This window comes from Homo sapiens, chromosome 19 (genome assembly GCF_000001405.40).
Source record: "Homo sapiens chromosome 19, GRCh38.p14 Primary Assembly".
In the NCBI taxonomy this organism is placed as follows: Eukaryota; Metazoa; Chordata; class Mammalia; order Primates; family Hominidae; genus Homo; species Homo sapiens.
The window spans coordinates 32,388,712-32,873,738 of NC_000019.10; the positions used below are offsets into that span (position 1 = coordinate 32,388,712).

Here is a 485,027-nt window from a genome sequence, read left to right on the forward strand (position 1 = left end):
CTGAAACCATTTCCAGAGACCTATGTGTACAGCACAATCCAGTTTGCATGCTGTGCTAGGGGACTATAGACCTCATTTTTCTAGTGGTACATTAATAAATATACTGTATCTAGTTTTATTTGAACTGTTTATAAGATTATGACAGCTTTGGTTTCTTTAATCTCCTGATTTTTTTTCCAATAATGGGTAATCAGTTTAAAGCGTTTGCCTTACCAAAGTAGATTATGTAGGTAAGAAGGTTTTCTTTTGAATTAAAAAGTTTAATGTCAGGCATCTAATATAAATTCTTACTGGCATATAACAAAATCGTATCACGTGTTGGTGGCTTTTTGCTCCCTAACTAACTAAACCAGATTTACACCAGTTGTGTTACTTAATCCAGATAGAAAAGGTGTCATTCTGTAATAATTTGTAAAAATGCATATAAGACAGGTACTTCTACAATGGGGTGTTTGTTTTAAAAGGATTCTACATATTAGGTAAATGTGGAAAAAACATCTTAAAACATCTTTAAAAAAAAAATTGTCACCAGACGCAGTGGCTCACACCTGTAATCCCAGCACTTTGGGAGGCTGAGGTGGGCAGATGACTTGAGGTCAAGAGTTCAAGACCAGCCTGGCCAACATGGTGAAATCACATCTCTACTAAAAATACAAAAATTAGCCGGTTGTGGTGGCACACGCCTGTAGTCCCAGCTACTTGGGAGGCTGAGCCTGGAGGATTGCTTGAACCTGGGAAGCAGTGGTTGCAGTGAGCCAAGATCACACTACTGCATTCCAGCCTGGGCAACAGAGTGAAATTCCATCTCAAAAAAAAAATTTTTTTTGCACAAATCAGAAAATCATGAATCCTTAGCCATGAGCTCAGACCCAACTAGTTCACCTTTCTGATTTCTCAGCTTTGTACTTTGTTAAAAGGAAAAACAAAAAAGAATATTTATAATTACCCATGTTACTACCATGGATTCATCAGTAATAATCAAGTATGGTTTTAAAATGAGAAAGTATGTTATCTTAAATGTATACACAATGGAAAGCTGGACCTGAATAGACCCTCAACAAAATAAAACATTCATTTTTCAGGACTTTTATTAGCACCTACTAGTGACGTTTAAAGGCTTATTGTCACAACTGTGCACATCTCCAATTTTTTTTCTACTTGTCATCTTTAGTATCCATATTTCAGAAATAATGTGGCTGTGTTTTACTGAAATAGGCACATCAATCCACATCTTGTTCTTTTTGTTTATATCTGCAGTCCCATTTAAATTCAGTATTTCCAACCACAAACGGTGTTAGAAAATTCTATTTCCAGCTTATGAGAAAAAGTACAGCAGGATATGGTTCAAAGCTTAAGCTGTATTTATTTCTGCTCTTCCAGAGCTAGCATTCCACACAAAAAAAGTTATGCTGAAATAAACAGTGGTAGGAAACCAATGGTTTCAAGGCTATCTGCACTTTCTAAAACCCTTCTCCATGTGAAACCTGGGAACACAGTTGGTGCGGCTATGCCTCCCTGGAATGATGATACTGGAGTCCACCACAGTTCCATCGCAGAGGTGAAAAACTCTAACATGAGGCTCTTCAGCATTTGGGCCCACCTGGAGCAACCCTGTGCTCAGCCTGCAAATGCAGACAAAAACTTCAGTGTACTAACAGTTGTTTTTTAAAGTTCCAGGGTACATGTGCAGCATGTGCAGACTTGTTACATAGGTAAACATGTGCCATGGTGGTTTGCTGCACCTATCAACCCATCACCTAGGTATTAAGCCCTGCATGCATTAGCTATTTATCCTGATGCTCTCCCTCCTCCCACCCCACCCCACCACAGGCCCCAGTGTGTGATGTTCCCCTCCCTGTGTCTATGTGTCCTCACTGATCAGCTCCCACTTATAAGTGAGAACATGTGGTGTATGGTTTTCTGTTCCTGCGCTAGTTTGCTGAGGATAATGGCTTCCAGCTTCATCCATGTCCCTGCAAAGGACATAATCTTGTTCCTCTTTATGTCTGTATCGTATTCCATGGTGTATATGTACCACATTTTTTCAGTCTATCACTGATGGGCATTTGGATTTCATGTCTTTGCTATTGTGAATAGTTCTGCAATGAACATACACATGCATGTATCTTTGTGATAGAATGATTTATATTCCGTTGGGTATATACCCAGTAATGGGTACTACTGCATCAAATGGTATTTCTGGTTCTAGATCTTTGAGGAATTGCCGGGCGTGGTAGCATGCACCTCTAATCCCAGCTACTTGGAAGGCTGAGGCAGGAGAATCATTTGAACCCGGGAGGCGGAGGTTGCAGTGAGCCAAGCTTGCGCCACTACACTCCAGCCTGGGCAACAAGAGTGACACTCCATCTCAAAAAATAAAAAGTAAATAAAAATAAAAGTATACCTGCAAACCAGTCCAAATGCTAGTCAGGTGCCATCTTCAAGTCAGGTGCTATCTTCAAGTCAGGTGCCATCCTGCAGGCCCAAGGCATAGCTTACTAGTTCTATCGAGTGGCCTCGTGATCAGGTAGGAAAACCAAATCAGCACTTGTCTTTAACCATAATCCACGATGAAACTTACTCTTGAAAGATAAAGTGGAACAAGGCATGGCGCAGTGGCTCACACCTGTAATCCCAGCACTTTGGGAGGCCAAGGCGGGTGGATCATTTTAGGTCAGGAGTTTCAGACCAGTCTGGCTAACATGGTGAAACCCCATCCCTACTAAAAATACAAAAATTAGCCAGGCATGGTGGTGGGCACCTGTAATCCCAGCTACTCGGGAGGCTGAGGCAGGAGAATTGCTTAAACTCAGGAGGCAGAGGTTGCAGTCAGCCGAGATTGCACCGCTGCACTCCAACCTGGGCAACAGAGTGCGTGAGATTCTGTCTCAACAAAAAAGATAAAGTGGAACAAGAGCTTCATAGCCATATTCCTAACTAGGTTATACCTTACAAAACTAACAAGAATACATATGGACATGAGATACAAAGGGCATGATCGCTAATTAAAACCCTAAAACAGTAACACCTATCTACTGTAAACAGACAAGTCAGCTGCACCTATACATTGTATTAAATACCGTAAGAGTTTTTGAAATTCAAGAAGACATCAGGCCAAGTACAGTGGCTCACTGTAATCCCAGCATTTTGGGAGGCAAAGGCAGGAGGATCGCTTGAGGCCTGGCGTTCCATACCAGCCTGGGCAACATGGTGAAACCCCATCTCTACAAAAATAAAAATTAAAAAATTAGCCTGGTGTAGTCCCAGTTACTCGGGAGGCTGAGGTGGGAGGATCGTTTGAGCCTGTAGTGAACTGTGATTGCACCACTACACACCACCCTGGTTGATAGAGCAACATGAAAGAAAAGAAAGAGAAAGAGAAAAAAAAAAAGGAAAGGAAGGAGGGAGGAAGGGAGGCAGGGAGGAAAGAAGGGGGAGGGAGAGGAAGGAAGGAAGGAAGAAAGGAAGGCAGGCAGGCAGGCAGACGAGGGGAGGGGAGGGCAGGGGAGGGGAGGGGAAGGGAAAGAAAGAAGGAAAAAGAAAGAAGAAAGAAAAGAAAAAGAAAAAAGAGAGGGAAAGGGAGGGAGGGAGGAAGAAAGGAAAAGAAGAGTGAGAAGAAAGAAAAGGAAGAAAGGGAAGGAAGGAGGAAGGGGAGGAAGGGGAGGGAGGAAGGAAAGGAAGGAAGGGAAAGGGGGAGGGAGAGAGGGAGGGAGGAAGGAAGGAAGGAAGGGAGGGACTAATGGTGTGCCTGACGCCATACACATCAACCTTAACCTTCAAAAGAATGTACTTTTCACATGAGTAATGGCAGGTACTGCCAGTTGTTCCTCAACATCCATTCTTCTATGATCACAGAATTTTTAGCTGGGCACAAAGCTGCCCAGGTAGGCTGTATTTCCCAGGCTTCCTTGTAGCTACATGAAGCCATGTGACCAAGTTATGGTTCATGGGATATGAGTAGTGATACATGAAACTTCTGAAGATATCACGCCAGGCACAGTGTCTCATGCCTGTAATCGCAGTACTTTGGGAGGCCAAGGAGGGAGAATCACTTGAGGCCAGGAGTTCAAGACCAGCCTGGGCAACATGGTGAAACCCCATCTCTACAGAAAAATACAAACATTAGCCGGGTGTGGTGACACACGCCTGTAGTCCTGTTACAGTAGGCAAACAGCTAGACATGAGCAGGAGGGGGAGCCCCTGAGAAAAGGAAGGTCTGGGAAGCCTCATGCCCAAGGACCACCCAAAATTTGCTAATTATTAACATCTCTAATGGTGGAGGGGGTGGGCAATGAGTCCAGTGTGAGCAAGGAGGAGGGTAAATACCTATGCAGAAAGGAGCACCCCTTAAGACTCCTAGTAATCACCCACTCTTCAGTTAACCTCTCAGAATGTCACTAGCTGTGTGCTGATAAGGAGGGAAAGAGGGCAAAGCAGAAATTCCTAAGAGATACCAGGTGCAATAAATATAGATCTGACCTCTATACAACCTCCTGGGGTGGCGGCAATGAGCAATGCAGCCATTTGGTAGAGTTCATACCCAACACCGGCCACACATACCCACCAACTAGTAGTAAGAGAGGGTCCCGTGAGCCTGGGAGGGAATGCGGCAGGGATAAAGGCAGGGACTTAAGGCAGAAGCAGGGAAACTAGACAAAGAAAAAAGGCAGGGACTTAAGACAGAGGTGGGAACTTCCAGAAAAAAATCTGACATCATTAAAACCCACCGCAGAATTCTCGGGGTGGCTGCTGGCTCATTCTGTCTCCACAGCTGGCTCTGCCTCATCTTTCAGAGTATTCTGTCTCTCTAAATAAACTCTCTGCTCTCTATTTTCCTTCAATCAATTCTCTCTTTTTTGGCTAAACTGCCTCGTGGCCAAATTCCTTCTCCCAAGGAAGACTAAGAGCTGAGGACTCTGCCCTTCCAGGTAACACCCCCAACTACTCAGGAGGCTGAGGTGGGAAGATTGCTTGAGCCCAGAAGGTCAAGGCTACAATGAGCTGTAATTGCACCACTGCACTCCAGCCTGGGCAACAGAGTGAGATACTATCTCTAAAAATAAAAATAAAAAATATTTTTCTAAAAAAGAGATTAAATGAATCTAGGATCACAGAGTTCAAAGTTGGCTGAGAAAATATACCAGTTGTCCTTGAAACATTCACTGTATTTGATGGCTATCTTTTCTCTAAACATATTGTAATGCAAATATAAAATTGTTTTGTTTTATAAAACAATAGAATACATCAGCTGAAGTTACCCCCAAAAGAAATGAAAGAAACTTCTGGGTGTGCCCTCAAAATTAAGGGGAGTTCCACCTCCCCTTCTTTCTCTGTTCTGCCACCTGTTATGTAAATGTTATGATCACTGACTATGAGAACAAGCACAGGACAGAACTCCTAAAACTCAACAACAAAACCCAATTCAAAAACGGGCAAAGGACTTGACTAGACATTTCTCTAAAGAAGATCTACAGATGGCCAACAAGTACATGGAAAGATGCTCAACATCACTAATCATTAAGGAAATGGAAATCAAAACTGCAATGAGATACCACCTCATACCCATTAGGGTGACTACTATCAAAACATAAAAAAGCAGAAAATAATAAAGTGTTGGTAAAGATGTGGAGACACTGGTACCCTTGTGCACCATTGGTGAGAATGTAAAATGGTACAATCACTGTGGAAACAGTATGGTGGTCTAATGGGCACAGAGTTTCAGTCTTAGAAGATGAAGAGTTTTGGAGGTATATGCTGGTGATGGTTGCACAACATTATGAATGTAATACCACTGAACTGGACATTTATAAATAGTTAAGATCAGGCAGGCGCAGTGGCAATCCCATCACTTTGGGAGGCCAAGGCGGGCAGATCACTTGAGGTCAGGAGTTTGAGACCAGCCTGGCCAACATGGTGAAACCCCATCACTACTAAAAATACAAAAATTAGCCAGATGTGGTGGCGGGCGCCTGTAATCTCAGACACTTGGGAGGCTGAGGCACAAGAATCGCTTGAACCCAGGAGATGGAGGCTTCAGTGAGCCGAGATCACAGCCTGGGCAACAGAGCAAGACCTTGTCTCAAAAAAAAAAAAAAAAAAGGTTAAGAAGGTAAATTTTATGTTTTTTTGCCACAAAAGAAAAATTTTTTAAAAAACAACTGTGACATTTTTGTTGGAAGGACCCTGGGTCCCTGACATTGTGGAACCAGACTGCTTACATGACAGAAATAAACATCATTTCAGCCACTGTCTTTTGGGTCAGTACTGAACCCTCAGCTCTTATTTCCAGTCTGCCCCACCATTTACATATAGAGAAATACATTAAAGGGAAAAGTAAACCACCAGGATTCTGCAAGGATCCAACCACCAAACCCTAGTCTACATCGGTGTTTCCACCTTTATTTCATTACCATCCTCCTAAGCCCTTCAAGGCATTTTTCCCAATTAATTTCCCCACCCATGACACAGAAGTACTGTATTGTTTATCTTTCTAGGTACTGTAAGTGTATCTATGCTTTTTCCTTTTTTCTTTATTTTGGGACGGAGTCTTGCTCTGTCACCCAGGCTGGAGTGCAGTGGCGTGACATTGGCTCACCACAACCTCCGCCTCCAGGTTTAAGCAACTCTCTTGCCTCAGCCTCCTGAGTAGCTGCATCTACAGGCACGTGCCACCACACCTGGATAATTTTTGCATTTTTAGTAGAGACGGGGTTTTGCCATGTTGACCAGGGTGGTCTCTAACTCCTGACCACAGGTGATCTGCCCACCTCGGCCTCCCAAAATGCTGGATTACAGGCATGAGACACAGCGCCAAGTCTGTACATCTATGCTTTATACATAAAAATAGTAATTTTTTTCAACCCCCAGGGACCAGTTTTTTCCCACTGGGGGGTCATATTGCCATAGGGAATTCACCCTTGTATTTAAATGAACTGGTTTAATGAAGATAGTTACAGGAAAAGCTATTTATTTCAAACCTCATTTCCTGGTATCTTGACTGAACATCCAAAAGGGTCAAGAGATTGTGATGAGAAACCTGTGAGAGGAGGCTGGATTTGTTACCTCTATCACGTGGAGAATCACTAAAGTACAACAAAATCAACTCAGTACAGCTAGACTCCATCTAGCTGTTGGGATAGTTTCCATCTCAGAGCTTTTGGACCTGGACAGTTGCAATCAAACCTGTGGACTTTATGCATAAGGAGTCCTTTGGGTTAGCTCATCTCTGTCCACCAGTTGACTCAGGAAGGTTTGTGGGGAGCACTTGATAAGTGTTAGTGAAAATCCAGCCCTGCACTAGATTAGCCATAATTTAAGGCATGATAAAATGTCTGAATTCGAGAGTGTTAGAAACACATCCTTTTCTGGCTGAAAGTCCTGCTTACAACAGGGAAAAAAAAAAAAAAAAAAAAGTCCCAGGCCTGACAATATGCCTTGGCATCTATTAGTGGGAAAAATCTGCTGCTGAGATTTGTGGACACATGTGTACATGCCTGTTTTGCAGGAAATGACATTACAGCAGTCCAAGGAAACAAACCAGAAGGACCAGCCAAGGACACTGATTCTCGGACTAACATCTAGAGAATCAGCACATGTGGCAAAAGCTTATGCAATAAAACATCATCATCTGCTTTAACTGAATACCTTACCTATTCGTGTCCTCATTCAAAAATACACAACAGTTATTCTAACCATGGAAATGGAAAAAAGTGTAGGTGGTAACCATGGAAATGAAGAAAGTACAGACAAGTAGAGGTAAGCAGAGAAGCAGGTGTTAAAGAAGAAAATGAGGCCAGACACAGTGACTCACCCCTGTGATACCAGCGCTGGGGGATGCCAAGGCAGGAGGATTGCTTGAGGCCAGAAGTTTGAGACCAACCTGGGCGACATACTGAAACCCCACCTCTACTAAAAATTAACCGGGTGCAGGGGCTCACACCTGTAATATCAACAATTTGGGAGGCCAAAGTACGTGGATCACCTGTGGTCAGGAGTTTGAGACTAGACTGACCAACATGGTGAAACCCTGTCTCTAATAAAAACACAGAAAAGTTAGTGAGGCGTGGTGGTGCATGCCTGTAATCCCAGCTACTTGGGAGGCTGAGGCAGGAGAATCACTTGAACTCAGGAGATGGAGGTTGCAGTGAGCTGAGATCGCATCATTGCACTCGGTCTGATGACAAGAGTGCAATGGATGACAAGAGAGAAACTCTGTCTCAAAAATAGTAACAATAATAATTTAAAAGAAAATGAAACAAAAATTCCATATGTAAATACTTTGTGAACTTTACATTTTATAGAATCCTTGGATTTGTGCACCTACGCTAATCTGTCTAAAAATTTCACTATTTTAAAGCACTACAAATCTAGTTAATATAAAGTTGAACAAAGGAAGAGAAAAAACACAAACAATATTTCATAATGCTTTTTCTGAATGTTCCCGGACCAAATCGAGGGTCAGGCTGCTTATTCTCACAGCCCAATAATGAGACGCAGATGAACTGGGAAAGGAGGGAGTTTATTTCTGTAACTGGATACAGGGAGAAGGCCTAGAAATTATCCCCAGACCAACTCAAAATCACAGTGTTCCAGAGCTTATATACCTTCTAAGCTATATGTCTGTGTGTAAGTGTGCATTCATCTACAGACATAAGTGGTCGACTTTTTCTGATCTCTAACTAAGATCTGAGTCCTGAAGACCTTCCCCTGGAGCCTCAGTAAATTTATTTAATCTAAATGGGTCCAGGTGCTGGGGTGATTACCCTTATCTTGTTTCCTGCTAAATCATGGTTTGGGGAGTTCCTTCAGACCCCAATAAACTTGCCTGTGGAGGCCTGGGGAGTTTCTTCAGACCCCCAATAAAACCTGTATAATCCCAAACGGGTCCTGTGGAAAATTCCTCATTATCTTGTCATGCTTCAAGGCCCAGGAAAGGCCAGGGCAGAACTCTTGGTGGGCTTTTGTTACATTCCAGCATTTGTATAGGGCACTGGCTCTATCAGCTTTTAATATTTAACTTCGCCACTCAGTCAGTACTGAAACGGTTGTCATGGAGGCCTGCATTAGTGAGACCTGGCCTGCCACATGAAGACTCACAGAGGAGAAGCCATCTATTGACAAACATTTTAAAGGAGGGAAAGAGGAATCCAATGTGATGTCAGTGACTGTGGGACTCTGGAATGATGCGAGCATAGAGGAAGCTCATCCCTGACACTTGGCCTGGGTTCCCTAAGACCCACGCATGCCAAGCCAATCTCAGAGGACTGCCATAGACAGGCCCCACCTCTGTGGTCTCTGACATGAGTCATACACAGTGTGTGTAAAACAATCCAATGGAATGTATGCAGAAAACACTAGGATTTCCACGTGTAGTCACTTTGCTTAAAAATATGTTTATATGGGCTGGGTGTGGTGCCTCATGCCTGTAATCCCAACATTTTGGTAGGCCAAGGCTGGAGGATCACTTGAGCTCAAAAGTTCAAGACTAGCCTAGGCAACATGGTGAGACCTTGCCTCATTTAAAAAAAAAAATGTTTATATGTATACAGAAAGAGAAGACAAAATTTTTTTCTGATAAAAGTTTGGAGGCTGGGCGCACTGGCTCACGTCTGTAATCCCAGCACTTTGGGGAGACCAAGGCAGGCAGATCACTTGAAGCTAGGAGCTCAAGACCAGCCTGGCCAACATGGTGAAGCCCCATCTCTACTGGAAGTACAAAAATTAGTCAGGTGTGGTGGTACACGCCTGTAGTCCCAGCTACTCAGGAGGCTGAGGCATGAGAATCGCTAGAACCCAGGAGGTCAAGGCTGCAGAGAGCCAAGATCGCGCCACTGCACTCCAGTTTGGGAAACAGAGTGAAATCCTGTCTCAATAAATAAATAAATAAATAAATAAATAAATAAATAAATAAATAAAAGAAGTTTGGCGACCATTGCATTGACTTTTACCAAGATACTTGAAAAGTCAACTAAATTGGATGAAAGTACTGTTGGAAAAAAATATATGTAGTATACCAAACTGCCCCATACATGTTTCTGTAAGGGAATACTCAGCATTGTAAATATCTCATTTCTCCCAAACATTTCTAAACACTTTATATAATTCTAGTAAAAATTTCCATGGATTCTGTTTTAGAACTTAGTAAATGATTATAAAGTTTATCTGAGCAAATAAATATGCAGAAATTGCCAAAATATGTGGTTAAAAGAAGTGTAATGAAGGGTCAATTGCCCTCTCAATATGAAAACATTCTATAAAATAATTAAAAACATGTAGAACTGTTTCAAGACTAATTACTTTTTAAAATCATTTAAACATAAGTGTCATCTTATAATACAAAAATTAGCCAGGCGTGGTGGCTATAGTCCCACCTATAGTCCCAGCTACTTGGGAGGCGGAGGTGGGAGAACTGCTTGAGCTCAGGAAGTGGAAGTTGCAGTGAGCCGAGATCATGCCACTGCACTCCAGCCTGGGCCACAGGGCAAGACCCTGTCTCCAGAAAAAAAAAAAAAAAAAAAGAGTGAGCTTATAAATAAGCCATATACATATGGGAATTCAGTATGTGGTACAGGTAATTTAAATCAGTAGAGTAAGGATGATGGTGAAATAATCAACTATCTAATTTAAAAAAAAATTGTCAAGTCTCTCCCACACCATATTAAAAAGTTATAATATTTTTAAATACTAGCAGAAAGAATTAAAAAACATTTACAATCTTGAGATGGGGAAGGTTTTTCTAAGCATGATGGAAAAACCCAGAAGGTATAAAAGAAATTTGACAATATAAAAATGGAAAATCCCTGCATAGCAAAAGACATCATACCAGATACACAATAATGAGAAACTATCTGCAGCATATATGACAACAGATTAATAAATACCCATAATCGGCCAGGCGCAGTGGCTCACACCTGTAATCCCAGCACTTTGGGAGGCCGAGGTGGGCAGATTCCTTGAGCTCAGGGGTTCAAGACTAGCCTGGGCAACATGGCAAAACCCCATCTCTACAAAAAATTGTTTTAAATTAGCCAGGCACACACCTGTGGTCCCAGCTACTCAGGAGGTTGAGATGGGAGGATTTCGTGAGCTCAGAAGGTTGAATCTGCAGTCAGCTGAGATGGCGCCACTGCACTCCAGTCTGGGCAACAGAGCAAGACCCTGTCTCGAAAACAAAAACAAAAAAAACTCATAATCTATAAATAATCCCGTCACAGCAAGATTAAATAGATGGTGAAAGAACACAAAAAGACAAATTATACAAAAGAAATGCAAATAGCCAATAAACTCCTGATATATTGTCTTCACCTCATTAATAAAGAATGCACACTAATCATGTATTATTTGTCACCTAAGATTGGCAAAGATTTAAAAACTAATTGTTGGCAATGGCATGGAGAAATAAGTGTCATAATACCCACTGGTGGAAGAGAAAAACAATAGAATCTTTAACCTTTTTGGAATGTAGTTTACCAATGTTTATCACAATTTAGAATATGAGTTCTAGGGCTGGGCATGGTGGCTCACAACTGTAATCCCAGCACTTTGGGAGGCCGAGGCGGGTGGATCACTTGAGGTCAGGAGTTCAAGACCAGCCTAGCCAACATGGTGAAATCCCATCTCTACTAAAAAGACAAAAATTAGCCCGGCATGATGGCGGGTGCCTGTAATCCAAGCTTCTCAGGAGGCTGAGGCAGGAGAATCGCTTGAACCTGGGAGGCAGAGGTTGCAGTGAGACAAGATTGCGCCACTGCACTCTAGCTTGGGCGACAGAGTGAGACTCTGTCTCAAAAAAAAAAAAAAGAATATGAATTCCAACAACCCTGTTTCCAGAAATACATCCTAAAGAGTTACATAAATATAAGTATGTTCTTACAGCATTCCCTGAAATAGCATAAAACTAGAAACAACCTAGATGTCCAACTAGATGGGAATAAATAAATCGTAACACATACATACGGTGGATATTGTATTGGTTATCTATCATTGTACAAAATTACCCCCAAAACTTAGTGGCTTAAAAAAACAATGTACATTTATTATCCTCATAGTCTCTGTGTGTCAAATACTTGGGAGTGGCATAGATGGGCACTTCTGGCCCAAGATCTCTTATGCCGCCATCTGAAGGCTGACCTGTAGCTGGCCGATCTATTAGGTTGGTGCAAAAGTAATCTTGGTTTTTGCCATTACTTTTAATGTCCCACCAACCTAATACTTCCAAGATGGCTCACTCCCATGGCTGCCAAGGTGGTGCAGGCTGTTGCCTACGTGGCCTTCTCTACAGGCAGTTTGAGTGTCCTCACTACATGGTGGCTGGCATCCCCGCTAAGTGAGCAATCCAAGAGAGGCTAAGGCTGAAACTGGGATGTCTTTTATGACTTAGCCTCAGAAGTCCCACACTGTCACTTCCACGGTATTCTGTTGTTCACAAAGAAAAACCATGATTCTGTGGAACCGGATACTGTATGAGGATAAACATGAGGCAGCACAGATCGTGTAAGCTGAGGTCTAAAGGCTGAAGAGTACCTAGTCAATTAAAGAGGGTTTAAGACTTTTTATAAGCCACGTGACAAACCTCTGACAGAGGTTTATGTGAATAGAAAGTGAAGGAGAGGTTGAAGAGGGAAACAGAGCCTGATTCGTGGCAGTCCTTACAAGCTGTGTCATGGAGCTTAATTTTTATAATAAAGCCAAAACGCCTCCAAGGGATTTATATTTTAGTAAGATCACTATGGTTATTACATACAGGTAAATGGACTACGGTGGTGGCAACAGAGATGAGCAAAGTGAACAAGATCTGAGGTATTTACGAGATAAATGCCAACAGGACTCAATGGATGATTGGATGTGTGGATTACACAATAGAGAGGAATCAAGGATGGCTTCTAGGCTCTTGATTTGAGCAATAAGGTAAATGGAGCACACAGAAGGAACCGCAAGTGTGGGGATTAGAAAAAGGTTTAACATGTTGAGTTTGAGGTGTTTACACACATGGAAATGTCCAATAGGCAGTGGACATATGGCACCTGGAGACCAGGAGATACACCTGGACATAAAAACAGGAGTTATCAGAGTATCAGTGGAAATCAGATCCACGGGCCACAGAATCATTGATTTTTAAGAGGAAGAGGAGGCCAGGCATGGTGGCTCATGCCTGTAATCCCAACAATTTGGAAGGCTGAGGCAAGAGGATCGCTGCAGCCCAGGAGTTTGAGACCAGCCTGGGCAACAGAGAGACCCCCTGCCACCCCCAATCTTTACAAAAAAATTTTTAAAAAATTAGTCAGGCATGGTGGTGCATGCCTGTAACCTAGCTATTCTGGAAGATGAGATGGGAGGATTGCTTGAGCCTTTGAGAGCAAGGCTGCACTGAGCCATGATTCAGCCACTGCACTCTAGGCTGGATGACACAGTAAGTCCTCTTTCCAAAAAGGGAGAAGGGAGGAGAAGAAGAAAGAAGAGAGGAGGAGGAGGAAGAACAGGAGGAAGAGGAAGAAGAAGGAAGAGGAAGAAAGAAGAAAAGAAGAAAGAAGAGAAAGAGAAGGGAGGAGGGAGGAGGAGTAGCTGCATGAAACTTAAAAGGAATGCCTGAAAGGTAGACAGAGGAAACACGCACAGTCTGTTGTCACAGAAGGCAGGAATGATGGAGAGTGTTTATACTAAGTCAAACAATTGAAAAATGAACACTGGGCTGGGCGCAGTGGAGGACACCTGTAATCCCAGCACTTTGGGAGGCCAAGGCAGGTGGATGACTTGAGATCAGAAGTTTGAGACCAGCCTGGCCAACATGGTGAAGCTCTGTCTCTACTAAACATACAAAAATTAACCGGGCGTGGTGGCCAGCACGTGATGCCAGCTACTCAGGAGGCTGAGACAGGAGAATCGTTTCAATCCGGGAGACGGAGGTTGCAGTGAGCCGAAATCACCCCACTGCACACCAGCCTGGGTGACAAAGTTAGACTCTACCTCAAAAAGTTAAAATAAATAAAATTTTTAAAATGGACATCATGTATCAGACAGGAAAAAGCCAGTAAGACGGAAGAACTCACACCCTCGGGATCCCAAGACAAGATACTTCCATGGGATGGATGTAATGAACAGTGTTAAAAGATTTCTGGTGCAGTGCTTCTCAAAGTGTGATGTACACATAAATGACCTGGGGGTCATATTAAAATGCAGATTTTGGCTACACAGGTCTTGGGTAGGACCTGAGACCTGGCTTTTCTCAGAAGACCCCAGGTGATGCCCATGCTGCACAGCCCACAGACCACATGTTGAGTAACAAGGTTCTGCTGTGGTTCCCAAACTTTTCCGAGCACAGAATTATCTGGAAAACTTCTGTACTAGTCCATACAGCTATACATACTGCTATAAAGGATACTGCTACAAAGAATGCCCAAGACTGGGTAATTTATAAAGGAAAGAAGTTTAATTGACTCACAGTTCAGCATGGCTGGGGAAGCCTCAGAAAACTTACAAACATGGCAGAAGGCAAAGGGGGAAGCAAGGCACTTTCCTCACAAGGAGGCAGGAAGAAGTGCTGAGCGAAGAGGCAAGATCCCCTTATAAAACCATCACATCTTGTGAGAACTCACTATCATGAGAACAGCATGGGGGAAGCTGCCTCCATAATTCAATTACCTCCACCTGGTCTCTCCCTTGAAAGGTGGGGATTATGGGAATTACAATTCAAGATGAGATTTGGGTGTGGACATAAAGCCTAACCATATCAACTTCTTAAAGATTAGTGGTCCCCTAGCCCTACAGATTCTAAATTGAGTAGGCGTGGGGTAGGGCCTGATAACATGCATTTCTTAACAACCTCCCAAGTGATGGTGACAGTGACGCTGCAGATCCCCAGACCACACTTTTGAGATGCACAGCACAACTATTTGTGGCCCTGGCAGAGACAACCAGGGAGACTATTTAGGCTTCTAAACCTACTGCAAACCGGAAGTCTTGCTATATACCACCACTGCAGTCACAGTCCATTACAGGAGCCCATTCCTTTTATAGTACCTCCCTGGCTCCGGGCTCATATGGCCAGAAGTGTGAGCAAGGACCTACACTCATTATCCATCACCTCCATGGTTACTTTATCAGAACCAAAGACTCATTCTTAATTGGCTTATTCTCCCCAAGACTTACTCTCAGCAGTAGGTCCTACTTAGGAAAAGTCTCAAAGCTTCATCTTGCTTAGGAATGTCTTTTCATAGTATTAAAAAAAGCAGCTACTGCTGAATTCTACTTTCTTTTTAACTAAGCGATGATATTTCACAATGGTCACATTTCCCCCAGAGTGAAACAACTTGAGAGAAAAAAAAAAACCTATAAAATAAGAGGGAAATCCTATTTAAGGGGAACTCAATTCACCTATGTATTCATGAAACAGACACATGCACATAAAGGCATCTTAACGTGAAAAATAAACATACAGTCCTTGCCCTCAAGCCAGGCGACAGAAAAGCTACCAACAACCAGGCTGAAACAAGACAAATGCCATCTGAAAAAACAGCTGACATTTGTTTCTATCAAAGCCATCCAGCAGATACCTCAACATCTTTCCACAGAACGTGTGCTCTTTACTAACAACCGACACACAAAGGAGGACGATCTCCAACAGAGGTGACTAGGAAAGGCTTCCTGGATGGCGTAATTTAGTGTTGGAGTCAGACCAATGAGCCGCCTTTTCACGGGTGGAGGTCCCAGATGGCCATCCCTTTAACAAAAATCAATTAACATGTAAATTATGTACTGACAAATACAACGTTTGATGGGCCCGCTGCAGTGGCTAAAGCCTGTAATCCCAACATTTTGAGAAGCTGAGGCAGGAGGCCTGCTTGAACTCAGGAGTTTTAGACCAGACTGGTCAACACAACGAGACCCCATCACTATAAAAATTAAAATGAATCTCAGCTACTCAGGAGGCTGAGGAAGCAGGGTCACTTGGGCACAGGGGACTAAGGTTGCAGTGAGCTACGATCACACCACTGCACTCCAGCCTGGACGACAAAGCAAGACCCCCATCTCTACGAAAAATTTAAAAATTAGCTGGGCATAGTAGTGCGAGCCTGTGGTCCCAGCTACTCCGGAGGCTGAGGCGGGAGGATCGCTTGCGCCCAGGAGGCCGAGGTTGCAGTGAGCCGTGATAGCACCACTGCACTCCAGCCTGGGCGACAGACTGAGAGCCTCACCTGTAAAAAATAATTTTAAAAAAGGTTCCACCTAGTGTTTTCCGTGGTGTGACTAAGAAAAGTATCTAGAAATAAAGCACAGTCAGTACCTGCTCTCAAAAAACGGCTGCCAATCTAGTTTGGAGACAGAAAAATATACCCGACTGAGAACACAGAGGAGCCTGTTTTCGGAAGAGGGGCGTCTTTGGAGACGCAAAATCCTCTCCGCGGGACGCTGACGGGCAGTCGGTAAAGGACTTCCAAGCACTGGTCAGTGACAATCGGGCGCTGGGGCTTTGCCAAGGCCCGGAGGCGGCGCGCCAAACCGGGCAATGCGGGAAGCGGGGCAGGCCCGAGTGGCCCTACTGCTGCCGTCCCTACTGATCCCTGCGCATCCGCCACAGAGCAGGGAACGGCAGAAAGGAGGAAGGAGGGGGAGTTCCGTAAATCAGGCCCTCAGGGGCTCCCAGGCCCGCACCCCTCTCAAGCCCCGGGGACCACCGCGGAGCCGCTGCTCCGGGCCGTGCGGCTCGAGGCGAACCTGCCTCAGAGCCGCCGGGCCCTCCTATCCCGAGCCGTATCTCTAGCTCCGGCCTGAGGTGGCCGGCGACTGCGTGCGCAAACACAAGATCCGCACCCCACTCCCCGCCACTGCAGCTCCGCGGCCGCGCTCAGAGTCTCCGGAACAGACCGGACTCAATGCGGACCAGGCAAGCGGAAGTGTGCCGCTTCCTTCCGGCCAGCGCAGCACGAGACGAGGCGGGGAACCGCGGGAGGAGGCGGGGCCTAGTGTTGACGAACAGCTCCCGGGGCCTATGGGCGCGGGGGCAGCCGCCCGGCCTCTCCGGCGCGCCCCCTCCCCGGGGCTGTTGACGCCCCCCAGCCCCTCATTTCCACAAAGCTCCGCGGCGGTTCTGCCCTCCTTGTACCCGCGGCGCGCTGCGGCCCGTGGCGCGGCCCCGTTCCCGCCTAGCCCCGTCGGCCTCCTTCCCCTCCCGGAGCCGCGCGTGAGGACGGCTGAGGCCGCAGGTCTGTGGCGGCGCGCCGGGACGCGCGGGCGAGGGTCTACCGAGAGGGCGGGCGGGCGCCGGCGGAACCCTCGGCTACAGCCCCGAGCCCCTGGGGCCGCCCCTCCCCGCCGCGTGGCGCAGTCGGGGGGCGCGGCCGCGGCGTCGGGGCGTCGGGAGGGGCGGAGCGCGGGAGTGTCTGCCGGGACGCGGGCCGGGCTGGGCTCCGGAAGGACCAAGTTTGCGGAGCGGCTTCTGCTCGTCGGCCGTGCGGCGAGGCAGGGCCTGGGCTGCGACCCCGGCGGCCGCTCGCGGTCTTGGGAGAGCTGGGGCGCGTGCCTGAACTTCCCGGCTGCCCCTGTCCTTGGAGACCTACCTGATGGGGACGCCAGGTGTGCAGGGGCGTGGCGCGTAGGTAAGCGGACCCGGTGCCTGCCTCGTCCAGGGGATGCTCACTAGAGCGCTAGGCTTTTTTATTTTTATTTTTTAGAGACAGGGGTCTCGCTGTCTCGCCCAGGCTGGAGTGCAGTGGCGTTATCACGGCTCACTGCAACCTCGAACTCTTGGGCTCAAGCGATTCTCCCACCTCAGCCTCTGGAGTAGCTGGGACCACAGGCATGCACCACCGAGCCTGGCTATTTTATTGTATAGATAGGGTCTCGCTCTGTTCCCCAGGCTGGTCTCAAACTCATGGTCTGAAGTCATCCTCCTGCCTCAACCTCCCAAAGCGCTGGGATTACATGAGCCGCCTCGCCCGGCTAGCGCTAGTCGTCCTTATTAATAAAGAATCGCTTCTGGTCCCTTTTCAGTTGTTTACAATGGCATTCCTTTTGATCTGATGGAGGAACTTTTTTTCTTAGTTCATGGGACTGTTGCAGTGCCTGACACATAATTGGTACTTAAATATGTGTTGGTTTTCTGCCTTAACATATTAGAATATATGAATTGTTTAAAAAAGTCCTCTCACACTTAGGGAGGACTCTAGGATGAGGTCACATGGGGGATAAGCCCATCTGTGGCTGTAGGACTTTGTTAAACACTCCTCTTCTCCCTCTCTGTTCCAGATTCTCCATTTCCAGTGCTTGAAAGCACAGTACTTAAATCTGGCTTCCTGCTTTTTTTTTTTTTTTTGGTATGAATGAATACATGAATTGTATAATGTTAGTTGGTTTGTTCTGTAGAGCAAGTTACCCTTAGGAATTAATAAACTGTGGAAACAATCATGTCAGGCTACTAGTCACATTTAAGAAATAATTAGTAAGAGGCTGTTCATTATTCAGAGGAGTGAAGCAAGATGTTCTGGAGGACTGGAACCCGCTTACTCACTGCCACCACTCCCCCGCCTCCCACTTGCTGCTGCCAAACCAGGCTCCTGCTCCCCCCCACCCATTACTCCCACCGACGCTCCCTGGGATAGCAGCTGCCCTGATTGGCACACCCCCGCAGTCATCACCACTGAGGCGTATTCCTGAAGCTGCCAGTGTGAATTGTTTTATAGAACACTGGTGTTAAAATTCAGGTACCTGAGACAAAACAATATTTTAATTCTTCAAAATCCGGTTGTCAACACATTTACTATGGAGTATCTCCCACGTGGCCACTTCTGTGGGAGGTACTGAAGACCTACTACCGCCTATGGAAGTAGAAAATAATATACAACTGTGTAGTTACGTGACGCATTGCGTGGTAACTGCTATGGCTCAGGGAGGGAGAAGATCAGCCGGAACTGGAATGTCCCAAGATGTTCTGGAAGAAAAGCAGTGGCTCGTTTGTGTTGCTTACCTGTATTCCTGACTCCTGGCAGGGCCTGCTGTAGAGCACATGCTTCATGAATAAATATGATTGAGTTGAATAAATATTTGAATTGTGTTTTGAGTGTAGCTTTGAAGGCCAGCAACGATTTAGATGGCAAGATCGAGGGCAGGCTGGGCACAATGGCTCATTCATGTAATCCTAGCACTTTGGGAGTCCAAGGCGGGGAGGATCGCATGAGGCCAGGAGTTCAGTACCAGCCTGGGCAAGATAGGGAGACCCCATCTTTACAAAAAATAATTAGCCAGGTGTAGTAGCACATGCCTGTAGTCCAGATACTCGGGAGGCTGAGGTGGATCACCTGAGCCTGTGGAAGTAGAGGCTACAGTGAGCCGTGATGGTGCCGCTGCACTCCAGCCTGAGTGACAGTGAGACCCTGTCTTGGGGGGAAGAAAAAAAAAGGGAGGGCATGCTAATAGAGGGAAAATGGCATAAGTAAAGGCATTTCAGCATGGATGAGCACGGGGTGTGTTGGGGAGAAGGCACTGACGTTGATGGCCTGTTTATTGCTATCTAGGAGTGATTTGGAGAACAATGCATGTAAGTCTGACATCATGATGTCCATCCGGCAAAGAAGAGAAATAAGAGCCACAGAAGTTTCTGAAGACTTTCCAGCCCAAGAAGAAAATGTGAAGTTGGAAAATAAATTGCCATCTGGTAGGTGATTTAAACTAAAGCAGCAATTTGGGTTGCTTTTATTTCTGCATATTAAAATGTCACTCTCCAATAGGATAAAAATTTGGTGGGACCTAACAATTGAAACTTGTTGTAGTACCCTGATATTCTAATTGCAATTTGATTAGATTGATTTTACAGTTATGATTTGACAAAAGATGAAAGAGCTTTGATTAGAAGTGTTTGTCAGCTGTCTGTTCATTAACTTACGGTTCTTCCAATCTCATCCTTTGACTCTCTAGAGTAATGGTCCCCCCACCCACACCCCAGATTTTAGTCTCTCTCTAATTTTTCTGGTCGTGTATACTATTTACACCAGGCAACCTTACCTTGGGTGAGTTTCCATTAAGGTAGTGAAAGGTGGATCAACATTTTTTAAAAATTCTTTATAATTAGTCAAATTCCTGAAGTTTTCTTTTGCTTTTTTTTTTTTTTCTTTTATTGGTGGGAAAAGTAATCAGAACTTGGTCAGTTGTTTGTATAATGGTAAAGACTTGCTAAGTGATGCATCAGATAGCATTAATTACCAACTTCTTGCTTCCTGAGTAGCTTTTGTAACTAAAGCATGGTCAGGATTTTAAAAGTTAACATGAAAATCTTCATACCCATTAACCATTTTGGATATCTGACAGAATTTACATTATTTACAGCCATGTTAATTCTTACCAGCCAGGCTAGTAAAGCAATTCAGGGAAACAGTTTAACAAAAGTAATCTGTAATGGGAGGTCATGACACCTGGCTCAGCCATTAGCGAGTGATTAACACGTTTTGGATAATAGTACTTTCTGAACACCTTAAACAATGCAAAGAAAAAGAAATATACTCCCATCCTGAAACTAACACCAGTGGCACTGTCTTGCTGTCTTAATGTCATATTCTGCACATGTATACCCATAAGCATTCGTATACAGTTTTGCAAAATTGGGATCCACGTGCTGTTTTGTAGCTTGCTATTTTTCTCTTATTATGTTATGAACATGTCATAAGCCAGTTAACGTATTTTTGAAATATCATCTATGTAAAGTATTTTTATAGCTGCCACTGTAGAAGTGAAAGGTTTTCTTACCATTTGCTAATACAGACAGAACTGTGATCAATTTCCTTGTGGCCATATGTTTGTTTAAAACTTTATTTCCTTGGGGCATGTCTTAGTCCATTTCTGTTGCTATAAAGGAATACTTGAGGCTAGGTGATTTATAAAGAAAAGAGGTTTCTTTGCCTCAGGGTTCTGCAGACTGTATGAGAAGCATGGCACCAGCATCTGCCTCTAGTGAGACCTCAGGAAGCTTCCAGTCGTGGCAGAAGACTTAGGGGAGCCAGTGTGTAGAGATCACATGACCAGAGTAGAAGCAATTTCCAGGGAACACAGGATGTCAGGCTCTTTTTTAACCAACCAGCTCCCCTAGGACTAACAGAATGAAAACTCAGTACTGCTAGAATCTCACCAACCTGTTTATAAGGGCTCTGGTTCCATCACCACACCACCTCCCATTAGGCCCCACCTCCAACATTGGGAATCACATTTCATCATGAGATTTGGAGGGGCCGAATAGTCAAACCACAGCAGGGTACATGCCTAGATTGGGAATTACTGGCCAAATGGGATGCTCATTTTGGTGGCTTTTACTCACTGCTGCCATGTTGCATTCCAGAGAGGCACCAATTTATTCTTCTAGCAGCAATGTTTGAAGATGTCTATTTTTTATACCCTTACCAAAACAGTATTAGCATTTTGAAAGCTGTCAAATTGGCCAAGATTTAAGTATAACTCACAGTTTTGATTTGCATTTCTTTAACATTAATGAATTTAAACATCTTCAGTCTGTTATTATTATTGGCCACTTTTTTCTATTGTACATTGCCTGTTCATGTCCTTAATCTTTTTCCTACTGCAGTATTCATCTTGACAGGACAATAAATTGTCCTGAAATAAAATAAATTGTCCTGAAAGTATTCATCTTATGTTAAGGGTATTTAAGCTTTCTTATATGTGCTATCCATATTTTGCCTAGTTTATATGTCCTTTAACTTGAGTTATGTTGGATTATTTATTCTGTGGGTTTTTCCCCCCAGAGCATTCCTGCAAAACCTGTGGGTTTAAAAAAAAAGTTTTAGGTAATCGGCCAGGTGCAGTGGCTCATGCCCGTAATCCCAGCACTTTAGGATCCCAGCTTGGGTGGGTGAATCACTTGAGGTCAGGAGTTCAAGACCAGCCTGGCCAACATGGTGAAACCCTGTATCTACTAAAAATACAAAAATTAGCCAGGCATGGTGGCATGTGCCTGTAGTCCCAGCTACTCAGGAGGCTGAGGTGGGAGAATTGCTTGAACCTAGGAGGCAGAGGTTGCAGTGAACCGAGATTGCACTACTGCATTCCATCTTGGGCAACAGAACAAGATCCTGTCTCAAAAAACAATAATTATTTTTTAGGTAATCAAGTTTTTAAAATAGCTTTTAAAGAATAAGCCACCAATTGTACCTAGATTATCTAAAAGATCGATTACGTCCTAGACACGTAACACATTTAGTCATCCATTTAACAGACTTCATAGTTAAATTACGGTTGTTAAACTGTGCCGGACAGAGGCCCTCAGTATTAAACATGAATAAGATAATGTATTTGTCTTCAAGAAGCTCACGTTGTAGTTGGCAGAATGGACACATGGACAGTTAGATACGGGGTAACAGTTGTAATAGAATGAAAACAGGTCTGTGGAATCAGAAAGGACCCTCCGCTGGAGACAGGAAAAGCTTTCCCAGTGACAGGCAGCTAGACTTAGCTTACTTGATAATCTGAAGTAGAACTATTACATTCTGATTTTTTTACTGACTTAGTTATTTATCTGTTCCATTTTTCCAAAAGGTTGTACCAGTAGAAGATTATGGAAGATTTTGTCATTGACAATTGGTGGAACCATTGCCCTTTGCATTGGACTTCTTACATCTGTCTACCTTGCCACGTTACATGAAAATGATTTATGGTTTTCTAATATTAAGGTATGGAGTTTCTTTGACCATTGTATCATTCACTCAGTGGGATCTCCAGTAGTAAGCCATGTGGATGAATGACCAAGGCAACACAGTTTTGCCATAAAGAATCCAATCTCTAGAAAGGTTGGACTATAGAGTGAAATAACTTTTGTGTTTATTATTTTAAAATAACATATTAGAATCTTTTTTTAAATTTTTCTTTATTATTTATTTATTTTTGAGATGGAGTCTCACTCTGTCACCCAGGCTGGAGTGCGGTGGCGCAATCTTGGCTCACTACAACCTCTGCCTCGCAGGTTCAGGTGATTCTTCTGGCTTAGCCTCCCAAGTAGCTGGGACTATAGGTGCGTGCCACCACACCCAGCTAATTTTTGTATTTTTACTAGAGACGGGGTTTCAGCATATTGACCAGGCTGATCTCGAACTCCTGACCTTGTGATCTGCCTGTCTCAGCCTCCCAAAGTGCTGGGATTACAGGCGTGAGCCACTGCGTCCAGCCAGAATCTTTATTTTTCATTTTAATTTTTTGAGATAGGGTATTGCTCTGTCACCCAGGCTAGAATGCAGTGGTGCAAACATGGGTCACTGCAGCCTCAACCTCCTGGGCTCAAGTGAGTATCCTGCCTAAGCTTCCTGTGTCACTGGGACCCCAGGCATGCACCACCTCACCAAGCTAAATTTGATTTTTTTGTAGAGACAGGGTCTCACTTTGTTGCCCATGCTGGTCTCGAACTCCTGGGCTCAAGCGATCCTACTGCCCTGGTCTTCCAAAATATGAGAATGAGCCATAGCACCCAGCCCAGAATTTTTATAATCAAGTGAGTTTTTTCTTTTTCATTAACTTATTCCATTTATTTAGCAGTTATTCTAAATTAGTATTTTTCAAGTTATAGATTGTGAAATTAGTGCAGTAGGTCATGAGTAACATTTTTCTTAATGAAATCAAAAAGAAAGAATACTATCACATCTAGTAGGGTTGAGGATTGTTTTGTGAAACTTTTAATTTTATATATATATATATATGCACAAACTGGGTCACAGTATACAAGGTACTTCCTTTTCTTTTTTTTCTTGTTGGCTACAACAGGAAAAAAAAAAAACAGAAAAGGAAATAAAAAAGCCACTGCTTTAAATCATGGGGTCTAAATGTGGCTCCACAGAGGGTCCTCAGCATGTTCATGACTATCTAATACTCTGTGCAAGTGGTTTTGCAGGGCATAGGGCGATGGGGAAGCCATATGTTTCCAGGGAAAGGAACTGTAATTTTAATCAGATTTTCAGGAGGGTTAGCCGGGCGTCACGCCTGTAATCCCAGCACTTTGGGAGGTCGAGGCGGGCAGATCACTTGAAGTCAGGAGTTCAAGACCAGCCTGGCCAACATGGTGGAACCCTATCTCTACTAAAAATACAAAAATTAGCCGGGCATGGTGACACACACCTGTAATCTCAGCTACTCAGGAGGCTGAGGCACAAGAATCACTTGAACTCGGGAGGAAGAGGTTGCAGTGAGCTGAGATCCCACCACTGCACTCCAGCCTGGGCAACAGAGCAATACTCTTTATCAAAAAAAAAAAGAAAAAAGTTGAGGGGGTGGTCTGTGACTCTTTAAACACGTTTCCTTGTTTTCTTTCTCTCTCTCTTTTTCAACATTTCTAGAACTCCTCTTGGCATTGTTTTCAGAACTCGTATATAACTTACATGTGGAAATTTGCATCCAAATATACCTTACATTTTAATCTAATATGTCATGATCTTTAACCTAAACTGTGGTGTCTAATGACTAGTTGCTTGTAAAAATAAACAAACACCTTCAAAGCCAAAGATGTGTATCTATAAGAATGTTCGAAAGAAGTGACTGATGAAGGATCTGAAGACATTTTCCAAAGAAAGTTTTCCAAAACATTTTGAGCTTTGATTCTCTTACTGAAATGAGCCTCGAAAGGATATTACTTTGATGACAAATCTAATTTATAAGAATGACCTCTAGTGTGTTTATTTTTAAAACTTGCTGTGTTACTTTATGGGTACAGTATATATATCTTTATACAAATTATCATAGTACCAAAGAAGAATAATTCTTTTTTTTTTTAATTATTATTATACTTTAAGTTTTAGGGTACATGTGCACAATGTGCAGGTTAGTTACATATGTATACATGTGCCATGCTGGTGCGCTGCACCCACTAACTCGTCATCTAGCATTAGGTATATCTCCCTATGCTATCCCTCCCCCTCCCCCCACCCCACAACAGTCCCCAGAGTGTGATGTTCCCCTCAAAGAAGAATAATACTTATCTTTCAGTGACAGTAGGTAGTTCTTCTTGTCAGAAGAATTTTACTCGTTTATATATCTTTTTTTGGGAGGAGCGGGGGCGGGCAGGGTCTTTCTCTGTCCCCAGGCTGGAGTGCAATGGCACAATTACAGCTCGCTGCAGCCCCCAAACTCTGGGCTGAATTGAAGCATTACTCTCACCTTAGCCTCCCGAGTAGCTGGGACCACAGGTGCACGTCACTGTTCCCAGCTAATTATTTAATTTTTTGTAGAGATGGGCCTACTATGTTGCCCAGGCTGTTCTCAAACTCCTGGACTCAAGCAATCCTCCTGCGTTGGCCTCCCAAAATATTGGGATTATAGGTGTGAGCCGCTATGCCCACCTATCTCTTTAAAATGGAGTGCTGGCAGGGCGTGGTGGATCACTTGAGGTCAGGAGTTTGAGACCAGCCTGGCCAACATGGTGAAACCCCGTCTCTACTAAAGATACAAAAGAAGAGGGCCGGGCGCAGTGGCTCACACCTTTAATGCCCGCACTTTGGGAGGCCGTGGCGGGCGGATCACGAGGTTAGGAAATTGAGACCATCCTGGCTAACACGGTGAAATCCCGTCTGTACTAAAAATACAAAAAAATTACCCGGGCATGGTGGCGGGCACCTGTAGTCCCAGCTACTCGGGAGGCTGAGGCAAGAGAATGGCGTGAACCTGGGAGGCGGAGCTTGCAGTGAGCCGTGATCGCACCACTGCACTCCAGCCTGGGTGACAGACTCTGTCTCCAAAAAAAAAAAACAAACAAACAAAAGAAATTAGCCAGGCATGGTGGCACATGCCTGTATTTCCAGCTACTCAGGAGGCTGAGGCAGGAGAATTGCTTGAACTCAGGAGGCAGAGGTTGCAGTGAGCTGAGATCATGCCACTGCACTCCAGCCTGGGTGACAAAGTGAGATTTCATCTCAAAAAAAAAAAAAGAAAGCTTGTAAAGCGATTCCCTAGAATTAAACCATGTAGTGCGTATATATTAACATAAGTATTTTGAAAAAAGGCTGAAATATCTCTGTGTGAGCAGATAGCCCAAATTGAATGCTAACAACCGTATAGCAAGGAGACATGTTGAAAGAGATCATATAACTTAATTATAAACTATTAAGTGTAGCTCTTTAATTTAAAACTTGTAACCAGCCTTCCTACTTTCCTTAAATAAATACACCCCATCATCAAGAAACTTGAACACCCTTGGTTTTTCTCTCTTTACTTTCACTGGGTTAAGGAAGTTCTAGTTTTACCTAGTATTTACTGAGCACCTGTTCTGTGGGTAACATTGAGTTCAACACTGCAGAGAACATGGAAGGAATAACAAAGATTTCTGAATTTACCAGCAGATTTTCCAGTATAGTAAGTGAATTGAGTAAATATATATTAAGCACCTACAGTATGCCAGCAGGCACTGTGCTTAGTGGTAGCAGTATCACTGAGTAAGATAAGGCCATGCCCCCAAGGAACTTACACTCTTGAGAAGGATACAGGTCAGTATCCAGACAATTACAGGACATCCCAACTCGGTGCTAGGATGGGGTGAGATAGAGAGCACTGTGGGAGCACATAGGAGTGGAAGCCTAACCTCATTTTGGAAGATCAGGGAGGCTTTTCTAGAGGAAATGATGGTTAAGTAGACCTGAAGGATGAGTAAGAGTTAACCAGGCAAGTTGGGGAGGAAAGATGAGTGTCCTAGAAGAGGGACAAGTGCAGGAAATTCAAGACGCAAGAGAGCCTGGTGTGTGAAGCGTTGGCAGTAGTTCAGCCTGGCTAGAGAGTACAAGGGGAGAGGGGATGTACTGGGAATGGTAAACAGAGGCCAGATAATAAAGGGTCTGTCTTCTCTGTCTCAAAGATAGAACTCTCTCTGAATGTATTATAGTAGTGAACCCTATTTTTAGTAGAGGCAGCGATGTCATCGTATTGGCGTTTCAGAAAGTTGCCTTAGGCTGTGATGTGGAAAATGGATTTGGGGAGAGCAAAACTAAAGTCAGGAAACTGCTAAGATAATCCAATTCAGTGGATTCAGTAATATTTAAATATTGCATTCAAATATTCAGTGAGTATCTTCTGTATGCCAGACACTTTTCTAGGCCCTGGGAATAAAGCATTGAATACGACATAGAACTTAATTATGATGAAAAGGGGAAAAATCAGAAAGAAAATGAAAATGAATCCTACGGTGAAAGTCACACGGGATGATGAGATAGTCACTAGAAGGCTACTTGGAATTGGGAAGTAAAGCCGACCACTTTGAGGACATGTAAACCAAAACCTACATGATATTATAGAAGGAACCAGCCAAGCTAAGATCTGCGAGAACATTCTAGGCAGAGGAAACAGCAAGCCAAAAGTCTCTAAGGTAGGAATGAACTTGGCAAATCCAGGATCAGAGAGAAGGTGCATGTGGCCAGAGTTTTATGAGTGATGAGGAGAAGGTAGAAGAGAGGAGAAGAACAGATCACTTAGGGCTTTGAGGCTGCATAAGAGTTGCAGAGTCGTGAACAGAGTCAGAGCTTTTTAGGAAGTGGACTTGGAAGGATGTCTTGATTCATTGTGTGGAAGTCTGTTGAGAGAGAACAGTTGAGAGGCTGTCAGTCCAAGCTGCTTGCTCTCCTTAGCAGCGGGGTGGATGGATGGACATGCCATTTTCTGTGACAACGAGCACCGGGAGGAGCAGAGCTGGAGGATCAGTAAGTTCTGACACCAGCTATCCACCGTTAGGCCAAACCCCACAGGATGAGGGCACAGCTCTCTACAAAAATGCCTTCGTTTCACACACCAGTGGCACGTTTGGGGCCCCCCCAGGCAACCCTCACTTCTGACCAGCTGGCTACAAATTCTGAGGTTCCCACCACCCACTCAGGTTCAATAATTCACTAGAACAACTGACAGAATTCAGGGAAGTGCTATATTATGACTACAGATTTATTATAGCAAAAGATTACAAATCAGAACGAGCCAAAGGGAGTGACACATGCAGCCAAGTCTTCGAGGGTCCCATTGGAAGCTTTCATTATCTTTTCCCCATGGAGTCAGGCCTGTTACCCTCCTGGCACATCACTGTGTTACACTATGTGGAGCCAACCAAAGAAGCTCTTCTGAGTACTGGTGTCTAGTTTTTATTGAGGTTTCGTTATGTAGGCATGATTGATTGGATTATTGCCCACAAGGCTGGACTCAATCTCCAGCCCTTTTCTGCTCCTTAGAAGTTGGGCTGCTAGCACATGGCTCAAAGCCCTGACTCTCAGGCCACATGGTTGAGTGTTCTGGCTTGGCCAGCCCCAATCCTGAGTCATCTCCTTAGCACAAATTAGGAGCTCACCCTGTCACCTGCTAGCCCAGGCTTTCAGATGAGGTCTGAAGAACCTACCATGAATAACAAAGACACTCTCATCACTTAGAAGTTCCAAGGATTTAGAGGCTATCTCCCAGGAACTGGGGACAAAGAGCAGCCAGATTCTTTATTCTTAGAGGGTAGAGTTTTGATATGGTTTGGCTGTGTCCCCACCCAAATCTCATCTTTAATTGTAGTTCCCATAATTCCCACATGTTGTGGGAGGGACCCAGTGGGAGGTAATTGAATCATGGGGGCGGGCCTTTCCTGTGCTGTTCTCATGATAGTGTCACGAGATCTGATGGCTTTATTTATTTTAATTTTTTTCTGAGACGGAGTCTCGCTCTGTCGTCCAGACTGGAGTGCAGTGGCACGATCTCAGCTCACTGCAGCCTCCGCCTCCTGAGTTCAAGCAATTCTCCTGCCTCAGCCACCTGAGTAGCTGAGCTTAACAGGTGCGTGCCACCACGCCTGGCTAATTTTTGTATTTTTAGTAGAGATGGGATTTCACCATGTTGGTCAGGCTGATCTTGAACTCCTGACCTTGTGATCTGCCCACCTTGGCCTCCCAAAGTGCTGGAATTACAGGTGTGAGCTACCACGCCTGGCCAGATCTGATGGTTTTATAGAGGGGAGTTCCCCGTCACACACTGTCTGCCTGCCGCCATGTAAGACTTAACTTTGCTCCTCATTCACTTTCTGCCATGATTGTGAGACCTCTCCACCCTTGTGGAACTGTGACTCCATTAAACCTCTTTCCTTTATAAATTACCCAGTCTTGGGTATGTCTTTATTAGAAGCATGAGGAATGGACTAATACAAGGTTACCTCCCCGTAACCAGGGACAGAGGTCAGCCAAATTCTTTCTTGCACAGGAGGAAAGGCAGGGAACAATGAGCTCAGGTTTGACTATGTTGTGAGGCACTTTTAAAGCAGTCCACCTAGAAATACAGAATAAAGGAAGCTAGACTTACGGGGCTGAAGGCAGGAGTTCCGTCTGTGTTGGAAATGGGCATTTTCATCTTACCATCTTGTAGATGTGTGGGTGAGATTGTTTCAGGAGCGTGTAAAATGAGAAAGGAAAGAGAACCTGGGCCAGTTTGTGTCTGTGCCTCAGATACCATCTGGGAAGCTATAAAACAGGCGCTTTTCCCCACCCACCACCCTTGTCCTCTGAAACTTACAATTGAGCTCAGAGTCGTATCCATTTTTTTCCTCTTTGTTCAAGCAGTAGTCCATAGCACACATTTTGGGTTGTCTCCTATATCACAAGAAGAATCCTCCAATGTTAGAACCATTTCTCAAACCTGTTAATACCTCTGCCTAGGCATTTGGTTTTGTGTTTTGCTTAGATTCGCTAGATCAGCATTGTCCAATAGGACTATAATGAAGGAAATGTTCAGTGTATGCACTGTCTAGTACAGTGGCCACATGTGGCTATTGAACACTTGAAATGGGGTAGTACACTCGGGAACTAAATTTTTTTTTAATTAATCTGATTTAATTTTTAAATATGTACATATTTTCTGTAAATAAACAATTAGAAATTATAAATATCACTGAACAAAGACCTTATTTGGCCAAAGAAAAGCTCATTTTTGGAGTGTATATTCCTTTATAAATCTCCTGTAATTTATACCATTTCTATATTGGGGAATTATTTGAGAAGAGTAAATCTGCTTTCCTTTCCTGTTTTGGGGTTATAACTTTTTCTCATCAAAATTGGTAGGTTAGTGTTTAATGAAAATACTTTGATTTTATTTTTGAATACTTTGAAGTAGTTGTAATTATTCAGAGAGTAAAAGTATTGGTTATGTAATAGACAAGTCATACACTGAATTTATGCATTCAAAATGATTTTTTAAATGTTTGTTGTATTGTTTGTATATGAAAAGTGGGAACCCTGAAATAGCAACTGGAAAGTTGAAGGAAAAGATACTGGTTTCATATAGTAGTATAAAAGATATATCTAGTATCCTTTCTCAGCATATTTTTAAAATTTTAAGTTATTTTTCTATTGTCTTCATTGTATTATATTTCCCTTGCTAGGAAATTGAAAGTATTCAAGATTTTTTAAAATACCCTTTATTGAATGTCTGTTACATGCTTGGAACTATTTGGGGGCATTTTAATACATATTGTATTTATTTGTACCTTTTTTTTTTTTTTTGAGACAGAGTCTCGCTGTGTCGCCCAGGCTGGAGTGCAGTGGCGCGATCTCGGCTCCCTGCAAGCTCCACCTCCCGGGTTCGCGCCATTCTCCTGCCTCAGCCTCCTGAGTAGCTGGGACTACAGGTGCCCGCTGCCACGCCTGGCTAATTTTTTGTATTTTTTAGTAGAGACGGAGTTTCACAGTGTTAGCCAGGATGGTCTGGGTCTCCTGACCTCGTGATCCACCCGCCTCGGCCTCCCAAAGTGCAGGGATTACAGGCATGAGCCACCGTGCCCGGCCTATTTGTACCTATTTTTTGAGACAGGTTCTCACTCTTTCACTCAGGCTGGAGTGCAGTGGTGCAATCAAGGTCACTGCAACCTTGAACTCCTGGGCTCAAGCAGTCCACCAACCTCAGCCTCCCAAGTGGTGCCAGCTAATTTTTTCATTTTTTGTAGAGACAGAGTCTCACTTTGTTGTACAGGCTGTTCTTGAACTCTTGGCCTCAAGCAAGCCTCCCACCTGGGCCTCCCAAAGTTCTGGGATTATAGACATGAGCCACAATGCCTGACCTACATATTCTGTTTAAGCTGCCTATCTTCAGAGCCCAAACACTAACTCTAAATTGTCCTTTCAATGCAACCTACTTTTTTACTGCCCTTTATTGTAAACAAAAAGTAAAAGGCACTCCCCCATTTTTTTTTTTTTTTTTTTTTTGAGACGGAGCCTTGCTGTGTCACCCAGGCTGGAGTGCAGAGGCACAATTTTGGCTCACTGCAACCTCCGCATCCCAGATTCACACGGTTCTCCTGCCTCAGCCTCCCGAGTAACTGGGATTACAGGCAGGCACCACCACGCCCGGCTAATTTTTGTATTTTTAGTGGAGACGGGGTTTCACCATCTTGGCCAGGATGGTCTCGATCTCTTGACCTCATGATCCGCCCGCCTCAGCCTCCCAAAGTGCTGGGATTACAGGCATGAACCACCACACCCAGCTAGTAAAAGCCTGTTTTCTTACTTGGTGTTCTGCCCTTATGGTGCCTGGCACGTCATCAGTGCTAAGTAGCTTCCAGTCTTCTGCAATAGAGTCAACTGCTGGGGCTGAGGGGTATGGGGTAGGCAGAGGAAAAGGGGAGGCACTGGCTGCTGTGAAGAATCTGGATGGGAACTAGAACCAAAGGACATGACTTCCGGAGCTTGCCTTCAAGGATACGATATGGTTAGTCATGGCAGGTACAGGAGCCAGTGGATGCATTTTAAGTGATTTTTGTTTAGTAGTTTTGTTTTTTTTTGTTGTTGTTGTTGAGATGGAGTCTCACTGTCGCCCAGGCTGGGGTACAGTAGTGTAGTCTTGGCTCACTGCAACCTTTGCCTCCCGAGTTCAAGCGATTCTCCTGCCTCAGCCTCCTGAGTAGAGTAGCTGGGATTATAGGTGCGCACCACCGTGCCCAGCTAACTTTTGTATTTTTAGTAGAGACGAGGTTTTGCCATGTTGGTCAGGCTGTTCTCAAACTCCTGACCTCAGGTGTTCCGCCCATCTCTGCCTCCCAAAGTGCTGGGATTACAAGCATGAGCCACCGCGGCCTGCCATGTGTTTAATAAATTGTATAGTAGACATCTGTATAGTCTTCATTTTTAGTTTTTGAGTGTGTATTGTTTTTTAATTATTGAAACTATGTTGTAACAATGATGAAAAATTTTAAATGAAAAACATTACTTAATATTCATTACCCTTAACAAAAAGCAGTTTTCATTTTTCCCTTCCATTCTTCATCCTAAGTGCCTAAATATTTTACTTATTTATGACCCCATTATAGTTAGTTTTTATAATCTACCTTATCTGCTGTTACATACTATGCTTTTTCCATATATACATTTTCACAAAACTTTTATAATTATGTAAGTAGTTATGGTTTTATAATTTCATATTTTTGAAGTTTTTATTCTCTTGATTATTCCACTATTTCCATGCTCCCAACTTTGGATAGTTAGATTGTTTATAATAGTACAGTTAAATCCTAACAGTGCTTACTTATTCTCACTTTAAAGTGGCAATGTAGTGGTATCAGTTCCTTCTTTCTTGGAATTCCCTCAGAGCAATTAAGGAATGTGAAAAATAGATAATCAAGTTCCAGCTTTGATGAAGGGGGCTGCCAAATCCAGTGGCACTCAGAAAGATGCTGAGAGAAGAGTCTGCGGCCAGGCAAGGTGGCTCACGCCTGTAATCCCAGCACTTTGGGAGGCCGAGGTGGGCACATCACTTGAGTCCAGGAGTTCAAGACCAGCCTGGCCAACATGGCAAAACCCTGTCTCTACTAAAAATACAAAAATTAGCCAGGTGTGGTGGTCTACTCCTGTAATCCCAGCTGAAGCAGGAGAATCGCTTGAACCTGGGAGGAGGAGGTTGCAGTGAGTCGAGATTGCACCACTGCACTCCAGCCTGGGTGACAAAGCGAGACTTCATCTCAAAAAAAAAAAAAAAAAAAGAGAGAGGAGTCTGTAAGCTGCAGGGGTCAGATAAAGTGAGTAAAGTGTCGTCCTCCAAAGTTAGTGGCATCTCCTAAGGGGTAAAACCAACAGCACCCTGAGTAGGACCATGGGATGGGTGTGCAGGCAGTAGTGGCAGCCGCTATCTTGGATCCACTCTGCTATGAAGAACAGCATGCTAGGCAGGCCAGAAGGAGCGATCACAGAGACAAGCCATATTTGTTAAGAGATGGAATTTAAGAGGACAGGAATGAAGGGAGGCAACCTGCATTTCGAAGATCCCCAAAGCTATCAAGTTCTGTTGACTAAAATGAGGAAAAGACTGAAGAACTCACCCTTGTAAACCACCCTATACAATGAAAATTCTTGCTGACCTGAGCTGTGTGCCTGGCCTCACCCCCACATGAACTTCCTGCAAGTAGCTTGTGTAGTAAGAACTTGCCACATTCTGACATAACTGATAAGGAAGGAACTGGGACAAGATTGTCCGGTGATACTGCAACAAAAAAGGGAAGAGAACAACAAGCAGACATCATTGGTGAAGAACAGTCACCAGAATAATTTTACAGTGGAGATGTGGAGGTTGTAACCACACGTGTCACATTAAAAGATAATCCTTTGCCACTGTGGAAGATGAATACAAAGCAGAAACATAAGAAGGTATGTGCCTTCTTCAAGGGGAAACAGGAAGAGAACAAAAGGAAGTGAAATATGAACTGGCAGACTTTAGACAAGAAATAGAATTACAAAGTAGAATCATTATAGAAATTATGACCGTCTCAGATGCAACATACAGGAGACTGGAATCCGTAGAATGTACAGAAAGAGCAATGTTGGACAGGACTGAGAGAGGTCAACAAAATGAAAGGAGATTGAATAAAGTGACAGTATGAGAAAGCAAGTGACAATTGAGGACAAAGAGCAGCAAGCATGCATCATTTGTGTCCCAAAAAAAGAGAACGAGAACAATAAATCAGGAAAAACACACACACACACACACACACACACACACACGTTTAAAGATGTAATTCAAGGAAACTTTCCAAAAGTAAAAGGAAATTTGAATCTACTAATTGAAGGGGCAGAGCAGTTTCCAGGATAAATTGGCCTAGAAAAATCATTAGCAGGATAGAGTTCTCTGAAGTTGCTGAACTTAAATATGTAAAGAAACCTTTGGACATTCTAGACGAAAAGATCAAGTTACCAATAAGGAGAAACAAAAGTCAACCTAGCATTCAGTTTCTCCACAGTAATGTCTAATGGTCAAAGACCATGAATGATGCCTAGAAAATGCTCAAGTAAAAGAAAGTGATTTACACATTTTAACCCAGTCATTCCATTGCATATAAAGATGGCATACAAACTTTTTTGTTCCTAGAAATATGTACTTTTAAGAATACCTGAAGAAATTGGAAGAGGAAAAACTTCATCCATCCATGAGATACATGGAAAAACAATGACAGAAAGATGCTCAGTGGGGCTCAAATTTATTTAACTATAGGACTAAAACTAAAAATTAGTGATAGAACAAAATGTGTATGATATAAATAATGTTATATTAGGTACAAAAGTAATGTAGGTCTTGTCATTAATTTTATTTATTTATTTATGAAACAGAGCTCGCTCTGTCGCCTAGGCTGGAATGAAGTGGCGTGATCTTGGCTCACTGCAACCTCCGCCTTCTGGGTTCAAGCAGTTGTGCCTCAGCCTCCCCAGTACTTGGGATTATAGGCATGCACCACCATGCCCAGCTAATTTTTTTTTTTTTTTTTTGGTATTTTTAGTAGAGACAGGGTTTTGCCATGTCAGGCTGTTCGAGACATGCCAGGCTGGTCTCGAACTCCTGAGCTCAGGCAGTCCATCCACTTCTGCCTCCCAAAGTTAGGATTACAGGTGTGAGCCACCATGCCTGGCCGCCATTACTTTTAAATGGCAAAAACCACAATTACTTTTGCACCAGTCTAATACACAAGAATGCCAACATAAGTAATAATGTTATAATGCATAATAATAACATAACAGTGTAATACGTATAACACAAGATAAAAGAAGAAGGGGAAGAGAGGGTAAAAGATGGTGGAGGCTGACTGGGCACAGTGGCTCATGCCTGTCATCCCAGCATTTTGGGAGGCCAAGGCGGCAGGATCGCTTGAGCTCAGTAGTTCAAGACAAGCCTGGGCAACATGGTGAAACCCCATCTCTAAAAACAAAAACAATTTGCCAGGCATGGTGGCATGTGCCTATAGTCCCACCTACTCGGGAGACTGAGGTAGGAGGATCACTTGAGCTCAGGACACAGAAGTTATCATTAGCTAAGATTGTGCCATTGGCCTCCAGCCTGGGTGACAGAATGAGACCATCTCGAAAAAAAAAAGGTTGGGGAGGCCAGCTGGCACAGTGGCTCACAGCTGTCGTCTCAGCACTCTGGAGGGCAAAAGGTGGGAGGATTGCTTGAGCCCAGAAGTTCAAGACCAGCCTGGGCAACATAGTGAGATCCCATCTCTACAAAAAATTTTTAAAAAATTAGCTGGGTGTGGTAGTGTGCACCTGCAGCCCCAGTTACTTGGGAAGCTGAGGCAGGAGGGTCACCTGAGCTGGGGAGGTCAAGGCTGCAGTGAGCTGTGATCACACCACTGCACTCCGGTCTGGGCAACAGAGTGAGACCCTGTCTCTAAAAAAAAAAAAGAAATAAATAAAAAAAAATGGATGGGAGTATCCTGATTTCTTTCTCTTTTATAACTGGAAGTCAGAAAGTTTGATTTAAAACTGATAAGACACACAAGCCTGGGCAACATGGTGAAAACTTGTCTCTACTAAAAATACAAAAAAAAAAATTAGCCAGGCTTGGTGGCACACAGCTTACACCCAGCTGCTTGAGAGGGTGCAATGGGATGATCACCTGAGCTCAGGAAGCCAAGTCTTCAGTGAGCCAAGATCATGCCGTTGTGCTCCAGCCTGGGCAACAGAGCAAGAACCTGTCTCAAAAACAAAAAAAGGTCTCTGTAGATCTTCAAGTTGACCTACAGAGTCAACATGATCCCTCTCAGAATCCCAGGTGGACTTTTCACAGAAATTGACAAGCTAGTCCTAAAATGTATATGGAAACTCAAGGGACTCAGAATAGCTAAAACAGTTTTGAAAAAGAAGAACAAAGTTGTAAGACTCAAACTTTCTGACTTCAAAACTTACTATACAGCCACAGTAATCAAGACTCTGATGCTGGCATAAGGATAGACATATAAATCAATGGAATAAAATTGGGAATACAGACATAAATCCTTAGATGGTCAAGTGATTTTCAGCAGGGCACCAGGAAGGACAGTTACGTGGAGAAAGAATAGTCTTCAATAAATGGTCTATAAACAAATGGATATTCACATGCAAAAGAATGAAATTAGACCACTGCCTCACACCATACACAAAAATTAACTCAAGATGGATCATAGGCCTAAATGTCTAAAACTATAAAACATTTAGAAGAAAATATGCAAATGAATCTTTTATAACTGTGGAGTAGGCCAAAACTTCATAGAGACCACACTAAAAACACATGATTAAAAATAAATAAATAAATTGGTGTTCATCAAAATTAGACATTTTTGTACTCCAAAGTACACCATCAGACCAGGTGCTGTGGCTCATGCCTGTAATCTCAGCAGTTTGGAGGCCAAGGCAGGCAGATCACTTGAGGTCAGGAGTTCAAGACCAGCCGGGCCAAAATAGTAAAACCCTGTATCTATTAAAAATACAAAAATTAGCCAGGCGTGATGGCACACATCTGTAGTCCCAGCTACTAGGGAGGCTGAGACAGAAGGATCACTTGAACCCGGGAGGCAGAGGTTGCAGTGAGCTGAGATGGCGCCACTGTGCTCCATCGTGGGTAACAGAGCGAGACTCTGTCTCAAAAAAAAAAAAGAAAAAAATTAAGACTCAAAAGTCAAAATTATTCCTTGATCCATGGGCTGTAGAATAGATTTTGTGTTAGCAGGCATGAAAATAACACAGATAACCAGATGCATTATCAATGAGCAGTAGTATTTTGAAAAGAATTTTTTTTTTCTGTGTAGTAGATCTCAACAGTGGGCCTAAAATAGTAAATCGTGCTGTCAACACATGGGCTGTCATCCAGGTTTTGTTGTCCATCTTTAGTGCACAAGCAGAGTAGATTTCACATCATTCTTAATAAGGACCCTAGGATTTTCAGAATGGTAAGTGAACATTGGCTTCAACTTAAAGCCACCAGCTGTATTAGCCCCTAACGAGAGTCAGCCTATGCTCTGAAGCTTTGAAGTCAGGCATTGACTTCTCCTGAGCTGTAAAAGTCCGAGATGGCATCTTCTTCCAATAGAAGGCTGTTTCATCTACATTGAGTATCTGTTGTTTAATGTAGGCACCTTCATCAGGGATCTTAGCTGGATCTTCTGGATGACTTGCTGCAGCTTTTCCATCAGCACTTTCAGCTTCACCTTGCACTTGTATGTTAGGGAGATGGCTACTTCCCCTCAACCTCATGAACCAACCTCTGCTAGCTTCCAGCTTTTCTTCTGCAGCTTCCTCACCTCTCTAGCCTTCACAGAATTGAAGAGAGGGCCTTGCTCTGGATTAGGCGTTGGCTTAAGAGAATGTTTTAGATGATTTGATTTTCCATCAGAGCATTAGACTTTCCCCGTATCAGCAATGAGGCTGTTTTTCATTCTTATCATTGGTGCGTTCACTGGAGTAGCACTTTTAATTTCCTTCCGTAACTTTTCCTTTGTGTTAACAACTTGGCTCTTTGGCACAGGAGGCCTAGTTTTTGGTCTCTCTCAACTTTCGACATGCTTTCCTCACTAACTTATCATCTCTAGCTTTCCATTTAAAGTGAGAGATGTGCCACACTTCCTTTCGACGCTTAGAGGCTATTGTAAAGTTATTAATTCCGATATTATTGTGTCTCAGGGAGCAGAGAGGCCTGGGGAGAGGAAATGAGACAGAAGAATGACAGAGCTGTCAGAACACACACATTTCAGTTCACCGTCTTACATGGGTGTGGTTTATTGTGCCCCAAAACAGTTACAGTAGTATTAATAACATCAAAGATCACTGATCCCAGATCCCGTGACAGGTATAATAATAAAGAAAAATGTGAAATATTGGAAGAATTACTAAAATGTGACAGAGACAAAAAGTGAGCAATAGCTGTTGCAGAAATGGTGTTGATAGTTGTTTGATGCATAGTTGCCACTAAGTTTCAATTTGTAAAAATGCATTATCTGCAAAGGGCGGGAAAGTGAGGCACAGTGAGATGAGGCGTGCCTGAAGTCGTTTCCCTTTGTTTACAATGTGTTCTTTCTTTGGTGTTTCGTTGTTTGTTTGTTTGTTTTTGAGGCAGGATCTTGCTCTGTCTCCCAGTCTGGAGTGCAGAGGTGCGATCTCGGCTCACTGTAGCCTCGACTTCCTGAGCTCAGGTGATTCTCCCACTGCAACCCCTCAAGTAGCTGGAACTACAGGGGCATACCACCATGCCCAGCTAATTTTTTATATTTTTAGTACAGCCTGGGTCTTGCCATGTTGCCTAGGCTGGTCTTAAAGTCCTGGGCTTAAGTAATCCACCTACCTCGGCCTTCTAAAGTGCTGGGGTTATAAGCGTGAGCCACCGCACCCCCGCATTCTTCTTTCTTGTTGGAACATAAACATCTTTCGGTCAAATACTAAATTCTTGCACCTTTTTGTTTCCCCAGCAAATAAATATGCAATGATAAGGAAGGCAGTTCTCCTTTGGCTATAAGCACCAACATCACTCTTTCTTTTTAGTCTTTTTTCCTTGTGCTAACATTTTCCACTGTTATTCTTATTTACTTGATATTGCCGAATTTGCATGTCTTCCCATTGAATACTCCTGCAAAGCAAGGAGACTTTAGAATAGATAGGGGTAATCCACACAATAGTAGTACGGTAGTGCTAAGACTGCTGATTGCCTGAGTGTGGGCCCAGTGGAAGAACTGTCACTTCAGTAGCAGACTGCCCTCCTCACAAGCCCTGCTTGGCACTTCTCACATGCCACGGCTTTAATCAACTCTGGGGCAAGAATCATTCCCCTCTAACAGATGGACATGAATTTAACCAGACAATAAACCATGTATGTGCCATAAATATGTTTGCTGAGGGCATGATTCCCAGTACAGAACTTTAAGAACAGCTGTCTTATGGGCTACTATTTCTTGGTGAGATGATTTGTTAACCTAATTCTGAAACAGATTACATTTATAAAGTTAATTTTTCGGTGGCTTCCCCACTACTAGCAGTCTAATTATTTTGGGGGACAATTTTTGTAAACAAATCTTTTTTTTTTTTTTTTTTTTTGAGACAGAGTTTCACTCCATCACCCAGGCTGGAGTGCAGTGCCGGGATCTCAGCTGACTGCAACTTCCACCTCCCGGATTCAAGCAATTCTCATGCCTCAGCCTCCCAAGTAGCTGGAATTACAGACATGCACCACAATGCCCAGCTAATTTTTGTATTTTTAGTAAAGACGGGGTTTCGCCATGTTGGCCAGGCTCGTCTCAAACTCCTGACCTCAGGTGATCTGCCCACCTCGGCTTCCCAAAGTGTTGGGGTTACAGGTGTGAGCCACCGCGCCTGGCCTGTAAACAGAACTTTTTTACGTGAGTTGTTCTTGTTTTTTTAAACATGAGTTGTTTTGTTTTTTTTAAAAAAAAGCAAGAGGAGAAAGACTTCAGGACCATTGCGATAGATGTAGGGACCACTGCAATGAGGTCTTGCAGTGGTGGAGAGAGATTGTACTCAACTTCTAGTACATCATGGGTGAGTAGGAATAGGCAGCCAAGGAGCGGATTGGGGTCAGTGGCTGGGAAATGAGTAAGAGGAACCACTGGGATGCGGGGGATCCTGGCTCAACCAGGCTTAGAGGGTTCTTGCTAAAGGCAGGCCAGAGTGACCAGACATTATGTGGGGGATCTATTTACGTGAGATTTTTAAAAAGCTAATTTGATGTTTCCTTTCCAAATTTGGTGTCATTTGTCTCAAAGGACTCTAGCCTTTTGGGCATTGCCAGCAACTTGTCTGAGTGCCTGTGGGGAATGTGATCATTTATTGTGAGCAGTCATTTTTTGTGTGTGTGTACATCTATTAAATTGCTATATACACTGTTACTTCAATGGTTTTAGCTGTACAGTTTTTTTTTTGTTTTTTTTCTTGTTGTTGTTGTTTGTTTGTTTTGAGACGGAGTCTCACTCTGTCTCCCAGGCTGGAGTGCAGTGGTGCGATCTCAGCTCACTGCAACCTCTGCCCTCCGAGTTCAAGTGATTCTCCTGCCTCAGCCTCCTGAGTAGCTGGGATTACAGGCGCCTGCCACCGCGCTTGGCTAATTTTTTGTATTTTTAGTAGAGACGGGGTTTCACCATCTTGGCCAGGCTGGTCGTGAACTCCTGACCTCAGGATCCACCCGCCTCAGCCTCCCAAAGTGCTGGGATTACAGGCGTGAGCCACCACACCCGGCCAGCTGTACAGTTCTTTATAAATACAAGTCTTTTGTCTTTCCACTTCTTTCTGTCATTATCTTCGAAGATGTTTTCGTTCTGTCAACATTGCATTCCCCATGGAACCTGTGCAAATTGAATATGAAGTATTTGTTCGTTTTGCATTCTTTAGAGGATAACTACTATTGGTGTATATTTTCACGGGTGTGATCTACCAAGCGAAGTATAAATTGCTGTAAAACTGGAAAAGTGTTTGAATGAGTGAAGCAGATGTTCTCTTAGCATGAAGCAGATGTAAAACTTGCAAGTGTCTGTCTAATAAAGTATAGCATTTGGTTCTGTACAGCTGGTGCTAGATTACCAATTAATCATGTTTGAATGCATTTTTACTAATTAGGTCCCCCTCTGTTCTTTGTGCATTCTGGCTATAATAAAGGGAGAGATGGGACACAAAAGCTTTCTACCTTTAGTACTTTGAGCAGTGTTTTTTCTTATTCCCTGGTCTTTTATTCTTAGAACCATATAATTCACTCTTTCATTCTTTATTGGCTCTCCAGTTTGATTTGGGATGTAGGTGTGACAGGATTTTCACACTCCTCAAGTGCCTTTGAACACTTTAAGGAAGCTAGAGAAAAGAAAAATAATGTAATTAATGTTGTTGTTGTTGTTCTTAATTTGCATGGACAAAAGCTAGTATTTGCTCAGTTAACATCAATTCATAGCCTCTGTGGTTATTTGAATGAGTAGGAGTTTGGACATTCTAGAAACGAGTGATACCAGGTTGGTTTTAAGTTCTCAAAAGCAATAGAGCACGTTTTCTCAAAGATAAAAAATGAGTGGATTAAAGTAACTACCCAGAAGAGTTGCCTTTACTGCTATGAAAGATACAACACAAATCACTAGCAATGAAAGTTTAAAAAGCTGTATCATTATGTAGTAGCCTTTTTATAACGCAAGTGTGTTATTGAAATTAAATTTTAGGCCCAGGCACTGTGGCTTCTGTCTGTAATCCCAGCACTTTGGGAGGCCACGGCAGGAGGATCACTTAAGCTCAGGAGTTCAAGACCAGCCTGGGCAACATGGCAAAACCCTACCTCTACAAAAAATACAGAAATTAGGTGGACATAGTGGCATGTGCCTGTAATCCCAGCTACTTGGAAGCCGAGAGGATCACTTGACCCTGACACGCAAAGGCTACGATGAGCCGTGATCATGCCACCGTACTCAGCCTGGGTGACAGAGTGAGACCCTGTCTCCAAAAAAAAATAAATAAATTTCAGAACCTGATGGGCCTTTTTTTAAATGCTTGATTTCCCCAGGATAAATTGGTTTTCTGTGAAAGGAAGTTCAATATATAAGATTTGCTACCCTACCTCCCATTTTTCTAAAAGGAATTAACAAACAATGATAAAAAGATTTAGAGGGTAGCAGAAATATATTAAATAAATAATTTCTAAGTCTGAAGATAATAGCATGAATGGTTCTTTCTTATTTATTTATTTATTTATTTTTTGAGGCAGGGTCTCGCTCTATCATCCAGGCTGGAGTGGCTTGATCATGGCTCACAGCAGCCTCAGCCTCCCAGTAGGCTGAGTCTCAATCGATCCCCCTTCCTCAACCTCCCCAGTTGCTGGGAGTTCAGGTGCATGCCACTATGCCTGGCTACTTTTTTTTTTTTTTTTTGTAGAGACAGGGTTTTGCCATGTTGCCCAGGCTGGTCTTGAACTCCTGAGCTCAAGCAATCCACCCACTTCAGCCTCCCAAAGTGCATGGCTATAGGCATGAGCCACCGCACCCAGCCTGAGTGGTTCTTTTAATGAGATGTTTATTACCATTTGAAAATTAGTTGGAGTTAGGGGGAAGCAAAATGAGCTAAAAGAAGTTCATCAGCTAGAAAATGAGATGTTCAGTATTTATCACTTTCCCCCATTGGGTTTGTGGAATGTGAATCTGCTATAATATGAAAAAGCATGGCCGGGTGCAGTGGCTCACGCCTGTAATCCCAGCACTTTGGGAGGCCGAGGCAGATGGATCACCTGAGGTCGGGAGTTCAAGACCAGCCTTACCAACATGGAGAAACCCCATCTCTACTAAAAATACCAAATTAGCCGGGCATGGTGCACATGCCTGTAATCCCAGCTACTAGGGAGGCTGAGGCAGGACAATCGCTTGAACCTGGAAGTTGGAGGTTGCAGTGAGCCGAGATCGCACCATTGCACTCCAGCCTGGGCAACGAGTGAAACTCCGTCTCAAAAAAAAAAAACAGATCGAATTATATTTTAGACAGTGTGTTACAGATTTTAGGACATGGTTTGTTTTGTTTTGTTTTTAACACTGGTGTAAAAGAATCTCTAATAACATAGATTATAACTTTTTATTTATTTATACTTTTACAGGTACAGGTTAAGTATCCCTCATCTGAAATACTTGGGGCCAGAAGTGTCTTGGATTTCAGATTTTGGATTATTTGCATATATATAATGAGAAATCTTGGGGATAGGATTCAGGTGTAAAGATGAAATTCATTTATGTTTTATGTATACCTTATGCACATAGCCTGAAGGTGATTTTATACAATATAGTTCATAAAACAAAGTTTGTAGACACTGAACCATCAGAAAACAAAGGTGTCACTATCTCAACCATCCCAGTGGACAGTCTATGGTTATTTGGCATCACCATTGTTCCTGACTCTGAATTTACATGGTGCCTTTATAAGTAATCATTTTGTTATACTTATTCGTACATAAGTACTTAACAATAAAAAATATGACATACCATCAATACGGTGAAAAAAATAACACTTTCAGGGTAACTTGTGTCATCGTGTTGGCTCTCAGAAGGTATCCAATTTTAAAGTATTTCATTTGGATTTCAGCTTTTCAGGTTAGGGCTGCTCAACCTATAAATAAAGTGTATCATCTAACAGTATTAATTGGATTATTCCAGAAAGTCTTCCGTGTCATTGTTGCCCATTGCTTCTGTTTTATAGTAATAATTTAAATTTAATAAAAGTATCTTGTAACTAAATTGGCTAATAGCTATTTAAGTTTTCAGTTCTTCTAGGGTTGAATACTTATCTAAAAGCAGTTTAAATATTTCATGTATCCATTTACCTGCATAAACCTCTTCCCACCAGGGTTACGCTTGTCAGAGTAAAATTCATGTGTCTGCCTTATTTGACTACAAATACCTTTTATTCTTAGAATAAAATGAAAATGATTGATCTTATGTAATATTGGTAGCTTTTAGGTAGGTGTCTAATGCAATTATATTTCTTTTCATTTTTTTTTGTGCCATCCCTGTTTTGTGTCTCACTGCTATTACATAGGAATGGTGATGTATTCTTTAAAATTTTTTTTAAGATTAAACATTCACTAAAGTAGAGAATAGTAGGACAGACTCCCATGTATCCCTCACTCAGCTTTAACAGTGATCAGCCTTCCATTCTTGTTTGCCAAGATTTTTTGAGACTATATTTTCAGAGTTTTTTCTCTTTCAAGTTGCAGTTATGTATCCTTTCTACAGTAACAATATGTATTTAAACAAAACTAGGTCACATAAACCCATAGGATCTAACTCTGTTTTAGGAAGTGGAGCGAGAAATCTCATTCAGAACAGAGTGTGGCCTGTATTACTCCTACTACAAGCAGATGCTGCAGGCTCCAACCCTCGTGCAAGGTAATTACAACTGATAGTTTCATTTGGGGTCTCCTGCATTTTTTTCAATATTTTAGTGAGAAGTACTGTGCACTAAAAACCACTTAAATGCTCTCTAGAACATGTGTATTTTTCCGTGCTAATGTCTAATCATTTCATGAAAATGTTTTTTGCTCTGGAAGAAGTTATGTAATACTTTATATAACCCTCCTCTCTTTGCCTTCCAGCTCTGTTCCATCCCAAAAGTAATATCTTTGCAATTTCATGGTTTTGTTGCTGAATTTTCTCATGATCATTTTGGAGGAGGTCTTTGCAGGTGAAAGGAGTATTGTCTGAGAACAGGAGGCATTTTGGTAACACAAATGAAAATTACAGTTGTGCCTCTTGTCCCCAGTGCTCCATTCATTCCTTTATTTCACAGTTGCCATTTTCCTGCATTTTTACTTCCCCTAAGTGGGTTAGACCCCACACTCTGCCTTTACTCCATCTAATGAAAGCCCCAACATGGATCTCTTCTACCTAGTACATACTTGATCGGCTTAGCATGAGTGCATGTGACAGAAAACTGCTCTTTTATAGGCTTTATTTGGAGTCAGCTTTGACATTTTTGGTGGCAGTTATTCATAAATTATTTTTTTGCTGTTGTTTTTGAGACAGGGTCTCACTCTGTCGTCCAGGCTGGAGTGCAGTGATATGATCATAGCTCGCTGTAGTCTCAATCTCCCAGCCTCAAGCAGTCCTCCTGCCTCAGCCTCTCAAGTAGCTGGGACTATGGGTGTGCACTACCACGTTCATTTTTTGTTTTGTTTTGTTTCTCTGTGGAGACGAAGTCTCACTGTGTTGCCCAGGCTGGTCTCAAACTCCTGAGCTCAAGTGATCCTCCTGCCTCAGCCTCCCAGTGTGTTGGAATTATAGGCATGAGCCACCGCGCCCAGCCCATAAGTGATGTTTTTTACTTGTAGTTTTATCACCTAGGAGACATGACATTTTGGTTATCTTTGGTTTTGTGCCATAAAAATTAATGAGTTGGTCCCTGTGATGATAGCCAGATTCATCCATAATAAGGGTAATTAATCACCAGCCCTTCGCTTAGTGGTTTTAGCAGCCATTGATGATTATCGTCTGTAGTTCTTATTTCAGAGGGGATGCAAATTAGTGACCTTCTAATTCTGTCATTCCTCCTTATTTATTAGTTGGAACTATGTTATATAGAAAACCTTCTCGTTAATTGTTTGGCTACCTTGCAGTACAGTTTATACAAGAAAAGCAGGCTTAGTATTCATTTTTTCCCCATACAATCAAACCTTGTTATTCACAGATTCCATAGTTGCAAAATCTTTTACTTCCTAAAATGTACTTATAACCCTAAAATCAGCATTAATAGTACTTTCACAGTCATTCATGGACACGTCCAGAGCAACAGAATACTTTAGCCTCTGGCATGCGTGTTTCCCACAGAGACTGAATGAGGCGACACTCTGCCTCCTTGTCTCGGCTCTCACACTGCAGTGTCCTTTTCAGAAAGTCTGTTTTATGCCATGTCCTTTGCATTGTTTTGCTGTTTGTTGAAGTTTAAAATGATCCTCTGAGCCTGGGCGCAGTGGCTCACTCCTGTAGTCCCAGCACTTTGGGAGGCCGAGGCGGATGGATCACCTGAGGTCGGGAGTTCGAGACCAGCTTGACCAACATGGAGAAACCCCATCTCTACTAAAAATACAAAAAAATTAGCCGGGCGTAGTGGCGCATGCCTGTAATTCCAGCTACTCCGGAGGCTGAGGCAGGAGAATCGCTTAAACCTGGGAGGTGGAGGTTGCGGTGAGCCGAGATCACGCTACTGCACTCCAGCCTGGGCGACAGAGCGAGACTCCGTCTCAAAATAGAAAAGTAAAAAAATTAACTAATTAATTAAAACACGACAGACTCTTAAATGGCAGAAATTTATTTTCTCACAATTCAGGAGGCTGGAAGTCTGAGGTTAGGGAGCCACATGGTCAGGTTCTAGGGAGGGCTCTCTTCCTGGCTTGCAGACAGCCACCTTCTTGCTGTGTCCTTACATGGCAGAAAGAGAAGAGCGAGTTCTCTGGTGTCTCTTCTTGTAAGGCCACTAATCCCATCATGAGGGCCCATAACTGTCCAACTCTTAGGTTGGAGAGTTATCCATCCATAACACTCCTGTGTTAGACTTTAGGCTTGCCATAATGTAATACCACAGACTGCGTGGCTTAAACAACAGAGATTTTTCTCTCCCTTTTGGAGGCTAGAAGTCCAAGATCCACCTGCTGTTAGGATTGGTTTCTATTGAGGCCTCTCTTCCTGGCTTTGTAGATGCCCTTTTGTTGCTGTGTCCTCACATAGCCTTTCCCTCTGTGCAAATGCAGAGAGAGCACAAGGGCAAGCTCTTGTCTGTTCCTCTTATAAGAACACCAGTCCTATCAGATTAAGACCCCACCCATGTGACCTCACTTACCCTTTATTACCTCCTGTAGGCCCTGTCTCCAAGAACAGTCATATTAGGGCTTCGGGCTTCAGCATACAAATTTGTGGGGGACACATTTCAGTCCACAGCACCTCCTATTGAGGAACATCTGGGTTGTTTTGGATCAATCTTTTGCTGGTACAAATGGTGCTGCATGAGTGACCTTGTGCCAATGTCATTTTGTATTTTTGCCAGCCTTTGTGTGGGATTGATTCCTAGACATGGGCTTTCTAGGTCAAAGGGTAAATTCATATGTGATTTTGCTGGATACTGCAAAATTCCTCTCCATAGAGATGACACCATTTTGTATTCCCAACTGTAGTATATAGGAGTCTACTTTTTTATAATCTCACAGAGTGTATTGTAAAACTTTTTTTGCCAAGGCAGTAGGTGAGAACTAGCATCCCTCAGGGTAGTTTTAATTTGCACTGTTTTAATAGGAGCAAGGTTGAGGATCTTCTCCTGTGTGGAAGGACTGTGTGCATGTTTTCTTCTGTGAACTATCCATTCATGCCTTGGATTAATTAGCCTGGTTACAGTGACAGAGGACCTCTGTGGCTGTGGATCTCTGTAACAGCAGGTCAAGTTCTCCTTCATCCTTCTCATGACATGTCTGCTGTGAGGGAGCTGCAGCTCTGGTCTGCCCCCAACATCTGCGCATTCAAGCCCTATTTGGAATGTGCCAGTGTCATGGCAGAGGGCAAGAGCAAGAGCTGGTAGAAACATGCCTTGTCTTCTAAAGCCTCTGCTCAGCTATGGCTTACATCCACTTACATGCCACTGGTTAGAGCACATGGCCAAAGCCGTTCTGGGGAGTGGAGAAGGAAGGCCATGTATACTCTCCCAAAGGAGATACTGCAGGTTGCATGGCAGGAGGGCAGGGTGGAGAAATGTGAAATCCTCTTGCCCACATTTCTAGAGAAGGACCTTGTGGTGGTGGTGGTGGTGGTTTCATTCCAGTTACAAAAGTTTTAATTTACCTATGTTTGTGTAAATGTTTAAATGATGTCCATCGAATATGTGGTAAGCTCTTTGAGGGCAGGAGTATGTTTTTTTTGCTTACTCTTATATCCCCAATGCCTACCACAGTCTCTAGCACTTACTAAACAATCTGTGCATAGTTTTGAATGAATGAATAATTATGAGTGTAATTATTTTCTTCCTGACTTTTCACATATCTATAGGTTTTCATGGCCTAATATATGATAATAAAACTGAATCTATGAAGACAATTAACCTCCTTCAGCGAATGAATATTTACCAAGAGGTTTTTCTCAGTATTTTATATAGAGTTCTACCCATACAGGTATGTTTTGTGATATTGAATTATTAATATCAGATGAAAGTCAAAGTCTGCCATTTTGAACTGAAAGTTATCACATCGTTCTTTCTGATCTTCAACTGGTTTAGTAGAAAATCAGCAATACTATATTTTTTTTCCATGTATATTATGAACTTTATAAGATACTGCTTTTTATTTACATAGGATATAAGGTTTTTGTACACAGATGCTTCCTGGCTTATGTATGTATGCGGTCTAGAAGCTAATAAATATTTTCATTTGCTCTCTGTAATCAGGAGTGATTACACATTCACTCCTGATGGATCTTTGAGAGAAAAAATTTGTAAAGTCAGCAAATCACAATGACCACTTCTCATGTGAATGACGTATCATCAGACAAAGTTAGGTATAAAACTTTCTAGAGTAAAGAGTGAAGCCAGACCTGTCACGGACTTCCTTCCCCTGTCTCTTCTCGGTGGTGGGAAGAAAGGCTACCCGAACGCTTCTCTAATAGATGAAAGGGGTGTGGGCTTGCTGCTTGGAATTAGAGGCAAGCTCCTGCATATTGTATTCCTACTGTCATGTTTTAAATGGCACTGAGGAGGGTTAGGGCTCACCTGACAAACATGTTTTATTGTTCCCTTTTACAGAAATATTTAGAGCCAGTTTATTTTTATATTTACACCTTATTTGGGCTCCAGGCGATCTATGTCACAGCTCTCTACATAACCAGCTGGCTACTCAGTGGTACATGGCTGTCAGGACTGTTGGCAGCTTTCTGGTATGTCACAAATAGGTGAGTTGGAGTCAGTATGCTTCTTTTTTTTCCAAAATGTAAGTAAAAATGAAGTCACTTCATTTCCAGCTCAGAGAAATTTCTTCTGCCACATTTGTTTGGTTGGGAGCAGTTTCTCTTTGGTTTGCCTGGTGGTTTACTCAATTTTTCTTATTTAGTTAGGGAGAAAGTGCTACTTACATGTAATTCCAGCTGAGGAACAGAGAGCATTGAATTGCATATCAAGAAAATCATTCATAATAATCCCAAACCTATTATCTGTTTGCTGGGTGATCAAGATTTCTCCAGCCGCATATCTCATCTCTTAAAGGGTTTTTTTAAATTGGCAAATAATAATTATACATATTCATGGGCTACATAGTGATATTTCAATACATATAGAATGTATAGTGATCAGATCAAGGTAATTAACGTATCAGTCATTAAAAAGTTTTTTGGGTTTTTTTCTTGCTGTTTTTTAAAGCCAATGAAGACTTTTAAAATTTTTATTTATTTAGGGGTTGTTTTTGTTTTTTGTAGAGACAGGATCTCCCTATGTTGCCCAGGCTGGTCTTGAACTCCTGGCTTCAAGCAGTCCTCCCACCTTGGCCTCCCAAAGTATCAAGATTACAGGCATGAGCTACTGTGCCTTGCCTAAAAAGTTTTAATTATATCTTCACTATCAACCTTAATAGGGTTGTGTATGGCTCTCAGTTAGTAGAGCTTAAAGATAAAATGCAAGGGCGTTTTTGCCTTATTTAATATCTACTATTATAAGCAGTAGAGCCTTATGAAATCACATTTTAAAAAAATGTATTCAAGATCATTAAATTATTGCCTGTCCTATAATGGCAATACCAGTATTCAATAGGAGTCTTAAAACTTGAACATGAGTTCTAATACAGGTTTTATTTTGTAAGTCTAAGCAAATTACGTGTTATGACAGTCCTGTTGGGGGTTTACTGTATGCCAAGCACTTTACAATATGTGTTATATGGGTTCTTAGAAGAACCCTATAGAGTAGATATTATTATTATCCCCATTTTAGAAATGATAAAATTGAGGCTTTAAAGGTTACATTTTGTATATAGATACAGATATTACAGACATCTATATATATTTCTTTTATATAGAGATATATGTAGATATAGATACATTGTTTGATACATTGTTTCATATATATCTCTATCTTTTATAGAGAGATATATGTAGATATAGGTACCTTGTTTGAGATGTAGATACACACACGTATATTATGTGTTACATAAGTGTATCATTTATTGAATGCCTAGTATGTGTGGGGATGGTGTACAAAGATGAAAAATTTTACCCATACTTGCCCTGTTGGGATTCACATTCTAGAGAGGCAGGAAGTTTTTTTAAAAAATACTGTCAATGACATATTTAAGACTCAAGTATAAAAAACACCAAAGAAATACAGAGAGAGGGAAAATGTGTATTGCCTCTTGACACTAATAAAGTGAGGGAGAAATGAAAGTAAGGGTTTGGCATGATACATTTGTGAGTTTAGGAGTAAGGCTAACCTGGGCTTGAACCCTAGGTGCTAAGGGCATACCCATGGACAGAGCACTTAAATGTTCTCTATGCCAATTTTATGTTACAGGGATGATGATGATGATGATGATGATGATGATAAGGACAATTATTGAGAACCAGTGGCCAGAATCTTAAGTATACTTGTCCTTAATGTAATATATCTTTCGTTGAGGAAGTCTTCGAGGAAATTATTGTAAAAACTATCACTTTGGCCATTTGTGTTTTCTTTTGTGCAGAATAGATACCACAAGAGTTGAGTTTACCATCCCACTGAGGGAGAACTGGGCGCTGCCATTCTTTGCAATTCAGATAGCAGCAATTACATATTTCCTGAGACCAAACTTACAGCCTCTTTCTGAAGTAAGTGTTTATAAAATTTCATATATTTTAATCCCCCAATTTTATATATGAAGCTTCAAAAAATGTGATGTGCTTAGTATCCCAATGCATGTGAATAGTTCTTATTCCATGACCAATTTTTAAACTTGAGTTAAATTAAGTTTTCTTTTCGTGAGCTTTTTTCTACTTTGCAAAGAAAATGTTTTCATTTTTGATGTTAAAAATGTACTCTACATAATCTACCCTTAAATAGTTGCAGCAAACCCACACACAATTTCTGCAAACTGTCAGAATTTTTAAGCCCTTGCTCTTGAGATGTGATTTGGTGCATTATCGCCTCCATAATAGTGTGGAATACACACACCGTATGTGAATATTTATATGCAAAGTGTCACTTTATGATAGTTAGAGCTTAAATAACAAATGCAAGGGTTTTCAGAGCAACAGTTTATGGTTTTTCTGTTTGGTTTATAGAGATACTGGCTGCTCTTGAGAAAACTTGTCTGCAAGGTTTTTTATTACTAGAGACATGTAAATTATACAAAGGTTTTCTTTTTACAGAGGCTGACACTTCTTGCCATTTTCATATCAACTTTTCTCTTTAGTCTGACATGGCAATTTAATCAATTTATGATGCTGATGCAAGCATTAGTGCTGTTCACACTGGACTCCCTGGACATGCTGCCAGCAGTGAAGGTGAGCTTTGCTTTCTTTTCTCACTTGAGATTTTGGCCATTTAGTGTTTTTATATCATAGAATGAGATGAAAATATGCAAGTACTTATGGATAAAATTGAAGCTGTTTCTTAGATCTGCTGTAAATTTGCTGTGGCCAATTGAAGCTGAGTAATTTATGAAGCCTAGTTTGACCATCTTAACTTTTATTCGCTTATTTTAAGTTAAAAAATGGAATGGATTTTATTTTGGGGCATAAATGCCTAGGTCAATTGTTATTTATAGAGATGACTTAAATTTTAAAATATAAGATAGCTCTTTTAAAATGTCTTACTGTGTACTGCCACTTTTAAAAAAGAAATCAATAGGTATATAACAGCTTTTTTGTAGTACTTTATAAAATTTTCATAGTCACATTTAACTAATATGGGATGTGAATCCCTGTTGACTGGCTGAAAGTCACATGTGAAATAAAGAAACCAGTATCTGTCTCCTAATGTCTGCTGCTGTCATTTAATCACATTTTTTCATGTGCAAAAATATGATTTTATGTATTGCGTACAGTTTTAAAATGGCTTATAGTTAGTATTCTAAAGTAGTAGTAACTTAAATATTTCCCAAGTATAATAAAATACTTTCTCCATATCTAAGGCAGCAGCATAGCCCAAGGATTTGTGCTCATTTATTCCATATCAAAGGAGATCCAGTAAGCTTCCATAACTGACTGAGTCTGAATTAAGAAACATAAAAGTCTACCAAGAAATACACATTGCCTGTCTACTGAGACACTGTAATAGAATGGGCACTACAGAAAATGCCAATATGTGTAATTCATTGTCATAGCCACAGTTTGCCTTTTAGCTTGGGAAACAAAGATCACAGACAACAAGAACAAGCAGACAAATGATAGCTGCTAATTAGCAATACTGATATATCTAAAAGAAGAAAAGTTATTTTTAGGCAGAGAAGTGTTTACAGAAGTAAGAAGCTAGAACTGGACCACCTAGATCACAAGTGAGGGTAGAATTTGGGTGGGATGTCAGGGGTGGGGGCAGAATAGGAAGGTGGAATGCAGCAAGAGCAAGTAGATAGGACTAAGTTTATATATGTATATGAAATGTTTAGTGTTTCTGCAGGTGTGCCAGTGACCACTCCTACACTGCTGGTAACCTATACACTCCTATAATCTTTCTTTAGTGTAGTTTCACAGTAGGTATCAAAAGCCTAAAAATGTATTTGCCTTTTCACCAACATTTCTACCCCTATAAGTTTGTCCTAAGTAAATAATCTGCCATGTTCATTTTAGTTGTATTGTAATAAGAAAAAGCTGGGCGGAAAAGATAAAAAGAAATAAAAAACTGGAAATGACTTGAGCCAATAGCAATAGGGTATACTTAAATAAATGATGGCATATCTATGCAATCAAATATTATATAACCATTAGTTCCCCCATATTTTTTTGAAAAAGCGAAACATAGAGAAAATGAGTAAAGGTTCTGGAAAAATACACAGTAAAGTATCAACAGTCAGCTACACGATTGATGTTCTGCATATTCTTTTTGTTCTTTAGATCTTTTGATTTTTTCTGATAATGAACATGTGTCTCTTTTTTTTTTTTTTTTTCTTTGAGATGGAGTCTCACTCTGTCTCCCAGGCTGGAGTGCAGTGGCGCGATCTTGGCTCACTACAACCTCCACCTCCTGAGTTTAAGCAATTCTCCTGCCTCAGCCTCCCAAGTAGCTGGGAATACAGGTGCATGCCACCACACCCGGCTAATATTTGTATTTTTAGTAGAGACAGGGTTTTGCCATATTGCCCAGGCTGGTCTTGAACTCCTGACCTCAAGGGATCCACCTGCCTTGGCCTCCCAAAGTGCTGGGATTATAGGTGTGAGCCACTGTGCCCATCTGAACATGTATCTCTTTTAAAATTAGAAAGCAAAGGTACTGTTTTGGCTCACATACACAACATTTTAAAATAATATAGCTAATTGATTTTTTATTTAGTTCTAAACTTTGTTCAACTTTTACATTTGAAACTGTGTTGGTATTAGAAGTAGTTTTAAGTATCAGACTTTAAGGAGGAACATTATTACAATGAAAGGATCCTGAGTTATAAAACTAAATTGCTGCTGTCAGGTCTGAAAATAACTGGCTCTTTCAGCTTAGGCAAGTGATTTAACTTAGTTTCTTCATAAATTAGAATCACTTCTCTCTAACCATGTCAAATGGGAAAGAGTCAGAATAATTGGTATAGAAAAAGGTAATACAAATTCAGAGCTCAGTGTGGTGACAAGAAGCAGTACCTTCTACAGTACATTTTGTCATCTTTTCATGAATGATGAAACTCTTACCAGCAAAACCTCAAGTTTCCAGTCAGAAATGTGAACAGAGTAAAACAGAACAGCAAGCATATTATAAAGTGTATACTTTTGCTTAATTAAAGGCTAAAATATGGAGGTTAATAAAGTTTTCTTAATCTATTGTGGAAACAGACGCATTCATGATAAATGCTTAAGAGATCATGTTAAGTACCCTACATGGTTCCAGACAAGAGGGAGTAGAGACATTTCTCCCCGTTCCTCCCCAAAGTACATTGAAAAACCTTAGACAGTATATGTATATAACAAACATAAGAGGAATTTGAGAGGTAGAGAGAAGCAGACTGCCTAGGGACCTTGCGACCAGAGGGAAAATTTGACAGCGAGTTTCTTGGGTTTTCTTTTTGCCCCATATATCCTTGACTGGGTGCTGGAGAAGTCAGAAACCTGGGAATAACAATGGACTCAAACAAAAAGCCTCCTCCCTCTAGCAAAAGGACCAGAAGAGAGGAAGCCTAACAAGACAGAAAACTTTCAAACATTAACTGCCTTATTCTAGCGAAATGCTACAGAAGCAAAACCACAGCTCCACTCCCACCTCCATCAGTAAAGTTCAGTGGGAAGCCTAGATTCCTACCCTCACCTAGCTGTCACTAGGCATGCCTTGCTTCCTGCCAGAGCTATGTCAGAGAAGTCTAGTGGGGAACCAGAACTTTCACCATCTCCCAGAGACATCTGTGAAGGCCACTTGGGAAACTTGGACTTCAACTCTCACTCAGTGGTAATGAGACATCCTGTCCCCTCTCTATCAGGATGGTGTCAGAGAAGGTCAACAGGGAGGTTGAGACTCTAACCACCACCCAGATGTAATAAGCCTTTCTCTACTGCCCTACCCCATGCTGTCGGTGCAGGCCATGTAGGGAGCAGTGGTGACGCACCTCTGTTTCTCCCAGCCAGCATGTGTCAGCAGGGACCTGTAGAGAGCCTGAACTTTCGCCTTCACCCAGCAATAAGGAAGTACACCTTCTGCTGACCCCCAGATGTCAGTGGAGGGCAAGTGGGCACCTTGGACTTCCATTTCCGTCTGAAAGTACTGAGGCAGCACCCTTCTTTCCCCATTAGCATAGCGTTGGCATAGTTTGAATGTTTTTGTGGTCCCCCACCAAATTTATATGTTGAAACCCAAATCCCCAAGGTGATTGTATTAGGAGGTAGGTAGGGCCTTTTAGAAGGTGATTAGTGCCATTATAAAACAGGCACAAGGGAGCTGTTTCACCCCTTTCACCATGTGAGGAGGACACAGCAAGAAAGTGCCATCAGTGAACCAGGAAATAAGCCCTCACCAGCCACTGAATCTGCCAGTTCCTTGATCTTGGACTTGCCAGCCTCCGGAACTATGAGAAGTAACTTTTTTGTTGTTTATAAGCTACCCAGATTACGGTATTTTGTTAGATAACAGCCTAAATGGACCAAGACACATGGTGTCACAGGAGGCCTGCTAACATGGCAGATTTAAATAAGATCCAGGGTCCCATAATGTAATAGGATACAGTTAAAAATCACTTCTTAGGCCGAGCGCAGTGGCTCATGCCTGTAATCTCAGCCCTTTGGGAGGCCAAGGCAGGCAGATATTTGAAGTCAGTTTGAGATCAGCCCGGGCAACATGGTGAAACCCCGTCACTACTAAAAATACAAAAATTAACTGGCTGTGGTGGCATGTGCCTGTAATCACAGCTATTCAGGAGGCTGAGGCAGGAGAATAGCTTGAGCGAGCCAAGATGGGGCCACTGCATTCCAGCCTGGGCAACGGAGCAAGACTCTGTCTCAAAAAAAAAAAAAAGAAAAAAAAATTCTTATATTAAGAATTAGGAAAATCTCTCTTGAGTGAAAAGAGACAATCAATAGATGCTAACACTGAGATACACAGAAATTGGAATTATCTTACAAGGAATTTAAGGCAGCCATCATAAAAAAAAAGCTTCATTGAGCAATTACGAACACACTTGAAACAAATGAAAATACAAACTCTAAGCAAAGAAGTAGAAGATACAAAGAAGAAGCAAGTGGAAATTTTAGAACAGAAAAATTCCAGTAATCGAAGTTTAAAACTCAGTGGATGGACTCAACAGCAAAATGAAGTAGTCAGAGGAAAGAATCAGTGAACTTGAAGATAGAACAATTTAGAAATTACCTAATCTGAACAACAAGAAAAAATAGAATGAAACAAAAATGAACAGAGCCTCAAGGACCTGTGAGACTATAATGAAAAGTCTAACATTCAGGTAATCAGAATCCCAGAAGAAGACAAGAAAAGAGTTTACTGAAGCTGAAAAAAGTATGCAAAGAAATACTTTCGGAAAAAATAGTTGAAATTTCCTCAAATTTGGCAAAAGCTATAAACCTTCAGAATCAGCAAGCTGAACTAATATCAAACAGGATAAATCCAAATAGAGCCACACTAAGACACATTATAATCAAACTTTTGGAGACTAAAGATAAATTTTAAAAAATTGAAAGTAGTCAGAAAAATACTGTACCTATAGGGGAAAACCAATTTAAATGACAGTGAATTCCTCATCAAAATCAAGGAGGGGCTGGGCACAGTGACTCACGCCTGTAATCCCAGCACTTTTGGAGGCTGAGGCTGGTGGATTGCTTGAGCCCAGGAGTTTGAGACCAGCCTGGGCAACATGATGCAACCCCATCTCTATAAATAATAATAATAATAAAATGATTAGCCAGGCATGGTAGCAACGTGCCTGAGGTCTCAGATACTTGGGAGGCTGAAGTGGGAGAAATTGAGGCTTCAGTGAACTGTAATTGCACCACTGCATTCTAACCTGGGCAACAGAGCAAGACCCAGTCTCAAAAAAAAAAAAAAAAACAAAAAACAATGGAGGCCAAAAGGAAGTGGCCTAGTATTTTCAGATGCAGAAAAAAAGAACTGTCAAGGCTGGGTGCAGTGGCTCACGCCTGTAATCCCATTACTTTGGGAGGCCGAGGCAGACGGATCATGGGGTCAGGAGATAGAGACCATCCTGGCTAACATGGTGAAACCCTGTCTCTACTAAAAATACAAAAAATTAGCCAGGCATGGTGGCAGGCGCTTGTAGTCCCAGCTACTTGGTAGGCTGAGGCAGGAAAATGGCGTGAACCTGGGAGGCGGAGCTTGCAGTGAGTCTAGATCGCGCCACTGCACTCCAGTCTGGGGGACAGAGCGAGACTTCATCTCAAAAAAAAAAAAAAAAAAAAACCATCAACCTACACTCCTATACCTAGTTAAAATGTCCTTCAGGAATGAAAGGGAAATCAAAACATTCTCAATTAAGGAAACTAATATTGCCAGCAGTCCTACCGTAAGAGAATAGCTAAAGGAAGTTGTTGAAACAGAAAGGAAATGATAAGGAATTTAAGAGCATCAGAAAGGAAGACAAGGCAATGAAAAAAGTAAAAATGTGAATAAATATAACAGACTTTTCTTATTCTCTTGAGTTTCTAAATTACGTTTGAGGCTGGGCGTCGTGGCTCACACCTGTAATCCCAGCACTTTGGGAGGACGAGGTGGGTGGATCACCTGAGGTTAGGAGTTCGAGACCAGCCTGGCCAACATGGCGAAACCCCATCTCTACTACAAATACAAAAATTAGCCAGGTGTGATGATGGGTGCCTGTAATCCCAGCTACTCAGGAGGCTGAGGCTGGAGAATTGCTTTGAACCTAGGAGGCGGAGGTTGCAGTGAGCCGAGATTGTGCCATTGCACTCCAGCCTGGGAGACGAGTGAAACTTCGTCTCAAAAAAAAAAAATTATATTTGATAGCTGAAGCAAAAATTATAACACTGTCTTATGTGGTTCTCTATATGTAAAAGAAATACTTTAACAATATAAATGGGAAGGGTAATGAGACTTAAATGGAGGTTAGGGTTCTATGCCTCACTCAAACAGTTAAAATGTCTATACCACTAGTCCGTAATAAGTTATTAATGCATAATGTAATAGCCAGAATAACCACTTTAAAAAACTATACGAAGCAGTACATGAAAAAACAGTACAGATAAATAAAAATGAAATTGTAAAAATGTTCAGGTAACCTACAGGAAGGCAGGAAGAAGGAAGCAGGAATTAGAAGCAAGCAAACAAAAAAGAATAAAAGAGCAGATTTAAGACTAAAATAGCAATAATTACATTAAAGGTAAATGATCTAAATATACTAATTAAAGAGATGGCAGGGTGGATTTAAAAAGCATGACCCAGCTGTTGTCTAAAACACACTTCAAACACAACAATATAGATAAATTGAAAGTAAGAGGATGGAAAAAGATACAACATGCAAGTATCAATCAAAAGAAAGGAGTAGCTATGTTAATATCAGAGAAAGTAGATATCAGAGCAAAGAAAATTACTAGGGACAGAACAGAACATTATATAATGATAAAACGTTCAATGTACCAAGAAGAAATAGCAATCCTAAGTGTACCTGCACCAAACAACAGTACTGCAACGTGTGTGGGGCAAAAACTGACAGAACTGAAAGGAGAAATAGAAAAATTCACAATCGCAGTTTGAGACTTCAGCACATCTCTCTGGACAATTGATAGAACACCAGACAGAAAATCATCAGAGATATAGAACCCAACAACACCTTCAACCGACAGAATCTAATGATCATTTATAGAAACTCCACCCAGTAACAGCAGAATACTCATTCTTTTCAAGCATTCACAGAATACTTACCAACAGACTATCTCCCGAGCCATAAAACAACGACAAACATAAAAGAATTAGGATTATAGAGAATATAATCTCTGACTGCAATGGATTCAAATTTGAAATCAATACAGAAAGATAACAGGAAATGTTTCAATACTTGGGAATTAAGCTCACTATTACATCTATAGTAGTAATAGCCAGAATAACCACTTTAAAAATATATAAAGATATACACTAAAAAAGAGTCTAAGAGGAACCTCGGAGAGCATTGAACTCAATGAAAATGAAAGTGAAGCATGTTTAAATTTGTGGGACACATCCAAAGCAGTATTAAGAAGAAAATGTGTAGCACTAAAAAGCTTATATTAGAAAAGACAGAAAGTCTGAAATCGGTCATCCAAGCTCTCACCTTAAAAAAGGGAGCAAAATAAATTCAAGCCAGGAGAAGAAAATAATAAAGAGCAGAAATCAATGCTATTGAAAACATGAATAATAGAATTAATTAAAAAGAGCTAGCTTGGTCGGGCACGGTGGCTCTGCCTATAATCCCAGCACTTTGGGAGGCTGAGGCAGGTGGATCACCTGAGGTCAGGAGTTTGAGACCAGTCTGGGCAACATGGTGAAACCCTGTCTCTACTAAAAATAGAAAAATTAGCTGACCGTGGTGGTGGGTACCTGTAATCCCAGCTACTTGGGAGGCTGAGCAGGAGAATCACTTGAATCCAGTAGGCGAAGGTTGCAGTGAGCTGAGACTGCACCATTGCACCCCAGCCTGGGCAATGAGAGCGAAACTCCGTCTCATTCATAGATAGATAGATAGATAGATAGATAGATAGATAGATAGATAGATAGATAGATAGATTAGATAAGATACTCCATCTCATTCATAGATAGATAGATTAGATAGATAGATAGATAGATAGATAGATAGATAGATAGATAGAGCTGGCTCTTTGAAAGATTAGTAAAATTGCGAACCTTCTCCATAATTACCTTGGAACATTAAAAACTTTTCAATCTTAACAGACTTTGAAAGTTCTGATCTCAGGAAGAGTGGGAGGTGGGTGGGTGTTGAGTGCTTAATGGATATAATTCACATTGAGTGATAGATACACGAAAAGCCCAGACTTCATCAGTATATGTTATGTACGTGTAACGAAACCGTACTTATATCCCTTAAATTTACACAAATAAAATGTGTAAAACAAAGTTTTGAGCCTCTGTGGTACTATTTACGTGGTAGCCAATATTGCATAGTGGTTAAGAACACAGACTCTACAACTAGGCTGCCTAAGTTTGAATGAGTCATATGTGGGTCGTATGGAACAATGCTTGCTATTTTATTAATGTTAAACAGATATTAACTGTGGTTATTATGAATGGTGATGAGGAGCATGGACACGATCCATTGAAGACAGCTGTAGTTATTCTACACAGAAAGGATATACAGTTGACCCTTAAACAACACAGGGGCTACTGGTGCCGATGTCTCCCCCCAGCAGTTGAAAATCTGCACACAATTTTTGACTCCCCAAAAACTCAATCGCTAGTAGCCTACTGTTGACCAGAAGCCTTACCAATAACATAGTTGATTAACAGATATTTTGTATGTGATGCATTATATACTATATTCTTATTATAAAGTAAGCTAGAGAAAGGGAAATGTTAATTAAATCCAAAGGAAGAGAAAATATACTTACTGTTTATTAAGTGGAAGTGGATCATCACAAAGGTCTTCATCCTCATCTTCACATTGAGTAGGCCAAGGACGAGGTACAGGAGGGGTTAGTCTTACTGTCTCGGGAGTAGCAGAGGCAGAAGAAAATCTATGTATAATTGGACTTGTGTTGTTTAGGGGTCAACTATATTCTTGCTGCCTTGTTTCTATACTGTACTGTACTAATAGAACTGGGAAAGAATATCCAGTACACCGCTGATAATCCAGGACTTCCTAATACACAGTACTGCTCAATTTTACATTTTTGGCTGTTCATCAGCAATTTTTCTTTTGAATGTATATAAAACTATACAATCTTGTTGTTACACAAACTGCCCCTTTTTCTAGAAATACTCTCACTTGATATAAAAAGAACTGTAAACATCAAAAAACACCCACAAATAAAGGCAACCAGAAAGATGTTTTTGGAAAAAAAGCATTTGTAAATGAGTTAGTATCCTTAAGAGTTCCTGCAAATCCATGAGAAAACCATTTATAAACCAATGAGAAAAGGGAACAAAGGATACAAACACTTCCTAGAAAGAAGAGCATCAAAAAGGGTCAAATGCATAGGTACAAATGTAACACAAAGTGACAATTTACGCTTTACAAAACACCACAAAGCATTGTTGAAAGTTTTAAACGCCTAGATTGGAAAGATAATTCACGTTCTTGGATTGGAATACTTACTGTTGTTAAGATGGCAGTGCCCCCCAAATTGATCTACAGATTCAACACATTCCCTCTCAGAATCCCAGGAGGAGTTTTTGCAGAAATTGACAAGCTAATCCTGAAATTCATATGGAAACTCAGGGGACTCAGAATAGCTACAACAATCTTGAAAAAGAAGAGTAAAGTTGGAAGACTCACACTTTCCAATTACAAAACTTACTGCAAAGCTATAGTAATCAGGACAGTGTGATACTAGCAGAAGAATTGACATAAACCCATGGAATAGAATTGAGAGAGAGAAATAAACCTGCACAAGAAATGGTCAATTAATTTTCAACAAGGGTGTGAAGATAACTAAATGGAGAATTAATGGTGTTTTCAACAAATGGTGCAGGAATAACTGATACCGACATGCAAAAGAATGAAGTTGAGCCCCTTCCTCTCACTGTACACACTAACTCAAAGTGAATCACAGACCTAAGTGTAAGAGCTAAAACCAAAACTTTTAGAAGAAAACATAGTAATAACTCTTCCTGACCTTGGAGTAGCACAAACCTTAGATACAATACCAAAAGCACAAGTGACTTTTACAAAAACAGATTAATTGGACTTCATCAAAATTAAAACTGTTGTACTCAAAAGTGTGCTATTAGGAAAGTAAAAAGACAACCCATAGAACGAGAGAGAATATTTGCAATCATATATCTGATCAGGAACTCCCAGAATATATGAAGAACTCTTATAACTCTTTCAATGATAAAATAGCAAAGGATTTGGGTAGATATTTCTCCAGGTAAGATACATAAATGTCCAATAAACACAGGAAAAGATGCTCAGCGTCATTAGCTATCAGAGAAATGCAAATCAAAACCACAAGCAGATACCACTTTACACCCACTTGGATGGCTAAAATTAAAAAACAGAGACAAATGTCGCGGATGTGAAGAAATCAGAACTCTCATACATTGATGATGATGGGATTATAAGATGGTGTAGTCACTTTGAAAAACAGCATTTCCTCAGCATTTCTTGATTTTAATATAGAGTTACCATATGATTTAGCAATCCCACTCCTAGATACATACCCAAGAGAAATGAAAACATATCCATGCAAAAATGTTTGTATATGAATATTCATAGCAGTGTGATTCATAGCTACAAAGTGGAAACCACCCGAATGCCCATATCCCTTCCATAAACAGTGTAGTCCGGCTGTGCAATAAATAGTGTTCAGCAATAAAAAAGAATGTTGATACATGGTGCAACATGGATGAAACTTGAGAACACCATGCTAAGTAAGAGAAGATAGCTAAAAAGACTGCACTTTATTCCATTTCTGTGAAATGTCCAGAATATGCAAATCTGTAGAGAACAGTACATCAGTGGTTGCCGGAGCTGGGGGTAGGGGATGATGGAGAGTGATGGCTAGTGGATATGGGTTTCTTTCGAAGTGATGAGAATGTCATAAAATTAGACTGAGGTGAGAGTTGCACAACTCTATGAATATACCAAAAATCATGAAGCACACTTTAAATGGGTGAATTTGATGGTATATGAATTATATCAACTAATAAAACTGCTAAGAAGGAAAAACTCTTCCTTCTCTAACCAGTAGTTGTACTCAGGGATCTATCCCTAAGGAAATGTTTTTATTCATCAGTTCCTCCAATGTTTATTAAGTGCCGCTCTTCTAGTGTGTATTCTTTAAGGTGCTGGGGATACAGCAGTGAACAAAATATGTAACTAATCAGACAATTCGGTTAGGAATTCTGAGAATCAGACCTGAAAAAAATTTTTAAAGAGATGTTCACAATGTTAATAAAAAGCCAGAAACACCTAAATGGTCCAGTGGCAAACAAATTATGGCATATGGTGGAATGTTACATAACCATTTAAAATTTAAGTTTTCACAGAATAGTCACTGATGTGAGAAAGTGATATGGTAGGATGTGAAGGATGTAAAATCCTGTATATGAAATACTATATACTGCTGTGAAATCAATATTATTTCTTTAGGTAATGGTGCTGGGTTTTGACTCAAGAGCCCACCTATTGATTGCTATTTCTTTTTTGTGTTTTTCTGAAGTGTCTAACTCTCCTAGAGTAAGATACATTATCTTTATGATCCTAAAGATCATCAGCATCCATTTCCCTGAGTTCCCATTGACACTAAGCAAAAGCACTGAACTGCTGCAAGCCTCACTTTTCAATGCTTCTATCAATAGGTTTGTTTCCCTTGAGGTTAAGAGAACAAAACCATGGGGATAATCGGATTTGCTGCTAAATAAAACGTATTTTTCACTTGTCAGAATGAGTATGGCATTGTCTAATTTGAAAGAGAAGAAGAAAACTAACAGAATAAGTGTCCACTCTTTATTAGGGACTGCCTTTTTTTTCTTTGTGGCGTGTTTCGTGTATTCAAGTTAGTTGTGTTTTGCTTCTTTTGGTATCAACCTATCAATAAGTTTCATTACATCAAGAGTTAATCCTTAGTGCTCATTATGTGCCAGGCATTTCCTCCCCACCCACGCCTCCCCACTTTTTTTAGAGACCAGGTCTTGCTCTGTTGCCCAGGCTGGAATGGAGTGGAGCGATCATAGCTTACTGCAGCCTCAACCTCCTGGACTCAAGTGATCCTCCCACCTCAGCCTCCTGAGTAGCTGGGACTACTTGCACCACTACACCTGGCTAGTGTTTTATTTTTATAGAGACACGGTCTCGCTATGTTGCCCAGGCTGGTCTTGAACTGGGCTCAAGCAATCCTTCTGTCTCAGCTTCCCAAGATGTTGGGATTACAGGCATTAGCCACCGTGCTTGGCCACCAGGCATTTTCATCCATTACCATGTCTGGTTCTTCTGTGAGACCCTACATCAACTCTGTGAGGAAGGTATCATCATCTCTTGTTCACGATGAACCATTTAGGTCACATAGCTGGTTTGCACCAGAATCGGAACTGCAGTACAGGTGCTGTTGGTGCCGGAGCTGATGTCATTGCCCAGTGTACTGTGCTGCCTGCTATGAAGCTGTGAGGTCAAAGAGGACAAGGTCATGCAGCAGGAGGGGTTTGCAGTCTAATCAGGGGATCTGGGCACACACTCACACAGACAAAGCAAGGAATGATACAGTCCTAAAGTATAGAGTATGGAAAACTAGGAAATAACACAGTAAAGTACTTATTGGTGGTCATAAACAGTAACTGAAATCATTGAAAAGAAAACTGAAGATTATAAATGGCCCTTGCCAATTCCCAGGAATAAATACATTCTGCTGTTGTTTACTTCCTCTACTTCATATCATCCCTCTTTACTTCCCCTTTAATTAATGTTAGAAGATTTCTGTTATTAAAAGGTAAATAAACAGTTGGTATGTGTATGATTTAGTTTCCTTTTTTAGATTGTGTTTCTTTTTTTGGAGTCTCACTCTGTCGCCCAGGCTGGAGTGTAGTGGCGCATTCTCGGCTCACTGCAGCCTCTGCCTCCCAGGCTCAAGCGATTCTCCTGTCTCAGCCTCCGAAATAGCTGGGATCACAGGCACGAGCCACCACGCCTAGCTAATTTTTTTTTTTTTTTTTGTATTTTTAATAGAGATGGGGTTTCACCATGTTGGCCAGGCTGGTCTTGAACTCCTGACCTCAGGTGATCCCACCCGCCTCGGCCTCCCAGAGTGCTGAGATTACAGATGTGAGCCACCGCGCCTGGCCTAGATTGTGTTTCTTGAATCTACATGTGTTTTCTGCATTATTTGTAAGCTGAGGTGTATCCACCTCATGACCAACATGTCGACATGTGATGATCTCTTGGTAAAATGTCTGTACTCATCTAATCTTTGGTTCTTGCAGGCGACATGGCTGTATGGAATACAGATAACAAGTTTACTCCTGGTCTGCATTCTTCAGTTTTTTAATTCCATGATTCTTGGATCACTGCTTATCAGTTTTAACCTTTCAGTATTCATTGCAAGAAAACTTCAGGTAGGACTTTTTTTTTGTCCTTTATCAAAGTAAACTTTTTTTTAATTGCGTGGTTTATTGAACCTTATTTTCACACAGCATACAAAGGGAAATTTACAACCTGATTTGCACTAAAAAGAGCACGTGGCATTGTGTGCTTTTTCTTGTGCATGTGGTAGCATTTCTGTTTCAAGCTTTCTGGGTCATCCTTTTATTTTGACAGTTATTTCTTAGAGAATTGGAACCTTACCTTCAATGTGGGGATCAGCCAAAGATGCTTGGTTGAATGCCACTGATTTAAAATTGAAGTAAAAGAGAAAAGTTATTAATTTTTATGTGTGTGAACTCAGGAGCGAGAAGAGTCTCCTGCTTGTGTTGGGAGCGTGTTCATTACAGTCCTTCACGTTGGTGGATACCCTGTTATTTGATGTAGTAATGCTACTCTTTTCCCCATCCTTCCATACCATACTAGTTATTTTTAGGTGAATTAAAATTAACTGTTTTGAGAATTTTGAGAATCCAAATAAATAACTTTAGAAATAATGGGACATTTCCTAGGGTATTGTCAAATCATGTTTGAAAACAATGACTTGCTCTTTTAGCTTTATTTATATAATTAAATTTCTTATATTTACATAAGATATGAGTCATTTGTTTTTGCTTAAAATTACAACATCCTGTTTCACATATGCTAGAAACTTCCGTGTCAAGAAGCCATTTTGTTTTCCACTTTTAGAAGAAGAAATCATTTTTCTTATTAGTCTTTTGAGTGAGAATTGTTATGGACAAAGGTTTTTAGTTGACTATCAAAAACAACAGTTCACAGTCATCCTTTTAACCTTAATTATAAATATTACTCGTATTTGAACTGTTAAGATATTATTATATTTAACAATGTATAAAATTATCAAGATTATAAGAAAACTATTATATGTCAAAAGGCACAATGTACTTCTTTTTACACCCATAAGTCTTTTATGTAATTGACTTGTAACTATGCCCGTGGTGTAGGAATTAATGGATAAAAGATGTAACAGGGCCAGGCGTGGTGGCTCACACCTGTAATCCCAGCGCTTTGGGAGGCCAAGGCTGGCAGATCACGAGGTCAGGAAATTGAGACCATGCTGGCTAACATGGTGAAACCCTGTCTCTACTAAAAATACAAAAACTTAGCCGGGTGTTGTGGCAGGCGCCTGTAGTCCCAGCTACTCGGGAGGCTGAGGCAGGAGAATGGCATGAACCCAGGAGGCGGAGCTTGCAGTGAGCGGAGATTGCTCTGCTGCCCTCCAGCCTGGGCAGCAGAGTGAGACTCCGTCTCAAAAGAAAAAGAAAAAAAGAAAAAGATGTAACAGTTTGTTCAGTCAGCGTATCCTGAGTACCTTCCAAATGGCAGACCCCAATCCTCCTGTTTCTAAGGTCTGAAAAAATAATTAGGAAAAAAAAGACTAGGACACATTTCCTCATCGTATGAAGCTCATTATTAAGTGATTCATTTACTACTAGAAAATCACAAATATTAAGACAGTGTAACCTCATGAAAATGAGTAGGTTGTATTTTCCACATATATTTTCCCTTTATGTTATATGAGCCAGTGTTTTTAAATCCTTAAGTAAGCTCATCTTCAGTGTTTATGAAGTTATATTAAAACTTAAGAATTAAAACATAACTCTTTTAATTTCTAGAAAAATCTGAAAACTGGAAGCTTCCTTAATAGGCTTGGGAAACTTTTGTTACATTTATTTATGGTTTTATGTTTGACACTTTTTCTCAACAACATAATTAAGGTAAGTTAATAAAAATGACATGTTTAATGTATTTTTAATTAACTTATGGCATTGGAGATAATTTTTGAAACTTTCTTTTTCTTTTTTAATAAACTAATTGTTTTAGAGACAGGGTCTTGCCGTTTCCTAGGCTGGCCTTGAACACCTGGTCTCAGATGGCCCTCCCACCTTAGCCTCCCAAGTTGCCGGGACTACAAGTGTGCACCACCACACCTGGCTTCTTTGAAACTTTTAATTTTAAATAAATTCTTGCTTTATAAAGTGTATTAACGTGACTCAAGAGTTACCAGTTTTACTTCAAACAGGCTCAGTTTTAACTTTGTCTTAGTAGCAAGGATTATTTTGTTGATTTTAGTCATTAATTTCTATGTACTCTTATGTCCCACCTTGAACTTACTCACCTTTTGTTATGAAACTTTTAAAAGCTTAACTTAAAAAGCATTAAACAAATAATTTCTCTAAATTTAAAATTTTTATTTTTAGTACCGTAATATACACGTAGCTTTCTGTACTGTGGTACTTAAAAAAAAAAGACATGATTTTTAATTGAGTTCAGTTAATAAGTAAAGTGGCCTTACTATCTACTTTCTGCTGGAAAGAAGAGTTGAGCTCATTTTTCCCAACATTTAACTGACTTATATGCAACAGGCCTAACAGAACAACTCATTTGGTAACGTAGGCATCCATTGGTTTTATGTCCAGTAGGTGCTTTGCTAAGATTTTTACAATGCCCCAGGGGCTCTGCTTAGTTTAACATGCTTTTTAAATGTTTTTATTGGCGTTTTAATTTTTTTTCAGGGTAGGCTTTATTAAAGGTATAATTCTTGGACCTTGATATCCCATTTGTTTTTATGCTAGAGCAAAACTACATTGGTATCTTCAGATACTTTTGCCTGTCCTAGAAGGTTGGTCTCAGGATAGGAGGCATCTGCAAAACAGGCTCCTTCTCCACAAGAGAACTGTGGTCCTTGTTCACGTCTGTTGACTATCAAAGAAAAAAAAGACTCTTCACTCAGCCAGTCACTATGTCACTATGTTCTTTTTTTTTTTTTTTTTTTTTGGACAGGGTCTCTCACCCAGACTGGAATGCACTGGTGTGGTCATGGCTCACTGCAGCCTCGATCTCCTGGATTTAGGTGATCCTCCCACCTCAGCCTCCTGAGTAGCTAGGACTATGTGTGTATACCACCACACCGGCTAATTTTTGTATTTTTTGTAGAGACAAGGTTTTGCTGTGTTGCCCAGGCTGGTCTTAAACTCCTAGGCTCAAGCAGTCCACCTGCCTTGGCCTCCCAAAGGATTGTAGGCGTGAACCACCATGCCCAGCTGTCAGTATGTTCTTAAACTCCATACAGTCAAGTACTTATCAATAATTTATTTTTAAATTTCTAAATTTTTTTTGCTTTTTTTTTTTGAGACAGGATCTCACTGTGCCACCCAGGCTGGAGTACAGTGGCACGATCTTGGCTCACGGCAGTCTTGACCTCCTGGGCTCAAGCAATCCTTCCACTTCAGCCTGAGTAGCTGGGACTACAGGTGTGTGCCACCGCCCCTGGCTAATTTTCACAATTTTTGTAGAGATGGGATCTTGTCATGTTGCCCAGGCTGGTCTCAAACACCTGGGCTCAAGGTATGCTCCCACTTCAGCCTCCCACAGTGCTAGGATTACAGACACGAGCTGCTGCACTCAGCCAAAAGCTTTTTTTGAGTTGATGAATACCCCATTTATCCTGATGGAATTATTACACACTATATGCCTGTGTCAAAATATCTCATATACTCCATAAATATATACACCTATATGCCCACAAAAATTAAAAATTAAAAAGCCTATTCAAAGCCAGGTGTGGTGGCTTATGCCTGTAATCGCAGCATTTTGGGAGGCTGAGGTGGGAGGATCGCCTGAGGCTAGGAGTTCAAAACCATCCTGGGAAATGTAGCAAAATCTAAACTCTACTAAAAAAATTTTTTTCAAAACTTGAGTGGAGCAGCCAACATTTCTGGAAGAGTGGCCAAAGATACACAGTTCTTGCATTGGCCCACTCTACACATTCAGTGACCTGTTCTTGGATTAAACCAGTAAAGAGCTGCATCCCTGGACCACCATTTTTTGACTCCCCGAAGAATAACATCTGTTGAATTGCATTTGATGTTTTGCCAGTGACCTACAACAAGAGGAAGTAGAGAAAATTTTCCTTGAAAGTCCTTGCTGTTTTTGCTTTACCCATGGGAAAAAATTATTTTGAGTCTCAGTTCTAGGACTGTTAAGATCTCTTCCGAGCAACTGTTTTGTTTTACTCTTATAAACCCGTGAGTAACATAAATATGTTGACCTCCCTGTTTGCATTTGCTGCTGGAATGCAAAAGACCAGATTTGTGGCTCATCTCTAATGAATATATTGTGTGTACTGAACTCAATTTTAGCTTCATCTTTTCTCCCTGTCTTCATTTTTCTTCTAATAAATTTTTTCACCATTTATGTTATTATATATGGATTTTTAAGCCACAAATTTAAAATAGAATTATATGAGTTAAAATTGTAATCACTAATGATGAACACTCATATTTGTCTGTCCACCCCTTCAGGGTTACAACTGTCTTGAATTGTCTTTGAGTGAATAAGTCTTGGATCAATTGTATCCACAGACCAAAAGCCCCAAAGCCAGACAGGCTTTGTGGGCGGTGTATCTATTTGAGGTTTCAGATCATCGTCTTGTCAGTTTTCTGGTCTGAAAACTTATGCACACTATGCCTCAGCCTTCTCCCTCTCCCTGAAACCAAAAAATCTCATCTTTTACCTATTTTGCATATTTAACTTATGTATAAGATGTTTTTTGAATAAAGGATTATGCTAAAAAGGGGAGTGGGGTTTGGAAGGAGTTTGGAAGTCCCTGCTTTGGAATTCCTCAGTTCTGAGAACTACTGTGAACATTTACTGATTTTGTACACCCACACGCTCCTGTGAAATTGGACACTGAATATGTAAATTCAATGGGAAGTTATCAGGAAACCGTGCCTAAAGGACTAATAGCAATTTTTGTTTTCTCTTTCCCCGATAGAAAATTCTTAACCTGAAGTCAGATGAACACATATTTAAATTTCTGAAGGCAAAATTTGGGCTTGGAGCAACAAGGTATAACTGAATTGAAAGTCTATGTTTGCTATTTTCTATTGAATCAGCAGGGACTTTAAAACTTAAGTTGTCATTGTGCCTTCAACTATTAATTGCAGACTCCCTCTGAGGAAAGATGCAATGTCATTTCTTTGTCTTATATTGAATTTAATACTTTGCTTTCCATTTGTTCCCTAGGGATTTTGATGCAAATCTCTATCTGTGTGAAGAAGCTTTTGGCCTCCTGCCTTTTAATACATTTGGAAGGCTTTCAGATACTCTGCTTTTTTATGCTTACATATTCGTTCTGTCCATCACAGTGATTGTAGCATTCGTTGTTGCCTTTCATAATCTCAGGTATGGTATATTTCAGAAATCTAATGCTCTCCTTTAATGAACTTGTTCCATGTTGCAGAAAAATTGCAAAGTTGAAAGTCAGAATATCAGACACAAGTAATAGTATTCATCTTAAAGGGGGAACATACCTCGTTTAGAGTGGACTACACTCCCAGTAGTTAGGAGACAACAGAGTAATGATCAGATTGCATGCGGTCTGGGCTTAAGTCTTGGCCTGCACACTTGGGAACAAAGTGACTCTTGAGCCAGTTACATAACCTTTTGATATGTCCATTTCCTTATCTTTAGAATGGGAAGACTAAGAGTACTTACTCTACAGGATATTTGAGAAATAAGTAAAAACAACATAAAGCACTTAAAATAGTGTCTGGTGCCTAGACTTCGGCAGGTACAAGCCATCGTGAACTGGTTTCATTATCACTGTTGACTCATAAGCCTCTGTTGTGTTTCCATTATTAGCATCCTGTGTTTTTCTCCCTTCCTCCTCTAGCTGCTTTTTTGTATTGCTCTTGAAATGTAAGAGTTAATTAATTATTGCTCATTTGTTTTCTTGCATCTTGCTTCAGGGCTCATAATGTTGGAGTGGACCATAATTATTAGTATCTACTAAAAGTTTTGAGTAATAACTGCCAATTTTAAAAAACTAAGTATATCTACCAATCTACTGAAAGAAAAAAATCAGGAGTATGAAGGCTTTTTAAAAACTTGTAAGAATATCTACCCATCAAGCTGCTGGGGGGGTTTGCATTGACTCTTCGTGTTAAACTGAAAGAAAATTAAGTGTAAGAAGTTGAAGCTGCTGTCATTTGTGAAAACTTAATGAAGCTCACGAGGAAGCCCTTTTTCTGTAGTTACCTTGCCAATTAATGTGCTGGTGAACTGTGATTCACAGCCACGAGAGAGCTGTCATTAAAATGAGTCCAGAGCAGTTGAGAGGTTTTATGATCATTAAGAATGAAACAACATTGAACCATGAAAATATTTCATTGAACATAAACTATTTTACTATCCTTGAGAAGTGTTCTTTTTCATACCTAACCCAAGATAAAATTTAGCCCTGTGAAAATAGATGGAAATTATTCTGGACAGTGTGATTTAATATCATTCCAGACATAGCAAGTGTCAACAGGACTCTGGACTGCATACAAAGCAGGAAGTTCAGTGGGCCTGCAGTATCTTCCTGAAAATGTCTGCCATGCTCTGTGTGAATCTATGAGCCATCTCTGGAGGCTGATTGGGTATATGATCATAGATAAAAGATTTTAGAGCATCTTCATCTGCCAGATAGGGATATTAGGACTTTATTAGAGGAAAAGCACTACATGAAAGTAATTAAAGAATCATAGTCCAGTCATGTCACTTAACAAGGGGGATATGTTCTGAGAAATGCATATTAGGCGATTTTATCATTGTGCGAATATCATACAGTATACTTACACAAACATAGATAGTATGGCCTACTACACACCTAGGTTATGTGGTATAACCTACTGCATCTAGGCTGCAAACCTGGACAGCAAGTTACTATGTTTAATACTGTAGGCAGTTGTAACACAATGGTAAGTATTTGTGTAACTAAATATATCTAAACATAGAATAGGTACAGTAAAAATATAAAGGCCAGGTATGGTGGGCCTGTAATCCCAGTGCTTTGGGAGGTTGAGAAGGATTGCTTAAGGCTAGGAGTTCTAGACCAGCCTGGGCAACATAGCAAGACCGCATCTCTACGGAAAAAAAAAAGAAAAAGAAAAATTAGCCAGGCACGATGGTGCAAACCTGTAGTGCTAACAAGTCGGGAGGCTAAGGCGGGAGGATCACTTGAGCCCAGGCGTTTGAGGTTTCAGTGAACTATAATTGCACCATTGCACTCTACCCTGGGTAACAGAGTGAGACCCTATCTCTATTTTTAAAAAATACTGTAATAAAAGATTAAACATTGTATACCTATATAGGGCAGTTTTCATAAATGGAGCTTGCAGGACTGGAAGTTTTTCTGTGTGAGCCTGTGAGTGAATGTGAAGGCCTAGGATGTTACCATACACTATTGTAGACTTTATAAACACTGTGCACTTAGGCTACAGTAAATCTATTTAAAAAACAAAGTGATTGTGCTATGACCTTATAATGGCTATGATGTCACTAGGCAATAGGAATTTTTCAGCTCCATTATAATCTTACGAATCCACTGTGGTATGTGCGATCTGTTGTTGGCCAAAATGTTATGTGGCACGTGACTGTCTAAATGTGAATTAACTTTTAAATAAGGGCCTTTTGTCAGTGCCAAGTATTTAAAGTATTTCTACCTTTTTAGTACTAGGAAGGATGATACTATGACTTGTTTTGTTTTGTTTTGTTTTGTTTTGTTTTGTTTTGTTTTGAAATGCATCTCGCTCTTGCCTGGGCTGGAGTGCAGTGGTGCAATCTCGGCTCACTGCAACCTCTGCCTTCCGGGTTCAGGCAATTCTCCTGCCTCAGCCTCCTAAGTAGCTGGGATTACAGGCATGCACAACCACCCCTAGCTAATTTTTGTATTTTTAGTAGAAACAGGGTTTCACCATGTTGGCCAGGCTGGTGTTGAACTCCTGACCTCAAGTGATCTGCCTGCCTCAGCCTCCCAAAATGTTGGGATGACAGGCATGAGCCACTGCACCCTGCCAGATACTATGACTTTTATGTAGACATCTGCATTAGTGTGAGGGGTACATCTGAAAGGGGCATGGTGTTCCCTGCCTCAGCCTCCCAAAGTGTTGGGATGACAGGCATGAGCCACTGCACCCTGCCAGATACTATGACTTTTATGTAGACATCTGCATTAGTGTGAGGGGTACATCTGAAAGGGGCATGGTGTTCTGTGTTCATGGAATTAATCAGAGCCTTCCAGCTTGGCTGGGCTATGGGGGAGGTACTGCAGACTTCTCTTAGGTATCTAGAGAGGATAAGAGCAGATACTCCCCTTGTCTGTTTTATTTTTATTTACTTTTCACACCTTGCCCTGTTGATGGATATTCTTATTTGGAGTATCCTTTTTGTACCAATATGGAAACCAGTGTTTGGGTTGTAATATTTACTTTTAAGTAAAGATTCCAATTGTGAATTACCAATGGTGAGAACTGCCTTAGAGTATCCTTTTAATTTTCGTATGTATTTATGGTAGGAAAAAAAGGATTTCTGGGAAATAAAAAAAGTCTCTAGTTACATAGAGAAGCATCGTATGTGCCCAGTTCTATTGGGTATGTATGAAGGGATCAGTAGACCTTCATGAAAGTTTCATCTTTAACTAGTAGCCTTTACTGTTGTTTTCTTTTCCCCTCGACAACAAATTGTGCAACATCTAAAGTCACTGATCAGTCTTAACATCACTGAAGTGGAGACAGCCAGGCAGTGTGTGCTTCCCGGTGTAATGTGATGTGGAATAGAGCCGTCCTGTTTTCTGTGGAAATATGTTTCAAGTCCCTCAGTGGATGCCTGAAACCTCGGATGGTTTCACACCCTTTCTATACTATGTTTTTTTCCTATACATATATCCCTGTGATAAAGTTTAATTTATAAATTAATCATGGTAAGAGAATAACAATAATAATAAAATACAACAATTATAGCAACATGCCAGCATCACTTCTCTTGCACTTTGGGGCCTTAGTTATGTAAGATAAGGGCTGTTTGAACACAAACAATACAGGGACATTTAAATGTATCTTACTTTATTAGTAGTTTAGTAGCTGAATGTATCTGCTTGTCTGTCTCGGGTAGGTGGGTAGACTATACAGCGTGGAAACACAGGACCAAGGGATGATGATCTGAGTCTCAGGTGGGACAGACAGGGATGGAGAGATTTCATCATGCAACACAGAATAGCATGTAATTCAAAACTATGAATGGTTTATTTCTGGAATTTTCAATTTAATATTTTCGGACAGCAGTTTCCTCAATAACAAACCACTGAAAGTGAATCCACCGATAAGAGGGGACTACTGTGCATCATAACCCCGTGAAGTGTTCTTGCCAAAAAAATGAACTTGTGTCTGATAAACCTCTAGATCTAATTACAAGTTTACAAGAAGCATGAAACGTATAACCACCACTGTGAGCCACACCTGGGAGACGGGAACAGCTTCAGGACATATGTTCTCTATTCTTCCACAAACAAATGGCCTGTTTTTTAAAAAAAGGAGATACTTTTATAGATCAAAAGATATTTAAAGATATATATTAGTGAAATGCAACATGCAGTTCTTAGATCCTGATTCAGAGAAACCTGAAAAAAGCAATTGATGCAAACAGGGAAAATAGAACATGAACTAGGTATTAGATGATGTTAAGGAATTATTGTTACTTTTATTGGGTGTAATAATTTTAATGTAGCCGTATTTGGTAAAAGTCATCTTTTGGATATCAGGAGGTATTGGTAGGTTAAAAATGTGATTTTTGAGGGGTCATAAAGGAACTGAATTCCAAGTTAATGGATGTGTGTTTTGCTTTTGCTTATTTGTAAAAATTTGAAAAATACTCATAATAACTGGTAAAACATCTTTTAAAAATCTCTTTCAATTTCAGCAATTCCAAAAAATTTGAGTTTTTTTTTTTGCATTCTCTTTTAATTTAAAGAATTGAAGCACTTTAAATTTTTACTTCAAAGCTGCTGTGAAATTTCAGTTTTTCTCATTATTAATGCATTTATATTGTTACACTTTAGCCTCATAAATTCAAAATTGATCAATGCGAATTCATTTCATCTTATGGAAATAATCAATTTCTGAATACATAAAGGCATACATTTCTTGTATCTTCTTCTTTTACAAAGATCTAACTAAAATTATGTTTCCAGCTTAAATTTTGTATGTTGCTGTTTTACTCAGTGATTCTACAAATCAACAATCCGTGGGTAAAATGGAAAAAGGCACAGTTGACCTGAAACCAGAAACTGCCTACAACTTAATACATACCATTCTGTTTGGATTCTTGGCATTGAGTACAATGAGGTATTTTTGTCTTACCTGTTTGTTTACTTTTTATTTGATCACTCTTGATGTTACTTAGCAATATAATTTGGAAAGTGACAATCATCTTCATTAATGATCATGGTTCCCATAAAATCATCCTTATATCCTATCTTCTCTCAGTATAAAATACTCAACATCAGTTTTTACAATTAATTACAAACACGCCTCTATGTTTTACTCAAAGCATAGTCTTGAAAAGGCAGTGGAGTTAAACAACGAACCCTTCGGCAAATGGCATCTGCATAGTTTTAAGTAAGATTTTGCCGTCATAGACTGTAAAGCTGCCTTTATAGGTGTCTCAGAATCCAGGTTTATATACAACTAGTACTTCTGACTTGCGCCTGTGTCTGTTCTTGCAGAATGAAGTACCTCTGGACGTCACACATGTGTGTGTTCGCATCATTCGGCCTATGTAGCCCTGAAATATGGGAGTTACTTCTGAAGTCAGTCCATCTTTATAACCCAAAGAGGGTCAGTGTCATCCCTTTTTCCATCTCCTTTTATGACTTGCAGTATTTCTTTCATACCACTTCTTTTTTTGTTTTTCAGTAGCTGTGAGATAAAATGGATACTGAAATTGAAGCTGAAAATACATAATTGATATATTAAGATTTTATAGGGAATTATTTTAAAATAATTTTATTTTAAAAAATTACTTTTTTCTCAGACTATAAGTTAGATATGTTCATTATACAGAATTTGGAAATACAAAAAAAAGCACAAAAGGGGAATTAAAATTACCAATAATCCCCTTGTCCGGAATTATAACTGTTGTTATTATAATGTATTTTCATAAAGATAATTATTTATATATGTATGACAATTTTTCAGTAGCCTATAAATGCAGTTTTGAATTGTTCTACTCCATAAATTCACTAGGTGGCAATATAGTAGAAGCTGCAGATATCTTACAAATGATTAGAATCCTAGTATCGACTCAGTTATTCTGCATATTGGAGACTTGTGCTCCATTAAATTATATTTCTGGTAATTTTTTAAGGCATATATTTACAAAGCAAAACTGTAAGGCAGAAGTGTTTAAAAAAGCCGGGCACAGTGGCTCACTCCTATAATCCTAGCTGCTCAGGAGGCTGAGACAGGAAAATCACTTGAGCCCAAGAATTCCAGGCCAGCCTAGGCAAACATAGCAAGACCCTGTCTCTCAAAAAAGAAAAGGTTCAAAATACTTATAATCTAAATAATGTCTTTCTTATATAGATATGTATAATGCGATATTCAGTACCGATATTAATACTGCTGTATCTATGCTATAAGGTAAGACTGATTTTCCTCATTCTTGTCATTCATGTATTTAGCAGAATAATTGCTTTGATTCAATATATTTTGTGTATTATTTGGCAAATAGAGTGGTTTGTGAAGGTTATAAATACCTCCTTAGCTTCTTACTGAAGGTGACATTGATGGGAAAATGGATCTTTTTCCCAAATAGTTTTAACAAGTAAAAACATGATAGCGAAAACTACTATAGCATTTAATAATTCTAATTAATTTTGATTTAGACTCTTAATATTCAGCTGATGCAAATTCTGAAAATAAGGTGTTTTCAGACCTATTTTGAAATGAAAGTAGGAAAATTATTTTCCCATTACCTGATTTATATAGACTAAGAGATTTTTAAATGTATCTTACTTTAAGCTCCATATTTTATTAGATGCTTATCTTCATAAGAGAATTAGACACATAAATAAACACAGCCTAAGGCTAGGCTTTTTAAAATCTGTTCTTCAGTATCAATAGGAAGTATCTGGATTTTTCATATTCTCATTTGACTAGTTTCTGAAACAGCATGAACTGCCCTTTAATTCAGAGAATTTCTTATCAGAGACAATGATCATTGGTCAGGTTGACTGTGGCTTTTTGTCACATCTTTGACATTGGCAGTCTTGAATCATCACTAGGGCAGATAGCACAGACTGTTTTATCCAATTGAGCTTCTGCCCTCTCTTTTTAAAGAACCTAACATATTAAGTTTATATTTTTTTTCCTTTAAATTTTACTTTAAGTTAAAACGACGGATTTCAAACTCTACTGTGTAGAACCCCTGATTTGGGAGGGTGGCTAAAAGCAGGGGTGATGGGACCTCCCGCAGAGAGGATCAGCTAGAGCAGCTCAGCTTTGGGGTTTATTTGCTTATATTTTCATGTAGGATTTTGTGAACCAAAGGTTTCAGGCTAAAGAAAATATTGCTAAATACTATATTGTAAATATTTCAAAAAAATGTGTTCTGTTATGAGCCTGTCTATCAAAACATTTACCATTAGCAAAACTCTGTGCTAACTCCTAGATATTAAAAAACACACAAATAGATTTATGCCTCCCCACCTCTGGGAATTTTATTGCTCTAATGCGAATAACTGAAACTTACTAAAAACATCTAGACACGAACAGTTAAGGATTAAACAGTATATGTTACTGAGGAGTCCTGTCAGTTTACCTTTACACAATGATTCAGTGGATTAAAGCACCCTCCTCACAGAAAAGATAAAGCTCATGAATGTTTTTCTCACCACTGAAGATGTACCGAACAATAACCATCTTTCATACTGCCCGTGTGCATGTAGGTTCAGTTCTTTTATGTCTCAGCTATCTATTGAAATTTTACTGATTTTTTTAAGCTATTTGAGGACTGAGGTGTTTTGTTCGTAATAAAATTGAGGAAGGACATTGTATAAGAAGTAAACTGTCCTAGGGAGCATTGATTCTTGAAGCGTGGTCCTCAGATAAACAGCATCAGCGTCTCTTGGGATCCTGTAAACATGCATGTGTTTGGGTCCCACTCCAGACCTACCGAATCAGAAGCCTGGGAGTCCAGTACAGAAATAGGCATTTAACCAGCCCCCCAGTTTTAAGAACCCCCTGCTGTAGCGGTCACAGGGTTTCTCAGCAGTGGCACATTGACACTTGGGCCAGAGAATTCTTTGCCGCTGGGGGCGGGGGCGGTCCTGTGTGCTGTAGGCTGCTCTGCGGCAGCTTCAGCCTCTGCCCGCTCATTGAAGCACGTCTCCCCTGGCTACAACCAAAAATGTCACCAGACATTGCCAAATGCCCTGGGGCTGGGGCTAGGGGCACAATGTCTCCCCTTACTCATCTTGAAAACCACTGCTATAAAAGAACTGGGACAGCTAAAGAAGCCATCATCTCCAGGAAATCCTGTTGCAGGTTTTCCCTGAATAAGGGAGTTAGTATCCTGAGGAATCCTCCAAAAGACTGTTGGCCTAGTCTCTCTTGATACAGGAGTTTAGGAGAAATCCTAATGCATTCAGCTTTCACTGTATAAAATAGTTCAGATATTTCATCTCCACAAAACTTACATAAAATCACAGAGAAAATTAAGATGGTATGGGTATGAGGGGTTACCCTGAAACTGAATCTGTTTTCCAACTATTCCAGCTCTTACAGACTTACCTGTAAGTAATGTGAATTCATATATTTCAAAGCCTGATTTCAGTTTTACATTGCAATTGTAGTTAGAGTTTCAAAATTTCTTGTTCATACTACCAATTTTGCTGTATTTCTCTTTAGTATAAGCATATTAAAAGGGAAAAAAGCATGTACTAGCCTGCACTCCGAAGTCAAGACTTTAGTAAAATTAGGACGTTGGTCTTGATTAACTTAATTGGATTGCTGAAATCTCTACTGCTGATTGGTAAAAACGGCAGTTAGTTAATTCAGCACTTTCATATTGTTAAAGGAGTTTGCCGCAAAATTCTCACTAGCTTTTAACATTTTCAGAATTAATAACAGTAACTTTCAAACTAGAAAAATATCTAATATTCATTGAGTTCACAGATTTCAAATATGTTTATACTGTAAGAATTAGAGCATTTCATTAAAAAGTTGGTATTCTATTGGTTATCAAATTAGTAAGGAAACATAGATCATTGAAATATTACAAAGGCATCATTTAATCAGTAATTTTTACTACATCTCTTCCAAAAACTAGAACCAGAAGTCCTGACACCTGATTTCCCATCACTAGCAATTTTCCTGATTCACCCACCCAGGAGACAAGATTTGAATGAGCAGTAAAAATGGCCAAAGATGAGATGACCAAAAAAACAGTGATAGGTCTCAAACACAGCCAGAGATCAATCAGGTGCTGCTTTGATTCTACTAGTGGTTCTTAAATAAAAGTATTATATTTTCTACGTCAGTGGAGCATACATACATTGTCATTGGTCTTCTATGCTAATATGTGAAGTGAATTCTACCTTTGACCTTAGAATGTATATAGATATGATCAAGTCTTTTTAGTCAACTGTCATTTGATAAAAACAATTAAGATTTAGTTAATTGTTGAATTAAATGGACTTAAGATATTAGATAAGTGGGTAATTCAGAGAGTAATTTTTACATTTTATTTAGAAAACCTTAAGTACTCAAGTTGACCAGGAGGCACCAAGTGGTATAAATACAGCCAGATGTACCAGATATTCCTGGAGAGCCCTACATTTAAATATTATTCTCTTTCATTGTACCAGCAATTATATTAATATATGTCAAACCATTTGACCAGATTTCTAGTACAAAAATACAATCATGCTATTTTGAAATGAAAAGGGGGCTGGATTTGGAGCCAGGGTCCAGGTTGTAGCTCTGCCGCTTGTGACTTGGTCAAGTCAGATACCTCTCTGAGCCTCAGTTTCCACACTTCTAAATGAAAAATAAATCCCAGTGGGTGATGCTGCCTGTTGCGTCATCCATGTCATGGGTTATTGTGAGGATAAAACAAGGCCGTATTCTAAAGCATTTTTGCAGCAGTAAAATGGCTCTGTCTTCTACAGGATACATTCTACTTTTAGGGGTAAATTGCATGGTATTAGTTAATTACATATTCCTAACGGATTGTGAACTTTCTCATGGTTGGCATTCTTGTCATGTCAAAATAATGTTTTGCCAGGTATTATCATCACATACAATAGCATTTCTATTGGAGCAAAATAAAAAGCTCATTTTTTAAAGTTGGCGATACCTCACATCCTAATTAGTTTCAGCTGAAGATAATTTCAGAAACTTCCCAGGCGCTAGTTCCCTTGTATTAGGAGGGTTGCTGCAGAGGTGAAATAGTTGTATATTCCAGTAGCTATGTTTATTTAGTTCACACATTATATGCAGTTTATCTTTTTTTCATTTAATCTTAGTGATAGTTGTGGGTGTAGGGGTGGATTTTGTTTTTGTTTTGTTTTGTTTTTAATTTCAGTTCTGGCCAGGAATGATGGATGAACTCTCCGAGTTGAGAGAATTCTATGATCCAGATACAGTGGAGCTGATGAACTGGATTAAGTAAGAGGATTTTTTTTAACTTTTAAAATTTTAAGTGCCTTTTAAGAGTCACTATAGACCACATTTCGTTTTGGGGGTTTTTTGTTTGTTTCTGAATCTAATTACGAAGAAACATTCGTCCTTACTAGATTTTTCTTTAAAACTCCATATTTGAAAATAATGTCTTTCTATTTAAGAAATATTCTCTCCAGCTATATCTCATGAAGAAAGGAAAATACCCATTTGGAGAGGAAAACCGATTCAATAAATAAATTTCAAACCACTGACAGAAATGGCAATAAAAGTTTATAATATCTGTTGAAACTTAAAATTTGATGTCTCTGCCAATTTTATGTTTATTATTTTCATTTTAATACCATTCTGATTTTCCACTAATGGTGACACTTGAAAGTATTCTTTCTGGCCGGGCTCAATGGCTCACGCCTGTAATCCCAGCACTTTGGGAGGCTGAGGTGGGCTGATCACCCGAGGTCAGGAGTTCAAGACTAGCCTGGCCAACATGATGAAACCCCGTCTGTCTCTACTAAAAATACAAAAATTAGCCAGGCATGGTGGCAGGTGCCTCCTAGCTACTCAGGAGGCTGAGGCAGGAAAATCACTTGAACTCGGGAGGTAGAGGTTGCAGTGAGTCAAGATCGCGCTACTACACTTCATCCTGGGCGACAGAGCAAGACTCTCTCTAAAAAAAAAAAAAAAGAAAGAAAAAAGAAAAAATATTCTTTCCTTGTTTTTTAAATTATACTGTAAACTCCAGTTAAGTAGAGGCTCATGACAGCTCAGTGCGGATTTCATGTTAACTCATCATATTGCCAAAGCCTAGGACCAGAGAAAATTTTAGATACAAAACCTGGAACTTTCCGTCTTGAATATCATAATGCTTTAGTGTCCTATTGGCTCTTATTTCTGCCGGCACTTTGTTGTTTTGCCTCAGCATTCAGCATCAGAATGAAATTTGTGTATTTCAAAGCTTTATTAACAAAACCTGCCTCCCACCAGCAAAAATAAACTTTTCTACCCAGAGCACCATTCCTATGCCCTGGAACACTGTATTTCCCTACTTTTAACCAGAAAGCAGCAGTGTAATTATTCACATGTAAATAGAGGCTGTGCATCACATGTGGTGCCTTCTGAAAGCATTGGCTGGATTGTCTGCGTCCCATGGCTAATGCTTACTCACCAGTACAGGTCAGCCCTGCGTGTCTGCAGAGATGGTCAGTGCTTGACAGCTGAGGCCTCCCTAGGGCAACGCATGGATCTCATAGAGATTTGTCTAAAACATACACATGGCTTTGGTCCTAATGTCGGACTGGGTTTGACTAGATGCAGTGAGTATAATTTTTCACATATTTCTGGTGCTGAGAGCACTAAGCGTTGCTTTGTCTTTATTTAATTTTAAATCATGCCAGACGATTACAGAGTAAATAATTCCTTCAGTATTTATTATGTACAAGGAAAGAGAGTTATTCGTGTAAAGGAAAGCTAATTACTTTTGCATTAACTATAGTCAGCTGGAAATTTATGACGTACATCTGAAGTTGAGGCTGATATTTTCTGTTTTCAGGACTATGCTGTTGAAATCAATGCTGAGGACCCCTGCTTTCTGGTAGCATGCTGAAGGTGGTGGGTCTTCCGGATCTCCTTAGATTAGCACCATAAACACCCCAGTCTTTCAGGAATTAATTATAAAGTCATTAAAAATGTATTCTAGCAGAGCCCCAGGTTATCTTCGGCAGTCTCAGACTAGATATATTTATTTGTAGTGCCTTTATTTTTATGCTTTTCCCCACAGAAAATTAAAATAACATTTCTGGCTCTGAAAAACTGGATGAGAGATGATTCCAGGTGTAAAGAAGAGAATACAAGTGTCCTATTTCCCTCGTTTGGGAGGTGATGTTCACTCCTCAGACCCTCCTTTTGCTAACAGCTCGTCTCCCTGTAGTGCTTTTGTAGTAGACATATTCCTTTGGCTTTTTTTTTTTTTTTTTTTTTTGTAATTCTCAGCAACTGAAGGATTTGCCTTGTTCCAAAAAATTTGTTCTATTGTGATCTAGTCTCAGCTTTTTCCCCTAAAATTCTTCAAATCTAAATAATATTTTTGTAAAACTAGCTGCTTGGTATGTTTGCAAAATAAGCATAAGTGGTGATGAATGTATGCCAAAATAGGGTCTATGTAGACATCAAATATGTTTGTTTAAATCAACACTCAAATCCACACTGGCCTGTAGGTGTGGATTCCAAACTCAAGTGACTGCCTTAATATTCTTTTAATCTGCCCTGATTTCTTCTGTTTTTGAAACGTAAAATATGACCTTCAAGTTTCACCTCACTGCTTTGATTAGTCACACGGTATCCATGTTATTAGCAAGTATGAGTTGTGCTGGAGAAAAGGCTGCGGCCTAAGGACTCTTTCAGACGCATGGGCTGTGTCTGAAAGAGTCCCAAGACGCCTGGCAGAGAACCAGCACTGTCCCTGAGGGCTGCCTCTGTCCTCCCCAGCCTGTCTTCCTGTCTGCCCTGTTCCCAGACAGTCAAAGCAGACACACTCAAATGTCTGTCTTCTGCCCATGCAATCATCACGGCATCTATCGGACAGGGGCACAGCCTCCATTAGGGGAGGGATGGCTGTCCTTGGGATGAATCACAACTAGAGAAATAGTGGCCTGTGGAAACCCTGGGGACACCTCAAGTGACCCTCCATTTTGGCACAGGGCACCCCTTACGTGACGTGTTGAAAAGAAGCTTATCCATCCTCTTCATCACTCACACACCTGGAAGTGTCCCGCCCCGTGTCCTTGCTGCTGGAGTAAGCCACACCCCACATGAGGCATTACGTTGTGCTCCTGGACACAGGGCTTCCGCTTGGAGATTCAGGCTTTCCAAGTATTCTCAGAGGGCTTCTCTGCTTTAAGGGTAAATTGAAAGATGTGGTTGCCTCAGTGGGAGTTGGTTCTTTTCTTTTTTATAGGCTGAAGAGATATCCTCAAGGGAAAATAAAGGGCCTTACCTGAGGGTGACACTTAACATGAGAAGGGTCATACCCAAGGGATTGGATTCCTGTGAAGACTCTTAAAGCCTTAACTAATTTATAAAGTTATTTCACATCTGAAGTTGTGCACTTATTAATATAGTTCAGCAGATGTTCATCGAGCCCCAGCTGTGTATGGGCACCGTGTGAAGTGTGTGGATGCAGGTGGCGCTCCACTGCAGCTGCCTTTCACTGGAGTAACCGCTGGGCCTCGCCTCAGCACAATTGCCCTCATTCTTTTCTCCCGAATTCTCACCCTCGACTCCATTTTAAGATCTTCAGTGGCTTAGCAAGTTCAGTGGGAAAGTTTTTTTTAGAATTCTAATTTTTAGTAATAGAAAATGTTTTATGCTTTCCTATCTTTAGCTCCTAAAAGGAGTAGAGATTGAAGCTTCAGTATGAAACCAACAGTGTTTAGGGATTAAGTTGCTCTTTTTTACAAGGATGGTGTGACATTTGACATGTTGTTAAAGTCAGGGCCCCAGGCTGCGGTAGCCCCAGCCGCCTTCCCTAAGAGCTGGGAGGCATGTCCAGCCTTCCACACCCCAGCCTTTGTGCATTCACCTGCCTGCTGCTCTCCACGCTACACCGATGCATTGCATGCCTTGTTTTCAAGCAGAATTAAATGCATATATTCATATTTACCCTTCTCTGCTGATAAGGTTTCCTGGATACAAAGATTAAAAACTTGGATTTTTTTTTTTTTTTTTGCCTTCTGGTGTCTCTTTCAGCAAAAGTCAGGCGGTAGTTTTAAAGGTTTTCTGTGCAATTAGAAAGCACGTTTACCTCAGCAAGGCTGAATGCAACCACAATCTGTGGTTTCTACCTTGTTCCTTTGTGTCCTTGAATGTTTCATTTTTCGTTCCTGAAAATTTTCTTCTGACATTTTGCAAATAAGATAGGCATATCTATATATTTGCATATTTTGAGGGATGACATTTTAGCTACTTCACTTTAGGAGATTTTCACTGGAAATAGTCTCTTTCCAGTAATGAAACCCGTGTGTGCAGTATTTTCTCAATGGGTCTGAAAAAATGGACCAACTTTCTTTCACATTTAACCAAAGCAGAAAGTTCGTGTATATTTTAAATATGATGTAGGCTAAGTTCAGACCTTAAATGCCTATAAGCCTCTTTTCTATTTAATGAATCATTTTGTAGTATTTGCATAATTCTATAAATTTTTGAAGTGTAGATAAAGCAAATGTTCACACATTATATTATAATGCTCAGTTTCCCCATTAGTTCAACAGCAATTAACTTGTTGAAGCTTAGAGCTTCAAAAATAAATGAGATTATTTGTTCAAAATGCCATCAGGTCTTCCTGGAATGACATTTAAATTATATAATGTAAATCCATTTGACCTGTGAGTCCTTGTCATTATTTAGTGACATTTCTTACAGAACAAATTGTGTGCAGGTTGGGCAGCCTGCTATGGAGCTTGGCAGAGAGCTATAAAAACAAATTATCCTTTCATTTTATACATCATTTGTTCAAACATTTGTAAAAATTGCTTTGTTTTTCTATAATAGAGAAATGTCATTCAGTGGTTAAAAGCACATTAGCTATTTTAGATACAGACCACAGACTGTATCAGGCAAGAGTGTCTGTGAAGGAAGAGCACCCAGCATTATGTCCATCACTGTGCATGTTTTCAGCTAAGGACAACGGATCCCTTCTCCCTTTGCCTGCTAAATTTACCACAAAATAGAAAGGACAGTGAATATAAGTATCTTTTTAAGTTTAGAAATGTGTGATTGTTTGTTTCTCATTTTGTTCCACTTTGCTTGTAGCTTTTCCTTTGGCATTTGCCTTACGGGTAGAGTGAAGTATTGGAAGTAGCAGTGATATTTCCCAGGTTTACCACGGAGCTGGCGTATGAGACAAAGCCACATGGCATGGAGGGAAGAAGCATCATCCCTACTGTCCTCAGAAGTCAGTCATTTTCAAATAAGTGTTATTTTTGGTTTTATTTTATTTATTTTTTGAGATGGAATCTCTGTCGCCCAGGCTGTAGTGCAGTGGCGTGATCTCGGCTCACTGCAACCTTCACCTCGTGGGTTCAAGCGATTCTCCTGCCTCAGCCTCCCAGGTAGTGGGACTACAGGCAGGCGCCACCACACCTGGCTAATTTGTGTATTTTTGGTAGAGATGGAGTTTCACCATGTTGGCCAGGCTGGTCTCGAACTCCTGACCTCAAGCAATCTACCCACCTCAGCCTCCCAAAGTGTTGAGATTACAGGCGTGAGCCACTGCACCCAGCCAGAAGTATTATTTTTAATTCATCTTATAGGCATGAGGATATATGTATTTTACTGCTTTAAAATAAAGCCAAGTCCTCAGTGAAAGAGTATGTTAACAATCCAGATGATTGTGGCACTAACACATTAAATAGATTACACTTCTTTTAAACTTTCTGACTTTTTGCTAATAAGGCCAGACATTAAGACAGTCACAACTTAATGAGCTTCATTCCATTTTTTCTTTCATTCCCCTGAGCAGCCATGTGTCACTCGCTCTGCTGGTGATGGCCCTGCTGCTGCCTTGGGGCTGCACCTGCTAGGGGCCGGGGATGGGAGCCACTCAAGAGCTCTTAGAGCCTGCTGAGGAGAGAGCATCTTCAGTGACTGCTGTTTCATTTCCAGCTTAGCTGAAGGCTTGCAGTAAGCATTAGTAAATACGTGATACACTAGGCTCACTACAGCACTGGGTTATTTTGAAGTGTTTGTCTGTAATGGGAGCTGTTAAGTAAGCTTTTTTCTTTTTTTTTGAGTTGGAGTTTTGCTCTGTTGCCCAGGCTGGAGTGCAGTGGCACGATCTTGGCTCACTGCAACTTATGCCTCCCGGGTTCAAGTGATTCTCCCTCCTCAGCCTCCTGAGTAGCTGGCATTACAGGCACCCACCACCACGCCTGGCTAAGTTTTGTATTTTTAGTAGAGACAGGTTTCACCATATTGGCCAGGCTGGTCTCAGGCTCCTGACCTCAAGTGATCTCCCCACCTGGCCGTCCAAAGTGCTGGGATTACAGACATGAGCCACCACACCTGGTCTAAGTAAGCTTCTTGAAGACAGGTTGTCATACCATGTTTGCCAGCCCAGCACGTAATAGACCCTCAGCAATATTTTTTGAATAAAGAACGTTATAACTCCCTAGAGGGCAGTTTAGGACTTTGGGCATTTAAGCCTTTGTGAACTCTGTAATTCATCCAAGGGCTATGATTATAGTCCAGGAGGCAGGCTGAAACCTTAATCATTAGCTGTGGCTGGATAACAAGGCCTGTCATCTCTGCTGTAATTATAAACTGCATGCTACTATAGCTTTGTGCATCTTCTTGGTGCTGAAGCTGCACAGAGATTCCTATTATACATTCAAAACGGTGATGGTGAGATAGTCTTGTGATTGGAATGGATGTTGGAAGCTCAGCTGCCGGGTTCGTCTTTTGTGTAGAAGGCCAGCTTGGCACTGTTCAGGCAGTGAGACTACAAACCAGGATCATTCGCCTCTGATAGCTCTCGCCTCCACCTCCTGCTCTGCCAGGCGTGGAAACCAGACTCATCATGTTCTCTCTGCATCCTAAATCTGTCTAGTTCAGAGGACCAAAGACAGCCACTTTTTGGCATGGGTGTGTCAAGTTATCGTATCGTTGATTGCTGTGGAATGGCTCATGCCAGTTGAGAGTATTCAAAGGAAAGAAGCCTGGCTTGGAAAAATGGTGGCACTTTAAAAAACTAATATTTGTTCATACTTGTTTCCTTTAGCAATTACACTCTAGGTAAGGGTAGCACAGTACACAAGGCCCAGAGTAAGTGTTTAGTAAGTGTCAGTTGAATTAAACTGAATTTCAGTAAAACCTTTCACTAAGGAATTCTGTGCACCTTCACGTTTTCATTGAAACCCTCTTATTCCTCTGACCATGTGGGACAGAATGTGAGAGAGTCCCTGTAAATTGTTGATACGGGGAACAGAGCTAACATCTATTTGTTCTTGTTCCTGGGTCTGTCAGAATGACAAGCTCTCAAGTGCAGCCAAGCTCATGTGAAACTTTTTTCCTGCTGGAATCTGCATTCTAGACTCTGGCATGGGAGAGGGGATGCATATTATGTGTCATTATGTATGCTCATTGTCATTCCAGCCACTTTTTTTCCTCACTTAAGAACGCTTATTGGAATGCAAGTGAATGAGAGTGTCATTGTTAGAAAGAAAATCTTGAATTTTTCAAAAGTAAACTATTTGTAAATGTCACAACTTGAATTGTGGGATGTCTTGCTTGTAGACATCCAAGGCCTCTGTTGGATGGCATTCACGCTGGAGTCTTAGCGCTGAGTTGGAATAAATAAAACATCCTGGTGGGATGTATGAATGTGATGAGGCTTCTCTTAGAAACCGCAGCACCAGAGCTAGTTGCGTGCCCTGCTCCAAAACCATGGAGAACAGCCTGCCATGGCTTTTTCTGCAGAGGATGTTGAATTTTAATGATTTTAAATAAACTCCTCATAACCATCTTCCTCATTTTAGTTCAGTCCAGCAGGCACAGACTCCTCTCAATGCAAGAAGGATAAACGCAGCCCGCAGTGTCCTCAGTGGGCCTCTGTGGGAAATTCTGCACTCAGGAGAATCCCCAGAAGAGAGCTCTTAGGGCCTCCTGAGAAATTAACTCCTTGACCGCTTACAAGTGACTCTCAGGTTTCCAAAAAAAAAAAAAAAAAAAAGAGGAAAGGAATTAAATCAGCTACTAAGATTCCTTTTTTCCAGGGAGGAAAAAGGAAAAATGCTTTTCCTATATTCTGGGAGTCTTTTCTTGGTCCCTAGTCCCTGCCCCTCACACCCCTGGAAGACAGAAAATCGTAGCGTGGTGGGAACTGGAAAGTGAGTTTGTGCCTTAGTATTAGGGTGCCCCGTGTTCCTTAAACTGCATATAGTTTCTCATAATCAGGACCAAAGGTATATGTAAAATAATTGCGTTTTCACATCAGAAGTATTTGTGTATCCCCCATATTAAGTAATAAGATATTGGCTATTTCAGAATCTTGTTTCCATGTTTTGTTGTTGTTGTTGTTGTTAATTCTGTTTTTATTTATGGTGGTATCTGTGATTTTTTTCCTTATTGCTTTTTTAAGCAAAAACCCTTGGAACTGACTCATGATCACCTGCAGTTTCTGGCTTGATGATTTGTTACATGTTGCTCTAGGTAGCTCTTTTGTTAAGTTCAATACGCAAAGCAGTGGCAGTCTTTTAGGTTATTTTTGTTAGACTCTGCCCCTCTGGAACAATAGCAGGAGAGGATTGTGGGTCTTGGCCTAGAAGCCTGGACTCAAGAGCTACACTGCCTGCCTTCTAAGACAATTCCTTATAAAAGTAAACCTAGCAAAACAGTAAGAAGTTTCCCCACCGTTATTCTGGTGAACAGTCAAAATCATACAAAACATTGTTGTAAAAAACATGGGGCTGGTGCAAAAGTAACTGAGGTTTTTGCCATTGAAAGTAATGGCAAAAACCGCAATTACTTTTGCACTCAATAGTTTGAGTACAAATCAAAACCGAAGCAAACTCCCGTTTTTTTTCCCTGACTCGTAACACTTGGTAACATAGCTGGATTCTTCTGAAAAAGTTTGATATTGTCTTCTTTGTTGTCTTTAAGGATCTCTTAACAGTGGGGTTAATTCAGACTCTAAAATCTTTCAGCTCTAACACTCCAAGAAAGGCTGTGTTTGCGGGAAGCATGCAGTTGCTGGCCGGAGTCAAGCTGTGCACGGGAAGGACCCTAACCAACCACCCGCACTATGAAGACAGCAGCCTGAGAGAGCGGACCAGAGCGGTGAGGCTCCCCAGTGCCTCCCCTCGCTTCTTGTGGGCCAGCTATGGGCTGCGTGTCCCTATGTGTGGTAAAGATGGGGCTGAATGCTGCACCCTCCAGCATTAGGTTAGGAGGATGAATTAGTCTGTTTTCACGCTACTGATAAAGGCATACCTGACACTGGGCAATTTACAGAAGAAAGAGAGGTTTAATTGACTTACAGTTCCACATGGCTGGGGAGGCCTCACAATCATGGCAGAAGGCAAGGAAGAGCAAGTCATGTCATACATGGGTGGCAGCAAGCAAAAAGAGAGCTTGTGCAGGGAAACTCCCCCTTATAAAACCATCAGATCTCATGAGATGTATTCACTACCACGAGAACAGCACGGGAAAGACTTGCCCCCATGATTCAGTTACCTCCCACCAGGTCCCTACCACATCATGTGGGACTTCAAGATGTGATTTGGGTGGGGACACAGCCAAACCATATCAGAGGGGAAATCAGAACGTAAGTGCACAGGGCTCGCATCTCCTGGTCCAGGACCTCTGCCTGCCCATATCCACTAAGGACGTGCCATTAGACCACAGGTCCTCCCCAGGTCGGGACCTCTGCCTGCCCATATCCACTAAGGACGTGAGGTTAGGCCACAGGTCCTCCCCAGGGAAGAACCGAGAAGACACACGCCTTGAGATGTGCAGAAGAGCGCATTTGGGAGCAAAGCTTTTGGATTAGGGAGGGGAAGGAAAAGGCGTTGAGGCATACTGGTCACGTTTCTTATGGACCTTTCTGAAGTCTGGGGTTTTTGTTTTTTAATAGATAATAATACAGTCTCATAGTTCAAAATTCAGAACATACAAAAGGAAATATGGTGAAAAGTGCCTCTCCCATTATTGCAGTTCTTAGTTCCCCTCCTAGGAGGCAGATAATGTTAGCAGTTTCTTGTGTCTCCTTCCACAGGTATTTCACGCATATACAAATATGCGGGGAGGGTGGTGCCCCTTTCTCCATTTTTACAGAAGAAGTGGCATTCTACATTCTGCTTCTTCGGCATTTAATGTGTTTTGGAAAACATTCTATATTCAGTATATTAACAGCTTCCTTCCTATTTTTAAAGCTGCTTAATATTTTACATGGATGTGGCATATTTTATTTAGCCATTTCTGCTGTTTCCCTGTCTTTTGTGATTATATGAACAATGCTGCAGATAAACTTGTCTGCACATCACTCTTTCCAGGCACGGTGTCTGTCTGTACAGCAGATTCTTGGATGGGGAAGTGCTGGGTCAGGGTTGTTGACATCTGTAGTGTAGATCGAGAGATGTTATCAAGTCCTCTCTCTACAGGTTGTATCTGTTTACATTCAAGTCAGCAGTGCAGGAAGGTGCCTGTGTTCCTTCATCCTCACCAGTCAGGTTTCAAACTCATAAATGTTTCCTAATGTCACTTTTTTCATGTTGGCGGTTGAAAAGTTGTTGAAAAAGTCTTGTTTTGAGGTGAGATTTGACTAGCCTAAAAGCAGATGATTTTTACTAATCTCCTGTCTTGTATAAGAATCATTTGAATTCAGACTCCTGCTAAAATAGGAATTTTTTGATGGGCTGAAGTGTTCCAGATAGTTCCAAATTAACTAGGAGGATGCAGGAAAGGGGCTCCCTGGCTTTCCAGGCACCAGGTTCATCAGGGGTGGCCTCTACTGCTTGGACTGGAGACTGCAGAAAAGACAGGTCGAGTGCACAGAACGTCCTGGGCATCTCCTTTCCTGTCTCAGTACTAGGGTTAGGCCCCACACACTGACATCCTCAAGGCCCTACGGCTCTTCATCAGGACCCTGGAACCCTTGGAATGCCTTCAGCCTGAGACCTTGTGCTGGACTGTAGGACAACACAGTTGTCACAGTAACAGCATCCTACCTCCCTACCATTTCACCCATCCATGTGGACACATCAAGTTAGACCCTCAAGCCCAAATCAGAAATCTAGCACTCGAAATCAGGGTGCAACAAAGGAGGCAGTGCCTCTCTTCATGAACCCCCACATTCAACACCTCACACAGCCTGTTTCCATTCCAGCCCCAGAATCTGGGACGCTCAGTTTGCATCCATCCACTGAGGGTGTGTGGCACTGGTATGAACGTGAAGGGGGCCTCCTGTGGCGTTGCCCACGGTGTGCTGCAAGTGGCTCTCACCCCTAGGATGGACGAGAGGGAGAGGAGCAGTGGGGTCTCTCAATTAGCTGAGATGCGGAGTAGCAGGTAAAGCAGCCAATGCTGCCCCAGCCTAGGAGCAGAGACCCTACAGGGATCCTTCTCCCCACCTACCAGTTTCAGAAGCTGGGGCTCTGCCTTATTGGGACGTGTGTCCCTCAGACTGTCCCATCACCCTTAATGGGCCATTTTAGTCTGGGGGTCCCCTTTTTAAAGGTAGAGACTGTGTCTTATTTACTCAGCCCTGTCATTTACCTTGGGAAAGCAGTCTTAGAATTGGTGCCTACTGATGAATATAGTCCTGACTTGAAGTAATACATTCTGAATCCAGATGTGTTCTTCCTGGCTCACTCTCTTCCCAAGGCCGAGCACTCACAGCGTTCTGGGAACTTCCACGCACACACTCCAGGCCTGCAAATGAGCGAGTGCAGCGTGGCCTGGGCTGGAGAGAGCACCTTGGGTGTTAGGTCTTAGACTCAGCCCTGTGGAAGGTTACATCACATAGTTAACTCCCTGGCAGTCAAGTAGCATTTGCCACATTGCATTTTTATGTCTTTTTGAAGGTTTATCAGATATATGCCAAGAGGGCACCAGAGGAAGTGCATGCCCTCCTAAGGTCCTTCGGCACTGACTACGTAATCCTGGAAGACAGCATCTGCTACGAGCGGAGGCACCGCCGGGGCTGCCGACTCCGGGACCTGCTGGACATTGCCAACGGCCACGTGAGCATGCTGCCTCTCCCTGTGTGGGGGTCTCCTGGAGGGGCGGGACTCTGATTTGAATCCTAAGAATGTGAATCTTTTTATCCTTAATGTCTAGTTGAATTACGCTACGAATCAAGTATTTGCTTTTTCTCTTGCTTCCTACAGAAGCCCTCTCTTGGCACTTTAGTGACTGCCACCGGGGCTGGGCAAGGGAGAGGTGAGAGGGGAGCCCTGGGTCCCCAGTGTCACACCAAACAGAGCAGCTCTGCCTTCAGCTCATTTGTATGATGGGGCTCTGCATAAAATGTATCTGTGAAGGATTTTGCTGCTATAAACAAAACCTCAGCCTTTAAACCCACTGCTCCAACGCTTCGTATTGGCTAGCTGCTGCATGGCAGGGATGGTGGGGCCCTCCTGCCCTCCGGTCTAGGTGGTGGATTCCCCCTACCCCTCCTGCCCTCTCCTACTGAGTGTCCTGTGTCCACTGGTGTGTTTCCACAGGCCGGCTTTCAGAGGCTAAGTTGCACTCCAGAGCAGAAAAGCAGCAAGCCGCTTCTCCCTTCTCCCTTCTGAGGAAAGTGTTCTTGGAGCTATGCCAGGTCTCAGTAGAGCAAACAGATTTTCACCCTTTAGAGGTGTGATGTGTGCTGTAATTAATGGTATGAAAGCCAATAGATATTTGTAAACAAGTTGGACAAAGTGACAAACCTAGCCTAAATTTGAAAAAAAAAAATCTTGACTGTACAGAATTTGAGATTCAGATTTTTGCCCGAGGAGAATCATAGTTCATAACTGTCTTGAGTTCAGAGGTGGTACAGACCAGAGACATCCATTTAAATTTTGATTTGAGCGTGACTTTTTCAGTTATTTATTTATTTATTTATTTATTTTTAGAGACAGGGTCTCACTCTGTCACTCAGACTGGAATGCAGTGGCGTGATCTTGGCTTACTGCAGCCTCAACCTTCCAGGCTCAAGTGATCCTCCCACTTCAGCCTCCCAAGTAGCTGGGACCACAGGCATACATCACCATACCCAGCTAATTTTGTTTATTTTTTGTAAAGATGGAGTCTGGCTATGTTGCCCAGATGAGTCTCAGACTCCTGATCCAAGCGATCCTCCTGCCTCAGCCTCCCAAAGTGCTGGGATTTCAGGCATGAGCCACCACGCCTGGCCTAAATGTGACTTTTTCTGATGAGTTAGAGAGCTTTCTCTGATCACTGTAGTTCTCTGTATTTCATTTCTATGAGAGAGACAGTATAGTATGTTCCTGAGAGCAAGCAGACCTGAGTTCTAGTTCTGGCTTTCCCGTTAATGGGATCATCGTGTGACGCTGCACTCTCCTTCTCAGCCTTGGTCTGCACTTCTGAAGGGGGAAAAGGATGGCCCTGATGATCTCCAGGTGCCCATGGACATTGAAATAATATAATTTAATTTCACTCACATACCATTCTTAAACCCAATACCCATTCCTGCTCCTACTGTCTTTTGTAAATAGAATTTTCCCCCCAAATTGTATTTGGGTTTGTTTTGGTTTTAGATGATGGATGGCCCAGGAGAGAATGATCCTGATTTGAAACCTGCAGACCACCCTCGCTTCTGTGAAGAGATCAAAAGAAACCTGCCTCCCTACGTGGCCTACTTCACCAGAGTGTTCCAGAACAAAACCTTCCACGTTTACAAGCTGTCCAGAAACAAGTAGCGCAGATTTCTGCCCAGTGTCTATTTTTGATACGGAGAAACTGCATCATGATGAAACTCAATAGATGACGTTTCCTATGTAAGTAGGTAGCCCAAACCTTCAAGCTGTGATATGAGTAAGTTCTACAGATGTTTACACAAGTGTTGCCATCTTTGAAAGCATCTTCTACAAGCAGAAGTCTTTTTCGTTGTGTGTCTATCTTTCTCATTAATGTTCTTTAGCCTAAATGTTAACAACTTTCTAAGAGTGACCTAGAATTATGTTGTTGGAGAGAATGATGTGTGTTCCATGGATACCTGGATAGGCACATAACATGTTGGAAGATGAGCACCTGCTCAGGATTTGAAATACGTTTAATTTTCAGGTGACTTAAGACAGCTATGATTGAATCAACTAGAGATGATGATCGACTTATTTAATATGATTTCACTGGTGAAGACCAATTGGTAGCTTTTTAAAAAGCACTTTAGTGTCCTGTTTTACCTTAAAATGTTATAATATTTTCCAGTTGTCATGCTGTCAACATTAACAAAAAAAATCATGTTAAGGCTTTGTATCAAACATTTTGTTACACTCTGTCTGAAATGTAATGTGGAGTACTTCAGCAGTATGTGTCATGTATTGTGTGTGTCTGTGTGTGTGCATGTGCACACATGTGTTTTAATGCTGGGCACAGAAAAGTGTTACAAGTTCCATATCGTAAGTCCTTAAAGGGGCAGAAATATATGTAGCCAAGTAGAATTTATTACATTTTAGTGTTATTATTTTAAAACTTACTGATACTCTTTAACCTCTCCTGCAGTAATAGTTTTGCTTTATTTCTTACTCATTTCAATTTATTGGGTTTGCAAAATTTTGTAAACTTTTTGTGTTTTTAGCCTTTGTATTTTTTACAGCCTAGAATCTTGCAAAGTCTGAATATTTTTTAAATGTTCTATCTTAACTAGTTCACTAATACAGTATTTTTAGCAGACAGCATTTTCAGACAGCATTTTCATACCAAGTTTGACTTGTGGTCTCCAATCTTACTGGGAAGGCCCTGGTAGTGTAATTCTTTTCCTTATTAAAAGGTAACCAAGTGCCTCTAAGTCATGCTTATTTGTAAACAACAAAGAAGAGTATATGTACCTGCTCAAAATTTTTTTGATAATCGCTTATATAATTAATTTCTAATGATGAGGACATGTAAAAGTTGCCAGTAAGAACATAGTATGCATTTAATTAAATCAAGATGGCTAATGGAATTAACTTTCTCCCCTGTTCTTGCCAGGTGGAAATGATTTAAGCATTTCTCCTTGCAGTTGTATTGAAGTAAATTACCATAGGCATCAAGATGGCTGCATCACATTTTCAAATGATTTTATATTCAGTTGCTACTTATAAAGCAGCATTCAAAAAGTCTTTTACACTGTCATGTTGGACACAAGCAGACTCAGCTTTTATCAAAACTTGTTTAAATAAAAAATTGACAGTAGCTGGGTTATTAAATTATGCAACTGAAACTCCTGAATTATATCTTTTCTGTATCCCTTAATAAGATTGGAGACCACTGCCGTTTAGGATAATACAATAATAAAACGTTTTAATCAGTACTAAAACTTTAATTAAGCCAATAATGATGCATGCCTGTTGTAGCTGACAGCATGGGTCAGTACATCCTTCAGCGAGTGCCTTACTCTAATTGAAACCAAGCACACGTAAGGTACAATATGTTAGACTCTGTGATTTTGTTTTCAAAATCCTCTGTTATGGCTATATTTAAATTTATTTTAAATATTCCTGTATGTATTCATCTAAGCATTTGGGCATTTGGAGTCTTAATATACAAGAAACACGTACTTAAATTTTTATGCTTATCACCGCAATGATGGCAAACAGTGATTTTTTTTTTCATAGTTTAGGTGTCATTGTTGCCAGCACCTTTAGTGCTCAGTCTTCAGTGAAAAATATAAAGTGCCAAAAAAATCTTGCAAGACAGAATCCATACTTAACACTCTTTCCAAGACACTGTGACCATGTACAGTAGCTATTTCCTGATGACCAAATCTCTCAACGAATCATGTTATTAATAAATATTTTTAGCACTCATCAGTATTCTCCAATGTGACCTTCTCATTGGAGTACACAGAAGGAAAGCAAAGAAGAGCATCTGACTTCTAGCTCTGGCTTACAGCCTCTCTACCAGGCCGAAGCAAGAGACCCGCGGCAGCAGCTCCCCGCCACTCAGACCTGGGTGGTGATAACCTCAAAGAATGGCTCTGTTTTCTATTGACAGAAAACCCACTTGATTTTGCTTCTGAGTTAGCAGTCAGAAGACCCTCTAAGTACAATAGAAGTGCTCTTAACGGACTCTGCCTGTGTGACTCCCAGGCCCCGGAGTCTCCATCTCTCTCGTAAGCCACCTGCCACAGCACAGCTGGAGGCTGTTCTCTGGTGTTCTCAGCGCTCCGGCTCCCTCCCTGGAGTTGTGCACCCGTCCCAAACTCCTCCATGCAAGTTCTGCTTCCTCTTATAAGTACACAACTCAGTTAAGTATTCACATACACACAGAAAATACGGGTGTGAAAAGAAAGAATTTTCTGTAAAAATTAAGTTGAATACTTTGGTAAAAAGTGATAAAGGCTGAGTTGCCAATAAAAGTTGCTTTTAAATTAGGTGTGGCTGGGAATATTATAAGATATTGGGGAAAATATACAAATCAAGAAAATTTCTGAGCTTAGATTGCTTCATAGATTTATTTAAGTACTCATCCCACCTTTAAAACCTCTAAACTGAGAAGAAGGGACCCAAATCATGTTATTGGTGTGATTTATGTGAGAAGTAGAACTGTAGTCATTGGACCCTTAGGCAAAGGAAAATCCGTGTCTTTATATCAGAAGATCGGCAAACGAATGTATATTACACAGTTTAGGTTATGATTCCCTACTTTAACCTACTTACTTTATTAAATGACCAACTACTGATACTGATCACAATAGTTATTAGAGATTCTAATTTAGTTGGAAGGTTCTAATCACTTTCATTACAGGCATTTGAAAAATAGGGATTCATTTCGAATATATTAGCCAGGAGCATAGTTAGATGTTACCCAGGCCATTTATCATCCTGTTAATGATGATTTTCCCGACCCTTGTGAGATCAGCGTGACAGGAGTGTGTGTGTGTGTGTGTGTTTCTGTGGGTGTGTGGTTTTGGTTGGGTGCTGCCAGGTGGCAAAGGCATATGTAAATACATCTGATCTGCATCTTTATTTCACAGTTAACTAAAAGTAAAAATGTCTATTCTGATTCCATATTGATTTTGTCTAAGATGTAAAAATTTGAGTTCATCTTTGGCCAAAACCTACCTGAATTAACATACAAAATATTTGATTTTTAAAATTTAATTCAAATCTCAAAATCAATTAAGTATTCTCAGATCCTATATCTTGGTTAATATGCTCCCAGATACTTTAAACATGGCAACCTTTTGGCCTAAGAGAATGTTTGTTCATGGAAAAAAGCTTTTGAGATGAGAGGGTGTCTTACTTTCTTGTGGCAATTGATTTTCTGTTTTAACACCCTTTGGGTAAAATCTTGCAAAGAGCTTTTATAATTTGTTTTACTGAATTGTATGGAGATTGTATACCAAGTAAAGCTCTTTTAAATTACATAAGATGAGTGTCTTGCATTTCTTTGAAGGTCAAAGCCCAAGGAACCTGCTTGTTGAAGTGCATTAAATATTTGCTAAATAGAGTAAATCACTAAAGGTTAGTGTGTCTACTAAAAATACAAAAAATTAGCCGGGCATGGTGGCGAGCGCTTGTAGTCCCAGCTACTCAGGAGGCTAAGGCAGAAGAATGGTGTGAACCCGGGAAGTGGAGCTTGCAGTGAGCCGAGATCCCACCACTGCACTCCAGCCTGGCCGACAGAGCGAGACTCTGTCTTTTAAAAAAAAAAAGAGTTTTTCACCTAGATTAAGTCAGACCCACCCAATATAATCTCCATTTTTGTTAGCTCAATTGTAATTGTTAGCTTAATTGTGATTGTTATTGTTGAGGGTGTTTATTTTTTAGAATGGAATTTGGTTTGACAGCTGCTTATTTGTTTCACTTGAATTCCAAGGTTATAGTTTAGATTTATAAGGAGAAGACTACTATCAGCAGAATTTATCCTTGAAGAGATAAATGCTAGTTTGACCTCAAGAACAGTTTCTACTTGATTAAATTCTGAGTCTTTAGTAATTCAGGAAGATGGGTGGTAGTGCACCTGCTTGGTTGGAGTGTATAGATAACAAATGTTTGGACTGTTATGTTCAAAGCAGAAGTTGAAATTTCAAGCAAAAATGGTCAGACAAAATGGAAAAAAACTGGCAGTGAGGTCTCAAATATTCTGTACTGACAGGTGGTCCCTAGCAAAATAAGAATAATAATATAGATAAGCAGGAGATGTGGGATATGAATGAACTGACATGGAATGGGCTGACATGGACACCAGGCACTTGACAGATGAAATGTTTTTTTTCTCTGCCCCTCCTTTCAGATAAGGTGTCTGAAACTCATTTCATAAACCTTTTCGTTATTATTTAGAAGTTTGCTTTATAAGATTGTTTTTCAAAATGCAGATAATAGAACTATAGTATAATGTGAAGTCAATTTCATGGGTTACAACCAACATTTAAAAGGAAAGGAGGGAGGGAGGGAAGGAGGAGGACAGCCTAATGTTAAATATAAGTGCTGTTTTGTGGATTATCTATTCCAGTTATAGGTATTCATTTTTGGGGGGTACAATATAAAATATATTTCTTCCGTGAGTTATAGTCAGGCTGAAAGCCAGGCCTTTATTAGCTGAGGGATTCTGGGAGGATGGCAGCTTGAACTTACCTGTGTCCTTGCCCTCTGTGCTAGCAGAACTGTCTGAATGAACACTGGTGATATTAAAGAACTAGCATAATGATAGAGAATGGCTGGGCTCCCGGCTAAACCCCACCCTTAAGCCTGGAACCCTGGCCCTAAGTGAAAACAGCTGACCCTGTTTTTCTGCCCAAATGTTGCCTTTTGGGGCTGCCATGCCCCTATCCTGTGCCCATAAAAAGACTTCAGGTGGCAGAGCAACACAAGCAGCTGAACAGCAGGGATACAAGCTGCCAACTGGCGGGAATACAAGCAACTGAGCAGCAGAGACTACAGATAGACCCAGCTAACTTCAGATGTGGCTTCAGGGAAAGATCACCTTCCCACACCATCCCCTTTCCAACTCCCATCCTACTGAGAGCCACTTATATCACCCAATAAAATCCTCCACATATACTACCCTTCAGTCCATTCATGTGACCTGATTGTTCCTGGATGCCAGACAAGGACCCAGGTGCCAGGAGGGCAGGGGCTTGGATGCTGCTGTGGGGCCCAGCAGAGCCTGCCTCCTGCCAAAGAGGAGCAACTGTCCTGTTCCAGCCTTCCTTCTCTCCGGTTCCTGCACTCACTTGCTCGCATACTCCCTCTCATGAGGAGCAGCCAGCAGCAGGCTGAGTGAAACAGCCACTCCAGTTTTCACCCATGAAGGGGTTCCCTTGAAGGGAACAGTCCCATCTCAATAATTCTTATATGTGATATGGACATTTTCTTAAGTTTCTTAAGTTTCTTTAAGGTTCTTAAGTTTCTTTTTAAAGTCCTTATATTTTAAAATATATACTGAAATATTTACAGACAAGTATATGTCTAGGATTTGTGTCAAAATTTTGTGGGGCATCTAGATGAAACAAATTAACAATGAAAAGATATGGCTTAAGCTAGTTTGGAATTTTTATATAGTGAAAAGAGAGAAATTAGACCCAACGAAACAGACTGAAACTAGGAACAAAACTAGGAAGATAAAATTTAGGAGATAGCTGAAATCAATCAATGCAACAAATAGTAGAAAGGATAAATAAATTCAAAATTCAGTTATTTTAAAATAAAGCAGTTAAACACTGGGCCAACCTGATTAAGACAAAATAGCAAAAATATACAACAGTAGAAATGTAAAATATATAATTCCAGAATCAGGGATAATAATAATTATATGAGGATAACATATGCAATTCTGTAACAAAAATAACCTATAGGAAATGGGTGACTTTCTAACAAAATAGAAAATGTCAATGTGGCCTGAAAAAGAAGTTGAAAACTTGAATAGACAAAACCCATGAAAGTTCTGGCATGGGGTTCAAAGGTTGCAAAGGACATTTGGACAAGAAGGGTGCACAGCCAGATTCTTTCTCACTCTTAAAGGGGATGACTCCCAAGTTCACCTAGTCTCAGCCATAGAATAGGGAGAACCCCAAGTTTTAGGAAAGCTAGTCCAACTTTAACAACAAAATAACACAGAGAGTGTATCAGTTTTCTATTACTACATAACAAATCACCACAAACTTTGCAGCTTGAAACAACACACATCTATTATCTCAAGGTTTTGTGGATCAGGAGCTGAAGCACAGGTTAGCTGGGTCCTCTCCTGTCTCACAAGGCTGCAATCAAGGTATCAGCCGGGCTGCTTTCTCATCTGGAGTTACAGGACCTCTTCCAAGTTCACGCAAGCTTGTGGCAAAATTAAATTCCTTATGCCTGTGAGACTGAAGCCATTAGCTCCTAGAGGCCACCCCTCTCTAGGCGATTCACAGCATGGCCGTTAGCCTCTTCAAGGCCATCAGAAAGCATTTCTCCAGTTACTGTTTTAAGAGTTTTTCGGCCGGGCGTGATGGCTCACGCCTGTAATCCAGCACTTTGGGAGGCCGAGGCGGATGGATCACAAGGTCAGGAGATTGAGACCATCCTGGCTAACATGGCGAAACCCCATCTCTACTAAAAATACAAAAAATTAGCCAGGCATGGTGGTGGGTGCCTGTAGTCCCAGCTACTCAGGAAGCTGAGGCAGGACAATGGCATGAACCCGGGAGGTGGAGCTTGTAGTGAGCTGAGATCGCACCACTGCACTCCAACCTGGGCAACAGAGCGAGACTCCGTCTCAAAAAAAAAAAAAACAAAAAGTTTTTCACCTGGATTAAGTCAGACCCACCCAATATAATCTCCATTTTTGTTAGCTCAAAATCAGCTTGTTTGTGACCTGAATTACATCTGCAGAATCCTTTCGCTTTTGCTATATAGCCTCGCCTAATTACCTAAATAGGAGTGGCATTTATATTCATAGGCTCATCCACACTTAAGGGGAAGGGCTCTGCAGGGCATGTTGTTCAGGCAGTGGGAATCTTGGGGGCCATCTTAGAATTCTTCCTACCACAGACAGTTTAAAAGAACAGGGTCTGGGCCAGGCATGGTATCTCACGCCTGTAATCCCAGTGCTTTGGGAGGCCAAGGCAGAATGATCACTTGAGGTCAGGAGTTCAAGATTAGCCTGGGCAACATAACAAGACCCCATCTCTACAAAATATATTTTTTTCAAATTAGCCATGAGTGATGGCACACACCTGTAGTCCCAGTTACTCAGGAGGCTGAGGTGGGAGGATCCCTTGAGCCTAGGCGTTTGAGGCAGCAGTGAGCTATGATTGCATCACTGCACTCCAGCCTGGGCAACAGAGCAAGACCTTGTCTCTTAAAAAAAATGTAAAAATAAAAGAATAGGGCCTGGCGATAACTGAGTGGCAATGGTTAACATAGGGCTTTTGTAAACTTTGACAGAAAGGAGAAACACAAGGTGAATCCCAGGGTTACCCAGGCTTTCTCCCTTAGAGGATTTTCCAAACTGTGGCACAGGAAAATGGAGCCCAAGCAGAGTATGTCAGGCTTTCTGGAGGAAGCAGATTGGAGTTGATAGCTGCTGAGGTGGCTGGGGTTTGGCAGGGGTTGGAGGGGCAGAGCACCAGAGAGGAGGGAGTTGGAATAAAGAAAACCTAAGAATTTCCCATTGGGTCCTTGGTCAGTTCCTAGCCTGCAGAGGCTTAGCAGAGAACATCTGGTCAGTGGCAGAGCTGAACAGAAATTTCAGAGGTTACACAATCCCGAGGAGACACTGGAATTTGGGTCCAGCTGGGGCTGAGAGACCACGGTCAATCTCCCAGGCATTCAGCTGAGACTCTGGAGAGACTATACCTTATCCTGGGAGTAGAGGCTGTTATCCCAATTGCCTGCCAGAAACAAATGTAAATCTGCTATGAAGGATGATAGCCTTATTCATGGCTTCAAATTGTCTTTACACTTTTTATATACACAATGTAGCACTCAATAAAATAATCAGGAATAATTTTTTAAAACTGAGACCAAGTGTGGTGGCTCACACCTGTCATCCCAGCACTTTGGGAGGTCGAGAAGGGAGGATCACTTGAGCCCAGGAATTTGACAGCAGCCTGGACAACAAGGCGAAACTCTGTGTCTACAAAAAATACAAAAACTGGCCGGGCGCGGTGGCTCACGCCTGTAATCCCAGCACTTTGGGAGGCCAAGGCGGGCGGATCACGAGGTCAGGAGATCGAGACCATCCCGGCTAAAACAGTGAAACCCCGTCTCTACTAAAAATACAAAAAATTAGCCGGGCGTAGTGGCGGGCGCCTGTAGTCCCAGCTACTTGGGAGGCTGAGGCAGGAGAATGGCGTGAACCCGGGAGGCGGAGCTTGCAGTGAGCCGAGATCCCGCCACTGCACTCCAGCCTGGGCGACAGAGCGAGACTCCGTCTCAAAAAAAAAAAAAATACAAAAACTTACGTGTGGTGGCATGCGCCTGTAATCCCAGCTACTCAGGAGGCTGAGGTGTGAGAATCACCTGAGCCTGGGATATCAAGGCTGCAGTGAGCCATGATCATGTCACTATACTCCAGCCTGGTGACAAGAGTGAGAGCCTGTCTCAAAAAAACAAAAACAAAAAACATGACTGAAACAGAATTGAAGTAGAAACAGTGCCACAGGCAAATCAAATATTGCAGCCTGAAGCATAGACTTTAAAATAACTATGTTTATCATATTTAAGACTTTAAATGACAAGAAGGAGAATTTAGGTGAATAACTGAAAACTTTATAAAAGCAAAATGGAAATGCTAGAACTGAAAAATGCAATGAATTAAGTGTTCACTGTTGGGTTAGACACAGCTGAAGAGAGTTGATCAACTGGACAATAGGTTAGAAGAAAATATCCAGACTAAAATATTGTGGGCTGGGGAGAAGTTGAAAAACAAAGGAAAGGCTGTGTGTGGTGACTCACACCTATAATCCCAGCACTTTGAGAGGCCAAGGCAGGATCGGTTGGGCCTCAGGAGTTTGAGACCAGCCTGGGCAACATAGTGAGACCCGTTTTTTTTGTTTTGTTTTGTGTCGTGTTATGTTGTTTTGAGATGGAGTCTCGCTCTGTTGCCAGGCTGGAGTGCAGTGGCAAGATCTTGGCTCACTGCAACCTCCGCCTCCTGGGTTCAAGTGATTCTCCTGCCTCAGCCTCCCGAGTAGCTGAGACTACAGCTGCCCACCATGCCCAGCTAATTTTTGCATTTTTAGTAGAGACAGGGTTTCACCATATTGGCCAGGATGGTCTCGATCTCTTGACTTCATGATCTGCCCGCCTTGGCCTCCCAAAGTGCTGGGATTACAGGCGTGAGCCACCGCACCCAGCCCTGTTTTTATTTAAAAAGAAAAAGGAGAGCATGGAGTATATTTTGGTATATTTTATGCCATTCTATAAGTGGTACTGGAGTCCCACAAGGAGAGGAAATAGAATGGGCCTGTATGACTTTGGGCATGCTACTCATATTCTTAGCTTCATGTCTTCTTTTGTAAATGGAGGTGTAATCATAATATACCTATTGGTTTGTGGGGTGGATTAAATGAGATAACATTTCAAGCACTAGGCCCAATATCTAGCACATGGTAAGTACATTAGATGAAAGCTGCAGGATTATTATCACAGTCGTCTTCAAAATTAGAATGTGAAAGAGAAAAGCATGAAGAGCAAAGTTACAGGTGAGTCTGACAGATACTAAAGAGCCCTTAGTAATTTTATGTTAACTATTCTTGCTGTAGAAAATATCTTTAAAAGCAAAAAGAAAAAAAAAAAGAAAACTTCAAGGACTGAGGAGGAGATTAAGAGAACAGTTTTATAGATAAATTAGTTTCTTAGTAATTCCTGAGGTGTGTATTTGCAACACAAGGAAATGGATTTGTGTTTGTGTCTCTGTGCGGGTGAGGAAGAGAGACAGAAAAATAGAGCCATGGACAAAGACCAAGAGAGACTGATTGATTGGATGTTCTTAGAGGAGACATTATCATTGTTGAAGATAAATGCCAAAGCCCTGCCAAGGTGCACATATTCATAAAGAAGTAGAAGGGGCTGATTGTGCGTGAATCTGCTTAAGAAAGGGAAAGGAGTGAAGGAACATGATTTCAGGACTAGCCCGGTAATTAGAACTGCAGTGAGCTAATTAAGGCTCATAAATTTAATGAAACTATTAGCATTTTCTCTTGCAAGAAAAGGTATATGTTTTCTCTCAGGAAATGACACCTGTGAACAATTATCTCTCATTTCTATTAAGATTATTTACATAAGTTTTGCTCATTTGGCACTCACTGCTGTTAATTATTATTTTTTATTTTTTACAACACCTGATATCACACTAGATTCACTCTGTAGGAAGGTGCTTTGGGGGTTACTGATAATTAATAGTTTAGCACAAATAGACAAGACCATTGTTAGGGGACCTGCTGTACTGTTACTGTGCTGTCTTTGTGGGCAGCCTTTTTGTTTAATAGAAAATGTTTCAGAATCTTTGAATATCTGTAAGAGCCTGGTAGATTATGAAAATTATGAACACAACCTTTCCTAGGCCATCATGTAACTCAATGGTTTCTTCAGTGAGAACTTCCTGAGTACCTACTGTATGCCAGAGGAAGAGGTGAGAAAAGGGCGTGAGGATAGGTTTATGATATAAACATGAATTCAAAATATCCTATTATTGCACTGAATTGAAATGGATATGATGACCTCTAAGGGAAAGCCAAGGGTGTATCATTTAGGAAATTTCAAATTGCAAGTGTAAACCAAAAGTATCTGAGATAAGTCTTCATTTAGAAAGTTTATTTTGCCAATGTTAAGGACACACCATGACACACAGCCTCAGAAGGTCCTGATGACATGTACCCAAGGTGGTCGGGGTGCAGCTTAGCTTTATACACTTTATGGAGACACGAGACATCAGTCAGTACATGTAAGATGTACACTGGTTGAGTCCAGAAAGGTGGGACAACTCAAAGTGGGGGGCTCCCAGGTCATAGGTAGATTTAGAGATTTTTCTGATTGACAGAAAGAGTTACTGTCAATAGAAAGGAGTGTCTGAGTTACAGTAAGGGACTGTGGAGTCCAAGGTTTTATCATGCAGATGAAGCCTCTAGGTAGCAGGCTTCAGAGAAAGTAGATTGTAAATGTTTCTTATCAGACTTAAAGAGTCTGTTCTATCCATAATTCCCAAAGTACGGAGGGTGTAATGAAGCATGTCTAGTTCCCCCTTCCCATCATGGCCTGAACTAGCTTTTCAGGTTAACTTCAGAATGCCTTTGGCCGAAAGAGGGGTCCATTCAGGTGGTTGGGGGGCCTTAGAATTTTATGTTTGATTTACACAAGTTTCGGAAAACCTAACCCAAGTTGTCTTACATAAAGGGAATGTTTTAGCACATTTAACTTTTTTAGGCCTTTAGGTAAGGCTTAATCTGATATCCTAGTAATTAGATTTATTCAATTAATATTTGTTGAGACCTAAAAGGCCTTGGGAATACATTAGTGTCTAAGACATTCCGTATTCTCATTGAGCTTACATTTTAGTAGAGGATACAGACAACAGATAAAAAAATAACAGAAAACATCCAAATGTTTTAAGAGAAATGAAAGTGCTATGATAGAGTATGAGTGGGTGGCTCCTTGGGTTTGGGTGCTCAGAAAGCCTTCTTGGAGGAGATGTTTAGGCTAAAATTTCAATGACTACACCCAGAAGAATCACGCTATACTAAGATTGGAGGGAAGAAGGCTCCAGGCCGCTGAGCCAGTATCACAAAGTCCTGGGCAGAAAGGAGCTTGGTGCGCCTGTCAGATGCAGCACACAGGAGAGGAGAGAGTAGGAGAAGGATGCAGAAGGCAGACCACACATGCCACCATGAAGAAGTTGAATTTGTTCCCAGATGTGATTCAAAAATGGAGGATTTTGAGCAGGGTAGTGACATTATCTCATTTGTGTTTCAAACAGCATGTCTGTGAATACTGTATTTTTCTATTGCTGCCATATCAAGTGACCAAAAACATGCAGCTTAAAACATCACAAACGTGGTCTCCAGTTTTGTAATCAGAAGTCCAGGTAGAGCAGGAAGTGACTGTGTCCTCTGCACAGAATCCAGGAAGATGAAACCTAGGCTTCCTTCTGGAAGCTCCAGGGATGAGTCTGTTTCCAGGCTCATTCAGTTGAAGAACCAGGGTTCTCATTTCTTGGCTGGCTCTCAGCTAGGGACCACCCTTAGCTCCTCAAGAGGTTCTTGCTCCATAGCCCTCTACATCTCAAGACCACCAGCAGGGTGTCAAGCTTCACACTGCCACATTCCTTCTGTCTCTTCTCTGCCGCATCTTCTTGACTTCAGCTGGGAAAGAGTCTCCACTTTTAAGGACTGGTGTGTGTTAGATTGGAACCACCAGATAATAGAAGATAATCTCCCTCATCTCAAGGTTCATAATTGTCATCACATTTGCAAAGGCCCTTTGGCCAAGGAGCATGACATATTCACAGGTCCTAGAGATTAGGAAGTGGACATTTCCTAGAAATTAGGAAGTGGACATTTCAGAGCAGGGTGGCATTAATCAGCCAACCACAGATGCTGGGTGGAAATCAGATGTGTGGGTGAGGTATGCGATCAGAAGCAGGGAGACCAGAGATCAGGAAATTTCGGTAGTCCAAGTGCAACGTTATGGTGTTTGGGAACAGAATAGTAGGTAGGGGTAGAGAAAGGAGGTAGGGCTGACAGGACTTGCTGGTATTGTAACAACGTAAGTGGAACCGGAGATCATTATGTTAAGTGAACTAAGCCAGGCACAGAAAGACAGACATCACATGTTCTCACTTACTTGTGAGAGCTAAAAATTAAAATAAGTGAACTCATGGAGATAGTAGAAGGATGGTTACCCAAGGCTGGGAAGAGTAGTTGGGGAGTGGAGGGGAAGTGGATGGTTAATGAGTACCAAAATCATGAGTAACACCTAGTGTTTGCTAGCACAACAGTGCAACTGTAGTCAAAAATAATTGAATTGTACATTTTAATTGTGCATTTAATTGTACATACTAAAAGTATAATTGGAATGTTTGTAAGACAAAGGTGTATTATTCTGTTCTCACGCTGCTAATAAAGACATACCTGAGACTGGGAAATTTATAAAGAAAAAGGTTCAGTGGACTCATAGTTCCACGTGGCTGGGGAGGCTTCACAATCACAGCGGAACATTAAAGAAGAGCAAAGGCATGTTTTCCATGGCGGCAGAGAAGAGAGCTCGTGCAGGGGAATTCCCATTTATGAAACCATCAGATCTCGTGAGACTTACTACCACAAGAACGGTATGGGAGAAACCACCCCCAGGATTCAATTATCTCCACCTGGCCCCACCCTTGACACATGGGGATTATTACAGTTCAAGGTGAGATTTGGGTGGGGACACAGCTATACCATATCAAAAGGATAAATTCTTGAGGTGCCAGATAACGCCATTTACTCTGATATAATTATGCATTGCATGGCGGAATCAAAAGATCTCATGTAACCCATGAATATATATACCTACTACATACCCACAAAAATTAAAAATAAATTTAAAAAAAAGACTTGCTGGCAGATTAGACATTAGGAATAAGAGAAAGACTATGAGGAACAACAAATTTTTTTCTTGGCTTGCATAACTTGGTGTATAATGGTGCCTTTTCTTGATTTCTCTTTTTTTTAATGAACCTAACATTATGAACATAAAAGGATGCCTTTTCTTGAGATGGAGAAGAGTATGTGGTATTGGTGTTCAACAAATACTCTGGTTCTCCCCTCTTCTCGGCCCCTTTTCGCCTACGTGGGGCCTTATGACTTGTTCTTGACAATGAGATATGTCATTTCTGGGTCACAACATTCAACTTCCCTTGCAAAATCCTCCAGAACTCTCTCCCCAGTGGTGGCTGCTGCTGTGTCCATCTGGGTCCTGGAATAAGGATGGTGAGGAGCAGAGATTTCTCGCCAACTTGCATTCAAGTTGTACTGTAAGAAATAAACCTGTGTTGTTTTAAGTCACTGAGATTTGGGGGTTGTTTGTTATTGCCCCACAGCTTCACCTATTCTGACCTGACATACTGGGGGAGGAGCAGGAAAAAAGAATTGTGAATTGGCCATGTGAAGTTTAAGGTGCTTTTTCAGTGGTGTTCCAGGTCTCAGGCCTCTCTGCCCACTGCACTGCTGTGCCGTGAGGAGTGTAAACATATTCCACCCCATTCTTGCAGACCCGCTCCTGGTTCTAGAATAGCCGCCCACTGCTCTCAAGGTCTGTATGTTTCCTGGTCCAAGTTCAGAGCGGGGAAAGTGTACCTCCAAGATAGCTCAAAGGGCCAGTACTGGAGCCTTTTTGACCTGGCTTGGTTCATGTGCCCATCGTAGAGCCAACCACTGTGACCAGGGGCATGGGTTCAGTAGATGACTTGGACCAGTCAGTTTCTATCTCTGGAGTTGGAATGTGGAAACAATCACACGTAAATCACCTGGCTAGGAAAGCCAGAGTACTACTGGGAAGGGAGATGCTGGGAATACATGTCCAGTACAAGGAAAAAGACATCTTCAGGTTCCTGCGGCAAATCTGGCACTGCCCTTGGCACTTTGTGTGGTCTTACCTGTAGGGTCCAGCCCTACGGGGCTTAGCGGGTGTTCTCCCCGTGTGCGGAGACGAGAGATTGTAGAAAAGTAAAGACACAAGACAAAGAGTTAAAGAGAAAACAGCTGGGTCCAGGGGACCACTACCACCAAGACGCGGAGACCGGTAGTGGCCCTGAATGGCTGGGCGCGCTGATATTTATTGCATAGAAGACAAGGGGGCAGTGTAAGGAGGGTGAGTCGTCCAAGTGATTGATAAGGTCAAGCAACTCACCTGATCATGGGACGGGGCCCTTCCCTTTTAGGTAGCCAAAGCAGAGAGGGAAGGCAGCGTACGTCAGCGTTTTCTTCTATTTACTTGTAAGAAAGATCAAAGTCTGTAAGACTTTCACTGTTTCTTCTACTCCTGTCTACTAAGAACTTCAAAGAGGAACCAGGAGTATGGGAGGAACATGAAAGTGGACAAGCAGCGTGACCACTGAAGCACAGCACCACAGAGAGGAGTTTATGCAGCCGGATGACTGTGGGAGGGCCTGGATAATATCTAGCCTCCCACAAGAAGCTTGTGGAGCAGAGTGTTCCCTGACTCTAAGGAAAGGAGACTCCCTTTCACGTTCTGCAAAGTAACAGGTGCCTTCCCAGGCACTGGCGTTACCGCTTGACCAAGGAGCCCTCAAGCGGCCCTTATGCGGGCATGACAGAGGGCTCACCTCTTGCCTTCCAGGTCACTTCTCACAATGTCCCTTCAGCACCTGACGCTATACCCACCGGTTATTCCTTGGTTATATTAGTAATACAACAAAGAGTAATATTAAAAGCTAATGATTAATAATGTCTATACTACTGATTGATAATGTCCATGATCATCTCTATAGCTAATTTGTATTATAACTATTCTTATTCTAACTATTTTATTTATTATACTGAAACAGTTTGTGCCTTCAGTCTCTTGCCTCAGCACCTAGGTAATCCTTCACCCACACTTACCAGTATTCCCATCCTTCAGGGAACCATTGCAAACACTGATAATGTGGCTAGAATTGACAAGAATGTCTCCCATGTAACCTTTAACCACCGTCAGATTTATTTTGACAAACATTTTTCCCATACAAGCAATGAAAATAATAAGTAACTTTTTTTTTTTTTTGCCAGTGCCTCAACTACAGTAATTAGCCATGTAGAGAGGTGCCTAAAGACCCTACAGTCAGCTCATTTGTGTCAGGTATGTTACCTTTGAAACCATGCCCCAAAGAGTTAACTAAAACCAATGACTGACTGAAATTCTTGAGCTTGCAAGATGGCAGATAAGAAGAAAAACAATTTGCTGAAACGCTGAAACTCCCTCCACTTGTAAGATAACAAAACTGGCAGAAATCAGTTGGACCAATATTGCCAATTGCAATCTGCACTGAAGGAGCTTGTGGACATCACAGCCTACGTTTCCACTGTACATTTCTTACTAACTCACCGCAGACTTGTACATGAGACCCGTGAGGGGGCATGGAGAGATAACTGCAGTTAAAGTCCTGTGCAAGGACTTTCCAGACCTCCCCCTTCGTTCCACCAATCTCCTGCTAATCCCAGAACCCAGCCACTAAACCTTTTCTAATAAAAGTACGGCCTAAAAGCCAGCACAGAGTCAGATTTGAGCTGAACACCTGTCTCCCTGTTGGTCGACCCATAACAGAAAGCTTTTCTTTAGTCAGAAATAATGGTGTCATCATATTGGCTTCTAGCGCATAGAGCAGCCAGCCCTTCTGCTCAGTAACACCTTCCTTGCCCACATCCTCTTATTAGAGAGCTAGCTGAGACCACATTCATGACCCCTGCCCACAGCCAGCTGCCCATGTTTGTCTTACCCAGGGTGAACCATCATTCTTCTCTGTGTATTTGGAAATGTGATTCAGAGATTCTAATTGGTCTCCAGTGGCAACTTGAATCGTGAAGACATGAGGCTAGAGCAGCTATGTGCACACTAAGAAGACAGCCAGCCTGCAGCCTGCCATGAAGCAAACACGAACAGTAGCCATGAGAGGCCAGGTGCCCCCAAGGAGGCAGGCAGAGGAAACCTGGGGTGTGGACTCCCAGGGCCCACGTGTAAGTCCCTCCCAAGGCTCACCCTCATTCATTGTTCCTGGGTTTCATGAAGCTCCTGGTTACCTTTCAGACGAATGACTTCTCTGACCTGGGCTAAGGCAAGAACACCTTCCTTATAACTAAGTCGTCCCCAATGAAGACCCTAAAGAATTCTCATGAGTCTGCTTTTCTTGAGGCAGACACCTTTTTTGTAATGCTCTTTCATAACACCAATTCCAAACAGTTAAAATGGTACTTCTCACCCTGAATTCTGGTTAATTACATATGCTTCTGCCCTTCTCACAGTGCTTTGAAATTCTTGAAGGCAGAAACTTTTTTTTCCCCACCTTTAAATCCCCAGTGGATTCTTGGAGTGAGTGTGTATCAAGGGTTTGTGGCCCTGGATTCTGCAGGTGAGGTCAGGGTCAGATGACAGTGATACTCAGTGAACTATAATTAGTGTCTTCCTTCCAAGGAGAGAAACAGAATGAGAGCGTGGACTGTGATGCCTGGCGAGATAACTTCCCTGCCTACTACTTTTCAAAGAAACTGACCTACCTATACATCCCCAAAAGAATATATGAATATGAAAACTCCACTAAAAATATCCAGGCATTCAAGTCAACAGCCAAAAAAAAGGCAGGGGGAATAGTGACAGAATACAAAGATAGAACGTGTCCACTTAAAAACAATGTCTACCATGTCAGTGTCAGGTGCAGTGCTCTGATATTTATTGGTAGACCAAATATAATTTTGCTGTTCAGATCTTCAATATGTATAGAATTATTTCTGTGTTTCTTTCTTCTGTTAGAGGTTGAGAGGCGTTTGACTCTCCCACTGTGATTGTGGATTTGTCTCTTTCTCAGTTTATTTTATTTTATTTCAAGACGGAATTCCACTCTGTCACCCAGGCTGGAGTGCAGTAGTGTGAACTTGGCTCACTGCAACCTCTGCCTCCTGGGTTCAAGCGATTCACTTGCCTCAGCCTCCCGAGTAGCTGGGATTACAGGCACACACCACCATGCCAGGCTAATCTTTTTGTATTTTTAGTAGAGATGGGGTTTTGCCATGTTGACCAGGCTGATCTCGAACTCCTGACCTCAGGTGGTCTGCCCACCTTGGTCTCCCAAAGTTCTGGGACTACAGGCATGAGCCATTACGCCCACCCTCAGTTTAGTCCTGTTAATTTGCTTTATATATTTTGAAACTGTGCAGTTGGGTACATCAGTATTTAGAATTGCTAACATTTGCAGGGGGACTGTTCTCTTTAAACATCTATGAAATGCCCACTTAATTTCTAAGCAGTGCTTCTGAGCTAATTTTGTTCAATACCAATGTAGTCTACCAGTTGGTATATATATATATTTGTGACCTTCTTCTTTGAACCTTTCTGTATTCCTGTATTTATGATATGCTTTTATATAGTTAGGGGGTTTTTTTTGCCTCCATTTTTACTCTTTTTTTTTTTTTTGGAGACAGTCTTACTCTGTTGCCCAGGCTGGAGTGCAGTGGCGCGATCTTGGCTCACTACAACCTCTGCCTCCCAGGTTCAAGTGATTCTCCTGCCTCAGCCTTCCAAGTAGCTGAGATTACAGGCATGCATCACCATGCCTGGCAAATTTTTGTATTTTTAGCAGAGACAGAGTTTCACTATGTTGGCCAGGCTGGTCTCAAACTTCTGACCTCAGGCGATCCACCCACATCGGCCTCCCAAAGTGCTGGGATTACAGACGTGAGCCACTGTGCCTGGCCCATTTTTTCTTTTTAATAAAAGTCTTTAGGCCAGGCACAGTGGCTCATGCCTATAATCCCAGCACTTTGGGAGGCCGAGGCCAAAGGATCACTTGAGGCCAGGAGTTTGAGACCCCCCACCAAGCAATGTAGTGAGACTCATCTCTACAAAAAAATAAAAATTAAAAATTAGCCGGGCATGGTGGCACATGCCCATGGTCCCAGCTACTAGGGAGGCTGGGGTGGGAGGATCACTTGAACCCAGGAGTTCGAGACTACAATGAGCTATGATCCCACCACTGCACTCTATCCTGAGTGACAGATGGAGACCCTGTCTCTAACAACACAAAAAAGTTTTTAGTCTGTTTAGAATTTAATTTAATCACTGACAGATACATTGGAGTCTACATACACTGTCTCACTGTTAGTTTTCTATTTGACCTGTTTTATATTCAGTTCACCCCTCTGTAAGCTTACATACTCTTTAATATTTTTTTCTGATTTTATGTTGAAATGGTGTCGAATTTATAGAAAAGTTATAAGAATTATAAAAAGAACCCAGATTCACTGATTTTTAACATATGACCATATTGGCTTTATCATTCTCTCAGCAGATTGATAGTTACAGGAAAACATTTATTATTATTTCTTCTGAATTATTTAGGTATATGCTGCATATATCATACCACTATGCCCTTAATTTTTCAGTGATTATTTCCTAAGAATAAGGGTATTCCTTTATATAACCACAATTATTTTACCAAATTTAGGAACTTTAACATCAACATGTAATAATCTATAGATCTAATGATGTAATCTAATGATATATATCTAATTTATAATATATATTCTAATGTAGTTAATTGCCCACAAAATGTTTATTATAGCAATTATTTTTCCAGTAGAGAATCCATTTTGGAATTGCATTTAGTTGTCAAATCTTTTTTTTTTTTTTTTTTTTTGAGACAGAGTCTTCTGTCGCCCAGGCTGGAGTGCAGTGGCACGATCTTGGCTAACTGCAACCTCTTCCTGAGTTCAAGCAATTCTCCTGCCTCAGCCTCCCGAGTAACTGGGATAGCAGGCACGCATCACCACTCACCCCTGTAATTCCAGCACTTTGGGAGGCCAAGGCGGGCGGACCAGTTGAGGTCAGCAGTTCGAGACCAGCCTGGCCAACATGGTGAAATCTCTCTCTACTAAAAATACAAGTCTTTTAAGTCTCCCTTAATCTGGAACAGTTCCTCAACCTTTCTTTGTCTTTCCTGAAATTTGTATATTTGAAGAATACAGACCAGTTATTGTATAGAATCTGCTACATTCCCGACTGGACTGCTACATAAATGATACTGTGTCCTCAGGTATCACACCTGGAGGCCCATAATATTCATGTTCCCTTATTCAATGATACTTTTTTTGTTTTTGAGATGGAGTTTTGCTGTTGTCACCCAGTCTGGAGTGCATTGGTGCAATCTCAGCTCACTGCAACCTCTTCCTCCCGGGTTCAAGCGATTCTCCTGCTTCAGTCTCCCAAGTAGCTGGGATTACAGGCATGCACCACCACGCCTGGCTAATTTTTCTATTTTTAGTAGAGACTGGGTTTCACTATGTTAGCCAGGCTGGTCTCGAACTCCTGGCCTCAAGTGATCCACCCATCTCAGCCTCCCAAAGTGCTGGGATTATAGGCGTGAGCCACCAAGCCCAGCTTCAATTGTTATTTGAACTAATTATTTGTCCTTCCTTTTAATCGTGGTTGTTACTCTTGTGAAATAGAGTTGAGTTTATTGGTTTCAGTTGGCATTTAGAGTTTTTCCCCATGTATACTGATCTAATTTTATTTATTTATTTTTACTATTTAGGACATTAACATCATGTAAGAGTGAAAACAATAAAAAAGACTCAAAGAATGTTGCTCCTTCCTCATTCCTGCTATCTCATCCTGCTCCTCTTGTACAGAATCCCTTCTTTTTTTTTTTTCGCTCTGTCTCCCAGGCTGCAGTGCAGTGGTGCAATCTTGGCTCACTGCAAGCTCCGTCCCCTGGGTCCAAGCGATTCTCCTGCCCCGAGCCTCCTGAATAAGCTGGGACTACAGGCGCCTGCCATCACAAATGGCTAATTTTTGTATTTTTAGTAGAGACTGGGTTTCACTATGTTAGCCAGGCTGATCTTGAACTCCTGGCCTCAAGTGATCCACCCGTCTCAGCCTCCCAAAGTGCTGGGATTACAGGCATGAGCCACCATGACCAGCCATATATAATCCTTTTTATTCATTTCTGATTTACCCATTCTTTGTTTCTTTTTGCAAAAATCCGCTGATATGCATGTTTTATTATTTTTTTATTATATTATTTTCCATTTTTCTTTACACAAAATGAATATATTCTTTTGCACTTTTTACTTTTTGATAATATAATTATATATTATATAACTTATATAGTTATATATAATCATATGTAACATATATGATTATATCATATATGACATATGAATATATAATCATATATAACATATAAATCATATGTAACATGATTATATAAATAATATATAACATGATTTATTTAATATGTAACATACAGTTATATATAATCATGTAATTATACTATAATTATAATCATAATATGTTATACCATAATATATATATTATATATGTAACAATATAGTATAATTAAATTATTATATCTTACATACTATGCAATAACATACTATAGTATATAACTATAATATATAGTATAGTATAGTATATAGTATAGTATGTTATACCATAATATATATATTATATATGTAACATAATATAGTAGAGTTAAATTATTATATCTTACATACTATAACATATATAGTATACACTATACTATAACATATACAGTATAGACTATACTATAACATATATAGTATAGACTATAACATATATAGTATATAACTATACTATATAGTATAGTATAGTATATAGTATAGTATATAGTATAGTATGTTATACCATAATATATATATTATATATGTAACATAATATAGTATAGTTAAATTATTATAATATATCTTACATACTATACTATAACATATATAGTATATAACTATACTATATAGTATAGTATAACATATATAGTATATAACTATACTATATAGTATAGTATAGTTATATAGTATATAACTATACTATAACATAATATAGTATAGTTAAATTATTATATATTAGCATTCCATGTGGGTCCATAAATACACTGTTGTACAGATGTTATGCCCATTAACAATTATTGATATGATTGATCTCAATGCTCTCACATTGTTCTAATTACAGCGTGTATTATATTTACCCTGTTTCTCTATATGATGTATAAGTATCTCACATTCTACAATTATTTTTTATATTTTGGAAGCCTCATATTTTGTTTCACTGATTACCTTATTTATACCTTTGATGTTCTTCATTCAGCATAAACAAGAAAGCTCATCTGTTATCTACTCAACAATCATCGGTCATAGTCTACTTTTCTCCTTCTCCATTCTGCTCCAATTTTTAGTTGCATTCTTTCCACTTTGTCAGAAAATATTCCGTTTACATACTATTTCTCCACCATGTCTCCACTTGTTGTAAGTGTCTCATAATTACCTGAAGTGATAGAGCATCATTTCTAGGTACTTTGTATTAAAGATGGATCTTTATTATAAACTCACAGCCTCTCTCTGTCCCTCTCCCTGCCTTTCTCTTTTTCTCTCGGCATTTGTGCATGAAATATATATTAAACAAAGTACAGCTGCACAATTAAAAAGAAAGAAAAAAGAAACAACATATGGGATAAATGGAAAAGAAAGAGCAACATAGAACATCTAGAATTAAACTTATCAATAATTATATTAAATGCAATGATCAAAACTACGATTAAAAGGCAGATATCATCACATTGGATACAAAGCAAAACTTTAAAGAAGCACACTTTGAATAAAAAGGCATGGGCAGGTTTAAAATAAGTAGGTGCCGGGCACAGTGGCTCACGCCTGTAATCCCAGCACTTTGGGAGGCCAAGGGGGGTGTATGACCTGAGGTAGGAGTTTAAGACCAGCCTGACCAACATGATGAAATCCCATGTCTACTAAAAATTCAAAATTAGCTGGGCATGGTAGTGCATGCGTGTAGTCCCAGCTACTCAGGAGGCTGAGGCAGGAGAATCATTTGAACCTGGGAGGCAGAGGTTGCAGTGAGCCAAGATCACACCATTGCACTCCAGCCTGGACAACAGAGCAAGACTCCATCTTAAATAAATAAATAAATAAATAAAATAAGTGATGACACTAACAGTACAGGCAACAAAAGAAAAAAACAAATTGGACTGCATGAAAATTTAACATTTTGTACATTGAAAGACACTATCAGTAGTAAAAAAGCAACCCCACAGAATGGAAGGAAATATTTTCAAATCATACATCTGATAAGGGATTAATATCCAGAATATATAGAGAACTAAAATGAAGAAAAAAAATTCAAAAATGAGCAAAGGACTTGAATAGACATTTCTCCAAAGAAGATCTACAAATGACCTACAAGCATGTAAAAAGATACTCAACATCACTAATCTTTAGGGAAATGCAAATCAAAACTACAGTGAGATACCACCTCACACCCATTAGGATGGCTACTTTCAAAACAAAACAAAACAAAAAACCACACACACACACAGAAAATAACAAGTGTTGGTGAGGTTGTGGAGAAACTGGAACTCTTTTGCAATGTTGGTGGGAATGTAAAATGGTGCAGCCAGTACAGACAGCAGTATGACAGTTCCTCAAAAAATTAAGCAATGAATTTCAGCAATGAATGGGTACTTCTGGGTAATACCCCCCCAAATAGAAAGCAAGATTGCAAAGAGATATTTATACACCCATGTTTACAGCAGCATTGTTTATAGCAGCTACAATGTGGAAGCAATAGTATCCATCAACAAATGAATGGAAAAGCAAAATGTGATATATTGATACAATGGAATATTACTCAGCCTCAACAAGGAAGGAAATTCCGCAGTATACTGCAACATGGATGAACCTTAAGGACATTATGCTAAGTGAAATAAACCAGTCACAGAAAGACAAATACTGTATGATTCAACTTATATGAAGTACATAGAATAGTGAAAATCATAGAGATGGGAAGTAGAGTGGTGGTTGCCAGGGGATGGCAGGGGTTGAGGGTGGAGGGAAACAGGAGTGATTGTTTAATTGGTATATAGTTTCAGTTCCGCAAGATGAAAAGTGTTATGGAGATGGATGTTGGTGATGGTTGTACAACATTATGAGTGTATTTACACTGAACTGTACACTTAAAAATGGTTAAAATGGTAAATGTTATGTGTATTTTACCAAAATTTAAAAATTGGGGGAAAATAGATGAAAACAGACACTAATCCATTCCCCATCTAACACTAACATAATCTCTCCCACTAACACTAATCACAAAAATCTGCAGTGGCTATATGAATGTCAGCAGAGTGGATTTAGCAATAATAATTATTACCAGGGATAAAGAGGGATATTTCACGATAATAAATGAGTCAGTTTATCAGAACAACAATCCTACATTTAGTTGACCCTGACAAATTTTTGTTTCATTTATATTAAAGCTTTGATACTTTGATTCTAATTTAACATAATTGAAAGGATAGATTAACCCACAAATACAGGTAAAGATCACAATACCCTTCTCATTAATTGATTAAACAAGTACAATATTTAGGACTATTCTACCCAACAAGATCAGAATTCACATTTTTTTAGGTTCATACATTCAACATTCAACAGCATACACCACAGAAGAGGCTATAAAATGTTTCAGTAAATTTACAGGGATTGAAGTCATGCAAAGTATGTCCTCTAACAACAGTGGAATTGCATTGGAAGTCAATAACAGACAGATATCTGGAAAGCCCTTCAAATATTTGGAAATTAACCAACAGACTTTTGAATAATCCATGGACCAAAAAAAGAAAGCAAAAGAGAAATTAAAAAATATTTTGAGCTGAATAAAAAAGAGCACACAACATATCAAAATAGGTGAGATGAAGCTAAAGCAGTATACAGAGGAAAATGCATAGCTTTAAGTGCTTATTTAGAAAAGAAGAAAAGTTAGAAATCAATGACCTAAGCGTACACCCTAAAAAACTCAATAAAAAGAGCAAAGTAACAAAAGGACGTGACAAAGATCCGAGAAGAAATCAATAAAATAGAAGACAGGAAAATAATAGAGAAAAATTAATAAAATTTAAACCAGAGTTATGAAAAAATCAGTAATACTGATAAAATTCTTTTCCTTTTTTTTTCTTTTTTACCCGAGGATATCATCCTCTACTGGTACAAATAAGATGAGGGGGCAAAAGATTTTCAATTACATGATGTCGTTCTCAAATTACAGGCAACATTCTAACTAGACTGATTAATAAAAAGAGAAGACACAAGTTATCAGTATCAGGGACATCACTACTGATCCTATAAACACTAAAATAAAAAGAGAATATTATGAACAGCCTTATGGCAATAAATTTCACAACTTAGATTAAATAGACTTTTTTATTTATTTATTTATTTATTTTGAGACAGAGTCTCGCTCTGTCGCCCAGGCTGGAGTGCAGTGGCACAATCTCGGCTCACTGCAAGCTCCACCTCCCAGGTTCACGCCATTCTCCTGCCTCAGCCTCCTGATTAGCTGGGACTACAGGCACCTGCCACCACATGCGGCTAATTTTTTGTATTTTTTTTAGTAGAGACGGGGTTTCACCACGTTAGCCAGGATGGTCTCAATCTCCTGACATTGTGATCCACCCGCCTCGGCCTCGCAAAGTGCTGGGATTATAGGCATGAGCCACCACGCCCGGCCAATGGACATTATTTCTTGAAAAATACAAATTGCCAAACTGGCTTAAGAAAAAATATAACATTTAAATAGCTTTATACATCTTAAAGCAATGATTACTTAGCATGTATCAGAATCAACTGGAGTTTGCCCAGTTCCAGAATTTGATTTTGTTAGTCTGGGGTAGGGCATAAAAGTTTTTGGACGCGTACAGTGGCTCACGCCTGTAATCCCAGCACTTTGGGAGGCCGAAGTGGGTGGATCACCTGAAGTCAGGAATTCGAGACCAGCCTGGCCAACATGGTGAAACCCTATCTCTACAAAAAAAATACAAAAATTAGCCAGGCGCGGTTGTGCTTGTCTGTAATCCCAGCTACTTGGGAGGCTGAGGCAGGAGAATCACTTGAACTCAGGAGGCATAGGTTGCCATGAGCCAAGATCACGCCACTGCACTCCAGCCTGGGCGTCAGAGTGAGACTTCGTCTCAAAAAAAAAAAAAAGTTTTTAATAAGTTCCAGATGATATTATGCTGCTGGCTTATTGGCCACATTTTGAGAATTAGTGTCTTCTTTTCCTATTCATTTAATGTTTATATTTTTACTTTTGTTGTTTCTAAGGTTTTTTTTCCTGGCTTTGTTGAGGTATAATTGGCAAATAAAAATTGTATATATTTAAGGTGATACATGCAACATGATGTCTTGACATATGTATACATTGTGAAATAATTGCTACAATCAAGCTAATCATCATATCTATCACTTCACACATAGATGCCATTGTGTGTGTGTGGTGAGAACATTTAAAGTCTACTCTCTTAACAAGTTTCAAGCATATAATATAGCATTATTAACTTCAGTCACCGTTGCCATACATTAGGTCACCAAAACTTGTTCATCTTATGTAACTGAAACTTATTGCTTCTTGAGCAACATCTCTCTTAGCCCCCGGCAACCACCATTCTACTCTATGCTTCTATAAGTTTGACTTTCTTAGATTTCTCATGTAAGGGAAATCATGCAGTGTTTGTATTTCTGTGCCTGTCTTATTTAACCTAGCATAATGTCCTCCAAGTTCATTCATGTTGTCACAAATAACAAGATATCCTACTTTTTAAAGGCTGAATAATATATGCCATTGTGTACGCATGGAACACATAGAAATGTTGTCTACATACCACATCTTCATTATCCATTCACTGGTCAATGGACAATTAGGTTTATTCTACCTCTTGGCTATTGTGAATAGGGCTGCAATAAATACAGAAGTGAGGATAGTAGTAGAATTGCTGTATCACACGGTGGTACTACTTTTAATTTTTTGAAGAACCTCCATACTATTGTTCATAACGCATTTTTTTTGTTTTGTTTTGTTTTGTTTTTTATGGAATCTCGCTCTATTGCCTAGGCTGGAATGCAGTGTGGCATGATCTCAGCTCACTGCAACTTCTGCCTCCAAAGTTCAAGTGATTCTCCTGTCTCAGCCTCCCAAGTAGCTGGGATTACAGGTACCCACCACCACACCCAGCTAATTTTTGCTTTTTTCGTAGAGACGGAGTTTCACCATGTTGGCCAGGCTGATCTCGAACTCCCAACCTCAGGTAATCCACTCGCCCTGGCCTCCCAAAGTGCTGGGATTACAGGTGTGAGCCACCGCACCCGGCCTGTTGTTCATAATGACTGTACCAATGTTCAATCCCACCAACAGTGTACAAGAGTTTCCTCTCTGTGTGCCTGCTCCCCAAAGAAATGAGCGCAACTGGGAAAATTATTTTTAAAAATCAACCATTTAAAGTTTCTGGAAATTGTTCTAAGAGCCTGTGGCAAATGAAGAAATATTTGTTCAAGAAAATCAATGAAAACATTGTAAAAACAGTAAAAGTCTGTGGCATTTGAACCACAACTTCTTCCTACCCTCAACCCTCCCAGCTTAGCATGATGGAAACTCGACTCCAGGCGTGAGCAGCCAAGAGCGCAGGGCTCCTTCTCCTCCAGCTAACAGTCGATGGCTACAGAACCTTTCAAGGAGTGGCAGTCCACAGCATTTATTGCCCCCCAAAACCAGCTACATGTTGCAGAGGCTAAATTCCAGGCAAGTGTGGTCAAGAGGTTTGGGGCTCCATTCTTCCACCCAGATCCCCACAATAGAGTGGAGGCTCTACTTATGGCATGAAACACTGCGAATACTAGGCCCTGATCACCCTCACTCCAGCTAGTTCACAGTTTCAATGTCAGGGGAAGGAAGCTGGGAAGACCAGAGGCTACCAATCTCATCCCCTATCCTGCTCCTAAAGCAGAGGGATCACTCAGAAGTGGGCTACTGTCTCTGCCCCCAGGCTGATATTTTGCCAGGGTAAGAGGCAAACCATGAGAACAGAGATCTCTGAAGCCCTCCCCAAAGGAACTGACTTTATTTTAAACAAACTATAGGGAAGTCCATGCCTAAGTCACAAACCATGGAGGTTTTGGTGGTAAGCAATTAAGGATATTGGTAGCTTCATGTGAACCACAAGCTAAACTATAGGTCAACTAGTTTACCAGAGAGAACCAAAGAAAGAGGACATTAAAAGGAGCCTTCCTGCTCACGCCTGTAATCCCAGCACTTTGAGAGGCCAAGGTGAGCAGATTGCCTGAGCTCAGGAGTTGGAGACTAGCCTGGGCAACATGGTGAAACCCCATCTCTACTAAAATACAAAAGAAATTAGCCAGCCATGGAAGCATGTACCTATAGTCACAGCTACTCAGGAGGCTGAGGCAGGAGAATTGCTTGAACCCGGGAGGCAGAGGTTGCAGAGAGCCGAGATCACACCACTGCACTCCAGCCTGGGCAACAGAGCAAAAAAAAAAGGGGGGTGCTTCCTGGGATAAAAAAAACTAACCTTAAACACTAGACTCATAAACTACATAAACTACTTTTACAAAAGGACCCCAGTGTAACAGGATGAGACTATGAAGCAATTTCTGTCTCAGAGCATTGTTGAAAACATTTGCGCAGTCAGCTAGCAATGATTGGAGCTTAAAGACGGGTGTGATCAGGGAAAGAGACTAAGAAAGCCCCTCTGGAACCACTGTCATGAGAGAGTGACTGTGTACAGGCCCAAGGTTGCACATTTCAAGGGGCAACAACTCCACTAAAATAGTCCATCTGATCACTAAACAAATCAGCCCAGGGGGAGGGAGTCAGGGTCTATATTATCTAACTATTCCTAAAAATGTCCTGTTTTTTAAAAAATTACAATACATGAAAAGAAACAGGAAAATGTAACTCATAGGCAGGAAAAAAACAACATAAACAACAAAAACCATCTGTGAGATAGCTCAGACGTCAGATTTAACAAACAAAGTTTCCAAGACAGCCATGTTAAATACATTCAAAGAAGTAAAGGAAATCATGCTGATTGAAGTATGATGAAAATATGTCATTATATAAAAAATATCAGTGGAGAGATAAAAATTATTTTAAAAAACCAAATATTTCCATCTGGAGCTGAAAAGTACAAAAACTGAAATAAAAAATTAAATGGGCTTAAACAGTAGATTTGGACTAGCAGAAGAAAAAATAACAAACGTGACAGTAGATCAATAGAAGTGATACAACCAGCAGAACAGAGAGAAAAGAAGAAAAATGAATAGAGCCTTAGAGACCTGTGGGATGTGATCAAGCACACAAACGTGCATACTGTAGAATCAGGAGGAGACAGAGAGAGAGAGAAAGAGAGAGGAGAAAGAAATTCTAGGAAATAATGGCTGAAATCATCCCAAATTTGATGAAAAGCATTCATCTGCATAGTCAAGAGCTTAACAAATAACAAGTAGGATCAACACAAAGAGATACACACAGAGATGCATTGTAGTAAACCTGCTGAAGATACAGAGAAAATCTTAGAAACAACAAGAAAAAAACAATTTGACATGAATAAGGGAACCACAGCAGGATTTACCACTAACTTCTCCTGAGAAACAATGGTAGCCAAGGTCAGTGGGGTAACATACTCAAAGTGCTGGAACCAAGAATTCTTTTTCTTTTTTTTTTTTTTTTTTTTTTGAGACAGGGTTTCACTTTGCTGCCAAGGCTGGAGTACAGTAGCATGATCATAGCTCACTATAGTCTTGAACTCCTGGACTCATGGGATCCTCCTCCTGCCTCAGCTTCCCAAGTAGCTGAGACTACCAGCACACCATCATGCCTGGCTAATTTTTTTTTTTTTCTGAGACAGGGTCTTGTTATGTTACCCAGGCTCATCTTAAACTCCTGAACTCAAGTGATCCTTCTGCCTTGGCCTCCCAAAGTGCTGGAATTATAGGCATGAGCCACCAAGCCTGGCCAAGTCAAACAAGAATTCTATATCCAGCAAAACTACCCTTCAAAACATGAAAAATAAATTTAAGACTTTTCCAGGCAAAAACTGAGAGAATTCATTGCTAGCAGATCTGCCCTACAAGAAATAGTAAAGAGAGTCCTTCAGGCTGAATTGAATGGACACTAAACTTAAACCCACCTGAAGAAATAAAGACCACTGGAAAATAAAATTACATGGATATATACACAGTATAAATGTATTCTTTGCTGCTCATTTTTCTCCTGACTTAAAAGACAACTGCTTAAACGAATAATTTAAAACCTATGTGTTTTATCCCTTTTAATACTATTGTAAATGCATTTTTTCTTTCTTTTTTTTTAAATTATACTTTAGGTTCTGAGTTACATGTTCAGAACATGCAGTTTTGTTACATAGGTATACATGTGCCATGGTGGTTTGCTGCACCCATCAACCCATCACCTACATTAGGTATTTCTCCTAATGTTATCCCTCCCCTAGCTCTCCACTCCCCCGACAGGCCCCAGTGTGTGATATTCCCCTCCCTGTGTCCATGTGTTCTCATTGTTCAACTCCACTTATGAGTGAGAACATGCGGTGTTTGGTTTTCTGATCTTGTGTTAGTTTGCTGAGAATGATGGTTTCCTGATTCATCCATGTCCATGCAAAGGACATGAACTCATCCTTTTTTTGTGGCTGCATAGTATTCCATGGTGCATATGTGCCATATTTTCTTAATCTAGTCTATCATTGATGGACATTCGGGTTGGTTCCAAGTCTTTACTATTGTGAATAGTGCCACAATAAACATACGTGTACATGTGTCTTTATCATAGAATGATTTATAATCCTTTGGGTATATGCCCAGTAATGGGATTGCTGGATCAAATGGTATTTCTAGTTCTAGATCCTTGAGGAATCACCACACTGTCTTCCACAATGGTTGAACTAATTTACACTCCCACCAACAGTGTAAAAGCATTCCTATTTTTCCACAACCTCTCCAGCATCTGTTGTTTCCTGACTTTTTAAGAATTTTTTCTTGATTTTATTTTCAGAGTGTTCATTGTTAATATATAGACTTGCAAATGATTTTTTATATTGAACTTGTCTCCTGCGACCTTAAAGAACTCTTGTATTCATTCTGATAGCTTTTTAGTGGATTCCTTAGTGTTTTATACATAGAAGATTATGTCATTTGTAAATAGAGATAGTTTTACTTCTTCCTTTCCAATGTGGATGTCTTGTAATTCTTTTTCTTCTCTAATTTCTCTGGCCAGAACCTCCGGTATGGTGTTAAATAGAAGTGGCAAAAGCAGGGAGGCCGAGGTGGGTGGATCACGAGGGCAGGAGATCGAGACCATCCTGGCTAACACGGTGAAACCCTGTCTCTACTAAAAATACAAAAAACTAGCCGGGCATGGTGGCGGGCACCTGTAGTCCCAGCTACTTGGGAGGCTGAGGCCGGAGAATGGCGTGAACCCAGGAGGCAGAGCTTGCAGTTAGCTGAGATTGCGCCACTGCACTACAACCTGGGTGAGAGAGCGAGACTCCATCTAAAAAAAAAAAAAGAAGAGTGGCAAAAGCAGACATCTTTCTCTTTTTCCTGATCTTGGGAGGGTAAACATTCAGTCTTTCACTATTAAGTAGGATGTTAGCTGTGGGTTTTTCATAAATGTCTGGTTTCAGGTTGAGGAAGTTTTCTTCTGTTCCTAGTTTAATGGACATTTTTTATCATGAATGATAACTTCCTGAGACCAAACTGAAGAATACGTAAATGAAGGATATTGGTAACTAGATCAGATTGGTGAATTATATCTGTTGTTGAACTGATAAGGTAGCCAGAATGCTTTCTGTCATAGAGGCAAGTTGAGCCATCCCTGGATGCATTGGTATGTTAATATCAAGGAGAGAACCATAGTACATATGTTCGTCTCCACTGAAATTTGTTTGTCCCCATCTCCTTAAACCACACCCCTGCCCCATTGAATCTAGGAAGTCATAGAATTTACAAATAAATGAGAAGTTCCTAATAAAGAACTATTGTCAGACACTCTTTTATCCTTGGACTCAAGTGGGTGATCATAAACTTCAGAAATACTTAATTGTATGTCATTAATTGCAAATTAAAACATCAATTGCAGAAATTGCAAATTAAAACAACAAAGAGATATCACTACATACCTATTAGGCAAAAATTCAAAACACCAATAACATTACGTCTGCCAAGGATGTGGAATAACAGAAACTCTCATTCATGGCTGGTGGCAATGCAAAATGGTACAGCCGCTTTGGAAGACAATTTGGCAGTTTCTTATAAACTATACTCTTACCACATCACCCAGCAATCAAGTGTCTTGGGATTTACACAAACTAGTTGAAAACTTATGTCCACACTAAGACCTGTACGCAGATGTTTGCAGCTGCTTTATTCATAAGTGTTAAACCTTGGAAGCAACCAAGATGTCCTTTAGTAGGTCAATGGGCAAATAAACAGTGGTACATCCAGACAATGAAATACTATTCAGCCCTAGAAAGAAATGTGCTATTGGGCCATGAAAAGGCATGAAAGAATCTTAAATGCATATCACTAAGTGGAAGAAACCAATCTGAAAGGGCTACGTACTGTATGTTTTCAACTCTATAACATTCTGGAAAAGGCGGAACTATGGAGATAGTAAAAAGATTAGGAGTTGCCACAGGTTAATGGGGAGGGAGGGAGGGATGAATAGGCAGAGAACAGAGGATTTTTAGGGCAGTGAAACTCCTCTACAGCATACTGTAATGATGGATCCACGTTAGGATACACTTGTCTAAACCTGTAGAACATATAACGCTGAGAGTGAACCCTAATGCAAACTATAAATTCTGGTTGATTATGATGTGTAGGTTAATCAACTGTATTAATTTTACCACTCCAGTGGGGGATGTGAATAATAGGGGAGGCCAGGCAAGTGTGAAGGTAGCACAGGGTATGTGGGAAATCTCAGTGGCTTCCTCTTTTTTCTTTCTTTTCTTTTTTTTTTTTTTTTGAGACGGAGTTTTGCTCTTGTTGCCCAGGCTGGAGTGCAATGGCACGATCTCGGCCTACTGCAACCTCCGCCTCCCAGGTTCAAGCAATTCTCCTGCCTCAGCTTCCAGAGTCGTTGGGATTACAGGATTCTGCTACCATGCCCGGCTAATTTTTGCATTTGTAGTAGAGACTGGGTTTCGCCATGTTGGCCATGCTGGTTTCAAACTCCTGACCTCAGGCGGCCTCGGCCTCCCAAAGTGCTGGGATTACAGGCATGAGCCACCGCTCCGGGCCTCTGTGCCTTCTTCTTAATTTTGCTGTGTGTGAACCTAAAACTGCTGTAAAAAATGAAGTCTACTTTTTTTCAAGTTAATTGAATGAAAAATCAGTCAGTAACAGAATGACCTCAAAACCAACAAAGAAATTGCAATGCAGAGTATTTGAGTCTGACATCTAACAGAAACACTATAAAAAGGAAAGAATTACTACTATCCATGAGAATGTTTGGGCTTTTTCAAAATGACAATATTTTAAAGGACGTAGTTCAACATAAATCATTAGCTTATTAATATTTCTATGCCATTTTAGGTTAATACGCAAACTCAGTGTGTAATATTTTAAGAATTCTAACGCAAAATATTGAGCCATCTGTAAATCTAAGCTGCTTTCTATGTGACTACCAAAAATCTACTCTGGTACTTTTTGCTGTAAGATATTTGTAATTAATTTTCCCTTCACATGTATAATCTACTCCATTAAACCTAAGCTGTGAGACCCATTATTTTCTAATATCCTTCCAAGAGATCTGGAGGAAGGTACTAGAGTGGCGAAGGGTTCTGCCCTGGCACCCACTCGCCAGCAGCGTGACCTTGGGCACTTTTTCCGTCTCAGTTTCCTGACCTGTAAATAGATTAAATCAACAGTCTTATCCCATAGGATTTTTGAAAAATGATGAAATTAATTAATAATTCAAAGCTCTTAGAACAGTGTTGGGTACAGAGTAAGCGCCTATTAATATTTATTGATATTATTAATACAATTTTGACACTTAAAAGTGAGTTTGGCTTGTGTAATTATTCTTTTTACCCTCTGGTATAAAATGTTTACCCCTGATGTGGCTGACCCCTATGTGAATAGATACCTCAGCTTCTCTTTGTCTACTCTCTGCCTATTTTGAAACACATTGTGCCATCAGCAATAAAGGAAATAACTTCACAGAGCATTAGCAGCTACTTGAACATTCCAGGCGTGGTCCCAGCTGAAAGCACTGGCACATGTGGTCCCCCAGCCCAGGATTCCCTTCCCTCCCCTTTCTTTTTCTTTTCTTTTGTTTTTTGTTTTGGTTTGGTTTTTTGAGACGGAGTCTTGCTCTGTCACCCAGGCTGGAGTGCAGTGGTGCAATCTTGGTTCACTGCAACCTCCGCCTCCTGGGTTCAAGCGATTCTCCTGCCTCAGCCTCCCGAGGAGCTGAGATTACAGGCACCCACCACCATGCCTGGCTAATTTTTGCATTTTTAGTAGAGACAGGGTTTTGCCATGTTGGCCAGGATTTTCTCGAACTCCTGACCTCACGTGATCCACCCACCTCGGCCTCCCAAAATGCTGGGATTACTGGAGTGAGCCACCGCGCCCAGCCTCTTTCCTCTCCTTTCCACACGACTCCTTCCCTCCCTCCACTCAACTCTCTGCTCAAATATTGTCTTCTAGGAGTGACCTGTCCTAGTCCCCCAATTCTCTTTTATACTATCAATCAGCACCTATGATTATATTTTTGCTTGTTCTAGTTTCTTCACTAGAATGTAAGTTTCCAAAGGGCAAGGACTGTATCTCATTCACTCTCTCTCTTCTGCTTCCAGAACCCACTGTGATTAGACTAGACTTCCTTGGCCTCCCTATGGAAAAGAGCACCCTCTTCTTGGTCTCCCTTATTTTGCTTTGATTTTCTTTACAGTATGCATTATCATATTGTTTAATTATTTGTTTTTCATGTCCCTAAAACATAAACCTCATGTCTCCAGTGCCTAAAAGACGTGGCATCAATTAGACACTTAATAAATATTTTATTTTTTGTCTATTTTTATTTTATTAATTTTTTTATTTTTTATTTTTATGTGTACATAGTAGGTGGATATATTTATGGGGGTACATGAGATACTTTGATACAGGCATGCAGTGTATAATAATCACATCAGAGTAAGTAGAGTATCCATCACCTCAAGCATTTATCATTTCTTTGTATTAATAAATATTTTAATGAATAAAGAGTACCTGGTATAAATAGGCCCTCAGCAAATATCCCAAGTGAATACATTTTCCAGAAGATGTAATGGAAGGACTAAAGGAAGGCTATATTTCCCATGGTCAATCAAAACATAATAAAATTTTTATTTAAAAAATTCCATTATATCTTACATAAGACAAATTAGTTCTATTATAAAGCCATGATTGCTAAGCTCAGATAGGCCCTCAACAGCTCAGAAATTCTATTGTGTTGTCAACTTATTTTCTCATTTTCCATGACAATTATTCCAAATCTTCTCTCCTCTTCATCCAGCCCCTCCTTTTCCTACACTCCCAGTAGATAAATCCATATATCAGTAATCTATTTCTGTATAACAAAGTACTCCAAAACTTAGTGGTTTAAAACATTAAAAGCATTTATTATCTCACAGTTTCTGTTGCTCAGGAATCCAGGCATAAATTAGCTGGATGCCTTTGGCTCAAGATCTCTCATCAGGTTTCAGTGAAGCTGTCAGTGAGGTCTGTGATCTCATCTGAAGGCTCAACGGGGGTAGGATCCTCTTCCAAGCTTACTCACATGGTTGTTGGTAGTGTTCAGTTCCTTGTAAGTGGTCAGTTAGAGGCTTCCCTTAGTTTCTTGCCTTGTGAGCCTTTATTTAGGATTGCACATGACATGAAAGCTGGCTTTCCTCCAGGTGCACATGCACACAAGAAAGTCCAAGCCAGAGGCCACTGTCCTTAGATTCTCTAATAGCAGAAGTGGCATCTCATCACTCCACCATGTTGTATTTGTTAGAAGCCAGTCACTAAGGCCAGACCACTCTTAAAGGAGAGGATTCCACAGGGAATGAACACCAGGAGACAGGGCGTCTTGTGAGATCTTAGAGTCTGCCTAGTGCACACCACTTCCAATTTTACAGAGAAAATAGAGGCCATGGCATTAGAACTTTCTCATCTTCTACCCATTCATCTGCACCACCCTGTCATCCTTTTCTGCTGTAGCAGTGGAGATGCGATACTTCCACCTGTGCTTTGGTTCCCATTTCGATCCTTTTTCTCAGATTATTGAGAGCCAGTCTGAGAGGGGTAAATTGATTATTACCCCTTTGTTGCACAGTCAACCTCTCAACTCAACTGCATCATTCCCAACAGCCTTTCAGTGGACTCAAGACTCTTCCCACAGAAGCAAACCAGCAAAAACACAAACAAAACAAAACCAAACCTCCACTTCCCTTCTCTTTGCAATATGTATCATTTTATTTATCTCCTTTATTTATTTTTCCAAATACCCTCCCTCCTCAAAAGAAAAAAAAAGCTGTCTGTTGTCACTTGTCAGTACACTCCAAGATAGCTTTTGGCAGAATTACTTGACTAACTGTTGCTGGTGTTGCCGGTGACTTCATGAAACTCAATGAACATTTTTTAGTCCCTGTGTTCTCTTAATTTTGAATGCTGGTGACTGCTCCATCCTTTCTGAAACCCCCTCTTCCCTTACTTTCTAAGACAATGCTCTCCTGTTTCAATTCCTGTTTCTGTAGCTGCCCCTTCTCTAGTGCTTGTGTGGGATTACCTTCTCCTATTCATCCCTTTGACGTTGGAGCTCCTCGGGGCTTGGTCCTAAGATTTCCCTTCTCACTCTGATTTTCTCTTTTTTGGTGACCTTACCCAAGTCCTTGTTTCAACTACCATCTCAATGCATATGACTCACCAACTGACTTCTGTAGCCCAGAATTGTGTACATATTGACCCATTTGACATTTCTTCTTGATGTCTCCAAGGTACTTCAAACTCAATATGTTCAAAACTGAACTCATTATTTTCACCCCAAACCTGTTTTTTTTTTCTTGTGTTCTCTAGTGTATTTGTTTCCTAGGGCTTACTGTAACAAATAACCACAAACTCAGTGGCTTAAAACAACAGAAATATATTCTCTCACAGTTCTAGAGACAGGAAGTCTGAAACCAAGTTTCAAGAGTTGGCCTCCTTCCAAAGGCCAGACTGAAGGGAGGATCCTTCCTTTGTTCTTCCAACTTCTGGTGGCTCCACTGGTTCTTGTCTGGCAGCCACATAACTTCAATCTGTTTCTCCATCTTCATGTGGCTTTCTCTTCTCCTCTTGTGTTTCAAATCTCCCTCTGCGTTTCTCTTAGAAGGACTCAGAATAACCCAGGATGATCTCACCTCAAAATCCTTAATTACATCTGCAAAGACCCCTTTTTAAAAATAAGGCCACACTCACAGGTTCTGGGTGGACATGTCTCTTGGGAGGCCACCGTTCAACCCAGCTCCATGAATGGCACCTTTATCCCGTTGTTCAGGCCACAGGAACCTCATAACTGTGTTTGTGCTATCTTTTCACTTGTTTCCAGTATCCAAAGCATCCGCAAGTTATTTTAATTCCTCAGCATCTCAGGTATCTGTCCACTTCTCCCTCTTTACCACTACCTTGCTCAAGCTATCATCACCTATCACCTAGAGTCTGTAACAGCCTCCTGTCTATCCACAGCCACTCCTGCATCCTACTGTGCATTCTGCGCACTGTAGACTTGTTTCAAAATGCAAATCTGATCATGCTGCCCCACTCTGCCTTATCTCCACGTGTTCATTGTTCTTAGGAAACAGACAAGTGTAACACAGTCTATATTAAAATCAAAATGAAATGAGGATAAGCTGCAAACTGTGAAGCTTTTGGGATGGTAATACATACCAGGCAGGGACATACTTGGTAAAATAAGAAGAATACCTACAAGAATGGATGACTTTGAACTTGACCTGCAACAATTTAATATAATGACCTTCCTAGGTCCCTTCTCTACTCTATAGAAAACAAAGCCACTGGGAATTGATGCTAAAAAGCATCTGTCTCCCTTCAACACTCATCATGCAGTGAATTTTGAGACGGCTGGGATCCCCTCAGAGTATTTCTGCCAGCAGCATTTAAACTTGTCAAGCCTTCTTTCTCCATCCTCATCTTTTCTTATAACTCTTCTGCTGTGGTACCTGAATGTGAGCTGTCCAATTGGTTTCAAAATGAACGGACTCCAAGTTACCTACTTTTATATTACTGTCACTACAAAGCAGTCCTCTCCAATTTATGTTCTAAAAATAGCTAAGTGGAGACCTTATAGGTCTGATGAAAGCAAATCTGTAGCATAAAAAAATAAGGTGTTCACCAGTCAATCATAAACCACCCTCTGGGCACCTATAATGTATTCAGCACTGCGCCAGTTGCACTCCCCTTTAGCAAGTGTTTTGGCCACAAAACAGGGAGATGGAGTGCAAAGTGATTTTCACGAGTAAAATATTCCCTCCATAATTTCTGTTCTTAGGATAGGCTTGATTCTGTTGCCATAATGAACAGCCCTAAAACCTTGGCAGCTTAAAACAATAAAGGGTTATTTCCACTCTTGCTACTTATCCAGCAGGTTGGCTGGGACTTTCCATCATGCTGTCTTCCCTCCTAGACCAGCTGATGAAGCAGCCACTGTTGGGACATGCCTGGTCACTATGGCGGAGAGGGAAATGGCTCTTGAAGGGCTTGCACCAGTAATTAAATGCCCTGGCCAGGAAGTGAGATGTGTCTCTTTGTCTGTCAGCTCACTGGCTAGAATATGGCCCCACTTAACCATAAGAGGCCCAGAAAATGCATTCTATGATCTTCTCAGACAGAGAGAGCACTGGAAATATTTGCAAACAGCACTAAAGATGACCACAGTCTGCCCTCTGGTCACTAAATATTTGGACTACCCTTCTTTCCAGCAAGCAAAATATACTCACCACCCTCCCCAAGAGAAATAATCCAAAAGTTCCACCCAATGAGGGCATCAGACTTGAAGTCCCAAAGTGCTGGGTGGGGCATGAGCATCTCTACTGCAGGTCCAAGAAGGCACTCTCCATCCAGAGAGAGTATCTGTCCATTCTAAAATTACATCTGCAAAGACCCCTTTTTTAAAATAATACTCACAGATTCTGGGTGGACATATCTCTTGGGAGGCCACCGTTCAACCCAGCTCCATGAATGGCACCTTTATCCCGTTGTTCAGGCCACAGGAATCTCATAACTGTGTTCGTGCTATCTTTTCACTTGTTTCCAGTATCCAAAGCATCCACAAGTTATTTTAATTCCTCAGCATCTCAGGTACCTGTCCACTTCTCCCTCTTTACCACTACCTTACTCAAGCTATCATCACCTTTCATCTAGAGTCTGTAACAGCCTCCTGTCTATCCACAGCCACTCCTGCATCCTACTGTGCATTCTGCACACTGTAGACTTGTTTGAAAATACAAAACTAAGCTAAAAGCCAAGTTATCTGTCCCACCTCCCAAGCTATTGCCCCACTCCCAATATACAAAAATAGAACAGTTGTCGGCTCACCGCCATCAGCACACCTTCAGAGAGGAGAAGGATGGAAGGCACTCAGACACTGACTCTATTTTCCCTTCTCTGTCGTATTTATTGCAGTGAACTTTTACATAGTGTCACGTATCTGTCAAGAATGCCCGTAAGCACGGTACATATATTAATTGATTTAACCCTCACTCTACAGCACTATGGGAAAGGTACTGTTGTAAACCCCATATTCAGATGAGAAAACTCCAACAACTTATTTGTGCAAGGCCCCCAGCTAGTCCACGCTACAGCTGGGCTTCTGCCTGAAGTAGCCGAGCTCCAGAGTCTGCTGCTAACCATTATACCACACTACCTCTGCAGAATGGCTTCGTCTTTAGAGATTCATTTACAAGTAAAATTCCAAATTAAACTTGCAACTTAAAAGTGGAAAAAATGCTTCTCATGAGAAGTACATCTGAATCTTGAAGGGAACAGACTGGTTCCTGGAGTTGCCAGCACCCACCTCTCAATGTGCACTTGCAAACTCCCCAGTGGGTTGCTGTGTGCACCCAGGAGGAGCCTGTGGGACAGGCACACCTCTCAGAGTTGGGGTCCCACTCAAATGTGGGATGCTCCCAGGTGGCTGTGTCAGAAAAGCTCCAGGTAGAAAGGACTGCAGCTTTGCTCTACTGCCAGCCAAGGAAACCACCTGTGAACAAGTACACACTCATGGGAGTGGAAAGGGAAATGGACTTTCTGAATCCAACACAGGCTGTGTTTTGAAGACCGCTTCATGAGTCATTTATGATTTTATGGTTGTAATTTCCCACCACTTAGACCTAATAATTTTGTCTATTTAGACCCAAGGATCACCACAAACCCCATTCCTTATATTCATAAGTTCTTTGTTTTTATTCTTCTTTAGATATGTATTCCATTAACTAAAGCGTGCATTTTTAAGACACACCCATGAGTTCCTGACTCTAAGGTTTTTCCCTACAACAATCTGCAAATAATCATTTCACTATCTTTAACATCTTTAGTTTAGTTTTAATTATTTATTTTTATTTATTTATTTATTTTGAGACAGGGTCTCGTTCTGTCACCCAGACTGGAGTGCAGTGGCTGAATCATAGCTCACTGCATCCTTCACCTACCAGGCCCAAGCGATCCTCCCACCTCAGCCTCGTAAGTAGCTGGGACTACAGGTGCATGCCACTACACCTGGCTAATTTTTTTTTTTTTTCTGGAGACGGGCATCTCACTATGTTGTCCAGGCTAGTCTCAAACTCCTGGGCTCAAGTAATCTACGCACCTCAGCCTCCCAAAGTGCTAGGATAACAGGCATGAGCCACCATGCCCAGCCATCACCTTTAGTTTTCAAGCAAAGAAACAGACAACCTGAAATTTCCCATAGTAAGTGGATCTTATCCTGCCCTGATGCTTACAGAATTTGTCTTGGTCCTGATTGCTTTATTCTGATTTGATTTGTTTTGTTATAGTAAGAGAATCCTTTTAGTGTATAATTTCCAGTCGTCCTTCTATTTTATCTATAAATTTGGTTTTGTTACGCTTGTTTTGTTTTTCTCAGGAAAACCCACTGCGTGTGGTATCATTACTGTCGGTTTCCATCTCCAGCACCGGATCACGGCTGCCCCCCCAACCTCTGCCCCTAGTACTTGATGCGTTTCCCCCAGACCTCATCTCCATGGCAGCAGTACAGATTTGATTCCAACGGGCTTCTCAGGCGGGTTTTTTTTGTTTTGTTTTCTTTTTTCGAGACTGTCACCCAGGCTGGAGTGCAGTGGCGAAATCTCAGCTCACTGCAAGCTCCGCCTCCCGGGTTCATGCCATTCTCCTGCCTCAGCCTCCCTAGTAGCTGGGACTACAGGCGCCTGCCACCACGTCCGGCTAATTTTTTGTATTTTTAGTAGAGACGAGGTTTCACCGTGTTAGCCAGGATGGTCTCGATCTCCTGACCTCGTGATCCGCCCACCTTGGCCTCCCAAAGTGCTGGGATTACAGGTGTGAGCCACTGCGCCCAGCCTAGGCGGTTTTCATTTTACAAAGATTTTTCCCTCAACGAATTCTCCAATATCTACTTTTCCCCTCTTTCTGTTGTTTAATGCTCTTGTCTTTGACCACTTGGGTCTCTTGTTTGAACTCTTGTTTCGTAAAGATGTCCTCTTTAATTTCTTTGAGGGATTATAGAATTCATAACTAAAGGTTTCTTCAATTATATGAGTCAATTCTTGTTCAGGCATATATTCTTTTTTTTTTTTTTTTAGTTATTGATAAAAAATGGTTTGTTTGTTTGTTTGTTTGTTTGTTTTTTGAGATGGAGTCTCACTCTGTCGCCCAGGCTGGAGTGCAATGGCAAGATCTCCGCCTCCCAGATTCAAGTGATTCTGCCTCAGCCTCTCAAGTAGCTGGGATTACAGGCACCCGCCACCACACCCACCTAATTTTTGTATTTTTAGTAGAGACAGGGTTTCACCATGTTGGCCAGGCTGGTCTTGAACTCCTGGCCTCGAGTGATCCACATACCTCAGCCTCCCAAAGTGCTGGGATTACAGATGTGAGCCACCATGCCCGGCCTTATAAAAATGTTTTTGATCGCCTGTAATCCCAGCATTTTGGGAGGCTGAGGTAGGCGGATCACTTGAATTGTGCCTTTGGTGTTGATATTAGATTAATGCTGGCCCCAAAGAACGAATGATGAAGTGTTTCCTCCACTTCTATTTTCTGGAAGAGATTGCGAGGAACTGGTATTACTTTTTCCTTAAATGTTTGATAGAAGTCATCAGTGAGATTTTAGACCATCTATGTGTGGTGCTTTCTTTCCTTTTTTACTTGAAGGTTATTGTTGATTCAATTTCATTTATGTATATAGGGCTAATTAGGTTATCTCTTTCACCTTGTGTGAGTTTTGGTAGACTGTGTCTTTCCTGGACATCCACATGCACAAAAATGTCCCTAGAAACAGATCTTATACCTTTCACAAAACGTTTTTTAATTTAATTGTTTTTGAGATGGAGTCTCACTCTGTTGCCCAGGCTAGAGTGCATCACCCTGATCACGGCTCACTGCAGTCTCTGCTGCCAGGGCTGAAGCAATCCTTCCACCTTAGGCTCCCAAGTATCTGGGACCACAGCAATGTGTCACATACCTGGCTAATTTGTAAATTATTTGTAGAGGGTGTCACTATGTTGCCCTGGCTGGTCTCAAACTCCTGGGTTCAAGTGATTCTCCAGCCTCAGCTTCCCAAAGTGCTGGGATTACAGGCGTGAGCCACCTCTCCCGGCCCACAAAAATTAAATGGATCATAGCCCTAAATGTAAAACTATAAAACTTCTAGAAGAAGACATGGAAGAAAATATCTTTGACCTAGAATCTGGTGATAAGTTTTTTGTTACAACACCAAATTCATGTCATTGATACATATGTGCACACGGCTGTTGTCCAGAGAGGCAAGAAACAAGAGATTGAGGCTGGGCATAGTGGCTCATGCCTGTAATCTCAGCACTTTGGGCGGCAGGGGCAGGTGGATCAGCTGAGGTCAGGAGTTTGAGACCAGCTTGGCCAACATGACGAAACCCCATCTCTACAAAAAAATACAAAAATTAGCCAGGCATGGTGGCGGGTGCCTGTAATCCCAGTTACTGGGGAGGCTGAGGCAGGAAAATCGCTTGAACCTGGGATGTGGAGGTTGCGGTGAACTGAGATTGCACCTTTGCACTCCAGCCTGGGTGACAAGAGTGAGACTCCATCTCAAAAAAAAAAAAAAAAAAGATTGAAGCACCCCTCGGAGCCCCTTCTGTCAGCTATAATTCCTTACTCTGTCTGCCTGCACATTCATTGAAGACAAATCTGAAAACTAAACAGAAATAAACCCTTAAGCTCCAGACCGTTTACATACCGAAAGCATGTTATTCAAAGCACTAGGCTATCAAATGGATGTCACATCCAATTTGTTTAAACAGACACAATATGTGAATAATGGTGGACAAATATATCGTTGGACAAGTTTAGAGTCATAGATTTCTTTTATCCTAAAGTCACAAAAGCTCAAGTTTAACTCTAAACAAACAAAACTGTGAATTGAAAAAAAAAACTTTGGCCTTACTCAAGAGATTTTTCTGTTGAATTTCCTCCAATAGTCAGTAATGGATAGATTAAATCTTCAGAAAAATAAAAAAAGTTTGTGTGTTTAAAGCAAGATGATTTCTTTCTTTGTCAATATTTTTTATTTCAATAAGCTTTTGGAGTACAAGTAGTTTTTGGTTACATGGATGAATTGCATAGTGGTGAATTGTGAGATTTTAGTCCATTCATCACACAAGTAGTGTACATTGTACCCAATATGTAGTTTTTAGTCTCCCACCTCCCTCCTATCCTCCCCATTCTTAGCCTCCAAAGTCTATTTTACCCCTCTGTATGCTGTTTCATATCCACAGCTTAGCTCTTCCTTTTTTTGTTTTTTTGAGATGGAGTCTTGCTCTGCCGCCCAGACTGGAGTGCAGTGGTGCATTCCCGGCTTACTGAAACCTCCGCCTCCCAGGTTCAAGCAATTCTCTTTCCTCAGCCTCCTGAGTAGCTGGGATTACAGGTGTGTGCCACCACGCCCAAATAATTTTTGTATTTTTTAAGCAGAGATGGGGCTTCACCATGTTGGCCAGGCTGGTCTCGAACTCCTGACTTCAAGTGATCCGCCTGCCTACCTTGGCCCCCCAAAGTGCTGGGATTACAGGCGTGAGCCACCGTGCCGTGCCTTAGCTCACACTTATAAGTGAGAACATATGATATTCAGTTTTCTGTTCCTGAGTTACTACACGTAGGACAATGGCCTCCAGCTCCATCTAAGTTGCTATAAAAGACGTTATTTTATTCCTTTTTATGGCTGAATAGTATTCCATAATGTATGTATGCCACATTTTCTTTATCCACTCATTGGCTGATGGGCACTTAGGTTGGTTCCATATCTTTGCAATGGTGAATTGGGTAAAACAAGATGATTTTTGTTAATAGAGTTGAATGTTCTCATGGGGAGCAGTTAGAAAACGGGTCAAGTGGCTGAGTGCAGTGGCTCATGCCTGTAATCCCAGAGATTTGGGCAGGAGGATTGCTTGAGCCCAGGAGTTCAAGACCAGCCAAGGCAATATAGTGAGACCCCAGTTTCTGCAAAAAAATTTAAAAATTAGCAAGGCATGGTGGTGCATGACTGTGGTCCCAGCTACTTGGGAGGCTGAGGTAGGAGGATCGCTTGATCCCAGGAGGTTGAGGCTGCAATAAGCTATGATCATGCCACTGTACTCCAGCCTGGGCAACAGAGCAAGACCCTGTCTCAAAAAGAAGAATAAGAATAAGAATAAGAAGGGGAGGAGGAGGACTACAGAGCAAAGTCTTTAAGGTTTTAATGGAAAATTCTTCACCTGGAATACTATTCCCAGTCTGATTATCTTTCAAAATTAAGGGCGGGATGACAGATGCAGTATATTTCAAGGAGTCAGCAAATATACTGCATTAGTGAAGAAAGACGCCAATGCGTGTATCAGTACATTGGTCTCAATAAACAGATTATATCCCTAATGGCCTTAGCTGGGACACGGGAGGAAGGAATTGCTGCTAAGGGTTTTACCTTGCAGGAGGGAGCAAAGTGGAAACTGATGAACTCTAAGTCTCAGTAGAATTTCACCATTCTATTGGATCATTGGTCCAACACAACTGAATCATCAATCCCAAGGAAACCCAGATCACCATTTACTTGGGTCACTCTCCTCCCAGCAGTGAGAGGTTGTCTGCACCATCTGGAAAGGTAAGATGTAGATGTGATGTAGTCTGCTGATGAGACTTCAACAGTTGTGCTTTCCAGACCACTGAAAACCCAAAGTATTATGGCGGAACCAGTATAGCAGTTTCCTCTTATCCACAGTTTCACTCTCTGGGGTTTCAGTTACCCACAGTCAACTGCAGTTTGAAAATATTACATGGAAAATTCCAGAAATAAGTTTTAAAATGTGCACTCTTCTGAGTGGCATGATAAAATCTCACATTGCCATGCTTCATCTTGCCTGGACACAAAACAGCCATTAGTTCAGTGTAATCACACAGCCTACGCTACCTGCCAGTTAGTCACCTAGGAGCTGTCTGGGTTCTCAAACCAACTATCTCAGTATTGCCGTGTTTGTGTTCAGGTAGCCCTTATTTTAGTAAATAATGGCCCTAAAGTACAAGAGGGGTGATGCTGGCATATTGTTATAATTGTTCTATTTTATTATGAGTTATTGTTATTAACATATTACTGCAACTAATTTATAAGTTAAACATTATCATAGGCATGTATGTATAGGAAAGCATACTATCTGTAGGGTTTGATAATATCCACAATTCCAAGCATCCATTGGGGGTCTTGGAATATCTCCCTTGCAGATAAGAGGAAACTACTGTACCTGGCACAAAAACCTTCTTTTGAAAATTAAACTAAAGGCATGCTGTATTACTCTGTTCTCATGCTGCCAATAAAGACTTACCAGAGACTGGGTAATTTATAAAGGAAAGAGGTTTAATTGACTCACAGCTCTGCAGGGCTGGGGAGGCCTCAGAAAACTTACAATCATGGCAGAAGGGGAAGCAAACATGTCCTTCTTCACATGGCAGCAGCAAGGAGAAGTGCAGAACAAAGTAGGGGAAAGCTCCTTAAAAAACCATCAGATCTCATGAGAATTCACGATCACAAGAACAGCAGCATGGGAGTAACTGCCCCTGTGATTCGGTTACCTCCCGCCGGGTACCTCCCACAACATATGGGGATTATGGGAACGATGATTCAAGATGAGATTTGTGTAGGGACACAGCCAAACCATATCACATGCACAACCTTTTACTTAGGTGAGTTCTGTTGTATCCAAAGCTATTCAAGGTGATTATTACTAGTACCATGCCTTCTGTGTTTTCTGGACCGAATTCACACTAGAATCCTCTTACTCAGCATAGAGCCAATTTCAGCATTGTCCTGCCTCAGCCACTTCCAATACTGCATATAGAAATACCCATGCACCCTGAAGAGCCTTTCACAAGGCTCTCTCCTGATACTTAATGACACAGGGCCATTTTCTCTTCATTAAATCATGATTTTAAAACATACAACAAAATGTTTAAAACCAAAACAGGGCGGGCGCAGTGGCTCATGCCTGTAATCCCAGCACTTTCAGAGACTGAGCCAGGTGGATCACTTGAGGTCAGGAATTTGAGACCAGCCTGGCCAACATAGTGAAACCCCATATCTACTAAAAATATAAAAAATTAGCCAGGTGTGGTGGCGAGCACCAGGCTGAGGCAGGAGAATCCCTTGAACTGGGAGGCGAAGGTTGCAATGAGCTGAGATCACGCCACTGCACTCCAGCCTGGGCGACAGAGCCAGACTTTACCTCAAAAAAAAAAAAAAAAAGCAAAACATATGACAATAAAACCTGATAATTTGCTAAACATAGAATTACTAGATCTGATATATCATAAAACATTACCACAACCATAAGCAGAACAGAGCAAAGTACCATGATGGTTACTTTTATGTGTCAACTTTGAATTCCTGGTTTATAAAATGATTTATAGCTTTGCATTCACCAAATAGGTAAAACTACACTTTTAAGATGACAAACTGGGCCAGGTCTGGTGGCTCACACCTGTAATGCCAATAATTAGATGGGAGGATCACTTAAGGCCAGGAGTTTGAGACCAGCCTGGGCAACATAGTGAGACCCTGTTTCTACAAAAAATAAAAAATTAGCTGGGTGTGGTGGCATGCACCCGTAGTCCCAGCTACTCAGGAAGCTGAGATGGGGGATTGCTTGAGCCTAGGAGGCCAAGGATGCAGTGAGTTATGATTATGCCACTGCCCTCCAGCCTGGGCCACAGAGTGATACCCTGTCTCAAATAAAATTTAACAATTTTAAAAACTAGCTGGGTGTGATGGCACATGCCTGTAGTCTCAGCTACTTGGGAGGCTGAGGTGGGAGAATCTCCTGAACTCAGGAGTTTGAAGTTAAAGTGAGTCATGATTGCACCACTTCACTCCAGCCTGGGCCACAGAGCAAGACCTCATTTCAAAAAAAAAAAAAAGACAAACTGACTTGGTAAGACTACTTAAAATTAAGAAGACCTTCCTTTTTGGCCAACGTTCCAACATGGTACATAAAAAAAAAGACCTCGGTTGTAAGTTTTGTGGGGGTTTTTTTGGTATAAAATTATCCTAAATTTCTAGTCTTTATTTAAGATGAACATAAATTGGCTCTATAGAGTTTTCACTGAATAATTAACTAAGGATTCAGCTTCTCATTTGTAGTAAGATTGAAAAAGATAAATAAATCAGGCCTGTGACCAATTTACCCCAAAATACAATTTCTTCATTATAAAGAACAAAACAGGAAAGAAGTTAAAGAACTCCCTTAATAAAAGCACTGAACTGCCACAAGTCTAATAGACTATTAGAGCCTAGATGAAGATGGAAAATTACCTAATAAAAATCGCAATTTGCATAGATTTGCCCCATAATTACAAAACTTATTAAGTTCCATTTTCCCAGATACTATAATGGGGTTCACCTTTCATTTAATGCAATTCGTGATCACTGACTACTTCAGGCAGCAAACGTTGGTAAAATCAAATCCATAATTACATTTTTGGTTCATATGTGAAAGACTGAAATATTCACTAACTGATCTATATACTATTTGTTAAAATTAAGTAGAATGAAAAATTCTGAAGAGGGTTTTACTCAAATCTTTAACTACCGTTTTCAAGCCTTTCGCTCCATTGGCTCTGTCCAAAGCGAGGTTATGAAGGTTACAAAACCGAAAGAAAACACTTGCTTTGGGTCTATATTCATTCCATCTAGTTCAATACAGTACATGTTTATTAAAATCGTCCCATATGTGTGGTCCTGTCTGAATTAAGCAGGTGGGATAACTGCCAAATGTCTGTTTTATCCTGAATCCTGTAAGTAGCAAGTGCCTTTTGGTTCTGTGGCAGACTGAGACCAGTAAGGCCGCCAGTGAATCATGCCTCCCTGGGTCCACTGTCTTTTCAGTGTAATTTTGTGACCCCTCCCATCAAGATGATGGGTCTATTTCCCCATCACCTGAATCTAGGCTGGGCTTGTGACTTGCTTTGGCCAATGAAATGCCACAGATGTTCAGCTGGGCTATGAGAAGGCCTATAGCTTCCTCTTTCCCCTCTTGCAATATTCCTGCTGTCAAGGAAGCAAGACTGGGCTAGACCCAGTTTCAGGAGAGGCCCAGCAGATAGCAGACACGTGAGGAGGCCATCATGGATTCTTGAGCTGCCAGATGACCACAGTAACATGAGTAACCCCAGACCAGAGCAACAGAAAACCCGCCCAGCTGAGCCCAGCCAACCCATGGAAATAATATTACATAAATAAATTAATGAAAACATATTTGTTGTTTTTAAGCACCCCAAGTTTGGGGATGGCTTAAGCAGCCCTGGGTAACTGACACCACTGACACCATCTCCAAATCCCCAGTTTCCCAGAAGAGAGTCTCTACTGTTCTGGAAACCACAATAGTGGGTGTGACTGTGGGGAATGGTCCCTGAAAGCACAAATGTGTCTTCTTTTCATTTTTTCACTAGTAGTTATTGCTACTAGTTCAAATGCACTATTCCTGTTATCTTCATCAGTCACAATAACATTTAGGGTTATAGAAGATTTCTAGGTAGAAATAACCTACATATGGAGATACATGCAGAACGAATTTCAGTGTGTTCCTTACTCCAGTGAAGTCTTGCAAAGTGGTCTTAAAGGGCCTCCACATCTGCACACTTCCACCTTGGCTGTAATTGTGTAGCAGACTCCCAAATACACAAGTTGATTGATAGTTTGATTGGTTAACTTGTTCTGAAGTCATATCCATTGATATTTGTTTGAATGTCATTCTTGGAGCGCAGAGAGGAAAGGTCCTGTGGAAGGTTGCGCACTGTGGGGCTGGCTCCCCAGTCCAACCAATGAGGACTCCCACTTCCATGCCCCAATACCTTTTTTTTTTTTAGAGACAGGGTCTTGCTCTGTCACCCAGGCTGGACCACAGTGGTGTGATCCTAGTTCACTGCAATCTCAACCTCCGAGGCTCAAATGATCCTCCTGCCTCAGCCTCCCAAGTAGCTAGGACTACAGGCATGTGCCACCATGCCCAGTTAATTTTTTAATTTCTTTTTTGTAGAGATGGGGTCTCTCCATGTTGCCCAGGCTGGTCTCAAACTCCTGAGCTCAAGCGATCCTCCCACCTCAGCCTCCCAAAGCAGTTGGGATTACAGGTGTGAGCCACCGCACCTGGCCAGTCTCCCTCCTCTTAACTGCTTCCTGCCTTCCCTTCCCACCAGACTTGGTTTAATCTCTCTAGGCCCTGAGTTCCAAAACCCATCTCAGATTGGGTTAAAGGGGGAATTCACTCTAACTGTCAGAAAAGTTATCAAAAACTTGAGAACTGACCAAAGAGATTTGCCGGGGGTTCTTTCAGGGCAATCCTGGTTTTGCCTCTTTGATTGACTTTCCGTTGCCTGAGTTGTTTTACATCTCTGCAGGGGCAGAGGTGAATTTCGAGATTTTTTTGGTAGGTATGCAAATAACTACTGAACAGTAGAAAAGATAACCCCAGCTACAGGTTTGTGGACTGCAGGAGATTAGCCAGTTTGTGTGACCCTGCCCTAATATCCCTTTACTAAGTTGTCTAAAATACCCAGTCCCTCAAATGCACTAAACCACTTTTAGCATCTTCCTGAACTCCACATTAATTAATGAGTCCAAGACAATCTTTGGCACTTCCTTTTTTTATTGCTGAGTCATCTTATTTAATCTTTTGTGAATTATACCTTAACATAAGGCCCAAAAAGGGTTTCAGAGAAGCCAAAGACTGGAAGGACTCAGCCTCCTAAAGCAGCCACCACCTCCCGCTGCTCCGGGCCACGAAGTCTCTCTCTCTCTCTCTTTTCTGTCTCTCTGTCTCTCTGTATGTCTCTCTGTGTCTCTCTGTTTCTCTGTCCCTCCATCTCTGTCTCTCTTCGCCTTTGTCTTTGTCTCTATCTCTCTGTTTCTTTCTCTCTGTCTCTCTCTGTTTCGGTCTCTGTCTGTCTCTGTCTCTGTATCTCTGTGTCTTTGTCTCTCTGTCTCCCTCTTTGTTTCTCTCTGTCTCTGTCTCTTTCTGTCTCTGTCTCTCTTTGTGTCTCTCTGTCTGTCTCTCTCTGTCCCTGTCTCTGTTTCTCTCTCTCTCCATTGATCCCATGCCTGCCTCTGCCGCACTCTCCCCTGGACAGCCTGGCCCTCTCCCCAACACCCTAAGGGGAAATGGCCACCCACAGCTCTCCAGTTTGCATATTCTCGATTTAGAGGAATGGCCCAGATGGACCAGAGTCCTTAAATCCCTTTCCAAGGAAGAGACTGAGGTCACTCCAACATGCTTCCAGCCTCTGCTTCTTGACCACTGGAAGATAAGGACAAGGATGTGAAGTTTCTGCATTTGTATCACCAAAAACATCACTGGAGTTCCTAGGGACTGTGGTGGCCACCCCGAGATTTCCCTGCCCTTGGTGCCTGGTGGAGAGCTGAGCCCTGGAGAGGATGGAGGCTGGGAAGGGGGCTGTGGTGTTGTGATGGGGTCAGTCTCCCTCTTACCTCCGGAGCCACACACCCTTTGCCATTCACCACTGTTTTCTCTTTTTTGTTCTTGATTAACATTGCCAAAATTTAAGTCATTTTACATTTTTTCAAAAGAGCCATTCCTTATATTAAAAATTCTACTCTAGGCCGGGCACAGTGGCTCACACCTGTAATCCCAGCACTTTGGGAGGCCAAGGCAGGTGGATCACCTGAAGTCAGTAGTTTGAGACCAGCCTGGCCAGCATGGTGAAACCCCTACTAAAAATACAAAAATTAGCTGGGCGTGGTAGCGCACGCCTGCAATCCCAGCTACTTAGGAGGCTGAGGCATGAGAATTGCTTGAAGCTGGGAGATGGAGGTTGCAGTGAGCGAAGATTGTGCCACCACACTCCAGCCTGGGCAATGGAGTGAGACTCTTGTCTCAAAAAAATAAAAATAAAAATAAATTCTACTCTAGTTCTTTTATCTAATTTATTGTTTCCTGATTTTGTCTCCATTTTTCTTTTTCTTAGCTTTATTGTATTGGTTTTCTAGCTTTTAAGGGATGCTAAGTTCATTTCTTTTTACCCTCTCTTGCCTAATAATGGAAACACTTCATTCCCATCCTCAGAGCAAAGGTTCAGCTGTGTCTCTCATAAGTTTTGGAGCTTCCTGTTTTCCAAGTTGCTAACTTCTAAGGATGCTGGAACTGTTATTATATTTGTGTTTCTTTCTGGACAGAAGGGGCACCTAAAAGGCTTGTTTAACTTCCAGGGTTTGAGTGTTTAAAATCGACCTTTTGTAGCTGATTTCTAGTTTTGTTACATTGTCGTCAGAAAATGTGCCTTGTGGCCCATCCTGCTGCATGGAACTAAATTTTCTTGTTGTGCCTATTTCATGGGTTCTTGGATAAGATGATCATACACAGGCCAGAACGTTCCATGGCTCTACGTCAATCTTATTACAATGCCTCTAACTCTTTTGTTTTTCCTATTTGACCAAAGATGGAGAATGGTGTGTTAAACCATCTCATTATGATTTTCCTTAGGATAATTTATTCTTGAATTTCTTCTAGTTTGCTTTATACATTTCAACCTCAGTAATTTGCTACATCTATGTTATTGATATCAACATCTTCATTGTCAATTATAGTTTCTGTACCGTTAATATTCTGACCTGAGGCCAGGTGTGGTGACTCACTCCTGTAATTCTAGTTCTTGGAGAGTGCCAGGTCCAACCCGCAGACCCTGCTGAACGAAGGATGAACAAATGCACTCAGACACAGATATCCAGTGAAAGAGCAGGCTAGGGGACCGGGCCACCCACAGACACCGAGGAGGGTGCTATAAAGAGTCAGCAGCTGTGGCCCTCACAAGCTGGCCCTGTGAGCATTTATTCAGCACAGATTTAATGACAAAGGCTTTGAGTCAACACACTTGTTGGTAATTAACATGGTTGCCTTCCCCAGAGAGAGCAGTCCTGCACATGGATGATTAAAGGCCAGGTTCCAAGGCCTAAGTAAACTAACTTATCCAGATCAATTTCTTTACATCCCCTTGCTATCTAACCTAAGTTCTTAAGAGAATTCAGCTGCCTTCAGCCAAATTTTCTTTCGAAGCTTTGCAAACCCCTGGCCTTCCAAGAAGGTTTGCATCTTCTACAATTTTGCCACCACCCCAATCTCCTACAGGGGAGGTCAAGGCAGGAGGATTGCTTGAGCCCAGGAGTTTGACATCAACCTAGGCTACATGGTGAAACCCCATCTCTACAAAAAGTACAAAAGTTAGCTGGGCATGGTGGCACACACTTGTAGTCCCAACTACTCAGGAGGCTGAAGTGGGAGGATCACTTGAGGTCGAGGCTACAGTGAGCTGTGATTGCACCATCACACCACTGCACTCCAGCCTGGGTGACAGAGACCCTGTGTCAAAAAAAAAAACTTTGACCTAAATCTATATCGCATATTAATAACATAAGCCCAGTTTAAAAAACTGCATCTATCTAATATTCATTCATTCATTCATTCAAATATTTGAGCACTTGCCACATGCCAGGCACTATGCCTGGTGCTGGGGACAGAGTGTTGAATGGAACCACAATGTTCCTGTCTTCACAGAGCTCCTAGTGAAGGACAGAGACCATGATCAAATTTAGCAACAATGTAGCAACAATGTAAGACTCGCAGTCTCACACACACACACACACACACACACACACAAGCATCCATGTACCATTATATGCTGTCATGCACACTTTCACACATGCACACAGCCATACACTGCCACACACATACTTGCACACAGCCATACACTGCCACACACATACTTGCACACATTCATCTTTAGCCAGTAAAAATATGCCTGGAGGATGGATTATGAGGAAGGGAATTGTGGGGCTGAAAGTCATGGGCATTTAAAATTGACCAGAACTGCCACATTGACACTCTCCAAAGACAGTACAATTATTGTAAGTACCAACAGAGCAGGAACAGAGCAGGAATGCTTCTCTCCCACACCTTTATAAACACAGAACTTTTGTGTGTGTGTGTGTGTGTGTGTGTGTGTGATAGAGTCTCACTCTGTCACCCAGGCTGGAGTGCAGTGGTGTGATCTCTGCTGACTGAAACCTGGATCACTTGAGGCCAGGAGTTTGAGACCAGCCTGACCAACATGGTGAAACTCTGTCTCTACTAAAAATACAAAAACTGGTGGGGCACGGTGGCTCACGCCTGTAATCCCAGCACAGGAGGGAGGCCAGGGCAGGCAGATCACCTGAGGTCAGGAGTTCCAGACCAGATGGCCAACATGGGGAAACCCCATCTCTACTAAAAATACAAAAATTAGCCAGATGTGGGTGGCATGCACCTGTAGTCCCAGCTACTCAGGAGGCTGAGGGAGGAGAATCAGTGGAACCCAGGAGTCAGAGGTTGCAGTGAGCCGAGATTGTGCCACTATACTCCAGCCTGGGCGACAGAGTGAGACTCCATCTGAAAATATAAATAAAAAAATAAAAATACAAAAATTAGCCGGGCGTGGTGGCGCACGCCTCTAGTCCCAACTACTTGGGAGGCTGAGGCATGAGAATCGCTTGAACCCGGGAGGCAGTGGTTGCAGTGAGCCAAGATCATGCCACTGCACTCCAGCCTGGGCAACAGAGTGAGACTCAGTCTCAAAGAAAAAAATATATATCTGATTGTTAAAAACAGCCCAGCATCTCCTCCTGTCGCTCTTGCTCCCTTTCTGTCCAGTTGACACACCTGCTCCCCCATCACCTCTGCAGTGAGTGGAAGCTTCCTGAGGCCTTACCAGAAGCAGATGCCAGTGCCATGCTTCCTATACAGCTTGCAAAACTGCGAACCAAATAAACCCCTTTTCTTTATAAATTACCCAGCCTCAAGTATTTCTTTGCAGCAGTGCAAGACAGACTTAAGACACTGGTCCAGTAGGTGACGGTAACATTTTTGTTGGTTTATTTTATATTTTTTTAACTCATAAACCTAAGCACCTTTCAACCTAGATTTGTCTTATCTATTTTTAGAAGCCCTTTACACATGCTGAGTATTAACACCTTGTCATATGTCACAAATATGTTTAGCTATATTGATGGCGTGGTGTGTATATAAGTTATAAAATTTGAGGTGCCCTCTTTTTTTCTTCCGTTACCTCTAGATTTCTTTCCACCTCTCAGATGATGAAAATATGCCCCCCGTTTTCCGCTGCTACTTTAGCAATTCTTTTACTTTTGGGTTTTTAGCCCAGCCAGACTTTTGTTAATAATAGGAAGGCAGAGACAAGATTTCTCGCCAAATGGACAGGCAATTGTCCTGGCAACATTTATTGACTAATCAATGAGGCAGTTCGCCAAAAGTAAAATACTATTACCAGAGCAAGGGTAGAGAAGAGGGATGTTGGATAGTGGAAAAAATGAACGTCCATTCTTCTGCATAAAATTTTCCTTCCAAATCTCAAATCTCAGAGCCTATGTTCTTTCTTTTCTTTTCTTTTCTTTTCTTTTTCTTTTTCTTTTTTTGAGGCAGAGTCTCGCTCTGTCACCCAGGCTGGAGTACAGTGGCTCGATCTTGGCTCACTGCAACCTCTGCCTCCCAGGTTCAAGTGCTTCTCCTGCCTCAGCCTCCCGAGTAGCTGAGGTTACAGGTGCCCACCACCACACCTGGCTAATTTTGTATTTTTAGAAGAGACAGGGTTTTGCCATGTTGGCCAGGCTGGTCTCAAACTCCTGACCTTAGGTGATCTGTCTGCCTCAGCTTCCCAAAGTGCTGGGATTACAGGCGTGAGCCACCATGCCTGGCCTCGGAGCCTATAATCTGAGAGAAAACTGTAACTATGTGGTAATGAGCCGCATCCAGCCAATAAAGAGCTTGCTTTATTTAGAGAAGACAGACTTTGTTTCATGGAGGAGGCCAGGCTTCCGAACTGAGTCCGGGATGCAAGGAGGTGGCCACCCAGTCATGAGCAGAGGCGCTGGTTCTCAGGAAAAAAAATACCCCGGGAGTGAAGGGGGCCAATACAGCATGTGTGCTGTGAGGAACTCTCCATGGTGACCAATTTAATACAAAGCCAAATCCTATGTTTTGATGTCTTGAATAGCTTGCCTTGAAGAGAAAGGTTGCCATGGTAACTCTTTCAAAGACAATGTCTTCACCATAGACCAGTTGTTTAACCTGCAGAGAACAATCTTTTTCTCTGTGATGACAATTAAAATCCAACAAGGAGGTTGAACTCAGCAGCACCAGTATGGTCTCCACAGGGAGACCTTCACTAAAAATGGCAAAACAGGCCAGGCGTGGTGGTTCACACCTGCAATCCCAGCACACTGGGAGGCTGAGGTAGGAGGATTGCTTAAGCCCAGGAGTTTGAGACTGCAGTGAGCTATGATTGCATCACTCCACTCCAGCCTGGGCACCAGAGCAAGACCGTGTCTCAAAAAATCAAAACAAAACAAAATAATAAGACACTCCAGTGAACAGTATTGGCAAGATCAAAAACATTTTTTATAGATGACATAAATGCTGTATTGGATTCTTTTTGAATCAGCCTCTAGACAGGTCAGGAAAGAACAATTACAAGAGGGAAAATGTAAATGTTTTTACCTTGAACATATGAAAAAGTAAAAAGTCCACCTAACAGAAATTGGGAAATGTAGGTAGAAGGAGAGGGAAGGCAAGTTAGAGGGGGTTGATGTCTTCCCTCCCCATGGGGACAGGTTTAGAGATGCTACTGAACATCAATGGAACAAGACACAGAGGTTGAAGTGAGTTATTTGATGTTGCAAAGTCAGCCACCATCACCAACACCAACAAAATATAAACAGGAAGAGGGAAGAGGGTGTATTAGTCTGTTTTCACAGTGCTATAAAGAAATACCCGAGACTGGGTAATTTATAAAGGAAAGAGGTTTAATTGACTCACAGTTAAACATGACTGGGGAGGCCTCAGGAAACTTACAATCATGGTGGAAGGGAAGGGGGAAGCAAGGTCCTTCTTCACATGGCAGCAGGAGAGAGAAGTGCAAGCAGGGGAAATGGCAGATGCTTATAAAACCATCAGATCTCTTGAGAACTCACTCGCTTTCTTGAGAGCAGCATGGGAGAAACCACCTCCATGATCCAGTCACTTCCTACTAGGTCCCTCCCTTGACATGTGGGGATTATGGGGATTAAGATTCAAGATGAGATTGTGGGGACACAGAACCAAACCATATCAGAAGGGAATGGGGTGAGAGCACGCAATCTTCATTTTTCACATTAGACAGTGTTTTGAGAACCCCCAGTGAAATCGAGGTTATAGCACCAGAGTGGCTAGCAACCCTGCCCTAGGGAGATGCAGAGGAGCTGGGCGTGGGTGTCTAGAGTGTGCGTCTCTTTTTAAAAAATTTTTTTATTATTTTTATTAAGTTGAGATGGTGTCTCGCTATGTTGCCTAGGGTGGTCACGAACTCCTGGCCTCAAGCCATCCTCCCACCTCAGCCTCCCAAAGTGCTGGGACTACAGGCGAGTCATCATGCCCAGCCTAGACTGTGCCTTTCATGGGATACTTCTTTTACCCAGTGGACAGTAACCAGAAGGTCCTTTGCATGGGAAGCTTGTTTACCCAGCGGACAGTGACCAGAATGTTCTTTGCATGGGAAGCTTGTTTACCCAGCGGATACTGACCAGAAGTTCCTTTGCATGGGAAGCTTGTTTACCAGCGGATACTGACCAGAAGTTCCTTTGCATGGGAAGCTTGTTTACCAGCGGATACTGACCAGAAGTTCCTTTGCATGGGAAGCTTGTTTACCCAGCAGAGTGTGACCAGAAGGTTTTTTGCATGGGAAGCCTATTTACCCAGCGGACAATGACCAGAAGGTCCTTTGCATGGGAAGCTTGTTTCCTGAGGCCTCCCAACCAGTGGACGTCCTGGTGGCTGTTGTCTGAGCTCTGTCCAGCTTATGCCTGCCTGACCATTGCTCTGGCACTGGGAGTCCAACCTCATGTTCCCAGCATCCCGGGGAAACGCAGCCTGGGGAAGCCCCCGGTTCTTCAGCTGGAAGGTGCAAATTCCATCCACCACCAGGGTAGGGAGCAGACCCTAGGCAAGGAGGGCACAATATGTGGGAGGGCAGGTCACACAGACCGGAATGAAGAGTCAGGCAGAGAGAGGAGAGAGAGAGATGCGGCTCACGGTGTATACATAAGGGAATGGAGCATGGGTCACTTTAAGTTCTTGGGAAAATGTCTGAATGCTCCACTTATTTATTTTTATTTCAAGAGTTTTTGGGCCAGGCGCTGTGGCTCACGCCTGTAATCTCAGCACTTTGGGAGGCCAAGGTGGGCAGATCACTTGAGGTCAGTAGTTCAAGACCAGCCTGGCCAACATGATACAACCCTGTCTCTACTAAAAATACAAAAATTAGCCAGGCATAGTGGGCACATGCCTGTAATCCCAGCTACTTGGGAAGCTGAAGCAGGATACTCGCTTGAACCCGGGGTGGGGCGTGGCAGGGGGGTAGAGGTTGTAGTGAGCTGAGATGACGCCACTGCACTCCAGCCTCCAGAGCGACAGAGCGAGACTCCGTCTCAAAAAAAAAAAGTTTTTGGGGTACAGGTGGTTTTTGGTTTTGGTTACATGAATAAGTACTTTAGAGGTGATTCCTGAGATTTTAGTCCACACAGTGTACACTGTACCCAATATGTAGTCCTTTATCCCTCACCCCCTCCCAACTTCCCCATCCCTGAGTCCCCAAAATCCATTATATCACTCTCATGCCTTTGCATCTTCATAGCTTAGCTCCCACTTCTAAGTGAGAACATGTGGTATTTGGTTTTCCATTCCTGAGTTACTTCATTTAGGTTAAATAGCCTCCAGCTCGATCCAGGTTGCTGCAAAAGACATTTTTCATTCCTTTTTATGTCTGAGTGGTTGAATGGTGTATTTAAAGGAAGCAACGAGAGAAAGTGGGGAGGCAGTCTGCTGGGCAGGGGAGAGATGCCTCTAAGTTCTTATCTCTGGCCACTGGCTTGAGCCATTTGGGTGTGGCAGTCAACTTCGAATGCCCAGGGAGCAACTTTTGCTGTGTTCTTTCATTGCGGGGAGTCAGTCTATGGAACAGAGCCACAGCTGTATTAATTACAGTTGTGACATAAACACTAGAAAAACTAGCACATGGCATAAAGTGACTCAGAGAGGAAAAGAGAGAGAGACAGGGGACCATTTCTCTTATGAGCAATTCTCTATTACTTAAGTTTCAACCATATGCATACATTGATAAAACAATTTTAATGTTTCACTGAAGACCACTGCATGACATCTAAACATGTCTGATAATACTCAGTAGGTGAATTTACCAGTTTTAAAAAGACTTGATCAACACGAAGGAAAGGGGTAACAACAGACTGAGAGACGAAACAGCATCTCCATCGTGGGCCATGTACGGCCCTTACCTGGAAACTGCTGGCAACAGACAAACTGAAAAACCACTAGAGTCATCTGAGCACTTGCTGATTTCACACTAAGGCATTGTAAAGAGCAGGAGATTGATGGGATAGTGGTTCTCTGAATTTGTTTTTTTCTTTTTTTAAGAGTCGTGGTCTTGGCCAGGCGCAGTGGTTCACACCTGTAATCCCAGCACTTTGGGAGGCCAATGTGGGCAGGTTGCCTGAGATCAGGAGTTTGAGACCATCCTGGCCAACATGCTGAAATCCTGTCTCTACTAAAAATACAAAAATTAGCCAGATGTGGTGGTGCATGCCTGTGATCCCAGCTACTAGGGAGGCTGAGGCACAAGAATTGCTTGAGCCTGGGAGGCGGAGGTTGCGGTGAACCAAGATTGTGCCACTGCACTCCAGCCTGGGCAACACAATGAGACCCTGACACACACACACACACACACACACACACAAAAGAGTCATGATCGTGCTCTGTCACCCAGGCTAGAGTGCGGTGGCATGATCATAGCTCACTGCAGCCTCAAACTCCTAGGCTCAAGTGATCCTCCTGCCTTAGCCTCCTGAGCGACTGGGACTACAGGCATGTTCCACCATACCCGGCTAATTTTTAAATTTTTGGTAGAGATGAGGGTCTCACTATGTTGCCCAGGCTGGTCTCAAACTCCTAGCATCAAGTGATCCTCCCCTCTTGGCCTCCCAAAGTGCTGGGATTATAGGCATGAGCTACCATGCCTGGCCCAATTTTTTTTAACTAGTCCTTATTTTTTAAGAATACGTACTGAAATATTTACAGATGAGATGGTACGATGTCTGGGATTACTTCCAAGCCATCCAGTGGGAGGAGGGTAAGGATGGAACCAAACTGGCTGTAAGCTGATAATGTGGGGTTCATCATACTATTTTCTCGACTTGTGTCTATGTGTGAAATTTCCTATATTAAAGACAGACACAGAATAGGAATGTATACACTAAATGGCAACAGTATACATTTTGACATCTTGGATTTTTAAAAATTAAATACACGCTGTTCAGTTTTTAAGTAAAGCCCTAATTTGGGCAGATTCTCCCCTTCTAAGGGATTTGAACACAAATTTCTGAACCCTAGGGTTGGAGTATGAGTATTGCTGGCTCCTTCGTGTTTTTTGACAGGGAGAAACCAACAGTGCACAAAATGGTGACTGTCACCAGACACTGAATCTGCCAGCACCTGGATCCTGGACTTCCTAGCCTCCAGAACAGTGAGGAATAAATTCATTGTGTTCTGCAAAGCTCCAAGGACCTCCTGAAATAGTCCTGAGTCCCTCTCAGCCTGGTGTAGCACCCAATTCAGTTGTCTGGCTGGTTTGTGGTGCCAGGCCAAGACACCACTTTGGGTGGGGAGGAGAAAGAGAATGAAGTAGGAGGGGAGGGCGTGAGCCATGATTTGGGAGAGAGAATCAGACAGTCAGCCAGAAAGACGCATACAGTAGGCACTTAATAAATGTTTGCCTGGATAGACAGGAACCGAAGTACAGGCGCTGAAGAAAGGCAGTAACTTTTTCCCATGGATGGGAGTTCTGCTGCAAAAGGACATAATAAAAATCGACATGATAATTGCTGTGATCTGAAAGTGTGTGTCCTCCTCCAAATTTGCATGTTGAAATCCTAACTCCCAAAGTGATGGTATGAGGAGGTGGGGCTTATTTGATCTGGAGGGTGGAGGCCGCTAGGAAACTGGCTCTGACTGATAAGGCCTTCAGGATTGGGATGAGTGCCTTTATAAAAGAGACCACAGCCTGTAATCCCAGCACTTTGGGAGGCTGAGATGGGCGGATTGCTTGAGGTCAGGAGTTCCAGACCAGCCTGGCCAACACAGTGAAACCCTGTCTCTACCAAAAAATACAAAAATTAGCCAGGTGTGGTGGCACGTGCCTGTAGTCCCAGCTACTCAGGAGGCTGAGGCAGGAGAATCACTTGAACCTGGGAGGCAGAGGTTGCAGTGAGCAGAGATCAGCCAATGCACTCCAGCCTGGGTGACAGAGCAAGACTCTGCCTCGGAAAAAAAAAAAGAAAGAGAGAGAGAGAGATCATAGAGATCCAGCTAGCCTGTTTCATAATATGAAGGCACAGCAGGAAGGCGCCACCCATGAGGAAGCTGACCATCACCAGATACTGAATCTGCCAGCATCTTGATCTTGGACTTCCCAGGCTCCAGAACCAATAAATTTCTGTTGATAGTACCCAGTTTATGGTATTTTTATAGCAGCCTGAACAGACTAATACAGTTTCCTACAAAAAAACCAAGGATTTTGTAATGGGAATGAATGCGAAGATACCAAATATTCCTGTGCTCTTCTGAGAGTCATTCTTGCTCAAAGAGCCTGAAGAGTTTCCATGACTCTTGTCTAAACTTATTTCTAATCCCTGATTGTTTATCTTTTAGGATTTCCATATTATTTTTCTACTGCATTTGTTTGTTGATTTGACAGTGTGACCACAGCAGCCTAGCCACATGTCAAAAAGGCAGCCACAATCATAAGTCAAAGGAATTTAAGAAACAGCCAGGCACGGTGGCTCACGCCTGTAATCCTAGCACTTTGGAAGGCTGAGGCAGGTGACTCACTTAAGGTCAGCTAATCGCCTGAGGTTAGGCGTTGGAAACTAGCCTGGCCAACATGGTGAACCCCCGTCTCTACTAAAAATACAAAAACTAGCCGGGCGTGGTGGCGGGTGCCTGTAATCCCAGCTACTCAGGAGGCTGAGGCAGGAGAATCGCTTGAACCTAGGAGGCAGAGGTTTCAGTGAGCCCAGATTGTGCCACTGCACTCTAACCTGGGAGACAGAGTGAGACTCTGTCTCAAAAAAAAAAAAAAAAAAAAGTGAGGCCAGGTGCGGTGGCTCACTCCTATAATCTCAGTACTTTGGGAGGCCAAGGCAGGCAGATCGCTCGCAAGTTTGAGACCAACCTGGGCAACACGATGAAACCCCATCTCTATAAAAAATACAAAAATTAGTTGGGCATGGTGGTACATCTTTAGTCCCAGCTACTTGGGAGACTGAGGTGGGAAGATTGCTTAAGCTTGGGAGGCGGAGGTTGTAGTGAGCTGAGATTGTGCCACTGATCTCCAGCCTGGGCAACAGAGCCAGACCTTGACTCAAACACCAAAAAAAAAAAAAAAAAAAAAGAAAGAAAATGTGACTTTTTTTTTTTTTTTTGAGATGAAGTCTCACTCTGTCGCCCAGGCTGGAGTGCAGTGGCACGATCTCGGCTCACTGCAACCTCTACATCCCAGGTTCAAGCGATTCTCCTGCCTTAGCCTCCTGAGTAGCTGGGATTACAGGCATGTGCCCCCACGCCTGGTTAATTTTTGTTTTTTTAGTAGAGACGGGGTTTCACCATGTTGGTCAGGCTGGTCTCGAACTCCTGGCCTTGTGAGATCCGCCTGCCTCAGCCTCCCAAATTGATAAGATTACAGGCGTGAACCACCGCGCCCGGCCAATGTGACTTATAAGTAATCGGAAAAGGCATTGCAGACATGGCAAGATTCTGTGTAAATTGCTTTAGCTGAAATTAGACACTCAATTAGGCACTTAATTACCCTGAAGCCTTATTGATGCCCTATTAGAAGTGGCCCCACCCACTAGAATCAAGTGGAGATGACAGGTCGGCTCCCTGTAGTGGTGCCAGAAGCAAGACTGATACAGCAACCACAGGCAGCATTCAATCCACAGCTCCCAGGCCTCCTGGCCTCCTGTTTTCCTGATCACACCACTCACTGCACGAGCATTTTCCATCTGAGATCCTCTCAAATCTGAATTTTAAATGTGGGTTTCCTTTCAGGACTGCAAGCAGACAGTCACTCTGCATGGCCCCACTGTAAGGATGTCAACCTTTAGCGGCAGCTTGGACCTTCAAGGGGTCATCAGCAGAGCCGCACTGATCAGCTGCTCGGAGTCCAGCTCTGACTGATGAAGTCAGCTAATGGTCCACGCGCCCCTTCTCATTAATAACTCACCTCCATGGGCAGCTGGGTCCAGGTCTCTGCCCCTGGTATCACATTATATGATAATTATATTCAGATTAGTTTTTCATATCCTTTGGACAGAGACATGCTAATTTGGGTACTTAGACATTAAAATCTTATAAAGTTCTCGAGTGATTTTAAGTCCAAGTTCTTAAATGGGATGCCTTATTGGAAAGAAAACATGTAGCTATCAGCTTCCTATCAAGAACTGACTCCTGGCCAGGTGCAGTGGCTCACATCTGTAATCCTAACACTTTGGGAGGCTGGGGTGGGAGAATCACTTGAGGCCAGGAGTTTGAGACCAGCCTAAGCAACACAGTGAGACGCTGTCTCTACCCCCGCAAAAAAAATGTAATTAAAAACAAAATAGTCAGGCATAGTGGTGCCTGCCTGTAGTTCCAGCTACTTGGAAGAATGGGGCAAGAGGATTGCTTGAGCCTAGGAGTTCAAGGATGCAATGAGCTGTGATTGTGCCACTGCACTCCAGCCTGGGTGACAGAGCGAGACTCTGTCCCTTAAAAAAATGCCGATTCCTGGGTAGATAGGCAACTGACTTTGATCAGACGCTCTCCTATGGGTGGGGATGCTGTCTCACAACAGATTCAGCACCATATTTTATTTTATTTTTTTGAGACGGAGTTTTACTCTTGTTGCCCAGGTTGGAGTGCAGTCGCGTGATCTGGGCTCACTGCAACCTCTACCTGCCGGGTTCAAGTGATTCGCCTGCCTCAGCCTCCCAAGTAGTTGGAATTACAGGCACAAGCCACCACCCCTGGATAATTTTTTTTTTTTTTTGTATTTTTAGTAGAGAGTTTCACCATGTTGGCCAGGCTGGTCTCAAACTCCTGACCTCAAGTGATCCACCCGCCGCAGCCTCCCAAAGTGCTGGGATTATGGGTGTGAGCCATCACGCCCGGCCCAGCATCTTATTTTAAACGGTCCATCAGAGGAAGACAAATACTATATGATCTCACCTACATGAGGAATCAAGAAAAGTCAAACTCATAGAAACAGAGAGTAAAATGGTGGCTTGCAGGGGCTGGGGTGGGAGATATGGGGAGACGCCAAAGGGCCGCAAACCTTCAGTTACAAGATGAATCCATTCTGGAGACCAACCAGACAGCATGGCAAGGACAGTTCATAATAACATACTGCATCCCTGAAATTTGCTAAGAGAGTAGATCCTAGATGTTCTCACGACACACACACACAAATGATAACCAGGTTAGGTGACAGATCGGTTAACTAACTTAGCTGTGGTCATCATTTCACAATACAGCTGACTCTTGAACAACATAGGTTTGAACTGCATGGGCCCACTTACACGAAGATTTTCTTTATTTTATTTTATTTTATTATTTTATTTTATTTTATTTTTCGAGACGGAGTCTCTCTCTTTGGAGTGCCATGGCACGACCTTGGTTCACTGCACCTCCGCCTCCCAGGTTCAAGTGACTCTCCTGCCTCAGCCTCCTGAGTAGCTGGGATTACAGGCGCCTGCCACCACACTCGGCTAATTTTTGTATTTTTAGTCGAGACGGGGTTTAGCCACGTTGGCCAGGCTGGTCTCGAACCAGGATCACCTGACCTCAGATGATCCACCCACCCCAGTCTCCCAGGGTGCTGGGATTACAGCTGTGAACCACTGCGCCCAGCCTACAGGAAGATTTTCTTCTGCCTCTGCTACCCAAGCTAGCAAGACCAACCCCTCTTCTTCCTCCTCCTCCTACTCGGCCTACTCAACATGAAGACAAGGATGAAGACCTTTGTGATGAACTACTTCCACTTCATGAATAGTAAATGTATTTTCCTTATGATTTTCTTAATAACATGTTCTTTTCTCTAGTGTACATTATTGTAAGAATATGATATATGATACGCACACAAAATATGCATTAACCATTTATGTGATTAGTAAGGCTTCTGGTAAACAGTAGGCTATTAGTAGCTTTGTGGTTTCTGCTTTTTGTTTTGTTTTTGTGTTTTTTTGGAGACAGAGTCTCGCTCCATCAGCCAGGCTAAAGTGCAGTGGCGCAATCTCAGCTCACTGCAACCTCGGCCTCTGGAGTTCAAGCAATTCTCCTGCTTCAGCCTCCCAAGTATCTGGGATCACAGGTGCGCACCCCTGTGCCCAGATAATTTTTGTATTTTTAGTTTCACCATGTTGGCCAGGCTGGTCTCCAACTCCTGACCTCAGCTAATCCACCTGCCTTAGCTTCCTAAAGTGCTGGGATTACAGATGTGAGCCACCGCACCCAGCCTGCTTCAGTTAAGTTCTGCCTGGTGATCATTCTTGTCAATTCTCATTGCATTTCCCTCACTTAATGGAGACCATGTTTGTGTCTGTCTCTGTTTCAGTCTCGGTCTCTCTTTCTGTCTCTCTCCCTCACCCTTTCTCTCCATGAATTCCCATAGGCTGAAGTTATTCCACCACTGAAGTCTTAACTCCAGCGTCCACTCTCCAAGCACTGCCTCCTGATCCCCAGCTCCCATTCCCACTTGTGCTCCATTCACCTCCATCTCCCCTACTCTGCCCTAGGAGGACTTCCCCCACCTCCTGGCTCTGCTCTCTTCCCTGCCAGACGCGGACAGCCACTAGAAGTCCGTGGTCCCCAGCCCCAGATGGGCCTTCAGCACAAGCATCCCTTCCACTGCCATCCCATACGCCAGGGGAGCAGACTGTGGCTCTTGAGATCTGTGATTAGTCAAAACTCTTTCAGGGCCAGTTGCAGTGGCTCACGCCTTTAATCCCAGCACTCTGGGAGGCCAAGACGGGTGGATCACCTACGGTCAGGAGTTTGAGACCAGCCTGGCCAACATGGTGAAACCCCATCTCTACTAAAAATACACAAATTAGCTGGGCATGGTGGCATGCACCTGTAGTCCCAGCTACTTGGGAGGTTGAGGCAGGAGAATCGCTTGAACCCGGGAGGCAGAGGTTGCAATGGGCCAAGATCGCACCATTGCACTTCAGCCTGGGTGACAGAATGAGACTCCATAAAAAAAAAAACAAAAAAAAAACCTTTTTAGGATAAATTTTCTCATGAAAAAAATTTGTATATGTAAGCTTGAAAGTCAACTGACAGTAGGCAGATAGTAGTTTATGAGCCATAAGGCATCTCAGCCCCATCAATAATAAGAGTGTACTTCCGACACCAAAATAGATATAGAGACCAATGTCATTGGGAGCTAGAATTCTGCGTGTGGTTTGTGATTAACTTGGTGGACGAAATTCTCCTTTAAAGTCGTAAAGTTCCATGAAGTCTCAGTCTCAAGGTCAGGAATCTTGGTATCCTAATTTTCTGTAGCGAGCTGTGGGGGAAGCGGCATTCTGTTCCTACATGCATTGTTCTACCAGCAAAAATCCAGTCTTAGCAAACACAAAATATTTCTTTTTCTTCCTTGTTTTTTTGAGACAGTCTTGCTCTGTCTCTGATATTACGATGTCTTTTCTTAAAAATAAAATAACAAAATATTCTTATGCTATAGGTTTGACTTTTGTGCATAGGGTCACACCTCTATTAGCCCACTTAAAAGAAATAGAAGTCGAAAAAAAAAAAAAACTAGAAAAGAAAAAGGTGAATGTGGCCGGGCACGGTGGCTCATGCCTGTAATCCCAGCACTTTGGGAGGCCGAGGCAGGCGGATCACCTGAGGTCAGGAGTTTGAGACCTTCCTGGCCAACATGGCGAAACTCCGTCTCTACTAAAAATACAAAAATTAGCCAGGCATGGTGTCGCCCTCCTATCATCCCAGCTACTCGGGAGGCTGAGGCAAGAGAATCACTTGAACCCCAGGAGGCAGAGGTTACAGTGAGCTGAGATCGGGCCACTGTACTCCAGCCTGGGTGACAGAGTGAGACTCCGTCTCAAAAAAAAAAAAAAAAAAAAAGAAAAGAGAAAGAAAGAAAAGAAACAGGTGAATGGAAACTACCCAACCCAGTTCTGGCAGGACTGTTAACGGCCCAGACCCTTCAGGAATGAAGGTTTGGGTCACATCACAAGGCCAGAAGTCACCGGCTGAGATTCTTGCTGAGGACCAAGAGAGTGGAAAGAGTAGTGGAAGAAACTATCTAAACACCAGCTTGAGCCACACGGCTAGTGGAAACAAACAATCAAAAGAACAACACACAACACAAAACAATTTAAGGCCTATAGTTAGCAGAGTATGTTTTCCTTGCCTTGAAATGAATGCATATATGATATTTCCCTTTCTCATTCCCCCCGCCTTTTTTGGGGGCGGGGGTGGGGGGACAGAGTTTCGCTCTGTCACCCAGGCTGAAGTGCAGTGGCACGATCTCAGCTCACTGCAACCTCCATCTCCCAGGTTAAGCAATTCTCGTGCCTCAGCCTCATGATTAGCTGGGATTACAGGCTTGCACCATCACGCCCGGCTAATTTTTATTTTTTTTAATTTTTTTTTATTTTTAGGTAGAGACAGGGTTTTACCATGTTGACCAGGCTGGTCTCAAACTGTTGAGCTCAGGTGATCCATTCACCTCGGTCCAAAGTGCTGGGATTACAGGCGTGAGCCACCATGGTTCCCTTCTTATCTAACATAAGATATACTGACAGTAGTTAACCCTATATCTCAGCATTTAAGTTACAGGTTTAAGTTAAGGTATATGTTTGGGTTCTATGAGGGCTAGTTGCATTATGTTAGGTGAAAGCATGATTCTGCCACTGTTTTCATTTGGAACTTAAGGGTGGGGAAAGGAGGTGACTATGCATGCCAAGGTGACCAAGGGGTGGAGTCTGCCAGATTGCAACTTTTCACCTTGGCACCAGCATTCCAGTCTAAGGCTAGGAAATCCATTGCCTGCATGGTCTGGCCGTTAGGGTCGGCCAAGAGCTGAACTCGCGTGAGATTTGAAAGGGTGAAAGCGAAACTGAAGCCCTTACTCTTGGAACGTCCTTTTGGTGGGATTCTTCCTAATTTTAGACCCCACCAACCAACAGTGGGCTCAGTCCAGTGCAGAGAGCAGGGCTGCAGTTCCGGCAAAGCATGGCTTACGCAGACCTCCCCTTCATGCACCAGCTTCCAGAATGTTCCCACAAACTCTGCTCTCCCCAGCCGCACCTGTGTTTCTGGCTGTCATGGTTAGTTAGAGGCTTTCGACACCCACATTCCAGAACTTTAATTTCCTACATTGGTATAAATCTAGTAAGCCGCGTGTTCCCATAAAACATAATTTTTTTTTTTTTGAGACAGAGTCTCGCTCTATCGCCCAGGCTAGAGTGCAATGGCGTGATCTCGGCTCACTGCAACCTCCGCCTCCCGGGTTCAAGCGATTCTCCTGCCTCAGCCTCCCGAGGAGCTATGATTACAGGCATGCGCCACCATGCCTGGCTAATTTTTTATTTTTAGTAGAGATGGAGTTTCGCCATGTTGGCCAGGCTGGTCTCGAACTCCTGACTTCAGGCAGTCCGCCTGCCTTCAGGTGGTTCTGGGATTACAGGCGTGAGCCACTGCGCCTGGCCCATAAAACATAATTAAATAATAAAGAGGCAAAAGAGATGAACAAACAGTTCACAAAAAAGGAACTACAGATGGTTCTTAGACAAATGAAAAGATGTTCAACCTCATTTATTACCACAAAGCAGATGAAAATTTCCTTCAGACACATTTTTCATCTGTCAAACTGGCAAAAATCCATAGGTTTCCTGGCACCCTCTGTGGACAACGCTGTGGGGAAGCTATCTTCCTACAGTGCGGGTGGAAAAGTCCATGAAAGAGTCCTACAGAGGGTGCAGTTAGCGACAGCTGTCACGTTTACATAAGTGGATGAGTGACTTCAGCAATCCAACTTTGCTTTTTTATTCTACAGATATGCATACCAGCACACGTTAAAAGGTATCTATCTGTTCAAGGATTTTTTTTTTTTTTTGAGAGGGGTCTCACTCTTGCCCAGGCTGGAGTGCAGTGGTGCAATCTCAGCTCACTGCAACCTCCCCATCCTGGGTTCAAGTGATTCTCCTGCCTCAGCCTCCTGAGTAGCTGGGATTACAGGCGTGTGCCACCATGCCCGGCTACTTTTTTGTATTTTTAGTAGAGAAGTAGAGATGGGGTTTCACCATGTTGGTCAGGCTGGTCTTGAACCCTGACCTCGTGATCCACCCACCTCGGCCTCCCAAAGTGCTGGGATTACAGGTGTGAGCCACCGCACCCAGCCTCAAGGATATTTACTGCAGGCTTTTTACTACTGTTTGCAGTAGTAAAAACCAAGAAACAATGTAACAATTGTCAAAAGGTAAATAAATTCGGCTGGGCATGATAGCACACAATTGTTCCAGCTACCTGGGAGGCCAAGGTGGGAGGATGCCTTGAGCCTAGGAGCTCAAGGCCAGCCTGGGCAACATAGCAAGACCCTGCCTCTTTTTTAAAAAGTTAAATAAATTGGCTGGGCATGGTAGCTCATGCCTGTAATCCCAGCACTTTGGGAGGCTGAGGCAGGGGAATCACCTGAGCTCAGGAGTTCGAGACCAGCCTGGGCAACATGGAAAAACCTCGTCTCTACTAAAAATACAAAAAATTAGCCAGGTGCGGTGGCAGGAGCCTGTAGTCCCAGCTACTTCAGAGGCTGAGGCACGAGAATCGCTTCAACCCGGGAGGCAGAGGTTGCAGTGAGCTGAGATTGCACCATTGCACTCCAGCCTGGGCGACAGAGTGAGACTCTGTCTCAAAAAAAAAAAAAGTTAAATAAATTAAGATGTGTTCATATACTAGAATGTTATGCAGCTGTGATGAAGAATGAAAGTAAGAACACTGTTTTGCATTGATATGGAAAGGTATCTAAGATATTGCCATGTGAAAAGAAAAAGATGAACAACTATACACAGGGTGTGCATTTTTTTGTAGCAAAGAAAGAAAAAGAAAATATATAATTTGTGTTTGTTAGTGTCTGCATGAATCATTTCTAAAATGAAGCCAATGATAAGAGTGGGAATTAGCAGAAACAGTACATACGGGTAAAGATGGAAGAGAGTTTCTTTGTATATCACTTTTGTTTTATTTTGTTTGAGACGGAGTCTCACACGGTCGCCCAGGCTGGAGTGCAGTGGTGCGATCTTGGCTCACTGCAAGCTCCGCCTCCCGGGTTCACGCCATTCTCCTGCCTCAGCCTCCCGAGTAGCTGGGACTACAGGCGCCCACCACCACGCCTGGCTAATTTTTTGTATTTTTAGTAGAGACGGGGTTTCACTGTGTTAGCCAGGATGGTCTCGATCTCCTGACCTCATGATCTGCCTGCCTCGCCTTCCAAAGTGCTGGGATTACAGGCGTGAGCCACCGCTCCGGCCATGTTTTGTTTTGTTTTTGAGACAGGGTCTTGCTCTGTCGCCCAGAATGGAGTGCAGTGGCATGATCTCAGCTCATTGCAACCTCCTGGGTTCAAGTGATCTTCTCACTTCAGCCGCCAAGTACCTGGGACTACAGGCGTAAAGCCACCACGCCCAACTAATTTTCCTATTTTTTGTAGAGATAGGGTTTCGCCATGTTGGTCAGGCTGGTCTCAAACTCCTCAGCTCAAGCCATCTGCCTGCCTCGGCCTCCCAAAGTGCTGGGATTACAGACATGAGCCATTGTGCTCGGCTGTATACCATTTTTTAAATCGTGTGAATATATTTCTATTCAAAAATTAAATATGCACAAAATCTAACTAGGTGTTGATTTAAGAAAAGCAAGTCTTACTACAATCATATTGACATTCGTTCAAAAAGTTAATTGCAGCCAAGAGTGGTGGCTCAAGCCTGTAATCCCAGCACTTTGAGAGGTGAAGGTGGGAGGATCATTTGAGGCCAGGAGTTCAAGACCGACCTCTGCAACATAGCAAGACCCTGTCTCTATAAAAAAATTTAAAAGTATCTGGGCATGGTGACACATGCTTGTAGTCCCAGTAACTCTCAGGAGGCTGAGGCAGGAGGATCCCTTGAGCCCAGGAGTTTGAGCCTGCAGTGAGCTATGATTGTGTCACTGTACTCCAGCCTGGGCCACAGTGTGAGACCCTGTCTCTAAAACATAAAAAATCCTTTAAAGAAATAAATAGGCCGGGCGTGGTGGTTCACACCTGTAATCCCAGCACTTTGGGAGGCCGAGGCGGGCGGATCATGACGTCAGGAGATCGAGACCATCCTGGCTAACATGGCGAAACCCCATCTCTACTAAAAATACAAAAAATTAGCCAGGCGAGGTGGCAGGCGCCTGTAGTCCCAGCTGCTCGGGAGGCTGAGGCAGGAGAATGGCGTGAAGCCAGCGGGCGGAGCCTGCAGTGAGCAGAGATCGCACCCCTGCACTCCAGCCGGGGAGACAGCGAGACTCCATCTCAAAAGAAAAAAATAAATAAATAAATAAATAAGTAATTGCTCACAAATTCATTATTTTTACTTAAAACTAATCTAATATATTTATATGGAGAAGTGGGGTCACAATTATTTAGCTAGCTTCTTCCTCTCAACCTTTAATTTTAACTATTTTAAACCTTAGTCAGACACTCTTCTCCTACATTCACCACTTACTAATATTTTGCCACATTTCCTTTATTATTATCTACCTATTTAGTCACACTTGCACACAAGCATACACGCACTTTTCTGGGTGAAATTATCTGAGCATTAGTTGTAGACGTCATGACACTTTACCCCTAAATACTGTAGCATGTAGCTCTGAAGAACAAAGACACATTCCTTACACAGCCACAGGTTACTGCAATCAAGAAATTTAACTTTACTATTGACTAATTAGCAGTCTGTATTTAAATTTCCCCAATTATGCCCTTTGTATTTGTTTTTTTCCTTTTTATTTTTTGTTTTTTAGTTTTTATTTTTATTTTATTTTTTTTAGACGAAGTCTCACTCCATCACCCAGGCTGGAGTGCAGTGGCACAATCTCGGCTCACTGCAACCTCCACCTCCCAGGTTCAAGCAATGCTCCTGCCTCAGCCTCCCAAGTAGCTTGGATTATAGGCACGCACCACCACCCTGGCTAGTTTTTGTATTTTTAGTAGAGACGGGGTTTCACCATGTTAGCCACACTGGACTCAAACTCCTGGCCTCAAGTGATCTGCCCACCTCGGCCTCCCACAGTGTTGGGATTATAGGCACAAGCCGATGCGCCCGGCCTATACTTGTTTTAGTTTTGTTTTGTTTTGTTTTGTTTTTGAGACAGAGTCTCTCTCTATCACCAGGCTGGAGTGCTGAGCAATCTCAGCTCACTGCAACCTCCAACTCCGTGGTTCAGACAATTCTCCTATCTCAGCCTCCCGAATAGCTGGGATTACAGGCACATGCCACCACGCCGAACTAATTTTTGTATTTTTAGTAGAGACGGGGTTTCACCATGTTGGCCAGGATTGTCTCGATCTCCTGACCTCATGATCCACCCACTTCGGCCTCCGAAAGTGCTGGGATTACAGGTGTGAGCCACCATGCCCAGCCTGTTTTTTTTCTGATTGACAGTCTGGTCAATGATCACATTGCCTTTAATTGTTACACCTCTTTAGGCTGTTTTAATACACAGCAGTTCCTCAAACCTCTCTTGGTCATTCTTGATATTGACATGTTTATCTGGGCCTGTTATTTTCAGAACGTCCCTAAAATCTGGATTTTCCAAGGTGATTTCTCACGACCAGTCTTAGGTTAAACATTTTTGGCAAAGGTGCTTATAGGTAATGTGCCTTCCACCAGGATGCCAAATGGCCCCATTGTTGGCGGAGAAGCTTGATTATTTGGTTAAGGTTGGTATCTACCAGGTTTCTTCATTGTAAACCCTCTTTCCTCTTGGTAATTAACAAGTCTTTTAAGGTGATACTTTGAGACCACACTCGTGTCTTGTTCCAACAACATATCACTCAATGGTTCCGCATCCACTGATAAATTTTGCCTATATCAATTACAACAAAAGTTTTTGCAAAAAGTGGTTTTCTAGTTTTATCATTTCTTCTACATATATTAATGGCCATTTTCTTTTTGTGTGTGAGGAGTAAGGGGCACTATTATTATAATTCAAAAATATATATAAATATATATTTTATATGTAAATATGTATAAAGAGTATAGTAATAGTTATAAATGTATAACTCAAAATGTATATAAATGTAAATATATATATTTATATATAATATATATAAATTATATATAAATATATATATTTATGTAATATATAATATATTATATTTATATATTTATATTTTATATTTTTATATATAAATATATAATTTATGTATATATTTTATAATTATATATTTATATTTAATATATAATATATAATTTATGTATATATTTTATAATTATATATTTATATTTAATATATAATATATAATATATTTATTTATATATTTATATTTAATATATAATATATTATTTTATATTTAATATATAATATATTATATATTTAAAATTATATAATATATAATATATTATATATTTAAAATAATATTTAATATATAAATATATTTATATATTTATATAATTTATATTTATATTATATATATTATATAAATATATAAATATATAAATTATATATTTCTATATATCATTTATACATAAATTAATATATAAATATATAATTTATATATATAATTATATAATTTATATAATTATATAAATTATATAATTATATAAATTATAAATTTATATATATTTATATGTATAAATATATAAATATATATAAATTTATACATATAAAAATATAAATTTATATATAAATATATATATAAATACAAAATAAATAAATAAATATGTATATGTATATATTTGGAAACAGATCTTGCTCTGTCACCCAGGCTGAAGTGCAGTGGCACAATCACGGCTCACTGCAACATCCAACTCTGGGGCTCAAGGGATCCTCACACCTCAGTCTCCCAAAGTGCTGGGATTACAGGTGCACACCACCATGCCCAGCCTCAAACTGTTTTTTATTTAATGTGTTGTCATTCATTACTGTCATAATTCCTCATGCTCAAAGTGTCCCAGTGGGAATGCCTCCAAGCTAGCTCCTGTGTCCCTCAGACATATTCCCATCAATCGTGAGGCATGTCCTTGCATTTAGAAATAAGACGTTGCGGGCTCAGTGTGTACATTTCTTGCTCCAGATCTGGAATCCACCATTTTCCATGAAGCCTTGGTTCCTTCTCGTAGGGAATGGTACTTAAAGACCACAGTCTGGGCACCTGGGGTTTTTATGTCTTCCAGGCCCTTTTTACTTACTCATTCTGATAAAGAACTGGTCTTTGCTCTTCAAACATCTCTCAACCATTTCTCTACCCCACCTTCATTTTCCTTTCCTCCTCCTTTGGGCATCAAATTTTTGACAAAATGTTGGAAGCTCTGAAGACTAGAAACTGTGAACCTTAATGGTACAACATTTGAAATGAGACAACTTCATTTATTTCCCAGCACTCCCCACCCCCAAGTTGAAATGGGTTGCAACCAAGCTATTTTAAGGACTGCTTATAAAGAAAGGAGCCACAGGCAGTAGTCTCACATTCAGATCTTTTTCTGGGAAGGGAGGGGAGAAGAGGAGGAATTTCATCTAATACAAATATCATTTGCATTTTAAAAGTCTATGTCTAATTGCTACTTACAGCTATAGTAAAAATTGATTTAATACACTCTAATTGTATGGTTTGAATATGTAATCAGAAATGCAAAGCTTGATGTCTTCGATTTTAATTTTCATAACTAAAACCTCTCCGTTCACATATTTCAGTAGTTTCTGGGCTGAAACACATTTTCTAATTAATGATCAAGATGTGTGCAATAGTTCAAGACCTTTTCAGGATTTGGACCACCCTGAATAATGCATTTTATTCCACATCATAATTATGCTTGTCCCTTTATTGAACTGGTCATTACCTTGGCCATAGGGAGATATCCCCCAGAGAGTCAGTTCGTGAATTATTAAGTGGCCTAAGATTTGCATCATCCTGACAGGTTAAAGGGCCAAATTTACTTGACTATCAAACAGTTTTAGAAGATTAAAAAAAATTACAGTTTGCAACAACTGGAGCTGTACTCCCATGTTTTAATAAAAGCTCTTTCCTCAAGAACACAGTCTCAGAACAGCACAAAAGTCACTGCATGACTCTGTAAGACGAAGGACAAGCCAGTAGGTACCTGACCTGTGAAATCCAAACTCTGGCCACCTCAACACTTTCCTGTTCAAGATCAGCCTTGGTCAACACTGTATGTCAAAGTACATAAGGTGTATCAGCAGCCACCAAAACTCAAAGCAAATGGTTCAACCAAAAATGGGAACCTTCTGGTTAACTGAGAAGCCTATAGGCGACTCTAACTTAAACTGCTTACGTGGTTTTAAAAAATAATAATAATGATATTTGCAAATCCAAGAAAAAATATTGTATGGTTTTAATTGAACAAAACAAACTCAAAGAACCTTATACGGTTAAATAACACATTCGGTGCACCTATATAAATGATCAACTTTTGGGGGGTAAATAATTTTTGACATTACTATCACCATGAGAATAGAGATATTGTCAGAAAAAAAAGTTAATGATCTTGAAATGGCCCCAAAGAGTTTTGAATGTCCTGTGTAGTGAACCATTCAAGTCACCTGCACTTTTTCTTACCTTTGAGTTATTTTATAACTTTATAAATTGTTGGAAACTGGTAGTAATGAAAATGATTCCTTGCTATAGATCTGCAAAGGAATTTTGTTTGGTGGAATGTAACTGATTATGGCCCTGTGGATATTCACCATTTTTGCACTTATTTCAGTATTCCTGGAAAAAAACAAAAAAACAAAAAAACCTCTTTATGTGCTTTTTTAAGTATTCAAGGAGCAACTCCTTCCCTTCAGGCAAAAGGTAACCTGCTTCAAGCCAGCTCTGTAAACCTCCGTCTGCCCCAGTCCAGAAGCTCCTTATCCTGAAGTGTTCTTACAGCTCTCAGCTCTGTTATGTTCCTTGGTTCACAACACTTTTTGATTCTTTCCATATATTTCCTTATGTTTTGCTGTTACTTTAGTCTCCCCAAGTCAATTACGAAAGTCCATCCACCAACAAAGAAGTACTTCACATTGTCTTCAATACTCCTATGGCATTCTTTGAAAATAAACTCTCTTGTTGCTGTTGTGATCATTGTTAGGGGTATGAAATACAGAAAGTTTGTGTTTGCATTTTTCATATACCTTCCATCAAATCAAGAGTTATCCTCCACCCCCAAGGTCAGCTATGGTTACTATGAAAATCATCATCGTTTAATTTATTTCAGCTCCTCTTCACCCACATGACCCCCAATTCTGACTGCCACAAGGATTCTGTAGGAAAGCACCACGACACCCTAGAGAAGCAGAGAAAACAACAGATGTGGATATAGAACATTTGAAAAATATAAACTGATATCTCTGTCAATTTCTGTACTTTTTCAACAGAAAAAAAGACACAATCTTTTCGAATGTTCACGGTATATTTACAAAGGTCATCATATCCTGAGCTACAAAATTTAAAAAAAAACCTAAATTAATGTCCAAAATAACAAAATGAGGTGGGAGGCAGGACTCCACTCCAGAGGTGGGGCTCAGACGCAGGACCAGACTGAGGACAAAGTAAAACAGGGAAGAGGTGAAAGCACCTCTCCGTAAGACACGCCCACCAGTGTGCCATGTCAGTTTACCATTGCCATGGCAACGCCCAGAATTTACCATGCCTTTCTATGGCAACAACCCAGAAGTGCCACACTTTTTCTAGAAAATTCTGAATGACCTGCCCCTTAATTTGCATGTAATTAAAAGTAGGCGTAAATATGACTGCCAAACTGCCCCTGAGCTGCCACCTCCATGCACTGCCTAGCAGGCAGCACTGCTCTGCTAACCGTCATGAAGCACTAACACTACCGCCTCAGTAAAGCTGTTTCTTCCACCCCTGACTCACTCTTGAATTCTTTCCTGAGGGCAGCCACGAACCTTCCCACGATAAGCTCCAGCTTTGGGGCTCTCCTGCCCCACATAGAAAGCACATACCCTTACCAGCACGGAAACAAAATAGCAAAGTGATCCAGTAAGCCCCCCAAAATTGAATACCTTGTAAACTGAAAATCACTCTCTTGGTCAAACTAGAAATCAACAAAAATCACCACCTATAAATAGATGACAGCAAGAGTGATACATGTCAAATGTCAGAAAAAAAATAGCTGTCTAGACTGAAAAATAAAGCCACAATATTGTATAGCTCCACCCATTGAAAGGTAGAGTTTTTTGTTGTTGTTTTGAGATGGAGTCTCGCTGTGTCGCCCAGGCTGGAGTGCAGTGGTACAATCTCGGCATGAGTCACGGTGCCTGGCCTGAAAGGTAGAATTTTTTACTCAGCCCTCGAACCTGGGCTATCCCCTGACTTGCTCTGGCCAACAGAACCTGTGGGAGTGACAGTGCATGAATTCCTGAGCCTAACAGTCTCTGTTTTGTTTTGTTTTCTTTCATTTTTTGAGATGGAGTCTCACTCTGTCGCCCAGGCTGGAGTGCAGTGGCGCGATCTCGGCTCACCGCAACCTCCACCTCTCAGGTTCAAGTGATTCTCCTGCCTCAGCCTCCCGAGTAGCTGGGATTACAGGCACCCACCACCATTCCCGGCTCATTTTTGTATTTTTAGTAGAGACAGGGTTTCACCACATTGGCCAGGCTGGTCTCGAACTCCCGATCTTAGGTGATCCACCCACCTCGGCCTCCCAAAGTGCTGAGATTACAGGCATGAGCCACCATGCCCAGTCAACAGTCTGTTTTTGTTCTCTGGGAATGTTGTCCTGGCACTGCCACTTAAGGAAGCCAGTCTAACCCACTGAGGATGAGCGGCCAGGTGAAGAAGAACACGGGGCCAGCACGCACTGCAGGACACGAGTGAGGCCCTTGGACTTTCCAGCCCAGCTGGCCCAGCAGCCAAATACCACGCATCAATGACCCCAGGTAAGCAGAGGAACCACGCAGCCAACCCAAAATATTATCAGACATAAACTGTTGACAGATTAAGCCATACGTTTTAGGGTGGTTTGTCATGCAGCATTAGTTAACAAACAATAACTTTAATTGTTTTCATTATTAATCATGACTTTTTTTTTTCTGAGACGGAGTTTCACTCTGTCGCCCAGGCTGGGGGGCAGTGGCACGATCTCGGGTCATTGCCACTTCCACCTCCTGGGTTCAAGCGATTCTTCTGCCTCAGCCTCCCGAGTAGCTGGGACTACAGGCACCTGCCACCGGGCCTGGCTAATTTTTGTATTTTTAGTTAGAGACAGGGTTTCACCATCTTGGTCAGGCTGGTCTGGTCTTGAACTCCTGACCTCGTGATCTGCCCGTCTCAGCCTCCCAAAGTGCTGGGATTACAGGCGTGAGCCATCATGCCCAGCCAATCATGACATTTTTAACACATCACACACGCGCGCGCGCACACACACACACACACGCACGCACACACATTGTAGAGGACATCTGCTGTTTTGGCCCACCCAGGATCCAGGTCCCTTTCCTCTGGTCACAGGTCCTCTCTGGAGGACTGTGGGTCTCCAGGAGTTGGGTGAGACTCAGGTGAAGTCAATCGTGATGTTAAGTTTTGAAGAGAAGGCAAGGGTTAAAGAAAGAGGAGAAAGAGAGAGAGGTGGCTCTACAACAATGCAGGTTTTATGTCCAGAACAAGATCTGTGGAGGTGGGGGACCAGCTTAATGCCAGAGCCCACTGCCAGTTACAGTCTGGGGTAATTTACAAGTCTGGCCAGGGAGAAGGGGGATCTGGACATTATGGCTTGCTGCCCAGGAGGATATTGATAAATTGTTGCTGTGATCAGGTGGTTTGGCCCTTTTTCTGGTGGGATGTTTTCCACGCCCGTCCTGGAAAACGAATTGTTTTAATGCCATTTAAATTAGGATCAAAGAGGCCAGGCACGGTGGCTCACGCCTGTAATCCCAGCACTTTGGGAGGCCGAGGTGGGTGGATCACGAGGTCAGGAGATGGAGACCATCCTGGCTAATATGGTGAAACCCTGTCTCTACTAAAAATACAAAAAATTAGCCAGGCGTGGTGGCAGGCACCTGTAGTCCCAGCTACTCGGGAGGCTGAGGCAGGAGAATGGTGTGAACCCGAGAGGTGGAGCTTGCACTGAGCAGAGATCACGCCACTGCACTCCAGCCTGGGAGACAGAGCGAGACTCCATCTCAAAAAAAAAAAAAAAAATTATAATCAAAGATAATCTGTAGGCCAGATGCAGTGGCTCATGCCTATAATCCCAGTAGTTTGGGAGGCCAAGGCAGGAGGATCATTTGAGGCCAGGAGTTCAAAACTAGCCTGGGCAACATAGTGAGACCCCGTCTCTACAAAAAATGAAAAAATTAGCTGGGTGTGGTGATGCACACCTGTAGTCCCAGCTACTTAGGAAGCTGAGTTGGGAGGATTGCTTGAGCCCAGGAGTTCAGAGGCTGCAGTGAGCTGTGATTGCACCACTGCACTCCAGCCTGGGAGAAGAGCAAGACCCTGCCTCTATACAGAAATTTAATTAGATAAACTTACAACTAAATATATTAAAAACAAACATAAACATAAGAAATACTCAGATCTTCTTTTCCCCATATCCACCATATTTTGACTTTGAGGTTACTTGCAGCTATTGTGTCTGTACGGTAGAAACACTATAAAATGGTGCCATCTCTTCCTAGATCCACATTAGGTGACTTCATGTTGTAGCTGAAAATCTGCCTTGGTGGGAGTTTTGGAAATTGATAAACGCTACAATCAGGCTTGAAAATATTTTTTTAATTGCATAGATCTCTGTAATCATAGCATTTTGGGAGGCAGAGGCGGGCGGATTGTCTGAGCTCAGGAGTTTGAGACCAGCCGGGCAACATGGTGAAACCCGTCTCTACTAAAATATAAAATATTAGCTGGATATGGCGGCGCACGCCTGTAGTCCCAGCTTCCGGAGGCTGAGGCAGGAGAATTGCTTGAACCTGGGAGGTGGAGGTTGCAGTGAGCTGAGATTGGGCCACTGCACTCCAGCCTGGGTGACAGAGCGAGACTTCGTCCCCCCACCTAAAAAAAAAAAAAATTGCTTGGATCTAAGAAAGCGGTGGGAAAAACTGTTAATGCCAATTAAACTTAAAAGTGAACAGTATTTATAGCTGTTACATTATGCATAGCACAGACAACTGAGAAAATAGTCTTCTGATATTCAAAAATTATTATCTGATTCAGCAAAGAAGTTGCTTATGTCATTGACAAACAAGTGATGTACCGACATATGTCTTATTTCACTTTCATCTTACTCCTTAAATAGAAATAGCAATCAGCATTTATGTCAGAAGTATACTAATTGATTGCAATCATTGGTTGGCTGTAGATATAGGACTTCAACAAAAATCAACGTAAACCTTTTGTTATAACCAACTGGCTATATGAAATTTACAATAAAGAATACCGTATACCATATATTTTATTACTATTTATAAGTTATATAATGGATTCTTTTTTTTTTTTTTTTTTGAGACGGAGTTTCACTCTTGTTGCTCAGGCTAGAGTGCAATGGCGTGGTCTCTGCTCACTGCAACCTCCGCCTCCCGGGTTCAAGCGATTCTCCTGCCTCAGCCTCCCAAGTAGCTGGGATTACAGGCGTGAGCCACTATGCCCGGCCTAATGCATTCTTTAGCATCAGTAAAATTTATAAAATGTTGATATATTAAATAATACTTCTCTACCCAGGTCCAGAAAAAAAGGTAAAAGCCAAAAATAATTAGATAAATAAATGTTAAATATACAACATTTTTTCCAGTCTCCTGATAAATATTTACCAGCATCCAGCATACTAAGTGGGCACAAGGCAACCTTTTGGGTGATGGAAATGATCTGTATATTGACTGGACTGATGGTTTCATGGTATATACATTTGTTAAAATTCATTGAACTATGCATTTAAAATGTATGCATTTTATTATATGTAAATTATACCTCAGTAAATTTGATTTTTTTAAAAAACATAAAATTGGCCAGGTGCGGTGGCTCACGCCTGTAATCCTAGCACTTTGGGAGGCCGAGGCGGGTGGATCACAAGGTCAGCAGTTCGAGATCGGCCTGACCAACATACTGAAACCGCCTCTCTACTAAAAACACAAAAATTAGCCAGGCGTGGGGGCAGGCGCTTGTAACCCCAGCTACTCAGGAGGCTGAGGCAGGAGAATCTCTTGAACTCGGGAGGCGGAGGTTGCAGTGGCCAAGATCACACCACTGCACTCCAGCCTGGGCGACAAAGCAAGACTCTGTCTCAAAAAACAAGAACAAAAACAAAAAAACAAACACGAGAAAACGACAACCAAAAAAACATAAAAGTAGGGTCAAAGGATAAGATGATGAAGACTCCAATTCCACAGTACTTTAAAAATTATTTGGGGTCCAGGCATGTGGCTCACGCCTGTAACCCCAGCACTTTGGGAGGCTGAGGCGGGCAGATCGCTTGAGTTTAAGAGTTTCAAGACCAGCCTGGACAACATGGTGAAACCCCATGTTGAAACCCCATGTCTACCAAAAGTACAAAAATTAGCCGGGCACGGTCTCACGAGCCTGTAATCCCAGCTACTCAGGAGGCTGAGGCAGAAGAATCACTTGAACCTGGGAGGCAGAGGTTGCAGTGAACCAAGATCGTGCCACTGCACTCCAGCCTGGGCGACCCAGCGGGACTCTGACTCAAAAAAAAAGGCGGAGGGTGGGGGATTACAGTATTTTGTTTGTTTGTGTATTTATTTTGAACTTCATTTAAGCCTAGAGAAGGCAAAAGTCACAGACGCCTCCCCGACAACCCGCCAGCTCCACAGCCGACGCATGGCTGAAGCTCTGGGCCCTCAGTCCTGGCACCAGCATGCCTCTGTCTCTCATCTTCTGCAGATACCCAGGAGAGCTTTCCTCTGTTAAAATAACAGCTGAGATTAATAGCTTTTGCAGTAATTATTGGTGACAGTAAAGGAAATGTGTGATTTGCACTTTTTTTTTTTTTTTGGAGACAGGATCTCACTGTGTCACCTAGGCAAGAGTGCAGTGACGCAACCATGGCTCACTGCAGCCTCGACCTCCCAGCGCTCAAGGGATCCTCCTGCCTCAGCCTCCCAAGTAGCTGAGATTACAGGTGTGCACCACCATGCCCAGATAATTTTTGTATTTTATTTATTTTGTAGAGACAGGGTCTTGCACTGTCACCCAGGCTGGAATGTAGTGGCGCAACCACTGCTCACTGCAGCTTTGACCTCCCCAAGCTCAAGCCATCTTCCCACCTCAGCCCCTCCGAATAGCTGGGATTGACTACAGGCATGCACCACCATGCCTGGCTAATTTTTGTATTTTTTATTTACTTAGTTTTTTCTGTAGAGACAGTGGTCCCACTATGTTGCCCAGGCTGGTCTTGAACTCCTGGGCTCAAGCGATCCTCCTACCTCATCCTCCCAAAGTGCTGGGACCACAGGCATGAGCCATCGCACCTGGCCTGAATTTGTGCTTTTAAAAGCCTCTCTAAGTATTTGGTGAATTTTCCACAGAGATGTCCTTCTGCCCTTAGCTCTTCTGTGCAGGAGGTGAACAGGAATGAGCCCATTCACTCTGGAGGCATGTCTTTGCCACTGTCTGAGAACAAAAGCCAAGTCTGAAAGTTAAAGTCACAAATATAGAGGGAAAGTCACATATCTGGACATTGTGTCTTAATGAAGATCAGCATTCAGGGAGCACTTGGAAACATTAAAACCTTTATTTTTTCATCCAGATATGTTACAATATGTTATAATATGTTACAATCACATCATTCTCTTTATATATGTACACGTCTGTATATGATATATATGTCATAATCATATTGACCTATATGATATATATCATATATACACGCTTTCATAGCAAGACAAATGCTTAAGGACAAATTGGTTTTACTTATTTTTGTGAATTAAAATCCTACCACTAGACTTGCCTTTAGCACCCTAAGCCAAGTGGCTTATCAGTTATCAGTTAACACCAGTTACCAATCAGCAGGCACTTATGGAGTAGTGACTACGTGTTTATAACGCCCGCCTTTCTGTAAAGATGGGCATTTATTGCTTTGTGTTTCTTTAATTGATGTAATTAATCCCGGCTCATTGTTTCCAACCTATTCCTCTTCTTGGCCCAGCTGAGGAAGTATTAAGTTGGTACAAAACCAATTGCAGTCTTTGTCATTACTTTTTTTTTTTTTTTTTTTTTTTTTTGAGATAGAGTCTCATTCTGTCGCCCAGGCTGGAGTGCAACAGTGCGATCTCGGCTCACTGCAACCTCTGCCTCCCAGGTTCAAGTGATTCTCCTTCCTCAGCCTCCTGAGTAGCTGGATTACAGACACCTGTCACCACCTCTAGCTAAATTTTGTATTTTTAGTACAGACAGGGTTTCGACATGTTGGCCAGGCTGGTCTTGAACTCCTGACCTCAAGTGATCCACCCGTCTCGGCCTCCCAAAGTGCTGGAATTACAGGCGTGAGCCACCGTGCCCGGCCTTTGTCATTACTTTTGATGGCAAAAACTGCAATTAATTTTGCACCAAGCGAATACATGTCTTGACATATCTTCATTACCAGTTGACCTTTGGATTTTCACTCTAAAATGATTCTATCACAAAGAAAATCTTTAAGTTTGTAATGAATAATTTAATTGAGCTGGGCATGGTGGCTCACATCTGTAATCCTAGCACTTTGGGAGGCTGAGGTGGAAGGATTGCTTGAGGCCAGGAGTTCAAGACCAGCCTGGGCAACATAGTGAGGGCTCGTCTCCACAAAAAAATTTTAAAATTAGCCAGCCATGGTGGCATGCACCTGCAGTCCCAGCTACTCGGGAGGCTGAGGTGGGAGAATCGACTGAGCCCAAGAATTCAAGGTTACAGTGAGCTATGATCGCACCACTGCCCTCCAGTCTGGGTGACAGAGTAAGACTCTGTCTCTAAAATAATAATAATAATAATAATTTAATTAATCTTATATTAATTGAGAATTTGGGTGATAGTAGTCCATTGTAGCAAATACACTATTATTTAAGGAGTAAGGGTTAACTTTCTCATGAATCAAAATAATTCAGTACAACCCCAGGAAGAAACAGATCTGTGTAAACTGCAGGGAAGACGATTGAGCCCAGGAGGGTACTTAGCTCAGTGCCATCACACAGGGGAGGTATAGACCCTCTGACACAGAGTTTTGCTGCTCTTTATTTCCAAAATCAGTCCTGGTCAAACTGCTCCATGCTCCTTGAGCCCAGAAAGTCACTTGGGCTCCCAAAGACAGCCAGGGCACTTTAGAATGCCGTAGCCCACAGGCCAGCCCATGGCTATCTGCATGCACCCAGAGAGCCCACCTAGAACCACTCAGGAAAATGAACAGTAAGGGCATGGAGACAAGGCTTAGGGTTGTCTAAGAATCAGAGTGCAGCTTTGGAATACATGGGAACTGTCTCATGGCTCTGGCGCGGTTTGCTTACTCATTCCCATGGGAGGATTCCAGATGGTTAGTGTGTGTATCCCCAGCCCACATGGCCTCCCAGGCGAGGGTCATTTGCTCACCACATATACCACTTTTGCTGTATCCATATACCATCCTATTCTACCCAGAGGATTTTTACCCTCACTGTGTGCTGGATCCAATTCCTACTGGATTGCAAGAATCAATTGTTAAAATTTCAGAAAATGTGCAAGCTGTATTTTGTTTTGTTTTGTTTTGTTTTGTTTTAATTTTTGAGACAAGGTCTCACTCTGTCACCCACACTGGAGTGCAGTGGCGCAACCTCAGCTCACTGCAACCTCCACCTTCTGGGCTCTAGTTATTCTCCTACCTCAGCCTCCTGAGTAGCTGGGACTACAGGTGCATGCCACCATGCCTAGCTAATGTTTTGTATTTTGGTAGAGATGGGGTTTTGCTATGTTGCTCAGGCTGGTCTTGAGCTCCTGAGCTCAAGCAATCCACCCGCCTCAGCCTCCCAAAGTGCTGGGATTACAGGCATGAGCCATAGCACCTGGCCCATAAGCTGGTTTTTAAACGTAGTCATTATTAAAAAAAAAAAAAAGAGAGAGCTTATAATTAAGTATTGTGTTAAAATATGAAGGTACTAAATACCTAAAGCATCATTCCTATTTTACTGTGTTCTACTCCCACATTTGCTCTGATGTTACTTACATCTGTTCTGCCCCTATGGTGGGAATACAATATAATGACGTGCTACTGTGCCCAACTCAGCTCCCTGTTCAGTGACCTCACGTCGGCAACCTGAAATTGGCCATGGTGGAAGAATTTACACCACAGAAAGCAGCAAATGTGACAAATCAGGGTTTCTTTTGTTTTGTTTTGTTTGTTCCAAGAAACTTTGTTACGCATTTCCCAACGCACTGCCAGATATTGGCATATCCCTTGTGGGATATGTGGAGTGGGATGAATAGCAGTTAGTCTGGTGAATAGCAGGAGACCTTCCCAGCAGAGTGGATGGTCTGCACAGACACTTGGAGGTAGCAAAAGGCATGAGCCAGGGCCAGCCTGAGACTGTTAAGAGGACCTGGGTACTGCCCAGGTGTCAAAGAAAATGAGGACCGAGGGCAGGCGCCATGGTCCGTACCTATAATCCCAACACTTTGGGAGGTCGAGGTGGGAGGATCGCTTGAGGCCAGGAGTTCGAGACCAGCCTGGGCAACAAAGCGAGACCCCCATCTCTACAAAAGTTAAAATAGGTCACAGTGGCTCACACCTGTAATCCCAGCACTTTAAGAGGCTGAGGTGGAAGGATCACTTGAGGCCAGAAGTTCAAGACAAGCCTGGGTAACACAGCAAGACCCCATCTCTAAAAAGTAAAAATATCTCTTGAATGAATGAGTGAGTGAGTAATGTTACTAGATGAGACCAAAGAATCGCCTTCTCAGGATGTTTTTTGTTTTTTTGTTTGTTTGTTTTGGTTTGGTTTGGTTTGGTTTTTTTGAGATGGAGTCTCGGTCTGTCACCCACGCTAGAGTGCAGTGGCACGATCTCAGCTCACTGCAACCTCTGCCTCCTGGGTTCACGCCATTCTCCTGCCTCAGCCCCCCGAGTATCTGAGACTACAGGCGCCCGCCACCATGCCCGGCTAATTTTTTGTATTTTTAGTAGAAACAGGGTTTCACCATATTAGCCAGGATGGTCTCGATCTCCTGACCTCATGATCCGCCCGCCTCAGCCTCCCAAAGTGCTGGGATTACAGGCATGAGCCACCGCGCCCGGCCAGGATGTTTTTAAGGACAGGTGAAAGTCCTCCTAATTTTATTTGAGGAGAGGAAGGTCTTCCTCATCTCCTTTGAGGTTGGTTCTCTTTGGATGAGGCAGGTGGAGGCTACGATGAAATTTCATCTTGGCCCCCAATCATACAGGACCCCTGTCGGCATCAAGTTCCCCAGAATTAAGACCCAGAACTGAGAGTTATCCCAAGGCCCATGGGGTCATAAACAGCCAGGAATGAAAAAAAATTTATTGGTGCCAAACTGTAGAGAAAAAAAATGCAAAGTCAAGATGAATACACTTGATGAAACTCAAATTGAAGCCCTTGTGTTATCATTTATTATTTATATATATGCATTATATTGGATGTGGAATGGGGTGCATTTCTGTATATTTAACGTTTTATGTAATGGGTGCTCCAAAACTAAAGGAGCCCAGGAGGCTCTTAAAATAGCCCGCTTCCTGTTAGCCAGCAAACTTTCATGTCTTTTCCTTTCTTTTCTTTTCTTTTTTTTTTTTTTCTGAGACAGGATGTCACTCTGTCTCCCAGGCTGGTGTGCAGTGGCACAATCATAGCTCACTGCAGCCTTGAACTCCTGGGCACACCACAATTCCTGGCTTATTTTTTAATTTTTTTGCAGAGACGGGGGGGGTGGGTCTCATTATGTTGCCTAGGCTGGTCTCGAACTCTTGGCTTCAAGCAATCCTGTCATTTCAGCCTCCCAAGTAGCTGGGACTACAGATGCAAGCCACTGCCCAGCTTATTTATTATTGTGACAGAGTCTCACTCTGTTGCTCAGGCTGGAGAGCAGAGGCATGATCATAGCCACTGCAGCCTCAACCTCTTGGGCTCAAGGGATCCTCCTGCCTCAGCCTCCTTGAATAGCTGGGACTACAGGCACATACCACCATGCCTAATTTTTTTTTATTTTTTTGTGCAGACAAGGGTCTCTCTATGTTGCCCAGGCTGGTCTTGAACTCTTGGCCTCAAGCAATCCTCCTGCTTCAGCCCCCTAAGTGCTGGGATTACAGGTGCGAGCCACCATGCACAGCCAGTCTGTGGCTTTCTAGCCATGACAAGGAAGTCCTGACGAGATAATATAGCCATCTCCTCACCCTCCTGTATGGCCATCTCATGGTGAAGAAAGCTGTTATCCCAGCAAGTGGCCACAAAAGCTTGGACGGAGCTCCTTCTCAAGTAAAAGACTATAACTAGTTTTCAATGAGAAGCTTTCTTTTTCTTTTTCTTTTCTTTTTTTTTTTTTTTTTTTTGAGACAGAGTCTTGCTCTGTCACCCAGGCTGGAGTGTACAGTGGCGCGCGATCTTGGCTCACTGCAACCTCCCCCCTTCCAGTTTCAAGTGATCCTCCTGCCTCAGCCTCCCGAGTAGCTGGGACTACAGGCACCCACCACCACACTCTGCTATTTTTGTATTTTTTTTAGTAGAGATGGGGTTTCACCATGTTGGCCAGGCTGGTCTCGAACTCCTGATCTCAGGTGATCCGCCCCCCTCGGCCTCCCAAAGAGCTGGGATTATAAGCATGAGCCACTGCACCCGGCCAGATTTATTTTTTAATGGACCACACTCTGCTTCTGCTCCTTGCATTTCAGTGAGTTCCACGGCACCGTTTCCATGATATCACGACTGATCCATGCAGGATCACGGCTAATAAATGGCTCTAAAACAACCTGTGAAGACATAACCATTAAGTGTGCCAGGTACCAATCTGCAATTCCACATGCTGCACATACAGCTCTGAAGCGCACGCTCCCCACAAGCCCGCCGTGGCTTTCTCAGAGGATCGGGCATATGGAACCATAATGGAGCATAAATTTACAGCAACAGAGATGGACGAGGGAGATTAAAGCTTCATCTGTAAGGACATACTGCATGGCAAAAAAAAAAAAAAGAAAAAAGAAAGAAAGAAAAAAGAAAACAACAGTTATTGTAGTTTCTGCTTTGTAGTATAATGAGAAACTCAGTCGCTTTTGATAGAGTGTGGGCTCCCTCTGCTGCTTGCAGGAGACACCAGGACTCCGGGCATTTGGGGTTCCTTGGAGATCAGCGCAGAGGAGGTGGCCTGAAGTGGGAAGAGAAAGATGGGGCTGAGCGTTGCAGACGGACCGACTGGTTCTGCAGGCTCTGACCCTGTGGGCTTCTCAGAGTAATTATGCTGCTGCTGCACCAAGAAGCAAGAAATGGAAATAACAGAAAAACGCAAAGAAACTGTAAGATGCACTGGCCAGATCACCTGTGTGCACAGAGGAATGCATCACGGAAGCAATGCAGCCTGCCCAGAGCAGCTTCTCCTTCCCTCCCTCCCTCCCTTCCTGTTTAAATTTTTGCAGAGATGGGGTCTCGTTATGTTGCCCAGGCTGGTCTGGAACTCCTGGCTTAAAGCAATCCTCCCGCCTCAGCCTCTCGAGTAGCTGGGACTACAAGTGCAAGCCACTGCTCTTCCTTCCTTCCTTCCTTCCTTCTTTCCCTTCCTCCCTTCCTTTCTTCTCCTTTCGTCCCTCCCTCCCTTCCTTCCTTTTCCCTCCATCCCTGCCTCCCTCCTTCCCTCCCTTCCTACCTACCAACCTTCCTTCCTTCCTCCTTCCTTGTTTCCTCCCTCCTTCCCTCCCTCCCTCATTCATTTCCCAGTCACAAGGTAGGACTGCACTTCCCCACCCGCTTTGATGTTAGGCATAGTCACATGATTCACTTTGGCCAACACAATATAAAGAAAAATGATGGGTATCATCTCTGGCTGGAAACTTAAAGGGACAGGTCGGGTGCGGTGGCTCATGGCTGTAATCCTAGCACTTTGGGAGGCCAAGGCGGGTGGATGACTTGAGGTCAGGAGTTCGAGACCAGCCTGGCCAACATGGTGAAACCCCATCTCTACTAAAAATACAAAAATTAGCTGGGTGCAGTGACACGTGCCTGTAATCCCAGCTACTCAGGAGGCTGAGGCAGGAGAATCGCTTGAACCCAGGAGGCAGAGGATGCAGTGAGCTGAGATTGAGAGGTGACAGCATGCTGGCAGTCCTCAGAGCCCTCGCTTGCTCTCGGAGCCTCCTCTGCCTGGGTTCCCACTTTGGCGGCACTTGAGGGGCCCTTCGGCCCGCCGCTGCACTGTGAGAGCCCCTTTCTGGGCTGGCCAAGGCCAGAGCCAGCTCCCTCAGTTTGCAGGGAGGTGTGGAGGGAGAGGCGCGAGCAGGAACCGGGGCTGCGCGCAGCGCTTGCGGGCCAGCTGGAGTTCTGGGTGGGCGTGGGCTTGGCGGGCCCCGCACTCGGAGCAGCCGGCCAGCCCTGCCGGCCCCGGGCAATGAGGGACTTAGCACCCGGGCCAGTGGCTGCGGAGGGTGTACTGGGTCCCCCAGCAGTGCCGGCCCACCGGCGCGGTGCTCGGGACCTGCAGTCTTAGCTGCCTTCCCACGGGGCAGGGCTCGGGACCTGCAGCCTGCCATGTCTGAGCCTCCCACCCCCTCCATGGGCTCCTGTGAGCCCGAGTCTCCCGGACGAGCACCACCCACTGCTCCAGGGCGCCCAGTCCCATCGACCACCCAAGGGCTGAGGAATGTGAGCGCACAGCGCAGGACTGGCAGGCAGCTCCACCTGCAGCCCCGGTGAGGGATCCACTGGGTGAAGCCAGCTGGGCTCCTGAGTCTGGTGGGGACGTGGAGAGTCTTTATATCTAGCTCAGGGATTGTAAATACACCAATCAGCACCCTGTGTTTAGCTCAAGGTTTGTGAGTGCACCAATCGACACTCTGTATCTGGCTGCTCTGGTGAGGACGTGGAGAACTTTTATGTCTAGCTCAGGGATTGTAAATACACCAATCGGCACTCTGTATCTAGCTCAAGGTTTGTAAACACACCAATCAGCACCCTGTGTTTAGCTCAAGGATTGTAAATACACCAATCGGCACTCTGTATCTAGCTCAAGGTTTGTAAACACACCAATCAGCACCCTGTGTTTAGCTCAAGGATTGTAAATACACCAATCGGCACTCTGTATCTAGCTCAAGGTTTGTAAACACACCAATCAGCACCCTGTGTTTAGCTCAAGGTTTGTGAATGCACCAATCGACACTCTGTATCTAGCTGCTCTGGTGGGGCCTTGGAGAACCTGTGTGTTGAAACTCTGTATCTAACTAATCTGATGGGGACGTGGAGAACCTTTGTATCTAGCTCAGGGATTGTAAACGCACCAATCAGCGCCCTGACAAAACAGGCCAGTCAGCTCTACCAATCAGCAGGATGTGGGTGGGGCCAGATAAGAGAATAAAAGCAGGCTGCCCGAGCCAGCATTGGCAACCCGCTGGAGTCCCCTTCCACAGTGTGGAAGCTTTGTTCTTTTGCTCTTTGCAATAAATTTTGCTACTGCTCACTCTTTGGGTTCACGCTGCTTTTATGAGCTGTAACACTCACCGCGAAGATCTGCAGCTTCACTCCTGAGCCTGGCGAGACCACGAGCCCACGGGGAGGAATGAACAACTCCAGACTCACTGCCTTAAGAGCTGTAACACATACCGCAAAGGTCTGCAGCTTCACTCCTGAGCCAGCGAGACCACAAACCCACCAGAAGGAAGAAACTCCGAACACATCTGAACATCAGAAGAGACAGACTCCAGACGCGCCACCTTAAGAGCTGTAACACTCACCGCGAGGGTCCGCGGCTTCATTCTTGAAGTCAGTGAGACCAAGAACCCACCAATTCCGGACACAAGATCACACCACTGCACTCCAGCCTGGGTGACAGACAAGATTCCGTCTCCAATTAAAAAAAAAAAAATTTAAAGGGACAGTGTGCAGTTCACTAGGTTATCTCTTCCCTGGTACTTGGTAGCATTGAGATGACAGCTGCTCTGTCAGCCTAGGTCTCAGAGTGAGAAAATGAGGTAGGAGGCAGAACAGACTCCAGAGTCGGGGCTTGGACACCAGACCAGATTGAAGACTAGCTAAAACAGGGATGTGCTGGAAGCTCCTTTCCATAAGACACGTCCACCAGTGCGTCATGTCAGTTTACCACTTCCATGGCAACACCCAAAAATTACTGCCCCTTTCCATGGCAATGACCCAACAACCTGGAAGTTACCACCCCTTTTCTAGAAATTTCTGCATAATCTGCCCCTTGATTTACATATAATTAAAAGTGAGTCTAAATGTGGCTGCAGCACTGCTTCTGAGCTGCTCCTCCAGGCACACTGCCTGTGGGGTGGTCCTGCTCCGCAAGGAACGGCCCCTCTGCTGCTGCTGCTGTGCATGAGTGCTTCAAGAGAAGTTGCTATCCGACACCACCAGCTTGTCCTGGAATTCTCTCCTGGGCAAAGCCAAGAAACCCTCCCAGGCTTAGCCCCAATTCTGGGGCCTGTCCTGCTAAGGAAGAAGGGAGGGTGAAAGAAAGAAAGAAATGTGTAATTAGTTTGTTAGGGATGCCATATAAAACTACCACAAACTGAGTGGCTTAGAACAAAAGAAAATTGCTGGCCATGCAGAAAGAAGTACTGCAGTAGCTGATGATAATAATTTTCCTTTCTGAAAATATCAGGCTGGGCATGCTGGCTTGTGCCTGTAATCCCAGCAGGGATTTGGGAGGGATTCGGGAGGCCAAAGTGGGAGGAAGGTTTGAGGCCAGGAGTTTGAGAGCAGCCTGGGCAACACGGCAAGACCCCATCTCTGCAAAATGTTTAGAGAGCTGGACATGATGGTGCGCACCTGTAGTCCCAACTCCTAGGGAGGCCAAGGCAGGAGGATCACTTGAGCCCAGGAGTTTAGAGTTCAGCCTTGGCAACAGAGTGAGACCCCATCTTTTTTAAAAAAAAAATATTGTCTCACAGTTCTGGAGGCTGGAAGTGTGGTATCAAGGTGTCAGCGGGGCCATACTCCCTCTGAAACCTGTAGGAAGAGGCTCCTTCCCCATCTCTTCCTAGCTACTTGTGGTTTGCTGGTAATCTCTGGCACTCCTTGGCTTATAGATACATCATTCCAATCATGTTCATCTTCCCCTGTGCATGTCTGTCTCTGCATCCAAATTTTCCCAATTTCCCTCCCTCCCCTCATCCCCCACCTTTCTTTCTTTTTTTTTTTTTTTTTTTTGGTCTGAGACACAGTCTCACTCTGTTGCCCAGGCTAGAGTGCAGTGGCACAATCTTGGCTCACTGCAACCTCTGCCTCCTGAGTTCAAGTGAATCTCCTGCCTCAGTCTCCCGAGTAGTTGGGATTACAGGTGTGCGCCACTATGCCTGGCTAATTTTTGTATTTTTAGTAGAAACAGGGTTTCACCATGTTGGCCAGGCTGGTCTCGAACTCCTGACCTCAGGTGATCCGCCCTCCTTGGCCTCCCAAAGTGCTGCGATTACAGGCGTGAGCAACCGTGCTTGGACCAAATATCCCCTTTATATAAGGACACCAGTCATACTGGATTAGGGCTCACCCCCAATGACCTCATTCTAACTTGATTACTTTTGTAAAGACCCTATTTCCAAGGTCACATTCTAAGATACTGGGGGTAAGGACTTCAACGTGTCTTTTTGCAGGGACATAATTCCACTTATAACAGCAGGTTCACAGAGCTCAGCCTTTCAGCTGGCTTCTTACCAGTCAATAAACCCACCCATACACTTGGAGTTCCTAATCAAATCTTTCTTGCTTTCTCCTTAAAAATGAACAGGTTAGGCCGGGCGTGGAGGCTCACACCTGTAATCCCCAGGACTTTGGGAGGCCAAGACGGGTGGATCACCTGAGGCCAGGAGTTCAAGACCAGCCTGGCCAATCCAGTGAAGCCCATCTCTACTAAAGATACAAAAATTAGCCGACTGTGGTGGTGCCCACCTGTTGTCCCAGCTACTGGGGAGGCTGAGGCAGGAGAATCACTTGAACCGGGAAGGCAGAGGTTGCAGTGAGCCAAGATTGCACCACTGCACTCCAGCTTGGGCAACAGAGCGAGACTCCATTCCCCACCCCCCGCCCAAAAAAATGAACAGGCTAATCAAGGACCACCAACTATCTAATGACAGCCTATGGCATGTGGGAGAGACTATAATAACCATGTTTTCTTATTTTAAAATTTTAGATACAGGGGTCCACGTGCAGGTTTGTTACACAGGTGTATTGCATGATGCTGAGGTTTGGGCTTCTATTGATCCTGTTACCTATATAATGAACATAGTACCCAACAGAGAGTTCTTCAACTATTCCCCTCCTCCCTCCGTCTCACTGTCAGAGTCCGCAGTGTCTGTTGTTTCCATCTTTATGTCCACGTGCACCCGAGATTTAGCTCCCACTTATAAGTGAGAACATGCAATTTTTGGTTTTCTGTTCTGTGTTAATTTGCCTAGGATAAAGGCCTCCAGCTGCATCCATGTTGCTGCAAAGAACATAATTTCTTTCTTTTTTATGACTGCATAGTATTCCATGGTATCTATGCACCATGCATTTTCTAGTTTCTGTTTTTGATGCTCTGACATCTTGGGGCCTTGCTGACCCTGGAGGGATGGTCCCTCCCAGGGCTAGCCACATCCTAAAGATAGTAAGTGACTCTCCTGTGAGCACAGCTTTCAGATGCACACCAGCCAATCCAGAAGTCATTCCCCAACCACCTCCGTTTCAGGGCCCTCACAGGGCTGTTACACTCAGGGCAACTATTTCTCTGCCCTAGTCACCCCAGGGCCCAGTACCAGACTATTAGAAGCAGAGCCCACAAAAATTACTCAAACTAGCCAATCCTGAGCCTGCGTATCTGCCTCACCTGTTCCTTCTCACAGAACTCACAAAAAAGGCTCTCGTCCACTTTTACCCTCTTCCCTCTGCCTCGTGACTGCCCCTGGCCCCTGTGTGGTGTGCCCTGCCTCCTGTTTCTGGCGGTCTGTGAATCTAAGCTTTTTCCTTCATGACCGTCAATTCCGTGCCTGTATGTCTTCGCATATCTAATTTAAACAAATCCTGGGTACCCTTACAACAGAGGCCAAGAAAAATAATCAGGTATAAAAACAACCTGAAAAGAAAGAGGACTAACTCAGGAAATGAAAGAGGATGTTTAATTGGTTTCCAATTATTATTATAACAATATTTAAGAAGTTATTACACTCAAAAATCAAGAACAAGATAGTACGCAAACAGCATGATAATGCTGCATAAACAGAGTAAGGAGAATAAGTAAATAAATAAATTTTTAAACGGTGCAATAAGGGAACAAGAAAGTGTTCTTATAAAATAAAAATATAATGGCTTAAATAAATTCAAGAGAAAGGTCAGATGATAAAACAGAAGAAGCCTTCCATAAAGTAGGACAAAAAGACCGAGATGGAAGACATGAAAGAAAAGGGATATGAAAGATTTATCCAGGAGGCCCAGTTTACAGTTGTCCCAGATAGAGAAAGATAGAAATCAAAGAGGAAAAAAGTATCAAATGGACAACAAAACAAAATTGCCCAAAAGTTAAAGGTAGAAGTTTCCAGATCAAAAGAATCTACCAAGCAAACAGGACAAGGGCTTTTAAAAGGCCCAAACCTTTGCAAAATTTCAGAATCCTGGGAGGAAAAGGAAAGATTCTAAAACTTTTCTTTCTCTTCTTTTTCTTTCTCTTTCTTTCCTTCCCTCCTTCCTTCTTCCTTTCCCATTCCCCTTCCCCTTCCCCTTTTCTTCCCCTCCCTCCCTCTGTCTCTCTCTCTCTCTCTCACTCTCTCTCTCTCTCTCTCTCTCTTTCTCTCTTTCGGGGCTCACTCTCACCCAGGAAAATTCCTAGGCTCAAGCAATTCCCACCTCAGCTTCCCAAGTGGCTGGGACTACAGGTATGCACCACCATGCCCTAATTTTTAAGTTGTTGTAGAGAGAGGGTTCTCACTAGGCTCATCATGTTGCCCAGGCTGGTCTCTAACTCCCAGCCTCAAGCGATCCTCCCACCTCAGCCTCCCAAAGTCCTGGGATTACAGCTGTGAGTCATCACACTTGACCAAAAGCTTTCAGAAAGAGAAAAAAAAAAAACACCACTCACGAAGGAATAGGAATCAGATTTTTGTATCACGAACACCAAATGCTAGAAGACAGATGAGATGTACCTTTATACTCCAAAGGGAGTGGACACTAAACACAACTGGATCACGAACTGACAAGAAAACAAACAGTGGTGGTGAAGGTTATTTGAATAACTGGAGAGACAAATGTGGGCTACATCAAGTAGATGATACTATTTTATCTATATTAATGTATTGGGTACAATAATTATATTATATATGAGTATATCTTTGTTCTTAGGATATACACTTAGGAGTGAACTGACATATTTGAAACCTTCAAATGGTTCAAAAAAACTGTGTGTGTGTGTGTGCATATGCACACACGTATGTATGTGTGTGTAGACATATAAAGTCAATGTGGCAAACTTAATGATTAATGAATGTATGGGAAAGATATATACACGTTCTTTGTACTATTCCTCCAATTTTTATAGATTTGATGGTTTTCACAATGTAAAGTAAGGAATTTTACAAATTACTAATATATAACAAAGTTAGAAGGGTAAATTAAAAATAACATTTTGTATTATATTTTAATTTAAAGTAATTCTGAGGGGAAAATATTTTATCCAAAAGTCTATAACCAACCATGAATTAGTCAAGTGTTATGGTCAATTAAATATTTAGACATATGACAATATAGAAAATTTGTCTATCACAGACTTTTTAAAGACAATTACTTAAAAATGTGTTTCAACAAACTTAAGGGTTAAACCAAGAAAGAGCATAAGGAATCCAAGAAATAGAGGATGAAACTCAAGATGGCAAGGAAGGAAAATCTAGGATAAGAGGTATGCAACAGTCCCCACCATTCAGTGGGGAAAGGACAGTCTTTTCAACAAATGGTGCTGGGAAAACTGGATAGCCACATGCAAAAACATGAAGTGGGACCCTTACCTAATGCCATATTAACTCAAAATGGACCACAGACCTGAACATAATGAGCTAAAACTATAGAACTTCTAGAAGGAAACAGGAGAATAGCTTCATAACGTTAGATTTGGCAGTTATTTCTTGGGTATGACACCAAAAGCAAAGGCAACAAAAGAAAAAATAGGTAAGTTGGACTTTATGAAAATTAAAATATTTTGTGCATTGAAGGACACAATCAACAGAATGTAAATCCCATGGAATGGGAGAAAATAGTTGCAAATCATATACTTTGATAAGGGATTATCTAAAATATGTAAAGAACTACTACAACGCAACAACAAAAAAAGAAAAGCAAATTTTAAAATGGGCAAAGGGCTAGAAGAGACATTTTTCTTTTCTTTTCTTTTCTTTTCTTTTTTTTCTTGAGACAGAGTCTCGCTCTGTCACCAGGCTGGAGTCCAGTGGCGCGATCTTGGCTCACTGCAACTTCCGGCTCCCGGGTTCAAGTGATTCTCCTGCCTCAGCCTCCTGAGTAGCTGGGACTACAGGTGCGTGCCACCACGCCCAGCTAATTTTTGTATTTTTAGTAGAGACAGGGTTTCGCCATGTTGGCCAGGATAGTCTCAATCTCTTGACCTAGTGATCTGCCCTCCTCAGCCTCCCAAAGTGCTGGGATTACAGGAGTAAGCCATCGCACCTGGCCTAGAGTAGACATTTCTCTAAAGAAGATATACAAATGGCCAACAAGCACATGAAAAGATGCTCAACATCACTAATCGTTAGAGAAATGCATATCAAAACCACAACACCTCACCTCATACCCGTTAGGATGGTTACTATCAAAAACAATCAAAAAACAAACAAACAAAAAAACAGAACACAACAAATATTGGTGAGGAGACGGTGAAATTGGAACCTTCATTCACTGTTGGTTGGAATGTAAAATAGTGCAGTTGCTGTGGAAAATGGTATGGCCATTCCTCAACACAGAATTATCACATTATCCAACAATTTCTCTTCTGGGTATATATCCAAAAGTGAAAGCACAGACCTGAACAGATATTTCTACACCCATGTTCATAGCTGCATTATTAATAATAGCCAAAAGGTGGATGCAACCTAAGTGTCCATTGTCAGATGAATGGATAAACAAAATGTGCTAGGTATATCCATACAATGGAATATATTCAGTCTAAAGAGGGAAAGAAATTCTGCCACATGCTACAACATGAATGAACCTTTAAGACATATGCTAGGTGGAGTAAGCCAGTCACAAAAGGACAAATATTGTATGATTCCACATATACAAGATACCCAGAATAGGCAAATTCATAGAAACTAGAATGAGAATGGGTGGAGACTGATTATTATTCTCAGACCCCTCCCACCCCCACCCATTCCCATTAGAGGCCCCTCACACCAACCTAAATCTTTACTGGGTAGAGTTCCAGTTCAGGATGATAAAAAAAAAAAGTTGTAGAGATTGATGGTGGACAAGGTGGTTCATGCCTGTAATCCCAGCACTTTGGGAGACCAAGGCAGGTGGATCACTTTAGGTCAGAAGTTCGAGACCAGCTTGACCAACATGGTGAAACCCCATCTCTACTAAAAAATACAAAATTAGCCGGGCACAGTGGTGCACGCCTGTGGTCCCAGCTACTTGGGAGACTGATGCAGGAGAATCGCTTGAACCCGGGAGGTGGAGGTTGCAGTGAGCTGAGATTGAGTGACAACTGCACGATAATGCATTTCATACCACTGAAAAGTACACCTAAAAATGGTGAAAATGGTAAATTTTGTATTGTGTATATTTTGCCACAATTAAAACACACAGGCCAGGTGTGGTGGCTCATGCCTGTAATGTTAGCAGTTTGGGAGGCTGAGGCAAAAGGATTGCTTGAGCTCAGGAGATAGAGGCCAGCCTAGGCAACATAGCGAGACCCCATCTGTATTTTTTTAATGTAAAAAATAAAATAACACACACACAGACAAACAAACAGAATCTGTATGAGTCACACGTTTAGGTAGCTGAATATCCTCTCTGCCCCCAATTCCCCCAAGTCAAAGGCAGAAGGGATTTGTTCCACCAAAGAGTTTACACCAGCCACAGCTGCCCACTGCAGTATCCTCCCAGGAAAAGCCCTTTTGTGCGTGGAGGAGGCAGATGGCGAGGAGGCAGATGTGCACTTTTTTTTTTTTTTTTTTTTTTTTTAGAGACAGGGTCTGGCTGTGTCTCCCAGGCTGGAGTGCAGTGGCGAGATCAAGGCTCACTGCAGCCTCGAACTTCCGGGCTCCAGCGATCCTCCTGACACAGCCTCCTGAGTAGCTGGGACTACAGGTGCACATCACCGCGCCCAACTAGTTTTTTAAAATTTTAGTAGAGATAGGCTCTTGCCATATTGCCCAGGCTGGTCTCTAACTCCTGACCTCAAATGACCCTACCGCCTCCCGAAGCGTCGGGACCACAGGCGGCGAGCCACCGGCCGGCCTCTGTGTGCACCGAGGAGCCGGGCAGCCACCGCCACGATCCAGCTTTAGGACATTTCCATCACCCCACTCAGCCTTCCTGCGCCCCTGGTTCCTCATCTATAAATAGAGATAATATACGCCTAACCCTCTAGGTCACCAGCACATTGCACCCATAATTATTATACTTGTTGATGCCACACTTTCAGGTTTTAACCTTTCCAAAGCGCAGCCCCGCCCCAGCGCAGCCCAAGTCCCTGCACGCAGAGGCGCCGATCACGGGTGGGAGGTGGATCCCGGAGGCCCCGCCCCAGGCCCCGCCCCTCCGTGCGCCCAAGCTCGACCGCCTGAAATCGGGGAATCGGGCCTCTGCCGGCGCCCTGGCAGCGGCGCGGGGCGTGGCTCCGGGCTGGATTGGTGGCGCCTGGGCCCCGCGAGCGCCTGCGCAGTGGTCAAGGCCGCGCTCGCGCCGAGGGGCTGCGAGAGTGACCGCGGCTGCTCCAGCGCTGACGCCGAGCCATGGCGGACGAGGAGCTTGAGGCGCTGAGGAGACAGAGGCTGGCCGAGCTGCAGGCCAAACACGGGGTGAGCGCATCAGCCCCCGCCAGGCTTGGCCCTCGCGGGGCGCCGCCCTCGCCCGGAGTGTAGGGCGCGCCTCCGGGGCGGAGGCTCTGGGCGCCTCCCCGGGGCCCCGGTCCCCTGCGCTGCCCTGGCGGCCTCGTGGCCGGCTCAGAGGTGGCCTCGTCGCTTTCCTCGTCGCGAGGGGCCCAGGAGGCTGGCGGCGGGGGCCGCCACGTGCGGGACCTGCCCTGGCGTTGGGGTGTGGGGTCCCCTAGCCTGGAGCGGGCTCGTCCTGGCGGGCCTGGATCCAAGCACAATCTCAGCTTTTGGAGCCAGCAGCCGGACCGAATTCAGTTTTTCCGGAGTTCAGTTGTTATGACCCAAGTTTAGCCGACAGGTATTGAGGGTCCGCTGTGTTCCCGGTGCTGAGAGCGCGGCAGGGTCGGAGGAACGCTTGCCCCGCCGGGATGACAGGGAGGGGCCGCCTGGGAAGCTTGGATGGATCACACGCCCGGAGAGGCGTTTCTGATAAGGGACCGGGACCTTAGGGACGGAGGGCGCAGTCTTTGAGTTATCGTTGTCCCTAATACCGAGGCCCGTTTTATTTTCCAGAAATTATTCCTACATGTGAAACACGGTTTCGTAATACAGGGATTCCCCTCCCCAGGGTGCTCTGTATTCCAAAGCCTTCTGAGGTTGTGGTTTTAGACGTTCATCAAAACGTTGTAAGTGGGAACTAGTTCATTGATTTCTGTGAGGCCCAGTTTCTTATTTGGGGAGTTGTTTCTACCACCGCAAGAGACTGTTATGTATAGGAAACAACAGAACCGTTCCTTTTTCCCGCCGCCTCCCGTGAAATTTCTCTATTAAATTTAAGTTTTTTTTTTCCAGGATCCTGGTGATGCGGCCCAACAGGAAGCAAAGCACAGGTATGGGCTGGAAACGTGAACTTTTTGAAGGGTGGTTTCACCAAATGGATTTCTTTTGCTGTAGTTATTTTAAGCAGGTGTGTGACTCAGATTTTTTTGTTTTGCTGGAATGGTGATTTGGCCAAAATCATCCGCAGGGTATCTTCATTATTGTTAAATAAACACGTGTGCAGCTCCACATCAGACCTTGTATTGCAATTACTGGTTGATGTTTCTCTGCTACAATGTGAGTACCTTAAAAATGAGCCTGATAATAGGCAGCTGTGGCAGTTTCCTCGGCTGTGGGGGTGACGTGAGTCCGGTGCCTCACTTAGTAAGTGCTCAATAAGTGTTAACTGGTAAGCTATTCTGATTGTTTTATCCCAACACAGCGCACAGCACCTGAGACAGATGCAGGTAATTGATTCGGTGGCAGGTTTATTGAATGAGTATGTGATTACCCTATCATGCTATCATTTTTTAAAAATTGTGGTTAAATAAAATTTCACCATCACAACCATTTTTAAGTGTGCTCTTCAGTAGTGTTCACACTCTAGAATGTTTTCATCTTGCAAGACTGAAACCTTTAGCTACTGGACAATTCTCTATTTCCCCTTCCTCACCTTCTTACTCCTCCTCTCCAGCAAATATTTATAGAGCACCTGCTCTGGGTCAGGCACTGTGCTGGGTCTACAGAAATAGGAAGGGAGGGTTCGGGAGAAGACAGACGGTGAGAAGTATCTGGAGTAGTGATAGGAAGTAAAACGACGCAAATTTCATTGATTTCTGCCGTGTACATCTTTTCATTGTCACATATCTGAAATCAGGATGCCTTTTAAAACAGATTGCTCTTGCCCCAGATTCTTCCAGAGGGGATTTACTTTTGACTCTGCTATCACTTGAGTACATTTCTGAGACCATTGAAAGTTAAATTCTCTGCTTGAGGTTTTCCCCTGCCTCCTGCCTAGTAGTGTGAATTCAGACAGCAACCCTGTAAGACTGAACTTTTTTCTTCTTTACGTCAGGGCCAGGTGCATGCAAGCTTTTGTACTGCCCCTTACTGCATGGCATATTTATTTATTCTTTACTTTGTACTGAGAATGTTGCTCTTTGATACCCCAGTGGTGGGATCAGAACTCACTGCAGCCTCAAACTCCTGCTGGGCTCAAGTGATCCTCCCACCTCAGCCTCCTGAGGAGCTGAGATGACAGGCGTGCACCACCATGCCTGGCTAATTTTTTTAAACTTTTTTTTTTTTTAATAGCCTCGCTATATCACCCAGGCTGGTCTCAAACTCCTGGCTTCAAGTGATCCTCCCACCTTGGCCTCCCGAGAAACCCCAGTTTTGAATGGAGATCTCTATTAGACCTCTCATTTTAGGGTTTTTCATTTTTAGAGATACGTAAAACTATGGTGTATCTTAGAATTGATGGCATCTTAGGGTTCTGTGATATAATAGTTTGTGGCAGGCCAGGTGTGGTGACTGAAGCCTGTAGACCCAGCTACTCAGGAGGCCGAGGGGGAAGAATCACTTGAGCACAGGAGCTTGAGCTGATCATAGCTGCAGTGAGCTGTGATTGCACCACTGTACTCCAGCATGAACAGCAGAGTGAGACCCCATCTTTTTTTATTGTTGTTGAGATGAAGTCTCACTCCATCACCCAGGCTGGAGTGCAGTGGCACAATCTTGGCTCACCGTAACCTCTGCCTCTGAGCTTCAAGCGATTCTCCTGCCTCTGCCTCCCAAGTAGCTGGGATTACAGGCACCCGCCACCATGCCCGGCTAATTTTTGTATTTTTAGTAGAGATGGGGTTTCACCATGTTGGCCAGGCTGGTCTCAAACTCCTGACCTCAAGTGATCCACCCACCTCAGCCTCCCAAAGTGCTGAGATTACAGGCATGAGCCACCATGCCTGGCCTAGACCCCATCTCTTAAAGTTTGTGGCAGGGCTGCAGTACTCAAACCATAAAGAAGTGGCCTATGGAAATGAGCTTTAAGCCACATTCCATGAACCGAAGGGCCTCTGAGCTGGGAGTGGATAGTGGGCACAGCCAGCCCCAGCTCTCCCTCTCAGTTGAGCCAAAGCATCTGTGCTCATTTGTTTTTAGATTTCTTAAAGGATTTCATTTGAAAGAAAAAAGAAACAAGTCCATGAGACCACTGTCCTGTGAACGTGAACTACTTTCTATTTGGGTAGGTAGGAAGAAGTGAGGATAGTTGCAAAGTTATAATTTCATTCCCCTTCCCCACCCAGAAAAATAGAACTGAGAGTCTTAAAACATGGAATCTGGCTGTAGCTTGGCCACAGTTACCTATGTCTCTTTAGCATAGCCTCCTGGATCTCAGCTTTATCTCTAAGAAAATGATATAGATTAGTCACATGGTCCTTCTAATTGCCTGAAATCCCACTATAAATTTCTAGCACCTGTCACGCAATAGGTACTTAAGAAATGTTGGTGATGGTGTTTGAACTGAGGCTCCACTCTGATGAAACTGTAAAGCTCACCTTCCAGCCTGGTAGGTTGTCACCTGTGTAATATAAAGCTGGTTCTTTGAGGGCAAAAGGGGATTCTACTTGAATGTAGCTGCAGCCTTATGTACAGCAACTACCATAATGCAGTTTGTATACCGCAGGCCCCATGTGGAGACACATACTGGATGGGTTCTTTCTCGTATGTTACATGGGAATGCCGACAGCTGTGTTTTAATTGTGTTTGACCTATGTTTTCGTTGTAGGGAAGCAGAAATGAGAAACAGTATCTTAGCCCAAGTTCTGGATCAGTCGGCCCGGGCCAGGTGTAAGCATCTTTGATTTCATTTCCATAAAGTTAGCTTGAGTTAGTTGAATGGGGTGATTAGATACCATTATTGCTATCACTAGATGAAATATTTGCTTAGGCTGAAAACACTTGAGATGTGTAAGAAGTGTGAAGTTTATAAACCTAGAGAACTGTACTTTAATCCCTAGTAAAAGTACCAGGTCACTTCTCTTACCAAGATGTTCTCCAGGTGTGTATTAGGTAAGATTTATAGGAAACAACTCATAGGGCCAATCACAAAATGTTGCTGGTAGTTGACATTTTGTGTCAACTGGTGATGGGGACTGGGGATGGGGGACTTAGGGGCTTTTTATATGTATTGTCAGTTTTAGTGTATGTTCAGAGTTGTTCATCATAAAAACCAAAACCTGTAGAAAGAAAAAATGAGACAGTCAGAATGAACTGGTATTTTCTGTATTTTAACTGGAAGCCCAGTTTGAGTGTAGAAAAGGCGGCCACAGGTGGATCACCACCATTATGTGTAATAGATAAACCGCTTTCCAGAGGGCAGTCATATATTTTAAGAAACAGGAAGCATGGTGCTTAGAATCTGAGAACCCAACTTTAATCTTGGCTGGGCCACTACCCCCATGTGCCCATGTGGAGATTGGCATGGGTGAACTTCAGTTTTCTCATTTTTAAGAGGAGTAACAATACTGTCTTGCCCTACACTGAGGGACAAGCTTGTGAAGTGCTTTGGAAAGGTCAATGCATAGTTTTAAGGTATAACATAAGTGCATTTGATTTTAATGGATTTTTTGCATATGTATTTTTTCTTTTTAGTAAGTAACTTAGCACTTGTAAAGCCTGAAAAAACTAAAGCAGTAGAGAATTACCTTATACAGATGGCAAGATATGGACAACTAAGTGAGAAGGTAAGCTTAGACAGCCTTGAGGAACTTTACTGTTACCTGCTTTATCAAAACATGGCTTCAAAAGGTCAGCTGCATCTTCACTGGATTACAGAATTCTTGCTGACTCTCAGAAGAAATTGTTGGAGAGAATAGTCATACCTACTTTAAAAGAGAATAAATTGCCTTTCCTAAATTCCTCTGCTTCGCTCCTTTCCTGGCGTTGCTCTGGAACCTTGTTGGTGTCTGTGACCCAATGACTGTTAGGGTCAGCTAGCTTCAATTGCCCCTGCACTGGAAGCAAGGTTTGTCAGTAACACCAATTAAAATACTACCAGTGTAAGTAGAAGGTGTGTTTTGCAGATGAGAAGGTGCTAAGATGCCTTGCTTATGTTCTCTGTGTTGCTGTAATACCATGAGGGGTATGTTGTGGCAAACCTGGCCTTTGAGATCAAGACGAACCCCACCTGCCCTGAGAAGCCGTCTGCTACCACCACAGCCTACCCGAATTGGTCCTGTCCCCTAAACCCCTCACACTGAGAACTGCTTGTGTGGGAGAGAGCTGGTTGGGTTGATCTTTTCCGAGTGTGACTTACCTCCTTCAAGGGGATGTTTAAGCTTCTCGGGCAGAAGTGGTGTGTCTATTCCTGACACCAAACACCGTGGTATATGTGGTTGTCACACTCAGCTAGTGATGATAAAGGTGTTCTTAAATATGTTAGCTTTCAGTTTTCCTGAGGAAGCAATTTTATGGATACTTCCCCCTCCTTCTCAAGTGAGGAATAGCAGAGCAAATTTTATTTGGAACTTAAACCAATAGTTATAACCAATAGTTTCAACCTCCTGCCTCACCACTGCTTCCTTCCTGAGCTCTTTCCCCACACCTCAAAAAGAGTACAAAGTGATTCCATCTGCAGAGGTAAATTCTTTGTTTAAAAAAGTACTGTTTTTCTTATCTTTTCTGGTTCTCCTAGGTATCAGAACAAGGTTTAATAGAAATCCTTAAAAAAGTAAGCCAACAAACAGAAAAGACAACAACAGTGAAAGTAAGTGTCCCCAGATGCTTGTGGCAAATGAAAAGATGGATACTTTAAAGATTAATGTTGAGTATACATCTACCACACATATTTTTCAGCCCAGAGACATTTTCCTTTTGTCAAACACGTGAAAGTTTGGGGAGAAAGGCTGAATCTGTTGGGGGAGGGTTCTAATTTTTATAGGCTCTTGACTCCATTCCCACCCTTTTAGTTCACGCTAAGTTGCTTTAAAGACACAAATGTCTTGCTAAAATTGGTAGAAATCTTTTCTCGGAAAATCTGAGTTATGCTTTATTAGAAATGTTCTGACACTCATTTAATTTTCCTCCCAGTTCAACAGAAGAAAAGTAATGGACTCTGATGAAGATGACGATTATTGAACTACAAGTGCTCACAGACTAGAACTTAACGGAACAAGTCTAGGACAGAAGTTAAGATCTGATTATTTACTTTGTTTATTGTCTATATGCCTTTTAAAAAAATAAACTTGTTATGCAAAATAAAACATTTGGGTAAGTTGTTTTAGTATCATAGCCAAGTGGCCAGATCTGTGTTTTGAATTTTTCCCCTTCCTACCAAAAGCTTTTTTTATTTTTATTTTTGTTATTATACTTTAAGTTTTAGGGTACATGTGCACAATGTGCAGGTTAGTTACATATGTATACATGTGCCATGCTGGTGCGCTGCACCCACTAACTTGTCATCTAGCATTAGGTATATCTCCCAATGCTATCCCTCCCCCCTCCCCCCACCCCACAAGAGTCCCCAGAGTGTGATGTTCCCCTTCCTGTGTCCATGTGTTCTCATTGTTCAGTTCCCACCTATGAGTGAGAATATGCGGTGTTTGGTTTTTTGTTCTTGCGATAGTTTACTGAGAATGATGATTTCCAATTTCATCCATGTCCCTACAAAGGACATGAACTCATCATTTTTTATGGCTGCATAGTATTCCATGGTGTATATGTGCCACATTTTCTTAATCCAGTCTATCATTGTGGGACATTTGGGTTGGTTCCAAGTCTTCGCTATTGTGAATAGTGCCGCAATAAACATACATGTGCATGTGTCTATATAGCAGCATGATTTATAGTCCTTTGGGTATATACCCAGTAATGGGATGGCTGGGTCAAATGGTATTTCTAGTTCTAGATCCCTGAGGAATTGCCACACTGACTTCCACAATGGTCGAACTAGTTTACAGTCCCACCAACAGTGTAATAGTGTTCCTATTTCTCCACATCCTCTCCAGCACCTGTTGTTTCCTGACTTTTTAATGATTGCTATTCTAACCGGTGTGAGATGATATCTCATTGTGGTTTTGATTTGCATTTCTCTGATGGCCAGTGATGGTCAGCATTTTTTCATGTGTTTTTTGGCTGCATAAATGTCTTCTTTTGAGAAGTGTCTGTTCATGTCCTTCGCCCACTTTTTGATGGGGTTGTTTGTTTTTTTCTTGTAAATTTGTTGGAGTTCACTGTAGATTGTGGATATTAGCCCTTTGTCAGATGAGTAGGTTGTGAAAATTTTCTCCCATTTTGTGGGTTGCCCGTTCACTCTGATGGTAGTTTCTTTTGCTGTGCAGAAGCTCTTTAGTTTAATTAGATCCCATTTGTCAATTTTGGCTTTTGTTGCCATTGCTTTTGGTGTTTTAGACATGAAGTCCTTGCCCATGCCTATGTCCTGAATGGTAATGCCTAGGTTTTCTTCTAGGATTTTTATGGTTTTAGGTCTAACGTTTAAGTCTTTAATCCATCTTGAATTGATTTTTGTATAAGGTGTAAGGAAGGGATCCAGTTTCAGCTTTTTACATATGGCTAGCCAGTTTTCCCAGCACCATTTATTAAATAGGGAATCCTTTCCCCATTGCTTGTTTTTCTCAGGTTTGTCAAAGATCAAATAGTTGTAGATATGCGTCATTATTTCTGAGGGCTCTGTTCTGTTCCATTGATCTATATCTCTGTTTTGGTACCAGTACCATGCTGTTTTGGTTACTGTAGCCTTGTAGTATAGTTTGAAGTCAGGTAGCGTGATGCCTCCAGCTTTGTTCTTTTGGCTTAGGATTGACTTGGCGATGCAGGCTCTTTTTTGGTTCCATATGAATTTTGAAGTAGTTTTTTCCAATTCTGTGAAGAAAGTCATTGGTAGCTTGATGGGGATGGCATTGAATCTATAAATTACCTTGGGCAGTATGGCCATTTTCACAATATTGATTCTTCCTACCCATGAGCATGGAATGTTCTTCCATTTCTTTGTATCCTCTTTTATTTCATTGAGCAGTGGTTTGTAGTTCTCCTTGAAGAGGTCCTTCACGTCCCTTGTAAGGTGGATTCCTAGGTATTTGATTCTCTTTGAAGCAATTGTGAATGGGAGTTCACTCATGATTTGGCTGTTTGTCTGTTATTGGTGTATAAGAATGCCTGTGATTTTTGCACATTGATTTTGTATCCTGAGACTTTGCTGAAGTTGTTTATCAGCTTAAGGAGATTTTGGGCTGAGACAGTGGGGTTTTCTAGATATACAATCATGTCATCTGCAAACAGGGACAATTTGACTTCCTCTTTTCCTAAATGAATATCTTTTATTTCCTTCTCCTGCCTAATTGCCCTGGCCAGAACTTCCAACACTATGTTGAATAGGAGTGGTGAGAGAGGGCACCCCTGTCTTGTGCCAGTTTTCAAAGGGAATGCTTCCAGTTTTTGCCCATTCAGTATGATATTGGCTGTGGGTGTGTCATAGATAGCTCTTATTATTTTGAGATACATCCCATCAGTACCTAATTTATTGAGAGTTTTTAGCATGAAGGGTTGTTGAATTTTGTCAAAGGCCTTTTCTGCATCTATTGAGATAATCATGTGGTTTTTGTCTTTGGTTCTGTTTATATGCTGGATTACATTTATTGATTTGCGAATGTTGAACCAGCCTTGCATCCCAGGGATGAAGCCCACTTGATCATGGTGGATAAGCTTTTTGATGTGCTGCTGGATTCGGTTTGCCAGTATTTTATTGAGGATTTTTGCATCAATGTTCATCAAGGATATTGGTCTAAAATTCTCCTTTTTTGGTTGTGTCTCTGCCAGGCTTTGGTATCAGGATGATGCTGGCCTCATAAAATGAGTTAGGGAGGATTCCCTCTTTTTCTATTGATTGGAATAGTTTCAGAAGGAATGGTACCAGTTCCTCCTTGTACCTCTGGTAGAATTCGGCTGTGAATCCATCTGGTCCTGGACTCTTTGGTTGGTAAGCTGTTGATTATTGCCACAATTTCAGCTCCTGTTATTGGTCTATTCAGAGATTCAACTTCTTCCTGGTTTAGTCTTGGGAGAGTGTATGTGTCGAGGAATTTATCCATTTCTTCTAGATTTTCTAGTTTATTTGCGTAGAGGTGTTTGTAGTATTCTCTGATGGTAGTTTGTATTTCTGTGGGATCGGTGGTGATATCCCCTTTATCATTTTTTATTGTGTCTATTTGATTCTTATCTCTTTTTTTCTTTATTAGTCTTGCTAGCAGTCTATCAATTTTGTTGACCCTTTCAAAAAACCAGCTCCTGGATTCATTAATTTTTTGAAGGGTTTTTTGTGTCTCTCTTTCCTTCAGTTCTGCTCTGATTTTAGTTATTTCTTGCCTTCTGCTAGCTTTTGAATGTGTTTGCTCTTGCTTTTCTAGTTCTTTTAATTGTGATGTTAGGGTGTCAATTTTGGATCTTTCCTGCTTTCTCTTGTGGGCATTTAGTGCTATAAATTTCCCTCTACACACTGCTTTGAATGTGTCCCAGAGATTCTGGTATGTTGTGTCTTTGTTCTCATTGGTTTCAAAGAACATCTTTATTTCTGCCTTCATTTAGTTATGTACCCAGTAGTCATTCAGGAGCAGGTTGTTCAGTTTCCATGTAGTTGAGCTGTTTTGAATGAGTTTCTTAATCCTGAGTTCTAGTTTGATTGCACTGTGGTCTGAGAGATAGTTTCTTATAATTTCTGTTCTTTTACATTTGCTGAGGAGAGCTTCCAACTATGTGGTCAATTTTGGAATCGGTGTGGTGCTGAAAAAAATGTATATTCTGTTGATTTGGGGTGGAGAGTTCTGTAGATGTCTATTAGGTCCACTTGGTGCAGAGCTGAGTTCAATTCCTGGGTATCCTTGTTAACTTTCCGTCTCATTGATCTGTCTAATGTTGACAGTGGGGTGTTAAAGTCTCCCATTATTAATGTGTTGGGAGTCTAAGTCTCTTTGTAGGTCACTCAGGACTTGCTTTATGAATCTGGGTGCTCCTGTATTGGGTGCATATATATTTAGGATAGTTAGCTCTTCTTGTTGAATTGATCCCTTTACCATTATGTAATGGCCTCTTTGTCTCTTTTGATCTTTGTTGGTTTAAAGTCTGTTTTATCAGAGACTAGGATTGCAACCCCTGCCTTTTTTGTTTTCCATTTGCTTGGTAGATCTTCCTCCATCCTTTTATTTTGAGCCTATGTGTGTCTCTGCATGTGAGATGGGTTTCCTGAATACAGCACACTGATGGGTCTTGACTCTTTATCCAATTTGCCAGTCTGTGTCTTTTAATTGGAGCATTTAGTCCATTTACATTTAAAGTTAATATTGTTATGTGTGAATTTGATCCTGTCATTATGATGTTAGCTGGTTATTTTGCTCATTAGTTGATGCAGTTTCTTCCTAGTCTTGATGGTCTTTACATTTTGGCATGATTTTGCAGTGGCTGGTACCGGTTGTTCCTTTCCATGTTTAGTGCTTCCTTCAGGAGCTCTTTTAGGGCAGGCCTGGTGGTGACAAAATCTCTCAGCATTTGCTTGTCTGTAAAGTGTTTTATTTCTCCTTCACTTATGAAGCTTAATTTGGCTGGATATGAAATTCTGGGTTGAAAATTCTTTTCTTTAAGAATGTTGAATATTGGCCCCCACTCTCTTCTGGCTTGTAGAGTTTCTGCCGAGAGATCCGCTGTTAGTCTCATGGGCTTCCCTTTGTGGGTAACCTGACCTTTCTCTCTGGCTGCCCTTAACATTTTTTCCTTCATTTCAACTTTGGTGAATCTGACAATTTTGTGTCTTGGAGTTGCTCTTCTCGAGGAGTATCTTTGTGGCGTTCTCTGTATTTCCTGAATCTGAATGTTGGCCTGCCTTGCTAGATTGGGGAAGTTCTCCTGGATAATATCCTGCAGTGTTTTCCAACTTGGTTCCATTCTCCCCATCACTTTCAGGTACACCAATCAGACGTAGATTTGGTCTTTTCACATAGTCCCATATTTCTTGGAGGCTTTATTCATTTTATTTTTTCTCTAAACTTCCCTTCTTGCTTCATTTCATTCATTTCATCTTCTATCGCTGATACCCTTTCTTCCAGTTGATCGCATCGGCTCCTGAGGCTTCTGCATTCTTCACGTAGTTCTTGAGCCTTGGCTTTCGGCTCCATCAGCTCCTTTAAGCACTTCTCTGTATTGGTTATTCTAGTTATACATTCGTCTGAATTTTTTTCAAAGTTTTTAACTTCTTTGCCTTTGGTTTGAATTTCCTCCTGTAGCTCGTAGTTTGATCGTCTGAAGTCTTCTTCTCTCAGCTCATCAAAGTCATTCTCCGTCCAGCTTTGTTCCATTGCTGGTGAGGAACTGCGTTCCTTTGGAGGAGGAGAGGCGCTCTGCTTTTTAGAGTTTCCAGTTTTCTGCTCTGTTTTTTCCCCATCTTTGTGGTTTTATCTACTTTTGGTCTTTGATGATGGTGATGTACAGATGGGTTTTTGGTGTGGATGTCCTTTCTGTTTGTTAGTTTTCCTTCTAACAGGACCCTCAGCTGCAGGTCTGTTGGAGTTTGCTAGAGGTCCACTCCAGACCCTGTTTGCCTGGGTATCAGCAGTGGTGTTTGCAGAACAGCGGTTTTTCATGAACCGCGAATGCTGTTGTCTGATCATTCCTCAGGAAGTTTTGTCTCAGAGTACCTGGCCGTGTGAAGTGTCAGTCTGCCCCTACTGGGGGGTGCCTCCCAGTTAGGCGGGTCAGGAGTCAGGGATCCACTTGAGGAGGCAGTCTGCCCATTCTCAGATCTCCAGCTGCGTGCTGGGAGAACCACTGCTCTCTTCAAAGCTGTCAGACAGGGACATTTAAGTCTGCAGAGGTTACCGCTGTCTTTTTGTTTGTCTGTGCCCTGCCCCCAGAGGTGGAGCCTACTGAGGCAGGCAGGCCTCCTTGAGCTGTGGTGGGCTCCACCCAGTTCGAGCTTCCAGGCTGCTTTGTTTACCTAAGCAAGCCTGGGCAATGGCGGGCGCCCCTCCCCCAGCCTCGCTGCCGCCTTGCAGTCAGCGAGACTCTGTGGGCGTAGGACCCTCCGAGCCAGGTGCGGGATATAATCTGGTGCGCCGTTTTTTAAGCCCGTTGGAAAAGGCGCAGTATTTGGGTGGGAGTGACCCGATTTTCCAGGTGCCGTCTGTCACCCCTTTCTTTGACTAGGAAAGGGAACTCCCTGACCCCTTGTGCTTCCCGAGTGAGGCAATGCCTCGCCCTGCTTCGGCTAGCGCACGGTGGGCTGCACCCACTGACCTGCACCGTCTGGCACTCCCTAGTGAGATGAACCCGGTACCTCAGATGGAAATGCTGAAATCACCCATCTTCTGCGTTGCTCACGCTGGGAGCTGTAGACCAGAGCTGTTCCTATTCGGCCATCTTGGCTCCTCCCTGACCAAAAGCTTTTAAGCACGTGTACCAGCATGACTCTACCCTTTGCAACTGTGCCATGAATATTAGATAGGAAAAGTGTCCGTGGCGGAAACAGAAGCTGCTCCAGCACTCTTCAGGAAGAAAAATATAGCAGCAGCAGCAGCAGCCGCCAATAACATAAGGGGAATTAAAACCTGTCCATCAGACTGAATCAGGTTCAACATTTGAGCACATCTAATATTCTAAGATGTAGATTCTGAAAGCAGGTAAGCTCTTTCTCTTCCTGCAGATACTACTTCCACTTAATGTAAGAAAATTCCTAGCTTTGCCAGGCACAGTGGCTAACACCTGTGATCCCAGCACTTTGGGAGGCTGAGGCTGGCAGGTCATTTGAGGTCGGGAGTTTGAGACCAGCCTGGCCAACATGGTGAAACCCTGTCTCTACTAAAAATATAAAAATTAGCTGGGCGTGGTGGCACACACCTGTAATCCCAGCTACTTGGGAGGCTCGAACCTGGTAGGCAGAGGTTGCAGTGAGCTGAGATCAGGCCATTGCACTCCAACCTGGGTGATTCCATCTCAAAGAAAAAAAAAAGCTAGCTTTGATCTCATTTATAATTGTTTTTCAGAGGTACTGATATTAACAAATACCACTCCCTCCAAAATAACTAGAGTGATAATGACTGAAAAAGAAAATGACCAAAATAGACATGTTGGTAATGCTACTACAGTAATAAACATGTTTGTAAGAGAAATGACTTCTAATGATTTCAAATCCAGTTGAGACACTTCAGCATTTAAACATTTTGGTAACATATCACTGATAATGTTGCAGGTGACTTAAATGTTCTCTCTTTTGTTGTGCTTTCTTTCCACTAGGTTATGAAAACCTGCACTCATAAGTTACGGTTTTCAGAGACGGAGACTTGCTGTGTTGCTGAGGCTGGCCTCAAACTCCTGAGTTTAACTGATCTTCCCACCTCAGCCTCCCTCGTAGCTGAGACTGTAGGTGCAAGCCACTGCTCATATATTTAAATCATAAACTTAACCATCAACCAGCTGTTTGGTGTAACCTTTTAAATGTCGTAGTCCTGTGAGACCTAGCACAGGATTAAATTCATAAATTTAACAAGGTGAATAGGATTAGTAAAAAAATGAAGGGAAATGTGGTTTGCAAACCCCAGTCTCTGCGTTAGCCAGCATACTACTGATACATGTTTAAACTGGAGATTCTACTATATTTGAAATTTGCAACTATTGTCAGTGAAGAAATAGAACAATATCTAACATTATAAATAAGTAGAACCGTTGAGAACATCAACATATTTTTAAAAGAATGATCATAAGATGAAATCTGGCTGGGGATTTTCTGTCAGGGTAAACTGGTAATTTAAAAAAAATTTGGTCGGGGATTTTGAAAAAAATCCCATTTACAGGTAAATTTTGCTTTAGGCCTCATTTACATACAAATGCTAGGAGGACATGAGGCAGTTCACAAGTTCTGTGCTTTCTCACAGGATAACCACTGTCCTAATGGCAACTGCTGTGAGTGTGTTTAAAGATGGTCAGACTCTTTCAGACACCTACCTGAGAGTGAAAAGTGGTTCCATGTACAAGGAGAGAGGTTCCTGATGGCAATAAGAGGCTGGAGTACATTTTAGGGAGTGGAGAGTGGTTATTCTAAACTTTCTAATTTAAATCAGTGAACTTGCGTTACTTTGAATTCAAAACTTTTTTCCACAAAAATGGAAATTAGGGGCATTAATTTCTCAACTGTCACATCAAGTTTTGGGTAGGGAAAGCAATTGGAAAAAACAACTGGTTGTTTGCTTTTTTTTGAGATGGAGTATTGCTCTGTTGCCAGGCTGGAGTGCAGTGGCATGATCTTGGCTCACTGCAACCTCTCTCCCAGGTTCAAGCAATTCTCCTGCCTCAGCATCCCAAGTAGCTGGGATTACAAGCGCACGCCACCACACCCAGCTAATTTTTGTACTTTTAGTATAGACAGGGTTTCACCATGTTGGCCAGGATGACAACTGTTTTTTAAAAATAATCGAGGGAGTCACTTAAGATGGAAAACATTACTGATGACCAGAATAGCTCAAAAAGAAACAGCATTTACCTCTCCAGAGGAAGGGTACACCAAGCTTGCAGCTGCCACTGCCAACCAGGCCTTGATCCTGGCTGTGAGATCCCTCGCAGTCCCCTTATTTTTCTGAACCTGTTTCCTCATTTGACAATTCTACCATTCACAGTGATTGTTGAAATTAAATGGGTATATGTGAAAATGTTTTCAGCTGGGCGCAGTCGCTCATGCCTGCAATCCCAGCACTTCGGGAGGCCAATGTGGGCAGATCACTTGAGGTCAGGAGTTCAAGACCAGCCTGGCCAACATGGTGAAACCCCATCTCTACCAAAGATATAAAAATTAGCCAGGCATGGATGGTGGCAGGTACCTGTAATCCCAGCTATGCGGGAGGCTGAGGCAGGAGAATTGCTTGAATCTGGGAGGCAGAGGCTGCAGTGAGCCGAGATGGTGCCACTGCACTCCAGCCTGGGTGACAGAGCGAGACTCCATCATCTCAAGAAAATGTTTTCAAAATTATATTGCACTACCCCAACATATTAGGTGGTGTCAAATGTGTGTATTTGTATCTTGAGAATACCTGTGCTGATAAACTGTATAGGATGTATTAATTAGGATGGTATAGAACCACAGCAGCTTCAGTCTATAAGGTGGTTTTGTTTAAAAGTAGGGAAGGCTGGGCATGGTGGCTCACACCTGTAATCCCAGCACTTTGGGAGGCCGAGGCGGGCGGATCACGAGGTCAGGAGATTGAGACCATCCTGGCTAACACGGTGAAAAACCCTGTCTCTACTAAAAATACAAAAACAAAAAAACAAAAACAAAAAAAACACTAGCCGGGCATGGTGGTGGGTTCCTATAGTCCCAGCTACTCAGGAGGCTGAGGCAGAAGAATTGCTTGAACCTGGGAGGCGGAGGCTGCAGTGAGCCGAGATGGTGCCACTGCACTCCAGCCTGGGTGACAGAGCGAGACTCCATCTCAAAAAAAAAAAAAAAAGGGAAAAGGAAAAATCAGAACAAAGAAATTAGCAAAGCAACAGGGCTCATTTCCTGTTTGTTTGGGGTAGGAAGCTGTATTCATTTTATTCTTCTGATTTCCAAAGAAAAACATTTTTGTGGGCCCGGGACACTGTGCCTACTGGGTTAAGTAGGCCTTGGTCAGTAGATGAATAATGAGCTAAGTGATCAAGTTCCCATGTTTCAATCTCACATCTATAACTGAAAAATGTATATCCATTCAATGGGGACCCTTTTTCTCACACACAAAGCACATGTTTACAGCAGACAGGCTGAGAAACATATCATCTGCAGCCAAACAACTAAAAAAAAATACCATGACACAGTCAAGAATCATAAAGTTTACTGTTTCTTTTCCATCATTTGGCACATATCCAAGGCACATTAGAAAATTAGAAATCATAAATTACTTTGTAGAAAAATAATCCCTCCCTTCCTTCTGTACATACACAAGTATTTCCAAGAACATGGACAAAACCATTTCCCTATCACAAGGTCATTTGAAAACGGACTCAGGACAAACCCATATACGTGTAGCTCTAGGCCAATAACATAAAAATAACAGTATAATCTATAGAAATTTATAAAAAGGAATAAATGGCAATAAATTCTAACCGAAAGTAACTCTGACCTGGTTTGTGCTGTTAAGTTTTGAATTTGAATCAAAAGACTAAGAAAAGATGTGCCAAATCTACTCTCTAATCCAGTAACCATCCCGTCAGGTGTGAGTGTGACAGACATTCAAGGGAGGTTCTCAACAAAAAGGGATGTTTCTAGAAATACTGCTACAGGTGCACGTGTAGTAACCGAATATCTGTACCTACTTGTTAGAAGGAAAATGATAACCACCCTTTCCCATGTGCATGATGTGGAACAGGTCTGATGCATCCTTTCACTAAAATGAATATCAAAATGGGATTGAGGCATCTTTTGGTTCGAGTGTTGCTTTGCAAAGAAACATTGTCCAGCTGCTGCTTTCTTCCTTCAGATATGACATTTCAGCCTGGCCTCTACAGTACCATGAAACCTAAATTACTTACTTCTCTCCAGCTTAATCCTAGGTGGAGGAATTCTAGCTGTGGTTTGTGAATGTACACAGGTCAGAGAGGTTTAGCACCTTTTGGGAGGAGGAGGTCAGAATGCGGTGGTGAAACCTCTCCCACTGTGACCAACAAACCCTCATACTTAAAAAGAAGCATGCACCTCTGGCTTAAGGATCTGGATGCTACTGGAATTTTTGTCTGTTTCAATTGTATTCATTAGCTTTGAAGAGGAGAGAGATGGTGGTGGTTAACTTTTTTGTTGCATTCTTTCCTGCCACAGAAAAGCTTTCAGGAACTTGGTGCTGAAGACTTCTCAAGCCAGTCTCATGGAAGCACATTTAGTTCTCAGATGTGTTCACGCTCAGCATCATCTTGTTGCATCCTTGCTTCCTAGCAGTGGGTTCAACAACTCCTCATTCCTGTTAGGACCGGGAAGCACTAACCTCTTGGGGAGTGGAGAGGGGGCCAGCAGCCTCCGGGCCCTGGGACACGACCGCATCCTCTACCGTGTGTCTCCGCAGCATCCGTCTGTGTCCAGGGCCAGTCTGTGTCAGTCCAGGCCTCTCTGGCCAGTCGCTGTTGCCTTTCTCAGCAGCATGAGATCCACTCTGAGCTGGCAGGTTATTCTGTCTCAGTGTGACACTTTGCCTCCCTGGCTAAAGAAAAAGTACATTTTTAACCGTTGACGTCCTCACTGTACTGGAAGCCACAACCATGACAGTGACAGCTGCCCCTTAGTGCCTAGTGTCACATAATGTGCTCAGTGCTTGACAGGCATAATTTCAATTCTCACATCCCTGTCGTGGTAACATGGCATGTGCATACTACATGTGTCAGAGTAAATGTTTCACTTGTTTTCACAATCTTTATGACTCTAGGAGGCATGTACTACTATTGTTATCCCCGTTTTACACCTGAGGAAACAGGATCAGCAAAGTTAAGCCACCTGCCTAAAGTCCTACAGCTAGCAAGGGAAAAGCTAGCACTTGATGGAACTCAGGCAGATTTCAACGATTCTGGCTTTCCCACAAAGCAGCAGGTCTCCTAGCAACACCACATAAGACTAAATATGGTATCAAAATTAGTCATGTTAATTAAAATCATTTTAATTATCTAAAACAATTTAGAACTTTTGTGTATTTGTTCCAACAAGCCTATGCTACATATGCTATAAATTCTCATCAGCAACAAGGAAAGCTGTGGTTCTGAGAAGAATCACTGTCTCCGATCACAGGTTTTCAATCAAGCTTCTGAGTGATTTAAAAATGCAGTAGGGTCCGGGCACGGTGGCTCACACTTGTAATCCCAGCACACTGGGAGGCCAAAGCGGGCAGATCACTTGAGGTCAGGAGTTCAAGACCAGCCTGGCCAACGTGGTGAAACTGCGTCTCTACTAAAAATACAAAAAAATTAGCCAGGAATAGTGGCACATGCCTGTAATCCCAGCTACTCAGGAGGCTGAGGCGGGAGAATGCTTGAACCCGGGAGGTGGAGACTGCAGTGAGCCGAGATCGTGCCACTGCACTCCAGCCTGGGCCACAGAGCAAGACTCTGTCTCAAATAAATAAATAAAAAAATGTAGTGGGAAGATGGCCACATAAAGAATTGTCTGAGCAACTGTACACCATACTTGGAGACATCATTTACCCATCTATATACAAACTGTCGTTTTCTTTCTTTGGTGATTAAAACCATAGTGAAATGTGGGATGTTTCATCTCCTATAAGCACCAAGACCTGTGGTTTCCCACACATGTAACACTTTCCACTCCTCTGCTCAGAAATGTACTTTTAGTTATAACAATCAGTGAAGTCTGTACTCTACACTGTCCCATGAAATAATTCCAGTTTTAACTGCTGCTAACTCATACGGCGCACGGAATAATGAAGATGACGATCAAGGAGACGTGTTTACCATGGATTACTTTTGACAAAGCCGGGCTTTAGAAAATATGATTAAAAGCCAGTGTTTAATAACTTACCTCATGCAAAGAACCTTCGGTTAAATTAGGGACACTTCTATCTCTTGCCATAATCTCCCTTGAAGTCTTTCCCCTAAAACCCAAAATAAACGAAAATAAATATTTGGGACAGTGGCATGAAACACTCTGGTTGGCCACAAGGTGGCAGCATTTTTGACATTAGTAGGTGCAGATTTGTCCATAACCAATTACAATTGAAGCAGCTTACGTGCAGCTTGGAGTAAACTAGGGGCAAAAGCACAGAAATCAACTTGAGTTTCATACTCACTTAAACTGACCAGCTGAGTGGACAAAGTAAAACTGTCTTGTAAAAGGCTCATCTGGTAGATCATACAGTTTTGAGTTCCCTGTAGATAAAAAGATAAACATCTAAAAACTTCAAAAACAGTTGTAAAGATTATTTTAAAATTACAGCACAGACACAATCTTTCTATTCTCAGATTTACAAAATTTAGAAACTGAAGCACTGAATTTGCTTAAAGAAACACAGCTAGTACCTATTTATAACAGGTTGAGTATCTCCAATCCAAAAATCTAAAGCCTAAAATGCCACAGGCTGGGTGCAGTGGCTCATGCCTGTAATCCCAGCAGTTTGGGAGGCCGAGGTGGGCATATCACTTGAGGTCAGGAGTTCAAGACCAGCCTGGGCAACATGGAGAAACCCCATCTCTACCCAAAATACAAAAACTTAGCCAGGCGTGGTGGCACGCACCTATAATCCCAGCTACTCAAGAGGCTGAGGCAGGAGACTCGCTTGAACCCAGGAGGCAGAGGTTGCAGTGAGCCGAGATTGCACCACCACACTCCAGCCTGGGCGACAGAGCAAGACTCCATCTCAAAAAAAAGCTACAAAATCCGAGACATTTTGAACTCTTTGACTTCATGCTCAGAAGAATCTGATTTCCTGATTTGGATCCTCAACCAATGAGTATAATGCAAATATTCCAAAACCCAAAACACTGCTGGTCCCAAGCATTTGAGATAGGGGGTAGTCAGCCTGTATTATGAGAACCCCCATGAAATAGAAAAATAAAACCTTAACTCCCTTAACTCCCCCAGCCACAACCAATTACGGTGAGACAGTCTCAGGGTTATCGAGATATGTGAATGGGTTTATCCATATTATTGTATTGCATTATTGCATACCTCACTGGATAATATTTCATATTGTAAATTAAAAAAAAAAGTAGAACAAGGACCCCTTCTAAACTTTTTAAAAAGAAGAAAATACTTCAGTCTCACTGCTGTTCGGCAACTGCTGTTTTAATTATAATCAACCTCCGTACACGTACAAACTTAAAAAAAAATCTTGAGGCCAGGCGCGGTGGCTCACACCTGTAACTCCAGCACTTTGGGAGGCCAAGGAGGGCGGATCACTTGAGGTCAGGAGTTTGAGACCAGCCTGGCCAACATTGTGAAACCCTGTCTCTACTAAAAATACAAAAATTAGCCAGGCATGGTGGCACGTGCCTGTAATCCTAGCTACTCGGGAGGCTGAGGAAGGGGAATAACTTGAACCCAGGAGGCAGAGGTTGCGTGAGCTGAGATTGCACCACTGCGCTCCAGCCTGGGTGACAGAGTGAGACTCTGTCTCAAAAAAACTAACTAAATAAAAAATCTTGGTGGCTCACACCTGTAATCTCAGCACTTTGGGAGGCCAAGGCGGGCAGATCACGAGGTCAGGAGATGGAGACCATCCTGGCTAACACGGTGAAGCCCCTCTCTACTAAAAATACAAAAACAAAATTAGCTGGGCGTGGTGGCTGGCACCTGTAGTCCCAGCTACTTGAGAGTGGGAGGCAGCTACTTGAGGCAGGAGAATGGCGTGAACCCAGGAGGCAGAGCTGGCAGTGAGCTGAGATCACACTACTGCACTCCAGCCTGGGTGACAGAGCGAGACTCTGTCTCAAAAAAAAAAAAAAAAAAAAAATCTTGAAAGGTAGCATTTACCCTGGATGTCCAGGAAATGCCCAGAACACCTGACTTTGGAACATGAGGCATGAAAGAAACTATCCCAGAGACTGTTCCCCATCTCCATAGGCAGACACCTGAACCTTCAAGGTAGTGTTGACAGTTTCTATCCTATTTCCTCAGGAAACATCATTACCATCAACCAGAAAACTAGTAACAAAAAAAGCTTACCCATAGTCTGATAAATTGGGAGGTAACATACATTTCTTTGGTGCCTGTATCTCCTCCAGGCATGATTATAATTACACTTTACATATACAATTAAATGAACACCAGCAACTACTCATGAATGTCTAAATATACCCAACTTGAGCGTGACAGAAAGAACGTAAACTCTTACATTTTTTCCTGATCTTAACAGTGACATACTCCTTGCGGTCAGTTTCAGCCACATCATCTAATGAAGCAACACAGCTTGGTACCACCTGAAGCAATTCCATTATTTTTGAATTCTGCAATTTGAAAGGGAAAAGGAACAGTAATGTTTTTATTCTTTTTTAATAGGTTATTATTTGTTTTTGATCTAAATGTCAGTATTAGTGTGACTGGGCAGAAAAAGCTCAGAAATAATTACAAATGGAGCTTGGAGGCCATAAAGCCCAGTGGTAAAAGCAGGCCTGCATGGGGAGCCCGGCTCTGCTTTTACCACTGGGTAAAAGCTCTGCCCTCTCTGTGGACTCCACGCTGGGGATTCAACCACTCCATGCAACCAGCTCAACCATAATAAGATCTACTATCATATGCTTATCATGAGGCTGTTGAGGGCCCCCATATAGTAAGTACTCATTGAAACACATTAATTAACTGGGCACGGTGGCTCACGCGTGCAATCCCACCACTTTGGGAGACTGAGGTGGGAGGATTGCTTGAGCCCAGGTGTTCAAGACTAGCCTGGGCAACATAGCAAGGCCCTGTCTCTATTTAAAAATAATAAAAGGCCAGGCGCGATGGCTCACGCCTGTAATCTCAGCACTTTTGAGAGGCCGAGGCGGGTGGATTGCTTGAGCCCAGGCAGTCGAGACCAGCCTGGCCAACATGGCAAAACCCTGTCTCTATTAAAAAAAAATTAGCTGGTCATGGTGGCACACGCCTATAGTCCCAGCTACTTGGGAGGCTGAGGTTGGAGGATCATCTGCGCCCAAAGGTTAAGGCTGCAGTGAGCCAAGATTGCACCATTATACTCCAGCCTGGGCAACAAATTGAGACTCTGTCTCAAAAAATAATAATAATAATAAAATTAAAAATTTTAAAAACCAAAAAAAATTCAACATAATCATTTAAGAAAGTACTAAACTGAGAGTTTAAAATATTTCAATTCTGTCACTGAAAATTAATATAAGGAGGCCAGGCACAGTGGCTCACGTCTGTAATCCCAGCACTTCGGGATGCCAAGGGAGGCGGATCAGTTAGGTCAGGTGTTCAAGACCAGCCTGAGCAATATGGTGAAACCCGTCTCTACAAAAAATACAAAAATTTAGCCAGGTGTGGTGCCACGTGCCTGTAATCCCAGCTACTCAGGAGGCTGAGGCACGAGAATCGCTTGAACCCAGGAGGCAGAGGTTGCAGTGAGCCAAGATCACGCCACAACAGAGCAAGACTCTGTCTTAAGAAACAAAAAATTACTCTAAGGAGCCTGTCCATGGAGTGGATTGATGGTGATGTTAGCTTCTCAGTTGTGTCACTTAACAGCCTACTCGCTGTCTATCTTGGGTAGAAAACAAAAGAAAGACTCAGCAGGAAAACAGGAACAGAAAGAGCTGCCGCTCGCCAGGGGAAAAGGACCCTTCCCCGCCGCTCTCCACGCAAGCATCCACAGCACTGGAGAAGGCAGTAGGCCAATAATCACGATTCCTACAGGACTCAAGGACTTTTACTTTCATTTTTTTGAGATAAAGTCTCTGTCACCCAGGCTGGAGTGCAGTGGCACAATCTCAGCTCACTACAGCCTTGACCTCCTGGGCTCAAGCGATCCTCCCACCTCAGCCTCCTGAGTAGCTGGGACTACAGGCATGCACCCCTATGCTCGGCTGATTTTTTGATTTTTTGTAGAGAGGGGGTCTCACTATGTTGCCCAGGCTGGTCATGAGCTCCTGCGCTCAAGTGATCCTCCTTCCTTGGCCTCCCAAAGTGCTGGGATTACAGGCATGAGCCACTGTGCCTGGCCTCAAGGAGTTTTAAATCCACCAACAAAACAAACCTTCTCCATCGTGCTGCTAAGACAACGGCTGTGTTCACACTGTGAGGATGGTGACACCAGAACATCATGACTTGCTCCTTCCTGAGTGCCTGACTCTATGTAACTACCGGACCACAGCCCTACTGCTAGCTGAGGGGGGGGCCCCTCCACTCAGGCCTTTGAAAACCACCTGTGAAAAGAATGATTCCTGGTTCCCAGAGCACCACCTCTGACCAGGAGACTGAGGACCAGCCATCTACCCACGCTGTGGACTTCTGGCACACCAACTACGCCCAGCCCGGCGATGCCAAGGGCCAGGTGTTGCTATTTTAGATCCAGCTTAAACAAAGGGATCCAGAGGGAGCTGTGAGGAGCTCAGGATTCCCTCGGCTCTTCGACCCTCTCCACCTACCTGTTCAGCACAGTCTACAGCCGTGCGCTGCCGCTTGTTCAGCACCTGAACTGACGCTCCGTGGAGCAGAAGCAGCTCTACCACGAAGACGTGCTTTTCAATCACAGCCTCGTGCAGCGCTGTGTTGCCCTTATTGTTAGAAGCGTTAATGGAGGCCCCGTGCTGGAAAGAGAAACCACACGATCAAAAGGAACGCTACGAAACGTCAGCATGGAATCTGGCTGTGGGTATACAGGTATTCGCTATAAAACACATTGTTTTTTTTATGTCTGAAAGTTTCCTTAAAATTTGGGGAGGAAAAGTAATACTGAGAAAAAAAGATTTATAGACAAAGAGTTCGCTGCAGCATTTATCCTAATAGCAGAGAAAACAGAAGCCACTTAAATGTACAGAGCAGAAACAGGTTCAAAAAAATCACTATGGTATATCCATAGTTATGCAACCATTAAAAATCAAAGTTTGAGTAAATAAGTTTCTACATTAAATAACATTAAGACAGAAAACAATACTTGGGGCCAGGCACAGTGGCCCATGCCTATAATCCCAGCACTTTGGGAGGCAGAGGCAGGTGGATCACCTGAGGTCAGGAGTTCAAGACCAGCCTGGCCAACATAGTGAAATCCCATCTCTACTAAAAAAAAACACCAAAAAACAAAAAAATTAGCTGGGCATGGTGGTGGGCGCCTGTAGTTCCAGCTATTCGGGAGGCTGAGGCAGGAGAATCGCTTGAACCCCGGAGGCAGAGGTTGCAGTGAGCTGAGAGTAAGCCACTGCATTCCTAGGTGACAGAGCGAGACTCCATCTCGGAAAAAGAGAAAACAATACTTGGCGAGGCCCCGTGGCTTACACCCGTAATCCAGCACTTTAGGAGGCCAGTGCAAGAGGATCGTTGGAGCTCAGGAGTTTGAGACCAGCCTGGGCAACATAGTGAGACCCCCATCTCTACTAAAAACAAACAGCAAAAACTAGCCAGGTGCAGTGGTATGTATCTGTAGTCCCAGTTAGCTGGGAGGCTGAGGCACCTGAGCCTGGGAGACTGAGGCTGCAGTGAGCTGTGAGGGTGCCATTGCATTCCAGCCTGGGCCACAGAGCAAGACCTTGTCTCAAAAAAAAATTAATAAATAACACTGAAACTATACACATTTGTCAAAAGTCCACCATAATGAGTTTCCCTTGAGTAGCACAGTCATGGACAGGTTGGTTTTTCCCTACTTCTTTAAGAAATTCTAATGCATTCACATAACCTTTTTCAAGAGCAGCAGGGACAGAGGCGGCCACTCAGCCCATGCTCAGGTAACAGCGTGACACATTCCCGGTCGGTGAGGTGAGACCCAAACCCTTGGCAAAAGCAGCGTCGGAGCCCTTGAGACCGCATCCCAGATGCTGGGGCACCATCTGTTCCCATCGGAGAACCCCGTGTGGGAAGACGCACGCCCTGCTCCTCTCCCCAGAGGCCTGGGGTTGATGGGTGGCCGGGCCTCTCCATCCCCAGTGCGCTGCGGGGGTCGCTGGGTGGAGGCGCCCTGTTAACTGGCGCAGGTGTGTAGAATGAGGACAGGAAGGGGCCCTCACCTGTAGCAGCAGTGCCACAAGCTCGTGATGGCCACCGGAGCAGGCGTAAATGAGGGGCGTGTTTCCACTGAGGTCCTTCTTATTGGGTTTTGCATTCGAATCTAACAGACACTTCACCACCTGGGCCAGAGAAGGAAAACGTGCAAACTTAATCAAAATTTCTGTCATTTCCTGCCAGAGAAAAATTATGAAAAATAAATAAATAAATAAATAAAATAAGAAAACAAAGTTTCTGGAGAGAAATGCTCAAGTTTGATATTCTTTTGACTTGTCTCTGAGCTTATTTTTTTGTTGTTGTTCTTTTTGGTTTTTCTTTCTTTTTTTTTTTTTTTTTTCCAGACAGAGTCTCGCTCTGTCGCCCAGGCTGGAGTGCAGTGGCGTGATCTTGGCTTACTCCAGCCTCCGCCTCCCAGGTTCAACTGATTCTCACGCCTCAGCCTCCTGAGCAGCTGGGACTACAGGCGCCTGCCACCACGCTTGGCTAATTTTCTGTATTTTCAGTAGAGACGGGGTTTCACCATGTTGGCAGGGCTGGCCTCGAACTCTTGACCTCAGGTGATCCACCCGTCTCGGCCTCCCAAAATGCTGGGATTACAGGCATGAGCCACCACGCCCAGCCGTCTCTGAGCTTATTGAGAAGACTTTAGACTCTCAGGAGAAAAGGGACCAGGTGAAGAGGGGAGGGCTACCATCTGCTGCGGGGCTGCTCTGTGCGGTTGAAGCGCAGGGTGACAGTGATCTCACTTCACCCGATGTGCTGGGCGACAGTGATCTCACTTCACCTTTCTATCCTTTCTACCTCAGGGAGAGCTGCAATCGCCACTCCGAATTTACAGATTAGGAAAGCCATGCCTGAAGCTCTATGCTAGGTGTTGGCGAGAGAGATGCAAGACCTGAAATATGGCTCCTTTCTTTAAAAAGTTAACAGTAGAACTGATAAAGGAAAATGAAAAAATATACACACAGTTTTCCTTAAAGAAAAGCAGGGCCTGGTGCTGTGGCTCATCCCTGTAATCCCAGTACTTTGGGAAGCCAAGGTGGGAGGATCGCTTGAGCTCAGGAGTTCAACACCAGTCTGGACAACATGGTGAAACCCCATCTCCACAAAAAAAAAAAAAAAAAAAAAAAAAAAAAAAAAAAGAAAAATTTATCTAGGTGTGGTGGTGCACGCCTGTGGTCCCAGCTACTAGGGAGGGAGGCTGAGATGGGAGGATTGTTTGAGCCCAGGAGATTGAGGCTGCAGTGTGAGCTGAGATTGCACCACTGCACTCCCACGCTCCAGCCTGGGAGACAGAGCAAGGTGATGTCTTAAAAAAAAAAAAAAAAAAAAAAGGCAAAAAACCCCAGCACTTTCAAAAAGTTAATCACTCCAAAATTCAAAATTCTTCCTTGAGCCCCTCTATGGGGCCCTGACTGTTCTTTATGAAGTGCTGAACTGTTTGGCCCAGAGCAAGGCACTGTCGGGGTGTAAAGGTGGTAAGATGACCATGGGGACAGTGCTCGGTGGCCACCACACGAGCTCAAGAGCCAGATCCTGCTGGGGGCAAGAATCAGAATGACAACCTCGGTATCACCCAGATGGGAGTGGCAGTGGGGCAGGGACTGGCTCCACCCCCAGGGAGCATCAAGGCTCTGTGCTCCGAGGCTGAGTGGCCTACCGTGTGCACCTCAGAATCTCAGGGCTCGGGGGAGCAGTGTCCTCCAGGGTAGCCACCAAACCCCTGCAGCGTTCCTACCAAGCACAAGGTCCTAGCCCAAAGCAGACACCCTGCTCCACCACCCCCAACACACAGCCCGAACCTGAAAGTGGCCCTGCTGGCAGGCCAGGTGGAGCGGGACGGCTTGGTCTGCGTTCCTGGCACCTGCGTTGGCCCCGTGCTTCAGCAGGAGGGGGATGAGGTCCGCCCGGCCGTGCAGGGCGGCGACATGCAGCGGGGAGGAGCCGTCCTGGCTGGTCACGTTCACACCAAGCCCACTGGCAGGAACCTTCGCCAGCCTCTGGGAAGCGCAGAAGATGGAAACACAAACGTCATCAGTATTGAAGAAACTGGGCTGGAGTGATTGGCACCATGTGCCCCCCACAGCTCCCACACACAATGCGGGATCATGGCGGGATCCAGGATGGATTCCAATTTGTTTAGAAGTATGTGGCATGCCAAAAAACAACTTCCTTTTTTTTTTTTTGAGACAGGGTCTCACTCTGTTGCCCAGGCTGGAGTGCAGTGGCACCACCATCATGGCTCACTACAGCCTCGACCTCCTAGGCTCAAGTGATCCTCCCGCCTCAGCCTCCCAAGTAGCTAGGTCCACAGGTGCAAGCCATTGTGCCCAGCTAATTTTTTTTTTTTTTTTTTTTTGTAGAGATGGGGTCTCACCAGCTGGCCCAGGCTGGTCTTGAACTCCCAGGTTCATGTGGTCCTCCCACCTCAGCCTCCCAAAGTGCTGAGACTGCAGATGTATGCCACTGTACCTGGCTAATTTCACTTTTTTTTTTTTCACCAGGGCTGTAGAGCCTCCAAATTTCCTTTGAGGGGCATGGCCACAGCCCCGCAAAGGCGACGAGATTCACTTGCTGTTTGCACCTCTGTTTAAACCACCGCTATAAGAAACAGTGATTCTTGGGTTTAGGTGAGAATAATTTTACTTTTTGATGATTAAAAATGTTACCTCTTTAAAAAAAAAAACTGTATGCTAAATTAAAGGCTGAATTTTATTATATGTAAATTATATCTCAAAAATAAAAAAGAAGCTGGAAAACACACATGTGCACATACATACACACACTAAATGAAATACCCTGCATATTTATCAGAATGGCTAAAGTTAAAAACTCAAGGCTGGGCACAGTGGCTCATGCCTGTAATCCCAACACTTTGAGAGTCCGAGGTGGGCAGATCACCTGAGGTCAGGAGTTCTAGACCATCCTGGCCAACATGGTGAAACCCCGTCTCTACCAAAAATACAAAAATTACCCAGGTGTGGCGGCACCTGCCTGTAATCCCAGCTACATTACAGGCATGCATTGGGCTGTAGAATCGCTCAAACCCAGGAGGCGAAGGTTGCAGTGAGCCAAGATCACACCACTGCACTCCATCCAGCCTGGCTCACTGCAATCTCTGCCTCTCCGGTTCAAGCGAATTCTCCTGCCTCAGCCTCCCAAGTAGCTGGGATTACAGGCGTGTGCCACCACACCTGGCTGATTTTTGTATTTGTAGTAGAGACAGGGTTTTGCCACGTTGGCTAGGCTGGGCAACAGAGCGAGACTCCATCTCCAAAAAAAAAAAAAAAAGTCAAAATACCAAATGTTGGCAGGGATGTGGAGCAACTGGAATGCTCAAACCCTGCTGGAGGGAACAGAAACTACTCCAACCACTTTGGAAAACTGGCAGTTTCTTTTAAGGTTAAACATATCCTTACTATATAATCCAGCAATTATACTCCTAGGTGTTTACCCAACAACGTATATATCCACACAAAGGCCTGTAACTCCTAGGTGTTTACCCACCAACGTATATATCCACACAAAGGCCTGTACACAAATGTTCACAATGGCTTTATTTACAAATCCAGAAGCAGGAAAACTACTCAGATGTCCATTAACAGGTGAATGAAACAACAAATTCTGGTGTGTCCACCCAATCAACTACTATCCAGCAATGAACTCCTGATCCAACATGGGTCTCAAAAATATCCTGAGTCAAAGAAGGCAGACATGAAAAGGGACATGCGTTAGAATTCCACTTACAAAAGATTCTCGAAAGTGTTAACTAATCCATGATGATGAAAAGCAGGTCACGGGTTGCCTGGGAGAGGCGATGGGGGAATGGGGGGGTCATAGTGGGGGGGAAGGCAAAATCTCACAGGAAACTCTTGCAAGTGAGGGAAACGTTGTGTATCTTGATGGTGGTGATGGTTTCACAGGTTTATATATCTGTAAAACTTGCCAAATTGTATACTTTAAATACATATGCTTTATGTAAATATAAATTATATAAATTATAATGTATATAATTATATTTCAATAAAAGATTTAAAAACAAATTCTAAAACACCACTGGAGACCGGGTGTGGTGGCTCACGCCTATAATCTCAGCACTTTGGGAGGCTGAGGCAGGAGGATCGCTTGGGCCCAGGAGTTCGAAACCAGCCTGGACAACACAGCCAAGACCCTGTCTCTACAAAAATAAAAAAAATAGGCCAGCAAGGTAGCTTACGCCTGTAATGCCAGCACTTTCGGGAGGCCGAGGCAGGTGGATCATGAGGTCAAGAGATCGAGACCATCCTGGCCAACATGGTGAAACTCCGTCTCTACTAAAAATACAAAAATTAGCTGGGCATGGTGGCGCATGCCTGTAGTCCCAGCTACTCAGGAAGCTGAGGTAGGAGAATTGCTTGAACCCAGGAGGCAGAGGTTGCAGTGAGCCGAGATGGCGCCACTGCACTCCAGCCTGGCGACAGAGCAAGACCCTGTCTCAAAAAATAAATAAATAAATAAAATAAAATAGCCCAGCATGGTGGTACGTGCCTGTAGTTCCAACCATTTGGGAGGCTGAGGCAAAAGGATCCCTTGGGCCCAAGAGTTTGAGGCTTCAGTGAGCTATGATTGCAACACTGCACTCTGGCCTTGGTGACAGACCAAGACCGTCTCTAAAAAAAAAAAAAAAAAAAAAGTTTAGGCCAAGCGCAGTGGCTCATGCCTATAATCCCAGCACTTTGGGAGGCTGAGGCAAGCGGATCACTTGAGGTCAGGAGTTTGAGACCAGCATGGCCAATATGGCAAAACCCTGTCTCTACTAAAAATACAAAAATTAGCCAGGTGTGGCGGCATGCACCTGTAGTCCCAGCTACTCGGGAGGCTGAGGCAGAAGAATGTCTTGAACCCGAGAGGCAGAGGTTGCAGTGAGCCAATATTGCACCACTGTACTCCAGCCTGGGCGACAGAGGGAGACTCCGTCTCAAAAAAGAAAAAAAAGAAGTAATACATTAAACACCACTGGAGGCCTGGTGTGGTGGCTCATGCCTGTAATTCCAGGACTTTGGGAGGCTGGGGCAGGAGGATCACTTGAGCCCAGGAGTCCCAAGCTGTAAGTGAGCTATGATTGTGCCACTGCACTCCAGCCTGGGTGACAGAGTGAAACCCCATCTCTAAAAATTAAAATAAAATAAAATAAAATAAAATAAATCACTGGGCTAGAAGAGGATGGGGGGAGTGGATTTTCATTTAATCACAGACATGAAGCAGTTTAGTGGTGTGTCTTTTTGAGAAATCACAAAAAGAGAATAAGAGGTTTTAGAAGTACAGGGAACCTAAGACTTCACCCAATTGAGTTCCACAGTATTTTACTGTGTAATTAAAGTGGGAAAACACAGGGAGGAGAAAAATGGCAAAAACAGCAGCAGCGGAGATGCAGCAATCTCGCCACACACAGGTACTGAGGGCCCGAGGGCTTCATCACTTCCCACCAGATGCTAGGGAACACCATCTGCCTTTCTTATCCTGTGTTTTCATAGCCACCCACCTCGGGGAAATTGTGTTCTGGACCATGTGCATCCAGCAGCAGGGGGCCAGGTCAAAAGGTGCACATCCCCAGTGTACATGTTACCTCACAGCTGAAAAATGTGTGAGGGAAAACTTTAGTCATTTTCAATATCCTTAGAGTCACCCACGCTGAAGTTCTTTTTAGAAATGGTAAAATTATCCTACAATATAAAGGCTAACACCACTCTATCTATTTTATAAAGTCAAATCCATTTTCTTTTTTTTGAGATGGAGTTTCACTCTTGTTCCCCAGGCTAGAGTGCAATGGCACGATCTCGGCTCACCGCAACCTCCGCCTCCTGGGTTCAAGCGATTCTCCTGCCTCAGCCTCCCGAGTAGCTGGGATTACAGGCATGCACCACCACGGCCAGCTAATTTTGTATTTTTAGTAGGGATGGGGTTTCTCCATGTTGGTCAGGCTGGTCTCGAATTCCTGACCTCAGGTGATCTACCCGCCTCGGCCTCCCAAAGTGCTGGGATTACAGGCGTGAGCCATCGTGCCCGGCCAAATTCATTTTCTATTTTCTATTTTATATTTTTAGTTTCTTAGAGACAGGGTCTTACTCTGTTGGCCAGGCTGGTCTCAAACTCCTGGCCTCAAGTGATCCTCTAACCTCGGCCTCCCAAAGTGTTGGGATTACAGGTGTATGACACTGAGCCCAGCCTAATTCTCTTAGTATGGGACATACACATCTATAATTAGATAGCTAACACATGAATGCATGCTATGTATGCAATACCATTTACAACTGCTTGAAAGAAGATGAAATACTGAGGTGTACACTTAACATGACACAGGCAGGATCTGTATGCTGAAAAAAAATCACAAAATGTTGATGAAAGAAGTCAAAGAAGGCCTAAATACTTGGAGAGATGTACCATGTTCATGAAGACTCAACATACGTTGAGTCATATGATGTTATTTCTCCCCAGTTCATCTATAGGTTTAATGTAATTCCTATCAAAATCCGAGCAAGGTATTTTGTAGACATACAAAAACTAATTCTAAAATTGATATAGCTCAGACCAGTCTGGGTACTATAAGAGTGAGTAAGTTAGTAAGTAAGCAATAGGTAAATAAATAAATAAAATTTACATGGCAAGGCACAGGCCATAGAATAGCTGAAATATTCCTGGCAAAGAAGAATAAATTAGGAAGAATCATTCAATCCAATACTGAGGCTTACTACACAGCATCAGTCATCAAGACAGCGCGGTACTGGTAGGATGGGCCCATAGATCAATGCAGCAGAACAGAGAACCCAGAAATAGATCCACACAATCTATAGCCAACTGAGGTGCAAAGGCAAGTCACGGGAGGAAGGAGAGGCTTTTCAACAAATGGTGCTGGCGCAAGTGGACACTTGTAGGCAAGAAAAAACAAAGAAGAACCTCAACCTAAATCTCACACTTTGAGTAAAAATTAACACAAATTGGATCATGGACTTAACTATAAAATATAAAATTATAACTTAAAAAAAACAGGAGAAAGTTGGAAATCTAGAGCAAGGCAAAGAATTCTCAGACTTGACACCAAAAGTATAATCCATAAAAGGAAATACTGACAAATGAGATGTCTAAAAACCTTTTTCTCTGTGAAAGCCCATGTGAGGAAATTATAGACAAGCTACAGACTGAAAGAAAATGTCTGCAAAGCACGTATCTAACAAATATCCACATATCTAGAATATATAAATTCAACGATAAAGCCAAAAACAAACCAATTAGAAAATGGGCAAAACAAATGAACAGACATTTCACTGAAGAACATATACAGATGGCAAATAAGCCCATGAAAAGCTGTTCAACAGCATCAGCCATTAGAGAAATGCAAATTAAGGCCACACTGAGATAGTACTACACACCTATCTGAATGGCTAAAACAGAAAATAATGACCACACCCAGTGCTGGGGAGGACGAGGAGGAACTGGATCACTCATACATCGCTGGTGGGCATGTAAAATGATACAGCCTGCTTGGGAAAAGACTGTCAGTTCCTTATAAAAATGAACCATGGAATTGCCATGCAATGACCATATGACTCCACAATTGCACTCTTGGGCACTTATCCTAGAAAAATGAAAACTTGTGTTCTTACCGAAACGTCTACTCTAATGTTTGTTCGTGGCAGTTTTATTGGTAATATTCCCCAAACTAGCAACAAACTACATGTCCTTGGACATTCCACAGTGAGTATATGCCACCATTAAACAAATGGAATGCCACCCCGCCATGGAGAAACAGACCTGATTCTAGGCAACAGTGTGGAATCAAACGGAGTGAAGAAAGTCAATCCCAAAAGGATTGTATACTGTGATTACATTTATGTAACTTTTTTTTTTTTTTTTTTTTGAGACGGAGTCTTGCTCTGTTGCCCAGGCTGGAGTGCGGTGGCACAATCTCGGCTCACTGCAAGCCCTGCCTCCCGGGTTCACGCCATTCTCCTGCCTCAGCCTCCCGAGTAGCTGGGACTAGAAGCGCCCGCCACCACGCCCAGCTAATTTTTTGTATATTTAGTAGAGACGGGGTTTCACCATGTTAGCCAGGATGGTCTTGATCTTCTAACTTCGTGATCCACCTGCCTCGGCCTCCCAAAGTGCTGGGATTACAGGCATAAGCCACTTATGTAACGTTTTTGAAGTGACAGGATTAGGGAAATGGAGAACAGGTAAGTGGTTGCCAGCGGTTGGGGATGGTGGGGTGGGCGTGGCAGGGAGAGAGGTGGGTGTGGCTGTAAGAGGGCAGTTTGAATGATTGGTCTTGTGAGAGAACTGTGCTTTCCGGTGACAGACACATGCTGCGTCTTGATGGTGGTGATGGCTTCACAGGTTTTACATCTGTAAAAGCTCACCAAGTTGTATAAATACATAGACTTTATTGTCTGTGAATTATACTTCGATAAAGGATTTAAAGACCAATTCTAAAACACTGGGCTAGAAAAGAATGGCGGGGTGGGTTTCAATTTAATCAAAGATATAAAGCAGTTTAGTGTTCTGTCTTTTTGAGACATTACAAAACAAGAACAAGAGGCTGTAAAAGAACAAGGAGGCCAGGCGCAGCGGCTCACACCTGTAATCCCAGCACTTTGGGAGGCTGAGATGGGCGAATCACTTGAGGTCAGGAGTTTGAGACCAGCCTGGCCAACATGGTGAAACCCTGTCTCCACTAAAAATACAAAAAATTAGCTGGGCGTGGTGGTGGGTGCTATGGTCCCCGCTACACAGGAGGCTGAGGCAGGGGAATCGCTTCAACCCGGGAGGCAGAGGTTGCAGTGAGCCAAGATCGCCCGACAGAGCAAGGCTCTATCTCAAAAAATAAAAAAATAAATAAATAAAAAGAACAAGGAGTATATAAAAGTATCTGTCACAGAAAATATCTTGAATGTGATGGTGGATACATAAACCTACACATGTGGCACAACTGTACAGAACTACATACACACACACGAGAACAAGCAGAACTGGGGAAATCTGAACTAAGATCCACGGATTGCATCAATGTTGATATCCTGGCTGTGATTCTGTACCACAGTTTTGCAAGGATGTTACCCCTGGGGAAAGCTGGGAGAGGGTTTGGGGATTTCTCTGCACTTGGAGGGAGAGTCCCCATGAAGAGTGAACTCAACTGAGTAAAAGCAACAGCAGAACATGCGTGCAGCTTCCCTGGGGGGCTTTAGGTACCTGGAAGGAGACCCTTGAGCATCTGTTCATAAGCTCCTGCCACGGGACTCAGGGGCCCAGATAGCAGCCAAAACGCTAATCATGGGACACATCTCTGCTCGCTTACCTGCCACGCAGGGAGCTGGCACCCGCCCTAGGCTAATGAGTCTCACCATATCTTGGGGAATACCTATTCACAGACATGCAGTACAGTAATTATCTGGCTGAGAAATCGAGAACTTTCCTGAGGGAAAAAGGAAGAATTTGCTGGCCAGGAGCAGTGGCTCACGTCTGTAATCCCAGCACTGTGGGAGGCTGAGGCAGGAGGATAGCTTGAGCCTGGGAGGCCGAGACCAGTCTGGGCAACACAGAAAGGCTGAGTCTCTACAAAAAGAAACAAATTAGCCAGGTGTGGTGGTGCATGCCTGTGGTCTCAGCTAGTCAGGACACTGAGGTGAGAGGATCATTTGAGCCCAGGCGGTTGAGGCTGCAGTGGGTCATGACTGTACCACTGCACTCCGGCCTGGGTGACAGAACGAGACCCTGTCTCAAAAAACAAAAACAAAAACAAAAACAAAAATTGCCTACATTCCCTGACCTCCACCAACAGAAACAAAGCCAAACCTTCTGAGCTGGGGCACACTTGGGGCACTGGCACAACGGGTGACAGAATTCGGGGTCCGCTGCACTGACAGTGTCCTCCGCATCCTCCAGGTCCTCCTCTGTCCATTCCAACAGGTAACGCACCTGGTGATGGAGAGTAACGGAAACAGGAACACATCCTCAGCGTCTTTGCATGCACAATATCTTAAACACACACCATCAACCGTTCCCAATCAGGGCCCACGCTTCCTTCTCCAACCCCACAGCCATTTATAACCGGCTTCTGCTCCCTCATGAAGCCTTCCTCAGTCCTTCCACTTCACAGCTTATGCCAGAGATTATTTTCTTCTATCATAAAAAAGGACAGGAAGATTGGTGCTGCCTCAGGGTGATGGCTTTAAAACTCTAGTCCTAGGGCTGGGCGCAGTGGCTTATAGGTGTAATCCCAGCATTCTGGGAGGCAGAGGCCAGAGAATCGCCTGAGCCCAGGAGTTCAAGGCTACTGTGAGCCATGATCACACCATAGCACTCCAGCCTGGGCAACAGAGCAAAACTCTCAAAAAAATAAACCCATCCTGGTCCTAGGGCACTTAGTGAGCACCTCACTCCCTCCTCCATTAAAAGTGGAAGATACGGGCAGGCATGGTGGCTCACGCCTGTAATCCCAGCATTTGGGGAGGCCTAAGCAGGCAGATCACCTGAGGTCAGGAGTTCAAGCCCAGCCTGGCCAACATGGTGAAACCCCGTCTCTGCTAAAAATACAAAAATTAGCTGGGTGTGGTGGCGCATGCCTGTAGTCCCACCTTCTCAGGAGGCTGAAGCAGGAGAATTGCTTGAACCCAGGAGGTGGAGGTTGCAGTGAGCTGAGATCATGCCACTGCACTCCTGGATGACAGCGCAAGACTCCGTCTCAAAAAAAAAAAAAAAAAAAAGTGGAAGACACAGTCCTTTCAAAGGGCCAAAGGCAAGCCAGGGGAACCTGTCCGTCAGAATCTAAGGAAGGCTGTCTCCAATGTCCACTCATTTCACTGTCAGATGTACCTAATGGTTAGGAAAGACGCCTTCCTTCAAGCCACGACATTCTCTCCAGGTGCCAGCCCAGGGCTGGCGGCTCCATCTTTATCCAGATACCTGCTTATGACTCCTCAGAGCCTCAAGCCTCAGGCCCCCTCTCGTGGCCCAGGAGTCCCAGCTGACCACAGCTTCTGCAGAACCTCACAAACACCACTGGGCTCTGCCTTCGCCTCTCTACTTCCTCCTCTCCCCAAGACGCTGCCCTCTCTTAAAACCAAGCTGCCCTCCTTGCACACTGGCTAGTGGGCCTGGGCTCTGAGCCCACACTCTGTGCCTCGGACATGGTCTCTGGTCTTGGCAACGTCTCATCACACTCCTGGAGTATGGACATCTGAAAGGCAGGGCCCACACTCGCTATGTGCCTGTATGTTGATCTGCCTCATTACTTGTCAGGAAAATATAACAACACCATTACCAAATATGCATTAAACATAGCGCCCTCTGCACAAAATCAGAGTCCACATGGCCCGAAACTGAACCGGAGACAAGAAACACAGGTGGGTGGCTGTTTTAAGCTAGAACAAGCTTTTTATAATAAAAAGCACTTCTAAAGCTGGGCAGGGTGGCTCACACCTGTAATCCAAGTACTTTGGGAGGCCAAGGCAGGAGAATCGCTTGAGGCCAGGAGTTCAAGATCAGACTGGGCAATATAGCAAGACCTTATCTCTACAAAAAATTTGTTTATGATTAGCCAGGCATGGCCGCGCACAACTGTGGTCCCATCTATTCAAGAGGCTGAGGCAAGAGGATTGCTTGAGTCCAGGAGTTCAAGGCTGCAGTGAGCCATGATCACGCCACTGCACTCCAGCCTGGGTGACAGAACAAGACCCTGTCTCTAAAAAATAAAAATAAAATAAAAAGCACTTCTAAAAACTCACCATTTCTAGATCTCCATCAGCAACTGCTCTCAAAAGTTTTTCTACCTTAATAAAAGGAACAAGAATGTTAGAAAAATGATTTCAACAATAAAATAATAATAGAAATAATATAAACATTCTGAAAATCTATTGGCTTGATTTGTGGACTTTTAACGTCTGATTTAGTTTTTTTTTTTTTTTTTTGAGATGGAGTTTCGCTCTTATTGCTCAGGATGGAGTGCAGTGGCGCAATCTCGGCTCACCGCAACCTCCGCCTCCCAGGTTCAAGCGATTCTCCTGCCTCAGCCTCCCTAGTAGCTGGGATTACAGGCATGCACCACCATGCCCGGCTAATTTTTTTTGTATTTTTAGTAGATACAGGGTTTCTCCATATTGGTCAGGCTGGTCTCAAACTCCCGACCTCAGGTGATCCGCCCACCTCGGCCTCCCAAAGTGCTGGCATTACAGGCGTGAGCCACCACGCCCGGCTGATTTAGTATCCTGTAAATGTGTCCCTAAAACTGCTCAGGGAGGGCATCCTAGGAAGTTGCTGGTGTGCGCAGAACCCACTGCCATTTAGGGAATAATAAACTGTAACTTTATCAGTGGAATTGTATAAATGTATATGTATATTTATATGTATATACATATAAATGTATATTTATCAGTGGAAAGGTGAGGCCATGGTCGCCTTGGAACACAAGTCCTTCCTAAGACGCCAGCCACCCCTATGATTTAGAAAAATACACTTAGCTAAGTGCAGTGGCTCGGCCTGTAATCCCAGCACTTTGGAGGCAATCCCCAGGAGTTTGAGGTTGCAGGGAGCTATGACTGTACCACTGCACTCCAGCCTGGGTGACACAGTGAGACCGTGTCCCAAAAAGAAAAAAAAAAAAAAAAAAAAAGAAATACTGAACTCAGCTATCAGTATCTGCTAGCTGGGACACCATGAGGGTGGACACCCCTCCCAGGGACAACTTCAGGTCTCCGTTAGACTCTGGACCATGTCTCTTGGCTGTCTCTGCTATGGCTTTGCATGGAGCTAAGCTCACTTGGTCCTCCAAGAGCATGTCACGGCTTGTGGGTAGTGGGACACTATGGTAGGGTCAGTGAGGGTTCAGCACCCATGGGGGGGCCATCGAAGGTGGTACATCCATTCAACAGTCCACTCCTCAGCTAAAGAATGAGGCAGATCTGGCCGGGCATGGTGGCTCACGCCTGTAATCCCAGTTACTTGGGAGGCTGAGGCAGGAGAATTGCTTGAACCTGGGAGGTGGAGGTTGCAGTGAGCCCGGATTGCACCACTGCACTCCAGCCTGGGCAACAGAGCGAGACTCTTATCTCAAAAAATAAAAAATAAAAATAAAATGATCTGAAATCAGCGGACTTCTACATGACCTGACTTGTCTTCTTCTTAGCCTATCCTCTCTTTAATACACAAACGCACTCTACCACACTAATTGCTGCTCAGGGAGTGGTCCATGAAGGGCACACCAAAATATACAGCACCGCGAGATGCTGCTGGGCCCAGCTTGAAGGCACCAACCTCGGCCACCACAGAGCAGCAGCGGCCTCAGCATGGGCAAGCAGGCTGAGAGGGCGGCCCTTGTCAGGCCACGGCTCTTCAGCTGGACACCACTGCCCAGGGCCGCCAAGGCCTCCCCTCCCCAGCCCTTCCTCTGGAAGCCTCACCTCTCTGTAGTCCTTCTTGGTCTCCTCCTGCCTTGAGCTGGCTGACATGGAGGAGAAGCTGGAAGTGGAGGACTCTTGGCTGATGGAGTCCACGGAGCGCTGCGGGGACTGCACAGGGGCCTGCAGCCAAGGAGCCCCAACGAGAGAGAGGACAGGACACAAGGACACGTGAGGACCAGAGAAGGCGCCCTTGGTCTCCAAGGTAACCTGACCTGCTCAGCCCGGCTGACTTACCTCGGACGACTTCTGCCTCCTCTCGAAGGACAGGTGATAGGCTTCCATTACAGACAGAATCTAGGGGGACAAGGGGGATGCCAACAGTACCCCGTGAGATGGGGGTCGTCTCAGCACAGTGCCATCACCCACACGCCCCACTGCCGGCCTAGCTCCTCGGAATGTCAGTGCAGTGAGCCTTAGGTCACGTGGCCCAGTCGCACCCTTGGATAGACAGAAAAACCAAGACCCAGAGCAGGTGGGAACTTACGCACGATCACCCCGAAGTCGGGGCTTCCTCCCTTCACGGCTCCTCCTGTCCCGTGGGAGGGCTCAGGGCTTCCCACGCATGGACGCAAGGGATAAGAGAAGCCAGACCCGCATGGAGCCTGAAAGGTGACTGCATCCAGCCCCCAGGCCTGTCTGTCCACAGGCATGAGGTGTGGCCTTTCCTCTAGCACCCACAGGTCTCAAGTAGGAACAGCTCAGAGCCAAGCCGAGAAGGCAGCCTCTCTTTTCCTCTGCAGATCTCCCTCTGGAAGGGCCTTTGGTAAACAAACGCCACGGCAATAGAACCCTCCTCCCAAGACATCCCAGCAGCCCCAGCCGTGGTGGCACTGCTCAGCCCAGTCAGCTCTGCCTGCCAGAAAGCTGCGACCTTGGCAGTATTCAGGGGGTACAGCCGGAGGCCCCTGAAGCCAGAAACAGGGATCTAACCCTTCACAAACTGTGCTTTACTGTAGTTCTTATGCTGTGTCCCTGCCACACACACACAAAATAATTTAAAAAAAAAAAAAAGAGGGAAGCCGGGCGAGATGACCCATAACTGTAATCCCAGCACTTTGGGAGGCCTAGGTGGGCAGATCACTTGAGGTCAGGAGTTCAAGACCAGCCTGGCCAACATGATGAAACCCCATCTCTAATAAAAATACAAAAAAAAAATAAACTAGCTGGGCTTGGTGACACACACCTATACCTCCCAGCTACAAGGGAGGCTGAGGCAGGAGAATTGCTTGAACCTGGGAGGTGGAAGTTGCAGTGAGCCAAGATCATGCCACTGCACTCCAGCCTGGGCGACAGAGCGAGACTCCGTCTCAAAAAAAAAAACCAAAACAATAAAAAAGAAAGATGAAAGCAGGGGCGGTGGCTCACACCTGTAATCCCAGCACTTTAAGGGGCCAAGGCGGGCAGATCACTTGAGGTCATGAGTTTGAGACCAGCCTGGCCAACATGGTGAAACTCCACCTGTATAAAAAATACAAAAATTAGCCGGGTGTGGTGGCGCATGCCTGTAGTCCCAGCTACTCGAGAGCTGAGGTGGGAGGATGCCTTGAGCCCAGGAGGCAGAGGTTGCAGTAAGCTGAGATCGCACCACTGTACTCCAGTTTGGGCAATACAGCCAAACCTTGTCTCAAAAAAAAAAAAAAAAAAAAAAAAAAGAGAACAGAAGTAAACTTTTGGAGGTGATGGATATGTTTATGGCGTAGATGGTGGTGATGGTTTCATGGATGTCCACTCTTCTCTAAACTCATCAAGTTGTATACACTGACTATATACAGCTTTCTGTATGCCAATCATGCCTCAATAAAGAGGTTTAGAGAAAACAAAAATAAAAACAAATTCAAACTGTGCTACTCCAAGAATAAGATGTGAACAAACTGAAAGAACAACCTGGAAGAGCTGGAAATTATAAAAGGGAGCAGTAAAACATCAAAAGGCAGAAAGCTGGCCAGGCGCAGTGGCTCATGCCTGTAATGCCAGCACCCTGGGAGGCCAAGGTGAGAGGATCACTTGAGGCCAGGAATTTAAGACAAGCCTGGGCAACACACTAAGATCTCATCTCTATTACTTTTCTAAAATCATATATTTTGGGGCTGGGCGCAATAACTCACACCTGTAATCCCAGTACTTTGGGAGGCCAAGGTGGGTGGATCACCTGAGGTCAGGAGTTCAAGACCAGCCTAGCCAACATGGTGAAACCCCATCCCTACTAAAAATACAAAAAATTAACCAGGTGTGGTGGTGGGCACCTGTAATCCCAGCTGCTAGGGAGGCTGAAGTAGGAGAATCACTTGAACCTAGGAAGTGGAGGTTGCAGTGAGCCAAGATTGTGCCACTGCACTCCAGCCTGGGCAACAGAGCGAGACTCCATCTCAAAACAACAAAAAAAATTAAATATTTTTGTAAAAAGGCAGAAAGTCAGGCCTGTACAAACGGGGCTCCCCTAGAGACCTGGAGTGGAACAGAATCCCTCAGGGGAGCCTCAGCTTGCAGATATTCTGGACGTCCATGCTGGGGTCTCCATTTCACAGGGCCCTGTGCTCCCCCTGGTCAGTCTGCCACATGCCTCTCTAACGATGCCATTCACCAGCTCTGCTGCCGGGAGACGAGAGTGCAGAGAACTGGCCTCTGCGAGCCACCTCCAAGCCCCACTGACTCACGAGAGGGGAGCACTTCACAACATGCTCCCCAAACTATGTCTCCAGAAATTACTACCAGAAAAAGGTGAGCTCATTAACAAATTATGTATGAAAGAAACCACACTCGATGTCCAGAACTGGCCGAGTCTCAATAAAGACTCTAGGCATTGAAGGTGAAGCACCGGGAAAAAAGAGTTCCAACACATCCTGCTCCCTCCCCAGTCCCTGCCCCTGCGGAGCCTCGTTTCTACCCACTCCATTTGCCAATAAATCAATAGCACTCGGCAGCCAGAACAAACTCTGCCTGCAGGAGTTCCTGGAACAACCCTGAGAAAAACGCCCACTCAAACCAAAAATAATATATCAGTAAAACCCATTAATGATGACGTCCCACATGCGGCAGAAAGGGTGCAAGCCAAGTTCTGCCCTCAGGCAATAATGCACAATTTGTCTAGTAGGCCAAGACCTAAGCTACGGACATCGATCTTCTTTCGAAGTCATCTTGCCCCTCAGAGATGGGAAGAGCTACCTTTGAGTTTAATGCACACTTGAGGGGCGTCTCCTTCAGTCTGTTCTGGATCTCGGTGGACGCTCCGTTCTGCAGCAATGTCTCTATGACGCCTTGGTAGCCCCAGCGGGCAGCAATGTGTAGAGGGGTGTCTCCTTTCTCATTGCCAATGTCAAGTCTGCACGACTCCACGTCGTAGTAAACCAGAGCCTTCACACACTGCAAAGAGATGGGGAAATGGCATCGCTCATGGATGTACCAAGCCTCGACAAGGTCCGTGCTCTCCTCGACCTCCTCACCAAGCAAATGTGCAGTAACAGACAGAACTCAGAAGTGTCACAGTATCTGATCAGGACACCTCATTCTCATTCATTTTTTTTTTCTTTTTCTTTTTTGAGACAGGATCTCTCTCTGTTATTCAGGTTGCAGTGCAGTGATGCAATAATAGCTCACTGCAGCCTTGAACTCCTGGGCTTAAGCGATCCTCCCACCTCAGCCTCCCGAGCAGCTGGGACTACAAGCATGCACCACCATGCCTGGATGGTTTTTTTTTTTAATTTTTTTTTTTTCCTGTAGAGACAGGGTCTCACTCTGTTGCCCAGGCAGGACTCAAACTCCTGGGCTCAAAAAATCCTCCCACCTCAGCCTCTCACAGTGCTGGAATTATAGATGTGAGCCACTGCGCTCAGCCAGGACACCTCATGCTTTCAAAAGGATGAAACTGCCAATCAATAAGAAGTGGCTGCAAAAACTGTGATGTCTCCATGTACAGAACAGAGTTACTACAGCAGGCCTGAGACTGCTAACCACTGAGAGGCCTGCTTGCAAGACTGCCTGTTGGCCTGAAACATTCTATGGGTGCCTGGATGTGGGGAGTGTTCCCAAAATTCCCTAACTGATTAGGTGGCTCACACTGGGCCTGAATTGTTTTATACAATGTGGTTTATGCTGAACGCCCGAGTTTCTTCTGGGAGTATGGCATTTTGGTACATGCTGTCCAGAAGGTGCTTACAGGACTAGCCTTCATTAACTCTTGGGGACTGAGTTCCTAATGAGCTTCCCGAGTGGACCACACTTCCTGTGTGTTGTTCCAACTCACTGCTGGAAGAACTGAGCCCATCCTGTGTGGGTCCATGAAAAGAGACCTGTTGTTTTTTTTTTTTTTTTGAGACACAGTCTCGCTCTGTCGCCTAGGCTGGAGTACAGCAGTGCAATCTCAGCTCATTGCAACCTCCGCCTCCTAGTTCAAGTGATTCTCCCACCTCAACCTCCTGAGTAGCTGGGATTATAGGTGTGTGCCACCACACACAGCTAATTTTTGTATTTTTTTAGTAGAGACAGGGTTTCACCATGTTGGCCAGGCTGGTCTTGAACTCCTGACCTCAGGCAATTTGCCGGCCTTGGTCTCCCAAAGTGCTGGGACTACAGGTGCCAGCCACTGTGCCCAGCCGAGAGAGACTGTTTGAAGCTCACCCCTGCTCTCCTCTCTGGACTCCACCACGTGCCTGTTCCCTTTGCTGATGTTGTTCTGTGTCCTTCTGCTGTAACAAACCACAGCTGTGAGTGCGACTATATGCTGAGTTCTGTAAGTCCTCCCAGCAAATCACTGAGCCCAGGGGTGGTCTTGGAGACCACTGACACAACACACGATAGATCACTGCAGCTATTAAAGAATGTGCTAGATGGCCAGGCACGGTGGCTCACGCCTGTAATCCCAGCACTTTGGGAGGCTGAGGCAGGCGGATCACTTGAGGTCAGGAGTTCAAGACCAGCCTGGTCAACATGGTGAAACCCCGTCTCTACTAAAAATACAAAAATTAGCTGGATGTGGTGGTATGTGTCTGCAGTCCCAGCTACTCAGGAGGCTGAGGCAGGAGAATCGCTTGAACCCGGGAGGCAGAGGTTGCAGTGAGCCAAGATCGTGCCATTGCACTCCAGCCTGGGCAACAGAGCAAGACTCCGTCTCAAAAAAAAAAAAAAAAAGAATGTGCTAGATCAACAGGGACTGACCTAGAGGATCTCTGTAACGTAGAGCTAAGTTAGGAAAGCAAGTGGCATAAAAGCATACAGGGCATGGTGTCATCTTCATACATCAACCACCTGGCCAGGCCTGAGCCCCACACACGTGTGTAAATCTATCCATATATCACTATGGAGAGAAGCCAGAAGGAGGGCGGGTAGGAAAAAATAAGCACATAGTGGTGAAACAGGACGTGAAAATGGAAATTACGCAATTCTTGGATATCATTATAAAAGTGAACCAGAAATGGTGGCTCATGCCTGTATTCCCAGAACTTTGGAAGGCTGAGGTGGGAGGATTACTTGAGTTCAGGAATGTAAGACCAGCCTGGGCAACATGGCGAAACCCTTTCTCTACAAAAATATAAAAATTAGCCAGGCATGGTGGTGTGTACCTTTAGTCCCAGGGGAAGCTGAGGTGGGAGGATGGCTTGAGCCAGGAGGCTAAGGCTGCAGTGAGCCAAAATCATGCCACTGCACTCCAGCCTGGGCAACAGAACAAGATCTTGTCTCAAAAAAAATTTGTTTTTCTAATTTTAAAAAGTAAAAAATAAAGGCCAGGTGCGGTGGCTCACTCCTGTAATCCCAGCACTTTGGGAGGCTGAGGTGGAAGATCACCTGGGGCCAGGAGATCCAGACCAGCCTGGCCAACATGGTGAAACCCCGACTTTACTAAAAATACAAAAATTAGCTGGGTGTGGTGGCACACACCTGTAATCCCAGCTACTCGGGAGGCTGAGGTGGGAGAATCGCTTGAACCTGGAAGGAGGAGGTTGCAGTGAGTCAAGATCCCATCGTTGCACTCCAGCCTAGGTGCCAGAGTGAGGCCCTGTCTCAAAAATAAATAATAAGTAAATAATAAAAACAGAAAATGTAAAAATTGAATATGTACACAAGTAAGAACCAGACGGTAGCAAGGAGAAATGAAAATGATTTGACTTCAGGATAAGATAATGAGTGACTTGTTTTAAACTTTGTTACTTCAATATGGCATCTGTAATATATTAAACATTCTCTTTTTTTTTTTTTTTGAGATGGAGTCTCACTGTCACCCAGGATGGAGTACAATGGTGCCATCTTGGCTCACTGCAACCTCCACCTCCCAGGTTCAACTGATTCTCATGCCTCAGACTCCTGAGTCGCTGGGATTACAGGTGCCCGCCACCACGCCCTGCTAATTTTTGTATTTTTAGTTGAGATGGGGGTTTCACCATGTTGGTCAGGCTGGTCTCGAACTCCTGACCTCAGATGATCTGCCCACCTCAGCCTCCCAAAGTGCTGGGATTACAGGCGTGAGCCACCGTGCCTGGCCTAACATTCTTTCATATTAAAAAAATTTACACACCCAATGTTCCAATAATTATCGACACAAAATACATTAATGAGAAATCCCGACTTCTCTACGAGTGGGAAAGGGTGAACGCAGCCCCCCCGGAACAGCAAGAGCCACTCACGTCCTCGTGGCCGTAGGTGCAGGCCAGGTGGAGTGGCGTATTCCCATTGTTGTCCTGCACTTCCGCGCTGGCCTTGTAGTGCAGCAGCAGCAGCTGCGGAGATAAAGGAAAGCGATGAGCAGGGCACAGCCGGCTCCCTGGGAGGCCCGGCCTCCAGTCTTAGCAGGGGGAGGTCATTTGCTCCCATCTTCGATCTTATTTATGCTACTATTCAAATTAAACCAACACCCATCATTCCTGACACTTGAGAGACTGAAGAAAAAAGTCTAAAGCCCCACCTTTTCTTCCCCCATATGATCAGGAAGTTTTTCTTTTTAGAGAACTCAGCCTGTCTCCCAGGCTGAAGTGCAGTGGCACGATCATTGCTCACTGCAGCCTCGACCTGCTGGGCTCTGGCAAACCTCCTGCATCAGCCTCTCAAGTTGCTGGGACTATAGGCACACACCATCATGCCCAGATAATTTTAAAAAAATATTTTTTGGTAGAGATAGGGTCTCCCTAGGTTGCTCAGGCTGGTCTTGAACTCCTGGGCTCAAGCGATCCTCCTGCTTTGGGCTCCCAAAGCACTGGGATTACAGGCGTGAGCTACCACATCTGGCCAGGAAGTTTCAAATCTAAACCTAACGATCTTGTCCAGGAGACTCAGAAAGTCTTCCCAGGAGACCCCGGGAGTCCTTGGACTCCCTGACTACTGCTGCAGCAGAGCTGGTGTGGAACGAGGGGGGCACAGCACCAGGAGACAGGGGTGCAGGGTAGCCAGCATGACCGTACAGTCACCACGCAGAACCAAGCTCACAGGAGCAAAGCGACAGCCCGCCACAAAGGCACCACTGCTCACCGTCACGCTCTGGTAGCCCTTCTGACAGGCCAGGTGGAGCGGAGTGGCTCCATGGTAGTCTGTGGCATTTACCATGGCGCCCTTGGAAACCAGGAGGTCGATGAGGGATGCCTGCCCTGCAGAGCAGAAGGACGTCACGATGGAGAAGGAAGGCGCAGAGGCCTTCCACACCTTAACTGTAAAACCACAACACTATTGCACCCTCCTAGTCCTGGGCATGAAACCCACGGTAGATACTTTTTCTGCTAGAGAGGAACTACAGCTAATATAAAGTAAGGCTCCGCAGACTCCAGACATGTTGGGGTGGGCCTTGGAGGGGACCCAGCAAAAGTCCACCTCTCAGCAATAAACAATAATGGAAAAGAGACTTAGACTTCCACAGGCTCCATGACTCATCAGTTCATAAGATGGAGTATTATGCAGCCATTAAAAAATACTGACAAGTAAACATATTCTTGCATAGTGCTAGGAGAAAAATAGCACACAACAGAATATTATGAGCCCTAGAGCACCACACACTTTATGCGTCCACACATCCACACAAGCATGCAGACACCCCAGACACTCATCAATCACAACGATCTCTGGGAGACAGGGATGGCCGGGGACTCTGGAGGACCTTATGTTTTCTATCTTGAATGTGCACTTTATTTTATTTATTTATTTATTTATTTATTTATTTATTTATTTATTTATTTATTTTTTGAGACAGAGTCTCACTCAGCCACCCAGGCTGGAGTGCGGTGGTGCTATCTCAGCTCACTACAACCTCCACCTTCTAGGTTCAAGCAATTCTTCTGACTCAGCCTCCCAAGAAGCTGGGATTATAGGCGTGACCACCACAACAGGCTCATTTTTGTATGTTTTGTAGAGACAGAGTTTCTCCATGTCGGCCAGGTTGGTCTCAAATGTCTGACCTCAAGTGATTTGCCTGCCTCGGCCTCCCAAAGTGCTGGGATTACAGGCATGAGCCACCATGCCCAGCCAAATGTATACTTTAAAAGACAATAATAATATTTTTTTAAAGGCAGGGCCACAAGAACTGCGAGCTGACGATTCTGAGACCGTTCTCATAGTTCAGATTCAAGCCTTCCCTTGCTGGGCCCCCAGCCTGCGGGAGCGTTAGGCAGTGTTTCCATGCCGTGGGACCCACGCAGGGGGGCTCAGCCAGCGCAGGAGGCAGCAGGGTGGCCGTCGAGGCCTGTGGAACGTTTGCTCCTCTTCTCCTTCCGGCCCTTGGAGGGTGGACCCACGATGCAGCCCCAACTGCCAACCCCCACCCAGCCCATCAGCCAGGCCTCTCTGCTGGGTCACCTTGGGCACCATCCCTTTGCTGTGACAGCCCCTAGGGGCCAGCCCAGGACCACATACCACAGACAGCAGCCACATGGAGAGGGGTGTGCCCCCTGTCGTCTCTGGAGAATGGAGTGACAACTGAGGGATCATTCAACCTCCTAAAATACAGAAAGAGATAGAAAACTACACAGGGGAATGGCACAGCAAAGCCTCTCCCTGACCAGGTAGATAGGCAGGTACCACAGACAGAAGGCGGCTCACAGGATGCCACCCAAGAGATGTGTGTCTCCGGCACTGTCCCAGTGCTCACCCAGCATGAGGAACAGAGGCACCTGGCCCTGGAGTCTCTCCCCCACCAACCCTTTAGGCCTCCACACCCAGCAAAATAGCCTGACAAGGATAATGGGAAACCAAAAATGTTACTGGGAAAAACTGACATTCCTCCCATCCTAAAACCCCCTTTCTGAGGCTGGGGCAGGCCCTATAACCAGCCTACCCTGGCAGCCAGCCCGCCAGTGAGCAAGTGCTTTGACAACCTCTAACCTATCTGATTCTCCAAAGGGGCAGCTGTTATCATCTCCACTGTACAGCAGAGGCAGCTGGGGGGCAGGGAGGACAGTCCTTATCTGCAGTCACACAGCGCACAGTGGAGAAGGTCCAGGAGGCCTGTCTCCTGCTTCCTGGCACTCTGAGCCTCCACCAGCACCCTCTTACCCAGAGACGAGTTTCTCACAGTCATCGCAGAAGCAGAGAGGGTGACACATCTTTTGGACGGTATCTTTATCATGGTCCTCTTGGCTCAGAAGTCTCTCCACTTCTTTCTGGTTACCTGATGCAATGTGCTGAAAAGTGACATCCAAGATGCTATCCACATGCTGGAATTACTCAATTATTAGGAGTAAATTTTTTGAGAGTCCTTTTTGGTTTTTTTGAGATGGAGTCTCGTCCTGTCGCCCAGGCTGGAGTGCAATGGTGTGATCTCAGCTCACTGCAACCTCTGCCTCCCGGGTTCAAGCCATTCTCCTGCCTCAGCCTCCCAAGTAGCTGGGATTAGAGGCATCTGCCACCACACCTGGCTAATTTTTATATTTTTAGTAGACACGGGGTTTTGCCATGTTGGCCAGGCTGGTCTCAAACTCCTGACCACAAGTGATCCACCCATCTCGGCCTCCCGAAGTGTTGGGATTACAGGCGTGAGCCACCAAACCTGGCCGAGAGTCCTTTTAGAAATGCTCATCTATGTGTTTATGGATGAAATGATTTGCACTCTGGCATTTCCTTTGTAATCATCTTGGTGGTAGGGAAAGTAGGTGAGGAGAGATGAAACAACTGCACAATGGTGGCCGGCTCATTCTACTACTCTATTTCTGGAAATGTTAAAAGTTTCCCATAATTAAAAAAACAATGACATGCCTGGAGCGGTGGCTCACGCCTATAATCCCAGCACTTTGGGAGGCCAAGGCAGGTGGCTCATTTGAGGTCAGGAGTTCGAGACTAGCCTGGCCAACATGGTAAAACCTTGTCTCTACTAAAAATACAAAACTTAGCCGGATGTGGTGGCAGACGCCTGTAATCCCAGCGACTCGGGAGGCTGAGGCAGGAGAATCACTTGAACCCGGGAGATGGAGGTTGCAGTGAACCAAGATCGCACCATTACACTCCAGCCTGGGTGACAGAGTGAGACTCTGTCACAAAAAATAAAAACAAACAAACAAAAAAACAACATGACAAAATCCATAAAGCAATAGGAATGGCGGGCAGACAACACATCTCTGAACATCAGTGTGGATTTTGCCACCTCACTAGAAAAAGCCTCAGCCCTGTTCCTCTTGTGTTCTTTTTTTTTTTTTTTTTTTTTTTCAGTGAATCCCTACAGGGTGACAAATAACAGAATTTATTTATTTATTTTTTTAGAAACAAGGTCTTGCTATGTTGCCCAGGCTGGAGTAGAGTGGCACAATCAGAGCTCACTGCAGCCTCAACCTCTCGGGCTCAAGTGATCCTCCCACCTTAGCCTCCCATATAGCTGGGACTACAAGTGCACACCACCATGCCCAGCTTCATCTTGTTATTTTTTTATTTATTATTATTTTTATACTTGCTATGGACTAGGGGATCCTCTTTTATTCTAATAGAGCATCAGCCTGTAAAGGAAAGAGAATAGCTGCAATGAGCAGGAAACCCCATCAACACACAAACCTGCAGAGCTCACCTGGTGCTTCCTGGACGTGCTCATTCCCCAGGACCCACTCTGGCTCCAGGTCGCCTGGAAGCACAGCAGCCTCCCCCAGGGGGCTCTGCCCTCGCCCAGCACTCACGGACTGCCCTGCGGGCACCTCAGCGGCCTGCCTGTGGCCAGTGTCTGAGCAGGGAGCTGCCCCCATGTGCCAGGTGACCAGACCACCAGGAAGTCAGGCACCGTGTTCCCAACCCAGTGCACACGCCCATAAACATCTGACAACGGGCTCCTCGAGCCCAGCGGAGGCATCAGCTCTGCCAGGGCTGCCAGCGGAGGCACCACTGAGCTGGCCTGGAGGAATTAGTAGTATTGCGAGGAACTGAGAAAGCAAGAGGCCTGGCCTGCGCCCACAGTGTGCCGCCCAGCACAGCTACAGCACAGCACGCTGGGGGAGGTGGGGAAACATGCCGCTCTCACTCTGCCACCTAGGCTGGAGTGCAACGGCACAATCATAGCTCACGGCAGCCTCCAACTCCTGGCCTCAACTGATCCTTCCACCTCAGCCTCCTGAGCAGCTAGGACTACAGGTGCCCGCCACCACACCTGGCTAATTTTTGTATTGTTTTGTAGAGACGGGTACTCATGATGTTACCCAGGCTGGTCTCGGGCTTCTGGCCTCAAGTGATCCTCCCACTTCGGCCTCCCAAAGTGCTGGGATTACAGAAGTAAGCCACCCCACCTGGCCTTGATCCCAAATTTAAAACCTCAGCATTCCTACTGCCCATTCTGAGCACAGAATGGAACTTCAGGGTTTATGCAGACCACCACCCTGATCATTTTTTTTTTCTTTTTGAGACAGAGTCTCTCTGTCGCCCAGGCTAGAGTGCAATGGCATGATCTCGGCTCACTGCAACCTCCACCTTCTGGGTTCGAACGATTCTCCTGCCTCAGCCTCCCGAATAGTGAGACTACAGGCATGTGTCACCACACCCAGCTAATTTTTGTATTTTTAGTAGAGGCGGCTGTTGCACCATGTTGGCCACACTTGGCCTTGAACTCCTGGCCTCAGGTTATCACCCACCTCGGCCTCCCAAAGTGCTGTGATTATAGGCATGAGCCACCATGCCTGGCCAACCCTGATGGATTTTATAGAGGCACCAAGAGATGCAGTGTTCCTCACCCACATTTACCCACAGAGATGTCTTGGTATCTCACCTTAAACAGGCAGTCGGTGGGAGACGAAGTCATCTGAGAGAGTAAGCTCATTCTCTGCTTAAGGAACAGCCTGTCTCCAAATCCCTCAGACTCCTGCAGGGAAAAAACCAAACACACCACGAGATGTCAGTGCAGATCCTTCAAAACCCAGCACCTCAGCAACAACCCCGGCTGTCTCTTCAGAGCAGTATCGGCTGCGCCTCTCTCCCGTCTCATATGGGACCTGCTCACTGAGACGGAGGACGGGCTGACGTCAGGTGGGGAGAAGGCTTCCTGGAAGTGGAGGCTTTGACGGTTGCTCCCTGTGGGGGATGGGGATGGTGGCGGCACCCTGACTGCGTGTATATGTGGAATGTGCCATCTCCAGCGTGGAATGCGGCGCACACACACCATTGTCCTCCAGATGGAAACTCACATTGCCGTGGCCTCCCTTCCTCCTCAAGCCTCTGACCAAATGCCTGCAGAGCCCAATTCCCTGCTGTCTTATCTGAGGCCTTTGGGCAGGAAAGCCATTTCACAAGCTGGTCTCAATTTCCCACTGTCAACCAGCAGGAGAGAGAGGGGTCTTGCTTTTTGGACGTGCCTATTAAATAATATGGCCACATGGCCAGGCGCAGTGGCTCACACCTATAATCCCAGCACTTTGGGAGGCTGAGGTGAACGGATCACCTGAGGTCAGGAGTTCAATACGAGCCTGGCCAACATGGTGAAACCAATCTCTATTAAAAACACAAAAAATTAGCAGGGCATGGTGGTACATGCCTGTAGTCCCAGTTACTTGGGAGGCTGAGGCAGAAGAATCACTTAAACCTGGGAGGCAGAGGTTACAGTGAGCTGAGATCACACCACTGCACTCTAGCCTGGGTGAGAGAGCGAGACTCCATCTCAAAAATAAATAAATAGGCCAGGCGCGGTGGCTCATGCCTGTAACCCCAGCACTTTGAGGGGCCGAGGCGCGTGGATCACTTGAGGTCAGGAGTTTGAGACCAGCCTGGCCAACATGGTGAAACCCCTCTCTACTAAAAATACAAAAATTAGCCGGGTGTGGTGGCGGGCGCCTGTAATCCCAACTACTCAGGAGGCTGAGGCAGGAGAATCACTTGAACCCCGCAAGTGGAGGTTGCGGTGAGCCAAGATGGTGCCACTACACTCCAGCCTGGGTGACAGAGCAAGACTCCATCTCAAAAAAAAAAAAAAAAAAAAAGGCAAAACTCTAGATACTTTCCATAATACTTTATGAAATCATTTCTCGCAAGACAGTTCAATGCTTCCTTGAGCACCTGCAACCAAACCATGTAATGACAAATTCGCTTCCTGAAAAGGGTCTTGGTGGGAAGTCAAGGGAATTTTCTCCAGCCAGCGGCTGCCAGAAAACCCCCAAACCCTGACAAATTTGTGGAATAAGGATGTCTCTTTACAGCCCTCTAAGTTTTGACTTGGAGGTCCACCTAAAGATAGAGCTGACAGCATCTCTGGGGATAGGCCATTCCTGGGGTCCTCTGCCATGCAGGGTCCTCCCAGCAGTCCCCCAGGAGGGTTAACTTAGCAAATGAACAGCAGCACCTGTGAGAGGCACTTCTGCCCCCAGCTGCTGTGTGCCATATAAAGCTCTAACAATCCACTTTACACCGCAATTCACAGCTGAGGAGCTTAGGGTCAGAGAAACATCACACATTGTTATCCGGGTAAATCCAGCACTCTTTCCGCAACTCTGGTTAACGATTTAGACAGCAGTGATGAAGACAGGTAGGTCTCCCAAGACTGAATCTTCAGGGAAGAATGAGCTATTGGAAGAGAGGGGGTATCAGCAAGGACTTACTAAAGAAATGGGTAAATCCTTTCTATGAGAAACCCAGTAACGTAAGGAAGGCCAGAAGCATGCAAAGCTGCAGACAAGAATGGTACAGGTTCTTTCTTGTTTTTTTATCTGTTTTTTTTTTTTTTTTTTTGAGACGGGGTCTTGCTCTGTCTCCCAAGCTGGACTGCAGTGGTATAATCATAGCTCACTACAGCCTTGAACTACCAGGTTCAAGTGATCCTCCCACCTTAGCTTCCCAAGTAGCTGGGACTAAAGGTGTGCCACCGTGCACCGCTAATTTTTTGTAAAGATGGCGGTCTCGCTACATTGCCCAGGCTGGTCTCGAACTCCTGGCCTCAGGTGATCCTCCTGCCTCAGCCTCCCAAAGTGCTGGGATTACAGGCATGAGTGACCAGGCCCAACCCAGATTCTTTCAAAGTTCTCTCTTTTTTTCATTCACAAAGGTAACTCTAGAGTCATCCCAGTAATTTATTTTCAGAAAGCTGAAGTCTTCATTTATGAACATGCTTAAAGAATGTTGAGCAGGTGTGGTGGCTCATGCCTGTAATCCCAGCACTTTGGGAAGCTGAGGTGGGAGGATCACATGAGCCCAGGAGTTCAAGCTCAGCCTGGGCAAAATAGCGAGACCTCATCTCTACAAAAAATTTAAGAATTAAAAAATTAGCCAGGTGTGGTGGCACACACCTGTAGTCCCAGCCACCCAGGAGGCTGAGGCAGGAGGATCCCTTTGAGCGCAGGAGTTGGAGGCTGCAGTGAGCTAGGATCACACCACTGCACTCCACCCTGGGTGACAGAGCGAGATCCTGTCTCTAAGAAAAATAAAAGCTTATGGTCATCTCAAGTATATTTTGCAGAGAAAATTTCCATGAAACTATATTATATAAAATCAATAGTAAAATCTAACTGGATGTCCTCATATTTAGTCCTTAATACTTTTCAGAAACCTCTTCTGCTGTGAGGAGATACACTTGGGATTTTTCCCTAGGAAACACCATCAATACATAGCAATGACTCTCTACATTCCTAAAGGGAACTTCATTACTTAAACCAGTGAGCAGCTAAGACAGAGGCCATGATACAGACAGAATCACAACAACAAGGAAGCCACGACGCCTGCTCCGTCAATTACAGGCCACAGTAAATATACGAGCATCTCTCAATACCTGCAGGGTGGGCTTCACAGCCAGCCGTGAGGATGATGCATACCTGTCTCAAGGTTTCACCAGAACCAACCATACTCCATCCAGGAGGGCAGAACCAGGGTCCAACACCCTGACAACAAGAGGGGTGCCTTGGGCTGTGACCCTCCCTTTCCCATCCAAACTAAACACTATCCTTAGGGGCATCCTTACACCCCAGATGCAGAGACAAACAGACATGCCCAAGACATCTGAGCCTATAGGAGTGGACTCAGGCTGGGCGCAGTGGCTGGTACCTGTAATCCCAGCACTTTGGGAGGCTGAGGCAGGCGGATCACTTGAGGTCAAGGGTTCAAGACGAGCCCAGCCAACATGGCAAAATCCTATCTCCACAAAAATACAAAAATTAGCCGTGCGTAGTGGTGCGTGCCTGTAGTCCCAGGTACTTGGGAGGCTGAGGCAGGAGAATCGCTTGAACCCGGGAGGTGGAGGTTGCATTGAGCTGAGATTGCACCACTGCACTCCCGTCTGGGTGACAGAGCGAGACTCAGTCTCAAAAAAAAAGAAAGACTGGACTCAAACCCTCAAACCAACACCAGCACGAGAGAAGGAACCTCTCAAATATTACTGCCAATGTGCCTGCAATATTTTCTGAAATAAAAGGAGGTGTGAGAAGCCGATGTATACTGTTTGGTCAGCCACCTCCTTACAACCTGGTGAAGGCCTCCACAGAAAATGAGAAAGCAGAAGACAGCCACGCTACAGGGAGCAGCAAGGGGATGGGAGCATCTTTGAGAGGTGGACACCTCCTTCCAGGTGACCAGAGACACCCTGGGCCCAGCAAGGCACAGCAGAGTGATTCCTCTGCAGGGCAGGAAAGCCGGCCAGGGAGTGAACTCTCAGACCAATCTGTTTCTTGCCCTGCAAGAACCAGAGGGCAGGGCAAAAACCACCGCAGGCACGGTGAGAGAAACACAAGTTCCCACAGCCTCATAGAAAACAAGTCAAACTCACAACTCTTACTCCCCAGCCTTGGAAATGAACAGAAATTCTGATCTGCACACACGCATAGGTAGAGACACAAGAGCACACACACACGCATTCTTTTTTATTTATTTATTTATTTGTAGAGACAAGGTCTCACTATGTTGCCCACACTGGTCTCCAACTCCTGGCCTCGGGTGATCCACCCGCCTCAGCCTCCCAGAGTGCTGGGATTATAGGCATGAGCCACTGCACCCAGCCCACATACATACTCTAGAATCTTGCTGATTTCCCCCTAAATATGGAAACAAGGCAGAAGAAAGAAACTTTTCAGAAGAGCCACAGCCAGCCACATCCGAGATGCGATGGATGACCCCCAATTTCACTGGCAGCTGAGTGGGGTGATTAAATCAGACTTCAGAGAAGAGCAGAGATTAATTCTTCAACAAGTACCTGAATACTGTCAACGAGTACAGCGAGATCATGATCTAAAATTTTGGTTAAAAAGATAACTGTGTTCATTCCTTGTTACCGCCAAGTCACGTGGAGGCAGAGGCTCAGGTGTGTTCAAGATTCAGCTGCGTCCGTGACCCACCGCCATAGCCAAGGAAGGCATTGTACTGCTACACCTGTGACCCACTGCCATGGCTGAGGAAGGTCTTGCACTGCTGCACCCATGACCCACAACCGTGGCTGAGGAAGACATTGCACTGCTGCACCCGTGACCCACTGCCATGGCCGAGGAAGACACTGCTGCTGGCGGTGTAATGGATGTTAACACTGATTTACAAGGGGTGCTGAAGGACGCCTTCATCCACGGTGGCCTAGCACATGGAATTCGCCAAGCTGCCAAAGCCTCAGACGACTGCTGAGCCCATCTTGGTGTGCCTGCATCCAACTGTGATAAGCCTGCATGTGCCACATTAGGGAGACCCTAGGTGCTGAACACCAGGTCAAACTAATTAAGATTGATGACAATGAGAAACGAAAGGAATGGGTAAGGCCTCTGTAAAACGACAGAGAGGGGAGACCCTATGAAGGGGCTAGCTGCAGCTATGTAGCAGTTAAGGACTTTGGCAAAGAATCTCGGGCCAAGGATGTGATTGAGGAGTGCTTCACATGCAAGAAATGAACGAATAAAATGCTGGCTCACATGCCTCAAAAAAAAAAAAAAAGATACAATTGTGTATGCACAGAAAAAAAGACAAATGCTAAAATATTAATAAGTGTCACCCCTGGCTAGTAAGTTTATGGGAAGTTTTTGTTGTCTTCACTGCCATTTTATAGACTGCAAATATTATTTGTAAGCAAATATTAGTCTTCTAATTAGGAAAAAATTAAGCTATTCTTTTGGGAAAAAAACAGTTCTCTCTCTCTCTCTATATATATATATATATTTTTTATATATATATACACATATTTGAGACAGAGTCTTGCTGTGTTGCTCAGACTAGAGTGCAGTGGTGTAACCTCAGCTCACTGCAACCTCTGCCTCCCGGATTAATGCAATTCTCCTGCCTCAGCCTCCCAAGTAGCTGGGATTACAGGCACCTGCCACCACACCCAGCTAATTCTTGTATTTTTAGTAGAGACAGGGTTTCACCATGTTGGCCAGGCTGGTCTCGAACTCCTGACCTCAGATGATCCACCTGCCTTGGCTTCCCAAAGTGCTGGGATTACAGGCGTGAGCCACCGTGCCCGGCCCAGCACACAATATAATTTCAATTATGTAAAATATACATGGGTAGGAAAAAGACTGAAAATGCATGAACGTGTCAATAACGAATGAATGGGGTGGAAATGCCTGCACCTGAGAGCACCTGGACAGGCTGATGCTGTCTCCCAGACGCTTTAGCTCATCATTATTTTGGGAGATTCTACATCAAAGTCTGACAAAGATGAATGTTCAATCCTTGGCACTCTCACCTTATAATACAGAGATCTTTTCATTTTATAGATTTCAACTTTGTGATTTCTGTATGATCACATTTTACTCATTGGTATGTAGTAAAACAGGCCAGCAGGACAACCATGGTTCAAGATTCTCACGATTCACATAGAAATATAATCACATCCCCTCGCCGACCCCAGCCAATGCTCAATAAAAACCAAGGAAACAATGGCAAGGCCACTGAGTCCTCAAATTGCACACATTAATGGTCTCACAGATGGCAGTGGCAGCCCATCGGGAGTGGCTGCTGCAAAGACGTAAGCTGCAGTGGAGGAAGCGCGGCCAGGTTTGTGCACTCTGCAGGGCCAACAGGAGCCAGGAACAGGCAGGAGCCCCCATCTCCTACTGAGCTGGCAGGGCGGGAGCCCTGCACTCCCAGGCGCAGCTGCAGCCGCCCAGCCGCAGCTCTGGATCCAGGAATCTCTGCACTCTCAGGGGCCCAGGAAGCATCCCTGCCGCCGCAGGCTCGTAAGTGCCTGCTCCCGCTCCTCCCCACTCCTGGCACCGACTTCAATTTCAGAGCAAAGCTGAGGCCAAGCCCGGGTACTGTTGCAACCCAGCCATGTGTGCACATGCTTGGTGTGACACTGACACACCAGCCTCCTGATGCCTCAGACCCCTCCAAGATTTTGGGCGCTGATGAGCATGGGAGAGTAGTCAAGGTAGGGGCTGAGGGCAGCTCAGTGCAGGCCTGCAGATGCCCCTTGGCACAAACAGCCTGGATGCACTGGCCAGCATGTTGATGGTGGCAGAAGGCAGACACGCTTCTGGGTGGAAAGGTGCAGGTGCCCAGTGAAGCCCCACCTTCAAGACAGGGACAGCCTAAAGCCTGGGGGCCGGGCTGTCAGTCCCAAGTGGAGTCCACGACCCAGACTGAGAACTCATGGTGCTTTCTCCAGGCCCACCTATGGACCAATCAGCACATACTCCCTCCCTTCTGAGCCATAAAAAACCCCGGACTCAGCCAGACTCAGACAGATGTCGGGACTACCAACTGCAGGAAGGAGCTACCTACGTCAGGCCTCTTTAACTCGTCAGGACGACCTGCCTGTGGAAAGAAGCTGCCCACTGTGGGTCTCCTGAGAGCTATTCTGCCGTTCAGTAAAGCTCCTCTCTGCCTTGCTCACCCTCCACTAGTCTACGTACCTCATTCTTCCTCGACATGGGACAAGAACTCGGGACCCACCAAATGGCAGGACTGAAAGAGCTGTAACATAAAGAGAGCTAAAACATGCTCCCGACTCACTACATTGCAGGTGACGAGAGGAGAGAAGAGCTCTGGCCCTTCAGGGAGCCCAACCTAGGAGTTCCCCGAGCCAGGGCTATGACACCCTCTTTGGGGCTCTGCAGTTCCTGGTGTCTCCAAGCTTCCAGGCCCCACTGTGTTCCCCAGTGCCCACCGTGGAAGCGGCCTACAGTACGCCTGCTCTAGCTGCAGCCTTGCATGGAGCAGGACCCTGTACAAGCAACTTGGAGCTGCCCACCCCACCTCAGTCGGCACACCTGGTTGTGTGCAGTGGCCAGACCCTGCACTTGCTCACATACCCCTCGCCACTCCACACCTGGCTCGCCCTTGGCAGGCATGGGATCCAGGCCAGTAGCACAAGCCGAGCGCAGCCTGCCAGGCCAAGAGCGTGAAATGAGCCCAGCAGGCCCGAACAAAACTCAGGCAAAGGAGCCACCAGCCACAGAGGTTTCCGGCTGGAAAAGCGACAGTCCAGGGATCCCGTGACATCACTTCTTGACTATCAAGGTCAAGAAATCCAAATTCCCTACTTCTGGCTTCCCTTTGCACCCACATGTCTTTGGAGAGGATGGGGACTAATGAAGTAGGATATTAACAATGTAAATCCCAATGATAACCCACCAATTTTTACCACCAATTGAGGGCTTGGTGTTCTCTTCACTGAGTGATTTTTAAGACTCACAGCCCTCAAACAGCTGAGGCCCCATTCCTGGGAGGCAATTTAAGAATCCGTCTGCCCACATACCAACCCCAGCACCCTATCAAGGGAACCATGATGCCCACAAAGGAAGGCCAGGGCAGGGGTGAGATCTTACAGGGGGTTTAGCAGAGAGGCTTCCTTGCCGAATATATTCAATGGCAGCTTCGAATGAGGTCAGGCAGTATCCCAGTTCATCCTTTGCCAAGCTGCTAAACCTGAAGTTTTTGATGTAACTCAAATTTGCCATCCTAATGAAAGGAAGAAAAAAGTTATGTTGTTGTCTATCCAAGTCACACTTCTGCAAAAAAAATATCATTGGCTTGGGCAACTGATCAAATATCTAGTCAGTTGGTTCGCTCAGGAAGCTACGACCACCATCCCCTGGATCTCTCTGCAGAGTGTGTGCGATTAGGAACACAAGTAAAATGACTAGCTAGTTCCCTGAAATAGTCTTTAGCAAGCTGATTACCGTAAACTGAGCTGTGGGTTCCAGGGGAGAGATTATGGGTTTTGGGGCCAGAAAGAATGGCAATCAGCTTTCTGCTCAACCACTGTCTAGACACTCATTCCAGAACAAGAAATGTAAGCTCTCCGGGCCTTGGTTTCCCCATCTGTAAGTGGATGGATGAAGCAAGGGGAGGCCCCACACCTAGCTCGTAACAGGTGTCCAATTGAAGATGGGCTTTTCCTAGAGTTACATTAGAACTACCACAGTGCAGTGCTGCCATTTTTTTTTTTTGAGACGGAGTCTCGCTATGTCGCCCAGGCTGGAGTGCGGTGGCGCGATTTCAGCTCACTGCAAGCTCCGCCTCCTGGGTTCACGCCATTCTCCTGCCTCAGCCTCCTGAGTAGCTGGGACTACAGGTGCCCACCACCATGCCCAGCTAATTTTTTTGTATTTTTTAGTAGAGACGGGGTTTCACCGTGTTAGCCAGGATGGTCTCGATCTCCTGACCTCGTGATCCGCCCGCCTTGGCCTCCCAAAGTGCTGGGATTACAGGCGTGAGCCACCGTGCCCGGCCAAGCACTGCCATTTTCAAAAGAGTATCTTAAAAGAAAATGTTACCAATTAGGGATCTCCGTTTTCACAAGCAAGTATAACAGGACTGATAGCAGATCATCAGCACACATGGTCTCCAGGTTCACTGCAAAGGGGAAACACACATTCAATGCCATCATGAGATTCAAATGGACTGACAAGCATATCAACTCCCTACCACCGCACACCTTGTGAAACCACGTATCAGGGAGATCATACACTGGGGGAGAAATGTCATTGCACAAGCTCCTTTACAGCGTCCTGATCAGATGTCAGGTCCAGGGGGAAAAGAATGCCCAGCAATTTCAGAACATGACCAAAACAAGGTATTAGTAACTCTAGCCAGATACGGCAGCACGTGCCTGTAATCCCAGTGCTTTGGGAGGCCGAGACGGGAGAATTGCTTGAGGCCAGGAGTCTGAGGCCAGCCTGGGCAATATAGCAAGACCCCCACCTCTACAAAAAAATATGAAAATTAGCCAAGGGTGGTGGTGCATGCCTGTAATCCCAGGTACTTGGGAGGCTGAGGCAAGAGGATCACTTGAGCCCAGGAGTTCAAGGATGTAGTGATCTACAAATGCACCCAGCCTGGGTGACAGAGTGAGACCCTGTCTCTTTTTTTTGTTTGTTTGTTTTTGAAACGGAGTCTCGCTCAGTCACCCAGACTGGAGTGCAGTGGCGCAATCTTGGCTCACTGCAAGCTCCGCCTCCCGGGTTCACGCCACTCTCCTGCCTCAGCCTCCTGAGCAGCTGGGACTACAGGTGCCCGCCACCATGCCCAGCTAATTTTTTTTTGCATTTTTAGTAGAGACAGGGTTTCACCGTGCTAGCCAGGATGGTCTCGATCTCCTGACCTCGTGATCTGCCCGCCTCAGCCTCCCAAAGTGCTGGGATTACAGGTGTGAGCCACCGCGCCCAGCCGACCCTGTCTCTTAAGAAAAAAAAAAAATATGTTAACTCCAAGCAGACCATGCCTTGCCACCCCCTTGGACGCTGAAAGAGCCCAGGGAGGTGGCTTCAGTGATAAAAAATGAAGATGAGCCCAGAGCCATCACCTAAAGTCTCTTTCTTCCTAAAGTCACCAAGGTCCTTCCTAAGGTCACTTCCATTTTATAGACATGGAGTCCACTGCCCATGTGGAGTTTCACTTTTTTTCCATTTTGAAATTTTAAGTAATTCATTCACATTTAAAAATTCAAACAATACAAAAGAGCAAACTGTGAATGTTCCTCCCATCCCTGCCAGCCAGTCTCTTTTCCCAGAGGCTCCTGCTGTTGCTTCCTGCACATCTGTCCAGGACAGCTATGAGCTCACCATCATATCGTGGCTAAACAGCTATCCCCCATTCTTTGATGCTGTTGGCTGGAAGTCTACCATATGCATTCCTGTTTATTTCATTCCATACACTCAGGATCATCCCTTATCTACACATACAGCTATGTCTCTTCCTTACTGACTTTTTCTTGACTTGTTTTCTTTTACTTCTTCTTTTTTTTTTTTTTTTTTGAGAAGGGGTCTCACTCTATCACCCAGGCTGTAGTGCACTGGTGTGATCATAGCTCACTGCAACCTCCAATTCCTGGCCTCAAGTGATCCTCCCACCTTGGCCTCCCAAAGCACTGGGGTTACAGAGGTGAGCCACTGCACCCAGCCCCATAAAAATCCCTTAAGACAGCATCACTCTTTGCTTTTTCATCTGGATGTAGCATCTACCCCTTGGCCAGTCCCCTTTCCAAGCACAAACCTCTCTGGCTTGGAGACTGTGTAATGAGCTGCACCACTTTTCGCAAGCAGACAAGCTTCTGCTGTGGGGAGGTGCATTTGTTCAGCTGAGCCAGCTCTCTTTTGGCACGAGGTATGTTAAAGCTGTAAAATAATTTGGAAAGTGACAACTTCAGAGCACAGTAAGAGAACCCTCTGGCCTGGATCTAAGAACACATCTCAGGATCTACACTTCTCACAACAAACCAGAAGGAATGAAACACAAAAACAGATACTGAGAAGTCATCTGACTCAAGTCAGCGGCAAAACAGAAGAGCCTTCAATCCCATTCAGGCTGCCAGGTGATAGAGTTGTACAAGAAAAGCTGAAAAAAAAAAATCCTATTCCTAGAGGGAAACAACCCAAAGAGGGTTGTGGTAGGTGAAACATTTTTGTGTCCTAATGAAACTTAAATTAGGCTCGGCGCAGTGGCTCACGCCTGTAATCCCAGCACTTGTAAACCAGGGTGGGCAGATCACTTGAGGTCAGGAGTTCAAGACCAGCCTGGCCAACATGGTGAAACCCCATCTCTTCTAAAAATACAAAAATTAGCAGGGCATGGTAGTGTGCACCTGTAATCCCGCTACTCGGGAGGCTGAGGCAGGAGAATCACTTGAACTCAGGAGGCAGAGGTTGCAGTGAGCCGAGATCACACCACTGCACTCCAGCCTGGGCGACAGAGTGAGACTTTGTCTCAAAAAGAATAAAAATTAAAGAAATGAATTAACTCCTAAGTAGGTATCTCTATGGCAAGGTTCCCTTGGGTGGGCAGGTGGGATGTCCCCTGCACGCAGAACCCACATGGGCAAATTACATGCCCACTTGGGGACCAGCTGCACAAAACCCCGTGCCCAGCGGCTCCCATCCAGCTGGCGTGCTGGTGCAGTGTGGGAGGGGGACGGCCACACACAGTCACCTATAAAGGGCAGCCCTTTATCTTTGGTTGCAAGTAACTGCGCTGCTCCTCAGAACTAACCACATCAAACCAGCGTGTCACCTCTGCCACCGAGAGGGCCTGCTTCCGGGAGAAGACAGCACCCCTGCCTCTGAGGACACCAAGCCGCTGTGGCGCAAACCCTTACCTGAACTCCGGTTTCACACCAATATCTTTCTGCTGAAGATCTTGAAGGCTTCTTGTGATTTTGTTAAAGGCCGCATCCTAACAACAGATTTTAACGAACCTTCAAATTTCTCAAAAAGCACAGAAGAAGGCTTCCATCTTGGGTGATAATAACTGAGAACCTACCTCACTTGCCTCCATGGTCCCCACGTATTTAAAGATCAGGTTGTAAATTTCATGATGGACGTATATCTGTGGAATCAACAGACCCCATTCAGGGTGTGAGCGGGCAACAGGGTGTGCCTCCCAGCCACTCCGCCCCACCCTCACCTCCACTGCCTGCTTCATCAGGTTCATCTGGGCCTCCTGCTTGGCGAGCATTTTCTAGAGGGCAAGAAAAGCACAGTGAAAGGGCTTGGATTTGCATGGGGGTGCACCACAATTCTCCCTCTCAGAAGTCCTGCTGCTTACCAGGTGAGAGTCCCTCAGAAGCTGCTGGAGGCATTTGGTGTAGAGAGCATTCGCTGAGTCCTAAACCACATAGAGCAGAGGGACAGGCCACCCTTACCAGCAAGGCCATGACGGGGGAGCCGGAGCGGGTAAGGCGCACAGAGCTTCAAGTGCTAACACAAGCTTTATGAAGTCAATTACGTGATTTTTCTCAACTTTTTTTTTAGGTGTATATGCATTAAAAGCAGGAGAAACTTCCCCTTGGGGTTAACACAGAGGATAATAATACTCATTGTTATACTTCCCCATGACTTTACCACTTGGTTTGTTTTTTCTTTTTAAGAGACAGGGTCTCACTTTGTTGCCCAGAGTAGAGTGCAGTGGTATGACTATAGCACGCTGCAGTCTCAAACTCCTGGGCTAAAGCCATCCTCCCACCTCGGCCTCCCAAGTAGCTGGGAATACACGTGCATGCCACCATGCCTGGCTAATTTTTGTATTTTCTGTAATGATGGGGTCTTTTTATGTTACCCAGGCTGGTCTTGAACTCCCAGCCTCAAGAGATCCTCCCATCTCGGCCTCCCAAAGTGCTGGGAAGACAGGCTTGTACCACCATGCCCGGTTAAACTACTTTTATAGTTAGAGAGAAACATTTTTAAAAGACTTCAAACAGTGAGGCAGCACCAGGCAGTTCCAGAGGAAACTGAGGGCTCCCAGCACCCTGCACTGAACCGAGACAGGGCACGCCAGGCAGAGGACAGCACGGCTACTGACTATGTGGTGACGGAGGCTCTTTCTCTCGCATTCTCGGAATGTTCGATGGAAAGAGGCGATGTTCCTGTCAAATCGCTCGGAGTGTCTTCCCAAGAACTCTCTCACATCTTCAATGGTTTTCAGGGAAAAGGGATCTGAGGGTGCCAAAGGCTCTTCTGAAAAAGAAACAAACAGGTCAGGCCGGCTGAAGCCTCTGCTGGTTCCTGACTCTGTCCTATCCTACAGGGCCTAGGCCCTCTGGGGAGGAGGGCAAATGTCCTTATTTCAAGACACTACACAAGAACAGCCCAGTTACAGGACACCCTGGAGTCCAGAGAGCCTGGTCCTCTCAAGGCCTCTTCCTGGGACAAAACCAAACTATCTGGGACCATGGGCAAGACCCCAATTCCTGACAATAAGAGCATCAGTGTGCATCCAGCACATTATTATCTCAATTTTCTGGGGCAAATGAAGACTTATTATTTATTAAAAATAACGAAATCTCAAAGAGGCACAATGCTGGGGCTGGGCGCTATAAGAGACAGCCCTGAAGCTGACACCCAGAGACAAAGCTGGGGCTACTGCTTTGCATAACTCATGGGGGCAACAGTCACATCCCAGGCTGATCACAGGTAGGCTGTCTATGCGAATGCTGCCTCCTGGAATTGTGCAATGCCCGACCTGTGCAACAGCAGCCCCGATCCACACCTCCTTAGCCCAGTGACTTTAAAGTTCTAGTAGGAACCACTGAAAACAATTATATAGGTCTCCATGTGGCTCTTGAATATTTTCCATGATGTTTAACCTTTTTTAAAAAAATAATTTATTGGCCGGGCGCAGCGGCTCATGCCTGTAATCCCAGCACTTTGGGAGGCTGAGGCGGGCAGATCATGAGGTCAAGGGATCAAGACCATCCTGGCCAACATGGTGAAACCCTGTCTCTACTAAAAATAAAAAAATTAGCTGGGTGTGGTGGCGGGCGCCTGTAATCCCCGCTACTCAGGAGGCTGAGACAGGAGAATCGCTTGAACCCGGGAGCTGGAGGCTGCAGTGAGCCAAGATTGCGCCACTGCACTCCAGCCTGGCAACAGAGCAAGACTCCATCTCAAAAATAATTAAATAATAATAATAATAATTTATTTTATTGTTTTTGGAGATAGGGTCTTGTTCTGTAGCCCATGCTAGAGTGCAGTGGTGTGATCATGGCTCAGTGCAGCCTTGAATTCCTAGGCTCAAGTGACCCTCCCACCTCAGCCTCTTGAGTAACTGAGACTACAGGCATGCACCACCATGCCCGGCTAATTATTTTATTTTTTTACTTTTTATTTTTATTTTTATCTTTTTTTTGAGGCGTAGTCTTACTCTGTAGCCCAGGCTGGAGTGCAGTGGTGCGATCTCGGCTCACCACAGTCTCTGCCTCCCGGGTTCAAGTGATTCTCCTGCCTCAGCCTCCTGAGTAGCTGGGATTACAGGCACGCACCACTGCACGTGGCTAATTTTTTTTGTATTTTTAGTAGAGATGGGGTTTCCCCATGTTGGTCACGCTGGTCTTGAACTCCTGACCTCAGGTAATCCGCCCACCTCGGCCTCCCAAAGTGCTAGGATTACAAGCGTGAGCCACCACGCCCAGCCTACTTTTTATTTTTGAGACAGAGTCTCACTCTGTCACCCAGGATCGAGTACAGAGGCGTGATCTCAGCTTACTGCAACCTCCACTTTCTGGGTTCAAGCAATTCTCCTACCTCAGCCTCCCGAGTAGCTGGGATTACAGGTGCATGCCACCACACCTAGCTAATTTTTGTATTTTTAGTAGAGATGGGGTTTCACCACATTGGCCAGGCTGATCTTGAACTCCTGACCTCAAGTAATCTGCCTGCCTCAGCCTCCCAAAGTGCTGGGATTACAGGCGTGAGCCACTGCGCCCGGCTTGATTTTTTTAATTTTTTTATAGAGACAGGGTCTCACTATGTTTCCAGGCTAGTTTTGAACTCCTGGCCTCAAGTGATCCTTGTGCCTCGGCCTCCCAAAGTGCAGGGATTACAGGCGCGAGCCACCATACCCGGCCTTGTTTAACCTTTCAACAGCTAAGTCAGGAACAAGTTCAACAAACACATTTTTCTAAAACAGGAGAAAAAGGTTTTTTCTCCCAGAATACCTGAACTCTCTCTCTTTTCCAAAGGATGGGCTATACACAGGATGCTGAAACTCTCTTCTTTTTCATTGTAGAAAGTTTCTTCAAAGAGAATGGGCACTGAGAGAAGACAGGCAAAACCAGCTCCTAATTTAATCCTGTTCCCTTGAATAAAGACATCCTGGAAACAAGAAAGCCATCACTGCACCAGCAGCCGGGGCAACCACATCCCACTCTCAGCCTGGCCCCCGATGCAGCACTTAACCAGACCCTACGGCCTTCACCCCATTGTGGGTTTGCTGGGGCACAAATACTCTCCTGTTTTGCTCATTTTGATACTAAAATGTTTCCTCTTTGTTGGCCTAGTAGCTATGGCTGCAAGATACCTGAATCATTTCTATTTTCTTTTGAGACAGAGTCTTACTCCATCACCCAGGCTGGAGTGCAGTGGTGCGACCTCGGCTCACTGCAACCTCCGCCTCCCAGGGTCAAGCAATTCTCCTGACTCAGCCTCCTGAGTACGTGGCACTACAGGCACCCACCACCACACCCAGCTAATTTTTGTATTTTTAGTAGAGACACAGTTTTGTCATGTTGGCCAGGCTGCTCTTGAACTCCCAGCCTCAGGTGATCCGCCCGCCTTGGCCTCCTGGAGTGCTGGGATTACAGGCGTGAGCCACCACACCTGGCCCACACGATGCATTTGTTCATCTTTTCAGTTTCCTTTATTTGGAACAGTGCCTCGGTCTTTCTTTGCCTTTCACGACATTGACATTTTTGTTGCGTATCGCAGACTCTCCCTCCGTGTGTTTGGGAGGGTTTGTCTGATGTTTCCTGACAATTAGATTACGGTTTTACAGTTACACGTTTCTGATAGGAATGCCCTGAAAGGGATGTTTTATCTCCCTCTGTGTATCCTGTTGGAAGGCACATGATGTCAGCTTTTTTCACTGTTGATGTTAACCATGGGGTATGTGTCGTTTTGTTTTGTTTTGCTTTTAAAGCGGAAGCAGGTAGGTTCTGAGAGGGGGAGATTTTATTCCCATTCAGGAATGGCCCTGTTTTTCCCGGCATCCCCATAGTCAGGGAAGCCCGGCCACAGTGTCCTCACTGGGGCAGGGGCTGTGTTCAGATGCGGCAGCTGAGGTTTGTGGCGCTGTGACAGGGAGAGGAAGCACGGGGTTGTCAGTGCATCTGCTCTGCCCTGTGGCTCACAAGACACACTGCTGTTTTCCTGCTAGAGATCTGCTCACCCCAGCTGTCAGTCAGCTTAGTTGATTTGTTCTCTTTTGGACACCTAGATCTACAAAAAGGACAGGAGTCGGGCTTTGCGCAGCTGGTCTGCCCCCAGCACCCGGCCATGACCACAGTAAGCCATGCAGGGAGTAGCAGGTGGGATTCAGCCCTGGCCACACTGCAGCACAAGATTACTTCCATCTCTTAGATAGGGAGAGCTTTCTTACCTTTTCTTTTCACAAAGAACACAGAATTTCTTCTCCTAAAGAAACAGCTCAATGTTTTTTCTGTTGCAACATTTAAAAAGGATCCAGGCCGGGTGCAGTGGCTCATGCCTGTAATCCAAGCACTTTCGGAGACCAAGGTGGGTGGATCATTTGAGGTCAGGAGTTTGAGACCAGCCTGGCTAATATGGTGAAACCCCGTCTCTATTAAAAATACAAAAATTATCCGGGCATGGTGGCGAGTGCTTGCAGTCCCAGACACTCAGGAGGCTGAGGCAGGAGAATCACTTGAACCTGGGAGGCGCAGGTTGCAGTGAGCTGAGATCAAGCTACTGCACTCCAGCCTGGGTGACAGAGTGAGACTCCGCCTCAAAAGAAAAAAAAAATGTAGTGTGTGATTCTAGAGCTAAGAAGAAGTTTTTTTTGCTATGAAAGATATAATTGGTATAATCAGCACAGTCTGTATGAGGACAATATGTTGGAGGACATTCTATCAATGCTAAATTATCTGAGTGTGATCATTGCGTTGTGGTTACATAAGAGAATGCCTGTTCTTGGGAAATACACACTGAGCTGTCTTGGGCTAAAGGGCACAGTGCCTGCAACTTACTCTCAAAAGATTCAGGCCAGGCGCGGTGGCGCACGCCTGTAATCCCAGCACTTTGGGAGGCCGAGGCGGGTGGATCATGAGGTGAGGAGATCGAGACCATACTGGCTAACATGGTGAAACCTCGTCTCTACTAAAAATACAAAAAATTAGCTGGGCATGGTGGCGGGTGCCCGTAGTCCCAGCTACTCGGGAGGCTGAGGCAGGAGAATGGCGTGAACCTGGGAGGCGGAGCTCGCAGTGAGCTGTGATAGCGCCACTGCACTCCAGCCTGGTGACAGAGCAAGATTCCATCTCAAAAAAAAAAAAAAAGATTCAAAATAATAATAATATGTGTTGAGAGACAGCGATAAAACCAATGTGGCAAGAATGTTAACAGCTTGGGGGGAAGCACATTTAAGAGTTTTTTCAACTTTACTAAAACATTTGAAATTATTTCAAAACAAAAAGATTGTTTTTTGGGTTTGTTTTTTTTTTTTTTTTGAGACAGGGTCTCACTCTGTTGCCCAGGCTACAGTGTGGTGACACAATCATGGCTTACTGCAAGCTCAAACTCCTCAGCTTAAGCAATTCTCCCACCTGTGCCTTCCAAGTAGCTAGGACTAGAAGCACGCACCATCACGCCTGGCTAATTTTTTTATTTTTATTTTTGGCAGAGATGGGGTCTCGTTATGTTTTCCAGGCTGGTCTCAAACTCCTGGCCTCAAGTGATTCTCCTGCCTCGGCCCCCCAAAGTGCTAGAATTATAGGCGTAGGCCACCATGTCCAGCTGAAACAAAAAGCTTTTAAAAACTAAAATATTCATCCCTGATGTCCTATTCGGGACCAAGACACTGACAAGCTTTTCACGGCACTGGGATAAAACAACTTCCTTTGGCTCGGACATCAGCAAGGAGGAGGTGTTCCAGCGACACACGGCAGAAACCCCATCACGGGATCAGAGAGAGATGCTTGGCACCTCCCGGCCTCCAAGACAGCAGCTGGGGTCCAGCTTACCATCACTACCTCCCTTTCCTCCACCACAAAGGCAGGGTCCCTCCAGCCCCCCACGGGGCTGCAGTGTGTGTCAAATGCCACCATTGCCAGTAGCTGTGAAAGGCTGAGAACGGGACTCTCTTCCTCCCCTCTGGCCCCAAACACCGAGTAGGTGACCCTGGCTGATCCACCAAGAAATGAATACCTTTCCATTTAAGGTCTGAAAATGCTCTTCCACAGGTATCAAAATGTAGGACTCAAACTGACAAGTAGACTGGATGCTGCTCGACAGGCTTCCTTTGCAGGGTACTAAGACCTGGAAAAAACAATTCGGGGCAACATTAGACAGACGTGCCATTTACCACCTCAGCAGAACAAGGTGTCCCCAAAGGCGCTCCAGCTGGACACACAGCGGGACCTGCTGGCAGAGAGAACGCCCGAGGTCCCTTGCCAACACGGCCACAGTGGCTGCCAGCTGAGGTGATCTGCTGCTGCTGTTGTTGTTGTTGTTGCTGTTGTGATGGAATCAGCCTCACCCCACCACAGGCAGAGGGAGGAGGCGAACAGTACAAATCCTTCTCCACCTTCAGATGTGGAGGCTGACGGCTCCTTCCTACAATCGCTGGGTCCCCCCCAGGCTAGTGGCCCCAGGCTCCCTCTCTATTCTTAACAGCACAGTTATAAGGACCCAGGGGCTCAGGGACAAGCCCAGATGAAGAGAGGAGCATTTGGAAAGTACAGAAAAGGGAAGCTAAAAAATCACACTTTCTCCCACCATTCAAAAAAGAAACATGGCCAGGCGTGGTGGCTCATGCCTATAATCGTAGCACTTTGAGAGGCCAAGGCAGGCGGATCACTTGAGGTCAGGAGTTTGAGACCAGCCTGGCCAACATGGCAAAACCCTGGCTCTACTAAAAATACAAAAATTAGCCGGGGGTGGTGGCGCACGCCTGTAATGCCAGCACTTTGGGAGGCTGAGGCAGGCAGATCACTTGAGGTCAGCAGTTTGAGACCAGCCTGGTCAACATGGTGAAACTCTGTCTCTACTAAAAACACAAAAATTAGCCAGGTATGGTGGCATGTGCCTGTAATCCCAGCTACTCGGGAGGTTGTGCTTCAGCCCAGGAGGCAGAGGTTGCAGTGAGTTGAGATCACATGATTGCACTACTCCAGCCTGGGCTGCAGAGCAAGACTCTGTCTTTAAAAAAAAAAAAAAAAAAAAGAACACTTCACATGGATGATGGTTTCCTTCTATTCTTTTCTTTACGCTTTTATTTATTTTTTTTTTTTGGAGACAGTGTCTTGCTCTCTCACCGAGGCTGGAGTGCAGTGGCGCAATCATAGCTCACTGCACCCTCAACCTCTGGGCTCAAGCCATCCTCCTGCCTCAGCCTCGTAAGTAACTGGGACAACAGGTGCACACAACCATGACCAGCATTTTTTTTTTAAGTAGAGATGAGATCTCACTATTTTGTCCAAGCTGGTCTTGAATCCCTGGCCTCAAGCGATCCTTCCACCTTGGCCTCCCAAAGTGCTGGGATGACAGTCATGAGCCACTGTGCCTGGTCCATTGTATTATTCTTTGTTTGAAATTAAACATAATAATCTGAAATTTTAATAAAAAATTAAAATAAAGGGAGGCCCTTAGATGTTAGGCTAGAAGAAATGACCTCAAGGCTCCCAAGTGGCCTCACCACTGCAGTTGGCAGACAAAGAAAGAAGATCCTAGAGGCCAAAGTGGGCCACAGGCAATGGGATCTAAAGAGCCAGTCCTCGGGTATTTAATGCTTGAAGTCAGAGATGGCCCCCCCTCCAGCTGCAGCATGAAGGACTCACACCATCCCATTCAAGGAAGGGCCGTGGCTGGAGGGCCTTCATGTGGCCTCTGGGAAGCAGGAACTTCTTTTTTTTTGAGACAGATCTCGCTCTGTTGCCCAGGCTGGAGTGCAGTGGCGTGATCTCGGCTCACTGCAAGTTCCGCCTCCCGGATTCACACGATTCTCCTGCCTCAGTCTCCCAAGTAGCTGGGACTACAGGCGTCCGCCACCACACCCGGCTAATTTTTTTGTATTTTTAGTAGAGACGGGGTTTCACCGTGTTCACCAGGATGGTCTCGATCTCCTGACCTTGTGATCTGCCCACCTCAGCCTCTCAAAGTGCTGCGATTACAGGTGTGAGCCACCACGCCTGGCCTCGAAGCAGGAACTTCTAAGGGGCCTCAGAGAACTCTGCCCCACTGTGCCCACATGCTGCCCGCTTGTTTGCATCACCTTCTCCGCCTCCCTGACTTGCATAATGCACGTCTGGCCCCATTCACTGCATCCCCACTGTCAAGCACACTGCTGGACACGAGGCAGGTGCCCAGTGCATGTTTACTGGGTAAATCGGGGGCCCTCAGGACCAACCCTTCCCCCAACTAGTTTTCTGGCAGACATAAAAAGGAGCTCTAGTTCCTCCTATGCCAAGAAAGAGAGAGGCCCCTGCTGCCCAGAGCATTTCATAGCAACCAGAAGCCAACGCTGGGCTCCCTGGCTCCACCCACCATCCCCACAGCAATCCTGCTGAGACCGGGGAGGAGTTGCCTGGGATAGGGGGTAGAGAGCTAGGCCAACGGCCTCCAGGCTATCCCTTAGGGGGCTTCAGACTACTTCTGGAGTAGCTGTGGAGTTTTTACTGCTGGCAAAGACTTTCCAGAGTTACCGGCATAGACGAAGTTCAGAGTTACTGCGTTGACCAGAAGGTGGGGACCCAGAAATTTCAAGGCTTAACCAAAAAATGGTTTATTCTAGCCCCTTTAGAAAGAATTTTTTAAATCACAGTAATTAAAGAAAGGCCATGTGTGGTGGCTCACGCCTGTAATTCCAACACTTTGGGAGGCTGAGGCAGGTGGATCACCTGAGGTCAGGAGTTTGAGACCAGCCTGGCCAATACGGTGAAACCACGTCTCTACTACTAAAAATACAAAAATTAGCCAGGCGCGGTGGCAACCGCTTGTAATCCCAGTTATTCAGGTGGCTGAGGCCGGGAGGCAGAGGTTGCAGTGAGCCGAGATCGCACCACTGCATTCCAGCCTGGGCTACAAGAGCGAAACTCCATCCCGGGGGTAGGGTGTGGGGTTGGGGGAAAGAAAGTCCTGCAGGAGCTGCATTTTATGAGGAAAAACAAAAGGAGACAGGTGAGGTGGCTCACGCCTGTAATCACAGCACTTTGGGAGGCTGAGGCGGGTGGATCACTTGAGTCCAGGAGTTCGAGACCAGCCTGGGCGACAGGGCAAAACCCTGTCTCTACAAAAAATACAAAAATTAGCCAGGCGTGGTGGTGCACGCCTGTAGTCCCAGCTACCTAGGAGACTAAGACAGGAGGATCACTTGAGTCCAGGAGGTGGAGGTTGCAGTGAGCCAAGATCACGCCACTATACTCCAGTGGGAGTGACAGATCAAGACCCCATTTCAAAAGAAAGAAAGAAGAAAAGAAAAGTCAAATAAAAGGCAAGAATCTGCCTGAGTGGCACCTACTCCAGGGCACTCTCCTGCTTCTTCCCCAGGCTGGATTAAGCACTCCACAACTGCCCACGCTGCCTTCTGTCCTGATATTCCTCTGGCCTGCAAATGGCCTGTTCTGGAATTCCCTGAAGGCGTGCCAAGTTCCCCATTGATCGTGTAACCCTGAAACCTGGCACGGTGCCTGGCGTGGAGTGGATGGCCACGGCTTGTTGGAAGCATCTATACTAAATAAATTCTGAGAACTGGAGCAGGGGTCTCAGCGCCCTTAGCTCGGATGAAAGTTAGTTCCTGGGGCTTAGAAGACATGCTGCTAGGCTCCCAGACTAGGCCCCCGGAGCCTACTTACCCCATTAAATCAGACAACTCAATAAAAGAACCAAGTTCAATCTCCTTTGAAATTTTTGTTTTTCCTGTAGGCAAAGGGGCCAGTCTCCTGGTGCACCTGGGAAACCTGGAGGACTTTCAACTCTGCACTAAAGCCCCAGGGACGCAGACCTGCCCAGCCTGCTCTGAGGACGCCACAGGTGTGTAATTAGCCGGATAGTTGTAAGCACAGAGGTGACTTTTAGAAGCAGTGGGGTTGTCACAGGCCTCTGAAATTGAAATTTGAAATCTGGGTGAGCACAGGAGAAGGCGCTTCCACTGTCCAATCAGATAGCAGAGGAGGGCAGGAAGGAGACACCTGCCTGGATGTGGGGGCATCCCCACAAAAGGAGCACCTGCGAAGGAAGGCGCTTCGAGGCGTGGCGTGGCGGGGGCGGGGACGGGGTGGGGGTGGGGAGGGAAGGAGCAGTCAAGCTGCACCCTCAGCTGCCCCACACACACTGCTGCAGGGCCACATGGAGATGAGGCGGCCCAGCAGCGTGCACGCAGGGAGAAGCGTGGTGCGGTTCACTCTGCGGGAGACACATGGTTTTTTTTGTTTGTTTTTGTTTTTTTGAGACAGAGTCTCGTTCTGCTGCCCAGGCTGGAGTGCAGTGGCGTGATCTCAGCTCACTGCAACCTCCGCCTCCCGGGTTCACGCGATTCTCCTGCCTCAGCCTCCCCAGTAGCTGGGATTATAGGCATCTGCCACCACGCACGGCTAATTTTTTGTATTTTTAGTAGAGATAGGGTTTCACTATGTTGGCCAGACTGGTCTCAAACTCCTGACCTAGTGATCCGCCTGCCTCGGCCTCCCAAAGTGCTGGGATTACAGGCGTGAGCCACCATGCCTGGCCAAGACATGTTTTTAAGTGATTTCACATTTTTTGGAGCCTGATAAAGGACTCTGATCTCCAGGGCAGACTCAAGGGCAGTCAAACTTGGTACAAGGTTATGACCAGCCTGGGCAACATAGTGAGACCCCATCTCTACCAAAATATTAAAAATGAAATAAAGTTGGTACAATGTCCAAACTTCATGGAAAGATATTTGGCATTCAACTGCTGAGGCCACAGGGATCCCTTAGAGGTGACAGAAAGGATGGCATTTTCCTGGAGACCATCGAGATATTCGACTTTTTCTTTCAATCTATGAACATAGGTAGAGCACAACTGCGGACTGGACAGGTGTGGGTCCATGTCCCTCCTCACACGGACAAGAGGGGGCCGGCATGGGCCAGCAAACCTGACCAGTGTGACAGTGACAGCAGCTCCTGCACTCTGCTGATTTCTGCTGAGATGCTGGCCTCCCTGATTCTTTTTTTCTTTTTTTTTAGAGATGGTGTCTCACTATGTTGCCCAGGCTGGAGTGCAGTGGCTATTTAGAGGTGCAATCCCACTGCTGATCAGCACGGGAGGGTTTTTTGTTTGTTTTGTTTGTTTGTTTGTTTGTTTTTTGAGATAGAGTCTTGCTCTGTCACCTGGGCTGGAGTGCAGTGGCGCAATCTCAGCTCATTGCAACCTCTGCCTCCAAGGTACAATAGATTCTCATGCCTCAGCCATCCAAGCAGCTGGGATTACAGGTACGCACCACCACACCTGGCTAATTTGTGTATTTTTAGTAGATATGGGGTTTCACCATGTTGGCCAGTCTGGTCTTGAACTCCTGACCTCAAATGATCCGCCTGCCTTGGCCTCCCAAAGTGCTGGGATTACAGGCATGAGCCACTGTGCCTGGCAAAGCACAGGAGTTTTGACCTGCTCTATTTCCAGCATGGCAGTGTTCACCCCTCCTTGGGCAACATGGTGGTCCCCCATTCCTGGGAGGTCACCATATTGATGCCAAACTTAGTGTGGAGATGCAATCAGCATAGCTCACGACATCCCAGAGCTCCTGGGCTCCAGCGATCCTCCTGCCTCAGCCTCCTGAGTAGCTGGGACTACAGGCCTGCACCAACATGCCTGGCAACCTCACTGATTCAAGTCCACCAAACAAGGCTGAGGAAGACAAGAGGCTCACTGCTGCCCCATGTGGACCCCAGCAGTTCCTTGTGGATGCCTTGGATCTCAGGAGGAGCTGGACTGAGGGTCTGGGGTTCTGTGGGGCAACCCTGGATGGCACAGCCTAAGAAGAATCTCCATTCTCCGGTGTCCCTGAAAGGAAGGTGACAAGGCAGAAAAGTTCATTCAAAATCCCCCTTTTGCTAAAGTGGGCTTGAGTGGGATCCCATGACTTGTAGCTGAAAAGCACTTAGTTGGCCAGGCATGGTGGCTCATACCTGTAATCCCAGCACTTTGGGAGGCCAAGGCAGGAGGATCGCCTGAGGTCAGGAGTTCAAGGCCAGCCTGGGCAAGAAATTGAGAACGCCGTCTCTACAAAAATTACAAAAGTTAGGCCGGACACAGTGGCTCACGCCTGTAATTCCAGCACTTTGGGAGGCCAAGGCAGATGGATCACTTGAGGTCAGGAGTTCGAGACCAGCCTGCTCAACATAGTGAAACCCCATCTCTACTAAAAATACAAACATCAGTCAGGCATGGTGGTGGGTGTCTGTAATCCCAGCTACTTGGTAGGCCGAAGCAGGAGAATCGCTTGAACCCAGGAGGCAGAGGTTGCAGCAAGCCCAGATAGAGCCACTATACTCCAGCCTGGGCAACACAGTGAGACTCTGTTTCAAAAAAAAAAGAAGAAAAGAAAGAAAAGAAAGAAAAGAAAGAAAAGAAAGAAAGAAAGAAAGAAAGAAAGAAAGAAAGAAAGAAAGAAAGAAAAGAAAAGAAAAGAAAAGAAAAGAAAAGAAAAAGAAAAGCCTGAAGTGGCAGCTGCCAGGCTCACTAACACCATGCTGAGCAAGATAGAGCTTCCCCAAAGAGCTTCCACAGAAATAACTATGCCACAGTGTGACAGTTCTAAAAAGCTGGATAAAGATATATATGAAAATATGCACTTGTCTAGACAGTAGTTTAAAATATCATACAACGAAGACAGGAAGAGAGGAAATATTCCCGCAGTACGGCCAGGCCCTCCCTGATCCATGCCCACCTTGCGTCCCGTACTTTTCCTCTGCGACACTCACCACCACCGTAATTAGTATGCACTCGCTCAGTGAATGACCATCTTTCGCACTAGAATTTAAGCTCCATGAGGGTAAAGATGGTGATCTAGGGCCAGGCGTGACAGCTCATGCCTGTAATCCCAGCACTTTGGGAGGCTGAAGCAGGAGGATCACTTGAGGCCAGGAGTTCAAGAACAACCTGGGCAACATAGTGAGACCCCATCTCTACAAAAAATAAAAACCAGCCAGGTGTGGTGGCACATGCTTGTAGTCCCAGCTACTTGGGAGGCTGAGGCAGAAGGACTGCTTGAGTCTAGAGGTTTGAGGCTGCAGTGAGCCGTGTTCATGTCACTGTATTCTAGCCCAGGCTGGGGGACAAAGCAAGACCTTATCTCAAAAAAAAAAAAAAAGAGTGATGTGTGTTTCTGTTTCTTGGTGAATCCTCACCATCAAGCAAAGTATCTTGTATACAGCAGCTTTTAATAATTGCTGTGAAATGAAGAGATGACAGTGAATGTCTTTGGTGAATTTTATGAGATTTTTATTTGGAAAGAGCTATATATTCTAATTTTTAAAATAATGAACTTTTTGGCTTCTAAAATCTAAAGTAAGAAGATTGTGGTGAAGAAATATGAATCACAAAACTAATCATAAAAACTGGAAAAGATGTCAAGAAACCCAGCTTCTCTTTGGGAGATGGAGGTGGGCGGATAACTTGAGGCCAGGAGTTCAAGACCAGCTGGGACAACACGGTGAAACCCTGTCCCTACTAAAAATACAAAAATTAGGCCAGGTGTGGTGGCTCACACCTGTAATTCCAGCACGCTGGGGGGCCGAGGCGGGTGGATCACGAGGTCAGGAGATCGAGACCATCCTGGCCAACATGGTGAAACCCTGTCTCCACTAAAAATACAAAAATTAGTTGGGTGTGGTGGCACACACCTGTAGTCCCAGCTACTCAGGAGACTCAGGCAGGAAAATCGCTTGAACCCCGGAGGTGGAGGTTGCAGTGAGTCGAGATTGCGCCACTGCACTCTAGCCTGGGTGACAGAGCAAGGCTCTGTCTCAAAAAAAAAAAAAAAATTAGCCAGGCATGGTGGTTTGTGCCTGTAATCCCGGCTACTCAGGAGGCCGAGGCAAATCACTTGAACCCGGGAGGCAGAGGTTGCAGAGAGTCGAGATTGCGCCACTGCACTCCAGCCTGAGCAACAGAGTGAGACTCTGTCTCAAAAAAAAAAAAAAGAAACCCAGTTTCTGATGGCAGAGCTTGGCCTGGGCAAAATCAAAGTCAAGTCCAGGCCAGACACAGTGGCTCACGCCTGTAATCCCAGCACTTTGGGAGGCCGAGGTGGGCAGATCACCTGAGGCCGGGAGTTCGGGACCAGCCTGGCCAACATGGGTGAAACTCCATCTCTAGTAAAAACACAAAAATTAGCTGGACGTGGTTGCACACACCTGCAATCCCAGATACTTGGGAGGCCGAGGCAGGAGAATCGCTTGAACCTGGGAGACAGAGGTTGCTGTGAGCTGAGATCACGCCACCACACTCCAGCCTGGGTGACAGAGCAAGACTCTGTCTCAAAAAAATTTAATAAATAAAAATAAAAATAAATGAAAGTCAATTCCGGCGTCCGAGAGGCCGCTGAGAACCTGAAGCCACACTCAGCTAACCTGACTTCTCCTTCAGTTCAAACCCTCAGGCACCTCACATATCTAAGTAAAGTCGCCCCACGGGATAAGAGAAGTGGACATCCATTTGAGAGAGTAGGGGACAACAGACAAAAAGAAGACGGAAGACTCCTGAAGCAGAGGCCACAGATGACACAAATGCACCCGGGACACTGTGTCCCCCAGTGCCGTCTAAGTAGGATGCCCGCCAAGTTCACTGACCTGAGAACTGGAAAGACCCACAATGTGGGGCCCGCCCCCGTCCAGGCAGATGCCCCCACCATGACAGGCGACAGCGTCTCCTGCCTGCTTCTCATTCCTGTTACCTGGCTGCCCCTGAAGGCTTCTGAGGTTGTGGCCTCTACCAGAAAAGTTCTTTCATCATGGTGCTTTCCCTTTGGAAAAACCTTTCAAAGCAGTGTATGAATGTGTTTACTCGGTCCCTTATTCTATGAGGGTGAGCACCCACCTCCCAGACAGACCAGGACTCGTAAGGCCCCAGGGAGCACAACTCATTTTAGCCCTGGAGAAGCCTCCATAGGCAAGAGAGAAACGAGAGCACCGCAGCGTGAGACCAAGTGTCACTGGGGGTGCTCCACGAAAGGGCACAGTTAGCCACAGGCGGGGGCCAGGAGTTCAGAGAAAGTATTACAGCCTGGACTGCAGTCCCAGAAGGCTTCCTGGAGGGAGCGGCTCATGGGGGCCCCTCGCTGCTCACTCACAGACCAAGCACACTGCTGGGAGCTTGTTAAGCTGAGTTTATAACAAACTCCCTCCAAACTGAGCCTTAGTCTACCACGTCTCTGGAACCATTCATGCCTCAGGACAACCCCGAGGCTCAGTGCACTTACAATGCCATGGATTTGGGCCACTTTGCTGCACAAGTCAGGGCGGCACTTTTGCAGAGCCAGATAGAAAGGATTTTTCAGGAGGTCTTCATCATACAGAGCCATATGGACTTCAGATGGGTCAGAGCAAATCTCCTGCAATAAGGGAGGGAAAAGCAGTGAATAGCCATTTTCGAGTTTACGTAACACATGAAAGTCTGCATCTGATGCATCTGGCATTTTCTTTTTCTTTTTTTTTTTTTTTTTGAGACAGAGTCTCACTCTGTCGCCCAGGCTGGAGCGCGGCTCAGCCTCGGGAGTAGCTGGGACTACAGGCGCCCACCACCACACCCGCGAATTTTTGTATTTTTAGTAAAGACAGGGTTTTGCCATGTTGGCCAGGCTGGTCTTGAACTCCTGACCAGCAGGTGATCTGCCCGCCTCAGCCTCCCAAAGTGCTGGGATTACAGGCATGAGCTGTCACACCCGACCTGCATCTGGCAATTTCTAAAGAGTATCCTCCAAATAAAAAAGGATTCATGACGTGCCATTTTTTTCTCCCACAGACTCACTCCACCAGGAAATCTCAAATACAACCCACTAATTCCAAGATGACCCGTTTATTGGCTAACGTGTAAATTATGCTCAGAAAATCTTGTTAAACTCCAAGTCTTGGCTAAAGTATAAATGGCTATTTTTAGAATATCCTACATGACCAAAATTATGACATTCTCAAGATACTCATTTATTTTTAATGAAATATTTTAGCACATGGAAAAGTACTGAGTAATAATGCAAACCTAGCACCAGAATTAAGGAATCGTCACATTTTGCCATGTTTGCCTCAGATTTTCTTTTAAGAAATAAAGTGGAAGCCAGGTGTGGTGGTTCATGCCTGTCATCCCAGCACTTTGGGAGCCTGAGGTAGGAGGATCCTGTGAGCCCAGGAGTTCAAGACCAGACTGGGCAATACAGCAAAACCCTCACTTCTACAAAAATAAACAATTTATCTACAAAAAAAACCAATTATCTACAAAAATAAACAATAAAAATAAACAATTATCTACCTCTACAAAAATTAACAATTATCTGGGTATGGTGGCATGTGCCCGTAGTCCCAGCCACTCGGGAGGCTAAGGCAGGAGGATCCGCTTAAGACCAGGAGTTGGAGACCAGCCTGGACAATATAGCAAAACACTATCTCCTCAAAAATTAAAATAATAAAATTTCTGTTAGTCTGTGCTATGGTCTAAATGTTTATGTCCCCCAAAAACTCATATGTTAAAATACTAACCCGCTAGGCGGGGCCTTTGGGGGTGATTAGGTTACAAAGGCAGAGCCTTCATGAATGAGATCAGTGCCCGTAATTATGCAGCCGGGCACAGTGGCTCATGCCTGTAATCCTCCCTTTGGGAGGCCAAGTCGGGAGGATCACCTGAGGTCAGGAGTTCAAGACCAGCCTGGTCAACATGGTGAAACCCCGTCTCTACTGAAAATACAAAAATTAGCTGGGTGTGGTGGTGCATGCCTATAGTCCCAGCTTGGGACTGCCCAGGAGGCAGAGGTTGCAGTGAGCAGAGATCACGCCACCGCACTCCAGCCTGGGTGATAAAGCGAGACTCCGTTTCAAAAAAAAGAAAAAGAAAGAGGCCTGGGAGAGCTCCTTTGCTCCTCCGGCCACGTGAGGTTACAGAGAACAGACAGCTGTTTATGAAGCAGGCCCTCCCCAGACATCCAACCTGCAGGATCTTCACCTTGTACTTCCCAGCCTCCAGAACTGTGAGAAACACATTTCTGTCATTTTCAAGCCTTCTATTACAGCAGCCTGCATGGGCTGAGATAGTCTATGAGTATAAAGCCATATCCCACTGTTTTTCATTTTCATTGGTTCATTAATTAAATGAACTAAATTTCTTTCGGTTATGTAAACTGCCTGATCATGTCTTTTGCTCACTTTCCCGCTGGGTTGTTGGCCTTTTTCTTAGGATTTATAGTTCTTTACACATCTGTATACTAAAGTAAGTTTTAAATATCATCTCCCAGGCTGGCTGTAATCACAGCACCTGGGGAGGATGAGGTAGGAGGATCACTTGAGGTCAAGAGGTCAAGACCAGCCCAGGCAACATAGCGAGACCCCATCTCTACAAAAAAAGTTTTAAAAATTAGCCATGTGTGGCAGCCCATGCCTATAGTCCCAGGTACTAAGGAGGCTGGGGCAGGAGAATCACTTGAGCCCAGGAGGTTAAGGCCGCTATGAGCCATGATCACGCCACTGCACTCCACCCTGTGTGATGGTGCAAGATGCTGTCTAAAAAAAAAAAAAAAAATTATACACACACACACACACACACACACACACACATATACTCACACCATCTCCTAGTCTGTAACTTGCTTTTTCATTTTGTCAAATGGGTGTGTTCAGAAATAGAACTTTGGATGTTATTTATTTTGAGACAGGGTTTCACACTGTCGCCCAGGCTAGAGCTGGAGTCCAATGACATGATCGTAGCTCACCGTAACCTTGAACTCCTGGGCTCAAGTGATCTCCCACCTCCCACCTCAGCCTCCAGAGCAGCTGGGACTGCAGGCATGCACCACCACGCCCAACCTTTTTTTTATTTTTTACTTTTTGTAGAGATGAGATTTTGCTGTGTTGCCCACGCTGAACTTGAACTCCTGGCCTGATGCAATCCTCCCACCTCAGCCTCCCAAAACGCTGGGATTACAGGCATGAGTCACTGTGCCTGGCCAGAAGTTTTGATGTGAATGGACCGTCATCCCTCAGTATACTTGGGGGATTGGTTCTGGGATCCTCTTGTATACCCAAGTCCATACATACTCAAATCCCATGGTCGGCCCTGTGGAACTCACATGTCTGTGTCAGCCCTCCATATACAGAAATTTGCAACCTGTGAATATGGTATTTTCAACCTGAATTTGGTTGAAAAAAACACATATAAGTGGACCCACACAGTTCAAACCCATATTGTTCAAGGGTCAACAATAATTGGATTTGCCACTCTTTGCTTTTAAGGTCAGTGCTTTTTGAGCCTTAAGAAATCTGTAATTGGCATGCCTATCCTCTGGCAGGTCTTTTTGCAAAGTGACTTCACTATTCCCCCATCAGAAGATAGAGTAGGCCAGGCACGGTGGCTCACGCCTATAATCCCAGCACTTTGGAAGGCCGAGGCAGGCAGAACACTTGAGGTCAGGAGTTCGAGATCAGCCTGACCAATATGGCAAAACCCCATCTCTACAAAAATACAAAAATTAGTGGGGTGTGGTGGCATGTGCCTGTTATCCCAGCTGCCTGGGAGGCTGAGGCAAAGAATCGCTTGAACTCAGGAGGCAGAGATTGCAGTGACCCCAGATCCTGCCACTGCACTCCAGCTTGGGCAAAAGAGAAAGACTCAGTCTCCAAAAAAAAAAAAAAAAAAAAAAAAAGGAAGTAGACTCATTTCCGCAGCCCCTGAATCAGAGCCAGCCCTGTGACTTGCTTCAACCAACAGGCAGAATCGATGCTGTACAATTTGTGAGTGTCAGCTTCAAGAGGTCTTACAGGGGCTGGGCACAATGGCTCACTCCTGTAATCCCAGCACCTTGGGAGGCCAAGGCAGGAGGATCACTTCAGGCCAGGAGTTCAAGACTAGCCTGGGCAAAATAGCAAGACCTTGTCTCTACAAATAATAAAATACAAAAATTATCCAGGTGTGCTGGCACATGCCTGCAGTCCCAACTACTCGGGAGGCTGACATGGGAGGATCGCTTGAGCCCAGGAGTTTGAGGCTGCAATGAACTATGATTGAAACACTGCACTCCAGCCTAGGCAACAGAGTGAGACCCCATCTCTTTAAAAAACAAAAAAAAAGGCCAGGCACGGTGGCTCACGCCTCTAATCTCAACACTTTGGGAGGCCTAGGCGGGTGGGTCACTTGAGGTCAGGAGTTTGAGACCAGCCTGGACAACATGGTGAAACCCCGTCTCTACTAAAATACAAAAATTAGCCAGGCGTGATGGCATGTGCCTGTAATCCCAGCTACTTGGGAGGCTGAGGCAGGAGAATCACTTGAACCCAGGAGGCAGAGGTTGCAGTGAGCCGAGATCACGCCACTTCACTCCAGCCTGGGTGACAGAGTGAGATTCTGTCTCAAAGACAAAACAAAACAAAAAGTCTTAGTACATTCAAGAAATAAGAAAAGTAAATGTATATACATACATACACACTTATAAAAGGGCTTGCGGATTCCATTCTCATTCTCTTGGTACCCCAAGATCCCAATGCTATGAAGAAGCCCACATGATGAAAGGCCATGGGGGGAGAGCGAGGCCTAGGTGGCCCAGCAAGCACAGCCAACCCACCAGCAGAATACAGCCCCTTGAGGGATCCCAGCTGAGACCAGTAGAGGAACCACCCACCCAACTCACACAACGTAGGAAGTAATAAATTGTGGCAGTTTGAAGTCACTACATTTTGGGTGGGTTTGTTACACAGCAAAGGCTACCTGAAACCACGTCCTTTCCAATTTCAAAGCCATAAAGATAGTCCTTATGATTTCTAAAAAGAGTAAAGTTTTCTATTTTTAGGTCTTCAATCCATCTGGATTTTTGTACATGCTATAAATCAAGTGTCTAATTATATTTCTCCATATAGTAAGCCAATCGTCCCATCATCATTTTTTGAATATTCTATCCATTTCACACAGGTTGATAATGCTACGGCTGTCACACTCCAAGATCCCACGTATGTTTAGCCTGTTTCCAGGCTCTACTCTGTTTCAAGGGTCTTACTGTCACATGTGAGAAATACAATTATGTATATATTACATAGAAATACACAATGTCATTTTAAATTTTCTAGTAGCACATTAAAAAAGAAATAGGGGGCCGGGTGTGGTGGCTCACGCCTGTAATCCCAGCACTTTGGGAGGCCGAGGCGGGCGGATCACGAGGTCAGGAGATCGAGACCATCCCGGCTAAAACGGTGAAACCCCGTCTCTACTAAAAATACAAAAAATTAGCCGGGCGTAGTGGCGGGCGCCTGTAGTCCCAGCTACTTGGGAGGCTGAGGCAGGAGAATGGCGTGAACCCAGGAGGTGGAGCTTGCAGTGAGCCGAGATCCCGCCACTGCACTCCAGCCTGGGCGACAGAGCGAGACTCTGTCTCAAAAAAAAAAAAAAAAAAAGAAAGAAATAGGGTGCAATTAATTTTAATGATATATTTTATCTTAATATATCCAAAATATGATATTTTCAACATGTGACCATTATTTATTTTGTTTTTTAGAGACGGGGTCTTGCTATGTTGCAGTGGCTATTCACAGGCACAATCTCAGCTCACCACAGCCCTGAACTCCCAGCCTCAAGCAGTCCTCCCATTTCAGCCTCCCAAGTAGCTGGGACCACAGGTATATGTCACTGCACTTGACTTGATCATTATTTAAAAGTTATTGGCTGGGCACAGTGGCTCACACCTGTAATCCCAGCACTCTGGGAGGCTGAGGTGGGTGGATCACCTGAGGTCAGGAGTTCAAGACCCTGGCCAACATCATGAAACCCCGTCTCTATAAAAATACAAAAATTAGCCAGGTATGATGGCAGGTGACTGTAATTCCAGCTACTTGGGAGGCTGAGGCAGAACTGCTTGAACCCAGGAGGCAGTGGTTGCAGTGAGCCGAGATTGTGCCACTGCACTCCAGCCTGGGCAACAGAGCAAGACTCCATCCCCAAATAATAATAATAATAATAATAATAATAATAATAATAATAATAAAAAGTTCTTCATGATGGCCGGGCACAGTGGCTCATGCCTGTAATCCCACCACTTTGGAAGGTCAAAGCAGGTGGACTGCTTGAGTCCACGAGTTCGAGAAAAGCCTGGGCAACCCCATCTTTACAAAATACAAAAATTAGCCAGGCTACTCGGGAGGATGAGGCAGGAGAATCGCTTGAGCCCAGGAGGCAGAGACTCCAGTGAGCTGAGATTGCACCACTGCACAGCAGCCTGGGTGACAGAGTGAGACTCTGTCTCAAAAAAAAAAAAAAAAAAAACTGTTATTAATGATATATTTTACATTTTTTTATTCTTAAGTCTTTAAAATCTAGTGTTCATTTTACATTTACAGCACTTCTCGATTCATACTAGCCACATTTCATGTGCTCAATAGCCACTAGCAGCTATTACACTGGACAGGGCAGGGAGAGACCACATATGAACATTTATTTTACATGACTACAGCTTCATAATAAGCCTTACTAACTCACAGAGAAAAGCTCCCCTCCAGCTTGTTCTCCAAAGGTTATTCCTTGTCCTTTACAATATCAAATGAATCAGAATCACCTTGTCAATTACATGAAAAATCCTATTAGGATTTTTATTGGACCCGCACTAAATTCATGAATTTTTTTTTTTTTTTTTTGAGACAGAGTCTCGCTCTCTCACCCACACTAAAGTGCAGTGGCACAATCTCAGCTCACTGCAACCTTTGCCTCCCGGGTTCAAGCAATTCTCCTGCCTCAGCCTCCCAAGTAGCTGGGATTACAGGCACCCGCCACCACACCAGGCTAATTTTTGTTTGTTTGTTTGTTTGAGACAGAGTCTTGCTCTGTCACCCAGGCTGGAGTACAGTGGCATGATCTTGACTCACAGCAAGCTCTGCCTCCAGGGTTCACGCCATTCTCCTGCCTCAGCCTCTCAAGTAGCTGGGACTACAGGCGCCCACCACCATGCCCAGCTAATTTTTTGTATTTTTAGTAGAGATGGGGTTTCGCTGTGTTAGCCAGGATGGTCTCGATCTCCTGACCTCGTGATCCGCCCGCCTTGGCCTCACAAAGTGCTGGGATTACAGGCATGAGCCACCGCGCCCAGCCTGCCGTTTTTTTTGTTTTTCGAGACAGAGGTCTTGCTCTGCTGCCCAGGCTGGAGTACAGTGGCGCAATATTGGCTCACTGCAACCTCTGCTTCCTGGGTTCAAGCAATTCTCGTACCTCGGCCTCCCAAGTAGCTCAGACTACAGACTACACGCCACAACACCAGCTAACTTTTTGTGTGTATTTTTTGGTAGAGACGGGGTTTCGCCATGTTGGCCAGGCTGGTCTTGAACTCCTGGCTTCAAGTGATCTTCCTACCTCGGCCTCCCAAACTGTTGGGATTACAGGCGTGAGCCACCACACTCAGCCCTATAATTATGAATTTTATCATCCACATACATGGTATATCTTTCCATGAATGTCTTCTTCGATGTCCTCCGACTTTTCCATAAGGATCGTATACGACTTTTATTAGACTATTTATATATTCTGTATAGACTTTGCTGCTGTTGTGAAAGGGGTTGCTAAAATTAGATTGCTTATTTTAGGTAAGGTTCTAAAAGCAAAAGCCAAATGGACTTACATCAGAGTCACGCTGTACAGATAAAATAAGAATCAGTATGGAACACACCTACCACTACCATCAGAACTGGGACTTCTGAAGCCAGAGAAGACCCTTCCATGATTCATGACTGAAAGGTCTGTGAACGGCCAAAAGAAGATTACAGGTCAGTGTTCAACTCACTTTAGGAAGTAAGCTGTTTGAAGGATGTTGCTGTCTGCAGACTGCTCCATGCTGCTAACTAATGTGAACCAGTGCTTTGTGTGTTTCATGAAACATTCTATAGCTGCTCCTCATCACCCCTGGTCTGCTCCTCTGAGCCAATGAGCTCTCAGAGGGGGTGCCTACAAAATGGGCACAGAAAAGGAAATCAGATTTCTATTTTTTTTTTTTTTTTTTTTTGAGACAGAGTCTCACTCTGTTGCCCAGGCTGGAGTGCAGTGGTGCAATCTCGGCTCACTGCAACCTCCACCCCTGTGATCAAGTAATTCTCCTGCTGCCTCAGCCTCCCTCGTAGCTGGGATTACAGGTGTGCACTACCACTCCCGGCTAATTTTTTTATTTTTAGTAGAGACGGGGTTTCATCATGATGGCCACGCTGGTCTCAAACTCCTGACCTCAAGTGATCCGCCCACCTCGGCCTCCCAAAGTGCTGGGATTACAGGCGTGAGCCACCATGCCCAGCCAGGAGATCAGATTTCTAACCACGTCATCCCACCTCTCTGAGCCTCCATCTGGGCCTGCACCACAGAGAATGCTAATACCTGTCTGCAGGACTCTTATGAGGGTCATTTCCATGCCACCTTCACTATCTGTGACATGCAGTACTGCATATCAACATAGCACCAGTTACTGCAAGCTCACATGGGACCTTTGTGAGAATTAGAAACAGGCACCCGACTTCCCAGGGGGCGCAGCTCTGTGCAAGGGCACTAGGCTAGTGAGCAGCTCCTAGGTAACATGCTGCACGGCCCCTGCTGCTGGGCAGTGAACAACCTGCCCACAATGTGAGCACAATTTTGCCCAACAATTACACATAATGGCTCTCTTGCTAGTGTTTGACATTTTCCTTCAATAACTTATTGTCTTTATAAAAATGTATTTTCCTTTCTGTTTTATTTTTGTTTACTTTTGTAGAAATGGAGTCTCGCTGTGTTGCCCAGGGTGGTCTTGAACTCCTGGCTCAACAGGCATATGCCACCATCCTTGGCCTAAAATTTATTTTAAAAAGAAATCTTATTACTACTTTAAATAGAAAAATGGTATCACTTCCAACGAAGAGAAGATCATCTTAAAGTTAAAAATTATAAAGGTAATTACTGTTATTTAAAACCTCATAATCCCAGCACTTTCGGAGGCCGAGGTGGGCGGATCCAGCCTGGCCAACGTGGTGAAACCCCATCTCTATTAAAAATACAAAAATTAGCCGGGCGTGGTGGCACACACTTGTAATCTCAGCTACTCAGGAGGCTGAAGCAGGAGAATCGCTTGAATCCAGGAGATGGAGGTTGCAGTAAGCCGAGATCATGCCATTGCACTCCAGCCTGGGCGACAAGAGTGAAACTCCGTCTCAAAAAAAAAAAAAAAAGTCATTAGATGCTAAGCTTGAGCCTGGGGCCTTCTCTCTTCATTAAAATGAGAAAATCAGCAACTATTTAAAAAGCGTAAAAGTGAATTTATCCTTGATACAATTAAATGAATGAAATATGAAATAGGAGCTACTCTCTCACTATGTAACAGGGATCCAGAATGCTTCCTTGGGAAAACACTATGCATACATAACTGCATGATGAATTCTATTCCTTGGAACTAATGGTAAAAATAGCCACCATTTGGGAGAGTCCTTGTACCAGGCACTGCAATAACTTCTATACATCCTCATCTTTACTTACTTACCTTCATTTATTTATGAGTTGGGGTCTCACTCTACTGACCAGGCTGGAGTACAGTGACACAATCATAGCTCACTGCACCCTCAAACTCCTGGCCTCAAGCAATCCTCCCACCTTAGCCTCCTAAAGTGCCACAATTACGGGTATGAGCCACCTGGCCAAGCCTAAATTTTTTGTTTTGTTTTGTTTTTGGTAGAAACAGTGTCTCACTATGTTGCCCAGGCTGGTCTCAAACTCCTGACCTCAAGTGAGCCTCCTGCCCTGGCCTCCCAATGTGCTGGGGTTACAAGGCATAAGCCACTGTGCCCAGTCTTATCTTCATCTTTTTTTTTTTTTTTTGAGACGGGTCTTGCTCTATCACTCACACTGGAGTACACTGGTACAATCACAGCTCACTACAGCCTTGACCTCCTGGGCTGAGGTGATCCTCCTGCCTCAGCCTCCCAAGTAGTTGGGACTACAGGCATGAGCCACCATGCCTAGCTAATTTTTTTTTTATTCTTTGTAGAGATGGGGTCTCACTAAGTTACTTAAGCAATCCTCCTGTCTCGGACTCCAGGGTGCTGAGATTACAGGCGTGAGCCACCGTGCCCAGCTAATTTTTTAATTTTCAGTACAGATGGGGTCTCGCTACATTGCCCAAGTGATCCTCCTGCCTCAGCTCCCCCTAAGTGCTGGGATTATAAGTGTGAGCCACTGCACCCAGCACTCATCCTATCTTAATGCTCACAATAACTCTAGGCAAGTAGGTATCACTAGCCTGTGTCACAGATGAAGAAACTGAGATGCAGCTGGCTGACTCAAGGATAAATAAGAGCCATTCATTCATTCATTCATTTAGTAGAGATGGTGTCTCGCTATGTGGCCCAGGCTGGTCTCATACTCCTGGCCTCAAGTAATCCTCCCGCCTCAGCCTCTCACAGCGCTGGGATTACAGCGTGAGCAACCATGCCCAGCCTAAGAGTCATATTTTATTTCAACAGAAGAAAAGTCCACAAGACAGACAGCCACACAGGCCCCTCAACTAATTCCCCAGGTCCAGCCAGAACTGTCTTGGCTGCAGGTGCCCTGGGTTCTGCTTGAAAAAGGCCTGTGAGCTCTCCGCCAGTCCTCCTAGGGAGAAGAGACTAACATAAAAATGGTCGCATATAATCCCTGCCTGGGCCCCAGGGGTGCCTCTGCAATAACTCAGCTATTTGAATCATTAAATTCACTTATTACTGGAGCCCAGATAATCCTTTTATGAGTCTCCACCACAATGAGATAATGCAATTTTGCTGGGACAGAGTCACAAGAACACAAAACTCTTTCTAGTTCCTGACATAGTTGGTTCTATGTGGCACATTGCAAAAGTAAAGATGCTCTGGATGAAAGCCATGTGAGAAACAGGATGCAATATGGTCAGACTCAAGCTGGGAAAAGGCGCTCCTTCTGCTTCAGAAAAGATGCTGGAGGAACACCAATACTTCCACCCCGCAAGATGAGGCAACAAGGACAGGCTTCCATGGACGAACTAAAAACAGAGCTGGGAGGTAAGGACCAGAGACAGAAGAAAACAGCAGTGGTCGGGCGTGGTGGCTCACACCTATAATCTGAACACTTTGGGAGGCCAAGGCAGTGGATCACCTGAAGTCAGGAGTTCAAGACCACCCTGGCCAAAATGGTGAAACCCCGTCTCTGCTAAAAATACAAAAATTAGCTGGGCGTGGTGATGGGCACCTGTAGTCCCAGCTACTTGGAGGCTGAGGCAGAAGAATTGCTTGAACCTAAGAAGTGGAGGTTGCAGCGAGCCGAGATGGCGCCACTGCACTCCAGCCTGAGTGACAGGCTGAGATCCCGTCACAAAAAAAAAAAAAAGAAAGAAAATGAAAAAAACGGCAGGGAAGGGGATGAACTAGAGGATGGGAAAGTAGTAAGACTCCAAGCAGAGGCCAGAAAGGGGCAGAACAGCAAGAGACAGGAAGGTCACTGAGTGCCACATCAAAACATGCAGGTCACATGCAAGAACTGTGTAAACACACCACGCCCTTAACAAGCACTGCTGTGCGGACAGGGCCTGCTGTTATCCAGCCCCAAGTCATCTGCTTTATCTTGGACCTCAGTCTTCTTGGTCACTAAAGACTGAATCCTCTGTCCAGGAGTAGGGATTCAAAGAGCTCTGTCCTTTCATCCGTGCTGTCACATGAAAAAAAAAGAAGAAAAAGGACCTCTGTCCGACACTGTTCTCAACCTTTCTGTCCTAGTGTTAAAAATACGTAACATGCAGGGTGCAGTGGCTTGGGAGGCCGAGGCGGGCGGATCACCTGAGGTCAGGAGTTTGAGACCAGCCTGGCCAACATGGCAAAACCCTGTCTCTACTAAAAATACAAAAATTAGCCGGGCATGGTGGCAAACCCCTGTAATCCCAGGTACTCAGGAAGCTGAAGCATAAGAATCACTTCAACCCAGGAGGCGGAGGTTGCAGTGAGCCAAGATCATGACACTGCACTCCAGCCTGGGCAACAGAGGGGGACTCTGTCTCAATAAAAAATAAAAAATGTAAATTAAAATTTAAAAAAGGGCCAGGCACAGTGGCTAGCACCTGTAATCCCAGCACTTTGGAAGGCCGAGGCGGGCTGATCACTTGAGATGGAGTTCAAGACCAGCCTGGCCAACATGGTGAAACCCTGTCTCTACTAAAAATACAAAAATTAGCCAGGCATGGGCACCTATAATCCCAGCCACTAGGGAGGCTGAGGCAGAAGAATCACTTGAACCTGGGAAGTGGAGGTTGCAGTGAGCCAAGATCACACCATTGCACTCCAGTCTGTGTAACGGAGTGAGACTCCATTTCAAAAAATGACAAAAAAAAATCTGTAATATGCCAGGTGCAGTGGCTCACACCTGTAATCTCAGCACTTTGGGAGGCTGAGGCTGACAGATGATTGAGCCCAGGAGTTCAAGACCAGCCTGAGCAACAAAGTGAGACCCTGTCTCTACAGGAAAATCAAAAAATTATCTATGGGTATGGTGGCACACACCCAGCCAGGGGAGGCTGAGGCCAGAGGATCACTTGAGCCCAAGAGGTCAAGGCTGCAATGAGTTATGACTGCACCACTGCACTCTAGCCTAGGCGACAGAGGAAGACCCTGTCTCCAAAAAAAAAAAGTAATAATCTCATATGATCTGGTGCTTAATGCCAGAGTTGAATTCTTACATAAGGGTAAATGCTTAAAAAAACAGTTTTATACCCTGTCAAGTTTACCTGCAAGAATTAGTTTGCTGGCTGGGCACAGTGGCTCACACCTGTAATCCCAGCATTTTGGGAGGCCAAAGCGGGTGGATCACTGGAGGTCAGGAGTTTCAGACCAGCCTGGCCAACATGGTAAAACCCCGTCTCTACTAAAAATACAATTAGCTGGTTGTGGTGGCCCACACCTATAATCCCAGCTACTTGGGAGGCTGAGGCACGAGAATCTCTTGAACCTGGGAGGTGGAGGTTGCAGTGAGCCGAGATCGGGCCACTGCACTCCAGCCTGGGCAACAGAGTGAGACCTATCTCAAAAACAAAACAAACAAAAGAATTAGTTTGCTATTTTAAAATAACATGCAAAGAAAATGGACTTTTTCTTGTAAAACTGGAAAGATAAGTGAATCTTCTTATAAAACTTCTTTTAAAAAATTCCATCCCTGCCTGGGCTCAAATGATGGGAAAATGTACAGAAAATCCAGTTGAGTTAGCTGGAGATACCAAATACCTCTAAATGTGAGTTATCTGCAGTTATTCTATGAACAGGAGAGCCATGTGAGGCCTCAAACTAGTATTTCAGGGAGCAGCGTGCACACTCGTGGTTTTGTGGTCTTCAACCGTCCTGCTAGCCCAGATAAGTCTGGGTGGTCAAGAACCGTCTGGTGACAGCGTGCAGCCCAGCTCAGCAGAATTCAGCATGGGGGAATTCAGCCTCCTTAGAGATGCACTCCCTGCTGAAATCTCACTGCGATGGCCGTTCCCGCCCTTCCGGGGCTCTGACCAAACACTCTGACCAGGAACGCTTCCCAACAGATAAGCAGTATTCTCCATTTGGTCTAATTTATGATTCAGAAGGAAAAGGCGAAAAACGAAAACTTTCTATTCATCTATTTTTCACACCAATGGAAGCAATGTGGTGATGTATGTATGCTGTTACAGTCACTTGTGTCCTCCTGACCTATAACATTTAGAGATCCTGTCCATATTCTTCTCAAAGCTTCTCATTAAAGCACCCAGCCCTGCGCCTGGTTCCCTGCAGAGATGGAGTAACTGCTCACCCACTTGAACAAAACGATAGTGGGGCATTAAGAGGAAGCCCCAGCTCCCAGGGAGAGGTCATCTCTCACAAGAGCTGGAACTCCACTGTCCATATCCAGGGTAGGTGAGGGGCTAACCCCAGGTCATAGCCAAGCAAGCACAAAGGCAAAAAGCCCAAAACAATCAGGATGCTCAGTGCCAGCCCAACACAGTGATAGCTGGAATGGGCAGGGCTAGAGAGAAGCCAGGACTGGAACCAGGGCGGGACCATGCAGGGAGCGGGAAAGTTTGGAGGAGCACAACAGCCCCTCCGAATGCCACCGCATCACCCTGTTCCCGGACCACAGGGAGAAGAACCACCATGCACCCTCCACCAGTATCTTGGGCAGATGGGCAGGAGCTCTAGGGCCGCTTCTCAGTGTTCCTCAGATGGAGAATCAACCTCAGGACAAATCAAGTCTGGATCCTTCTGGGCTGAATCCTTTCTAGGATTGGTACCTATCATGACATGGTCACATTCCTCCACTCCTCTATGAGAGGATGGAGTCATTGGACACCAACCTAATGCTGGCAAATGACAGACAGGAAGAGCCCCAGCAGGGCAGATGCCACAGAAACCTTAACTGGGACACAGAAACATCACTAACAAAGACCCAGCAGCTGTCTTGGTGAGGGAGACACAGTCTAACAGTCACAAAGAGGCACAACGGAGACCCTAACCCCCGGCCCTCTGCAGACACCTCTGCCTGCCCTCCCAGGGAAGCTGCCGGCCAAGATTATTTCAGGTCACCAGGCAAGACTGGGTGTAACTTGGGAATGTAAGTCTATCCAATGTCAGATCCCCAGGTGCATTCCTGTCCCTATGGCTGGTCAGAAGAAGTCTCTGCTCCTGCTCCCATCCTGCATCCCCTCCTTCCAAGGCCTACGGGCTGTGCCTCCTGGATCTGCCCCCTGGATTTCACTCACGCCTGTCCACCAGCAACACAACAAAGCGATCTTTCCAGCGCCGAGCTCTGCAGGATTCCTCAAAGGATTCCCCTGCACTCCCCACCAGGTGAGCCCTCAACTTCTCTGCTAGGTGCTCAGGACCTGGCACATCTGGCCTCTGGCCACCTTTGCAGCTTCCTCACCCTCTGCTGTCTCCAAAGCTTCCCCCGAAGGGAAAGAGTATTTTCCCTCTTTCCACCCATTTTGTCCTGAAAACTACTATCCCCCTGGGAACGACCCTATGTAGCGTGTGGGTGGCTGAGAACCCCCCTTCCACACAATGGTCAAGGCCAGGAGTACCCAAGCCCTGGCAGCAAACACCCAGCCTACTGCTCACCCAGTTAAAGGACGGACCCCTGGGTGACAGCAGGCCCCGGGGCTCAGTACACCGGACCCTTAGGCCACCTCAACACCAGTCCTCATGCCAGGCTGATCTCGAAACGTAACAGCTACTGCTCAGCAAAACGTGGTGGCTAGTGCCTGTAATCCCAACACCTTGGGAGGCCAAGACGAGAGCATGGCTTGAGTCCAGGAGTTCAAGACCAGCCTAGGCAACCTGCTAGACTCCATCTCTACAAAAAAAAAAAAAAAAAATTAAAAATTAGCCGTGCATAGTGGCATGCGCCTGTAGTCCCAGCTACTACAGAGGCTGAGGTGAAAGGATTGCTTGAGTCCAGGAGTTTGAGGCTGCAATGAGCTATGATGGCATCACTGCACTCCAGACTAGCCAACAGAGCCAGACCCTGTCTCAAAAAGAAAAAAACGAAAAGAAAGAAAAGAAAAAAAATATCCACTGCTCTACTCTTCGGCCAGTGGGAAGAGTGCATTTTTTAATCAAAATAGGGGCCTCTATCCATGAAACCCATCAACTTGTAAAATCTGAGCTCTCTGCAGCCTCACAGTCCCTCCAGCACTGCCAGCAGCCCTCGTTCCCTGCATGCTCTAAATCCTCAGCGAAGACCCGTCCCTTGCTCCCTCGCCCAGCACAGGCCGCGAGTGCCCACGTCCCCTGCACCTCGTGGGGCAGCCAAGGGGGCACCGCGTGGCTCGTGTGCTCCTGGGCAGTCCATTTTCAACCACAAGACGGAACAGACTCAGAATCCGGAACATCTCTCGGTGCTTAAGAGTTTTCCTTTAACAATCTTTACCTGTGGGAATGCAGAGACCCCCCCGCCCTGCGAGAGGCCGGCAGCCAGGGATTCCCCGCTCCGCGCCCTCATCACCCCCCGGAAACCACAACCGCTGCGCGCGCGGCTCGGACCCCCACCCGCCGCTCCCCTCCAGCAGACCCTAGGCCTCCGGGAAACCGCGCGGCGACCGCCCCGCGCCCCGCCAGATCCGAACCGCCGGACCCGGCACCCCGGCCACACCCGCCGGTGTCGACGCAGCGAGGCTCGGAGGGTGCATTCTCCGCGCCGACCGCTCCCCTCCTCCAGACCCGAGGGGCGGAGTGGGCAGGGCGCGCCGGCTGCGCACCGGGCACCCACCTGGGGACGCGGGGGCTGGGGCGGCGCGGGGCCACCTGGCGGACCCGGGAGCGGACTCCGGAGAGCAGGGAGCCCCTCCCCCCTCACTCTCCGGGCCCCGCCCGGCCGCCGCGCCCCGAGGCGCAGCCATCCCGCGGGAGGGGAGGCGCAGGAGGAGGCCAGCGCGAGGACACTTACTTAAAAGGCTACATCGCTTCATTCCCAGCCCATCCTGGGCGACGGCGGCACCTCCCTCGTCCGCTGCTGGGACCTCGATGCCCACCACCCTCGCGCGGCGATCTGGCCCTATAGCCCACCCCTTACTCCGCCGTGGGGCGGAGCCGCGCCACAGCTGACCCAATGAGAAACCGTCGTTTCCCAGAGTGACGTGTACGCAGAGCAATCATGGAGTCCAGCCCAGCCGGGGGCGGGGCTCAGGCGGCTCCCTACGCTTCCTACTCCAGCTGGCCCCGCCCCACGCCCGCAACTGCGCGTGCCCAGAACGTGAGGGGCGGGGCTGGGAGCCGGGCTGACACTAGAGGTGGGGTTAGCGCTTGGAAGCACCGACCAACGTGAGCGCAACGCGGCAGGGACACCTGACCCCGGCGGCGCCCAGCCCCTCGGATTGCCAGTCACTGCTCGCTTTGGGGCACGGAGGTGCCCAGTCCTGCGGGGCACCCGACGTCCTGTCGCCGACAGGGTCCGGGAGTCAGTATAGCTGGGTTCTAGTCCCATCACAGGCAAAAACTCCGCGGGAGCCTGGCCCGCTTTTTACCTGGGCCTCAGTTTCCCCATCCGTAAAATAGAACGGGTTGGATCTCCCGAGCGCTAACATTCCAGAACTCGGATGGGGCGAAGGGGAGGGAGGGATGGGCCACCCACACGTGACCTCCCCGCGTGGAGCCCCGCCTACCACTGATCCAGGGGGTGGCAGCTCCGGCCGGGACGAGCGGGGTGGGCGGGTCCTAGGAAACCCTACCCGGCCGCCCTTGGCAGCGCCTAAGGCGGAGCGCGCGGCTCTGCAGCCTGCTTGCCCCGGAGTTGGCACCCACGGAGGATGGGGACCGCACCCTCAGCTTCGCAGGGAGCCACCGTGGAGGCCAGGGCGGTGCAGAGACACGACGTGTGACTCGGAGTGCGCCTGGGGAGGATGGACGAGGGAGCGGGGGACCGCTAACGGGGCTCCCTCTGCGCGCCCCGTCCGCAGAGGCGCACGTCGAGGGTCCCGGGCGGGCTCCGTGGACGTTGGCGGTAGCGCCGAGCGAGTCACGGACCATGAAGAGCGTTCGTGCCGCGCGGCCCAAGGCCGGGATGGGGGTTAGCCACATCCTGCCGCGCTGAGGGGGAGGCTAACGGGCGCGGGCGGCCGGGCCCAGCCGGAGCCCACCGCGATGGCGAGGGAGGAGTGCAAGGCGCTGCTGGACGGGCTCAACAAGACGACTGCGTGCTACCACCACCTGGTGCTGACCGTCGGTGGCTCGGCGGACTCGCAGAACCTGCGGCAGGAGCTGCAAAAGACGCGCCAGAAGGCGCAGGAGCTGGCGGTGTCCACCTGCGCCCGGCTGACTGCTGTGCTGCGCGACCGGGGCCTGGCCGCCGACGAGCGCGCCGAGTTCGAGCGGCTCTGGGTGGCCTTCTCGGGCTGCCTGGACCTGCTGGAAGCGGACATGCGACGCGCGCTGGAGCTGGGCGCCGCGTTCCCGCTGCACGCGCCGCGGCGGCCGCTGGTGCGCACAGGTGTGGCTGGCGCCTCCTCCGGCGTGGCGGCGCGCGCGCTGAGCACCCGCAGCCTGCGGCTCGAGGCGGAGGGCGACTTCGACGTCGCGGACCTGCGGGAGCTGGAGCGCGAGGTCCTTCAGGTGGGCGAGATGATCGACAACATGGAGATGAAGGTCAACGTGCCCCGCTGGACCGTGCAAGCCCGGCAGGCGGCGGGCGCCGAGCTCCTGTCCACGGTCAGCGCCGGCCCCTCCTCGGTCGTGTCCTTGCAGGAGCGCGGGGGGGGTTGCGACCCCAGGAAGGCCCTGGCCGCCATCCTTTTCGGCGCCGTGCTGCTGGCGGCTGTGGCCCTAGCCGTGTGCGTGGCGAAGCTGAGCTGACGGACACCCGACGGCCGCCTGCTGCTGCCGCTCCCTCCCCTGAGAAAAGACTCGGGATGGGTGTGGGGTCTGGCCTGTGCAAGGGGAGTGGTCCTAAAACCCCGTGTGTGCATGGGTACACGCGCGTTTCCAGTGCACATCTGCCTGGGCAGGACACGGTTTCCTCTTGCTGGCCCGGGAGGAGTTAACTTTGCGCCGGCCGTCAGGGCATTACCGCTAACGTCTGCAGGAGCTTTATTCCCTATTAATAGAAAACCGTCACAGTGACCCTAGATCCCTCCGAGTTAATGAGTTAACACATGTGCTGTTGGGGCGTCTTTACAGGGAGTCCGAGTTCGGTGCCCACCCCTGCCAGCGTCGCCCCCTTTCTGCGTGGGACAGTTTGAAAAGGTGGGTGGGGTGGAGTGAAGTTTGGAGAGGGACGCTGTTTGGTTCTATGTGGTTGGTCTGTTTCCCGGACAAGAAAAATTGCAATCAAATGTCAGCAGCTTTTATTACCTTAATCTTTCAGGGCCTAAATTTAGGAGAGTGTCCCGAGAGCAGTTCATACAAAGGGCTTTCTCTAAGACGCGCTACAGCCCTTCCTAGCAGAGTTTATCCATTCGTCCCCAAGAGCAGCTAGAAGAGATTTGAGGTCATGACCTCCCACTGCCGCTCAGGGGCTGACCCTATTTAGGAAACCAAAGAGGGTGGGTTGAACCTACTCTCACGGACTTGGATCCAGTGCGCACACTTGCCTGCGGAAAAGGGCTCTCCCCAGCCACCCGGAGATGGGGGTAAGAGGAAGAGCAGAGGCTTGGGGTAGGGCCACCTGGTGTTTAAACAGGCACTTTCTCCTTCTCTGGGGCTTATTTTTGTTCAGAACTAGACCAGAGTGTTTGAACCTCCTTTGCAGGAGGGCTGGGAATCCTCTTTAGAGCACTTAATCCTATTTATCCCCTGGAATGTGCGTGCTGGCCAGTAGGAGGGCTGGCTTTGGCAGCTCCCTGACCCCCGCGCTGCCCGCCCCTCCGGGGTAATGTGGCATTACTGGCCCACAGAGGTTTTGAGCCAATCAGCTCTGAGACTGGGTTAGAATGTAACAGCTTTAACTTGGGATTTAAGAAGCTTTTAAAAGGTAATAATACTCTGAAAGAAAAATGACGTAACCACAGCGTGTACTATGAAAGCTGTTATTTTAATAAAGAACGCTGGGCCATGAACTCATACCTGCCAATGAGTCAAACATAGTATCTTTATGTAGATACTTAGATTACTAAATATATATTTCATCTACTTCTGAAGTTGATAGTCTTCCCCCCCCCCCACTTTTTTCTTTTTTGAGACAGGGTCTCCCTCTGTCACCCAGGCTGGAGTGCAATGGTGTGATTGTGGCTCACTGCAGCCTCCAAATCTCGGGCTCAAACTATCCTCCTACTTCAGCCTCCTGAGTAGCTGGAACTACAGGTGTGTGCCACCGCACCTGGCTAATGTTTTTAAGGCAGTTAATTTATTTATTTATTTTTATTTTTCTTTAGAGATAGGATCTTGTGGTGTCGCCCAGGCTGGAGTGCAGGGGCGCAATCAGCAAACCACAGCCTTGAACTCCTGGGCTCAAGCTCTCCTCCCACCTCACCCTCCCAAGTAGCTGGGACTAAAGGTGTGCATCACGGCACTCAACTAATTTTTTGTAGAGACAGAGTTGGGCTATGTTGCCCAGGCTGGTCTCAAACTCCTGGCCTCAAGTGGTCCTCCCACCTAGGCCTCCCAAAGTACTGGGACTACAGGCATAAGCTACTATGCTCAGTCTAAAATCAATATTCTTTATTTTTTTCTATAATTTCACTGCAAAATAAAATCTATATTCTTGAGTAGCCACACAAGTGTAAATGACAGAATGTTAAGTGGCCTTTAATTCTTTTGATCAACAAGTAAGAAAATGCTTGGTCCTTGGTCCCAGGATGACATCTGCCTGAGCAGTGCTGCCAAATCCTGCCTGTGGTCCAGAGAGAGCTCTGTCCCATTCTTGGGTAAGTTAGGCTGTAAAAACAGATGCATTTAACTTTCTTTTCTTTTTCTTTTTTTTTTTTTTTTTTGAGATGGAATTTTACTCTTGTTGCCCGGACTGGAGTGCAGTGGCGTGATCTGGGCTCACTGCAACCTCTGCCTCCTGGGTTCAAGCAGTTCTCCTGCCTCAGCCTCCCGAGTAGCTGGGATTACAGGCGATTGCCACCATGCCCGGCTAATTTTTGTATTTTTGGTAGAGATGGGGTTTCACTATGTTGGCCAGGCTGGTCTTGAACTCCTGAACTCAGGTGATCTGCCCACGTCAGCCTCCCAAAGTGCTGGGATTACAGGCGTGAGCCACCTCGCCAGGCCACATTTAACTTTCTAAAGGTAATTTGCAATAAATTCCAGAGACTTTGGCTGAAAACTGACAAGGATTTTTTTTTTAATTCTTTTTTACCCCAGAAGTGAGAACAGGGGTGACCAGGGGAAAGGAATTGGCCATTTTTCACATGGGCCGCTTGGAGGACCAAGGGGCAGAGGTGGATAGCAGAAGGGATGCTGTCAGGACACCCAGACTTAAGATTCACTCTCCCCCCAACCCCCCACTATTCCTCAGGAGGACCAAGAGATTCCAGCAGCTCAGATAGGGCAAATGTAGGATCTGTGTTTGTGTCTGTGATCATGCTTTTAAAAGACCCACAAGGTCTTAAGCTGATTAAATGTTTTGCAATTACTTTTTTTTTTTTTTTTTTTTTTTAAGATACTGGGTCTCTATGTTACCGGGGCTAGAGTACAGTGTCACAATCATAGCTCACTGAAGCCTCAAACTCTTGCGCTTGAGAGATCCTCCTGTCTCAGCCTCCTGTCTGGGACTACAGGCGTGCACCATCACACCCTGCAAATTTTTAAAATATTTTTATTTTTTAGTTCTTGTACAAATGGAGCCTTCACTATGTTGCCCAGGCTGGTCTCAAACACCTGGGCTCAAGCAGTCCTCCCACTTCAGCCTCCCAAAACCCTGAGATTTATAGGCGTGAACCACCATGCTTAGCTGACAATTACTAATAACAAGAACCTCTTGCTTCACCCAGTGTGGGTGAATCTGAATAGGGGCCACTTCAAATTCTTTTGCACCTGGTTGCCCAGAGTGCCTTTGAAAATGACATAGAACGTTTTTAAGCCACTCCTCCCACATATGGACTCTCTCGTTACCTTCCCCAGAGTCTCATCTCTGGCAAGAGAAGGCTGGGACATTTCATTACCCTGTGTTGGAAAATATACCTAGGCCAGCACAGTGGCTCAAGCCTGTAATCCCAGCACTTTGGGAAGCTGAGGCAGGTGGATCACCTGAGGCCAGGAGTTCGAGACCAGCCTGGCCAACATAGCGAAACCCGATCTCTACTAAAAAATATAAAAATTAGCCGGGCATGGTGGCACATGCCTATAGTCCCAGCTACTCAGGAGGTTAAGGCAAGAGAGTCGCTTGAATGCAGGAGGTGGAGGTTGCAATGAGCAAGATTGTGCCACTGCACTCCAGCCTGGGCAACAGAGCAAGACTCTGTCTCAAAAAAAAAAAAGAAAGAAAAGAAAATGTATCTAAAAATGAAGTCCTAAAGGTATTCTACTGTTTCTAAGACTGGGAACCTTTGTTCTTATCAAGGTGTTTCGGGTTATGAATTTTTTTTTTTAAAATGGTTTAGCAGAACCTATTGTTGAAACAACCCATCAGATGTGTGTTTCACTGAGGGCAGTGGGAAAAACAAGGTTTTTCTTTTTGAGACAGGGTCTCAATCTGTCACCCAGGCTGGAGTGCAGTGGTGCAATTGTAGCTCATTGCAACTTCAAACTCCTGGGCCCAAGCGATCCTCCTTCCTCAGCCTCCTGAATTGCTGGGACTACAAGCTTGCACCACCATGCCCGGCAGGATAAACAAGTTTTTGTTGTTGTCACTCTTTCTACCCACTTGGCTGATCTTTGGGTATTTAGTTATATGTGGATCAGATGTGTACTTGATTCTGAAGGTCTTCTGCTCGCTGAAATTAGTGATAAAATATTGCAAAAAAAAAAAAAGCTGAATTACAATAAATATACTCACCCTGTTGGACCTATTAACATAAACAGCTCTTTGAGTTTGAAAATTTTAAGTATTAGGGGTATTTGGTATTATTTGGAGTTATGACATTGCCTAATAGAACTTCTGCTATACGACAAGCAAAATCACTTTCTGCCTTGTGCAATAGGCTGCTCTCTAACTAGTATCTCTGCTCTCATTTTTATATGTAATGCAAGAGATTGCTTTCTAATAGAAGCCTGATTAAATTGAGATGTTTGATGCATAAGTCATTAATTTTCTGTGAACATTTAGTATGACCTTAAACTATGATACAAGTGTAGGAAAAAAAAACAAAAAATTCAAACTGTGTTAGCTGACACTGAAAAGACAAAAACTTGGAATGTCAAGGCTTTTATCATGGAAACTTTGATTTCAGAAGAATGTGATCTGGGCTTTTGTTATTAGTAAAAATAATATTTGTAGGAGAAAAAAATGCCTGGCAAATTATTTTTATGTATTCTAAGAACATATGCTTTTTTTCTTTTCTTTTCTTTTTTTTTTTTTTTTTTTTTTTTTTTTTTGAGACAAGGTCTGGCTCTGTCACCCACGCTGGAGTGCAGTGGCACAACTTTGGATCACTGCAGCCTCCACTTCCTGGGCTTAAGTGATCCTCCTGCCTCAGCCTCCCAAGTAGCTGGGATTACAGGCGCCCAGCTAATTTTTTTTTTTTTTTTTGTAGAGATGGGGTTTCACCATGTTGCCCAGGCTTGTCTTGAACATCTGAGCTCAAGCAATCCACTAGCCTCGGCCTCCCAAAGTGCTGGGATAACCAGCATGAGCCACCACGCCTAGCTGCTTTTTTTTTTTTTTTTTTTTTTTTTTGAGACGGAGTCTCGCTCTGTCACCCAGGCTGGAGTACAGTGGCAAGATCATGACTCGGTGCAGCCTTGAATTCCTGGGCTCCAGTGATTCTTCCACTTTAGTCTCTCGAGTAGCTGGCACTACAGGTGCATGCCACCACACCCAGCTAATTTATTTTAAAAATTTTGTGTAGATATGGGGTTTCCCTATGTTGCCCAGGCTATCTTGAACTCCTGGGTTCAAGTGATCCTCCCAGCTCTGTCTCCCAAAGTTCTGGGATTACAGGCATGAGCTATTGTGCACAAGCTAAGAATATGTGCTTTTAAATCCCATAAGGAAAAAAATATTTTTGGTAAATAAAATTAAAGCATAAATATCATGATTTACCTGACGTTTACCGTAAGCAACATAAAAGATATGTGATACTGAATGACTAAAAAGTAGTTTTGGTTAAAGAGAGTTCTAGTTTCCATGAGGACTCTGACAATGCTGCATTTTATTTTGCTTTTTAATGTGCACATTGGTACATGTTTAACTACTCTACTCCTGTTCAAAATGTACTTCTCTGTTCTGCAATGAATGCTTTTTAAGGGTGCGAGCCCCAGGGCGTGAAATGAATGTGGTAGAACTGGCCTCTACATTTCTTTTGGGTGTGTCTCCTCCTGCAAGGCCTGGCCAGCTGCGATGGGCAGAGGACACTGCCTCGCTCTCCAAGTACCTCAATAAGTCATTGACCTACTTGTGCCTCATGTCTCTCATTTGCAAAATGAGGGTCCTACCTGATTAACTCAAAGATTCCCCTTCTAGAGCTTAAAACATTGAACAAAATGCAGTTAAACAAGAAAGGGCTATGTTTGTTGGTTTTGTTTTTGTCTTTTTTGGTGTAGTTGGTTGGTTTTGTGTATAATGGAATGGAATCATATCATTTGCTGGTTATTGTCTAATATTAGTTTCAAAAACTAATAAAAATACTTTAAACTTCAAATTAATTTTCAAAATCAGAAGTAACTAAGCATATCATGCTTTCAGTGCACATCAGAATTAGTGTATGGGCTTAAAAGCAAATGTGTGTAAATGCTACTTATTGGTAGTATTTAAATTAGATTAGGAATTTAAATTCAGGCTCTAAGTCGGAGTCTAAGAAAGCCCACTGATTATTAAAACAGTCTGTTTTACCCAGCAATCCAGGCCACCTGAACATCAGAGCCTGGGAAACAGTAGATAGGAAGCTCTGTCATTTGTCTTGGAGGCTGGGAGAATCCTATCCCATAAGTAACTTGGTAGCCTTAGAACTGCATGAGCTGCTTTACCACTGGGAAACACGAGCACAGCCTAGCTTGATTTTGTATGTGGTATCAGATCTAAGGTGGATGGAATTCAGGACTTCCTGTCTACTCTTTGATTTTGTTTTATTTTTAGAAATGTTTTATTTTGTTTTATTCATTTATTCATCTTCAGAGACATGGTCTGGCTCTGTTGCCCAGGATGGAGTGCATGGTGTGATCATAGGCCACTGCAGTGTTGAGCTCCCAGGCTCAAGCGATCCTCCTGCCTCAGCCTCCTTAGTAGCTGGGACTATAGGCACATGCCCTACCATGCCTGGCTTTGTCTACTTTTTGAATGATGTCTCAAACTAGAAGGTCTATTAATTTAAAAAATTAAGGATAGCATGCCATAATTAAAAATAATAACAGTGGGAAAAGGCACCTTCCAATGATTCAGACATCAACTTGTGATTTAAAAAAACGAAAAATAAATAATAGGAAAAAAAGGGGAAAAAGTTAAATAAAAATAAAATTAAAAAAAAAAAAAGAAACAGGGCCTTGCTATGTAGCCCAAGCTGGTCTCAAACTCCTGGCCTCACGTGATCCTCCACCAAAGTGCTGGGATTACAGGTAGGAGCCACTGTGCCCAGCCTCAACTTGTGATTTTTTTTTTTTGAGACAGAGTCTCACACTGTCACCCGGGCTGGAGTGCAGTGGTGAAATCATGGCTCACTGCAACCTCCACCTCCTGGGTTCAAGGATGAGCCACCACACCTGGCCTCTTCTTTTTTCCTTTGAGATGGAGTTTCATTCTTGTTTCCCAGGCTGGAGTGCAATGGCATGATCTCGGCTCACTGCAATCTCTGCCTCCTGAGTTCAAGCAATTCTCCTGCCTCAACTTCCCAAGTAGCTGGGATTACAGGCATCTGCCACCACACCCAGCTAATTTTTTGTGTTTTTAGTAGAGATGGAGTTTCACCATGTTGGCCAGGCTGGTCTCAAGCTCCTGAACTCAGGTGATCCACCCGCCTCAGCCTCCCAGAGTGTTGGGATTACAGGCATAAGCCACTGCACCTGGCCTTTTAAAAATATATATATTCTTAATTTTTGATATTTGAGTGGGAGTGAACATCCTGATCAATGTATTTACCCTTCACAGATTTCATTACATAAGAAGATGTTCAGGATTATAAATCTCCAAGTGCTTTTCTGCAATGTGATTTTTTTTTCTGAGACAGTCTCACTCCCGTTGCCCACACTGAAATGCGGTGGCACGATCACGCCTTACTACAGCCTCTACTTCCTGGGCTTAGGTGATCCTCCTACTTCAACCTCCTGAGTAGCTGGGACTACACATGTGGTGCCACCATGCCCGGCTAATTTTTATATTTCTAGTAGAGACAGGGTCTCACTATGTTGCCCAGGCTGTTCTCAAACTCCTGGGCTCAAGCAATCTGCCTGCCTGCTTCAGCCTCCCAAAGTGCTGGGATGACAGGTGTGAGCCACCCTGCCCAGCCCAGCCCACAATATGATTATACTCAGATTTTAATGCAGGATGCAATCCAAGAAGATAGGTCTCCATATGAAAGATCTTTGGCTATGGTCAACACAGATCAAAGTCATATTTCAAATATTGTTTTTTCTGGCTGTTAGGAACTGACTGAAGGTCATGTTGCAGTCTTCTCTCCATGAGGACAAGATGAATAATATCTGGAAAGATGTTTTTCTCACTTATTTTTCATCTAATTCCATAGAAGAGATTCTGGATGTTTTTATCGCAGTACCATGAGATCTTGGGCATACTTGTTCTTTGGTGTTTGAGAATTTTTTTTTTTTTTTTTTTTTTGAGACAGAGCCTTGCTCTGTCAACCCAGGCTGGAGTGCAGTGGTGCGATCTCAGCTCACTACAGCCTCCACCTCCCGGGTTCAACATTCCCATGCCTCAGCCTCCAGACTACCTGGGATTACAGGTGCATGCCACCATGCCCGGATAATTTTTGTATTTGCTAGAGATGGGGTTTCACCATGTTGGCCAGGCTGGTCTCAAACTCCTGATCTCAAGTGATCTGCCTGCTTTGGCCCCCCAAAGTGCTGGGAGTACAGATGTGAACCACCGCACTGGCTCGAGAATTTTAAAACTTTAAGGCTTATTAAGACCAATGTAAATAAGCCAAATAAGAGCTCCTGTTGTCAAAAGGATTTAAAGAGTACTTCTGGCCAGGTGCAGTGGCTCACGCCTGTAATTCCCAGCACTTTGGGAGGCTGAGGTGGGCAGATCACTTGAGGTCAGCAGTTCGAGACCAGCCTGGCCAACATGGTGAAACCCCATCTCTACTAAAAATACAAAAATTAGCCGGGCGTGGTGGCATGCATCTATAATCCCAGCTACTTGGGAGGCTGAGGCAGAAGAATCACTTGAAGCCAGGCAACAGAGGTTACAGTGAGCCGAGATCACACCACTGTGCTCCAGCCTGGACGACAGAGTGAGACTCTGTTTCAAAAATACATATATTTAGGCTGGGCGCGGTGGCTCACGCCTGTAATCCCAGCACTTTGGGAGGCCGAGGCGGGTGGATCATGAGGTCAGGAGATCGAGACCATCCTGGCTAACAAGGTGAAACCCCGTCTCTACTAAAAATACAAAAAATTAGCCGGGCGCGGTGGCGGGCGCCTGTAGTCCCAGCTACTCGGGAGGCTGAGGCAGGAGAATGGCGTGAACCCGGGAGGCGGAGCTTGCAGTGAGCCGAGATTGCGCCACTGCAGTCCGCAGTCCGGCCTGGGCGACAGAGCGAGACTCCGTCTCAAAAAAAAAAAAAAAATACATATATTTAAAGAGTACTTTTAATATGCTAGTACCAGAAAGCAAAGTTGAGTGTCCCCTGCTTGTATGTACGTATTAGGCATATGGAAAGATCTACAGGGAAGTAAAGAAATAAAAATATTATTAATATATATTAATATTAACAAAGTGGTAGGATTATGAATGGTGTTTTTCAGTATTTTTCCGGAATGAGATTATATTGTTCTTACGATAAAATTTTGAATAATTTTGTCATCTAGAAAATATTATTCTGTTGTTTAAATTGGAATCCCAGCTACCTGGGAGGCTGAGGCAGGAGAATCACTTGAACCTGGGAGGCACAGCTTGCAGTGAGTTGAGATCATGCCACTGCACTCCAGCCTGGGCGACAGAGCAAAACTCCATCTCAAAAACAAACAAAACAAAAGTAAATACAGGCCAGTTGTGGTGGCTCACGCCTATAATCCCAGCACTTTGGGAGGCTGAGGCAGGTGGATCACCTGAGGTCAGGAGTTTGAGATCAGCCTGGCCAACACAGTGAAACCCTGTCTCCACTAAAAATACAAAAATTAGCCTGGTGTGGTGGTGCACGCCTGTAGTCCCACCTACTAGGGAGGCTGAGGCACAAGAATCACTTGAACCAGGGAGGCAGAGGTTGCAGTGAGCTGAGATTGCACCACTGCACTCCAGCCTGAGCGACAGAGTGAGACTCTGTCTAAAAAAAAAAAAAGTAAACACAGTTAAATTCACTCTAAACATGTGCAATAATGTACCAATAATGTAAACACTACTACAGCCAAGAAGATATAGAACATTTCCATCACCCCTAAAAAGCTCCCCCATGTCACTTTGTAGTTCTCATCCAAAACACCATGGGATATCAGTTTGTAAAGGTCTCTCTCTTCAAAGAGGGAAAGGGCAGGTTGGGTTTTATGCATCCCAGGGTCTGTATTACACAAGAAAGTCATATTCAGCAGGTTTTGGGGGAAAGCTGTACATATTTATGAGGGGGTTGACCACATGTGCAATGGGTAAACATACAGGTAACATACATCACCCATGTTTATTTTGGAGCAAGTTTGTGTCAGGCGTTTGAACCAGAGCAACTCCATCTTGTATAGGGGCTGGACAAAATGAGGCTGAGACTGGTACAGGAGTTAAGAAGAATTTACTTAGGCAGATAGTGAAGGCATGGAAGTCCTCCGTAAAGTTTTCCTTTCTAACGAAGAGCAGCCTGTAAAATCCAGCTGCAGACATAGATCCGACAGTTGTGCCACTCCTGTTGAAGATGGCGGCTCCATCTTCCCTTCTCTTTGTCGGCCACATGTACTGTAAGAAGCAGACAAGATGACACCAATCAACTGGAAAGCCCATTTGCATGATAAGATTAGGGTGGGGTGACCAGCCTTCCCCAAGATCATGCCACTGCACTCCAGCCTGGGGTGACAGAATGAGTGAGACCCTGTCTCAAAAAAAAAAAAAAAAAAAAATGCCAGGCACAGTGGCTCAGGCCTGTAATCCCAGCACTTTGGGAGGCCAAGGCGGGTGGATCACATGAGGTCAGGAGTTCAAGACCAGCCTGGCCAAGATGGTGCAACCCTGTCTCTACTAGAAATATAAAAATTAGCCAGATGCGGTGGCAGGCACCTGTAATCCCAGCTACTTGGGAGGCTGAGGCAGGAGAATGGCTTGAACCCAGGAGGCGGAGGTTGCAGTGAGCCGAGATCATGCCACTGCACTCTAGCCTGGGCAACAGGAGCAAGACTCCTCATAAAAATAAAGGCTCATGTTGCTGCGTTAGCTCATGTCTGTAATTCCAGCACTTTGCAAGGCCGAGGCAAGTGGATTGGTTGAGCCCAGGAGTTCAACACCAGCCTGGGCAACAAAGCAAAACCTTATCTCTACAAAACATACAAAAATTAGCCCGTTGTGGTGCTGTAGTCCCAGCTACTCAGGAGGCTGAGGTGGGAGGACCACTTGAGCCTGGGGGTGTCCAGGCTCTGGTCAGCTGTGATAGCATCACTGCACCTGGGCCGCAGAGTGAGACCCTGTCTCAAAAAAAAAAAAAATGAATAACCACCTAAAAATAATTTCTCAGAATGATTTTTAAAAAGGTTTTTTTTCTTTTTTCTTTTCTTTTCTTTTTTTTTTTTTTTGAGATGGAGTCTAAGTCTGTCGCCCAGGATGGAGTGCAGTGGTATGATCTTGGCTCACTGCAACCTCTGCCACCTGGGTTCAAGCAATTCTTCTGCGCCACCATACCCAGCTAATTTTTGTATTTTTAGTAGAGACGGGGTTTCACCCTGTTGACCAGGCTGGGCTCAACTCCTGACCTCAGGTGATCCACACATCTTGGCCTCCCAAAGTATTGGGATTGCCAGGTATGAGCCACTGTGCCCAGCCTGAAGTGTAACTTTTGAGGCTAAGTCATAAAAGGCATCATGGCTTCTTCCTCTCTCATGGATCATTCTTTCTGGGAGAAGTTTACCCACCAAGTCCTGAAGACATTGAAGCAACCCTATGGAAAGATCCATGCGGTAAGGAACTAGGCCCCCTGCCAACAGCCATGTGAGTGAGCCATTGAGGAAGTGGATCTCCCAGTGCTGGACAAGCCCTGGCTGACATGCTGATCACAGCCTCATGGGAGATACTGAGTTAGGATCACCACATGGAGGTGGTCCCTAATCCCTGATCAACAGAAAAGGTGGGATAATCAATGTCCATTGTTTTTTGTTTGTTTTTCTTGTTTTTTTTGTTTTGTTTTGCTTTTGATTTTGAAACAGAGTCTTGCTCTCTCACCTAGGCTGCAGTGCAGTAGCACTATCTCAGCTCACTGCAACCTCTGCCTCCCGGGTTCAAGCGATTCTCCTGCCTCAGCCTCCCGAGTAGCTGGGATTACAGGTGCCCACGACCACACCCAGCTAATTTTTATTTTTATTTTTTGTATTTTTAGTAGAGACGGGGTCTCACCATGTTGGCCAGGCTGGCCTCAAACTTGTGACCTCAGGTGATCCACCCACCTCGGCCTCCCAAAGTGCTGGGATTACAGGTGTGAGCCACTGTGCCCCATCTTTTTTTTTCTTTTGAGGCAGAGTCTTGCTCTGTCACCCAGGTCGGAGTGCAGTGGCGTGATCATGGCTCACTGCAGCCTCCAACTCCTGGGCCCAAGCGATCCTCCCATCTCAGCCTCTTGAGTAGCTGGGACTACAGGCATGTGATACCACACCCAGCTAATTTTCTTTTTCTTTTTTTTTTTTTTGAGACGGAGTCTCACTCTGTCACCCAGGCTGGAGTGCAGTGGCGCAATCTCAGCTCACTGCAAGCTCTGCCTCCCGGGTTCTTGCCATTCTCCTGCCTCAGCCTCCTGAGTAGCTGGGACTACAGGCGCCTGCCACCACACCCGGCTAATTTTTTGTATTTTTAGTAGAGATGGGGTTTCACCGTGTTAGCCAGGATGGTCTCGATCTCCTGACCTGTGATCCGCCCACCTTGGCCTCCCAAAGTGCTGTGATTATAGGCGTGAGCCACTGCACCTCCCCACTAATTTTCTTTTAAGAGGAGGGGTCTCACTGTGTTTCCCAGGCTGGTCTTGAATTCCTGGCCTCAAGTTATCCTCCCGCCTCGCCCTCCCTAAGTGTTAGGGTTACAGACATTACCCACCATGCCTGGACAATAAGTGTTTATTGATTTAATCCACCAAGTTTTTGACTAATTTGTTAACAGCATTAGGTAAATAACATATCCACAAATTATCCTGTGAGCAGAGCACTTTAGATATGAATATGATATCTGTATCTCTTTGAATGCTCATGGATAGTTCTTTGCTTCTGTATCATTTCTTGGCTACAGTTCAGATAACTGAGTTTATATGACATGATCTCTGAATCCATAAACTGTAATTGTGTCATCTCAGTGCCCCAAATATGACAGTCATGGCAGTGTGCACATTTTGGACACTGTTCTGTGTTGGTTAAGGTCCAGTTTCTGCCAGGTGTGGTGGCTCACACCTGTAATCCCAGCACTTTGGGAGGCTGAGGTAGGCAGATCACTTGAGGTCAGGCGTTAGAGACCAGCCTCACCAACATGATGAAACCTTGTCTCTGCTAAAAATACAAAAATTAGTCAGGCGTAGTAGCATGCGCCTGCAATCCCAGCTACTCCAGAGGCTGAGGCAGGAGAATTGCTTGAACCCGAGAGGCAGATATTGCAGTAAGCCGAGATCGCACCACTGCACTCCAGCCTGGTGAGAGCGCCAGACTCCCTCTCAAAAAAAAAAAAGGTTCAGTTTCTGTTGTTTTGCTATGCACCCAGGACCAGGACTTGGTCATCTCACTCATGAGTAACCAGCTTCTGTGAAAACCAGCTGATGTTGAAACACACACATTCACCTACAAAACCACGGTGTTATTTTACAGCAAAGGGAGTAGTATGTTCTTAAGACCCTTAATCCCTCCATAAATGGTTAGTCATCTGTAAAATAGTGGTAACTGTTTCCACTTCATGGGGTTTTGTAAGAATTACACAACTAATACTAATAAAGTTCCTAGTGCCTCACACACTGTACCCAGTAACTACTAATATTATTATCCCCTAGGATTATTATTACTCCTAGTATTGAAGACATGTTACTTTAATCACCTGAGTGCCTTTCTCTCCATTGCTCTGTATTTTTATTTTATTTATTTATTTATTTTTTTGAGACAGAGTCTCGCTCTGTCACCCATGCCGGAATGCAGTGGCAGGATCTTGGCTCACAGCAACCTCCACCCAGATTCAAGTGATTCTCCTGCCTCAGCCTCCTGAGTAGCTGCAACTATAGGCGCGGGCCGCCACACCCAGCTAATTTTTGTATTTTTAGTAGAGGCGGGGTTTTGCCATGTTGGCCATGCTGGTCTTGAAGTCCTGGCCTCAGGTGATCCGACCACCTCGGCCTCCCAAAGTGCTGGGATTACAGGTGTAAGCCACAGCGCCTGGCCAGAGACCAGGTCTCTTCAAACAAAAAAACAAACAAAACCCCTAAATATTGACAATGTCATCTGTGGATTCTACCCAGGAAATAACCCACATTAAAATGATGGTTTGTGAGGGTCGGCAGGGGTATAGTGTATTTCATCCAAAAACATAACAAATGTGTGATCCAATTATAATAGCAATTATGGGAAAAGCTGTCGGTGACTGATAAGGAGTTATAAAAGAAAAGACTCAAATTTACACAGGCTTTTCAAAAGATCATAATCCTGCTATTGGAGGTGGAAGTCTTCTAGACACTAACAAGGTGGAGAGAAATCTCCATGTGGAGGCCCAGATTAAACATCTCCCATCAAAGTGGAACTCGTCAAATGTCCTAAGACACCTAAGGCCGTCCCCAGGCGCCCTGACAATAAAAGGTAACCAGAACACGAGAGAAATTACTCTGGGAGTACCTTTCACATTCAAGGTGTGCAGTAGGAAATTTATAAATTGGCATCTGGCTCGTCCATTCATTTCTCATTGGTGTGGTTCACGTGTGCTTGCAAAGGTCAGACTTCTGCCCTTCGAATGTCCTCTCTCCCTCTCCCACAGAAAACACCCACATGTGGGTCCTTGTTTAAAGCAGAAAGTCCTAGTCCTTAGCTTTTAGTGAGGTGGATGTCATCAGGCCTGGGTTGGCATCCTGTTTTTTACCATGGCAAGTCATATGCGCCCTTAAGCATTCCTGCTTTTGGTCCAAGCTTCCTGCGTGGGAATACTGCGGTCCTCCTTTCAGGCAGCTGTGAATGACAAACGGTCGCTGGCTGCCGTGACACCCATTGTCCCGCGAGAGTGCCCTAGCTGGGCCCCAGTGCACTCGAGGCGGTCCCTGCTCGGGTGCCCCTCCCACAGGCAGGCGCCGTTGCCGACCAAACGCCCAGGTTCACCCAACGCCAGAGGCTCGTCCTCAATTCCCGCGAGGCCCCCGGAGGTGCTGGGGTCCCTGCAGGGCCGGGCCACCTGCCGTGGAGCTCAGGCCGCGCCAGAATCGGATCCGGGAAGCTGCGCGCCATGAGCAGCTCCCTGCGGCCGGGCCCCAGCCGCTGGCGGCGGGCGGCCAGCATCGTCCTGGCGGCTGGCTGGTCGCGCCCGGAGACCGCCACCCCGCCGTCGCGCCCGCCGCCGGCCGAGGGCTTCCGGCTGCTGCTGCTGCAGCGCTCCCCGCACCAAGGCTTCATGCCGGGCGCGCACGTCTTCTCCGGCGGAGTGCTGGATGCGGCCGACCGCTCGGCGGACTGGCTGGGCCTCTTCGCGCCGCACCACGGGCCGCCGCGCTTCGGCCTGGGCCCGGCGCCATTCAGCCGCACCGCTTTCCCGTCGCTGCCCGACACCGATGACCACAAGACCGACAACACTGGGACGCTGCCTGAGGACGTAGCCTTCCGCATCTGCGCCGTGCGGGAGGCCTTTGAGGAGGCGGGCGTGCTGCTGCTGCGGCCCAGGACTTCCCCACCAGGCCCAGCACCCGGGCCTGGCCTCGCCCTGGAGCCACCGCCGGGCCTGGCCTCCTGGCGCGACCGCGTGCGCCAGGACCCGCGCCACTTCCTGCGGCTGTGCGCCCACCTCGACTGCACACCCGACATCTGGGCGCTGCACAACTGGAGCGCCTGGCTCACCCCTTTCTTGCGGGGCACCACTCGCCGCTTTGACACGGCCTTCTTCCTGTGCTGCCTGCGCGAGCCGCCGCCCGTCTACCCCGACTTGGCGGAGGTGGTGGGCTACCAGGTAAGGCCTGCTCAGGGCCTTGCTGCGGACCGCCAGGACGTGAGAGGGAGGACCCCTCCCAGCGGCCCAGGCCCCCAAGGGACCCCCGCATAGGCCAAGCCCAGAGAGATTAAGCAGCAAGGAACGCTTAGACGGGCTGGAAACTCTCACCCCTGTAGACCAAAGCCATGCTCTTGGTGAAGTGCTCTCTGCTTTCCTAGGCTTTGGGGTCTCAAGGCCTGGAGCCTGTCTCTCCACGTGGTTCCTCCAGCGTGGCCACTGTGTAAGCACTTGTACATGTGTAGACATAGTACATCTCCACAGCCGTTTAATTTGGTTTTCTTGGAGAACAGACTTAATATGATCCAGTCTTCCTATTTTTATTTATTTTTGGTACAGATGGGGGTCTTGTCTCTCTGTGTTGCACACCCAGGCTCGTCTCCAGCTCCTGGTGTGTCCAGAATTGGTTCCTTCCAGTGGGTTCTTGGTCTCGCTGACTTTAAGAATAAAGCCGCGGACCCTCGAAGTGAGTGTTACAGTTCTTAAAGATGGTGTGTCCAGTTTCTTCCTTCAGATGTTCAGATGTGTCTGGAGTTTCTTCCTTCTGGTAGGTTCGTGGTCTCGCTGACTTCAGGATTGAAGCCGCAGACCTTCGCAGTGAGTGTTACAGCTCTTAAAGGTGGTGCGTCAGGAGTTGTTTGTTCCTCTTGGTGGGTTTGTGGTCTCGCTGGCTTCAGGAGCGAAGCTGCAGACATTTGTGGTCAGTGTTACAGCTTATAAAGGTAGTGCGGACCCAAGGAGTGAGCAGCAGCAAGATTTATTGCAAAGAGCAAAAGAACAAACCTCCCACAGCGGAAGGGGATCAGAGCAGGTTGGGTGCTGGTGGCTGGGTGGCCAGCTTTTATTCCCTTATTTGGCCCTGCCCATGTCCTGCTGATTGGTCCATTTTGCAGAGTGCTGATTGGTCCATTTTTACAGAGTGCGGATTGGTGCGTTTACAAATCTTTAGCTAGACAGAGCACTGATTGGTGCGTTTTTACATAGTACTGATTGGTGCATTTACAAACCTTTAGCTAGACACAGAGCACTGATTGGTGCGTTTTTACAGAGTGCTGATTGGTGCATTTACAAATCTTTAGCTAGACAGAAAAGTTCTCCAAGTCCCCACTGGACCCAGGAAGTCCAGGGGCTTCACCTCTCAATCCCGCCTCTAAACAGGGCACCCCATCTGCTGTTGGGAATTGGGCAATGACTGCTCTAGCTACTTCCTGCTGGACAGGGGCAAAGAAGGGGCCCTGCAGTTGTAGTGTCCTCCAGAGGGGAACTCTCTAGGCCAGTGAAAGGGCCAGTGGGTCGGTCCAGGGGTCCTCGGTAGAAGTTGTTAGTTGAGCTCATTTGGGTTTCCGTTTGTAAGACCATCTGTAGTTTGATGGCCTTGATTCTAGAGGAAACAAATTTGACAAGGAGGTTAAAAATACAGGGCCCGAAGGCGAGTAATAGTAAAACGGCTGTCACAGGATGTAGAAAGGGGAGAAGCCATGTTGCCCAACTCCAGAGGTTGGTATAAGAGTTTGAAAGGCGTTGTCTGATTTCAGAAACCTTTTCCTGTAAATGCCGGGCGGCATCTTGCACTATCCCTGACTTGTTAGTGTAAAAACAACACTCTTCCCCTAAGGTGCAAAGTCCTCCTTTCTCAGCAGTGAGGAGGTCTAGGCCTCGGGGGTTTTGGAGAGTCACTGCTGCCAGAGTCTATTTGGGATTGTAGTTACTATCCTTACTGAATAGATTTTGTTATTTCTTGCAAACTGTCTGAGAAATACTTTGAGAGTGTGTGGTAGTAAGATAATGAAGTAGATAAACTGGCTATTCCGGTTCCTGTAGCAGTGGCCATTTCTAGCCCTATAAGTAGGGGTATCAGTTGTATGGCCCTGTGCTGATGGACTTGAGCTTTGAGGGGCACTGATAGGGTCTGATGTCCATAAGATTAGAAGTTAGGATAATATGTGTTACACTGTTAACTTTTAGCAAACTTTACTTTTGTTGAAAACCTTAAGTTTGGGATTTCAATTATTCTTTGCTATTAATAAGACCTCGTTCAGTCCATATTCACTTAAAATTGGTATAGATGGCTCCTTCCTGATTCTGTAAGTACTTTAAGGTTTGGCTGAGTGCAAACAGCTTGCACATTTGAGCAGACCAATTATTAGGCAATTTTCCTAACTCTGCTTCTGTAAGAGTTTCCTTATCACGTACTGAGTACCCATTGTGTCTTTTTCCTTAATCGCCCAGGAGGAAACATCTATCATCCTGTCCTGAAGGGGGTTCCTCCTATGTCTGGTCAGACCTTCAGATTTAGATCCCCTGTTAGGAACCTGCTGGGTTAAGGATTTTTGATAGGAAGGCTACAGGTTGTCAGTGGCCTCAGTGCTTTTGGGCTATGCCCTTGTTTACACTGACAACAAGGTGGTATTGGAGTGTTACAGGGTTACAGAGAAGACCTTCAATTATCAATTGTAGGTTTTATTTTTCATTTTTATTTTTTTGGAGATGGAGTCTTGCCCTGTCACCCAGGCTGGAGTGCAGTGGCATGATCTAGGCTCACCGCAACCTCTGCTTCCCGGGTTCAAGCAATTCTCCTGCCTCAGCCTCTGGAGTAGCTGGAATTACAGGCGCCCGCCACCACACCTGGCTAATTTTTGTATTTTTAGTAGAGACGGGGTTTCACCATGTTGGCCAAGTTGGTCTCAAACTCCTGACCTCATGATCTGCCCGCCTTGGCCTCCCAAAGTGCTGGGATTACAGGCATGAATTATATATTTTAAATTTACCCTGGCTTTTAAAGGAATAGGGTGCACTGTTTTTTCTTTACTACTTCTATCTCTTTCTCTCTGACTCCTTTGTCTCTTCCTCTCTTTCCTTCTGTCTTTGACTTTGCCTCTTTCTCTCTGCTGGTCTTTCCCTGCCTCTGCCAGCCGCTTATGCTGCCGTTCTCCCTTCTCCTTCCCCTTTTTGATGGCTTCGGCAGTGTAAGACTGCCACCTCCTTGGGTTTTTGCATTGAGTGCAATAACTCCATGATTTCCTTGTGGTATTTAATGGGGGTTCCCCCAGAGGTTAGGAACGCTCTTTCTTTACATATTGCAGCATGGGCATGTAGGATTAGATAAGCATACTTGCTATCTGTATACACGTTTTTTCTTTTTTCCTTTCCCAGTTCTAAGGCTCGGGTAAGTGCCACTAGTTCTGCTAACTGGGTGCTGGTCCCTGGGGGAAGAGGTTTACTTTCAAGTACGGTTACATCACTAACTGTGGCATAACCTGCCCTTCGTATCCCATTTTCCACAAATGAACTTCCATCGGTATATAGGTTAAGGTCAGGATTAGCTAACGGGACTTCTAAGAGATCCTTTCAGGCGGCATAAGTCTGGACTACTACCTGTTGGCAGCCATGCTTGACCCGCTCCCTATCCTCTGGGAGAAAAGTGGCAGGGCTGAGGGCCACACATGTATGCACTTGAAGCACTGGTCACTCAAGGAGTAGTGCCTGGTATCTAAGCAGGTGGTTTTCTGATAGCCATAAACTTCCTTTGGCACCTAGTTTGCCATTTACATCATGAGTAGTCCAGACAGTGAGATCCTTTCCTTGTATTATTTTGATAGCCTCTGACACTAAGACAGCCACTGCCACAACTACCCCTAAACAGTTAGTCTAGCCTTTTGCTACTGTATCAGTTTCCTTAGGTATGCCACTGGTTGTGGAGTTGTCCCATGAGTCTGAGTAAGGACCCCAAGAGCTATTCCTGCTCTCTCTGTGACGTTTAAAGAAAAGTTTCGTCCTGTGGGAAGGCTTAAGGCTAGAGCTTGAGTTTGTTCCTTCCAATGCCCAGACTTCAGGGTTGATTCCCTCCCCAAGCAGGGGACAACAAATGGGTAACTTGTTCCCCATATTCATGTAGATAATAGCTCCAGCTTTGGCTAATATATCCCTCCCTAATAAGGGTGTGGGACTTTCAGGCATAACAAGAAAGGCATGTGAAAGGAGCAAAGTCTCCCAATTACAACTGAGGAGGTGGGAGAAATACCTGGTTACAGCCTGTCCCAGGATTCCTCGGATGGTAACAGACCTTGAGGACAGCTCCAAGACAGGAAATTAACACTGAGAAAGCCACGCCAGTGTCCAGGAGGAAGTCAATTTCCTGGCCCTCAATGGTTATACATACCCAGGACTCAGTGAGAGTGATGACATGAGCTGGTGCTTTCCCTGGGCACCCTCAGTCTTGTTGCATCATCTGGTTGGTGGCTTCTGTCCCAGAGAACCTTTGTCCTCTGGGGCAGTGTGTCTTCCAGTGATTGCCTCGGCATAGTGGACATGGGCGAGGGGGCAGCTTGTTTCTCATAGGACAATCTTTTTTTTAAAAAGTGTCCTTGTAAACCACACTGATAACAAGCCCTACCAGGTGATTGGCCTGCTCCATTCTCTGTCCCCTCTGAACCACCAAGGTTTGTTTGTCTGAGGGCCATGACTAAGTCTGCGGCCTTTCTATTATCTCACTTTTACTTTTGGGCCTGTCCATCTTGGTCCCTATTATAGAACACTGAGGTTGCCAGGTTTAATAATGCTTCCAGAGTTTGTTCAGGGCCCAGGGCTCGCTTTTGGAGCTTTCTCCTGATATCCACAGATGATTGGGTAATAAACTTGTCTTTTAGGATCAATTGACCCTCAAGTGAGTCGGGTGACAGGGGAGTGTATTTTCTTAAGGCCTCCCGTAGCTGCTCGTGGAAGGCAGAAGCATTTTCTTCCTTTCCCTGAGTTATGGTGGACATCATTGAATAATTCATGGGCTTTTTCCTAATACTCCTTAGTCCTTCTAGAACACAAGTCAGCAGATGTTTACGACTCCAGTCCCCATGATCTGAGTCGAGGTCCCAGTGGGGATCCATACTGACTTACTGACATACGGCTTGCTGACTAGTAAGGAATTTGTCCCTTTCTTCAACTGTCATTCTATCATTTACTGGACTAAGATACCAGGTATCTCCAAACTCTTGGGCTGCAGCTAAAGCCACATTCTTTTCATTAAAGGCCAGGGTTTGATCTAACACTAGCATGACATCTCTCCAAGTGAGATAGAAGGTTTGCCCTCGACCCTGTAGGACATCTGTATACCTATCAAGATCATCTGAAAGCTTCCCAAGGTCTGCCTTGATCTGCTTAAAATCAGAGAGGGAGAAGGGAACATGTACCTAGGTTGGGCCAAATTCCGCTCCCCCTACAGCTTGAAGGGGACATAACCGATAGCCCGGGAAGGGGGCGTTTGTGATCCTTTGGAGATTTCTTTGCTTATTTCCTTCTGGGCAGCGGACATTAGAGGAGGATTATCATTAATAGGAAGGGGAGCTATAGGGAGGCTAGGATATGGAGGTAAGCTGAGAGGTCCTCCTGTGGGATGTAAATTGCAAGCTTTGCATACTTGGGTATTCTCCTTCAATGAAAAGAAAACTTAGACATAAGGTATTTCACTCCATTTGCCTTCCCTCTTACAGAAAAGGTCAGGCTGCAGGATAGTACTGTAGTTTATACTTCCCTCAGGTGGCCATTTTTCCCCATCAGAGAGAGAAATTGGGGCCAGGCTGTAGTATAGAAAAAAATGAGCCACCTCTTTTTCAGGGTTTGTGGGTCAAATTGGTCCCAGTGGCTTAGGATGCATTTCAAGGGTGAGCCTGTTGATGCCTGAGTGTTTCCCATCTGAAAGACAAAACCGCCTGTGGTTTTGGTTTGTTTGTTTCTCCCCCTGCCCAAGAACCTGCAACGGTCCCTGGACCCTGCTGATCGGAATAGTTGTGCTCACCAATGCAGCAGCAGAAACACCTCTTGCCCAAGAACCTGCAACAGTCCCCGGACCCTGCTGATTGGAGTAGTTGTGCTCACCAACGCAGCAGCAGAAACAACCCCTGCCCAAGAACCCGCAACAGTCCCTGGACCCTGCTGATCAGAATGGTTGTGCTCACTGACACAGCAGCAGAAACACTAGTTCTCCTAGACCACAAGGAGGAATGAGGAAGGTCAGATTTCGTGGCCCTTACCAACACATTCTCGAAAACCTGCGCCCTTTCCTGTCCTCCTAGACCTCAAAGAGGACTGAGAAAAATCAGATTTAGTGGCCCTTACTGATGCATTCTTGGAAAACTGTTGGAGTCCTAAGCATTCTCCTGTTAGTATTGGGACCTTACCCATGTCCTATAAAGATGTTATGCCCCCAAAATGAAGTGGAGGGCCATACCCTGAGGGAGGGAAGGGATCTCCAGAGTTGGAAGAGTGAAGCCTTTTATCCCCAGTTATATGAATAGGAAGGATACAATTTCTGAGGCTCCCGATATCCTAGTTTCAGGAATAGCTTTTGTTAGGCCTGCTTTTCTGAGGAGGGATTCTAAAATTCCAGATAATCCCCCCTACGATGGGGCTTTGAGCAAAAACTGTGTCTTTCTGATTGGTGAGCCCGGGTGTCTAAAGAAGGTAACAGAGTCCTGAAGTTTATCCTAGAAATCATTCTTACAGGAGAAACTAGAAAAGCACCAGAGATGGAGTGGTTTTTAGAAGTGGGACTAGCCTCAAAGAAAGGCGAGAGGAAGTTTGTCTGACAGGCATTAGGACCCAGGAGGCAAGGGTCAGGATAGATAGGATAGATGGGTGAGTCTCGCCTGTGCGACGTGACTTTCAGAGTTCCATTCATGGCTGCAGGGTCAACCAACTTGTTGTCGGGACCCCGGAGCTGAATGGCTTTCCTCGCTGTCGACCCTCGGCTCAGCCCAGAAGTACAGGAAAAGCAGAAGCTGGTTCCAGGCAAACCAACGCTCCCCACTCCGAAGAGTCGGGGGTTGTTAGCCCTTTCCCAGAAAGCCTGACACCCGTGTCTTTAGTTCAGCAGCCACACTAGTCGCTTTTAACTGGCCAACATGTCCCCATATTTAGCTCTCAAATTCTAAGGAAAAATAGGACAGAATAGCAAGCGAAAGGGGTCCAAAGGCACTCACCGCTTAGTGATAGGTAATAGTCCCTTCGTGGTCACCAAAATGTGTCCAGAATTGGTTCCTTCTGGTGGGTTCTTGGTTTCGCTGACTTCAAGAATGAAGCTGCAGACCCTTGCGGTGAGTGTTACAGTTCTTAAAGATGGTGTGTCTGGAGTTTGTTCCTTCAGATATTCAGATGTGTCCGGAGTTTCTTTCGTTGGGTTCGTGGTCTCACTGACTTTAGGAGTGAAGCCACAGACCTTTGCAGTGAGTGTTACAGCTCTTAAAGGTGGCATGTCTGGAGTTGTTTGTTCCTCCTGGTGCGTTCCTGGTCTCGCTGGCTTGGAGTGAAGCTGCAGACCTTCGCGGTGAGTGTTACAGCTCATAAAGGTAGTGTAAACCCAAAGAGTGAGCAGCAGCAAGATTTATTGCGAAGAGCAAAAGAACAGAGCTTCCACAGCATGGAAAGGGACCCGAGCGGGTTGCTGCTGCTGGCTTGGGTGGCCAGCTTTTATTCCCTTATTTGGCCCTGCCCACATCCTGCTGATTGGTCCATTTTACAGAGCGCTGATTGGTCCATTTTACAGAGTGCTGAGTGGTCCATTTTACACAGTGCTGATTGGTCCGTTTTTACAGAGTGCTAATTGGTGTATTTACAAACCTTTAGCTAGACACAGAGTGCTGATTGGTGCGTTTTTACAGAGTACTGATTGGTGCGTTTACAAACCTTGAGCTAGACACAGAGTGCTGATTGGTGCATTTTTACAGAGTGCTGATTGGTGCATTTACAAACCTTTAGCTAGACAGAAAAGTTCTCCAAGTCCCCACTCGACCCAGGAAGTCCAGCTGGCTTCACCTCTCACTGGGCTGAAGTGATTCTCGTCTCAGCTTCCCGGGTAGCTGGGCCCACAGGCACCTGCAACCACGCTTGGCTAATTGTTTTATTTTTTGTAGAGACCGGATCTCACTATGTTGCTCAGGGAGGTCTTGAACTCCTGGCCTCAAGCGACCGTCCAGCTTCAGCCTCCCAAAGTCTTGGGGATTATTGGCATAAGCTACTGTGCCTGGCCAGTTTCAGTCTTTTAAAATTTATTGGCCAGTACAGTGACTGATACCTATAATCTCAGCATTTTGGGAGAAGAAGGCCAGAGGATCAATTGAGCTCAAGAACTCAAGACCTGCCTGGACTGTAACATACTAAGACCTCATATCTAGAAAAAATTTTAAAACTTAGCTGGGCATGGTGGTACATGCCTGTGGTTCCTGTTACTGAGGAAGCTGAGGTGAGAGGATCCCTTGAGCCTGGGAGGTTGAGGCTGCAGTGAGCTATGATCACACCACTGCACTTCAGCCTGGACAACAGAGTCAGGCCCTTTCTCAAAAAAAAAAAAAAATTATTGAGACTTGTTTTATGGCCATGAATATGTTCTATCTTGGTGAATGTTCCCTTTGCACCTAAGAAGAATATGTATTCTGCTATTTGTTGGTATTTTGGTAAAAATGTAAAATTAGGTTGAGTTGTTCATAGCATCTTGCAGGTTTTTTTTTTTTTTTTTTTTTTTTGAAACAGAGTCTTGCTCTGTCACCCAGGCTGGAATGCAGTGGTCTGATCTTGGCTCACTGAAACCTCTGCCTCCCAGGTTCAAGCGATTCTCCTTCCTCAGTCTCCCAAGCAGCTGGGATTACGGGCGCCTGCCACCATGCCTAGCTAATTTTTGTATTTTTAGTAGGGACGGGTTTCACTGGGTTGGTCAGGCCAACTCCTGACCTCAGGTGATCCACCTGTCTGGGCCTCCCAAAGTGCTGGGATTACAGGCGTGAGCCACTGTGCCTGGCCAGTCTTGCAAGTCTTCTATATCATTTCCTTGTTTCATCAGGTGCTGAGAGAGGAATGTGGAAATCTTCAACTAATAATTGTGGAGTTGTCTTTTTCACCTTTTAGTTCTATCAGATTTGGCTTCATGTATTTTGAAGCTCCCATGTAAGGTACTGACTGTATCTACATTTAGGACTTTTAAAAGTTCATGGATTAACTCTTTGATGATTATGAAATATCCTTCTTTATTCCTGGTTATAATCTTTATTCTGAAATCTGAAGTTTACTCTGTTTGATATTAATATAGCCCCTCTGACTTTCTTTTGATTCATGTTAGTATATTTTTCTATCCTTTTAAACTATCTGTGTCTTTATTATTTAAAGTGTGTTTCTGGCTGGGTGCAGTGGCTTACACCTATAATCCCAACACTTTGGGAGGCCAAGGAGGGCTGATCACCTGAGTTCAGGAGTTTGAGACCAGCCCAGCAACATAGCGAAACCCCATCTATATTAAAAATACAAAAATTATCCAGGTGTGCGGGGGTCTGTCCTGCAGACCCTGACCCAATGATGGATGAATAACGTGCACTGATACAGATACTCTGCTTTGCCAGTCTGACTGAGCATCAGGGCTACTTACAGACTCCCAGGAGAGTGCTGTAAAAAGTTGCGACCTGGGCCTTGACCAGCCAGCCAGACTCATGTTTATTCAGTAAAGATTAATTGACAAAGGCTTGAGTCAACACCATTAGAGGGTAATTGACCTTGCAGACATCCCAGATAGAAAGCAATTAAGCACCTGCGGTAGATCCAAGGTTAGTCTTAGGACCACATGAGTAAACAAGCTAGTTAGATAAACTCCCCACATTCCTTTGTATCTACTTTAATTTATTTAATTAAAGGTAAGCGGACTAGGCTGCCTTCAGCCAGATCTGTTACCGAAGTTATGCAACTCTCAGGCCTTCCAAGAGGGTTTCTGGCTATTATAACTAAATTTTTTCCCACCAGCCTGACTGAACCCTCACACAGGTGGAGACAGGAGAATTGCTTGAACCCAGGAGGCAGCGGTAGCAGTGAGCCAAGATCATGCCACTGCACTCCAGCCTGGGTGACAGAGCGAGACTCCATCTCCAAAAAGAGAAAAAAAAGTGTGTTTCTTGCAGGCAGCATATAGTCTTGCTTTTTATCCAATATAAAAACTTTTGCTTTTTAGTTGGAGTGTTTATTTAAATTTGTTATTGTCAATAAGGTTAGATTCATATCTACCATCTTACTGCTCATTTTTTGTTCCCATCTATTTGTACTGTTTTTCTTATGACTGTTTTATTTCCATTATTAACTTATTAACTATGTCTCTTTGTAGTTGCTCTAAAATTTGCAATATACATTTTTCATTTCGTTTATAGAGTTAGAACCTTGCAGCAATATACTTATTTGTTCCCTCCTGTCCTTTATGCTATTGTTGTCATACATTTGACTTTTATTATAAACTCTACAATACACTGTGATTATTTTTGCTTTAGACCATCAATTTTTTTTTTTGAGACAGTGTTTCACTCTTGTTGCCCAGGTTAGAGTGCAGTGGCATGATCTTGGCTCACTGCAACCTCCACCTCCTGGGTTCAAGTGATTCTCCTGCCTCAGCTTCCCCAGTAGCTGGGATTGTAGGCATACGCCACCACGCCCAGCTGATTTTGTATTTTTAGGAGAAACGGGTTTTCTCCGTGTTGGTCAGGCTGCTGTCGAACTCCCAACCTCAGGTAATCCGCACACCTCGGCCTCCCAAAGTGCTGGGATTACAGGCATCAGCCACCACACCCAGCCTAGACCATCAGTCTTAATGAGAAAAAATGTCTTATGTTTACCTGCATATTTACTATTTTTTTATTGAGATGGAGTTTCATTCTTGTTCCCCAGGCTGCAGTGCAATGGTGCCATCTCAGCTCACCACAGCCTCTGCCTTCTGGGTTCAAGTGATTCTCCTGCCTCAGCCTCCCAGGTAGCTAGGATTACAGGCATGCACCCACCATGGCCAGCCAATTTTGTATTTTCAGTAGAGATGGGGTTTCTCCATGTTGGTCAGGCTGGTCTTGAACTCCTGACCTCAGGTGATCCACCTGCCTCAGCCTCCCAAAATGTTGAGATCACAGGTGTGGGCCACTGTGCCCAGCCTTTTTTTTTTTTTTTTTTTTTTTTTTTTTTTTGAGACGGAGTCTCACTCTGTCACCCAGGCTGGAGTGCAGTGGCATGATCTTGGCTCACTACAACCTCCGCCTCTCTGGTTCAAGTGATTCTCCTGCCTCAGCCTCCCGAGTAGCTGAGATTACAGGCACCCACCACCATGCCCAGCTACTTTTTGTACTTTTAGTAGAGATGAGTTTTCACCATGTTGGCCAGGCTGATCTCAAACTCCTGACCTCAGGTGATCCACCCAGCTGGGCCTCCCAAAGTGCTGGGATCACAGGCATGAGCCACCATGCCCAGCCACATATTTACTATTTTTAGCACTCTTTATTCCTTTGTGTAGCTCTAAATCTATCTCTGGTATCCTTCTGCCTAAAGAAGTTTCTCTAATATTTCTTGTAGTATAGATCCTGTGACAATGAATCCTCTAACTTTTGCTTGCTTGAAAATAACTATTTTGCCTTTGTTTTTGAAAGATACTTTGGCTAGGTATAAAATTCTAGGTTGATAGGTTTTTTTCCTTATGTACCTAAAAATATTGCTCCCTTATTTGCTAGTTTGCATAAATTTCTTAGGAGAGGTCTGTTACCACTCTTGCAGGTAACTTTTTTTTTTTTTTTAGACAGAGTCTTGCTCTGCCGCCCAGGCTGGAGTGCAATGGCACGATCTTGGCTCACTGCAACCTCTGCCTCCCAGATTCAAGCAATTCTCCTGCCTCAGCCTCCTGAGTAGCTGGGATTACAGGCGCATGCCACCATGCCCAGCTAAGTTTTGCATTTTTAGTAGAGACGGGGTTTCGCCATGTTGGTCAGGCTGGTCTCGAACTCCTGACCTTGTGATCCGCCTGCCTTGGCCTCCCAAAGTACTGGGATTACAGGCGTGAGCCACCATGCCCAGCCTCTTGCAGGTAATATTTTTTATTTCTTTCATCATGTTGATCTTTTCCTTTGTATCTTTACAGCATTGTTTTTAATGCCCTTTTCTGCTAACTTAATCCTTGCTATAATTTCTGGGTCTGTTTCTGTTGACTTATTTTTTTTCTAGTTTTGGATGACGTTTTCCCACTTCATCATGTCTTGCAATTTTTATTGAATGTTGGATATTGTGACTTTATGTTGTTGAGTGCTGAATCTTGTCACATTCCTTAAAGAGTATTGGACTTTGGGCCGGGCATGGTGGTTCACACCTATAATCCCAGCACTTTGGGAGGCCAAGGCGGGTAGATCACCTGAGGTCAGAAGTTCTAGACCAGCCTGGCCAACATGGTGAAACCCCGTCTCAAGTAAAAATACAAAAATTAGCTGGGCATGGTGGCAGGCACCTGTAATCCCAGCTACTTGGGGGGCCAAGGCAGAAGAATCGGTTGAACCTGGGAGGCAGAGATGCAGTGAGCCGAGATCACGCCATCGCACTCCAGCCTGGGGGACAAGAGCAAGACTTCATCTCAAAAAAAAAAAAAAAAAAAAAAGTATTGGAACTTGGCTGGGTGCAGTGACTCACGCCTGTAACTCCAGCACTTTGGGAGGCCAAGGTGGGTGGATCACGAGGTCAGCAGTTCAAGACCAGCCTTGCCAACATTGTGAAACCCCATTTCTACTAAAAATACCAAAAAAATTAGCCAGTCATGGTGGTGGGCGCCTATAGTTCTAGCTACTCTGGAGGCTGAAGCAGGAGAATCGCTTGAACCCAGGAGGCAGAGGTTGCAGTGAGATGAGATCACAGCACTGCACTCCAGCCTGGGTGACAGAGCGAGACTCTGTCTCAAAAAAAAAAAAGAAAAACAAAAAGAGAGTATTGGACATTTCCTAGCAAGCAGTTAAGTGATTGCAAATTACCTTAATTGTCTTGAGGTTTAATTTTAAATGATTTTAAGTGATTTTAGCATGGGCCTATAGTAGCCTTTATTCTAGAGCTAATTTAGCTGCACTTTTTTTTTTTTTTTGAGACATACTTTCACTCTGCCACCCAGGCTGGAGTGCAGTGGCGTGGTCTTGGCTCACTGCAACCTCCTCCTCCCTGGTTCAGGTGATTCTCATGCCTTAGCCTCCTGAGTAGCTGGGATTGCAGGCACATGCCACCATGCCTGGCTAATTTTTGTATTTTTAGTAGAGTCCGAGTTTCACCATGTTGGCCAGGTTGGTCTTGAACTCCTGACCTCAGGTGATCCACCCACCTCTGCCTCCCAAAGTGCTGGGATTACAGGCATGAGCCACTGCACCTGGTCATTAGCTGCACTTCTAAATGTATGACCCTCATAAGGTCTACTTGAGTGCTGCTTGTGTTCAACATGATCTCTCCACTGTGATTGGAAGGAATTCGAATAATCCTTGGCCCCAGGTGACCTCTGGGAGTTTAATCTTAAGGCTCTCAGGTAATTGTTCTTTCTTCAGAAATCATTCTCTCCTTATGTATACAATGGTGAATAAAGTAAAATACTAATAATAGGAAAAAAAAGAGGCATCATTCTTTCCTGGTCTCATGTGGTTTCACCTTATGCATACATAGATAAGTGTTGAGCAAAGATTCAAGTGCACCCTACACAGATTTCTAGAGCTCTACTCTGTAGGTCTTTCCTCTCAGGTACAGCTTTATCCCTGGTTTCTCTTTCCATGGTTTGAGTTACCCTCAGTCAACCAAGGTCTGAAAATATTAAGATATTTGGAGAGAGAGAGAGAGACCACATTCACCAACTTTTACTACACGAATTGTTATCATTGTTCTAGTTTATTATAAGTTATTGTTGGCTGAGCACGGTGGCTCATGCCTGTAATCCCAACCCCTTGGGGGCCGAGGCGGGCAGATTACCTGAGGTCGGGAGTTCGAGACCAGCCTGACCAACAGGAATAAACCCCGTCTCTACTAAAAATACAAAATTAGCCAGGTGTAGTGGCAAATGCCTGTAATCCCAGCTACTCGGGAGGCTGAGACAGGAAAATCGCTTGAACCCAGGAGGTGGAGTTTGCAGTGAGCAGAGATCACGCCATTGCACTCCAGCCTGGGTAACAAAAGCGAAACTCCATCTCAAAATGATAATAATAATAAGTTATTGTTAATATCTTACTGGGCCTAATTCATCAATTAAATTTTATCATAGGTGTGTATGTGTAGGAAGAGCATAGTTTGTATAAGGCTTAGCACTTCCTTGATTTCATGCGTCCACTAGGGATCTGGGAAAGTATTCCTCTTGCATAAGGGGAGACTACTGTATGCTGCTTCCCAAATTCTGCTGTATGGGCTTCCCAAAATTCAAGCTGTGTCTCAAGTCAGTGAAAATCCCAGGCTCTGATTAGTCTCTTGCTCCTTGGGTTGCAGTCTGGGAATTCCCTTTAAGCAGTAACCCTGGCCATGGTAGGACTCACCTCCCATTGTAGCCTCCCAGGTGGCTGTGATTACAGGCGTGAGCCACTGCACTCAGCAGGAAAGCATTGCATTTTGTACAATGCTTTACTAGTAAGAAGTAATCAGTAAGTGATAAGGTATTGTAACCTGTGGTCTGGACTCACCTGAACAGGTTGGATTAAGTGGGTTGATGCCTGCCATTTAACCCTTTGTCTTCGTTGTTATCACTGAACTCATACGGTTGCCTTGGAAATAACATAGAGAGATTGGGTGGTCCTTTGAGGCCCAGGGCTCTGTTTTTTAAATGCCATTTTGGCCACCTGCAGAATGATTAGGGGACTCACTGAACTCATAGATTGCTGGACACCATACCAGGGCCCTGGGAATGTGAAGGCTTCACAGACTTCTCAGTCAATGTTTAAGCATGTACGAGCTTGCAAACCTTTGACCTACAGTCATCTAAAGCAGAAATCAATTCCAAATCCCAGGGCTTGGGGGCGAGAATCAGTTTCTCCTAGGTGTATAAGTGGATATTTAGTAAACCAAGTAAAGAACAACCTTATGGCCAGGCGCGGTGGCTCACACCTGTAATCCCAGCACTTTGGGAGGCCGAGGTGGGTGGATCACGAGGTCAGGATTTCAAGACCAGCCTGGCCAAGATGGTGAAATGCCATCTCTACTAAAGATACAAAAATTAGGCCGGGCGCGGTGGCTCACGCCTGTAATCCCAGCACTTTGAGAGGCCGAGGCGGGTGGATCACAAAGTCAGGAGATCGAGACCATCCTGGTGAACACGGTGAAACCCCGTCTCTACTAAAAATACAAAAAATTAGCCGGGCGTGGTGGCAGGCACCTGTAGTCCCAGCTACTCGGGAGGCTGAGGCAGGAGAATGGCATGAACCCAGGAGGCAGAGCTTGCAGTGAGCTGAGATCACACCACTGCAGTCCAGCCTGGGAGACAGAGCAAGACTCCGTTTCAAAAAAAAAAAAAAGATACAAAAATTAGCCACGATGGTGGCGGGTGCCTGTAGTTCCAGCTACTTGGGAGGCTGAGGCAGAGAATTGCTTGAACCCGGGAAGTAGAGGTTGCAGTGAGCCAAGATTGCGCTACTGCACTCCAGCCTGGGCGACAGAGAGTACTCGGTCAAAAAAAAAAAAAAAATCACGACTGTAATCCCAGCACTTTGGGAGGCCGAGGCGGGTGGATCATGGGGTCAGGAGATCGAGACCATCCTGGCTAACACAGTGAGACCCCGTCTCTACTGAAAATACAAAAAATTAGCCGGGTGTGGTGGTGGGCGCCTGTAGTCCCAGTTACTTGGGAGGCTGAGGCAGGAGAATGGCGTGAACCCAGGAGGTGGAGCTTGCAGTGAGCCGAGATCGGGCCACTGCACTCCAGCCTGGGTGACAGAGCGAGACTCCGTCTCAAAAAAAAAAAAAAAGAACAACCTTTGAGGTTATTCCATATCCATTGAATCAGCTCTTTTTATCTAAATGTCTATGGAAAGAAGGCTCAGGAAGGAGAGGAGGTTGTAGAATGAAGCCACTGAAGTTTTCCGGGCAAATACTGCCTGGCTGAAACCCTACCAAGTTATTACTCTCTTGACTGTAGGCTGAGTCATGCCAGGTGACTTCCTGAAAGCTGCTGTTGCTCCTGATGCTTCACCGCCGTTGTACCATGTGGCACACATCACCACATCACAAAGCATTTTGGTTGCTGAAGTCCCCATAGGGCCTAGGAGAGCTTTGTGGTGTCCATCATTATATCCTCAGGATCTAGCCAAGTACCCATTTCCCAGAGGAATGAACAGGCACCAAATTCTCCATCTACTGTGATGAGTTTACCCTTCAGAGTCTTTCTTCTTTCAGCAGGGACCGGAACCACCTTACCCTCTCTGCATCTCCCACCTCTTATGCTGAACAGCTCTCCCAGGTCAAGCCTCAGGGGTCTGCCCTGGTTTATTTACTAGTTCTGAGGATCAGTGTCCTAATAAGCAACCTCTTAAGAGGATCAACCCAGCTTTCTTCACTGAATCTTTTCATGTTGTCTTTGAGGGATCTCACAGGGCGCATTAATGAATTCATTTTACACATTCAGTTCTACCTTAGGTACTGGTCTGACTGTCTCAAGTCTCACATTGTCTATGGCATAAACCTTAAGAAACCCTGCCTTTGTCTTTCACAGTGGTCATCTCCATCAGAGGCAACTGAAAGTTTCTTATCAAAAGAAATTTGGTTGCCACCCCCACAGTTCTACGAAGTGAGAAGACTTGCAAACTTTGCCTCTCTCTCTGACTTGCACAAATTTTGTTTGGGTCGTGCATTAGAAGGACTGGAAAGGTGGCTGCCGATCATCTTGTTAACTGCTGATGGGATGGTCCATCTTTTACCAGGTAAACCAGTGAAGCATCGGTGCTTTTGTTAGTATTCACATTCAGTGCCCTGGGCTGCATGGCTGTATTGCCCAACGTAGAGACAGGAATTACAGTCTGTGTTTTGTAATCTACAGGGTATTAGCTAAGTAAGATCAAAGCCTATAAAATATCCATATTATTATAACCAGAAATTCTGCATAATGTCATATACATACACATACATTTATATTAATATATTTCCTAGACATTGACAAAGGTCTTTCTCATATAATTTCTCACTTTTTTTTTTTTTTTCTGAGACAGTTTCCCTCTGTCACCCAGGCTGGAGTGCAGTGGCACAATCTTGGCTCACTGCAACCTCCACCTCCCAGGTTCAAGCAATTCTCTGCCTCAGCCTCCCAAGAAGCTGGGATTACAGGTGCCCACCACTGTGCCCGGCTAATCTTTGTATTTTTTTTTTAGTAGATACGGGGTTTCACCATCTTGGCCAGGCTGGTCTTGAACTCTTGACCTTGTGATCCACCCGCCTTGGCCTCCCAAAGTGCTGGGATTACAGTCATGAGCCACCATGCCTGGCTGATTTCTCACTTTTTTGCATTTTAAGTTTGAATTACGAGAACTCGTAAGTTGTCATCTAATTTGAATTAGGGAGCTTTTTTTTTGAGACAGAGTTTTGCTCTTGTCACCCAGGCTGGAGTGCAATCTGGGCTCACTGCAACCTTTGCCTCCTGGGTTCAAGCGATACTTCTGCCTCAGCCTCCCGAGTAGCTGGAATTACAGGCATGTGCCACCACGCCTGGCTAATTTTTTTGTATTATTAGTAGAGACAGGGTTTCACCATGTTGGCCAGGCTGGTCTTGAACTCCTGACCTCAGGTGATCCGCCCGCCTCAGCCTCCCCAAATTCTGGGATTATAGGCATGAGCCACTGTGCCCAGCCAACTTTGTTTTTTTTTTTCAGTTGGACATAATTTCAATTGAAATTATGAATTATGAAATTATGAAGAAAATAAAGTAAAATGTTAACTCTATCTCAACTGAAAATACAAAAAAAAAAAAAAAAAACAAATTAGCCAGGCATGGTGGCACACACCTGTAATCCCAGCTGCTCAGGAGGCTGAGGCAGGAGAATCACTTGAACCCAGGAGGTAGAGGTTGCAGTGAGCCAAGATCATGCCACTGCACTCTAACCTGGGCGACAGAGCGACACTCTCTGTCAAAAACAAAACAAAACAAAAGGCTGGGCGCGGTGGCTCACACGTGTAATCTCAGCACTTTGGGAGGCTGAGGCGGGTGGATCACCTAAGGGCGAGAGTTCGAGACCGGCCTGACCAACATGGAGAAATCCCGTCTCTACTAATAATACAAAATTAGCTGGGCATGGGGGCGCATGCCTATAATCCCAGCTACTTGGGAGGCTGAGGCAGGAGAATCACTTGAACCCAGGAGGCAGAGGTTGTGGTGAGCTGAGATTGCGCCATTGCACTCCAGCCTGGGCAACAAGAGCGAAACTCCATCTCAAAAAAAAAAAAGATTTATTACTCAACCTACAGTGGGAAAATTTAGCAGTTTTGATGGAATTTCTCTAAATTAACCTGAAGATGATAAGAACAGCCCACTTTGAAACATCAAAAGTATATGAATATCAAGGCCAATCTTAATATCAGTATTGAATAGAATAAAGAGAGTCATGAACTGGTATAATAGTTACAGTTCACAGTGGAAACATACCAGTCACAGATGTTTATGGGCCCAAAGAAAACTCTTGGCTGGGGTGTTGTAAGGGGATATTAAAAACACAAGAAAGAGGACAGGCGCAGTAGTTCACGCCTGTAATCCCAGCACTTTGGGAGGCCGAGGTGGGTGAATCATTTGAGGTCAGGAGTTTGAGACCAGCCTGGTAAACATGGCGAAACCTGTCTCTACTAACAATACAAAAATTAACCAGGCGTGGTGGCAGACACCTGTGATCCCAGTTACTCGGGAGGCTGAGGCATGAGAATTGCTTGAGCCCAAGAGGTGGAGGTTGCAATGAGCCGAGATCGCGCCACTGCACTCTAGCCTGGGCAACAGAGTGAGACTCCATCTCAAAAAACAGATAAAAAAACACAATAAAGAAATTGAGGTAAGCTCATAGAATTAGATTAGTTAACAACTATCTCAGTTCCAAACATATTAAATAGATCAAAATAAATACTGATTTAACAACTATCTCAGTTCCAAACATATGAAATAGATAAAAATACTGATTTGTATTTCATTAGTATATTGGAGTGATTTATAAAATAATACTCGATGGAATTAAAATTTTATACTTTCTGCCATGGTGAAAAATAATTTTGTATTTAAAAATAAAATCAGATTTTTTCCTTTTTCAGGTGATGAGCTATATTTAGAAGATTCAGACTTTTTGGAAAATCTTATGTCTACTGAAAAAAAGACTGAGGAAATCATGAAGGAAGGCAAGCAGTTTCACCGGATAGTGACATACCATCGCCACCTTTATGATATCCACGTGACTGTTCAGCCAAAGTATAAACACGTTTATCCTAAGAACTCTGTAGTAAGAAAAAGCCATTTGTAGGGTGCTTAAGCTTGTTTGTAAAATGGCCTACTTGAAGTCCTCATGAATAATGAGGGTTGACTTTCATTTGCTTGAAACTTAAGGAAGTTTGTGCCTATAAAAGTTACTGCAATTCAGTATTTCTTTATTTTTTTCGAGACAGAGTCTCAATCTGTCGCCCAGGCTGGAGTGCAGTGGCATGATATAGGCTCACTGGAAGCTCTGCCTCAGGGGTTCATGCCATTCTCCTGCCTCAGCCTCCCGAGTAGCTGGGACTACAGGCGCCCGCCACCATGCCCAGCTAATTTTTTTTTGTATTTTTAGTAGAGACGGGTTTTCACCGTGTTAGCCAGGATGGTCTCAATCTCTTGACCTCGTGATACGCCCGCCTTGGCCTCCCAAAGTGCTGGGATTACAGGTGTGGGCCACCACACCCAGCCTTTTTTTTTTTTTTTTTTTTTTTTTTTGAGACAGAGTGTCTCACTCTTGCCCAGAACCCAGGCTGGAGTGCAGTGGCCCAATCTCGGCTCACTGCAACCTCCACCTCCCAGGTTCCAGCGATTCTCATGCCTCAGCCTCCTGAGTAGCTGGGACTATAGGCATGCACCACCATGCCCCACTAAATTTTGTATTTTTAGTAGAAACAGAGTTTCACCATGTTGGCCAGGCTGGTCTCGATCTCCTGACCTCATGATCTGCCCGCCTTGGCCTCCCAAAGTGTGGGATTACAGGCGTGAGCCACTGTGCCCAGCATGGTGTTTCTTATATCAGGTGTTTTAGGGAGCTCGCTTGCTTATTCCATTCTTTAATCCTTACAGTGTGCCACACGTATAAAGTTTATAACGTATTAATGATCTCATTACCCAAAACCAGAACATAATTTCACAAGGGTTCCTACTTCTGTATTGTTTTATTATCTCAAAAATTTAAATAACATGTTCTGCTGTTTATTGTTCTTGTTATCCACTGTATTAGCACCTTCCCTGATGTGCTTTGGAGGTTGATCAATGAATTTCTGAGACTTTCTGCTGGAATTACTTTAAGGGTGTCTTATTAGATGATGAAAAGTTGGCTGAGACACCCTTCAAGTGACCATGTCATTGTTTTCTTGCTATGTCTTTAGCTTAATGATTAAGATACAATTCTTTTTAAAATCAAATGGTATTAGTTATTATGTTTCCCAAATTAGAAATCGATTTTAGTTAACATTTTATTTTATTTTATTCTATTTTATTTATTTTTGAGACAGAGTCTCGCTCTGTTGCCCAGGCTGGAGTACAATGGCGCAATCTCAGCTCACTCCAATCTCCGCCTCCCAGGTTCAAGCGATTTTTCTGCCTCAGCCTCCCGAGTAGCTGGGATTACAGGCACCCACTACCATGCCCAGCTAATCTTTGTATTTTTAGTAGAGACGGGGTTTCACCATGTTGGCCAGTCCGGTCTCGAACTTCTGACCTGAGGTGATCTGCCCACCTTGGCCTCACAAAGTGCTGAGATTACAGGCTTGAGCCACCACGCCTGGCCTAGTTAGCATTTTAAAGAAACACAAAGCCATAACAAAAACCATCATTGTTTGTATTCCACACTGTTAATGAATGTAAAGAGGTTAGAAATGTAGTGTTTGATTAATGATGTTTATTTTTACTGTATTTAATATGAGTAATTTTTCATCATCTTTCAAGAGGAATAATGTTTATTGATTAAAGGTGAGAAATGATAGTTAAGACACCAATTCCATGTCCAGATCTTTGACTGTATCATGCATTGTACAATTGATTTCATATTTTATGAAATGCCTTAATTTTCCTACTATAACATAAAGACAATGATGAATAAAGTTTATGTGTATGATTAAATCCAGATTAGAGAACTATATCTAGCACAGCAGTCCTCAGCCTGGGCACTTTTGCCCTAGGGAACATTTGGCTATGTCTGGAAACATTTTTGGTTGTTGAAACTGTGGGCAGAGTGGGTGGGTGGGGGAGTATGCTACTACCATCTAGTAGTAGGGAGAGGCCAGGGATGCAACTGAACAGCCTGCAATGCGCAGTCTCACCCATAGCAAAGAATTACCTGACCAAGGATGAGACACCCAATCTAAAGTAAAATCTTTTTTTTTTTAAATAAATGGTTCCAATATGTAAATTTTGAGAACCACAGATACTATTATTCTGTCTGCCTTTTGAATCTACAAAAATGGGAAATTACGTCCAATTGGAAAAAAAAAAAAAGTTGGCTGGGCTGGGCGCAGTGGCTTATGCCTATAATCCCAGCATTTTGGGAGGCTGAGGTGGGCGGATCACCTGAGGTCAGGAGTTCAAGACCAGGCTGGTTAATGTGGTGAAACCCCATCTACTAACAATACACAAAAATTAGCCAGGCATGGTGGCCTGTAATTCCAGCTACTCAGGAGGCTGAGGCAGGAGAATCGCTTGAACCTGGAGGTGGAGGTTGCAGTGAGCCCAGATTGCACTCCAGCCTGGGTGACAAGAGGAAAACTGTCTCAAAAAAACAAAAACAAAAACAAAGTGTACAAAAATTTTTGTTGTCTTTTGATTTTTTTGAGATAGAGTCTCACTTTGCTGCCCAGGCTGGAGTGCAGTGGTGCAATCTCAGTTCACTGCAACCTTCACCTCCTGCGTTCAAGCAATTCTTGTGCCTCAGCCTCCCAAGTAGCTGTGACTATAGGCGCCCGCCACCACACCCAGCTAATGTTTATATTTTTAGTAGAGACAAAGTTTCACCATGTTGGCCAGGTTGGTCTTGAACTCCTGACCTCAGGTGATCTGCCCGCCTCAGCCTCCCAAGGTGCCCGGGATTATAGGCATGAGCCACCATGCCCAGCCTAGCTTTGTCTTTTGACTCTCAAAGATTACTAGAATGTTGCCGCTGGAAGGGACCTCATTGAACACCATGATTTTGCCAGTGAGAAAACCGAGACACGCAGCTGGTTAGTGCCACAGTCAACTCCCTCTTCACTGGAGTTGCCATGGCTCAGTGGGTGATATTAGAAGATGTCATGATAAAGTAATATGACCAGTTTTTCTTCATAGAAAAGATCGTTTTCACACCACGTTTCCCTCATGTATGCTTTTTTTTGTTTTTGTTTGTTTGTTTGTTTGTTTGTTTGTTTTGAGATGGAGTCTCACATTGTTGTCCAGGCTGGAGTGCAGTGGCGTGCTTTTGGCTCACTGCAACCTCTGCCTCCTGGGTTCAAGCAATTCTCCTGCCTCAGCCTCCCGAGTAGCTGGGATTACAGGCACGTGCCACTGCACCTGGCTAATGGTTGTATTTTTAGCAGAGACAGGGCTTCACCGTGTTGGCCAGGCTGGTCTTGAACTTCTGACCTCAAGTGGTCCATCCACGTCATGCTGGCAATACAGGTGTGAGCCACTGCGCCTGGCCTGTATGTTGTTGTTTTTAATCTGAGTGAACCTTGTCTCCTTCCAAGAATTCCTTTTGGGAGACTTGTCACATGACTTCCTACCTATAGTGATATCTTGCCCATACCCCATAACCCCAAATAATATGAGCTGAAAAATTAAGTTTTAGAATTCAGATTACTGGTGTTCATGGCATTTATGACACACAGTTTTTCTTTTCTTTTCTTTTTGAGACACCTTCTCGCTTTGTTGCCCAGGCTAGAGTGCGGTGGTGCGATCTTGGCTCACTGCAACCTCTGCCTCCTGGGTTCAAGTGATTCTCCTGCCTCAGCCTCCCAATTTGCTGGGATTACAGGCATCAACCACCACACCCAGCTAATTTTTGTACTTTTAGTAGAGACAGGGTTTCACCATTTGACCAGGCTGGTCTCCAACTCCTGACCTCAAGTGATCTGCCCGCCTCAGCCTCCCAAAGTGCTGGGATTACAGATGTGAGCCCCTGTGCTGGGTCAGAAATATTTTTAAAGTTAAAAACAAAATTCGGCTGGGCATGGTGGCTCACACTTGTCATCCCAACACTTTGGGAGGCCAAGGTGGAAGAATCGTTTGAGCCCAGGAGTTCAAGACCTGCCTGGGCAACATAGGGAGACCATGTCTCTATAAAAAAATTCAAAATTAGCTGGGTGGGCCAGGCACGGTGGTTCACGCCTGTAATCTCAGCACTTTGGGAGGCTGAAGTGGGTGGATCACAAGGTCAGGTGTTTTGAGACCAGCCTGGTCAATATGGTAAAACCCCGTCTCTACTAAAAATACAAAAATTAGCTGGGTGTGGTGACACATGGCTGTAGTCCCAGCTACTTGGGAGGCTGAGGCAGAAGAATTGCTTGAACCCAGGAGGCGGAGGTTGCAGTGAGCTGAGATCGTGCCACTGCACTCCAGCCTGAGTGACAGAGCAAGACTGTCTCAAAAAAAAAAAAAAAAATTAGCTGGGTGTAGTGGTGCATCCCTATAGTTTTATCTTCTCAGGAGGCTGAGGTGGGAAGATACTTGAGCCCAGGAGATAGAGGCTGCAGTGAGCAGCGATAAGATTGCGCCACTGTACTCCAGCCTGGGCAACAGAGCGAGACCCTGTCTCAAAAAAAAAAAAAAAAAGCACCATGAGACAGGGTGAAGAAAAAGGAAGCCTTGTGAATCTTTAAAAAAGTGTTTTCCGCTAGCACCAGAGTTGGAGGAGGGCAGGTTACAGTACAAATGCGGACCCCTTTTAACCTTGGGGAGACTGGGTGGCTGGACCCCCAGGGCAGTGAGTGTCTTGACTATGGGAGTGTAATATATAAATATTTCCATTTTCTGTGAGCCATGTTGTAAAAAGATTGGGAAATACCGTACTGTAGCACAGGATCTAGTCAAACAAAAAAGTGTCTCCCCACACCAAGAACTGGGAGAAGTCTATATTACCCATTTTTGTGGATTGGGAACTGTTTTGGGACTTCCTATTTAAGATGGGGTTTTGCTATGTTGCCAAGGCTGGGCTCCAACTTCTGGCTCAAGGGATCCTCCCATCTCACCCTCCCAAGTAGCTGAGACTACAGGCACATGTCACTGCACCTGGCTACAAGACCTCCTGTTTATTTTATTTTATTTTATATATTTTTTGAGACAGAGTTTTGCTCTGTTGCCTAGGCTGGAGTGCAGTGGCATGATCTCAGCTCACTGCAACCTCTGCCTCCTTGGTTCAAGCGATTCTCCTGCCTCAGCCTCCTGTGTAGCTGGAATTACAGGTGCTTGTCACTATGCCCGGCTAATTTTTGTATATTTAGTAGAGACAGGGCTTCACCATATTAGCCAGGCTGGTCTCGAACTCCTGACGTCAAGTGGTCCACCCACCTCGGCCTCCCAAAGTGCTGGGATTACAGGCCTGAGCCACCTCGCCCAGCCAGGACCTCCTGTTTAAATCAGATCCTGTCATTTTCCATCTCTTTTTGGCAAGGTCTTGAGCTTTCAGGTGAGTTGGCCATACCAGGTGCCTTGATTGGAGGGGAGGCCTTGTCAACCTAATTTCAGGAACAGGTGAACATCACGCACTTTGCAGCTGTGTTTTTCTCCCGACTGGCAGCTACACACCTTTCCTCTGCAACCATCCTGCCTGAGAGTTTAAGTGCATGTTATCTGTGGGACCTCGTGCAATCCAGTTTTCTTATAGAACTGCATGCTTATGTGAGCATTCTGTTCCCCAAATAATAACTCCACAGTTTCCATGCTCTCTCCAAACTCTTGCAGTCTTTTGTCATCTTGTTGGTTCCCTTACTAGCAAATTAACTCGTTTAGACTCGGAGAGCCCTGCCAGTTGAAGTCCAGCTGGGAAGAAATCCAGGACCAGGAACCTTTCCAAAAGGTGCAGATCAAATGGAAATGTTGCCAGGAGGCCACGAAGACCCAGGGATTCATGACTGTCCAGGACTCTTCCTCACCACCAAGGCTTCCAGCTCACAGCGTTTAAGGGGTGTAGGCTGGCCTAGAGAAAGCAGGAGGACAGGGGCCCCTTAGCAGGCAACAAGGACCAACTGAGGGCCTGGTGTGGTGGTTCATGCCTGTAATCCTAGCTGCTCAGGGGGCTGAGGCGGAAGGATGGCTTGAGCCCAGGAGTTCAACACCAGCCTGGGCAACACAGCGAGACCCCCATCTCTACAAAAAAATTAAAAAATTATCCAGGCGTGGTGGTGCATGCCTGTAGTCCCAGCTACTTGAGAGGCTGAAGATGGAGGATCAACTGAGCCCAGGAATTCAAGGCTGCAGTGAGCCATGATTGTGCCACTGCACTCCAGCTTGGGCAAGAGAGCCATATCCTGTCTCTTTAAAAATAAAATAATGAACTTGTAACCACCTAATGGGTTCACCTTGCCCGCTGCCTAGACAGAGCCAATTTATCAAGACAGGGAATTGCAATGGAGAAAGAGTAATTCACGCAGAGCCGGCTGTGTGGGAGACTGGAGTTTTATTATTACTCAAATCAGTCTCTCCGAGCATTTGAGGAACAGAGTTTTTAAAGACAATTGGGCGGGTAGGAGCTTGGGAAGTGGGGAGTGCTGATTGGCCAGGTTGAAGATGGAATCAGAGGTTGTTGGAGTTTTTCTTGCTATTTACTCTTCCTGGTTGGTTTGGCAGAACTGGTTGAGGCAGATTATCGGTGTGGGTGGTGTCAGCTGATCCACTGAGCTGATTCAAGGATTGTTGTCTCATGCCTCCCTAAAATGTAAAAGACCAAGTGAGGCAGGAAAATAGGGTCTGGAGGTAGGGAACATAAGGCCGATTCACGCTTCAGCTATAAGGGGAAATACCCTCTCCATAGGGCATACACCGAGTAAATGACTTCGTAACTTTACTTCACCGTCTTCATTTACATCGGGCGTACCCCAAGCAGAAGGTATTTAAATTCACAGAAATTCTGCCGGGCCTTTGAGTCCCTGTGTTCAGGCCTGCTCCCACACTGTGGAGTGTACTTTTTCAATAAAACCCTTCATTCCTTCCTTGCTTTGTGTGTGCCTTTTGTCAAATTCTTTCTTCAAGACACCAAGAACCTGGACACCCTCCAACTTTAACACAAGCTGTGCCTCGACCACGTCTAGCAAATGTCGTTAGGACTTCCTGTGTCAGGGGCGCCTGTCCTCAACCTTGGCAAAATTTTTTGTTTTGTTTTGTTTTTTGAGACAGAGTCTCACTCTGTCGCCCAGGCTGGGGTGCAGTGGCCTGATCTCAGCTCACTGAAACCTCTGCCTCCCGGGTTCAAGCGATTCTCCTGTCTCAGCCTCCCAAGTAGCTGGGATTAGAGGCGCTCCCCACCATGCCAGGCTAATTTTTCTATTTTTAGTAGAGACGGGGTTTCACCATGTCGAGGATGCTAGTCTCCAACTCCTAACCTTATCAGGTGATCCGCACCCCTCGCCTCCCAAAGCGCTGGGATTACAGGCCTGAGCCACCTCGCTCTGCTGGCCAAATAAACTTTCTAAATGAACTGAGACCTATCTCACATTTTCAGGATTCACAGGCTCTTATCAATTTTGTTTCAGAGTCAAACCATGGACTGAATTCCTTCCCAAGGTTAGTTGGGCTTCCGCCCAGGAATAAACAAGGACAGCTTAAAGGTTAGAGGCAAGATGGAGTTGATTAGGTCTGATTTCTTTCACCATCACAATTTCCTCAGTTACAATTTTGCAAAGGTGGTTTCCAACGGACTCAGCCGCACGCGGCCCCTCTGTCCCTCCGGGGGACAGGCGAGTGTCCCTGGGGCCTGCAGGGCAGTCCTGCTGGCTGCAAAAGAGAGAATCACGCGACCCCTAGCCGGGCCTCCCAGGGCCTCCGCGCGTCAGTCCTCCTGGCCACCGCGTGGCGCTGTGCCTTACGTTGTTGGGCCGTTGGGTGGACCACGTGGTCTCCGACGCCTCAAGGCCTGCTCAGCGTGCGCGGGCATCCGGTGGGTGCGGGAGGCCCGAGGCCAGGCAGGCAGGGATCCCGCAGCGAGGGGCTGGTTACTGCCAGGACGGAGCGCATTGCCTCGAGCCGACCCCGGGGTCCGCGAGGGCTCCTGGGGACGAGGAGTGTGGGGCACCTGCCGCGGGGGGCCCAGGCGCTAAAGGTGGAGGGAAGGAACGCACTCGCGGCGGGGGCCTGGCCGGGGCGGACGCAGCCAGCCTCACCCGCGACGGTAGGGGACTTCCAGGGCGAGGGGGCCCATCTGCCCTCGGGCGCCAGGAGGATGCTCCAGCTCCTGGTGCTGAAGGTGAGCGCCGCCAAGCCAGACCCACGCCAGACCCACGCAGTCCCCCACCCCCACCCCAGCCGCGCACAGCCTCCCACCCCCACCCCAGCTCCGCACAGCTTCCTACACCCACCGCAGCCCCGCACAGCCTCCCACCCCCGACCCCAACCCTACACAGCCCCCACCCCTCCCCCCATCCCAGCCTCCACATCCCTCCACACCCACTCCTCCCAGCCCACGCATCCCCCCCATGTCCACTCCCTCTCAGCCCACACCTACTCCCCACGCCCACTCCTCCCCCAACCCACACATCCTCCCACACCCACTCCCACCCAGCTCCACCCCCACACTCACACATGCCCCCACCCCATCTCACTGCTGCACACTCCATCCCACTCCCACACATCCCAACCCCGTATATCCCATGCCGCCACACCACGCCCCCACTCCCACCCCACTCCCACCCCAACCCATCCCACTCCCAACCCCACACACCCCCAACTCCTACCCTAGCCCCAGCTCCCACCCGTTTCCTTATCGCTGCCCACCCCACAGTCACACCCTCGCCCCTGTCCCCACCCCATCCTTATTCCCACCGCCCCCACTCACACCTCCACCCCAACATTTCATCCCCCCACACTCAGCCCCACACACCCCACCACCACCCCATCTCCACTCCCACCTGCACCCCAGCCGCAGCCCACCCCACCTCCACTCCAACCCCACCCCGCCCTCCCCCACCTGAACCCTCCCTGCGCCCCCACCAGGGGGCACCCCGGGCTGGGAGCTGGGGTAGAACCCGGATGAGCCCGGGTTTCACGGGCCCTGGCGTGCTCCGGGATGCACCTGGAGGAGCGCGGAATTGGTTGCTCCTCCGAATGCTCGATCACCCGGGCCAAGCGACACTGGCGTCCCCAGGGCCCCGCTCTCCGTACTCCACGGGGCCCTTAGGCTCGGCGCCTGGACAGGGTCGGGTGGCCCGGGCAGCCCCAGCCCATGGGTCCGGGCTTCCCTCATGCCCCCAGTCTCTGTTGCCCTATCCGCTCACCGCGTGGGCTCTGCGTGGGCGTTGTTCTAGTCCTCGGGGAAGGGACGCCCGCCTGGACCCTTGCTTTTCCCCCTTGGAGTCCAGTGAGGGCTCATTGGTGAAGGGGAAAGCGTTGCTGGAGGAAGGAGTTGACAGGCCAGAGCAGAGGGGTGGGTATGGGTTATTGGAGAAAGGAAATCTAAATACTTTGAAAATCACACTTCAGTGGGCCCAGGAGCTGGACGTAGCAGATTGTGGGATTGTTTTATTTTATTTTATTATTTATTCATTTATTTTTTTGAGATGGAGTTTCGCTCTTGTTGTCTAGGCTGGAGTGCAGTGGTGTGACCTCAGCTCACTGCAACCTCCGCTTCCCGGGTTCAAGTGATTCTCCTGCCTCAGCCTCCCGAGTAGCTGGGATTACAGGTGCCTGCCACCACACCTGGCTAATTTTTGTATTTTTAGTAGAGACAGGGTTTCACCACGTGGCTGTTCTCGAACTCCTGACCTCAGGTGATCCACCTGCCTCCGCCTCCCAAAGTGCTGGGATTACAGGCGTGAGCCACCGTGCCTGGCCTATTTTATTTTATTTTATTTTATTTTATTTTATTTTATTTTATTTTGAGAAGGAGTCTTGCTCAGTCACCCAGGCTGGAGTGCAGTGGCGCGATCTCAGCTCGCTGCAAGCTCCGCCTCCCGGGTTCACGCCATTCTCCTGCCTCAGCCTCCCAAGTAGCTGGGACTACAGGCGGCCACCACCACGCCTGGCTAATTTTTTTTTTTTTTTGTATTTTTAGTAGAGACGGGGTTTCACCATGTTAGCCAGGATGGTCTCCATTTCCTGACCTCGTGATCCACCCGCCTCGGCTTCCCAAAGTGCTGGGATTACAGGCGTGAGCCACCACGCCCGGCCGGTGCGATTTTTAAAACCAGCACTCTCCTGCTCTTACTTGATGTCTTGTGTAATCTCTCTGAACAAAGATTCACAAATGTTTGAGGAAGCTGACTCTTACAGAGAATTTGCCCTCAGACTTTTAGGTGTTCAGATCCACCAGGCGAGCTCCTCTCCTCCAGTCAGATGTTGTCTGTCAGTCCTAACGATGCTAGTCCGATTTCTTCTTTAGAAGAGACAGGGCTCTTCCAGGGCTACACATCCTGAAACATGCACAACCATCCCGGCAGAACTTTGATAGCAGGAGCTGGACTTGCTGCCTCCTGTTCGCGAACCCCTTTCCTCTCAGTTGGGCCCAGGAACTCTTTCATTTACCTGCTCAACTCTGATCTGCCCCCACTTCTGGCCCTCAACCAGCTCACCCCCTGAGCAAATTCTGTCCTGAATAGGAGTGTCTCCCCAAGTGCTGTGTAGGTACCACCTGTCCTGCAGATGAAGTTAGCTTTTACAAGGATGAAATATTTTTCCCTCCATGTATCCATCAACAGATGACTGGGTAAACGGAAGGTGGTTTGTACATACACAATGGCATATTATTTAGCCTTAAATATCTGAGAAATCTTTGTCTGACTCACAGTCACAAAGATTTTTTTCCCCCATGTATCCTTTTATTATTTAAAAAAAATTTTTTTTTTTTTTTTTTGAGACGGCGTCTCGCTCTGTTGCCCAGGCTGGAGTGTGGTGGAGCAATCTCGGCTCACTGCAACCTCCGCCTCCCGAGTTCAAGCGATTCTCCTGCCTCAGCCTCCTGAGTAGCTGGGATTACAGGCGCGTGCCACCACAGCCGGCTAATTTTTATATTTTTGGTAGAGACGGGGTTTCAGCATCTTGTCCAGGCTGGTCTGCAACTCCTGACCTCAAGTGATCTGCCCTCCTCGGCCTCCCAAACTGCTGGGATTACAGGCAAGAACTGCTGCACCTGGCCCCCCCATGTAACCTTTTAGAAGTTTTATAATTTTATATTTTACATTTAGATATATGATCCGAGTTAATTTTTGTATATGGTGCAAGGAATGGATGAAGTTTCATTTCTTTGCACGTGATTATCTAACTGTTCCAACATCATTTGTTGAAATGACTATCCGTCCTCCTTTGTGTCTTATCAAAAATCAATTGACTATATGTGTGATTATATTCCTGTTATATTGATTTATGCACAATACCACACTGTCTTATTACTGTAGCTTTATAGGTAACTATTTTGTTTTTTTTTTGAGACGGAGTCTTGCTCTGTCCCCCAGGCTGGAGTGCAGTGGTGTGATCTCGGCACAGTGCAAGCTCTGCCTCCCGGGTTCATGCCATTCTCCTGCCTCAGCCTCCCAAGTAGCTGGGACTACAGGTGCCCGCCACCATGCCCGGCTAATTTTTTTATTTTTAGTAGAGACAGGGTTTCACTGTGTTAGCCAGGATGGTCTCGATCTCCTGACCTCGTGGTCCACCCATCTCGGCCTCCCAAAGTGCTGGGATTACAAGCATGAGCCACCGTGCCTGGCCCTTTATAGATAACTCTTGAAGTCAGGTGATATGAGTCTTCCAACTATATTCTTTTTCAGAATTGTTCTAGTTCCTTAGCTTTTGTAATATGCATTTTGTAATTGCTTGCTGAGTCTACCAAAAAAAAAAAAAAAACCATGCTGGAATGGAGTTGTATTTATAGATGGGTTCAGAGAAATATATATTAATACAGTATATCTATACTTATTTAGATCTTTCATTTCTTTCCGTCAGTGTTTTATAACTTTCAGCATAGGAATTTTGCACATATTTTTAAGATTTAGACCTTTAAGTAATTACTGGGTTTTGTTTTGTTTTTCAGTAAAAGACACAGGGTCTTGCTTTGTTGGCCAGGCTGGAGCGCAGTGCTGTAATCACAACTTACTGCAACCTCAAACTCCTGGGCTCAAGGGAGCCTCCTGCCCCAGCCTCCTGAGTAGCTGGGCCTAAAGGCATTTGCCCCCACTCCTGGTTAATTAAAAAAAATTTTTTTAGAGACAGGGTCTCACTGTGTTGCCCAGGCTGGTTTCTCAAACTCCTGGGCTCAAGCAATCGTCCCACCTCAGCCTCCCAAAGTAATGGGATTATGGGAATGAGCCACCACTCCCAGCCTTTTTGTAATTTTAAATTTCCAATTTCCATTTCTGGAATATAGTAATACGATTGAATTATTATTTTTTAATTTAATTTTAAGTTCCAGGATACAAGTGCAGGACCTGCAGGTTTGTTACATAGATAGACATGTGCCATGTTGGTTTGCTGCAACTATTAACCCATCATCTAGTTATTAAGCCCCGCATGTATTAGTTTTTTTATCCTGATACTCTCCCTCCCCTCTGTCCCATAGGCCCCAGTGTGTGGTTCCCCTCCCTGTGTCCATGTGTTCTCATTGTTCAGCTCCTGTTTATAAGTGAGAACATACGGTGTTTGGTTTTCTGTTCCAGTGTTAGTTTGCTGAGGATAATGGCTTCCAGCTTCATCCATGTCCCTGCAAAGGATATTATCTTGTTACTTTTTATGGTTACCTAGTATTCCATGGTGTATATGTACCAAATTTTCTTTATCCAGTCTATCACTGATGGGCATTTGGGTTGATTCCATGTCTTTGCTATTGTGACTAGTGCTACAGTGAACATACGCATGTATGTCTTTATAACAGAATGATTGATATTCCTTTTGGTATATACCCAGTAATGGGATTGCTGGGTTTTTCTGGTTCTAGATCTTTGAGGAATCACCACACTGTCTTCCACAATGGTTGAATTAATTTATACTCCCACCAACAGTATAAAAGCATTCCCATTTCTCCACAGCCTTGCCAGCCATCTGTTGTTTCTTGACTTTTTAATAATTGCCATTCTGACTGGCATGAGATGGTATCTCATTGTGGTTTTGATTTGCATTTCTCTAATGATCAGTGATGTTGAGCTTTTTTTCATATGTTTGTTGGCTGCATAAATGTCTTCTTTTGAGAAGTGTCTGTTCATGCGCTTTGCCTACTTTTTGATGGGGTTTTTTTCTTGTAAATTTGTTTCAGTTCCTTACAGATTCTGGATATTAGATCTTTGTCAGATGGAAAGATTGCAAAAATTTTCTCCCATTCTGTAGGTTTTCTGTTAACTCTGATGATAGTTTCTTCTGCTGTGCAGAAGCTCTTTAGTTTAATTCAATCCCATTTGTCAATTTTTACTTTTGTTGCAATTGCTTTTGATGTTTTTGTCATGAAATCGTTGCCGTTGCCTATGTGTTGAATGGTATTGCCTAGATTTTTTTCTAGGGTTTTTTTTTTATAGTTTTAGGTTTTACATTTAAGTCTTTAATCTATATTGAGTTAATTTTTGTATAAGGTGTAAGGAAAGGGTCCAGTTTCAGTTTTCTGCATACGGCTAGCCAGTTTTCCCAGCACCATTTATTAAATAGGGCATCCTTTCCCCATTGCCTGTTTTTGTCAGGTTTGTCAAAAATCAGATGGTTGTAGATGTGTGGTCTTATTTCTGAGATCTCTATTCTGTTACATTGGTCTATGTGTCTGTTTTTGTACCAGTACCATGCTGTTTTGGTTACTGTAGCCTTGTAGTATAGTTTGAAGTTGGGTAGCATGATGCCTCCAGCTTTATTCTTTTTGCTTAGGAGTGTCGTGGCTATATGGACTCTTTTTTGGTTCCCTATCAATTTTAAAGTAGTTTTTTCTATTTCTGTGAAGAATGTCAATGGTAGTTTAATGGAAATAGCATTGAATCTATAAATTACTTTGGACAGTACGGCCATTTTCACGATGCTCTTCCTATCCGCGAGCATGGAATGTTTTTCCATTTGTTTGTGTCCTCTTTTATTTCCTTTGTTAGTTGTATTCCTAGGTATTCTCTTTGTAGCAACAATTGAATTATTTCAATAATCTTGTGCCTTGTAGCCTTGTAAAGTCAATTATTAGTTCTGGCATATATTATATATTTTTTATTGTAAAAAACATGTAACGAAGTTTGCCATCTCAACCATTTTTAAGTGTACAGTTCATGGTATTAAATACATTCATAATTTTTTTTTTTTTTTGAGACGGAGTCTTGCTCTGTCGCCCAGGCCGGAATGCAGTGGTGCGATCTCAGCTCACTGCAAGCTCTGCCTCCTGGGTTCACGCCATTCTCCTGCCTCAGCCTCCCAAGTAGCTGGGACTACAGGCTCCCACCACCACGCCTGGCTAATTTTTTGTATTTTTAGTAGAGACTGGGTTTCACTGTGTTAGCCACGATGGTCTTGATCTCCTGACCTTGGATCCACCCGCCTCAGCCTCCCAAAGTGCTGGGATTACAGGCGTGAACCACCACACCCAGTCAAATACATTCATAATGTTGTGCAACCATCACCAATGTCCCTCTCCAGAAGTCTTTTTCCTTTTGCAAAACTGAAACTCTGCTTTCTCTATGAATTTGACTACTCTGAGTGCCTCATATAAGTGGAATCATACAGTTTATCCTTTTGTGACTGGCTTATTTCACTCAGTATAATGTCCTCAGGGTTCATTATGTTGTACCATGTGTCAGAATTTCCTTTCTTTTGAAGCCCAGTGCAGTGATGTGAACGTGAGGACCCAACTACTTGGGAGGCTGAGGTGGGAGGATTGCTTGAGGTGAGGATTGCTTGAGGTGAGGATTGCTTGAGGTGAGGTGGGCAATATAGCAAGACCCTGTCTCTTAAAAAAACAAATATATGTCTTTTTTTAAAAAAAGAATTTCCTTCCTTGTTCAGACTGAATAATAGTCCATTCTGTACCACATTTTGCTTATCCATTTATCTGTTGAGGGACACTGGGTTGCTTCCACATTTTAGCTATTGTGAATAATGCTGCTATGAACACAGGTGTGTACGTATCTCTTCAAGATCTTTCAATTCTCGTGGATCTACACCCAATAGTGGAATTGCTGCATTATATGGTAATTATAGTTTTAATTTTTTGAGGAGCCACCCTACCATTTTCCACAGCAGCTATGCCGTTTTACATTCATACCAACAGTGCACAATGATTCCAGTGTCTCCACAGCCTTGCCAACACATTATTTTCTGTTTTAACACACCTTCCAGCACACTGAATTTTCAGGTTTTTTTTGACAGTAGTTATCCTCATGAGTGTCAGGTAGTATCTCACTATGGTTATGATTTATATTTCTCTAATGATTAGTATGTTGAGCGCCTTTTCATGTACTTATTGGCCATTTGTATATCTTCTTTGGAGAAATGTCTATTCAAATCCTTTGCCCATTTTTTAATTGGTGGTTTGGGTTTTTGTATTGTTTTAGGAGTTCTCTGTATATTCTGGGTATTAATCCCTTATGAGATATAAGCCTTGCAAATATTTTCCCCCATTCCATAAGTTGACTTTCTACTGTGGTGATAGTGACTTTTGATGCACACAGTTTTTAAATTTCAATGAAGCCCAGTTTGTCTATTTTTTCTTTTGTTGCCTGTGGCTTTGGTGTCATATCCAAGAAATTTTTGTCAAATCCAACGTCACAAAGCATTTGCTCTGTGTTTTCTTTTGTAGTTTTAGGCCTTCCATTTAGGTCTTTGATCCATTTTGAGTATGGTGTCACATAAAGGTCCAAATTTATTCTTTCATTTTTATTTTTATTTTTATTTTCTTTTTGAGACAGAGTCTCACTCTGTTACCCAGGCCGGAGTGCAGTGGTGCAATTTCGGCTCACTGCAACCTCCACCTCCCAGGTTCAAGTGATTCTCTTGGCGTAGCCTCCTGAGTAGCTGGGATTACGGGCATGTACCACCACACCCGGCTAATTTTGTATTTTTAGTAGAGACGGGATTTCACCATGTTGGCCAGGCTTGTGTCGAACTCCTGACCTCAGGTGATCTGCCTGCTTTGGCCTTCCGAAGTGCTGGGATTACAGGTGTGAGCCATTTTGTCTGGCCTCCAAGTTCATTCTTTTGCATGTGAATATCCAGTTTTCCCAGTGCTCATTTGTTACAAAACCTTTCCCTGAATGGTTTTGGTACCCTTGTCAAAAATCATTTGACTAGACCACAAGGGTTTATTCTGGACTCTCTATTCTACTCTGTTGGTCTATATGTCTGTCTTTATTTCAGTACCATACTGTTTTGATTACTGTAGCTTTGTAGTAAAGTTTTGTGATCAAGTGTGAGTCCTCCAGCTTTGTTCTTTTTTGATATTGTTTTGGCTATTTTGGGTCCCTTGGGATTTCATGTGAATTTTAGAATGTGCTTTTCTATTTCTGAAAAAATATCATTGTGGATTTTGGTAGGGATTGAATTGAATGTGTAGATTGCTTTGAGTAGGATTGACATCTTAATGATATTAAATCTTCCAGTCAATGAATGTGGGATGTCTTTCCATTTATTTATGTCTTCTTTAATTTCTTTCAGCAGCGTTTTATAATTTTCATTGTAGTTCTAATTTTTTAATAGACTCCTTAAGGTTCTCTGTGTAGACAATTGTGTTCTTTATGAATAAAGACAATTTTATTTATTCCTTTCTAATCTTCCTGACAGTCTTTTTCCTGTCTTACTGTACTAACTGGGACCTTTAGTACAATGTTAGCGAGTATACCCCTTGTGAAATTTTTCTTTTCCTTTTTTTTTTTTTTTTTGTGACAGAGTCTCACTCTTGTTGCCCAAGCTGGAGTGCAGTGGCGCGATCTTGGTTCACTGCAAGCTCCGCCTCCTGGGTTCACTCCATTCTTCTGCCTCAGCCCCCTGAGTAGCTGGGACTACAGGTGCCCACCACCACACCTGGCTATTTTTTTTTTTTTTTTTTGTACAGATGGGGTTTCACCATGTTAGCCAGGATGGTTTCGATCTCCTAACCTTGTGATCCGCCCGTCTCGGCCTCCCAAAGTGCTGGGATTACAGGCATAAGCCACCGTGCCTGGCCTAAATTTTTATTTTTCATTTATGAAATTTACGTTTTCCACAGCTTGTGTGTGTGTATCTATATCTATACATGTATAAATAGATACATATCTATATACATATAGAGTTTCCATTTCTTAAGTGAGATTCTTTTGTTTTCAACTCACTCTAACCATCTCATCTTTAAGTTCTGTATTTATAATAGCTGTTTTTAAGTCCTCGCCTGTTAATTCCAATATCTGGGTATCTTGGGTTCACTTTCTGGTGACTGCTTTTTCTTTTTCTTTTTTTTTTTTGTTTTTTTTTTTTGTGAGATGGAGTCTTGCTCTGTCGCCCAGGCTGGAGTGCAGTGGCGCAATCTCGGCTCACTGCAAGCTCCACCACCCGGTTTCACACCATTCTCCTGCCTCAGCCTCCCGAGTAGCTGGGACTACGGGTATCTGCCACCACGCCCAGCTAATTTTTTGTATTTTTAGTAGAGACGGAGTTTCATCGTGTTAGCTAGGATGGTCTCGATCTCCTGACCTCGTGATCCGCCCGTCTCGGCCTCCCAAAGTGCTGGGATTACAGGCATGAGCCACCGTGCCTGGCCTAAATTTTTATTTTTCATTTATGAAATTTACGTTTTCCACAGCTTGTGTGTGTGTATCTATATCTATACATGTATAAATAGATACATATCTATATACATATAGAGTTTCCATTTCTTAAGTGAGATTCTTTTGTTTTCAACTCACTCTAACCATCTCATCTTTAAGTTCTGTATTTATAATAGCTGTTTTTAAGTCCTCGCCTGTTAATTCCAATATCTGGGTATCTTGGGTTCACTTTCTGGTGACTACTTTTTCTTTTTCTTTTTTTTTTTTTTTTTTTTTTTTTTTTGTGAGATGGAGTCTTGCTCTGTCGCCCAGGCTGGAGTGCAGTGGCGCAATCTCGGCTCACTGCAAGCTCCACCACCCGGTTTCACACCATTCTCCTGCCTCAGCCTCCCGAGTAGCTGGGACTACAGGTATCTGCCACCACGCCCAGCTAATTTTTTGTATTTTTAGTAGAGACGGAGTTTCATCGTGTTAGCTAGGATGGTCTCGATCTCCTGACCTCGTGATCCGCCCACCTCGGCCTCCCAAAGTGCTGGGATTACAGGTGTGAGCCACAGCACCCGGCTAAAACTGCGTATTTCTTTCAGCCTTCCCACCATTGGTCTTCTCTGGACTCCTTGGGGTCTCATTTCTGCCAAGAATGTGACAGGTGTTCTTATGCAGACTTTAGGGCTCCCCCTCTGTGGCTCTCCGTTTAGGAATTTTACCCTTTAATTCTCAAGCTGCTATGGCAGCCCCAAACTCTGTTCTCTGATTCCTCAAGCCACAAACATGACTTTCTCCTTGAATTGCAGCTGGTTAACACCACGTGGACTGGGGAATGGGCTCAGGGGAAAAGCCGTGTAAAAGTGGATCTCACCCAGGGAAGTTTCCTTCTTTCAAGGGTTGAATCTCCTTCAGGTTCTGCTTGCTTTTGGTAGCTCTTCACTGCCTTCAAATAGTCATTTTTGTATTTTTTCCAGGGTTTATTATTGTTACCCACAGGTGATATAGAAACTATTCTATTGTCACTGGAACCAGAATAACTACTGTTCTTTTTTCTGATCATTTGTTATAAAAATGTTCAAACCTTCAGAAAAGTAGAAATAATACTAGTGGGAATACCTGTATTCTTGCCACCTTGGGCAAAGATGTCATTTTTGCCCAAATCTTGAGATGTCATTTTTTCTAGGCAGAGTTAGGTAATACTTTTGAAAAATCATGAGTTCTTGGCTGGGCGCGGTGGCTCACGCCTGTAATCCCAGCACTTTGGGAGGCTGAGATGGGCGAATCACCTGAAGTCAGGAGTTCAAGACCAGCCTGGCCAACATGATGAAATCCTGTCTCTACTAAAAATACAAAATTAACTGAGCATTGTGGCGCACGCTTGTAATCCCGGCTACTCAGGAGACTTAGGCAGGAGAATTGCTTGAACCCAGGAGGTGGAGGTTGCAGTGAGCTGAGATTGCGCCACTGCACTCCAACCTGGGTGACACAGCGAGACCTTTTGGTATTTTCAATCCAAATTTAACTTTTCACTTTATATTTGTGTCTTTAACAATGAAAATCTTGGCTTCTAATAACAATAGTACATAACAAAATACATTCCAGGAAGTCTGACTTTCTTCCGTGTCCCTTCTCCATTTCTCTCCTCCCCTTAGACCATGATTTGCATTTACTTTGGTTTATCTGCCATTATTATTTTTTTTATTATGAGCAGAATGTACTTATATTCACATTGCTTTCTCTTTCTTACAAAAGAAGAATACAAATCAGGCACAGTGGCTTATGTCTGTAATCCTAGCACTTAGGGAGGCCGAAGTGGGAAAATTGCTCGAGCCCCGGAGTTTGAGACTAGCCTGGGCAAAATAGCGAGACACCATCTCTATTTTTTTTTTAATTAAAAAAATTTTTTTTAACAAACAAAAGTACTAAAAACATTGCTCTGAACCTTGTGTTTGTATATTACTATGGATTTTTCAGAATATGGGAGATTGAGGACATCCGTTCGTTATTTGAGTCACAACACATAATTGAGAATTACATACTGTTGGTTATGTGTTTTAGAATTTTATCTTCGGTCTAACCATTTAAGCAAAGGCATTTGTCAAGAATTTGTTAGGTCACTTAAATTAGAAACAGTAATCGTGGCTCTAAAGTTTATTTTGTGGTACTACTTTTAAATCATACGCTGTTCTGTTTGTCTTTTAAAAAATTTACAGATTGAAGATCCAGGTTGCTTCTGGGTTATTATAAAAGGGTGTAGTCCCTTTTTAGATCATGATGTCGATTATCAAAAATTAAATAGTGCCATGAATGACTTCTACAACAGCACGTGTCAAGATATAGAAATAAAACCCTTAACATTGGAAGAAGGACAGGTATGTATCTAAATGTTCTTTAATCACTGTGTATTGAAACACCACTCAAAATATAAACTATTTTGGCAACGATGATGATTCAAGCTTTTAGAGTATTTTAGTTTCTTACACTCAGTGCCTTGTGTTAGGTTTTTTTTTGAGATGGAGTCTCGCTCTGTCACATAGGCTGGAGTACAGTGGCACCATCTGGGCTCACCGCAACCTCCGTGTCTCGGGTTCAAGCACTTCTTCTGTCTCAGCCTCCTGAGTAGCTGGAATTACAGGCATGGGCCACCACACTCAGCTAATTTTTGTATTTTTAGTAGAGACGGGGGTTTCACCGTGTTGGCCAGGCTGGTCTCGAACTCCAGACCTCAGGTGATCCACCCGCCTCAGATTCCCAAAGTGCTGGGATTACAGGTGTGAGCCACTGTGCCCAGCCAGTGTAAGGTTCTTTAGGTTGCACAAGATTCAGGCTAGTCATGGAAGGGGGTGGCCGCCATGTAAGGTCCATGTGGGGCAAAAGTAGACAGAATGTCATCTACACCCAGGCATTAGGGCCATCCCTCTGGGGCTGGGAACCAGGGGGTTATTTGAGATCCCACAGAGGTGTAGGGATCTCAGCAAAGAGGGAATAGGGTCTTCAGTGTAGGGCCAACGCCTCCCTTTTGGTTGCATGACTTTGGCCAACTCAGATGTCTTTGTTCTCCTTACTCCACGCCGTGGCCCCTCCTTGCCTTCTTGCAGACTCAGCTCTCACTGCCCCTTGTCATGGTTGCCACAGCTCAGCTACTTTTCAGAAGAGAGTGAATTTTTGTAATGGTATAATAGGAAAAGGTTTATAAACTCTTTATGAGAAAAAGCAGAAATAATTTGAATCCACTTCCCCCAAATCATCATTAATAACATAATTTATTTTAGTATATGTGCTGCCGAAGCAAGCACAATAACATAATTTGTTTCCACGCCATTGACTAATTGAAGAAGTTAAACCAGGTCAATTGTTTTTAAAAATATTCCACATTTTGGGTTGGGCATGCTGGCTCTTGCCTGTAATCCCAGCACTTTGGGAGGCCAAGGAAAGAAGATTGCTTGAGCCTAGGAGTTTTGTGAACAGCCTGGGCAACATAGTAAGACCCTGTCTCTACAAAAGATAAAAAGATTAGTGGGCATGGTAGCACGTGCCTGTGGCCCCAGCTACTCTGGAGGCTAAGGCAGAAGATCACTTGAGCCTGGGAGGTAATAGCTGCAGTAAGCTGTGTTTGCGCCACTGCACTCTAGCCTGGGCGAGACAGCGAGACTGTCTCTTAAAAAAAATATGCGTAGCCGGGCGTGGTGGCCCACGCCTGTAATCCCAGCACTTTGGGAGTCTGAGGCAGGTGGATCACCTGAGGTCAGGAGTTCGAGACCAGCCTGGCCAACATAGTGAAACCCCATCTCTACTAAAAATACAAAAAATTAGCTGGGCGTGGTGGCAGGCACCTGTAATCCCAGCTACTAGAGAGGCTGAGGCAAGAGAATCACTTGAACCTGGGAGGCGGAGGCTTCAGTGAGCCGAGATCACGCCATTGCACTCCAGCCTAGGCAACAAGAGTGAAACTCTGTCTCAAAAAAAAAAAAAATGTATATGTGTGTGTGTATGTGTATAGTTAAATATAAAGCTTTGGGTAGATTTAAGGTTGCTTCTGTTTTTCAAGAATAGGTGTACTGTGAACTTCATGTGAACTTCATGTTGAATTGAGAGATGATGTTTTCAGTGATGCTGAGATTGACCAGAGGGGACATCCTGACCCTCCTTGTGGCCTTACCTGTCAGCATTCATGTGATGGCTTCTCCATTCAGTGACCACTGCTGCCTGAATCAGCTCTTTTATTCAGGCACTCGATGTGGGGTTTTCTCTCATTCCTTCTGCATTCATCAGCTGGAATTCTTCTGTTATAGAACTTTCCCTGATCTCTTAAGACTGTTTGATTACCCTGAAATAACACTGTTCCTTTTTTAAATTTTTTTAATTTATTTTTTTAATTAATTAATTTTTTTTTTTTTTGAGACAGAGTCTTGTTCTGTTGCCCAGGCTAGAGTACAGTGGCGCCATCTCTGCTCACTGGAAGCCCCACCTCCCGGGTTCACGCCGTTCTCCCGCCTTAGCCTCCCGAGTAGCTGGGACTACAGGCACCTGCCACCATGCCCGGCTAATTTCGTTTTTGTATTTTTAGTAGAGATGGGATTTCACCCTGGTAGCCAGGATGGTCTTGATCTCCTGACTTCATGATCCACCCGTCTCAGCCTCCCAAAGTGCTGGGATTACAGGCGTGAGCCACCGCGCCTGGCCTTTTTAAAAATTTTTTAAATCAGAAGGCCTATGAATGCAAATAATACAGTTCATACTGCAAAGAAAGAGAAATTGTGTGGATCAGTTTTCAACTTAGTGCTTTGTGCCTAGTTATCACATTTTTGGTGTCGAGAGGGTGGTTTTGTTTTTCTCTCCTCCTCCTCCTTTTCTTTTCTTTTCTTTTTTTTTTTTGAAGATGGGGGTCTCACTCTGTCACCCAGGCTGGAGTGCAGTGACTCTATCTCGGCTCACTGCAACCTCCGCCTTTTGGTATCGAGCAATCCTCCCACCTCAGCCTCCCAAGTGGCTAGGACTAAAGGCATGCACCACCACACCTGGCTAATTTTTTTGTATTTTTTGTGGTGACAGGGTTTCGCCATGTTGCCCAGGCTGGTCACGAACTCCTGGGCTCAAGAGATCTGCCCGCCTTGGCCTCCCAAAACGCTGGGATTACAGGCATGAATCACTGCGCCTGGCCCTTTACACTTTTAAGTACAAACAGACCTCATTTTATTGTGAATTCGCAGTAACTATGTTTTTTTACAAATTGAAGGTTTATGGCAACCCTTCATGGAGCAAGACTATAGGCACCATTTTTCCCACAGCAGGTCCTCACTTCATGTCTCTGTGTCACATCTTGGTAATTCTCCCAGTGTTTCGAACTTTTTTGTTATTATTCTATCTGTTATAGTGATCTGTGGCCAGTGATCTTTGAGGTTAGTATTTTAATTGTTTTGGGGTGCCACGAATTGCACCCATGTAAGATAGTGAATTTTATCAATAAATGTGTGTTCTGACTGCTCCACCATCTCTCTCCCTCTCCCCAGGCCTTCCTGTTCACTGACACACAATTGAAATTAGGCCAATTAATAACCCTACAATGGCCCCTAAGTGTTCAAGTGAAAGGATGAATCACATTAAATTAAAAGCTAGAAATGATTGAACTTAGAGGAAGACATTTTGAAAGCTGAGATAGGCTGAAAGCTAGGCCTCTTGCACCAAACAGTTAGCAAAGTTGTGAATGCAAAGGAAAAGTTCTTGAAGGAAATTAAAAGTGCCACTCTGGAGAACACACAAATGAAAAAAAAAATGAAAAAAGAAGCAGCCTTATTGGTAATATGGAGAAAGTTTTATTGGTCAGGATAGAGGCTTAGAACCAGTTACTACATTCCCTTCAGCCAAAGCCTGATCCAGAGCAAGGCCCTAACTCTCTTCAATTGTATAAAGGCTGAGCAAGGTTAGGAAGCTGCAGGGAAAAAATGTGAAGCTAGCGGAGGTTGGTTCATGAGGTTTAAGAAAAGAGGCCATCTCCACAACATAAAGTGCAAGGTGAAGCACAAGGGCTGATGGAGAGGCTGCAGCAGTTTCTCCAGATGTAGCTATGATCATTGTTGAAAGTGGACACACTAAATAAGAGGTTTTCAATGTATACAAGACAGCCTTCTATTGGAGAAGATGTCTTCTAGGACTTCCAGAGCTAAATAGGAGAAGTCAGCCAGGTGTGGTGGCTCACACCTGTAATCCCAGCACTCTGGGAGGCTGAGGTGGGTGGATCACCTAAGGTCAGGAGTTCGAGACCAGCCTGGCCAACATGGTGAAACCCTGTCTCTACTAAAAATACAAAAATTAGCCAGGTGTGGTGGCGGACACCTGTAATCCCAGCTACTGGGGAGGCTGAGGCAGGAGAATTGCTTGAACCCGGGAGGTGGAGGCTGCAGTGAGCTGAGATGGCACCACTGCACTCCAGCCTGGGTGACAGAGAGAGACTCCATCTTAAAAAATAAATAGGAGAAGTCGGTGTCTTTAAAGGACTAAAGCTTTAAAGGTCAGAGTGGCTTTCTTTTTAGGGGCTAATGCAGCTGGTGACTTTTAAGTTGAAGCCAGTACTCATTTACCATTCCAAAAGTCCTGTGACCCTTAAAGATTATGCTAGCTCTACTCTATCTGCTCTACGAATGGAACAAGAAAGCCTGAATGACAGCACATCTGTTCACGCATGGCTTACTGAATATTTTAAGCTTACTGTTGAGATCTATGCTCAGAAAAAAAGATTCCTTTCAAAATATTACTGCTGAGCTGGGTATGGTGGCACGTGTCCACAGTCCCAGCTACTTGGGAGGCTGAAGCAGGAAGATCACTTGGGCCCAGGAGTTTGAGTCCAGCCTAGGCAATGTAGTGATGAGACCCTGTCTCTAAAACAAAAAACAACAAACAATTAGTGCTCATTGACAGTGCACCTGGTCACTGAAGAGCTCTCATGGAGATATATGAGATGAATGTGGCTTTCATGCCTCATTTTGAAGGTTGGCTGGCTGTGTGAATTATTAACTATTCATGGTATTTCTACAAGATGCTTTGACTTCAGCATTAAATAGAAATACCCTTCATCCTTTGTCAGGATTTCTGTTGAATTATTCGAGTTTTGAGTTATGTGAGGTTCTCTAGAACCTGTGCCTTGCAGTATGGCTGTACTGTATTTTCCAACTTATTCCCAAGGACAGCAATCTCTATCAGTCCCCTTCCTTTCTGTCTGAGCGCAGCTCTCCTGCTGGACTGCTTTATAAACCTGTGGTTAGCATACGGTTTATTAGTTGAGTTGGCTGTGGCCTGGCAGTCCTGTGGTACAGTCAGGATGCCAAGGGTTGTCACCTCTGCAGGGTGGTTCTCCTTAAAAGGGGCTGCAGGCATTTACAGATGCTTCTTAACTTACGATGAGGTTATGTCCTGATAATTGTAGGTAAAAAATGGGCTTAGTACACCTAACCTGCTGACCAGCCTAGCTTACCCTAGCCTACTTAAATTTGCTCAGGACACTTAACATTAGCTTATGGTTGGGCAAGATCACCTAATACAAAGCCTATTTTGTAGTAAAGTTTAAATATTTATGTATTTTATTGAATACTGCACATTATGTAAAAATTGCAATAGTTTCACACCATCATAATGTTGAAAATTGTAAGTTAAACCATCATAAGTCAGGGACTGTGCACTTATTCAGCCATCAAACAGGCAGTTTATTGATTGATTGAGACAAACTCTCATTCTGTCGCCCAGGCTGGAGTGTAGTGGCGCGATCTTTGGCTCACTGCAACCTCTGCCTCCCTGGCTCAAGTGATCCTCCTGCCTCAGCCTCCTGAGTAGCTGGGACTACAGGCACATGCCACCATCCCTGGCTGATTTTTGTGTTTTTAGTAGAGACGGGGTTTTTCCATGTTGGTCAGGCTGCTCTTGAACTCCTGAGCTCAGGTGATCCACTCACCTCGACCTCCCAAAGTGCTGGGACCACAGGCGTGAACCACCATGCCTGGCCCAGGTAGTTTATTTTTAAAACATTTTATTACTGTTATTTTTTTGAGACAGGGTCTCACTGTGTCACCCAGGCTGGAGTGCAGTGGTGCAATCATAGCCCACTGCAGCCTCCAATTCCTGGGTTCAAGCGATCCTCCCACCTCAGCCTCCTAAGTAGGTGAGACTACAGGCACGTACCACCATGCCTGGTTCAAGTAGTTTTTGAAGACTTAGTATATGCCAGGCACTGCTAGGTGCTGGGAATTTGGCAGTAAACAAAACAGACAAAAATCCATGTCATCAAGGAGCCAGCGTCCAGTTATGACAGATAGTAAACAAATGTCAGAGGCCAATAAGAGTCATGGGGAGGCTGGGTGCGGTGGCTCACGCCTGTAATCCCAGCAGTTTGGGAGGCCGAGGCGGGTGGATCACCTGAGGTCAGGAGTTCGAGGCCATCCTGACCAATATGATGAAATCCTGTCTCTACTAAAAAAATTTCTTAAAATTATCTGGGCCTGGTGGCATGCGCCTGTAATCCCAGCTACTTGGGAGGCTGAGACAGGAGAATCGCTTGAGCCCGGGAGGTGGAGGTTGCAGTGAGCCAAGGTCGCACCATCGCACTCCAGCCTGGGCAACAAGAGCAAAACTCCGTCTCAAAAAAAATAAAGAGTCATGGGTAAGGGAGTGGAAGGATGAGCCTGGTGGCAGCTTCCTGTTGGTCAGACACATGATTGACAATCATTCCTAAGCATTATTTCCTGATTTAAGAAGGTAAATGAATGCATTTTTCTTATTTTACTTTCTAAAAATTGTCCTCAGTTAAGGAGTGGAAACAATTGTAGTAAGAAAAACAGTGACCTAGTACTCAGACGGCCTGTGTTCCTGAGGTTTTCTTATGGGCAGAGTGGCTCAGCTTGGGTAGGCCCGGCCTCCTGGCATCTCTTTCCTCTGCTGTAAAGGAGAATGTTGACTGGGATGGTTTTGAGAGTACCTTTTACCTCTCTTGTTCTTTGATGAAATGTTAACACTGACCTTAAAAAACCTTTCTGTTGGCCAGGCGTGATGGCTCACGCCTGTAATCCCAGCACTTTGGGAGGCTGAGGCGGGCGGATCATGAGGTAAGGAGTTTGAGACCAGCTTATCCAACATGGTGAAACCCCATCTCTACTAAAATACAAAAATTAGCCAGGCATGGCGGCAGGCACCTGTAATCCCAGCTACTTGGGAGGCTGAGGCAGGAGAATTGCTTGAACCTGGGAGGTGGAGATTGCAGTGAGCTGAGATTGTGCCACTGCACTCCAGCCTGGGCAATGGAGTAACACTCTGTCTCAAAAAAATAAATAAATAAAAATAACTCTCTGTTTATTTTGCAGGTGTGTGTGGTCTATTGTGAGGAGCTAAAGTGCTGGTGCAGGGCCATTGTCAAATCAATTACGTCTTCCGCAGACCAGTACCTGGCAGAATGTTTCCTTGTGGACTTTGCCAAGAACATTCCAGTCAAATCTAAAAAGTATGTACATGTTTATCTCACCTTACGCTCTTTTCAGAGACAAATGTCAGTTTCAAAGGAGAACGTCCATTTTAAAGTACGGGGCTAGAGGTCACTACACTGAGAAAAGACAAAACTGGAGTTCTTTAGCTTCCAGAAGGGGTGCTTTCTGGGTTTCAGGTCTGCACCCACTGACTGGCAGAGTGGGTGGGCAGGATGAAGGCTGAGGTGGCTCTGGCCCTCTCCCACTGTCCGTCCTGGCAGGACAGGCAGGTTCAGATGGTGTTCTTTGCATCTCCTGGCTGCTCTCTGCATCTCCTGGCTACTCTCTGCATCTCATGGCTACTCTCTGCATCTCCTGGCTACTCTGCATCTCCTGGGTTCTCTATCACCTGGCTGCTCTCTGCATCTCCTGGCTGCTCTCTGCATCTCCTGGGGTTCTCTCTCTATCACCTGGCTACTTTCTGCATCTCCTGGCTGCTCTCTGCATCTCCTGGGGTTCTTCCTGCATCTCCTGGGGCTCTTTCTGCATCTCCTGGCTGCTCTCTGCATCTCCTGGGGCTCTCTTTGCATCTCCTGGGGCTCTCTTTGCATCTCCTGGCTGCTGTCTGCATCTCCTGGCTGCTGTCTGCATCTCCTGGGTGCTGTCTGCATCTCCTGGGTGCTCTCTGCATCTCCTGGTGCTCTCTCTGCATCTCCTGCTGCTCTCTGCATCTCCTGGGTACTCTCTGCATCTCCTGGGTACTCTCTGCATCTCCTGGGTGCTGTCTGCATCTCCTGGGTGCTCTCTGCATCTCCTGGTGCTCTCTCTGCATCTCCTGGGTGCTCTCTGCATCTCCTGGGTGCTCTCTGCATCTCCTGGGCACTCTCTGCATCTCCTGGTGTGCTCTCTGCATCTCCTGGTGCGCTGTCTGCATCTCCTGGGTGCTGTCTGCATCTCCTGGGTACTCTCTGCATCTCCTGGGTGCTCTCTGCATCTCCTAGGTACTCTATGCATCTCCTGGGTGCTGTCTGCATCTCCTGGGTGCTCTCTGCATCTCCTGGGTACTCTCTGCATCTCCTGGGCACTCTCTGCATCTCCTGGTGCTCTCTCTGCATCTCCTGGGTGCTCTCTGCATCTCCTGGGCACTCTCTGCATCTCCTGGGTACTCTCTGCATCTCCTGGGTGCTCTCTGCATCTCCTGGGTACTCTCTGCATCTCCTGGGTGCTGTCTGCATCTCCTGGGTGCTCTCTGCATCTCCTGGGTACTCTCTGCATCTCCTGGGCACTCTCTGCATCTCCTGGTGCTCTCTCTGCATCTCCTGGGCGCTCTCTGCATCTCCTGGGCACTCTCTGCATCTCCTGGGTACTCTCTGCATCTCCTGGGTGCTCTCTGCATCTCCTGGGTGCTGTCTGCATCTCCTGGGTGCTGTCTGCATCTCCTGGGTACTCTCTGCATCTCCTGGGTGCTCTCTGCATCTCCTGGGTACTCTCTGCATCTCCTGGGTACTCTGCATCTCCTGGGTGCTCTCTGCATCTCCTGTGTTCTCTGCATCTCCTGCGTTCTCTGCATTTCCTGGCTGCTCTCTGCATCTCCTGGGGTTCTCTCTGCATCTCCTGCGTTCTCTGCATCTTCTGACTGCTCTCTGCCTCTTCTGGGTGCTCCTTGCCGGCTGCTCTCCTGCCTGTCCTCAGTTTCCTTGTGCCCTTTAGGGAGGCTTGGCTGCAAGAAAGACACTTCCAGGAGGTAGAGAGAAACGCCTCTCTCCACAGAAGGGGGGTTGCTGGCATAGTCTCAGGGTGCACAGAGCAGAGCTTGTACTCATGTAGGTATCCCTGGTTGTCCTGCTTAAATGAGGGAGGGTGTGACCATCAATGAGGTTGGGAGATGGCTCAGAATGAGCTGTTGCCAAGATGGTGCTGTGCAGTCTTCACTGCTTCTGGGACCACACGTGATTGTGTTCGTTAGAATACACCAGCAACAAGTCAGTCTTGGTGTTTTGTGATGACTTTTCCATAGTTTCCCGTCCCAGGGTAAGAGGATGTCAGTTTAATAAATATGAGGATTCTGATTTCACTGAAGAAAGAGCAATACCAAATAGACTTGATTGTGATAAGAGGTGTCTATTTTGTTTTGTTTTGTTTTTTTGAGACAGTGTCTCACTCTGTCTCCCAGGCTGGAATGCAGTGGCGTGATCTTGGCTCACTGCAATCTCTGCCTCCCAGTTCAAGCGATTCTCCTGCCTCAGTCTCCCGAGTAGTTGGGACTACAGGCGTGTGCCACCACGTCCAGCTAATTTTTGTATTTTTAGTAGAGACAGGGTTTTGCCATGTTGGCCAGGCTGGTCTTGAACTCTTGACCTCAGGTGATCCACCCGCCTCGGCTTCCCAAAGTGCTGGGATTACAGGCGTGAGCCACTGCGCCAGCCAAGAGGTGTCTATTGAATAGAAGAATTTCATGGCATACGTGTTTATCAGACATTGGGAATTTGCAGTACTTACTGTAAGAGTAGGTGCCATTCGAGCTTGTGATCCTGCATTGCATACAACCGTAATCGCTGCAAAAACAATTATTGTGTTTAACTGTTTGGGGAGCTTTTGTTTTTGCGTTTGATGTTTTACATTTAGTTTGTTTTGGGTGAGAAAATCGTATGATTAAATAGAGCTTCAGGAGACTTCAGGGGGCCATGGGTGCAGCCACCTTTCCCTAACCTGTCTGAGACAGAAGATGGCCAGGCTGCCCAGACAAGGCATAATAGGAACCCTGGAAAGAAAGCCAGTTCATGTGGAAATAGTACGTGGAAGTGGTTTTTCGGCCAGGGGTGGTGGCTCACGCCTGTAATCCCAGCACTTTGGAAGGCCAAGGCAGGAGGATCGCTTGAGGCCAGGAGTTCAAGACCAGCCTGGGTAGCATAGTGAGACCTGGACCCTACAAAGAAAAAAATGTAAAAATAAAGTGCTCTGTCGTTTGCCAAAGAAGAATGGAAATTAAATTGCCAAACTTATTATTTAAAAATCTCAGTCCTGCAGCTCTTTTGTGCAAAGTTGGCAAATACTAATTATTAAACCATCTGTTCATTTACAGAAACTTTTAAGGTAATTTTGGTCATATATTGAGATTGATATTTAGAAAATCTTGAATAGAATTTGCTTTACAGGTATGTTCATTAGTATCCAGTATTTGTCCACCTAAGGAGCCTTATTAGACTTTTTTTTTTTTTTGAGACAGAGTTTTGCTCTTGTTGCCCAAGCTGGAGTGCAGTGGCACAATTTCAGCTCACTGCAACCTCTGCCTCCCAGGTTCAAGCAATTCTCCTGCCTCAGCCTCCTGAGTAGCTGGGATTATAGGAGTGCACCACCACGCCCACCTAATTTTTTGTAGTTTTAGTATAAGAGACAGGGTTTCACCATGTTGGCCAGGCTGATCTTGAATTCCTGACCTCAGGTGATCTGCCTAACTCGGCCTTCCAAAGTGCTGGGATTACAGGTGTGAACCACCACACCTGGCCAGGAGGCTTCTTAGACATTGTTTTCCTAAACTCCTACCCCTAGGTCATGAAATGTCAATTTCACTGATACACTATCTATGTGCCATATCCGTGCTTTATGTATCAAAAGAGTACGATTTTTTTTCAACCTCCCAAGAAGCAGTTTTTCCCTCTTGGCCAAATGTCTCCAAGCACTGTTGGTGGCCATATTAGAAACAGAAAGAATTGTTTTTTGTGTGTTTTGTTTTACATTAAGTGTATTAATAAAATAGGTATACTTTAACGGAGTATGTTATATATAATTTTCTATATAATGGAGCTGTTTCTGTTTTACTTTTTAGCATCCGAGTTGTAGTAGAATCGTTTATGCAGCTTCCCTATAGAGCAAAAAAATTCAGCCTGTACTGCACAAAGCCTGTCACATTACACATTGACTTCTGCCGAGACAGTACTGACATTGTGTAAGTACAGTTTCTTAAGTCCTTCGAATCATTAGTAAAAGCCTTCTATCAAGTGCACGATCTTTGTATGAAGTCAGTTCCTCTGTAGAAGTGCTGAGCAGGAGGTCTCTGTTCTTCAGGAGGGGCTTCTGAGTCAGTGTTTGTCTGACCTGGCTGTGGTTGAGGGGGTTTGGAGCAGGGCCTGAGCTCTGTGCTTCTTGCCTTTGTTTCAAACTTACAAAAAGTAATAAATTAACTGTAAAGAAAAATATTCATAAAACATAGGATCATGGAGTATTATACATGTGTACACGCGCACGCGCGCACGGTCTCACCCTTTTGCCCGGGCTGTAGTGCAGTTGCATGATCATGGCTCATTGCAGCTTCACCCTCCTGGGTTCCAGCAATCCTCCTACCTCAGCCTCCCAAATAGCTGGGACTACAGGCACATGCCACCATACCCAGCTAACTCCCCTCCCCTCCCCTCCCCCACTCCCTCTCCCCACCGCCCCTCCGCTCTCCTCCCCTGCTCCCTTCTTGCTTTCTTTTTTTGAGATAGGGTCTCACTATCTTGCCCAGGCTAGTTTCAAACTTCTGGGCTTAAGCGATCCTCTCACCTTGGCCTCCCAAAGTGCTGGGATTCCAGGCATGAACCACTGTGCTGGGCCCATGGAGCATTATAAAAGAGTCCATTGCAATTTTCTCCAGGCCCACATCTTTCCTCCTGGGAGGCCTCTGTGATCTTTTCCAGCTCTGAACTTGCAGGCCTTTGTCAGTGCTTTTACACACACTTATCTATGTGGAGCTTTTAACGAAAATTAGAACATACTGTCCTATTTGCAGAATTAACTTAAGAATATGTGTTGAGGCCAGGCGCGGTGGCTTACACCTGTAATTCCAGCACTTTGGGAGGCCAAGGCATGGGAATCACCTGAGGTCAGGAGTTCAAGACCAGCCTGACCAACATGGCAAAACCCTGTCTCTACTAAAAATACAAAATTAGCCTGGCGTGGTGGTAGGCATCTGTAATCCCAGCTACTCAGGAGGCTGAGGCAGGAGAATTGCTTGAACCCGGGAGGCAGAGGTTTCAGTGAGCCGAAATCGCACCACTGCACTCCAGCCTGGGCAACAAGAGTGAAACTCCATCTCAAAAAAAAAAAAAAAAAAGTATGTTGAAACTCTTTGTCAACATACGTATCTCTTCTTTCTACTTTTAGTCTTTTTCGTGGGTGGATGTGATTGACATACTTGCTGTATTTAATCATTCCCCTCTGTGTAGCCACTAGGTTGTTTCCAAACCATTTGCACAGTACAGTCCCGTAAGTATATGGATGAATCTGACCGGGCCTGGTGGCTCATGCCTGTAAGCCCAGCACTTTGGGAGGCTGAGGCAGGCGGATCACTTGAGGTCAGGAGTTCGAGACCAGCCTGGCCAACATGGTGAAACCCATCTCTACTAAAAACACAAAAATTAGCCAGGCGCAGTGGTACGCGCCTGTAATCCCAGCTACTCGGGAGACTGAGGCAAGAGAATCGCTTGAACCCAGGAGGTGGAGGTTGCAGTGAGCCAAGATTGCGCCACTGCACTCCAACCTGGGTGACAGAGTGAGACTCCGTCTCAAAAAAAAAAAAAAAAAAAAAAAAACAAAAGAATATAGATAAATCTGTATAAAATACACAGACGTAGAGGCATATATATATACGTGTGCCCCGCACCCCATCTTTGCTCCCTTTTTCTAGTGTTTGACTGCATCGCTAGTGTTTGTACAGGACAGATCCCTGCCCTGGGCAGTTCCCTCTCGGGTGCGGGCGCCATGTCTGCTGTCTTGAATGAGCACTACCGAGTGGCCTGACTTCTGCCTCCTGTGGTCTGTAGAGACATCAGCCCCATCCTCCCACCCGGTGCTCCTCCTCTTCTCCCTTCCCGGGACGATGGCATTATGGAAGGAAAAGCCACAGGGAGCAGTCCAGTTCTGACTCCACTGGCATGCCATGTTGCACTGTGTACTCTGAACTCAGAAGCTGCCTTCATGGGCTGTTTGGTGACCTTCCCATTCTCCACTCACCCCAGCCCCCACAGTTTCCTTGTGGTGGTGAGTGCATCACTCTTGCGGCTGGCGTGGCATCTACACTGATGTGAGGATAAGTCCCTGCTGAGGCCAATGCGCCCTACCAGGCCGCCCTCCAGCCAGCCCCCCCCACTACTCACCGAAGGCTCTGGGAGTGGGATTTGCTGCACACAGCAGCCCCTGCCCCCTGTACTGCCCTCTTTCAGAGCGGCCCACTGCCCACCCTTCAGGCATGATTGGGGCCCCTGTGTGTGCAACCCAGCTCCCCTCAGAGGCAGTTGGTCCTGTCTTTCTTGACCTTCTCTGCATGGGCTCTTCCCAGAACAAATGTGGGCTTCCGGGCCCTTCCCCACCCAACCTAGGATGCCCCCAGGGAAGGGCCTACTGGGGTTTGGTCACCTTCTTTGACATCTGATGCCTTTGTGTTTGTGTTTTATGCAGAACACCCTTTTAACGTGTGTATTACAGTTTTACAGATTTTGTCAAATTCCCCTTCAAAAAGACTAGCAATTTATACTGCCATCATTGGGGTATGGAAAGCACTGTTATTCCCACACAATATTGAATATCGTTAGACTTTCTAATTTCTGCTTGTTTGCTCAGTAAAAATGGTATTTTTATTTTTCTGACTTGCAAAGCTGTCACATGTATTCATGTGATTATTGTGTATGTGTGAAAGAGGGAGAGAGAGAGAATGGCTGATGTGGTTATTCTGTGTGTGTGAGAGAGAGGGAGAGACTGGCTGATGTGGTTATTCTGTGTGTGACAGAGAGTGGGAGAGAGACTGGCTGATGTGGTTATTCTGTGTGTGTGTGAGAGAGAGAGACTGGCTGATGTCATTCTGTGTGTGTGTGTGTGTGTGTGTGAGAGAGAAGGAGAGAGACTGGCTGATGTGGTTATTCTGTGTGTGTGAGAGAGAGAGTCTGGCTGATGTGGTTATTCTGTGTGTGACAGAGAGTGGGAGAGAGACTGGCTGATGTGGTTATTCTGTGTGTGTGTGTGAGAGAGAGAGAGACTGGCTGATGTGGTCATTCTGTGTGTGTGTGTGTGTGAGAGAGAGAAGGAGAGAGACTGGCTGATGTGGTTATTCTGTGTGTGTGAGAGAGAGAGTCTGGCTGATGTGGTTATTCTGTGTGTGACAGAGGGGGAGAGAGACTGGCTGATGTGGTTATTCTGTGTGAGAGAGACGGGGAGAGAGACTGGCTGAAGTGGTTATTCTGTGTGTGAGAGAGACGGGGAGACTGGCTGATGTGGTTATTCTGTGTGTGAGAGAGAGAGAGAGTCTGGCTGATGTGGTTATTCTGTGTGTGTGAGAGAGAGAGAGTCTGGCTGATGTGGTTATTCTGTGTGTGACAGAGGGGGAGAGAGACTGGCTGATGTGGTTATTCTGTGTGTGACAGAGAGGGGGAGAGAGACTGGCTGATGTGGTTATTCTGTGTGTGACAGAGAGGGGGAGAGAGACTGGCTGATGTGGTTATTCTGTGTGTGACAGAGAGGGGGAGAGAGACTGGCTGATGTGGTTATTCTGTGTGTGACAGAGAGGGGGAGAGAGACTGGCTGATGTGGTTATTCTGTGTGTGACAGAGACGGGGAGAGAGACTGGCTGATGTGGTTATTCTGTGTGTGTGAGAGAGAGAGAGTCTGGCTGATGTGGTTATTCTGTGTGTGTGAGAGAGAGAGTCTGGCTGATGTGGTTATTCTGTGTGTGACAGAGGGGGAGAGAGACTGGCTGATGTGGTTATTCTGTGTGTGACAGAGAGGGGGAGAGAGACTGGCTGATGTGGTTATTCTGTGTGTGAGAGAGACGGGGAGAGAGACTGGCTGATGTGGTTATTCTGTGTGTGAGAGAGACGGGGAGAGAGACTGGCTGATGTGGTTATCCTGTGTGTGTGAGAGAAGGAGAGAGACTGGCTGATGTGGTTATTCTGTGTGTGTGTGTGTGAGAGAGAGAGAGAGAGAGGGAGAGACTGGCTGATGTGGCTATTCTGTGAGAGAGAGAGAGGGGGAGAGACTGGCTGAGGTGGTTATTCTGTGAGAGAGAGGAGGGGAGAGACTGGCTGAGGTGGTTATTCTGTGAGAGAGGAGGGGAGAGACTGGCTGAGGTGGTTATTCTGTGTGTGTGAGAGAGGGAGAGTGACTGGCTGATGGGGTTATTCTGTGTGTGTGAGAGAGGGGGAGAGAGACTGACTCATGTGGTTATTCTGTGTGAGAGAGGGAGAGACTGGCTGATTTACTTGTTCATATGTTAGATTGGGTTTTCTCTTGGGTTGTTTGCCTTTTCATTATTAGTAATCTACTACATTTTTCTTTTTTAAAAAAGCTAATTATTAGGTAATTCTTTGTGTGTAACAAGGTTTTAGAACCACTGCCTTTACTGCCTTTTAGAAATCCTTTGTAATTCTCTTGAATTGTTTAATATCTTTCTTATAAGAATAAAAATAACCAACATTTTTGAGTAATGATTATGTCCAGGCACTGGGCTAAGTGTTCTATGTACATTATCTCATTTGATCTTTAAAAGAATTCTTGGAGGATGGTGGTGGCATCTCTGGTACATAAAATCAGAAGAAACATAGAACATCATTCTGACCTGACATTTTATTTTTTTCCTTGCTTCCAAGTTTCTCCTCTTTCCCCACTGCCTACAGCTTTTCCTACAATTTTCTTTGCAAAGCATAAGAAAGATGTAGAAAGGACAAGATGACAGGGGTAAAATGGGAGCCAGTGAGAGGGCGCTAGGGTCAGCAGAGTGAGGAACAGTAGTTTTATAGTAGCCGAGACCCAGTGCGTTAGCTCACGCCTGTAATCCCAGCACTTTGGGAGGCCAAGGCAGGAGAATCACTTGAGCCCAGGAGTTTGAGACCAGCCTGAGCAACATAGCTAGACCCTCTCTCTATTAAAAAAAAAATTTTTTTTAATCGCTGAGTGTGGTGGGGCACACCTGTAGTCCTAGCTACTCAGGAGGCTGAGATGAGAGGATCCCTTGAGCCCAGGAGTTCAAGGCTGCAATGAGCTGTGTTCATGCCACTGCACTCCAGCCTGGATAACAGAGAGAGACCCTGTCTCAAAAAAACAAAATGAAACAAAGATAGTATCTGGCTCTCCCATGACTGCCTGTGAGGGTGTCGGTGTACCAGCATGTGTCGCGCCCTCTCTGTGCCAGACTGTGTTAGACACCCCACACTCAGGATCCCTGTCCCAGGAGCTTGTGTTCTGGTTGAGGAGACTGATTTGTCTGGGGATGGTGGTGGTGTGACAGACAGTGCAGTGGTGAGCACAGGTTGGTCTCAGTGGGGCCTCTGTGCTATGAGTCTGCACCGGTGCAGGTGACAGTGTTGAGACGAGCGTGTTGCAGGATGCAGTGGGATCCTCACCCCCAGAGCAGGGCCAGTGCCAGGTGCCCCATCATCTGCATCACGTGTTCCATATGTAGTGTGAGAAATGTCCAGTGCATGGTTTACAAAATGCTGTTGGTGTGCTAGCCTCAGATTTTTATGTAATGGAGTTGCATCTGTTCACTGTTCCAGACCTGCCAAGAAGTGGGACAATGCAGCTATTCAGTACTTTCAGAACCTTCTGAAAGGTAAGCCAGTGCCTGATCACTGCAGCCTGCCTGGAAGTGACACCCACAGAGGCCTCAGCTTCTGCTGCTGGCGGGGGTTGGAGATGCCCCTGTTGGCCAAACGGCCCTCCTCAGAGGAGTTCCCTAAGCTACCTGGGGCTTCCTCCAGCTCAAGTGCCACAGTAACTCTGCACCCCTAGTGGCAGTGGATGTCAGTAATTGACAGCTGAGATCAGCAGGGGGCTGTTTGTGCAGGGGAACCCTTACACAGTAATAATACCTGCCTCTTCGTTTGCATAAAAGCTGCGGCGCTGCAAAATAAATTCATGTGGATTTTATTGTACCAGCAATTGATGAAAAACCTAGCATTTTTAGTGAGCAAGAGATAGTAAATGGATATTTATTGTGTAATATTCATTACTTCTAATTTAAGATGCATAAAATGTCTTCAGCTGTTCTTTTTATTTTATATCAGTGACTATAAACAGTGTCTTTTGTGGGATCTGTCTTAACCTCTGGCAGTCAGATACCTGGTTTTAGTGATAGGGTTGGTGGATGGGAAACACCTGGGGTGCTGCCTGGTGCCTCGTTGGGTCCTGGCCCCACTCCTGTGCTGTGTCATCATCTGGGTAGAGGAGGAGCCAGACCCTTTGACCTGGGAGCAGTGGGAGGCTGGGAGGTCACTGTGACTGGAGTTTTGGCCCCTGTGAGCCATGGGGGCTGCTGGGAGATGAGAATGCGGGTCTGGAGGAGGCCGGCCACTTAGTCCTCAGTGGCTCAGGCAAGTGACTTAGCCTCTGAGCCTGGTCTCCTCACCTGTGACATGACCACTGTACTTAACCTTGAAGGTAGTGGTAAGAACTCAGCGAAAGAAGGTTTCTAAAGGACTTAGCACAGCACCTGGTAGGTGGCAGTGATGCTGCTGCTGCGGGGTTTTGAGTCTCTAAGGGAGTAGCCGGGTGCTGCACTCCGTGGGGCTTTGCAGGGTAGAATGGACCTCAGATGAAGGCCTGGGACTGGAAATCTGGGTTTGGGAGGCATGGAGAAGAGAGGACCACAGGGTGGCACAGGAACCTGTTGACAGGGACAGGACCCATAATCCACTCCACAATCAGGAGTGCCTTTTCCTAACATGCTCCCCCTGGTCCTGCCCGAGGAAGACATTTGGGCACTCTTAAGTGGTTAGCAGAGGTTACTAGGTGGGAAATCGTCATGATTGTTTCAAATATACTTTTAACATCAGCTGATTTGTGTTTTCATTTATGCTATTTAGCAACTACCCAGGTGGAAGCCAGATTATGTGCTGTGGAAGAAGATACATTTGAGGTTTACCTTTATGTAACTATAAAAGATGAAAAAGTAAGTGAAAGAATTGTATTTTTATAATATTTCATCATTTTAAATTTTACTTTAATAAAACAGAATAAATGCCAAGAAAAACACTGTAGTTCGTACAGCATAGAAATTGTCTTAATCTCTTAAGGTCTATCTTAGACCCGAAGTTAGCCAGGTCTGTGTTTTCTTCTTTTGATTACTTTAAAAAATGACTTTGGCATTTTATTTAAACATGGTCAAGAAATTATTCCTATAGTGATGAGCATGAAATGTTGTTTTCTTCTCAGGGAACATGATTTTTATAAATATACTAATTTGCTGTAGCGTTAGTTCACTGCCTTTCCCCCTAGACTTTCTCACTGTATGTAACGTGCTTGCTGTAAATAATTCAGATCACAAGCAGAAAGAAAGCGGACATCATATGTGAGTGGCCCCTACCTCTGCCAGGTGCCAGCTGCTAGCATTTTGGCCTCTGCCCTTTCTGAAGGATGGCTCAGGGCACACCTCAGCACCAGGCAGAGGTGGACAGAAGGGGCACACATCCAGGGCTGCTCAGAGCCCATGGAGGGTACCTTAACCATGGATTTTTTAAAAATTGTATTTTGAAATAGACTTACAGAAGAGATGCAGAAATAGTGCAGAAATTTTGGGATATGCTTTGCCCAGGTTGTCCTGATGTTAACATAGCACAAAACCACAGTACAGTTTTTAAAACCAGAAAAGTAACATTGATAAAATACCACTGAAAACCTGCAGGCAGGTGAATGTTGACAGTTTCCCGGCTGATTTCCTTTTTCTGATGTAGGATCTGCTCCAGCACCTCCCACTGCGCCTGTTTGTCATGTCTCCTTCCCCTCCTCTGGCCTGTGACAGCTCCTCAGTACTTCCATGCCTCTCATGGCATTGACTGCTTTGGAAGAGCAGTGGTCAGTGGTTTTGTAGAATGTTCCTCAATTTGGTTTGCCTGATGTTCCTCATCATTGTATTAAGGCTATGCATTTTTGGCAAGAAGCCCACAGAAGTGATACTGTGCCCTTCTCAGTGCATCCCAGCAGGGGTTTATGACGTCAGTATGTCTAATTACTAGTGATGTGAATGGTTTTTTTCCTTCAGCTTCTAAGTTTGGGGTACCTGTGCAGGATGTGCAGGTTTGTTACATAGGTAAACATGTTCCATGGTAGTTTGCTGGCCAGATCATCCCGTGACCTAGGTATTAAGCCCAAAACCCATTAGCTATTCTTCCTGATGCTCTCCCTCCCCCCTCCCCACCCCCCGACAGGCCCCAGTGTGTGTTGTTTCCCCCAGTGTCCATGTGTTCTCATCATTTAGCTGCCACTTATAAGCGAGAACATGCAGTGTTTGTTTTTCAGTTCCTGCATTAGTTTGCTGAGGATAATGGCTTCTAGCTTCATCCATGTCCCTGCAAAGGACACAATCTTGTTCCTTTTTATGACTGCATGGTATTCCATGGTGTGTATGTACCACATTTTGTGATGTGGATGTTGATCACCTGGTTAATGTGGTGTTTGCCAGGTTTTTCCTGTACAGAGATGTTAGTTTTTCCTTCTGAAATTAATAAGTATCTTGTGGGGGCCTACTTTGAGGCTGCAGATAGCCATTTCATCAATGATTCTTGGCTGTGAAAGATATTACTGTGGTGTATACCTGTTTCATCTTTCCCTCTACATTTTTCTCCTCTCCTCTCCTCTCCCTTCCCTTCCCCTCTCCTTCCTTCCCCTCCCTCCCTTCCCCTCCCATCCGTCTCTCTCTGTCTCCTAGGTTGGAGTACAGCGGCACAATTGTAGCTTGCTGCAGCCTCAACCTCCTGGGCTCAAAGGATCCTCCCACCTCAACTTCACAAGTAGCTGAGACTATAGGTGGGCACCACCATGCCCATGAGTTGCGATCTCATTATGTTGCCCAGGCTGGTCTCAACAGGCAGTCTTCTCGCCTTGTCCTCCCAAAGTGCTGGTATCACAGGTGTGAGCCACCACACCCAGCACCTTCTGCATTTTTAATTTTTATTATTTATTTATTTATTTTTTTGAGATGGAGTCTCACTCTGTTGCCCAGGCTGGAGTGCAGTGGCGCAATCTCAGCTCACTGCAACCTCTTCTTCCCGGGTTCAAGTGATTCTCCTGCCTCAGCCTCCTGAGCAGCTAGGATTACAGGCAAGCATCATCACACGCAGCTAATTTTTATATGTTAAGTAGAAACGGGGTTTTACCAAGTTGGCCAAGCTGGTCTCGGACTCCTGACCTCAAGTGATCTGCCTGTCTCAGCCTCCCAAAGTGCTGGGATTACAGGCATTAGCCATCACACCCAGCCCCCTTCTTCATTTTTTCTTTTTTTAGACAGAGTTTCATTCTTGTTGCCCAGGCTGGATCTCAATGGTGCGATCTTGGCTCACTGCAACCTCCGCCTCCCAGGTTCAAGTGATTCTTCTGCCTCAGCCCCCTGAGTAGCTGGGATAACAGGTGCCTGCCACCACACCGGCTAATTTTTTGTATTTTTAGTAGAGATGGGGTTTCACCATGTTGGCCAGGCTGGTTTCAAACTCCTGACCTTAGGTGATCCACCCGTCTTGGCCTCCCAAAGTGCTGGGATTACAGGCGTGAGCCACCGTGCCTGGCCCCCTTCTGCATTTTTAATTGGAATTTTATACCAAAGAACCCTCCCTCCTCCCCCATATATTAATTATTCGATAATTTGTATTAGTATGGACTTTTGGAAATGTATTTTATTTGGGGAGTTATAATCTATAACTATCATTATTGCCTTGCTCACATTACCTTGGATTCTGGCCATTAGGTGCTCCTTCAAAGGGGCTTTTGTATACTTTCAATGTGCCCCATCATTACTTGAACACTCTTTACTCTCTGATGCCACAATGTTTATCATTTTGTTATTTGCCAGACCTAGCCCTAGAATCAGCCACTTCTTCCTTTTTTTTTTTTTTTTTTTTGAGATGGAGTCTCACTCTGTCGCTCAGGCTGGAGTGCACTGGCGCGATCTCGGCTCACTGCAAGCTCCACCTCCTGGGTTCATGCCATTCTCCTGCCTCAACCTCCCGAGTAGCTGGGACTACAGGCACCCGCCACCACGCCTGGCTAATTTTTTGTATATTTAATAGAGACGGGGTTTCACTGTGCTAGCCAGGATGGTCTCGATCTCCTGACCTCGTGATCCTCCCACCTTGGCCTCCCAAAGTGCTGGGATTACAGGCGTGAGCCACCGCGCCCGGCCACTGGAATCAGCCACTTCTTCAAGCAGCTCTGGTTCCTTTTATTGAAGAATGATATTTAAATATCTAGATGAGGGCACTTGGTGTGCTTGTTCCAACTGGGGTGTCATGATTGTAGGTCCTCTCAGCAGAAAATATTAGGAAATATATGTATGTACTTGCTCCCATGCACACACAAATCTATATTTCTGTATCCATCTGTACACATATTAAGAGCTTTGATATCTCTGATTTGAATCCAGCACCATAGGGTTCATTCTTACCCTCTCCTTTCCTTATTTATTCATTTATTTTTTGGAGACAGGGTCTTGCTATGTTGTTCAGGCTGGCCTTGAACTCCTGGGCTCAAGTGATCCTCCAGCCTCACCCTCTCAAGTAGTTGGGACTATAAGCGCATACCACCATGCCTGGCCTCTTATTCTTTTTTTTTTCCTGAAACGGAGTCTTGCTGTCACCCAGGCTGGAGTACACTGGCGCGATCTCTGCTCACTGCAAGCTCCACCTCCTGGGTTCACACCATTCTCCTGCCTCAGCCTCCTGAGTAGCTGGGACTACAGGTGCCCGCCATCACACCTGGCTAATTTTTTTTTTTTTTTTTTTTGTATTTTTAGTAGAGACAGGGTTTCACTGTGTTAGCCAGGATGGTCTCGATCTCCTGACTTCGTGATCCACCTGTCTCGGCCTCCCAAAGTGTTGGGATTACAGGTGTGAGCCACCACGCCCGGCTGGCCCCTTATTCTTAATGCCTTTCTCCACCAGTGAGAAACCTACTCTCGTTGGCCGCAGTCTACGTATTTGATTCATCCATGTATTCACATTAAGTAATTTCAGGATTGCTAACCCACACTCCTGTGAAAACAAAATTTGTATTTAGTCTTCACATTATGCAGCCAAAATACTGTTTGCCAAAGTTACTTAGGTTGTTTTTTCTCTTTCGCACCTTCTTCAGTGTGATTATGTTATTCTTTTGTAATGGGGTTCATTTGTTACTGCTTATATTGCATGTTGGGTTCCCTAAATGTTCCTCACATCCTGGTTCATTTTACCTATGACTTTTCATTACTTATTTTATAACTTAGTAAAAATACCAAAATCAGCCAAAGGCTGTGACTTACACCTGTTTAATCCCAGCACTTTGGGAGGCTGATGTGGGTGGATTGCTTGAGCTCCGGAGTTTGAGACCATCCTGGGCAACATGGTGAAACCTTGTCTCTACAAAAAATACAAAAATTAGCTAGGTGTGATGGCTTGCACCTGTAGTCCTAGCTACTTGGGAGGCTGAGGTGGGAGGATCACTTGTGCCTGGGAGGCAGAGAGCCAAGATCACACCACTGCACTCCAGTCTGGGTGACAGAGCAAGACCCTGTCTCAAAAACAAACAAAAAAAACCGCCAAAATATTGGCTGCAGAACCAGTCGTTTTTTTTCATTTTTTTAAACCTGAGAGATCTATCCTGTAAGGACCAGTCTTGTAAAATATCTTTTTTTCAAATAAATTCTCTATAAACTTGCTTTCTTCTTGCTTTTCAAAAGTAGATCTCTTTCTAACCATGTAGGTTGTATGTTGATAATGACTCTATCTTTTTTTTTTTTTTTTTTTTTTTTGAGATGGAGTTTCGCTCTTGTTGCCCAGGCTAGAGTGCAATGGCGCAATCTTGGCTCACCGCAACCTCTGCCTCCTGGGTTCCAGTAATTATCCAGCCTCAGCCTTCCCAAGTAGCTGGGATTATAGGCATGCGCCACCACGCCGGGCTAATTTTGTATTTTTAGTAGAGACGGGGTTTCTCCATGTTGGTCTTACTTTAAGGTGGTAAAGTGCAGAAGGCAGGGAGGTTCGTGCTTAGCTGAGAGAGCTTATAATGCATGCATGAGATCATAACTGCCGGAGGAAAAAATGTGGGCCAGCAATCCTTTACCAGCTCCCAAAGGTGGCAACAGGATGTGTCCCAAGGTGTTTTCTTTTTTGGTCTGGCTTCTTTCATTTGGCAAAATTATTTTAAGATGCATCCACGTTTGTTGTTGTTGCCAAGTCCTCTTCCATTGTGTGGATATACTACAGTGTATTTACCCATTAACTCGTTGATGGATATTTGGGTTGTGGCCATAGGCCCCTTACAGATATTTATGTACAAGTCTTCCTGTGGATCTGTGCTTTCATTTCTCTCGAGCATTACCTAGGAGTCAAACTTTTGGATCATATTGTAGGTATTAAGAAGCTGCCATATTGTTTTCCAAAGTGGTGGACTATTTTACCTTCCCATCAGCAATGAGAGTTCTAGTTCCTCCATGTCACTTGTGTAAACATTCGGCTAAGTGTGCAGTAGCACCTCATTGTGGTTTAAATTTGCGTTTCCCTAATGATGGTTTTATATGCTTATTTGCAATCTTCAGACTTTGATGAAGCAGACATTCAGATTGTTTGCCCATATTTTAATTGTGTTGATTTCGTTTTATTGAGTTTTGAGAGTTCCTTATATATTCTGGATACATGTCATCCGGATACTTGATTTTAAAAGAATTTTGCCTCATCTGTTTATTCTCTTGAAGAACAGAAATTTAAAATTTTGAGCAAATCCAATGTAACAGTCTTTCCTTTGATGGTTCGTGTTTTGTCTCTGTCCTCCCACCAGGCTTTTGCCTGGCCAGGTAGTTTTAGTGCTACAGTGCGTATGTCCAAGAAGACATCTCATGTGTTTCACACAGATGCTTGCTGTTTTTCCTCATCAGGATTGGTGGGAAGTATTTGGTTTACCAGAGCAGGAGTCAAATCTGTTTCTCTCAGATTATGTTCTGTAAAATAATTTCTCTGAAGGTAGAACTTTGGGGTTAAGTTTGGAATATTTCCTTTAAAATCGCTTGACTATATTTGTCTTATTAGTCATGAAATGTTTAAAATTTTACAGGTTTGTGTTAATGATGATCTTGTTGCAAAGAACTATGCTTGTTATATGTCACCTACAAAGAATAAAAACCTTGATTATTTAGAAAAACCAAGATTGAATATAAAATCAGCACCCTCCTTCAATAAACTCAATCCAGCACTTACACTCTGGCCAATGTTTTTGCAAGGAAAAGATGTTCAAGGAATGGAAGGTGAGTAGATTCTCATCATATCAATTTCCCTTACATTGTTTTATTAATAATCTTAGTGTATAGATATAAGTTGTACAGACTTTTCCCCACATGGAGACAAAGACTTGGACTCTGTTTAAAGTTTAATCCTGATGAGGCTGTGACACATTGTAAGGTCTTAAAGTGTTACAGTTTGTGTTTATGAGACCAGGAAAAAAACTGCCCTCGATTTCTGTTTTTTTTTTGAGACGGAGTCTCGGTCTGTAACCCAGGCTGGAGTGCAGTGGTGTGATCTCGGCTCACTGCAAGCTCCTCCCCCCAGGTTCACACCATTCTCCTGCCTCAGCCTCCCGAGTAGCTGGGACTACAGGCACCTGCCACCATGCCTGGCTAATTTTTTTGTATTTTTAGTAGAGACAGGGTTTCACCATGTCAGCCAGGATGGTCTCAATCTCCTGACCTCATGATCCGCCTGTCTCAGCCTCCCAAAGTGCTGGGATTACAGGCGTGACACCGCGCCCGGCCTCAATTTCTTATTAACATTGAGTTATGTTGTTAGAAGTCCAAATGTTTGCAATTTAGAGATACTAAGAAAACAAATTTTGAATATTTAGACTTTAGACACCTTTAAAAAAAAGAGCTATTTATCACAAATAACCCTTAGCATAAAAATATAAGAGCTAGTCACGGATTGTGGAAATAATTTCCAATGTTTCTGTCCACATCCAGTTTTTAGTCCCCTCACCTTGTGTCCCCTAGTCAGGTTTCCTGTAACCTCAGAGCAAAAGCAAGAGCAGAAGTAATGTACTAACGAGTTCACATTTTTATTTTGGGCTTTATTTCATGCTTTAATTCTGAAATTTATTCTTTCTATCAGATTCACATGGTGTAAATTTTCCGGCACAATCTCTGCAACATACATGGTGCAAGGGTATTGTCGGTGACCTCAGGCCAACAGCCACAGCACAGGGTGAGTTCTGCTAATGTGGTTTATTTCATAGGCAGCATGAAAAAAATATTCTTAGCTTTTTAAAGATTAGAAAGGTTGTCTAGAAAGGCCATGGTAATTCTTTCTCTTTTCTTAATTTAATGTAACCAATTTGTGATGTAGATCCTGAAAGAGTTCATGTGTCCTGCATTTCATACTTAGAAATTTTACTGTCACGTAAAGAACATAACAGGCACCAGTTCATGTGCAGGACTGATTTATTCCAGCCTAGCCATCGACCAGTAATCACTGTCTGTCCCTAGAGTGTACATATGTATTTATTATTGATTTTTCACTTAGGCAACAGGATGCATAAAAATAGGGAAGACATGCTTATGAGGGCAGAAATACGTAGTTTTAAATTCCAGTCTTCAAGATATTTAATGAATTGGAATTGCTGGGTGAGGGTGAAATTTTTCAGCCCCTTTGATGACTGGCTCGCCCTCTGTGGTGGTTCCTCCACCATTTCCCTCTTATGCTGGATGTGTGTCCAGGAAGGCCTCACTTCATGTCTTGGATAGGTTCTTGGAAACTGACTTTAAGTGAAACAATGTTATAACGAAACAACCTTGAGCAAAGCAACTTAATTTGAGGGGCTGCTGTACTTTGTTTCCCTTAAATCTGTGGTTTCCAAGAACCTACTGATGAGTCAAGTGAGGACTTACTGATACCTGTGGGTGTAATATTTCATGTGTATCCATAGTAAACCACAACTACATTAAAGCTTTAGCCAACTAAAATATTTCCTGTACTTCAGATTATTTTCAATTACTTTGGTAATGTTGCTTATCATAGAGAAAGAAAGATACAAAGGGTTTTTCTCAGCCACTTTGCCAACTAGGGTCCTCCATGGCTGGCAGTGCCCACCCCGTCCCCGACCTGGGCCTCACTCAGCCCTGGGCCTGGCCGCTGGAGGCTCCCTACCCACTCAGCCCATCTGTGCTATAGATTGTATCCGCATTTGGCAGTTCCCAAGCTCTTGTCCTGTGTCCAAGAAGAATAAGGTTATGCTGACAGAAGGGTGAGGATGGGCAGAGAAGAATTTTATGGAGCGATGGAATAGCTCTCAGTGTAACCTCATTCTTCTTGGATGGGTGGTTTCTCTCTCAGTGTGTCCGGGCTGGCACTTTTTATGGACTCAGAATGGGGAGTGCCTGCTGATTGGTTAGTGAGTATGCAAAAAAGGTTAAAGCAAACACACCACTCAAAGGTGGGTATAGCAGTGTAGAAAACCAACTAGGAAAGGGTAGGTGCATATGAAATAAGTGAAAGGTAGACATCAATCAGAGGAAAAAATGCCAAACGGAAAGACAGTTTCTCAATCCAGTCTGTGTATTACCCGAGACTTGTAGCTAGGCTTTAAACTGGTTTCTGCTTGAAAATTGGTTTTCACCAGGGACCCACCCCATCTCGCTAGGCATTTGACTGCCTTTTGCTGCTATCAATAGCCCAGATTGTAAAAACCTGTCATCTCACTAACTGCTTTTTAAAATTGTAGAGTCAGGGCCAGGTGCAGTGGCTCACACCTGTAATCCCAGCACCTTGGGAGGTCAAGGCTGGCAGATCACTTGATGCTGGCAGTTCAAGACCAGCCTGGCCAATATGGTGAAACCCCGTCTCTGCTAAAACTACAAAAATTAGCTGGATGTGGTTGCACATGCCTGTAGTCCCAGCTACTCGGGAGGCTGAGGCAGGAGAATTGCTTGAACTGGGAGGTGGAGGTTGCAGTGAGCCAAGATTATGTCATTGCACTCCAGCCTGGATGACAGAGTGAGACTCTGTCTCAGAAAACAAAATAAAATAAAATTGTAGGCTGGGCACGGTGGCTCATGCCTGTAATCCTAGCACTTTGGGAGACCGACACAGGTGGATCACCTGAGATCAGGAGTTTGAGACCAGCCTGGCCAACATGGTGAAACCCCGTCTCTACTAAAAATACAAAAATTAGCCAGGCATGGTGGCGTGTGCCTGTAGTCCCAGCTACTCAAGAACTTATTTGCTGCATGATGAAATGAGAAACTAGGATGTAAAAAGGAGGAGTGAACCCTGTAGACTCTTTTGCATTGAAGGTAAGGGTGGCAACACAGTGTAGAGAGAACAGGCTCGGGGCTAGAAGCCAGGAGACATGTGTTCTAATCCTGGGTCTACCACTGGCTTGGTGGGAGCCTCGACCTTCCAAGAGCCTGCAACTGCCCATATGTACACGGAGGGGAGGTAGGGGTAGACTAGAAGGCCCCTGGAGTTCTAGCATGTCTCAGTCTGGGAATTTTTTTTTTTTTTGAGACGGGGTCTTGCTCGGTTGCCCAGGCTTGATTGCAGTAGTGTGATCACAGCTCACTGCAGCCTCAACCTCCTGGCCTCAAAGGAGGCTGCGGCAGGAGAATCACTTGAACCCAGGAGGCAGAGGTTTCAGTGAACCAAGATTGTGCCACTGCACTCCAGCCTGGGCGAGTGAGACTCCGGCTGAAAAATAAACACAATAAAATAAAATATTATAGAGCCTTTCTTTCCAAAGTTTTCCAGACGGTATTTATAAAATTTTTATTTCACAGAAATGGGGTCCTACTATACATACCTCTTTGTAATGTATTTTACTTAGTATATGGCTGAATTCCCTTTCTAGGTCAAATATATCCGGTATAATGTGTTTAAGGACATAAACTCTGATGTGAGACTGCCAGGGTGTCAGGCCGCTTCCTTCTCTGGGACATGGGATGTCATCCCCATCCCCCTGGGAGTTACTGAATGGGCCATCGTGCAGCGTGCTTGGCTCAGCGCCTGGCCTGTGGCAGCCTCAGCGCATGTGGCCCCTGCCCCAGATTCTGATATGCCTCTTGTAGGGGGTCCCCAGGTGAGAATTACAGCAGAAGGTAGCACCTGTTGTTGATGGGCATGTATTCTTTCCATTTATATTCTTTTTCCATTGGAGGAATAAAAATACCAGGCACTACATCATCGTGTTTAATTATTGCGTGGCTTTCCATTGCTTGATATGTCAAAATTATTTTCAGGAGTCCCAGCTTGCTGGGCAGAAATTGTTTCCTGCTTATTACAATCAGTACTGGAATGAACTATGCTTATCTTTGAAAAGGAAAAGGTTATGGTGAACAATAACAAAAAAGATAATGTGAGGTGTAACTGAATTGGCATGTAAAAAGCAGAATTATTAGATGTTACTTTTCTAAGTATAGATTTCCCTTTCCTTTAATTATTGTGAGAAGGTACTTCAGTTATATTTCAGTTAGTTTTTGGTGTTTCTCTTTGAAGTTGCCTAATATTTTTGAGAATCAAAGTATAATACTTGGCTAATACTTGATTTGCTAATACTTGATTAAACAATCACATATTACAGAAGGGCTACAGTGAAAAATAATTTTTTTATTTGCAACCTCTTCTTACCCCAGGATGTCCCCTAGAGATAAACTCACTTTTTAAAGTTGTTTATTTTGGTATTATCTCCAGATTTTAAAATAATTGTGTATATTTTACTATTACTAGGCTTCTTCACTTTAGACATTGTCTTGATTTCTAGGGAGATTCACTCTCGTGCCCCTAACCCACATTCATTCATTCATCAGATATTTATGACGCCCTCACTGTCAGGTGCTTTTCTAGGGATTCTTAGGAGGGAAACAAAGTCTGTGCTTCCATAGAGTTTACATCCATCTTCTCAATAAATTTTTTATTTTACAATAATCACAAACTTACAGAAAAGTTGGAGAGTATTACAAAGAACTTTTTTCCCAAACCATTTGAGAATAAGTTGCTAACCTGATTCCCCAATACTTGAGTTTTTCCTAGAAAGAAGGACATTCTCAAAAATATCCACAATGCAATCATCAGAGTGTGAAGATTAACACTGATATATTGTGATCATATAACTCCCAGGCACCATTCAGGTTTTGCTGGTTATCAAAGAGACGTCGTTCAGCATCACTTGTTGCATTTAGAGAAGACGTTTCTTGTTTTTGTTTTGTTTAGTTTTTGAGACGGAGTCTCACTCTGTCTCCCAGGCTGGAGTGCAGTGGCACATCTCAGCTCACTGCAAGCTCCACCTCCCAGGTTCACACTATTCTCCTGCCTCAGCCTCCCAAGTAGCTGGGACTACAGGCGCCCGCCACCAAGCCCAGCTAATTTTTTATTTTTTTATTTTTTGTATTTTTAGTAGAGACGGGGTTTCACCGTGTTAGCCAGGATGGTCTCGATCTCCTGACCTCGTGATCCGCCCGCCTCGGCCTCCCAAAGTGCTGGGATTACAGGCATGAGCTACTGCGCCTGGCCGAGAACACATTTCTTTAGTCTTTCCTCTGGAACATTTCCTGGGTCTCCTTGATTTTCATGACCTTGCACTTTGGAAGATTACAGACCTATTATTTTGTAGAATGTGTTCTGGATTTTGGTCATTCTAATAGGGGTGTAGTGGAATATCATTATTTTAATTTGCATTTCTCTAATGACGTAGGATGTGAGCATCTTTTCATATGCTTATTTGCTGTTGGTATATCTTCTCAGATGAGATATCTCTTCAGGAGTTCCTTATTTATTTATTTATTTATTTAGAGATGGAGTCTTGTGCTGTCACCTAGGCTGGAGTGCAGTGGTGTGATCTCAGCTCATGGCAACCTCTGCCTCCCAGGTTCAAGCCTCCTGCCTGAGCCCCGCGAGTAGCTGGGATTACAGGTGCCCGCCACCATGCCTGGCTAATTTTTGTATTTTTAGTAGAGACGGGGTTTCACCATGTTGGCCAGGCTGGTCTTGAACTCATGAGCTCAAGTGATCCACCCACCTCAAATGATCCGACTGCCTCGGCCTCCCAAAGTGCGGGGATTACAGGCATGAGCCACCCACCATGTCCGGCAAGGATTTGGCTATTTTAAATTGACTTTTTTGTCCTCTTAGTGTTGAGTTTTAGGAGTCCTTTGTACATTTTGGATAACAATCCTTTTTTTACATGTGTCCTTTGCAAACATTTCCTCCTAGTGTGTGGCTTGTCTCTCATTCTCTTGACAATATCTTTCACAGAGCAGAAATGTTTAGTTTTAATGAAGTCCAGCTGATCAGTTGCTTCTTTCATGGATTGTGCCTTTGGTGTTGTCTCTAAAAAGCCATTGCCATACTCAGGGTCATCTAGGTTTTCTCCTATGTTATTTTCTAGGAGTTTTGTATTTTGCATTTTTCATTTAGATCCATTTGAGTTGATTTTTGTGAAGGGTGTAAGGTCTGTGCCTAGAGTCACTTTTCTGCATGTGGATGTTGAGTTGTTCCAGCACCATTTGTTGAAAAGAGAAGGTTGGGAGTTTTATTAGAGAAATCTTACATATTGTTTTGAAAGGAAGCTCATTGACGCTAGAGAAGTTTTTGGGAGCTGGCAAGCTCTGATTGGTAGGTAATGGCGGTAGGAAAAACTAGTCTTAAAGTCATGGCAGGTTATTTCAGTAGCTACCAGGTAAAACTGGTGTTGGGATTCTAGCAGTGCACCTCAACAGCGGGGCCAAGAAGGTGCTCTGTGCCTCGAGTACTTTTCCTCTGGCCCCTCGACTCTGATTTAGTTGGAGATGAAAGAATGACCTAGTTTGTATAATTAACTTTCACAGGACCATTGGGTTTAAAGTGATTATTTATATACAGTCATGTGTTGCTTACTGATGGACTATGTTCTGAGAAACACGTCATTAGGTGATTTTGGTGTGCAAACATCATAGGGTGTACTTACCCAACCTACATGGTGCAGCCTACTACACATATAGGCAATATGGTATAGCCTATGGCTCCTAGGCCACAAACCTGTACAGTATGTTACTGTATTGAATGCTGTAGGCAGCTGTAACACAATGGTAACTATTTGTGTTATCTAAACCAATTTAAACGTAGAAAAGATAGTGATTATGCTATGATGTTGCTAGGCAATAGGAATTTTTCATCTTCATTAAAATCTTATGAGACCACCATCGTATATGTGGTCTATTGCTGATGGAAGGTTGGCATACGGCACGTGACTGGAGTTGGATTACTGTCTGCCATGTTTATTACTGTATTTGATTTATTGCCCTTGTTTTTTTGTTCCTCTTTTGACTTTGCTCTTTTTCTACCATTTGTGATTTTAATTGGGCATTTTGATACCATATAAATGGTAGGAGGGGTGGAGAGAGGGAAATAAATGTCTAGAGCCCTGTAATTAGAGTCAGTCTTCTAGGGAGCCTGTACCTTTGGGCTGCACGCTTCTCAGGTGCCCCTCAGCATCCCTCACCTCTCACCTTATGTGGGACAGGATGGCTGGAAGGGACTGAGTTGTGTTATTTTCCTCCCCCACCAGAAGGTTAAATCGGGCTGTATTTCCCTTCCTCTAGGTTAGATAGGTTCTGATAAACTCCAGTAGTTTAGGCTCTGGTTCAATAGTTTCTCCTGAGGTCAGGCCCTTTTGGGAAGGAACAGCACGCCCTTTATATTTCCAAGTAGTTACTTTTCCCCTCTTCCTGTCGAAGCACGAGATTTTCCTGTGGTATTCACTGTGAGAACCTGCTAGAGCTCCAGGAGGCAGAACTCACAGAAGTGTGGCACCCAGCCCCTGACCCCGGAGTTTTAACTAACGGAGGTGTCCGTGCCGACCCTCCAGCAAATTGTCAGTTTACAGTTCAGGTTTCCCTCCTCACTCCTGGTCCCATAGAAGTTTATTCTGGGTTTCTGCCCCTGTCCATTCTGAGTCTCTCTGTCCATCTGTCAGTCTCTCCAGTGCTGGGGCAACAGTTTGCCCTGTGACCTCACTTTGATGGACCTAGGAAGAATTCCTGATTTTTCAGTGTGTTCAGCTTTTTACTTGTTGTTAAGATAGAGTGATAACCATCAAGCTTTTTACATGCTCGACTGGAAACTGGAAATTACACTAAATTTTAAAGTGTAAGATTGACAAATCTTGGAGATTCTAATTGCTTTTCTTTTTTTACTTGTATTGTCCATCTTTTTTTTTTTTTTTTTTTTTTTTTGAGATGGAGTCTCACCCTGTTGCCCAGGCTGGAGTGCAGTGGCACAATCTCAGCTTACTGCAAGCTCCGCCTCCCAGGTTCACACCATTCTCCTGCCTCAGCCTCCTGAGCAGCTGGGACTACAGGCGCCTGCCACCACACCTGGCTAATTTTTTGTATTTTTAGCAGAGATGGGGTTTCACCGTGTTAGCCAGGATGGTCTAGATCCCCTGACTTCGTGATCTGCCCACCTCAGCCTCCTAAAGTGCTGGGATTATAGGCGTGAGCCACCATGCCTGGCTATATTGTCCATCTTCATTGACTCCTTAAGTTGTTCCAGATTCTCATTTATGGAACCCTATATCTGTGTGATTTGAATCTTTTAATATCTATTGAGACTCCTATTATGATTCAGGTATGATCTCTCTTGGAAAATATTCTGTGTCCACCTTAGAAAAATAGGTGCTTTGCTGTTGTTGGTTAGAATGTTATAGAAATCTTAATTAGGTCATACTGGTTGATAGCATTGTTCAAATCTTCTTTATCTTTATTGATTTTCCATTAACTGTTCTGGCAATTATTGAGAAAGAGGTTTTGAAATAGCCAACTATAATTGTCTTGTTTTCTCTTTCCAGTTCTGTCAGTTTTTCCTTCATGTATTTTGAAGGTCTGTTACTTAGGTGCATAAAGGCTTAGAATTTTTATGTCCTCTAGGCATGGGCAAGGACTTCATGTCTAAAACACCAAAAGCAATGGCAACAAAAGCCAAAATTGACAAATGGGATCTAATTAAACTAAAGAGCTTCTGCACAGCAAAAGAAACTACCATCAGAGTGAACAGGCAACCTACAGAATGGGAGAAAATTTTTGCAATCTACTCATCTGACAAAGGGCTAATATCCAGAATCTACAATGAACTCAAACAAATTTACAAGAAAAAAACAAACAACCCCATCAGCAAGTGGGCAAAGGATATGAACAGACACTTCTCAAAAGAAGACATTTATGCAGCCAAAAGACACATGAAAAAATGCTCATCATTGCTGGCCATCAGAGAAATGCAAATCAAAACCACAATGAGATACCATCTCACACCAGTTAGAATGGCAGTCATTAAAAAGTCAGGAAATAACAGGTGCTGGAGAGGATGTGGAGAAATAGGAACACTTTTACACTGTTGGTGGGACTGTAAACTAGTTCAACCATTGTGGAAGTCAGTGTGGCGATTCCCCAGGGATCTAGAACTAGAAATACCATTTGACCCAGCCATCCCATTACTGGGTATATACCCAAAGGATTATAAGTCATACTGCTATAAAGACACATGCACACATATGTTTATTGCGGCACTATTCACAATAGCAAATACTTGGAACCAACCCAAATGTCCAAAAATGATAGACTGGATTAAGAAAATGTGGCACATATACACCATGGAATACTACGCAGCCATAAAAAGGATGAGTTCAGGTGCTTTGTAGGGACATGGATGAAGCTGGAAACCATCATTCTCAGCAAACTATCGCAAGGACAAAAAACCAAACACCACATGTTCTCACTCATAGGTGGGAAGTGAACAATGGGAACACTTGGACACAGGAAGGGGAACATCACACACCGGGGGCCTGTTGTGGGGTGGGGGTCGGGGGGAGGGATAACATTAGGAGATATACCTAATGTTAAATGACAAGTTAATGGGTGCAGCACACCAACATGGCACATGTATACATATGTAACAAACCTGCACATTGTGCACATGTACCCTAAAACTTAAAGTATAATTTAAAAAAAAAAAACAGAGCAGCTGAAAAAAAAAAGAATGTTTATGTCCTCATGATGAATTGATTCCTCAGTCATTGTTAAATGGCTCTCTTTATCCCAGATAGTATTCTTTGCTCTGAAATCTACCTTAATATTAATATAGCTTATCTAGATTTATTTTGGTTAATATTAGCATAGTATATCTTTTTATGTCCTTTTAGTTTTAACCTATTTGTGCCTTTATATTTGAAGGGGAGTTCTTGTAGGGAGCATATAGTTGTGTCCAATCTGTCAATCTCTGTCTTTTAATTGGAGTATTTAAATCATTTCTATTTAGTGCTATTTATTTAAAATTTTTTGTCATTTAAAATTTTTGTGGGCACATAGTAGGTATGTATATTTATGGGGTACATGAGATATTTTGATACAGATATGCAATGTGAAATAAGCACATCATGGAGAATGGGATATTCATTCTCTGAAGCTTTATTGTTTGCATTACAAACAATCCAGTTACATCTTTAAGTTATTTAAGACTTACAGTCACCCTGTTGTGCTATCACGTAGTAGGTCTTACTCTTTCTGATATAATGTAATGTATTGATATTGTTGGCTCTTAATCTAGCATCTTGCTGTTAGTTTTCTGTTTGTCTCATCTGGTTTTTGTTCCCTTTACCCTATTTTTTTGCTTTCTTTTGGATTAAGCACCTTTTGTGTTCCATTTTAATTCCTTTGTTAGCTTATTAGCCATAATTTTTTTTTTTGAGACAGAGTCTCGCTCTGTCATTCAGGCTGGAGCGCGGTGGTGCAATCTTGGCTCACTACACCCTCTGCCTCCTGGGTTCTAGTGATTCTCCTGCCTTAGCCTCCCGAGTAGCTGGGACTACAAGCATGCACCACCACGCCCGGCTAGTTTTTGTATTTTTAGTAGAGACGGGGTTTCACTATGTTGGCCAGGCTGGTCTCGAACTCCTGACCTTAAGTGATCCGCTGGCCTCAGCCTCCCAAAGTGCTGGGATTACAGGCACGAGCCACCATGCCTGGTCAGCTGTAATTTTTTGTTTTGTATGTTTAGTGGTTGCTTTAGGGTTTAGAGTAAACATCTTTACTTCTCATAGTCTACCTTCAAGCAGTATTACGCACTTCATGGATAGCATGAGGAACTTAACAGCAGTCTCCTTCCATTTCCTCCCTCCTGGCCTTTGTGCAAGTGTTTTCATGCATTTTATTTATTTATTTATTTATTTATTTATTTATTTATTTATTTATTTATTTTTGAGACGGAGTTTTGCTCTTATTGCCCAGGCTGTAGTGCAGTGGCGCCATCTCAGCTCACTGCAGCCTCCACGTCCTGGGTTCAAGCGATTCTCCTGCCTCAGCCTCCTGAGTAGCTGGGATTACAGGTGTGCACCACTATGCCCGGCTAATTTTTGTATTTTTAGTAGAGATGGGGTTTCATCATGTTGGTCAGGCTGGTCTGGAACTCCTGACCTCAGATGATCCACCCGACTCGGCCTCCCAAAGTGCTGGGATTACAGGCATGAGCCACTGTGCCCAGACTGTTGTCATGCATTTTAATTCTACATATATTAGAAACCCCACAATAATTCATCATTTTTTATTAAGTAGTCAATTCTTTCTTTTTTTGAAAGAAGAAAGAAGTTGAATTTTCTAACATGTCATAAGCGTGCAGGCAGGTCATCAGAGTCTGTGCTGTTTCTGTCTTGTTGGCCTTGCCATCCTGAAGGTTTTGCCGCCATCCTCCTATTCAATTTATTTATCACTGTATCTCCCTTCCAGCTAGCTGGGGGGCAGGGAGAAGAGGTGAAGGGGGTACAACTCAGAGGTTGCACATGGTGCTTTCTCTCTCATTTCTTTGGCCAGAATGTTCTTGTGCAGCCATGCTTAATGGGAGATGAAGGTCTGGGAGAGGTTGTCCTCCTTTTGGATTGCCAGGCTCCCACTAAAAATCAGGGGTTCTGTTACCTCAGAGTTAGAAAACTGCAGCCATGGGCCAAATCTGGTCTACCACCTATTTTTGTGCTACCTGTAAGCTAAAAATGATTTTTCCATTTTTAAATAGTTGAAAAAATCCAGAGAGAAAGAATATTTTGTGACACATTAAAATTATATGAAATTGAAATCTCAGTAGTTACAAATAAAGTTTTACTGAACATAGCTGGACTCATTTTCTTACATATTGTATACAGCTGCTTTTGCACTGTCAGAGCTGAGTTGAGTGGCCGCGCCCCAGGCCACCTGTCCCACAATCCCACAAAGCCTGCAGTATTTACCAGCTGGTGCTTTGCAGAAGGAGTTTGCTGACCCTGATCTGGAGCAAGGACTGAATGATATTCCAGGATAACTAACAGACCCTGCCACACTCCCCAGCACAGAGACTTCAGATTTTGTGTGTCCCTGTAAATTTTAATTCTCTTTTAAAGAGATTTTTAAGATAAGAATATATGTTTTTATATTTCCCTTCATATTTATCATTTCTGGTGGTGGTCTTTATTCTTTTTTTTTTTTTTTCTTTTCAGAGACAGGGTGTTGCACTGTTGCCCAAGCTGGAGTGCAGTGGTGTGATCATGACTCACTGAAGCCTCAAACACCTCAGCCTCCCGAGTTGCAGGGACTAGGCTCACACCACCATGCCTGGCTAATTTTCAAATTTTATTTAGAGACAGGTTTTCATTATGTTGGTCAAGCTGGTCTCAAACTCCTGACCTCAGGTAATCTTGCCCGCCTCGGCCTTCCAAAGTGCTGAGATTACAGGTGTGAGCCACTGCACGCTGAGACCTTTCTTTGGCTTACTTTGCTTGGATGGAGCACATCCATACCCTAAGGGCAGGGTATGGGAGCTGTTTCTCAGCTCTTGAGCCCTGTTACTCTCATTGCAATGGCAGAGGTGGCTTTCTGGATTGCAGATCAATTTCCTCATTACTTATGACACTGCACATATTTTCATGTTCCTTTTGGCAATTCGTCTGTTCTCCTTTGTGAAATTCCTGTTTACGTGTTTTCTTATAATAAGCTTTGAGAGTTTTTATTTTTTATGGAGACAGAGTCTCCATATGCTGGCCAGGCTGGTCTCAAACTCCTGGCCTCAAGCAGTCCTCCTGCTTCAGCCTCCCGAAGTGCTGGGATTATAGGTGCAAGCCACTGTGCCTGGCTGAGTTTTTAAAATATATTCTGGAGACGTCATTTGTATTATAGATAGATTTCCTTCTAGTCTGTGGCTTTTCATTTTCTTAATGGTATTTTTCAGAGGAGAAGTTTTTGATTTTTGGTAAAGTCTAGCTAATCCTTTTTCTTTTAGGATTTTATGTCCTATTTAAGAAATCTTTGCTTTCTCTATATTTTCTACTTTTGGCTTTTACATTTAATTCTAGGATCCATCTCAAGTTAGTGATGTGAGGTAAGGGTCAGGATTTGGTTTTGTTTTTTCCATGTGGGCATCCAGTTGTTCCACTACATATTATTTTGTATTTGTGGAGCTGCATCTTCAAGGTGGGTTCCTGGAAGAAGGGTTTCTGGTCAAAGAATGGTTTTATCTCTGTTGCCAGGTGCTGTGGGTCCTGTATCATCTGGGAGTCTCATGGGAATCTAGGAGACTGCCTGTTTGCCCATAGCCTCACCAGCAGAGTTTCAAGTTTTTGGATCTTTTTCAGTTTGCAGTGAGAAATAGTATCTTAGATGAGTTTGCATTTGCATTTCTCTTATTATGAGTGCCACTTATGATTCTTTAAGAAGTCACATACATTAATTGTGATTTTTTTTTTTTTGAGACAGAGTTTTGCTCTCATTGCCCAGGCTAGAGTGCAATGGCACGATCTCAGCTCACCACAACCTCCGCCTCCTGGATTCAAGTGATTCTCCTGCCTCAGCCTCCTGAGCAGCTGGGATTACAGGCATGCGCCACCACACCTGGCTAATTTTGTATTTTTAGTAGAGACGGGGTTTGTCCATGTTGATCAGGCTGGTCTCGAACTCCCGACCTCAGGTGATCCACCCGCCTCAGCCTCCCAAAGTGTTGGGATTATAGGCATGAGCCACTGTGCCCAGCCTTGTTGTGATTTAATATATATTTGGACGTCTTTTCATCATCTCATTTTGTGGGTATGTGTTCTTTTTTTTTTTTTAAGACAGAGTCTCGCTCTGTCACCCAGGCTGGAGTGCAGTGGCTCACTGCAGGCAGTGAGATCATGGCTGACTGCAGCCTCTGCCTCCCAACTTTAAGCAATTCTCCCACCTCAGCCTCCCAAGTAGCTGGGATTAAAGGCACGCACCACCATGCCCAGCTAATTTTTGTATTTTTAGTAGAGACAGGGTTTCACCATGTTGGCTGGGCTGGTCTTGAACTCCTGACCTCAAGTGATCCACCTGCCTTGGGCTCCCAAAGTGTTGGGATTACAGGCGTGAACCACCACTCCTGGCCTCTTTTTGTGTTTTCTATTGACCGTAATTTTCCTTTCTATTTTCTTTATTATTTTCTGCCTCCTCTTGAATTGACCATTTTCCCCCTCTTCCTTTTTTACTCTTATATATATTGTATTTCATTTCTCTGAGCCTTAAATTTTATATATAGCTATACTTTCTAATGAAGTTTCAAGGTCATCATTGTCTGTCCTCACATCAAGAACGTCACATTTTCTTTTCTAAACTCCTCTTTTCATTTCTGTTCTGTTTTCTAAAATTTTAATTTAACTTGTTTTGTAAATGCATTTTGCACTCAGTTTTTCTTTCAAGTTCTTTGGAGTGGAATTGCTTGGGTTCGAATCCCAGATCTGTTCTTTATTAGCTGAAATAAACATGGGCAAGTTATTTCACCTTTCTGTGCTTGCTTTTCCTAATCTGAAAAGGGGGAAATAATTGTGCCCGTAGAGAAATCACATGGAATTCAATAACGCACATGGTACCTATCACATAGAATTGAATCAGTTAATTCATATAAAGCATTTAGAATAGTTCTTGATATAAGTACTAAGTAGATGTTGATTATATAATTAATATTATTGTACTACTGGTTTATTTTTCTCATTCCCCAAATATATACTTCGTAGTTCTTTAAGTAGGGAGGTGTCTTTGTTCACGTTGCTGTAAAGGAATACCTGAGACAATAATTTAGCAAGAAAAGAGGTTTATTTGGCTCACAGTTGTGCAAGCTGTATAAGAAGCATAGAGCTGGCATCTGCTTATGGTGAGGCCTCAGGAAGCTTCCAATCATGGCAGAAGGGGAACAGGAGCTGCATGTCACCTGTCAAGAGAGGAAGAGAGAAAGTGGAGGGAGTGCTAGGCTATTTATTTATTTAGATTTTTTGAGATGGAGTCACACTCTGTCACCCAGGCTGGAGTGCAGTGGCACAGTCTCAGTTCACTGCAACCTCCACTTCCCAGGTTCAAGTGATTCTCCTGCCTCAGCCTCCCAAGTAGCTGGGACTACAGGTGTGCGTCACCACGCCTAGATAACTTTCATATCCAGGATTTCACCATGTTCAGCAGGCTGGTCTTGAACTCCTGACCTCAAGTGATCCACCCACCTCAGCCTCCCTAAGTGCAGGGTTTACAGGCATGCTGTTGCACTTGGCCTGTTTGGTTTCATAAATACTATTACTTCTTTTATTTCTTGGATATTTTAATTCAGTTTATTTGAAAGTCCTTTTCAGACAGATGTTTTATCTTCATATCGTCAGATGTGGATATTTCTCTCCCAATCTCCTTTTTTTTTTTTTTAACTCTTTATGATGGCATTGAACTACTTTGCGGACTTAGTGATTTTTGTTTGAGAGCTTATCTTGCATGAACATTTCTCTCTTGGCGAATTTTAACTACCACCTCCACTCCTGGTTCCAGAGTTTATCTTTTTGGCTAAAAGGTTAATTACCTGATAATGTAATTCCAAACCAGAAGACCACGTGACATGCAGACTTGGGTTCCAAATTACTTTAAAGAAGGGTTAGGGCATTTTATAATATTTCACATTTCTAGTGCTGCTGCTTATTTCAATGAGTTATTTAATAGGTGAAAGGCGTATCTTGTCATTTCAATTTGTGTTCCTTTTATTAATAGTAGGACACTTTTCTAGAATTGCCTCTGTGTTTCCCTCATAAATGATTGCCGGGTAAAACAACAGCCATTTTATAATGCTCATGGGTTCTGTGGTCAGGAATTCGGAATGGGCATGGCAGGAGGGTTTGCCTTTATTCCACACTGTCCAGGGCCTCAGACAGGGAGACGTGAGGGCTGGCATTAACTAAGTGGGGGCAGTGATCTGAGGACTCAGGCACGTTCTGGCAGTTGATGCTGGCTTTTGGCTGGGACCTCAGCTGGGACTCTTGTCCGAAATGTCCTGGTATCCTTTCCATGTGGCTGCTTCCCCACAGCGTCATGGCTGGGCTTCAAATGTGAGCGTCCAAGACCACAGATCCTGAGTATGTGGCCTTTTCGTAATGTCACTTTAGAAGTCTCACAGCACCACTTCTGGGTGGGTTATGAGCCCACCCAGGTTCACAGGAAAGGATCATAGAGCCCACCTCTTGGCAGGAGGCAGAGTCGCATTGTAAGAAGAGCCTGTGTGTTGGGAGATGTTGCCATGGTCTTCTGAGGGAAATGTCATCTGACAAGTTGGGAAAATACTATTGTGTTCCGTTATTAGCTGGTATGGGAATTTTTAGAACATTTTAATTGTTTTTACAATAAAGGTTGAGACAAGATTTTAAAATTTAATCCCCTCGAGTAAGGTTTACTACAAATTCATATTCCATAAAAATTTAACATATTAAGATTTTATAATGGTATTTGCTTTTATTATATTCCTTTTTATCCTATTTTCTATTAATATCACTTTTTGGTGTAGCTTTTTTATTACCATTTTTATTTTGCAGACAAAGCTGTAAAATGTAATATGGATTCATTGAGAGATTCACCTAAAGACAAATCTGAAAAGAAACACCATTGCATCTCTTTAAAAGATACAAATAAGGTTGTATTTTAAAAATGTTCTTTAAATACAAAGTTCATATAGTGTTAATTTTCAAATTTTCTCTTTTGAAATCTATCTGAAACCAAAAATATGTTTTCTATTAAAAAATCATTGGCCATGATAGTTTCCTTCATGAGAAAATATAGTTTGCTTGTTTGCTTATTTTGAAAGGAGAAAGTAGCTCCAGCTTCTTCATGTCGAGCTCTTGTTCTCGGCCTAGTTTTCTTTCTACAAAATTGGATATTGATCCTCCTTTTAATGAAGGTGTGAAAATCTGGGATTCCAGGGCATTGTCCTAGTGAAGTGCAAGTCTAATCTGCTCTCCGTCCCTTTGACAAGACAGGTTGAAAGTAATTGCAGGACATTTTAAGTACTGACGATCTGGAATGCCAGCTGCCTGCCATTTGGACATTTAATGTAGTGGTTATAGCGCTGGCATAATCACCCAACTTTCCAGTTTTTTATCTCTCTATCTCTGTGTGTGCATGAAAGATGTCTGGGATGGTTGTTCATGAGAATAACTCCCATGGAATTTTGGTTCCAAAAGAATGTATATTATGTTGCTAGCATACACATTCTTTCTGAAGAAAAGTTTTCTTTTACAGCGTGTTGAATCCTCAGTGTACTGGCCAGCAAAAAGAGGCATAACCATATATGCTGATCCAGATGTACCAGAAGCAAGGTATGATTTGAAAATTCAAACTGGGTGTGGTGGCGCCTGCCTGTAGTCCCAGCTACTGGGGAGGCTGAGCTGGGGGGATCGCTTAAGCCCAGGAGGTCGAGGCTTCAGTGAGCTATGATCGTACCACTGTACTCCAGCCTGGGTGACAGAGTGAGACTCTTATCTCTAAAATAATAATAATAATAATTCGGTGTAATTGACAAGAGACTTAAGAGTGATGTTGTCTTATACAGTGTTCTATAAGATTGATGATTGGAAAATAGTCCATTTTCAAAGAGTGGCCCAGGAAATTTTGGTTAAACATATTAACTTAAAGGAAAAATGTGACACCTGGTTGGCAGCAAAGTTGACTGAAAACTGGTAGTGGCCCTAGAGTCTGTCTCCTCTTTGCCTTTTTGGACAGAGTTGTCCCTGTAAGGCAGGTCTGAAGATTGGCACAGAGTGGTCCTGATGAGAGGGATGGCCTCACGTGGCCAGATGGCAGCACAGGGTGGGTGGTTACCCAGGGCGGAAAGAGAAGAATGGTTTCGTGAGTATCAGAGGCTGGGTCTGTACTTTGTCCTCTTCAAGATACATGTCAGTGACGTTAACAAAATTGCAGAAAGGATGTAATGTTGTACCACTTCTTGAATGGTCTAAGAACACACTTCCCCTCGTGTCGTGGACTTTATGCTGTGGTTGTCATATGTTGTACTTTTACATATATCATAAATGCTAGACTCTATCTCACTTTTATTTAAATAGTCAATTATATTCTAGAGAGAGTTAACTAACAAAAATATCTTCTCTCTTTACCTGTGTGGTTGCATTGGTGTTCTTTACTTTTTGTGTAGCTCCATATTTCCATCTGGTATTATTTTCCTTCCACCTAAGGGCTTCCTTTAATATTTCTTGCATTGCAGGTCTGCTGTTGATGAACTCTTTCAGCTTTTTTTTTTTTAAAAGTATTCATTTTAGGTTCATTTTGAAAAGGATACCTTTGCTAGGTGTAGAATTCTAGGTTGACAGCACTTTATTTAAAGATGTTGTCCCACTGTCTTCTCTCTTGCATTGTTCCCAGCACTGCCTCTGCTGTCACCAGTGCCTTTGTTCCTCTGCTGTTTCCTCTGACTGCTTTTCAGATTTTCTTTTGATTACTGGTTTTAGCAATTTAATTATGATATACTGGCCAGGCATGGTGGCTCACGCCTGTATTCCTAGCACTTTGGGAGGCCAAGGTGGGCAGACCTCACCCGAGGTCAGGAGTTCAAGACCAGCCTGGCCAACATGGTGAAACCCCATCTCTACTGAAAATAAAAAAAAGTTAGCTGGGCGTGGTGGCAGGTGCCTGTAATCTCAGCTACTCGGGAGGCAGAGGCATGATAATTGCTTGAACCCAGGAGGCGGGGTTTGCAGTGAGCTGAGATCACACCACTGCACTCCAGCCTGGGCAACAGAACAAGACTCCGTTTCAAAAAAAAAAAAATCATAATATACCTTGCTGTCGTTGCTACCATATTTCTTATGCTTGGGGTTCATTAATGTTCTTTGTTTGTAGCTTTCTTACATCAAATAGTCATTATGTCTACAAATATTTTTTTCTGCACCAATCTTTTTCCTCTCCTTTTAGAGACTCTGATGAAACAAATGTCAGATATTTTGATATTGTCCAAAAAGTCCCTGAGGCTCTGTTCATTTTTTCAGCCTTTCAATCTTGCTATTCTGCAGATCAATGATTCTACTGATCTGTCTGTACATTCATTATCTTCTGTCATCCACATTCTGCTATTGAGCCCATCCTGTGAGTATTCTATTTATTATATCTATATTTTTTTGCGACAGGATCTTGCTCTGTTACTCAGGCTCTCAAGTGCAGTGGAGCAATCATAACTCACTATAGCCTTAAACTCCTGGGCTTAAGCGATCCTCCGGCCCCAGCCTCCCAAGTGGCTAGGACTGCAGGCATACACCACCACAGCTGGCTAACATTTTAATTTTTTTGCAGAGATGGAAGTCTCGCTATGTTGCCCTGGCTGGTCTCCAACTCCTGAGACCAAGTGATCCTCCCGCCTTGGCTTACCAAAATATTAGGATTACAGGTGTGAGCCACTGTGCCCGGCCTATATTTCTTGTTTCTAAAATTTTCCTTGTTTTTTTTTTTCAAAAGTTTATATTTCTTTGCTGAGAACTTGTGTGTTTCCACTTGGGAGTGCTGGCCTTTTCTTCTTGTGGAGTGAGTGTCCAGAGATTGCCACCCTGAGCCACCAGAGGTTGGCACCTGCTGATTGTCGTTTCCCTTGGCAGTCGATCTGGTTTTCCTGGGCCCGTGTGTGCTGAGTAACTTTGGACTCACTCTGGATATTTTGAATGTTATGTTGCGAGATTCTGGTTTCTGTTAACATTCTCTAGAGAGTGTTGGTTGGTGTCATTTGTCTTAGCAGGAGGTCGGTACCTCCATGAGGTCCGGCCCTCATGTTCTGCCTTGCGAACTGTGGGTGGCGGTGGCCGTGTGAGCTCAGGCTCTGGGCCCTCGATGCTGCCTGGGGCCTGTTCTGCATCTGCTTAGCTTGGGGCGAGTTGGGGCTTGTGTTGGGTCATGAACCACCTCTCTTTCTTTTCAGAATTTCCCTCACAGTTACCAATTTCTAGGGCCTCCTTCCCCGTATTCCTCTGGCCAGATAGTTTCTCTTGGAGACATTGGTGTGCAGTAATGTGGAATTGGGATACCTTGAGAATAAAACAAGTAAGGGAGAAAAAAGGTGGAGATTTTCCTCACGCAGTCTTTGGACCACAGCTCCCATCTCCCAGTTCCTCTGGCTTCAGGTGCAGGTTTTCTCTCAGGGTTTAAGGTCACCACACTGCTGTTGCTGTTGCTGGGTGCAGCCCCAAGATCAGAGCTGGCCTTGGGGCCCGGTGAGGAAAGAAAAGAAAAACAATGGGGATTCCCCACACTTTCTGGTTTAAAGGGCGCCTCTTCCCGCTTCTCTGGCTTGAAGGAAGAAGTCTCTCCTGGAGATTCTGGCGTCTGCACCTGCCACAAAGTCATCTTGAGGTCAACACAGAGACACAGAGAGAAAAAAGACAAGAAAGTCCTGGTGATTCTGTTTTTCAAGTGTTTGACTTCTCTCCCCTGCTGTTGGGGCCTCATCCAGAATCTCTAGTTGTGATCAGCAGGAGAGAGAGGCTGTGGCAGGCCTACTCCATCCTGTCCAGCACCACCACCAGAAGTGTCAGAAATGACTTTTATACTTAAAGGACTAAGCTCCAGTTCTCACAGAAATGTGCTTATGTAGATAAACCAATTCCTCAGTGGTGCTTCTTAAATTTTTAATCCAGAAAATAAAGATATTTTCAGGATTGGGGTAAAGGGGTTCACAATTTTTCATTTTTTTAAGAGACAGGGTCTTGCTCTTGTTGCCCAGGCTGGAGTGCGGTGGCACAATCACAGCTCACTGCAGTGTCCAACTCTTGAGCTTAGGCGATCCTCCCACCTTGGCCTCCCGAGTTGCTGGGACTATAGGTGCACACCACCATGCCCGGCATTTTTTATTTTTTTATTTTTGTCGAGATGGGGACTCACTGTGTTGCCCAGGCTGCTGTTCACAAATTTTAATGAATTTTTTTTTTTCATTTCTAGTGCTTTAAGTCAGAAGTCAAATGAGAAACCTCTTAGATTGACTGAGAAGAAAGAATATGATGAGAAGAATAGCTGTGTGAAGTAAGAATTTTTTCCTTGGCCTGAATTGTGTATTGAAATAATTATAATAAAATTATAAACAAGAGAAATCTACACATTTTATTATTAATTTCAAACCTGCATTCCCATCAAAAAATAAATGTACAGTATATCTCCTGTAGGGTTTGAGGTTAATTTTTGCTTTTCCATCCACTTGGGCACATTTTTCTGTTTAAAGCTTTGTTCCAGTGTAAGTAGTCATTTTCTACCTTGCCTTCTGGATTCTCTTGGTGAAGTGAACAGTGTCACAAATCAAATTAGATACAGTTGATCTTTTGGGGCTGTTGATGTTCTTTGGGTTGGTCTTTGCTTTCTTTCCAGTTCTCTGAGGCAACACTGCTAGAGAAACTGAGCAGTTTGCCTTGATTTCATACTTGTGTAATCTGTAAAATATTTACATAGCAATTTTCGTTTTGAGACAAGGTCTTCCTCTGTCATTTAGGCTGGAGTGCAGTGGTGCAGTCACAGCTCACTGCAGCTTCGACCTCCTAGGCTCAAGCGATCCTCCCACCTCAGCCTCCCAAGTAGCTGGGACCATAGGCATGCACCACCATAACTGATTTACATATATATATATATATATATATATATATATATATATATATATATATTTTTTTTTTTTTTTTTTTTTTTTTTTTTTTTTTGTAGGACGAGGGTCTCGCTATGTTACCCAGGCTGGTCTCAAAGTCCTGGCCTCAAATGATTCTCCTACCTCTGCCTTTCAGAGTGCTGGGATTGCAGGCATGACCACAGCTTCCAGCCTCATGCCATTTTTATACTTTTTACCATATTGGCCTCAACAGTTTTACATTCCAAGTAACTGTAGCTGCCCTGGAGCTCCCAGAGTGACAAAGTGTGAGACAGGTCAGAGGTGGGGAGGTCCTGCTGTTTCCACTGGTTGGCCTTGGGGGTTGGAGCCAGGGTGTGGACTCTGCAGCCATGTGGGCTTCCCAGCTTCCCAGAGGCCATGCTGATGACCTGCCAGGGCTTCTTACCCCACAGGACACCACCCAGGATTTCAAGGGTGAGGCTTTGAAAGCTTCCACGAGCCCACAGAGTTGGGGATGGCTGTTGATGCACCTAACTGACACCCCCCTCCCAGGGCAACCTCAGCCCTAATACCCAAAGGTTTTGCTGTCACAGTCGTTATTTTCCTTGGAACAGAAGGCCATACAGCTTATTTCTTTCTTTTATTATTTTCAATTATAACCTGGCAAATTAACCCTGGAATATTCTTTTTTTCATTATTTATTTATTTATTTTTTAATTGGAGACGGAATCTTGCTCTGTCACCCAGGATAGAGTGCAATGACATGATCTTGGCTCACTGCAACCTCCACCTCCTGGGTTCAAGCAATTCTCCTGCCTCAGCCTCCTGAGTAGCTGGAATTACAGGCGCCTGCCACCACGTCCAGCTAATTTTTGTATTTTTAGTAGAGATGGGGTTTTGCCATGTTGGCCAGGCTGGTCTCGAACTCATGACCTCAGGTGATCCGCCCACCTTGGCTTCCCAAAGTGCTAGGATTACAGGAGTGAGCCACTGTGCCCGGATGACCCTGGAACATTCTATTCCCTTTTATTTTCGTATTAAAAAGTTCTGTCTTGTCTCCTGTTCTGTTAAAATGCCCTTTACTTAGAACCCACTGATTAAACAACATCAGTTATCCTGTCAGTCTCCTGTGGGTTTCAGGGAACTTTGAGGTAATTCAGGATTAAACATCAAAGAAGGCTTTGAGTTCCTTAGGGACACAGGGATGACCTGGTGATCCTGGGACCCTCCCCCTTGACTGCGCAGAGGTCCAGCATTGGCTGCACTGCGTCCAAAGCCTGGGGAACCCTGTGCTGTCATTTCTGGCGAGATAGCCAAGGCAGCCTGGAGGAGAGGCACCCTTTCCTTAAGGATGGCCAGTCAGAGACCCGCATTGCCGCATCCCCAAACCTCACTTGGGACTATGATAACGACTGTCACAATGTGGGCAGAGGGGCACAGGGACCTTGGCTCATTGCCAGGGGCCAGGTGTCCCACTAGCCTCCTCTGTGTGACACCTGTGGTTTTCTTTTCCTGTCTTTTTGTCTCGCTGATGGAGTTGCTCAAGCCTGTAAGTACCAGTAAGCGGTTGTATTTCTTTCTCCTCGGGCCTGTTCCTTCATATAACTCATTTGGAAACCCCCAAGTTACAGTACATTCTGGAAGAGGTCACCCCAGATGCAGTCTTTCCCATTCCAGGATCACATACCACCAGGATCCCCTTGGGAATCCTGGATACTTGGGTAGCAGAGGAAGTGGCGGGGCCCACACCCAGGTTTAAGGGCTCTCCTAGTGAAATTCTCTCTCTTAATTTTTGGGTGTTCAAGAGAAACTGCTCTGTTTTGCTAAGGGCTTCTGGAGGTGGCAAGGCAGCCTGGATTGGGCTGAGATCGTGTTTCTAAGCTGGTGCCAGCTTCCGCCCAGCCCGTGGAAATATGCTAGGTGGTGGGTGAGTCTCAACTCTGTGTGTTGACCCTCGCAGCATTATTTTCAGGAGGCTTTTGGACTTTGACAATGCAGCCATATGTGCTGCGGGGAGTACTTTCATAACTGGTTAAGATGTCCTGAGCATAGGAGGGTGGAGTGGTACCTGCTTGCCACTCACGTCATCTCTGATATTTAATGTACCCTGGAGCTCTCTCTGCAGTTCTTTGTCTTTCCTTCTTCTGTGTCCCTCTTGCCTACTGTGATATTCATTCTTTATTCTTCTGTTGTCTTCCTTTAAACATTTTAACATCAGCCTACTTTGTACTGCCCACTGATTGAAGATGGAAAATTCTCCGAATATGCCCATTCTTTTTTTCTTTTCTTTTTTTTTTTTTTTTTGAGACAGAGTCTCGCTCTGTAGCCCAGGCTTGAGTGCAGCGGTACAATCTCGCCTTGCTGCAACCTCCGCCTCTCGGGTTCAAGCGATTCTCCTGCCTCAGCCTCCCGAGTAGCTGGGATTACAGGCGCATGCCACCATGCCCAGCTAACTTTTTTGTATTTTTAATAGAGACGGGGTTTCGCCATGATGGCCAGGCTGGTCTCGAACTCCTGACCTCAGGTGATCTGCCTGCCATTAGCTTCCCAAAGTGCTGGGATTACAGGCATGAGCCACTGCACCTGGCCCAAATATGCACATTCTTTGTGATACCATTTCAATGTCAGAGTCTGAACAGCAATGCATGTCGAAGCCTGGACTGAAATGCCCTTCACACAAACTGCTGAGTCCAGGGTCAGACACTGTCCTTCCAGACCCGAGCCCTCTGCCAAAGAACACAGTGAGTGGTGAGAACGCAGCTCTGTTGTACAACCCTTCCTCCTCCCTCTTGAAATCACACCCACACGTCTGTTCTTCCCATGACTCCACTCTCCCCACGTCATGATTCTGGTGAGATGAGTGTTCATTGTCCCTGGGCTGTGAGCAGGTGAGTGCTGCGGAGCTCTGCAGTCACACAGCACGGCTGCTTCTCTGTTTTCACATAGCCTTTTGGTTTACCTGAAGTTAATAATTATCTTGTTTTTTTCTTTCCTTGGGTTTTTTTTTTTTTAATGGGGTCTCACTGTGTTGCCTAGGCTGGTCTCAAACTTCTGGCCTCAAGCAATCCTCCTGCCTCAACCTCCCGAGTAGCTGGGACTACTGTCTGCCACCATGCCTGGCTCACTTCCCTAAGTTTTTAATCTATCTTTTTTTTTTTTTTTTGAGATGGAGTCTCGCTCTGTTGCCCAGCCTGGAGTGCAGTGGCGCGATCTCAGCTCACTGCAAGCTCCACCTCCTGGGTTCACGCCATTCTCCTGCCTCAGCCTCCCAAGTAGCTGGGGCTACAGGCACCCACCATCACGCCTGGCTAATTTTTTTGTATTTTTAGTAGAGACGGGGTTTCACCGTGTTAGCCAGGATGGTCTCTATCTCCTGACCTCAAGATCTGCCTGCCTCGGCCTCCCAAGTGCTGGGATTACAGGCGTGAGCCACCGCGCTCGGCCATTTTTAATCTATCTTAAAGATTCATCCCCAGAATTCTCCTCTGTTATCTAAACTCAGGTTCTCACTTGTGTGTCTTTGGACATCCCTCCAGACCCTTTCTGCCTGCTTTGGTTTGTGCCTGATATGTCCCGTGTTCATTGTCACCAACATCCTGAGATTCTCTGCATCTTTCTTGAATTGAATCTCCTCTTTTCCAGATCATCCATCTTCTTCTTACTTGGTTTACTCCCTTGTTTTGGTGGAGAGCATCCTTTAGTAGCTTTCTAGGAAGGGAGACACAAAACATAAATTTTTTAGAGACTTTGCATAAATGCTTTTAGATTATCTTCACACTTGATCAATAGTTTGGGTATACATTTTGAAGACATTTCTACTTCTAGTTTCTAGTGTAGAGACGTCCACTCTATTCTGATTTCTTATTCTTTATATATGACTCCTTTCCTTTTCTCTCTCTCTCTCTCTCTCTCTCTGGAAGCTTATAGGATCTTCCTTTGTTGCCGGTGTTTGGAAGTTTCCTGATGTTGTGCCTTGGTGTGGTTCTATTATTATGCTTGTCATTCAGTGGACACTTCCAGTGTGTAGCCTCATGTCCCTTACCCCTGGGAAATTCTCTTGACTTTTTCGTTGTTCTCTTGTGCTGCGTGTTCTCTGTCTTCTTTTAAGAACCTCTGTGACTCGTATGTTGAACCTCCTGAATTGGTTGAGTAATTTTATAAAATATATTTTTCTTTTTTTTTTATTATACTTAAAGTTCTGGGTTACATGTGCGGAATGTGCAGTTTTGTTACATAAGTGTACATGTGCCATGGTGGTTTGCTGCACCCATCAACCTGTCACCTACATTAGGTATTTCTCCTATTGTTATCCCTCCCCTAGCCCCCCACCCCCCACAGGCCCCAGTGTGTGATGTTCTCTTCCCTGTATCCATGCGTTCTCATTGTTCAGCTCCCACTTAGGAGTGAGAACATGCAGTGTTTGGTTTTCTGATCTTGTGATAGTTTGCTGAGAATGATGGTTTCCAGCTTCATCCCTGTCCCTGCAAAGGACATGAACTCATCCTTTTTTATGGCTGCATAGTATTCCATGGTGTATATGTGCCACATTTTCTTAATCCAGTCTATCATTGATGGACATTTGGGTTGGTTCCAAGTCTTTACTATTGTGAGTAGTGCCACAGTAAACATACATGTGCATGTGTCTTTATTGTAGAATGATTTATAATCCTTTGGGTATATGCCAAGTAATGGGAATGCTGGGTCAAATGGTATTTCTGGTTCTAGATCCTTGAGGAATCACCACACTGTCTTCCATGATGGTTGAACTAATTTACATTCCCACCAACAGTATAAAAGCATTCCTGTTTTTCCACATCCTCTCCAGCGTCTGTTGTTTCCTGACTTTTTAATGATCGCCATTCTAACTGGCATGAGATGGTATCCCATTGTGGTTTTGATTTGCATTTCTCTAATGACCAGTGATGATGAGCATTTTTTCATATGTCTATTGGCTACATAAATGCCTTCTTTTGAGAAGTGTCTGTTCATGTCCTTTGCCCACTTTTTGATGGGGTTGTTTGCTTTTTTCCTGTAAATTTGTTTAAGTTCTTTGTAGATTTTGGATATTAGCCCTTTGCCAGATGAATAGATTGCAAAAATGTTCTACCATTCTGTAGGCTGTTCATTATGATGATAGTTTCTTTTGCTGCGCAGAAGCTCTTTAGTTTAATTAGATTCTATTTGTCAATTTTGACTTTTGTTGCCATTGCTTTTGGTGTTTTAGACATGAAGTCTTTGCCCATGCTTGTGTCCTGAATGGTATTGCCCTGGTTTTCTTCTAGGATTTTTATGGTCCTAGGTCTTGTGTTTAAGTCTTTGATCCATCTTGAGTCTATTTTTGTGTAAGGTGTAAGGAAGGGGTCCAGTTTCAGTTTTCTGCATATGGCTAGCCAGTTTTCCCAACACCATTTATTAAATAGAGAATCTTTTCCCCATTGCTTGTGTGTGTCAGGTTTGTCAAAGATAAGATGGCGGTAGATGTGTGGCGTTATTTCTGAGGCCTGTGTTCTGTTCCATTGGTCTATATATCTGTTTTGGTACCAGTGCCATGCTGTTTTGGTTACCGTAGCCTTGTAGTAAAGTTTGAAGTCAGGTAGCGTGATGCCTCCAGCTTTGTTCTTCTTCCCCAAGATTGTCTTGGCTATGTGGGCTCATTTTTGGTTCCATATGAAGTTTAAAGTAGTTTTCTCCAATTCTGTGAAAAAAGTCAGTGGTAGCTTGATGGGGATAGGTTTGACTCTATAAATTACTTTGGGCAGTAAGACCATTTTCACGATATCGATTCTTCTGATCCATGAGCATGGAATGTTTTTCCATTTGTTTGTGTCCTCTCTTATTTTCTTGAGCAGTGGTTTGTAGTTCTCCTTGAAGAGGTCCTTCACATCCCTTGTAAGTTGTATTCCTAGGTATTTTATTCTCTTAGTAGCAATTGTGAATGGGAGTTCACTCATGATTGGACTCTGTTTGTCTGTTATTGGTGTATAGGAATGCTTGTGATTTTTACACATTGATTTTATATCCTGAGACTTTGCTGAAGTTGCTTATCAGCTTAAGGAAATTTTGGGCTGAGATGATGGGGTTTTCTAAATATGCAATCATGTCATCTGCAAACAGGGGCAATTTGACTTCCTCTCTTCCTATTTGAATACCTTTATTGCTTTCTCTTGCCTGATTGCCCTGGCCAGATACTGCCCTTTCTCTTGCCTGATTGCCCTGCCTTTCCAATACTATGTCAAATAGGAGTGGTGAGAGAGGGCATCCTTGTCTTGTGCCAGTTTTCAAAGGGAATGCTTCCAGTTTTTGCCCATTCAGCATGATATTGGCTGTGGGTTTGTCATAAATACCTATTATGTTGAGTTACATTCCATCGATACCTAGTTTATTGAGAGTTTTTAGCATGAAAGGCTGTTGAATTTTGTCGAAGGCCTTTTCTGCATCTGTTGAGATAGTCATGTGGTTTTTGTTGTTGGTTCTGTTTATGTGATGGATTACATTTATTGATTTGCGTATGTTGAACCAGCCTTTCATCCCAGGGATGAAGCCGACTTGATCATGGTGGATAAGCTTTTTGATGTGCTGCTGGATTCGGTTTGCCAGTATTTTATTGAGGATTTTTGCATTGATGTTCATCAGGGAAATTGGCCTAAAATTCTTTTTTTGTTGTGACTCTGCCAGGCTTTGGTGTCAGGATGATGCTGGCCTCATAAAATGAGTTAGGAAGGATTCCCTCTTTTTCTGTTGATTGGAATAGTTTCAGAAGGAATGGTACCAGCTGCTCTTTCTACCTCTGGTAGAATTCGGCTGTGAATCTGTCTGTTCCTGGAATTTTTTTTGGTTGGCAGGCTATTACAGCCTCAATTTCAGAACCTGTTACTGGTCTATTCAGAGATTCGACTTCTTCCTGGTTTAGTCTTGGGAGGGTGTATGTGTCCAGGAGTTTATCCATTTCTTCTAGATTTTCTAGTTTATTTGCATAGGTGTTTATAGTATTCTCTGATGGTAGTTTGTATTTCTGTGGGATCAGTGGTGATATCCCCTTTATCATTTTTTATTGTGTCTATTTGATTCTTCTCTCTTTTCTTCTTTATTAGTCTTGCTAGTGGTTTATCTATTTTGTTGATCTTTTCAAAAAACCAGCTCCTAGATTCATTGATTTTTTTGAAGGGTTTTCTGTGTCACTATCTCCTTCAGTTCTGCTCTGATCTTAGTTATTTCTTGTCTTCTGCCAGCTTTTGAATTTGTTTGCTCTTGCTTCTCTAGTTCTCTTAATTGTGATGTTAGGGTGTCAGTTTTAGATCTCTCCTGCTTTCCCTTGTGGGCATTTAGTGCTATAATGTGTCCCAGAGATTCTGATGCTTTGTGTCTTTGTTCTCATTGGTTTCAAAGAACATCTTTATTTCTGCCTTCATTTCATTATGTATCCAGTAGTCATTCAGGAGCAGGTTGTTCAGCTTCCATGTAGTTGTGCGGTTTTGAGTGAGATTCTTAATCCTGAGTTCTAATTTGATTGCACTCTGGTCTGAGAGACAGTTTGTTGTGATTTCTGTTATTTTACATTTGCTGAGGAGTGTTTTACTTCCAATTATGTGGTCAATTTTAGAATAAGTGTGATGTGGTGCTGAGAAGAATGTATATTCTGTTGATTTGGTGTGGAGAGTTCTGTAGATGTCTATTAGGTCTGCTTGGTCCAGAGCTGAGTTCAAGTCCCGGATATCCTTGTTAATTTTCTGTCTCGTTGATCTGTCTAATATAGACAGTGGGGTGTTAAAGTCTCCCATTTATTATTGTGTGGGAGTCTAGATCTCTTTGTAGGTCTCTTAAGAACTTGCTTTATGAATCTAGTTAGCTCTTCTTGTTGAATTGATAACCTTTACTATTATGTAATGGCCTTCTTTATGTCTTTTGATCTTTGTTGGTTTAAAGTCTGTTTTAGCAGAGGCCAGGATTGCAACCCCTGCTTTTTTTTTTGCTTTCCATTTGCTTAGTAGATCTTCCTCCATCCCTTTATTTTGGGCCTATGTGTGTCTTTGCACGTGAGATGGGTCTCCTGAATACAGCACACTGATGGGTCTTGACTCTTTATCCAATTTGCCAGTCTGTGTCTTTTAATTGGGGGCATTTAGGCCATTTACATTTAAGGTTAATATTGTATGTGTGAATTTGATCCTGTCATTATGATGCTAGCTGGTTATTTTGCCCATTAATTGATGTAGTTTCTTCATAGTGTCAATGGTCTTTACAATTTGGCATGTTTTTGCAGTGGCTGGTACCGATTGTTCCTATCCATGTTTAGTACTTCCTTCAGGAGCTCTTGGAAGGCAGGCCTGGTGGTGACAAAATCTCTCAGCATTTGTTTGTCTGTAAGGGATTTTATTTCTTCTTTACTTATGAAGCTTAATTTGGCTGGATATGAAATTCTGGGTTGAAAATTCTTTTCAAGAATGTTGAATATTGGCCCCCACTCTCTTCTGGCTTATAGTTTCTGCAGAGAGATCCACTGTTAGTCTGCTGGGCTTCCCTTTGTGGGTAACCTGACCTTTCTCTCTGGGTGCCCTTAACATTTTTGCTTTCATTTCAACCTTGTGAATCTGACAATTGTGTGTCTTGGGGTTGCTCTTCTCGAAAGTATCTTTGTAGTGTTCTCTGTATTTCCTGAATTTGAATGTTGGCCTGCCTTGCTAGGTTGGGGAAGTTCTCCTGGATAATATCCTGAAGAATGTTTTCTAACTTGGCACCATTCTCCCCGTTGCTTTCAGGTACACCAATCAAACATAGATTTGGTCTTTTCACATAGTCCCATATTTCTTGGAGGCTTTGTTCATTTCTTTTTACTCTTTTTTCTCTAATCTTGTCTTATCACTTTATTTCATTAATTTGACCTTCAATCACTGATATCCTTTCTTCCACTTGATCGAATTGGCTGTTGAAGCTTGTGCATGCATCACGAAGTTCCCGTACTGTGGTTTTCAGCTCCATCAGGTCATTTAAGCTCTTCTCTACACTGGTTATTCTAGTTAGCCATTCATCTGACCTTTTTTCAAGGTTTTTAGCTTCCTTACGATGGGTTAGAACATGCTTCTTCAGCTCAGAGAAGTTTGTTATTACTGACCTTCTGAAGCTTACTTCTGTCAACTCATCAAACTCATTCTCCATCCAGTTTTGTTCTGTTGCTGGCGAGGAGTTGTGTTCCTTTGGAGGAGAAGAGACGTTCTGGTTTTTGGAATTTTCAGCCTTTTTGCTCTGGTTTCTCCCCATCTTTGTGGTTTTATCTACCTTTGGTCTTTGATGTTGGTGAGCTACAGATGAGGTTTTGGTGTAGATGTCCTTTTTGTTGATGTTGATGCTATTCCTTTCTGTTTGGTAGTTTTCCTTCTAACAGACAGGCCCCTCAGCTGCAGCTCTGTTGGAGTTTGCTGGAGGTCCACCCCACACCCTGTTTCCCTGGGCAGAGGCTGCAGAACAGCAAATATTGCTGCCTGATCCTTCCTCTGGAAGCTTCATCCCAGAGGGACACCCACCTGTATGAGGTGTCTGTCGGCCCCTACTGGGAGATGTCTCCCAGTCAGGCTACACATGAGTCAGAGACCCACTTGAGGAGGCAGTCTGTCCATTATCAGAGCTCAGGTGCTGTGCTGGGAGAACCACTGCTCTCTTCATAGCTGTCAGGCAGGGACGTTTAAGTCTGGAGAAGCTGTCTGCTGCCTTTGGGTCAGATATGCCATGCCCCCAGAGGTGGAATCTGGAGAGGCAGTAGGCCTTGCTGAGCTGCGGTGGGCTCCACCCAGTTTGAGCTTCCCCGCTGCTTTGTTTACACTGTGAGCATAGAACCGCCTACTCAACCTCAGCAATGGTGGACACCCCTCCCCACACCAAGCTCCCGCATCCCAGGTCGATCTCAGACTGCTGTGCTAGCATCGAGCAAGGATCTGTGGGCGTGGGACCCGCCGAGCCAGGCACAGGAGGGAATCTCCTGGTCTGCTGGTTGTGAAGACTGGGAAAAGCGCAGTATTTGGGCAGGAGTATACTGCTCCTCCAGGTACAGTCAGTCATGGCTTCCCTTGGCTAGGAAAGGGAAACCTTTCCCCTTGTGCTTCCCAGGTGGGGCGACACTCCACCCTGCTTCAGCTCACCCTCCACGGGCTGCACCCACTGTCCAACCAGTCCCAGTGAGATGAACCAGGTACCTCAGTTGGAAATGCAGAAATCACCCATCTTCTGCATTGATCTTGCTGAGAGCTATAGACTGGAGCTGTTCCTATTTGGCCATCTTGAAAGTGCCTGCTCTTTTTTTAATCTCTTTGTCTTTTTGCTTTACTTTTTTTTTTCTTTTTTTTTGTTTTTTTGAAATGGAGTCTCGCTCTTTTGCCCAGGCTGGAGTGCAGTGGTGCGATGTCGGCTCACTGCAGCTTCTGCCTCCTGGGTTCAAGTGATTCTCCTGCCTCAGTCTGGGATTACAGGTGCCTGCCACCACACCTGACTGATTTTTGTATTTTTAGTAGAGACAGGGTTTCACTATATTGGCCAGGCTGGTCTCAAACTCCTGACCTCAAGTGATCTGCCTGCCTCGGCCTCCCAAAAGGCTGGGATTATAGGTGTGAGCCACCACACCCAGCCTGCTTTACTTTTTGGAATGATTTTACAATTTTGTCCTCTACTCATTTTATTGTGTTTTTTATTTCTAATATCACGTTTTTAATTTGCAAGGGTTTTCCTTTTGTTCTCTTTTCTCTTTTCTTTTTCTGACAGTGTCCTGTCCTCGTTTCACATATATGGTAGTTTCTCTCATTTCTCTAAGGAGACTAATGATTTTTGTGGGGGAGTTTTCTTCTCCCTACACTGTTTCTTTTTTTGCAGGGTGCATTACTCGGTTTTTAAGGCTGGAGGCTTTCCTTAGATGTCATGCAGTCCTTGATTGTCTGCCTGTATTTCAACGTAGAGGCCCAGTGAGCCGGTGAGGGTCTCTGAGTGTGCCAAGCCTGTGGGCTGTGGGTCTCTCTGGGGAGCGAGCTGCTGTGAGTACAGGGACCTCTGAATTCCGTCCAGATGCCCAAGGGAAGGCTTCTCCTGTCTCTGGCCCCTGGGGCTAAAGACCTGCCTGTGTCCTGGGAGCTGAGTGGGAGGCACAGGCTGGGTCTCACTGTCCTGTGTGTGCTTAGCCTCCTTCTTTTCAGTTCAGCACCTCTGTTTGCAGCTAGGCCTACAGCCCCGAGTCCTGAGAGTTCTGCTTTATCCTCTCCAGAGAATCAGCCCCTGGCCTTCCTCGGGTTGGGGTGAGTGGCCGTCTGGTGTGGAGTAGTGTAAGGTGATGCAGAGGTTCCCCCCTCTGCCACATTGCTGCAGCCAGGGAGCCTGCCCCTAATTCCTAAGCTTTCTGAAGGTTGTTCTCTGCAGATAGGGTCAGGCCTCCCGCGGCTGGCTCAGGGTCAACTGTCTTGGGGCTGTTACCAGTTTGTCCATCTGTTTTTTAGCTTCCAACATTCTGTTCTGGAATATTGTCTCTAAAACATAGCTTTTTTGAAATATGATTCATGTACCCTTTTTTCAAGTGTACAATTCAGTGATTTTTAGTGTATTCACAGAGTTTGCAACCACACAAGTAAGTGCATACCCATTAGCGGTCACCCTCCATTTTCCTCCCTCCACATCCTTTGGTAGCCAGCTGTCTGCTTTCAGTCTCTATGGGTTTGCCTGTTCAGGACATTTCATATCGATGGGCTCATACGGTGGGTGGGCCTTGGTGACGCTGGTTTCACTGCACAGTGTTTCCAAGGCTCATCTCTGCCATATCATAAACTAGCACAGCATGCCTTTTCATGACTGACTTATATTCCATTGCGTGCATGGAGTGCATTTCATGTACCCATTCATCAGCTGATAACAGTTGGATCTTGTGGCTTTTGCATTTGAAAATCCATTTACAGGGCCGGGCGCAGTGGCTCACGCCTATAATCCCAGCAGTTTGGGAAGCCGAGGCAGGCGGTTCACCTGAGGTCAGGAGTTCGAGACCAGCCTGGACAACAATGGTGAAACCCTGTCTCTACTAAAAATACAGAAATTAGCTGGGTGTGGTGGTGGATGCCTGTAGTCCCAGCTACTCAGGAGGCTGAGGCAGGAGAATCTCTTGAACCTGGGAGGCGGATGTTGCAGTCAGCTGAGATCACACCACTGTACTCCAGCCTGAGTAACAAGAGCGAAACTCCATCTCAAAAAAAAAAGAAAAAAGAAAAAACGCGTTTACAGGAATGAGGCTTTAGGAAGGAGCGCAGTTTGCCATGTGTGTAACCCACCATCTTTATCCTGGAGTCCCCGCCATGTCTGTGCCTTGTGACTTCTCTGTGACTGCCACTGGCCTTACCCATGTTGGGGTTGGGCTGGATCTAGAGGAAAGCAGTTTCAAATTTCTTCTCCTCTCAGCAGAGGTGACTGTGGACAAGTCCTATCTGGTCTTGTTTTCTCATCCATAAAATAAAGATAGTAAAGTACACTAGTGATTCCTGAGCTTGGCTGGGGCCCCTCAGATACTCTCAGGGGGACCTGGGTGGCAGGGTTGTGGCAGCACAGGTACAGGCCCTCATGTCTCATAAACCAAGCAGAACAGAACAGGCAGCAGTTGTACAGCTGAGCCTTGGGCTGTGCAGCCCCTGCTATCTCTGTCAAGGAAGAACTAAAAGAATAGCTCAACTGAGGAAACAAACACCTTTTTCTTCACATTCTTCTTTTAACTATCTTACAGATTACTGCAGTTTTTAAATCCTGATCCTTTGAGAGCTGACGGAATCTCTGATCTCCAGCAGGTATTACAGGCCCTAAAAAAAGTAAAATAAAAAGAGAGAAAAAACTGTTTATTCTTTAAATCCTTCTCCTTCCTCCCTCCAGACTTGAGATTAGAAGAGAAACTCCTTAGATGGGGGACTTAACCTGAAGACATCCTTTTAGAAACGATCGAATGGATTGTTGCTTCTGAGAAATTGTTCCTTGTTTTTTGGATAATAAACGATCTTCCTTTTGGTAGTTTGGTGGTTTTTTTTTTCTTTTTTTTTAAGTAAGCATATATACCCAGGTGTTTACATTGAAATCTATATTTTCTTCATTTCTGTGAAGTTCTTGATCTCCTGTGCTGACGCCTCAGGGCAGACACTGGTTGTCTAATGCACACGTTCTCTCAGTTGCAGAAGCTGAAGGGCCTGCAGCCGCCCGTGGTAGTGCTCCGGAACAAGATCAAGCCCTGCTTAACCATTGACTCGTCGCCGCTGTCAGCAGACCTGAAGAAGGTAAAAGTGCTCGTAAAACTGAATTTATCAAGAATGCCAACTTTTTCTAATAGAGAAGGATTTTGAAATAAATGGCTCTAAGGTTGCATTGTATAATTTCTTTGCTTTTGAAATTCTCTTTTTATTTGAGATTACAGGCATGAGCCACCACACTCGGCCTAATTTCTCATTTATTCTTAAATCCAAGTTAGCTTCTTAGAAGTGAGTGAGTGATTGTTTTGTGAGGCAGCCGCTGTGTAACTGTGAGCCCCTTCTGCAGTCAGGTTTCCAGGATGCCTGTGGACAGGGCTGTGGGAGGAGCAGCAGGCCACCAGGGCAATTGTAATGCACTCCCCGACCGTTCTTTTCAAAATTGTCTTACACACATATGGTTTCATTTGGAAAATTGATCATACGTGTTTATCTACTTTTTTCCTGATTAAAAAAAGTTAAAAAAAAATTTTTTTTAAGATAGGAAGCTAAAACAACCAGGACAAATAGCATGAGAGAGAAGTGGACAGATTCCACAGTCTTAGAAGATGAAAGCAGGAGACAGAGTGTGGCTGCCTCTTCAGGGAAGGAGTGCTTTGCGAGCGAGGGGAGCGTGAACCACCAGCTCTGTCTTCTGAGCACCCACAGCCAGCTTGTATTGTTCTCAGCAGCAAGGTTGGAGGCTCTTTTTGGAGAAATTTGAATGGCTCTAGAGAAATGACCTTCAGATGATGCTATTTGGAATTCTCCCATGAACAGGGCCTGCTTGCCTCCCTGCCTTTCTGCAGTGAGGTGACACTCATGTGATGACAAGAGTCCCCAGAGCCTCCAGTTGGGCGTTAGTGTCTTGCTGTCCACCATGAACAGACATCAGGGATCATGGACATTTGAAGAAAGCCTTCACCTTAAAAAAAAAAAAAAAGACCAGGCTGGGTGCATTGGCTCACACCTGTAATCCTAACACTGGGAGGCCGAGGCAGGCAGATAACCTGAGGTCAAGAGTTTGAGACCAGCCTGGCCAACATGGTGAAACCCCGTCTCTACTAAAAATACAAAAATTCGCCAGGCATGGTGGTACATGCCTGTAGTCCCAGCTACTTGGGAGGCTGAGGCAGGAGAATCACTTGAACCTAGGAGGCAGAGGTTGCAGTGAGCTGAGATTGTGCCACTGAACTCCAGCCTGGGCAATAGAGCAAGACTCCGTCTCAAAAAAAAAAAGACCGAAACAAACTCTCAAGGAAACAAACAATGCAGTGAGGAGGAGAAAATGTTAAAGAATAAATATCCCCAGAGAGAATAAATATCCCCGGAGAGAAGACATTGCATCTCTAACAGCTTACTGTTAAAGGGATGTAATGTTTTTTCTCTCTGGGGATATTGAAAATAGGATATTTTAAAAAGGAACAGGCAGAATAAAAGATTCTTGGAAATTCAAAATATAGAAAAATGTAAAAATCACTAGTATGTTTGAGACATAAAAGAGAAGCTAACTCAGAAAGTAGAGGAAAAAGGCAAAGAGACGGAAATAGGAGGAAAAATTTTTGAGGGTCAGTTTGAGGTCCGGTTTCTGAAAAATGGGATTTCTAGGAAGAATGAAGGAAGATGATAGGACATTTTCTGAAGATTAACATAGGAACATTTTCTGGACCTAATGGACAAGAATTTCCAGATTAAGAGGGCCTACCCATCACAGGCCCAGCACAACTGCTGAAGAAAGAGATTCTGAAGCATCTAAGTTGAGGGAATCTAAAGATTATGAAGGCTTCAAGAGAGATGAAACTGGTCCTACACACTGGACCAGGAATCAGAATGGCTTCAGATGTCTCCACAGTGCACCAAATGAGCATTGATGTCAAAATTCTGATGAGGTCAGGTGCGGTGGCTCACGCCTTTAATCCTAGCACTTTGGGAGGCTGAGGCGCAGATTGCCTGAGCTCAGGAGTTCAAGACCAGCGTGGGCAACATGGTGAAATCCTGTCTCTACTAAAATACAAAAAATTAGCTGGGTGTGGTGGCATGTGCCTATAGTCCCAGTCGCTTGGTAGGCTGAGACATGAAAATCTCTTGAACCTGGGAGGCGGAGGTTGCAGTGAGCCAAGATCGTGCCACTGCACTCCAGCCTGGGCACAGAACGAGACTCTGTCTACAATAATAATAATAATAATAATAATAATTCTGATGAAAAGCTCTTTCCAACCAGAGGTCCTTACTCAAACTGTGGATGGAGCGTGAGGGTAGAGTGAAGACATTTGCAGACATACAGAGTCTTAAAAAAACGTACTTCCCTTCCAACCTTTGTCAAGAAGATATTAAAATATGTTCTCTACCAAAACAAAGAAGTAACCCGAGAAAGATGACCACATGGGTTTGCAGACAAAAGGTGATGGTGAAGGATGATACCAGGATAGTTGCTCAATACCAAGTGCAGAGCATGGCGGGTCCTGACTGCAGCTAGGGCTCAGGACTCGAGAGGACCTCACAGAGCTCATGGTGCCGATGAGCTCGGCCATTTGGAAGATCCTATCCATGTGGGTGGAGAACTCTATTGGAACATTTGGGTTTTAGTGACAGTTACATAGAAAAATAAGCAAATAAAAGTCTATCTTTTAAAAAGCTTTACAAGTGAAGCTGATGGACTGGCAGTTTATTAGGAGAATGAGGAGGAAAAGCCACATCTTTGATCCAGTGAACTTTAAGTTCCTGTCAATGGGCCATCTATTGGATCCTTTTAATTTAGAAAATTAAAGCAAGAATCTTTTTTTTTTTTTTTTTTGAGTCGGAGTTTTGCTCTTGTTGCCCAGGCTGGAGTGCAATGGCATGATCTCGGCTCACCACAACCTGTGCCTCCCGGGTTCAAGTCATTCTCCTGCCTCAGCCTCCTATGTAGCTAGGATTACAGGTGCCTGACACCACGCCCGGCTAATTTTCTATTTTTAGTAGAGACGGGGTTTCTGCATCTTGGTCAGGCTGGTCTTGAACTCCCGACCTCAGGTGATCTGCTCGCCTTGACCTCCTAAAGTGCAGGGATTACAGACATGAGCCACTGTGCCTGGCTTTTTTTTTTTTTTTTTTTTTTTTTTTTTTTGAGATGGAGTCTCGCTCTGTCACCCAGGCTGGAGTGCAGTGGCACAGTCTTGGCTTACCGCATCCTCTGCCTCCTGTGTTCAAGTGATTCTCCTGCCGCAGCCTCCAGAGTAGCTGGGATTATAGGCATGCACCACCACACCTGGCTAATTTTGTATTTTTGGTAGAGATGGGGTTTCACCATGTTGGCCAGGCTGGTCTCGGACTCCTGACCTCAGGTGATCCACCCACCTCGGCCTCCCAAAGTGCTGGGATTACAGGCATGAGCCACCGTGCCCTGCCTAGCAAGAATCTTTTAATGGGAGTCTTAATAGGAGAAAAAGCAACAGTCTTTTAATAGGAGGTTGGTACTGAGAAAAGATTTGGGGAAACTTAACAAGTTAGGGCTTGGAAAATACTGGGTTTGGCAATGTGTAGTGCTTTTTGGGGTGAAATGAGCCATGCAATGGAGTTTTTGTTAGTTTTCTCTACCTTATTTTGGTTTCTGGTTGTTTCTGTTTTGTAGGCTCTTCAAAGAAATAAGTTTCCGGGCCCCAGCCACACTGAATCTTACTCTTGGCCTCCCATAGCGCGTGGCTGTGATGTGGTTGTCATTTCTCACTGTGAAAGCAACCCTTTGCTCTACCTCCTACCAGTGTTGACAGTTTTGCAAACAGGAGCCTGCTACAAGTCATTACCAAGTAGAAATGGAGTAAGTCAAAGACAGTTTTGCCTCACAACCAAATGGGTTAAATATTTATTTTAAAATTATACACCTCACCTTTGAGGAAGGTCGTCTATTACTCAGTTTGGTTTTCAAACTTCCAGGCCAGAAACTGTCCTGTGGGAAAGTGTCCTTTCCCATTCCAATTACTGATGCTCTCATACTGATTCTCACCTGGAGCCTATAGTTGTGGGCCATTGGCTGAGGCTTTTAGAAATGGATATGGAGGCCAGGCACGGTGGCTCACGCCTGTAATCCCAGCACTTTGGGAGGCCGAGGCGAGTGGATCATCTGAGGTCAGGAGTTCGAGACCAGCCTGGCCAACATGGTGAAACCCTGTCTCTACTAAAAACAGAAAAATTAGGTGGGCATGGTGGCATGCCTGTAATCCCAGCTACTTGGGAGGCTGAGGCAGGAGAATCACTTGAACCTGGGAGGCGAAGGTTGCAGTGAGCCGAGATTATACCATTGTGTTCCAGCCTGGACAATAAGAGCAAAACTCCATCTCAGAAAAAAAAAAAAAAAAAGAAAGAAAAAGAAAAAATGGATATCGAGTGTGTAAAATGCTGTCACAGACCTGAGTCTATCTATCCATCACAGTAGCAGCATGAGATGGGCATTGTTCTGACCATTTCACGGAGGAGAAAATGAGGCTCAGGAAGAGTTACTGGGGTAAATTTCCCACTGACAGGGCTAGGAGTGGGGTTGAAGTCTGAGCTTCTGCTGCCTTGTCCCGTGCTCTGCCAGTCATTTCCTAGCTCCCCACCCTGCTTCATAATCCTTCTTAACTTTTCCCATGTGGGAAAACCTCAGAATAACTGTATTAAGTCTGTTCTAGCATTGCTATAAATACCTGAGGCTGGGTAATTTATAAAGAAGAGAGGCTTAACTGGCTCATGGTTCTGCAGGCTGGAGCGGAAGCATGATGCTGGCATCTGCTCGGCTTCTGCGGAAGCCTCAGGAAACTCACAATCATTGCAGAAGTCTAAGGGGGAGCAAGTGTGACACATGGCTGGAGCAGGAGCAGGAGCAGGGGAGGTGCCACATACCTTTAAACACTAGATCTCAGAAGAACAGCACCAAGAGGACAGTGCTAACCCATTCATGAGAAACTGCCCCCATGAGCCAATCACCCCCCACCAGCCCCCACCTCCAACACTGGGGATTACATTTAACATGAGATTTGGGTGGGGATGCAGAGCTAAACCATTTCACTGAGAAAGAGGTGGTGGGAAAGAGAGGAGCGGTGTGAAGGTAAATGATGCAGGGCATGGCCCTGTGCTGCTGGTTTGTGGCTGTTAGGGGCCTGATGGGTGTGGAACCTGCATCTCGGGGCCTGGCACTGAGGGTGCTCCAGACGGGGCTCCACCAGTGAAAAACAGCAGTAAGAAGACATAGGGTTGCAGTTAGGAAAAATACTAGCTCATTTTTCTAACCGTGCCATGCAGTTTTATGATTTCCCTTTAGAAAGTTGCATCTGTTGGCCGGGCGCAGTGGCTCATGCCTGTAATCCAGCACTTTGGGACGCCGAGGCAGGCGGATCACGAGATCGAGATCGAGACTATCCTGGCCAACATGGTGAAACCCTGTCTCTACTAAAAATACAAAAATTAGCTGGGCGTGGTGGCACACGCCTGTAGTTCCAGCTACTCGAGAGGCTGAGGCAGGAGAATCGCTTGAACCTGGGAGGCGGAGGTTGCGGTGAGGCAAGATCGCACCATTGCACTCCAGCCTGGGCAAGAAGAGCCAAACTCCATCTCAAAAAAAAAAAAAAGTTGCATCTGTTATTAGCAGCTGATTTAGTCAAATTAATGGATATGTTTCTATCTCCCAAATTACTTAGCAGCAGACTAATGAGAAGCAACTGATGAGAAGTCGCTTATATTGAGGCCGAACCCAGGCTCAGGGCAGAAGGGGATGTCCAGGTCTCGTCCCTGTGGCCCCCAGCTTTCTCCACGCCTCCATGGTCAGCCTGCTTTCAGGCCTGTGTCTGGAAGCTGGGCCCACCTGGATCTGTATGAATGAAAGAGGAGCCTCAGCTTGTCTTCAGTTACTGGAGGGTGTGTGTCTGGCAGGCAGTGCAGCTTCAGGAGTTACCTGTCGGCTTGCAGAGGGCAGGGTTCAGAAGATAGTGTCCTAAGGAAGAGAGGTTCGTCTTTTTTTTTTTTTTTTTGAGATGGAGTCTCGCTCTGTCACCCAGGCTGGAGTGCAGTGGCTCCATCTCGGCTCACTGCAACCTCTGCCTCCCGGGTTCAAGCAATTCTCCTGTCTCAGCCTCCTGAGTAGCTGGGACTACAGGCACACACTACCACGCCTGGCTAATTTTTGTATTTTTAGTAGAGATGGGGTTTCACCATATTGGTCAGGCTGGTCTCACACTCCTGACCTCGGGTGATCCACCTGACTCAGCCTCCCAAAGTGCTAGGATTACAGGCGTGAGCCACTACACCCAGCCAGGGTTCGTCTTTTTTAAGGCCCCTTTCAGGAGGCATTTAGTTCATTCTTGTGCTTAGGATCTGTGCAGGGGATGTGGAGCCAGACTGCCTGGGTTCAAGTCCTGTTGCTACCATGTATTAGCTGTGCAGCCTTGGGTAACTGACTTCACCTCTCTGTACCTCAAGTTCCTCACCTCTGAAGTGAAGCAGTGACAGCCTCTGCCCCATAAGAGCATCTTAAGAGCTAAATGAATGCATACGTGTGAAGTGCTTCATTGAGACTCAGCAAATATGACTCAATGTGTCTAAATCTGTTTTAATGAAATTATATCGTCACTTTTCTGACCTGTATGATGATTATAGCAGAAACTTACGGGGTGCTGCTTCTGTGCAAGGAGATGTTCTTGATGTTTCATATGGATGCTGAATTCCTAACTACTGTCTGGAGTCATTTGAATTTGTCTGTCTTCGCAGCCTCTCGCAGTCATCGTGTGCCCTGGGTGGAAGAAGGCCCAATTTATTTTTGAATTATTGGGAGAATATAGCATGTCCTCCAGGCCTCTTCATCCTGTGCTATTAACAATTGGGCTCCATAAAGAGGAAGCCAAAAATACAAAGCTTCCAAGGGGCTGTAAGTATCCTTTTCAAGCGGCTATAAAAGTTAAAGTATCCTTTTCACTGTCTTCCCTACAGAAGACAGTGGAGCCTGGCTGGGCCTGGGTCCACAGTGACATGGCTTGTGTGATGACACACTCACAGTCACTAGTCCAGACCTACTTGTCAGCTCCCGACGGTTTTGATTACGAAGGCTTGATCTTGACTTACGTCTGCTTCACTGAGAAAACTATGTCACTTCATTCATTTATCATCTATTTACTGAACACTTAAACTGTTTGTTAGATGCTGGGCATATGGGGTTGACTAGGACAGAAACAGTGTTTTACTTCATTAGAAGGCATTTCTAGAAAGTATGTGGACTCTTAGCAGAGGAAATCTTAGAAAAACCTGTGGAAAATTGAAAATGTTCACTTTTTTTTTTAAATGCAGGTGATGTGATTGTTACGACCCCATACAGCCTGCTGAGGCTTCTCGCCTGTCAGAGCCTGCTGTTCCTCAGGCTCTGCCACCTGATCCTGGATGAGGTAGAGGTGCTATTCTTGGAAGCCAATGAACAGGTGAGCGTGGCTTAAGGTCCTCAGCACTCAGAAGAGAGGCGTGATTAACATGCTAACTGATGGCAGGAAGGAGGAAAAGTGTCTGGTTGGGGAATACATTGGTTAATCTAAAAAAATTTTATGCTTTAACTTCTATAATTAAGAAGAAAGAATGGTTATGTGAAATTTCCTTCCCAGTGTTAGAATTCTTTCTGAAGTGCAAACATTCTTTCCTAGAGATTTCCTAAAATACTTAAAATTTTTCTGATTACAGAAGTAATGATTTTTATTTTAGAAAATTTAAGACATGGAGAAGAGCACTTGAAAAACCCAGCCTGCACAGCCATAGTTTCAGAAGGGATCCCTCTTACTATTTTGGAGTATTTGCTTCTTTTTCTTTGAATTCTTGTGTTTGTAGATACATATAGTTAATAACATCAGGGGTGTGTTTTACAGGCCATTTTGTAGCCTGCATTGTGCAGGGCGCAGCAGCGTAAGGGCCACCGCTTCCTGTTCCACAGCCTGGTGGTTACTGGCCATATAGTATTCAGTTCTTTGGACATCACAGAATTTGTTTTACAACTGTCTTAATATTGGATATTCAACATAATTTGTATACGTGTGTGGCTACAGAACATGCATGCTTTTTGCACCTGTTTCCTTTAGGATGAATTCCTAGGAAGGGATTCATGGGTCAGAGGCTTTGAGCTCTTGTAAGGCTTTTCTTGGAAGCAGTGTCACACAGTCACCAAGGGTATGCACTTGGGAGTAATGATGGCCCCAGTTTTGAGTCCAGGCTTTGTTACTGACTATGAGGCGGTGCAGGGTTCTTGAACTCCTCTGAAGTCTCAGGTTCTGATTTTTGTAAAACTAGTATCTAGGCATACTGCTCTGTGCAGCATCCTTTCTGAAAGCATGACCTGATGTGCACTCCTGTCAGCCATGTGCAGGCTCTCCACACCCCTGCCAGAGCAGGCTTGCCCCAGTTTTCTCCTCCAGCCTAACTGGCCAACAGTGGGATCTTGTCAGCCTAATTTACATTTCCTTGATTATTTTTTAGGTTGAACATTAATTCGTATTGATCATTTGTATTCACTCTGAGTTGCTTGTTCACTTCCTTTTCTTATTTTCTGTTGGTAGGATCATCTTCTGCTAATCAGTTTTTAGAAGTTTTTATGCAAGAACATTAATCTCTTGTTTGTTTGTTATACATATTTACCAAGATATTGCTTATGCTTTAGTTTTGTTTATAATGGAGATTGTAGGATATTTATTGACTTTAAACTTGACATTTTCTCCTATTTAGTTTTTGCCTTTTTTTTTTTTTTTTTTTTTTTGAGACTGAGTCCCACCCTCGTCGCCCAGGCTGGAGTGCAATGGCTTGATCTTGGCTCACTGTAACCTCCACCTCCCGGGTTCAGGCAATTCTTGTGCCTCAGCCTCCCGAGTAGCTGGGATTACAGGTGCACACCACCACACCCAGCTAATTTGTTGTATCTTTAGTAGAGATGGGGTTTCACCATGTTGGCCAGGCTGGTCTTGAATTCCTGACCTCATGATCCGCCTGCCTCAGCCTCCCAAAGTGCTGGGATTACAGACGTGAGCCACCACACCTGGCCTTTTCCTTTTATTTTTGAAAGACTTTCTCCACTCTGAGAACAGAAAATATACAAACCCTTACATTTTATGTTCTGCCACACTAGTTCTTACTCTTTTGAAATAAAAATGAAATTAATTATGCTAATTTTTCAGATGTTTGCTATATTAGATAACTTTAAAAAAAATATTGAAGTTGAAGAAAGGGAATCTGCACCACATCAGATTGTTGCAGTTGGAGTTCATTGGAACAAACATATAGAACATCTCATCAAAGAGTTCATGAATGATCCCTACATTGTGATCACAGCCATGGAAGAGGCTGCTCTCTATGGCAATGTCCAACAGGTAACTTTGTGTGTATGTGTATGTGTATGTGTGTGTGTGTGTGTATGTGTTGGTGGGGGGCTGATGAACACAAGCAAGTAACTTTTATTTCATGGCTTAGTATTAAACAATTACAGCTTTGATTTCATATATAAATTATGAATGAAATACAATTATAGTTGAATATTTAAATTTATATTGATTTCCTATACATTCTTTTCTATTAAAATCCCAACACCTGTGGAAAGTGGATCTGGAGCACCTAAAATATTAAAAAGTCACATTGTTTCTGTGCTTCATTACCAGGTAGTACATCTTTGCCTAGAATGTGAAAAAACTTCTTCTTTACTCCAAGCTCTTGATTTTATTCCAAGTCAGGCACAAAAGACCTTGATCTTCACCTGCTCTGTAGCTGAAACAGAAATAGTGTGTAAGGTGAGTCCATCTCCATATAAAAAATGTTCTGTTTGTTTCAACTGGTCGAATCTCAAGTCATCACAAAATTACTGGGGTGGTTGACTCTGTGGCAGGGAAGTAAAGTTTTACAAGTTTAACATCAATCAGAAGAGGAGGTGGGGTCTTCTCACAGAGCATGCAGGCTGAGGCCTGGATCTGGGGAGGAGCCAGGTGCGGGGGCAGGGCTTTTCCTCTGCAGCAGCGTTCCCCAGGGCAGGGCAGTTTCGTCTTGGTGGAGTATTAAAAGTATCAATTTATAGACATGACAACATCTTCTGTACCCTCTGTTTAAGAAGATTGAGGTGGCTCATGCCTGAATCCTAGCCCTTTGGGAGGCCAAGGTAGGAAGATTGCTGGAAGCCAGGAGTTCAAGACCAGCCTGGGCAACATAGTGAAACCCTGTCTCTACGAAAAAAAAAAAAAAGAAGAAGAAAAAGAAGATTGAGAAGATAACAGTAAAAGATATCATATAGCCAAAAAATCAAATAAATTGGCTAAAGATTTATTCAGTTTTATTTTGTACATATTAGTGCTAAAACGTAGAAATGAAGCCAACTACCAAATAAAAGAATTAATAGTACATCTAGCTTTCTGCAGCAGTCAGCTAGAAGTATAGTTATATGGTACTGTAGTCAACCAGGACTTTCTAGCTGATGTGTCTGTGTGTGTGTGTATGTGTGTTTATACACACACACAAGTATGGCTGTGTTATTTTAAAAGGAAGCAAAATAGTTTCAGCAAAATACTGCTTATTTCACTTGAGCAAGATTTTAGACATAAACAACCGAATTTTGGAAATATATTTCAGTTTATAATCATCTCATTCTTAAGAATTATGGGATCAGTGAGGTAGTGCCCTCACAGATAAATTAAAGTGCTTTACATTGACAATTATTGATGGAACGGTTGGCTTCCAGCCTATATCCCTGACTGTGACCTGGCCTCTTTGATTTCATCTTTAGGTAGTAGAAAGCAGTTCAATATTTTGCTTGAAGATGCATAAAGAAATGATTTTTAACTTACAAAATGTTTTAGAACAGTGGAAGAAGAAGTTAAGTTCTGGCTCTCAAATTATATTAGGTAAGTGTTTTAATTTCTACTTCTATTTAGTGAAGGTTGAGCTACTAGGAATTCTATCTTTAATTCATTTATATATCTCATCTCCAGATTTCTCATTATTCCCCAGGTTTACTGAGACTTTATTAGCAATGTTAATTTCAAAATGAAAAATTAACCTCCACTAAGATTTTGATGTTGAGGTAAATCTCTCAGGTCAGTGGGCAGCCACCATTAGTCTAGACATTCTCCCTAGAGTTATAGCTTGAGGATCACTATCATATATATGATATATATTATCATATATATATATGATAATATATATCATATATATGATAGTGATATATATGATAGTGATCATATATATGATAGTGATCATATATATGATAGTGATATATATGATAGTGATCATATATATGATCATATATATCATGATAGTGATCCTCAAGCTATATATATATTCATGTATATGACTATATACATATGACTATATATAGTCATGCATGATTGCTAAATTTAATATTAAAAATATAAAAGTCAAAATATATAGAATAAGTGAAAAACATATGGGCCGCTTGGATTTGTAATAAGAGACATTTTTCAGGCTAAGAAGGAGACCACTTTTCTCTGGAATTTAAGCACTGGGCTGTGGCATTTTGGGGAAAAAAATGGGGAAGAAGTTTCTTTGCATCCAAAAAAGTAAAATGTGATATGGAAATGCACTGCAGTGTGGCCGTGGGAACTGCCGGTTAAAGTAAGTGCGGTAACTCCAGCGCGTGTGACATTGTCGGACTCCCTCTCTGCAGCCCTCACAGACGACTGCGTCCCACTCTTGGCCATCACCGATGCCACGTGTGTGATTCACTTCAGTTTCCCTGCCTCACCAAAAGTTTTTGGTGGACGCCTGTATTGCATGTCTGATCATTTTCACGCTGAACAGGTTTGGTGAATTTTTATTCTCTTCCATATTCCACTGGCATCTTCTGTGTCATGATAAGCTCAGAGTCCACAAGGTTTCCTCAGTCAGACTGGGATAGATGATCCACTTCCTTTATTCACCCCCAATTTTCAGGGTTCTCCTGCAGAACAGGGAGATAAGAAAGCCAAATCTGTCTTGCTGCTGACGGAGAAAGATGCGAGCCATGCGGTGGGCGTCCTGCGCTACTTGGAGCGAGCGGACGCCAAGGTCCCCGCAGAGCTGTACGAGTTCACCGCAGGAGTTCTGGAAGCCAAAGAAGATAAGAAAGCCGGAAGGCCTCTTTGTCCATATCTGAAGGCTTTTGGTTTTTGCAAGTGAGCCAGTAATTTGTTTCTTATTAAACTGATGTATAACCTGCAGTAAGGTGCACAGCTGTTGCAATGTGGTGAATTGTCATGTATCTAGAAGCCACCACCCACTCTGAGGGAGCAGTCTGGGGGTTCCCTCGCACTCTTCCCCACGTGCCCTCCCCTCTGCAGGGCTGTCAGTGTTGATTAACTTTGCATGATTTTGAACTCCATAGAAATGGCATCGTGGTATGTTCTCTTTCGTGTCTGGCTTCTTTCTCTCAGCCTCATGTCTGTGACATTCGTCTGTGTTGTTGTGTGTATCTATGGTTTGTTTTATAGCTCAGTGTTCTGTTGTATGGCTGTATCACAGTGTGTGTATCCATTCTCCTATTGATGGGCCTGTGGGTGGTTTCCACTATCAGGCTATGATGTTTGAAGCTGTTAGGAACACTCTTGGCCATGTCTTTTGTGGAAATGTGTACGCATTTCTCTTGGGTAGACGCTCCAGAGGGCAAGTGGCAGGTCATGGGGTAGGCATGCGTTTAACTCTTCCAAAGCGGCTGGCCATTTTCCGGTCTGGTCAGTACTGTCTGACAGAGCCTGAGTTGTCCCCAACCCTCACCAGCGCTTAGTGTTGGTGGAGGTGGAGTGGTAAACCATTGTGATGTTAATATGCATTTCCCTAATGATTAATGATGTTGAATATCTTTTCATAGGCTTGTGGGACAGTTGGCCATCCTCTTTTTGTGAAGTGCCCGTTGAGGTCTTTTGACCAGTTTTTACAGGGAGTGTTTATCTTTTTCTTCTTGGTTTGTCGGGGGGAGTAGCTTATATATACTCAACATAAGTACTTTGTGTGATGTGTGCACTGAGAATGTCTCCTCCAAGCTGTGGCTTGCATTTTCACTCTTTTAATACTCTGCTGATGATGAACAGGCATTTTTAATTTTGATGAAGTTTTTTTTGTTTTTTGAGATGGAGTTTCACTCTGTTGCCCAGGCTGGAGTGCAGTGGCGCCATCTCGGCTCACTGCAAGCTCCACCTCCCAGGTTCACGCCATTCTCTTGCCTCAGCCTCCCGAGTAGCTGGGACTACAGGCACCTGCCACCATGCCCAGCTAATTTTTTGTATTTTTAGTAGATATGGGGTTTCACCATGTTAGCCAGGATGGTTTTGATCTCCTGACCTCGTGATCTGCCCGCCTCGGCCTCCCAAAGTGCTGAGATTACAGGCGTGAGCCACCGCGCCCAGCCTGATGACTTTGTGTGCTTATAGGAAATATTTGCCTATCTTGGCCAGGTGCAGTGGCTCACACCTGTAATCCCAGCACTTCGGGAGGCCGAGGCAGGCAGATCACAAGGTCAAGAGATCGAGACCATCCTGGCCAACATGGTGAAACCCCGTCTCTACTAAAAAATACAAAAATTAGCTGGGCGTGGTGGTGCGTGCCTGGAGTCCCAGCTACTTGGGAGGCTGAGGCAGGAGAATCACTTGAACCCTGGAGGCAGAGGTTGCAGTGAGCTGAGATCATGCCACTGCACTCCAGCCTGGAGACACAGCAAGATTCTGTCTCAAAAAAAAAAAAAAAAATTAGCTGGGTGTGGTGGCACACACCTGTAATCAGTTACATAGGAGGCTGAGGCAGGAGAATCAATTGAACCTGGGAAGCGGAGGTTGCAGTAAGCCAAGTTCGCGCCACTGCACTCCAGACGGGGTGACAGAGTGAGAGATTGTGCCACTGAATTCCAGCCTGGACAACAGAGCGAGATTCCATCTCAAAAAAAAAAAAGTTGTCTATTTCAAGGTCATGAAGGCATTCTCCTATATTTCTAGAAGCTTTGTAGTTTTAGCTTTCACAGTTACACTTATAATTCATATTAAATTAGTTTGTATGTATGACCAGGTATGGTGGCTCACACCTATAATCCCAGCGCTTTGGGAGGCTGAAGTGGGAGGATCACTTGAGCTCAGGAGTTCAAGACCAGCCTGGGCAACACACAGAGACCCCGTCTCTTTAAAATATATATATGTGTATTATATATGTTATATATTATATATATAACATATATAATATATATATACACACACACACACACACACACATATATATATATATAAGCCAGCTGTGGTGGCACATGTCTGTAGTCCCAGCTACTCAGGAGCCTTGGGTAGGGGGATCGCTTGAGCCTGGGAAGTCAAGGATTCAGTGAGACGTGATTGTGCCACTGCACTCCAGCCTGGGTGATAGAATGAGACCCTATGTCCAAAAAAAAGAAAAAAGAAAAAAAAAATATGTGTGTAATATGAGATCTGGGGCAAGGTTTGATTTTTCCATATGGATAATGGTTTGCTCCAGCATCGTTTATTTAAAATATCATTCGGTTCTCACTGCATGAGTGCGTTTGCCATGAGCCAGGTGATGGTATTTGTGGTCCATTTTTGGACTCTATTCTGTTACTTTGGCCTATTGGTCTAACTTTATACCAGTATTACACTTTGTTATAGCACGTCTTAGGAGCTGGTGTATGAGTCCTCCAGCTTTGGTCCTCATCAAGGTTGTTTGGCTATTTTAAATCCATTGCATCTCCACATACACTTTATTTTTTTTATCTTTTTTTTTTTTTTTTTTTTGAGATGGAGTCTTGCTCTGTCACCCAGGCTGGAGTGCAGTGGCATGATCTCGGCTCACTGCAACCTCCTCCTTCTGGGTTCAAACAATTCTCCTGCCTCAGCTTCCTGAGTAACTGGGACTATAGGTGTGTGCCACCATGCCTGGCTAATTTTTGTATTTTTAGTAGAGACGGGGTTTCACCATGTTGGCCAGGCTCATTTCGAACTCCTGACCTCAGCTGATCCACCTGCCTCAGCCTCCCAAAGTGCTGGGATTACAGGCGTGAGCCACCGCACCCGGCCTCCACGTACATTTTAGAATGAGCCTGTTAGTGTCTTCAGAAACCTTGCAGAATTTTGCTAGGGAGTGCATTGATTGTGTTGATCAGCTTGGAGAGCATGGGTACCTTGACAGTCATGGGGCTTCTCTGCCTGATCCAGACGCAACACCACTGCGTGATACACAGACAGCTGAGGCTGGGGCATGGGTGCCTGATACGTAGCTGCTGGATTGAATTTAAAGATAACTGTTGACATTAACGTTTTTGAATTATGGTACATTAAATGTGTTACTAGCAGTATTCCTATTTACGCTTAAAGAAGACCGAGTTTTTTTTTTTTTTTTTTTAAGACAGTCTCTGTCTGGCTCTGTCACCCAGGCTAGAGTGCAATGGCGTGATCTCAGCTCACTGAAACCTCCGCCTCCCGTGTTCAAGCAGTTCTTGTGCCTCAGCCTCCTGAGAAGCTGGGATCACAGGCGTGAACCACCACACCTGGCTAATTTTTGTATTTTTAGTAGAGATGGGGTTCGCCATGTTGGCCATGCTGGTCTCAAACCCCTCACCTCAAGTGATCCGCCCTCCTCAGCCTCCCACAGTGCTGGGATTACAGGCATGAGCCACCGTCCCCAGCCAAATACTGACTTTATTTATTTATTTATTTATTTAGAGATGGAGTCTTGCTCTGTCGCCCAGGCTGGGGTGCAGTGGCACCATCTTGGCTCACTGCAACCTCTGCGTCCTGGGTTCAAGCGATTCTCCTGCATCAGCCTCCTGAGTAGCTGGGACTATAAGTAGGCACCTGCCACCATGCGCAGCTAATTTTTGTATTTTTAGTAGAGACGGGGTTTCACCATGTTGGCCAGGCTGGTCTCGAGCTCCTGACCTCAGGTTATTTGCCTGTCTTGGCCTCCCAAAGTGCTGGGATTACAGGCACGAGCCACTGTGCTCGGCCTCAAATACTGACTTTTAAAACGGCAATTTCAACTATTTCTCAACGTGGAAGCAGCATTGTAGTTAAGGAACGGCTTCTGGGTTAGAGATCGATTGCCCTTTGTTGTGTATTATGGCAATGTATTTCTAATTCAGTCTTTATTATGGAAATACATTTTGTTCATTTACATAATGCATTTTAGAATGTCTAGAGAAATAGGGTGGCTGAGCAGGGAGGATCTCTTGAGCCCAGGAGTTAAGAGGCTATGGTGAGACATGATCTTGCCACTGCACTCCAGGCTGGGCAACAGAGTGAGACCAAACTCTTAAAAAAAAAAAAAAAAAAAAAAAAAAAAAGAAAGTTTGCTAGAGAAATAATGAAATAACTCATTAAGTTTATTCAGTGTTAATTAAAATGTAAAATCCATTTTCACTTATTTGTATATTATTAATGTCATCTGAAATATTTAATGTGGTTATTCAGTCTTTAGGGTGTTTGGAATAAAAGTTATCTGATTTAGGTTGCAGATTAATTTTCTGAAGAAAGCGTTAAAATTCACATTAACAATTATTACTTACTTATGATAAGTCTAGTCATTTCATTTTCAGAGACAAAAGGATCTGTCCTGACCGACACCGTATTAATCCAGAAACGGACTTGCCCAGGAAACTGTCCAGCCAAGCCCTACCTTCATTTGGATACATTAAAGTAGGTTTGGTTAAAGATGCTTGTGTCCTCTGACGAATGGTCATGTTAATAAACGTGTTTTATTTGTTAAGCAGGATCTTAGTAGATGTCATGGTGCCTTCCAGTGATCAGTATTAACATACCACCATTAGTGCAACCAGAGGCACGTGTCCTTACAAGGCGCCTTATTTCAGGGCCCCAGCGTATTTATAAGCCAAGATCAAATTCAGTAATGGATGACAGTTTAAGGATTTTTTTTTCAATTATATTTTCAGAAAATGTTTCTATTTGGGGGCCATTAAAAATAATGCAGTGACTGGGCACAGTGGCTCACACCTGTAATCTCATCATTTTGGGAGACTGAGGTGAGCAGATCACTTGAGGCCAGGAGTTCAAGACCAGCCTGGGCAACATAGTGAGATCTTGTCTCTACAAACAGATTTTTTAAAAAATAATGATACAGTGATTACATGAATCTTTTCAAGACATTCATGATAATTTCTTTGAGGAAAATTCTGTAATAAGGTGCAGATAGAATTGCCAAGTTAAGAATTTTTTTATTTTCTTTCTAATCCTTTTTTATTAATTTATTCATTTCTTTTTGAGCATACAATTTCTCTCCCTTTCATCTGTTTCCCTTAGAGCAGTATCTGTTGTGTTAATTTCCTAGGCTGCTGTAAAAGATTACCACCAAGTTAGTGACTTAAAGCCACACACATTTCTTCTGACATGTTCCTGGATGTCAGGGTGTCAGCAGGGCCATGCCCCTCCACAGCCTCCAGAAGGTGACCTGGCCTGTGGCTCGCCTGGCGTCCTTGCATCTCCGCCAGCAGCCACTGTCACTCTCTCTCCACCTGCATCTTCACATGACCTCCTCTTCTCTGTGCCCCTTGTAAAGGACGTTTCATTGGAGGGAGGGCCCACCTAGATAACCCAGAGCCATCTCCCAGTCTGCAGACTTCACTACCTCTGCAAAGACCCTGTTTTCAAGTCAGGTCAAAGTCACAGTGAGCTTGGGGGTTAGGACATGGACATACCTCTTTTGGGAGAGTCACCACCCAACCCACTACGGTTTTCATTATTGAATTTTTAAAAAAATTTCTAACTCTTTCCTGCATTCTGTCACCTCATTTCTAAGTTGTTGTAATTCTGATCTGTTACTCTTTTATACACTCATTGTTTTCTTAGTTAACAAACTGAAAGCAACATTTCTTGAAGGTTATAGTTTTGATCTGTTTGTGGATGTATCTTTCTAACAGGTTTCATTGTCTGTAGGGATGGTTCTTCTGCTCTTTATTCTCTTTTTAATTATTTTATTTTTATATATTATTATACATTTTGTTATTTTATGATGACTTCATATCGGATTTGACCTTGTTACTTTGCTATTGCTCATTTTTAGATAGAATTTGTTTTCTTGACATTTTGGAGGAGGTGTGGGTCAGGGTAACTTTTCTGATTTCACAGAGTTCCCATTTCTGTTTTTTATGTGCTGTGTAAAATGAATATGGTGACATAGTGTCTGAGATTTCTGAGATTCCCTGGCCCTGTTCCCCTCCTGAACTGTTACCTGGTTTTCTCTTCCTTCATCCCTCCTGTCCCTGGAGGGACAGTGTGGAGATTTCACAGGGGCTCCAGCCTTCACCCACTGTGGAGGCAGGTGAAGCCTTCCAGGCTCGCTTGTTGCACTGGCTGAGCCCGTTTCCAGGGAGGGCCTCTTGCCTCTTCTAGAGCTCTCTGTTCTCAGGTCTATTGCTTCCCTCTGCTTCCTCCTGCACAGGCACAGACACTGGTGCCTGTGGGTGTCGCCAGCCCGGTCCTCTCCCCTATCCTGCCAAGTGCCTACTTCTCACTCCTGGCATCTGCTCTGGGCAGCCAGGGCTCCCTCCCTTCACACAGAGCGTCTCTGCCCTCTGCACACTGACTTTTTCCTCACACACAGGTCCCCCTGCCTACTCTAACCTGTGAAGGGCTGTCTTCTCCAGCACACACAAGCTGTGGCCTCTCTGTCCACTTCTGGATTGCCTAGGTCCCTGTAGGACAGTTTCATCCCTGTAACCCTGGAGGCTGATATACAGTAGCTCTTAATAAAATGCATCTTGTTACCTGAAAAAAGATCAGAAAGTTTCAAGAGACAGCAGTGCTATTTTAAGAAGAATTTCTATAAAAGTGCAGTTAGAAGGTAAACAAGGAACACTTATACCTAATAATGAAGTTTTAAAATAATGAAATTTGCAAAATAAAAAAATCTTCCATTAGATTTAAAGTGAAACTAATTCTTTATGACTGTGTGAGGTATTGGTTTTGCTTTGCTTTTTTGGCTAGCTTCCTAGTTTTTTCTAAATCCACGTTGCTAAGCTTTGGTTTCTTAGGTTGGGTACTGATTTCTGCAGATACAGGGAATGTGTACATATCCGGTTTAGACTAAGTTTGTTTCTTGGTCATGTTTACTATATATGTTTCAGATAATACCTTTTTATATTTTGAATGCAACAAATTACTTTGGCCGTATAGTTGATAAACACATGGATCTTTATGCAACTCTCAATGCTGAAATGAATGAGTATTTTAAGGATTCTAATAAAACAACTGTGGAAAAGGTGGAGAAGTTTGGATTGTATGGATTAGCAGAAAAAACGCTTTTTCACAGGTAACACATCTGTTTACTTCATCTGTAAAGTTTTGAAGCATGAGGTAACTAAGTGGTGTTGAGTTCCGATTTTGACCTCTGTCCATTTGACTGAGTGTGTATGTGAGCCTGGTGACAGCGGGGTGTCCCCCCAGATGCCTGCTCCAGTTCTTTGTGGGAAACTCTTCCCCAGGCTCCTGAGCCCAGTGACACCGTGACCCATTGAGCCATCACTGCGTGCGACATACACATACATCTTTAACTCACTTAATTCTTGCCAAGTTCCTATCAAGTGGGCATCATTCCCATTCTACAGATAAGAAAACAGCCTTGGCGATGTTACGAATGTGGTGTCAGGTCAGCTCGATACCTGGCATAGTTTGTTCCAACCTGGTCAGTCTGAATCACATGCTCGTTTGTACCCACTTCCCTTGAATCCACACCTGGCACCACTTGGTGATAGCCTTGAATTCAGAAACTTTGAAACTTGACAGGTGACGTTGCTCATGCCTGTAATCCCAACACTTTGGGAGGCTGAGGTGAATGGATTGCTTGAGCCCAGGAGGTCGAGGCTGCATTGAGCTATGATCATGCCACTGCACTCCAGCCGGGGCCACAGAGCAAGACCTTGTCTCTACAAAAAACAAACAAACAAAAAAGACAAAAGGAAAAAAATAAAAAAACTTTGAGACTTTAATTTGCTATGTTAATTTTTATTATGTTGTTAGATAAAAGGATTTACTCTTATTCAAAAGTACATGTTTTTATACTTATGTATACTTTAAATAATCCACCACTTGAATTTTTGAAGGCCTTAGTTTTTTATTTCTAGTATAGAGTAAAATCATGGCGTTTTGGAGTCTTTTTATATGTTTTCCATTTCATGGTAATTTGAGGCAAAGATGATCCTTTCTGGAATCTCTGCGTTGAACCGATGCCCCATTGCTCTCCAGGGTTCAGGTGTTGGAAGTGAACCAAAAAGAAGACGCCTGGGCCCTGGATGACATCCTTGTAGAGTTCATCGATGAAGGCAGGACGGGGCTCGTCACAAGGGACCAGCTGCTGCATCTCCCAGAACATTTCCACACACTTCCCCCGCAGGCTGTGGAGTTTATTGTCTGTAGGGTGAAACCTGCTGACAACGAAATAGAATGGAATCCGAAGGTGGGTGATTTTGGCTTTTTATCTATTGTTGACTTTTAGAATATATTTAACCGAGAATATACACAGAATTGAGGCCTGTCTGGATTTACAGTGTCACGTTTGGGCAGGGAAAGTGCAGTCTGCTTAGATCCCCACGGTGTGTGAACGTCCCAGCTGAACCCTCGGAGAGGTACCAGGCAGCTGCAACACTGTCTTCACCACTGTCCTTGTGCTTACGGTCACAGAATCTGTATAAAGTAGGGATGTTGGTAAAATAAACTGCCCCTCAGCCTAAGCAGGGGAAGCACCTACAAAAGTGAACATTCCAGGCTGGGTGCTGTGGCCTGTAATCTCAACACTTTGGGAAGCCGAGGGATGAGGATCCCTTGAGCCCAGGAAGTTGAGGCTGCAATGATCTATGATCGTGTCACTGCATTCCAGCCCAGGTGACAGAGTGAGACTCTGTCTCTTAAAAAACAAAGCAAATCAAAAAACAGAAAAAAAGTGGAAAAGTGGACCCTCCAGCCAAAGAGGGGGCACAATGGGCGGTCCCAGGAGAGGCCAGGTGATTCCACTGGTGCAGGGACGATGGGCCAGGAAGGAGAGATGGAGATCAGAAAAGCTGCCAAAGGAAGGGTCATTTCCTCTGGGCTTCGTGGGGTAACTAGGGTGTCACCAAATAGAACAGATGGGGCGTTGAAAGCAAAGAGAACCACTTGTGCTCAGGCACAGGCACAGAAGAGGGCTCCATGCGGGCTCACGTGGCCATCCAGCTGGAGTGGGAAGGCCCAGCCCTTGCAGACCTGTGCTGAGGGCACAGGCACAGGGGGGCCCGCGTCTCAGGCACTGTCCAGGTGGGGTGGGAAGGCCCAGCCCTTGCGGCCAGGGAGAAACCTGCAGCCAGTCCTGCCCATCACTGGAGCATGAGTCGTGTTGATAAGCGCTCCAGTTCTCCAAGGAAAGGTTATATTTTGCATAATTCGACAAATGGGACATGAAATAAGTTAATTGCAATTGGTAAAGTACAAACAGTTTGGGTTATAAACAAAGTTAAACATTATCCAGGAAATAAACAAGTGAATGTTTCCATGATACAGGATAAATACACAACCTTACTCTTCTAAGTTTAGTAAAAGGAGCCTTTATCACAAGGCAGTGGCATTCCTTCTTTGTAATGACTGTCTGCTGTGTACCAGGTGCCCTACTGGGTTCTGGGGATGTAGCCGTCAGCAAGAATGTCACAGTTCTTTCCCCAAGAAACATCTGACCTGTAAAGATGACTGACCAAAAGTATTTCTTGAAGGAGCAGCCTTCTGTGGGAATGGAGAAAGGTTCTCCTGTGTACATTCTTCTGAATTAATTCACCAAGTGCAAGGGGGATGGAAACGGGCAGGTCCCTTTCGCCCTGCTTTGTTCATGTGAAAATGTGTGTGAGAGGTTGCTTAGACAGGTCCTGCCTGTTGTGTTCCTCCTTGAGAGGAAACTGCCATGGCCAGGCATGGTGGCTCACACCTATAATTCCAGTGCTTTGGGAGCCCAAGATGGGAGGATTGCTTAAGCCTGGGAGTTCAAGACCAGCCTGGGCAATATTGTGAGACCCCCATCTCTAAAAAAAAAAAATTAAAAATTAACCAAGTGTGGTGGTGCATGCCTGTGGTCTCAGCTACTGGGGAGGCTGAGTAAGGAGGATCGCTGGCACCCTGGAGTTCGAGGCTGCAGTGAGCTATGATTGCGCCACTGCACTCCAGCCTGGGTGGAGGAGAGAGACCCTGTCTCAAAGAAAAAAAGAAAGAAAACAACAGCCATTTACTCAGCAAGGGGTACACAAAGACCAGGCCCTCAGCTCCAGTGTCACTGGCTGCAAGGCAGCTCCATTGCAGTGACGGCCTTGGAGCAGGAGGAACAACTTTCACTTCACTTTCATTGAGCTTTCAAAGAAATAGGCATCCGTGCTTTAAAGACAGATTGGCAGGTGATGGAGGAGATGGGGTACGCACGTCCACAGAAGAAAATGTACAGTGTTGGGTCCCAAAGGCACAGACCCCCGCCTTGAGCTCTGGGAACTCACTAGTACGAGGCCATGGGCGAGTTCCTTTCCACACCTGCCTCACTAAACTCTGCTGTTAGCCTTGTGGACGAGAGGGGGTGATGACCTCTGTGATCTCATAGCATTACTGTGAGGCTCAAATGAAATGCATGGAATATTTTGCAAACTGTATGGCATATACAAAATAAGGTATTTTGTTAAAGCCTCACCTAAAATAATGTTAAGTGCTTTTTTCAGGTTACTAGGTACATTCATCATAAAATTGTTGGAAAATTGCATGATGCAAAAGTGATCCTGGCTTTGGGAAATACAGTTTGGATTGATCCAATGGTAAGTACGCATTTTTTCTTAGAAATAAATTTGTTTGAATGGGCGGCTAAAATTATCCAGATTATTCTAAGCCCTCACTTGAATAACTGCTGCATAGAAACGGTGACTTATTTGGGGATTTGTTAGGGAGAGGTGTTTTTCATGTTATTGGGTCATGAATTGGGTTGTGGGTTTAGTTTTTGTTCAGGGGAATATTTTACATTGTAACCCCAGCGCACACGTGCATTGTGTATGCGAGGCACACGCACGCACACACATGCAGCCGAACAAAGCTTTGTGAGGACTCCATGCTACATTCTCTGATGCTGACAGTTTCTAACTTTCTCATTCACCACGCACTTAACTGAGCACCTGCCACGTGCCAGGAGCAGTGCTGGGCACTGGGGTTCCTTCTGTGAGCAAAGCAGACGAAGCCCCCATCCTGCAGAGCAGCCGTGGGAGGGGGCGGGGGAAAGGGGGAGGGGAGGACACATGACAAGGACATGTGACTCACGGGCCTCCGTGTCTCTCCACGGCTGCTGGCACCACCCTCCCTGCTTGTTCCCCAAGAGCTCCACTCCTCCACTCAAAGTTCTGCTGTATTAGACTTAAATCTTACTATGAATACTTACCAGATTTAACAGAGTCAATTTATAAAAACTTTTGCTGAATGTTATTTTTATGAGGTTGGAAAAGTTTTAACATGTTAAAAGGGAGTTTGGATGTAAGGTTTAAGACTAAGCAGAAAATGGTTTTCAGAAGAGAAAATATGGATTACAAATGCAGGTAAATGAGGAGATTTGGGCATCTTAGTTGATGTTGTGATAGTATTGTGTTTGTTTCTTGTTGGGGGGAGAAAAGCAGATATTTTATTAAGCAGAGATTTAAAAGAGATTGAAGTAAAAAAGAAAGCCCACCTGGCAGATGTGTCCACACTGCAGCACGTGTGGCAGTGACCACGGCGGCCAGAGGGAAACAGACCCACCCTCACCATCTCCACCCGTTCCTGCCCCCACCCATTTTGAGCAGAGAGAGGCTCCTCCACACATTCCCCGGTGGACACACATTCCTGGGGTTCACCTAGGAAGGGGCCCCAGCCAGGGCAGGCCTGGAGCACCCCCCACCCTCACCATGGGAGGGACAGCCCCTCCTATACCCACACTGCCACCAACAGTGCCAGGCTGTTGCAGATTTTTATGTTTTACTTAATTTTGTATAAATGGAAATGGATGAGGATGTTTGGTTGCAGAAAAGACGAACAGAAGAAATGGCCCAGAACAGGATTCAGGTCCTTGGCTTAGGTCCTTCCCATCAGGCAGACGCTGAGCCTCAGGAGGTAAAAGTAGTTGAGAAGGAATGAGAAAGATGTACGAATTATGCATCTGACTAGGGGTTTATCCCAGATTTGCAATTTGGTCTTGACTAGGGGTTTATCCCAGATTTGCTCTTGCCACCCCCCCACCACCTGCCCATATTTCTGTGGCATGGGGTGAGGCCTGGATGATTTGGATGGAACCTCAGGTAGGAAGCAATCCAGATGCTGCCATGGAAAGCCCTGCACGTTGTGGCAAGCGCCGAAGTGCAGCCAACGTGGCAGGCTGAATGAACCAGAGAGGCCCTGTGGGAATGTCTATGCTTCAGTTAAAATTCAGAGTGATTACTGCTAATGTTCAATTTTTTCATTGATTCAAGGTGCACATTACAAACCTTTCCAGTTTAAAAACCTCTGTCATTGATTATAATGTTCGAGCTGAAATTTTGTCCATGGGCATGGGCATTGATAATCCAGAACACATAGAACAACTGAAAAAATTACGCGAAGATGCTAAGATACCAGCTTGTGAAGAAAGCCTAAGCCAGACCCCGTAAGTGGATTTCTGTCTCCTTTTTGGAAGAGTTGTTTTTTGGAAATACAACTCACAAGTGTTAAGGACATGTTTTATGAAAGTAGAAGAGTTGGCTGGGTGCGGTGGCTCACACCTGTAATCCCAGCACTTTGGGAGGCCAAGGTGGGCGGCTCACGAGGTCAGGAGATCAAGACCATCCTGGCCAACATGGTGAAACCCCGTTTTTACTAAAAATACAAAAATTAGCTGGGTGTGGCAGCACGTGCCTGTAATCCCTGTTACTCGGGAGGCTGAAGCAGGAGAATCGCTTGAACCTGGGAGGCAGAGGTTGCAGCGAGCCAAGATCATGCCACTGCACTCCAGCCTGGCGACAGAGTGAGACTACGTCTCAAAAAAGAAAAAAAAAAAAGTAGAAGGGTTTTTAATGAGTCTCCATGTACCCATCACTCAGTTGTAATAATGACCAAGATTTTGGAAATCTAGTTTTATCTATACCCCAGCCCACACTTGCTTTTGTTGGAGTATTATAAAGCAGATCTCAAATATAGTATTTTACCTGTATTTCTTACAGAAAGGATTGTTGTTAACTTTTTCTTGACAAATAACGCACACACAGAAAAGTGCGCACATCAGACGTGATGTGTTTCCTGAACATACCTGTGTAACCAGCCCAGATCAAGAAACAGAGCCTGGCTCAGAGCCTCCCCTCCCTCTAGGTACTCCCCCTCCCCAAGAGGAGCCATTCTCCTGATGTCGAAAAGCAGGGATGGTTTTCCCCAGTTTTGCACTTTGTTTGAAAGGAATTAGACAGTATGCCTCCTCTCCATAGTGAGTTACAGAAGCTAGGCTCAAAGGAGGCATAAATTCTCTAAATTCTCACAGCTACATAATGTTCCTTTGTATGAATATACCATTATTTGTTTACCCATTCTACTGTTGACTGGGGAAATTTCCAGTTTGGGGTACTTCAGGTAATGGCGCTTTAAACATTACCGTACATGTCTTTTACAAATATATACACTTACAAATATATTTCTGACGGAATGGGATTACTGAGTCATAGTTAGAGTTACTACCCAATAGTGTTCCAAAGTGGCTGCGCCAGCGTCTCCTCCCATGGGGGGCATTAGAGAGACTGTGACAGTCACTCCGAGGAGGGATCCTGGCAGCTCCAGAGGGGGAAGGATCTGTATCAAGAACTCCTTCCAGCCAGGAGGAAAACAGCAGGCACCTGTTAGGAAAGTGGGCAAAAGACCTGAGCAGCCACTTCAGGATACCTAATTACCATATGAGAAGGTGCTGGAACTCCTGAGTCATCAGGGAGATGCAGATGAAAGCCCAGGGAGTAACACCACAGCATGCCCAGCCCACCAGAGAGGGGAATGAGAGAAGGAAGGAAAACACGCACCAAGTGTGGGCAGGGATGAGAGTGGCAGGGCTTCCCAAAACTTGACCAGAGCACTGTTAGCACAGCTAAAAAGGCTCACAGTGATTCCTTCAATTGCATGTGTTTTATCGTGGCAAAATAAACATGACAACAGCTGCCATTTAAACTCTTTTTAAGTGTACAATTCAGTGGCATTTAGGACATTCTCAGTGTTGTGCAACCATCATCGCTATCCATCTCCAGAACTTGCTCATCATCTGGACAGAAACTCCATACTCCTTAAATAATAATTCCAGAGTCCACCCCCCGCCCAGCCCCCTACTCTCCTTTGTCTCTACGAATCTGCCAATCCTGGGCACTTTAAGTGGAATCGTCCACTGTTTACCCTTTTGTGCCTGGCTCGTCTCAGTGTAAGGTCCTCAAGGTCCACACGTGTTGCAGCCCGGGTCAGATTTCCTTCCCTTTGAAGCTCATCCTCCATGGCATGGATCACCACGTTTCACTTCTCCATTCATCTTCCTGCGCACACCTGGGCTGCTGCCCCTCTTGACTGTGGTGAGTGTGCTCCTGTGTATACAGGTGTACAAATACCTGTTTGAGCCCCTGCCTTCACTTCTCTGGGGTTGCTACTCAGAAGTGGAGCTGCTGGGCCCTGTGGGAATCCTGTGTATGATTTTTGGGGAACCTCCATCCAGGTTCCGCAGCAGCTTCCCCATTGCCTGTTCCAGCAGCCATGCCCGAGGCCTGCAGTTCTCCATGTCCTCTCCTTGACCCCGCCCGAGGTGCAAACTCCAGGTCTCTTCAGGGCTCTTCCGGGCGTGCCTCTGTGCGCTTGTGCAATTCTAAATGGCCCGTACACACGACTGCTTTTGAACATCCTAATTCCCCAGTCTCTTGCTCTCTGCGTCTCCTCTGGCCCAGCCCACCCAGGCATCCTAGATCTGTAGGGCCTGGTAGCTTTAGAAGCAGGCCTCTGTCTCAAAAAAAAAAAAAAAGTGTTTTTACCCATGCACTCCAAGCTCTGTCCTCTACTGTCCCCAGACAGGCTCCACAGATGCACATGATTATTTGCAAATGAAGTCTGCTCTGCTTTCTCCAGGCCGAGGGTGACAGGGACCAGTCCTGCTCAAGACCAGGATCATCCATCCGAGGAGCAGGGGGGGCAGGGGTGAGTAAGAACACCACAGAGCTTCCTCCCAGAATGCCAGGGACAGGGGGCCATGTGTGAGGGGGACAGTGCATGGGGACACCTGGGAGGAGTCTCCACGGGCCGAGGGAAGGACTGGGCTGTGAGTTCCAGGAGCAGGGATGAAGGTACTCAGAGCGGAGCAGAACACAGAGACCCGGAGGTGCTGGGCCAGGTCTTGTGGGGCCTGTGGCCACTGCAAGGAATGGGTTCTTGCTCCACAGAGGCAGGAGCCATGAGGGGGTTTTGAGCAGAGGAGTGACTTGAACAGAAGATGGTTCGTGGCTACTGTGTTGAGAACAGACTGAAGGGAGGGCTAGGGGACAAGACTGTGCCAGGAGCTTAGGACAGGAGGATGGAGGCTTGGACCAGGTGGCTTTGTGGAGGTTGAGAAGCTGCTGGTTTATCAGTGTGTTCTGCTAGAGCTGACGGGGCTCCAGGCAGCCTGCATCTGTGGCAAGAGCACAGCCCTCGTGGCAGGGCCTGGGAGCCCCAGAGGTGTGAGAGGAGGGGTCCGGGGGTGAGCCCTGGTGCCTCCACTGGGGAGCATGGAGTAGGGTGGGGACGTTGTAGCCAGCAGGTGGAGGGAAGCCTGGAGAGGTGAGTAGGCGAGGGATGCGTGTCCCGGACAGGAGTGATGAGCTAGCCCAGGTGCAGCTGCAGACCCAGCGAGTGAGGACCAAGACAGACAGCTGGGCTAGTGGCCTGCTGGACTAGTGGGCTGCTGGGCTAGTGACTTGCTGGGTTAGTGGCCTGCTGGACTAGTGACTTGCTGGTTTAGTGGCCTGCTGGGTTAGTGGTTGTTGGTGACCTTGAGAGATTCCTAAGTTCAGCTGAAAGGAGGATTTAAAATAATGTGGGCCAGGCTTGGTGGCTCATGATTGTAATCCCAGCACTTTGGGAGGCCGAGGCAGGAGGATTGCTCAAGCTCAGGAGTTCGAGACCAGCCTGGGCAACATAGCAAGACCCTGTCTCTACTAAAAATACAAAAATTAGCTGGGTTTGGTGGTACAAGCCTGTAGTTCTAGCTACTTGGGACACTGAGGTGGGAAGATTGGTTGAGCCCAGGAGGTTTAGGCTGCAGTGAGCTGTGATTGTGCCACTGCACTCCAGCCTGGGTGACAGCAAGACCTTGTCTCAAAAAAAAAAAAAATGACAAAGATAAACATAGTATGATCTAAAGTTTTTTAGTTTTTTACCTTAATAAAAATGGATACCTATAGGATTAGAATACAGGGTAGTTTCCCTCTACTTTCAAGAAAAAAAAAATTTCCCATACTTTTAAGATACTTTTTTAGAAATGAAGATGTCATTAAACTTTAGTAGATTTAACCAAAATGAGGTTTGGTGGCTTATGGGAAGCACTGACTTTGAGCCCCAGCCCTGTGTAAAGGCTCCCACAGCCCCCTTTCCCACTGTAGCTTTGTGGTTAAGGGAGCTTAACATACCCGTGGTCACGAACACAGAGCATACAGCACTGCGAGGTTTCACAGAGAGCCTGCTAGAAGAGACCCCATATCAGACAGCTCCTGGAGAACAGGGGATCCTGACAGGTAGAGAGGGAATGGCGAGAATATTTCATGCTGTGACCCGCAGATCTGGAAGCCACAGGACTTGGCGGTTGGCAGATGTTAGGGAACGTGGGTCTGCAGGTCTGAGCCCTGGTGCCTGGGGAATGCTGGTGCGGTGGACAGTGACAGGTGGTTTCCAGGCACAGCCCACAGCAGAGGAGGAGAGGCTGAGGTGGGCTGTGGAGGTGCCAGTTTTTAAGGTTACTGAAAGTCTACGCCTAGGGCTCAGGAAAGCAGCTGGGGAAGGCTCTTGGTTTGCTGCTGTTTGAGGAGAGTCAAAGCTCAGTGAGTGTGAGGAGGAAGGAATCTACCTAGCAGAGGAGGATCTATCGAAGGAGAAGAGGGTGGGCGACTGCACAGAGCCTGGGGAGGGGCGGTGGCTCAGGACGCTCGCTGCCTGAATCTGGAAAGTGCCACACTGCAGGCTTCTTCTGGGCCCCTCAGAAGACAGGCACGGACCCCTCCTTCTCACAGGTTTGTGTGTGTGGCTGTCAGAAGACAGCACACCCCTCCTCCTCGTGTGTGTGTGTTTGCTCATTTAGGCTTGAATTGTCTCTTCAAAGATGTACAAAAACTGAGTCACATTGTCACCCACGAGGAAGGGAGCTGGCTGGCTGGGGAGCAGGGGTGAGAGGAGCTTTTCAGTGTACAGCCAAATTTGACTTCTTTTAAAATACTGAACCACATGAATGTGGTTACCTATTCAAAGAACCAAAAGAATACTACCATTTAAAAATTTTAAAATAAGTATTCTAGCTAGTTATTAAGTAGGATAAAATATGGGGCAGCACGTTGAATTTAGTACGTTCCCATATGTTTAAATGTGTGTATGTGTCCATGTGTTTTAGATAGAAAGGCATAGAAGGCAATAATTTCTTTTTTATGCAAAGAATATTTCTAGAAGTGGGCCCAAACTGGTAACAGGGGTGGTCTTTGGGAAGATGGCCCCAGAGACTGGGTCAGGGGAAGCAGGAAACTGGCTTGTCACTTTCTGTCCTTTGGTCCTGTTTGAAGTGGGCAGCAGTGAGTATGGAAGGCAAACCATCTTGGTGAAGAGTGAAGGCCTGCCTGGTCCCATGTCAGTCATGCACTGTGTGCTTGCCCATCATCCTTGTCGGAAGGAACAGAGTTGATGGGCTGCCTGGGGCATCTTAAATGTCATAAGCTCTACGTGGGTCTGACTCCACGGCCACAGGCACTTCACGGTCATTTATTGCCTGCCTTCCTCTTCCACTTGGGCAGTTCCTGTAGAGAGCCAGGTGTTAACCCCTGCCTCTCCCGTCTAGGACGCCTCCAGCAGAAGATGCTGCTTGCCTGCAGAGCCCCCAGCCTGAGGACACGGGTGCAGAAGGAGGGGCTGAGTCCAAGACGAGCTCAGAAAACCAGAAGCCTGGTGGGTACTTGGTATTCAAAAGATGGTTAAGTTCAAATCGTTAATGTCTGGAAAATTGCTAATGTTTAGACTTTCTACTTTGAGATGAAATGTAGAGAAGATGACATAAACTGATATCACCTAACTGTTCTTATTTTTGACAGGTCAGCCCCCAGTGTTTTGTTTTTGTAGTTTGAGGTCTAACTTCCATCCAGTGATGCGCACAGATGTTAAGTGAACAGCTCAGCAGAGTGTGTGTGTGTGTGTGTGTGTGTGTGTGTGTGTGTGTGTGCGTGTGAACCACACCCACATCGAGCTGTTGAACATTTCCAGGACCCCAGCAGTCTCCTGTCCGGAACCCTCCTGACTGACCATTCTGATTTCTGACACCATGAGTTTTGCTGACTTGGAAGCATATAGAATACATTCTTTTATTTTAAACAGAGATGGAGTCTCACTGTGTGGCCCAGACTGATTTTGAACTCCTGGCCTCAAGTGATCCTTCTGCCTTGGCCTCTAAGAGTGTTGGGATTATAGGCGTGAGCCACTGTGCCCCGCCTATAGTATATGTTCTTGTGGCTTCCTTCAGTCAACATTATGTGTGTGAAATTAATCTGTATGATTGCAAGTGGAGGCATTTTTTCTTAATCTTGGAAAGTATTTGCATATTGCATGGCTCTCTCCAGACTTTACATCTAGGCTCACTTTTATTGCACAGCGCCTCAGCAAAGAGGAGGAGCTGGCGTTAATAGAGTTGGCTGACCTCGGCCAGGCTAATTGCACGGACTTAGCAGACATTTCTGACGTGTATGAACTTGGCACTGAGTTAGGTGCCATAAAGAAAAAAGATAATTAGCTGGGCATGGTGGGGGGGCACCTGTAATTCCAGCTACTCAAGAGGCTAAGGTGGGAGGATCAATTGAACCCGGGAGGCAGAGGTTGCAGTGAGCCAAGATCACACCACTGCACTCCAGCCTGGATGACAGATTGAGACTATAAAAAACAAAAAACAAAAACAAAAACAAAACTGGTTGGGCACGGTGGCTCATGCCTATGATCCCAACACTTTGGGGGGCTGAGGCAGGCAAATCACTTGAGGTCAGGAGTTTGAGACCAGCCTGGCCAACATGTTGGAACCCCATCTCTACTAAAAACACAAAAATATTAGCCAGCTGTGGTGGCGCACGCCTGTAGTCCCTACTACTTGGGAGGCTGAGGCAATAGAATCTCTTGAATCCAGGAGGCGGAGGTTGCAGTGAGCCAAGATTGTACCACTGCACTCTTGCCTGGGCAACAGAATGAGACTCCGTCTCAAAATAAATAAATAAACAAATAATAGATAAACGGGGCTGGGTGCGGTGTCTCACGCCTGTAATCCCAGCACTTTGGGAGGCCAGGACGGGCAGATCGTGAGGTCAGGAGATCGAGACCATCGTGGCTAACACGGTGAAACCCCGTCTCTACTAAAAATACAAAAAATTAGCCAGGCGTGGTGGTGGGCACCTGTAGTCCCAGCTACTCGGGAGGCTGAGGCAGGAGAAGGGTGTGAACCCTGGAGGCAGAGCTTGCAGTGAGCCAAGATCGCGCCACTGCACTCCAGCCTGGGTGACAGAGCGAGACTCCATCTCAAAAAAAAAAAGATAAATGGGACAAAACCCAAGCCCCTTGTGGAAGGAGAATTCAGTGAGGGAGAAGGAAAGGAGAGGTGAGGAGACCATTTGCCGTCACTGGAATTTATCTTCGTGTGGCCTTTTAATTTTGATATTCACTGTCTTTATGAAATGGAGTTAGATCATTGCTCCTTGTCTTGACAAATCTTAGAAATTGCCCAGACAACATATATTGATAAACTCATCCCATGACTAGACAAAGTCTCCAACACTCCAGTGCTGGGAGCTCCAGCTTTCCACACTGCAGATGTTCTGCACCTCTGCTGTGGTCCCTCATTCCGCTTCCCAGGAGGGCGGGATAAGATCCTGGGAGGGTGGACCCTGCATGGCTCTGCTCCCTTTGATATGCATCCGAGACAGTGAAACCCACAGATAACACAGCTGAGGTGCTGAGAGCCCCAGAGGGTGGTTTGCTCCCTGACAGGTTCATTCCTCATTGAGGATGGAGAGTGTGGGAGGAGGAGCCGCAGAGGTGGCTCCTGTGACGAAGGCAGCCTTGCCCACTGCCTGTGTGATTCCCATGCATCTCTGGGTATGTTCTGGAAGTTGTTTCCTAAGGAAATTCTTCCAGCCATTTCCCCACACAGCTTTTTTTTGGGGGGTGGGAGGGGATTGTTGTGAAGGATGGGGGTCATCTGGAAGGATGGGTTTAGACGCATTTCATTATTGCCGTGGTCCAAACCCAGGTTCTTCATCACAGTCCCATGTGCTGCTCTTGCTGGCCGTGACTGTGGCTGGTGAGGTGAGAGGTGCAGGTGAGGAGAAAGGATCTTCCGGAGCCGAGTGGTACGTGGGGGACTGAATGTAGCTGTTAAAATGCACATACACGTTCTCTTCATAAAGTTTGCCCCTGGATTTGGCCACAGCGGGGGGCAGCTGGTTTCGCTGTGTGGGAACCACTGGAAAAGGGTTCTGAAGAGTTCTGGAAAAGACAGTTTGCAAGGCCAGCTGGTCAGAGGAACAGGGTCATTGGGACAACAGTTGTCATTAAGAGGATTTTCCCAGAGCAGTGTTTATTCCACGGTAGCAGACCGGGATCCAGTAGACTGCAGAGTGGGGCTGAAGAGGGTCTGCACTGTCGCAGGCCCTGCTACCGGCCCATTTGCACTTTGCATAGAGCCTGGTGTGGGGCCCTCGGGGGACGTCAGGGCAGCCAGGTGGGTCCCCCAAACCATAGCCCTTGGAGGACATGCAGTTGTTTACTGAGCTCTACTGGGAAGCTCTGGCTATTAGATGTCCACTGCAGCCACCAGGCACTTGGCCACCTTCCTGGAAGAGCCGTTGTCTCAGCTGGAAGAGACTTCATCTCTGGGCTCCTGCTCAGGTTCAGGCAGGTGAAGGAAAACGTCATGCACTTTCTTCATGGTTCTTCTTGCCTTGGCTTCCCGCAGGGTTTCTGGTATTTGGACAGTCAGTGTCTCCATGTGGCTAGAAAAGTATGATGCATCCATTGTGCTGCCACACGCTGGTGAGGGGCAAGGCCTGAGCTTCAGAGGCTCATCACAGTTAGGGCAGCATTCCTCCGCAGGATCTGCCAGCCCTGCTGCAGCTGGTCGGTCTCAGGTGGACCCCGTGCCCTCCTCTGCAGACGTGACACCCGCATGCCACTGTGCCAGGCAGGGCTTCTGGAGGACGCAGGTGTGGGGTTGTTTGTGTTGCATGTGGCCCGGCTCGGGGGCTGCTGCCTGCTCTTGCCCTCCTAGCTGTAGCTGTGCTCTGTGCAAGCAAACACGATCTCGGGACCCTAAACTCCCTCTGCCAAAGGGGAAGTTACACGCTGGACCTGGGTCTAAGCCTGTCTGCTTTTGTTCGCAAGCAGACAGCTGTCGCTTCATAGCCCTGGGTCGTAGCCCCGTGTCCTGTTATGTCTCCTGTCACATGTCACTTTATCTTGTGTAAAGCTAGCTTTCCTGAGCTCGAGGGGATGCGTGATTGTCTTTGTCCTGCCCCACCCCCCGCCGCCCTTTCTTCCTCCAGCTTGCTCTCCCTTTTAGACACAGATGTTTAGGAAGCCCCTTTGGAAAAGCAGAGGCCATGGCGCTCCTGTGATTTGTGTTTCCCGGGGCACATCCTCAACTTTGGATAAATCAACCTCGAGTCGGCTGAGACTCCCTCAGTCCCTTTTTGGTTGACGGCTCCGAGGAGGAACCTGGCCGCTTGCTCCCAGAAGCGGTGTCTTGTTCTTGTTCGCGTTCAGTGGCAGGACTGCCTCCTTCGCACCCTAGCTTCACGGCTCTGTCTTTAGGATCAGTCCCAGCTCTGTGATCAGGCCAGGCCACCCCGGGTTTCCTCTGCTCGCCTCCTCTCAGAAGGGCTTGGGGATTGTGCTCTCCAAGGTTCTTGACGTCACTGGGTCAGTGCACTCTTTTCCTGAGGCCACTCGATGGCAGGCGGCATGTGACACCGAGGATGGCGCTTTCTCAGCAGGAGTCTGTTTGTTTCTTTGCCATTGTTTTCTATACCATGAATAAACCACAGAGGGTGGATCTGTTTTCCGTCTCAGGCTACTGTGATTCCAGCAGCTGTGAACATTCTTACTCCGGTGTTTGGATGGAAGCCTTGCCTGTTGGAGATTGAGAAGTTCACATTGCGTTGTTTGAGAATATGTCATGTCCAGCACTGGCTCCTCGTGCGTGCTGGCCGCTGTCCTTAGGGCATCCTGGCAGGTCAAACAGCTCCAGAGAAGCCTGCATGTTTGTATCCAAGGCCAGCCACTGCAATGAGGTTCTTTTTCAAATGAGTGACTTCACTTCCTGGTCATTGAATTTTAATACTTGTCAAAGGCTGTTTTTATTTTAAAATAAAATTTTAGGCCAGGCACAGTGGCTTAAGCCTGTAATCCCACCACTTTGGGAGGCCGAGGCAGGTAGATCACCTGAGGTCAGGAGTCCGAGACCAGCCTGACCAACATGGTGAAACTCCATTCCTACTAAAAATACAATATTAGCCGAGTGTGGTGGCGCATGCTTGTAATCCCAGCTACTTGGTAGGCTGAGGCAGGAGAATCGCTTGAACTCGAAGGCAGAGGTTGCAGTGAGTCAAGATCATACCATTGCACTCCAGCCTGGGCAACAAGAACGAAACTCCATCTCAAAAATAAAAATTTTAAAATTTTGTTTACCTATGTGATGGTTTTAATTTTTTCTAACTGTTCTTTGCAGCTAGATACTAGGGTTACTCAATTTACACTTTTATGTGATTCCTCATCTAGACGTTGCATAAGGTACAAAAAAGTATATATATATGTGTGTACATGATGGAGTTACATATAAATAACCTGTAGGAAAATATGACCTTGATTTTGTGCAGAAACTTTATCTGGAAACACTGAAGGTGCCTTCATTAGCAGAACTGCACAGCCGCCTCTGAAAAGGTACGTCCACTCGGCATGGAGGAGTCGGCGTCCCTTACCCAGTTAATAAGATCAATGAATGCGCAGGTCTTTCTTCTTCTAGCTTCCACCCACAAATAAAATGGTTCCAAAAAGAAGATGTCGTCATCTTAAAGATAAGAATAAGGAATGTAAAGGACTACAAGTGTCAGTATTTAAGGGATAGAGTCGTTTTCAGGTAGGTTTATGTATAGTCATATAAAGTAAAATAGAAATAATTTTTAGCATTTTAAAAGGCTGACTTTATTTCTTTTTATAAACCCAGTGCTTGGGTGGGAGACAAATTTTACCTGGCTGATCTGGAGCTGCGGGGCAACATAAGGAAAGATGACTGCCAATGTGTGATTAGAAACGATGAACCTGTAATCACTCTGGCCAAAGAGAGAAGGGAGGCATGGTGTCACCTACTCAGACAGAGGGTGAGTTGGGATGCACTCAGCGGGTGGTCTTTACCCTGCGTGTGTCATATTCACGCGCTCACTGTCAGCTGTTCTCTTGAACAGAACCCCAACGTGGCTTTTGATTTTGATCACTGGGAAGACTGTGAAGAGGACAGCCACTTCCCCAAGGGTAAGGCATAGAGCGCCCACTCTCCGAGGGGTTGTAGGTTCTGAGGGCAGTGAGGGACACCATCACCCACTTAGGAATTCAGCCTTGGTGGAAGTGGACCGTTCATGTCAAGCCCTGAGAAATCAGTTTTCTCTTTGTTTATCTTGGTGCTAAACGTTCTGGTTTGAGTACTTTTCAACCCTTGGTGATAAACACACCTTTTAATAACACACTACAGATATTCTTCCTAGAAGAATAAATTATTTGTAAGCAGACCAATTTGACCTGCTCATTTCTTACCTAAAATAATGAAAATATAAGATACATAGAGCTGGAACCCAAGGCATTTTTTTCTGCATTGACCCAAATAATGGGGGGAAATAAAGATTTGCTGATTAGTCTACACTTATTTGTTATAATATCTTACTCCTTTAGTAGTGAATTCTAAAAACCTGCCGTACACAGTGACAGAGGTGGTTGAAGACAGTAGCAGCACTTCAGAGGATGACGACAGTGAGAGTGAAAGAGAAGGTGAATGACGTCCTCAAGAGCGGCTGGAAGATGTTGAACAAAAATGGATATTGCCATGTGACCGACAGTTAAGAAAACAGTCAGTCATAACCAAATCTTTTTCTTTTCTTTTCTTTTTTTTTTTTTTTTTTTTTTTTTGAGACAGAGTCTTGCTCTGTCGGCCAGGCTGGAGTGCAGTGGCATGATCTTGGCTCACTGCAACCTCTGCCTCACAGGCTCAAGCAATTCTCCTGCCTCAGCCTCCCGAGTAGCTGGGATTACAGGCATGTGCCACCATGCCTGACCAATTTTTGTATTTTTAGTAGAGACAGGGTTTCACCATGTTGGACAGGCTGGTCTCGAACTCCTGACCTCAGGTAATCCTCCCACCTCAGCCTCCCAAAGTGCTGGGATTACAGGTGTGAGCCACCACACCCGGCCAACCAAATCTTTCTTTACCTCAAGGATAAATGATTACTGTCACCTTGTGGTGCTGGACTTGATAACGGTGAGAAATTCTTCATTGACTTAAAAATAGGCTGATGATAAGACCATCAAAGGAGGGTGGACACAGAGAAACAGCAGGTGTGGTCTGATTCCGCCGGCTTGTCTGTCCTGTCTGGCGCCTCTCGCCACTCACCCTGGCAGAGCAGACATGCATCTGGGTGATGAAATGCACTGTCTGGAGTCAGTCCATTCATTTTTTTTCACCTAGACCTTTGCTACATTGCTACAAACCTGATCTTACACATATAAATTGAGGTTTCTAATGTACACACTTAGACTCAGCAACTGTTGAACCAGCCCTTTCAACCATGAGATAGTGGGATTTAACATAACCATCTATGTGAATTGATAGTGTTAGCATTCTTGGATAGTGATAGCTCCTCAGAGTAAGTTGACTTCTGATGAAGAGATAGTCCAGGGATAGAAATTGGATTGCTCAGTAAGACCCAGGCCTTTCCGGGGTGAAGCTGCTGGTTCTAAACAATCCCTTGGACCTGCAGAGTCCTGAGCAAATGGCACAAAGGTTGCTTTTTAGTGGAAATTCACAAGGGCCTGTGGGGTGCCTGGAGGTGATCTTTGAATGCCTACATGTCGTGAGCCCTGCAGACATTCGCCACCCCATCTGCATTGTGGCTGCAGCACTGGGGGGGGTCACCAGGTTTAGGGGAGGAGTGTATGTAGTCATGGCCACACCCAGAGGCTGGCTTTTGTGCTTTGGGTTTCTTTGTTGACTGAAAAAGCGAGAAAGGTGAGCTATTGGGAAATTAAAAGTCCTGTGCACTCTGTGTCTTGTTTATCAGCTTTGCCTCGGAATGGAAAAGAATTTGGATAGAACATGAGTGTTGTGTGACGGCCCCAAGATCTTTATTATTTTTTTGTATCAGAAAGCGCCAATGCCCAGGCTTATGTATGTCCCAGCAGAAGCCACCGCTTGAACTAGAGGTGAACTTTGTCATCAAGCTGTCCTGTGAGCAGGTCTGGATCACACTCTGGCTCAGTTTTCTCATCTGTAAAATGAGACATCCCCTCATTGTGTGGCCTGGCCTTGTCTCAGGGAGCGCCCGCCGAGTGCTGCTGGGTTGGGCAGTTTTTCTGCCCAGTGGCTCTGATGGGGGCTCAGAGCCCTGGCCTCCCCTGGGAGGACACGCTGTGCAGCCAGGACAGCTGCCGGGAGTGTGCCCAGGTCACTGCTATGGCCTTCGCAGGGTGACTGGCAGGTATCAAATCAGCCCATGAAGGAAGATGGTGATTTTCCTTTTTTGTAGCTAAATTGGGCAGGCTCTTGGGAAGTAGAAAGTTCTGGTGTTTTTGCTGGTGAAGGTTTTGACTGTGGAGCTCTTCTAACACCCATATCAGTGTCTGTTTCTCTGCATGTGGCTGCTGCCCTGTTGGTGGAGCTCTGGGGGCAGAGACCAGGCCGCCGTCCAGTGGCGCCCCGTGCGCACCAGCTGCCTGCTGTTTACACCCAGGTGCGCCGAGTCTCTTTCATACAGCACAGCAAATGATAATAGCTAGTGACAATGTGTTTCCTGTGCACTCGTGAAAATGCAGGGAGGACAACTGCATGCTTAGATCTGTTTCTTTTTTCAGACATTCAAATGTTCTAATATCTGAAGCTAACATTTTGTAGGATATAGGATGCTGATTATGTGAACAATTAGTCATTGGTTTTCTGTACTGCTATGAATATGTCTGATTTCAAGTTTTGGTCAAATATCTAAAATGCAAGGTGAAAGTGCCTTTGTCTCTATGCTTCTAAAATCGCTCATGCTTAGTTGTGGTATGGATGTCTTCCGCAGTGTATCATCAATAAAATTTCACTGTTTTCACAGAAATGTTGCTTTTTACATTTTTTAAACAGTACTTTCCCTGAATGCCAAACACAGAATAAAACTTTACTCACCACACTTTCTGGTTTGACTAAAACGCCCGTGAAGGCTGCTAGGGAGCCAGCGATGCTGACTGGCAATGCAGGCGACCCTCGTGATGAGCACACCGGCTGTGGAGGGTTCTGGATGGAGGCTCAGCTCTTGCCATTCATCCTGGCAGATAGATAGATACATGGCACGCACATCACAGGTTCAGCACAGGGCGCCAGTACTTTACTTTTAGGGTAGGGGAGAGTGGGTGAGAAACATTTGTACTTTAATATTTTTGTATATTTATTTACTTTTTGAGTTGGGGTCTCTGTCATCCAGGCTGGAGTGCAGTGGCATGATGATGGCTCACTACACCCTGGACTCCAGGCTCAGGTGATCCTCCCACCTCAGCCTCTTGAGTAGCTGGGGCTACAGGTGTGCAACACGATGCCTGGCTAATTTTTTTATGTTTTTTATAGATTAGATACATGATTTTGCCATGTTGCCCAGGCTGGTCTTGAACTCCTGGACTCAAGCGATCTATCCGCCTTGGCCTCCCAAAGTGCTGAGATTATAGGCGTGAGCCACCACACCTGGCCAGTAATTTACTGTTGTTTTAAAATCTATAGCAATCAATCAATCAATCAAAGCAAAAATGTCATCCATTTTATATAAGAGACCTTATTGACATTGAGTTTAAAGAACACCTTTCATTTAAGTGTGATGTGCCCCTTGTTAAATAGCTGCCACTGTAATGGAGGCTTTTATTCAGCCCTTCCCTAAGCATCTGCCTCTTGTTTGTTAGGTGACATCTCACCTGACAACAACTTTAGCAAACAAACACTTGCCACTTCCCCTTTCTAGAACCCCCACTCAGAGAACTAAGAATATCTAAAAATAACAATATTTTAAACATCTGAGTATATTTTATTCGTAAGAAAAAAAGGAAGAAATAACCACAAATATTGCTTAAGAAAATAAATTCAGCTGACTTGGCTACAAGAGACGGAGCTTGTTACTCAGGGTCTTCCTCCGGTGGGACCACTTCCATTAGCATCTGAAGGTGCATGGTAATCGGCTCTGAAATAAGAGTCAAAAATGAGTACAGTTAGTTAGACTGAAATTCGAAAGTTTCACTGGAGTTGTTGTGGGTGAGGGTGACATTGTTTTCAGTCTTTGGTGATGCGTCACCTAGACCCTGTGCTCAGGATGGCCAGCTTTCCTGCCTTCTGGTTGGATTTCACACTTTCCTGGCTTCTGTCTTCTCCCAGAATTGCAGGAATAGAAATAAAAACCTCCTAGGAGTGTCCGGAGGGACGACTGCACTTTCCAGTTCAGATGAGCTGAACAGGAGAAACAGGCAGGCTTTTAATCACATTCACTTAATAAATCTTAACTGGCTGTTACAGGCTGCCGCAGCCAGAGTTAAATTGCACACAGCCCAAGTCCTGTCCTCAAGGAGCTCCTGGAAGAGGATGCCCAGGAAGTCTTAAAGGCTTTTAGAAATGGGGTTTCCTAGGCAGGCGGATCACGAGGTCAGGAGATCGAGAATATCCTGGCTAACACAGTGAAACCCCGTCTCTACTAAAAATACAAAAAAAAAAAAAAGAAAGAAAGAAATAGGGTTTCCTGCAGTTGAATCTGTTGTAAAGGATAAAACATTGTGAATGTAATATAGACTTTTTGTTTTTGTGTTTTTTGAGATGGACTCTCGCTCTGTTGCCCAGGCTGGAGTGCAGTGGGGGGATCTTGGCTTACCGCAAGCTCCGCCTCCCGAGTTCACGCCATTCTTCTGCCTCAGCCTCCTGAGTAGCTGGGACTACAGGCGCCCGCCACCACGCCCGGCTAATTTTTTTTTGTATTTTTAGTGGAGACGGGGTTTCACCGTGTTAGCCACGATGGTCTCGATCTCCTGACCTCGTGATCTGCCCCCTCAGCCTCCCAAAGTGCTGGGATTACAGACATGAGCCACCGTGCCCGGCCCGATATAGACTTTTTTAAAGGTGTAATTCCGTCTCTTTTGATGTACTTTGACACAAGTGCTTTCTTTTCAGAAGCAAAAGTGGCTACTAACATAGCTAAACTTTTAAACAACTGTCCTAAAACTGATGAGGGTCAGGACTGCTGAAAGAGTGAGCCCTGTGCCCTTGGCATTAAAAGGCTTGGGCCCCAGCCCAGTTCCCCAGGCCAAGGCCATGACTTTTTGTGTGTCTTTGCAATGCTGCTAGGCCTCTTAGATGATGTCTGCATATCAGACAAAGGAGAATGGTGTTTCAGGATGAGACGCATGATGGTGGGAATATGCCTAATGCTACTGAACTTTACACTGACAAGTGGCTGAGATAGAAACGTTTATGTTGTGTGTCTTTCGCAATTAAAAAGAAAATGGGGCTGGGCGCAGTGGCTCATGCCTGTAATCCCTACATTTCGGGAGACTGATGCAGGTGGATCACCTGAGGTCAGGAGTTCAAGACCAGCCTGGCCAACATGATGAAACCCCGACTCTACTAAAAATACAAAACAACAACAAGGAAATTAGCCGGGTGTGGTGGCAGGCGCCTGTAATCCCAACTACTCAGGAGGCTGAGGCAGGAAAATCGCTTGAACGTGGGAGGCAGAGGTTGCAGTGAGCCGAGATCGTGCCAGTGCATTCCAGCCTGGACAACAAGAGCAAAACTCCATCTCAAAACAAAGAAAATGGGCCGGGCGCAGTGGCTGACATCTGTAATCCCAGCACTTTGGGAGGCCGAGGTGGGTGGATCACCTAAGGTCAGGAGTTGGAGACCAGCCTGGCCAACATGGTAAAACCTCATCTGTACTAAAAATACAAAAATTAGCTGGGCGTGGTGGTGCACACCTGTAATCCCAGCTACTCGGAAGGCTGAGGCACAAGAATCGCTTGAACCGGGAGGTGGAGGTTGCACAGTGAGCTGAGACCGCACCACTGCACTCCAGCCTGGGCAACAGAGTGAGACTGTGTCTCAAAAAAAAAAAAAAAAAGAAAGAAAGAAAGAAAAAGAAAAACGGCCAGGTACGGTGGCTTAGGCCAGTAGTCCCAGCACTTTGGAGAGCCAAGGTGGAAGGGTCATTTGAGCCCAGGAGTTCAAGACCAGTCTGGGCCACCTAGCGAGACTCCTTCTCTACAAAAAGTAAAAAAAATAGCCAGGTGTAGTGTGTGCCTGTGGTCCCAGCTACTTGGGAGGCCCAGGTGGGAGGATGGCTTGAGCCCGGGAGTTCAAGACTGCAGTGAGCTATGACCATGCCACTGCACTTTAGCCTGGGCAACAGAGCAAGACTGTGTCTCCAAAAAGAAAAGAAAATGGTGCTTTCCCTTCCTACTTATTACAGTAATTGACAGGAACAAAACAATCAAGGGTGGACCCAGAGGTGTACAGTGAGGGCGTGGGCATGTGTCCTCCTGGGACGAGGGAGATCTGCCAGCAGGGTGAGACACTGTGACAGAGGTCTTGGAGTCAGGACAGGTGAGGACGCCGTGCCTGCCTGCACCTCACAGAGGCCAAGCGGCCCTTCTGTTGGTACTTACTTGAGATTTTCTGAGCCCATCCAAACTTGTAGTGGACAAACAGGAAGTAAAATAAAAGGCCGCTTAATATAAACAGCACACAGTAGAGGTACTCCCAGGTGGGCTTGCTGATGATTGGAGCCAGAACCAAAAACACAGAGATGAGTGTCATCAAGACGGGAATGACTACGGGCACCTGGAGACGAAAAACAGGTCATGGGTACCCATTTTCTTTTTGAAATTTTTCATGATAAAAAACCGATTTTTATAAAAAGAGTATGAACTCCATGTACCCCCTCCTCCAATTTCAATCATTTTAATGTAATTTTGCCAATCTTATTTCATCTATACCTTTTAAAAATTTTCTTTACTTTTTAAAAAGTTTTTTGGCCGGGCATGGGTGCTCACACCTGTAATCCCAGCACTTAGGGAGGCCGAGGCCGGTGGGTCCCTTGAGGTCAGGAGCTCAAGACCAGCCTGGCCAACATAGTGAAACACCATCTCTACCAAAAACACAAAAGTTAGCTGGGCGTGGTGGCAGGTGCCTGTAATCCCAGCTCCTCAGGAGCTGAGGCAGGAGAGTCGCTTGAACCCAGGAGGCAGAGGTTGCAGTGAGCCGAGATTGCACCATTGCACTCTAGCCTGGGCCACGGGAGGGAAACTCCATCTCAAAAAAGAAAAAAAAAAATAGATAAACTGTTTAATGTTTTAGCATCCACTGATGATCGTTGCCTTCATTGTTTCATCAGGGTTTGCAAAATGGTGATTTTTCTAATTTGTAATTTCTTCCTCAATTATCTGAAATGCTATATGAAGTACTTCAACTTTCTGGTTATTCTGAATTGCAGTTCATACAGGAAAGGCAGGATTAGTGCTGTATTCTGTGTGTTTCCAGAATGACAAGTTGGGCCCCTGAGACCTCCAAAGGCAACTCCAGCCTGTGGGTTTTTCTATACATGGTGAGTTTCAACCCGTTGTAGTCATTGTTCACGTTGTTCAGAAGGTCCTGTGCGGGGCGGCAGGAACCCCTCACACTGTCCTGGGCCCTGGGAATGGGACGCCAGTGCTCTTCAAAAGCCTCTTTGTTTTCTGGGTGACAAGAAGTGCCATACCTGGGTTTTCATTTATCTCTCCAGAGCCAGACGTGGGTTTTCATCCATTTCTCCAGAGAGCTTTGTTTCCTTTTAGCAGGAAATGGCATTTAAAGACCATAACCTGGAGGCTGGCTGCAGTGGTTCGCTCCTGTAATCCCAGCACTTTGGGAGGCTGAGGCAGGCAGATCACTTGAGTCTAGGAGTTCAAGATCAGCCTGGCCAACATGGTGAAACCCCGTCTCTACTAAAAATACAAAAATTAGCCGGGCGTGATGGCAGATGCCTGTAATCCCAGCAACTTGGGAAGCTGAAGCAGGAGAGTCGCTTGAACCCGGGAGGCGGAGGCTGCAGTGAGCAAAGAATGTGCCACTGCACTCCAGCCCAGGAGACAGAGTGAGACTCTAAAAATAAATAAAGACCATAACCTGGGTGATTGGAGTACTCATTATCCTTTTTCAAGGACAGAGATTAATTTTGGTATTCTCTTATTAGGAACAAAGTTAAGTTTGCTGGGATTGTTTTGTTTTCATTTTTAAGTGTCATTGCATTTTTCCTTTGACTGTGTTTTTTTGTTTGTTTTGTTTCCCAAGACAGAGTCTCGCTCTGTCGCTCAGGCTGGAGTGCAGTGGCGTGATCTTGGCTCACTGCAACCTCTGCCTCTTGGGTTCAAACAGTTCTCCTGCCTCAGCCTCCCAAGTAGCTGGGATTACAGGCGTGTGCCAACATGCCCAGCTAATTTTTTATTTTTAGTAGAGACAGGGTTTCACCACGTTGGCCAGGCTGGTCTCGAACTCCTGACCTCAAATGATCTGCCCATCTTGGCCTCCCAGAGCGCTGGGATTACAGGCATGAGCCAATCACACCCAGCCCCTGAATTAAACTTTTAATTAATGGATTTTCGGTCTTCAGCTACCTTTGCATAGGCTGGACCTAGTCATGATATATTATCTTTTTAGTGTAACTGGGTTCTGTTTGTTAACATTTTATTTTAGATTTTTTATATCGTTATTCCTAAGTGAGATTGGTGAGTACATTTCCCTTTTTTGTGTGAAGTTACCTTTGTAAGGTTTGGTGTCAATGTTACAGTCTAAAAATAATTTGAAAAATCAATAAAATCAATAGCTAACCTTAAAAAGGAGAAAGCACAAACACAAATAAAAAATAAAAATGGGCAATTAATCTTTACAACATAAGTTATGTTCTAAAGATTAATACAAATCATAAGACTATTTTGTACAACTCTATACAGATAAATTTGAATACATGGAAGAAATGAACAATTTTCTAGGAAAATGTAATTTACTAAAACTGATCTTAGTTGCATTAGAATCACAGGGAAATTCTAAAAATCAGACAATTCCAGTATTGCTTAATTTATTCCAGAGCATTGAAAAAGGAGGAAAACTTTCAAAAAGACTGATTATTATTCACTCATTCATTCATTTCTGTTTTTTCTAACACCTTAAGTTTTTTTCTGCTTATTAGTTCCTTCTGTTTTCTTTTGGTTTTCTGTTGTTCTTTATCTTGCTTTTGGAGTTGTCTATTTAATTTGTTTTCATTTTTATTGATATATTTAATGTAATGGAGCTTCCTCAAAGCACTATTTAAGCTGTGTTCATAGATTATATGTCCTGTCATCATTACTGCTATTTCTAGGAATTTATGTACTGTGTGTGTGTGTGTGTGTGTATGTGTGTGTGTGTGTGTGTGTGTGTCCGAGTCTCACTTTGTCACCCAGGCTGGAGTGCAGTGGCACAATCTCGGCTCACTGCAACCTCTGCCTCCCAGGTTCAAGTGATTCTCAGCCTCAGCCTCCCGAGTAGCTGGAACTACAGGTGCCCGCCACCACGCCCGGCTAATTTTTTGTATTTTTAGTAGAGACAGGGTTTCACCATGTTGGCTAGGATGGTCTCGATCTCCTGACCTTGTGATCCGCCGGCCTCAGCCTCCCAACATGCTGGGATTACAGGTGTGAGCCACCACACCCGGCCTAATTTTTGTATTTTTAGTAGAGATGGGGTTTCACCATGTTTGCCAGGCTGGTCTTGAACTCCTGACCTCAAGTGATGCAACCGCCTTGGCCTCCCAAAATGCTGGGATTACAGGCGTGAGCCACTGCGCCCGGCCAGAATTTATGTACTTTTATCTTCTATTTCTATTAATATTTCCTCTTGGACCCAAAAGTTTAACTTTTTTCTTTTATCAATTTCCTGTTTTGTTTCATTAAAGAGAGAGAATGTTATTTGCTTTTTGGTTGTTTTGATTTCTGGGGTTTTCTTTTTGAAATATCAAGGTTTTCTTCATGGCATTAAAAGCTGTCAGTTTTCAGACAGGTCCCATTTGCAACTGAAAAAGGTATACTCGCTGTTGCTGGGGTTCGGGGCTTGATACAAACCTCTAAGATCTATCTTGCTATATTTTAGATCCCCAGTCACTTTTACCAGTGCTGCGTCCAGATCTGTCTTGGCCTGAAGGAGGTGTTTTCCAGTCACCTGTTATTAACGTGTTTCTCCCTCCGTGGATTTCCTGCAGTTTCTGCTTCGTAAAGATGGTTGCTATATGGTTTGGTGAATAGGTTTTCAAAACTTACCTCTTCATTGTGGATTTTAGCCTTTAGCATGGCCTGTCTTTGTCTTAAATAATGCTTTGGGCCTGAGCACTTGTCTGATAAGATCACAGCCCCTGTTTTTCTGTATATTCATTTGCTTGATATTTCTCTGCCTGTTCTTTTAATTTTTCACAGCTTTGAAGATCCGCCTGAAAAATCTTTTACTTTCAATGGCTGATGTAAGTCCAATTTAAATGGAGTAAGCCCGTTTATTCATATAATGATAAGTCTGGTCTCCATTCTCTCGTGTTGTTTTATCTTTCTGTATACAAGCATCCTCTACTCACTGTCAGTCTTGCGTCCTCGAAGAGTGATGTTCTATGGAAGAACCCCCCAGGCCTGTGTCCCTTCTTTTAAATTCACCATAGGAAACCTCAAATTTCCTGCCAGGTGCTGTGGCTCACACCTGTAATCCCAGTACTTTGGGAGGCCAAGGCAGGAAGATAACTTGAGCCAGGAGTTCAAGACCAGTCTGGCCCACATGGCGAAACCCCATGTCTACAAAAAATACAAAAATTAGCCAGGTGTGGTGGCGTGCACCTGTGGTCCCAGCTATTTGGGAGGCTGAGGTGGGAGGATCGCTTGAGCCTGGGAGGCACGGTTGCAGTGAGTTGTAATCACACCACTGCACTCCAGCCTGGGTGACAGAGGAGATTCCATCTCAAAAAAAAAAAAAAAAAAAAAAAAAAGAAACCTCAAATTCCCAACCAAAAAACAGTAAATGTGCATATAAATAACATGTTACCCAACACAGATTACATTAGATGGTAAACTGTGTTTAAAATAATTTTTGGTGACCAAACAGTTAACATGGTTGTTGACCAATGACTGCCTTTAATGCAATAACATGGTCTCGCAAGACGTGAGACGCTTACACCTCACACTGTCAGTACGCCTACACGTGGCTTTCAGTACGCCTACACGTGATTTTGATGTGTGTTGAATTTGGAATGTAACTTGAAACTTTTATCACACATTTTGTCAAAAGTTTATACTACATTTTGGGGATTCAGATACTGATTTTTCCATATAAATATCAGCTGGAAATGAAAGCATTTAGAGATGCATGGATTCTATAGTTCAGGGTGTTAAAAGCTAATAAGCAAAAAATAGCAATGACAAAAAATCCTAATAAGCAGTCTACAAGAAAACATCAACCAGGAAGGTATTCTGAGGGAGATCTGCCAGCAGGGTGAGACACTGTGACAGAGGTCTTGGAGTCAGGACAGGTGAGGACGCCGTGCCTGCCTGCACCTCACAGAAGCCAAGCGGCCCTTCTGTTGGTACTTACTTGAGATTTTCTGAGCCCATCCAAACTTGTAGTGGACAAACAGGAAGTAAAATAAAAGGCCGCTTAATATAAACAAGGCTTTATAGGTAGGGTCCTTTACAGTATGGTCTGTTTTGTTTCCCTCCTTTGTTTAAATGTTAAATTTTAATTATTTCATGTATTCTAAGCACACTTCCTCTTTTTTAATGTGTCTTTTGGTAGGTATGAAGGATGTGTTTTTGTTCTGAGAGTTACTGTAACTATTATAGCTAATATATTATAACTAATATATTTTAAAGGGGACTAAGGGCATTATTATATAAGGATATATTCTGTATAATATATGTGTATATTATATAAGAATATATTATATCTAATAGGCACAATCTATACATATATAATAGGCATAATATACATATATTTAATGCTATATATATTTGTTGTATATATGTTATATATTATGTATATATACATATCATGTGTATATAAAAACGTATATTATACATATACCTATAATATATACTTATATACAACATATTTATATCTTATATCCTTATATAATACCCTTAGTCCCCTTTTAAAGATATTATATATGTATATATGTACTTATATGTATATGTATTTGTATGTATAACAGACATGTAATGATACACATATACATATATACATATATGCACATATATACATATACAAATATATACATATATATCTATTATACACATATATTACATATATTATACATTATACACATATATAGTACACATATATGTATATATTATGTATAATGCCCTTAGTCCCCTTTTAAAGATATGAATTATATTATTAACTGAGCATATAATACCCTTAGTTTCTTCTTTTTTTAGACATTGTGTATAATAAGCAATAATGAAGTTAGCTAGGTGTTCTCTTCCTCCCAGCATCTAATTTAAAGTGGCTTCCTTATTGGCAGCTTGTCTGGCATACTTTCCTCAGTTGGCATATACTTTTCCATGTGCTTTCTCTCGTCCATGTTTTTGTATGATATTGCCAGTGCATAATAGTGGCATACACTTCTGTCCCCTTTATCTCTCATCATTAATCTTAGTTCTATAATTTGATATATTCACCTTTGCCAGTGACTTTTTGGTTTCTGAAGCTCATTCTCTGGGTGATTCCTCAAGGTCTCATGTAATTGGCGGGGCACGGTGGCTCACACCTGTAATCCCAGCACTTTGGAAGGCTGAAGTGGGTGGATCACAAAGTCAGGAGTTCGAGACCAGCCTGACCAACATGGTGAAACCCTGTCTCTACTAAAAATATAAAAATTAGCCAGGCGTGGTGGCACGCGCCTATAATCCCAGCTACTTAGAAGGCTGACACAGGAGAATTGCTTGAACCCAGGAGGCGGAGGTTACAGTGAGCTGAGATGGCGCCACTGCATTCCAGCCTGGATGACAGAGTGACACTCCGTCTCAAAAAAAAAAAAAAAAAAAGTCTCGTGTAAGGATATTTGCCTTGAGTTCTTTCATACTAGTGACTGTAGACTTTATTCTGCAAGGTCAGTTTGGCTGGGTATAAGAATCTGGCTTACATTTTCCTCCTTTGAGTAGTTTAAATATGTTGCTCCACTCTCTTGCAGCATGAAGTGTTGGTGGTGAAAAGTTTGAGGCCAGAATTATTTCCTTTCCTTTATAAGTGAATTGCAGATGGGAGTGGGAACAGGAAAAGGGGAGGGGATGCCCAAAGCATTTTTTTAAAGCTCTGTAATTTTATCAGCATATATTTTTGCTGCCAATTTTAGCTCAAAATTTCCAGTTACATTGTATGCCTTTCAGTATGTTGGTTCAAGATCACCCTCCATTTTTCCTCCCACCCCAGGAAATGTTTCTTGAATTATGGATTTTGGGATTCTGTTACTTGCATTTTCTTCTTCAGGGACTCCAATTATGCATGTATTAGATTCCCCACCTTCCCCACCCCTAGTTTTTTTCTGTCCCCTTGTTTTCTCTCAAACCCTTTCTACTTCTGTCTGATATTTGTTTTCTTCCTTTTGGCCTTCTGTTTCCTAGCATGTTTCTTTGCTCTTATGTTCTTTCTTTTCTTTTTTTCTTTGCAACGGGGTCCCTCTCTGTTGCCCAGGCTGGAGTGCAGTGGCACGATCTTGGCTCACTGCAGCCTTGACCTCCTGGGCTCAAGCATTCCTCCCACCTCAGCCTCCCAAATAGCTGGGACTATAGGCGTGCACCACCACACCCAGCTATCTTTTTGTAGAGACAGGGTCTTGCTGTTGCCCAAGCTGGTCTTGAACTCCTGGGATCAAGTGATCTTCCTCCCTTGGCCTCCCAAAGTACTGGGATTACAGGTGTGAGCCACCACACTCAGCCTCTGTGTTCCTTCTTTTCCTTCTTGCCCACTCTTTATTTCTGAAATGATTTTTTTCCCTAAAATGATGTTTTGAAGTGCTAATGGGACATGGCCTCTCTGTGGAGCCCCTTCCCAGTTGAGAGATTTGTATCCACAGGCTCCAGCTCCTTGACCCTGATATTCTTGCCAAGTTCCATGTCCTTTCTCTCCCAGCAGTTGTTTCTCTTGCTGTTGTCGTCAGTGATCCTTATCCTTCTGGAAAGGAGTTTTTGTGGGGAGTTTCTGGGATCCTCAAGGGCTTAAGCCACTGCAGCCCTGCTCCTCCACCTCCCCTGGGGGTCCTCTGATCTTCCCACTGAGAACCTCGTTCCACGTGCGCCCTCTCTCCTGGGAACACATGGTGCTGGAGTCCAGTGGGGCATCCACTTAGAGTCTGGAGTTGGTGGTAAGACTTCATTTCCTTGATTTGTGTTGACAATGTTGGCTGAAGTGTTTTCCTTTGGTATCCTAGAGGCTCTGTCTGTTTCTATGAGGGATTTTGTGCAGATTACAAGTCTATGCTACCGTCATAATTTTGCCTGCAATGACTTAACCAAGGTGGATCTGCCAGACTCCAGGCAGGCTGTGCCATGACTCAGCTGATGCCAGAGACTTGTCCATAGTCAAGACACAGGGCCAGAAAGACCACTGGATGTATCTCTGAAAACAAAGTCCTAAAGCTAAAGACATTGTCCTTATTCTCGTCCTAGTTACTTAAGCCCTCAGCTTACCTTTTTCTTATGTCTGTTATCATAAGAATTAAATAGCAGGTTTTTTTTAAAGCCCCTTAACATAACAACAATAAAATTCTACTTCATCCTTATTGGTATATAGATCCACACCAGCCATGCAGGGAGTGAGAGGGAGCCCGAAACAGATGGCAAGAATAGACTCTGAGTGGTTGCATGCACAGCAATGAGTCTGCGGCTGGAGTTCAGAAGTTCCCATCAGTCTATGAAAGGAGGCCGGCATAGTGGCTCACACCTGTAATCCCAGGACTTTGGGAAGCCAAGGTGGGAGGATCGCTTGAGCCCAGGAGTTTGTGACCAGCCTAGGCAACACAGTGAGACCCTGTCTCCAAAGAAAAAAAAATGAAACAAGAAAAATCTATGAAAAATATATGTGCGAGAGATATCAGAACTGGGCTGGGTGCAGTAGCTGACACCTGTAATCCCAGCACTTTGGGAAGCCAAGGCAGGCAGATCACTTGAGGTCAGGAGTTAGAGACCAGCCCGGCCAACATGGTAAAACCCCATCTCTACTAAAAATACAAAAATTAGCCAGGCGTGATGGCAGATGTCTGTAATCCCAGCAACTTGGGAAGCTGAAGCAGGAGAGTTGCCTGAACCGGGGAGGCAGAGGCTGCAGTGAGCCAAGGATGCGCCACTGCACTCCAGCCCAGGCGACAAAGTGAGACTCTGCCTCAAAACAAATGAGAGCCAGGTGGACCTCTTTGGTTACAGAGACGGGCCACAGGTATTCGTGATGACTTAATAAAATGAATAACAAGGTGGCTAACTGGATCATAAACTATGCTGTGAAGAGTAAACTCCACTCTAAAATACGATATTTTAAAAGAGTCAAGTCAGATTGGAACTAGAAGGCATGCCCCTAGCATTTGAAAGAGTTACATCTAATTCATTAAAAAATCCAAAGCCACTCGTGACTCTGGGGCTGCAAGCTTACCTTGATAGGCCTTTCCAGCTCTTTCCTTGTAAATCTCATCACGATGAGTCCTAGAATCGTCAGGCCATAAAACAGCCATGCGGCAAAGCTGAAATAATTGACTAACGAGTTTATGTCACCAGGGATGATATAAATCGTTGCTATGATACCCTAATAGAAAGAAGAATGGATTTGTAGGTCATTACTACAAAACACTGTTCTCATGTCACAGAAGACCGAAGAAGCAGTTTTTCTTGTGAATAAACACTTTAGCATGAAACGAACTTCTAGGCATTCCTTCATAGTTGGGGTTAAACCTGACTTTGGCTATGATAGCTCTTCTCTATGAAGCTTGCAGAAAAGACCTGGGAAATTTCTGAATCTTTGAGGTTGTGATTTTAAGCAAGGGAAAAATAAAATATTAGGTTGGTGCAAAAGTAACTGTGGGTTTTTTTGTTTTGTTTTGTTTTGTTTTGTTTTGTTTGAGATGGAGTCTCACTCTGTCACCCAGGCTCGAATGCAGTGGCGTGATCTCGGTTGACTGCAACCTCCGCCTCCCAAGTTCAAGCGATTCTCCTGCCTCGGCCTCCTGAGTAGCTGAGATTATAGGCAGGCACCACCACACCCGGCTAATTTTTGTATTTTTAGTGAGATGGGGTTTCGCCATCTCACGGTTTTAATGGTAAAAAACCGCAATTACTTTTGCACCAACCTAATATGTATGAATATTATACCAGCTTCATAATTAAGAATTTTCCACACAGAGAGTTTTCAATGTGGGCTGGGGCCCTGGATTAGAAGCTCAGGTCTAGTCTTGGCCTGTGTTAGTTGTGTGGCCCTGGACTGGTATTTCCTGGGTGTGTTTTCCTGTCTTCAGAATGATAGAGAGTAGTGGTTCTCCTCTGGGGGAAGGAGTGTAGACCACCCCTGGGGCTAGAAATGTGGATGGTTTATCAGTGCCCAGAACAGTTGCACAAAACAAGAACCATGCACCATGGAGAAGCTCCCATGGGCAGATGTCAAAGGGGTGGCCAGGCACGGTGGCTCATGCTTGTAATCCAGCAGTTTGGGAGGCTGGGGTGGGCAAATCACTTGAGGCCAGGAGTTCAAGACCAGCCTGGCCAGCATGGTGAAACCCCATCTCTACTAAAAATACAAAAAGTAGCCAGGCGTGATGGCAGGCCCCTTCAATCCCAGCTACTCGGAAGGCTGAGGCAGGAGAATCATTTGAACCTGGGAGGCGGAGGATGCAGTGAGCCAAGATCATGGCACTGCACTCCATCCAGCCTGGGTGACAGAGCAAGACTCCGTATCAAAAAAAAAGTCAAAGGGCGTTTACTGCACAAGGATCCGGTGACTTCTTAATCATTAGAGCATAATGAGAGGCAGCTGTCAGTAACTACCTGGGAAAATGTCTTGCTCTCCTTCCCTGTAAGCTAGTGGGCTTTTATATAGAGTTTGTTACCAGGGACCCAGCACAGACAAATGCACACAGAAGCATTGAGGGCATACACTGTCTTTCGTGGATAAATTCAGACAAAGGAGCAGATATTGGGTATGTTGTTTCACTTGTCCTGGGACTCTTTCTATATCTGTTTCATAGCAAGGAATAAGGGCATCTGGGTCATTTGGAAGCCGCCGGGCTTAGCACCCCATGGATGGAGTGTCCCCGCCTTGAAGATAGGCTGGTAGCGGGATTTGTACTCACATAAAAGATGATGGCGGGGGCTGGAGTGAGGCGCCTGACGCTGATGTAAGAAAGCACTTTGAGCATGTGACCCTCCCGGCCCGCCACGTAAATGAGTCTGGAAAATAACGACACGGGAGTCCGCTGACCAGAGTGCAGACCATCTGTCCAGGGCCACTGAGGACTTGTGCTCCGGGGTCCACCAAGGAGCCCTCGGGAGGCTCAGGAAGGGAGCTGAGCAGGGACCTGAGCTTCAGATGGGGGTCTGTCTTCGGGAGACGAGTGGGTTTTGGCAGAGTGAGTGAGGAGGTTAAACGCACTGAGAGACTAGGTGTGGTGGCTCACGCCTGTAATCCCAACACCTTGGGAGGCCAAGGCAGAGGATCACTTGAGCCCAGGAGTTGGAGACCAGCCTGGCAACATAGTGAGATCCCATCTCTACAAATAACTTTAAAAATTTTTTAAATGTACCATTTATTTGTGTTGGGAACATTCAATATCCTCCCCTAGCTATCTGAAGCTACATATTAATATTAATGTGAGCTCTAGCCACCCTGCTGTGTGTAGAACACTAGAACCTGTTCCTCCTGTCTAGCTGTAATTTTGTATCCTTTAGCAAGTCTCTCTCTATCTCCCTTTCCCCCCATGCTTTTCAGCCTCTGGTATCCTCTGGCTAACCAGAATTTCTTGAAAAAGTTACCATAATTAAAAATTTCGGCCAGGCACAGTGGCTCACACCTGTAATCCCAGCACTGGGAGACTGAGGCAGGTGGATCGCCTGAAGTCAGGAGTTCGAGACCAGTCTGGCCAACGTGGTGAAACCCTATGTCTACTAAAAATATGAAAAATTAGCTGGGCATGGTGGTGCACACCTGTAGTCCCAGCTACTCAGGGGGCTGAGGCAGGAGAATCGCTGGAACCTGGGAGGCAGAGGTTGCGGTGAGCTGAGATCGCACCATTGCAGCTAAGATCGCACCATTGCACTCCAGACTCCAGCCTGGACGACAGAGTGAGAATCCATCTCAAAAAAAAAAAAAAAAAAAAAAAAAAGCCAGATGTGATGGCTTACACCTGTAATCCCAGCAATTTGGGAGCCCGAGGCAGGCGGATCATGAGATTAGAAGTTCAAGACCAGTCTGGCCAACATGGTGAAACCCCATCTCTACTAAAAATACAAAAAATCAGCTGGGCATGGTGGTGGGCGCCTGTACTCTGAGCTGCTTAGGAGGCTGAGGCAGGAGAATCGCTTGAACCCGGGAGGCAGAGGTTGCAGTAAGCCAAGATTGTGCCACTGTACTCCAGCCTGGGTGACAGAGTGAGATTCTATCTCAAAAAAATAAAAATAAATAAGAGGAGAAGATATAAAAAACAGGAGCCTGAGCTGGGCATGGTGGCTGTCGCCTATACTCCCAGCACTTTGGGAGGCCGAGACAGGTGGACTGCTTGAGTTCAGGAGTTCAAGACCAGCCTAACCAACATGGGGAAACCCCGTCTTTACTAAAAATACAAAAATTAGCCAGGTGTGGTGGCGGGCACCTGTAACCTCAGCTGAGGCTGAGGCTGAGGCAGGAGAATCACTTGAACCTGGGAAGCGGAGGTTGCAGTGAGCCGAGATCTCACCATTGCACTCCAGACTCCAGCCTGAGCGACAGAACAAGACTCTGTCTCAAACAAAACCAAACAAACAAAAAAACCCAGGAGCCCTTGAAACATAGCAGACAAAAATTGGCAAATCCAATTTGAGCACAAGATTTGAACATTACAAGTTATAATCTTGATGATCATATAAAAATCTAGATATAATTATGGAATACACATTATCTTCAAGACCACAGGAAACATAAAAATATCAGTGAGCCACGAAGGTCATTTTCAAACTTCTAAAGAATTGAGGCCAGGCACAGTGGTTCATGCCTGTAATCCCAGGACTTCGGGAGGCCGAGGCGGGTGGATCACTTGAGGTCAGGAGTTCGAGACCAGCCTGGCCAACATAGTGAAACCCCCTCTCTCCTAAAAACACAAAAATTAGGTGTGATGGCAGGTGCCTATAATCCCATCTACTTGGGAGGCTGAGGCAGGAGAATCACTTGAACCTAGGAGGCAGAAGTTGCAGTGAGCCGAGATTGCACCACTGTACTCTAGCCTGGATGACAGAGTGAGACTCTGTCTCAAAAAGATAAATAAATAAGAATTGATGGGGGCATGGAGCCAAGATAGCCGAATAGGAACAGCTCCGGTCTACAGCTCCCAGCGTGAGCAACGCAGAAGACGGGTGATTTCTGCATTTCCATCTGAGGTACCAGGTTCATCTCACTAGGGAGTGCCAGACAGTGGGCGCAGGACAGTGGGTGCAGCACACCGTGCATGAGCCGAAGCAGGGCAAGGCATTGCCTCACTCGGGAAGCACAAGGGGTCAGGGAGTTCCCTTTCCTAGTCAAAGAAAGGGGTGACAGACGGCACCTGGAAAATTGGGTCACTCCCACCCTAATACTGCGCTTTTCCAACGGGCTTAAAAAACGGTGCACCAGGAGATTATATCCCGCACCTGGCTCGGAGGGTCCTACGCCCACAGAGTCTCACTGATGGCTAGCACAGCAGTCTGAGATCAAACTGCAAGGCGGCAGCGAGGCTGGGGGAGGGGCGCCTGCCATTGCCCAGGCTTGATTAGGTAAACAAAGCAGCCAGGAAGCTCGAACTGGGTGGAGCCCACCACAGCTCAAGGAGGCCTGCCTGCCTCTGTAGGCTCCACCTCTGGGGGCAGGGCACAGACAGACAAAAAGACAGCAGTAACCTCTGCAGACTTAAATGTCCCTATCTGACAGCTTTGAAGAGAGTTGTGGTTCTCCCAGCACACAGCTGGAGATCTGAGAATGGGCAGACTGCCTCCTCAAATGGGTCCCTGACCCCCCAGCAGCCTAACTGGGAGGCAACCCCCCAGTAGGGGCAGACTGACACCTCACATGGCCGGGTACTCCTCTGAGACAAAAATTCCAGAGGAACAATCAGGCAGCAGCATTTGCAGGTCACCAAAATCCGCTGTTCTACAGCCACTGCTGTTCTGCAGCCACTGCTGCTGACACCCAGGCAAAAAGGGTCTGGAGTAGACCTCTAGAAAACTCCAGCAGACCTGCAGCTGAGGGTCCTGTCTGTTAGAAGGAAAACTAACAAACAGAAAGGACATCCACACCAAAAACCCATCTGTACATCACCATCATCAAAGACCAAAAGTAGATAAACCACAAAGATGGGGAAAAAACAGAGCAGAAAAACTGGAAACTCTAAAAAGCAGAGTGCCTCTCCTCTTCCAAAGGAATGCAGCTCCCTCACCAGCAATGGAACAAAGCTGGACAGAGAATGACTTTGACGAGTTGAGAGAAGAAGGCTTCAGACGGTCCAACTACTCCGAGCTACAGGAGGAAATTCAAACCAATGGCAAAGAAGTTAGAAACTTTGAAAAAAAATTAGACAAATGGATAACTACAATAACCAATGCAGAGAAGTCCTTAAAGGAGCTGATGGAGCTGAAAGCCAAGGCTCGAGAACTACGTGAAGAATGCAGAAGCCTCAGGAGCCGATGCGATCAACTGGAAGAAACGGTATCAGTAATGGAAGATGAAATGAATGAAATGAAGCGAGAAGGGAAGTTTAGAGAAAAAAGAATAAAAAGAAATGAACAAAGCCTCCAAGAAATATGGGACTATGTGAAAAGACCAAATCTACGTCTGATTGGTGTACCTGAAAGTAACGGGGAGAATGGAACCAAGTTGGAAAACACTCTGCAGGGTATTATCCAGGAGAACTTCCCCAATCTAGCAAGGCAGGCCAATATTCAGATTCAGGAAATACAGAGAATGCCACAAAGATACTCCTCGAGAAGGGCAACTCCAAGACACATAATTGTCAGATTCACCAAAGTTGAAATGAAGGAAAAAATGCTAAGGGCAGCCAGAGAGAAAGGCTGGGTTACCCACAAAGGGAAGCCGGTCAGACTAACAGCGGATCTCTTGGCAGAAACTCTACAAGCCAGAAGAGAGTGGGGGCCAACATTCAGCATTCTTAAAGAAAAGAATTTTCAACCCAGAATTTCGTACCCACCCAAGCTAAGCTTCATAAGTGAAGGAGAAATAAAATACTTTACAGACAAGCAAATGCTGAGAGATTTTGTCACCACCAGGCCTGCCCTAAAAGAGCTCCTGAAGGAAGCACTAAACATGGAAAGGAACAACCGGTACCAGCCACTGCAAAAACATGCCAAAATGTAAAGACCATCAAGGCTAGGAAGAAACTGCATCAACTAACGAGCAAAATAACCAGCTAACATCATAATGACAGGACCAAATTCACACATAACAATATTAACTTTAAATGTAAATGGGCTAAATGCTGCAATTAAAAGACACAGACTGGCAAATTGGATAAAGAGTCAAGACCCATCAGTGTGCTGTATTCAGGAAACCTATCTCACATGCAGAGACACTCATAGGCTCAAAATAAAGGGATGGAGGAAGATCTACCAAGCAAATGGAAAACAAAAAAAGGCAGGGGTTGCAATCCTAGTCTCTGATAAAACAGACTTTAAACCAACAAAGATCAAAAGAGACAAGGCCATTACATAATGGTAAAGGGATCAATTCAACAAGAAAAGCTAATTATCCTAAATATATATGCACCCAATAACAGGAGCACCCAGATTCATAAAGCAAGTCCTTAGTGACCTACAAAGAGACTTAGACTCCCACACAATAATAATGGGAGACTTTAACACCCCACTGTCAACATTAGACAGATCAACAAGACAGAAAGTTAACAAGAATACCCAGGAATTGAACTCAGCTCTGCACCAAGTGGACCTAATAGACATCTACAGAACTCTCCACCCCAAATCAACAGAACATACATTTTTTTCAGCACCACACCACACCTATTCCAAAATTGACCACATAGTTGGAAGTAAAGCACTCCTCAGCAAATGTAAAAGGACAGAAATTATAACAAACTGTCTCTCAGACCACAGTGCAATCAAACTAGAACTCAGGATTAAGAATCTCACTCAAAACAGCTCAACTACATGGAAACTGAACAACCTGCTCCTGAATGACTACTGGGTACATAACTAAATGAAGGCAGAAATAAAGATGTTCTTTGAAACCAACGAGAACAAAGACACAACATACCAGAATCTCTGGGACACATTCAAAGCAGTGTGTAGAGGGAAATTTATAGCACTAAATGCCCACAAGAGAAAGCAGGAAAGATCCAAAATTGACAACCTAACATCACAATTAAAAGAACTAGAAAAGCAAGAGCAAACACATTCAAAAGCTAGCAGAAGGCAAGAAATAACTAAAACCAGAGCAGAACTGAAGGAAATAGAGACACAAAAAACCCTTCAAAAAATTAATGAATCCAGGAGCTGGTTTTTTGAAAGGATCAACAAAATTGATAGACTGCTAGCAAGACAAAGAAGAAAAGAGATAAGAATCAAATAGACACAATAAAAAATGATAAAGGGGATATCACCACCGATCCCACAGAAATACAAACTACCATCAGAGAATACTACAAACACCTCTATGCAAATAAACTAGAAAATCTAGAAGAAATGGATAAATTCCTGGACACATACACCCTCCCAAGACTAAACCAGGAAGAAGTTGAATCTCTGAATAGACCAATAACAGGCTCTGAAATTGTGGCAATAATCAATAGCTTACCAACCAAAAAAAGTCCAGGACCAGATGGATTCACAGCCGAATTCTACCAGAGGTACAAGGAGGAGCTGGTACCATTCCTTCTGAAACTATTCCAATCAATAGAAAAAGAGGGAATCCTCCCTAACTCATTTTATGAGGCCAGCATCATCCTGATACCAAAGCCTGGCAGAGACACAACCAAAAAAGAGAATTTTAGACCAATATCCTTGATGAACATTGATGCAAAAATCCTCAATAAAATACTGGCAAACCGAATCCAGCAGCACATCAAAAAGCTTATCCACCATGATCAAGTGGGCTTCATCCCTGGGATGCAAGGCTGGTTCAACATTCGCAAATCAATAAATGTAATCCAGCATATAAACAGAACCAAAGACAAAAACCACGTGATTATCTCAATAGATGCAGAAAAGGCCTTTGACAAAATTCAACAACCCTTCATGCTAAAAACTCTCAATAAATTAGGTATTGATGGGACGTATCTCAAAATAATAAGAGCTATCTATGACACACCCACAGCCAATATCATACTGAATGGGCAAAAACTGGAAGCATTCCCTTTGAAAACTGGCACAAGACAGGGGTGCCCTCTCTCACCATTCCTATTCAACATAGTGTTGGAAGTTCTGGCCAGGGCAATTAGGCAGGAGAAGGAAATAAAAGATATTCAATTAGGAAAAGAGGAAGTCAAATTGTCCCTGTTTGCAGATGACATGATTGTATATCTAGATAACCCCATTGTCTCAGCCCAAAATCTCCTTAAGCTGATAAGCAACTTCAGCAAAGTCTCAGGATACAAAATCAATGTACAAAAATCACAAGCATTCTTATACACCAATAACAGACAGAGAGCCAAATCATGAGTGAACTCCCATTCACAATTGCTTCAAAGAGAATAAAATACCTAGGAATCCAACTTACAAGGGATGTGAAGGACCTCTTCAAGGAGAACTACAAACCACTGCTCAATGAAATTAAAGAGGATACAAACAAATGGAAGAACATTCCATGCTCATGGGTAGGAAGAATCAATATTGTGAAAATGGCCATACTGCCCAAGGTAATTTATAGATTCAGTGCCATCCCCATCAAGCTACCAATGACTTTCTTCACAGAATTGGAAAAAACTAAAGTTCATATGAAACCAAAAAAGAGCCTGCATTGCCAAGTCAATCCTAAGCCAAAAGAACAAAGCTGGAGGCATCACTCTACCTGACTTCAAACTATACTACAAGGCTACAGTAACCAAAACAGCATGGTACTGGTACCAAAACAGAGAGATACATCAATGGAACAGAACAGAGCCCTCAGAAATAATGCTGCATATCTACAACCATCTGATCTTTGACAAACCTGACAAAAACAAGCAATGGGGAAAGGATTCCCTATTTAATAAATGGTCCTGGGAAAACTGGCTAGCCATATGTAGAAAGCTGAAACTGGATCCCTTCCTTACACCTTATACAAAAATTAATTCAAGATGGATTAAAGACTTACATGTTAGACCTAAAACCATAAAAACCCTAGAAGAAAACCTAGGCAATAACATTCAGGACATAGGCATGGGCAAGGACTTAATGTCTAAAACACCAAAAGCAATGGCAACAAAAGCCAAAATTGACAAATGGGATCTAATTAAACTAAAGAGCTTCTGCACAGCAAAAGCAACTACCATCAGAGTGAACAGGCAACCTACAAAATGGGAGAAAATTTTCGCAACCTACTCATCTGACAAAGGGCTAATATCCAGAATCTACAATGAACTCAAACAAATTTACAAGAAAAAAACAACCCCATCAAAAAGTGGGCAAAGGATATAAACAGACACTTCTCAAAAGAAGACATTTATGCAGCCAAAAGACACATGAAAAAATGCTCATCATCACTGGCCATCAGAGAAATGCAAATCAAAACCACAATGAGATACCATCTCACACCAGTTAGAATGGCGATCATTAAAAAGTCAGGAAACAACAGGTGCTGGAGAGGATGTGGAGAAATAGGAACACTTTTACACTGTTGGTGGGACTGTAAACTAGTTCAACCATTGTGGAAGTCAGTGTGGCGATTCCTTAGGAATCTAGAACTAGAAATACCATTTGACCCAGCCATCGCATTACTGGGTATATACCCAAAGGATTATAAATCATGCTGCTATAAAGGCACATGCACACGTATGTTTATTGTGGCACTATTCACAATAGCAAAGACTTGGAACCAACCCAAATGTCCAACAACAATAGACTGGATTAAGAAAATGTGGCACATATACACCATGGAATACTATGTAGCCATAAAAAATGATGAGTTCATGTCCTTTGTAGGGACATGGATGAAACTGGAAACCATCATTCTCAGCAAACTATTGCAAGGACAAAAAACCAAACACCGCATGTTCTCACTCATAGGTGGGAATTGAACAATGAGAACACATGGACACAGGAAGGGGAACATCACACTCCGGGGACTGTTGTGGGGTGGGGGGAGCGGGGAGGGATAGCATTAGGAGATATACCTAACGTTAAAATGACGAGTTAATGGGTGCAGCACACCAACATGGCACATGTATACATATGTAACAAACCTGCACATTGTGCACATGTACCCTAAAACTTAAAGTGTAATAATAATAAAATTAAAAAAAAAGAAGAATTGATATCAGGCCAGCCACTGTGCCTTACACCTGTAATCCCAGCACTTTGGGAGGTTGAAGTGGGTGGATTGCTTGAGGCCGGGAGTTTGAGACCAGCTTGGGCAACATAGTAAGACCTCACATCTACAAAAAACTTAATATTAGCCATGCATGGTGGCACGTGCCTGTGGTCCCAGCTACTTGAGAGGCTGAGGTGGGAGGATCACTTAAGCACAGGGAGGGGTCTGAGGCTGCAGTGAGCCATGATTGCACCACCACACTCCAGCCTGGGCGACAGCGAGACCCTGTCTCAAAACGACGAACAAAAACCCTAAATCAAGACTTGATATCATAAAGGTCACATACTCTAATTACAGTGCAGTAAAATTAGAAGTCAATACAAATGCCACAAAGACCCATCTATTTACAACTACATATCTTAACTTTGAATTGATATGAACTTGATATTAATTCCCAAAAGAAGTGAAACCAGGAGGATGGGAGTTGATTAATGGAAGGGAGATTTAGACACAAGGTGAATACTGTCAAATCTTTTTATCAGTCCTCCAGAAATTAATATAGAAATTCCATAAAATCAGAATGCAAGCAGTACTTTTGGAACCGGACAAAATAATTCTAAGTGTATAGGGAATGCTAAACAGACAAGGAGAAGTCTGACGTGGGAGCGTTAGTCCTGCCAGATTTTACAAGACCAAAGCTATAAACTTTTTTTTTTTTTTTTTTTTTTTTGAGAGACGGAGTCTCGCTCTGTCACCCAGGCTGGAGTGCAATGGTGCAATCTCGGCTCACTGCAACCTCCGTCCCCCAGGTTCAAGCCATTCTCCTGCCTCAGCCTCCTGAGTAGCTGGGATTATAGGCGCCCACCACGTCCGGCTAATTTTTGTACTTTTAGTAGAGACAGGGTTTCACCATGTTGGCCAGGCTGGTCTTGAACTCCTGACTTTAAGTGATCCACCCACTTCGGCCTTCCAAAGTGCTGGGATTACAGGCGTGAGCCACCACGCCTGGCCCATGTCATTCCATTTAGATGAAATGTCAAGAAAAAGCAGTTATAGAGACAGAAGTAGATTAGTGGTTGCCTGGAGCTGCGGGTGAAAGCAGGGATTAATTAGGCAATGAGGAAACTTTTTGGGGTGATGGAAATGATCTAGAATTGGATTGTGATGTTTGTACAGCCTTATAAATTTATGAAAATAATTGAGTTGTATAATTACAAAGGGTGAGTTTTATATTTGTACCTTAATTAGAACTGTTAAAATTGTGTTTGTGTATACTAGCAATAAACTATCAGAAACTAAAAATTAAGCAACTTTTTTTTAACAGTACCATTTACAATAGTATGAAAAATGAAATTCTTTGGAATAAATTTGACAAAAGATGTGCAAGAACTATATACCAAAAACTACTCAAAAAACTTTTTTTTACAGAAAATTAAGCCAGGCCCAGTGGCTCACGCCTGTAATCCCAACACTTTGGGAGGCTGAGGCAGGTGGATCACTTGAGGCCAGGAGTTTAAGACCAACCTGGGCAACATGGTGAAACCCTGTCTCTACTAAAAATACAAAAATTAGCCAGGTGTGATGGTATATGCCTGTAATCCCAGCTACTTGGGAGGCTGAGGCATGAGAATCGCTTGAACCTGGGAGGCAGATGTTGCAGTGAGCCAGGATCGTGTCACTGCATTCCAGCCTGGGTGACAAAGCAAGATCCTGTCTCAAAAAAAAAAAAAAAAAAACACCAACAAACAAAAAAGTTGTTAAAACAAGATTAAAGACCTAAATAGTCCACCCATGGATTGGAAGACTCAGTATTTTTTTTTTTTTTGGAGACAAGGTCTCACTCTGTCTCCCAGGCTGGAGTGCAGTGCAGTGGTGCAATCTCAGCTCACTGCAGCCTCGACCTCCTGGGCTCACACGATCCTCCCACCTCAGTCTCCTGAGTAGCTGGGACCACAGGCATGTGCCACCATGCCTGGCTAAGTCTATTGTACTTTTTGTAGACATGGGGTCTCACTATGTTGCCTAGGCTGGTCTCTAACCCATGGGCTCAAGCAGTCCTCCCCCTCGGCCTCCCAAAGTGCTTTGATTACAGGTGTGAGCCACCGTACCCATGCTGGAAGACTCAGTACTTTTAAGACAGCAGAGTCTTCCCCCAGTTGATCTATGGATTCAACCCAGTCCTGATCAAAATCCCAACAGCTTTACTATAGAAACTGGCAAGCTGATTGTAATATTCATATGCAAGTGGGAAAGCTGCCAGAATGAAATTGGACCCTTATCTCACCCCTTAGACAAGAAATCTACTCAAAATGGATATAAGACTTGAAACTGTAAAATTCCTAGGAGAAAACAGGCAAGCTCTGTAACATTGGTCTGGGCAATGATTTTTTGTTGTTGTTGTTTTTGAGACGGAGTATCTCACTGTGTCGCCCAGGCTGGAGTGCACTGGTGCGATCTCGGCTCACTGCAACCTCTGCTTCCCGGGTCAAGCAATTCTCCTGCCTCAGCCTCCTGAGTAGCTGGAATTACAGGCATCTGCCACCATGCCCCACTAATTTTTGTATTTTTAGTAGAGACAGGGTTTCACCATGTTGGCCAGTTTGGTCTCGAACTCCTGACCTCATGTGATCCACCCACCTCGGCCTCCCAAAGTGCTGGGATTACAGGCGTGAGCCACTGCACCTGGCCTTGGGTATATATTTGAATGAATTGAAATCATATGCCAGATACCTGCACTCCTATGTACCTCTGGGTATATATTTGAATGAATTGAAATCCACATGTCAGGTGTCTGCACTCCCATGTTCATTACAACGTTATTCACCACAGCCAAGACATGGACACAACCTAAGTGTCCATCACAGATGAATGAATAAAAATAATGTAATAGATACACAATGGAATACTATTCCGACTCTAAAGAGAATGGAATTCTGTCATCTTTTGACAACAGAGATGACTCTAGAGAACATTATGCTAAGTGAAATAAGCCAGACACAGAAAGACAAATATCCCATGATCTCCCTTATGTATTATGGAGTCCTAATTAGGGAAAATGAGTCAGGCTGGTGGGACCAAGGGAAAGCCAAAAGAGATAAGACAGATAAGCTACAAGCCCGCCTTTCTTCATGGTCCAGGACACATAGCCCCCCTGCACAAATAACTTACAAGCTTCCTGTGCCCAGTGATCGCCAGTCCCTCAGCTAATAGAAAAATGCAGCCGGGCGCGGTGGCTCACGCCTGTAATCCCAGCACTTTGGGAGGCCAAGGCGGGCGGATCACGAGGTCAGGAGATCAAGACCATCCTGGCAAACACGGTGAAACCCCATCTCTACTAAAAATACAAAAAAAAATTAGCCGGGCGTGATGGCAGGCACCTGTAGTCCCAGCTACTCAGGAGGCTGAGGCAGGAGAATGGCGTGAACCTGGGAGGTGGAGCTTGCAGTGAGCCGAGATCATGCCACTGCACTCCAGCCTGGGTGACAGAGCAAGACTCCGTCTCAAAAAAAAAAATAGAAAAATGCAAGTTAGCTCACTGCAACCTTGGCATTATCAGTACTGCACGTACCCCTGTCCAGCACACAGCACAAGCACCATCCTACAAAATCCCCAGCAAGCCTTTGTCTCTTTGCAGTCAGTTCCTCTCTTGCTGACCTGCTCATTGCACCCTTGCAATGTATTTTCCTACTTTCTGTAATAAATCTGCCTTTCCTGACCTACAGCTGTCTTGGTAAATTCTTCTTATCCCTGTACCACCAGCCCAGATAGTTGTAATCATCTGCAACATACATGAAATCTAAAAATTCAAACATAGCAATAGAGAGTAGAATGCTGGTTACCAGAGGCTGAAGGAAGAGGGGCCTGGGATGGCAAAAGGGGAAATGTTGGTCAAAGGCTACAGAGTTTCAGTATGATGGGAGGAATAAGCTCTGGTGATCTACTGCACAGCAAGGTGACTATTGTTAGTAATAGTGTATATTTCAAAATAGCTAGTGGTTTTTTTTTTTTTTTCTGAGACGGAGTCTTGCTCTGTTGCCCAGGCTGGAGTGCAGTGGCGTGATCTTGGCTCACTGTAAGCTCTGCCTCCTGGGTTCACGCCATTCTCCTTCCTCAGCCTCCCAAGTAGCTAGGACTACAGGCGCCCGCCACCACGCACAGCTAATTTTTGGTAATTTTAGTAGAGATAGGGTTTCACCATGTTAGGCAAGATGGTCTCGATCTCCTGACCTCGTGATCTGCCCGCCTCGGCCTCCCAAAGTGCTGGGATTACAGGCGTGAGCCACCATGCCCAGCCAGTGAATTTTTAATGTTCTCAGCATAAAGAAGTATGTGAGGTGATACATATGCCATTCCACAATGTTTACATGTATTGAAACATCACACTGTACCACATACATATATGCAATTATTGTTGTTATTTTTTAGAGGCAGGGTCTTACTCTGTTACCCAGGCAGGAGTGCAGTGGTGTGATCGTGGCCCACTGCAGCCTGGAACTTCTGGGCTTCTGGAACTACAGGCATGGGCCTCTACACCCAGCTAATTTTTAAATTTCTTTTTGTAGAGACGGAGTCTCACCATGTGGCCCAGACTAGTCTCGAACTCCTGGCCTCAAGCAATCCTCCTGCCTCAGCCCATATAAGCAATTATTATTTGTCAATTTAAAATAAGGCGGCCGGGTGTGGTGGCTCACACCTGTAATCCCAACACTTTGGGAGGCTGAGGCAGGTGGATCACGAGGTCAGGAGTTCAAGACCAGCTTGGCCAAGATGGTGAAACTCCGTCTCTACTAAAAATACAAAAATTAGCCAGGCATGATGGCAGGTGCCTGTAATCCCAGCTACTCCAGAGGCTGAGGCAGAAAATTGCTTGAACTAGGGAGGCGGAGACTGCAGTGAGGCGAGATCACACCACTGCACTCCAGCCTGGGTGACAGAGCAAGACTCCATCTCAAAAATAATATAAGGCTGGGCACGATAGCTCATGCCTGTAATTCCAGGGCTTTGGGAAGTGGAGGCAGGAGGATCACTTGAGCCAGGAGTTCGAAATGGGCCTGGGCAACATGGTGAAACCCCATCTTGACTAAGAATACAAAAGTTAGCTGGGTGTGATGGCACGTGCCTGTGGTCCCAGCTATTCCAGAGGCTGAGGAGGGAGGATTGCTTGAGCCCAGGAGGTAGAGGCTACAGTGAGCCAAGATCATGCCAGTGTGCTCCAGCCTGGGCGACAGAGTGAGACCTTGCCTCAAAATTAATTAGTTAATTAAAATTTAAATTTAAAATTTATAAAGAAATACAAAGGATCTAGCCAAAACGCTTTTGACAAAGAATGAAGTTGGAGGCCTAGCACTACATGTATTTCGGTTTGGCTTTAGAAGAATGATTTTATGGTATTTCATTTTTTAACATACACAGACTTTGTCAATTTCACTCTGAAATATATCCATTCAGAACACTGGACAACTAAGCCAAGACACGTGTTCGAGGATGTTCACTGCGGCAACGTTCATGGAAACCACCCACACCCAGGTGTGAGTGAAGGATTTGTTAAGTTATGCTACATCTGAAAGTGTGATACAACACAGCTGGTGGCAGTCTCTAGACCAGATGGGTCTAAAGGATTGGCAAACCACAGCTGTTTGGGCAAATAAAGTTTTATTGGAACATGACCATGGCTGTTCACTCTTGGGTACCAAGGCAGAGTTGAGAATCTGTGACAGAGGTTTATGCAGCCTGCGAGCCTGGAATATTTACCATCTGGCCCTTTAAGGGAAAGTTAGCCAATTCTGGGTTATTTATTAATTTGCTAATTAGCAAATTAGTTTGTATATATTAACATGGGGAAGATGTTCAGGAAATATCACTATGTGAAAAATATCACTAGGTGAAAAGGTAAAAAGTGCCACGTGGAAAACCAGTGCCTCATTCACGCGGTGTCGCTTCCCTTCGCCTCAGCATGGGCAGCTTCCCCCCCATGTTGGGAACTAGGGCCCCCTGGAGTGGAAAGGCTGAGATTCCAGGCAGCCTTGATCAATTCCCGTGTGCAGGCCCATCCATGCCTTCCTGGCCAGTTTGCGGTGTGGGTTCAAGCTACATCCCTTCTCTGGATTTGGGTCTCCTACTTGTACTGGCGTGGGTTTCGCCTGGCAGAACCCTGAGGATTTTAGCTGTGTGTCTTCCTCGGGGGTGATATTGCTTTCGCCGCCCCTGTCCACCCTGGGAGTGACGGTGGGGGTCCCCTACCTGCCCGCTGTGAAGCAGGTCCCGTTAGCAGCACCGATGGTTGAAAATGCCACAAAAAGTGGAACGATCCAAGAAGCAGGATAGAGAACACGGTCACCAAATGTCTGGTGAGAGAAGCGAGATGAGTCCTGAGGGTCTTTCTTGGCCTCCAAGAGCGGCCGGCCCCCAAAAGCTATTCTGGCCTCCCAGGGGACCCAGGGACCCACCTCGCCTCGGGGCACAGCCTCTGACTCCTCCACTGCAGAGGAGAGAGGAGAACGCCACTCGCCTATCTCCAGATATTGTGATGGCAAGAGAAGTCTCTTATCTACTACTCCCTGGCATAAATCTTTATTTATTTATTTATTTATTTATTTATTTATTTCTGAGATGGAGCTTTGCTCTTATTGCCCAGGCTGGAGTGCAATGTTGCTGTCTCGGCTCACTGCAACCTCTGCCTCCCAGGGTCAAGCGATGCTCGTGCCTCAGCCTCCCAAGTAGCTGGGATTACAGGCGCATGCCACCACATTCAGCTAATTTTTGTATTTTTAGTAGAGACGGGATTTCACCACGTTGGCCAGGCTGGTCTCAATCTCCTGACCTTGCGATCCACCCATCTCGGCCTCCCAAAGTGCTGGGATTACAGGCATGAGCCACCATGCCTGGCCAAATCTTTATTTTTTAATTTGATTTTTTTTGGAGACAGGATCTTGCTCTGTCGCCCAGGCTGGAGTGTAGTGGCGTGATCACGTCTCACTGTAGCCTCAATCTCCTGGGCTCAAGTGATCCTTGCCTCAGTCTTCTAAGTAGCTGAGACCACAGGCACTCGCCACCACACCCAGCTGCGTAATTCTTGGTCATTTCAATATCCTGACACCTTCACCTCTCACTTCCCTGAACCCCCACTCCAACCGGAATGGCTGAATTCTCCCTCCCACCTCAGCAGCCCCCAGTCTTGTGGTCAGTGACCTCAACACTTATCCAAACTGCGTCTCCTCCACCTTCCAAATCCCCAACACGTGGTTGTCTGTTTGCAACTGCAGGAGGCCCCCAGCCACCTCTTCACTGACCCCAATGCCTCTCACCTCTCACCTTCTATGATTCATTATTATTTAGGGTGGTGCAAAAGTAATTGCCAGTTTTGCCAAAAATATATATATTTTTTAATATATAATGACCTAATATAATGACCTCCCCCGACTCCCTGGCACTTTCTGCCTCTGCTTCATGCTTGCCTGCCGAACCCTCACCCTGGCTAGCCCGGCCCTGCCTCCAGCTCCATGCCGTGCGTGCCCAGTCCATGTCCCCGTCCGTGAATATCGCCCTCCTTCCCTGGGAGGGAGCTCACCTCCAGTGCTGACACCTGCCTTACCCCTTCCCACAAGCCACAGCCCCCGCCAGCAGCGATGCCCGGGCACTCACCACAGCCACCGCCTGGGACTGCAGGAGTTCGGTGGCAGTCATCACGGTGAAGTAGGACACGTTCATGAGGATGTAGCACGCCGTCACCAGGGGGATCCCGATGATAATGGCCAAAGGCAGGTTTCTGGGAGGGGCAATGACACGGAGACCCACGTTCAGACCACAGCCTCCCGCGGAAGATGGACGCCCTCCCTGAGGCCCTCCCAGGGAGAAGATTCGCAGGTAGCAGAGGCCCAGCAGGAACATAAGACATTTTCAAATGAGAATGCTGCCTCTCTCAGACTCCAGAGCAGTTCACATGGAACTGTTTATAAAGCAAAATAAGCCAGAGATAAAGGAAGACCAAGCTCTTCCCTCCCTTAGGAGCCACTGCTCTGTCCCAAACCAAACCAAACTCTAAGCGTGCATAGTGAGCTCATAAGAAACCATTCGCTGGCCGGGTGCAGTGGCTCACACCTGTAATCCCAGCACTTTGGGAGGCCGAGATGGGCGAATCTCTTGAGGTTGGGAGTTCAAGACCAGCCTGGCCAACATGGCAAAATCTCATCTCTACTAAAAAAATACAAAAATGAGTGAGCTGAGATTGCACCACTGCACTCCAGCCTAGGCAACAGAGCAAGACTCTGTCTCAAAAAAAAAAAAAAAGAAATAATTCACTGTCGGGAAGGGCATCATGGAATACCCAGGGAAATAGCTCCAGCCTTCACCAGGAGAAGAGAAATCAGGCTGCCCGGCTACTGTCCTCTGCACTGATTCAGCTGTTACCTGTAAGGGTTTCTAAGTTCTTCTGTGATGTAATTGAGTTGATTCCTGGAAAAAGGAAAGTAACAAGCGTCACACACCTTGACTTTCTTTTTCGATAATGAAACCCACAATAATAAATGTTGGCCTCATTTAAGATTCTCTACCAGAGAAAAAAATTCTCCTGCAGGAATTCCAGGTGAATTTTTTTCCAGGTGAATGGCCCTGCTAGTGGTGGGGCCTGGGGCCCTACCCAGACCTACACATCTGTCAGCTGGTTGAGCCTTTGCCCTCCTCGGGAATCACACGGATTTTCAAGAATAATCAGGAGTAGTGAGTCCCCAGGGTGCTTTGAAAAAATGGAATATTCTTTGTCTGAAAAGGGAATTAAATCTATAAATGCTTTGCAGGAGAGAAGGACCATCGTTGCAGATGGCCATGCTTCTTCCTTAAAGGACAAAAATGGGCCAGGCATAGTGGCGCACGTCTGTAATCCCAGCACTTTGAGAAGCCGAGGTGGGCAGATCACTTGAAGTCAGGAGTTCAAGACTAGCCTGGCCAACATGGTAAAACCTCGTCTCTACTAAAAATACAAAAATTAGCCCTGCATGGTGGCAGGTGCCTGTAATCCCAGCTAGTCGGGAGGCTGAGGCAGGAGAATTGCTTGAACCTGGGGGATTCAAGCAATTGCAGTGAGCCGAGATCTCACCACAGCACTCCAGCCTGGGTAATAGAGTGAGACTCCGTCTCAAAAAAAAAAGAAAAAAAAGGACAAAAACAGAATCTCATCCACTAAACTCGATAAATATATAAAATTTATATGGTATTATTTATTTTTGTAGGGCAGTCCCCCAAACCATAATAGATTCAGAGAGGCTCCCAAACCTAATGATTTTCAAGGTTAAATAGAAGTGCTATTGAGTATTCTTTGTTTAATCAAGAGCTTGGGGCTGGGCGCAGTGGCTCACGCCTGTAAACCCAGCACTTTGGGAGGCCGAGGAGAGAGAATTGCTTGAGTGTAGGAGTTTGAGAGCAGCTTGGGCAACACAGAGAGACTGTCTCTACAAAGCATAAAAATAAAAAATTATCAGGGCATGGCAGCTCCTATCTGTAGTCCCAGCTACTCAGGAGGCTGAGGCGGGAAGCTGACTTGAGCCCAGGAGCTCAAGGCTGCAGTGAGCTATGATCACGCCATTGCACTCCAGCCTGGGTGACCAAGTGAGATCCTGTCTTAAAAAAACAAAACAAAACAAAACAGAAAACCTGAGCTTGGGCCCTGGCTGCCTCTGATTTGGCTGAGCCTGTGTTGGCCCAGTGAGGGTTCTACACAGAGCACTCTGGCTGACTGAGCAGGTGTCTCAGGGAATAAAGGGGAGAGGTTGTCGCATCCTTCACAAAAAGGAAATGTGAGGGTGAATGTCAGAGTCACACCAAACCCCAGAAAGGAGAACTCATTGTTTTCCATGACAGGTGGAGTTAAAGTCACCTGGAGAACCCCACCCACCCCCAGACTCGGGACATCTCAGGACACCTCACCATCCATCATAGGCCCAGAGTCCATTGTAAAACGCCAGGCTGATGGCTCCCACAGACAGCTGGGCGCCCTCGAAAGAATTATCAAAATTCTTTGTGTTTCCTGTAATGAAGCCAGACAGTGAACGGCGGGTGTCAACCGGGCAGATCTTGAGTGTATCTCCACGGGAAAGATGGGCATGATTGTGACCCCAGCTTAATAAACACGCCCTGAAACTAAGGATCCCTCCCACCGAGTTCCTGCCATGCTTCCTTGGAGATGGGCTCGTGGGGCAAGGCTGCTCCTGCTCCCAGTGGAAGGGCGTTTGGTGTGTGCCCGTGCAGGGCCCACCCTCCCGTGGGTCACCTTGGGCCAGGAGCACCAGCCCGCTGATGATGATGATGGCCACGATCACCAGCTTGGCCGCGGTGAAGATGTTCTGGACGTAGCTTCCCAGCCGCACGCTCAGTGAGTTCACTGTCGAGATGAACACTGGAAGGGTGGGGACAGTTTCTGCATTTATGGTTTTCAGCAAAGCCCTGGAGAGAGTCTCCTTTCTTTTATATATTTTTTATTTTTTTTTTTTTTTGAGATGGAGTCTCACTCTGTCACCCAGGCTGGAGAGCAGTGGCATGATCTCAGCTCACGATCTCAGCAATCTTTGCCTCCCCGGTTCAAGCAATTCTCCTGCCTCAGCCTCCTGAGTAGCTAGGACGACAGGTGCACGCCACTATGCCCAGCTAATTTTTGTATTTTTAGTAGAGAGCTTGTCTGGAGGTTCTAGCGGGGGAGCGCAGCTACTCATATACCCTTGACCGAAGACCAGCCCTCCTCTATCGGGGATGGTCATCCTTTTCCACCGAGTGCGCAGCTTCGGGAGGGATGCACGTGGAGCAGTGAGGGAGGAAGAGGACACTGGCCTAGCCAGCCAGATCACCTGAATCAACCCTGGCGATCAGTGGGGTGACAGATGTCCCTGCCAGATCGCCCTCATATCCAATTTTTGTAATTTTATTTTTATCTATTTATTTATTTGAGATGGAGTCTCACTCTGTCGTCCAGGCTGGAGTGCAATGGCACAGTCTCAGCTAAATGCAACCTCCACCTCCCGGGTTCAAGGAATTCTCCTGCCTCAGTCTCCCCAGTAGCTGGGATTACAGGCATGCACTACCCCACCACCCCCCTCCCCCGCCCTGCTAATTTTTGTATTTTAGTAGAAACAGGGTTTTGCCACGTTGGCCAGGCTGGTCTCGAACTCGTGACCTCATGTAATCCCTCCACCTTGGTCTCCCAAAGTGCTAGGATTACAGGTGTGGGCCACTGCACCTAGCCTCTTTTATTTTTTGAGATAGGGTCCAAGGCTCAAGTGATCCCCCCTCCTCAGCCTCCCACGTAGCTGGGACGCCAGGTGCATGCCACCATACCCGGCTAATGTTTTGATTGTTTGTAGAGTCAAGGTTCTCACTGTGTTGACCAGGCTGATCTCAAACTCTTGGCCTCAAGCGATCCTCCCACCTCAGCCTCCCAAAGTGGTGAGATTCCAAGCATGAGCCACTGCCTGCGGCCCACCCCTACTCCCCCACCAGCCACCATATCATCTCCCAAATTCCAAGAGGGCAGATCCAAACATGGGAGTTTAAGGACCTTTTAAAAGAACCTGGAGATGACCTTAGCCGGGCTGCCTCAGATGGCGAAAAATTATCAGGGCGTGGTAAGCAGCCTCCCGAGTAGCTGGGATTACAGGCACCTGCCACCACGCCAGGAGAAGCTGGGCCCTGAGCCAAGGCTCTGCCCTGCAGGACAGCCAGCGGCACCCCTCCCTGCAGCCCCCACGGGCCTGGGGGTCCCCAGTGTGCAGCACCCACAGGTACTGCAAAGGCTGATGCCAGGCCCTGCCTGGGCTCTCACCAGAGACTCACTGGGGAGGAGCTGAGGGCGGAGTCCCCAGACACCCTCTGTGCCAGGTCTTTTCTGACCCCTGCCCTGGGCTCAGGTACTCACAGATGGCGGCGGCGGCCAGGCATTTCACAACGATTTGAGGAGGCTTGCAGCCCACATAGAAGGGCGCACACACATACTCGGAGAAGCTGAGGCAGATGATGGCGAAGGACGTGGGCTTAATGACGATCAGGCTGGCCCAGGAGAAGAGGTAGGCGGGGATGGGCCCGTAGGCCTCCATCAGGTAGGGATACTCTCCCCCTGACTTGGTGATCATTGTGCCAAGCTCCGCAAAGCACAGGGCACCTGGAACACAGAGAGGAAGGGCCCACAGGCCCCTTGTGAGGCACTGCCCCGGCCCCAGGGAGCCTTCCTCCCACCGGAGGCTGCGCTCGTATGGAGGGGCCCACCGTGGTCCGCCCTCGCTGGACGGCCCTGAGCTCCAGCGTTGGACATTCAGTCCAGCCTGATTTACACCTGTTTGCCATACATGTGCCAAGAGGGATACTGGCAGGGTGAGGGCTGGCACAGGTAGCAGCTGCCTGGCGTGCCCCTGCATGCTTCCGGGGCTGCAACAGGCTCCCAAGTCTCTTTACCCAGCGTCGCGAGGACCCCGCAAGCCGCCCATATGATGAGGCAGGGCCCCACAGCTTCCGTGTTGCTGAGCACAGACTTGGGGGAAACGAAGATCCCAGAGCCAATGATGGTGCCCACGATGATGGAGATGCCACTGATGAGGCCCAGCTGGGTGTGGAGGAAGGAAGAGGGCGTTAGTGCCACGCCCGGACCCAGCCCAGAAGGCCAGGTGCCACCCTCCCTCGGTACGGCCAGGGCGGCCCCAGCCAAAGCCCATGTCCCAGGCGCTTCCACCCTGAGCGGCTGCCCTGGCAACACCGGGGCACCGCTCCCGGAGCTTTGCTTATGTTAACGTGATTAATTATCGTGACAGCCCCGCGAGCTGGCCACACTGTGTCACCCCCATGGACAGAGGAGGACGCTGAGGCACAGAAAGATTAGGAGGCTGTCCGGGGTTTACAGCTAGAGAGGGGGAAACCTGGCTCAGGTTCCACGTGCCTAACCGTGATCCTGTGCCCTCAATGAAAAGGCTGACTTGGCAACAGCTCACCAATAAGAAAGGCCCTCGGGATACGCCTCTGAGCCTAGAGTCCTGGCCAGAGGCTCCATGCAGGGTGAGCAACGGAGGCCTCCCAGAAACAGAAACATTTGGGCACTCTGAACTTTCTGTGGTGCCATTTTCTTTTATCTTATTTTTATTTACTTATTTATTTAGAGTCAGATCTCTCTCTGTCACCCAGGCTGGAGCACAGAGGTGAGATCATGGCTCACTGCAGCCTCGAACTCCTGGGCTCAAACAATCCTCCCAACTCAGCCTCCCAAAGTGCTGGGATTGCAGGCGTAAGCCGCCGTGCCTGGCCCAGTGCCATTTGCTAGGATGGGAGCTTTCTGAGAACAGAACCCAGCTCAAAGAGACACCAGATGGTTCCATGCCTGTGAAGTTCAAGAACAGGTGAAACTAATCCACAGCCACAGGAATTCAGGGCTGGGGCCCTGCCTAGAAAGGGGCACGAGGGAGCTTTCTGGGGTGGTACATCTGTCAAAACTCACCAAACTCAGCACTAAAGAGCTGTACATTTCGACCAGGTGCAGTGGTTTATGCCTGTAATCCCAGCACTTTGGGAGGCCGAGGCAGGCGGATCACCTGAGGTTGGGAGTGGGAGACCAGCCTGGCCAGCATGGAGAAACCCCGTTTCTACTAAAAAATACAAAAATCAGCCAGGCATTTTGGTGCACACCTGTTCCTAGCTACTTAGGAGGCTGAGGCAGGAGAATCTCTTGAACCCATGAGGCAGAGGTTGCAGTGAGCCACTACAATCACTCCAGCCTGGGTGACAGTGAGACTGTCTCAAAAAAAAAAAAAAAAACCTGCACATTACACTGTATGTAAATTACACACCAATCAAGGAGGAAAAAAAAGTCCAACTCAAGCCCTACTCATAACACTCGTCCTCAGAAGCAGCCCCGGCCAGATCTCCAGAGCCTGAAGTTTCCAGCACCCATGTTCACCTGTCTGGGAAGAAGCTGGGCTTGGAGTCAGATCGCAGGGGATGAGGGGCTCCCAGCTGCAGGCTGCCACCCTGAGGACTCTGCACACACCAGTGGGATCCCTGGGGAGCAGCGTCTGCTTTCAGGGCCAGGGCGCACTTCCAGGACAGGGCGGGGATGGGCTCAGCTCTCCTCCTCATCTCAGCCCTGCCCAGGACTGGCAGTTTGGCTCCAGAATCCTCCCTCCTGCTGAGGGACTGCCTGGGTTCTGATGTGGGTGAGGTCTGCATTCGCCCTGAAGCTGCCTGACTGAGGAGTAGACCCAGCTCAGATTTTTGGTTTTTAGAGTCAGGGTCTCGCTCTGTCACCCAGGCTTGGAGTGCAATGGCGCGATCATGACTCACTGCAGCCTCGATCTCCTGGGCTCAAGGGATCCTCCCACCTCAGCCTCCCAAAGTGCTAAGGTTACAGGCGTGTGCCGCCACACCTGTCCCCAGCTCAGAAGACACATCTTGGGGATTTCTCAGCTGTGCTCTGTGGCCACTGGGGCCCACCAGGGTTCTAAGAGGCCCTTCCTGAGATCAGGCCTGAGACTGGCAGAGAGGGAAAGTGCTGCAGCCCATCGTCTACCTCCTGGGGGTCCCAGGCCAAGCCATTCAGGCCATTGCCAGCCCTCCGGTCAAGCCCTAAAGCCTTGGTGCCGTCCCTCCTCCATCCCCTCTGCTGCCAGGCATGGGAGCTCTCGGAGGCCCTGCCCACACCTCTGCCCTGGAAGCGGAAGCCATCCTGAGCTCACCTGGAGCTGCCTTTCCTCATCCTAGGAGCCTGAAGCCCTCCCTGCGCCTCCATGCTCAGCACCTGCTGCTCCCAACTGCCTGGGACTGGCGCAGTGTGCTGTGTTGAGCTCCTTTCTGCCTTCCCCCCAGCCCCAAGCTCCCTTTCCCTGCAGGCCCAGGGCCAGCCCCAGCTGCTCACTGCAGCCCAACTCAGAGCAGCTGTCCCTGGTAGATGCCTCTAAGACAGAACAGGCTATGCTGGGGGCAGTACTTCCCATCACTACAGCCATTCAGATATAAGGAGGACAGGCATTTAGAGGGGACTCAACCATCAGAACGCCCTCTCTGGCTGGGCACAGCGACTCACGCCTATAATCCCAGCACTTTGGGAGCCTGAGGTGGGAGGATCGCTTGAGCCCGGGAGTTCCAGACCAGCCTGGGCAACACAGCAAGATACTGACTCTACAGAAAGAATTTTTTTGAAAAGTTAAAAATTTGGCAGAGCATGGTGGTGTGCTCCTGTAGTCCCAGCTACTCAGGAGGCTGAGGCAGGAGGATTGCTTGAGTCCAGGAGGTTGACGCTGCAGTGAGCTATGATTGCACCACTGCACTCCAGCCTGGGTGACAGAGTAAGACCCTGACTCTAAAAAAATTTTTTTAAAAATTTTTAAAAAGAACGCCCTTTCTGACCATTCCTGGAAAGGCCATTAGTTTGAACAAAAATACTGGCCCGTCTAGACACTTGCTCAACACACAAAAGCACCTATTTATGAACTTAAAATAATATGCGGGCCGGGCAAGTTGGCTCATGCCTGTAATCCCAACACTTTGGGAGGCCGAGGTGGGCGGATCACTTGAGGCCAGGAATTGGAGACCAGCCTGGCCAATATGGTGAAACCTCGTCTCTACTGAAAATACAAAAATTAGCCAGGCGTAGTGGCACATGCCTGTAGTCCCAGCTACTCAGGAGCTGCTTGAACCCAGGAAGCGGAGGTTGCAGTGAGCTGAGATCATACCACTGCACTCCAGCCTGGGTGACAGAGCAAGACTCTGTCTCAAAAAAAAAAAAAAAAAAAAAAAAGAATATGCAGCCGAGTGCAGTGGCACACGCCTGTAATCCCAGCACTTTGGGAGGATCACCTGAGGCCAAGAGTCTGAGACCAGCCTGGCCAACATGGTGAAACCCTGTCTCTACTAAAAATACAAAAATTAGCCGGGTATGGTGGCGGGTGCTTGTAATCCCAGCTACTCGGGAGGCTGAGTCAGAAGAATCCCTTGAACCGGGGAGGTGAAGGTTGCATTGAGCCGAGATGGCAGCACTGCACTCTAGCCTGGGTGACAGAGCAACACTCCATCTCAAAAAAAAAAAAAAAAAAAAGAAGATGCAGAATTCCCTGGCGAGAGGGAAAGAGAAGTAAGTCCAGAGATTATCCCTTTAAAGATGTACTTCACAAATCAAAGAGTACATCTTCTGCCGTGTCACTAGGGATCGGCCCGGATTTCACTGCCTGCGCCCCTCGTTCAGACGCCCTTGCCTAACCTGCAAAGGGCCTGCCCCACCAGAGACCGCCTTACCTCCTTTTGGAGACTGGTGGTCTTAGGCTCTTGGCTCTGGATCGACTTCTCATCCTCTCTCCGCTTTCTCAGGCCAGTATCCCCCATGTTTCCTCCTGCTGGTTCCAGGAGACTGCAAGGAGGGCGCACAGCTAAATCTTGGTTCAGCAGCAGCAGACAAGACGCAAGTGCAAGCTCGGCCTGGACTAGGGGAGCTGGCTGCAAAAGCACAGTGTTGGTTATTGCTGCAGGTGGGGGCCGCTGCCAGTCCCTCAGGGCTCATGCGCTGGGCCCCAGAGTCAAAGTCAGTCATTAACATTGTCCAGGCAGGGGAACACAGCTCCCCGCTGCTCTCCAAAGCTCAGCTGCTTGCTTAGCTCTCTCCCAGACAGGCCCCGGGAGCCTCCTGGCCCACGTGCCTGTGCCTTGAAAGTCATTCTACCTCTATGGTCAACTTCATTTTTTTTCAAAAGTAAAAAGAAATATTTAACAACATCCCGGGCTGGGCACAGTGGCTCAGGTCTGTAATCCCAGCACTTTCGGAGGCCGAGGTGGGTGGATCACTTGAGCCCAGGAGTTTGAGACCAGCCTGGCTAACATGGCGAACCCCGTCTCTACTAAAAATGCAAAAAAAAAAAAAAAAAAATTAGCTGGGTGTGGTGGTGGGTGCCTGTTAATCCCAGCTACTCGGGAGGCTGAGGCAAGAGAAGCACTTGAACCCTGGAGGCAGAGGCTGCAGTGAGCCAAGATCATGCCACTGCACTCCAGCCTGGGCCACAGAGCGAGATTCTGTTTCAAAAAATATATATATAAAAAATTAAAAAATGAAAATATTGTGGAATGTATTTATCAGAATCAAGTCCAGGTAAGGAGTGTCTGTCTTATAATTCCTTCCCAAGATTAAAGGCACTCCCATACATCACAGATCCACAATACAGGTACTTTTTCTTTGTACTTTTTAAATTTTTACAATATTTTTTATAAAGACGGGAGTGTTGCTATTTGCCCCGGCTGGCCTCAAGCAGTCCTTCCACCTCGGCCTCCCAAAGGGCTGGGATTTCAGGGGTGAGCCACCACGCCTGGCCAGGTACTTTTTCATTGAGTGATGAAAGGAAAGAAAACATTGCCGAGGAAACCCAGTTCCAGACTGAACTAGGAGAAAACCATGCACTCCTGTACCCTCTCTCTAAATAAATTATCTGTCCAGGCCCCGGCCAGGAGAGCCATGAGCCTTTCTATCACCTACTGACCTTACTTACCTTCCTCCGTGACCCTGCAGAGCCGGAGGAGCTGCGGCCCAGCTGACCGCCCGTGCCTGCACGGTCCAACCCTAGAAATGGCCATGTCTTGTGCCCAGGAGCAAAGGAAGTCCAGAAGGTACAGAGGTCAATAAGGGTAATTATTAAACACCTTTTTTTTTTTTTTTGCAATGAAGCTTAGATACGCCACACAAAAAAGGGGAGGGTCAGGAACACCAATTTCTCTCCAAAACCGTTTTTGTTTTGTTCATTTGTGTCTAGGTCAGATTATTTTTTTAAAACCAGATGGTCCCAAATCGTCTACACTTTTTACCTAAAGATAAAATAAATTATGCCTTCTTTTATCTTTGGGAATCAGAGGAGATAAACTTTGGAACCAATTCGCTAATTGCCTTAATAGGCTATATTTAAAACCCAAGTCAGGCAGCTCAAACAGGAACCGCTGTGTGTGCGTAACTCAGCTGTTGGTCAGTTTCCTCCCCGCCCAGGAATTTCCCCCAAGCCAAGGGCCTGCCTCTGGCTGAGCAGGTGAGAGCGGCTGAGCCCGTCCCACTCCTCTTTACCAGTGATGGGGCTTCACCACTTGGAATCACAAGCAGGCCTGAGGCAATGCAGGGCCTCGTGTCCTCCCTGCAGCTGCGGCCAAATGCCCATCAGGTTTGGCTGTGGTGCTGTTCACGTAGCCATGTCCTGGCTCATCACAAGGGACACAAAACCTTCCCCTTCGGGGAAACGGAGGGGGACAGGCAACACAAGGCCAGGAAGCTCCGGTCCGCATCCAGGGCTGCCAGGGTCTGGATCTCTCTGGGAGGGAGCAGAGGTTCTCCCGCACTGCGATTGGACCTAGGCTCAGGCGGCAGCCTCAGGGGTCAGCACGAAGCCCTTTCAGATAGGGAAGGAAGCACCTTATGAGACCTTATGAGACAGCCTGGCACAGCATAAGCACTGCATCTGAAGCATCGTAGCTGTTACCTTCAGCCAAAACTCTGGTAGCTTTGCCTTGGGCCAAACTTAACTGCATCCCAGATATCAGATGGAAGCAAAGGTCAGGGATGGAAGGAGCTGGGCCAGTCTCTGGGGGTCAGTTTGGGAGCAGTTTGGGGCAAGCAGACCTGAGAGAGGCACAGGTTTCTCTGAAAGCCGTCTGCAGAGCACAGGGACCCTTGTTGTCCCAGAGGCACGGTCCTGATTTAGAAGTTCGTCACCTCCCATCTTGGGAGGGCCCACCTGTTTACCTGCCTGCCATGCCCAGAGCCCTGAGCAGAGAGGCTAGTGGCAGGTCCTGCCACCCTAGACAGAACCTGCCCACCGGCTTGCTGGGGTCACTCCTCCTAATGTTGCAGCACTCATCATAGTACCTGGCACATCCATGTTTGCAAAACACCACAGAATACCCCCTGGGTCAAAAGTGCTCCTGGCAGGCTGACAGGAGACCACGTGAGGACATCAGGGTGGGGCAGTGGTCCCCCGCTGGGGCCAGACAGCCCTGCAACCTCACCCACTACCCACATGGGCTCAGGCAGCACTGCCAGGATCAGGGTCTGAACCTGCGACGCAGGGCGAGCAACAGGCGCCTCCTCACGGAACACACTGAACTTGCATGTTCCATGAATGTCCGGGACCAGCCCTCTGGTCTTCCTGGGCCTCTTCCAAGTGCCGAGTCTGGAACATCGGGATGTGAGGGTCCTTTGTTAAGTCAGAAACCTCCACTTCAGTTCATTTTGGGTCCACGGTGAGCATTTCTTAAGCCTGTTTCTTAAAGTTGTGTTTTTCACCGCAGTCCCACCCTCTCCCTCCCTTGAATACACAGAAAGTATTCAAGTAATTCTCATAAGCTCTTCCTCATGGAAAATAATACGGATTTCATTTAAAAAGCAAAATTTTCCTCAGTTCTTGAAGACCATTGGTTCATTGTGTATCCAGTGCTTCTGCCATGTGACTGAAGTTTCACCTCCCTGCTGTCAATTTTTTTTTTTTTAGATGGAGCCTCACTCTGTCGCCCAGGCTGGAGTGCAGTGGCACGATCTCAGCTCACTGCAACCTCTGCCTCCTGGGTTCAAGTGATTCTCCTGTCTCAGCCTCCTGAGTAGCTGGGATTACAGGCATCCACCACCATGCCTGGCTAATTTTTGTATTTTTAGTAGAGATGGGGTTTCACCATGTTGGCCAGGTTGGTCTTGAACTCCTGACCTCAAGTGATCCACCTGCCTCGGCCTCCCAAAGCGCAAATCCTACTGTCATTTTTACCATTTTATTTATTTATTTTTGAGACTTGCTGTGTCACCCAGGCTGGAGTGCAGTGTCATGATCTCAGCTCACTGCAACCTCCGCCTCCCAGGTTCAAGCGATTCTCCTCCCTCAGCCTCCCGAGTAGCTGGTACTACATGTGTGACAATATACCCGGCTAATTTTTGTATTTTTAGTAGAGACAGGGTTTCATCATGTTGGCCAGGCTGATCTTGAACTCCTGACCTCAAGTAATCCACCCGCTTCAGCCTCCCAAAGTGCTGGGATTACAGGTGTGAGCCACCACACCCGCCCAACCACTCTATTTCTTAAGTTTCTGCTAAAGACTCTTGACCTTCATTTTCAACCCGTGCTTTTTCCCTTCCGATTGCAAAAATGCTTGCAGTGTGAAGATCTTCACACCATCTACATTTTATCTTATATTTGGTGCACATTTGATTTCAGTTGGGGAGGGTAAAATGCTTCTCTCCACCCTTTTGGGTTCTTTGGTTGGGCTTCGAATTGAGACTAATGGGAGGAAAACTGTTTTAATTATGTGTATATGCAACTGAGTCCCACAAAACAAGAGACTTGAAGAAGGGCCAGATGACTAAACCCTATATAGCATCCTGAGCTATATAAGGATTAGGGGCTTGGGGCTTCTGGGGCAGGTAGGGACTAGTAATGGGATGGTGAGGGGAGGAAATGCATGGCGAATAAAGGTCGTCTTGTTATGCAGATATAAGTCTCTCAGGTAATAAAAGTTGTCTCTTCCTGGTACAGATACTTGTACTAATGTAGATTTCCTTCATGACATACATTTCTTTTGCAAAGGGCAGCTTTTCAGAGCTACACCTGTTGTGTCTGCAGTTTCTCAGAATAACCAGCTCAAAATATTCCAAAGAAGTATAATTTGGGGTGATATATATCTAGTCTCCTACAGTCATATTTTGGGGGTGGTGTGTCCTGAGCCCCAACATTTCCTTCTCCTGTGATGGTTTGTGTCTGAGACAGGGTCTCTTGCTCCCATGCTAGAGTGCAATGGCGTGATCATGGCTCACTCCAGCCTTGACCTCTTGGGCTCAAGTGATCCTCCCATTTCAGCCTCTCAAAGTGCTGAGATTACAGGCGTAAGCCATTGCACCTGGCCTCCTGTGATGGTTTTAAAGACGTCTTTAATCCCATAGTGTCAGTCCATTTCTGCACAGCCTCTGGGCTGCCCAGCTGGGTGCCTTGTTCTCTAATTCACTGTCCTCGTGACAGAGGCAAGGTCTTGGGCAAACATTCAGGCAGAGGCTGAATCTTCCTTTACCGCTGAAAGCTTGTTCCAGACCTGCCTTCAAGTTTTCACCTTCTCCTATTCATTAAGTTCACTCGGTCTTGTATTCCTTCCCACTGCTGCTGACGGTAGCAGTTGGGGATTTGGAGGGGGACCCAAAAGACAGAAATAACTGGCATACTACCACAGATAGAAGAGTTGTTTGTTCCCTTACTACCTGAATTCCAACCAGAAGAACTTGTGATGAGTTAGCGATGTGCAAAGCCTTTCGATGTCAGGGACGTGCTGTCTAGCCATAAAACAATTAGCAAGGAAAGCATAAACATAATTTCAAAACTCTTATCTAGGAACAATCTATATATATCCAACAACTATTGGAATAGTACAATTCTGCCTTCGAACTTTGTCCATCATTTTTATGTGTTCCAAGTAATATGGTTTTGCATTAAATAACCTGCGTGGGGAAGACAGTTGCAGCATGCTGTCAAAACACGACTTCCCATCCTGCTCCCTTCCCCACCGACCTCGTCACGATTCATGGTCGCTGC

At 44.7% G+C, this 485,027-nt stretch overlaps 7 protein-coding genes, 3 long non-coding RNA genes, 1 other non-coding gene and 4 pseudogenes across 41 annotated transcripts, besides 40 other annotated features; 6 read left to right on the forward strand and 9 right to left on the reverse strand.

The window, feature by feature from the left end:
• Positions 1 to 1,338: 1,338 nt before the first annotated feature.
• DPY19L3-DT (DPY19L3 divergent transcript) lies at positions 1,339 to 16,828 on the reverse strand. The gene is made up of 3 exons (NR_046201.1): positions 16,280 to 16,828; positions 11,040 to 11,157; positions 1,339 to 1,622 (listed from the first exon to the last, which is right to left on the reverse strand). It is a non-coding gene; the product is annotated as a DPY19L3 divergent transcript (long non-coding RNA).
• Positions 16,611 to 16,660: a silencer, noted in NCBI's record as "silent region_10480". NCBI's record gives its function as "represses an Ori minimal core promoter by ATAC-STARR-seq in GM12878 lymphoblastoid cells {active_cell/tissue: GM12878}" and the evidence as "EXISTENCE:reporter gene assay evidence [ECO:0000049][PMID:35858748]".
• Positions 16,691 to 17,440: a silencer, noted in NCBI's record as "silent region_10481". NCBI's record gives its function as "represses an Ori minimal core promoter by ATAC-STARR-seq in GM12878 lymphoblastoid cells {active_cell/tissue: GM12878}" and the evidence as "EXISTENCE:reporter gene assay evidence [ECO:0000049][PMID:35858748]".
• DPY19L3 (dpy-19 like C-mannosyltransferase 3) lies at positions 17,059 to 97,179 on the forward strand. 15 transcript variants are annotated; one of them, NM_001172774.2, is made up of 19 exons: positions 17,059 to 17,198; positions 19,506 to 19,645; positions 22,528 to 22,661; positions 44,005 to 44,095; positions 47,735 to 47,856; positions 48,483 to 48,628; positions 50,401 to 50,524; positions 51,065 to 51,199; positions 64,434 to 64,565; positions 66,228 to 66,329; positions 69,389 to 69,462; positions 69,640 to 69,798; positions 74,655 to 74,777; positions 75,158 to 75,269; positions 76,017 to 76,073; positions 80,020 to 80,102; positions 88,811 to 88,943; positions 91,688 to 91,846; positions 93,368 to 97,179. In NM_001172774.2, exons 2-19 carry the CDS (start codon positions 19,543 to 19,545, stop codon positions 93,527 to 93,529), a joined length of 2,151 nt encoding a protein of 716 aa, NP_001166245.1. In that variant the 5' UTR covers positions 17,059 to 17,198; positions 19,506 to 19,542; the 3' UTR covers positions 93,530 to 97,179. The 15 variants fall into 15 exon arrangements, 13 of the variants coding, with proteins under 13 accessions (NP_001166245.1, XP_047294203.1, XP_047294208.1 ...); NM_207325.3 differs by lacking the exon at positions 17,059 to 17,198 and adding an exon at positions 17,414 to 17,591; XM_011526526.3 differs by lacking the exon at positions 17,059 to 17,198 and adding an exon at positions 17,414 to 17,568.
• Positions 32,219 to 32,427: a silencer, noted in NCBI's record as "fragment chr19:32911836-32912044 (GRCh37/hg19 assembly coordinates)". NCBI's record gives its function as "represses an EF-1alpha promoter that drives an FKBP-Casp9 reporter gene in an ReSE screen in K562 erythroleukemia cells {active_cell/tissue: K562}" and the evidence as "EXISTENCE:reporter gene assay evidence [ECO:0000049][PMID:32094911]".
• Positions 70,311 to 70,360: an enhancer, noted in NCBI's record as "active region_14429". NCBI's record gives its function as "activates an Ori minimal core promoter by ATAC-STARR-seq in GM12878 lymphoblastoid cells {active_cell/tissue: GM12878}" and the evidence as "EXISTENCE:reporter gene assay evidence [ECO:0000049][PMID:35858748]".
• Positions 151,912 to 152,206: an enhancer, noted in NCBI's record as "tiled region #12835; K562 Activating DNase matched - State 8:EnhW". NCBI's record gives its function as "activates a minimal TATA promoter and a strong SV40 promoter by Sharpr-MPRA in K562 cells {active_cell/tissue: K562}" and the evidence as "EXISTENCE:reporter gene assay evidence [ECO:0000049][PMID:27701403]".
• Positions 171,718 to 171,904: a silencer, noted in NCBI's record as "fragment chr19:33051335-33051521 (GRCh37/hg19 assembly coordinates)". NCBI's record gives its function as "represses an EF-1alpha promoter that drives an FKBP-Casp9 reporter gene in an ReSE screen in K562 erythroleukemia cells {active_cell/tissue: K562}" and the evidence as "EXISTENCE:reporter gene assay evidence [ECO:0000049][PMID:32094911]".
• Positions 191,929 to 192,018: an enhancer, noted in NCBI's record as "active region_14430". NCBI's record gives its function as "activates an Ori minimal core promoter by ATAC-STARR-seq in GM12878 lymphoblastoid cells {active_cell/tissue: GM12878}" and the evidence as "EXISTENCE:reporter gene assay evidence [ECO:0000049][PMID:35858748]".
• Positions 192,229 to 192,958: a silencer, noted in NCBI's record as "silent region_10482". NCBI's record gives its function as "represses an Ori minimal core promoter by ATAC-STARR-seq in GM12878 lymphoblastoid cells {active_cell/tissue: GM12878}" and the evidence as "EXISTENCE:reporter gene assay evidence [ECO:0000049][PMID:35858748]".
• Positions 192,304 to 192,480: a silencer, noted in NCBI's record as "fragment chr19:33071921-33072097 (GRCh37/hg19 assembly coordinates)". NCBI's record gives its function as "represses an EF-1alpha promoter that drives an FKBP-Casp9 reporter gene in an ReSE screen in K562 erythroleukemia cells {active_cell/tissue: K562}" and the evidence as "EXISTENCE:reporter gene assay evidence [ECO:0000049][PMID:32094911]".
• Positions 192,479 to 198,742, forward strand: PDCD5 (programmed cell death 5). 2 transcript variants are annotated; one of them, NM_004708.4, is made up of 6 exons: positions 192,479 to 192,616; positions 193,484 to 193,521; positions 196,239 to 196,300; positions 197,105 to 197,196; positions 198,147 to 198,218; positions 198,542 to 198,742. In NM_004708.4, the coding sequence occupies exons 1-6, from the start codon at positions 192,551 to 192,553 to the stop codon at positions 198,587 to 198,589; spliced, it is 378 nt and encodes a 125-aa protein (NP_004699.1). In that variant the 5' UTR covers positions 192,479 to 192,550; the 3' UTR covers positions 198,590 to 198,742. The 2 variants fall into 2 exon arrangements, with proteins under 2 accessions (NP_004699.1, XP_005259449.1); XM_005259392.6 differs by lacking the exon at positions 198,542 to 198,742 and having other exon boundaries at positions 197,105 to 198,195.
• Positions 203,986 to 204,487: an enhancer, noted in NCBI's record as "H3K4me1 hESC enhancer chr19:33083603-33084104 (GRCh37/hg19 assembly coordinates)". NCBI's record gives its function as "activates a minimal SCP1, AML or CMV promoter by ChIP-STARR-seq in primed H9 embryonic stem cells {active_cell/tissue: H9 hESC(primed)}" and the evidence as "EXISTENCE:reporter gene assay evidence [ECO:0000049][PMID:30033119]".
• Positions 203,986 to 205,477: a biological region, named in NCBI's record as "CDK7 strongly-dependent group 2 enhancer GRCh37_chr19:33083895-33085094".
• Positions 204,278 to 205,477: an enhancer, noted in NCBI's record as "CDK7 strongly-dependent group 2 enhancer chr19:33083895-33085094 (GRCh37/hg19 assembly coordinates)". NCBI's record gives its function as "activates an origin of replication core promoter dependent on BRD2, BRD4, P300/CBP, MED14 and CDK7 cofactors, with strong dependence on CDK7, by STARR-seq in HCT116 cells {active_cell/tissue: HCT116}" and the evidence as "EXISTENCE:reporter gene assay evidence [ECO:0000049][PMID:35650434]".
• Positions 204,488 to 204,987: an enhancer, noted in NCBI's record as "H3K4me1 hESC enhancer chr19:33084105-33084604 (GRCh37/hg19 assembly coordinates)". NCBI's record gives its function as "activates a minimal SCP1, AML or CMV promoter by ChIP-STARR-seq in primed H9 embryonic stem cells {active_cell/tissue: H9 hESC(primed)}" and the evidence as "EXISTENCE:reporter gene assay evidence [ECO:0000049][PMID:30033119]".
• Positions 208,295 to 286,469, reverse strand: ANKRD27 (ankyrin repeat domain 27). Its single transcript, NM_032139.3, has 29 exons — positions 286,360 to 286,469; positions 270,203 to 270,334; positions 260,971 to 261,081; positions 257,748 to 257,904; positions 255,614 to 255,768; positions 254,861 to 254,920; positions 254,720 to 254,773; positions 254,576 to 254,641; positions 254,412 to 254,488; positions 253,313 to 253,434; positions 251,596 to 251,674; positions 250,645 to 250,777; positions 242,691 to 242,783; positions 240,011 to 240,138; positions 239,372 to 239,454; positions 238,001 to 238,116; positions 237,163 to 237,255; positions 233,711 to 233,908; positions 230,783 to 230,842; positions 230,549 to 230,668; positions 228,878 to 228,922; positions 226,947 to 227,069; positions 218,924 to 219,121; positions 217,124 to 217,243; positions 215,552 to 215,713; positions 213,304 to 213,415; positions 211,261 to 211,339; positions 210,993 to 211,065; positions 208,295 to 209,667 (listed from the first exon to the last, which is right to left on the reverse strand). Exons 2-29 carry the CDS (start codon positions 270,302 to 270,304, stop codon positions 209,434 to 209,436), a joined length of 3,153 nt encoding a protein of 1,050 aa, NP_115515.2. The 5' UTR covers positions 270,305 to 270,334; positions 286,360 to 286,469; the 3' UTR covers positions 208,295 to 209,433.
• SNORA68B (small nucleolar RNA, H/ACA box 68B) lies at positions 219,626 to 219,758 on the reverse strand. The gene has a single exon (NR_145718.1). It is a non-coding gene; the product is annotated as a small nucleolar RNA, H/ACA box 68B (small nucleolar RNA).
• Positions 239,812 to 240,106: an enhancer, noted in NCBI's record as "tiled region #4203; K562 Activating DNase matched - State 5:Enh". NCBI's record gives its function as "activates a minimal TATA promoter and a strong SV40 promoter by Sharpr-MPRA in K562 cells {active_cell/tissue: K562}" and the evidence as "EXISTENCE:reporter gene assay evidence [ECO:0000049][PMID:27701403]".
• On the forward strand, positions 247,367 to 247,764 carry RPS12P31 (ribosomal protein S12 pseudogene 31; annotated as a pseudogene).
• Positions 260,748 to 261,249: an enhancer, noted in NCBI's record as "H3K4me1 hESC enhancer chr19:33140365-33140866 (GRCh37/hg19 assembly coordinates)". NCBI's record gives its function as "activates a minimal SCP1, AML or CMV promoter by ChIP-STARR-seq in naive H9 embryonic stem cells {active_cell/tissue: H9 hESC(naive)}" and the evidence as "EXISTENCE:reporter gene assay evidence [ECO:0000049][PMID:30033119]".
• RN7SL789P (RNA, 7SL, cytoplasmic 789, pseudogene) lies at positions 266,305 to 266,597 on the reverse strand (annotated as a pseudogene).
• Positions 285,954 to 286,003: a silencer, noted in NCBI's record as "silent region_10483". NCBI's record gives its function as "represses an Ori minimal core promoter by ATAC-STARR-seq in GM12878 lymphoblastoid cells {active_cell/tissue: GM12878}" and the evidence as "EXISTENCE:reporter gene assay evidence [ECO:0000049][PMID:35858748]".
• Positions 286,024 to 286,753: a silencer, noted in NCBI's record as "silent region_10484". NCBI's record gives its function as "represses an Ori minimal core promoter by ATAC-STARR-seq in GM12878 lymphoblastoid cells {active_cell/tissue: GM12878}" and the evidence as "EXISTENCE:reporter gene assay evidence [ECO:0000049][PMID:35858748]".
• Positions 286,024 to 287,016: a biological region, named in NCBI's record as "H3K27ac-H3K4me1 hESC enhancer GRCh37_chr19:33166014-33166633".
• Positions 286,397 to 287,016: an enhancer, noted in NCBI's record as "H3K27ac-H3K4me1 hESC enhancer chr19:33166014-33166633 (GRCh37/hg19 assembly coordinates)". NCBI's record gives its function as "activates a minimal SCP1, AML or CMV promoter by ChIP-STARR-seq in naive H9 embryonic stem cells {active_cell/tissue: H9 hESC(naive)}" and the evidence as "EXISTENCE:reporter gene assay evidence [ECO:0000049][PMID:30033119]".
• Positions 286,904 to 287,013: an enhancer, noted in NCBI's record as "active region_14431". NCBI's record gives its function as "activates an Ori minimal core promoter by ATAC-STARR-seq in GM12878 lymphoblastoid cells {active_cell/tissue: GM12878}" and the evidence as "EXISTENCE:reporter gene assay evidence [ECO:0000049][PMID:35858748]".
• RGS9BP (regulator of G protein signaling 9 binding protein) lies at positions 287,137 to 289,589 on the forward strand. The gene has a single exon (NM_207391.3). It carries the CDS (start codon positions 287,553 to 287,555, stop codon positions 288,258 to 288,260), a length of 708 nt encoding a protein of 235 aa, NP_997274.2. The 5' UTR covers positions 287,137 to 287,552; the 3' UTR covers positions 288,261 to 289,589.
• Positions 287,324 to 287,383: a silencer, noted in NCBI's record as "silent region_10485". NCBI's record gives its function as "represses an Ori minimal core promoter by ATAC-STARR-seq in GM12878 lymphoblastoid cells {active_cell/tissue: GM12878}" and the evidence as "EXISTENCE:reporter gene assay evidence [ECO:0000049][PMID:35858748]".
• Positions 287,784 to 287,833: an enhancer, noted in NCBI's record as "active region_14432". NCBI's record gives its function as "activates an Ori minimal core promoter by ATAC-STARR-seq in GM12878 lymphoblastoid cells {active_cell/tissue: GM12878}" and the evidence as "EXISTENCE:reporter gene assay evidence [ECO:0000049][PMID:35858748]".
• NUDT19-DT (NUDT19 divergent transcript) lies at positions 298,380 to 303,585 on the reverse strand. Its single transcript, NR_186320.1, has 2 exons — positions 302,652 to 303,585; positions 298,380 to 298,557 (listed from the first exon to the last, which is right to left on the reverse strand). It is a non-coding gene; the product is annotated as an NUDT19 divergent transcript (long non-coding RNA).
• Positions 303,073 to 303,482: a silencer, noted in NCBI's record as "silent region_10486". NCBI's record gives its function as "represses an Ori minimal core promoter by ATAC-STARR-seq in GM12878 lymphoblastoid cells {active_cell/tissue: GM12878}" and the evidence as "EXISTENCE:reporter gene assay evidence [ECO:0000049][PMID:35858748]".
• On the forward strand, positions 303,110 to 325,081 carry NUDT19 (nudix hydrolase 19). Its single transcript, NM_001105570.2, has 3 exons — positions 303,110 to 303,963; positions 320,474 to 320,681; positions 323,041 to 325,081. The coding sequence occupies exons 1-3, from the start codon at positions 303,250 to 303,252 to the stop codon at positions 323,244 to 323,246; spliced, it is 1,128 nt and encodes a 375-aa protein (NP_001099040.1). The 5' UTR covers positions 303,110 to 303,249; the 3' UTR covers positions 323,247 to 325,081.
• On the reverse strand, positions 304,254 to 311,436 carry LOC124904690 (uncharacterized). Its single transcript, XR_007067226.1, has 2 exons — positions 310,974 to 311,436; positions 304,254 to 305,383 (listed from the first exon to the last, which is right to left on the reverse strand). It is a non-coding gene; the product is annotated as an uncharacterized LOC124904690 (long non-coding RNA).
• Positions 310,447 to 311,646: an enhancer, noted in NCBI's record as "BRD4-independent group 4 enhancer chr19:33190064-33191263 (GRCh37/hg19 assembly coordinates)". NCBI's record gives its function as "activates an origin of replication core promoter dependent on BRD2, P300/CBP, MED14 and CDK7 cofactors, and independent of BRD4, by STARR-seq in HCT116 cells {active_cell/tissue: HCT116}" and the evidence as "EXISTENCE:reporter gene assay evidence [ECO:0000049][PMID:35650434]".
• Positions 325,082 to 331,055: 5,974 nt separating the features above from the next.
• Positions 331,056 to 440,869, forward strand: TDRD12 (tudor domain containing 12). Of its 11 annotated transcripts, none has more exons than NM_001437947.1 (33): positions 331,056 to 331,385; positions 343,014 to 343,172; positions 350,145 to 350,281; positions 354,070 to 354,189; positions 359,765 to 359,820; positions 361,073 to 361,158; positions 367,281 to 367,470; positions 368,327 to 368,419; positions 384,042 to 384,139; positions 384,745 to 384,821; positions 388,438 to 388,518; positions 401,820 to 401,880; positions 402,253 to 402,357; positions 405,917 to 406,102; positions 409,024 to 409,180; positions 409,597 to 409,724; positions 411,456 to 411,647; positions 411,933 to 412,061; positions 413,045 to 413,162; positions 413,945 to 414,078; positions 414,211 to 414,431; positions 418,823 to 418,937; positions 421,382 to 421,566; positions 422,499 to 422,709; positions 424,973 to 425,065; positions 426,737 to 426,909; positions 429,378 to 429,446; positions 432,322 to 432,428; positions 437,387 to 437,450; positions 437,533 to 437,646; positions 437,734 to 437,887; positions 437,972 to 438,038; positions 438,453 to 440,869. In NM_001437947.1, the coding sequence occupies exons 1-33, from the start codon at positions 331,362 to 331,364 to the stop codon at positions 438,554 to 438,556; spliced, it is 4,008 nt and encodes a 1,335-aa protein (NP_001424876.1). In that variant the 5' UTR covers positions 331,056 to 331,361; the 3' UTR covers positions 438,557 to 440,869. The 11 variants fall into 11 exon arrangements, with proteins under 11 accessions (NP_001424876.1, XP_011525775.1, NP_001353031.1 ...); XM_011527473.4 differs by having other exon boundaries at positions 438,483 to 440,869; NM_001366102.1 differs by having other exon boundaries at positions 418,838 to 418,937.
• Positions 359,762 to 359,841: an enhancer, noted in NCBI's record as "active region_14433". NCBI's record gives its function as "activates an Ori minimal core promoter by ATAC-STARR-seq in GM12878 lymphoblastoid cells {active_cell/tissue: GM12878}" and the evidence as "EXISTENCE:reporter gene assay evidence [ECO:0000049][PMID:35858748]".
• Positions 388,835 to 388,884: an enhancer, noted in NCBI's record as "active region_14434". NCBI's record gives its function as "activates an Ori minimal core promoter by ATAC-STARR-seq in GM12878 lymphoblastoid cells {active_cell/tissue: GM12878}" and the evidence as "EXISTENCE:reporter gene assay evidence [ECO:0000049][PMID:35858748]".
• Positions 390,674 to 391,484: an enhancer, noted in NCBI's record as "NANOG-H3K27ac-H3K4me1 hESC enhancer chr19:33270291-33271101 (GRCh37/hg19 assembly coordinates)". NCBI's record gives its function as "activates a minimal SCP1, AML or CMV promoter by ChIP-STARR-seq in naive H9 embryonic stem cells {active_cell/tissue: H9 hESC(naive)}" and the evidence as "EXISTENCE:reporter gene assay evidence [ECO:0000049][PMID:30033119]".
• Positions 398,812 to 399,106: an enhancer, noted in NCBI's record as "tiled region #1108; K562 Activating DNase unmatched - State 4:PromP". NCBI's record gives its function as "activates a minimal TATA promoter and a strong SV40 promoter by Sharpr-MPRA in K562 cells {active_cell/tissue: K562}" and the evidence as "EXISTENCE:reporter gene assay evidence [ECO:0000049][PMID:27701403]".
• Positions 423,046 to 423,547: an enhancer, noted in NCBI's record as "H3K4me1 hESC enhancer chr19:33302663-33303164 (GRCh37/hg19 assembly coordinates)". NCBI's record gives its function as "activates a minimal SCP1, AML or CMV promoter by ChIP-STARR-seq in naive H9 embryonic stem cells {active_cell/tissue: H9 hESC(naive)}" and the evidence as "EXISTENCE:reporter gene assay evidence [ECO:0000049][PMID:30033119]".
• Positions 423,539 to 423,721: a silencer, noted in NCBI's record as "fragment chr19:33303156-33303338 (GRCh37/hg19 assembly coordinates)". NCBI's record gives its function as "represses an EF-1alpha promoter that drives an FKBP-Casp9 reporter gene in an ReSE screen in K562 erythroleukemia cells {active_cell/tissue: K562}" and the evidence as "EXISTENCE:reporter gene assay evidence [ECO:0000049][PMID:32094911]".
• Positions 423,539 to 424,047: a biological region, named in NCBI's record as "H3K4me1 hESC enhancer GRCh37_chr19:33303165-33303664".
• Positions 423,548 to 424,047: an enhancer, noted in NCBI's record as "H3K4me1 hESC enhancer chr19:33303165-33303664 (GRCh37/hg19 assembly coordinates)". NCBI's record gives its function as "activates a minimal SCP1, AML or CMV promoter by ChIP-STARR-seq in naive H9 embryonic stem cells {active_cell/tissue: H9 hESC(naive)}" and the evidence as "EXISTENCE:reporter gene assay evidence [ECO:0000049][PMID:30033119]".
• Positions 427,974 to 428,569: an enhancer, noted in NCBI's record as "NANOG-H3K27ac-H3K4me1 hESC enhancer chr19:33307591-33308186 (GRCh37/hg19 assembly coordinates)". NCBI's record gives its function as "activates a minimal SCP1, AML or CMV promoter by ChIP-STARR-seq in naive H9 embryonic stem cells {active_cell/tissue: H9 hESC(naive)}" and the evidence as "EXISTENCE:reporter gene assay evidence [ECO:0000049][PMID:30033119]".
• Positions 428,570 to 429,163: an enhancer, noted in NCBI's record as "H3K27ac-H3K4me1 hESC enhancer chr19:33308187-33308780 (GRCh37/hg19 assembly coordinates)". NCBI's record gives its function as "activates a minimal SCP1, AML or CMV promoter by ChIP-STARR-seq in naive H9 embryonic stem cells {active_cell/tissue: H9 hESC(naive)}" and the evidence as "EXISTENCE:reporter gene assay evidence [ECO:0000049][PMID:30033119]".
• Positions 429,164 to 429,758: an enhancer, noted in NCBI's record as "H3K27ac-H3K4me1 hESC enhancer chr19:33308781-33309375 (GRCh37/hg19 assembly coordinates)". NCBI's record gives its function as "activates a minimal SCP1, AML or CMV promoter by ChIP-STARR-seq in naive H9 embryonic stem cells {active_cell/tissue: H9 hESC(naive)}" and the evidence as "EXISTENCE:reporter gene assay evidence [ECO:0000049][PMID:30033119]".
• Positions 433,046 to 433,281: a silencer, noted in NCBI's record as "fragment chr19:33312663-33312898 (GRCh37/hg19 assembly coordinates)". NCBI's record gives its function as "represses an EF-1alpha promoter that drives an FKBP-Casp9 reporter gene in an ReSE screen in K562 erythroleukemia cells {active_cell/tissue: K562}" and the evidence as "EXISTENCE:reporter gene assay evidence [ECO:0000049][PMID:32094911]".
• On the reverse strand, positions 434,725 to 435,794 carry GCM1P1 (GCM1 pseudogene 1; annotated as a pseudogene).
• Positions 440,324 to 440,845: an enhancer, noted in NCBI's record as "H3K4me1 hESC enhancer chr19:33319941-33320462 (GRCh37/hg19 assembly coordinates)". NCBI's record gives its function as "activates a minimal SCP1, AML or CMV promoter by ChIP-STARR-seq in naive H9 embryonic stem cells {active_cell/tissue: H9 hESC(naive)}" and the evidence as "EXISTENCE:reporter gene assay evidence [ECO:0000049][PMID:30033119]".
• Positions 441,800 to 481,056, reverse strand: SLC7A9 (solute carrier family 7 member 9). Of its 6 annotated transcripts, none has more exons than NM_001126335.2 (13): positions 480,975 to 481,056; positions 479,737 to 479,848; positions 475,918 to 476,065; positions 475,385 to 475,627; positions 473,750 to 473,875; positions 473,407 to 473,506; positions 471,895 to 471,939; positions 471,130 to 471,253; positions 469,729 to 469,832; positions 455,144 to 455,240; positions 453,457 to 453,606; positions 444,438 to 444,612; positions 441,800 to 441,973 (listed from the first exon to the last, which is right to left on the reverse strand). In NM_001126335.2, exons 2-13 carry the CDS (start codon positions 479,821 to 479,823, stop codon positions 441,909 to 441,911), a joined length of 1,464 nt encoding a protein of 487 aa, NP_001119807.1. In that variant the 5' UTR covers positions 479,824 to 479,848; positions 480,975 to 481,056; the 3' UTR covers positions 441,800 to 441,908. The 6 variants fall into 6 exon arrangements, with proteins under 6 accessions (NP_001119807.1, NP_055085.1, XP_011524704.1 ...); NM_014270.5 differs by having other exon boundaries at positions 479,737 to 479,934; XM_011526402.4 differs by having other exon boundaries at positions 480,966 to 481,056.
• RN7SKP22 (RN7SK pseudogene 22) lies at positions 474,089 to 474,381 on the reverse strand (annotated as a pseudogene).
• Positions 479,344 to 479,919: an enhancer, noted in NCBI's record as "H3K27ac-H3K4me1 hESC enhancer chr19:33358961-33359536 (GRCh37/hg19 assembly coordinates)". NCBI's record gives its function as "activates a minimal SCP1, AML or CMV promoter by ChIP-STARR-seq in primed H9 embryonic stem cells {active_cell/tissue: H9 hESC(primed)}" and the evidence as "EXISTENCE:reporter gene assay evidence [ECO:0000049][PMID:30033119]".
• Positions 481,361 to 481,883: an enhancer, noted in NCBI's record as "H3K4me1 hESC enhancer chr19:33360978-33361500 (GRCh37/hg19 assembly coordinates)". NCBI's record gives its function as "activates a minimal SCP1, AML or CMV promoter by ChIP-STARR-seq in naive and primed H9 embryonic stem cells {active_cell/tissue: H9 hESC(naive and primed)}" and the evidence as "EXISTENCE:reporter gene assay evidence [ECO:0000049][PMID:30033119]".
• Positions 481,884 to 482,406: an enhancer, noted in NCBI's record as "H3K4me1 hESC enhancer chr19:33361501-33362023 (GRCh37/hg19 assembly coordinates)". NCBI's record gives its function as "activates a minimal SCP1, AML or CMV promoter by ChIP-STARR-seq in primed H9 embryonic stem cells {active_cell/tissue: H9 hESC(primed)}" and the evidence as "EXISTENCE:reporter gene assay evidence [ECO:0000049][PMID:30033119]".

Bases quoted from the DNA above. Each gene is read 5' to 3' on its own strand.
- DPY19L3 (NM_001172774.2), top strand. From the start codon at position 19,543: ATGATGTCCATCCGGCAAAGAAGAGAAATAAGAGCCACAGAAGTTTCT. The intron at 76,074-80,019 runs GTAAGACTGATT...TTTTAATTTCAG, and splicing joins TGCTGTATCTATGCTATAAG to TTCTGGCCAGGAATGATGGA. The intron at 88,944-91,687 runs GTGAGGCTCCCC...GTCTTTTTGAAG, and splicing joins TGAGAGAGCGGACCAGAGCG to GTTTATCAGATATATGCCAA.
- PDCD5 (XM_005259392.6), top strand. From the start codon at position 192,551: ATGGCGGACGAGGAGCTTGAGGCGCTGAGGAGACAGAGGCTGGCCGAG. The intron at 192,617-193,483 runs GTGAGCGCATCA...TTTTTTTTCCAG, and splicing joins AGCTGCAGGCCAAACACGGG to GATCCTGGTGATGCGGCCCA. The intron at 193,522-196,238 runs GTATGGGCTGGA...TTTTCGTTGTAG, and splicing joins CAACAGGAAGCAAAGCACAG to GGAAGCAGAAATGAGAAACA.
- ANKRD27 (NM_032139.3), bottom strand. From the start codon at position 270,304: ATGGCTCTGTATGATGAAGACCTCCTGAAAAATCCTTTCTATCTGGCT. The intron at 233,909-237,162 runs GTGAGTGGCTCT...ATCTCTTTGCAG, and splicing joins GCACCTACGGCCACGAGGAC to TGTGTGAAGGCTCTGGTTTA. The intron at 219,122-226,946 runs GTTTGGCTTTGT...TGCGCTTCCCAG, and splicing joins AGTGTGCCCCAGCTCAGAAG to AGGCTGGCGAAGGTTCCTGC.
- RGS9BP (NM_207391.3), top strand. From the start codon at position 287,553: ATGGCGAGGGAGGAGTGCAAGGCGCTGCTGGACGGGCTCAACAAGACG.
- NUDT19 (NM_001105570.2), top strand. From the start codon at position 303,250: ATGAGCAGCTCCCTGCGGCCGGGCCCCAGCCGCTGGCGGCGGGCGGCC. The intron at 303,964-320,473 runs GTAAGGCCTGCT...TGTCTTTCACAG, and splicing joins CGGAGGTGGTGGGCTACCAG to TGGTCATCTCCATCAGAGGC. The intron at 320,682-323,040 runs GTAAACCAGTGA...TTCCTTTTTCAG, and splicing joins GATGGTCCATCTTTTACCAG to GTGATGAGCTATATTTAGAA.
- TDRD12 (NM_001437947.1), top strand. From the start codon at position 331,362: ATGCTCCAGCTCCTGGTGCTGAAG. The intron at 414,079-414,210 runs GTTTGGTGAATT...CCCAATTTTCAG, and splicing joins ATCATTTTCACGCTGAACAG to GGTTCTCCTGCAGAACAGGG. The intron at 414,432-418,822 runs GTGAGCCAGTAA...TGATAAGTCTAG, and splicing joins AAGGCTTTTGGTTTTTGCAA to TCATTTCATTTTCAGAGACA.
- SLC7A9 (NM_001126335.2), bottom strand. From the start codon at position 479,823: ATGGGGGATACTGGCCTGAGAAAGCGGAGAGAGGATGAGAAGTCGATC. The intron at 455,241-469,728 runs GTAGGGGACCCC...GTTATTTTCCAG, and splicing joins ACCTGCTTCACAGCGGGCAG to ACTCATTTACGTGGCGGGCC. The intron at 453,607-455,143 runs GTGAGTACAAAT...TCTTTCTATTAG, and splicing joins CCCCCGCCATCATCTTTTAT to GGTATCATAGCAACGATTTA.